The sequence below is a fragment of the Gambusia affinis genome, linkage group LG20 (genome assembly GCF_019740435.1).
Source record: "Gambusia affinis linkage group LG20, SWU_Gaff_1.0, whole genome shotgun sequence".
Taxonomy (NCBI): domain Eukaryota; kingdom Metazoa; phylum Chordata; class Actinopteri; order Cyprinodontiformes; family Poeciliidae; genus Gambusia; species Gambusia affinis.
This window is the reverse complement of record NC_057887.1, coordinates 11239834-11804287: the sequence shown is the minus strand read 5'-3', so window position 1 is coordinate 11804287 and position 564454 is coordinate 11239834. Positions and strand designations below refer to the sequence as shown.

At 38.9% G+C, this 564454-nt stretch overlaps 26 protein-coding genes, 2 long non-coding RNA genes and 2 other non-coding genes across 64 annotated transcripts; 11 read left to right on the top strand and 19 right to left on the bottom strand.

Moving 5' to 3' along the window:
- Positions 1 to 26005: 26005 nt before the first annotated feature.
- On the top strand, positions 26006 to 40315 carry prdm9 (PR domain containing 9). 5 transcript variants are annotated; one of them, XM_044102392.1, is made up of 7 exons: positions 26006 to 26144; positions 34644 to 34751; positions 34843 to 34935; positions 35267 to 35544; positions 36168 to 36235; positions 37070 to 37260; positions 37359 to 40315. In XM_044102392.1, the coding sequence occupies exons 2-7, from the start codon at positions 34655 to 34657 to the stop codon at positions 39266 to 39268; spliced, it is 2637 nt and encodes an 878-aa protein (XP_043958327.1). In that variant the 5' UTR covers positions 26006 to 26144; positions 34644 to 34654; the 3' UTR covers positions 39269 to 40315. The 5 variants fall into 5 exon arrangements, with proteins under 5 accessions (XP_043958327.1, XP_043958326.1, XP_043958329.1 ...); XM_044102391.1 differs by lacking the exon at positions 26006 to 26144 and adding an exon at positions 33354 to 33469; XM_044102394.1 differs by lacking the exon at positions 26006 to 26144 and adding an exon at positions 33847 to 33868.
- On the bottom strand, positions 33048 to 33118 carry trnag-ccc. Its single transcript has one exon. It is a non-coding gene; the product is annotated as a tRNA-Gly (tRNA).
- ppp1r9bb (protein phosphatase 1, regulatory subunit 9Bb) lies at positions 40029 to 62313 on the bottom strand. The gene is made up of 11 exons (XM_044102395.1): positions 62172 to 62313; positions 60471 to 61957; positions 47657 to 47789; positions 46256 to 46376; positions 45443 to 45547; positions 44045 to 44177; positions 42991 to 43143; positions 42823 to 42876; positions 42474 to 42703; positions 41744 to 41840; positions 40029 to 41399 (listed from the first exon to the last, which is right to left on the bottom strand). Exons 2-11 carry the CDS (start codon positions 61836 to 61838, stop codon positions 41349 to 41351), a joined length of 2445 nt encoding a protein of 814 aa, XP_043958330.1. The 5' UTR covers positions 61839 to 61957; positions 62172 to 62313; the 3' UTR covers positions 40029 to 41348.
- A 632-nt stretch (positions 62314 to 62945) lies between these two features.
- sgca (sarcoglycan, alpha) lies at positions 62946 to 67756 on the top strand. The gene is made up of 11 exons (XM_044102388.1): positions 62946 to 63748; positions 63993 to 64124; positions 64214 to 64365; positions 65291 to 65357; positions 65466 to 65664; positions 65746 to 65914; positions 66466 to 66674; positions 66774 to 66800; positions 66897 to 67070; positions 67212 to 67238; positions 67316 to 67756. The coding sequence occupies exons 1-11, from the start codon at positions 63712 to 63714 to the stop codon at positions 67320 to 67322; spliced, it is 1200 nt and encodes a 399-aa protein (XP_043958323.1). The 5' UTR covers positions 62946 to 63711; the 3' UTR covers positions 67323 to 67756.
- A 1330-nt stretch (positions 67757 to 69086) lies between these two features.
- Positions 69087 to 88011, bottom strand: col1a1b (collagen, type I, alpha 1b). The gene is made up of 51 exons (XM_044102387.1): positions 87796 to 88011; positions 85808 to 85999; positions 85292 to 85311; positions 85105 to 85140; positions 84396 to 84488; positions 84115 to 84183; positions 83978 to 84022; positions 83594 to 83647; positions 83289 to 83342; positions 83119 to 83172; positions 82849 to 82902; positions 82709 to 82762; positions 82582 to 82626; positions 82399 to 82452; positions 82257 to 82301; positions 82090 to 82143; positions 81173 to 81271; positions 80996 to 81040; positions 80812 to 80910; positions 80655 to 80708; positions 80457 to 80564; positions 79754 to 79807; positions 79549 to 79647; positions 79388 to 79441; positions 78692 to 78790; positions 78550 to 78603; positions 78247 to 78300; positions 78072 to 78125; positions 77899 to 77952; positions 77746 to 77790; positions 77559 to 77657; positions 76475 to 76582; positions 75799 to 75906; positions 74819 to 74872; positions 74614 to 74667; positions 74410 to 74517; positions 74190 to 74243; positions 73587 to 73640; positions 73324 to 73485; positions 73140 to 73247; positions 72902 to 73009; positions 72769 to 72822; positions 72537 to 72644; positions 72381 to 72434; positions 72177 to 72284; positions 71980 to 72033; positions 71715 to 71822; positions 71201 to 71480; positions 70909 to 71099; positions 70582 to 70824; positions 69087 to 69670 (listed from the first exon to the last, which is right to left on the bottom strand). The coding sequence occupies exons 1-51, from the start codon at positions 87875 to 87877 to the stop codon at positions 69524 to 69526; spliced, it is 4341 nt and encodes a 1446-aa protein (XP_043958322.1). The 5' UTR covers positions 87878 to 88011; the 3' UTR covers positions 69087 to 69523.
- Positions 88012 to 110291: 22280 nt separating this feature from the next.
- Positions 110292 to 115336, bottom strand: si:ch1073-13h15.3 (inactive all-trans-retinol 13,14-reductase). Its single transcript, XM_044102386.1, has 11 exons — positions 115138 to 115336; positions 113874 to 114056; positions 112821 to 113062; positions 112546 to 112741; positions 112250 to 112447; positions 112060 to 112179; positions 111834 to 111972; positions 111368 to 111477; positions 111086 to 111252; positions 110792 to 110951; positions 110292 to 110588 (listed from the first exon to the last, which is right to left on the bottom strand). Exons 1-11 carry the CDS (start codon positions 115292 to 115294, stop codon positions 110422 to 110424), a joined length of 1839 nt encoding a protein of 612 aa, XP_043958321.1. The 5' UTR covers positions 115295 to 115336; the 3' UTR covers positions 110292 to 110421.
- Positions 115337 to 117326: 1990 nt separating this feature from the next.
- Positions 117327 to 118183, bottom strand: gngt2b (guanine nucleotide binding protein (G protein), gamma transducing activity polypeptide 2b). Its single transcript, XM_044102385.1, has 3 exons — positions 118024 to 118183; positions 117775 to 117863; positions 117327 to 117646 (listed from the first exon to the last, which is right to left on the bottom strand). The coding sequence occupies exons 2-3, from the start codon at positions 117856 to 117858 to the stop codon at positions 117518 to 117520; spliced, it is 213 nt and encodes a 70-aa protein (XP_043958320.1). The 5' UTR covers positions 117859 to 117863; positions 118024 to 118183; the 3' UTR covers positions 117327 to 117517.
- A 1708-nt stretch (positions 118184 to 119891) lies between these two features.
- On the top strand, positions 119892 to 123421 carry tmem101 (transmembrane protein 101). The gene is made up of 4 exons (XM_044102384.1): positions 119892 to 120126; positions 121227 to 121407; positions 122467 to 122613; positions 122711 to 123421. The coding sequence occupies exons 1-4, from the start codon at positions 119996 to 119998 to the stop codon at positions 123017 to 123019; spliced, it is 768 nt and encodes a 255-aa protein (XP_043958319.1). The 5' UTR covers positions 119892 to 119995; the 3' UTR covers positions 123020 to 123421.
- LOC122823109 (reticulon-4 receptor-like 2) lies at positions 123208 to 127465 on the bottom strand. Its single transcript, XM_044102383.1, has 2 exons — positions 126823 to 127465; positions 123208 to 125386 (listed from the first exon to the last, which is right to left on the bottom strand). Exons 1-2 carry the CDS (start codon positions 127402 to 127404, stop codon positions 124622 to 124624), a joined length of 1347 nt encoding a protein of 448 aa, XP_043958318.1. The 5' UTR covers positions 127405 to 127465; the 3' UTR covers positions 123208 to 124621.
- Positions 127466 to 128863: 1398 nt separating this feature from the next.
- Positions 128864 to 137745, bottom strand: lsm12b (LSM12 homolog b). Its single transcript, XM_044102380.1, has 5 exons — positions 137571 to 137745; positions 134573 to 134706; positions 133662 to 133771; positions 131281 to 131407; positions 128864 to 129494 (listed from the first exon to the last, which is right to left on the bottom strand). Exons 1-5 carry the CDS (start codon positions 137695 to 137697, stop codon positions 129402 to 129404), a joined length of 591 nt encoding a protein of 196 aa, XP_043958315.1. The 5' UTR covers positions 137698 to 137745; the 3' UTR covers positions 128864 to 129401.
- A 5473-nt stretch (positions 137746 to 143218) lies between these two features.
- g6pc3 (glucose-6-phosphatase catalytic subunit 3) lies at positions 143219 to 146563 on the top strand. The gene is made up of 6 exons (XM_044103039.1): positions 143219 to 143574; positions 144382 to 144488; positions 144575 to 144665; positions 144743 to 144861; positions 145974 to 146115; positions 146203 to 146563. The coding sequence occupies exons 1-6, from the start codon at positions 143357 to 143359 to the stop codon at positions 146543 to 146545; spliced, it is 1020 nt and encodes a 339-aa protein (XP_043958974.1). The 5' UTR covers positions 143219 to 143356; the 3' UTR covers positions 146546 to 146563.
- A 7-nt stretch (positions 146564 to 146570) lies between these two features.
- tanc2b (tetratricopeptide repeat, ankyrin repeat and coiled-coil containing 2b) lies at positions 146571 to 307860 on the bottom strand. 9 transcript variants are annotated; one of them, XM_044103025.1, is made up of 32 exons: positions 307414 to 307860; positions 289558 to 289655; positions 270919 to 271021; positions 236458 to 236529; positions 233159 to 233338; positions 206691 to 206807; positions 196931 to 197079; positions 186032 to 186215; positions 184333 to 184581; positions 176970 to 177101; positions 169213 to 169251; positions 167659 to 167940; positions 167391 to 167515; positions 165672 to 165903; positions 165149 to 165318; positions 164731 to 165009; positions 162938 to 163105; positions 162093 to 162253; positions 161760 to 161868; positions 161550 to 161672; positions 161217 to 161453; positions 160917 to 161132; positions 160224 to 160317; positions 158736 to 158869; positions 158192 to 158315; positions 157558 to 157733; positions 157313 to 157445; positions 155488 to 155517; positions 154185 to 154276; positions 153844 to 153990; positions 153576 to 153676; positions 146571 to 153210 (listed from the first exon to the last, which is right to left on the bottom strand). In XM_044103025.1, the coding sequence occupies exons 3-32, from the start codon at positions 270983 to 270985 to the stop codon at positions 151155 to 151157; spliced, it is 6378 nt and encodes a 2125-aa protein (XP_043958960.1). In that variant the 5' UTR covers positions 270986 to 271021; positions 289558 to 289655; positions 307414 to 307860; the 3' UTR covers positions 146571 to 151154. The 9 variants fall into 9 exon arrangements, with proteins under 9 accessions (XP_043958960.1, XP_043958965.1, XP_043958961.1 ...); XM_044103030.1 differs by lacking the exon at positions 206691 to 206807; XM_044103026.1 differs by lacking the exon at positions 155488 to 155517 and having other exon boundaries at positions 307414 to 307859.
- On the top strand, positions 249052 to 249707 carry LOC122823427. The gene is made up of 2 exons (XR_006369338.1): positions 249052 to 249459; positions 249544 to 249707. It is a non-coding gene; the product is annotated as an uncharacterized LOC122823427 (long non-coding RNA).
- A 5065-nt stretch (positions 307861 to 312925) lies between the features above and the next one.
- Positions 312926 to 317222, top strand: LOC122823425 (E3 ubiquitin-protein ligase MARCHF7-like). Its single transcript, XM_044103041.1, has 7 exons — positions 312926 to 313029; positions 314224 to 314294; positions 314575 to 314711; positions 315252 to 315418; positions 315496 to 315578; positions 315686 to 315793; positions 317069 to 317222. The coding sequence occupies exons 2-7, from the start codon at positions 314259 to 314261 to the stop codon at positions 317162 to 317164; spliced, it is 627 nt and encodes a 208-aa protein (XP_043958976.1). The 5' UTR covers positions 312926 to 313029; positions 314224 to 314258; the 3' UTR covers positions 317165 to 317222.
- Positions 317223 to 317244: 22 nt separating this feature from the next.
- cntd1 (cyclin N-terminal domain containing 1) lies at positions 317245 to 320663 on the bottom strand. The gene is made up of 7 exons (XM_044103040.1): positions 320139 to 320663; positions 319440 to 319515; positions 319187 to 319358; positions 318938 to 319100; positions 318367 to 318511; positions 317766 to 317862; positions 317245 to 317629 (listed from the first exon to the last, which is right to left on the bottom strand). The coding sequence occupies exons 1-7, from the start codon at positions 320311 to 320313 to the stop codon at positions 317522 to 317524; spliced, it is 936 nt and encodes a 311-aa protein (XP_043958975.1). The 5' UTR covers positions 320314 to 320663; the 3' UTR covers positions 317245 to 317521.
- Positions 320664 to 321469: 806 nt separating this feature from the next.
- Positions 321470 to 323308, top strand: LOC122823426 (cytochrome c oxidase assembly factor 3 homolog, mitochondrial). Its single transcript, XM_044103042.1, has 2 exons — positions 321470 to 321730; positions 322681 to 323308. The coding sequence occupies exons 1-2, from the start codon at positions 321535 to 321537 to the stop codon at positions 322782 to 322784; spliced, it is 300 nt and encodes a 99-aa protein (XP_043958977.1). The 5' UTR covers positions 321470 to 321534; the 3' UTR covers positions 322785 to 323308.
- An 85-nt stretch (positions 323309 to 323393) lies between these two features.
- Positions 323394 to 371434, bottom strand: wnk4a (WNK lysine deficient protein kinase 4a). 3 transcript variants are annotated; one of them, XM_044103035.1, is made up of 21 exons: positions 371278 to 371434; positions 370438 to 371091; positions 349454 to 349626; positions 347906 to 348126; positions 346488 to 346645; positions 343524 to 343612; positions 342621 to 342840; positions 340555 to 340915; positions 338743 to 338912; positions 338019 to 338092; positions 335961 to 336096; positions 334948 to 335064; positions 332951 to 333124; positions 331915 to 331969; positions 331526 to 331657; positions 328807 to 329588; positions 328381 to 328468; positions 326162 to 326762; positions 325439 to 325644; positions 325260 to 325354; positions 323394 to 325182 (listed from the first exon to the last, which is right to left on the bottom strand). In XM_044103035.1, exons 2-21 carry the CDS (start codon positions 371056 to 371058, stop codon positions 325180 to 325182), a joined length of 4476 nt encoding a protein of 1491 aa, XP_043958970.1. In that variant the 5' UTR covers positions 371059 to 371091; positions 371278 to 371434; the 3' UTR covers positions 323394 to 325179. The 3 variants fall into 3 exon arrangements, with proteins under 3 accessions (XP_043958970.1, XP_043958971.1, XP_043958972.1); XM_044103036.1 differs by lacking the exon at positions 331526 to 331657; XM_044103037.1 differs by lacking the exons at positions 349454 to 349626; positions 370438 to 371091; positions 371278 to 371434 and adding an exon at positions 348656 to 348793 and having other exon boundaries at positions 323400 to 325182.
- Positions 371435 to 372506: 1072 nt separating this feature from the next.
- vps25 (vacuolar protein sorting 25 homolog) lies at positions 372507 to 378521 on the bottom strand. The gene is made up of 6 exons (XM_044103024.1): positions 378397 to 378521; positions 377378 to 377523; positions 376473 to 376526; positions 376301 to 376389; positions 373819 to 373894; positions 372507 to 373316 (listed from the first exon to the last, which is right to left on the bottom strand). Exons 1-6 carry the CDS (start codon positions 378441 to 378443, stop codon positions 373204 to 373206), a joined length of 525 nt encoding a protein of 174 aa, XP_043958959.1. The 5' UTR covers positions 378444 to 378521; the 3' UTR covers positions 372507 to 373203.
- Positions 378522 to 380103: 1582 nt separating this feature from the next.
- Positions 380104 to 411167, bottom strand: arhgap27 (Rho GTPase activating protein 27). 7 transcript variants are annotated; one of them, XM_044103017.1, is made up of 20 exons: positions 410928 to 411167; positions 410516 to 410624; positions 407997 to 408894; positions 394037 to 394477; positions 392182 to 392421; positions 391264 to 391344; positions 391016 to 391144; positions 389921 to 390001; positions 389744 to 389806; positions 388460 to 388527; positions 386516 to 386600; positions 385345 to 385449; positions 385080 to 385178; positions 383864 to 383969; positions 383140 to 383274; positions 382684 to 382782; positions 382522 to 382599; positions 382301 to 382432; positions 382041 to 382146; positions 380104 to 381226 (listed from the first exon to the last, which is right to left on the bottom strand). In XM_044103017.1, exons 3-20 carry the CDS (start codon positions 408834 to 408836, stop codon positions 381049 to 381051), a joined length of 3066 nt encoding a protein of 1021 aa, XP_043958952.1. In that variant the 5' UTR covers positions 408837 to 408894; positions 410516 to 410624; positions 410928 to 411167; the 3' UTR covers positions 380104 to 381048. The 7 variants fall into 7 exon arrangements, with proteins under 7 accessions (XP_043958952.1, XP_043958953.1, XP_043958954.1 ...); XM_044103018.1 differs by having other exon boundaries at positions 385345 to 385446; positions 410928 to 411166; XM_044103019.1 differs by having other exon boundaries at positions 391022 to 391144; positions 410928 to 411166.
- An 874-nt stretch (positions 411168 to 412041) lies between these two features.
- On the bottom strand, positions 412042 to 412155 carry LOC122823830. Its single transcript, XR_006369400.1, has one exon. It is a non-coding gene; the product is annotated as a U5 spliceosomal RNA (small nuclear RNA).
- Positions 412156 to 413341: 1186 nt separating this feature from the next.
- Positions 413342 to 423303, bottom strand: mfsd13a (major facilitator superfamily domain containing 13A). Its single transcript, XM_044102428.1, has 9 exons — positions 423120 to 423303; positions 419881 to 420126; positions 419481 to 419560; positions 417520 to 417969; positions 417314 to 417425; positions 416933 to 417029; positions 415231 to 415402; positions 414874 to 415067; positions 413342 to 414286 (listed from the first exon to the last, which is right to left on the bottom strand). Exons 2-9 carry the CDS (start codon positions 420046 to 420048, stop codon positions 414051 to 414053), a joined length of 1509 nt encoding a protein of 502 aa, XP_043958363.1. The 5' UTR covers positions 420049 to 420126; positions 423120 to 423303; the 3' UTR covers positions 413342 to 414050.
- Positions 423304 to 424991: 1688 nt separating this feature from the next.
- sema4gb (sema domain, immunoglobulin domain (Ig), transmembrane domain (TM) and short cytoplasmic domain, (semaphorin) 4Gb) lies at positions 424992 to 462881 on the top strand. The gene is made up of 15 exons (XM_044102049.1): positions 424992 to 425134; positions 431502 to 431777; positions 444679 to 444827; positions 445225 to 445287; positions 445536 to 445634; positions 446406 to 446499; positions 446709 to 446822; positions 447761 to 447915; positions 451317 to 451492; positions 452570 to 452708; positions 452797 to 453019; positions 453101 to 453216; positions 453450 to 453604; positions 455637 to 455698; positions 456183 to 462881. Exons 2-15 carry the CDS (start codon positions 431633 to 431635, stop codon positions 457148 to 457150), a joined length of 2658 nt encoding a protein of 885 aa, XP_043957984.1. The 5' UTR covers positions 424992 to 425134; positions 431502 to 431632; the 3' UTR covers positions 457151 to 462881.
- Positions 462882 to 464502: 1621 nt separating this feature from the next.
- Positions 464503 to 467167, bottom strand: mrpl43 (mitochondrial ribosomal protein L43). Its single transcript, XM_044102051.1, has 3 exons — positions 466371 to 467167; positions 465909 to 466015; positions 464503 to 464991 (listed from the first exon to the last, which is right to left on the bottom strand). The coding sequence occupies exons 1-3, from the start codon at positions 466499 to 466501 to the stop codon at positions 464774 to 464776; spliced, it is 456 nt and encodes a 151-aa protein (XP_043957986.1). The 5' UTR covers positions 466502 to 467167; the 3' UTR covers positions 464503 to 464773.
- A 25-nt stretch (positions 467168 to 467192) lies between these two features.
- twnk (twinkle mtDNA helicase) lies at positions 467193 to 472907 on the top strand. The gene is made up of 7 exons (XM_044102050.1): positions 467193 to 467330; positions 467557 to 468217; positions 468915 to 469617; positions 470047 to 470287; positions 470407 to 470514; positions 470906 to 471047; positions 471437 to 472907. Exons 2-7 carry the CDS (start codon positions 467582 to 467584, stop codon positions 471770 to 471772), a joined length of 2166 nt encoding a protein of 721 aa, XP_043957985.1. The 5' UTR covers positions 467193 to 467330; positions 467557 to 467581; the 3' UTR covers positions 471773 to 472907.
- A 14027-nt stretch (positions 472908 to 486934) lies between these two features.
- On the top strand, positions 486935 to 516087 carry LOC122823095 (leucine zipper putative tumor suppressor 2 homolog). 2 transcript variants are annotated; one of them, XM_044102360.1, is made up of 7 exons: positions 486935 to 487132; positions 499965 to 500100; positions 509326 to 509868; positions 510789 to 511385; positions 511466 to 511588; positions 511968 to 512114; positions 513111 to 516086. In XM_044102360.1, the coding sequence occupies exons 3-7, from the start codon at positions 509353 to 509355 to the stop codon at positions 513816 to 513818; spliced, it is 2091 nt and encodes a 696-aa protein (XP_043958295.1). In that variant the 5' UTR covers positions 486935 to 487132; positions 499965 to 500100; positions 509326 to 509352; the 3' UTR covers positions 513819 to 516086. The 2 variants fall into 2 exon arrangements, with proteins under 2 accessions (XP_043958295.1, XP_043958297.1); XM_044102362.1 differs by lacking the exons at positions 486935 to 487132; positions 499965 to 500100 and adding an exon at positions 503712 to 503821 and having other exon boundaries at positions 513111 to 516087.
- Positions 489465 to 490822, bottom strand: LOC122823097. The gene is made up of 3 exons (XR_006369280.1): positions 490269 to 490822; positions 490130 to 490196; positions 489465 to 489766 (listed from the first exon to the last, which is right to left on the bottom strand). It is a non-coding gene; the product is annotated as an uncharacterized LOC122823097 (long non-coding RNA).
- A 413-nt stretch (positions 516088 to 516500) lies between the features above and the next one.
- On the bottom strand, positions 516501 to 530432 carry LOC122823094 (PDZ domain-containing protein 7-like). 4 transcript variants are annotated; one of them, XM_044102356.1, is made up of 18 exons: positions 530229 to 530432; positions 529643 to 529735; positions 528395 to 528622; positions 527620 to 527757; positions 527360 to 527534; positions 527094 to 527270; positions 526611 to 526758; positions 525486 to 525546; positions 524656 to 524833; positions 523508 to 523734; positions 522993 to 523154; positions 521847 to 521962; positions 521357 to 521448; positions 520944 to 521035; positions 520221 to 520292; positions 518972 to 519577; positions 518123 to 518223; positions 516501 to 516703 (listed from the first exon to the last, which is right to left on the bottom strand). In XM_044102356.1, the coding sequence occupies exons 3-18, from the start codon at positions 528555 to 528557 to the stop codon at positions 516560 to 516562; spliced, it is 2652 nt and encodes an 883-aa protein (XP_043958291.1). In that variant the 5' UTR covers positions 528558 to 528622; positions 529643 to 529735; positions 530229 to 530432; the 3' UTR covers positions 516501 to 516559. The 4 variants fall into 4 exon arrangements, with proteins under 4 accessions (XP_043958291.1, XP_043958292.1, XP_043958293.1 ...); XM_044102357.1 differs by lacking the exon at positions 530229 to 530432 and having other exon boundaries at positions 529643 to 529927; XM_044102358.1 differs by lacking the exons at positions 529643 to 529735; positions 530229 to 530432 and adding an exon at positions 529770 to 529927.
- Positions 530433 to 530908: 476 nt separating this feature from the next.
- Positions 530909 to 532882, bottom strand: LOC122823096 (peroxiredoxin-like 2A). The gene is made up of 5 exons (XM_044102363.1): positions 532603 to 532882; positions 532353 to 532444; positions 531706 to 531846; positions 531327 to 531491; positions 530909 to 531228 (listed from the first exon to the last, which is right to left on the bottom strand). Exons 1-5 carry the CDS (start codon positions 532751 to 532753, stop codon positions 531139 to 531141), a joined length of 639 nt encoding a protein of 212 aa, XP_043958298.1. The 5' UTR covers positions 532754 to 532882; the 3' UTR covers positions 530909 to 531138.
- A 524-nt stretch (positions 532883 to 533406) lies between these two features.
- Positions 533407 to 540559, bottom strand: dydc2 (DPY30 domain containing 2). 5 transcript variants are annotated; one of them, XM_044102350.1, is made up of 11 exons: positions 540468 to 540559; positions 540090 to 540273; positions 538736 to 538846; positions 538506 to 538586; positions 537998 to 538153; positions 537568 to 537744; positions 536719 to 536880; positions 536312 to 536494; positions 535114 to 535200; positions 533790 to 533969; positions 533407 to 533670 (listed from the first exon to the last, which is right to left on the bottom strand). In XM_044102350.1, the coding sequence occupies exons 2-11, from the start codon at positions 540234 to 540236 to the stop codon at positions 533596 to 533598; spliced, it is 1359 nt and encodes a 452-aa protein (XP_043958285.1). In that variant the 5' UTR covers positions 540237 to 540273; positions 540468 to 540559; the 3' UTR covers positions 533407 to 533595. The 5 variants fall into 5 exon arrangements, with proteins under 5 accessions (XP_043958285.1, XP_043958287.1, XP_043958290.1 ...); XM_044102352.1 differs by lacking the exon at positions 537998 to 538153; XM_044102353.1 differs by lacking the exons at positions 533407 to 533670; positions 533790 to 533969 and adding an exon at positions 534811 to 534881.
- Positions 540560 to 541194: 635 nt separating this feature from the next.
- On the top strand, positions 541195 to 562418 carry scn4aa (sodium channel, voltage-gated, type IV, alpha, a). 7 transcript variants are annotated; one of them, XM_044102345.1, is made up of 27 exons: positions 541195 to 541484; positions 547228 to 547531; positions 547824 to 547942; positions 548046 to 548135; positions 548216 to 548344; positions 548575 to 548666; positions 548775 to 549020; positions 549107 to 549170; positions 549343 to 549484; positions 549594 to 549791; positions 550472 to 550642; positions 550749 to 550878; positions 551287 to 551525; positions 551605 to 551778; positions 552612 to 552968; positions 555047 to 555568; positions 555823 to 555864; positions 555966 to 556086; positions 556196 to 556350; positions 556430 to 556603; positions 556732 to 556854; positions 557150 to 557431; positions 557555 to 557608; positions 558119 to 558256; positions 558386 to 558490; positions 558960 to 559230; positions 559327 to 562418. In XM_044102345.1, exons 2-27 carry the CDS (start codon positions 547277 to 547279, stop codon positions 560613 to 560615), a joined length of 5682 nt encoding a protein of 1893 aa, XP_043958280.1. In that variant the 5' UTR covers positions 541195 to 541484; positions 547228 to 547276; the 3' UTR covers positions 560616 to 562418. The 7 variants fall into 7 exon arrangements, 6 of the variants coding, with proteins under 6 accessions (XP_043958280.1, XP_043958279.1, XP_043958281.1 ...); XM_044102344.1 differs by having other exon boundaries at positions 550469 to 550642; XR_006369279.1 differs by lacking the exons at positions 558960 to 559230; positions 559327 to 562418 and adding an exon at positions 557644 to 557680 and having other exon boundaries at positions 550469 to 550642; positions 557555 to 557567.
- Positions 562419 to 564454: the final 2036 nt, after the last annotated feature.

Here is a 564454-nt window from a genome sequence, read left to right as displayed (position 1 = left end):
TATCACACAGCTCCCACTCTGATGATGGAACACACTGATGTCCCATTGATAGACAGGAAGACTGAGCAAAATAAGCGAAGGGGTAAAGAGCGGGAACTAGACTCCATATAGGCAGGGAGCAAAAAGAGGAGGAAAACAAATTACTGTGCCACCTAAGAGGGAAAAAAAAAGAAACATAAAAAGGTATAACTGTTAAACTACTAAAATCCCATTAGATTTTTGTTGATTTTAGTAAGTTAGAGTCCTGAAACACAGCTGTCATGGGTTAAACTGGGTTTGTAATGAGGTTCTTAATTCACCTTTGTTTTCCTGGCTTACTGGAAAGCAGTAGCACCATTAGCCGCCACATAAGCCAGCAGATTGAGGAGAAGTCGGGGGGTCTTCATTAAAGTCAAACCACAGCATGAGGAGATATCCCTCTCCCTGCTCTCTGTGGGCAACACTGGCTTTGTCAGCCATTCTTTGTAATTAGCACAGACCTCCTCCCTCCTCCTTCTCCTCCCTTCAAAATTAACAGCAACAGGAAGCATAGTGCAACCCAACCTCCTGTCTTAGCAATACGCTTTGGGAACCTGGGTGAGCCACATCTGACGTGTGAATGACAATGTAAGGGGTGAAACGCTGTTGTTTGGGCCCACAAAATAATTTACACGGCCTTTAATATTGTTTTGTTGGCTGGAATTCATCACCTTGTGGACAATAAATAAGTCGAGACTAAAATCAAACAAAAGATTTACAGACCTTTGGAAGTCTGGAGAACTATTGATCAGCACAAGTTTAATGAGCTCTGGCTGTAAAAAAAAAAAAAAACAACTCAATATTTCTACATTAGACAGAAAATAATAGTATCAGTGACCTTGAGAATTTTTCTGTATTATTTAAAATATTCAAATGATCTCATTTATTCAGGTGCAAAAATATATCAAATTTTGATAGATGAATAATTATATTTTAACCTGGATATTCCTAAATATTGGCTATTGTGAGGGTGCTGAAAAGCATTTCCCTCACCAAGGTGAAGTACACACTTATATTCTTTGACAGGAAGTTCATTTTATCATATTTTAATTTTGAAGAACGCTAACTTCTCTGTCTTTGTGGTCCACTTCCCATAAATAAAATTCATGGAGTGTATGTATGATAAAAGCCTAATGACTTCATCTGGAGGGAATTTCCTAATCAACCAACTAATTGAGGCAGACCATTGGCTAAAGGTGAGGGTGGAAGTGGACTGAAGCATTAGTTTGATTTGTCTTAGTCTGCTTTGTGTATTATTTAATCAGTATTAGTTTGCAGTCAAATTTATGTTGTATATGTTAAATACTTTTGTTGGCACAGCTTAAAACTTTATTTGCACATGCAGTGTTCAGATGAAAACCCCAATATTCTGGATTCCTATTTGTTTGAACAAGAAATTGGAAGCAAAATGTAACTTTAATGCAGACACAACTGAGTATTTCCTTTGCAATCTACAAAACCAACAAAACACAGTGAAAAAAGATACATCTCTGTGCAACACAGTTGTTATAAACCAACTGCAAAATTGCTTCCACATTGCACGAGCCAATTTTTTGTTGCTAGTTTTATTGCGCTGGCTAGCAGAACATTTGGTTGTCAAGGAGATGTTAACATGAAAACGAAGTAATGAGTGCCATTCTCCAATGGTGAAGTAACACTCAATTGATAGCATTTTATTCCTTGGAAACAGAGTGTAAGATGATAATGGCACGTAGCTAGTTATTGTATCTGCTTTCTTGACAGAAAGGGCATACAACTCTCGCACAGACAAAATATTTACTCTTTTTTTTCTAAATGCAAACTAAAGAACTTCTCCTGCTGCAATTTTTTTTGACAGATCAGCTCTAACACTGAAAGAAAGCTTCTGTTCTCTGCTTCAGTTTCCTTATTATTAAAAGGTCGAACTCAGGTTTTTTTTAGGGTGTCACAACAAGCTGAGGTCAGCTTATGTCAGGAGTTTGTGGTCCCCTTGTTAGTCTATTACAGATCTGTTGGCAGGTTAAATAGCTTCCAGCTGCACAGAGAAAGCTGTGACCTGCAGCCTGGGGTCATGTAGTAGTCGAGGGTTTGGCAGCATGGAGGTGGAGTGGTACTTAAAGGATGTCTCTTGTCTCATCAGCCAAGATTTGCACAAGATGCCTATGATAATACAGATTCCCCCCTAAATTATCCCAACGGGTGGATATGTTTATTTTCAGCTGATGACTGCGAACAAATGTCTCTAAACAAGTGTGTGCTGACAAGTGAAGACATGATGAAGGAGTCATGTGTTTTCAGCATGCGTCTTCTGGTTTGATGTGGTTAAGACGGGCTGCGATCATCTAATGATTGGGAGACCTGAGAGTGTGATGACTCTGGATGCAGCAGGGGCCAAAAATTCCCAAAGGGACGTCTTTGTTAGCACAAGGTGGGAGTGTTTTATGTCCCCAGGACAATCTTCACACTTTGGCTGTCCTTCCCTGCTGCCAACAAAGCATTCACTCCAGGTTCCCTCCACTCAATCTTCTCTCTCTTCTAACAAGACTGTGATTGGATGATATTTTTAACCTGTTTGTCCAAAGGTCCTTGGCACATTGAGGAAATAAAAAAAGAGAGATGTCTTAGAAGAAAGATGAGCCGTCATTGAAACACATTTGTGTCAGGCTGTGTGCTATGTGTTGCAGTAATCTATGGGAGCAGTTATGTCTGAGACATGAAGGGGCATTCATCACATTCCTCCTCAGTCTGTGGCAGCAGAAGAATTTCAATGTGACACTGGGGCAATACATCACGGTGGACGTCCCTGCACTGCACGGCGAGGCGCTTTCAACACATCCGCCTCTCGTTTTCAGGCTCCGAGGTGCTGGCATCAGACTTCACCAACACCGTCTTCTTCAATTCTAAAATGTGTCAACAGAGCTTTGGCTCAAAAACAGGTCTGAGACGAAGAAAAATACTCTTTTAAGCTGTAAAATTCAAGTGTAGCGGAATGCCAGCAGAGCCATTTTTTCATTGCATTTTCCAGGGGTGAGGGTTAAGGGGTTTTAAGGACAGAAAGAGACATGCGAGAACACATACGTACACGTCGAACTGCCATCGTCTAGACATCATGAAATAAGTTCCAGATAAATATTAAGCATAGCTGCAAAACACAAACTCTTTTTGTGGTACCCACTGGCTGGAAAAGTACTACTTGTAATACTTTAAATGTCACAAAGTCAATTTCCAACATATTGACGGTTTGTTTTTTGTTTTTTTTATGACATCCTAGAGACTCTGGGCTTTTTAGTTGAAATGAACTTCCTTCACTAACAAACCGCAATCTGTTTTATGTTTGTTTATTCTCCATTAGTCACTATAAAGCTGTCGATGGCTTTCATTTCTCTGCTAATGCACTGCAATATACAGTCGGAAAAGATGTCTGTTATTAAGCAAGTGGAGCACAAATGGTGATGCCAGCTTGAGTGAGACCAAGCCCCAAAAATGAAATTAATCTCTGGAGGTTTTCTGAAGAATCCTTCTTATTTATTTGATTATTGCTATAAATGTATTCTATTTATAACACAGTAGGATGGCCATTTTTTATTTCAAGAAAGCAATATAAAATTACTTTCCACATTGCTAAAGTTTCAATTAAACTCAGTCTGAAGCACTCTTGAATTCCAAGGAGGTATCTTTATTGTGCAGGTTAAGAGAAGAAATTAGTGTTTTGGTTTGGGGTTTTTTATCACAATTGAGTGTTTATTTAAAATCAGCACTGAAATTGACCCTTTAGTTCAAGGTCATATAAATTAAGGACAACTAACCATTAATAAAATCAACAAATAAATCTAAAACTAATCAATCTAATACACTGTAATCAAAAAGTATTTGCCTCTTACAAGTTTCTTTCAGTGTTTTGCTCTTTTGTTCTTTTGTCATGTTTCTGATAATCAAATAAATATCTATATCCAAAAGAAATGCGATAAGTCAACACTCAAATATCTCAAATATCCTTAGTCAAACCATTAACAATCCCTCTATCTGATGCCAGTTTGACAGGTCTCCAAGCTATTCTTCTCAGACAACATTTCTCCTGTTTTCTTCTCCATCCCAGATAAATATTCACTTTATCAACTCAAACTAGAGCTACAGACCTTGCTAAGAGGACCATTGTCATTGGGAAGCCATTGTCTTACTCAATGATGCCAGAGTTCTGCTTCCCAAGCAAAGCTTTGTCACTCCTTTGCAACATTTGACTGCATTTCCAGCTGCATTGAACTCACATTTCTTTCTCTTAAACATGTTTGAAATATTTTTCTTGATTTTGGACATGGCTTTGAATATTTCAAGGTGCAAGCCTCTAGCACCATTTCGACTAGATGTGTCTCTGTTCCAGAATACCTGATTCAAATGGTTGCATGACCTCCTCTGCATGCCATCAGGCGTTGAAGAAGCCTATTAATCACCCACTTATTCAAGTCAGGTGTGTGGCTGAAGGAAAACACCTAAAACATGTGGGGCAGTGGTCCCTGAGGACGGGAATTGAGAAACACTGCTTTAGAGCTGGCATAAAAATACATGTAATATTTCCTACTAAGCGATCTAAACCAACATCTTGGCATCAGAGTTTAGTGGAGTCCACGTCTCGATGGGTTCAGGGCTGTTTTGACAACAAAACAGAGGACCAAGACCCTAACAAAATATTCCTTTGTTCTCTAACCACTGATCCACTTCCAACACAATTTAGAGACACCCTGTTGGCTGTCTCGCTTATTTTTGTCTTGAAATGAGTTTGTGACTGCGTGCCATTCCCACTTTATTGGCAGGATGATAGAGATTTGTTTCCATTATCACTCTGATCTAAGTTGGTGTAGTTTTCATCAAGAAAATAATCCCATGCTCACTTTTGCGCATAGACGTATTTATTAGGATGTAAATTATTCAAAAGCTCCATAAATGTCTCATGCTGTACTTGCTGCAGCAACTTGATAATCTGGAAGGGCAATTACTGTCCCTCACAGAGACAGATATTTTAACAGTGAGAAAATGAGAACATGTTTACATGAAACAACGGCTTTTACAAAGTCATTGATTTAAAAGGTGTTGTGGATTTGCAGCTAAGACTCTCCGGGCCGACCGACTGCACAGCTCTGTGAGATAAAAGAAGGATATCCGATTAATGTCCTCTATCTTCTAACTTCTGGGTCATGACAAGCACCTCGCCCCTCGGAGGCAGTAAATGACCAATTACCCGACATCCTTGTTCAGACAAGACCTGCATATGCCTGATAGGAAATTTATGAAGCCATTTAAGAATTAAACTGTCAACAGTTAAAAATGTTTAATTACCCACTATGACAGAAAATAAAATACCCTGCAAACAGATGATAATGAGTATGGAAAACGGGCTGCCGTGACTAAACCTTTTGAGATATATATTTAGGAAACCAGCTCCAGTTGTTGAATGAAAACTTTAAAAAAAAGAAACGGTTACCTGTGTTTGTTTGCATTCTGTCTCGGAAGGAAGTCAGATCAGTCTGGTTTGGAGGCAACGCAAACAAGCTGTCTGGCAAGCAGCTGCTTCTGCACTGGGGCTATTTGCTGTAGCTTTAAGACTAAGGGGATAGATTCACAAATTAAACTCATCCGACGTTGCCATGTGACAAATCTGTCGGGATCAGGTCGAGGTGAACTCTGGAATACAAATTGAAAATGTGACTCATTACACATCTGTGTTTTCGTCTGAGACATAGATGAGGTATAATGAAACCTCAACTTGCTATATTGGTTTATTATGGTCCTGTCCATCTCCTACTCATTACCATAGCATTGCTTTATACGTTTTCACCTCACACACCAGATCTGGGAGCAATTTGCTGCAAATTTAACTCAAAAAGGTAATTCTATGAATATAAGATCACGTAGCGGCTGTAAAGGGATGGTAAGATGACAGGAAAGGCTGCTTCCTGTCCAGACAGGTTAATGTGCCAGTGTGGAACATGCCCCGAGGCCCATGCCTGCCTCTCCGCACGACGCCCATTATCTCCCGTGGGGTACAAAGCAGCTCTGCTATGGAGAGCATTTCCTGCTTCCTCTCCCTTCTCCACATCCAGGTACATCTATGGGCTGGTTATGCGACTTCCAACTGTAACTCAGCTGGAGGACAAGTGGAGATGAGCATCTTGCTGGGTCGCACACTCCATATTTAGTGGGTGTGAACGACTGTTGAAAAACAAGAAGGCTCAGATATACGCTCGGAGAGTTGAAAATGGTGGGGGATTTCTGTTTTTCTTTTAATGTTTTCTCTTTTTTTCTTAATAATATTAGCAGTGCCTTGCAAAAGTATCTGGACTTCTAGAACTTTTAGACATATTAGCATGTGGCATTCACAAACATCAATATATTTTATAGAAATATTATGACCAACAAAAACTAGAGCAAAATTGTGAACTGAAAAGAAATTTCTACAGCTTAGAGGATGTCTCTCCCAGCTTTGCTCATTCTTCCTTCGAAGATACCTCAAGCTTGGTAAAATTCAATAGAGTCTTACAGTCTGGATTTTGAGGTGGTCATTGTACTCTGACTTAAAGTCACTCCTTCCAATGTTTTGCAAATGTTTCTAAAGTAAAAAAATCCTGGAGTGACTGTAAAGCCTTTCTTTGCAGCTCTGGATGTATGCTAAGCGTTGTTGTCCTGCTGGCATGGGAACTTCTGCCCCAGTCTCAATTCTTTTCAATATTTTGACCTTCTATATGTTCTGCTTTATCCACTTTTATAGGTCTCCACAATCTTACCTACTGTACTGTATTTTATAGTATGCATTATGATGTTCTTCACTGCTAAGAACGGCATATCACTAAGACTTTTAGGTTCATCACAGAGATAAGTAAACACTCCTCACTTCCTAACAATAAGTTTCCTCATTCATGTAAAAAAAAAAAAAAAAAAAAGTGTGGTGTGGAGACATTTTTCAGGGACATGAATCTCAGATGGTTTTTGCTCGCTCCCAGGAGTTAGTGGGAACAGTTATTCCATTCAAAACAAAGAAAAAACCTCGTTTTGCCAAAAAAAAAAAACAGCAAAACAGCCACCTTGTTTAAATAGTTTGCAGAAAGCGGTTCTCCCCAAAATTCACAGCGTGAGGCTGAACAAAACATTTTTCTTCCCCCTGCATCTGACTGTGCCGTCTGCTGCTTGGCTCGGCTCGGCTTAGCTTGATGCATCTGTTTGCATAAAAAAAGAGAGGCACCTGCATATCTCTCTCCAGGCTGAATTGCTCAGAAGCGCTGCCAACTAGAACCGGACAGATGTGGGGACTGGATCCGCGGGAGACAACTCCATCACTCTCCCCACTCATCCTCCCATATAAATCTCTTGTCTATCATTGCTGCTGCTGTTGCGTTCCGAATCCCATTAGTTTCGTCTCCTGTAAAGGGCGTTGGAGAAGGGCATTTGGAGACGTGGAGGGAGGTAAAAAGGGTTAAGACAAAAGGGGGCTGCCACTGCTAAGCATGCTGTGTTCTGCAGGTCGGGAGTGACATGTGTGGTCCATTATACCCTGATGTGTTCTCGTCCAGTGCGGTGGCACTTTGCCATCCACGCTTCAGGCTAATGACGCGTCTGCACTGTGGAGATGTGCTTGCATTCAGCAGGGAACTGAGTCACGAAAGAATTCATTGAGGGCAAGCTATCATAGACCACTTTCAGTTGCTCCAGCCTTTGAACATTTTCTGTATCACAATTAGATGCGATATTATCTCCCACACATAGTCCAGAGGATTTGTTTACAACTATAAGACGTACAAAAGCTTCCTGAAAATATGCTAATCCTTCTTTCTCTTGCTGTTTTTCTTTTAACATTTGAGATTCACATTCCCGCAGCGAGCACTGTAACTTGTAATTATGCTCAGATATTTGCTGACAAGTTCTGCTTTAAAAGACAAAAAGAGAGTCTCTAAATAAACTTTTCTTTCTCTTTCATCTGTCAATCTTCAGCCTCCACTCTCTGTCTGGAGTCGACTTCTCAACTTTTTCTCTCAACTGCACAGTGACACATTAAAGCTTTGTGCAGATTTACAGCACTCTGCATTGCAGGATTTTATGTATTACCATTTCTGAGGGCTACAACAAGAATGTAACCTCTACTTTAGCAGCTAACACCAGAGAATGGTGTCAACATTTTTCATATCATTGTCATACAACGCCTTGCAAATGTATGCATATTATACTCTATCCAATTCACAGATTCAAAAATATAATGAATTTCCTAGGGCATTAAAGTGAAAGACCAAATAAATGAATGCATAATTGTGAATTGGAACAAAATTTGTGTGTTTTTCAAACTTCTGAAAAATGTGGCAGTCATTTCTACCCACCGTCCTTCACTTTAACACCTTCAAGTAAAATCCTGTGCATTCAAGTGTCAGAGATCATCAAGTCTGTGAACAGACTCCTCAAATTATCCTCAAATTAAATTATTATTCATCATTTAAAGGCCTCAAACCTTTGTTAAAATATTAGTCTTTGTTCAGAACAGAATTATGAAGACCAAATAACACACTGTTTTTCCATAAATGTCCAGTGTGTTATTTGGTCCAATCAGCCAGCTATTTAAAATGTGAAATGTCACAACTGCAACCTGTCCATCTTAACTGGCCAGTTTAGGTGGAATTGCTCTCCAGTTCCCAAATTTGCACCACTTTCTGTTCGTTTAACACTTTAAAGCCCAATGAAATACAGAGATTGCAGCTTGGTTTTTGTAAGAGAAATACACTGGCCTTGACAAGTTTACAAACTGAACATCATGTGATATTCCTTTGTCACACAGCATCATCATATATATGGTTCAATAGATGGATTAACGAGAACCAGTTTGTGTTGGGATGTTGAATTAAATACAAAACGTTAAGGTGGACTTTGAATATTTATTTTGTGTTACTCCTGGAAACTAAGATAATAACTAGTTTTGTGAAAAAAGAAGTTTCTGACTGGGAGCATCTTAAAAGAAAACTGATGAGAGGAAAGATTTTTACCATATGTGACTTTATAACCTCGTAAACTGAACGAGCATTTCAAAGATATTTCCCTGACTGTAACCAACTTTTTAATTCAGCGATTTAAGTAAAAAAAAAAAAAAAAAAAAAACAGAATGTAAAACAAATGCAAAAATGATCTGTCTTGATTGGTTTCATTCTGTATTTACACAAATTAATGGAAAACATTTTTGTGATGTGATAGCATAATTTATAGTAGGCGAGTGATGGCAGTGTACAGACGGCTCAATTTTGGGGAGATTTCAGAGGCAGTGAACACCCGTTTGATTCCATTTAGATCCCAGACTGAACCTTTAACCTCTGAGTGCTCTGAGTTAAGATGTTTGGCTCCTTCTCTTGGAAACAGAAGAATTGATGGCCTGTTTTGATCATATGAACCAGATGTGTGTGATGGGAACATGCCACCATTAATGCAACTCAACCATGATTCTGCGCACAGTCTTCGGCAATGAGGTGATGCTTTTTTGCATTTTTTTTGCCTCATGAGTCACTTAGTTTGACTCGTTGCTGGTAAAAGAAAAAAAAAAAAAGTACATTTGTGCTAACAGGGTCCCTCTGGGATCATAGTTAAAAGTCAGTTTCTTTTCTGGGTCTTGTGAATTTGACAATGGCATTCTTCACATTATTCTGCGCTATTAAACACAATCGTTTCTCATAAGTTCGGTAACCACTCGGAAAAGTGTCCAATCCTTTGACCTGTGAATGGGTTCTCTGGGCCAATTACATTCCTGGTTACTCCTTTGGTGTGTCACTTAGTACATATTAAATATTGGCCATGAAGGGTGTGTGTGTGTGGTAGGAAGGGAGTGACTACAAAGGCATTATTCACTGTGAATGAAATCCAGATTGGACGGAACCAAGAGAGAGCTGTGAGGCAGAGCAGGAGATGAAAGACAGTCCGGCTGGTTAAAATGTCCAGAGAGAAGCCGGGTTTTGGACATTTCTGAAATGATATGTGAGGCAGTGAAAGTCACAGCTACGCCGTATGGTTCTGTTCATGGTCGTTTAAACTGCCTTTCCTCTTGCTTCCCCATCCTCTGACAGAGCATGAAAAGAAAAACAACACGTCTACTTTGACAAAAATGTTGGACTAATTGGAACCAAACAGCCTGGCATTCAATTGCTGGATGACTTTTTTTAACCACTCATCAGACAATTTTCTCTTTTTGTGCCATGTACATGTACAGTGCAGTGATTGTTTTTTTTTTTGTCATTCTTTGGCACAGTGTAATGTGTTTTCTAGGCACAAAGTAACTTTTTATAAATCAATTAAGTAACTATGTTACCTTCAGTTGTTATATATATATATATATATATATATATATATATATATATATATACATATATATATCAAAATGACTGAAGAAATTTGACTTCTCAATTTCACACCTTGAAATCGGGCCTCTGTCTCTTTAAGAAGCTCCTGCTCTTTCCCGCACTCTGCCCTCACCGTGTCATCACAACAATGCTTCTAATTATGCCGCTAACAGCCGTTCTTGGACCCGTTGGACTGAGAAGCAGTTCATAAGGTGAGCTCAGCAGACTTGTAGTTCCACCAGGTTTTTGCTAATTGCTGCTGCAGTAATGCTGGTCCAGCTGAGCGGGGAAAGGCTGCTTGGTGTGGCAGGAGTTTGGCCTGGAGACTGCATCTCCAAGGAGGAGCTTTGTGGTCGGTATGATGTTATTTTTCTAAAATACAAAGTTAGTTTTACTCCAGATGAAACGGGGTGTGCGCATTCATTAGTGCTCTGAATTCGTTCTCAAACTGTTGTGGATCATTACTATGGTTTATGGCAAATGTTAGACGGTCCTCTGTGTTCTTTTTGGTCAGTGGTGGTTTTGGCTTTAGAAGTCCCTCATTGGAGTGATTTTCACCCAGTCTCTTTCTTATTGTTGTATCACTGACCTTAGCTGCAGGAAGTGATGCCTACAGAGCTTCTTACATGTTGTGCTGAGTTCTTTGTGGTAAACCGGTCACTCCTGGGAAAGATCACGGCGGTCCATGTTCATTCTATTTGTGGATCATTTCTCTCACTGTGGTTCACTGGAGCCAAAAAGCTTTAGAATTGGCTTCGTAATCCTCTCCGGGCTGAGAGTTTTCAAGGCCTTTCTTACTCATTTGTTCTCGATATTCTTAGATCAAGGCATGACAAGTTGTTTTTGAGATATTTTGTCCTACTTCATGTTCTCCCAGGTTCTAATGAAGACTTCATTCTAAAGGTCTGGGAGCAGTCAGATTGGGGTGTAGCTTGTAAGGTTGAACAAACAATCTGGTTAATCAAAATTAATTCTTGATAAGGATGGAAACTATATTTTTTGAACAGGGTTGGTTTAAAGAGAAGTAAGTTATTTATCCCTATTTGTAGCAAAGTCCTGCCAATAACCTGGCTAAAAGAAGGCAAAATTTAAATTCATAAAAAACATGAACCTTAATTATGTGGAAAGTAATACGTATTAAGGTAAAAGTCTCTGGCAGACTCTTTTGTAAAAGATAGTGAGAGAATCTCATATTAGTTTGTTATGCTGCTATATTAAAGGAGAGAATAACAAAAGGTGCATTCTGTCCAATGTTCACATAAAAACTGCCACTAAAATAAAAGGACGTGTATCTATTTGCTTAAGTCCAAGTTTAAAAAATCTAAATAAATGCAAATGCGTAATGTAAGTCTGATTAACAAGGCTGATTATATAAAATGAAGCAAAGGTTTTTCTATCACAATCGTCTCTTGCTGCCACAAAAATCTTCACCTGACTCTTGTCTTTTCCACATAAATTTAATCTCTTCACCTCATTTGTTTGCTCTTTTTTCAGTCTCATCCATCCTTTCATCAACTCTGACCAGCTTCCCTTGCCCCTTGATGGAAAAAAAGTGCTGTAGAATGATGCTGTCACCTCTTCTTATCTTCTTTTCTTGCACTCACAATGTTTTGCCTGGCGGCCCTAATTTGGTCTGACCAAAATAACTAAATGAAAAATGCTAAAACCAACATTAACATAAGATATTCAGATATGTGACAAACAGCTTCAGAATTATTTGTTGGTCTCCATGACCCAGTTTCCAGCTCTTAAAATCTTCTCCTTCCTCTAGACCACCAGAGTTGGTGCTGAGATAGAACCAGTTTTTATTTTCTCCGCCAATGAAAATAGAAAGAACTGGTGTAAGCACTGGCCTCGGTTTGGATTGTATACGTCTTGTTATGACATATGACTGATTGAGGGAGGAGTAAATGATATTCTATATCAAATTGTTGAAAAGGAACCCATCTCAAAACAAAGATGGTGGTCTTCCAAGGGTGAGAAATCACCAGTGAGGGAAATGCAGGCAGCTTCAAGCTGTTTCAGCACCATTTACACCTGGATTAATGTGACCACCCAAATCCTGGCTCAAATGGAAATTCCTCATCTACTCGACTTGCAGAGCCAGGAAAACAACTTGGGATAAAATGTGAAACATCAGAAAGAGTAAAGAAATTCTAGAATACAAATTACTGCAAAAAAAATTAATTAAATAATAATAATAATAATAATAATAATAATAATAATAATAATAATAATAATAATAATAATAATAATAATAATAATAATAATAATACCTCTGTAAAAATGTTAAACTGTAACATTTTATGTCAAAGTCAAACAGGTATAGAGAATGTTGCTTAGTACTTTTTTCCCCTGGTACACATTCATACTACCTTTTTTTAGTTAAACAGCTGTGTTCTTGTTATTTTTGTTTGTAATATCTCTTACAAGCTCCCTCCACATTCTTTTTTTATCATCCCTTTTCTATACTTTCCCAGGTTCAAATTTCCATAGTTCTCAATCAGTATGTGACCAATTTCAAAAATGACTTTTTTCTCCAAATTTTCCATGGGGGTCTGGATGGAAAATATTAACTATTTATTTGCAGTGGTTCTACTCTTATTCTGTCAATGCACGTTTCTCCAGTTGCAAATGTAAATAAATTGTAAGAGGGGAAAAAAGAACAAACATAAAAAGTACTTTTTACTTTTTAAGGCACAGTTCTATAATGCATTAGTGGCTTAATGCCGACATGTATAGTAAATGATAAATTTTTCGGCTGTTACTTTTCTTTCAAAGACAGAGTGTTTTGAGTAGCACCCTCTAAAACAGAAATACACAGCTGTATCTGGACTCAGAGCTTGAGTAGGGAATCATCCGTCAACAGCTCTTGTTTGTGAGCATCAAGTTTACCAATGAAAAAAAAGAAATCTTGCACTGATTAATTAGCCATTTGTTCTGAGACACATGAGAAAGAGAATATCTGACTGCGAAGTGTATCTTAACCTCCCTTTCATCTAATACATATGTAACATTAGCTTGAAATGACTTTTTAGGGCCAAATGACATATATGACTGAGACACGTTGACGTCATTGTTTCACCAGTAAATGTTTGTGTATAAAACCAGGTCTGATTGTTTGGAGAAAATTGAGACAACCACTGCATGTCTTGCTAAAATAAAGTATTCTTGTAACAAGAATTGTTCTTATGAGGCTCTTCTATTTCTCCAAAGTAATAATGCAGGTCAGAAATTGTAGAGAAACTATAAGGACTAAGCTGAATTCTGCCAGGATTTTAAAGTTTTGGTTTCATAAGGGTTAGTTCTCTAAGCTACTGCTTGTAGATAACAGATGTCACCCTTCTCACTGGATAAATCGCCATATAAAGTTAATTAAAGCATTGTGAACTACAAACCTGAATGCAGCTGAAAATGTAAAGTGGAAAAAAATTATGATGCCCTTTGAACAAACGTGTTCATACAGCAGACCTTAGTAAGAAAAGATGATGTCTAAAACAGAACACAGAACATTTATGTAGTAAATTACGTTTTTGCTGGTTTGAGTCTTTAATCGAGGTGCTGAGGTAAAAAAAAAAAAAATTGAGTCATATTTCTTCTTGCTGCAAATCTGCAGGCTAAAAAAAAGACCATATGCGTTTATTTATGCACAATGCAAAGGGGATATACAGCCAAGCAAGACCTGCGTCCACAGATCATGTGTAAATCTCATCAGCTGGATATTCAACTGTCCAAGTCATGCAATTACCAAATTATAAATGTAGAGTTAATCAAAAACAGGGGGTCCAGTGTTTGTAAGTGGGGATAAATCTTGTCCTTGTTACACCACCGGAGGCATTATTCATAAATCCCACCATTTCTCACTTCCTCTCTCATGGAATGAGAAATATAACTCCGAGCCATGTGTAGAGTATTTACCGTCCAGCTCTGAAGACCCTGACAAAACAGAGATGTAATTATGTGAAATTATTGATATAAACAAAATGATGGATGACATCTGATCTCCCACTGTGTATAAATGTTTTTGTGTGTGCTTAGCATATGCATAAACTTACACTATTTACATATTTCCATCAGTGAAAGTTACTCAAACAGCAAAAAAAAAAAAAAATGGAGCATGTCCTCGAGTGAGGGATTTAAATGGTGAAAAGACCTGATCAAAGTCTGGGTGAAATAATTTTTAAGTAATAGGGGATGAATTTGGGAGCATTTCTGTCTCCAAAGCACTGCTGAATAAATATTATTTCATACCAGAACTATTATTGAAGAAGGCAAGGCAAGGGGGCTACTGCCATTCATCAAATATGAATAAAATAAAGTTGCAAATGAAGACTACTAAAAATGTCAAGCAGCACTTAATTGAAACCGTACTGTTCTCAAGAGAAAGTATCTGTGCCAAACAGCAAATCTGCTTGGCAGTGAAGAGGCACAGTTAGGGAATCTTTAACGGGCCACAATCCATTATGGAGAGTCATAAATGTCCTCTGGAATATACACATCACTGGAGAGTGGGATGTGATCGCTCTCTTGCAAAGACTCATCCACGTTTATGTGGCCATAAGCAGAGCTTTTATGAGGACTTTGTATAAGTTTGTGAAAGTAAATCTCGTGCCCCATTTTAAATGGTTTTTTTTTATCTCCATGCATCATCTTGTTGATGTTTTTTGGTATTAAAACCATAGAAACGCAAAGTGGTTAGACTTGTTTTCAAGTGTTTTTAAATGACAGCTCATCTTAGGAAAAAATCCGTAATTCCTCCTTTTTCATCTAATGAAAAAAGATGATTCCCATTCTTTCCACGGCATGTTGAGCATGCACAATAAGCTCATTGGAGGCCCCATAAGTGCTTTGACTTCACTTACATTAATGTCATCCTCAAACCTGTAGCAAATTACTCACACCCACACTGTCTCACAAATGACAGGGACATCTTTTGTCTTTTTCGTTGGCTCTCATTTGTCTTTGACACGTAGAGCTGGTCATCCAGTGGGGCCATTTATCTCATGTGTCAATGAGACTCGCAGAGTCACGCAGTGAAGGGAATCTGGTCTTCCTAAAAAGCTCCGCTCATGCAAAGGGTACTCTCTTCTTAATGCTTTGTCAGAACCTCATATGATAGCATATGGCATCTGCAGAAAAATAAAATCCATTGGTCTTCATTAAGTTTTCATTTTAGATGACAGGTTTTAATGTTGAACTTTGGAAATGTAGGTAGAAAATGATTAAAGCGCATGTTCGTTTTTATTCCACACATTTGTTAAATTAATGTGAGATGGTGACACGAGCGCTCGTCACTTTCTGAAATTGCTTGGCTTGATTCCCTGTGAAGCCTCATCTGAATCTGCCAGGGGGCTGGTTCAGCCTCGTGAGGAGACGGCAAGACTTCAGGCCGGCAAACAGAACCAGACTTTTAATATTAATTTATTAAAGAGTGTCAATGACGTCTACCTGTTCAGCATAATATATAAAGCAAGTTTTGACTCTTTCCGAGGGGGATAGCCAATTTTCACAAAAGCCTATGTTGGGCTTTGGAGGCACTTTTATAAGCACACCTGGAAATTGCCCCACATAGGTTGGAAAATAAAATATTTGGAGTGTTACGTATCTTCTCAGCACCTGAAACTCTTGCCAAATATTTTTGTTAAACACTGAACAGTCTTAATAAAAGTTCCCCCTGATATCCACCTACAAAACATACCAGTTCTTGCCAACTCTCATCACCTTACCTGTCATCATTGTATGAGTTTTTCACGCAAACCTTAAAGAAAACCACCTAACACTTCCATATGCATCTGTTTACCTCTGATTTCTTAAAATGCTTTTCACAGTCTATAAATAAACATTGTTATCTGTCCTTTTATTTGGACCAGTCAGTGTCTCAGCAGTCTATCCGCCACAGTGCAAGAAGTATGAGACGGTACATCATCCACGACTTTTACAGAGTGAGAGAGCAACTCAGATCACTGCAGAGAAAGAGGTATGTGTTGACATTTTATTTTAGGGCTGGAAAAACTCTTCAACGCTATAAAGTTTACATCTAGTTTTAGAAACCAGACTGTTTTGTTTTACTGTGGCTGCACCTGAAATTAATCAGTGTATGAAAGCCAAAATAAGTGGGTTGCCCATTCAGCTCTAGTGCTCTACCTCTGAATATAAGTAAGGGTGGATATTGCAAAAAAAATATATATATTTAATAATAAATAATACTAAAGTTATAAGGATGGGAAGCATCTGAACATCAAATTTAATGTTTTGATTGAAATTCTCAACGGTATATGACAATGACTTTCTTGGCTTCTTCTTGGATTAATGCGCTTGTTGCCTAATCTGTCTGTGTAGGTCAGTCTAGGTCCTCAAGGGCCAGTGAGTCCTGGAACGTTTGAGATGTATTGTAGGTAAAACACACATGAATGAAGTGGCTGAATTATCTCCTTGCTATGTAGTCAAGGTCCACAGAGTCCTGCTAAAGACCTAATAACTATTCAGGTTTTCTAAAGCTAAGGCAGGTCTAAAGGTTGCATGACGACACTGAAGGAGTTTGACACCTGGTGTTTAGTTGGACAGCTATATCCTGGTAGGTTTTGAAATAATCGACTGATTTATTACATGTGAGATGTTCCGAGGTTGGGGAATTAGTTACTGGTAGACTTTATTTACTAATTTGGTGACTTCTAGGGGAAATTCACAGCCAATATTTTATTTGGTGGTAGCAGAGTACAAAAAAAGAACACTTAATATTATTTTCAAAGTTTACTTTGTGATCTGGCTCCACCAAAGGCGTTGAATTATTTTTGTAAGGCAGCGTGAGCAGGACCAAACCAACACTTGCTTAAATGATGGTCACAACAGCAGCACTGACAAAAGTTGAGCATTTTTCAACTTTCTTATGTGCACGTCTGAGCAAACAACCTCAAAATTTCACTTGCAAAAATTCTGCCAGTTGCTTGGCTGGTGGACAGTAAGTCATTATCGTCTCATGAGTTCTGTTGTTGTTCTGAAAAACAAAAACTATGTTTCTGTCCGAGGTTTGTTCATTATAAAAATTTACTTGGGGAGGTAAGACCTAAACTAGAATAAATTAATCAACGTTACAGAGGATAAGAGCCAAGAGATTGTGGTGAAATGCTTGTGTCTGTTGTTGTCTCAAGATACTGCTCAAAAGAAAAGAAATAAAATACATAACCACAGTAAAACCGTGCAAACTTCAAAAGAAATGAGATCATTAATCAAATTTGGAATGTTTACAAATGTTTTGAATTTACATATTCTCTCTAGAAAAAAAAAAAACAACTAAAAACTTTTCTCCAAACACTTTAAGAAAGAGAAATCTTTTTTTTTTTCACCTCTCAGCTGGTGCCTACTGATAAGCAAAGCAACAGAATACAGATCACACATTAAAGAGTTTTATTTGTGACTCTTTAATGGGTTTTCTCAGATGGATTCTGTTTGTACTTCAAAGGCTTAGAATTACATTGACAGGAAGAGAAAAATCTGGAGTTGACATGCAGATCAGAATTTACCTAACCTGGAACAACCTCAAAAATATAAATCAAAAAAGAACTGCTCTTTTGTTTATGGGCAAATCTAAAGGTTGTGTAACCGTAGTAACCAATCATCACCGAGTCTGTCTGGTGTAGTTTGTTAATAAGGTCCCATGCTCTTCTGCGCTTCTTTCAAATCCATTTTTTTCCATTTCTAATCGATGATATATGCACATAATCATTTCAGTGCACCCACAGTAACAAACAAAAGCAATTGAAGCATGTCAACTGGCTATCTTTTTTTTTTTTAAGTGCATTAGACAATCATTTAATTGGCATGTACTTTCAACTTTTCCATCTCTGCTCCTGCTGTTTGTTTGTATTACTGAAGGAAAAATGTTTCCATGGTACCTATCTACATTTTTCTTTTATCGTGTGCCGGCTCTGCACTTTGTGGCTCTGCAGATATAATTTTCTTTTAATGCAGTTGATGTTGTGTTAGGCTTTGCTCTCTGCTTCAGCCAGTGGGCTCTCCACCTCCTAAAGTGATTGCTATTTTACTTGTCAATATTCTGTTTATGAGTCGATGTGACAGTTAAAAAGCATTTACTTCCACCATTCAATACAGCTTAGCTTATCTCTATAACCAACACTTACTTTCATAGTAATGTTTTCCACCACTGACAGTATCTACTTAATGTAGCCTCGGTTATTTATTTATTAAGTTTCTCAATCTGGGACCTGAGTCCGAATTTTGTACCACAAACAAGTAATTGCGAAATGGCATGACAATAAAAAAATAAAAATATTCTTAATTAAGGCATCGCAATGTTTTTATATAGTTAGACCACCTCAGAAATTTTGCAGCTGAGAAGTAAAATAGAAATCTTTTCCGAGCAAACATAAATGTCATATCAAATCAACATAACAAAAAGTCACTATTTCACCTGGTTCTTCTCATTACTTTTTCAGAAAATCACCAACTTACTCATCTGAAAGCTACTCATCTGACAGCATGGGTCCCCTCGTGACAAGTAGTAACTAATAGTTGTTTATTCTTTAACTTGTGGGCAAAGTTCATTGCATGCTTTCTGCAAAGCTGGAACCAAACATGGGACTTCCTCTTAGTGCTCTCCTTTCATGCCCTGAACCCTGTTAGCACCTTGTTCATCATGGAAGCCGTGTTTACACGGGCCGGTAGAGCGCAAGTATAGCCACCGCTAACCTACAGCAGACTGTTTAAATATCAAAATGTGCATAACCAGGAATTCTTATCCTGCAGTCTGATCTTGTTTATACCTCTATTGCATTGAATATGTTGCTTTCTGCCATGTACATCTTAAATTATATGTGTGATGAAATACATGGTGATAGGAGGAGGGTAAAAAAAACAAACTGACTAAAAGACTGAGTACAATACAGAGTGTTATCTCTATTGGACTGAAGCAAGTTCATTTTATGCACTCCTTCAAGTAGTCTAGCAAAAGTAGCTTTTTTTCTTTTTGTTTTATTTTGTGCACATTGTTGGTAGGTGAGAGAAACAGAAATACAGTTCTGAAAAGTGTAGCATACATTTGCATTCAGTTCCCCTGAGTCAATTTTTGTTTATAATTTTAGTCCCTTCTGCACTGGCGCGGCTTTAACCGGTTCTGCCTTATTCTGCCCCGGCCAGATTTGTCTTCATTTGCAAATCCTACACAATTATTGTTTGTTTTCACTTCTAATGTGCTTCTAGTGCTAAAGGCTCCATGTTCAGCTCCTTCTCAGTCTTCATCATCTTTGTTTCTTTTTTTTTCCTGAAAAATTAAAGAAGAGATTTGAATCCCAACTAAGTTGTAAAACACACCTTTCCATGCTCACCAGAAAATGTAAATATGGACATTGTATTTGTCTTTAATGTTCATTCCAGGAAGAAAAGAATCAAATCTCAGGTTTGATGGTACAGTCTAGTCCAGCAGCTCTCCTGATCAGTCTCTCCATGTGGGAAAACTTAGCCACCCCTTCGATTTCAAGGACTTTTTGTTTTTAACTACTGTCATACTGATGGTTTGGCCATGTGGTCTGAATCCAGCATGATGCCAAGAAAATTCCCTATCGCATCTTTATACCACTTCTGAGAAAACCATGCCTGAGATAAACACTCAAAGTGAGAGGAAACCCGTCCAATACGAAGCACGCAGATGGATGTTTGGAGAGAAACTGCAGCCGCTTGTATCCGTAGCTATCTTGACATCTCTGGAGAACTTTTCACAGCACAGTGAAGCCAGATGCAGCACTTGATTTGTCAATTTGGTCCTGCACTTTCGCTCTAACCAGCCTTGGGATGTTTGCCACTGTTACAGTTTCGAAAATCACAAGTTCCCTTTTTAATGCAGCTGGTTGTTTATAAAAGCCGTGCCAGCTGGAGCTGTGATCGCAGGTCACTGGCTTGCTTTAATCAGCCATGGAGAGCAGTACAAAAAAGGTCTTACTGTGACTCAACCCTTTTTCAAAACATTACTCTCACTGTTGAGATTAGTGGTTTGCGTTCAGATTAGTAATAATAGAGGGGGGTCATCCGTATCCATGTAAAAAGCATGTGTGTGCAAAATAGAGATTTAAGAACTTCTCCACTTGGTTCCCAAATATCAGCTATGATTTCGTTGATCAAACTTAAGCTGCGGTTCCAGCTGCATTTGCCTTGTTACATAGTCATCAGGCAGACCAATACATTTGGGTCCTTCCTTTCAATGATGCTCACTTGATCTTTGTCCTCAATCAACTTTCCCCTTTTGGGTGCATATTTTTCACATTAGTAAGGCTTTGTTTTGTAGCCAATGGTGCATTGCAGTAAGTATAAGGACTGCAGCCTAAAAAGTTCTCCAACTTCACCTCAAAACAACTGCAGAATGACACAACTTAGACACGACTGAACAATCCAGCAGGAAAATGATCTCAAGCACACATAGAAATTGGTTTTGGATTAAAAATTGTAATTGATATATATCAATTTATAAGGCTAAATATTATTACGTTTTCACTAAACTATTAAAAAAAAAATTCCACTTTGTTTTCATTTATGGGTGAAAGAAGACAGCTTGAATGCAAATATTATTTTTCGCTCACTAAAAAGTTTTACTTAACAGCCTAATAAGCCTGAATGTAGTTATTTTTCATTTTTGACTCTTGTTTCCCATGTGGGTTTTTTCCAGTTTGAAACTTTGTGTTAAATTTTCTATTTTTGTGACTTTCTTTAATAATTTATTCATTTATTGCCAATATGACCTCCGTCGTTGACTGGAAAAGTGGCGACTGAAATAGTTCTTGTTATTTATGTCTCATAAGGCCTATTCCATGGCTTTTCCTTTTGTTTATTTCCTTCTCCTGGAACTTCTCAACATGTAAAACTCATTTTTTTTCACAGCCTTTGAGAAGAATTTTAACCATATGACAACACTAACCAACACACACTCCCGTTGGCCTGAAGCACACGAGGTGTTGCGTGAGTAAGACAACTCCGGCAATGTCACTCTCACTTTGTGCTTTTATTGTTGAAGAAAAACAGAACAGTAACCCAAACGCCTGAGCAGAACACCTTTTACTGAAGCAATAACTGTTAAAAGCTGCAGCTGCAAAAGGATTGGTTACATTCTTGATCTTGCCATTTGCAGATTTTCTGAGAAAGGAGCCATAAATACTCAGAGTTGTGCTACTCATTAGATTCTGTTTGAGATTCGGCACTCTTAGGAAACACAACAATGGATTTTCTGTGGATTTTAAATACATTTTGACCCAGTATAGCATATTTGTACCACTTCATCATTACCAAAATGTCCAAAACTCTGTCAGATTGCATTGAGGGCACCTGCATAACAAATTTTATGTCTTAGGACAAAGTTCAAACCTAAATCCAATTGATCGCTGGATCAATTGGAGTGAACTTGGACCTGGCCATTTTAACACATTACTTTGATTTGATATAAACCGATTCTGTTTGGGCCACTGTCTTGTCAACAGGTCAAGTCTATCACAACAAATCTGATAAAACCTGTTACAATAACAGGGGTGCTTGAAAGTTCAGAGGATATTTCTACTTTTGAATGGTACTATAATCATTTTACAATGTCAGATGTACATTTCTAAAGTCATTCTTCTCAAGGAGATGGCAGGAAGATTGGTTAACATCTGCATGAAAAACTGAGAAAAGTTTTTTTTGAGCTTTTGCTGCATTTTCTTTTACATACATGTTTAAGGCAATCTGGTCCAATGAATTTTATTTAATACAAGGGGTGATTTATAAATCAATTTTAGTAACCGTACGTTATGTGCTGGTCTGTCAAACAAACTCACTTTAAAATAAAGCAAACAAAGTTGTTACATGACAAAATGTGAAAAATTTCAAAAGATGACATTTCTTTCTGGAAGCCACTGCATAAAACTACGTACGTTAGTAAGGAGGTGTAAAGTTGCAGCGTCCAGACAATTTGGCTAATTAAAGCAATAAACAAAACTGACAGACCAAAGAAACTTGTATTTGCAGTTTAAATATGTATGCAATAAAAATGAGGCAATAATTTAGAAACATGCTTATCTTAGATAAACTTGTTGATTTATAGCGAGCTGTCAAATCGCAACATCTGCAACTGTTTCGGATTTTGTAAAATGCAAGTAAGACCTGTCAGCCAAACAGATTTATCACTGTGTTTTATAGCAGTATGATGAGGAACAACAATGTGGAAGTGTTAACCACAACAGACCCAAGTGTGATGAGCCGTTTTCCTTCTCGCAGCTTTTCTAATCAGAATGTTTGTTTTACACATTAGAAAATTGAAATCAGCTGCCAATAATTGATCTGAAGCTTCAGAATTTATTGAACTCAGTAGCCAGGAAATATTTGCACTTTTTCAGCAACAGACTTGATTTCTGACTCGTCCAGCTTGGCACATTGAAATAACTGGCCACACATGGAAACAATTATGGCAATAATATGGGCTGTTTTCACAGCTGTACTCTGGGGGAGGGCAGGACGAGAAGCTGCGGGATTTAGTGGATTTTGGGGGGAGAAAGAGGGAAGTACACGGCTTTTACTAATGACAATGCCATTGTATTATGCAATTGTTTGTAAAAGTAATTTTTTTTTGCTTTTAGAGTCTGTCTAGTTATTGTTAAAGTGGTGTTGATCAGCAGTTTTCCAATATAGCCAGTGAAGCTATTTTTTTTCATTTAATGAACATCCTATATAAGTTTTTGTTTTTGAAAACAAACGAAAAACATAAACCCAAAAAGCCATTGCAAGTAACAAAACTTATTCTGTGTCTGTATATTGGACTTCTAATATTAAATTATTTCTATCTTAGGGGTAAGAAGGGATTTTATTTTTTTATTTAAGATATATGCGACTCCATAAAAGCATTCCTTTAAATCATAGTCAACTAAATCTCAAGTTACATGTGTAAAACTAAAATAAATTCAAATTAATAAATTGCAACAGAAGTTAAATTGCAGCTAATCGTCTGATTAGCAGCACCTCAAAGGTGTTTGAGAAAACATTCAAAACATCTGCTGCCGATATTGGTTATCCCCCTGATATCAAGGATAGAAAAAAAAAAAAAAAAGCTGTTGCACTTGACATTCAAAAAAAAGAAACCCACAAAAGGCAGGAATCAGTGTTGTCTCCCAGCACTTGTGCCAACAAACTGAGGGCCCCGCTGAGCTGTGGGACATCCAAAACTAGGACACCTGTTGATTTTCCTCGGTTCTTCCTGAGATCAGGTCAAGCAAGGAACCGACAGAATATTTACTGTAAAAACAGCAGACAGGTTACTCTGTCTGGAAGGTGGTTATTGTTGTGTCTGTTGTTCAGTGTTTTAGAAGGATGGGGCAGATGAGTTAAAATACAAAGTTAAGTGAAAATGGACACACTAAGTAATACTGTGGGAACTGAGCAAGTTGAAGCAATTGTAAGAGTCAACAGATAACTTCCTGATCTTTCATATTTCCCGTTGCAGCTGCAAGAATTGAAATTCATGCTTTTCTGTGCTGATTATCGGCAATCAATTTTGGGGAAATGCTAAACAACTTAAATCAGAATTCACCTGGAGAAGCTTCTGTAAAATGTGCACTTTTGTACAAACTTATTTCTTCCCTCATACAGGTGCTCTCTAGTAAATAAGAATACCTCTGACACTTGTATTCATTTGCAAAAGTGAAAGTCACATGTTATGTACATTCATTGTAGACACGAAACAATATTTTAAACATACATTTATATTTGATGGTGGTTTACAGCTGATGAAAATTCATGTTGTGAGATGAATCTTGAGAAATGAACTTTTCACTCACATGATCACATTTTACTTTTATGACATTCCAAAGATTGTTAAAACATGCAGTGTTCATAAACCCGCAGTGTTATGATGTTGACTTTAGGTTTCATTTCCTATTAATCCATGTCATAAGCTGCGTTAGAACTTGGTGAACAGTTGGAATAATCCTTAAGTCCTCATTATTGGTTGCCTATACTAAAATCGTTGTGTGGTTTGTGATTGGCCAGTGGGATGCGTTTGCCTCTGTAACCTGCTCTAAGACATTCTGCCCAACAAAAACCTCCAGACATTTTCACCCTGCAAACGTAGCTGCAAAAAAAAGTAACTATTTATTGAATTATTTCACCAAATGATTGTTTAAGTTTGAAAAAGGTTTGGTTTTAGTTTTCTCCTAAACAAGATCCCATGTAAATAACAAAATTTGTTTTTGTTTTGTTTTTTTAAGCTTTTTAATAAATCAATTCCTCTCTTTAACTCTTTAAATTAACACTAAAGAGGATAATATTTAAGGCAATATCACTGTAACGAATTCTTTTATGCAAAAATTATCTTTTTTATGATAAAATTGTGCTTTACCTTAAAATATAACTTTGGCCCAACAGCTGCTGGTATCAGGATCTACAGAAGAGCAAATCTCTGCATTTGACTTGAGTAAGCTGCTGTTTGTCAGATCAAAAGTCAAACTAAAGAAACAAAACAATGATACAAAGTTTTTCTTGCAGTTTCAAGATGGAGCTTTAAATAACCACAAGGCAAATGGCTTGCTTGGGAACATCAAGTAATATGGAAGCTGTAATTTTTGGATGCAACTCTGGAGTCTGAAATGCTTTCTTCTTATTCTGTCACGCACGCAGACCTCTTTGGTCCTGCTTTACAATTTATTTTCTGTTCACTTTGAGGCAGGAAGCAGCTTTTCCCGTTTGAATGGGGTTGTTGTTGCAAAGTGCCACCCCTACCTCCTCCTCCATCTTCTCCTGACCTCTGAATAAGGAAGTTTTATGCAGCTGACCTTTTGACTTTCGGGTCTGTGTATTTATGTCTGAGAAAATAGTGAAATTATGACACTTAACTCTGTCGACTACATGTGTCTGGGACAGCTTTGTGTGGACTGCTGGGGCCATTCAGACCATAGGTCAGTCTGTGGCAGCCGATTCTCCGGTTTAATAGCTCAATAACTCAAGCGCATTCACACTGACATGCGACAAAAACCTCAAAAATTCAAAAATAAAAGACAGATTATAAAGAATAAATATTCCAACGCTTAATTTGTTGATTAAAGTCAACTATGGACTTTTTGGATACTGATTGGGAGCTATCGTCTTAGTATCAGTGTGTTAACGTGAACGTCGTGAAGAGTGAGACGTCAGTTAAACAGTATTAGGGGGTTCCCACAGAGCGGCAGCTATAAATCAGAGTTGCCTGTGAATAAGTGTATGGAAACATACATGCATGCCACAGCACCACTTCTAACTTTGTTTGCATCCTTCATAAGCCTTAGCTTGGCTTGCTTGGGAACATCTTAGACTGTGTGGTTTAGCAACTGCAGCGCCCTGAAATATTATCAATTTTTGAACTCTCCCAGATATTCCACATCATGACCTCAAACATCTGTGTGCTTTATTGGGGTTGTGCAAAATGCAATAAAACAACAAAAGACGGTGCATAGCTGTGAAGTGGAAGGAAAATTATTGGTTTCAACAACCAATAAGTCAGAACCCAGGAGAGCGCGATCTCACTCACTGATACTTTGCTGGAGATGTGGGCCACCTGCTGCTTCCACGCACCTGTGGCTAATCAGCTCCTTTTGTTGGTGCTCTAAAGAAGATGTTGAATTTTTTTTTGTTTTTTGTTTTGAGGGGGGTGTATATAGTTGGCGTCCCGATCCACACTCCATTCCAGTAGATGGCGGTAATGCACATCTAAAAGTTGCTTGCCAATCGCCATAAAAAAGAAGAAGAAAAAGAAGAGGACGTTGCTCATTTCACATCTGATAGTAAAAGCTGCAGTAGGTAAGATTGATAAAAAAACTAGTTTTTTTTTTGTTTGTTTTGTTTTCTTTTACATTATTCGTTAAATCTCTCTCAATGTCCTGTGTAATACAAGAGAGATAATCTGCGAAAAAGTGGAGCTTCTTTGCCTTCTACCGGTGGTTCTACTAACATCTGAAATACACTGCTCTATTGGAAACAGCCAAGACCAACCGATCAAGAGGAAGGTCTTTACATTGTCAGTCATCCTTCCCTTTTCCCTCTACAACATCACAGCTTCTTCCTCGCCACGGAACCTGCCATGAACACGAAGACTAGCAAACATGGCCTGATGACGGTAGATAAAGTTTTTCTGTAGCTGCAGCAAACTGGCAGTCTTGAGCAGCACATACAGGAGCTTCCACTCCAGATTTACACACTCCTTTGTGTTGGTCTGTATAAAACTTCTTGCAATAATTATTGCATACAAAGTTCTGGGAGTATTTATTTAATTTTTTTCTCTGTGTCCAGGGCATGTTTTAGCTTTTCAATCATGATAAAAGTAAAGTGTCATGTTGAGAAATGGAAAATATTTCAGTACAACTAGATGATTTGTAAAAGAAAAGATGTAATAGTACGACACAAACAAACTAAACCAATTTTGTTAAGGCAGCAAAGTTAAAAACATGAAAACTTTTCAGACATTTTATGTCTACAGAAAATTTGACATAGAAAAAAAAACAGCAATCCTGCATCAAAATTAACTTGAAATGAAACGCTTGGTGTAAAGATTTTTTATTTTTTTTCCCCCAACTTAGCAACTCAGCTATCTTCTATCTTAGCCGTATTCTACAATATGCAGTCATGGTTGAAGCAAAGTAACCTGAACATTTGTGGGGAAAGCGAGCAAACGACCAATTCCACGCATCTGCGGTGCCATCTGTGAGTACCAATGTTGCTCAATCATCTCACAGAAACTGGTAGTAAGCAGGGGACCACATATCTTCCTCATGTGTGGTCACAGTGGTTTCACTTAGCTCTTTGGAGCTCAATCAAGAAGCCCCTCTGATCTCCAGGAGGTCCAATTCCAGTAGTGATGGTGAGATGAAGCCTCATGAGGCATTGAACCACTTGAGCCAACTGGTTCGAGAAAGGGTTCATTTCTTGAGGCTTCATGTGTACAAGACACCACCTACTGGCCAGGTGTATAATCACAACCAGCTGTATCTTAACACGTGTGATGAATTGAATTTTTGTCTATTATGGCTCTTGGGAATGACTTCACAAAAGGTGAAGAAAAAAAGAGACAAAGAGAGAGAGAAAGAGATGTATAGAGATAGAGAGAAATATATATATACAAAAAAATCCTATCCTGTCCCACAGCTATCTTAAAAATCCTAATATAAAAATTAAGAACTTTAAAACTAACTAACCAATCCTATTTATAATAGTGAGATTATTAGTAAAAAGCTCAAATTAAATAAATAACCCAATTATAAGTCCTGAAATAATAAAGTCTAAAAACATTAAATATTAATCCCAGAAAAATAAATAAAGGGGGAAGGGGGGAAAAATTCATTTAGATCAATACCTTGCTTATTCCAGAGCAAATCTGCTTATGATTTGTGTGATGATGGTATTGGAGTTCAAGGTAACTCAAGTTAAATCAAGTGGTGAAAACTCACATATCCTTAATATTAGAATTAAAATTAAAATTAAAAATAGGATAGCTGTGGGACAGGATAGGATTTTCTCTTTTTTCCTTTCTCTGTGTCTCCCTCTCTCTCTGTATATATATATATTTTTCTCTCTATCTCTATATATCTTTCTCTCTCTCTTTTTCTGTCTGTATGTATCTATCTCTTTCTCTCTGTAAATATCTATTTTTTATTTTTCTGTTTCTCTCTATCTCTAGATCTATATATCTTTCTCTCTCTCTTTGTCTGTGTCTTTTTTATCTCCCCCTTTCTGTATCTGTGTCTCTCTGTCTGTTTCTCTCTCTCTCTCTCTCTCTCTCTCTCTCTCTCTCTCTCTCTCTCTCTCAGAGGACGAGGGAGAAGACGACGGCGGCCGTGCTTTCCGGTATGACTTCCTAGTGAAAACTGCAGTCTTGGGGGAAGTTGTAGTGTTTATTTATTTATTCTCCCTACCTGTCTCAAACTAAATAACCACAATCCAAACTATCAAAACTCTATCCACTCTCTCAACTGACCGCAACTCGACTACAACAACCCACATATTGAATGGAGCCTGTGGGGTTTCTAATCATGATAAAATCTGAACCATTTGAGAAGCAGTCACGTGGTACAGCCGGGCAGCGAGGCTTCGGACGTCATCGTTTTCGGCTCCTCCCTAAATGAAGCAAGCCTCGATACAGCTTTACATGGAAACCCCTCCATTTTCGACATTTTACGCCTCGAAGCCTCGGCTCATCACGTAACATCACTACTCTTATCTATCTATCTCTTTCCGAAACTCTCCAAACACCAAACTGACTGTCTCAAACTAAATAACCACAATCCAAACTCTGCTATCCAAACTATCAAAACTCTGTCCACTCTCTCAACTGACCGCAACTCGCCTACAACAACCCACATTTTGAATGGAGCCTGTGGGGTTTATAAAGCTGTCAAACCGCGCGACAAAATCTGAGCCATTTCCCGAAGCAGTCACGTGGTACAGCCGGGCAGCGAGGCCTCGGACGTCATCGTTTTCGGCTCCTCCCCTAAATGAAGCAAGCCTCGATACGCGCTTCACGGAAACGCCCCCTCCATTACTCGACACACGCCTCGAAGCCTCGGCTCATCACGTAACATCACTAAATTCCAGAAAACAAGAATCCTCCTGCTGCAGTGGTAAAGCCTAGACGCAGTCGGTGCGCAATCAGATGCCCTCTTATCTGCTCAGCCTGGCTTGATGTGGATGTTAATCAGCGATAAATCTCAGTAATGGTGTTCCTGTTAATTGCCTCCCCTTTTTTGTGGCTGTATTTACTTTCACTCATGATTTCTATCTGCAAATGTGGTCAGAAAGGCATATGGATTTGGTTTTCTGATGCTTGCAGCTCAGAGAGATGCAGCACAGCAAGGCTTAACTTTTAAAGTTGTTCTGAAATGGAGGTGTTTTTCCCTTTGCTATTCTGCCAAGGCTTGACTTGTTTTATTCTTGCAATATATAAGTACTGTTGATCTTAATAAATAAAAAAATCATCTAAACATTTATTGGTTTCAGTAGAGGGATTACACAAAGAGGAAATATTTTCATTTTTATTTATTTTTTTAAAATTTTCCTTTAATTGTAGGTTACAGCTAATAAAACAAAACAATATTCAGCATCTTGGAAAATGTAATTAGGCTTATTATTTTGCCAATAAAATTCAAAGCAGAAATGCATGTCAGAAATGCCATGTGGAATCTGTCCTTTTATTGAATACAATATGTACCGAGAACCTGGTTGCAGCTACTTTTGCAAAGTTTAGGTTGTGTAGACCATAGCAAAATATTTCTGTATGTCTAAAAACCATTCTTCCTGATCTTGGGCTGCTGTGAAAAATTTCCTAGTGAGCAATCTTGAGATTTCTGTAGCTATCAGTCGTAATCATCAAAACTTTTTGAAATAAATTCCTATGTAACATGAGTTTTCACAGTTTTATTTGTATTGTTTGAATCTTTGTTTTATGTTGTGATGGCTGATGTAAACTGTGAAGCACTTTGGTCAGCTGCTGTTGTTTTTAAATGTGCCACACAAATAATGTTTACATTCACTGTTTGACTTTAGTTGTTTAAATGGCATTTAGTATTTGATCAACTAACTCTGACTGTCCTGCATTATAATTAGGATCCAACTGGACTCTGTGCAACTGGATCTGAATGTGATTGTATGACTGTAATCAATCTGAAAAGATTGGATACAATCTTTTCAGACAGATTGTATTGGATCTGTCTGAAAAGTGACCTGCCATGCAGTAATTTGTGGCTACATGATTAAGCTAAACTGAATTCAATTTTGTGAAAAACACATGACTGCACATTTTCTCTTTTAATGACTCAGCTTCCCACGAGAGTGCCTTTGTTTGCATATCTTTTGAACCTTTGCGTCTGATTCTCAGATCATTAGACGTGGTAATGGTGTGATATCCAAATGGCTTCGGGGCAGGTTCGGCCTGCACGTCTGAATTCCATGCAAATGGTTAATCCCGTTCTGCAGCGTGACTGGAGTAGGCTGACCTGGCCTGGAAAGATCGCACTAGTTCAGATTCAGTCGGCAGCTCAAAGATGCTGCTGACGCGGCATGACAAAAACTGATAAATTATTTTGACAATTGAACCATCATGCAAACATGAGCCTTTGGTTATGGAGATCCAAATAGATCGAAGTTCGAAACCGGGTCCTCACCCCACCTCCTACACTTGAAGACCACAAGAGGGTCAACCGTCATTTCTTTAAAGCTTCTCCTCACTCATAAATAAACCTGGACGCACCCTCCTCCACACTGCAAACCCTAAAAGAGCCTTCTGAAAGTCTAAGAGCATTCCTCCATGAAGACTTTCCCCTTTTTAACTTTGATTTTACGCTTTTGAAAACCCCTGCAGCTGCGTCAGTCCCAGACAAGAGGCTCCATACCTGATGAAACAATGGCGTGGTGGGGAGGGGGTGCTGCATGGTAAAGCTAAACCAAGCTTTGGGATGCAGTAGGAGGTGGGGGGTTGTATTGTCTAACTATTTCTCACCGCCACAGGGAAAATAAAAGATTCTCCAGTCTCAGATTTCTGTGGACAAAATCAAATTAGCTTTGGCGTACTTGTGAATGAACAGAATCCAAACGTGGAGTCAGTGCTCCACCTCACTATGCTTTGATATCCACAAGCCCCTCACTGTTATGCTGCTGTGGCTGTCAAAGCAGAGGACCTCCCCTCCCTGATCCTTAGCCTCGTCACTCCTAATGATGCCCTGGAGGCATGAGGGTCTGGAGGGCAGGTGGTTGGGTGGAAGGTCATTGGATGAGACAAAACCTGCTCCTTGATGACAAACATGACAAAACCACAGAAATTGAAATGGCAAAACAGAGGATAACCCAGATCTTTTCAATCTGTATGTGTAGTGGAAATTAGACGTAGAAATACACTGGATAAAAATATGCATAGCTGTTTTTACCTAACTGATATCTGATTTCTATTTGCTACATCTCAGTAAAATGAAAGATCTGTTTTACTTGAATTTTTTGTGTGTTTGTAGTTTTTAGTCTTGTCTTTTTAAATTGCATAACATGATCCAAATGTTTCGGGGACGTTTGCTGAAATGTTGGCCCGTTCCTTCTCTGGGTAGAATAATGTTTGGAGTCATGGCTTCTTCCTCTGAGTGGCATTTCAGCCTATCTCAGTTCAGGATTTGTTTCAGTGGAAAATGACACTGTCTAATGAGCCTCAGCCAGCATCCTTACACAATTTATTAATTTGTTCTGGCTTGACATGTACTGTACATTTCACACCATCCATCCATCCATTTTCTGTTCACCCTTTGTCCCTAATGGGGTCGGGAGGGTTGCTGGTGCCTATCTCCAGCTACTTTCCGGGCAAGAGGCGGGGTTCACCCTGGACAGGTCGCCAGTCTGTCGCAGGGCAACACAGAGACATACAGGACACACAACCATTCACACACACACACACACTCACACCTAGGGAGAATTTAGAGACCAATTAACCTGACAGTCATGTTTTTGGACTGTGGGAGGAAGCCGGAGAACCTGGAGAGAACCCACGCATGCACAGGGAGAACATGCAAAGGCAGCAGATCTACCAACTGCGCCACTATGCAGCCCCATTTCACACCAAAAACACTTAAATTTTTTATACACATAACCTGTCTCCCTCCTCAACCATACGATGAACCTGACATATGAAAGTCTACAGGTCTCTTTCTGATGCCTTGGTTGATTTCTTTGGGTTTTCTTTTATTTCATATTACACATAGAAGCAGCATGTTTGCGGTTACATCTAAAGGGTTGTCTGTAGTTAAATCAAATGCTATGCAGTAATCTGTCAGATTTGTTGCAAAACCAAGACATAATTTGCGCTACACCTAGTTAGTTAAAGGTATAGTAATCCTGGAGTATGTAAACTTCTGACTTTGAATACAGTACAAAAAATATCTTTCATTGTTCTGACAAGCAAAAAGAGACTATTTTTTGCAATCCTAACTGACTTGAAATAAGAATAGCTTAGTCTTATTTAATGTCAAACAGAGAAAAAAAAATAAACTGTGTCTTTTCAGAAAGTCTGTATAAATATCTGGCTTCAACTTCACTTTTAATAATAAAAAAATACACCCAAATCAATCTAAGAGTGAAGACAATGAACATTGTTGGAATTTGTTCTGCAACTACCAAACACATAATACAATGCTGGCCTCTAGTGTTAATTCAAAGACACAACATGTTCAGAAAAGAAATTACCTTAGGTGAACTTGATCAGGGAGCATAGTGGTCAAAAGAGTTCAAAATGTCATATATTAATATCCAGTAATTCTGATGCATGTTTGGCTTTTACCTGGAAATATTTGCAAGGTATCTTGGATGTTACCACTGCAACAATAATCATCCATGAGGACTTTCTTCTCACGTGCTGCCTTCTCTCTGAATCACTCACTGACTGTTTCTAAACTTCATTACACATTCTTGCTGTAAAAGCAAGCACTCCGATTAGAACAAATGTTAATAAATCACCTTTAAACCTTGGAATGCTTTTCTTTTCTTCCACATTTACTTGAGATGGTAAGGAAGCACCGGAATATTGGTTTGGAAATTTTCGTTTTTAAGTTTTAAATTTTATAACTATTTATTCTTTCTTGGGGGAAAAAAAATAGTAGCTGTGTGCTCTGATCCATATGCTAGTAAGAAAGCTAAAATACCATTTAAATATGCAATCTGGAACAAAAAGAAAAATAACCGTGCGCCGCCCGGGAATCGAACCCGGGTCGCAAGAATGGGAATCTTGCATGATACCACTACACCAGCGGCGCCGACACGCTGTATTGTGCACACTGCTGTTATTGGAGTTATAGCTACATCCAAGTAGTGGGAAAGTTTGCATATGCATATATGCAAGGATAACTCTTGACTATATTATCTAGTTTATTTGTGTTATAAAACAAGAAACGAGAAAAACTTTCACACGGCGATGTTCTTTTATTTGATTAAAACCCCAATGTTTTCCTTTATGCTGAAAGTTTTTGTGTTTACTTCCGGTGTTGCAGCGTAACACCGGAGTAACTTCCTCTTACGAGACCTCATGTTGCTAACGGTTAAAATATGTGGTTTTTGAAACCAATGTACTGTAAGTTTCGATGTTAGAGTTGCTACAACTCTAAAAGGTTTGTGATTATTATTTTTCTTTTACTTTCTCTTATTTCGTAAAATGGATTAAATTTTTTTACGTCAGGATGTAATATTTAGCTATGTGAGGCTAATTATCATGTTACAGTTGTAGCTATGATGTACCATAAGTTAAATTTGACAAACTGTTGTTCGTCATAACTGAGAATAGATTAATTATAGCCCAGCAAATTTTAGCCTTACTGGAGCATTGCAGTAATGTTGCTTAATGGTTAAATATGCGATGTGTGACAGAGAACGGGAAACTGAACTTAGACACCTTTAGGAACGTTATTGCGTTTTTCTCACTATTAGAGAAGATTCAGTGTGAATTCTCTAAAGATTTGTTAACCTTGAGCGAACGTTCCCTGCAAACGTTCCTCTTCTGTTCTTTGAAGGTGCGAGAGTTTCGAACTTTTATTGAACGATTTGTATATGCTTTCTGGAACTTGACATTGATGTTTTTAGAGAATCTTCAGTTGATGTGACAGACTTTTTAACATTGTTTTAGTGAAGAGTTACCCAACCCTGATCCTCAAGGCACACTGCCCTGCATGTTTTATGTGTTTGCTTGCTTCAGCGCACCTGATTTCAATTAATGGCTGATTAAAAAGTTTTTACTAAACGCCAGACTGAATCAGGTGTATTTAAAGCAGGGCAACAGAACATGCTGTGCAGTGTGCTTTAGGGAACAGACTTATTAGAGAACTGTTTGTAAATGTTCCCAAAATGTTAGAGAATTTCAAAACTCCTGGAAATTTTCCAAAGCTTTTGCGGTCATATGGGACATTCTGTGTGTCTTCACCTTATTGAAAGCATACCGGTGTTCTAATTTTTAGAGAACCTTCTCCAGGTTAATTACAAAAGTTGTTAACTTTCATGGAGCTTTTGGGGACCATTTCATGACAGTTCCTGGAAGCTTGCACTGTCAATGTTCAGACAAATCCTCAGAGAGCTCTTAGACAGTATGGTCTTTGAAGGTTCTTTAAAAGTTGAAACATTTGCAGTCTCCAGAGAAGTTCACAGTGAGGCTTGTGTATTTATACACCAAAGTGGACCAGTATTGAAAAATGCATACGAGATATGTGATGAGTTTGCAGGATATCCGTAGATCTCATACTAATAAAAGTGACACCATCAAAGGTTTTACTAACTTTCTTTCCCTTCCTGCAGAGGTTTCACTCATGTCGAACAAGAATGGTGAAGTGGAGTGGGTTGAGACAACCGAGGAGGTTGTTGAAACTGAGGAAGGCCTCTCTCTGAAGAACAGCACCCCGGCAGGTAACGTGTGATAACCATATTTTTAAGCTTTTTAAGAAATAAAAGTTTAGCTCTTAAAGTTCCTAACATTTGCATCTGTTTGTGCCTAAAGTGGTGATTGATTTAGAGTCAACTGAAACGTCACTCCAGAAACTGCTGAGCACTGTGGGACAGGAAGAAAGCACTGAGGGCCAAGATGGCTTCTGTAAGTTTATTTCGTTGTCCTTTGTTTTTACAATGAAGAGTTTCCGGTTAAACTGGTAGAACATTGTGTTGAACAAGCTGGTGTCAGTGTTCATGGTAGCTTAGCAAAGGCAACCTGTAGCCAAACAACGTTTTGATAATAACATACTTTATTTGCATGCAGAAATGATCTTTGGTAGAGTTATTTTTGTGCAAATTATGAATCCTTTTATGAGTAATACAGAAAATATTTTGTTACAATTTTGGAATTTCTTAAAATATTTTCCTTTTAAACTACTTCTGCCACACAAGTACATTGACTTTAATATTCTATTTTTCTTTTACATTTCCAGGTTGTGAGGAGTGTCTGCCTCTTTTTCAAGATCAGAGTAATCCTGATGACATTAATGGTCCATCGTTTATTCTGGACTTTCCAACGACCGTGGGTGTCCCACAGCGAGCTCTTCTCACTTTACCCTTTGGCCTAATGATAGGTAGATCCAGTATTCCCAGTGCAGGAATAGGTGTAATAAATCAAGGTCCAGCACTGACTCCAGGAATGCATTTTGGACCTTACGAGGGGGAAGTGACAGTGAAAGAAAATGCTATAACTAGTGACTTTTCTTGGGAGGTAAGTGATGATCCCTTGCAAACAAACCTGCAGCCCCAACTCTGTAGTAAGAAAAATCATTCACACAGTTTTATTTTATTTACAAATGAAATGTCAAAGTCAAATTTATTTACATAGTACTTTAAAAACAGGTTAAAAACAGCGTCAAAGTTCTGTACAAAAAATGATAATGAAATAAGTTGATAAAAAGAGAAGAAAAATATATATATATTTCAACAAGAAAAGCGTGCATTTGTTTTGATAGGACAACCATTAGTCATACGCTTCACTGTAGCTGTCTTTATGGACGAGCGACCCAACGTGTGGTGGAAGCGTCATTCTGTGTTTCAAAGAGTTGAAGGAGCTGGTTTACAGGGAGAAGAAAGGAGCTCAATGCCTTGAAGAAAACCTGTTCTTATCTGCAAAAGACTTAAGCATGGGGTGACCTTTCACCTTCCAGCAGGACAGCAACCTTGTACATAAGACTCTACTAAAATATATTGATGTATAATGGTTGTAATGTGACAAAATGTGAAAGTTTAAAATCATTTTAGTAGTCCTGAATCCAAACAGCAAATTTAAAGTCCATGTGTGTGTCATCATGTTTATAATATTTCATTTACATTTTTTTTTTTTTTTTTCAGATTTACAAAGGAGAAGATCAGTATGAGTACGTAGATGGGACCAATGACTCCTATTCAAATTGGATGAGGTATTCAATTCTGAATGTTTGAGCACAGCGAAGGTTTACTGAACTAGAGTAAAATTGATGGGGCATTTTTGAGTCATCGTGCTTAACGACAGCGGGTGTGTCATCTGTGTAAGCACATGCAGAAATTTTACAAACTTTCCCGTTTCTAAGTGGTGAACTTTGGTCAATGTTTCCAGATCTACAATAATATCTGAGGTTTCTTTTGAGGCGTCTATAAAGTTTAGTTAGAGAATGTAAATAACTCTGTCGTACCAAATATCAGCTTCAAGGGCGAGTCCTAGCTGGTCTGTTTTTGCTTTATCAGAGCTCATAAAGTTTGTCACAATATTTTCTTAGGCAACTAAATTTGTATGAAACAAATTGCAGAAGTGTGTAAAAGACAGAAAGTGTGGGAAACTTTCATGGGTTTTTGGCATTCAGTAAGGAAGTAAAACCTTTTTTTTTTTTTTTTTTTGAGGTTTACATGCTGACTTTTTCTCAGGGTAGATTAAAAAAAATTTTTTTATTAATTTTGATAATAATCCTAGTTGTAGCAACACATTTTGTCTCAGTGAAATTTATAGTCCAGATTTGGAGTAGACTAGCCAGATGCCTGACTGTAATCTAAAAGAAAATCTGTTAAAGGAGGTAAAAGTCATGGTAACTGAGGAGGCCTTCCAGCCTCAAAGACTAGGATTTCATCATCGGAGATAAAGGTTCAAAATGCCAGCAAAAACATTCAAAAAGCTGGCCAGCAATTATAACAAAGATTTGATTGCTGTAATGTCAAAATTTACAATCAACTTTTTAGTTTATTGGCCTCAGCTTCATGTTGTATTCTTTGTTTTTGCATAGGTATGTCAACTTTGCTCGCAGCAAGGACGAGGCCAACCTGCTGGCCGTTCAGTACAAAAGCAGCATCCTGTTCCACTGCTGCCGCGTCGTCCAGACCGGAGATGAGCTCACAGTGTGGCCGAGCAGTAAACTGCGCGCCCACCTCAGCAAAGATTGGTCTGACGTGTTGTCTTTAAAGATGAGCAGAACAGGTAGCTTTCACTTCCTGAATCTGTTACCGAAAAAATGTGTTTGAGATCTTGTCAGATTAAGTTGCTCATTAATTTCCTGTTTTTCTCCGAAATCGCAGAGAGCAGTGAGAGTGTGTCATCTCCAGTTTTCCTCTGCTCCAACTGTCTTCTCTCATTCACCACAGAGAGCTTCCTCCTCCGACACATAGAGCACTTTCACTCGCAGCCCAAAGCAGATGAGGCAGCCGGCGAGGAAAACCCCAGCTCCAGAGACGAGCCTCCAGCCTCTCTGGTGATGCTGGTGGATCCCGTTAAATCCAAAACGTGTGATGATTGCGGGAAAGTTTTTAAACAAGTCCCCCACCTCAGGAGGCACAAGCTGTGCGTCCACTCCAACAAGCGGCCTTACTGTTGCTCGCATTGCAGGAGGAGCTTCAGTCAGGCATCGGGTTTGGTCAGACACCAGAGTGTTCATTTTGGAAAAGCCGCAGCTACGGACAAACTGGTCTCTACAGCGGAGAGCTCTGCACTCGGATCCGAACTCTCCAACCGGGCGGAAGCAGCCGCATCTGAGGAGACAGAAAGAAGCAACCCGACTGAAGTTGCCCAAGTGGATGTCTACGTAGAAACACAGCAGCTGAATTGTTCAGTTTGTGGAAAGAGCTTCACGAATGAAACGCACCTCAAGAAACACGAGGCAGCTGTTCATGAGAAGTTACGCCCTTACGTCTGCTCTGTGTGCCTCAAGTGCTTCGGCCAGTACAACGACCTGGCCAGGCATCTGCAGAGTCACCAGAAGAAGAATGAACATAAAGAGAAAATGGACGAGGATTCGGAGGACGGAGCCACCATGCCGTTCAGCTGTGGTGAGTGTTTGGTGGCTTTCTCTTCGGTGGACGACCTGCAGCTGCACATTAACGAGCTGCACTCAGAAGACTCGGCGGCGGAAAACCAGGGAAGTAGTTCGGCTCCTCCTGTGGAAACCAAAGACCTCACCCTAAACAGTGCCCCTCTGAGGCCGCAGCGCCTCAAAGCCAGATCTAAAGTTTCTGCCATCACTCAACTTGTAGCACCTAAACGCAAAGCAGCTAATCAGCAAGAGGCCTCAGCCGCCAGAAATGCAAAAATCAAGAAATACAAGTGGTTTAGCTGTAATCTCTGCAAGCAGACGTACGGAAACCCGGATGATCTCAAGGCACACAAGTGCACTTCGAAGCCGCTGAACTGCGGGCAGTGCAGCGCCGCCTTTTGGAAGTCTAGTTTGCTCAGAAGACACAAACAGATGGCACACGGAAGGGTGAAATCTTTCCACTGCGACTCCTGTGATAAAGCCTTCTCTACGTCAGCGAAGCTGAGGCAGCATCAGAAAAACAAGTCTTGTCAGAAGTACCACTGCACCTCCGAGCTGTTCCCCTGTTCCTTCTGCCACTTCTCCTTCACCATGAAGAGCTACCTCATCAAACACATCAAGAGGCACCATCCGAGGGACTACTCGGAAGGCCTGATGGACCTGGAGGAAGCGGAGGGGGAGTACACGTGCTCGGAGTGCGGGACAAACTGCGCGGACGCAGAAGCGCTCGCGTCCCACACGTGCATCAGGCAGCTGAAGGTTCTATATTTGTGCACCGACTGCGGGAAGAGCTTCACGAACCACTACGGCCTGAAGCAGCACCAGCGCATCCACACGGGCGAGAAGCCCTACAGCTGCACCTACTGCAGCAAGAGCTTCTCCTACGTGGGCCAGCTGAACGTTCACCTCCGGACTCACACCGGCGAGAAGCCCTACCTGTGCACCCACTGCGGCGAGAGCTTCCGCCAGTCGGGAGACCTGAAGAGACACGAGCGGAAGCACACGGGCGTGAGGCCGCACGAGTGCACAGAGTGCAGCAAGAGCTTCAGCCGCCTGCAGAGCCTCAAGGCTCACCTGCTGCTTCACCAGGGACAGAGGCTGTTCAAGTGCAGCCAGTGCGGGAAGAGCTTTTCCAGAAACTATCATCTCAGGAGGCACCATCAGAAGGTGCACACGTAGGCAAGTGTCAGGACTGTTGCTGCTGTGAAAAGAGTTCAGATTTCCACAGATTAAAGTAATTGACTTTACTTTAGCAAGTTTAAGAATAACTTTGTGGAAGTTATTCTAGATTTCTGATATTAGCCCATTTTTATTTAGTTCCAAAACCAGTTTTAATCCAAGTTGCCGATGTGTTAGTGGAATTCCCGTTTTGTTCAACCACTTTGTGCAAAGCTCTTTTTCTTATTGCTCTCCAACCCATCCGAATCAAGTAATCTGGGATTCTGAGGTAATTCTGTCATTTGATTCAGGTGTGTTGGAGAAGGGATGCATCTAAAAGTTAAAGGATGGTAGCCTTCCAGGTTGGACTTGAGCGCCCTTGAGCTAAAGGATGAAAATAAATAAGCGTCACAAAAATCCTCCAGAGACACACAATATCCATTTCAGGTTCCACAGATTCAGTTTGATTTATGGGGATTTTTTTTTTTTATCCCCAAAACCTCATGACTAAGATTGATTCGGCATCAGTTCACAGCTGGACCACGAAGTTATTGCACCTTTCTGTTCGGGGGTTTTTGTCTCCCTAATGTTTGTTTGTTTTTTCTTTTTATTTAAATTTACAGAATTTGAATTGCATTCAATACAAAATAATTATCAGCATTTGACTCTAAATATTGTATATAATTTATTAAAACAAGATTCACTTGTGTTTTTGGACAAAAAAAGGAAATGAAACTAAACTGAGATTTGCCCTGGTTTGAAATAAAAACACAGCTGCTCATCACTGTTGACCATTTATTCCACAAAACATACAATGCAAAGCGTGTGCACTGTACAAGCCTTAATATTATGAAAATAGTCATAACCATGCCTGTTTTTTTTTTTTGTTTTTTCAATTAAGTAATTCTAGGTTTTGTTTTCATAACCACCCTCATCTACCACTTGGTTTTAACATGACACAGTACAGCTTCGTCTATTCGAATACCTTTTTCTTTGCTTTTGTCCATTTTTTTTTTTTTTCTTGACTACGTTATAAATATTACGCAATTTGAAAATATTGAAGTCTGACCTGAAACTATACAAACATACTGCAATGACAGGTGACTGCTTCAAACGGTGCATGAACCGAAAAACAGGTAAGAAACCTGGCAGTGTTTTTCCATGTGCTACACGCGGTGGTTGTCAAGTGCAGCTGCTGGTTCGAGACGAAAACTTCGCTGCTGGTAACGACTTTGGGAAAAGACGAAGAAATAAATAAAAAAATTTCCCAGTCTGGTAATGGTTCAGGTATCAGTCATTCCAGTTACACAAGTCCTTAGCAACATCCATCTGGAGGGAAAAAACAGATCCGTTGTCACTTGTGGCACAGAAGTTGCAGGTTTGTTTCGTGTGGTACCTCTTCTAATGACACAAGGGGATGGAACCGGAGGAATGATCGCTTGTTGATGGGTTTTAGTGTGTAGAAAATACACAAACACTTCTGGAAAGTAGGCAGCAAGGTTAGGTGACGAGACACCTAAAAGAAGGTTACTGTTACTACGGTTTAGAAATCATGTCCCACTCGTTCTCGATGTTCCACCGGCGTGTCGCGCCGCGGCGTCTTCGGTGCAAACTACTTCCTGCGTACCACATCTTTATCACGGAAAATATACAACAACCTTCCAAATCTCAGTTTATATTATGTTAAATGTTATCCACATTAAAAATTTTTACAAACCAAACCAAAAACACACAGCATCACATCTGTACAAAAACTGAGAAAAAAAAAATGTCAGAAAAAATAGGTAAAAACCAAAGAAAGGGATTTTGTTTTTGGCAATTAAAAGCAACAGCTTGGTCTGTCGCAAAACAACAAATTAAGGGGAAAAACAAATACTGAAATAAAAAAGAAAGGAAAAGGTACATTTAGAGCTCATCAGAGTCTATGCTTGTTGCGTTTTGTCGTTTTAGTGAACGGTAACAAAAAATAAAATAGGGCTAAGAGGGTTAAATGGCCGAAACACAAGGCCTGAGGACTCGGTGTACAACCGGGCTCAAAGATAGGAGACAAAGATACCCTGCAGTTCAGTTCATCAGGTTAACATGGAATGAAAAAAGGCTTTTATAAGGGCTCAGATTTAAGCTCCTCCACCCTGACCTCCAGGTCAGCCACCTAGAAAAGAGAAGAAGAGACATTTAGAGAACAGCTGCTGCAGAGATACAGTTTCTGTCTTAACAAAAACAGATGTATTTATCAGCTTGATCTGACCAAATGGTAAGAGACATTGAAATTACTTCTGTTCAGTGCTGACATTGTTTCAAGTGATTGTTTTTTATTTCTGTTCAGAGCATAGAATTTGAACAACAGAGTTTCTTCTTTTTGCGTTTTAATAGCTCAGTGGATTTGCAAACGAAGCTAACAAATGCAAAAAGAATCCTCTCCTATTAATTTGGACTTTTTACATGTTTGTATTTTGTAATTACATTAATGACAAAGCTTAAACATTACTCCCATACCTGTTCCTGAAGTTGTCCCGACTCCTCCTTCAGAAGAGACGCCTCGGCTCCAACCTGCGCACAACGCTGGGTCTCCTTCTTTAGGTACTCAATCTCCCTGTTTGAGAAATCAGAGCAAAGGATCAGGCATAAACACCTTTGGTTAAAATAATTAAGCAGTAGCATAGTCTTGTACTCAGATGTTTTAAAAATAAATATGCAACTTTTTTTAGAACGCATATATTCAGTGGGGAACAAAACGCTCATAAAAAAAAAATAAAAATTATATCAGTAGAGCCACAAATATTGCCCTCCGATATTGTACCCTATACAGAGTTCCAATAATATTTTGGTTTTATTCTTTTTCAGATCCACATATCTAATTTGTCAATTTTTAAAAATAAAAATAATAGACCTTCAAGGAAAAAAAAGCATCCTTTCTGGGGATGATTTTTATTTTCCCCCACAAAATAAGAAACAAAAAAGTACTAAAGTTAGCTTTCAATTCGGCAATGTGAAAAAGAGCTATTTCATTGCTTTTTGGCTTCTGCATAAGAGTTCAATATTTGAGTCACGAGGCCTCTGATGCATCATGTTGCAAAAATTCAGACAATAAACAAAATCCAGTCCAAAAACGCCAATTTAAGATGACAAAATGCCTCAAAGTAAAAGGGTAGATTTTTTTTTCCTACATTTTTTTTTGTGAGTATTTATGCTACTTAAGTGTGTGCATGCGTTCACACTGTCTTACTTCTGCTGATACTCCTTGATCAGCCGCTTGGCTTTGCTATATTTGCGCTCCAGGGCCTGATACTGGGCCTGCGTCTCCTTCAGGTGCTCATCCACAGCCTGACACAGGCTCTGCGCCTCCATCCAGTAGCCCTCCAGCTTCTCCATCCGCTCTTTGTTCTCCTGCAGGGTCTGCTCCAGCTGAGCCTTGTCCATTCGCCAGCGCTGCTTCTCCTGCTCAGCGTGGTGCAGCTGCGGGGACGAATATAGCCTCCATTTCAAAAAACCAGCCAGGCTTTTACCATTATAAATGCTGCTCTGCATAGAATTCCTCTGGTTTAATGTGAAGTCGTGTTAACCGTCAGTCTCACCTTTCTCTTCAGCTGCTGGATCTCCGCCTGAGTCACAGCATGCTTTATCTGGAGCTTTAGCAAGAAAATGAAATGAATTTTTAATACTCGTGTTACTGTCACGCACCAGCGTGGAGGTGAGCCGCAATTACAGATGAAATGTCCCACTTCAAGGTATTCATGTCTCACCTCTTTATATTTGTGGGCGAGCTTCTCAGGGTCCGTCTCCAGAGGCGACATGTCCTCGTTCTCCGCCAGGTCGAACACCTCGATGGCGCTGGGATACGGCGGGCTGGCCTCGTCCTCCTCATCCTCTTCCTCATCTGTGCCATATTCACCACCCTGGAGGGACACAGAGAAGTTTATTTTCAGCTGGAAAATGGAAGTAGAGAAATCCTTATTTTCCATTTCATTGTAAGCTAAATCATACTTTATAGTTAAGTTGCAGTCAAAGTGTGGAAAATTGTTATTCCTAAGAAAAGAAATATAAATCTGTTGTTCAATGTTCAGACAAAATTGTATATCCATGTAGTGACCGTGGATGTCCACTAGATGGGGTGCAACCCCAACAATCCTTCCTGCCTTCTAAATGTACCATTCTGCTTTTCAAGAACCACCCTGTCCTCCATCACTAATGCCGACGGTGAGCACGGCCCTAAAAGATCCTCCCTGTCCTGTCCCACAAGCAAGCCAAAGACCATTAACCACAGATGTTGTTTTCATAAAAAAACCCAAAAAACAATAAAAAACAAAAAAACAGAGAACGTTAAAGACCTACTTTTAAAATCACAAAGAGCCTTTGAGGACAAAATAATCTGAGTCATCCCTGATTTGGCTCTATTTCTGAGCTTAGCTTACTGCTTAATCATTTGTTATATCCTAGATGATCTTAATGGATGAATTTCATAATCCTATCCAAAGTTGGATTTTGTTTCTGGGCAGCCTATGAAGGGTCAAATTAAGGCTATTATGTGATCCATATATGTAGAAGTTCTTCAATAGTCAGGGGCATTTTCCTTCATGTATTATTTCTAAGCAAAACGCAACATCTGACAGCAGCATTTTAGAAGCTCGTAACTGCAGGAAAATGGGAATAAAGTTGAGTACATGAGAGAATTGTACCCGATTCTCTCATGCTTCTATGCCAAATTTGCCAGATTATCAAACTTTAAGTGAAGGGATGACTAATATTTCTGGAATTTATGGAAAAACTGAGAGGTACGTGTGTGTGGATGTATCAAACCTCTTGCTCATCCATGTATTGGTTGTACCGTTGCTCCATCATTTCCCTCTGCCAGCGCTCCTGCTCCAGGGTCTGCTGGATGAGCTGGGCCACTTCGCTCTGCTCGCCCGGCTTCTCTCGCCCAATCACAAACCTGTGATCGCACAGTCATTGATAATAAATTTGACAGCATAAGTACTGATCAGGAACACTTGAGAAGATGATCCAAAACACACATTTACCACAGGTGGATCAAGAGTTTTGCATAAAATTGTCCTTGAAGTTAATAATGATATGAAATTGTTCTTTGTTATCAACAAGGAGGTTTAGAACGGTCTCTTTAAAGACTAAAATAGCACTTTCCTTATATGGTAAACTGCTATAGCTTCCTGAATTGGTGCAGTAAGATGCTATTGCAGTCAGACATTTCCTTCCTGTTTACTACCAAACAATGATCTTTTCTCTGGCGCAACGCTCTGCAGTTTCTAAGACCAAACCTTCAACTCTGCCTGTCTTTCAGCTCCTTACAGAGGATATAAGATGCCTGAGGTTCACAAATCTCTGTCAAATTAAAGCCGAGGCTACATTAACCCGTCGCAAAGCAACAGATGGCGGTTGAGCCAGCCTCTGTCGTCTTTTAATTTTCTGCAGCGTTTACGGGTAATTAAATGCTCACAAACACGCTTCCTGTCCCGCTCCATTAGTCTCGCTGACAGTTCTTTTTTTTTTTCTTCCTGAATAGACCCTGAGCTTCCACTGCCACTGCAGCAGATCCATAATGTATGAGCTGATCCGTAGAGGTCTCTGATCTTTATAAGTCACATTACACTAACAGTTATCCCAACAGCACTGGACACAAAAAAAAAAAAAATCTCCTGAATTATGAATGAGCCTAAACAACAAAAGGTGCTCACAGAACTCCAAAGAGCAAAAAGCTGCAAATAGCCTCCTGGCATTTGAACCTGACACTTAAGATCCAGACTGTATTTGCTGATGATGAGAGTGTTTTCTGTAGCTGCAGCTTGGAGACTTTGAGCTTTATTCAAGCTGTCCCTAAAATGGAGCTCTTTAAACCCAGAAGGCTATAATCATGACTCTGTCAGAGTTGCAATATAAATCTCCAGTCTGGTTAAATGAATGGGCGGGATGTGGGAGAAGTCATTTCTGTTCTGGCTGCGGGTAAATATATCAAAATGAAACCGTCTGCTAACAGAAGAATGTTAGATGTCGAGTGAAGCTGTAAAGAACGTCCCGGTCGCAGAGAATGCCTCGCAAAAAGCCGCAAGAGCGGCATCCTCCCAGTGATAAACTCTGACCATTTAATCCTGCCACATAACCCCAACCTGATGACTGTAGCTTGGACAGACAACTGGGTCACAACAGGCCCGATTAAGGTAAAGTTACTAAAACGCCTCTTACTTGACAGTTCCTGAGGTGTTCCTGAGTACGGAGGCGGCAAAGCTTTGGGTGACGCCCACCAAGCTGGTCCCGTCTACCTCCACTATCAGGTCGTTCACCTGGATCCTGCAGAGACGTTTCAGCGGGTTTACAGAAAAACTTCAAAAAACTGATTATGGTCAAATGCCTGATAAAACCACAAACGCTAAACATCTGTGGGCCCCTTTTGCAGCAAAGAAATTGAAATATTTGCAAAAGGACAAACGCGACTTATCAACACAATATTATATGATGATGGATTGTTTTCTTCCGAATATATTTGACTTTTTCAACCTTCTGAACAACAACAATTGTTTTCTCCACGTTGCCTTGTGCATGTGAAGAAGCATGTAGATGCTTCTTCACATGCACCAACTACATCAGCTTTGTTTCTGCTGGTGATAAGCTGTGTATATCACATTAATATATAAATGAACAACATTAAAATGAGACAAACTCACAACTAATCAACATAATTAATAAAAAAATTAATACATATGAGTTGACATTTTATATCTCCAGGCTGCTTCATACTCCCATGGCTTAGTTTTTTTTTCTGTAACATGCATGAAATCTGGCATTTGAAACTATAAATTATTTGAGTGATTTGCCACTTAGGTTAAATAAATGAAAAGTGTGCTTGGATTAATCAGATAATTAGAAAGTTTGTTGTTTAGACTAGTAGATTAATCAAGTTCATTAAAATGATTTTATGTATATCAATCTAATAAACTTCTAAAAAGACTGTTGCAGATTGAGTAACCGATTAACCGAATGATTAGATTAATAACTCACCTGCCGTCCCTGTGTGCTGCTCCTCCTTCTGTCACCGTCTTCACAAAGATGCCCAGTTTCTCCAGGCCCATGTCAGCCCCTGCGCCCATCCCGATGATACTGATGCCCAGGCCATCTCCATCTGAAAGGGAGGAAGGAGGATCAGGCCAATGATTACTAAAGTCTCTACTATAACAGGCCAACACAATTTTGGTTTGGTCTTTATCTGGTAGGACGTTTGCTGTTAAAATGTCTGTTTCAGACTTTATCATCCTTTGTAGTCGTAACAAGGCGCCCTTGGCCTTCGGAAGAGGAAGGAACAGGTTCACAGTGGAGCATATGATGCTTTTCCACATGTTTATTCTTTGTTTCACGTCACACTTACATAAAGTATTTGTTGGCAAAAACTAAATCTTAGTCTCAGCTCTGACAGCCTAAGGTTACAGGTATAATCACAATGGCAATTAGCAAAGTCCAAATGTTGATGTTTCTGATGAAAGAACAAAAAAGGCTTTTTCTTGCCAATTGGTTGTCATGGAGACTCGGTGACCCCCGGCACACTCCTCTGCAGCTCCCCAACAACGAGCTTTGGAGATTTTTTTATACCCATTATGTTACTCTGCTGTACTAAATGTATTAGTAGCATTAATGCATTAATGGAGACTTCAGAATTCTGAGACAAACTAAAGATATCATAAATAAATGCATAAAATCAAAATATTTGTGATGAAATTAAAAATAAAGGTAAGCGTGATGCAATAACGCAATGTAAAACATCGTAAATTACAATATAAACATTGCACTTTTAAACGTACACTTTACCTGATCATGGTTTAAATCAGGACTGAGCCTGATCTGACCTTTTCACTTCAGTGATGTCAACAGCCTGACGTCAACATTTGCCGCAAGCTGCGATTTATTTATAGCTGTAATAAAAGGATGCACAAGCTTTTTGATTTCTTGAGGACAAAAAGAAGATTCGCATCTACTTGAAAGTATGTGGGTACGCCTCATTTACAGTTTCCCCGGTGCAGAAAGTGCACACAGCTGCCTGCATGTTGTTACACATGCTATCACTTAAAACATGCCTGCAACAGAAAGCTAAACATAGTCCTGCATACATATATTAATGCAGCATAATGTTGAGGGAGTGCTCTCATTGTGCCCCACTGGGGAGCAATTGAAGGAATAATGCGATAATGCTTCCTCGTGGAAAAGCCGGATGGCTGTCAGAAGGCAGATGGTGAAGACTCCGGGCCTTTTTACATGAGCGACAACAATTAAACCCTCCTATCGAAGATGACATTGTGTTTTATGTTTTCTTATTAAACCATCAATCTGGTGCCCGAAGCTGGTCCAAACACCGGAACCGTTTCACAGCTTTAGAGAATCTTGCCCTCAAGAGTTTAACGAGGTTAATACCTTTCTCCAGTTCTACCGGAAACAGGTCCAGCCTCTCCACCCGCTTCTCCAGCTCGTACTCTGCCGACGCCGCCATGGGATCCACGTCTTCATTGCGCCTGTCGTAGTCCTCGTTTGGATAGGTGGCAAAAACCTGCAACGGAGGCAAAGATTGGATCAGTCATAACCAGATTTATAACTTGCTGGGTGAGTCTGTCACAACATTAAACCCACTTATGCAATTTTAAAGACAAACGGTGTCCATGACAACAGCAGATGACGAGGGATGGCTTTCTGATGACCCATTTTGGTCAAGCTTCAGGTGTTGGGACAGATGGCGTGACAGTAGACTTTAGATTACTTTGGTATAAAGAAGGGTGTGTGGTCTAAATACCTCTATCCAAATGTATTTGCTCTACCGAGTAAAATTCAAATAACATTTACATGTTGATCAATTATTATAACTTTAAAAAATGGATCTCTTTGAAAGATTTAAATACTTACAAAGAGATTATTATTATAGATATTATTCAGATGCCTGAAACCCTGAAGATATCTGTAGTGTTCTTTGAATTTGCTACAATATATTGACATTAGTTTTGCTTTTATTTTATTTTGCAGATATAAATGCACAACAACATGGCTTCCAGATCATGAAAAATAACTGAGTTTGAAGGTGGTTGCCTCTTTCTTTGTGCAGCTGTGCAGTATTCTCACCTTCTCATCTGAGTTCACACATTTTCTCCAAATATAGTAACTGATAATGAAAACAGATTCCCTTCCTGTGAACCCCGATGAACATTGATACAATTTATGCAGTCGTACTTCAAGGCTTTGCAGGGGAAGGAGGTGGAAAAAATGTAATTCAAACAAAACTAAAAACGGAGCGTAATTATCAACTAATTTAGTAATAAATTAATCGCTAACTGCAGTATACGGACTCAAAAAGGTCATTTGCTAGAAGAAAAACATAGAGAAACTAATACAAAACTACACATAAAATACAAACTGTACAAAAATTATAGGCAATAAAATGTTTATTGTCATATTTTAAAAAGAAATCGATTTTTTTTGTTTATCTGCATCTTTCAAACTATTGCTAAGTGATTAAATTACAAATCTGCACAATGACATTTTTTATTTGATTAATCATTTGTCAGAATTATAAATAGAATAATCAGTTATTAAAAAAATGTTGAATCAATAGTTCTAGTAAATCATGTATAAAATGATTTCTTGAGGAATTTTTAGTTTAAGAAATAATGGAAAAGACTGAACTCTTAGTTTACCGAAGTACCGGGAAGAAAATGGAGCTCATGCACTTCTGCATAAGAAGTACCTTTTAACCTGTTTCCTATGTTTACCACTACTACACATTACGTCCTGTTCCAAGATCATCGACCAGATGATGCAGTAATAAATTTATAAAATTTGATTCACAATTTTTTGATTGACCTCCTGGTGTTGCATAATGACAAACTCAAACTAAATCAGGCAGTATGTCAGGAAGTGAATGGTGGCCCTCCAAAAGTTATCTGTGCAATCATTACACATAAAGTAAAAAAGCCACAATATCAGACCATTCAGTTTGTGTCTCAGAAATGAATGTGTTTTGATGCAAAATGGTTTAATAAACCCCAGAACAACCACAAAAGATATTTTAAAGTTGGTGACTGAAGCTTGACAGATCATGTCATTAAAATAAGGACTAGAAACCATTATGACAAAAGCAATATAAAAAGCTAGATTACAGATAGTGGAGTGGGTTTTGGAGGCATGTCCTGTGATCTGATGACGCTAAAAATGTTTAACCATAATGAGCATTGTTTTCTCTTAAGGTTTTGTCAGCTGTAGTGGTCATTTTTAGCTGTTGTGAGACAGGAAACTGGGTTATGAGAGAGGGGAAAGACATGAAGGCAAAGGTCATTGGGCCAAGACCTGAACCCGTGACGGCTGCTTCGAGGGCTAAAGCCTCCGTAGATAAATCGCACTTTACCTTTGCATTACCGCTGCACCCGTAATGAGCATTGTTAGTTTTGGAGAAAAAAGGAAGAACCCTGTGAGCCTGAGGGCATCATGTTTTATGGGTACTCTGCTGCCAGAGGAACAATTGCACTTCTCAAAATAGATGTAATTATGAAGAGGGAGCATTTTGTGGAAATAGAGAAGCAACAGCTCAAGACACGAGTCATAAAGTGAAATGGACAATGAACCTATGAATACTGCCATGCTAGTTAAACAGTGGCAGAAGATCAACAAATGCAATGTTTTGGAGTGCCCATCAATGAGCTCAGTTCTCAGACTTGAAAAATTTGTGTGAGCAATGAGACCTACAGACCTGAATGCTGCTAAGAGACCAAGAAATCATTGAGAGAAGCTTGTCTAAGGATCCCAACATTTTGTTTTGCTACAAATTTTGAATGGGGCTTCGGAACATGGTCTTAGGTCATCTATAATGGAGTCATCTCATACAGCAAGTAGACTATTATAACAAAGAGTCTGAGATATTCATCTGCAAAGGCAAACAGAAATCACATCCGTTCAGAGGAGTACTGCTGCTGCACTCATAGGCATTAAGCCCTCTTATTATATAATGGCTTTTGCTAAAATCATTGTAACTCAATGTCAAATGAGGCTGTGGAGATGAAGATGGATGCTGATGAAACGTACAGCTGAATCTATAATATGATAATAACATGACCACCACTTTTAATGTAGACCTAATACAATTTACTTTTATCGACTGTTTTGTCAGAGAGATCTGCTGTATTTTCTGGAGGCCTCACAGCTACTTCATTTCACACCAGTAATCAAACACATAGAAAGGGAGAAAAAAAGAAAATCAATCACAGCGACTGGAGTAGCTCTCATGGAGACAGAGGCCTCTGTTTTCAGGCCTCAACTTCCCACATTCAGTCTGATTTAACAGCATGACAGTTTACATAACCACCTCCAGCATGCTAATGGGGGCCCTATGCAGCTGCACACGCACACACACACACACACTCACGCACCCCTACACACTCTAACACCGTAAGCCAGATCTTAAAAAGGCTCTTTTTTCCTGTCTTCCGAGGTGATTTCGTATGCAGCACCTTACACATTCAACTCGCAACACCGATTCAGTTCTGGACCTTCTCCTCTCCACAGTCTTCTCAACTTTTCTGTTCACACACTTTGCACCTCGAAGTGCAAAATTGTCTTGCTTGATCCTTTTTTACAGTGTTAGTCCTCTAGTACGTCATCCAGTAATAAACATTTCAGTGTACAACTGTTTCAAAACTTCATAATATCAGTCGTAATTCAGCTTGAGTGAAACAGTCTGTTAAAATATCACAACTGAAATCTGTGATGCTATTTAGTACAAAAATAAAATAGATTTGAAATTGAAAACAGGAGTGTTTGTAAGAAATAACATACTTTATCAAACTGACTATACATTACCTGCAGTCTTTTATCTTTGCAGTGTCATATGAGCAATTGGTACCTATCTCAAGCTTCAAATAGACGACTCTCTCCACATGTTGTCAGCTCATCAACGGGGCAGCCCAGAGGGCTAACAACTTTGAGTCCAATACATTATTGCTGCAACCCAAAAGTGCTAACAGACGCGCCAATATGCAGCCCGAATCAATGACTGACGTCAAACTGATTTTAATCCTATTCCAGTTCTAAAAATGTTCCTCCATTGAGTTCTGGATCTGTATCCCAGCAGGACTTGTCCAAAAAATTTTAGATGGTACGGGTGTCAAAACTCCAAAGTCCAGCAACTTTTAGATGGATCCCTGCTCTAACATGCCTGAATCAAATGGCTGAAATTACTCCTCCTCATGCAGTCAAGTTCTGCAGACTCCTGCTTATGACCTAACAATTTTAGATATGTAGCAGCAGAGAGACACATCCTAACATACTGACTGAAGTATTTCTTATCATGTTAAGCACCTGGAATTGCTAATTGCTGAAATGTACTTTACATACAAACTTGCCTGGAACTCTTACAATTGAGGCAATGAAAAAAGCCCAGCCTAGGCGTAGTGGTCCACTTTTTTCACATGAAGATGATTAAGAGATGGCTCTCATCCTTGCCACTTCACCTTTGCTGAGCTAAAAAGCTTGAAGATGCAAACAGAACCTCATCATCCACCAAAAGCAAAAGACCATGAAGAACCAGGGACCCTCCATTCCTTGACTACAGTTTGACATCCTGCCAAAGATCACATACAAGATCAGAGCAGCATGGCGACCAAGCTGTGCAGGAAACTGGCTCGAATTATAGCCAAGAATGTGGGAACAGTTCTTACTTTGGTGACAAAAGGATCAAACTTTAAAATACTGAATGCCTGCTATTCAAACTCCTCTAAGCCTTGGAAGATACAGTTGCAAGCTTTCTCCTTATCCACAAAACTCTGAACTCCCATGACCCAGTCAACAATTCCCCAAAGGTAAAGCACGTAAGAGCTTAACTCTTCAAAGATAATCTTTCTATGAAATAATTTAGACATAACATGTATTTTTAGTTTTCACAAGCAACTCAAAGAATTAGCTCTAAGTGAGTGAGTAAACAGAAACCATCTGAGAATTGTTTGTAAAAATACCTGAAAGATGCTTACTTATCAAGAAGTGATTATTTCACTTGGCTACAGTCCCATATTTACTCTGGATGCTTAAGAGAGGCATTAATCTCCTTATCTACAAGTCATTCCTGATCTGAGTGCAAACGAGCACAAATCAATCAATTTGTCAAGAATGAAGTCCATCAGTGGCTGCTGTAAAATTAACAGCTCATGAATGTCACATGACAATGATTTAAGAAGCCAAAATTTATTTATAGGTAAGAAAACATTTGAACATTTATACTTCTCACCACAAATTGACTAATCAGAAAAAGCAATTGATGGTTATAGATTTCATATCAAAATATGGCTGCACGTGAACCGTAAACAGACACTGCAGAGGACAGTGTGGGAGCAGCCCTGAAGTCTAATGGCTTTTGATTTAGGTTACTTTTGTATTTGGTCGGATTACCAGAATGTGGATTAAAGACTCGCACGAAACACACTGTTTCCATCATAAGTAGCATAGCATGAAACAACAACAGTGTGGCCTGCATGCTCACGTGGCACTGCTTCGCCTTTTGACTTTAAAGACCAACAGGCCACAGCTGGTGGCTCCTGTTGCCCTCATTTCACACTGCAAAGAATCAAACAACCAGGAGGCTCTGCTGCACGTTACGTGGCACTGGAAACATCCAGCATTGGATGGGTGCCGTAACCTCATGCCAAGGGAAAGTTCAGGAGTGATGCTAAGGAGCAAGCAAGGAAAAAATCCACATAGGCACAGAGTTAACACTTTCACTGCCAAGAGGGTGGATTGTCTTCCTTCTCATAGATGGTTATCCCACTAATGGGAGACTAGCTAATTAAGGTCCTATGTCATGTAACCTCCCTGACCTAACCTAAGCTTGATGAGTAGTAGATGAACTCCTCAACTAGCATGGCGGATGCCTTTAGGAGATAAACATTGGGATTAAAGGCAGTGTGGTAGAGGCAGAGGGGGGGTGGGCAGGGCTGGAGAAGGACACCGTTCCAGTTGTGGCAGATAGTAGGTCAGAGGAGCTAACAGATGGCCAGGAAACTCCCTTCCGCCCTCCCTCCCTCTGCTGCCGACTGACTGGGATGTCCTACTAAAGCTCTGAGGGCAGCAAGCTAGAGCCTCTCCCCAGCTAACAGATTGTGACTATAAAGAGCACACACTTGGGGCTCTAAAGGATATCAAAGGCAGTCAGAGGTGACATATACCACCGACTGGAAATGGTGAAATGATAGACAAGCTGTTGAGGCGTCTGTTCTGCTGGTCTTATCATACTGGCCCTCAGGCAACAACTGGGTGACACACTGGTGTTAACTATGGAGGCAGTAGCCCCCACCCCCATTCCCCACAGCTGCATGTCGACTGCTGTGTCTCTTTCCCTTGCGACTCCAAAACAGGTCTAATTTTGGATTTAGTCAATGGGATGTGTGGAGGTGGTGCCAATCTGTAACAGAAAGCTCTGCAGCAACATTTGTCTCTGATTAAAACTATTAATTAGATGTCTCCTGACTTTGTACCTTGATAGGTAAAGCAAACTGAGTAAATAACCATGTAACATGGGAGATATTTTAAATCTTCCCTTAATTCTAGGTAACCAGTCTGCTTTATGGTGTCAGAATGGATGCTTAAATTGCCAAGCACTCCTATTATTAACATGTTCGATTACTGCTTCCCTCCCCAGGACCGGTTAAATAACCATCAGGTAAATGTTTCCAAATCCCAATAAAACTGGAACTTAATCCAGATTCTGGATGTGTGCGGCTCCAGGTGCTTCACATTGGGCCAATCTGTTCTTGCCAATGCAACTGACACGGAGCATCTGTCAAATAACGGCTGGAAAGCATCAAAGCTCATGTATTTTGGCAAGACAGCTATTGGTCAATAGTCATGTTTGGGCTTAGTCTGACAGCATAGTACAATAAATGACCTCAAATCTGTAGAATGATTTTTTTTAGGGCTTAACACTTAAAAAAATTGCTGAATAAATATTCAGCAATTTATCCAGAAAGGCTTATATCCTACATCTTATTATTTTTTTATCTCAAGAAACAAAATTGCTTTAATTGTAAATGCCATTTATTTTGTATCAATCAATAAAGGACGAACCAAAATTTTATATCAATCTGAGGAAATGTTAGGATGATCCACCCCTTAATAGGTTGTGTTATTCCTTTTGGCTGAAATACCTTCAGTGAGACACTTTACAGTCTAGTGACTTGAATCTGGCAACTTTACAGTCAACCAGCCAAGATCGAACATCAACCCATAAAATGAGAACCACAATGAAAAAATTGCAGTAGGCCAAACTGCTAAAGGACATGCCGATGCAACACCTTGCTGCTAAGATTTTTACAGAATGAAAAAGAGTGAGACTGAGCCACGGTCAAAAGTTTATGAAAATAACTTTATAATTACTTTGTTTTGACATGAAGTGAATTCCATTTAACTCCACAGCTGTCTGATGCGGACTGCTCTCTCACACACACAGTGAGAGGCTCTGATAAATAATGAACGATCACAGAAAGACTTCTGAAGGATCCTTACTCTATAGTTGCCATAAATGAATGAATGATTTATAATCTAAAACAAAACAGCAATTCAAAGCTTTTTTCTCTCAAATATTAAGTTGGAAGCAGCTTTTATTTTTTTTAAATGGGTCATAAAAGACAAAAACTTCATATCTTGTGATGTGATAAACTCCTACATATTGAGGGATGTAACAAAGATTTTGTGACTCTTAATTGAGTCTTGTCAAGGAGTAGATTAGATTCGCTTTAATTCCTTTATGCTAGGACAAACCTTCCTTAAGCTAACTGACTGGTAGTGTCCAGCAACAGGTGGGGGTGAGGGAGCTGGCAATATCTCCAGTCACTTTGGCTTATTCTCTGGCATTTAATTAGAACACTTTATGGGATAAATTTCATGTTGTGAAACCTTTTAAAACAATCGTATGCAACAAATTGACCCATGTCTTATCTCACCAAGTTACTTCAAAAAGTTTTTTTTTTAGCTTTACTAATTAATTTACTTTTTAAAATAACCTAAGTAAAAATAAAAAGTAAAGTACAAATAAGTTTAAAAACATACTTAAAACAAAAAAGTGCCAATTAATTAATATCGATTTTAAAAGTCTCTTGAAATAAATCTCTGCCGGTTTTGCTACCACGTTCAGAAATCTTCAGAATCAAATGTGGACTTTGACCATTTATAAAGTAGTTTTATGAAAAAATACTTACTATAATCCTAAATATGGAAGCAGTAAAACCTAAGTCAGGACAAAGTAAGTACATGGCACGTCCTGCGGTTCATTCAGTGTCTCAAATGTGACTAACCAGCGTGTGCACTTTTCCTGACACGATGATGACAGCTTGGACGAGACAGGCCAGCACTCAGACATTACAAGTGAGACATTGCATAACTTGGTTTGTCGCAGTAACCTGAGTGGGTTGCTACATGCAGAAGCGCCCCGCCGCTGCAGGACAGAAAAGTGGGACAGCGTGACCTTGCTGCTAATCCGTCTGATCTCCCACCCCTCCTACTAGTGAGTAACGCACTCCAGGAGATGCTGCGGAGTCCAAAGTAACAGACAGTTTGGGGATATTGGGACATATGGTGATTACATTACCCCTACCCGGGCAATCCTTCACCTGCTGTTTTGTGTGGCTGCAAATGACCAAAATCTCCATTTAGGATTTCCTGTGTTTTGCGGATTGTGGCTGCAGCCCATACAAAAAAAAAAAAAAAGAACCCCAAAAAACTAGAATTTATTTTTATGAAAATGAAGTTACTTTTTGTTGTTGGGACAGTTTCATGTGGGCAGCACAGTACAAAAAAAAGTTTCATGCAGTCGTGTTATTCTGCTGTATGAAAAATAAATATGATTATTTCTAGTTTGGAGGAAGTGCAGCACAAATCCAGCAAATATTATCTGTCTTAGCAGAAAGCTTTTGTTACACAATGTGATAGAGAATTAAGTTGCAACCTTCCAGGACACTTCAACGAAAACTTTTATGGATAAAGCAAATATTTTTCATGGATGGACCGTGTGATAGGTAAAAGAAAAAAAAAGAAAAGAAAAGAAAATTTGGGAATTACAAATATGTTTTCTATGCTTGTCAAGAAATCCAATTCCTATCCCCAAACCTAACCCCCCAAACCGCATAGGAACCTGCAAGAAGGAGGAAGTTACATCAAACAAGCCGAGAAAATAAATAAGACATAGAGGAAGCTTCAAGTGGGCTTCAAGGAGGCGGCCGTCAAAAGCCAGGCGAGTCTGTGCCGATAACAATGCTGCTATTTTTACAAGCAATAGCAGCCGTGGTGACAGAGAGCAAAAGGGAGAAAAGAAAAACCGAGAGTATGAGAAGGAGCAGAAACAGAGCTGAATGTGATCACCACCCAAAGCAGATCTTCTGTTTTTGTTTTGTTTTTTTCAGTTTTAGAGGACAGAGAGAGATGTCCAGGGTAAAAACAGGGACAAGAGACAGACTTTGACCCATTCACCAACTACGACCACCACAGCACTTGAAATGTGGCTAAAAACTGACTTGACATTGCAGAAATATGCACTAAACATGGGTGCTTCCTGTTTAGGAGAGAAACAAAGTGACAGCCGGACTTATAAAGCGATGTGACATTTGAGCTGCATAATGACGCCCCTCCCTTTTGACCTCAACACCCTCCCTCACCCGTCCTTTTACTTTCATCCACCCTCACATCAGTCTCCATAACAAAAGGCCACAGTGATTCAGTACAACAGTCCTCAGTTACTCCCCAGTGACCGCAGCAGAGCCACAATCAAAATCAGATTTCCATTTTTAAAAATCATGTTTTTAAAGACACATCACACCAATTTTTTGTTTCTCCTCTCTAATGCTTCATTAACAGTCCCCTCTTGAGGTTGACTTGGACTTTCTCAACTCAACCGCCAAAGGAAGCCAACAACATTGAACCAACAAGTACCAGCAGCTTTAATGGTCAGAATGACATATGCCTTGTAGAAAACAGTATGTTTTTTTTATGCTCCAGCATATTCAGGAAAATATTTGAACTCTCTTTGGGAAACCCTAAAGCCTATCGTGGCGTCATACCAATGTGATGATAAACGTGACAAACTAGAATGTCTTGTGCTTGTCGTAAGCAGTGACGTTTTTCCTGTCTTCCAGTCAACGGACTCTGTTATGTGACCCTAATAGCTCTGCCCTGACTACCATTGTCCTGTGGACCTACCACTGAAAGGAGCCCAGGAATAGTCCAAATTGGTTATGGGACTGTTTTACAATGGAAACAGACAAAATAGTCACACAAACCACATCAACCCATGCCATACCAACCCGGTTCGACCACACGACATGCTGCCAGAGCTAGGATAGAATAAAAATATTGTTTACATCTAAGCTTATCTGTTTTAAAATATGTGGCAGGAATTCAAAACTGATGTTCGCAGAAACGATGGGACTGAGCTTGAGCAGTTTTTGCAGCAGTTTCCAGATGTGAGGATGCATCATTTAAAAGCATAAACCAATTGATGGGGGGGAGGCTTAATATGCATGTAACATCAGATTTTTATTTGCAAAAAAAAAAAAAACTTCAAATACCATATTCTTTCATTTCACAATTATGAACTACCTTGTGTTGGTCTGTCAGATAAAATTCCAATAAAATACACTGACATCTCAAGTTGGAATGAGACAAATTGTGAAAATGTTCAAGGTGCGCGAATACTTGGACAGGCTCTGTGGGGTATAATGGTCGACGTGTTATTTTTAAAATAGAATCATTACAATTAATTCCTAAAAACCTTGGTAGACTGTAACAAGTGAGAAGAGGTAAAGGAAAAACCCTTTATTGTAGTACTTAAATCCCAGATGTTTCAAATATCCCATTTTGGGGACTAATGCTCTGTTCAATAAACTTCTCTTTAGCCAGTAGATGTGATGTTATATTTAGGTCTTCCCTTGAGGCATATGTGGCTAATGTTGCAATAAGTGTGCATCATCACTCCTCATTTATTGCAAAAATGGATGTAAGGTAAGAGTAACAATGCAATTGTTGGACAATGTGCATCTACAGGGGGAAAAAAAATCAACAGTAGCTCTTGACTTGAGTCCCCATGACGAGGAACAGTATGAGACGGCTCTCTGTGAGGGAGATGCGTGTGATGCTCAGAGTCAGGGCTCACTTTGCCTGCCAGAGTCTCTGCATACCCAGAGCTCGAGGCAGGGCTGGAGAAACGTCTGAGGCTCCACTTCGGATCATTACACCGCCGCCGCCACTAAACAGAGAGATGCTTTGACTCAACGCTCCCGCCCCCTTCTCTCTGTCTTCGGCCTCTTCAATTTTCTCATCCCACTAGCCTGGGCAGAAATTGCATTCTTCTTTCTTACACCAAAGAATAAATAAATGAAAAAAATACTCTCTTCACCCTCAATTAACTCCCCATGAAGGGACTTTTATCTTCAACTGCTACAAATGAATGTCTTTAAATATGCTTTAAGCAACCCAAGTCGTTTTTGATATTTATTTTAGCAGGTTTCTTTACATCTTATGTAATATTTTTAATGAATTCTATAAACTGTATGGAGTTTTTTTTTTTTTTAGGTCATGTCAGTTGATATTTCAAACTTGAATAAAACTCACAATGAAATAAAAGAGAATTTCTCTTGTCTTTTCAAAACATAAATACCCAACATTATATAATTGCTTTTATTTATAGCATAAAAAGCAGCTGTTGTTAATGCTACTGCTGAAACAACAAAACATAGATTTAAAAAAAAATATATAACAAAATTATCAAAAACATTCATTTATTTTGATGGCCTACATGGATTTCAAATTCTCTTGAAAACCAGGCCTGCAAATTCTTTTTGTTTTCTTATTTTTTTGTTCACAGCAGGAGCGCAGAGCCATCTCTAAGCAGCTAGCTAGTACGGTTTGTGGATTTCATTGCCGTGCTGATCCCAGTGTTGGAAAAAAATCAAAAGGTCAGCATCTGTTCGAGGGCGGGAGAAGCTGAGCAGGTTCGGTAAAAATGCTGACAAAAGCTCTAATTAGGACTGTAGCCCAGCAGATTACCGCCAAGGTCATACGCCACATACTTTCAGGAAATATTTAACAACCAGTCCAAGCATCATGACCAAGGATCCTCTCTACTGTGCAGTTTTGAGCTCCGTGTGCGGCAAACGGTGATGCACGTGTGTATTCAGACACCTTTCCGTTGGAATCAGCATCGAGTTCTGTCGAGTCAGACAAACACCACGAACCTCAGCATACAGAGAGCTCCTCACTCAGGCTGCAGTTGTGACCACGCTCTGACCTGCACGCTGCCTATTCTCCCATACAGAACATGACATGACGTACAAACACCGCTTCATCAGGGCTCGTAACACCCTCTGTGTTTGCACCCCATCTCCATAGACGGGGTGCAAATAGTCTGGAACGAGGTAGCAAAGCATCGGGACCCAGTCAAATAGAATTTCCAATTGTTTAATCAAGTAGTTTAATTCCTCAAGTTTTTGGAGCACAAATCAGGGGAAAAAAAGGTTTTTGGCCTCTTCACAGATGTCTTTTTTTGTGAATGACTTGATGAAATTAATAACATACTTCTTTAATAAAATAATTGTATTTGAATGTTTATTGTGCTATATAAATGAAACTAAATTCATTTAAATATTTCAGATAATCAAACTTCTATTACTGGACAAAAAAGCTGGGATATCTTTGATATGAAATGTTGTTTGATCTGAAACCTTTCTGATATGATTTGCCACCTTCAGTGTAAAATGGCAGAGTTAATTTCTGCATTCAATTTTTTTGTCAGGATCAAATCTACACTGTCAAAAACAAACTTCCACAGGCCCATGTACTCTGATCACATTACAGAAAATAAACTGATCCGCTTTATTAAGTTTTTTTGTATTTTGGAGGATGCCCGTTTCTGTCCAGTGACTTAACTTAAATTTCCCACTTGATCGTTAAGGCTTTTTCTTCAGAATTAATTGTAAGTCAAATCTGTTACCTGATCACTTCAGTTTATGTCTCTAAACCAAAACAACATTTTGCAGACTCCTGCAGTTGAAATTCATACAGTATTCCCCAAATGAGTTTGAGTGTCAGTGTGCAATTTCTAGTGAAACAGAAATACTTGAAAACACTGGGCTGCGTCTATGAAAATAAAAGTAAGCCTCTATTTCTGATTGAGGTTATTTCTGCTCTCTAGGTGTTTCAGTGCTGCGTCCCTCCTCACCTTAATGGGTTCTGTGCTGAAGCAGATCTTCCTAGACGGGGGCGGGTCCTCCTCAACGGGAAGGCCAGGAATCTCCACGCAGCTGGACTCAGGCTCATAGCGCTCATCGCACTCCTCCTCCTCCCCCTCCTCTTCCTCCTCATCCTTCTGGCTTTCCCCGTAATCGTCCCCCATGGTGCTGCAGGTGCTGATGTTTGTGAGGTCACGTTCCGACTTGTCGTCCCTCTGAGTCCTGTCGTCGTCCTCGTCTTCCTTCTCCTCCACCTGTGCCAGCATCTCGTCGGTCTTTGGAGAACTTTTGACCTCTGCAGCATCTTGTCCGTTCTCCACAGACCCGTGGAGGTCACCTGTGCTGTTGGGCCCCTTGGCCGCAGGCAGATTTTCATGTTGGACAATCTCTTTGGCCTCCACACCCACATCCACAACAGTCTTTTCTCTTTGCTCAATGGACTCTCCTACATTACTTGAATGTTCAGTGGGGGGACATTTGCTAGCACTCTTGCCTCCATTGATGCTTTCGGATGGAGGCATGACCCTTCCTCTAAGGCCCCTGGGCGCCCCCTCTCTGCCTTTCTGATTGCTTATTTCTTCCTCCTGGTGGCCTGATGCAAAGGCACTGACCCTCTTGGTGATTATCTTTGAGTTCAACACTCCCACCTTGGTGTTGACCCCCCGGGAAGGGAGTGGCGGTGTGGAGGAGAGCCGGTGAAGGTTGTTCCGCAGCTCGGCCGCCCTCTCAAACACAGCACTGAGCTGGCTCACCGTAGGGGACACCGCCTCGCTGGTGTCCAGGCTGTCCAGGGACTCTGTGCTGCCGTTAAAGCGAGACACCATGTCCAGCCTGCCATCCTGGAAGGCCGGGGTCTTGTCGGTCTTCAGCAGCACCCGGGTGGTGCTCAGCTTCTCCAGCCTCTCCTGCTTCTCCTGCTGCTGCTGCTCGAAGATGCGGCGGGTCTCCTGCAGCTTGGAGTAGCTGGGCGACGAGGCCCGCTGGTGCCCGTTCTCGGCTTTGGGGTCGAACTTGTTGACGCGCTCGGACACGGTGGAGCCGAGCTTCAGCAGCGCGCTGTGGTCCACGTTTTCATTCAAGCTGCCGGCTCTGGGCAGGGACAGCCGCACCGTCCTGGCGCCGTCCTCCGCCTCCACGTCGCCCCCGGTTGTGGTCTGCATCTGCTGGAACATGTTTTTAATGCGGTGCACGTTGGAGCCGTACCTGCGGCCCCGGGGGCCCTCCTGCAAGTCCCCATTGGCGGCGCCGTCTTTGACCGGCTTCAGGGCCTGCATCCCCGCCTCGTACGCGTTCCTGTGTGGGGACGGGCTCCTGAGCGTGGAGCTGGTGCTCTTGGATGTGGATTCGGTCTTCATCATGTTCGGTCAGGCGTCGCGACGGATGCTCAGCGACCTCATGTCTCCCTTCCACTCCCCTCCCAAAATCTGTTGTTCCTCCACCCGGCGTCGGATCCCAGCGAGGTGGCGCCCAGCCCGGACTAAACACAAACAACAGAGCGCATCAAAGGCCTGCCTGCATCCGCTGCAATTGTCAGAGAAAGTGAGCACGATGCATCTGTCAATAGCTCGCATGCAGACACGATGCAAACCTAAACCTCCTGGATATCTGCAGTAATCATTCAGATATTTGCACGGGGAGAAAAAAGCGGAGATGAGCGGCGGATTTAGCACAACTGACGACAGATTGCTTACGTTTAATCCCTTTTTGGAGGCAGCATCATTTTGATCTCTTCATTCTGTGAGCTGCAGATTTCTGGTCCTCCTGTAGCGGCAGACTGCTGCTGCTGCTGCTGCTGCATGCAGGAGGAAGCTTCCGGGTCATAAGGCCCGCCGCTCAGCTCCGAAATCCCCAAACACAAAGGAGTCAAACGTGGAAGGCCAAAAGTGACACAATATGAAATAAAATAAAATACAAATCATTGTAAATATTAATTATGAAAGCCAAAGGTTAAATACTTGTATATGTTAATTGCCAGGTATTTATTTATTTATTTATTTATTTATTTATTTATTTATTTATTTATTTATTTATTTATTTATTTATTTATTTATTTATTTATTTATTTATAATTAGATTGTGGTGCTTTTGGTTTTCCATAGAACTGTGAGAGAAAATGTTTCATTAAATAGATCTCTTTTGTAAATGAGACAACGACTCTCAAGGTATCTTTCTGCATAAATAAAATATTAAAAATAATCAAACACTTAGAAATGGCAACAAGGGGAGGGGGAGGGAGCGTCGTAGCAGCCACTGGTTTTACTGCGGCCTCAACTTACAAAACAGGAAAAATGTAAAATATTTTTAGTGGATACTATTCCTAGATGCTCCAAAGTACCATCTGTGGATTAAACCGACGGCGTTAGGACCCGATGAAGTCTCGCTCACGTCAAACCCTTTCGACCAATAGGGTGCCCGTTATTTGCAGCTCAGATTGTTGCTTCCTGCATTGTGCATCTTCACTGACAGACATGTTGAGTGCTGCGGGCCGTCACTAGAAAGCATTCTCTTTATGTTCATGTTTAAAACATGACTTACTAGACTCGGTGTTAAAAAGTTACCCAAAGGGTTGTTTTCATTTCAAAGCCTCGAAGCTGCGCCATATTCAAGATGCATCATATATTAATTTACATGAGGAGTTACGTGTTCTTTCTATCCCAAATTTGTATGTCAAAGCATCAGGTGACGATCAATAAGCAGTCAAGACGTACTGGAGTCAAGAACTACAGACTGAAAAGTGACTGTATATTCATCCTCCCTGGTCTCAGTATTTTGTAGGATCGGCTTTTAGCTTCAGGTCTTTTGGACACATCTCAGCTTTTTAGTTCTAGAATCTGAAATCTTTGCTCATAGTTTTATTTTATTTTTTTACTAAATAATTCAAGCCCTGTAAACTGGTGAAGATCCAGATTTAGAGTCTATAGCAGGCTTTGATCGGAACCATTTCATTTCAACAGTTCTCACTGTTCAGGGTCATTGATCTGGTGGAAGGTGAACCTCCACCTCAGTAAATTCTTTTGCTGCCTCTTAACAGTTTTTCTTCCACATGCAGAACAATCAAACAGACACAAAAAAGTGGTTTTTCCCTCGTCAAATATTCCCTGCAGTCCTCAATTTACAGACAGACGCCAGTAGGTGAGTGAGGCAAAAATAACTTTGGCGTGTGTTTAACTGTGGCAACTCCCCGCTTGCCCCCTCTACATTTGGCTCCGTCAGTCAAAGGCCAAAAACAAGATGGCGGGATTCAGGAGCTGGCTTTTCATTTCAGCAGGCAAGTTTAACTTTGAAACGTTAAGTTTCATGTAGTTAAAGAAACCAAAAATAGGCTTCATGTCTTACATTTAAGTCTGTGTTATTGAATGGAAATATTACCCGTGATATCAGCCATCCAGGGATGTGACTAAACAACTGATCTGCTTTCGTCATTTTTTATGATTTTTGCATTTTATTTATTAATTAAATTTTTACATTAGACTTAATGTCGTTTTTTGTTTGTTTGTTTTACTTCCACTCAGTCTTCGCTTCCAGCTTGTGTGGAATCAGTGCTGAAATCAAATTGACCACTTCTGTGGGGAGGTTGTTTACATATGAAGTGATGAGAGAAACTTTCCAGAGTGACTTCGATTACTACTCGCAAAAACTCTACAGTAAGTCTGATGCGCTCATTTTCTTAACAATGGGCAGCAAAAACTATACTTTTCTCACACTGCTACATCTATTTTTACATGGTATACAGCCGGCGTCCTCCATGATGACCCCATGATTTTTAAGTGCAACCAGCAGGGGTTTCCTGACCTCCCAGAGTGGCTCCGCTTCATCCAAAGGCATCCCAGTGAAAATGGCTTCCTGTACGGCACACCAACGTCTCCGGGAAAAACCTTCATTGAGGTCTGCAGTTTTTCTGTACCAACATCAAAAACAGCTAGAGACAATTAGAATGGCAGTAAGTGTCAAGCCGTCAAATCTGCAGAGATAAAAGGTTTGGGCCGATTCTCCAGCAGCTATTTTAAGCTTAGATTAAAAAAAAGGGAAAAAAAACAACTTGTAAAACCTCTTTGAAGAAAACATCTAAAAGTATCTCAAAGTATCTGTAGTTTTAATTAAATAGAATATATTTATAGATAAAATAAGTTTCTTCCTGGTTAAGTAAAGATGAAAGCCAACATATCTAGTTCAAACAGATAAACTCAAAATATGAGCAAAAACCATGTTATTCATGTGCTTTTCAGTGCTGTTTTTTTTTTTTTAAAAAACCTGGCGACTACTTCAGTTAATGTTAAAACTCAAAAATGTAACTGACAAGTTTGAATTTATTGTGTTTGTGTCAAAACTATTTTTACAAACTTATGCATACACATTATAATAATTGGGTAAATGTTCTATAGCAGATTTCAGAGGAATCACACATATTTTGTGGTCATCTGAAAGCTTCTGGCTTAATATTTGGATATTTGATGACACTTCTTGTCCAAACTGGTGGAGTTCCTCCTGGTTGAATTCCTGGTTTATATTTAGTTTTTAAGCGCAGTCTATAAAAACTGTTAGATGACTGTTTAAGGAATCCATTGTAAGCCTTCCAGAACTAGGTTTAATGTGTGTGGTCCCAAAATGAAGGTAAATTAGTTTGGATGGTCAGGATGAACTTTAAATTATCATAATCTGTAAAATGTTGGTGGAAACCAGAGTGAAACCAGCTTTACATCAACATCGACTGAGTGAGAAGGCACCAACTAAGAAACCATTGAACTCTGCAGAGTTCTACATTTAAAAAAAAATTGCTAAAGTTAACAGATTTGTCATTAATTTCCTCCAGATTTATGCAATCAACAAAAACAGCTATGACACAGCAAGAAACCTTCTCGTCATCAAGGCTGTTCCAGGTACGTATGTTGTTTGTTTATAGAAGTTTACAGACAACAATGTGTGAGGCAGAAGGATATGAGGAGATGTGTGGGGAAAAAAAATAAAATCCAAGATTTACCTAACAGAGAAGATGCTGCCCTATCAAGCGGAGTTCTTCCTCCAGCTGAGGGAGATTGAGAAGGTGCTGCCCTCTTCTGTTCAAAGTGAGATAAAGCAGGATCTGCAGAAGCTGTGGAACAATGAGGCGCTGGAAATTGTCAACATTACCAACGCCCTCGACCGCGGGGGCAGAGTTCCCCTCCCTCTTGCAGGACACTATGAGGGGTAAACAGAGTCGTCTGTACAAAAACCAGCAAAAGCTCTGAAATTTGTGTTGCTGTTTATTCAAAATCTGTCTTGTCTTAGTGTGTATGTGAAGGTGGGGTCAAAGAAGTACTTCTCCAGGTGTCTGCAGAGGGTGATGACGCCAGAATACCAAAGGCAGTGTGCAGCAGGGGACAAAGTGAAGGTACCTGGAGAATGTCACTTCTGCAAAATCCCCAGCAACTGCATCACCTGGTGCAAGACGAAGCTGGTAAGAGGAAAAACTCCCTTCACGAAGATAATCCCTTTAGTGTATACTTGTTGTTTTGAAGCATAATGTTTAAACTGTATATCAATAAGTAAATGACTAAATACTCATCAGATAAGAGATAGGAAAGAATAATATTCAACATAGCCTTTTTGTTAAAGTTTTAAGACAAATGCTTGAGTCTAAACAACCTTCCAAATCAACTAAAGAATGACCTCCTCATAAAAAAAATTGCAAGTTTTGGAATCACCTACCCAGAGTTCAGACTTAAATCCAACAGAAAATATTTTGGGGTTATCTGAATAAAGCTGTATTCATCACAATCTGATAGACATAAAGAATTTTACCAGAAGACCAAATGCTGAAACTAATCACTTCACGAAAGTTTTAAAAGTGTCCCATTATGGCATATTTCTTATTCTGAGATCCATTAGATGTATCAGATGGTAAGCCAGTCCTTTAAGTCCGTTCCACAAGAAGTAAACACTTCATTCCATCTTTGTTCCTCACAGTTACTATGACTAGATGTCACACTTGGTTGTCTCTCTCTGCAGTTTGACCGAACAAAGATGGAGCCTGCTCCGCCTGCTCCGACAATGGGCTCTGGAATATTAGAGGACGGGGGTTACTTCAACCCTCCAGAGTCTCCCCCGAGCAGAGACTATTTTCCAGATTACATTGTGACTGTGATTGTGCCCCTGATCATTGCCTTCCTTCTGTGCCTGCTGCTGGCCTACATCATGTATGGCAGACGTGAGGGAGTGTAAGTATCTGTTTTGAATGCCCAAAATAAAAATAAGAATTGATGTCTACATGCTTTCATGTAATGTTTTGGGTTTTTTTTTTTTCATTTTGTTTTTAGTGCGAAAAGGAATGCAAAAACAGACAAGTAAGTAAACGTACTTTTCAAGATCTAAAAAAAGAAGACGTGAACGCTTTTGCAAGATACTACAGGAAGTTGAATATGATGCTCTGCTTTCTGCAGCATCCAGCTGTACCATCAACAAACCATCCATGGGAACACTGAGGAGCTGAGAAGCATGGCCTCCCAACGAGGGGTCCCTCCTCCTCTCTCTACGCTCCCCATGTTTAACAGCCGCACAGGAGAGAGGGCGTCACCGCTGCAGTCGGACAGCATCCCTCTCATCATGGCCCAACAGTGAGAAACTCTCCTGCTAATTGCTATTGTTCTGAGCTACAACAGCCTTCCTAATTTCCGCCGTTTGATAAACACATTAAAGTTGGAGATGAGTTTACGTTTCTGTTGTTATGATATCTCACTTTTCTGCTGTTCTCACAGGGATCCCTACAGTGACCCATTGCCCAGGTGAACCAAATCACTACATTCACTCCTTTCGCTAACACCGATAACTCCATTCCTTCTCATGTCGTCCTTGTTTGCAGGAAGTGATGTCGGTCGGAGATAAAGCATCTTTGAAGCTCCGCAAAGTAATTAACTTTGCTTCGTATACACAAGTTTTGGAATGACCTATTTGCAGCACAATTAAGCAACCAGTTTATCATATTGTTATTTGCTGTTCATGATTTGTGCTTGTGTTTTAATTTTTTTTTCCCACTTTTTCTATATTGTTGTGTCCATTTTATTTTTTGACCTTTGAACTTGTTCTTTGTGGTTATCAAATTATTATATTCACTATTATTGTCAAACGATCCCATCCTCTTGAGCGCATGAAGAATACCTTTTCAAATTAGGTGGATAAATGATTAGCGCATGTAAAATTATTACTTTGACATTACATTGTCATCTGCATCTAAGCATTTGTATTCAGTCCCCGATAGAAACCTCTAAATAAAATCCAGTGCAATAAATTGTTAATTTATAAAAAGTGTTCACCAGTGTTTAATTGCATCATGAAGACTAAGGAACACAGCAAAAATATTAAGAACAAAGTTGTGGAGAAATTTAAAGCAGGGTTAAGTTATGAAGCAATATCCTGAGCTTTGAACATCTCACTGGTTTAAATCCGTCATAAGTCTAACTGATAAAGCAAGGTTTTTTTTTCATTACTCTATATAACCTAATAAAAAAAAAAAAAAAACACTTTTGTATTTTTGTGGCGCCCTAGTTGTTATAGCACATAATATCCACCAGGTGGCTGTCTTTTCCCTTCGGTAAAAACTAAAGCTTTATCTTTAGACATCTTGGGTCTTCAGATAATGAAAGATATTCTTCTGCAGGAGGATTAACCAAGGTTGCAGATGCAGCTATGCCACTTGCAAAGCTGATGACTGGAGAATTTAAGCTAAAAGTCATTTTTTCAATCAGACGTTGGCCTTGTTTTCACTGCTGCTTGTCAGAAACAGAAACTGCTTCATTGCAACACAAAATGTTTATGTAGCTTTTTGTCAAAGGCCTGGCTCTCTAAGAGTATAAAACATGGTCTTAAATGCAAGACATATTTTCTAAATGCGTGAATCTATGTTTTAACAACAGTGAAAACTCTGCCACCGAGTAGACCACTTCACATGCTTTATTTCAGCACCCAAAATAATTAAAAACATCTTGATTTATTATACATGTACAAAATAAGTACAGAATCTCTCCTTGACACCATGAAAGTCGGTCTGCTTCAATTTCTATTTTTAAGAAACTCTCTGCAAAAAAAGACATCAATGAAACATAAACAACCGGGAAGATGTGTGCTGTTCTTTTGAGTGTTTTCTCTTTTTTTTCTTTCTTTTTTTTTCAAGGATATTTAAGGAGTTTTCCACAGATGGGGCAAACACTGAACATGTGTTTCTCGGGGAAGTCACTCGCTTGTATCTACAAAGACACGAATGCATGCATCACACCTGCAGCAATCGCCTCTGTCATCAAACCAACACTCAAAGAAGAAAACAATTGCACTGCATAGACAACAAGACAATGAGTGAATTTAGTAGCACCAAAGTTCTGCAGGCATTAGTGGCAACAATTACAGTATGAGAGTGAGAGTTTGATCATCAAATACTGATAACTGGACCTCATTGGATTAGTAATAGCACCTTTAAATGGTTTAATGTCCCCCGATAGGCAATTTCTAAAGAAAAATTGGGGGTGACTCTGAGGTAGCCATTTATATATTGCAATGAAGGTGAGCTTAATTGTCTTGTTCTTTTGTTGGTCCAAAGTTCAGGTGTTTTTCATATGTATTTAGATCAACAAGACACTCCACACTTTTTACAATTTATTTAACACCAGAAAAATGGTACATATCATTTGTTGTTTTCAAAGTCCTTCTGCAGTGGTAGGAAATAGGTAAAAAGTCACCTGATTCTGTTTTCTTTTTTCTCTTATTTTTAATCATTTCCTTTGGGGAAATTTTACACATACGTACATTATTTTCTTGTTGCCAGTGGAATCAAAAAGTTTTATTTAAAGTGTCCTTGTGTGGTTGGTTTTCAGATGAAGTAGCAGTCCCAAAAAGCATCTCAGGGTTGGAAAGAAAATGCAGACACCGTCTTCAGTGGAGTGGTTTTAAAGCAATGTGGACCAATGGCGGCCGAATGAGTTTTGGTTTGCATAGGAAAAAAAGAGGTTTTAGAGATGACTGCTAGAAAAAAACAACAATGTCATGTCCATGTTTCTTTCATTTTTTGTTTTTTGTTTTTTTACAAGAAGCAAACGGGGCCAACTTCAACGCCAAATTCCTGATCGGGTGCACCAACATCCATAGGAGCAATGTCAATGATGGGCAGTCGGGATGTTTTCGATGTCTTGTAGTCGATGACTGTCTTGCCCCATGTGCCAGTGTGTGACTATAATAGGAACAGAAAGAAAAAGCAGACATAAGTCTCTAATAGCTTAATAAATACATAGAGATGAACAGAAAACTCAGCTATCCAACTGATGTATTCACTTTTGGATTTGATTAGTCATAACTGGTGGGCTTTCAGGAACGATTAAGTTGGAGAGAAATGTAAAATCCCAATCTTTTAGATGAATGAACTGGAAAAACTTGATGCAGATGCTACTCAGTTGCACTAACAACACTTTCCAATTTTATATAGCGCCTCAGGTTCTCAACATCATTTGGAGACTCGGCTGCTCTCTAAGGTTTCAAAGTATGAAACCTTAACTTAACACATAAATGGAACTACTTTGAGCTTAAGATTGTGCTTAGGATAAAATGCATTATTTCATTTGACTCAATATTATAGTTTTGGGTGAAAGATATGAGGACGGTGCCTTCTACTAGATATTTCTCACACTTTCTGTGTGGAAGTTGTTACTGAGAGAGGAAGATTAAATGTCATTGCTGTGTGAAATATCACTAAGGTCAAATAAATGAGGAACCTAATACAAACATGTATTTTCTTAAAGATATTTAGACGTATCTAGCTTAGCTGCTGGACAGCAAGAAAGAGCAAGACTTCACTCGATAGCAAGAAGACTAAAAGCAAAGGTACTTTTTTTATTTCATTGAGCTTACAACTGATGTTTGTTTGGGACATACTTGATTTGAAAAGCTCAAACTTTCTCCAGGTAAAGCAAAAGAAAGTGCTAGTTTGCTGCTGCTAGCGACACTAACCAGGCTAGCTACTAATGCTAGGAAGTTCCTATACGAATCGTCTTTGATGTAAATCTTATTCAGATCACAAATTGTCCATAAATATGCATGAGTGTATAACTAAAAATATGACTCAATACGAAGACAGAGGGAACTTACCGAGCAGCCATCCTCACTGACGCTGTATGTAAAGCGACTGTTGCCTTCGGCTCTGATCTCGACATCGTTGGAGCCCTGGAGAAGGAGGGCCTTCTTCAGGTTGCCTGTTGCAGTATCCATGTAGGCGATGCTGTTCTTGCAGTGATATGTCACGTTCTGTGAGGCCTGGTTGGACATCAGGCGCATGAAGGAGATCTGGATGTTGACGTCCTCAGGATCAGCTCCCTCGGTGCCATACTGGAACTGTGTGACGGGTAGAAGCAAAAGTCACTTTTTGATTGTACTGACTAAAAGTAATCAGAGGGATTTTGTGACTGCGACTCTCACCTGGAATCCACCTGTCATGGACTCGCTGAACCAGATGTGCTTCTTCTCTCTGAGGTTCTTGCTGAGGTACCAGTTCTTCATGGGGATGTTGGAATCGATGGGGTAGACGCAGGTCTCTCCAGTCTCCATGTTGCAGTGGACCTGGATGGCGTCCAGAGAAGAGCCCTGGTTGGGATCTACCCAGTATGTGCCTGTAACAGAGAAAAATATAAGGAGGGTTTCAGTTTTGATCAAAATCTAAGTCTGGCAAAAGGTGCTAAAACAAGATCTATGAACTCTGATCCTCACTCACCGCTCTTCCATTCAGGGTGGCACATCCTCAGGTCACGGCACATGCGAGCAGGGCTCTTCTGGGAGCCATCGGGGCTGCGGATATTCTCGACCTTCTGGGTCAGGGTCTTCAGGGTGGTGTCAACCTCCATGTCGCGGTCGCGCATCATGTTGGGGTCATCAGCGCGGTAGCCACCACGGAGAGGATCTGGGCCCTTCTCCTGCTGGGGTGGGGCGACGAATTCAAAGGCACTGCCAGGGGCTCCAGGAGGTCCAGGGGGTCCAGGAGGTCCAGGAGGACCCTGTTTTGAGATAAGACAGTAATGAAATATACAGACTTACAGCATGGGGCTCCTAAGGGCTTTTGTAAAAGTCACCCAGACATTTTAACTTGTCCCTAAAAGACTTCTTCCCAACAGAAAATGACTAGATTTGAAAAGGCCATTTGAAACATCTTATAGAGCTTCAGTTTCCTTCTGCTCTCGCACTGTTTACACCAATCTACTAGAAAGGTTTCTAATAGTAATGAAACTCACAGAAGGTCCCAACTCTCCATTGCGACCACGAGGTCCAGGGGGTCCGATGGGTCCGGGCATACCGTTCTGCCCATCCTTACCAGGGGAACCGTTGTTTCCAGATGGTCCCTAAAATGAAAGACAAATCATTTTGATTATTAGTAGATTTGATGCTTTGAGACGTTATCTTGAGACAATGAAGGAATTCCAAGTACTTTTGCTTCTTAGTAAAAGCTTTGTGGCATATCCAAATATTGGCATGGTGACGCAAAGTGACTGTACTTACTCTGGGTCCAGCAGGTCCGGAAGCACCAGCGGGTCCTCTGTCTCCATGAACTCCCTGGCAGTAGGCAAAGATAAAGATGTCTTCATCGTAATTAACAGCATTAAAAGCTTTAAAACATCAATCTGTGAGTAACTGATCAATATAAAGTGTTTTTTTTTTTGTTTTCCAGCAATGTAGAAGTGGTAGTAGAGACTCACAGGAGGTCCAGGCAGACCAGGCTGTCCGCTGAGTCCTCTGTGTCCCTTGTGGCCTCTATCTCCAGCCTCACCAGCCTCTCCTCTGTCTCCCTTAGCACCAGCAGGGCCCTGAAAATTCCCAAAGATGCCATGACATGTTAATGCACAACTCTGAGACTTAACATGGATAACTGGGATTCATATGCTACAGATTGACGAACTTACAGCAGAACCACGGGGCCCACCAATACCAGCAGGACCAACGGGACCAGCAGGACCCTGAGGAAGGAAAAAGGTTTAATACAAAAAAAAGACCCACACACAGAGGTTTGGGACAAATTTAATAAAAAAAAAAAAGCACCAGCATCATTGGGGACTTACACTCTCTCCGCGTTCACCGGATTTGCCAGAGGGGCCAACACCTCCGGGGGCTCCAGGAGCACCAGGAGGTCCAGGGGGTCCAGCCATGCCACTCTCACCACGGTCTCCCTATAAAGCATATGTCTGTTAGCCAGGCAGCTAAGATCTACATTTTCAGAGGTATAAGGAAGAGTTCTCCATTTACAGATATGATTTGGGGAGAAATAACCCTTTTTAAAGAGTAAATGTTCACCTTGGGGCCAGGAGGACCGTCACGACCAGGAGCACCATCATGACCAGGAGATCCCTGCAGAGAAGAAGCAAAACTGGTCATTCAAAACTAATCGAAAGGAAATATCAAACAATAGTGATTTCAAGCTTCATACCTCACGACCAGCCTCTCCGGGGGCACCAGACAGTCCAGGGGGTCCAGCAGGTCCAGGGGGTCCACGCTCACCAACAAGCCCAGAAGGTCCCTGCTTACCAGGCTCACCCTAAGATACAACAGGGAATTATTTTTTGTCAGGCAGGGAAGTGCCTAGTGAACGGTTTTAGAGAGCCTAAGTTAAATTTAGCACTTCCATCAAGATTTAGAAAATAATAACAGATGTCGAGAATACTCACAGCGGGTCCAGGGATACCAGGGGAACCACGCTCTCCACGCTGTCCAGTGAGACCTACAATACCTCTCCCTCCAGTGAGACCCTGGGGTCCAGGCAGACCGGGGGCACCCTACATAGAGGGACACGGCAGTCAGTGGGGTTGAATCATGCGCAAAACGAATGGCGGCAAAATGCCGAGTACTTACAGGGGATCCGTCAGAGCCAGGGGATCCCTTTTCTCCACTGGGACCGGGAGCACCGGCAGCACCAGACTCACCAGGGCGACCAGCAGGGCCGGTCTCACCACGAGATCCTCGGGGTCCATCCTTTCCAACAGATCCAGGGGGTCCAGGGGGTCCAGCAGCTCCCTAGAATCACGCCACAAGGTCACAGCAAGACAGAAGAACTCCATTAGGCATCACTCTACGGCCACGTAGAAGGTCATTTACGGGATGACTCTAAAACTCACAGAGGGGCCAGGGGGTCCAACTCTGCCGGCAGGTCCAGGGAAACCAGTAGCACCCTGTGGAGACACACAGATATGATGAGACATTTAATTTAACTACGATCTTAATGTGAGAATATTTAAGCTAAGATACTACAGGAGATATTTTCTACAACAAAATATGATTAGCTATTGTCCAATTTTTGGTTGTTGAATTTTGTCTTTTGACAACTGAATTTAAATAGAGAGAGAGAAATAAATAAACTTTTACAGTACATTTTATTATATGCTTCCCAAATTTAATGGCAGTTGCTATTTCAGTACAAATTATTGAAAGAACCTTGCTAAACCCTATTGCTAAAATTATGAAACACTTTAATATAGAACTGAACTGTCCTGCATAAGAACAGACTCCATCTTTTGTTGTTGTTTTTGTTTGCAAAAATTCAACAAATCAGGAGTGGAAATAAAAAATGCACATAATCCAGAAATGTAATTTTTTTGCCATACTGGATTTCATGGAGTCCACGTGTTTCCTAGGACTCCTGTATTATTTTTCTTTAGATGAAGAACCACTAGTTACAGGTATGTTTTCAGGAATTGCTTTATATTTGCATGTTGACTTACAGGAGATCCAGCACCACCACGAGCACCTTTGGGTCCAGTAGCACCAGCAGGTCCCTGTTGAACAAAAATGTATTAAAAAAAACTATTAGACAATAAGACAAGAGTTATAAAAACCTCTTGAAGGACACAGTGTCACATCAATACATTGATGTTTAATTATATTATTTTACATTGGGTCACATGGTTACATGCTATTTATGCTGAATGTAGAGTGACAAACCTGAGGACCGGCAGATCCGACAGGTCCAGGAGGTCCAGAAGGGCCGGCGTCTCCCTTTGGTCCGGTGTCACCAGTCTCTCCCTTGGCACCAGGCTGACCATCAGCACCCTGAAATGGGAGGAAAAGGTACAAAAAATAAAAATTGGAGTCCATGTTTTTGTCACACATGAATTCAGTCTGTGCTCTGATCTGCATTTTACTTACAGGAGGTCCAGCGAATCCAGCAGGTCCAGCAGGTCCAGTCTCTCCACGCTCACCCTGTTGGAGTCATCAGTAAGGTCAGTTCAGTCTCTTGGGGCATGCTGCATCCCTCATCATGCACTGAGGTCTCACTTTTTTTTTTTTTTTTTTTTACTTAATGAAGACCACTGCAGCAATCTGAAGACTTTGTGTTTAGAAAATAACTTACAGGGGCACCACGAGGACCAGAGGGTCCAACGACTCCAGAGGGACCAGACTCTCCCTAAAACAGGGGGGGAAGAAGTACAGGTCAGCAGACAAAATAATAATAAATCATAAGAAGAAATATTAGGAACATTCACCTACAGTATATATGAATGATACATTATGTTGACAGACTAAATTTATAAATTTGTCTGAGAGTGCAGTAATATTTTTGTTAAGTTGCTCATCAGCTTGAACAAAGTGATTATTACTGGTCCTAAGGAGTCCCTTGGGGTGCCATTTTGAGATCCATGCTCTTCACCCTCTTCATAAATCATCTTTGTGATAATATCCTAAATGCTCTTAACATAAACCTTCAGACTTTTCCAGTCCACCGTTGATGTACCAGTAAGATTATTGCAATTGAGGTTGGCGTTCGATGCAGAAAAATAAAAATAAATTCTAAAATGGCAAAGAGTCTAAATTTCCTAAATAAAACATTGTTTAAGGGCAAACTGAAAATTCTAATCAGTAAGGATGGTTAAGGCATTATAACTGTTTAGAATTTACTATTTAAGACCAACATTGTTTGGATTTTTACACAATTATGCTAAATATTAACTTTGTTTTTTGGGGATATTGTTATATTATATTTATATATTTATGATTGTTTGAATGCAATGTATAATATAAGAATATCCATCCATGCATGAAAAAAAATACTGTAATAAAATAATTGGTGAGGAGAGATTTTAGTTGCACATGGTGCTATAATAGTAGACTAGTACATTAACTATGCTTTATTATTAATATTGCAAAATAAATTACATACATTTGCTGATTTTTAATCATAGTTTAAGAGGACTCAAAACAATACCAAATTTAGATCGTTTTTGTCTATATGTGAGAAAAAAAAAAACAACTTAAGGAGCAGAGATGTAGATTGGTGGAAAGGTTTGAAACCAGATACATGCAGATGGAGATAAACATCATCCTGGATATTACCTTCTCACCCTGAGCACCAGGAGGTCCAGGAAGTCCAATAGCACCAGTCATACCGCGCACGCCGTCTTTGCCAGCGGCACCGTCAGTACCCTTAGTACCAGCATCTCCCTAAACAGAGAAAAGTGTCGTTAAACAGTTGAATGTGAAAATCAATGCTAGCTAGACTAACAAACTGTAATATAAATGGATAAAAAAAAAGGAGTCAAGATTCTTCAGTGATGAACTCTCAACACAGTTTAGGGTTAACTGTGTTAACCATGCTGGTCACAATGTTATCCATGTCTACTGGTGTATATTAGAGCGCCAAGTTTGAAACATTTATTATGATAGTTCATAACAATTATAACAACAAATTTGTTATTATTGTGACAACAACAATAAAAAAAAATCCCAACAGCATATCTCCATTTCTAACAACATCTAAGATTTATCTAAGAGTGATATTATTTAAATGCTTATCAATAAGTCAGTATAAAACTGATATCTTGACTTTTTCAAAGGCATATTGGGTTACTTACTAAGTTTTGGAAGTATTTTTCAAAGAAAGATAAAACCTATTAGCTTACACTAAGTTTATACAAAGCAAATATTGGAAGAAAGTAAAACAAAGTAAACGTTTTAAATGCTGTCACACAGCAGAATTAGTCTATCCAAATTGTTTGGCTGTTATACTCACTCTCTCTCCCTTGGGTCCAGGAATACCGGCAGATCCTCGCTCTCCAGGCATTCCCTGCATACCAGGGAGTCCCGCACTACCGGGGGCGCCACCAGGTCCAGGCTCTCCCTGTGCAGGTAAAAAGAAAGAAAATAAATTTTAATCATCCCCTATGTAGGATTCGGATGAGGCAGATCAGGACTTTGGAGACCGAGTTTTTGTTTCTACGCTCAAACTTCAAACTTTAAAAGTTTGAAGTTTGTTCTTTTTCTCCGCTGCTTAAAAGCTGCAATTTACTGAATGCTGCTGCCCCCTAGTGGCAGGCATTGTCACAATCTGTGAAGGCTTTTTACAGAACCACAGCAGGGATGCAAAACAAACGGGAAACTCCCGCTCACATTTAAAGATATCTGGTAGATCTTTGTAGGAATGCTCAAATGTTGCATACAGTAAACATTTTATTGTTTATTATTCTCCAAAGATTCTATATGATACTCCATTTCCACTGACTGTTGTTGACATGAAAGACTATGACAGCTAATGAAGCAAATAGCAGTTTAGAGTATTATTTTTCAGTCACACAACTAAGAGAAGATAATAGAAAGCTCATTTAAAATGCTAATTGATGCAGTACAAAATGAGCTGGTGGTTTGATCGATATTTGATCAGCATGAATGTGGACGCGAGGGCCATATTTTTCCGAAAGACATCAAATGAACATCATAGGCTGAAAATTCCCTTTTTTCTACAAAAATCTACAGGATTCTCCAATAATCTTGTTTGTCATTTTGGTTTTGGTCTCTGCTTATCAGAGGCTTCCATCATGACCAATTTTAACATATTCTGGAGGTTAAAAGCCATTAATGGTCTCACTTAATATATATTCATTTATTTTAAATCCAGACCCAGGATGTTCACTTGTTGCATTTTTTGAGTCCTATAACTCAGAAACATCTGTACCGAATTTTCCTTCCCTGATATTTGCAGGTGTTTCTGCTGTTTACTGCCCTTAATCAACGTGTTTCACAGAGGCCAAGACTCTTCCAAGTTTGAGCTGTAAAACTTGCTGTCCAGCTCTTTTTTTTTCTTTTTTTTTTAATCATACCTTAGGTCCATCGTTTCCACTAGCACCAGGGGAGCCACGGGCTCCAGTTGGACCGGCAGGCCCGGGACCGCCACGCTCACCAGGGAAGCCTCTGTCACCCTGAAGGAAACGCAGAGAAAATATTAGGCTTTTTTCTGTTTACTGTAAATATAAAAACAGGATGTCCAACAGAACAAGAGGGCCTTACTCTGGGTCCAGCTGGGCCGGGTGGTCCGGCCTCTCCAGGAACGCCCTGATCAGAAGCACCAGAAAGAGCAATTATTGCCAGGTCTAATTTTTCTTTGTCCAAACAATTTGTTACCAATAGATCAGATTTAGACATGAGTGGTGCAGATCATACCTGCTCACCAGACTTGCCACTCTCACCAGTAGCACCTTGGGGTCCAGGAAGACCCTGCACAATAATTAAAGATACAGTTGAACGTATGAATTATAAAGTGGGACATATATTCAACAACAAACCGATAAAAAACCCAAAATCATTTTAGATGATGGAAGGCTTCGAAAACTCACTTGGAATCCTGGTGCACCAGCAGGTCCCTGCTCTCCTTTCTCTCCAGCAGGTCCCTGTAATCAGAGGTTGGAGAATGTTTTATACATTATTATTTTATATTCCTAATAAAAATGGGTGTGTGGTAATGAAAATGATCTTTTTTATGCTTATAAATAATGGAGGCAAAGTGCTTACAGCAGGTCCAGAAGGTCCAGGAGCTCCAACATCACCATCTTTGCCGGGAGCACCCTGAACAGAAGAAGGTCACAATATTTGTTAAATGTTTCTACGCTCATATTTCAACTTCAATTCATTTCAGTTTGTTTGCTTTATGCTGTGGCGCAGAAAACACAATTTAATGCAGACTTTCCAATCTAATGCGCTCTTATTCTGATTCAGTCCAAACTTCAAGAGGTTCAGTTCAATCCATCTAATTTATCATCACTTTAGAGTTCATTGAAAATACCAAAATAAAACAAAATTGCCTGTGGTACTTACAACTGGGCCGGCAGCTCCACCAGGTCCTCTCTCGCCAGGTTTACCAGATTCGCCCTGGTCACACAAACAGAGTTCACACACTCACAACCCAAGGATACCATCAATCCCGTTAAAGACACGGTATGGTGAAGGGTTCACTCACAGCGGCTCCCTTGGGTCCGGGGAATCCCATGACTCCGGGCTGTCCTCTGGATCCAGAGGGGCCAGGAGGTCCGGGGCGGCCATCTTGACCAGGAGCACCCTAATGGTCAGGAGTGGAGAAGAAATGTTGTTTTTTTTGTTTTTAAAGCGTTTAAGTTGATTCATTTTTAAAGCTGGCTAAAGGACATTGCAGTGTGTTTTGATATTGGCTGAGAGAGTCATCTGGATCTCATTTAGGTCTTGAAAAACCCTAAGACTGTAAATCTTTGCTCACATCTTCCTCTTATGTTATTTGTTCTGCTATTTCTTCATTCTTCAGACAATAACTGTGCTGGGGAGAACACGAACGCCTCATATTCATGTATGAGAGCGACCTTCTTTCAGATCTCTAGAAAAGGTCCTTATGGGATTATAGATTTTATTTAAAGAGGTGAAGCAACCATGGTCACAAACTAAGAGATTCTTCAATGAAGGATCTTATTTTGCTAATTTAGAAACTGAGCAAGCTAATACCATAATCAACCCTAACTTTAGGTGTTGATTGCTGACTGCGTTAAACCATAAAGAGATCAGAACCTAGCCTATCCCCCCCCCCTACTCTGGTCTGGACAGAGATTCGTATGTGGTTCTATTCTAAAATACTGAAGGAACTTAAACTAGAAATCTGGTCAAATCTTTAGAAACTATCAGTACTTACAGCAGGTCCGACTTTGCCGTCAGGGCCGGGGCTTCCGGGGCTACCGGTCACACCCTAAAGAGGAGTAGCAAGTTAAAATTCATTTGTTTTTTTTTTCTTTCTTTATTTCGTTTTATCTCATTGCATTAAACAGAGTCGTTCCAGTTTCTCTCAAAGCTCACCTTTGATCCTGGAGCGCCAGGAGCGCCGGGGCTTCCACCCTCACCGGTGGCTCCCTGAGATCCCATTGGTCCGGGGGCACCGCGCTCACCTGGGGCGCCCTGTCACAAAGGTCACGGAGGGTCAGAAATCACATCCAGTACATTTTGTTAGTTTTATGAACTTCTGTACCAGGGGTTTGCAAACACTTGCTCCTGGTTCATTTACCTTTCCACCAGCAGCTCCATCAGAACCAGGGAAACCGCGAGCACCGGGGGCACCCTGGGGAAAAAAAAGAAAAAAGCACCAAGCAGGTCAGTAAATGTGGTAAATTATGGTATTCCCAAAGCAGCTCTGGGAATACAGTGATTTTTGAAGGACTACAGACACTTTGCATGAAAGTAGTTCTACAACATGACTGCAAGTCTATTTACAATTCGAGTTTTTTGATTGAGCATGAAATGTCAGATATGAGCATCAGATCCAAGGTGATGCTGGGAAGAGGATAATTTAACCACCACAGAACACAAACATGTTCACTTTGCTGTATTTTAGTCTTTAAAATTAAACAATTGAATTTGGCTATCCAGTGGCAAAAGCTGAGACAGTTAAAATTTAGCAAGTTGCTAGATATGTGTTTTTGAGGTAGTGTTTTTTTTTTTCTGCCTTTGTGTAGGAACTGTGAAGAAATAATTAATATGGGGGAAAAGGTGGAAAAAAAAATGCAACTACAAAAATAATAATACAAAAAACCAAGGGAGTATTGGAACAACTAATTCCAGAAATTGCTTTCTGTTCTTCTTTTATTTGGATTTGTCACATCTGTTTTCACATTGTAGCATTAGAACTGCTACAATGTGAAAACAGGAAATCAAGGGTGACTTTTTCAACAACAAAGAAACAAATAAGGGGTAAAAAAACAATAACATACACGCTCTCCAGGGGGCCCACGGGGTCCAGCACCACCAGGCTCTCCACGAGGTCCTCGCTTTCCCTCCTCACCAGAGGGGCCAGGAAGTCCCTGAAGTCCAGCTGGGCCCTGGAAGACAAGGAACCGTCTTATTCACCCGAGAAACAAAAGCCCTTTGCGTAGTACTCATTTTTCCATCAAACTGGGTTTCAAACTTACAGGCTCACCCTTGGCACCAGCCTCTCCCTTAGGACCTGGAGGACCAGGCTCGCCCTGTTGGCAGAGAAACACATTTCATTTATTCCATCCAATCACTTCCGATCTCTGTGACACTGACTGGGAGACATTTTTTGCGTACGATTTGCTGTTTACTCACATTGTTACCCTTGGGACCGGGAGCACCAGCGCCTCCCTGAGCTCCAGCAGGACCACGGTTACCAGGGAAACCAGGAGCACCAGCGATACCGGGAGCGCCCTACGTAAAAAACAAGTCGGAGTGTAAACAATTGAAAATCATTAAGCAGAATGAAGCTGATCAGTGCGTCTTGTGCTCAACTTACATTAGCACCTTTAGCACCAGGCTGACCATCAGATCCAGGAGTACCCTGTTGGGAAATTCATGGAAAAAAAAATGTTTGAAATCTACTTTAAAATGTTTCCATGCTGATTTTGTTTGTTTGTTTGTTTGTTTGTTTGTTTTAAAGGAAGTCAGACTGATTAAAGGTTCTGTTACTCACAGCAGGTCCAGCGGGTCCAGTAGGTCCTGGGTTACCAGGCTCACCACGGGCTCCCTGGGGTCCCTCAGATCCACGACCTCCGGCAGGACCGGTCTCACCCTGTCAGAGGGAAGGAAGCAACACCATTAAAGAAATCAGCACCTTGAAAATCAAGTAAGTGTCATGAAAAATTAGCAATACGTGTTTGAGAAATGGACTTCCTGGCTGTTATTACACATGAATCAGACGCACACTTAAAAAAAAAAAAAAACATTAATGCCAAAAGATAGACAGGGGTTCTAATAAATGTCTTTGAACACATTTAGTTCTATTTACGTGAAATAACCCATTTAAAGTCCATGTGCAGTTTGTAAGGTCTAAGCACAAAAATGTGATAGAATAATTACAACCTACACTTAAATTAAATGTTTTCAAGAAATAAAAATAAGATTTTTATTAGTCATATTATCAAAGCCAAGCAAGTTATTGCTGTTCCGATTCCTTTTTAACTTGAGGAAGTGGAATATAAAAGGGAAGGAGTTCTAAAATGCTTTGTAAATGGGAAGCGACTGAGGGAAAGAGTCCAGCTGGGGTCCAATGATGTTTTGTGATTGCTGCTAGGATCAGTGAACCCCATGGTGGCTGGCAGTCAAACACACTAATCTATGATATCTTTACTTAAAACTTATAGTATAAGTTTTTCCTGCAAAAATGAACAATTCCCCCAACATAAGGTTGGATCCACAAGGTTTTGCGGAGATAAACACCCTCACTGAGATCAGAACCGAGGTTAAGTAGTATCTAAAGATGTGTTTTCCTTCATTCAGAGGAAAACATTTGAACACTAAGACTTTACTGGTGAAATGGAAACAAAACTTCTGACTATTTTTAGTTTTTTTCAAGTTAAATATGGAAAATATATGACCTATTTGACTTACCTTAGCACCGACAGCGCCGGGGAATCCAGGGGGTCCGGCAGATCCAGTGGGTCCCTAAACATTAGGATTGGACACAGATCGTTAGAGGAGGATGGTCTGAAAAGGCAAAACTTTCTTTCTTTTTATGTAGAAAAGTAAAAAGAAAGTTTGAGTCATTGAAAACCTACGGGAGGACCAGCGGGACCGGTGTTGCCATCGTTACCACGAGCACCCTGCATGGAAGAGCAAACAGATTTTGGTCAGTTCAGCTGTTTGCACGCGAGTTGAAGAAGGTTTAAGGTTAGAAAGCATAAAGATGTCGGTGCTTACAGCAGGGCCAGCAGGTCCGGGACGGCCTCTCTCACCAGGAAGACCACGGGCACCCTGCAAGAGAATAGAGAAAAAAACTGATCAACTTCTTCTCGTTTTTGCAGACCTCTTAGAATAAAACGCTTCAAGAGGTCGCACCAATCATTAAATTGGCTCTTTAGGACGGTGCAACTGAAAACGTACCATGGCGCCTGGGATGCCATTCTCTCCGGGGACACCAGGCTCTCCCTGCAAGACAGAGGTCAGCTTTTAAACAGCTGTAACAAGGCAAAGTGATCTAGATGGGAGAACGGGTCTCTGGGCGTCTTACCTTAGGACCAGCAGGTCCACTGTCTCCCTTGGCTCCATCAAGACCGGGGAAACCCTGCAGACAACATCGGGAATCATTATTAGATCATGTTTCTGCTTGTGACTCTAATGCAGAAGCTGCAGATTAGCACTAAGACTCACTCTGTGTCCCTTGATGCCAGGCAGTCCAGGGGTTCCGGGGAATCCACGAGCACCCTGCAGGACAACAAGAAGAAATCTGTCGTCATGGGAGTTTCCTAAACTGACGGGTGTCTCATGTAAATGGAAAGGAAGTGTGATCAGGGTTGAAAAACTAAGAACTACAAAATAAAAAAAATAAAAAAAACAGCAATAAAATGAACACAAATTTGCAAATGTGAACATGAACAGAAATTTTGGGTGAACGGTCAACGACTCGCTAATTTGGCTCACCTGAGGGCCAGCAGGTCCACGCTCACCGGGGCGTCCAGCTTTACCAGCCTCACCCTTTTGAAGACACACAGACAGAAACAGGTTTTTCAAAACACAGGAAGGTGCTAGGCCAGGTAGTGAGAGGCGGTTTTAACTGCAAGCACAGGTAAAAAGGAAACAGAATCACTCACATCATCTCCGTTCTTTCCGGGAGGGCCAGCAGGACCGCGGGGACCCATTGGACCCTAAAAACACCAACAGATAATACCATTTATAACATCTGTGTCAGTTTTATTGGCACAGATGAAGAAAAGTGAAAAAATGACACATGATGTAGTCTATTATAAGAAAAGGGAGACATTCATTTGCCTCTAGATGTAATCATGCACATTTATGATGTTTGAATCTTAAAAACTGCAGTTTATAAACTGATGACGTTTCAATGACTGACACAGTAATATTACCATTTATCAAACCAGTTATAATGTGTACCTACCACAGCACCAGGCTCACCAGGCTCTCCTTGGGGTCCTGGGCTACCTGAAGGACCCTGAAAGACATCAAGAGAAAATATTATTAACACATCTTATTCAAAGATGAACTGAATGATACATGTGGGGGAGAGGGAGGTAGTGGTGCGTCAATAGCCACCTCTATAAATGTCTTGGCCAAAGACTCTTATGTTTCTAATACAACCCATTTGAAACATGATGGTTTCAAATTATGTTTCAAAACAGCTATAATTCCGCCAGTCAAGCCAGAATGGCGTCAGTGTAAAAAAAAATTTCTTTGTTCTTAGTGTCCCAACCAACTTATATGTTTTTGAAAACTTTCTGGGGAAGTTTGGAGGATTATGTATGTTTCTGATAAAAATGCTTACAGGTGGGCCGGGAAGACCAGGAGCACCACGGGGACCAGGAGGACCCTGTCGATGAAGAGTTAAAAAAATCAGACATCAATTTATCTTTTATTTTTTTATATTCTAAAATCATGGGTCACTTTATGAAAATTTCATACAACTGGGCCAGGGACGGGTGGGCCGCTGGACTTGGAGGGGTCAAAGTAGCTCATTTGAGGAGAGAAGTTCTGTGAGGGGAGAAGACGAGAAAATTAGTTACTTTTTCAGCATAGAAACATCTAAAAAAAATACTTGAAATGTATTCTCATAACCCTCTTACAAATATCAAAAATCTAAACAAGATCGATAAAGATCTATAAAGGCTTTAATCTGAAGGAAGGTTGCTGAATTAGGTCAATGCTTTAAGGTGTTTATATTTAGATGAATCTCTGATACGTACTCCACCAAGGCCAGGGGGCCCAGGGGGGCCGGGTGGGCCGGGAAAGCCAGGCGTTCCGGGGATTCCATCATTGCCAGGGAGACCAGGAAGACCCTGGGAAAAACAGCATTCCAGACATGTTACATGCTTCTCTATGCAGACGATGTTTTACTTTATTTTCAGAAGCCCAAAACATCACATCAGTGTCAGTACACCTTGAACTTCATATTTAATAACTTCAAAAAGATCATAAACAGAATTATTTGTCCAATACAAGCACATTTCTGCTTAGAAAATGCTATTAACACTTTGTTATTAATGATCTTCACCTCATTTTAAAGATGACCCTCAATCATAGTCTCATGAACTCTCTTTGACCTCTTGAGCTAGCTAACAGTTACAGTTATAAGTCACAGCATCTTTGTTAGCAATCATGTTGGTTTCTGACAGTTTTCATTCCTAATTCATAGAGCATATATTGCTCACATACATCTCTATGTTTTGGTCCAAACTAAAAAATCTTCTTGAAAATGTATTATGTACAACATAATCAGCAACATGTAGAGCTTAAATACCACAAGGTAGACAAACACAATGTTTCAGGAATCTCATCAGGATTGTCTAATATGCATATAAATAAATAAAAAATCCTCAGATTTTTCTGCAATTATTTCTTCTCCCTTTGTTATAGATATGACTAGACTACAAAACAAAGTAAATAGAAACCTACCGGATCTCCTCTGGGGCCAGTGGGTCCCTTTGGAATCTATTAGTACATAAAAAACCCCAGTTAAGCTATGATGTAATCTTGTTTGCAGGATGTAAAACAATTTATGATATTAGACTATAATGTTATGGTTTGATGAATTTGGAATTGTTTCTCAACATTAATACAATTTTAAGAAAGGTTAAAATACCGTAGGTTCAGTGGGAGGACCTAAGAAAATCAAAGAAAAAAGAAAAAAACAAAGGTCAACAGATAGCACACATAATTAAATTCAAAATATTTCAAGACAAGCTGAAGTGTCAAGCTGCAGGTCCAAGCATGCATAGCAAATTTAGACATTAAAGCGGGGTCTTTAATGCAGCTATGACTCTGTCATAACTGTACTAAGAGCAACTTAAATAATTGAAAGGAGCAAAGGGGTGAGGACTGTGATGATTCTGCACAAACTGGCATGCAGGGAAAATGATAAACTCTCCATTAGAAAGAGTGTGTAGTCCAGTATTTAAAAAGTTTAACAAGAACTCAGCAAAATGTGATCCCAAAGGTTTTTTTTCTATGTGAAATCCTCAGACAGGCAGGTAGGCAGACAGACAGACAGACTAAGAAGATCAGGACCATTTGACGTCTAGAGGCCAGAGGCAGCAGAGGAGCAGATCTAGGAGGTGCTGCAAGGCATGAATGAAACCATGAAACAGGTGAGCAGTACCCTCATCGGAGCAGACAGGGCAGCACTCTCCGTCTGGAATGTAGGGGTCTTCACAATCGGATGTGTCCTCGCAGATCACCTCGTCACACAGGATGGTCCCCATGTCGCACACGCAGATCTGGCAGGGTTCTGGTTTCCATACATCCTTATCGTTGTACGACTGTCCTTCTGATGTGCAGCTGCCAAATTGCTCTGAAAAAAATATATACATATTTGTGATGAAGTCAATGATTTTGAGGAGAATTTGACATTGTATTTACATTTTTGCATGTAAGTTAGACAAGTTAGATGCTTAAATTCTCAAAAAAAAAATGGATGCATCTAATTTAAAAGCATGTTGATAAACCCTATTTCAGGACATTTGCAACAAGGAAAAATTGTTTGCGTAAAATTGAACAATACCCTTTTTTAAATCAAAAATTAGGGATGAAGAGATTCTACTAAAGAACAGCAGGAAAATGAATTGATTAGCATTACTGATCAGGATTATAGGTTACTTCTTTCTCTACAAATCAATGGCCTTTGGGCCTAATACTTAACTTCCTCTTTGATCACTTCCTGTTAAAGTACTCTAGAAACTAAGCTACAACTTTTAACAATAAATGATGGCAAAAGTAAATTTGGCAAACATTAAACATTTCAGTTCAAATAATATAGTTACATATTACTTCCCATGTGCTTAAGTAATCACTAGTATCCCCACAAATATTTAGGGAATAATTTAAATGACCAAACTTAATAGAAGTAAAACTTGCATGCTTTCTGAAAAACATCAACAGGGTTTTATTACTTTTGAAGTTAATAAAACTTCAAAAGCAATAAAGCCACAAGGTAGACACTTTGGCAATTTGATATAAAACAATGTGCAGAGCGTCACCTGGCTAACAAGACAACTTGAAAGAGCAAAGCAAAGAAACAACATTCTAAAAGATTATGCAAGTAAAACTGATGTAACCAGTTGAAATGTGATATCAAAAGCCACTGAAATGCTAGACTTTTTAAAAGTTTTTGATAGAACAAAGTTGGGTTTAATCCACCCTTTGGCTGCACACCTGTTTGGTGTCAGAAACCTAGAGCTCAATGAAGTGAAAAGTAGCTAAAGGATTATCATATGAAGGGTAATGGTTTTCTTCCTTGTAATTGTGGATAAACAAGCCTCAGCTCCAGATCCAGTAAAACATAAAAAAAAAAAATGGACTGCCTCTTGATAACCAATTACAGTAGGTCCAATCACGTCTCAGAGTGATAGATTTTGCAGGCTTACATCAGGAGAGGAGAGGGTTAAAGGGTAAACGTGGAGTTCCAGGCCTCGCCACATGGCGTCACTATTGCTGTGCAAAAGAAGGCCTCCCTCGCCCTAGTCCGGATGGTGATTAATTGACGTCTAGACGAACTTATTCCATTGTCGACGTCAGACTTAAGAGATTTTTCCGTTGTCATTTTTTCCCCTTAATTTTTTGCAATATTTTCTTAGTTTTAGAGCCGAAGCTCTCCACAGAGGTGTGTCTGCTCTTTATTGATGCGGTTTGAGGCTTTTGTCTCGGGGTGCAAGTTCCTGAACCGAAAGAAATCCTCACCAAATTCAGACTAAATATCGTTTAATTAAAATGTTTTTTTTCCCTTTATATTTGTTTTCTTTTGCATGAGTTTCAACTCTGTCTGAACTCATGTCCTACCACTGCGCAGAGATAAAACAGCTGCTCCCCTCACGTTTGCACTCCAGTAGGACATGTGTCTGCACGCCAGTGAGATGGGGCAGGAAAAAAAAGAAAACATTGTGGAAAAAAATGTCCAGTCTATAAGCTCCTATTCGCTTCCAGATCTCCAGAGGAGCCCGTGGAAAAAGAAAACACATTTCCCCAGTTCTGCCAGGTGGCGGGTCAAATATCCCGACTAGTTCCATCATACTGAGCATCTTCTTGCGGACTTTCCACATCCTGAGAGGGCCACAAAGAAAAAGGAACACAATGTTTGAAAGGGATACTTACTATCATCCTCGCCTTGACCTCTCGCCAAAAGCACTGTTGCGCTGAGCAAAAGCGCTAACCGAATATCCACAAAGCTGAACATGTCTAAATATTAGACATGTAGATTCTTTGTGGCAGGGGGGGATCCTCTTTTTCCTCCTCAGACACCACTCATATAGGGCAGGGTCCGGTCTGTGCGTAACTCCAATCCAGACCCCAGCAGAAACTCCCTACTGCTTAAACAAATGACTTATCTTGGCTTTTATATGGCTGAGCTTTTGGGGAGGTGCCGTGCGCGCACCACATAACTTGTTGCATGTTCGGGGCACAAAATCCCTCCTTCATCAGAGGGGAATGGGCCGTCTCAACAAAAAGCAATTCACGTCTCAGCTCAAACGTGGATGATGCTGGAAGGCATTATTTACGCACCGGCTCTGAGGCGCTGCAGACGTCCTGTGTCATCTACCTGCTGTGGATTTTCTTAATTGAGACTCTTTTTTTTTAATGTCCAGCTGAGAAGTCTTAAGCGGATCTGGATAGAACGGATTTTCAGCCAGCATAAGTTATTTTCCCTCAAGAAGTTACTTTGTATATATTTTTAAGAAAGTTGTGCGCAATGTTATATTTGGATGCCTTTGGATCCGGGGAAGAGAGTCCGTAATTTACGCACACAGATGGAGGTTATCAGAGGGTATTTTATACAACTCAATGTGAGGCTTCGCACCTTGTTTTTAGTCACCGACGACCAGATGGGATCCACTGACATTTCCTGGATGGCACACGAGAACCAGACTGCATCTTAGAATGTCAACAGCTTTAATAATATGCCATTGTCAAATATATGGGCGAAAGTACACAAAGCAACGGAAGCAATAAATAAAATAATTGTTGAATATAAACAGAAAATATAAAATAGAAAGGACTCTATATGGCCCCTTCCTGCACCCCCCTAGGTTACCTCCTGCCCAGTGGCACCACTGAAAACACTGGCAAATAAACTTCACGCATATGTCACACAAAGTCTAATAATCGTTGTTTATCTTTATTGTTTTTATTGTTGTTTTTTTTCTGGAAATATAACCCATTATGTTTTCGAAGTTTTTTTTTCTTTGCCATTTTTTACATACTGTACAGTTTAAATCAGTCTTCTGCAGTACAGATATGGAGATATGGAGCCATCTCATGATGTGATGTGAGAGACAGAGGAGGGAGGAAGCAGAAAGAGAGAGAGAAAATCTGGCAGATCCACAAAGCAGTCTGGTTACACTATGGACACGTTGCAGCCTCTAAAACAGAGAGCTTCAATTTGACCTCATTTACTCTCTTCTTCTGCTCCTTTTTTTCACTCCCAACTTAAATAGGCTCTTCTGCCTTCCTTAGCTGCTAACAGTGAACGACATGCAGAGAATATGTTTTCATTTTACGGTCAGACATCCACATACACTTACAGTGGAGTGCATTGCAAATGTATTCATACTCAGCAAATACAGTATTTCCCCATTTTTCTTTTGTTAAAAATTCTTTGTATGTGATGAAGTGGTAAAAAGAAAAGAGAGAGCAGCATGGTCAAGACGTCATAGGGAAAGAATACAAAATTTCAGTTCCAGATTTGGATTTAGTGCTATATCAATAAAACCTGTTTTCTTGGTTACCTAGATGTATAAAACAATTTGAGACATACCTCAAAAGAGTTCAGTCAAAATTTGTCTCTGCAAACCAGAGGCTCAAGGAATTTGAATCTAAATTCATGCTATACTTAATAAATTTCGACCAGCATTTAGATCAATGCTGATCTTTTTAGCAAACCCTATATCACCAAAACGCTTTCTTAGAACAATTGAAAAAAATAACAGAAAGCACATGCTCTATACCTATGTCTTGCAACACTATTAAAAACACAAACATGCCCACGCACACGCACACACACACGCCCACACCCACACACACACACACACACGCACACACACACCGTGCACGCTGACTAAAAAAATTAGCAAGTAATATATGACTTTTTATAGTTTGTTGATCTTTACCATACAGGTGTGTGTACCACAAAGACAAGATGGAAAGACATCAGCAATGACTTCATATAAGCAGCTGTGGCTGCTGAGTGATGATTTCTAGTAACATGTCAGTTCTTAAAATGATTAAAATCAGATAAAAACTGTACAAGTACAGGTTACTTTGAAGAGTTTAAGGGGAAAGATGCATCTTTCTGAAAAAAATGGCAGCACAACATTTGACGCTATTTTCACAGATGACATCAAATAGAAGATGTTGGGTAATGATGTTCAGCATCTTGTTTGAAAAAGACATGGTGTACCATGGTAGTAAAGCAATAATAATTTGGGTTTGATTTGTAGCCACAGGAAACACCCCACTCCAGTCACTGCATATATTTGCAGGAACAGAATGCTGCAAATCTAAATGGAAGGGAGCAACAATCTACAGAATGGTGGGTCAACATTTGTTCACAATAATAGCAAAGAGTGAAAAGTGTGACAGATATTGATTAATTTGAATTCTACTGGGGTCTTTTCCCAATGTAACATGATAAAACATGCCATAGATATCAGACTATCTATGGCATTAATAAGTTAAATTCAAGAAGCGAAACTAATTTGGTAAATAAGTAAATATTTTTAGCAGCTTTTCTTTGAAGAAAATAATGTTTCTATCCAGGGAGACTAAAGCTGTGATGATGCAATCATTTCTATAAGATATGCTGTTTGCTGCTTTAAGTCAAATTTGTTTCTAGTGTTTTTGCTTGTCTGATGCAGAACATAGTAAAAGGAGTCAGAGTGGAAATCTATGCTTCCAGAGTGCCGTCCTGTAACTGAACGGAGCTCAGGCTCACAGGACGGTGTTTAAATAGAACCGGTAATTTTCTGGTGTTTGTGTTGGACTCAAGTTACTGCAATCTATAATACACAGCGTTCAGACTGGTGGTTTGGGTGGAAGCGCACAGAATCCTTTTATGATATTTTAGCTGTCTTCAAATGCTTCGCTGCTGCGTGTCTGTTCAAACTCGTAGGTGAGGTGTGCGACATACAGCAGATGAAATTCAGAGCGTTTTTGGCCAAGGCAATCTGATCTCATTTGTTCACATTTCAGCTACAAACTGGTTTAATAAACGTTTTTAATTCACCAGCTTGGAACACATTAGCTTAAATTTGGACTGTTTTTCTTACCCAGAACATTTGTGAGGATGAGTTTTTAAAGTTTTTCACTGATTCTCATGTGGATTTGGGTCTGGGCTTTGACTATACCATTCAAAAACATAAATATGCTTTGATCTGAACCATTTATTTTGTTGCTCTGGCTCTCTGTTAAGAGTGGTTGTCCAACCCTTTTTCGTGTCTTTTCCAGCTTCCAACAACTTTTCCTCCAGGATTCCTCTCTTCCCATTACGTCTGACCAGCTTCCCCGTCCCTCCCGAAGAACGACATTGCCATGGCATGGTGCTGCCACTACCTACATGTGCCGTTTGCTTCCACGTTCAGCATTTTGTGACTCAGCCAAAGAGCTTAATTTTGGTTTCATTTAAGCAGATCTCCTTCTTCCACATGCTCACTGTGTCCTCCATTCTTCCATTCAATTCATCTCTATTTTCAGCAATGACATTCCCCAGAAAGACCAAAAAACTGAAGTGCACAACTAAGACCTGTCATGTTGACAGATTCTCTTATATGACCTGTGAACCTCTGTAGCTTCTCCAAAGATACAGAGATAAAACTGTGGGAAAATATGTCCCTTGAGTCTCTGTTTCATATTTCAAACGACTGTCTCCCAGGTAAAAACCGCATGTCTTCATGGGAACATCCCTTAATGCATGGAAACTGTGTCACTTTAATGGTAGAAGTTTGTTTAAAACAAAAACAACACATCCCTGCACTGATTTCATGCAATCAGACATAGCTGGCAAAGCGACTGCGCTTGCCTTTCCCCCCTTCAACCGTCAGAGCTGCAGCCTGCAACACGTAGCATCTGCCTGTTCTGTCCACGTGTTCCTACTTGTATTCCTCTCAGTCTCTCTGATCCAAATGCATCAAAGCCAAGCTCTCTCTCTCTCAGTCTCTTGCTCGTGTCCATTGTGCCTGAAAGCCCTGCTTTCAGAGGTTGCAGGGCATTTATTAGATTTTTTATTTTTTTTTACCTTTAAAATCTCCCCTGACTTGCTGTGAAACTGGCATTTTGCAGCAAGGCCTTTATTACTCATTGTTCCACATCATTATGACGTTTGCAAATTATTGTCAAGAGTGGATTTTTGTGCAGACATTTCCCTCGTTGTTTAGGTAAAAGCCCGCTGCATGCCCACCTGTTCCAGACTAATTATACAGTACACATGTTGAAAATTATAGCGCATCGCAATTAAAGTCAGTGAATGGTGTATCTTTATAATCTAAATAGCTGTTTTTGAGCTGTGACAATGGTTATCTTTAGTTATGTTTCAACAATTGCACGTGATTGTCCACAGCTATAGGTAAAAAAAAATGTTATGTACCTTCCTATTGGAGCAGGGGCTTCTTTCTTGGTGAATACCACCCACTGAGGTCATGGTGAAGTAGAACTGGCTCCACTGTGGGCAGTGATAGTGGTGTCCCAGCAGTTCCAGGTTCAGGTCATCAGGCTGTTCCTGAATGTCCGACCCAATTTCCTGTCATCTAAATCAGTTTGAGTCTCTGTACGTTTGCGACACGTCTGAATAAAACTCAAAATTATGCTCAACAGTTTGAACTGATGACCTTCGATTCTGGAATTGGTTATAATTTGTGGAGAGTTATCCTTTCTCCATCCATTTCTTGATGTGTCAAGCAATCTTTGCCAACTAAGCTTCAGTCTTCAGTCTTGATCTCCAAAGACAATTTAAAAGACATTAGTCTTCTCAAGTTAAAAGGTGTTCTAGAAACCTAGCTGCCAAGCAGCCTTCAAATTTGAAGACTTCGTTTTGACTCAGAAGGATAAAACTTGGACACATCTGGATGTTGCAATAAATTAAAATCAAACAAGACTTGTTTCCGAATCAACAAATCAGGTTAACATTAAGCTCTAGGAGTGGCCCAAGCCTCAACCAACAAAGTGCATAGCAGGAAACCAACTAATTTGAACTAAAAATAGATTCCACCAATTTTAATGAGAGAGGTCATTTATACATCCAAAATTAATCCAGAAACTTGTCAATGTCTACAAAAGTGCAAGCTTTCTCTGACGTTTTCTGAGACATAATAATATTTATTTGGATGTATGTTTATATTTGAGGCTGCTTGCATTAGGCTAACTCTCTGAGTCAGAGAAAACCCAGATTAGATTCAATCTTTTATTGATTGTAGTTGCATGTTGTATATTGACACCACCTCGACAAAAACAATTTTTAATTGTTGAAAGACCCAAATATCTGAAATCCATCCCCACAACAAGTGAACACAAACTTCCTTTTGTACTATAAACCACTATTTTTTACAAGGAGTGTGCAAATGTTAATCCTAGACTCTTTACCAGACAAAAAGTATAATTTTAAGATCTACCAAGAGTTATCCACTGGCTCTTTTTCCTTCAATACTTCAGCTATGGCATTTTTCCTCCATCAAGGTTTGCTCTTCTCGTCCTCCTGCATCTGGTTTTCCTTCCCAGCCCCCATCCGAACTCCAGAGCTCCATCCCTCCCTCTTTCTGGCCCAGCCTCTTCTCTTCTCTCTCCCATCCTTCCACTCCCCCACCAGAGCAGACATCCAGTCAGACATAGGATGGAAAATATGACCGGCTCCTTCCTTTGCCGAAGATAATATGAGGGAAGGAGTCCCACTGCCTTTAACGGTGGCAGCACCAAAAACTGACATGCAGAGAAAAAGAATCACAGTAAATAGCCCTCTCAACCGCTGTTATGAATACATTTTTACCAAAACTCTTAGTTTGGAGGGTTATTGTCTGAAAAGCTCACTTTGCTCTGCAAAATGTCCACTGGAGACAATAAATGTTCAAATATATAAAGTGTGATTATACGTCACAGCTTTTCAATGAAACAGCAAAGTTCTGTTTATGATCTGCATATTAACTCAACACCAGAGGCCACATGAGAAAACCCAAGGAGCATCGCTGTGAATGCAGGTGTCATGTTTCAACACTGCAACGGCTCAAACGGAGGGAGGGCCTGTTGTGTTTCAGAGAGGAGAATTACCAGTGTGAGGTCAAGCTGAAATGTATTAAACACACACACAAAATCACAACAACAGTTTTCCTCTTTGAGTCCACTCCTGGATTTATTTTGAGAATGTTGGACTTCCTTTGAAATCCAACATTCCCAATGTTAACAACCATTGGTGTTTTTTCTTTATGTGCTATCACAACTTGACCACAAACGTCTTTGTGTTTTGTTTAGATTTTATTTTACAGACCAAAGCAACACGGTAGCATTTTGTTTTAAGTTAAAGAAAGGCAATATGTGGTTTTAAATCTGATCATCTTCCTCATCCATAGGGAAGACAAGCATCACGTAGCATGATGCTGCCATCACCATGTTTCAGTGTGGCTATGATTTGTTTGGTGTGATGTTTTGTTTGTTGTTTTTCCTCCTCACATAGCATTTTGCCTGTAGGCCAGAAATATGAATTTTGGTCTCATCGAACCAAATCACTTTGTTCCACGCGTGTTCTATGTTCCCACATGATTTCTGACACATTGGTACTCAGAGATTTTTTTAAAACAATGTTTCTTTTTCCCTCTCTTCCATTGGTGCCATAATTGTGAAGAGCATAACTAATGATTTTCATGTCGACATATCCTCCCAAGGCACTGTAAAGTCCTCTGTAGCCTTCTCATTGACAGCTGCTTCTGAATTCCTTAAAAACGGTTTCCAGTGGACTTGTTGGATCCTCCCAGACATCTGGGGACGTACAGCCTTTACGTCTTTTTTCCGTTTTACCCCTTCAGTTTCTCTCCTCCTGTATCTCAGCAAATGCTTTGAATTGTCTGCTTTCTGTTCGCCATCGACCTCTTCTTCCTCAACTTTTTTACCTTATCATTCTCTTATTCTTTGTCCTGATGTTTTCATCGGTGTCACAGAAGGAAAATCCCAACTAAATACTGGATTAAGGCTAAAATTTCACTTCAGACACACAGAATAGTTTGCAGTAAGTCTGTGGGGGGAAAATGAGCTAAGAAATACTGTCTGGAAATGTCGTTACTCTGACTGCCTCTGCAAGCTTTTATAAATACACTGGCCATGGAGGGATGCTCAAATGTAAGGAAATGTACAAAAAATGAGGCAGTACAGTTGAGACAGTTTAAAGAAGGAAAAAAGGCAAACAAAACAAAAAAATAAACAAAAAAAGTGGGAGGAGACTTTACGGGTCTGGGTTAAATAGAAAAGTGGGCACTTTGGAAACTAGACAGAAGTTTTAATCTCACTACAAAGCTTCAGAAGCTGACACGTTGAAATGGAGTACAATGCACAGCAGGTAAACTCCAACTAAGAGATACTGGAGTAGGAATAAGGACGTCTGTAACTATGCAGGGAAAAAAATCCCATCTGCTGAATGACTCATAGTCTCCTCTCAGCTGCAGAAAAGAGCTCAATAATGTCCAGTCCAAATTTTTACTCAGTTAGCACAGCTACACTCTGAAAATATTTCAGAAAGTTCTGTTACCTCAAGTTGATGTTAAAACTGAAAAAATAGGCACATGTAAGGATTTAAGAAAGTTTGATGCAGTTCAAATTATGAAGGCTAGACAACATGAATAGCATATTTCCAGAACTGCAACTTTTATCAGCTAATCCCAGCCTGCACAGGTTAGTCCATGTCAATGTCAAATCAACATTGAGAAACAACTTTGGATCATGATTGGTTGAGTCTCAGTGATACTTTTGAGGAGAAAATATCCAATAAAACAGCTAAGTTACTGTGAAACCAATTGCTGAAGAAGTTTGCTATTGGTTCTGATGAAACAAAAGTCCAATATATAATCCATCACATTTTGTTGCAAATGGACCTGTGTATCCGCACATTGTTCAGGGCATCCATGGTAACCCAATTCACTGCTGAAAGTGAGAATCAGAGCTGGACCTCTGAGTGACCAGGTCTAATGACTCATGTTTTATTTTACGTCTTACTAGCAAACTAGAGGAGATGGTGTGATGGTTTGTTTAGTGCTCTGCTGGGCAACATTGGGTCATGGCAGCAAAAGAGAGTTTAACACACAACAAAAAGAGAGCTGATTATAGGAGTTTCCTGGATGCAGAAAACCTACCAATGGGATGCACGCAGAAAGCATCTTGATCAGTTTCCAAATCTACCACAACTGACTAGTTTTGACGAAGCTATTCCTCCCTAAGACTGAAGCCTCAGAAAAACCAATATACCTACCATACCTAACAGTCTTTTTTTTTTCTTTTGGACTGCAGGTGGAAGCCCGAGTTCCCAGAGAGAATCCACACATGCATGGGGAAAGCATGCAAACTCGAAAAAGACCCCAGGGTGAGGCTTTTAACCATTTTTCCTGCAAGGCAAAAGTGCTACTAACTGCACAGTTGATGACGGAGACAAAATGACAGAAAGAAACAAATGACTCTATGTCGACAAACATGCAGAAATACATAAATGATTTTCTGACAGGGCAGCATAGTGGCGCAGTTGGTAGAGCTGTTGCCTTGCAGCAAGAAGGTCCTGGGTTCGATTCCCGGCCTTTCAGCAAGAAGGTCCTGGGTTCGATTCCCGGCCCGGGGTCTTTCTGCATGGAGTTTGCATGTTCTCCTTGTGCATGGTGGGTTCTCTCCGGCTTCCTCCCACAGTCCAAAAACATGACTGTCAGGTTAATTGGTCTCTTTAAATTCTCCCTAAGTGTGAGTGTCACACTGATATAAGTAAGTCTTTTAACTACCATAACCTCTTCTGTGGGCTATGATATAGCCTTTATATTTGTGTCTGGTTGGGGAAGAGGAAGTATCAGTAGACTGTGATCATGTGCAGTCAATGTTTTGGTCCTCTGAAACTGAGCCCTAAGTCCAGCCCGAACTTTGCAGAGTACCTCAGAGTGGATGAGAAAAAGAAAAAAAGTGACCTCAATAGAAAAGAATGCAGTGTGGTCTCTCGTCTGTTCTCCCTCCCCTAACATCCAGCATGGGTAAAAATTGCCTCACTTAACCCACTCTTTAGCAGAGTCATGTAGCTGACTTGAACCATTTAAATGGTCACAACTGCTTCCGTGTCCCACCTTCATATTCGTTCCTCCCTCATTTTCATCTCCTCTTTTCATGGACTGGATGCATGTGAAGTTGCCACGTTTAAATACTCTCTGACTCCTCTTACTGTAAAAAGGACTGCCCCAGGACTGGAGGCCTAACAGATGTATATAATTTCATACTGATGTGAATTAAAAGCTTTAGTCGTGATGCTGAGTTGATAAAAGTTTGTAGTTGTATTCAAGTTTGATTTATTTTTTTCACCAGAGGCTCTCAGATTGTCACTGCTGTCAGATAAAACTGATTAAATCTACTGAACGCTTTTCTCTTCCCCCAATCCCGTTTTCATTCTGGAACATTTTCTTCTTCACAACCTGCCAGTCATCTATAATTACATTGAATTGTTGAAGAGATTATGTATAGTAGGTTTTTTTCTAAACTAAGTCATCAGTGCACTGCGCGAAATAAAAAAGTTGCATACAAATCGCTAGATCCACACAAAGATATACAGCACATCACAAACGCAACCAAACTATTTCAGCCTCTTTAGTTTTTGTCACAGTACAAACTCAGATTCAATGCATGGGATGTGTCTGATGGCTGACTGCAGTCATCTCAGATGAGATGTGTTAGAGCAGACAACAACTAAAACATGCCTGTTATGCGATAGACTAACACAAAGGAGTCCATCACTTGTCACTTGTTTTCTTTTTTTTCCCCTGTGCACTTGTATTCAGCCCCTTTAATCTGAAACCCCTCTTCAAAAGCAATTTAACTATTTCCATGTGTGTTATGAAGTCTAAAGAAAGGACTTATAAAAAATAAACACTGGACCCGTGTTTATTCGCAGGTCAAGTTTTACTTCTTTTTATTTTTTTTATTTTTTTGAGGAACTTTACTCCAAATGGAGGAAATTGTTCTTAGTAAGCTGAAATACCTGAGCAAAGTTTCTTGACACCCTACTGGATAGGATTTGCATTAGCAGTCAATCCAGGATTATCATTAATTTTCTATGAATTTACCCCCAAGATTGGAAATAAGACTATACACATTAGCTTCCTTAGTGCTAAGATGGTTTTTACTGTGTGTACTTCAATAAACTGTTTCAAGGCCCTGGAACATAGAAATTCTTTCATTTCAGTTTAAGGGAACCTTTACAATCTTGTCATCTCAGTTTTTCAAGAAGCTTCTTCAGCTGTATTGTGGAAATTTGAAACTCAGTTTCTGATCACAATGCTTCCATTCCATCACTGAGGCATCAGGGAGCAGAAGAGGTTTCACACAAGAAGAGTTTTCCTTGTGCCAGCCATATGTTCAGAAATCTTTCCTGCTGCTGCTGGAGGAGGAGGAGTCAGGGTTGATGCTTTCCTCCTGTGTCACCCTGAAAATGACTAACAGCTTTCAGATGTTTTCTAAGAGGGAAGTAGAGAGAAACATTGTTGCTAATCATCTATGCTAATACAGACATTTATAACCTCGTATGAAAACAAACATAACCTTGTATGTTTGTTTTCATGCTTTAGGTTTAGCCAAAAAAACACAACATTGAATCAAAACGGGGTTTCTTAGTGCTACTGTTTTTGTTGTGTTTTTTGTCTGTACAATGTTACATTTTAAATTCAAATGTGCATCAGAATGATCGCAACATACAGATTATCAACAGTTAACAGATTACCAACAACCTTCGTGTGCATCTTGATTAAGGTTGGTGTGCGTAAATAAGAAAAATGCATACCCTGTTTTCAATAGTTGTTAAAATAGGACATAGCTATTCAAACCTGAAAAGAAATTGTTAAAAAATTCATTTAAAGCCCCAGATTAATGACATTCTTGCCACTTCAGTATTTACATATAACAACCATGGCTTTAGAGGGAAAAGCCGTTAGCCATCTACTTATGATGTGTGAGTCATAAACAACTGGAGTGGGCACTAAATTAACATTACAGTGAGTCACAGGCTTTCGACTTTGCGTCGAGTTTTGAGCTCAGTAAACTTTCATCCTTAAAATAAATTCAAAATTAGAGGGTTATAGAAAGGGGAAAAGAAAAGGCCTATGGGCATGGTTTTTGGCTCTACAGAGTCTGCTGCTGTGGACTTGACTTTCCTGTCTCTTATTATTTTTGGTGCTCTGCCTGGTAGAGTCAAAAGACAGAGATGGCAAGTGGGAAAAAAGAAAATTGGAAGAAAATGACAGAGGAAAGCGTCAGGGCCCGACAAAGGCAAGACAAAGTTTACAAAGGTGGCAGGACAAGTAGCATTGATTGGGAAACACTTGTCCCACCAAGGAGTTGAATCAAACAAGGAGTTTAATCAAATTGCAGGCTCAATGTTGTCAACTTGCTTTATTTATTCTTATGTTAAGCATTTTGTTCAGTGCCTATCGTTTTAAAGTGCTTTGTGAATAAAGTAATCTTATCTTGACTGGAATTGCAGGGAAATGTTTTTCTTTTCCTGTCATCACTGGCAAAAATACCCTCAGACACGATACCTAAACTCAAGTGATTAGTGATACTCTTTGATGAGGCTGCTGTAGTCATCATCTAGACAGTTTATCATTGAGGGACCACACACATAGAGAGATATTGCACTTAATTGTTTTCTTCTTCTTTGCTTTCAAACAGATGTAGGACCAGTGAGTGCAATATCTCCATCTATGAGCTGGAGTGTAAAGCTGTACTGCACAGCGAACCCAAATACATCATGAACCTCTGTGCACGTGTGTGGGTGTCTGTGTGTTAACAAGTCCTAACAGGTTTATATAAGCAAACATGGGAACCCTGCTAAGGCTTTTAGGCCCCCTATTGGTAGAACCTAATAAAACCGCCTCACTCCCTCTGATAATGAGTACCCAGCAGGTAGAGGGCTGTAGGTAAAACATGCAAAGCTGCAAGTTTTATAAAGTCACTCAAACAACACGTATCAACCCAGGTCTCATTACTAATGTGTAAACAGTTACCCCCTGCCTAGTATATCTAGTTTAGTTTATATCCAGGTAGAGTTATTCAGTGGGGTACTCCAAAACGTTCCTTTCCTTTTAACTATTTAGAGGAATTATTGTATCTTCCCACTTAAGTGCCTTTCAGCTGAAGGTCACAAATTGATGCACTGGATTTGTTTTCCTTCAAGATTCCCTGCCAAAGAGCAGAAGTCATGGTTCAATCAGAAAAACATCAAGTCGTCCAGGTCTTGATCCAGCAAAGCAGGTTCAATTCTGATCAGTCTACAGACTATTTCCCATAAGCTTTGAGGGACCATGAAGACGATTTTGGCAAATGTAAGATGGGTCATTATGTTGTTTTTGTTCAGCAGTGGTTTTCGTCTTCTGACTATGCCATGGATGCCATGTTTGTCTAGTCTCTTCCTAATTTCTCAGTCCTAAAGACTGGTCATGTACGTGGCAGAAAACTACGCCCTAAGATGTTGTGACCTCCTGGATGAGTTTTTGATTCTCTCTTGGAGTAACTTTGCATCTCATTATGAATCACTATGTCACACTAGGATGTCAGAGTCTTTCAAAAAGCTCTGTATCCCTTTTAAGACTGCTGGATTTCAGTGACTTTCTTTCTCATCTTAGAATTACTTTAGATCTTGGCATTATGTCTTGCTTTTTGAGATCCTTCTGCCTACTTCATGTTGTCAAACAGGTTATATTTAAGTAATTTCTTGACTCTCTGGGGCTGGGAATAATTAGACCAGGGTGTTTAATTAAACTTGTTGAATTTGAAATTATTAAAGCCTGACAGTACTTTTAGAGGATATGTTATAAATGGTTTTACAACATATAAGAGACCAGGGATCCTGAGGCGTCCAGGTCACGGTTGGTTGAGCAAAACAATAGCTTTTGAGGAGTCCACATCACATGTTGAACTACAATAAGCACTGGTAGATGGATTTGGGTGGGCTGGACCTGGATTTACAAATACAGATGTTCTGATTGGCTCCAGTTGGTTGCCCATATTTAGATTAGTGCTCTGTCCCTCCCTGGTCTGTGTTCAGCTGTTCAGCTCTGGAAAAGGAGGTAAGACGTCCCTCTCACACTCCACATCACATCAGCTTCTGAGAGTCAGCGAACCAACTCAGAAAACTGGTTTTCTATTTGTGAGTTTGAATCAGAAGTCAATAAAACATTTGGTCCTGGTGCTAAAACTAGAAAAAAAATAAAACCCAAAACACAATATTTCTACAATGAGATTAAAGACCCGGATATTAAAGTTCTATTTAGATAAGTTCAAACATGTTAAAGTTACCAAAAAAGTCAGAATGTGAGCTCTGTTTAGTCATCTAACCATTCACCACCCATTCCATCACTGTCTCAGACTCCCAAATTATCTCCTCTTTTTTCATTTCTGTCCACGTTTGCAAGCAAAAGAGTGAGAGGGGAGGTGCTTTCTCTGCTTGACATGAAGCATCAACTCTTTGCTTCCCAGGCCTGCCACATCTACAAAGGGAGGATACTTGGCTGAGGTGCAAAGAGGAGAGAGATGGTGAAAGGAGGAGCAATTCCATGCATGAAAATGGTGGATGGGTACACTTCTATTCTCCTCATGATCACATTAACTTTCATTTTATGTTATTTAAGGCAAGTTCTGTTTGTTTTGTAATTACAAAGATGGAGTTTTACTAATTTTTTTTAAGCATGAATCATCTTTGCAGTGTACTAACAGTCCAACTTCATTTGAAACAGATGGTCTCAGTTAGCTATTGTTCTGTCCAGAAAAGACATGGAATCTAACGATATCCCAGTCTCCGATGTCAGTATCATGCATATTACTGACATTTGTCTGACGTTTCATGAGACAACATAAAGATGGCACCTCCCAGTGGCAGAAAAACTTCACTAGAGATCAAATATGTGTTTCCTTCAGAGCCGCAAGCGGTGTTGTTAAAAACAAAGACAAATGTTGCTTATGGGACTTTTTCGGGACAATGGAAGGTGAATGTCTGACATGACACAACTGGTTTAAGGGGATTAAAGACATGACAGTTTATGTTTGTGGAAAATGTGCTTTTTCTGAGCTGGACTCTCCTCAATCAGCATCCCTCCCTCTGCAGAGTCGTCCTGGAACTGAGCCGCATTACCGCAGCTCATTCCAAAAAGCCTCTGCTTTTGCAATTATTCTCAACGCAGGTAAACAAAAATGTCTTCTAGTGTTCAAATATGTGTTATCTTTGGTTTGCCCTTTCTTCTCTATCCACCCTGAAAGACCCATTTTGATATCATTCTTCCTGTGTGCATTTTCCTCTAATTTTCTTCCTGTCTCTACCTGTTTTGTGCATTGCTGAAGTTCTTGATTTCCCATCTAACGTCCTTCGTTGGTGGGAGGAAGTGAGGAACTGTAAAAAAAAATAAAAAAAAAGACGAGCAGCCACCCTCATAAGACTTCACAGAGGTGGGAGTGCCAAAAGTGAGCGGGGCTCCACCTTCTCCTAGTGTTGGTGTACACAAGTCTCTCCCCATTTTGCCCATTGGAAGGAGACAGACACCACACCATTAAATTACACAGTCTGTCTTTGCTGGGTAAAAAAGGGCCGTCTTTGCTCGTGTCACATGCAGAGGGTTTTATTGTTGCATTCACAGCAGTAAAGTTTAAGAAAAGATTACAGCTCTGAAATGCCACTCCCACTTCTCACCAGAGTGTGTGGCTTTTATTTTTTCCTTTTTCTAAAACTTTCTGCTACACTTATGTGTAATTTGATATCTGAGCTTCGGGCCTTCTGTTTTTCGTGTCCAAGAAAATGCAGGTAAAGTTGTCTAGTCGCCTTTCTTTGTCGGTCAAGAAAACAATGAAGACAGCCATGGAGAATAGTTTGGATAAAGGGGTTAAAAAGGAAAAAAAATTTCAGCTTTTTTAAAGCATCTGGAATCACTTAAAGCTGCAACTCTGGCAGCATTACTCTCCGCTCTACAGTGTGACCTCAGTTTTCGGAAAGACCTCAAGGAGGAAAAATCTAAACAGGCGCAGGGTTTTCTTTTTCCTTAATGGTCACTAAAATAAGTCAGTGTGCCCTCCTCAATTTAATTCTGCTTGTGCCAAAAAAATTAAAATAAAAATAAAAAAATTGGCAGTGACACTTGTTCTTCAGAGCTTTTCATTTTGATATTCCATATATTTACACTGAATGTTTCACAATGTTTTATGTTCAGTGTGATGAAAATAAGATATTTCATGCCTACACATTACCACAGCAGATAGTAATTATTTGTCCTTCACTGATTCTTGCTGTGATTTTGTACTCGTCTCATGGTTACCATAACCAGTCCTAACTTACTGCTTCCTGTGTCTGTGGGTGAAAGTGCTTTTTGTGATCTCTGCTCAGCCTCTTCCTTTTAGCACCTTGAGGGCAGTACAAGCCAGAGCAGGTAGGCTGCCTCTTTAAATCACCTTTAGACACGTTTATTCCACTTACACACACTTTAAATACCCCCACCCTCAATAATATCACCACTTTTTAGCACTTTTTTGCTCATATTAAATATGTTCAGTTTCTTGAAATATGAAGTTTGAGAATTGATGAAGGGATTTCTCAAGCTGTCTTCCCTTAGGTGATTTTGAGGTTTAGACCGGCAACTTACTCCACAGGAAAGAAACTACAGAGCAGAAAGCAAAAGGTGGAGTTCCTTGTTGTGGTGCCTGTGATATATATGTCTGTGATTTCACTGGAGAAGCTTAATCATAGAGTCTGCCAGAGGACCAAAAACCCAGCGTGGGTGAATCAGAAGCCACAGGAGAGACAGATTTCTAACTTTTTTCTGAGTCTTTATATTCTATCATGTCATTAAAGAAAGATTGCTCTGACAATAGTCAATTTATAACATTTCTAAAAGAAAAATAAATTAAAAAATCCACAGAGGAATATCTTTTTTGTTATTAAGTCTTCACTTCAGAGTTGTGACCAGTTACTTTTTAATTTGAAAAAGTAACCTTAACCTTCATTTTTTGTTTTGTTATCACCAAAAATGTAAATTTGCAATATAAGGGTTTTTATGTACACTGCTATGAGGTGGAAGCAAAACAATACATGGTTTTCAAAAGGTTTTACACATAAAAATCGGAAAAGTGTGTTTTACATGTACTCATCCCCCTTTTAAATAATATCCAGTGCAACTAATTTCTTTCAGAATGCACCTATGAAAGAAATTACTTTTCACTAAGGAAACATTAGTGAACGGTTTTATGAAGCCCTTAAACACTGCAGATAGGTCAGAGATGAAGTTGTGGATTTTTAAAAAATGAAATTCTCCCTTTGCTGTTCTATCCGTCATCCACAAAATGTATCCACATAGTGCAACTGCAAACGTACCAAGACATGGAACTTCAGAGATCCCCAGCTGAGGTGTAAAAATGTAGACAACTATCGGTCATGCACTTCACAAATCTGAGCTCTGTGGAACGATCACAAGACTTGAGCTTTGCTGAATGAAACCCATAAGAGATTATTTTGTGTTTGCCACAATCTACATAAGAGACACACCAAAGATGTTTGTAATTAGAACATTACAAATGTGCACTATGTGGCAGAAAATTAACTCTGAAGATGCACCTGAGCACAACTCAGTTCTTTACTAGAAAGAACTGAGTGTGTTACTTTCTAGTAAAATGTTTGTCACATTTGTGCTAAGAGGGACAGTAAATACTTGGTGTGTGTACAGATCAAGCCCTGAACATCTCTCAGCAAGCTCTGAATCACTCAGCAAACTCTAAGAAACATGTCAGGAGAAGAGTAAATGCAGAGAGGAATGTTTTAGGTGTTTCCAGTTTAGTTTGCCTTTTGAATATGTACATGTTTCTGTGTCCTGTGGTTTATGATTTTATTTTCTCTTCCTTTCCTGTGAAACAACAAACCTTACTAGACTAAACTTATTATCCAAGAAAACATAAAGAAACAGAAAAATAGCTGAATTTTACTTAGCCACGTGTTTGAGTGTCATTTTCTGTGGATTGTCCTGGATCACACCCACACATCAGAGCCCCCTCTACTGTGTGGCGTTTCAGACAGTGAATTAATTCCACTAGCACAAGCTGCCTCAGCATGTAAACACAATGCAGACGAAGCGGTGATGATGAATGCGGATGGATCAGGGTGAAGAAGATTAAAGGAGGGTGGGCTTGTTTTAGGGCACGGAGGAGGAAAGACTAAAAGTTGAAATGTGAGCCATATTTCTGAATCGTGTGCAGTAGGAGGGGCCGTCGCTAGCAGAAACTCAGATGGGTGTGAAAAAGCCAAGAGAAATTCTTTTTCAACTTTGTCACAGGTTGATATTACCAGACTTTCATCACAATCAGCTCTCAAACCAGACCATCTTGTCCTTAGCGTGAATCTGCAGAGCAAGCTAAAGGGACTTACCATAGTATGACTTTGTGATTTTATTTGTTTTGTTTTGTTTATTAGTTTAGGTTTCCGTTTGCCTCAGAGTCAGTATGATTCTGCTCATTTTTAAATAATAGTTTATATATAAATGTGACCCATCAAGGACAGGCGGGTATAGATAATGGATAGACGGATGGATCTTTTTAAAGAGGGTTTCTGTAAGGTTGTAGATAGTTGTAAAATCAATAGCTGTAAGTAGTTAATGTCTTTCATATTATCGGCATAAGATGTTAGTTGAATAGAGAAAGGCCTCTGATGGAGCAGATTTAAGTATGGAGACTGTGATGGCGCTTGAAGAATTATTTTTCTATGTATTGAGAACCATAGTATCCTGTAATGACCCATTTTCATCTTTCTGGTCAATGTGTGACACTTAGAAAGAGTCCTGGTATTTCTAAATGCTCCTGATACCATGCACTGTAACAAGGCTCCCAGAAACACTGAAATCTCAGATTCTGTGCTATACCAAACATTGTGTATGAAGCACCACAGATTCATTTAGCCTCATCTGCCTGCAGCACATGGTCCCAGAAGAGCTTAGTAAACATTTAATAATGGCTTATTTGTGGTAGGAAAGAAGTTAATTAGTTTGTGTGTCCTTACATATTCAATACCAGATCGTCTCTGGGCAGTGTTTATTTATTGGGGTGAAGATTTTAGTGATCCCAAATATGTCACTGTTTACTGCAGTTCTCTAACAATATCTTTTGGAGACATGATATTTCTAGTTAAAGTAAATTCTGTCCCTGAAACTGCTACTCCAGTCCAAACTATTGTTCTGAGTCCTGAATATGAATGCTTGATGGGTGATTTAGACTCTTATTTTGAAATAAAACAGTCAGTATTATAGTTCCTTAGTTATTGTGGCCTTATATGATACAGTTAGAATAGCAATGGTGACACTTTTTGTGGCACAGAAGGTATTACAAACTAATGACAAGGATGTGCATAAGAACATGTTGTTTTAACTTAAAAGAGGGAAAGTAATGTTTAAAAAAAGAACTGAATTCACTATTTAAAATACCAGAATACTTACCAGTCAGAAAACAAACTTACAGAAGAAACTGAAAATTTGGACTTTTTGACATCTTCACAGCAGCATTTAAATTTGCTAGACTGGACTATCAATGCAAAAATATTCTGATTGATCTTACGTTTGACTGTGGAGAAACTTTTCAGGCAGATAAAAAAGAATCAAGGGTTTGGAGAAAGCTGATATCCTCCTTAGCTTTTCCATTTGGCTCACTGGAAAGCTGGCCCTACTCTTTTTTTTACATAAAGTGTAGAAGTATCGTGTGACCTGTGCAAAGCAGCAAAACTATTATATTTGTTTTAGTCAAAAGAAAATTGACAAATACAGCTTTTTTATTATTATTATTATTTTTGATCATGCTATAAAAATGCTATAAAAATTACATTTCCATAAATGTAAAACACATCGAGAAGTACTGAAAGATTATAACTGTAAGATGAAGGTATTTCCTTTAGTCACCTGCTCATACCTTGAAACACACTCCAATCCTTAAAACTATCTTCAGACTCAGCCTTCCTCTCATCTTGGGCATTTGAATTTTTCCATCTCTCCAGATTGGAGGCAGCTGTGGCTGCTGGCTGGCTTCAAGCTGTGGGAGGCTGCAGCAGGCCAGCAGGGAGGAGCTCCAGCATCTGGAAAAGAAGAAAAACTGACCAAAGCCCAAAGACAAAAAAAAAAAAAAAAACACTCTTTTGTTACACTTTTCATGGGTTCCTACCCTGCAAAAAGAAAAGAGAAACAGTACATTTTAATGGTGTTAAGTCTTCAGCTAGCATTTCTTTTGCTTAAAAAGTGCAAAATGGAGAAGAAATGCCAGAGTTGTGGTTGAAAGGGAAAACTGCTTTTGTTGAATGTGAACCCTCTGGGCCTCTTAATGTAAGGGTGTGTCTAAATGTGGGAGGAAAAAAAAGGGGAGGGGATTCAGACGTCTGTAGGTCTGCTGGTCTGGAAGTATCTAAATCCAGCCTCACTTCTGCATACAAGACCTACCTGCTAAGCTATCAGCATTAAACCTATTTTATGAAATATATTTTTTAGCCCTTGGCAAAAGCTCTATGTAAAAGTTAAAAAAAAATAATTATTTTACACTGGATATTTGTCATAAATCAGGTAGAGCAATTCTGGAAAATAAGCTTACACCAACTGGGAGAATAGAGCAGGAAGTGTCATGGTTTGGGGATACTTTGCTCCACCAGGATCTGACCAGCTCACCATCACAGCATCCACTATGAAGTTTACCTATTAAGAGAGGAAAACGTCAGACTGAAAGGTTAAAGCTAAAGACACAACAGGGCAAACAACCATTCATTCACACACTCATTACTGAGGGCGAGTTAGACAGACCAGCTAACTAAACAGTCATAGTTTATCACGCAAACTCTATGTCAGGATTTGAACCGCAAACCTTTCTGCTGTAAGGCGACAGTGCTGCCAGTTTTATCTATTTACTCATGAATTTTCACTCAAACCTCACCTTGAAAACACTGATTTATCCCTTTAATTAGTGATTTCAGCTTTCTGTTAGGTGTGGTTGTCTGCCATGTGTCTCTCTGTTAGTTCTGTGATCTACTGGCGATCTTTCCTGGGTGTACTCCGCCAGCTGTCTGTTAACTATTTCAGGGAGAACCACCAGCGTCCAGCTGAGCAGAAGGTTAATAGGAAGATAAAAACCTTTGGTTATTTATAGTACTCTACAACTGCAAAGAAAACCTTGACTTGGTCATAAAAAGCTAATAAAAATTCTTGATTATCCTCTTTATGGAAAGATAAACCAGCCTGTAGGATTTAGCATCAACTAAAGTGCTACTTTAAAGTGTTTTGATCTAATTCATTGGGCAACCATGGGTAATCAGAGTTAGTATTACGCTGTGGAAATCATGCAATTACATAAATACTAGAGCTGTTCAGATATTTTAGTTTCAGGTGAGTAAATAGACCAACTACCAGTCGACAGTCTGACTCCCAGACTCTTACTGAAACTAAGGGTTCCTCCCTGAAGAAAGTAGGAGCAACCTTTCATGTTTATTTCTCAAGTAATACCCTTTTATCATACCAGAGTAATTAGATGTTATGAGCTACCAAATTTCCAGCTATGCAAAGTCGGCAGCATTAACTCCTTCTTCTCACTTTGCTACAATTTTTAATTTGACAATTTTATAATTTTCTACTCTTCATATTAACACAACTTTTAAGAAATATGTTCACCTGTTTGTGCTTTCTGAGTGTCAGTGCTAGCTTTCCCTGGGTTGCACAGCAGAGCGATGAAAGCTATTGAGCTGGAGAGGTACCAGCATCCCACCGTTCACCTGGACACAGGGTCCATTCATCCTCAGTCATCCCCTACAGACCTAAATTTGTCGGCCAACCTGCCCAGCGTTTGCTGAGGAAATGTTCACTTAGTGCCGGAAATCTGAGGTTTCACTTCAGACATTTGATTTCAGCGGTTGCCCAAACAACCCCGGGGGTACGAATCAGGTCAGAAAAACAAGGGTGGGAACTAAACCCAAAGGAGCCATGAAATCTCACTTCACCTGTGTCAGATATTTATATTAGCTAAATCTTCTAAAGGCTCACTTGGGTAGCATTTAATGTCATTATTTGCTGACATGCATAGCTAATCAGACATTTATTAGCCCAATTTGACTGAAATATTATAAAAATCACTCAAATATTTTAGTTTAATGTTTGAATTTTAGCCAGCGAGCTTCTGATTAAATTATTTTAAAAATGTGGTTATGATATTTTTGTTTGTACTATCTAATGTGTACAAGACACATAGCAAAGCCCCAACCTGTGGTTACAAAAAAGTAACAAAAAAGATATTTACAACAAAGAAACGTGCTCATCAAAAGATGTTTTCAGATGAGAATTTTATTTATCAAAGAAAACAGTTGTCCCAACCAATTTTAATCTTGTTTTGTTTTTGTTCTTTTTTGTTTGTTTGTTTGTTTGTTTGTTTGTTTGTTTGTTTGTTTGTTTGTTTGTTTTGTTTTGTCATTCAGAGTTGGATTTGTTACTGTTTTACTGATGATCATCCTTCTGCATAACCCTATTGCAACTGAACTTAAAGTCCCAAGCAGATGGCTCAATGTTATGGTTTAGGATTTTCTAGTCAGAAAGAATTAATAGTTCAATTAATCAAAGTTCTTGATACATTTGGAAAGAACACAGGCGTTATGTAGATAAATGTCGTGGGAAAAACTGAAAACTTACTGGCTTAAATGATCAATAGTTCTTTGATTTTTTTTTTTGTTTTACTCTGGTTCTAGTTGTTCTTAGTGACACTAACATTCTGTTACTGTTCAAAGAATAATGTAGGTATTCTAGGTAAACAATTGTCTAATGCAAATCTTACTGTGGATTCTCGGTTGGTGGAGTGCCATTTCCATCAACAGCTATTGCATTTTTGATAATGTTTGTTGTTTGAAGTTAACAGGAAAAGAGACAAAAATTATTTGGGATTCTCTGTTTAATCAAAGTGACGATACTAACAGTTATCTTCTGCAGGCAAAATATTTCAATATATGGTCATCACTTCTCAGAATTATTATTCAAAACATCTGAACTATCACTTTAAAAGAAAGTTTCATTCCTATTAAAACCAGCCTAAGGTAAAAAAAAAAAAATACAAGCATAATACCAATAGGTATAAAACATAATTCAATGTCCAAGTTCTTTTATATCATAATAGTTTACAGATCACAACAGAAAATTCATAACATTTTCTGTGTAGCTGATCCAATTCTCCATCTTTTCATATCAATATTTCCACATTTAAGAAAGTGGGAGGGTCTACATATCAATAATAATAATAATAATAATAATTATTATTATTATTATTATTATTATTATTATTATTATTATTATTATTATTATTATTATTATTATTAGTATTATTATTATTATTATTATTATTATTATTAATTACATTAAATCAAGTACAAATATGAAATCACATTTGCCTCTTCGACATCATGCACTGTACATCAACCTATTGGCAAGTCTTTCTGCACCAACTTTTTGCACTTTCATTATCATGCTGCGGGGGCGGTAGTGAGCAGCATCCTCCTTACAGTTTCTTCTTATCCAGCTGGGCCAGCTCTCTGGCTTTCTTTCTCTTCAGCTTCTTTTTGAGGATGAGTAGGTTGATGTAGACGATGTGATCCAACACAGTGGAGGCGCAGAGGAGTCCGCCATGCAGAGCGCCAGCAATCCCACAGCTGAACACATCTTGACCTGAAAGGAAGAAAAAAAGACGCTTCATCTTTCTGTTTTGCTTGTGCGTAACAAAGCCCAACATAACAGCAAACCATTCACTGATGAAGTCAGTACACAGCAAAACCCCATACACACTATTTATTTCAGTATGCTACAATTTAAAAAGAGCTTTTGCTGTCTGCGACAAATACTCAGAGTAGCTATTGTAACATTTTCCACACCTGAGATGTAAAGGTTTTTAACAGGAGTGCTGCTTCTGTTCCTGGCTACAGCCTCAGCATAGAAACGCTCCACGTTGTGCTCGGCAGAGTACATGGCTCCACGTTGAGCTCCCAGGTAGTGCATGTTGGTCAGCGGAGTTGCCACATCTTGGAAAACAAGCTGAAGAACAGTTTTTCCAAAATAATGTCAAAAAGATTATTTTTATTTTTATTTTTATTTTTTTCAAATTACGTGAAAGTTTAATTACCCAAAAGGAAAATGTTTCCACTTATGCATATTTTGACAGATTTTACCTTATCTTTGATTTTAGGAAACACAGTGCAGGCCCAGTCAAAGAGGTTCTTTGCGAACCTCATTTTGTAGTTGTAGTAGTCATCACCTCTTTTTCGCACTGTAGTATCCTTCCACTCTTCAAACCATTCATACTTGACCATGGTCAGTATTGTCATGCAAGACTTTCCTGAAAGCATAACAGACCGCCAATGTTTGTTATTTTGACTCAAATTTAAGAATGGAAAAAAGATTCCTGTCATAATTTTTGGTGTCAAAGTCAGGAAAGAAGCAACTTTATTTACCTGGATGACGTATATTGGCTTCAGGATCTTTTGCAGATGGTACTGTGATGAACATCATAGGGATGTTATCGGGCGCTTCCTCTTTGCTCAACGCAAAAAAATCCCCCATCCTACAAAATCGATAATACAATTTTTGATGTTTATTTTACTTACTTACTCAAGGGGGCTGCATAAAAATGCAGGCCAAACTTTTCAGACTTTGTTGTAGACCTTGAGAGCCACGTCTCATTTTCTTCCACTTTGCAATTATGCACTACTTTCTGTTAGTCTGTCACACAGAAGATCCCAATAAAATAGATGACAGTTTGTGACGTGACAAAATGAGAAAAGGTTCACGGTTGAAGGGTATAACGAGTTTCACAAGGCACTCTATGTGAGGAAGTTTTCTAGTTTCTCTCTATGCAATAGCACCCTCTTGTGGTAAATACTTTCAAGTTCTATGCCTTATTTAATTTCTTCTACTCACGACTTATCCATGTCGTTGTCTTTGAAGAGCCAGAAATTTGTAGAGACAAGACCCAGGTCCTCTGTAGTTCCATCAAAGCCGGAAAAGATCAAAAATGATCCTCTGCCATGTTTCATCATGCTCAGTCTTTCCTGAATATCTATGAAATGGAACCTTTATAAGCCACTTAAGACACCTTTGCAGCTCACCTTTAATTTGGGTTGAAGCAGTTCCTCGGCATACTGACCATGTTTGACCTGAATCTCAGGTGGTAGGAGTCTTTGGAAAGTGGTAAAGACGCCACAGTTTGAAACCACTACAGGTGCGTGGACCTCAACTTCGTCCTGACCTTTCTTCACCTTCACACCTAACAAACATACACCAAACGTAAAGTCTTGACCTTCAACGAGTGAAAACAATCTGGTTTCACTTCTCACCATAGGCCGCTCCATTCTTGTCAACCAGGATCTGAGAGACAGGAGCTCTGACCAGACAGCTCCCTCCATATTTCTGAATAGTTCTGATGATGTGGAAGGCGATCTCACTGGCTCCACCTTTTGGATAGTAAGCACCTCGTTTGTAGTGATGGATCAGGAGAGCGTTGATCAGAATGCTGGATTCCTTTGGAGGCACACCTAAGTGGGACATGAATAGCACTCTAGGAAGTAAATTTCAGGGACTAATTATCGATGCTCCCATTTGATAAACCTTGAAGGCTAACTTTGAGACACACCATAGAAAAAGTAAGAAAATATGACTTGGAGGTCTTTGTTTTTGGTCAGGGTGTTTATGTAGTCAGTCGCTGGTGTGCCAGATAGACGGAAGACTGGAGAGATGAGATCTGCGATGCCTGACTTCAGGAGAAACAAAGAGACCCACTGAGGAATCAGCTTCATGCTTGCCAGGTAATGGGTCTTCTTAGCTGAGAGCTGTTGCAACATGAAAGACATTTACTCTTAAAAATGAACCATACTCTTAAGTGTTAGATTGAGTTACTATAATCAATACCTTCATGATTTTGAAGAATGTCTCAATAGCCTCTGTCTCATTTGGAAATTGCTCAGTCAGGCGGGCTTTCATTTCATGTTTTCCAGTGAAAATCTTGTACTCCCGCTTCTCATCACCACTGCCGATTTGGACAGTGTCGACATGCGGCTCCAGCTCCTGAAACTCCAGCTGGCCCTCAGTGATCTGGTCAAAGGCAATTCGAAGTAGACTGTTTTCATGGACTTGACCGATGTAATGAAGACCTGAAGACAAAGAGTGACAGACAAGGTCCTCAACTAATTTTAATCGAGTCCCAACAAAGAACATTACATTTTCATAAACTGAATAAAAGAACAGCTGTAAGACAATTGTAATGGACAGAAAGGAAAAAATAATGCAAATGGAACTGAATCCTCATCCATTGTACATGCACAGAAGAAATAAAACATTTTCTAAAGGAAGTTGGAAAAGTAGTAGTTTAAAAATTTTATGACTTAGGAACACCTTAAAACAAACTTACTCTGGTGTTCAGCAGATTATTATGTTGTGTATACTTGTGTGTTAGAATGTCCTTGTAAAGGTCCAGATGTAAACTCAACTAAAAATCTATGGCAACATTTGAAAGCTGACGTTCACAGATGCTTTTCATCCAATCTGGTTAAGGTTGGGAGTCTTTTTAATTTTGCATAGTAGAATGAGTGAAAAACATCAGCTTCTAGATATGCAAAGCACTTGTAGTAGACATACCTCAAAGTATTGACAAATTGGGATTGAATACTAATGCTTTGCACTTTGCAAATTTTGTGGGCTGAAAAGTTTTGAAAACCAAATCCTGTTTTTTGTTTAGTTTCACAATTCTGTATTTGGTTTTGTCCCGTCCTGTCACCTGGAATCTTAGTGCATTTTACTAAGATTCCAATAAAACACATTAACTGCATAGGTGGCTTTAGAGACATTTTGTATATGTTTAATTCTTCTTTTTGTGACACATTTGGAGAGCACAGTGACCTGGCTTTCCTTTAATCGACAATCATGCCTGAAGCTATTTTGAAATTATATGGAAAGATTCCTTACCAACATCAAACTCAAAGCCCTTCTCTATGTACGTGTGGCAGCAGCCTCCAGCCTGGTCATGCTGTTCCAGGACCAGAACCTTCTTTCCAGCTTTAGCAAGTGTGGCCGCGGCTGACAGTCCACCAATGCCACTTCCGATTACGATCACATCCAGGTTCTGGGGCACTTTGTCCACACTGAAACCTGGACAGCAACACACAGGAATACCTTTAGTTATCAGGTTTTGTTCCACTCTATAGACTTACAAAAGTATTGAGATTGACACATCAGTACGTGTTGCATAATTGTTTTTCAGAGCGCAGTCTGAAGGTTGTCTTTCAGGTCATAAATACGGAAGATGTGACAATGGCAGCATATGGTCCTGTTATCAAAATTTCCAATTAGATAAAACAGCCATAAATATGTAGTTACACCTCTGATAATTTAGATGTGTTCTCCGGTCTGATAAATGGTATGCTATGAAAGTGTTTATACACATGCATTTGTTCAAATCCATAGTGGTCGTAACATAAGTAAAACAGTTTCGGGAGAAATAAAAGGAAAAAATAAAACTCACAGAAAGTATTGGCTGAAAATAATACATGTTTCAATTGGGAATAAATTAAGCACCATGGATGTAAACACACTTCTGAAGAAGTCATATTCAGTAAATAAAAATATCCAAGACTTGTTTGTCAGATTAAAAGTACTTTTGGGTTTGCAGTTGGTTTCAGAGGAAGAAAATCAGGCAGCTAGAACATAGCTGATCATTTGTTTAAAGAAATCAAGGTCACACTTCCTATTTGAGGCTCCTGATTGGTTTGAAGGCAGCTTGTTTGGTAAAACAGAGTTACTGTCACTTCTGAACAGTTTATGAGACTTGATTTTCCAAAACAGGAGATTTCTTGAAGCTGTGCTAACAAAGTTATTCAGTGAATGAGTACATAGTGTTACAATGAGCAGAACTGATCCCTTGCAGCAAAAGGGCCTGCATGGAGTTCACATGTTCTTCCCATTCACTTTGGCTTCCTCATACAATTAAAAAATATGACTGTCTCTCTAAGTTCCCACATAATATGTGCATTTTTTGTACTGTGTGCCCCTGGGATGAACTGGTGACCTGTCTGTGGACATAGCATGGACAGTGGTTTATGACCACTGTAGATGGGTACCAGCCCCCCTAGTGGTTTATAAAATAACATTTCACTTTACATCAGTAGGACTATTAACAATAATTTTACTCAGAAATATGCTGACAGATATTCAGCCTCTGCATTAGCGTTACCTTGTTTGATGACTTTGTCTCTCTTCTTCTGGTCAAACTCACGGGGCGCCGGGGGTCTCACAGACTCCAGGGAGAATGGACTGGGCTTCCCAAATACGTACCAGTAGGTACCACCGGCCCAAATAACCAACCAGACTAAAAGAATGAGCAGCCACATTTTTGGATAAAATGAGATACGCAGACAGTGTTCTCAGCTGTTCTGCACAACAAATTGTTCAGAAGTCTCCTTTTTATTATGCTGCAGTCCAGAGCCAAAGGTCTGGGGACTGATATGAAACACTATCTGCGTTACAAAAAGCAGTAAAGATAAAGCGAAGAAAGACCCACCTTTTTATGATTACAAAACATATTTAGATCTTCAGTAATAACTGTGCAGACTACAATATAAAATAATGTTTACTCTGATTAGATTGTCCTTGGGCTTTCTTACATTTTGATAAAGTATTTGATGGATCACATGCAAACATTTCAACTTGTGTTGCCCACATTCTCCAAACTGGGCAGCAACTCATATGTTTACTTTTTTTAACAAACATATTTTTACATTCACATTTATCAGTAAAAGAACTAAAGCTAATGTTTTCCAGTTTATTTGATGGTTGGCTTAATTTCAAAAGAATATCTGGACAATTCAAAGAGCATGGAGGAAATCAGAATTGATTAGATAAATCCTTGTGAAATTGCTTTTATCTGATAAGGCAATTAAGATAATTTGCCTCTATGGATGTTTGTAGACTTTATACATGTCATTACAACAGTGCAGCTGATTAAATCAGTGAGTTTCAGAATCCAGGTAATGTCCCACATAGACTTTACCTTGAATAACTTGGCAATGAAAGTTTCTCTTATGAAAACTGAGAAACCCCAATTCACAAGTAATCTTTTCGTACTTGTAAGAGCGTTATTTCACTGTAGAGACAAAAGTATTCAAAATTTTCTACATCCATCCATTATCTGAACACCCTTCTTCCCTAATGGGGTCGGGAGGGTTGCTGGTGCCTATCTCCAGTTGCGTCCCGGGCGAGAGGCGGGGTACACCCTGGACAGGTCGCCAGTCTGTTGCAGGGCAACACAAAGACATACAAGACAAACAACACACTCACTCACACCTAGGGAGAATTTAGAGAAACCAATTAACCTGACAGTCATGTTTTTGGACTGTGGGAGGAAGCCGGAGAACCCAGAGAGAACCCACGCATGCACAGGGAGAACATGCAAACTCCATGCAGAAAGATCCCTGGCCGGGAATCGAACCCAGGACCTTCTTGCTGCAAGGCAACAGCTCTACCAACTGCGCCACTGTGCAGCCCAAATTTTCTACATTTTGTCACAATTTAGATTTTAATTGAATGCACAAAAGAAAGTAATGGATCATTTTTAGAAACAGAAAATAAATAGTTTGAGGACTGTGATGAGGTTTTGTATTCAGTCCTACTGGGTCTGTACTTTATAGAACCACTTTTGTTCAAATCACAGCTGCAGGATTTTGGGGGCAAAGTTGTTGCTTACTTTACACATCTACAGATTTACATTTCTGATAATAATTGTTTTATTTTATCTAGGTTTTTATATTTTATTGTAATATTTGCAATATTTTAAACACCACCTGTCTTACTCAACTTACTGTTTCAGTTTGTTATGTTATTGTATGTATTTAAGATTATTAAAGTAAATATTCTATTCTATAATTCATTTTATTCTATTCACAGAACTCTTCGTAGTGCATTAGGCTGAATAAAGTTACAAACTTTAACTTAATCTAACTAACTATTTAAGCTAAACCTGTGTGATCCTGTATGCATTGAGTTTTGATCATCCTTCTAGTCATAGTCCTTAAAAGACAGACAAATTATTTCTTTTGTTACAAAGGAAAGGGAAATTCCCTTTACTAGGGTCAGACTAAAACTAATTGGATGAAGTTAGCAGATTGGAAGCTAATGAAGAGTGAAAAAAGCTTAAAGACTTTGAAACAGGAAGCCACTCTGTGTAAACAGGCCGGCTTGACCAACCATGCTGAACCAAAGAAAATCCTATTAAGATTAAATTCAACTGGAGGCTCTAGAGGTTTTGCATTGTTGTGCACAGTAACGTGGGTCAGGAAACACTGACCAATAAACATGTTTTCACTGCTGCTTTGTATAAACTGAATAGGTAAAAAGACCGGAGCATCAATGATAAAAGCAGACAGAAGATATTTAAATCTATTTTTATTTATTTACAAATTAACCCACTGTCATGCTGACAACTACAGTGCTGATAGAAACACTGATACATACCTTCTGTTTCTTTCAGTTATAGTACATTTAAATCAGGAAAAAAAAAGCACTACAAAGAAACCAACTCTGACAGAAATAGAAATTCTTCCTTGGATGATTGTGTGCTATGTTATAGAGCAGCCTCCTTTGTCTCCCTTGTAAGGGTTCTTGTCATCTGGAACTCCCTTAATCAGCGGATCGTTTGGCAAGAGTCCTTCAACGTAAGCAATTGTGTCAGCACAATTTGCACTCACCTATTGAGGAGGAAATAGACACTCTGTCAACATGTTGCCAAAAACAATATAACAATGAACTGTTTCGGATTGATAGAGCGAGCTTTAGCAGCTATACGAGAGCAAGGTTGTTAGAATTAGATACTCACCGCTGTTCTTGGTGTGTTCACTTCCTTTTTCAATTGTTCCAGTTCCATTTTCAAGATTTCCTTATCTGACATATCCCGAGCCATCCTGGCTGCGGAGAGAAAACAAAATCCTGGTTTCAAAAGGTTTCAAGGATAATAGTGACTCCCTAAATGTTTTCTTTTGTGATATCTAGATCCATCCAGATAACATTTCATCTTTCAGTTTCTAAGTCAAAAAGGCAACAAAATCAATGTTTCTTGAGTGTTTACCTGTCGAATGGCGGGATCCCCAACACTCAGAGAAATGTTTTGGCTCCTAAGAGCTGTGTGCCTTCCTGCCGTCTGGCTGCCTCTCTCCACTAACTGAACTGTGCTCTCCCACTGCTCCTCATTTTCAGCTGATCCCCGTCACCGGCTTTCGTTTGAGGTCGCCACCAGATTGGAGGACCTGATGTCACCAATCCCCAGTGATGAGATTAAACAATCAAGGAACTTAACTCCTAAAACAGGAAGAGCACCCTCACCAGCTACATGCAGAAAGCGAGAATATGACATTTAAAAAGTGATTTCACAGCATCCTCTGTACTTATTGTCAGACAGAAATACCTAGCAGAGTGCTTCTCAATCTACCATCTAACAATAAAGAATTTAAAATTACAAATCTACCAAGAAATGGAGGCTCATCTCTTTTGCAAAGTAGAATGAGCTAAATTTTTGTTCTCGGAATCTCCAAACTTGATAGACGTAGACCCAGAAAAGGTTGCAGGTGTAATTGCAGTGAGAGATGGTTGTAAAGAGTATCTAGTCCTCCTGTATGTATGTATGTATGTATGTATGGATGGATGGATAGATGGAAGGATGGATGTATGGATAGATGGAAGGATGGATGGATGGATGGATGGATGGAAGGATGGATGGATGGATGGATGGATGGATGGATGGATGGATGGATGGATGGATGGATGGATGGATGGATGGATGGATGGATGGATGGATGGATGGATGGATGGATGGATGGATGGATGGATGGATGGATGGATGGATGGATGGATGGATGGATGGGAAGATGGTCTCTTGGTGTTTTGAAGTTATTTTAGCAAACAAGAAAATAAATCAACCAAGATGTTAAGATCAGTGAGAGTTTTATCGTTTAGGTTCTTATTGAAGTAAGGTTCTATTTAAAAATAATTGACTGTATTAAGTGAGGATTTGATTTAACAGATAAAAATATTGATTACTTTGCACATTTACTACCTTCTGTTTTATGCACACCTTCAGAAAAGCATAAGTCCTATGTATAAACAGGAGATGGGTTTTACTGATGTTCTTTTTTTATTTACAGCACTCTCTTATCATCACCTCCTTATGACATTTGATGTGGGATACATGACAAGCCAGTGATCAGCAGCTCAGCCTTCCGCAGGACTCACACTAAGCCATTTTCAGGATCTGGGTTAGTACTCAGGATTAACCCCACACACGTCACATGGATTATTGGGTTGGAGATGCTTCTTATGAATGTAAGCAGTCACTGTGCACATAGAGGGCTGTTTTTCTTCTTTGGATAAAAGGAAACGGCAACTTGCAAAAAGAAACTTTTCTTTGTTATTGCATTTATGTAGTTATTAAACAAATATACATATATATGATTATTTTGAACATTTGTATCACAATGTCTATATAGACATGGAGATATTTATTTATTTATTTATTTATTTATTTATTTATTTATTTATTTATTTATTTATTTATTTATTTATCAGATTACATAATTTGCCTGGATTTACGGATTCCTGGATTTATTAATGTTTGCTAATTTATTTATTTGATACAATGAATCTTTCGAATGAATTATAAAGTCTTTATAGTTGTGCATTTATTGAATGATTTATTAAACAAGATATATTTTTTTCAATTCAGTTACTAAGTATCAGATGTCAGTAACTATAACTAACTTGTAGTCAAAAATGTAATATAAAATTTGTCCTCTAGGTGGCGGACAATATCTCTTTTTACAATATACGTCACAACATGTCTAGAGCCAATCAGAACGCTTTACCTGGGAACTTGACCACTTCTTCAAAATAAAAGCTTTCCTGTATCCCTTTGAATGGCAGCTGGCTCACTGGCAGCAACGTGGGACAGCCACATTCTTTTAATTTGACATGAAAAAGGTGTTCATTGGTCGGAAGTTCAAGTATCTGGTAGGTTGACTGGCGGATGGGATACATGAGCTGGAGCTATGGCAGGTCCAAGTAGGAAGCAGATGTTAAGGATTCTCGGCCAACTTGGGGCGTTTATTCTGACCCGGTTCGGATTCTGGAACTGCTTCAGTATGCTGATGCTGTTCGCTGAAAGAGCGGACTCAAAGAGGTAAAAGTAGCGTGCAGTTTGACGCAGAGCTTCCAGCTAACCTTAGCTGAGAGAGCTAACGGCAGTTCAAGGCAACTTTATGACTGTTCAGAAATACCTGGAACTAAGCCAGGTTGATAAATATTAGAAGGGAGAAAAACATTCTGTACACGACTTTATGTCTCTTTTCCGTTGTTTGGAGCTCACCAAGTATCTAAATGAGCTTTATTTTATTTGCACAATTGAAAAGCTGACCTTATGTGTTCGTTTAAGTTAAAAAAGCAGTTTATATTTAACTTAATAATCTTTAATATTTAGCCCTACAGATCTTTGGACAACTTTCCACTCAAACTGGCTGTGCTTTCATTTCCCTCTGTGGTTGGGTTCCTGAAACCCCACACATCCACACCCCTCCAACTTCTCCTGTAATTATATGCTATAAGAAGGCAATAATGGAGGCCATTTTCGTACTAAGCAGAGTTTTAACTTTATGCTCTTACACTCTTTCGAATCTGCTGAAGTAAATTACATTAGATTAGCAGGTATCAGGTTGTCAATGCTCAATACAGTTCCATTAAAGCATTCTTCGGTTTAGTCTTCAAAGTTTTTTGAAAGTATGTCTTAATAAATTAGAGTATTATTGAAGTCAAATTTATTTTTTTCAAAATAGCTTCCTTTATTATATAGAGTCCTTAAACACAGTGAAAAGCATATACATGTTGTATAGATCATGAAAACTCCAAATTAAGTCTGTCAGAAAGTTATCATTAATATATTTCATAATTACAAGAAAAGGGGAAATTTTAATGACTAAATGCTGCTCTACTTCCAAAGCATTATTCGAATAATTGGTATTATTCAGAATTTCATTAATTAGGAAGAAGGCATAAAGTTCGCAAAGCCTACATTCAGAAAAAAACAATTACTCCCCCTCTCTACTAACCCCTTTAACTTGAAAGCTAATTTTCAGTTCCCATCCTGAGTAGCCTTTTAAAAAGTGAAAGATATAGGAGTTATAGGAAGTCACATTATATGATAATGTAAGATATTGTAAGTCATAAAGCAACTGAATTAACAGCAAAACTTAGACATTAAGTCTTCTGATTGTCTTTCCTCTCCAGAAAACCAGACATCCATGTACCATACCTGTACATTGACATGGGAGCAGCCGTCCTCTGCGCTAGTTTCATGTCATTTGGAGTGAAGAGGAGGTGGTTTGCTCTGGGCGCCGCCATGCAGCTGGCCATCAGCACTTACGCATCCTACATCGGAGAGCAGGTGCACTATGGGGACTGGCTAAAGGTGAGTGAAGCTCCTTGATTTACAGTGTTGAGTCGACTTCATCCACATAGAGAAGTTGACTCTCTAGTCAAAAAGCGCAACATCCTTTACATTGAAAACAAGCATAAAAAAGACAAGATTAAACCATTAAAGCAATTATAAAAACAGAATACATAAAACATCACACAGCCTCAAATGATTTAAAAGAACAGTAGAGCTGAATATCCGCATAAAAATGATATAAATATATTTGTACTGAGTTACGCTTTCTGTTTGGATCATATTCGTCTAACAAATCGATGATCTGGGAAGGACTCGTTAGAAAGTGAGCCAAGCTTTCAGAAGATTTGAATTTGAGGCTGCACAGTGGCGCAGTTGGTAGAGCTGTTGCCTTGCAGCAAGAAGGTCCTGGGTTCGATTCCCGGCCCGGGGTCTTTCTGCATGGAGTTAGCATGTTCTCCCTGTGCATGCGTGGGTTCTCCCCGGGTTCTCCGGCTTCCTCCCACAGTCCAAAAACATGACGGTCAGGTTAATTGGTTTCTCTAAATTCTCCCTAGGTGTGAGTGTGTGTGTGAATGGTTGTTTGTCTTGTATGTCTCTGTGTTGCCCTGCGACAGACTGGCGACCTGTCCAGGGTGTACCCCGCCTCTCACCCGGAACGCAGCTGGAGATTGACACCAGCAACCCTCCCGACCCCATTAGGGACGAAGGGTGTAAAGAAAATGGATGGATGGATGGATTTAAATTTGTAAAAGAAGTAGTTTAAATCAAAGTGCTTTTTATTTTGGTCATTTAATTTTTTCATTCATCTTTTCGATTTATCCATGCATGCATCTGGTCATTGATACTTCTGTTCAAGCATTGATTAAGCAGACAATCTATCCACCAGTATGTCCATTTGTCCTTTTGTCCATAATTCTAACCTTTCATCAGTCTAACCATCCCATCATGCAAGTTCTACATTTAATCTTGAGCTCAAAAACTGACTGCATGCTCTGAGTTTTGAAAGCTGCAAAATATTTTCTTGCAGAATGTGCAGGAACGTTTCTATATACAACACCGATCCTTGTCGTCCTGCAGGTCCGGATGTACTCCAGGGCGCTAGCCGTCATCGGGGGCTTCCTGGTCCTGGCCAGTGGAGCGGGGGAAGTCTACAGGCAGAAGGCTCGCAGCAGATCACTGCAGTCCACTGGGCAGATCTTTATGGGAATCTATCTCATCTGCATGGTGAGGCTCTGAGTGGTAGAAGAATATGCTCCGTGGCTTTTTTTTATTCATTGATTTTTCTGTTACCTTACCTGCATTTCCACGTTTTCTCCACTAGGTGTACTCGCTGCGGCACAGTAAAGAGGACAGACAGGCCTACCTGAACCACATCGCAGGGGGAGAGCTCACTCTGATGCTCATAGAGGTGCTGTTTGGCGTTCTAGCTCTGGCCTTCCTCACTGGGTACTACATCCGGATGGCCGCACAAATCCTGGCCACCATCCTTCCTCTGGTCATCCTGCTCATCGACGGAAACCTCGGATACTGGCACAACAACCGCAAGGTGGAGTTCTGGAACCAGATGAAGCTGATCGGCCACAATGTTGGGATTTTCGGCGCTGTGCTCATCTTGGCCACTGACGGGTAGAAGTCTCTGGCTTTTAAAGACAGTTATCACAAACGGGGGCGTCTATGCAGAATGAGATAGTTGTGGCTGGATTGTGCTGGAAGCCGCTGCCCGCCTCAGGATTTAAAGCACTCAGCTTGGGAGAGCTTAGACGGTTCATCATTAGCTACCAGATGGCAGCTTTCCTTCTACAAGAAAAACACATTTCCTTTTTACTTTTTAAATAGCAAATGGTTTTATTTATTTGGTTTCTTGTTTACATTTTGTTATGCTCTGAAACTTTTCAACATTTCCCCTGGGAAATCCTGAATATCATAATTAATGGTTTAAAATTTTCAAGTAAGTGAAAACTGTTCTATAATGGTGTGTTGCTTTTAAGATGTACAAAAATGTTTTTCAATAAATTTAAAGAACACAAGAATATCAACTGAAAAATATTTTGCACATCATTTAAATGTAGTGATAATATTATTTGCTGCTTTTACCGTGTTGGACAGATAAACTGCAACCAAAAATTACAAGCATTTATTAGAAAAATGCACCAGATTTTCTTGGTTCTTTGATCTGTCAGTTGAGATTTTTCTTTTTCTTGTAAAGATTATAAGGCATAATAGATGAAACAATTTTGAAGATTCTTTAGTAAAAGGTGTTGGCTTTGAGTCCAATAGAAACTGAAGGAAGAAAAGGTTTCTCCCAACTTTTGCATCAAAAAAACAATCCTGCTGGTTGATCCTGCAATGAAAGGCAGGAAGCAGTGGGATTTCTTGGTTCTGATGCTTTCAATAAATAGAGAAAAATTTACAGTTTCTCAGTATTTGACCTGCTGATGTCAAGGAGTTAGTTAAGCTGAAAATCAACCCAATTCCAGTTCGACTTTCTTAATTTCTTATGTTCTGCACTTTTTTTTAGTTTATGTCAGAAATAAATGCCACCTGACAAATTTCCCTGCCTATACATATCTGGAAGTGCTTGATAAGTTTGCTTATCCTATATACCCAAAGCAGAACAAGTGTTTGACACCATACCTTAGACCTGCAACAGTCTCTATTTTTGTGTTATAATTATGCAATATTCAAGATGTGACACATAGAATATTGCGTAATTAAAAACCAAAGAGACTGCTGCAGATTTAAGGTATGGCGTCAGCTGGATTTATTCCAAAACTGCATTAAACACAAGATGAAATTTATTCACTACTTGGGCAACTTCTGGAAGTAAGTGGTTGCGTTGGACTTTTTTAGAGTGGTATCAGAGCAAACCTTTTTGATTTTTATTCACTAAAAAAAATTGAAAACTATTGATTCCCTTCCATTCCACAGCAAAACGCAACTTTGGATTAGTTCTGGCCAACAAAAAAACCCAGTGGAATATGCTTACATTTATGCTGATGACATGATTCAATATGAAAAACATTTAAGTTTCAATATTTTTGCAAGCAATTTATACATTGTCAAAAGCCTTTTAGTAAAACTAGTCAAAGGACAGAAAATAATGGCAAAGTTTTGGATTGTTTTCCACTAACTAAATAAAAGAAACACCCACTCGGACTTTCTCCAGTGGCTGTTTCATGTGGCGTCCAGCAGTGGGCCGTCTGTGTGTGTCAGAGCTCCATCCTTTAACCAGTCACTTGTCTGAAGACTCTGCATCACTCGCAGCTTGTTTGCTCTTGCGGTTGCGCTCAGCTTTGACCAGCGCGCCGATCACTGCTAGCATCACGGTGATGGTGATGACCAGCACCGACGCCGTCTCCGCCATGCACAGCTGGTTGTCCATGGACGCGAGGGGGCTCCCAGCCTGCTGAGGAGGGGCGTGGCAGAGGATGGTCTTGTAGTCCTCCACATGCAGATGTCGCACGTTCTGGATCTTACCAAAGACGCGCTGCAGGTCGCAGTCGCAGGTCCAGGGGTTGAGGGACATCTGCAGGTGGGTGCTGATGGTCTTCAGCTTCAGGAAGGTCTTGAACTTGATGTGCTGCAGCTGGTTTCCGCTGAGGCCCAGCAGGGTCAGACTGCGGAGAGGCGCCAGAGCTTCGGCCTCGATCGCTGAGATGTTGTTGTGTCCAAGCAGGAGAACCTCCAGGCTCTGCTGGCGGCTCAGCAGCCCGTCTTTGAGCATGTTCAGCCTGTTTCCCTCCAAGTGCAGGAGGCGCAGTCGAGAGAGGCTGTGGAAAGCCCTGGTGTCTATCGTTCGGATGCGGTTGTAGCTCAGGTTGAGCTTCCTCAGGTTGTCACAGTTTCTCAGGGAGGAGGAGTCGACGTGCTGCATCAGGTTGTGGTCCAGCCGCAGCTCCTGGAGGGAGGTCAGATGGAGAGTGAAGTCCTGAGGCAGCCAGCGCAGTCGGTTGAAGCTCAGGTCCAGCCTCTCCAGAAACTGTAGGGATGAAAGAGACTGAAACACAGACAGCCGGTGAGAAAGGGTCACTCTGAACTGGCGAGTACATTTTCTTCTTTTGTTTCTTTAGCATTTAAAGATTCAGAGAACAAGTCCATCATAGGTAGAACATTAAAATATTTGAAACAGTTTTTAAACAGAAATGTAATGTCCTGGCCTAACGATTGTGGGTAAATGCTGCATCTAACCTTAATAAGGGAAGGAAGGGTGGAAGGATGAAGTGTGGTAGAGAATACTGTACAAGAAACAGGTTTGCTAACACCAACTGGAATCTTAATATGTGATGTTCTGTATGGTAACTATACAAAAACAAGTTAGTTGAAGTTGGCAATAGTGAATCCCTATAAACCAATCACAAAAATGCCACTTTGCATTGATGGAGCAATTTATGCACAAGGAATACTGGCCAAGAACTGTGTGCATTTTCTGTACAGTAGAGGGACATACTATTTAATACACTTGAAGCTTTGAATAATTTTTTTTTTTTATCTCATGCAATAGTCATATTTTCTGAGAAACAGTTTTTTTGTTTGTTTGTTTGTTGTTGGGTTTTTTTACATTTTCATTATCCCATCCACTCCAAGTGAATCTAAATAACATAATATAGAGTTTCACAATTTCGAAATAAATGGAATAATTTAATCTTTCAATTGTATTTTATGCTATAAGATGAGTTAAATGTTGCAGATTAGAATGGAAACAATTAACTATGAAAAAAGTGAAGAAAAGCAGAATAGTTATCACGACAAATAGCTCAATATTTCCATAACATTTTAACTAAAAATTCAGTCTGGAAAACAATTTGGAATCATTTGGAGAACTTTCTTCCATTTCCATTAAAAAGGAATTGCAATTTTAATGTGTTGCATACATGTCATATTTATAGAAAAAAAAAAAGAAAGCTGTACAAAATTAATAAAGCAGACCATTATAAAAATATTTTAGCACAGATCCTCCACAGACAAGAACGTTGTTACTTTTCTGTGTTGCTCAGTTTTATTCAACGTGGAAGAAAAAAAACCATTTAGGCATTTGGATGTCTCTTTCAAAAACAATAACTGTTTGGCAAATATTCAACACAATTACATACAAAGCCCCAGTTTGAACTTGCATTCACTCAACGACAATTCATCAACCAGGGTGACATATAAATCATTTCAGGGGGGGATTAATAAGACATGTAACTTAAATAATTTTGAAAACGACTATTAGAAGCAGAAGTTTGGAATTTCCTACAAATGTTCTCTAATTAATAATTGGACAAAGATATTTTTACTCCAAGTGTATTTTTACTCTCTAAAATGACAGTTTCATTTTCTGGAAGAATACTGTTTCACTTTTACGCAAAACTAAAAATTAAAACTGTAATTTAGAAACACATGTAGACTCAGCCCCATTAAAAAAAAAAAAAAAAAAAAAATCTTTCCCCATACCTGTGGATGCACAGCATGTATGCTGTTGTTGGACATCAGTAGGAACTTCAACGACCACAGTCCTACGAACGAATCACTGCGCACCTCTCTCACCCTGTTCCCACTGAGATCCAGCAGCCAAGTGCCACGGGAGACACCGGGGGGGACCTGGTCCAAGCCCTGAGACCTGCAGTCCACCAGGTCAGAGGACTCGTAGCAAAGGCAGGGGCTTGGACACTGTCTGAAGCCCGACATTATGCTCGGAAGCGGCAGCAGTAGAAGCAGAGGAATCAAGCAGAGCATCTTTGTGCGCTCAAAGTGAAGACTCTCCTGCTGGAAGCCATGGCTGACCCGTCTGTGCGTACACAGAGCGACACATCTGAAGCACGGCGAATATGTTTTGCAAACTGCATAGAAATGTGTCATTTCAGCAAACTCCCGAGGCACACGCATGGAATATTCCCGATTAGACGGGATTATGGGCTTAAACTGATGATCACATAACCAAATCTGGGGAGAGAACCTGCAGTCCGTTTTGAACCTTTTCCCAAATGAAGGATTTACATCTGCTTCTCTATATGGATACATCAAGCGCAGTTGCATGATAGCAGTCGGTTTATCCTGTTTAGTTCTATATTACATAACAACGAATGGATTACCTATAGACCAGTCTATGCAGACAAACCGGACTGAATCTGAGCGTCATTTGTAAATTCCGAACAGTACAGATACAGGCAGATTTCAACATTACATCACCCAGAAGTTACTTTATTGCAGTATTTTAGTACAAATGTTACTTTTTATAATTATGGTTTACAGTTAAGGAAACTTAAAATGTCACTTTTCAGAGTCACATTAGGCTACATCCAGAAACGCTTTCCTATTTGCTGTACAAAATAAGCATTGCTTACTTGTTCGGGGCTCCTTCTGCTTGAAGTACTGCATCAATGCAGCGTGTAACGGAGAAGATCAGCTTGTGGCTCTGACTGTCCCTCGTTTTCCTTTTCACAATACTCCATACATTTTCTGTAAGGTTTAGGTCAGTCCAGTTTGCTGACGAATCAATTCACAGCAACATCCTGATTAGCAGCGCTGGTACTTTTGGCTGTATTGGGCCTAGAATACCGTGGCACACAGCTGCTCTGACAAAACACAGAGCAACTACACCAGATGACATGTCCCCAAATCCTCACTCACTGTGGGAACTTGGATTCTGTAGTTCTCCAATCTTCCTCCAGAATCTGGGACCTTGATTTCACACAGACATGCAAGATTCACTTTTACCTCAAAATAGAACTTTGGAAGACAGGACAAACCAGTTCTTTTGGATCAGTTCAGTCCGCTACTTTGGCAGGATCTCTTTGTGGCTTACACTATTATCAGTATTACTAATGATTACCTTGGCCATCATGTTCTGCATTAAAAACCCTTAATGATCTTCTCAATATTCTAATTTTCAGGTAAACAAAATTTTGGGTTCATTAGCCTAAAAGCCATAATCATGTATTCATTTTTTAACTGAATTAGATGTTTCTAAGTAATATGTCAATATTTGGGTTGACATGAACCTCTATCGTTTCAAATATGTTCTGTTCAACAGTTTTTAACCGTCATATCTAAATATTAAAAGCAATAGGTTGCAAAAATATAAATCAATATTTGTGCAAAAATCAAGTGTATCCAACTGACTAACAGTATTCTCACAACAAAAAATAGAAAAAGCTCTTGTACACACAACTTCAGATGGATTATTAAACTCACCATAACTTTCTTTTAAGTGCCAACTCCAGAATTCACCTATAAAATTACCACTGGCTGAAATGCAAATAATTAAACTGCAAGTTATGTGTTAAAGGCATAACCTGAACATCTTTTGAATAGTGAATTATGGTGATTATAAACATGCTCACCTAAAATTTCAGCCTGTATTCATTTCCTCTTATGCCTAATCCATATCTCACAGGTACTTCCATAATCTGAATCAATTCCCATCAACACATAACCCCCACACAACCTTTACAAATTGCTCAAAAAGTTGTTGAAAATTACAATATTACAGTCAGAATTTTTGTTACTTTTATTTTAGAAAATGTCCTTTAAAGTGTGGCATTTCAAGTCACATTTTGTTTTAAAATACAGAAAATACAGACAGTAGAACATGGATACAGAAAAAAAAAGGAAACAATGACAGAAAATAAAGCTAACAAGCCTTTCTGACTGCTCTAGTTTTCTCTTTGAAATGGAACTGAAGGCAAAAGGAGGAGGGCAGTAAAAGAAAAAAAAAGGTTTTAGAGGACAAGAAGAGGAAGGGGGAATGGAGGAGGGAGGCGGGGCGGGATGAGACAAGTTAGTTAAGGAAACTATGGTTTGCTTTATGGATCATGTTTAAATTATTCTTTATAAAGTCTAATTTAAGATTTAATCTTTCTTCTCTCTCTTTTTTTGTCTTTTTCATTTAATGGTATTTTGATCTTCAGGATCCAGGGCCCTCAGCGCTCCTCCTTGTGGTCTCGGACTGAGGACAAGGAATGCCGACTTTGTCTGGCAGTGGGAACAGAACCACCCGCGTCGCCTTCCCCCGGCCGGTCCGCACTGCCAACTCAAGATGATAAAGTGGAGTCCTTCTGTGTTTGCTGTGCTTGTGAACGTTGCATGGACTTCTGACTTTCCACGTCTCTAAAATGTTTCTCAACCTGCAACAACGGTGGAAAAAAAAAACAAAAAAAACAAAAAAAAAAAAGAAGGAACATTTAGATCTAATCTCCAACACTGCCAGGAAAAAATATTCTCGATTTAAATGGGAGAGAACAGATCGGCCAAGGAGATGCTTCAAGATTTGTTATTGTTTTGACTAAAACGACATAAAAAAAATGGAAAAGTAAAATAATCTGCCAGTGTGAGTACTATTAGAAAATAAAAGTACTATGATCTATGAGAATAACCCAAAATGTCATAAGCACAACAGCTGTACGATAACAATAACTTTGCAAATAGATGCATTTCTAATACAGAAGGACTCTGCTCTCCCTGATCAGATTCCTATTCACGTCTTCCAGTCTCTAACTCCAAACATGTTGCATTGCAGTCAGACTGGTAGCTCAGCTCAGACTGTCTGCTTCATGAATGAATTTTAAAGCCGTTTTCTTCTGCACTCTGCCCTGTTCTGTGCAAAAAAAAAAAAAAAAAGAGACTAAAAACAGATTTAATCAGAGAAACATCTGTCTGTTACGCCACCGCTGGGGTTTCTGAGAAGACTGGCAATATTCTGTTTTCTGAAACAAAACAAAACAGGAGACTGCAGGAATACAGACAAATCCCACACTGTTTCCCCTGAAGATCTCTTTGAGTCAATGTGTAATTAAACCTTTAAAAACAACAACCTTTAACCCCCCCCCCAAAAAACAACAACAAAAAAACAGACACTGCACCAGTGCAATACATAAACATACATAAACCACTAACTGCTCAAGTAGTTAATAGAAAGCTGAAATAGAAAGACTTTAACTGTTGGAATATTTACAAAAAATATATTAAATCAGTATGAGGTATCAATATTTAGGTCCAAGGAAAATTAATGGATGGTTACAATTTTATCTGTTTATGAGATGGAAAAATGTCTAATATTTATCGCCGTTAATAGTTATTGGATTGAGGTTCAAATTCAACTTCAATAAAATATGAGCTTCAGCTTCATGTACTCTTAGCTACCATAAAGTTTATAGGTTAGGGAAGGAAATCTATTCTGATCACTGTGTTTAATTGCCAACATTGATCAATATCTATTCAAAGCTTTAAGTGCATTTCAGACTCTACATGCCTCAGTATGTTAAATAAAGACAAGCAGGGAAACTGACTTTGTTGACTTAACTCGCTGAACATCCAGTTAGTGGTCCTTCCTATTGGTGAAATGCTGCCAAAGTGAGACCTACATCCTCTAAGGAATATATCCAGAGACTCTGCTGTGTTAGATATCAATTATTTTTATTGCCGATATAGGATTCTAAATTTTAACTCGAGGCCATCTGTCCAACAGCTGGACTTTGGACCAAACTGGGTCATCAACAGAACAATGAGCCACAGCAGTAAATCTACAACAGAATGAAAAAAAAAAAAAAAAAAAAATCAGGGACTAAATGAAGAGTAGCAGTGGGACATTAGGAGAGCCATACAGAAATTAATCTCTGCAAAGCTAAATAATCTGAAAAAGTGTTGCAATGCTTACATATTTCCACACTGATGACTGAAATTGATAGTCAGGCTGAACAAACGACTCCAAGTTATTTGACCGTTAAAAGTTGGCCTTGCAAGCCACGAAATATGGAGTACTTTATCCTCACACATAAATTTTCTCTATATTTTTTTCTAATAATAACTGTAGCATCAACTGGGTTGTTTGTAACTGCAGTAGCTGGTAAATATCAAATCACTTTCATTACGTCCCGATTCGCAGCGTACTGCATGGTTCCAAGTCATACTTACTATTTTGCGTACGTGACTTAAAGCGCTTCCCTCTTTGCCTCTGCAGTTCTCAACCTGATAAGGCGGCGAGATTACAACGTCGTCCATGACAATAATGTTCTTCTCCTGCCATTTACAGTCTTTGATGCTGCAAAGAAACATTATTATTTTTCACTGTCCATGTTTAAAAAAAAAAAAAAAAAAAAAAAATCACAATGAAATACAAGCAATTGCAACATGAATACAATGGTTACAATGATAGTTGACCCACTTCCTTTGCTTTTCTGTCAGCATGATGTTCCCACACCTTCCAGTGAGTTTTAGCAGCTCGCTTAAGTGTGGGCATCAACGGCGGTGAAAGATTTTAGAAACACGCAAAGGGACATCAAGAGCTTCAAGAACCACCTTGACTCATCCAGGACAGGGGCCACAGACATCAGAAGCATCTTAACCTGGCCTAACAACAAGACTCAGTCATCTAAAATCATCTTTTCAGATGAACGTGGAGTTTGCATCTTATTTGAAAATTAGGGGCTTGGAGAAAGAGTGGAGAGGCTCTAATTTTAAGTTGTTTGTTGTGGTCCTGAGTGAAGTTTCTACACTTTGTGACGATGGCTAGACAAATGAAAGGAAATGAAAACTGAATTTCGGTTTGGGGAGCCGAGTCATCTAATGCCATTGCACCACTGCGTTTTGTCAAAAAACTCCTAGTCAGTGCCACAATCGAGGTTGAGCAATCCAACTTTCTTTCTTCTGAAGACGAGCAGGGCTCGGCACCTGCCTGTCTTGCAGCAAAAGCAGCAAAACCTGATTAAGCATGGGATCAAACTCAGAGATAAACCCATACAGCAGTGTTTCCCAACTCTGGACCTCAAGGCACGCTGCCCTTGAAATCACCTAGGCTGAAACAAGGAAACATCTAAAACATGCAGGGTAGTTTGCCTTGAGGACCAGGGTTGGGACACAACCCTGAAAATCGAGACGATGAAACACCAGACCCAAAGATGAAGATGAGCTGAAGGTCACTATTAAAACCCAACTGGGTTTCATGCAAAATTAGTCATAACCAAGTGCTGGATGCATATATTGTAGGGTTGCCAGGATACTGACTTGTCAAACTTGATACAGAAGTTTATTAAACAAGCAGCTCATAAGAAGAAAAAAAAAAAAAAATCAAAGCAAATATAAACAAACCTACTACTACATCATCAATCCCCCCACATCCATATAAATTACAATTAATTTACACATCTGTCAGGAGAAAGAATTAAATACATTTGAAGGGAAATTAATAATTTTTTAGACTGTTTTCACATGTCAAAAGCCAAGGTTTGGTTCAGACTATTTAGATCTAAAGAGGTTTATATAATCCTGAGGAAATGCCAACCCAGTCCTGAACCTGTACCTGTAGGGGTGGGCCTTTATCATATAGTTTATCATTTAGGATGAGAAATTTCTGATAAGGATTTTGATTTATCCGTTTTCACCATAAAGTCCAACTAATGGCATTTAAAAACACCCTCAAAACTGTCCGTACTGTTGGGATTGTTAGTTAAATCTCCACTGTTTGATAAATGAAAGCATTAATAAATATTACATTTTAAAATATGATTAAATGTAGTTACTGTGTGCAGTTTTATGTGACTGGTGTCTTAAAGAAGCCCCTTATACTTTGGTAAATTTTTCAAAAGCAATATTTGTGCTTGAGGGGTTACAATCGCTGTGCCATGCAGTCACAGTCATATAGTTACCTAAAAACAAAACAAAAAAGTAGTAATGGTTCTTATTGTCACTTGTCGTTTTCACAACAGTACCACAAAATATTGTGATAAAACTTTAAGTCCATATCGCCCACCCCTATGTACCTGGCACTTCACTTTTTATTAGCGGTTCCTGCTCCTCCTCCTGTCCCTCTTCATCCATCTCCTTCTCCTCCTCCTCCTCCTCCTCCTCCTCTCACTCCAACTGGCATTATCCTGTCCCTCTTTTACAACTCCACAACCTCAGCTGACATGGTCCTTGTCTGCTACTTTACAGGAACAATGATCAATTTTATAGCATTTTTGCCAAGAATTCACGGTTAGAACGCAAATACAATATAAAAAACAAATTAAGAAAAGTGCTAAATACACAGGAAGTGAATTACTGACTATTTGCTTTTTAGTTGAGCTGGTTGGGGGAAAAAAAAAAAAAAGTATACGTTATTGAAAAAACAAACAGATTGTCTGGTTTGTTTATTCAGATTTCTTATTTACTTTGAACACAGTCTTTCCATTAAAATGTCTCCTTTTACAAGAAATTGGTGTCTTTTTTTTTGGTCAGCCAGTATGAACTGATTTTAATTGATAATCTGATCAGGTTACCAGGTTATCATTCACTGAGCAACAGCAGGAAGTCCTTACGTTTTGTGAATAGTCTGGAATAGCTGCTGGCCCTCCACAGAAACCCCAGCACTGATTGCATAGGCTTGGGACAGCTTGTCTTCCTTTTCTGTCCGTGCTCGATTGGCAAGCTGTGGGGAAAAAAGAAACACAGTGAGCTCTACTCAGAATTTGATATTTCTATTTCACCATTTGTAGCTGATGGTACAGTTACAAATGGTGCAGGTACTGCATGAAACAGATAGGAAATAAAATTGCAACTGAAACGTTACAAAAAAAAAGAACCTTTAACATTGTTTTTTTAAATATCTTTTGCTCACGTCAGCATAGGAAACTCGTCAAAATGAAGCATCTTTGTTCAAACTAAATTTGTCCTTTTTGACTTCCAAAACCGTTGTTGCACTTTGTTTATGTTAAGCAATCAGCAGTTGCACTGCACTCTAAATAAAGCACATTTAAAACGGCTTTCGTCTTGTGAAACTATTCCATGTTTTTGAATGGCCAAATATGCAAAGCAGCTTTTCGCACATTGATGTAAAAGAAAATTTATTATGATTGAAACAAATGTACTGAATTTATTTACTCGGCATCTGCAAACTAGTCATTTGTGAGAAGGTGATTAGAAAACAAGGTTGCTTACAAGAATCACCAAAATGCAACAGTACTTTTAACATCTTATAGAAGTCAATGATGAAGTGATCCAGACAAGCTTTCCTTTTTTTAAACCAATTAACAGATTTCTACCAGCACATTTTAAATTAAAAACAGAAAGAAGATTAGTTTGGAAACGTCTGATGATAAAACAACTGAACATGTTTCTGAGTACAAATCATTTCCAATGAGGATTCAAGTTCCTTTAAAAATCAGAAGAAACATTTAATAAATCATACTGACAATCTAGGCACAAACCATTACCAATCTGATTGCCTTACCTTGCTAACATTCAGTGATGCTAGAGGAGGTGGAGTCTCAGTACGGTCATGTATTATGTCCACCTTAGATACATAGGCTAAGTTGATCAGGATTACGTCGTTGAGGTTTGGCTTTCCGCTGGAGGAAGCACATTCTTAAGGGGGAGACGGGTTAAGGCAGAATATTTCAAAGCAAGGACTTGGAAAAAAATTACAATTCTCAGCTGAGCAACAAAGAACTTCAACACCACAAAGACAGAGAAGCTTGTGATGCAGAGCGCCGAGGCTAACACAGCATCAGTGAAAGGTTGTGCCAGTTACAGCATGTGACTACTAAAGGCATTATTCAGTTCAGGAAATGTTTGATCTACAAGCAAACCTGAAACATGCTCAAAACTACAAACCAAACATAAACAATGGGGGATATTTTAATACTAGTGTGTGCAAAATTAAATCTTTGGAGGGCAATTTAGAAAGAACAGTTTATATTTTGATTCTGGTGAGAGGAATTTAAACTCCACATGCTGGTTATATGTGGAGAGAATCACAGAGTCCGTTTGAGTTGCTGCAATACCACAAAGAGTTGGGAACAAACTGAGAGGTCTGAGGAAGATCACAGAACACAAATGGGCAGAATGTGTCAAACACTGACACAATCTCTCTGATATAGCTTATTGATAAAATGCATCTACAAGGTTTTTATTAATGGCAAAAAAAAAGTCTCTTGACTGCTGAATAAAGCGTTTAAGGAGCCACATGAGACCCATTACAGGGAATCAGGGCCTCAACAGTCATTAGAGCCCATCAGGATTCAACATGGTCCATAAATGGGCTCAACTTCAATCTGTGTGGCTGCTGCACTCAGAAAACTTAGGCAATTCAGATATGGAAGTCTGAAAAACTGCCTGTTCAAAGTAAAATGCATCACCACAAAATGTGTCATCCAACTGTGTGGTCCACATCTCCATGAAACAAATGATACGAAACATGACCTGTATCAGCACAAGAGGGTTTTTAGAAAAACTCATTTGGGCCTGAAGATTCCTGCAGCACCATCGACACACAGCGCATGCAGGGAGGAGGAGAGAGGACAGTACAAACACAGAGAGCGTCAAAAACAATGGCGGATGCTCCCGGCTACTGCAGAAGAAACTTTCACGACTGACAGCCAGCGTAAATGTTAGCATTGTGGCATTAGCGCAACTGAATAAAGTATGAAATAATTAGGATGTTTAATCACAAAGTGCAATGTATGTAAAGTGTTAAATTGGTGTTTAGCTAGCTCTGCTATTAAATCACAAATTAAATCTTCCTTCTAATTCTTTACAATGTAGCATTTCTACATTGGCCACCTCTTAAAATATTCAACTGTGCTACAACTAAATTTAGAAATTTTTTTGATGAAAATACTATAACCTTCATGTCTTGTTAAAAGAAACTGGATCATTAAAACTATAATTACTGATTCATCCAGGTATCGGTGGCATTTTCCTTAAGTTTTCATTTCTTTTCATGAAGTCCCCGCAACTCTCTGTGAGCTTCAGCATCTTAGTCATAAAATATATATAAGAACTCAGGGCATCAAGGGATTTGACAGTCTAATTGGCTAAATATATTATTGGCATGCAGAGATTGAAAGCAAGGCACAGTAAATAATATGGTGAAACAAATATGTCCTCCGAACAGGGATATTTAATACACAGATATGACAAAAACAATTGCAATTTAATGTACTGGGCAGCTCTACAGCCAACCAAATACCTACTGCAACACTGCACACAATGATATATTAAGGATGAGAATCTATTTTAACATTTGCTACCATAAAAGTAAATAATTGAGAGAAGAATTTGTCATCTTCAAATAATAAAGAAAGACTAATAATGTCTGCTAAGCCCCAAAACTTGGACCCGACTAGTTTATCAGCTTTTCTAAAAGCTCATTAATGTGCTTACATTTCCAAAAATATACGTCTAATTCAGCTGAGTACAGCTAATATTTTTACTGACAAGATTCAAGGGAGAGAAAATAAATAAACGGAAGAAAATGGACGGGTATTTCCAACAGGAGCGAAGATGCAACTCAGCGTTTACTGGCAAATGCCCTCTACTAAACTCATTCATTCATTGTCAGGCCGGACACGTTCACGTTAACCTCATTAATAAGATACGGTATTTAAAAACTACACCAACAAAAAACACACATTTAAATGCATTTCAAAAGAATATGAATTGATATCATGGCTCATTCAGCAACTCTCATGCAAGACTCATGAGGGAATGAAGATAGGCAAGTTCACAGGCTAAGGTTCATGGTAGTGATTAGTTCAAGATGTTCCCACGATTAGTTGTAGCACAGTTCACCCAGAAACCCAAGATGATGGTGACACCTCAAAACTAAAATTAAACGAATAGAGCCAAGAATCCCCAAAACCACTATGGAGCTACTGGGCGGTATGGCAGTATCTGGGTTTGACCGAAACTTAGCATGTTAGCCGAGTTAGCAGCAGCTTCCCTGTAGCGTGGATGGAAGGGGGGACAGTGAAACTCATAAACGGACTCCTGAAAATGGCTGTTTGCATCCCCGACGATGGGAGTAAGTAACTGAGAGACATAAACGCGTGGACACCTGTCAGAACAGGGTGTGCTGTGTGTCAGTTAGCCCGCTAACTAGCATCGGTTGAGAGCCATGATGCCTTACCAGGGTTCGCTGCCAGATAGTGATCCATGTTGAGGGCAGGCAATACAATGAGTGAATTCAAAACACATGCACGTCCGGGCAGGTTATTTAGCACAAAAGAAAAACAAAATAATTACAATAGACTCGTTAAAAAATAACAAGAGAAGAGGTTGGTAGTTTGTATAAAATAATCTAAAACGAACAAAGATGTGTAACTCAGCCAAGACCAATTACGCCTGCGCGGATCACTATTTGACATCTTTTCGGTTACCCTACAGGCCCTTGCAGCCAGGCAGGCCAGCCAACCAGCCGTCAGCGGCGCCGAACAAACAAAGGATACTCAAGGTTAACATCTTGGACTGGTAGTCAAATGCGACGACTTCTCCCTGTAGCTGTTGGCCCAAACAGGTGAGGCAAGAGACATGGCTCCCGACGCTGAAATACTCCCCCGGTCCAGGAGCCGCCATCTTCTCCGCCAGGAAACCGGAGCGCTTGCTTTACGTAAGGCAACGTGATGTCGTAGGAGGACGAAATCTGGGCGTGCCGTCGTACGTCAGATTTACGGTCATGAAGGGGGGTAGAGAGAGGAAAAGAGAGAGACGAGAGGGGTAACGGGGAGGAGGAGGAGGAGGAGGGGGGGTTATGATTGTTGGAGTTAATGCAAAATATATTTATTCAGCTTTTACAAAAGAAAACGATAGAAAAAAAAACAGATTCAATACCCTTCCGATTTCAGCAGAAATAGAACATTTAGACTTGGAGCATAACATTGTACTTATTGAGCTGTTGAGATACGTGTGTCAAAAGTTAAGCTGAAACAGTGCAATAACAACGTTTCTGAGATTTACTTAAAAAGTCATTTTGAAAAAGAACATGATTTAAAGCTTTCAAAAAAGAACAACCATGACATGCATCAATCAGCAGTCGTGTCAGTAACGCGTTATTGACCACTCTTTTCTCTTTCAGTAAAAAAGACCACTTTTTTCAGTAACGAGTAATCTAAAGCATTACTATTTCAAATCAGTAATCACATTAAAGTCACTTACCTAAATCACTGTGTGTTGCTATATATTTTTTTTAATTTTATTTTCTGTGTTCTGACTGTCTGTGCTACCCATTCATCCGTCCTACCTTGTGGTATAACGAGGCACACATCTTAAAACCTCTCTTCAGCTTACTTATTAGAGCTTCGGATCGATGTACATCATTGTTACTTTGTGCAAGCCCTGCAAGCACCTAATATAAAATGCCATTTTCAATAGTAAGGAAATGATCGAGCGGGAGCTTATGTGCAAAGAGCCCTACTCTTTGCACAAAATCAGATGTGCCATACATCCTACCTGAGCACTAGCACCGACAGATAGACATAGATATCTATCCGGACTATGGTAGGAAAATCTGATGTGGACACAGAATGGGGTTCAGTTCAGTTCAATTCAAATTTATTTAATTAAGGACATCACATTGAACAATGCTACATGTGGGGGGGAAACAGAAACTGCTGTTTTGTGCATAGGTTTACTAGCCTATGCACAAAATTCATTTCTTGGTTGTACCTTTATTTAAAGACAGTAATATCAGAAGTTAAAAAAATCCTGTCATATACACAAACACCTACCTTGAATTTCCTGGACTATAAACAAGAAAAACATATATATGTATATCAGAATGTATATCAGAGAAAGCTAATTCTCCATAACAATGTAGGTCAGTACAAATCAGTTTTCACGTATTTGTTTTTGTTTTAGCCAATGTTTCATCTGGGAATCGAAAACTCTTAAGATCAGTTTCCATTTATGTTCCTGAAGGTGGGGTCTCTGTGTGCAGGAGAGGTTTTCTGAACCAGGTTACTCTGGGACTGACCACCTGTCTAAGCTCGAGGAAGTGAGAGGGGCTCACTTACCTCAATTGTGTTCCTCAATTTATTATCCAACTGAAAAATGTCGCAAAATGAATGAGAGCTCATAGTCGGAAATGACTATATTCAACAGTGTAAAGTGAAATGTGCATTTTGAGTTTTAAAATACCATATGAGTTTGTTATTTAGCTTTTGATGTGTACATTTACAGATTTACCAGTGAGAAATTGATGGAACGGGAGCTTTTAATTCAGAAATCTTCCCATTTTGCCTAACATTTGTGTTTGTATCGAACCAGCAATCAAAAAACATGCTTCTTTTACATGACAGTTTACTGCTCTAATGTAAGGGGTTTTAAATGTTTTATTCTCTGAAAAACACACCAGCAATAAATCTCAGGCTCTGAAAGGAGTGAAGGGATTATTTAAATCCACAAGGGGGCGTCCTGAACTGTCTTACACTAAAGACTGAGCATGAAAGAGAATTAAATCTAACCAGTTATTGTTTTAGTATAATATAGAAAATATATGACATTAGCTACACACAGAAAATGTACAGTTTAACACTATTTGTGGTTTATGATGGTATAAAAATATAATAAATAAGCTTTTTGCTTGCTTATATTTTGTATTTTCCAATGGACTGACAAACTGCTATGACTTTTCCCCTCCATGCATGGGAAGTACCAGGGCCGGATTTAGGAGGATGGGGGCCCCTGGGCTGGAGTCAGGATGGGGGCCCCTGGGCTAGAGTCTATATATATATATATATATATATATATATATATATATATATATATATATATATATATATATATATATATATATTTATTTATATGTGTTTGTTTTGTTTTAGAGGATGAACAGAAAATGACCGAACAGTAAGTTTTGACAACTTACAACTTTAATAAGCCAGTTGTCACAAACTACAAACAACTCTGAACTCTTTTCTAGAAAGACTAAACCACATGTTGGGGTTGAAACTAGAATATGATGCTAGCATCACAAAATAAAATCACTGAATAGTTATTGTTGCCTGGACTTCAACACAAACTATAAAACAGATTGAGTGCAAGAAATGCAATGCTCAAATATACTTTTACAAAGCAAAGCGAGTAAAACAATATTTATACAAATATCCCCAGCATTTACAAGTTCATATAAGTACAAGTGGAATATATCAAAACTCAAACTTTTTCTTTGGTTTTAAAGTTCTTGGTAAATAGTGGAGGAAATAAATGTCAAAAAAGTGCTTCTCTGCCAGTCAGACAGAACATGGATATAAACAATATCTTCTGGAAAAAAGAGATCAGGCATACTGTAGTTTTCAGAAAATATCCTGACCCAGGTAAGTCCAAAGTGCTGCCCTCTGAAGGATTTTTTAAAGTTTAGGCATTTGCGTTCAGTTGCGTGCTTCCAGTCACTGAAACCAGTTTCAAAGTTTGACTGAGTATTAGCATTGCTGAAAATGCGGCATGCAAAACAAAATGCAGCTCCGGTGGATGGAGAGTAGAGCAGCCACGGTCTTTCGATGTACTCACCACCATTTAACATCTTGCGTTTAAAGTGAGATTTGGAGAAGTGACGCTTTTGATGCTTGTACACCCGTTCTGATGCTTGAAAGCCAACGTTCATATTTTGACAGCTCTCCGGTCCTCGTTCAGCCCAGTAAGCTCGCACGGACTCGTCAATTTCCCCCCAATGCGCCGGATCGGTACTGTACGGATCCACAGTCGTCTTTCCATCTGCGGAAGAAGATCCCGCTTCCACCAACTCTGACTCCACAGACGCCAGTCCAGCCACCGACTCAGTCACGGTTATAGGTTCTGGCGGGATCTTAGTGCCGGTGTTAGCATAGCTAAGGGTTTGAGGAGCGGGGATAATAGTGTTTCTGCTCCATCTCCGCTAACAGGTTTAAAAAAGCCTGTCAGTTTAGGCATTTTGTTTGTCGCCTCTTTGGCGCCATGCTCTTTTTCTTTTCTCTTCCTTCTTTTCTGCGCTCCGCTGTCATATTTCCTGTTGTCCGCCATTGTAAAATAATATTCCCTTGACGCTCCTCCTCCCCAATGCGTAAGATGCGTCAAAAGTGGACCAATAACAAGCAAGCATTCAAGATGGACGTTTGCCAGAACAAATTGGAACATTTTTCATCGGTGCTGTCAAAATCATGGTAGTCATTGATTAAATTCTGACACTATCCATTCACAAAAATATAAAACATCCTTCGGGGCCCCCGAAATGCCGGGGCCCCGGGCTGCAGCCCCGGTAAGCCCCTGCTAAAATCCGGCCCAGGGAAGTACTGTTGCCATGACGCTGTGGCATAATTCAAGACAACAGCCAACAGCTGACAGAAAGTTCTTAGGGGGTGTAGCCACACTGAGCTGTTGTCTTGCATGTTAATACACAATTTGATCACTATGTTGTTTTATGCAACCACAGCAAATGATCAGCTCAGCTTTACTGAATTTTAAGTTCAGTTGATTTAAAAAAAAAAATACATTAGAGAAAATTAGAAAGTGGAATAAAATTCAGTTTTTATTTTTGCAATTGTATCCGCCTGATTCTGCAGCCAGAAGAAACTTTTCATGAACCTTTTTAGGGTTTAAAGCAGAAGAATTTAACTGTGTGTGAATGTGGCAATTCTTATTTATTAGTTTTCTGTCAGTTATTTGTTATGCATTTCTTACATTGTATGTAAATTGTGAGACAGTTATTTTTTAAGCATATGCACTGACTGATGGCACTTTTTAAATTTTGTTGTTCTTGTGACAATGACAATAAAGATTTATCTATCTATCTATCTATCTATCTATCTATCTATCTATCTATCTATCTATCTATCTATCTATCTATCTATCTATCTATCTATCTATCTATCTATCTATCTATCTATCTATCTATCCATCCATCCATCCATCCATCCATCCATCCATCCATCCATCCATCCATCCATCCATCCATCCATCCATCCATCCATCCATCCATCCATCCATCCATCCATCCATCCATCCATCCATCTATCTATCTATCTATCTATCTATCTATCTATCTATCTATCTATCTATCTATCTATCTATCTATCTATCTATCTATAAGTAAATGATTCATAGTTAAGTAAAGGACTTGAAAGATAATAAATATGGTTGAAACTAGATGATTTTTTGACAGAAAAGTGGATCTGACTGGTGGTTTCGATGAAGGCCGAGTGTCTTTGTTTCTGTTGAGATCACAGTTGAAGTTGGTAATAATCTGCACAGCTCTGGATTCTGACCAGTAAATAAAGTTTATTTAGTTCAGAAACATCAAAACGTCAAGAAGTTCATGATTTCCATTTAAATTAAATCCAAGCTGAACATTTAATTAAGATCTGTTGACTTATAGTTACAAAATAACAGTGCTGAGTCATTGACTTTACAGCAATCCCTCAGACAGGGTATGCATGTAGCGACAGTGGGGGATCGGATCAAGAGCAGCCCAAAGATCGCTTAGAAATATAAACACAGAATGTTCCTATTTAGAGATGGTGATATAGACAGGGTTCCCACTTACAACCAGAGCTATAGACAGAAGCCAGCCAGCCAGCAAGCAATTAAGTATTGCAAAGCTCTATGTAATTTTCACAGATGGTGGAATATTGTCAAAGCAAATTTACTTTTAATGTAACTTAGTTACTCCCCAAATCAAGTAATCAGTATTCTAAGTTACTTTTCAGTAATCCGATTAAAGTTACTTTTTCAAAGTAACTATGGAATCACTGCCAATCAGATGATGAAATAGGGCAATTTTCACTTAAATGAACAAGAACTTTGATTAGCAGACTAAATTCCCAGAAATGTGATTTATTTATTTAAATTTTTGCCAAGTGTTAAATGTTTAACTACATCCAGTTTGGCTCTGTCAACTAAGTGGCCTGTACACCCTTTTCTAGCTAGATTTTTTTTATTTTTTATGTTTGAGTTATAACAAGTAGTTGATTTTGCATAATTAATTATACATAATTAGGATGTATTTTTGTAGATGTTAAATTTTACTTTAATTCACATAGAGAAGCAAGTATTTTTCAAAAAAGTAGCACCGGTCAATCAGATAACTGTTAAAGAATTTGACGCATTAGAACGAACCATCATAACGTTTATGCCGTTTCTTCACGTTGGCTCGCACAGCCAGTCAAGCTGGCTCGGGCACGAACGACACATCTGGAGCACACGAGGATTTCGATTTCAGTCATTATTTCTACCGATCTAATATAGTTTAAAAGACGCCGTAGAAATGGAGGCGATACACATCAAGGGTATTTGGATGGCTGAATATCTGCAGCAGCAGACAAATAACCTAGAGCGGTTCTGGCTCACCGTCACTCACTTTGGAGATCCTCAAGTAGGATTTCTGTTCGTATTCCCTTTAACTTATTTTGTGTGTAATCAATTGGGAGTTGCGGTGCTGTGGGTCTCAGCCCTGTCGGAGTGGTTAAACCTTATGCTGAAATGGTAAGACCGTGGAAACAAGTAGAACATTTTTTTTATTTTTTTATTTACAGCTAAAGTTACGTGGAACATGTGGATATGTAACATCTTAATTTCGTCTTGTACAACAATCGGCTTAACTTATTTCTCTACTCTCACGTATATCTCCACATTTTGGTTAACAAAATTTGAGATTCTCTTGTATTTTACTTTAGTAGACGTTGTAGCTTCCGGGACAACACCGCAGTTCCTACACTATATGTTGTCCGTGGTGGAACAGACTGTAGTGGAACCATAAACATAGGAGAACAGACTCCACCAGAGTCCTTGAACGACACTTAACGCCACGTACGTACGGCAAGTACGTCAGTGTCGACTCCATGTTGTGATTGGCATTTGGTTGAGACACGCAATTTTCTTTGCAATTCATTTTCTATAGCTGTTGATATTGTACAAAATAAACTTTTTAAAAACAAACAAAAAGTATCAAGTGGCTGGAATAAAAACAACAGCTAAATGCATTTAAAATAAGCTAATATTTAGTGGGGTTTAGATTGATTATTCTTGTAGCAACTCCGAAAGCTTTCAGCTACTTTTGTTTTCCAGCTTTTTGTAACTGAATGAAAACAAACATTTAAGTGAAAGTAGAATCCTCCAAAAACTTGAGATAATAGAAACAAATCTCAAATTTTTATGCAGAAGTTAGTTAGAAGTGGCTTTGTAACTCATTTTGGACTAGAAGATGCCAGTTGTTTTGTTTCATGTCTGTTCTTGATCAACCATAAATCCCAATGAATTTCTGGTTTTTGTTGTCCTTTTGACTTCTCCTAGGGTGCTGTTTGGAGAAAGGCCATTCTGGTGGATTGGTGAATGTCAGCTATTTGTCAGCACAAAGCCCCACGTCTCTCAGTTTCCATACACCTGTGAAACTGGCCCAGGTGAGACAAAAACTAAACACACCCAAATCATATTCAGCACCCTTCATTTGGAGTTCAGAGTTCCAGATTTGGTGTTTGTTTCTCAGGCAGTCCGTCAGGACACTCGATGGTGACCGCTGCAGTCTGGTGGGTTGTGGTGCCCCCTCTCAGCTCCTTTCTGCACTCCCGCACTCACTGGTAAACAAAATGAACAACGTATGTTCGAAAGAAAGAGTAAGCTCAAAAATCTTAGTTTTCTTTTTGTTTGTCCACAGCTGGGTTATATCAGCTGCTCCCTATCTGATGTACGGGCTACTGCTGGGTGCAGTTGGAATATCCAGGATCTTTATCCTTGCTCATTTTCCTCACCAGGTTGTTACTGGCATCATTGCAGGTCTGAATACAGAATTATTGCATGTTTAATATATTTACAGCAATGCCTGCCTACAATGTAGAAACCCTACAATTTAAAGGCATTTAGATTGATTTATTTACCTCGTCCTTACTCTGGCCTCTTTAATAATAACACAGTGTTAAAATGTGGAATTTGAATTAATTTCCAAGTCTGGATCAATGAGTTTAGGATCAATGAGAATTGAATGTGAAATAAATCGTTTTTATTTGACCTTTGATTTGCCACAACCATTTTTTGATTTTTTTTTAGCTATGAAATAGGGATGTCAAAGTTGTTAATGTTTTTAGATACCAAGATAAAAGTTTTAAACCAGTTCACTGGGTCTGATTTGTGTCCAGTCAAATCCAAAATACTTTAATACCTCAAACTATGTTTCTTCAAATAATAATTATACAGTTGAGCTTAAAATCATTCATATTCCTGATAGATTTGAATTGAAAATTGATTATATTCAATAAAAAAATGGTTTCGGTAGACAATAAGACAGGTTTTTTTCAAAAGATAATAAAAACATGTTTAAAAGAAATGTCAGTGTAAAAAAAAAACAATCTTGACTGGTCTTTTTTTTAATGGCTACTTCAGGGTGTTGATATTACTTATAGTGAGAAGAAAAATGTAGGTACAATTAAAAGAAACTTTAAGATGTTAATCTAGTAGTAAAATATGAATAGTTTTGGTATTAACTGCAGATAATAATGGCTGTAGGCAGGAAGGATCTCTAGTACCGGTCTGTATTACAGAGGTTCTGAAGAAGCCTCTGACTCAAGATACTTTGTTATTGAATCATAATCCCATGAAGATGATTCTTAGGTATTTCCGTCATATTCTTCATAAGCGTTCTTTCTCTACAGCTACCTGTAGTGGTGAGGTCATCAACAGCGTTTTATTTCTGATTACAAAAGTCAACTAAGGAAATAATTCTACTGAATTATAAACGATGTTACAAACAATGCTTGAAAATTGATTATGTAAAAGCACGGAAAATGTGTAGAAACCCTAGAAGGATCTGAATTCCTTTTTAAGAATCTGAAAACACTGACAGAGGTTATTGTTAATTATTTTTTATACCTATTTGAACTGATTGTTTCCAGGTATCTTTCTGGGGATTTTTCTTGGCCGTAGAGTACCAGAAGGGCGCCCCCTGTTGTTCTTTGTCAGCTTCAGTGCAGGAATGCTGTTCAGTGCTCTGATTCTGAATGTTGGCCTGCAGCTGGTTGGCATTGACCTCCTCTGGTGAGGATCTTAAACTTATGGAAGATGAATCAATGCCTCTACCAGAGGCATCCTGTCTCATGTGGTTTTATTTTGCTTATTTGAAAGGACTGTTGCTTTGGCGAAGAAATGGTGCAGCTGTGCTGAGTGGATCCGCTTGGATACAGTCCCATTCTCCTCCCTGGCCCGGGACTGCGGGACCCTTCTTGGTCTGGGGCTGGCCCAGAACTGGAAGCAAAGCGGACGGTGTCTGTCGTTAAATCACCGCGCTCTGTCCCTGGCTGTTTCATCCATTGGGCTTTACCTCATGTACAGCCTGTCGCTCCCTGACAAATCACAGGGCCTCTTTTACTGCTTGGTCTTTGTCAAGTTCACCCTGGTGCCTCTGATTGTCATGGTGGTCAGTCCTGGGCTGGTTCACTTTTTCTCAGGCAAAATGAAAAAGGATTAGAGAGGCACTTCTTCACACAAGTCCAAGTTGTCCTGTCTTGAATCTTTTACTCTTCTTACTTCTGAATATTCCAACTCTAAATGTTAAATTTCAGATATACATTTCTGTTTAATGGTGTTAAACAGGAACCAAACATTTATGGTCCTATTTTTTTTTTTTTTTTTACAAGTGACAAGGGTCAAGACTATTACATTTGAAAACCTTAGTATCTCTTAATGCAGCTCACACAGGCCCGTGCATATAAGGCGACTTAACGTCGTGTCAAATTGTTTAAAATTAAAAGCACCTTCATACATACCAGATGTGTCAAACGTTAGATTTCAATCACTTATTTTTTTTTCAGGCCCTGGTGGTCGAAATATCTGAGTCTATGCTATTTTAAACTGTAGTTTTTCAGAGTCGTTTACTTTTGCAGCAAAAGGGGAAAAAAATACAAAAACAAAACTATTTTACTGTGCAGTTGGATACCTGTTTTTTATGCTTATTTTCTGGACTATTTAGTTAAATCCTTTGAAGAGCCAACTAAAAAACATTTCTTACCTGTCAAATTCCTACATAAAGTAGCTCATTAATCCAAATCCACAAAGTTTTAACATTATTTTCTTGATAGGAAGATTTATTTTTGAATTGAGAGGAAACATGCCAGTGTTATTCAAATTTATCGAGAGGTACTAATATTTTGGATTTTTGTGTCTACAAATTAAAAATTCCATTTAAAGATCCCCAAAAGGATTGAGCCCAGATTTTCTTGCCAGGTTATGGAAAGAAAGAATTGCTGGCGTGCAAAATCTTGGTTTCATGTCGTTTCATGAGTTTGATATTCTAGCGCATGCAGATTAACATCTTTTTACCATATCTATGCAATCGACAAGTCAAAAAATAAATGACTGACATGCATGACGTGTTTCGGTTTATAACCATTTATAAATATGTTCTTTTTTTTAATACATAGTTTGGACTGTACATGTTACAATCAGTTATCATGAGATAAAAACACATTCTTTTTTAACATTTTTAATGAAACTTTATCACAGCGATCTGAAAGCTCACATTTACAGACAAGAGAACTCTGCTCAGCAAGCAAATACGTTAAAAACTAAAATAAAGGAAATCTTTTACTCGTCTGTTGAGGCTGAAGGAGAATGATGACAGTTCGGGGACAGCAGTAGTCTCCTTATCTTAATCCCGACACCGTATCACACACTGCTATACATGTTTCTGCTGGAGCTTCATGGAAAGAATAGAACATGCATCAGACTATTTACAGCAAACTAATATACACGTACAGCTCGAACTTGAACGCCCTTGGATTCACACAACTGAACAAGTCCTGTTTAAGTTAGTTTGACCTTCATTTCTCTGGTAGCTGTTTAAACAGGAGACGAGGAGAAATCTCTCTGTTGATCATCTTTATCTGACATCACAAAGTAAAAAGCTACAGAAAAAAAGCCTATAACTTTTCTCAAATATAACAAGAACTTGACTATTTTTGTTATTCCACATAACGGTGACTCCATAATCAAGAAATATGGAGTTTCTGGAGAAAATACCAAGCTTTATTATTATTATTATTCTATAATTCTATTCTCTTTCAGCAGATTTATATTATTTCCAACATTTGTGCATTTAAGAAGCTGTTCTAACATAGACTTTTTTTTTTCTTTTGTTTTGTTTGGAACAAGGTGAAACATGATTTGGCCTTTAAAAAACAAAACGAACCCACAAATCCGAGCCGGACCGAGCGCAGTATGTAAACCACTATATACAGCTTGTGCTAGAAAGTCTATACATCCTCGCCAGTTTTAAAAACGTCGTTCTCTCCTCATACCGTCACTCACCACCAAGCTGAGAAATTATACAGTAATAGAATCTATGACAGTCTGGCCGCATTGGACGCACACCCACGCTCTCCAAATTCACCAAGCGCAACAACCAAAGTAGATAAAATATATAAAGTGCACCCTTAGTTCAAAATGTAAGACATATTCATAGGGCAGAACGGGCTGGGGGGGAAAAAAAAAAATCATGAAAATAATAAAGCAGAAGAGGGAGAAATGTTTACCAGGAGCTGGTGAGAAGGGGTGAGGAGATGCATTTGCTTGCTTGTAACCTTTGAGCACTAACCCATCACTATTTGGAAGGAGGGACAGAACCAAACTTCAATGGTACTTTCAATATTAAACTTCCAGTTAGTTACTTATCGCTTACTCAGACAAAACTGTTTTATTGCAATCAAAGCTGACTTCTGTTGTGTAATTCCAACAATTAGAGCCACTAATTAATAATGAATAGCTAACAGACTGCAGCCAAATAGCTTTATGGACAGTGGAAATATTATGACTCTTTAGAAAAGTCTGGTTTTAATTACGTTAAAAAATGTCGCTTTTCAAAACCTTTCCTGTGTACAATGCCACACGTCCCTGCTCTACTGAACAGAAAAATAAACTAATCTGTTTGGAAATAAAAACACCTAAAAAAATCCTGGTGGCATAAGCGTGTTCAGCTTTAGACAAATGCTTTCTTTGACTCGTCAATTTCAGCATTCAGTGTTATTGAATTTACTTTCACAATCAACTATTTTGAATGCAACATAAATTGAGTATCATCTTGGGGAAACAACTATCGACATTTATTCAAATTTTACTCCAAAATGTATAAAAAATATTAAGGCCCTTTTAGCTTAGCAAGGCAAAACATTTCTATATAGGCAGTAAAGCAAATAAAGTCTTTTTATAATTACTCAGCAGGTTTTTGCATGTTTCCACTAGCATCTTCATGGTTTATCTTTGGTGATGTGCAACTGCTTTGAGTTGGAAAGTTCTCTTTGCAATCACCCTAATGCTTAGCTCACTCCATTAGATTCAAGTTGGGTTTCTGGCTGGGCCACTCCAAAATGTTACTACTTCCAGTCTGAAAAAAATGGTAAAATCAAGAGATTACTTTAAACATTAGAGCCGTTGGCAAAACATTGTAGATTAATGGAAAAAAAATAAAAAACAAAATTCAGCTTTTGGGCCACATCCTTTGCTAGGGTGTTGCTTCTCTTAAGAAGGAAATGTTTTGAGAATGTGGATGAGATTATAAATCAGTCAGTTGTGACCTCAAATCTTTAGATATCTGGTAGCTAAAATGAAGATACATTCCGATTTTCAATATCATAGTGAGTCCAAAGAAAAGGATGACTTCACCTGATGAAAAGTAAAGTTTTGGAACGGCTGAGCCAGAATCCAGAACTAAATCAGACATAAAATCTTAAGAGAACTGTGGACAAGAGATGTCTTCACAATCTGACAGATTTAGAGAACTTTTAGAATTGACTAATATCAAGAATACTGAACACTGTACAGTTATATATAAAAAAAAAAAAAAAAGTCTCAAAGAATTACTTTAAAGATGTTCACACATGTGCAACCAGGTTATTGCAGCTTTTTATCTAAAAAAAAATGTCCCTAAAATATATTCAGTTTTTAATTTCATTATGCAAAAGCTTTGAAAATGGGCTACTTTTTTTAACGTCACAATATCCAGACAGTTATACAGGACTGAGAGTACATTTCTACACCCGTTGTAACAGATATGTTGCCAATTAAAAGATAAAATTTAGATTTGTTTTTAGCATGCATAAATCCACACAGAAGTTGCAGCCTGACCTTTTTTTGATCATCTGAGTGAGAATTTTAATTATCAGCCTGTTCTGATAAAGTCTCATTTTGGGACATATTATCAATCCTTTGTTTTGTTTTTTGTGTTAAAAAAATCTGAAATGTAAAACATGCTGTCTATACATGATCATTTTAGGCCCCTCCACAAAGAATAAATCAACTTCAAACTTAAATAGTTTGCGATTTTAAGCAGTTGTTTGCATCTTTTGAAACAACAACGTATCAAAGCTTGCCTGTCCCTCATTTTTCGGCATTGGTCAATTTTTCCACCTCCGCATGACTAGCAGTGTGACACAGTAGCAGGGCTAACAGAATAAAATTTAAAATGCAAACTATTCTTTGCTTTATTTTCTATGTACAATATATAACTTAATTATAAATATTGTCATTTTTCTCTAAGTACTGAGTCGTAGAACCTTTTGCTTTGTCGGAGCAATGTACAGTATTGAACAGATAATATTGTAGTATATAGAATAGAGCCTACACAGCAACCTTGGTTAAGAGCACACTTTGAAAGAACTTAAGATGAGCAGAGAGTCCACGAGCAGAGTCTGATGAGGAGCACGGTCACTCTTTCAGTCCCATCTGGGGTGGTCACTTGTGGTCGCGTTGTGCCACTCTAAGTCTTGGAAGTGCACTGGTCAAAGAATGAAATGAGAACTCAGAAACGTTCTGTTGTTCAGCCTGTGTGCAGATTATGATGATGATGATGATGATGAAATGATCATTTCAGTATCAGTTATGTTTTTTTCACATAGGATAGTGTCTAAAAGCCTAAATGTGGTTTTCTCTCTTTGACTGGAGTTGTCTCTTAAGAGTTCTTTTGCATGAGTTTGTCCAGGACACATACACAGATCACATGTCACATTTTGTTGTTGTTTTTATTTTAGATAAATATTCTTGTTCCAGCCTCACTTCTACTGACGCGCCAAGTCCAAACTGTCCACTCACACATTCGACTCCACAAATGGTCTCTTTGGTTTGATGGGGGAGGTGGGGCCTTGGGTCCGGGAGTCACGTGACAGCTGGCGGTACATGTTGTCCTGGTAGGCCTGTGCCACTGGCAGAGTCCTCGCCACCTTCACGTCAGGGTAGGTGGGCACCTGGCTGACCCGTTCCAGAATATCACTAGTGCCACGAGATCCATTGGCCAACTTTCCCAGTGAGGAGGGTTGGGTCTGGGAGTAGTAGTCCTCCTCCAACAGGTGTCCATTTTGGGCATTGTTGGTCTTGTTGTAGTAGGCGATGTTGCCCAGAGATGCTGGGGGACTGTAGGTGGAGCCCTGCTGGACTAGCTGCCCAGGGGAGGTCGGGCTAATAGCAGAATCCATGGAGGTCATGGGCCTGGACCGTCCGGGCTGATGCAGGTACTGTTGAGTCCGAGCGGTCTTGTCTATGATCCCCATGAAAGGAGTATTCCTGGAGCGGGTGGTTTCGCCCTGATATAGACCACCACTCTGAGAGGGAGAAATCGGGGAGATGTCGTCACAGGTGCGCTCATATGTAGCTTGCAAGGGAATCTCCATTTGCTGAATAGACGCGGAGGGCCTAAAGGCCTGAGCTATGTTGGAAGTAGACCCAGCTGAGATGTTGTTGCTAGAGGGGGAGAATCGCAGGCCTACACTCTGAGAATGGATGAGAGGCCTTGGGGTGGGCACATGCTGCTTCATCTCAGTAGTATTGGCACTCACAGGACGTCTCACCATGTGGGGGATCTCAGGAGAGCCCAGCTGACAGGGAGGCATGGCGTTTGCACGCTCCAGTACGTGTTCAGAGACTGGGTAGTAGGCTGCAGACTGGCTGCGGCTTATCTGAGGTGTCTGGCTGTAACGGATGCCCGCCGGACCCCCACTGCTGGCGCGGTAGGCAGAGGAGGGGCGCTGGGGTAGCTCATCTTTCAACAGGTTTGACTCCATGACCCCTCCTCGGCCGCCGTGCTGACAGAGGGCCCCAGAGCTGAGGCTGGCCTGGGGCATGGACCGCCCGTCCAGGGACGGCTGGTACACCAGGCGGCTCTCCACATCCACTGAGCCCCCCTGATAGCGACCACCAATGGAGTGGCCCATTGGACCACTAAAGCTGTTGCCCAAGACATTGGGCTGGTTTGTGCGGACGATTTGGGCGATAGAGGGTTGGAGGCGAAGACCTTGGGCTTGGTGATGCTGGGAGGATATCGATGGCTGTGAGGTCAGCTGGAATGAACGCTGGCTGCTCATCTTGGAAAGGGGAGATTTGGGTCGTCCAGGGAGCTGCTCTGTCTGGTAGCGCACCGGAGACCCAGATTGCGATCTGTACAAGCACACACTTTCCAACGGCGGACTAGCTCTGTACTGAGCAGCCCGACGTAAAGGAGAAGGCGGTGGGCTCTGGTGATCCATCCCTTGACCTCCGATGCCCATCGGAGGTGGGCTGAAGCGGTAGGACTGTTGGTGCACTGGAGAAGTGTGAGGAGGGCTGTGTCGGTAGTGGGAGTTTTGATGAGTCGGAGAGAGAGAGGGCGATGGGGGCTGGTATGAACCTCGAGTTGGGGAGGACATAGAGGAGGAGGTTGGGAGGTATTCATAAGGCTGACCCATGGGTGAACCCCCAGCTAAATAAATCTGATCCGGGTGTGTGGGGGAGAGAGGTGGGCTTTGTATGATGGGAAGACTTGACGGATTGGTGAGAGATTCTGGAGGAGGTAGTGCCAAAGACATAGCCTCCAGCTCCTGCTCTAAGTAGTCCTCATCCTCAAATAGGTCCTGGACAGGCTCCATGTCCTCCAGGCGGGGCTCAGGTGGAGGGGGAAGAGGCATGGACAGGGACAGGGACTCCTCCTCCTCTGGAGGGGGTGTTGGGGGAGGTGAAGGTGGAGGCTCCAATTCCATGTCCTGCTGCTGGTGTTCTTCCTGGTTCAGCTGATGAAATTCCTCCTCCACCCTCTGAAGGAGTCGCTGAATTTCTCTGTTATTTGGACATAGTTTTATGGCTTCATTTAGGTCCTCTAAGGCTTCAGGAAATTGTCTGAAAACAAGACAAAAATTATATTTTTAGAGAAAAGGTCCGCAACACAGAGTATGAATACATCTAAAAAATGTAATAAAAGAAAGGAAGATGGTGATTAATATTTTCACCGCTTTCCGTTTTGTACCTGCCAGCAAAATATCTTTTGAGAGCCAATCATTTGAAGTAATTTTTGAACAACTGATCCAATCACAAGCTAATTAAACTGGAACAGACAGTAAAATGTTTTAGCTTCAATAGCACTCTATAGGTAAAGGATAGGAATATGAATTGGAGAAAGAGTGAATTGACTCAGGTGCTAAGAAAGGCAGTGGAGAGTTATAGTGGGTGAACCCACGAGCTTCAGAAGGATAAAAAGGAGGTACCTGCTGCTACGTTTGGCACGTGCTCTGGCATAATAGGCTTCATACGATTTTGGTTTCAGTTCAAGTGCCTTGGTAGCAAATTCCTCAGCCATCCCAAAGTCCTGCAAAGATTGAAATGCATAGAAAATGTGATGACTAATACATGAAATGACTAATACAAAATAACCTTGCATGAGGTTAAATCCCAGTACGTTGACTTTTTTATGCTTTTTATCTCAGTCATTTTGGGACTTCTCCATTAGTCAGAGCAGAGTAATCGCAGACTTACATTCATTTTCCTCCGACATCGGGACAGGTTGAGGAACAGTGATACTTTGAGTTCCCTGAATGTCTTGAGGTCCTCACTGAAGCCTTCACGTGGAAACTTTTTCAGAGCGTATTGGTAACGTTGAGTCGCCTCCTTTACCTTCCCCTTCTGTTGGAAGACAAAAAAAAAAAAACAGTTTTTAACTTCCATCCACAAAATATCATTTTATGTCCTGTCCTATGCTTCTATGCCATGCCATGTCTTACTTTTATTATTATTCAAATTTGTAGAGATACATCTGAAAAACCATTTAAATCAAAGGATGACATATGCACATTAGACTGAAACTTTTGTTCTCTAACCTTGTAGAAGCTATCCCCCTCCTCAATGAGCTTGCTGAGTAAGATGATCATGATGTCAGGTTTTGAGGTGGCCATGGCCCACGTGGCTGGACCTGCACAACACAGGACGGAGAGGGTGACAGCAAAAACGTGGTGAGAAAGGCAGGTAGTTAAATAAAAATCTAAAGGGTGTAGGAAGGAAAATTTAACTGCGAGACACACCACAAACAACAGTAAGACCACAAGAATCAGTACAACAGTCAAAAATGGGGAATGGAAGAGAGAAAACAGGCAATCGAATGCAGAGGAAAGATAAAACACATCTGCTCTAAAACCTCAATGTGACCTCGCTTTGGAACGTCAGGCTTCAGTCACAAACTGTTTGCAAATGCTCCATTTTTAATCTAGAAGACAACTCCTGAAAGCAATCACAAAAATAGTCAAATTGTTTTTTTAAAAAAAAGATTTAATGTCCCGTAATGGATCAAACATCTGCAAACAGAAGTTGGTTAAAGCAAACTTCTAACAGAATTAGTGAAATCATCATTTGAAAATCGTATCTTGTATTTCAGCCACAATAGAGAGAATACATAAGGGGGCAAATATTTTTACAGCACTGTAAGAGAATGCTGGTTTCCACATGAAAAAAAACAACAACAAAACAGAAACAAACAACAACAACCTAGTGGACGGATTTGTTGCCAACTAGTGTGTGTGTGTGTGTTGTATCTGTGCAAAAGCAGCTTTTGACACACACACACATATACACACACCAACCGATGAAAACTATATGAGAACTTGCACAAGAAGACATGGTGCAGGTGTGGCGAACAGAACACGGCAAGCAGAGTTGATGTGAGGGGGATCTGTAGATGTTAACTGTTCACTGAGCTGCAGGTTGAAGGAGAAATGCTGCCGAAACAGACAGGCCGACACTGAAGGAACATCTGAAGGATGACTTTGGGTTTCCACTGCAGTCTACAAACACATGCACATTTGGGAAAATCACTTCCACATAAGCAGTAATGCGTGTTCCTGTCATGCATTTGCGAGGTGAGAGGATATTTCAGCATGATGTCGCAGGCTGGAGGCCGGGCATGCTTTTATGAAACCACTTTGGCGTTAGCATCTACCTCTAGAAAAATCCCGAGCTCGCCACTGTCACTGCTAATACCTTTTTGCATGTTATTATTTGTCAGTTTGAGAAGGATTTTGGTAGCTAAGCTCGCCTGCTGACACTTAGGACCACACAGACAACACAGAGAGAGGAGATAGAGCTGTCAAAATGCCTGGTAGGGTGAGAGGTCGACAGCCTTGGCTTTACCTCGGGGCCGACTGGGCAGCGTCTGACATCCTGGCGCCGGTGAAAGAGGCAGGGAGGGGGTTGGAGTGGAGGCAAGAGTGAGGTGGTAGAGGGTGAGTGGTGGGGGCGGGATTGCCGGAGAAAAATAGTGGCGTGGGAGTGCAAAAAGAGTAAGAGGAAAGAGAGAGAGCAGGTGGGTGAAAGAGAGGAAGAGGTGGTGGTGGTGGATGTTGTGGAGGAGAAGTGAGAAAAGGAACACAAGCAGCAGTGAGAAGCGAAGGAGGTAAGTGCCTCAGCAAAAAAAAAAAAAAAAAAAGAGAAAGAAAAACAGATACTGAAAAGAAACACCGCAGGTGCTAATAACAACCTGTCTCTGAGTAACTGCAGAGGAATGGAGAAAGAAGATGTGATTGAGAGAGAAAAGAGCGACAGAGACAAACAGAGGCACTGAGAGAAAATGATAAAAAGAGGAAAGCCAAAAAAAAGAAAACAGCAGTACAGTTGTATAATAATAATAAAAAGACACATCAGAGCTATAGATAGCTGAGAAGAGGCAGCAGTAAGCAGGGGGTAGAGTCCATGGCTTGTTGCCACAGAATACAGCAAAGAGAAAGATGCATGTAGAGGAAGAACAGGAGGACTTTCATCTATGGATTCACCCTTTGTGACCTTTCCATGCAGCTCATTCTCCAACTGCACTGCAGGATGTTTGACCAAGATGCTACTTTAACTTTTGTTTCATACCCCTTGAACTCTTTCACGTTTTCTCAAGTTTGTCAACTACAAACTTTGTGTATGAGAATTAGATATGAAAGAGCAACAATTATGAAGTATGTCTCTACTAGTTTTATACATCTAAAGAATTTGGACCGAAAGCATGAAGGAGTGGCCTGGAGGTAGGAACAACAATTTTCCTGAAAGATTTTCAAATGGATTTAGAACACGACTTTGACTTAGCCGTTTTAAAACATTAATCTGCTTCGATCTGAACCATTTCATTGTAGTTCTACATGAATTGTGACCTTAAACTGCTCTTCTGATGGCTTCCATTCAACAATAGCAATGTTCCTACCACAACTGATAGTTTAGTAACTTCGCTTCTTTGAAAAAAGAAACAAACTTCATAATTATATACAAGAGGAATTGGTCTATCACATCAAATTTGTTGAGGTATGTATTAAGGCCTTTTTGCACCACAGGGCCTAGCCCAGCCCTATTTTAATCCGGCCCTGGCAGAGCACCACTTCGGAAGTGGTGCTCTGCTTTCAAAGTGAATTTGATTGACAAATTCCAGCTGAAGTTAACTTTTGTTCTTGGTTGTCCCATCCAGCTCCTTCTGTATGCGCTTGTCAGCAAGCAAGCTGAGTTAAAGAACTACCTATGATTTACACTAATCTAACAAACATTCTCATCTAAGTGTTGTCTCTGAGCTGGACAATAGCTGCAGCTTATTGCGTACCTGCAGTTTTTGGGGCCACATTCAGTGTATGTTTGTTTTTTTTTTTTTTTACTGCAGGAAAGAGTTGCACATTTTTATCTGCTTGATGTGGATCCTCCATTCAGCTTGCTGAATATTATTTCATCCGAAAGGAAATGAAATGCATGTCATTGAGCATGTCAATATTATCATTTAAAAACTTTTAAATGGTTGACCCGGATCTGAGCGGGCCCTGTCTCTGCAGTGCAAAAGGGGTTTTTGTAAAGGGCCAAAATGTTAAAAGGTCCAAGGCCTGTAAGTATTTCTCCAATGCACTCTATCATAAAACATTCCCTTCATGATGTCAAAGATGCTGCATCCATGGTGCACCTCATTAAAAGGCTCCTCAGTCTCTTAAACTTTTCTTACCAATCTTGGCTCCTTTCTTGAGCAGGGCCACCACTACCGACGTGTTTCTGCAGCCCACTGCTCGGTCCAGAGGACGCATGCCACTGTAGTCGACATGCTCTATCATGGCCCCGTGGTCGACCAAGAACTGGACCTGCGAAAAAAAGGTGATACACTGGAAAAAACTGATTTCAACGTAAATGACAAAATACAGTAGACATATGAGAGCAAATTGGTTGAAAATGTAATTTCTGTATCTTTCCTACCACGTCAGAGTCACCGTAGAAAGCTGCTAGGTCAAGGGGCGTGCGTCCGTTCTTGTCTGCGTGGTCAGTGGCAGAGCCGCTCTCCACTAGGTAGCGGACCACAGGTAAATGTCCTTTCAGACAGGCCCAACTCAGTGCAGTCAGACCCTCCTTATCCATCAGCAACAGAGAAGCTCCTGGGAAAAGTAACAGTAGCAGCTACACCTTCAAATTCCTCTTTTGATATTTGGACACGTTTAATTTGACTGATATTAAATGAAACTATGCTCAATTGTTTCTCTAATTGATGCATAGTTTTAATAAAATTGGTGGAAACATACTGATCTACTAAACATTTCTAATTTCAAAGCCATGTCAAGAGATCATTTTGAAGTTTTAACCACTGGTGAATGTTTTTTTTAAATATTAATTATCTCTTATTCAAACATTTTTTGGGGGTGGGAGGGCATTCCCACCTTCTTCATAATCTGCGCTTTCAACTCGGCTCAAACAGAACGTGCTGAGTATTTAAACATTTGTCTAGTTTTCAATTGTTTTAAACATCTAACGGTGAAAGTAAAGGCAAGCTAGCATCATCAAGCTAATGTTTTTCTGCCATCTTCCGGTTTATCAACGTTTTACTAGGACTACGTACCTTGGGAGAGTAAAAACTCCACCGTTCCCAGATGTCCCTCTGAGGCGGCCATCATTAGAGGCGTGCGACCCTGCTTATCAGCCATGTTGATGTCGGCTCCATGAGTCAGAAGGAGGTCTACAATCTGCAAAAACAAAAATACATCAAATTTACAATCTAAACTTTTAACTAAATGACTTATAGTTAATTTATAGTTCACTTTAACCTTACAAAATGATGTCATAGTGAACCTTTTGATGTTTTTTAGCAAGACAAATTTTTTATTTGTCCAGAAAAATTGAAAAAAAGTCAATTAGAAAATTCTGTTAATTACTTTGCATTGTCCCTACCAAGTAAATGAATACATTTCAAATTTAAAACAAGGAAATGTTCAGTCTTATGGGAAAATATTTTCGTTTTTGCAAGATTGTGTATAAGGATAACAGCATGGACTGCAATCTGGATCATTGAGAAATCTAACCAAAAATCAAAACTAGGAGCTTGGGAAACTTTGATCACAGATAATAGATGGAAGTTTTCAAAGTGAGATAATGCTGTCACCGACCTGCCAGTGTCCGTGTCTGACGGCGCTGAAGAGTGGAACAATGCCTCGTCTGTTGGGCTGAGCCACGGCGGCGCCCTGCTCCAATAAGAGGCGGCAAACCTCCAGCTTCCCGCGACCCGAGGCTGCCGTCAGAGCTGATGGCAAACATACACAAGAGAGTAATGTTGGAAATTCATGCATCATTGTTTTTTTTTTGTTTGTTTTTTTTGCCTTTGATAAGGCAACATGCTTCACCCTCTACAAACCATCTAAAATTCTTTCCAAAGATTGGTTTTCTGCATTGACACACTTGTGGAAAATTGCTTTATGCGAGGTCTATACACTTGTGAATAATTGTTATCTTATCTAATGAAGATTGGAGTTCAATTGATTCTTTGTGAATTTTCCCCAATGAGTTTTGCTTCTCAATCCTCTCAGTTTTCCTTCCACTTAGATTTCTGTTATTATGCTCGGATACAGAAATTTGCGCAGCTAGCTTCTTTAGCAAAGACCTTATGCGGTTCACCCTTCTCACAGAGGGTGTCTTTTCGACATCTGCTTAGTCAGTGATGTATTTTGGAATAAAAAGTTGTTTTCTTATTGGATTTTAATGCCATAATCACCAAAGGACCTACTTTCAGGTTGTCACAAGTTGGCTATACAAAATGACCAAATTAGCATTTGAATTATATTCAAATGAATTGTTTTAAACTTAAAAACGTTTCAGAAAACATTAATGCTACATTAGAAAAACAACAATCTTCCCCAATACATTTGAGATGTCCTGATAATCGAGGAGAGACTTGTCTTATTCAGTGATAATAATTGGGATTTTTGAAAAGCATGAAAACCACTGAAAGTGGTTGCCGTCCTGTTTGGATGACCTTCAATCAGCTTATTTATTTTCTACTGTAGAACACCTTTGAGATGAGGTGTGTAGCTGGGTATATTTTCCTGCATCGCTCTTTAACAACCCGCTCTCAGAGCAGCTGTTGGCCTTCTGATCCCTTACAAATGATAAATATGTGACTGAGTGAGAACACGTTCCCTCCTCAGCAGACATTTGTGAACAGCCGTTTCCACGCCGCAGCTGGGGGAAGAAAGATTGTAATGAGGTTTTGTAGCTGCAGGTTACAATGATACATCGCATTTCTCAGCACCCTGCCACAGTACAATCAGACTAGTCATTTGAAAGCCCCCTGGAGCGACTGCTCCTCCTCCCTACCCTTCTGCTGCTTGTGAGCGACACCTCTGACTGCATCGTCATCAGCCTCTGACGCAGCAGCGCGCAGGCAGACACAACGAGAGAGATCGCTTACATCTGCACTGCAGCGCTCTGCCTCTCAGCGACACCCAGGAAGCACGCTCTCTAAGAAAAACAGTGCATGTCTGGAGAGACCCCAGGATGTTCTCCTGCAGCTGTCCAAGGACTTCATATCAAGACAACTTTTGCAATTGATTTTTGTGTGGGTTTTGTGTGTAATGTGGCGGTATTGAAGGTATTCCCACCTGTCTCTCCCCACAGGGTGTCAAAGTTATTGATCTGAGCACGCTCCACTTCCTCTTCATCTTTCTCTGGCAGGTCCAGCAGGTAGGAAACAATCTGATGTAAGAAAACACAAAAGAAGCCACACATTAACATGCTGGTTCTCTTTAATATGTTCATTTTCTTTTTGTTAAATCACATGCTTCTCTTCTTTTATGTGCAGTATTAATCTCAGTCTAATCTTATACTTCCATGTGTTAAGTGTATGAATATTTAGGATGTGGAGTTTCTTTCTACCAGAATCCATTTAAAGTGTACTGGAAAAATATTCAAAAACTTCAATGTATTTTATTCAGAATTTTATGCTCCACTTCACAACAGCCAATTGTGAAGTGGATGCAAAATGACACATGGCTTTCATTACCCCCCGCCCCTACACACACACACACCCTTTTTAAAAAAAAATAAAATAAAAGTCTGGAAAGTGTGTGTGCATTTGTCTTGACCGTGTTTCTGGCTTTCTGAGTTTGCTCAATGAACACTCCTGAAGATACAGAATATACTACAGGGAGATGCAAAAACAAGTATGCCAAATATTTCAGGATACCCGTCTCCATGAGGTGGAAGTTGTGAAGATCACCACTGTAAGGTAAATTCCATACGAGACAAAAATGTGAAGTGTCGTGGTAATATAGACAAAAGCAGATGTGCTGTACCTCTGTGTAGCCCATGCTGGCTGCAGCGACCAGCGCCTGCTGGACTGCTTGGCTCTTGGTGAAGGCTGCCTGCTGCTGTGCCTGCGGTGACTGTTGTTGCTGCTGCTGTGAGCCCACGTTCCAGTCACTCTGGATGAGGAACTTCACCACCTCCATGTGGCCCCTCAAGGCCGCGTGAACCAGGGCGCATTGGCCGTTCTTGTCCAGATGGTCCACCTTTTACACAAAAACACAAATATTAACCCAAAAACAGGGTCCGATGGAAGAGTCGTGCCTCATTGTTCCCTCCCCCCCACATACCTTTGCTCTCTTGCGACAAAGTGCAGTGACGATGGCCATGTGTCCGCCGGCAGCAGCGTAGGCAAGCGGTGTGAGGCCGTTTTCAGACTGGGCGTCCACGAAGGCACCAAACTCAAGCAGCAGAGCCACCATGTCCATGTAGCCCAAATGGGAGTGGACGCAGAGGATGGGGGCGTTATTCAGCACCTCCGTGCGGTAGTTCACGTTGGCACCGCCCAGCATCAGAAGCCGACTCACCTAAATACACACGAAGAGCAATGCGCCATAATTCATCTGAGAAGTACTTTCTGTCTGTAATAATTAAACACAGTCATCATTTATGGCTCACTGTACCTTGATGTTGGGAGTGTAGAGATTTCTGAGTGATGAGAGCGCTGCAGAAAGACCCTCTGTGCTGTAAGATATCCACAAACCTTGCAAGATAGACGATGAGACGCCGACTTTCTTGCTGAGACCCTTGAAGACAGAATGTAAACATTCTTCAGTGCAATGCTTGACCACAGCTGTGACTGTGGGTGTGTTTGCCTGGTTATAATGTTCCACCTTAAAGATATGTGCTTTGAGGATGTGATGGCCCAGCTCGATGGTCTGCTGTCTGTTCAGCTTGTTCTGCAGGCGAGAGAACCAGAAGGCCAGCAGGGTGTGTCCGCTCCTGCAGAGATAATGAACACAAGCCGTCAGTGCTTCCTGCCACTGCTGGTGAAGTTGAGTTCACCAATATCCACAACTAATTCTTTACTACAGAACAAACAATACTGTAAAATTAAATTTTAGTTTTTTTTTAGTTTTTTTTTTTTACGTCTTTATTAAGGGTGTTTCTGATCCAGGATTTTACTGTTCCATTATTCACCTGCTCCCTCGCTTATCTGTGCTCACCTCGGGTCGCAGAGGAACTTTGTCTTTTCTCCCTCTTCTCTCCAGATCAGCCACTCCCTGAAGGAAGGGTGAACAAACATCCTGGTGCCATCCCTCCTCTTCACGAGGAAGACTGACAGGTTGTCGACACGCTGCTGAAAGTCTTCCCAGTCCAGTGTGCCCTGCCACCAAATACAATGCACATGTTAAAGCTGGAATAAGTCAATATTTATCATCAGGACTGAAATTATAGACAAAGCTTCATGCATTTTTTGCCCTATTCCTATAAACATAAACACATCATGCTGTCCAGCACGGCAAAGGAAGATCGATAATTTGGGTCTGTTTTGCTACCATATGACTGTTGCGTTTTTGTACCATTGGTACACATAGGGTATGTTTACTCTGCAGCCTAAAGTGACCCAAATCAGTTTTTTTTTTTTTTTTTTGCATCAGGTGTCTGATCCTTTCCTGACAGTCTGAACAACACGGATCGGATTTTCACAACTGCTACCCAGGCCACCTGGCCATGTGGTCCTAAATCTGATACATATCTGATTTTTTCAAATGTGAACTGTTTCTGTACTGCCAGGTCGCATTCAACTGAAATGCACATTACTGCTACTCGACAAACGTCACTAATCTACATCCCGATACTCGGAAGCAGGAAGAAACACAACAACCACGTTGGACTATAAAGAGGATTAAGTTGTTAATGTGCTGGGCAAACAGCTTTAAAATCACACGATATGCCCCAACATGGTCAAACACTGAGCAGGCTGGCTACGTGTGATGTTACTGTGAAAGCAGGTATGAATGTAGTCATAAAGTCTCCTTCGCCGAACGTGCTGTTTCAGGTAAATCACCTGCAGCGAACCAGCGTTGATGGCCTGGTATATCTGCTCGTCCGTCAGCGGATGGAGCGACGCCACGGCCACGTTGAGAAGGGGAAGCGCCCGCTCGAACGACGACTGTGTGGGGAAGCGCATGTTGCACTGCAGCAGGTACACCTCTGCTAGGTTTACTGGAACCACCTGAGGTAGGAAGGGGAAAAAAAAAGGAAGGAAGCAGAGAATCTGAATGGTAATGCTGATTTCCTTTGGATCCCTTCTACACAACATGAATAATGCATCGTGTTTGCACGAAGCGCCTTTCGCTCCTCCACACGGACTTCCTCGGAGCGAAGAATGTAAATTTATCACTTGTCACTTCTTTATGGAGTCTGGAAGCACGTCCGAATACATGAAATTAAATGAGTCTGGGGGTGCGAGATAAAATATTTCATTACGAAAGGCACACTGAAACATTTCAAATGCATTATTAATCAAAGGACGTGTTGGGTCCTGGCTGTTCAACAAAGCTTTAGTTACACTACAATGCAGGTAAATAATAATAATAATAAACTCCCAAGTATTATCTGAGGTAATTAGTAACTTCTTTATTTTGGATTAGGAGGTTTTTAAAGAATAATTAAATTCATAATAAATAAACTACAACACAGTTATATTTACTTTCTATATATGCTAAATGCAACACCTGGACATCATTTATTAACTCTATAAAAGCATAACATCCCTCTGTCGAGTTATTCTACCATTTTTATTAAAAAGGGACCGCATTTTGACGATGGAAGGTGGCAGGTTATCAGATGGTTGATAATTACCTTCATGAGCTGCATATTAAAGCCACAGCTGGTAGAACAGCACCCGGTGTTGGGAGGCAGAATAAACAAGTAGCTAAACTCCCTCTTTCTTTTCCACATTTCCACCGGTCAAAATTCTGCTTTTTAGAATAAAATTTCTACATTTCTAGGGCATTTTTATATCCTCACAACCAGACCTGTGAGAAGGCATTTCCACGCCTTGCAGATTTCTTTGACTTTTGGCTTTTTTTTTTTTTTCCCCTCAGACTTCAAAGTTTGAGATTAAACACATTTTAGCACGATACAGATATAACCAGAATACAGAAAATGCAGTTTTCAAAAAGCAAGGATACAATGTACTAAGGGAAAGAAATTCTACCAAAACCAGTTTGATTCTATGTGGAAAAGTAACTGCCTCCTAATCCTAATAACTGGCTGAACCACCCATTACTGCCATCTGTGAAAGCTGGCAGACTCAGGCTTTTACATTACTGTAAAAACATAAAGGTGCACTCTTCATGGTGCATTCGCTCCAAGTCATCTACATAATATAGTTTTTAAGCAAAGCAGCCTATGTAAAGTCATACCACACCATCAAAATCAGATTTGAGTATTGACTTTTACTAGGCCACTAAGCCTTGTACTTTGAATTATGATTCCAGGGTGTGTTTGAACTTAAGCTCAGAAACTGATGCAAGTCGTGCAGGTCCTCACAAAGACAAGCAGCCCAGAGCCATCACACTACCACACCCATATGATGTTTTGTTTTCTTAAACTGTGAGGTTTAGAATGGATGTAATGAGACTTTCACGTTTGTAAGAGTCTCCTCAGTACACAGAAAATATTCCTAAAGTCTTTGGGATCATTGTGGGGAAATGTGAGATGGCCACTGTGATCTTTTTTGGAGTAGAAAGAAGGAAAAGCAGCAGAAATCTGAATGGGAAAACAATACAGTAGTTTTCCAGACTGTGTAGACGTCAAATACTCAAAGTTTAAATGTAAACCTGAACCACCCACCTTATAGCTGGAACTTTTGAGAACAAGGTAGCCCTTCTCAATGAGGTCAAAGGTGAGCTTGAGGTACAGGTAGGACCCCTGGCTCAGGGCCTTCAGGTGGCCGCTGAGCTTGCCAAAGGTGGTGTTGTCCATCTTGCCATTAAGCGAAATGTTGTTCTGGATTTCGGGGCTGCTGTGGATGCGGTGCAGGATGTAGCCCTGCAGGTCCTGGTCTATGGCGTCGTTCTCCTCCAGGCTGTCCAGGGAGATGCGATGAAACGGCAGCGCGTTGGTGATCTCCTGCAAGCAACACATTTGATCTCAGGTTAATATTTGCATATTCAGGCTAAATGCATCGATGACAAGTCGAATCTGGGATCTACTCAGAAATAAATGAGAAGCAGAAGTTCAGTGATGTAAAAGCTCTCAGTTCTTTCACCTGTAGCGTTGTTCTGACCGTCACCACTAGTTTGAGCCAGGGAGGGAACTTGTGAATGGTTTTGGTGAGGAAGGAAACAACGGTGTCTCCGTAGTCCGGCTTGTGGAACTCAGCCTCATTGAGGCCGTCGATGAGGATAATGAGGTCCTCCTCAGAGTTGATTTTTCTTTCTATGAAATAATCAGCGGGGAGAAACTGTTTAGTAAAACTGTTCTAAATAAACCTTAGCTACAAATTATAAATCTAATTTTAATTTTTTGAGTTTTCTCTATGTTCGATGTATTGTAAGCTTATTAAAAACGTTCTACAGAAGCCCAAACCCAACCCGACCACCAACAACAACCGGAGTTCCGGCGGCGTTCAGGCTTCAGATCTAAACTTTAAAAGTTTACTTTGCTAGAAAATACCAGTGTTCCAACTCAAATGCTTCAAAATTCGCAACAACAAATGCTCCAAAAGTTGTTGCTGTGTTATTTTAATGCTTTCATTATTTGGGAAGAATTTTCAGCAACGAGGGTTTCACCTTTGTAAAGTGCATCCAGGGGCTCCAGGACCCCTCTTCTGAAGGAAGCCAAGGGGTCCTGGACGCAGGAGCGCAGACTCAGGACGCTCTGCAGTTGCGGTTCCCTCAGAAGCTGCTCCCTGTAGGCGACCAGGTGCGGTGAGCGGCACAACAAGGCTGCGACGTTGTGCACAAACTCCGGCACCAGGCAGGTGTAGGCGTTATCTGCCTGGCAGTAGTGATAGGCCACCACCTGGGGGCGACAGAGTATAGAGCAAAAACTGCCGGTCACTTAATGAAGAATCCTGCATTCATCACCAGCTCTCCTGACCTTTACGTGTTACAAAACTTATTAAAGATCAGTGCTGAGGAGAACATCACCTTGAGAAATAACTGCTTTTAAACCTGTGTGAGTGCAGAGTCCGCTTTTTTTCACCGTCATTTGGGATGGAGTCAACTTCATGGTGGATGATTGCAGCATAATGAAACATAATACTTGTTGTTTCACTGTAAGGCTTTAGCTATTAATAATTCATAGCTGCAGGCTGATTCCTAGTCAGCTCACGCATGTGCGAGCTGACTGTGGCACGACGGAGTCAAGTGTTAAACTGTCACATTTCGCAGCTACGAACTGGAAACATGATCAGATGAAAGGGGGGAACGGACTCAGAAAAACCTTCCAAAGGGTTTGCAGTGATGGAAAATAGAGCTGGATTTTCCGAGAGGTTTTCAGATAAAACAACGACAGCAGGTGTGACGTAGAGGTCGAATATTCAGAGGTGATGGCAGCATCCGAGGGTAGAGAGATGGGGGAAGAGAGACTCATCAAATAAAATGCTAATTTTTTAGTCACAATGGAATAAGGGGTTTTAAAACAAAAGGGGTGAAAAAGGGAGCCAGTTCAATTATTAATGCCAAGAGTTAACAAGATCTAATAGCTTGGCTAGAAAATGGCTTTCTTCAGATATAAATGATTTATAAGGTTCCCTGGCAAAGTTGTTTTTTCTTTTTTAAACACATCTGCATAATGCAGGAGGCTGGGACTGGGGATGCAGATGGTGGAGCAGCGGGGAAACGAGCGATCGAAGTGCACAACCAGACTGGAAGAACAACAGAGAAAGTGGGCAGGTGTTCACACTTTATGTACTTGCGCATTCAAGACTCAAAATATGTTCAAGACAGCAAAGTGGAAATTTTAAAGCAGATTCCAAACTTTTTAGATGATTGTCCCCTTTTCATCTCACAAAATATTACCAGCTACACCAACATTAACACACTTTCCGTTTCAAATTTCAAAACAGATTTTCAAACATCTCAGGCAATTTTTTAGACACTTTCTAACAGCTTTGTACAAACATTTAAATGCGTTGATTTAACGGGTTTAACTCTTTTTATTTTAAGAGTTTGGGTTATGATAACAATGTTCCCAATAAATCAAGAGAGGGCACAGACGAAGCCTGTTCTAATGTCTGGATATAAGTAACTAAAACCTCAAATGTTTATTTTTCCTTAAAAAATGAGATAAGTTGTTTTCATTATCTTGAGATAATAGGATCTTGATAATAATTACCTTGTTTAAAACGAGATAAGAGTTTTGTTGACAGTTGACTTCAATGGGATAAAGAAATTATTCAAAATGCTGACCTATTTTTGTCACAATAATAATATGATTTCAATGTTAGACAAAATCTTAATCTTTGAATGGAGACGTTTGTTTGAATAGCTGTGTGTTTTCCATACTTGTGACGCCAGCCTCCTCATGGACTCTTCCTGACGTCGCCTCATCTCAGGGGTTCCAGGACAGCTGCCTCCTCCTAGGGTGCCGTGCGTGGGTTGGGGCTGCGTGAGAGGGAGCCCCTCTCCATCTGGACACAAGACAACAAGAACAAGCTAATGGCCTGCTCGAAAAACCATTAATTGTGACTGTGAACGGCTATTTTTCAATCAAATATTAAAGTGGAGCTAAAAGGTAGGATTTAAACAGGGTTGAAAGTAGATTGAAGCTCACGTTTGGGAGAGGCCTGCGGGCTGTCCGAGGCGATCTGCCTCATGCGGGTGCCGTGGCAGCTCAGCGCCACCAGCCGGGAGATGATCGCCGTCTTGCCGAAGCCGATGTTGCCCACGATCACGACGCCGTGGTTGCTACCGCCGTTGGGGTTGTTGAGGTGGGCGTCGACCTCTTGGAAGAGCCACTCGCGTCCCGTGAAGACAGAGTCCATGGTGATGCTGGGTACTTCGAACAGCAGAGGTTTGAGAGCGATGTCCTGAGGCCGATAAGGTGCAAAACGCACTGCAGGTTGCAGGGAAACGGAGGATGTTTAGAGGACCCAGAGCTACTTTGCTTAGTTTTAAAAAGTTCTTTTTAAAATCAAATTTCAAGATTTTTGAGCTCCCTTTAGCTAAATGTCAAAATGTCCATTATATAACTGTCCAATTTTATGAATGAATGGATGGATGGACGTAAAAATGCTAATGGATAATGTTATGGACGGACAGACAGGTGGATAAATGTTTGAGACAGACTGATGGACAGACGGATCCATGGCTGGATGCAGGGCTTGGCAAACGTCTGGATGAACAGACGGACAGATGTGGGTATGAATAGACAGAAAAGTGCATCATATGGATGCGTACCTGCCATATCTCCTACATGTTTGCCAATAAGTTTATGTGGACAGCTTGCAGCCTTCTATTGGGTATCACTACACCAGGCAGCAGACAACGTAGTTAATTAGACCTGATATGATTTCAAATTTATTAACTTTATTAAATTTATTAGAAATTTAGCAGTGGTAATTACAAATAAAAAAATGCAACAGTAGTCCAGAAAGGGTTGCTTTAAACATAAAACACTAAGAACGCATTCATAAGTACAAATAAAAGGAATTGGTGGTATGGTGATAACCTAAGGAGTAACATCATTATAAAAATCACAAGAGGGAGAAAATGTAACTACAAAGATCAAAGAAGGTGATTATTACTCTTCTAAATCCAGTGACTGCTTTCATCTGTCGCTGCCGACTGCTGCTTTTTCTCACTAGGGGGAGTTGATAAGCCAAAGTCACCCAAAGGTTGGACATGTTCTCTGCAGAACATATGGACCATTAAAGACTAATGAGGGTAAAATGAATCTGGTACACAGTTCTAAAGCTGTGTGATGAAAACCTCTGTAAACGTCAACTCGCTGCCTGTGGGCATCATCTCCTGAGCCTCGTCTTTTAAAGTCTTAAAGCATCCCCTGAATTTAATAGTTATGGGGCTCATTTTAATATTATATTTTTAGCAGTTCTGCTTGAGACTGAATGAGATTTTTGTTTGCATTTGTCAAACAGGGACTTTGTATCATCTTACAAACAAATACTTTAAACGTTTTGGTGTAATTGGTGTGAAAAATATACATTGTTTAGTCTGTAAACTCATAGAAGTTTACGGTTGCAATTTGATAAAATGTGAAATTTAACGGTTATGAACACTTTCTAAGGCACTGTAACTAGTAGCCAGTGAGGAGATTGTGTGAAAGACTGACAACCTGATGCGACAAATGAAATTGAAAGTAACTTACGTGACTGAGATTGCCAGGCATGGGTGTTATTTGCAGAAGCTGAGACGGACAGCAAGCAGAGGACAGAAAGTAAGGAGAGAAAGAAGGAAAAAAAAAAAGCAAGTGAGGACAGAAATGAAAACTGCAGCAGTGTCAGAGGACAGAGCAAGGGGCAGCTCAGTGGAACAAGAAGTGAGCACACAAAAAAAGTAGCTCTAGCATCAGAATGTTATGATGTTAGAAACAACCAAACTAAGGTCATGGAGCTACTAGTCTTTAAATAAACACTGAGCGCATTTTTAAGGATGTCTGCAGGGTACGTTGGGGAATATAACTAGTTCAATTGTTGCAAACAAGATCAATAAATTCCCATAAAGAGTAACGGAGAGAACTTCTGGTAGCAAGTCGACTCGGAACGGCAGACTCCGGCCTTGAATCCACTGCTTTATTTCATGTACGTTGTTAGCAACATTTTAAGATGAAGCCATCAACATCTGCCATGTGTCAAATCTCAAATTGGAAGCCACAGCAACAAGTCATCTCTGACAACGTGCCAAATCCTATTTTCAGTTGAGTCTTTCTTTTGCTTCCTTCAGTTAGGTGAGTTGTGATCACATCCTTGCAGAGAGAAGCAGCTGCTGCTCAGATGACAGCCTGCGAGGTAGTTCATTTCACACTCTGCGGACTACCAGCAATAAGCATACAGAGAACCGGAGGTGCAGAAAATATGTACTTTGCAAGACAGCAAGCATGATATGGCCAAACAGTGCCTTTTGTGAGTTGGCATGAATTTTTATACTGTACCATGAGGTCAGAGGCAAATATCAGAGGGTTTCAGTAATCCATCAGAGAAAATGTGGGAAAAATGCTGGACGCTTTCAAACGAAATCTTCAGTATTTGGCATGACCATACTTTTGCTTTTAAAACAGATAAACGTGAATGCAGTTTTTAAAGGACCATGGTTGGAAGCCTGGAGAATTGTGTAAGTCTCTGGATGCAAACTGCTTCAAATCCTTATGCCTTTTTATGTAAACCGACAGACAATGTGAGGAACTTCTTCTTTTTTGTTGCTTTTGTTGCTGCGGTTTTTGCACAAAAAACATATTTTTTTTTCTCAAACATTTTAACTCCACCTCACACCTGCCTATGCAAAACAAATAAGTGAAAATTCAGCTTCCTGAAGAGACGCCTCGTTTTGCCACTATGTGACACCTTTCCGTCCAAGAGTAACACCGAATTTGTTGTCCTGCAGCAAACAGCTCCCCAAAGAGCTTTTTTAGCCATGTATTTTTTTTTTCTCAAGGATGGCACCATGAGGGTGAAAAGAAATGAGATGATCACAGCGAGTATATTTCAACCAATAAAATCAGCAAAAAAAGAGGAAAAAAGATCAACCCGACATATCTAGAAGTGTGTGAAAAGCTGTTTATCAGGAGTGCATAGGCAGCACTAAGCAGTGTGCCAGCTGCAGCTCAGTGTAATAAAAAACACTTCATCCATATTCCCAGGTCAGATTATTTTTTAGTGCTAACTCAAAAACCCATGTAGTCAGAGGGAAAGAGGCAGAAAAACAACTCGACACTGATGTAATATTCTCCCAAAAAGAATGATGACCTGATGTAACACTGGTGATAAAAAGTGTAAAGACTGCCCAAAGCTGCCAGCACCAGCGGCCACAGAAAGAAGGAGCTAAACACCCAGAGCTGTTCTGTTTTAAATGGTGCTAATCCAATTATCCTGGGGGTGACTGAAAGCCTAACGTGGCTGCAAATCTCCTCCCGTACTTGTGGAATTAGCAAACCCAACGTTGCGCTATCTGGCACCATCCCCCTAAAATGATTACCCCGCCTCACACGATTTGAGCCATGCAGCCTCCGCTGCGCCACTGTGCCAGGCATTCCAGGAAAACATGGCAGCCATGTTGTGAAAAGTGGCTGAGGGAGTAGTTTCAAGGCTGCTGAAAGCAAATGTATTTGTGAGGGATGGATGGATGGCGATTGCTCATAATCCAGCCCATAACACTTTCCCTCAGGCGACGCAGAGGGAAGGTATCACTCTACCTCCCCCTTATCCTCTTCCTCCTCCTCCACCGGCAACCTCTCCACGGCCAGACGGAGTGAGAGTCCCAGACTTTTTTAATTATTCACCAGGTGAGGATGACTCACGGTGGCAGGGCAGCCAACGAGGAGAAACTGAAGAGAAGAATCAGTGGAAAGAGTTGTGGATAGACATTCTGCTTGTAGCAAAAGGGTTTTGGGAGGGTGATGATTGGGATCACATGGTCAGAGAAAAACCTAATTATACTTTTTAGGGCCATTTCCAACACTTAACACTCGCCCCGTATCCATTGTTGTGCTGCAGCTCATTCTACAGTGGTGACCCAGCCAGGTCTTGTTTTATCAAAGCATCCCAAAACCATGACACTTCCATCTCTATGCTTCACTGTTGAGGTTCTTTTCCTTCATGCCAAGCATGTCATCTGTTAAAGTGTCTAAATAATTCAATTTTACAATCCTCTGTCAACGGAACATTATCCAACAATGTTCCTCTGACAATTATTTGCCCAACATGTTACTCACAGAGAGCAAAGGTTTCCTGCTTGAATGCCATCTATGAAAGTTAAACTTTTACAGTCCCTTTCTGATTGTGTAGGTATGAACTACCATGTTAGCAGCAGTAAGAGTCCTCTGAAGACACTTTTCAGGTGGGTTTGGGAAACTTCTTATTGCATCTTACAGTCTGCTTTCCAGTGTGAATCTGCTTGGTCAACTAAACCTGGGCATGTTGATTTGAATGTAGACCAAGGATGAATATTTATTAAGTGACCGTTTTTAAAAGACAGTGTTTCTGCCACAGTACTTGCATATGGCCTAGAAAGTTTTACCTTACAGCTCCATTTTCAACATAATTTTATACCGCTTGTTGCAAATGTGGATGGCTTGATATGTTGTTTTATAGCTTAACTTAGCTTTAAAACCATCTCCCTGTTCATCTGCCACATAAAATATCCAATAAATGCATTCAGGTCTGTGGTTGTAACGTGACAGGATGTGGGAAAGCTAAAGAAGTATTAGTATGTTTCATGGTACCACATAGTAGTGATGCTTGTTTGCAGGAGAGTTTTGTTAACTGTAAGGAAGTCAGTGCGTCTTTCAACCCTTATTTCTTAAATGTATCATCTGTAACTGCACTCAGACGAGTTTCTCAGAGTTATAATTTACTCATCACTCTTGTCATGGAGTAACGAAACCATCTGGAAGTGTAATTATTTTCATACATAAGAGCCCTCAGTCAAAGTCAGATTTCCATCCATAAGCAAGAGGCAGAGAGACAGCAATGGACAGAAGGAGAGAGCAACAAAAACAAACAAAAAAGGAGTGAAAATGAAGATAAATGAAGGAGAAAATGTGCGCGCAGTGTACAGTTATGTGAGGGAGTTTGCAGTGAATAGATAAGGTGGGCGATAAATCTTAGAGGTGGGCAGGAGCACAAGACAGTCCATTACAGTCTGACTCACTCTGCTCAAAACAGCAGCACTGCTTGGCCTCCCCCCCGCAGTGACTGGCTTCAAAGGAAGATCGGACAAAATCAACCAGAGAGACAGAGCTGCATCTGCCAGCCAGGTACCACCTGACCAGTGGATAACGTCCTCCCCGCTAATCCATGTACGAGTCTGCATCAATCAAATCGTTGGATATGATCTACAGAGCAATTATTTTATATTAAGCTCTTCCAGCAAGAGTGTTGATTTGGATCGGCCAGCCGACAAAAGTCCAGAGAAGATCACATGATTCACTCTTTGGTGGCTTGACCAGCTTATGACAAATTTCACAGCAATCTGGACACTAGTTATCAGTCTGGTACAAGACTGCTGTATAGATGAAGTAGCTTCATGTTCAGCTTCTACATATAATGGCTTCATTTATTAACTTTCATATTTCCATATTTGTACAGCTCTGCCAAAGATTTCTTACTCCTTTTATCACCTTTTTGTCATGCACTCAATGTACAATGACTTGCATTGGCATTTTATGATAAGCTAAAACAAATGTGCATTTTTTTTACATTTTTTATACAAATAAGTGAAACATGTATTTGTCTTCGATAGGCTACACCTAAAGAAATGAAGTGCAAGAAAGAGTTTTTAGAGGCCATGTAATAAATCGACCCAGCTAAATTTTTTGGGAGAAAGTGTGGAAAATCTATCAGTAATCCAGTGTAATGCAAAGCATCATGTAAGATGGTAAAATAACGCCCTAAACACAACATCCCTATAGCAAAACATGGTGGTGGCAACATTAACTTGCACATCAAAGATGGAAAGATGATGAGTGGATCTAAATTCAGGGCAATCCTGGTAGAAAAACCTACAAATGCAGGTCATAATTTTTAACTTAAAAAAAAAAAAGAAAAAAAAAAAAAGAGTTCCTCATTACTTTGTGTTGGTCGATCACATAACATCTCCCAAAAATATATTGATGTTTGTGGAAAAATTAAGGGTATGAGCACTATATAAGCCAAGTTCAGACTGCTAAAAAAACCCATAATAGTCAAGCGAACAGCATGTCTTAGTTTTTACCAGATAAAGTAAAAAGAAGCTGGTGAGATTTCATACAGTGACAGATTAATCTTGTTAGCTTTACGATCTACCAGCTTTTTCCCCTTTTCTTTAAAAGACAGACTCATTGACAGATGCTGCTGTTTTTATTGATTAAAAGCAAATTAGTCTTTATAATTATTAAAGGCTTTAATTGCCTGTTCAGGCAAGTAAATTGCAGCTTTGATGCTCTGGTCATATAAATTTATATCTTTTTTCTTGGCCAAAGTCCTACTTTACCTCTGCCGCTACTTTTAGATGTTTATTGATCAGTAATGAGGGAGCTAGTGGCAACGCCGTATCCTGCTGCTTTCACCTTAAGTCTGTGTCATTCGGCTGACAAAAAAATCCATTGTTATATACAGTAGGCTCACCATGAACCATTTTCTTGGTTTAGATTGGAAATTAAGTGAAGTTCTCAACATGTGCTTCAGGGGCTTTCCTTCAGCCCTGAAAACCAAAACTAAAACCCAGAACCGCCCTCTAGTGGCTACATTGCTTAACAACCATGGCTGTGAAGCTTTGTAATGTGGGAGAGACGGGGGCCTATTTAGATGAGTGGAAGGAGGATAAACAGACCTTTACAGAACTACAAATAAATAAGACCTTCAGATATCCTGGGATATCAGGTTAAGATGACAGCTACTTTTCTGTTCCATCAATTGTCTCCAACATGAGAGTGCGTAACGTCAAGCTCTACGCATGACCTTGAGTAAAAACCTTTAGTCGTCTCATCCTTCTTGGGGGGGCAAAACATGGATTTTCGATTCACTCTCATGCCCCGTCTAGCTGCGCCTCTTCCTCTGTCTCTACCAAGAAGCCACAGGAGCAGAGCACTCAGGGAGGCTCTGACACTGATCTAAAGAGGCAGAAAGCATGCTGGGATGCAGTCGTTTGGCTTGTAAACACACTCGGCTGCCCTAAGAGTGGTGTTCAGTTAAAACAAGTGGCTTTGGCAAAAGCAGGCAAAGCTTTGGAAATAAAAAAAAAAAAAAAAAAAAGAGAGAGAAACGAGGGACTACCTCATCCCCCTGAGTCCATCTCCATCTACTGCCCTACATTTTTCCACACTCCTTCACTCCACGCTTCCCTGCAGACAGCTGCCCTCGAGCAGGGGAATCACATCAAACGTCGGCTGAACGCTTTCTCGGGTGAGCAGGGTCTTAACAGGTGTTTGAAAAGACAAACAGATGCATATTTGTACTCGCTCGGGCGGCAGAGGGCAGCCATGACGGCGCTCATTACAGTCCGACAGGGGAGGAGGAGGAAGGGCAAGAGGACAGATAGTGTTATGACATTTGGCTGTTTAAAAAAAAAAAAAAAAAGGGAGGCGCTCGCTGCGCGTGAGAATTAAAACAGTGTGAAGTGAAGCGGACACAAGCTGTGGCTGTTGAGACAAATTTTAGCTTTGTAGTGACACAGCGTGACAAAAAGCTCTTTGTCTGCTCTCTCCCTCTCTTGCTTTTGTCTTCTTCTTTTTTTTTGCGCAGAAATAAGAAAGAAACTAAACAACAGCTGAGAACGTCCAACAACCACATCTCTGGCTTAATACCTCACAGACACATGCAAGACGCTCCCAACTGCAAATCTACCGCCTCGGATTTCCTTTTGAATGCTAAGTAAGATTTGGTCGTCATACTGCTTCGCTTCGCACTCCTCAGATGCTTTTGAGTTGTGCTGCTTGTTGAAGACGGGCTGAAAGGATCAGCGGAGAAGGCAACACAACAGGCTAATCACAAACAAACCTGAGACAAAGCACTATTTTTTAATTAAAGAGAAAATCCATTATGCTGCAGGGCTCTTTAAAGGCTAAAAAAAACCCCAATCCTGGTATGCAGTCTGTCAGCCACAGGGAGCCTATGATAGACACAACTACAATAAAAAGGAAGTGTACCTTTCCCCACTGTTAGGGTTTCAGGTATCGGGACACATCACATATTATTTCTCCGTTGGACTCGAAGCTTGTCTGAAGCAAGCTTCACCTCCAGACAAAAATGCAGGACAGATTAGAACATGTTATTTTTTTCAAGCCAAATACTTCAACTGTATTGTATTCATAAGAAAGCATGTCACAGGTGGTTCATCAAGGCCTCACAGAACACTTTATTAAAAACTAAAGCACAGTTTCTGTGTGGTGACAGAAACAATATGAGGGTGCAATTGGAGTTGCAGCAAATACAGAACTAATATTATCAATTATACCTAAAAAGGATCCTTGGATTATGTTCTTGGGATTTATGACACTTTGCAGAAGTTTTCTGTCACAGTTTATTTTACCACAAAAATGTCACCATATGCCCACATGCTGTGAAATATTTACACAATGCTTGGTCAGGGCTTCTTTCACACTAATAATTGCATCGATGCTATTAGCCTGTAGCTCTGCTGAGATGTTAATTAAGCCCAGGTTGCTTTAATAGCGGCCTTCAGCTCGCCTGCATTGTTGGTTCTGAGACCTGTTTTCTTCCTCTTGTCAGTTCGCCATAGATTCACCATGAGGCTTGCTCACCGATCAGTAACAGTGATACAATGATCATTAAAGCAGCTGTTGGCAATTTTGTTTGTGTGGGCTGATACCAAGTCCTGCTGGAAAATGAAATCAGCCTTTCATCAGCTTGTCAAAAGATGGAAGCTTGAAGCGGATTTCCCAGTGGATAGCTAGCCTGACTTTGGAACAGAACCAGGAGATGAAACTTTGGACCAGTTGGAAATTGCCTCTCCAATCTTCCTTCACATTCTGGAACGTTAATTTTTGACTTAAATGCAAAACTAGCTTCCATCTGAAGAAAAAAAAAAAAGACATATTAATGGACTCAACGTTCCATTAATATGTTTGCATACAACACTCTGTGAGCAGGTGGCTTATTTATCAATGATCTTTTGTGTTTTGCCCTCCTGAGTGAAAACGGCTTCTTCTTATATGACATGAGACTGGAGTAAGAAGTATTCCTCATAATTATGCAGGAAATATATACATATTCAAACGTTACTGTTTTTGGTAAAAAAAATTTTTTTGAGAATCTGTGTAATAGTTTAACTTGAAATATACCACTACACAGAATGACTCTATATGACAAAGCAGTTTCACTTGTTGAACTGCAATGTAATAAAATGCATGTTTTGATGATATTGTAATGTGGCGAGATACACCTGAGAGTGTGTCTGAGGGTTTGCACTCACCTCTCAGGTCCTGCCCGGAGCGACCCGGCCCGCAGGTGGTGCTCTGCCTCGGCATGCGCAGCGAGGTGCGTAATGGAGTGTGCCTCTGATCATCCAGGTACGCCAGGTCCTCTAGGTGGGCTGAACTTGTAGCTGTCGTCGCGTGTGGGACGGAGAAAGGGAAACAGCAGGATATATCAGAGGAGGAAAACAGAGGAAAAAAACAACAACATACAAACGCCAGCATGCCTGTCAACAAACTCATAGTGTGCACACATACAAAAGAGCGTGGCAAAGGTTTCAGAGAAAGCGGTCCCAGGCTCAAACTCCCTCAGGAAAGATGGAGCTGTTGCTTCAGCCCTCAAATTCCCTCCTCTCCGTGTCTGTCACGCAGCACGGAGGCAGATGCCATGCGGCCCCTCTCAGGATTAATTAGCTTAGCAGACAAATGTCTTATTTATGGAGCGGGCGCTGTCTGACGCCGGCTGATGATTGTTTCACACCAACACTGTGTCTCCGAGGCCGACACTCAGAACCGGTGAATGCTGAATGAGACCAGTGGACGTGAACAACCCGCCTCGTCGTCGCACCTGAGCTGCACGGTTCACTCAGAGGTGTGAAAACACGAGACAGGAGCAATAACATGCAGGGAACACTAGGAGATGGAGATAAACAGAGTTTGGAGCCAATGAGGCCAACAGTGAATTTTAAAATGGACTAATATTTTATTTAAACTTAATATTCCCTCTTCCAAACCATTCTTATTCCATACATGTTTTTCTATGAAGGAACAAGTTTTAGATACTGAGTAAAACGTTTTATTACAAGTACCTTCACTAGTTATTGTGACTGTAAAAACTAGACTAGAACAACTGAGAGACTAAGAATCCCTCACTGATTTGAAAAAAAAAAAAAAAAACGCAGCCAGATGGAAAAATAAATTCAACAAATAGAGAAATATTTTTTGAAACAACTTTTAAATGTCTTCAAGTTACTTTAAAATTTTCCTGATTTTCTGACTGCTTTTGTATCTCACTTCTGTTACAACAGTTATGGTTATTATGTTTGACAGCAAGAACAAAAAAAAACAAAAAAAAAAACCCTGCAGAAAAATAAATAATTTTAATAATTAATTTACTCCTTTTTAAGTGCTGCATGATACCTGAGGTAGTTCCTACAACCAGACAATTTTAAGGGGATGTCAGTGGGAATCAATTGTTCTCTCTCACCTTCTCTTTTCGCAGGCACAGGAAGCTAAGGCATTGTGATTCTCCAAGAAGAAAGCCTTCTCTCACCTTGGACTCCACAACACTGACGCCTGGCCTGTCCTGTGTCTAATAGCAGGCTTTACGTGTATAGCTTAGAAAAATACCGAGCACGTCTGCTCAGTTGTATGAGTTTGTTGCTGGGTATCTGAGTCACCCAAGTGACAAACCTTAAAAAATGAGCCACATTTGTTTCTCAAATAGGAGGGAAAATGGCAGCTGGGAATGTTGTTGTTAGAGGCTCAACCCTGATGGGAATAGAAAAGGGAGAAGGAGGGGGGTTACTGGTCGCTCAACTGGGCTAAAAGCAGAAAGTGTGGAGGCATTAATCTGCAGCTAAACCAAGGAAGAATGACTCAGGGCTTCAGGGCTGGGAAATCTTTACCCCCCGTCTCTCTCCTTCTCTCTTTCAACTGTGTTTGAATGTGAGAACTGAAATCTGTGTGCTCATCATTCCTATCTGCAATGCAGCAGGCTGCTGGGGATCGCATTCACAGTCGCTGTGCCAATGCGCTAAGACTGCACGCAGAGCAGAAAGAAATAAAGTAGGAAGGCAGAAAAGAGTGGAGCAGGGAGAAGAATAGAAGGTATGCATTAAAAATTTGACTGTGTAGATGAAAGCTCAGTGCAATGATAGCTGCACTTCCTGTTTAGAGGACAGACAGATAGCAAGAATGCATGCATGCACAAACACCCACACTCAATCAAAGAACAGCTGGGCTGTTGTCCACCACCAGTTACAGAATCAGCTAGCAGGACAAGGAGTTGTTTCATACAAAGGTTAGCTACTGCCACTTTAAGTGCCTTGCTCGTTTTTTTAAAAATCTGATTGACAGGAATTTATCATCACACCTCAATGTGGATAATAGAGGTCCTGTAGTGGCCTCCTATCTTGAGTTGGAGAAAGTCTGGTGCAATAAACCATGAAGTCCTTTCTGCCAAGTAATAACATTTTATTTTTTCTAACACAGAGAGCTAGATAAAAACCTATTTAAGTAACAAAAAACACAGAATTTCAAAAATGAACAATATTTCCTAAATGGTTCATTGTGACGTTGGTGTACCTCAAGGCTGTGTATTCGTTCCTTACACTATTCAGCTGCTAGATCAATAGTTTCCCATTGACATAGCAGTGTCTGTGTGTGTTTGTGCATTTGTCCACCAACATAAATACGACATTTATGCTAACAGTACAGAGGAATATCTATATGTAGAAAACAAGCAACAAGTTAAAGGATACATTTTCTGAACTGGCTGTAAAGTTCATCTTTACATTTTAATAAGACTGTGAGAAGTGGTGGCCTGTCTCAAAGGGACAAAAGCAAACACAAAACTGTGGTGAGCACTGTAATATTTAGGCAGGAGAAGATCCTAATAAAATGTGAATATTAGCTCTATAATATAAATAAATTTCTCTGTTCCATTTTTTTTTTTTTTTTATTGGGACAGAGTGCTAACATTTTATGCAAGCCAACCAGGAAGAATGAAAACTCATTTGTGTCTGTGTTGGAAATCGGATAAGGACAGACAATTAATACTACTGATGAATTCAGATGAAAATTGGCCTGCATGTTTGAATGGCAAAGACCTTAATAAAATCAGCTGCTTTTAATTTTTCCATTCTAAATAAATAAAGACAGATAAACATCCAGACTCCCCAACTGACATTAAAATGCCAAAGTGATTTGGACTTTTGCAGGAGCCATCTCAAATCCGAAATTTACTCCTCCAAGTATATTGGGCAAATGTTTTAAACTACCCTAACCTTTTTATGCATAAGGAGAGTAAACTCCAGGTAAGTTTAACCTGAGAATGTCAGCATATTGCGTAGTGATTATTTAAAACAAAAAAATCTAATTGTAATTAAGATCATTTTTAATTAGCAGGGCAGGAAGTGAAAACATAATCTAAAATAGGTAGACATGGTTACACTATACAATACCTGTGGTGTCATAACGTATAGTGAAAATACCAGTTTGAATTTCCTGAATTTCCTCTGTGTGGGACAATGAATGCTTTTTCTGTTTTGTTCACTATTATGTAGATTTTAAGCCAATGTTTAAGATGACCTATTTTCTTTTACTTAGAAAAGCTCACCAGGCACCTCACAGCTTATGACGTGTAATGGGCATTGCTATTTTTGTTTTTCCACAATAACTTTTCTCTTTTTCTGCCTTTGAAAAAAAATGGCTGCTTAATCCTGTCATAAAACAGTGCAAATCTATAAAAACATGTTACTTTAAAACTCATCTTCCCATTTCTAGATCGTCTCCTCTGTACAGTGATTCAGTAAGCTTACTGAGAGAGTTCAGTGTTGTTTCTACAAATGGTGGGGAGCTTCACTGCCACAAACACAAACTGGACGACACCTGTGTGTGTTTGCATGGCGCTGCTACAGGGTGGCAGGACTGAGCAGCCCACAGCCTCCACCTGGACAGTGCAAAAGCATGCAAAGTTTTTTCTACTGAAATTTATCTGATTTCAGTTGACTGAGAGACACCCAACACCTTTTAGACCACTTTAATCTGTAGCTGTACACTGTCTAAATGAAGAAAATCTAACAAGACAAAGTTTTTATTCCTAAATTAAACACACGGGTTGAGCCAGAGGACAAAAAAAGCTGGCAATTATTTGCAATTGTATTTACTTTTAGGGGGAGCATTGTATTTCACCACGCTCCGAGTTTAGAAGTATGTTTCTGGCATCTTGTTATCAGAAATTTAAACCACAGAAATTGTCGGGTGACAAAACAGAACACCGTTTTGTTGTTTTGAAACATTTTAAACACATCTTATTACCGGTGACGAACCATGTCTAAAAATAGCACACCTTCCACTTCTAACAGACGACATGAAGGATCTTGTGTTTTTTTCTTCTTTTTTTTTTAAGCTTCAATCAAACTAGGACACCCGACTCTCGCTGCTTGAATATTGACAATTCCTTCTTTTAAAATCTCCCCCCTCGTTTTCACAATTGTAGTCAACTCCTCTCGCTAATATGTTCTTCTGGCAGCACCGTCGAGAGAGAAAGTACGATGAGCGTACTTGGTCCTAGTTTCTGCTTCCTCCATATCCATCTTTCAGCTCTACCAACGCACATGCCTTCATTAGGTAATAGAGTAGCCCCCTCACTCCTCATTCCTCCCCGGTCGCCTTCTGCTCCGGTTTCGCTTTTCTCTCCCTCCCTCTCCGCACATCAAAGAGAGTCTCTCCGTCACTCTGGGGGATAGAAATGGTTAATGCCTGGGGCTTTGATGTTCCTCTGCTGGGTGAGCTCAGCCAATCCTCGGCCCGCGCTCGCCTCCCATCCCTACATCATCTAATAATTCTTTGTGGAGGAGAGACAGCAGTGTGAGAAAGAAGAGATTATGAAACGCTCTTTCACTCCTCTTCCACATATATCCATCTCTCTCTCATAAATATGGAGTTCCTGTCCCTCTGACAAACACAAACGCCTTCTGAAAAATCATCACATCTTTTCCTCTCCCCCTCACCAAATTGCCTAACAACCTAATTTCTATTTTATTTTCGTCATCTGTAGCTAGCAGCGTGTATTTTAAAGCCGTTGCAGGCTAATTCGGTGCCATTTGAAGACGTGTGTCGGAGGGCAGAGATGAAAACGAAGATGAATCCTTTAACCCCGGTTGCTCTGCAAGAACGTCAGTGTCAAAGAGCAGAACTTGAGCAGCATGCAGACAGGGTCACCACTCCAGTGACACACCTGAAGAATGTACAAGTTCTCCCACATACAGTGAAATCATGATTACATTTAAGGGGAAAAATGGCTTCTAAATTTGGCGCAAAATGTGAAAAAATGTTTTTTGTATTGGAAAGCTGAGTTGAGTTTTTCTAGTCAACTAGAACTTGTCTGACAGCATGAAGTAGGGCAATGGATCTCAAAAAGCAACACAGGGAGCTGTGAGGCTCCAGCAAGCCACAGTGAGAGTCACAATCCACAAAGGCAGTGAACACTGAGCAGTGGAGAACCTTGGAGATACCAAAATTACTCCCAGAAAGCATCTGTGACTCTACAAGGAGATATATAAAGTCCTGCAGGATTCACTTGCCTTAGTAGAGATCAGAGTTCAGAATTTGACAATAGGAAAGAGACTGGGGGTAAAAAATGGCATCCGTCAGTGACTTCAAAAGAAATAAACACTGCTGACAATAAACAATAAGAAGGCTCATCTCAAAAACAGCCTCAGGATTCCCAACACTTTTGGGAAAATACTCATAATAATAAATGCAGAATTTTGGTGGTTTATGGGCCACGAGATGATTTGCTGCTTTGGGTCTTGGAAAACGTGGTTAGTTGATGGAAACATGAACTTTGCTGTCTAGTAGAAAGCCCTAACGAAGAATGTTAGGCTATCAGTCGTTGACCTTCAGCTCAGGCTCACTGAAGCTATGCAGCAGAACAACAATTGGAGCGGCACAGACAAAGTCTGGACATAAATCCCGCCTAGATGCTGTGGCCTGACCTTCAACTAGCCACTCATGCTCATTAACATCTCTAATGTGGCGCAAAGCTGTAGTTAAGCTTAAGTGCCAAATACTTTTTGCCCTCAATAAATGAAATCATAATTTGCATTTACCTACATCATTATTGGTCTGACATTAAAAATGGAAAAACAGAAGAAATCTGTAGGGGAGCAAAAACTTTTCAACAGCCCTGTGTAAACAAACGCTTTTATCCCACTGGGAGTGGGTAGAGTGCATATTAAAGCTCATCATCTGTAACAGAGTCTCTGCTGATTAGAACAATAAAACAATCAGACCCATTATGAGGGCTGCCACCGTGTTATGAAACAAACTTTTTTTAAAATTCCAATATGTTACTTTTGGGATTCTTTCACAGCAGCTACAGAAAGAACCTCATATGAATGAGACCTTTAGTAAAACAAATGCCGGCTTTATGCTATGTGATGTTCCTCCAGCCGCAGTATGTAATTCTGCAGAAGCAGTTTTCCCAGACAGTGTTATTCAGCTCTGCAGTTTCAATCTACACCAGAGGGCTGAGAGAGCTTAAACAGAATGTCACTGTGGATTTGCTACTTCCCAGAATTTTCATTATTACTGCATAAACGGTAAACACAGCAGCAGTTTTAAACTTCAAATTTGAAAGAAAAGATGTTGAAAAACTACATAAACAAGCAACTAACTGGCTTTGGAGGAGAGCCGGTTACTTGTTTCACTTTGTAAATATCATATTTAATGGCTGAACATTCTGGCTTTATACCTCAAACAATGAATGACATTGTTGTAATTAATTGCACATCTCTATTCAGATCAAGCAGAGGAAAAATAATGGGATCATAAACAGAAACAACAATTACTACTTCGTTGCAGCTCCTCTGTATTTTTGACGGCTTGAAATCTTTGAGACAAAGACTGTCTGCACTAAAAAAACTTTTATTCAAGCAGGTTCAAACTAGGGCTGGGATGACTTGTTGGTGTAATCGATGACACTGACATCGATATTTTTTAATCAACCCATCAACTTTTAAACCAGGCTTTATCCACGTTCCTCAAAGCTGCTTGGTGTGAGAAGAAGACCCAAGATGAAGTCTGCAGCAGCACTGCGTACGGCAGCCACGATCATTCAGCATGATCCAAAAACATGAAAATAGATTAGAAACAAAATTGCTGCTTCTCATCTTAATTATAGCAAAACAAATGATCTTAATATACAATTATTTTCAAAGATTTACAAGCCAATTAGAGACAAGTTAGTGAAATTAACTTCAGACAATTTAAACTTTTAAGGCAATAAAAACACATTTCACTGACAGTCTTAGTTTAAAACATCTAAAGTGTCAGATAATCAAATGTAGACTCAGAGAGGCACATCAAAGAAATCCATCAATGCATTAATGATTCTTCTCACCAAAAGAAAACAAAAAACAAGCAGGGTTGAAAGGAAAGGAAGCGCAGAAGGAGTCAACGAGAGGACAAGACGTGCCTGAACAGCAGCACAATTTTTCTAGAACAAATAATTTGCTCTGGAGTGGTGTGTACACCGTGGTTAACACTTGTGAATCGCCGCTCAGAGAAACCTTTGCCACACACCGTTTGTTTGGTTTTAAACAGGAGGAGAAGGGGAAGAGGAAGGAGACTCACCGGCCACAGAATTGGGACGGGGCATGAGGTACAAAGGGATGGAGTGGGCAGAATGGGAGGACATGCTCTCCAGGTTGCGTTCAGGGATTTTGTTCAGGCTGAAGGTGGAGGCGGTCATGTTTTCATCCACCCTGTACAGGAACGAGTCCATGCCTGATTTCTGGGATTGCCACAACTTCAGGTTCCCTCGTGAGCCCTCGCTGTATTTGCCGCCTCGCTCCATGTTCTCCGAGTAGCTCGTCAGAGTAGCTGGGGGAAAAAAAAAAGCAAAAACATAGTGATCAAACATTTCAGGCCATTTCTTACACTTTCTTTACAAATCCGCTTCCCCATACGTCTGTTTTCACATCTGTTTACTGTTGCTCTGAATCAATATTGTTGTGTCAGTGTTTGTTTTTTTCTCCCCATCTAAACTGCAGGTATTTGCCATTGTTGCCAGGAAACAATCATGGCACCTGTTCTGACATCTGAAAAGTGCCTCACATCGGTAGGCATTTCAGCTCTCCTGTTGTCTCTTAAATAATGCACAAAAGCTACAGTTGAAGCCAACATTGGGTACTTGAATTAGTTTCCAAAGGGAAAAGCAAACCAGGTACGTGTGCTGTACACCACATTCAACAATCCCAGCGGATCTGGTTTTACTCTAAAGAGAAATGTTTCACATTTATAAAGCAGATTAATGTTTAGAAAATAAACAGTAGATAATTTTAACTTTACATTTTATTGTTTTAAATCCAGCTTCAATGTGTTGTAATTATCCTTTTAAGAGAAACTACTAGTACCAAAAGTATTCACTCATTTGCCTTTACACACATATGGACCTATGTGACGGCCCATTCTTAAGACATTTGTGAGGTCAGACACTGATGTTGGCCAAGTATGTTTTAGGAGTCTTCAATCTAATTAATTTCAAAGGTGTTTTTTTTATGTAGAGATCTCTTCCATCTCTTTACAGACTTTGCTTTGTTCACTAGTGGATGGTTGTTGGAATACAAAAGGCCAATCCCTTAATCATTCCCACAAAGTTAGTAACATGCAACCACATTATCTCTGATATATATAATTTATTATCCACCTTGAACTACAGTATTTATTACATAATTATTAAAGTACTATACAGGCTAGCAATGCCAGTCATGTCTGTTCTTTAATGCATCTAAAAACCAGATGTAGCCAGATGCTGCTTTTTCAATTAATCAATGTTGCTGAAATGCGAATAATACATTTTAATTTTACATAGCAGCTACATAGACTCCAGTGCAGAAACGTATTAACACTATTTGCTTAAACACCCGTTTATTTATTGTAATGCCATTGTCTCCATGTTTCCCAATCTCATTGCATGTGTTCCTAATATTGACTCGTCCTGCTGAAGCGTTAAGAGTTCCTTTCACTGACAGGAGCTGAAGACAACTCCTGAAAAACATATTCCCTTGTGCATCAAACGTTACACTTGACCCAATGAAAAATGGCAAGCATCATTCTTCTAGCAATTGCTAAACCCAGAGTTTTGCATTAGATTAAAAGTCACAGAGGTCTAAATCTTCACTCAGGAGGACGTAGCACCACAGTTCTCGAGTCCCAGTGCTGATATGCTTTTCACCAATGCGTAGCAAGTTTTGACTTTCTGATCAGAGTGACATTACAGCACAAATATTTATCTTGGGAGAGTCTATGTAAGCACGCCAGAGGATCTCACCTATAATGCCGCTGTCTCTGCTCTCCAGTGTTGAGGTGGGGCTGGTGACAGAACCGTAGGCGCAGTCCTTGTTGCCGGCCTGGCCCGGCATGGCCGTGGGGAGGGTGGAGCAGGGGCTGCCTGCAGGCGGAGAGGCAGTGCTGCTGGTCAGGGTGGAGCAGGGGCTGATCCTCTGGTTCTGGCCCTGCCGCAAACACACATTCACAAGTTTTGTTCAAGCTTTCTTCGGCTCCCCCCCAAGTAAGTGAGAATGAATTAAAAAAAAAAACAAAAAAAAAACAGCAATGTTTGAACTTTTATTATCTGACTCATTCAGAAGGAAAAAGTCATTTCAACATTTCAGTTTTCAAAGGCTTTGCTGCCCTGCTGCTTTCGCAATGTGAAGTCCAGCTTTCTTTGGATTGCTTCCCAAACATGGATGCAAACGCATGCTGTGTCACAACAGCAATAAATCTGCTGCATTTATCTTCAAACCTCAACAGTAAATTAGCAATGGGCTGCTGTCAGACTCACCTTGAGCAAAAATAGCACAATTTTACACCATCGTTGTATTAGCACTAAAAATAAACACAAATAATGCATAACATAAAATTAATTATAAAAAAGAAAAACAAGAAGATCATACTAACAGTGCTGCTCACTGCCCGAATTTTTACAGATACAGTAACACTATCTGCTCTATTTATTTATTTTTTTTATACTTAAGTGAAAGCAAAAGTGCAAAAGCCACCTGCTAAATTTTATCATAGCTTTCTAGTGATTTTGCAAACAATATTACACTAAATAAAACAATATGCCTATTATTTTGTATAGACTAACACAAGACTAACAAAAAACAAGTTCATATCAATTAAAATATTTCCAGTAAGCTGAATTTGTGGTGCTTTCATTTGAAAAGGTTATTAAGAAAAAAACAAAAGAAAAAAAACAAAAAGATATCAACTGGCATGTTGTTGTTTTAGGTTTTTCCCACACTCATAACTTAGAAAATCAAAGTCCCATAAATGTCAAAGCTTTTAAATCCTCTGACTTCTAACTATTGTTTATGTAATCATTACCCATCAGCTGCTGAGAAATTGTACAATCACAAAGACTGATCCCCTGAAATATTTTCAAGATCAGTTTTTTTTTATTCCCCCACTTAGAGTTTCTCTACTTGTTAAGAAAGATCGACTATCACAGATGGCGCAGGCCAAATTCTGCTTTACAAGACAAAAACATTCAGAACAAACCTGTTGTGTGAAATCAAAAGCAAATTGAACCCCCGCCCCCCCACAAACCACTGCATGAGACCTTCTGGAAGGCATCAGAGAGTTTGGAGTTGAAAAGAAGTATGCAAACAAGCCTGATACATTTCTGTCAAAAGCTGAAGCAGCTGGCAGTGATAGCAGTGGTATGTTTGGAGTAAAATGGAGCAACATGTCAAGTAAAGAGCTCCATCTGATCAGCATGAGGAAGCAGAGCGAAGGATTTGTGATTGTGTGTGCAGGCAAAAGTCCTGCGCCGAAAAGAAATGATAACGTAACAAAAGTGAACTGGTAAATAAGATGTTGAACTGAATATGCTTATTTTTAGGTCAATCTGCATTTATCAGCAATATAGTGGTTATAAACCTTTTTTTTTTTTTGTCTTTCCAACCAGAGAACACATGACCAGGTTGCACTGATAACGTATGTGGGGAAGGGAAGTTCTAAGTGAAAATGATAGTTTAGTCATTTCAATATCAGTGACGTGTTTAAAACTGAAGTCAAAGTATAGCCAGAGATGCACAAAGCTACTAGAAAGGAAGCTGAATGTTCTGTGGAAGGATGTTGGCTGTTTGTTCAGGCTGCTGCTTATAAAACAGCATGACGTCAACAGATAACGGCAAGCTAAATATAATGCAGCGAAGGTGCTCTAGTTTATCATTTTCAAGTGTTACACTCTGTCACTTAACATGCTGGATTAGAAGATGCAGTCATCTTTTTTATAGCTCACATTAGATGAGGTTCCTTTTGCTCTGAGGGTAACACACACAGATTGATATTTACAGTGAATAAGCTAACTGTGCTAACCAAGTAAACTTTGCTGTTATTCTAAATCACTTATGTAAAATGCTAAAGACAGTTGAAAGTAATTTTGTCTTTAAGAAAAAATAATTCTATTAAGCTGCAAAGCTGTGGTACACCGATCACATGGTGTGACATCACCTCTAGTTGTAATATAAAAACTGACCACAAAAAGCTCCTTAAGGATCCTGTATAGTTACAATAATTCAATGGTGACTTAAAATCTGACACAAAAATAAATAACAGTGTCTTCCTCTTTAAGAGTAAGCAGCATAAAGTCATTTCAAGATGATGTCAGAAGAAAATATGTAGAATTCCTTGTATTTATACAATATCTCAGTCCAGTAATATTGAGAATTTTACTGTGTTTAATCCTTTCCAATAATGAAGAGAGGGACAGCTCTGTAACTCTGGGTTGTTTTTGGGGGGGGGAAACAGGGATTTACTTGACTATACTGCTTACTGTTAGAAACGTCCAAGTTCAGCAGTAAACTGATAAATATTTTATTGTTGTTCATAATTTGCTTTTGACAGGTGAGAGCTACAAAACCCCAACTGTTGAAATTGGTCACAAAATGTCTAATCTACTTAAAAAAACATCTTCAAACAATGTTTCCTCGAATTTGATCCTTGTGATATAGTGTTCTGCTCCGACACACTTCATCTTTACATCAAGCTCTACAGAGGGCCTTTTGAAGATGTGTGGAATTAAAAAGAGTTTGCTGATAAAACCAAGCAGTATCTAAATAATGTAAGACACTCTGGCCCTGAGGACCCAACTTGGAAAACTCAACATTAAAGTTTTTCCCTAACTACCTCAGGAGGTACTTTGTTTAGGTCAAGACCTATTGACCAAGACCAAAAAAACAGCCTGAGCAAGTATTTCACAGAACTCCAGGTCGTTTTCAGGAAGGAATGAAACAAAACCCAGTTCCTGATTACAGCTGTCAAATGATTAACTTTATGTTGAGTTTTTTTTTTTTTACTGGTAAAAGATGCAAATCAAAGAATAAACATATGAATCTCACTGTGTTTTAACTTTTCGGAAAAAAATAAAAACATATTTTGATTCTAAACATTTTTGGAATAGAAGTTTATAAAATATTTCATAAGTTCATAAGTTTCCAGTAGTTCATAGTCACTTCACTGAGATGCTGGAGAGACTGAAGTTTTTTCTAGCTTTAAAGTGCATGAACTCACCCCCACCTATTGCTGCCCACTGACAATCATTTTGGTGAAAGTCTCCTAAGCTTTTTCTTTTCTTACATGGCAGCTAAGCTCAGCTGCTTGTATACATTTCTGAACTGTCATGGTGCTAAGGTAAGCTAACCTGTAACATGTCTACAAAGTACCTGACTAAACGTCTATTAAATTTAGAGGATATTTATTCCAGATTTTTTGTTTATTCTAGACTTTGTTGATATAATAAGCCAAAAAAGGGTAAATCTGAGCAAGACTTGTGAAGTAAATAAATTCTATACATTTCAGTATATTTTTTCTGTGTTAAAGATGGCCGAACTTAAATAGCCATAAAATGATGTCTAGTATTTAGAATAAGAGCCTTGGATATAATTAGTTTTAAGTCTTTGTGAAAATACAGAAATGCTATAAATCTGCAGCGTTTATACACACAGCTATCATGCTGTAAAATTATCAAATCATGCCGTTGAATAGATGATAACAATCAGTTTTTTTTTGGTATTTGCTTTCTTTTGGCGCCCTGCAGAGACCTTATTCTATGTCAACTCTGGTTAGGAGACAAGCAACCACAGGGGACAGAAATAAAAACACTCTGTTGCATCTAATCTTCTGCAGTAAACACCCACTGATTCAATCGTTCGCAAAAACACTCAGTTGCCCCAACTCAAAAGACACAAACATGCACCTTCCACAGAAACGCCAGGACGCTGTGAGAGATAAAGTGGCTATATTTGACTGCAACAAAGAAACACTCGGAGGTCTCTCCTTATTGGAGCTGTTGATGAGATCGGATCAAGAGTGGGATGAACGCAACAAAACCAGGTTGCGGGGGAGAAGTGATGCCCAAGGCAAATCTTAGTCTAGATTAATTTGTCAGAGGAAGACTGAAGGATCCCAGCAGTCAGTTTGTATTGGTGCTGAAAGTCGTTATTTCCTAGGCATGTATTGATTCATGTGTCAATTACAGGCTGATGGCCTCTCGAGGCTCTGGAGAGGAGATAGGCAGTCAATTAATCTCCAGGTTGGATTCATTCATCTACATGTGAAGGTGTCCTTCAGAGAGAGACAGTAAACCCCATTATTCTACAAACAGAAAGCCACTCCCAACAGAGCGTGAGAATGAGGGGGCAAGGAATATTTACATGCTCAGTGAATAAATATAGGAATAATTTTTGGATTTTTTTTACTTGTGAAAGTTTAAAAAAATATATTTTATTACATTTTTTTACTTCACAATCACAATCTACTTAATTAAGATTTTACATGACAGACCAAGACAAAGTAGAGCATATTTCTAAAGTTTAAGTGAACTGGTACATTGCTTTACCAGTGTTTTAAAAAAATAGCTTCTGAAAAGTGTGGTTATTTTTGCATTCAGCACACTTTTTGCTATGAGTTGGTCACACTGGATTTATTGACTACAATGCAAATGATTAAATTGCATAACCAACTCTTATGTTTACGTGGCTAAGAAAATCCAAATCTTAACTGTTCAGTTTAAAAAACGGCCAAGACTTCTAAAAAACAAATGGGAGTTTTGTGAAGTCAAGGTTTTTACAACCATTTTTCATTTCATTAAAACTATAAAATTTCTAGACTTGACATGAAAGATTTATGCATAATTTCTTTGATCTGTTATAAATGTAGACATATAAATAAGAGATGCACCTATCAATCGCCCCGAGACCTTTGATGAGCTCTAATCAAATACTGACAAATCTTTTCTTCTTTTTCCTTTACAAATATTACATGCAGCAAAACTGAGAATTCCCACAGTATGTAGTTAGATGGCATTTTGAGTTTAATGAAAATTTGATAAAAGTTAAGGAATATGCTTTACTGTATAAATGTGGATGCTCTTGTTATCTTTTCATTTTCTGTAGGATTCAATGACAGACCTGCAGCACACTTTTTCTCCCTTTGCTTGCTCTTGCTTTTGAAAAAATGCAGCATGGGCAGACCGGACCTTAAAGAAAACGACCCCAATACCATCCAGGAAACCCCTAAACAGCAAAACTGTGTCATAAAGTTTTATCTGCGAAAGTCGCAGCTCCTCAATTCTAGTCGACACACATCATCACTTATAGAGCAACAGGAATTAACCTTTCAGTGTTGTTCTGCTTCTCTGAGACCAATTTAAAAATAATGAACCCAGTAATAACTTATCAAACCTCGCTCCCTTAAATGTTGTGATATCTTCACTGCAGTGACTCCCTCTTAAAGGTAGTGAAACTTACACATAGAAACATGGGAAGCCTAAAACTTACACCAAGTATAGCAGACTATTGACCCCCAAACTTGTGAGGGCCTGACCTTAAATGTCTCATGAGAATTGGACAGTACTTGTAACACGGCATCTACTCAGGGAACGAGAGCACAAGAATATGAGAGGCAATTAACTGAACCCTCTGCATGTTAAGGTCACCTTGTTTTGCCAGATGGTGAGGCATCGCAGGCCTCAACTTTTGCACGTTTATTCCTGAATTGCCTTTAAACTAGAGTATGTCTGTTAACTGCAGCTTTTTGCAACAAAATGGTACAGAGTTGCAAACACAATGTGCTAAAATATTCAGCAAACATTTGTGATACGCAGACCTTTTTTAAATATTGAAACCATTTCCAGGAACAAATAACAAAATTGAAGGTTTTACAAAGTTTAATTTAAGACATTGGTTGCTTGTTAATTCATTTTAAGTAGAAACTCTGCACCTGACCAACTTTGTCTTGAGGTCAGTGGATAAACTGACAGTAGGACAATGACCCTAAACATATAGCTAGAACCAGAAGGGAAAGGTTGAGATCAAAGACCATGAATGTGTTCAAGAGGCTGAGGCAAAATCTAGGTGGAACTCTAATTGAGCCCCAATTTGTCTGAGAATGACCTATTTTTTTATCTATAAGCAAAAAATTGTTTGTAAGAACAAGTTCATGACCACATCGCCAGTGCAACAATTCAGTTCTTGCAATAGATTTTTGATAAGATGTATCTCTTTTTTTAACTGAACAGAAACACGTTGCAAGAGATGTCTAATAATCTAATTGATGTCTCTGTTTATATTTGAAAAATGACCTTAGACTAGAAACAATCCTCTTGAAAAGGAGAGCCTGTTGACTAAAGTAGAATGAGAAACCAGTCAAACTCTAAGGAAAACAATTAAGACTATCAGAAAGCATAAAAAATGTAAACATTACTTCAAAGAAGAAATGTAAACAACTAAGGATTGACTCTACACTTTTCCACTATAATCTTTGTCATCAGTTCAAAATGTATTAAACTTGGCCTTTATGTTTAAAGCTAAAGCCAATCTTCTCATCTTTTGTTGCCAATTAAATTGATCATAATCCTCCAGAAAACAGTATTTGGGGCAGACATCTACAACAATAAGTTTGTGCTGTGCGCACGATGCAGCGAAGAGCTGATATGAGTCACATCTCTAAAACGAGCCGCTCAAAAAAACCTCTCTCAATTTCTACACCCCCACTGGTCTGACAGTGCTTACATCGAGCACAGGCAGTCCATCAGCCTAATCGCTTATTCACACTGTTTTAGTGCAAACCCATACATACGCCTGCATAACACACTTCAGCAACAGGTTAGCTGCCCCCTCCTCTCCATTTCACCTCCTCTGTGTCTCTCAGCTGAAACCGTTTTCCTCCCACAGTCTGCGAACAATTCATTCCTGTCAAATCAGGTTCCAATAGAGAAACCAGGACACCTGCAGCCGCCCTGCTGCGCCAGGAGATGTTTGTTGCACAACTGTCAAACTCATAAGCAGAAAGGTGATGGCACAAAAAAGTAACCGTGGGGCACTTAACATGAGGTGCATCAACCAAGAATACCTGCTGTTATCTAACAATGTTAAACCAAGAAATGATAGTTGCATATTTTCTCTAACCAAAATATAATCTTAATTTTATAGGAAGACTCAGATACATACAGGCTAATTATTTAGCTACATATTCTTCAATGACTTGCAGCGAAACCACAAACTTTTTGTAGCCATCGACAGGTTTCTGGAATAAGTTGGGACTGGGTATCAAGATCCTTCTTATTTTTAGAACTGGTATACTCATTTTAAATTGGTTGGTGTCCTGACACATATTAGCCTCAGGCATCATCAACGCATTTTCAATAAGGTTTGAGGTTAGGACTTTCAGAAGGCCAATGTATAATCCATCCCTACAGCAGTTTCAATGTATTTTTTGGATCACACTCCTGTTGGAATACCAATGTTTCAACCATATGGTTGTCGGTTTGCGATGATGTTAAAGATTTTCCTCCTACTTTGTACTTTATCACTTCCAGTGAAACCTTTACAAATCATCCGTTTGATTGGCATTCTATACCCCAACTTCACTTCTCCAAATATACTTCTTGTCATTTTGGCCAAGTAGCTCAGTGTTTGTCTTTACCAACCAGAAAGTTTCTGGTTTGTTCACACCAGCAGCTGGGAATTTCAGTCAAACTTGAAATGGTTGTTTTTGGAGCAGGATCTATTTTCTCTTAGTCAATATTGATGTATAATTAGTTTTACTGCTGACGTGTATCATCACGTTTGGGCCTCGTAAGTTCTCGAGTTTTTCTAAATATCCCCCCCCAAATTTCTGTCTTTCGTCTGAGAGATGTAAATTCTAGATGTTGGCAAAGTAGAGGCACATCTGAATAACTTGTACCTGGGGTAATATTGTTTGAAGTGATGATCAAATATTACAGCTATTTACAAATGGTTCCAACAGACTTTCCCAACATCTGTAGACACTCAATTATTCTGTTGAAATGTCCACTGAGTTATTTGGACCTTTCCATGATTCTGAGCTTTAGTCCACCCAAATGTGGTCAAATATAATATATGTTTTGCCTGACCATAAAACATGTCTTATAAAGACATGTGTCTGAAAATCTCTGTCATGCTTGAAGTTGTTGATTTTGGGGCAGATGGTTCTTTTTTTTGATGATATCTAAGTTCATGATGATTTAAAACTTGCTTCATGGTAGAAAGCAACACAGTGTTCCAACAGTCTCCATTTTATGATAGCCTTCAGCCTTGCTGGTTCCTGGTTTATTGTTGAATATTTTAATCTTTGATCAAATTTGGGGCTTCTGACTAGATAATTATCCCAAACACAGATCAAAACTGAGTTTGGAATAAAGAAAGATCAAGCATCTGGAATGCTCCCAATCTCTATATTATTGAAAATCTATGGGGTAAGTAAATGAGCTCTGCCATATCTGATAGTAAGATGGGTCAGGTATCCAGCTAGATTCAAATGAGAAGCATGCTGATCATTACAAAGTGTGGTTTCTCTGCAACACTCAAGATATTCTACCAGATTTCAGTGAGGTTTTATTTATACATTTGAACCTGAATGCATAACTTTGATTAGAGGAAACAATACTAAATTCAAATCTGTGGATGTCTTAAATCTATTAATGCCTATAAAAGGATAAATCCATCTGAAAATAGTTTAAATGCTTCATCAAGAGGCCAAAATTAATGTGGAAATCATGCCGGTGACATTTGAATGCTAACATCTACAGAGCACTGTAATAAATATGGATGTGTTAACAGTCAAAGATGTGTAAGAGCTACCGTAATCAAAAAGGAGAACAGCAATGAAAATAAATGTCAAAAGAGATTAATTTAGACATTAAGCGTTTCCTCAAGCGCCTGAACACAACTTCTCATAAAAGGAAGTGAATGAAATATAAACACTACAACGCTTTTAGATTTGACCCGTAAAGTATGAAAAACATTTAATCTAAAACAAATCTGTGGTGACTTAAGAGTCCAAGACTATACTCTTTTCACTGCAAACAATGAGTGTCAACTATAACACTGGAACACAAAAACACCTTAATGGGAAAGAGATGATAAGGAGATCTGATCACCGCCAAGACATTTTAGGGGGCTATTTTATTTGAACAGAATTGACAAGTCTCCGTTGTTCAATGAGGAGGGCAAAGAAATGCCATGCCCTTAGCTATCCATTCTAATTAGCTTTAAAGAAACTTTGAAAACAGAGGCAATTTGATAACATAATAGAAATGAGAAATGCTGTCGGTAATGTCTTTGATGTCCTGGTTTTAGAGGAAGTTTCCTGCTTTTAAAAATAGCAGCAGTCACTATGCATTCTGTGTGTAAGAGAAGTAGAATACAGAGATTGAAACATGTTGGTACATTATAAGTTGGTACATTTAAACAATGTTTTAGCTTACTGATTCCAAACAATGCACCAACTTCAACAGTCCAGTGCATATCAACCAAAAATGTCACAAAAAAAAAACAAAAAAAATGATTCAAGCTTGCTAGAAAGAGGCAAGAAAGAGTAGTAATCGTCAAGTCGCACCAACTGTGGCTCAATTCAATGCTCAGCTTCACCACTCCAAATGTGGAGGTGTCCTTGGGCAAGGCACTGTCCATCTGAATGAACCACTTTGATTCTGATGTGTTCCCCAAGGCCACCTCAAACAACACAAGTCTTTGAATGTGGCTGCATTGAGTCAAAATCTGAAATTGTTTACTCACAAGACAAGTTTTCACATTCTGCTTTCCTGGCCATTCTACCTCAGTGTTTCTGCCACATCATTACACACTACTCATATTGACTCCTCAGTAATTACTTCCTGGGATAGACACATTTTGCGTTTAAATGCAGTTTGTAACAGCACAACCAACCCTACGTGCAATTTGGATGAGGGTGTGCTTTTCACCTGCTAGAAACCTAATGGATGTAGACTTCTATGTGCAAGGAACTTGAATGTGGTGCAGTACATGCTGATGGGGAAATTATGAATATCCTACAATGTAATGGGGAGATCGATTTGATCTGTGTCATAAAAAATAGCTAGCTATGACACACGTGGCAGCTGTGCTACCAAAAGATATCCTTTGGCCAGATACTGTCAATAAGGATGAACCTACAGAAGTCTTTGACTGTGCTGGGATCAGGGTAAAAGTCAAAAATCTCTATTGAGAAGACAGTTGCGGTGCTTTGTCAAAAAGCTTTGTTCCATGCTACTTTTTCCTCTGTAATCAATGTTTCATCCTCAGAAAATAAAAACCCGTCCAGTTGTTCACTGATCATTGTCAGTCAATCACACTGAGACTAAGTCAGATTTTTTTGAAAATTATATAAAATATCTGCTGCTACACTTTTTTTACTTCAACTCGTCTTCCTCCTCAATGCTACACAAGTGATGCAACATATTTATCTTCTCACATCTCAGAATCTTCTCAAGACTGCGGCTGTCACCTGGATTATACACTTTTTTCCTTCCAGTCAACTTTCTACTGATATGCTTGAATACAGCACTCTGTGAACAGCCACCTTCTCTAGCAACAATTTTTGCTGGCCTATCCTCCCTGCAGAGCTATTCAAATGTCTGGATTTAGAGTTTAAAAACTAACAATAGATAATTATCAGAAAACATCACCCAATATTTAACATTTATGGATCCGGTGACTATTTGACACAAGTTGCTGAAATGAATATGCTTTTCCATTATGTTTAATTTATTGAGACTGTGATGTGGAGGAAGATAAAAGCTCTTTGGTCTAAGCTAACAAAATACATCTTTTTCCTCTTAATAGAAAACCATGGCCCCACAGTCAGCCTATCTCAATAGATTTGAATAAAGGAGAAATGTTACCTGTCTCGCCTCGGGTTCCTCCATGCTGTACTGCGTACCAGCTGGCCCCTCACTCACTTTGTCTCCCAGAAGGAAACCCAGTCGCGTCATCAATGTGTTGGCTGCCTCATCCACGGACGGAGGGGGCCCCAGCTCATGGCTTGACTCCCCTGCAGACGTAGATAGACAAAAAGAGGAGGAGGAGGAATGGTAGAAAACAGAGAAATACAAGTGGTGAGAAAAAAAATAAGGGGACAGTTCATTTCACCCTAAAACAAAGCTTTTAGTTTCACGAACAACTGAAAACAAAATGTATCCGCTACAGCCGGATAGAGAATACACAGCACCTGCACTCAGGCAAAACAAATGAAACACTCTGTCGCACCTGAGTTTTCCTGTAGCTCAGAGCGGCGCATTACAAACACATTCCTCAAAACAAATGGACGCCTTGGCTTGGACGATCCACTTACATAAACTCCAAAAATCCCTTCAGCCACAACAAAGACTGTTTCCAGCTGTACTGAAAGACCTTCTTTTCACGCTGAATGGCAAAAAGTCCTCCGAACTGACGACAGCTGCTTCCGCACCACTCATTGCTACTGCAGCGTGAGTGACGTAATGAGAAACACCCTTTACCTGAGTGTGTGTGTAAGTGAGAGAGGGAGACGGAGAGGCGTTCCTAACCTAAGTGGGTGTGTACACGCACACACGCACACACACACATCTCTCCTATTTATGGAACCTGGAAGCACTAAGCAAAGCAAAGAAAAACTGTGTGGTGAGCCCGCATGATGGTAAATCCACCTATAAACATTCAGAGCACTGGGGGCTGGGGGAAGGTTGCCAGCTTTTAACCAAAGCAAAAATCTCTCAATGACCTCATCTTGTCACCTGGTTGCCTGGTTACTCTTCAACCCCAACAAACCCTCATTGGTAGTATCATGTTCTTCAGTAACACCTGGCTAACGTGCCTGGAGGAGCCGACTGGATCGACCTCAGTTCAATTCAACGCTCGTCACAGCAGTGTCCCTTTCAGGCGAGGAGGTTTTGTTAATTACCTTCCTGCTCGGGAGAAAAAGTAACTATTGGCCAGTAATTCGATGTACGAACCTCTGAATTGGTTCAGACATTAATGGCATTTAAGCCAACAGCTCTGGGTGGCCAGTGTTTAAATAAACAGCAGTTGAGACAAAGACAGCTTACTGGCAGGACCAGTTTTTTTTTTTTTTTTTTTAAACCCTTTTCACCATACAGCAGGTCGAACCGGACAGACAGGTAGCCAGATTAGACTTTAACTGACAACTGTTAGACAATCCAAGCCACCAAAGCACATCTTTGTAGGCAGACAGCTCCCCTGAAGCCTGTGGTCTCTCACTCATCAGCTCAAAGACACATAGTCAGGCAGGCAATCTAAAGCCTGGGCTCCCCTGTCCATTCCCTTATGGACAGCAGCCTCATTAGATTGACTCTGAGTCCCTCTGAGTGAGTAAGAGAGGCAGAGACCTTCTGAGAGAGGGAAAAAAAAAACCCCTCCTTTGAATCAAATGGGAATGACACGCTGCAGAGCTTCAATAAAAACACACAACAGCATCGAATAATGAGGTAATCACAGCACACATTAGGTACAAAATAGGCTATTCACATATGAGCTTTGATGCTGTTTAGCTATGTACATGGATACAGGCTGTAATACTACCAGGACATAATGCCTTTGTCCTGCTAGATGTTAATGAAAGGATTTTGCTTGAGTTTTATTTTTTTTACTAAGTTGGTCAGTCTATGAAAGCTGGCATTTAAAAAGCTCGAGGGAGCTTTTTAAATGGTGTATATTAATCACAAATATTAAACAGACTGAAAGGTACAGAGCACATATATTACAATCAAATGATCACCATATGGCAAAAATATAGAAGAGGTCATAAACACTTGCAAAGTTTATGAAGCAGCAGCTCGCCGATGTTTGACACTAATTCTATTTTTACTTCCTCTGCAGCTGTTATGCTTGCTGGTGAATAAACAGGGACAACAACCCGATTCAGTCATCAACTTCCTGTTTTATATGAATTGTATGAATAATAGAGATACAAACAATCCTACAACTTTGAATGAAGTTGCTGTCAGTTGTTTAGACCTGCTACTTTTCTCACTCCCAGCAGTGACTAGCTGGACTGCACTGCTGAGTTGTGTATAAACAGAAAAAGAAGCCACAATTCAGCTTCCACTTGAACTTTCTGTTGAACCCATGGATTTTCCAGATTGCAAAATAATAGATCAAAAACAATTACAAACTTAGTAGACAATAGTTCAACTTTATTTTACTTTAGATCACTGCTAACTTCCTGCATCACCTAGCTGTGCTGCAGTGCTGAGATTATCTTGTGCATGATCAACAATAATTTGAGATATGGTTGCAGCTTACAAGGTTTTCCAACTCCTTAAAAGGCATAAAATCAAACAATTTAGATCTAATTTCAAATGGTTTCTACTGGACCAGCTGTAACATTTTTAATTTACATTACAGACACAAAAGAGAAAGCGGTTAAGTACAAAAATACCCCTGATTTGGGGATATATTCAGTCTAGAAAATATATTACAGTAGATTTATCCAAAACAAGGACAGCCATATTTAGTAAATTACAATATTATTAAAAACTTCATTTATTTCAGTAACTCAGTTCACTAAATTAAACATGATATACAATAACTACACACAGGCAGACGTTTTCATTCCCATACTGCTGTTAGTGATTTTCACATAACAGTTTATGAAAATCTTACATTAACGATTAGAATATTACATCAGACTTACAAAAACATTTCTAAGAAACATGGGCAGCACGCCGCTTCTGTCTATTAAGCTGACTTATGTTAGAGCACAGTTGTCTTCAGTGTATGTGTGCTAAAGTCTGGAAAAAAAACATCTGTGAAAATGTTAAGCCCTGCATCGTTAATTTTAACAGGGATTTTTTTTTTTTTTTTGTTCAATGTCAGGAGTTTGTTTTTAAAAAAATATAGGACCTACATAACCTTAAGCTTCAATTTGTAGCCTTTTGTAAGTTAGCTGTAGTTAGGAATATTTTCTGGTCTCAGAGCAAAATTATTACAAAGCTCAGTGGTTATTAAAATGAATAACTCTTTGGAGAAACATGTTTAAACATATATGTTTTGCTCTCCTCGAGATGTGCGCTCCACCTTGCACACACACACACACACGCACACACACACACACACACACACTACTGTTACCTATAAACCATTCATACACTTGTTCTTGTTTGCGCTCCACTCGATAGACGCTCACAGACTCACTGTTAAAAATAAACATGGTGAACCTTTATTATAGAAAAGCGTGATTAAACTTTACAGCAAGTAATTTAAATATAATGTTAGTAATAAGAGTGAATTAACATGTTGTGGAAAATAAGTGAACTTGTGCAGCGTAGAATGCTAATGTGGTTCTCCTCTCTGAGGTTGTGCTTGTGCAGTAAGCAAACATGAACAAACACTGGTCTAAGAAAACTATAACAGCATAGAAAAGACAGCAGCAGAATGCCACATTTATATACTCCTCTAGTATGTATATACTGCTGTTGAAAAAGAAACATGTTGCTTTTGAATGCTTAACTTTCTCTGAGAGTGAAAATGTATTTTTTAAGGATAAGAGCTAAAAAACTACTACTATTATTACTACTACTACTACTACTACTACTAATAATAATAATAATAATAATAATAATAATAATAATAATAATAATAATAATAATAATAATAATAATAATAATAATAATAATAATAATAATAATAATGAGCCATATGACATGTCTCCAGCAACAAATAACAAAACACCAGGACACCTAAATCCACTACTACACTTTTCATTAGAAACAAACCGGCAACATTCTGAGCCAAGGTCATTTTTTTTTCCTAATTAAATGACAAACAAAACAAATAGCTTAATAAAATTAATGGTACTGACCACCAGCCACATTGAGCTTCCAACAATATGTCTGCAAAAGAAAAAGGCCAATTGTCTGACCTCTGCTGTCAAATGAGCAGTGATCAGTCAAGTTGTGTGATGCTAAAACAATCTGAACAAGAGCCGTACTCTTACTAAAGAATTAACCAATCAATCATATTTTATTTATTCCGAATAGATTAATATATTTATTTCTAATATAACCAAAGATAACACAAAGAGGTGATGCAGATGTAAAAAAAGAAACTGGGATACGATCAACCATCACACTGCCAAAATTCTAAGCTAATTATTATAAGCACAAAAGGTACAATGCATAACAATATAAAAAGTCTGGAATAGCAAAAATATAGATAAAACATAAAATAATATAGAATTTGTTTCTAAATCAAAACAGAGATTAAAAAAAGATAAATAACAGGCATTGCAATGAAAAAATGTCTTGGAACAAAGAAAAACTATCTTGGAATATGAGACTGAAAAATGTAAAATAAAATAAAAAAATTGAAAAAATATATTTTTTTTAAAAAAAAGCTTTGAGAGATGCATTTTCCCCCCATATGACATCACCTGCATTTCATCTCTTTTTAGGACATTTATCCTTGTGGGAAAATACTATTATACTTGTACATTTTTAATGCAATAGCTGCTGTATCTTTATGCCAGTGTCTGCACATAGGCAGTGATGGCTTTCCAGTTGACAGACTGCAAGTCGTGAGGACTGAATACATTAGCAGTGATTAGTCAACTGCTCCTGGGGGGCTTGTGGCTCTGAGCGAGATCAAACATCAGCTCAGTCCGACTTTTCCACCTCTATAGGTGCAGCGCATGCCTGCCACTCAGTCTATGTTGCAGACTTTTTGCCTGTCGCTTCATTTACTTCTCCTCCCGTTAAAGTTCCTGTTTTCTTATCACAGCATCTCCGTCGCAGCCAGCTGTTGGCCGAACCCTTGTCTATGTGCCGTTTGATATGGGAGCGAAATCTCTAATCTGGGTGTCTGAGCTCACAGCAACTCCCAGTAAGATAAACACAGGCAAATCCCTTTGTACGTACTCTAACCCTCCAAAAATACCAGCAGCAAACATATGTCGAGACCCAGTTTTCCCACGAACACTGAGCCACTGTATTAAATCAACACCTAAAAACGTCTGACTGCAAACAAAAAAACACACCAAAACAAAAAAAAAACATGTCGCACACATGTCACACAGCCTACTTCAAACTAATGCAAATGGGCTGCTTTCAACAGTGATTCATTACCATAATGTAGGGGCTGTATGTTGATTTCTTTCTATTTCCAGTGCCTATGTTTTGCTCTTTAAGTACCGATTGCAATTATATGAACTGCCTCTTACTGAATTCTGTGACAACAAGCATCTACACCACTTCAAAGCGTGTTGACAGCACCTTGGAACGGAGCAGGCATGTAAAGAAAATTCAGACGTTTCTCATCAGAGACTAATGACAAGAAATGCAAAGCAGAAAAAAAACATTCATTAAACATAAAACAGCTATTTATTTTTTTGAACCAGCCCACCTAACATATACACACTTCTCTCCTCTCTATCGGATTCCAGAGCTGCGAAAGAGACAGATGGTTGCCATAGCAACTATCTTTGCACGCAGCTAGGAATGCATTTCAGTGCAAGAGCGCATCTGTTTCTGTCCGGCCGTGCGCAGATCTGGCGCGCCCCCTTCCCCATTGTACAGAGAAAAGCCAGAGAGAAGCATGTGTGCTGCACGCGGGGGGGACTGGACAGGACAGGAGAGAGTATTAATAGGCCCAGGTAGCAGGTGGGGAAGGAAAAAGAAGAAGAAAAAAAATGGCGGCTCTTACTTACTCGAAATTCCTGAGCTATATATTTTACTTCACTTAGATGTAAAAAAAAAATCTTTCAGGGTGAATACAGCTGAAGAAATGCAGAAATAAAAGGTAAAAATAAAGCATAAAGCCCAACACAAGCACGGATTCCTCACAACCAGGTGATGGAAGAGGGAGCATTAGATCAGATGAGGGAAATTCACATTCCTGCTGAGCGTATTTCAGATCTTATCTGTGCAGCACCACTTCAGGTGTTTTATAAATAAAAGCACAAAAGCAATCAGCAGCCAGGGCTTTAAGTGTCAGTGAACTTATGACGTTCATCATGAGATTAGGCTTTAATCTTTACACTATTTTGGACAAAGTTACAAATCAATAAGCAAAATGTTGCAGACTTATTATATGTTCAGACAACAAAGTTTTAGAGAGTTTTTATCCATACTGAAGAACGCATTTGTTTCTTTGGGATAAACCGCATTGCTTTCCCGGTAGGCTGTGTAATATACATCTGCATAACTGTTTAAAATTTGAATATTTAATTTTAAGGAATATATAAAAGACAGTTGGCATTTCCAAAACCAGCATGACCAATGACAGACGAAACAGAGGAACTTTCTTGGACTGCCATCAGCATTCCAGTTTAATGTTGGAAGTATCACTTTCCTGCAGTCATAGGTATGTTCGGACATGTTGTTGTAGAAAGCCGTTTTCTTTTAATTAGCTCTGTGCTCTAACTTAATGCTTCATGTAACACTTCAACTATTTTGTAAATAGCTCAGTCTCAGTATTAGTCTACTACCCATCATAGGATGTTGTTGTCAACATGACCCACAAGTGATTGGATGTGGTGCAGTCAAGGACTGGCAAAGATTAGATTTTACAGATTTCAGTCAATCAACGCTGATCAAGCTGGAATTACTCAAATTCCTGTCAACAGACAGTTTCTTGGTGCATCTCTAACTATCAAATGGATAAAAAATTCCTCCAACTCAAAAAGTGCAGACAAATACACTGTCCACATTTACTGGACATCTGAGATTATTTTGTTCATTTAGGAATTTTTTTCACCATAAGAGTGCAATATCAAAATGTAAAAGTTAAATGTGTCTCTTGACAAATGATGTCCCTATGTGACACTATTAATTCCCTCCAACTGTCACCACATCACTCAGACAGCAGATCAAAATTTAGATAGACTTTTTAACAATTGGTACTTTTGTCCACTGCATTGCTATAATCAGTGGTCACTTAATTAGGTACATTTGTTAAATTGCTTGCTTACGTAAGTAGTGACTCAGTCCATCACATTGCAGCATTTATATAGATGCATTTAAGCATCTATATAGAAGTGGGGAATGCAAACTGTGGAAGCTCAAATCAGAAAGTGGAAGAAAGTGGATATAAGTGACTTTAAACTTGACATGGCTGTTGGTGTCACCGAGATTCAGAAACTGCTTATCTGCTGGGACTTTCAAGCGCAACATTTTTTCTGGTTTAGAAAGAATGGACAGAGAAAGAGAAAATGTGCAGTTGTGTAGAAGAAAATGCTAAGGTATACAAAATACTCCTGAACAGACAATACATTGACCCTTTAAACAAACGTGCTACAGTGCAGGAAAGAAAAAAAGAATAAGGAACTTAGGCTACAATTCAAAGACGTTAGACAAAATGAAACACTAACAGACTGGGAAATTGTTCGTTGGTCTGATGAGTCTTGATCAGCTGCTACATTCAGATGGTAGAGTAAAGATATGGAGTAAACAACATAAAAACATGAATTCATCCTGTGCGTTAATGGATCAGGGTGCTGCTGGTGGTGGTAAAATGGTGTGGGGGATTCTTCTAAACACTTTTGGACCTTACTATCAAGTAAACATCATTTCAATGCCACAGCCTGCCTGAAAGTTGTGGCTCATAATATCAATGTCTTCATGTGCACAGGGCTACCTGACGGTTATTTTCAGCTGGTTATTGCATAAGTCAGATCACAAAAAACACAAAGCTCGGATCACTTCTAATTGGTTTTTTGAACATGAAAATGAGTTAACTCATATCCAAACGCCTCCACAGTCATCAGATCTCAATCCAACAGAGAACATTTGGGATGTGGTGGAACATTATGGATGTGCAGCCAACAAATATGCAGGAACTGCGTTAAGACATTTTCTGAATATAGACCAAAACCTCAGAGCAATGTTTCAAGCAACTGAATGATGCAGTTTTAAAAGTAAAGGGTATTAAACTGGTACCGCAAAGGTGTACCTAATAAATTGGCAGATGAATGTAGTCAGAAGGAATCAAATCACGTGAAACTGGTTTCTTGAACATGAAAATGAGTTAATTCATTGGTTTGTACAGTTTTTTGAGATGATTGTTGTTTTAAAGTGTTTCTAGAGGCTGAAGAGAACTTCGAACTGTGCTCAAAGCAAAGCCACTACACGACATAACAAAATACAGGAAACAGAGGATTTTATTTGTAGTCTGAGGCTGTTCCAGACTGTTAGAGCTCGGCTTCTCTCCAACATCATCATGAACGTTTTCCATCCATTATAAATGATAGATGGCTTGCGGCAAAATTCACAAGCCATCTTGCAAAATATTCGCAATATTTATGAGTTTTTTTGTAGGCAACAAAAATAAATAAATAAATAATAATAATAATAATAATAATAATAATAATAATAATAATAACAATAATAATAATAATAATAAAAAGACATCAGCTGATACCTACACTCCTCCAAGCGACAGTCAATGTCGGAAGCAGCAGCGGCTGCAGCAGAGTGTGGACTGGCAAGCAATCAAGTGTTTAAGTCACTGCCCTGCTGTTACACATGCCAGGGAGGCCTTGTTAAGAGCTCAGACCTCCATCTGTCCACCTGGGAGGTATGAGTACTCACCCTTGAAAAAAACTCATCCCAGCCTTCCCGGCTGCTTTTCAGCTTGAGTTATTACTCCACACACGCAGAGAATTCCTGAATGTAATCAACCGCTTCCTCTGTCGATTGTAGCGCAGAGCACCATTTCATCCCTGATATGTCACATCTTACAGCAGCTCTTGGCAGCTCATAGCTCATATGTCACAGTCTATTTCACAGGAATGATGCAAAATAAAGAGAGGGTCAAGTGTTATACAAGCCATCCAAAAACAAAAGTAATGAAAAAAAACAAAAAAACATTGCAAATCTGCAAATTTGTCTAGAGGTTTAAAATCAAATTGAAATACGTTCCAGTGTAAATCACATACTTAGAATTCCCGCTGGGCAGAAATTCAGCAGAAGAGGCCGACAGACGGAGAAGGCGGGTAGTGCTCTCTCAACCATTTTTTCCTAAATCACACAAGGTAAGCCCCGAAGCCCCCCATTGTTGCTCCACTCACGTATTAAGTCCTGGCCCGAAGTGATGAGGTCCACAAAGCCAACAGAGGTTGAGCCAACAAGACACAAGAGCGCGGCCCAAAACCGTGAGACGGAAAAGCAGATATATATCAGAGTGCTGTCCTCAAGTAAACTACTTTAATGTCCGCCCTGATTGAGGAAGGAAGGAGAGCGTCGGGTTTGACAGGGCTGACCGTGTCAGCGCGGGGGTGTGTGTGTGTGTATGCGTGTGTGTGGGGGGGCGGGGTGGGTGGATAGGAAACTGGACCGTCTGCGGGATTAACGAGCAAAAAGCCGGCAGTGAAGTTAACAGAAAACGGCGGCGGCACTCAAATGAGCTCCGAGAAAGCAGCAAGGGAGGATTAAGAGAGGCAAAGTGGGAGGAGGCAGCGAGGGTGGGCACAAGCAAAGCTATCTGATTAATGATCTTAGCCATGTTTTCATCTTACAGCATCCAGCAGAAAATCTGTCAAGTAGATAAGTTTTCCCCTCTCTGCTTTTGTGCCTCTACAATTGTAGTCACACAACATGCAGAAACAATGAAATGAGGGATGAGCTGGCCAAAAAGAAAAACAAAAACAAAAAAAACAAAAACACAACTTACCAGGGAAGTATGTGTCCAGGTCTGTATTCTTGGCAGTAGCAGAGGTGTGTGTAGGGGAGCCAAGCTCTGATTGTGGAATGCGAGGGCTCTCCACAAACTTTGCTTTCCGCAGTGGGGCTGGGAGCAGAAAGCACATGCAGACACACACGCAGACACATAAAGAGAAGGAGACAACACACACAGAGAGACACGCGCACACACGCATTCAGTAGGGAGATGGTGGAGGACAAGAAAGAGAGAAGTGACAGGAACAGGACAGAAAGAGGGGGGGAGACAGAGAGCTTATGAACTTGGAGCAGCACACTGATAAAATGACAACATCCTGCAGGCTTTTCTATGAAGCTTTGACAAAGCTCGAGCACGAGTAAACGTGGAGCATGGGCAATCAGGAAACAGGCGCAAGAAAAACCAGCATCACCCTCACATAATATCAGCCCACTGACAAAATCTAAAAATATCTCCATACACCGTGTTCCCTGGCCAACATTTACCTCACAACACAGAGAAACGGCACAGGAAAGATGCACTTAATGGATAAAGAGGTGTATGTGTGTTTTGTCCATTGGGTCCATAATCACACCAAGAATGCCAGTGACGTCCACCGGCGCAAAACCGAAGCGTCAAATAGGAAATTTACAGTAGAAAAAGATGTGGGTGGTGGTTGTGATGTAATCACAAGAAAAATAGCTCGCTGCAAAGACAAGGTTATTAGTGGTTGCGTGTAAACACTGAAAACAATGGCAGCCATAATCTTCAGTCAGTGCGTCCTTTCAGTGTGTGGTGCAACTTTTCAGAGATGTGAAAATCGTGGCAGTTTGAAATTACTGTTAGAGCTATCAAGCTGTTAATCAGACCTCTGAAACATGTAACCAGTCTGTGTTGCTCCCACAATCAAAAAACCCAGCTTTCTGAAATAATCCTTTTCATTCATTCATTCATTCATTCATTCATTCATTCATTCATTCATTCATTCATTCATTCATTCATTCATTCATTCATTCATTCCCCTTAGATTGTTTAGATTTTAAAAACCAACTCAACAAAGATAAGATTTAGAGATGCACCACAATCTGATGGTTTTCAGTCTGATTATCAGTGACCGGACGGTTGAAAACTCAAACACCCAATCTTTGTCTGACCAGTGAACTCATCATACCATGTAAAAACAACTACACTACTTGGTGCGAGTAAGAAGGATCCCAAAGTAAGAAGTTTACATTGTGGTGCATAAAATAAAGCCAGATAAAACACAAAACATGCTAGAAGCTAATTCAGAGGAAACTATTTTCGACAATATGTCTGCAGCTCATTCAGGATGGGAGTGAAAGACTTTCAGCAGAAAACGAGGGTTCAACAAGTTCAGGAAAGTTGCTGGGTTTAATCTTTTTAGGCTTTCAGCTTCCATCATGGCACATGTTGGATTTGGTAAATTTGACAAATTATGACAATCTCATAAGGCTTTGAGGAATATTTGTCATCTTAATCGCTGCCTTAATCGCTGATATAATATGCTTAAGATCTACTAACTCTGTAATTATTATTGTGAAACGGTAAAACTTTGTTTTGGAATCACTGCTATACACGCGACATGATCTCAACCTTTTTCCTAATGCAAGTAATTACTGACTGCTCACAGCAGGAAGACCAGAAAAAATATTTTGAATGCTGAGGAAATTGAAATTTCCAAAAAAAAAAAACACTACAAGGAGGTCAAAACATACACCGGTAATTGTCCAATAACATTTGATCAGTCTGTTAAAACCCTGTCAATATGTATGTCACAAGATCTCAAAGTATTAAAATGGTGCAGTGTTTCTTATCTCAAGAAAATAAATTCTTACATCAGTATCCAATTGCTGCTAGTATGAGTTATTGGGGCTAAGTTTGCCTTGAAGAATACATCACTAGTTTTAAATCATTTGTGTTACAACATCTTGGGCAGCAGACTTTAAAAAGTCAGTGAATTACAATAAAAAAGCTGTGAAAAGACTCTATTCTAAATGCCAAATGTGCTTTGTGGGAGAAAGCCATCAATGCACATCACACCCAACACAACATCCCCATAGTGACACATTGAGGTATTTGGCATAAATAGACTATATATGTATATTGATGATATGGACCATTAGACCATTAAAGCAAAAATATTTATTATATTTGTGCAAATACCCAAAAAGACCATTCTAATGCAATGTAAGACAGTAGACACAAAACTGAAGATTCAGTTAACAGCTTCCACTAATCTGTCCTCCTTTTCATGATCTTTGACATCAAAATGTAAAAGATTTAGACTGACCAAACTTTAACTTGATCATACTGAGATTTATTAAAACAGTTTGCAATCTATAACACTTTCCTTCTATTTGTAAAGAAGGAGGAAAGGTCAATTGTGATTCTTTTTCTGGAATTGGGGTCAACCAAGCTGGGAGGCTTTTTTTTTAAATTATTATTTCCAACCTTTTCTACTCTCTGTACTGTATGAGATGGGTAACAACTGAGCATAATTTACTCTTTGTCAACTAATCTGGTTAAACAAGGGTTTTAGGATAGATTATGTACTGTACCCTGCAACTGTTAACCATTATGGGTGAGTGCACATGTCCAAAGCAATCGGGCGGAGAAGCGCAGCGTTGAACCAGTCAGCAGTGAGCAAAGAGCCACGAGCAGCAACTTAAACATATGTTCAATGAACAATGACTGCACGACTTGAATGAGTTTCTCCACACTCACAATTGGGTTTCCTGTTACGTTTAATGTCAGGATAATGCATCAAACTGTAGTGAATGGATAGAGAGCCAGGCATTCTTTATAAATATAAGCTGAATCAGAAGAGACTGATGCACACAGAGTACATGCTCCACAAGAAATAAATATTATTACTGCATGCCGCTATTATTACCATCATCCTTCCTATTAAACAAGGCTGCAGATTTCCACTGTCTCAAATTCGACTTTCCAGATATGTCAGATTTATACTGGATGACATTACTAAGTAGGGGTTGAACCAATTAGTCGACTAGTCGACTAGTCGACTCTAGGACATCTCGCGAGTTTTTACATTTCATGTCGACTAGTCGCAGTCATGTGATTGCCGGTGGTGACAGCCTGTGCTGATCTGACAGCACAGTAAACGTCACAAGACATAAGAAAAATAAGTTAATACATTAGTTTAAATGATATGTAGATGGATGCATATTTGTGGTTTTACAGTGTTTTTAAAAGGAGATGGAGTTGCAGCTGCAGTCAACTACAAAACACGAGCCGTCTAAAACTCGCCTTCTTCCGCTAAGGATGTCACTTAGCGGCTGAGTGTCTTTGTCACAACGATCTAACTAATACATTATGATGTTATGTTGCTGATTAAATAAAGATCTGTGGTAATGACATCTAAAAGATGTGCCCTTTTGAATGTTGGTTTCAGCAACTTATTATTTATCATAAACTATCCCGATGTTTTGTTGTTTCACTTGTTGCTGTTCTGTGTAAATGCCGTATTTTTCCGTGAAAACGGGTAATAAAGCCAGTACGTTAAAAGTTTGCGCTCTTGCTTGCTATGACATCACAACGACTAGACAACTAATCGACTGACTTTTATCATGTTGACGTTGACTAGAAAATATCTTAAATCGTTCAATCTGCTGAGTCAGCAGAGCTTCCTGTCAGCATAGGAGAAGCAGGTGGTTTCTGAATTCAGCTGTAACCAAATGGGATCGTTCATAACAAGTTTGGCTTGTGATGTTCCAAAAGCACCATGTAGTCAGTGTGATCATTTGACTCTATAGTAACTATCCAGAGATCATCGGCATCAGCCGGTGTTTAGAAAAAAAACAGTCAGATCCCACTTTGTGCAACAAACTTTTCCGCCACCACGAAGAATGATCTGTTTATTGCTCTTTTAATTCTCCATAATAGACTTAGTAAAAGCAGGAGAAGGGTAGTGTGTGTGTGTGTGTGTGTAAAATATTTGCCGTGAAAATAGCTAATAAAGCCTCCAAGTAGCTTTCAAATTCCAGTTTCTGGTCACAAAATGAATGTGTCCATTTGTTCATTTATTTGCAGCAAAGTTTCTGTCTTCAGTTTGAGCTTCTGGCAATTAAGCAGTTGGACATAAATTGCAACTGTAGACAGAGAGTGCCACCAAAGTAGCACAAACCTAAGCCAAAAGCTTGCACAGAATACGTAAAAAGCCTTCAGTGCCTATGGTGCATATTAAGAACTTTAACTTCTCCATATTTTGGCTTAAAACGTAATTAAAACTTCAGACTTCAACTTTACAAATGCACAAGTGTGCAAATAAAAATACGATGCAGGTGGGGTGCCTTTACTCTGCCTGATGCATTATTCACAACCAGAATTTACTGCAAGTTGAGGTATGCTTCTACCAGCTTTATTGATCTACAGAATAAAATTGGTGCCAATTCTTCTTGTCAAAAATAGCCAAAAAATAGCCAGAATGTTTAAGGAACATATGTGAACAGCTATTTCCAAGTCTTGCCACACATTCAAGGTTCGAATCTAAATTCGTACTTTGACTGGGCAATTCTAACCCATGGATATGCTTTGTTCTCAACCATTAAATTGTAGCTATATTTTTCGAAACGTTGGTCTGGTGGAAGCTGAATTTCTAACCTGGTTTCAAGTCTTTTACAACTTCTAACAGGTTTTTCTCCAGTATTAACCTGAAATTAGGCCCATCCATTTTCACATGAACGATGACCAGCTTCATTGTCCCATCTAAAAAAAGAAAAATTCACAGAATGATGCGGCCATGTGTCACAATGTGGATGAAGTACAAAGTGTGATGCACAGTGTTACAGACACCATTTTTCATGGATGTCAAATATTTCCATTTCGACATTTGATCAGAGTACCTTTCCCCACATGGTTTGTGCCAAGCTGTAAACTTTGCTTCTTACGGTCTTAGTTCAACAATGTCTTTCTTCTTTCAACTCCTCTATAAAAAAGTCAGGTTTTTGCAGTGCACAACTAATCATTCTGTCAACAGATTCTTCCACCTAATCTGTGGATCTCTGGAACATCTGCTGAGATACCACAAACCTCTTGGTTGCTTCTCAGGTAAATCCTCTCTTTGACCAACAGGACACGTTAAGTGAACAACATCTTAATATCACACTTTTTTCCATTTAAACGTCTTGGACTACATAAATACTTTGTGCTGTGAGATATCAAAAGCTCAGGATACTGTTTTTGAACTCAACTCCACTTTGGACTGGGATTTAATGAAAAAGTGATGGAATCTGTTCACTTGGGTGAGTCAGATGTCAGATTATAGCTGGCTTGAATACAACAATAAGTCGTAGACAACGATTTACTGTTTAAAAACCCTGAATGAATTTCTACTACTTTCCAGTCAGAGTATGAGAATGCTTTTTTTAAGGCACGGTATTTGCCCTGCGTCATTATTAAACAAAGCAATACTGGTCTGAAGTCTGCAAGGATGACATATTTTCTTAATTTTAAATTCTCTTACATTTCACAATATTTTTTAATCAACTTCTAAGCGATTAATAACTGTTGCTTTCATGTGACACAACCCCCCAAAAGACAATTGTAAAAAATTTCAAATGCTTCACTTTCAGTTGCAACAGCCAATCTGACACTTTAAAAGACGCTTTTGCCACTCAGGAATATGAATTTTGTGAGCAGCAGATTACCATGTCCTTTGTTTGCCATGTCTCTGATCTCACCTCTACAAAGAAGAAACTGAGTCTCTACTCTATTGGTGTAAATCCTCCCTATATCACTGGTTCCAGGGGAGTAAATCCCATGGACTCCTCTCCGGCAGCTCCGTTGTCAGCTCGTGCCAGGTTGAAGAAGGGTGACAGTGTGATGGATGGCAGCAGGCAAATCCACTCCTCTAATGAGCTTATGAATAAATATATCTTGTCTTGCATGTGCAGATCCACGTGGCCGTGAAATGGATATTTGTTACGCGCCATGCATGCGAGGGTGTGAATATGAATATGCATGTGACATGTATGCAAGTGCACATGTGAGCTTATGATAAGAAATGATGCAGAAAAAACCCCAAAACTGTCACAACAAAACTCTGCGTGAAATGTTTCATAGTCGATATCTGTTCCTGAGACTATTAGCTTTTGATTAAGTGATCCACAGAAAATAAAACAAAATCAGTGATCTTGAGTATAACAGATGAGTCATGTATTCGATAAATGGATCACGAGCTCTGAATAAGAACAAGAAGCTAAAGTATGCAACACACACTTCCTCACTGCTTCTGGAGATATTCTAATACGCAGGAGTCCTTCTACAGCAATAAATTACCATTTCTGCCACCGTCTCCATTACATACGACGACTCAGACAAAAATGCCGGCGCCTACACGCGCATGCATTAACATACACACAGTGATGATGTGGGTGAGGACATACATTGGATCGCTGTCTGCAAACCCAAGCAGAGCTCTGCAGAAACCCAACACGCGGCTCCAGTCTCTATAGCAACAGCAGAGAACAGGAGAAAAAAATAAAAATCCCAAAAAAACAGGAGGGGTGGGAGAGTTGTCCACCTCTCGAAGGTGGTGGTAACAATTGGGGAGGCCAACTTTACCGACACTAAAAGCCTGCGATGGCTTTGCTCAAATGTAATCAGAGAAGCTCTTTGTCTTGATTGATCTTAGTTAGTTTACAGGAGCAGTTCTTCCTGTTTTCAACTCAATTCAACCAGCTTGGCTTTTAAGGACTTAAGTGGCCAAGGTTCTGCTCCTTTATGTTCAAGCCAGTCTGCTATTACCCAGAGTCAGACAGAGACGATCTGACAGTTTCTCTACATTGTGAGTAGCATTTAAGGTTGGTTCATTGAAAATATTATTTTGCAAGTTTTGATTAAAGTGAAACAAAACATATCACTGTTCTACCTATGTGAAAAGGTCAAGCTTATGCTAATGTTTCAAACATTTTCTGCACATTTTCCTCTTCAAAATGTCAGACTTTTCCAGGATCAGGCTTTCGTACTCCTAACATAAACAGCACAACCCATGAAGACAACTAATTCTATGATGCGTTTCCTAGGCTGTGTGATTCCTACACCTGACTTCACAACTCGTTACTCTTTACTAGTTGAAAGGTTGGAATGATGCGGTGACATTGTGAGGTTTGTCTCCACCAGTAGAGTGATGATGATATTGATTACAATTAGTCAGCATTTTCCTGATGTTCTTCACATTTGTCCTCTATTATGCTGTCCAACATTGTCTATTAAAGGCATTTGTACAAATAAAACAAATACATCAAGTTTCGGCTAACATATTTTAGCCGTAATTTGCATTGCAAAAGAGGCCCAATCACTGCTATATGTTGCGAAGCTCTGGTTGCTAATCTTGAAGTATGGAATTATATTATGTTTATTACTTAAAAGAGGCATTCTGTGGCAATTTGATGCACAAGGCAAAAAAAAAAAAATCTAATTCACAATAGACTTACTTTTCTTGTCAACCTAAAAAACATGTTGCTGTACACTGCTGCACAACTGGAAAAACATTCTTTATATGTATAAAAGAAAATTTTAGCATACTAGTATTTTGTGACACTAGTACTTAAGGATGGACTCAGTCATAAGCAAAACAAAAAAAGGTTTAATATTGCTCCTAAGGAAATTTGTCTGAAATGATCTGAAAACTACATTTCTTGCAAACAGAGCCAAAATAATAATTGATACATGACATAGGTAAAATTAAGTTGAATAATCAAGCTTTTACATTAATTCATCATCAGTAGTAAGCAGGAATAAGTATTGGTTTCCATTTAAAGATTGCTGGCAGAAAATATAGAGCAAGTATTGTTGTACTGTGGTATTTTTCATCAAGGTTGTTATACTATGAGAAGTCAACCTGGGCCCTTACACTGATGTGTCTTCTGCAGCCAATCAGAAGTATCGTCTCTAAGCGTTGATGATGAAGAGGATGTTCAAAGATGTTCAGAAAACTACTGGCATAGTTAACAGATGAAAATAAAGAGTGGAAAAATACAGAGGGAGATGAAAAAAAAAGCTGCTATTTGTGGTTGGATTGTGTAAGGAGGGAAAACATCTAAGGCACACAAAAGGTCAGACAACAGGCATATTTACTTTTGGGAAGGCTTTTGTGATGTTAAATGTTGTGTAGCAGAAAAATTAAGAGAACACAAGGAGCAGGAGGAAAGTTTACCAGAAATCTGCTCATACTGGTATGATAAACAATGCTGAAATAGGTGTGGATATCGAAAAGGTGACTTAAATTGACATACAATCCCAAAACAGAAGGGAGAAGCAGTGACACAAACAAGTACATATCTTACTAATTATAGACCAATAACATGAAAAATAACAACTAACCATAAATAAATGTCACTATACAAATACAAGATTTTTACTTTGTTTTTCAAGTAATTTGACACCATATCTGTATAAAACAGAAGCGGGAGGGCTTGTAATCACAACAGGATGAGAACTGGAGTACTTGAGAGTTGATCAGTTAGCCAGTCCTTACATCTGACCCAGAGACTTGATCCCTGTGTGCTCATCAGTAATCCGGCTCAGAGACCACATATGAGTTTGTGTGCAATCCATGTTGACTTGTCAAGCAAATACAATGCGGACCAGATGTTGCTGTGGCACACAGAAGCCGCTGACGGCAAGCGCAGACTGCACGTCCATTAGACAAGATGCATCTTCCTCCTATTTTATGCATATGTGTGTGTGAGTGTGTCTGAGCGCGAGGACGTCTGCACACGTGCACATGCGAATCCGTTATTACAGCCTAGGGAGGATTAGCAGAGCAAGGTGAGGCGCAGCCAGAATTTTAAGAGGGCTACGGAGTGAGTATGATTTCTAAGAATGCTTATTAAGAGAGCTCTCCCAAACACAAAAAGCTGCTAATTTACCGTTTCACGTAGTCTTAGCTGTGCCTGGATTAGAGCCATAGCAGAAAACAAAGTGATCCTAAAGGTATTTCTGATCCAAGAAGCAGTTTATAATCATAAACACTTTATTTACATAAAATTAATATTTGGAAATAGAGCAGCTTTGTGAACCCCCTCCACCCCCCCCCCCCCCCCCCAAAAAAAAAAAAAACTGATAAATTGCATTTGCTTTACACAGATGAGAGACAGATGATCTCCCATCACAGTTTGACATGTTACAGACTCGACCTTTATTACGTTTTGTTGGGATTTAGACAAATGTAAATGTGTGTGTTATTGTGAAGTGAAAGAAAAGGGCTAAATATTTTGTCTGATTTTCTGACTCGCTGCAGAGCTCCGTTTGGAGGAAAATTAACTCTATAAATCAAACTAAACACACCATTCCCAAAGTGATGGCAGCATCACACTCAGGGGAGGCATTTCTCCAGCAGGGTTAGAGGATCTCCTCAGGTTGATGGATAGATGGATGAATGGAACCAAATACAGGAAAATGCAGGAAGAAAAGCAGCTAGAAGCTGAGGATGTGTCTGTTTTCTGGATTTTATAGCAGGCTTTTGGTTAAAGTTTTTACCTCAAGTTTTTCATCATTTTTTAAGAGTATTAAAATGATTAAAAACCTCTGCCTTTTCCGATGTTTAAACATAAACCTTCAGCTTGGCATTGATTTTATTAAAATATTTTAATACATCTTATGCTGCACAGATTCACCACATCTTTGTTCTAATTTCTTTTTTGGTTTAGTTTCGCCTATATTCCAGTAATGTCCCCACTGTGGGCTTTCTAAGCATCTGTCCAGTCTCGTTTACGAACGGTTCATCTGTGATGCGGCGTGGCTTCGTGACTCAGCTGTAAAAGCACAGCGGCTATTGTTAACGCAGAGCATTTCTGATGCTGTTAACTTTCCTTCCTTATGGATTCCCTCCATCAGCGCGGAAGGGGTTGACGCACAAGAGTGACCGTGAACGTTCCCTCTCAAAACCCTCAACGAGAAAACTCTTGAATACGGCTGCGAGCTGTAAAGTTACCCGTGAAATCGCTTCAGGAGAGTATCATAATTGGCGAGGACGCCACTTGATAAGGTGGTCTAATAATAGCAGCGCTGCTGTGACCTTTATTCCAGCTGGAGTTCACCCACTTGAGGAGATATTTATAACCTCCCGCTGGAGAACTCCACCCTTTGTCATTGAGAAAATTAGCATGAGCAGGATGTTTAGTTCAGCTTGATTTTATTTAATTAAGAACTCTCTTAAAATAAAAACAAAACGGCAAACAGAGACGCACTTTGCTGACACTGGCTTTTGATTTCCAGCTGCTCTGATTAAGAGGCTTTTGATAATCTGTGCAACACAAAACAAAAAGCATCAGAGGCCATGGAAAATCTTAAACGTCTGATAAAAACTAATCATCTGCTGCCACTATGAAACCCTTTGGACCATGACGCCAACAAACGCCTCAAAGCAGACCCTGCAGTGGCCGAGTAAATACGTTAGCAATGGACAGACGAACAATGTAACGTTAACGCTGAGGACGGTGTCATCATGCCATCTTGGTGAAATGGTCTGCAATTGATTGGATTTACATGGAAACACAACATTATGAATCTGCGCGTCTCGCTGGGAAACGTTTGCTCAGCTCCCCACCAGCAGGATTCGCAGAAAGCACTGAGGTGGTATATGTAACCCACTGCTCTGTTTTGTAAGCAAATTCTTATCATTGCTAATAATAGCACACTGCGGGTTTCTCTTCTCCACAGCCACTTCACAGCCTTTTCACATTCCCAGAAAGAAAAGACAAAAAAGAAAAAAAAAAAAACTTCAGGAAAAGTTATTCAAGTATTCAAATTTAAAACACAGAATAAATGACAATTTTAAATTAGATGTTAAGTGTTCGTAAAATTTGTTTATTTTGATGCCACTCTAAATGTGGTGATCTGAAGAAATTACTAAGATTGAATTAATGTTGATTGTTAATAAAATAAAGAACTAAGCATTTTTATATTTGTCATATTCAAATCACAAATGACAATAAATTTTATTGTGATTTTACCTAAGACATAATAGAATAATGATAAAGAAAAAAAAATACTCTAAAAAGATTAATAAAATCATCAGAACATTATCCCAACCTTAAAGCTTGCAAGTGTAAACATCATGCTATAGGATGCTTTTCTGCAAAGGGGACAGAAGGATCCCACTACATTAAAGAGAGGACAGATGAAACCATGTATGGCGAGATTTCATAATAACAACCTCCTTCCCTCAGTCAGAGTACTGAAGATGGATCATGGACGAATATTCTAGCATCACAATGGCCCAAAACAAACTTTCGAGATAAATCAGAAAAACCTTTGCAAGAAGTATTTTACAGTCCTGGAGTGGCCTAACCGTTCCCCAGACCTGAACATGAAAGAAAATGCTTGTAGGAAGTTAAAACGTCGCGTCGCCCAGAAACAGCCCTGAAACATGAATGACCTGAAGAAGATCTACATGGCGGCGCGGAACAAAAACTCTGCTGCAGTGTCTTCAAACCCAGTAAGGAACTACAAGAAATGTCTGAACTCTCTAATTTCTGTAAATGTTTGCATTTTTTAAGACTATGCAGCTGGTGTTCATATTTTAATCTTCCAGTTTTCTAATGACACATAGTTATCAAGTGATATTTTCAAATTCCCTGTCAACAGGCCACTGGATGAATGACTGCCAAGCACCCCAACCAAATGTAGAATTCATGTTAGATAATTTCACAGCTTTCCGTGTACCTATGATGACAATTACAAACCTCTTCGTTCTTTGCAGATGAGGAAACTTAAAAAAATAATCATTGGTGTATCCAACTTATTTTCCTCACTGAATAAAAAAAAGCAAACCAGCCAAGACATGGTGTTACTCTTTAACTGACTTCAATGCAAACAGAGCATTAATCCAGAGAAGTGAACTATTTGTTGCACACTCCAAAAAAGCTGACCTTCAAGGATGTTTTGCCAGAAGAAAAATATTGTTCCATACAATAATCATGTTGTAGGTGACACAGCAAACACATAAAGAATGATGAACTAGTCAGAGGGGCCCAAAACTTTGTCTTTGGTCTTGCAAAATAACTGTGGCAGAAAACTAGCACTGAAAATACCACCTCCATGGTAGAACATATGGTGGCTTCATTATCATGCAAAGGGAAAGCTTGTTGTCAGGAGGGACAGTGAAGCTGGAGTCAAATATATAAATAATAAAAGCAGAATGGTTAGAGGTTATAAAGGTTCATCCTCCAGTAGGACAACAACCTAAAACATACAGCATCTCTAAATTAATGATTCCAAATTATACAAAAAGAACATTTCTGTCTGTCTGCAAAGTAATTTAAAGGATTTTCATTAGTGTTATTAAACTCAGAGTACAAGTGACTGAAAGGCTACAACAACACATGGCTCGTATGCAACTTAATTAAATTCCCCTCCTAACGTTTCACAGTCAGTAACAAAGTGATGCATTTGGGGAGGGGAGAGGGACAGTGGTGCTGTCAATGCCTGATATATGACCAGGCTGTCAGGCAAAGCGAGACAGTGTCCACCCGCCTATGAAGACCGCTTCTGTAATCAACACTGCAATCAAGTGTTAAAGGCGGTCAGAAGCTGCATCAGGAATCTGAAAGCCACACAGGCACAGTATAATACTCCAATTCAAATACATCACACAGTGAAAATTTGACATTAACCTTCTGTCTGCCTTTGATTTGTCGAGACTTGTCTTTGCCAACTGATACTTTTATTTGACACAGGCTGAGAGGATGACACTGGAAAGATATTGAGTGATTACGGAAATCAATATGAACCTGACTTGCCATCGAGGATGCGTGGCTTTTAAACTCACAGAAGTGGGTGTAAATTTGGACAACAACTGTTCAAAGCTGTTAAGATTGTCATATGAATGAATATGACATGAAGGGCACAAACCACAGCCTACATGGGACTTAAAGTGTACAAAAGAAAGTAATTATGGGGGGAAAAAAAACCTAAATAGCAAGACAGTATAATCTCAGCACCTTAACTTTTTAGGAGTTTGTTTAAGCTAAGAGACCACATTCTAAACGACAAGTGTAAAATCTGATTTCACACTTGTCATTGAGGGCTTTCCAAAAACTTAATGTCAGTATGTTTTAGTCATTCATACCAAAAGCAGGCCTGGTGTGTCTGGGATCATTCTTCTGTTAGAATATTCAGTCGGGTCCGAGTTTTTTTTTCTTATTAAATCTTTCATATGAGAGCATATGGAATATTGCATTAGTATGAATATTTACATTGCTTTCACATTTTTTGACTTTTTGTTTCAAAAAGATTGGAAATTAGGGATGTGGGATGTGGAAAGTATCTCTCAGCAACTTTAGAGAGAAATACAGTTTTTTCATTGTATAATCTCCTGTACAACATTTATCCAACATTCAGTTGGTGGTTCAGGGTTGAGCCATCTCCTCTTGAGGAACCTTTTCATTGAAAGTTTTTCACCATCAGTTATGTCCATGATTTATCAAAGCTGTTGATTTGAGGTGAAGCTAAGAACTAGGAGGTTGTCTTCCAGCTTTGTTATTCTATCGAGTTTGTGCAATGCACCAGTTGTTCTGACAGCAAAACAACCCAACAGACTCATGCTGTCAAAACGTGATTCTGATCATTGTAGACACAAACAGTTCAATGTTTGTCTCATCTTTGTTCCTAATCATAGTTTTGAAATCTCATTAACTTATTACAAGCTAGAAATTAGAAAAACAAAATGTTTTGTTGGATAATTTACACAATGAGCGTTAGGGAGCTTACCGTTTCAAGATGTAATATTTTAATGGATCATGTACTTGAAGTGGTAAATAAATCAATGGATCAGACAATGCTGACTCTGTCCATCAATGATATTCAACCACCACAAAGCAATACTGGATCTGAGAACGGATGCTGTCTGTTTCCCGGCCTGGCTCCACCAGGCTCAACCCCGCCATGAGGAATCCTAATGCGAGGAAACCTTCACCCACCACTGACTCAATAAACATGGCTTTTTAGCAGCGCTCACTTTAATATTCCTAGCATCATTGCCTTCTGCATTTTGAATGACAGCTGACAAAGTAAGCTCATCAAAGCCCTCTCCAGGTGGTGGTACTAAGTGGTGTGAAAACCGGCTGAAGGCGCCTCATCAAAAGGCATTCACCTGAGACCGGCAATAGCAGCTGCTGATGAGGTGTTTTTCTGGCAGACAGTGTTATTGAGACATTCTGTTCTGTTCACAGATGAGCTAACAGCCTCTCGGGACCAGGCAGGAAGGAAGGGATGCCTGCAGCACCGGAGCTAGAAGGAGGAACCGAGTCCCAGCATAACGACAGGGGTGACTCCGGTGTGCCACAACAAGCTGCTGCCGACTGCAGAGCGACATGGAGGAAACAACTCCCCACCAACTTCAACGCGTTTACGCAACCATATGCTACAAACGACGCTGCTCTCTAGAAGGAAAAGTGAGACGCACATCAGTAGGAGCAAGCACCATTAGCCGCCCACAGCTTGTGCTTAGACACACACTCACACACACACAAGCTTCAACAGACATATACATACACACGCTGAAAGACAATTGAATGCTCACCCACGCTGACGCATGAAACAGACCAGCTCGCCACAAAAAAAAAAAAAAACACTTACATTATCACACTCTGGTTGATTCACAGGCCCTCAAGCCCACACTGTGATTAGTTCAGCCCTTTGACAGATGCATCAATTCACGAAGCAAAATTACTTTTCTCACTCTCCTCCCATTAGCCCCAAGTCTGCACAAGCGTCACTCGAACCGGCGGTCAGCACAGATGCTCCAGCTGTGAGCTAAGACAGCAGACAGACTGGCTGAGCAAAGGTGGAGCAGCAGGTGAAAGAGGGGCTGGTGCACAGTGAGGGAGGGGAGACGGGAGGGCAGGGAGAGAGGGGGGGATTCGCAGGCACATATGGAGGAATGAATCAAGCCAAGGAGGGTGTGGCCGGGCTCACCATTTTCAAACCAGACCTCGCATTCCTGAAGGCTCGAATACGGCACCAGGTCCCCTCCTTCCAGAGGCACGAGCAATCCTTCCTCCCCGAGCGATGACCAGTTCATCAAAAACGGAGGGGAGAAATGATGGAAGAGATCGGGAGGAGTAAAAAAAAAAAAAAGCAGCTGCTGTGAGGCAGCGTGGAGTCTGAGTAGAAGGGGGAGAGGAAGCTCTCCCTCTCGCTTCCACTTGTCTCCCCTCTGAAGAAATCTCCACAGGTTTCAGTGGCGATGCTGCCCGCTCAGCTCAGGCGCAGGAAATGATACGGAGCCGGGGAGCTTTGGCAGTGACTGGAGGAGCGAGAGGAGGAGGAGGAGGAGGAGGGAAGGAAGAAAGGATGAGGAGAAAGGAAAAGTGCAGCAGTCACCGTGCCAGTGGGGAAAGAGGGAGGCATGGAGGTGACAACTCCGCTAGTGGAGCATGTACCAAAGCTGTCAAGTGACAAAAATCTTCACAACTGCTAAACAAATCTGAGGTCAAAAAAAAAAGAAAGAAAAACAACAAGTGAAATTTCCTGCATTTTTAGAGAAAGGTGAGCTCCCCGTTTGGCTGTGTGACTGCATTAGCGCTCACTGTGTTATGTATGGATGTGAGAGGTGCACTCTCTCTACAGGAGCAGGAGCTCAGGTCTCCAGCAGATGAATGGTGCAGTGCTGCTGTTCTCATAGCAACCACAGAGCAAAAAGGAGGGGGAGGAGAAGGGTGGGTGCTGAGGCAGGGAAGAAAATGGCATAAAAAAAAAAGGGGGAGGGCATTATTAAAGGGACACGGTTTTCTTGTTCAGGAACGGAGCTTTGGGGACAGATCGGATCAGGGGCAGAAAAAAACAAAACAAAAAAACCAAAACAAGAACGAAGGATTTCAATACACCCACTCGAGCTTCCTTTTTGGGCTCCAACATCTTCTCTGTCCTTGTTTCACCCTTGAAAGTCTATTTGCACAGCTGCAGCCATGTTTTATGGCTACTTAGAGGTTCAAATCTTCTGGGGGAGGCCACTTTATTGAGCACTGCCCTCGCTTTTGTTGAAAGTTAACACCGGTAAGGCTGTGTGGCTGCAGTTCTGTTTTATTAATCTCATTTAGTGACAGTTATTCCCCCAGAGTGACATCTTCAGAACCCTGAAAATGTTACCAACAAGCCTTAAAGAGGTGCCACAGTTAAAGGTCAAGCTCCAACAATGTACCACTAATTAAATACAATGCAACTGAGACTCACAGGAGCACGTGAGGAACACAGTATGCAACCCATTTCACTACGACAGGCATCTTCAACTTAACTATTAGAAACAATGTAAACTGAGAAATCAGCAATATCGATCAGTCAAATCAGAAAGTTTGACTTATTCGGCTTTTTTTTTTTTTTAAATAGTTATAATAATAGAAACAATAAACACTATTATCTTTGTGTTGGCCATCTATGTCACTCTGCTTTACTTGTAAGATAACCTTACAGAAAACTACAACAGTAACTAATTCACTGTTCAGTTTTAGACTACATGTTTGAAATTATTGCATGTTTGAACTTATTGCTTATTGATTAAAAAAATCTATACACAGAAGGAAATAAAGAAAATCCATGTAGAGGGAGAACTTGAAGGAATCTAACTCTAGCATGAACATAGTGCAACATATCTACATTTTCAGAATCAAGATTTGTTTGGTGTTGAATAAAGAATCAACGTATTGCAACAGTTGACATTTGTGTTGCCGTCATATCGAGAATCAGAAACAGGGCATCTAATCTTCATGTATTCTCAAATGTAAAATCAGATCTAAGAATTCTATGTCATAAATAAAAGGTAAGAGCAATTTTGCTAAGCAGCAAACGCCAAGTTGAGTTCAAACTGCCAAATAAAAAAAAAACATTTATTCATAAGGATTTAAATCATAAATTAATCGGTCTGAGACCAAAATTACAATAAAGACAAGGGATTGTACAAACCTAAAGTGCATAGACAAACATTTTTCATATTTTATTATTTTATTCTCAACTGAAGTAACTGGCTAATGAATAAAAATATATACTTTAAAATATTTGACGTTGATTTGTTTATACTTTAACAGACAACTCACAGCTGAAACAAACAGATGTTCCAGTATGGTGGATTCATAATTCCATCACTTGTGCTGTAAATCTAAAACAAAGAAGTCTGCGGTGCCTTTTAGATAAAACAAAAAGGTCCTTCAACATTTTAAGGATAGTAAAATAAAAGTGATATTTGCATTTCAGGGCATTTTATCTTTCAACTGTTCAGATTGTCTAGTGTCTACAGCCTAAGTGTTTTATCGCCGGTTTTATACAGTTACTCCTGAGGGCATCCTACTTAGATTTCACTTCTGTTTCCTCTTAACCTTGCTACAATGGAGCTGCAAATGTCACATTTTCTTTCAGCGGAACAAATGATTCTACAGTGGCAGTCACTGTCAAAAGAGGGAAATAATGTCAATAATTGAAGAGCGATTTTCTCGAGGTGCGGCGCTGGCCTAAGGAGGCGTGGAGATGGAGATTTCAAAAATGTCTATGTCCATTGCAAAAATGTCGCAGAGGACACAAATGCCTCCTAAAACACGAGACTGGCCAGGGACGCAGGGAGAGAGCGATGTGTCCCAGATGTCAGGGTTTGTGTCAAAAATACATTGTGTGGGGAAAGATCATAACATCCTCTGACATAGTATACTGCTGGATGGATTTAGAGAATATTCAGAGTAAGAGAAAGTCGGAACAATGATACAGAGACCTTTGCACATTTAGAGTCATATTCAGTCATATTATATTCAAATGTCAGTACAAAATGTTTTGACCTGTACGTACTAACTACAAATGGTTTCAAATGAAATTTTTCTGTCTAATTGAGGGGTCAAATATATATACATTTCAACAATGCAGGACATGTTTTATGTTTAAAAGGTGAAGAGGGTTGACTCTCTAAATGAAACTCGCTTCTTAGAGAACATAATAGGGTTCATCTCAAGGTTCTCAACACCATAAGCATGGTCATATGACTCATTAAGATATCATCAATTCCTAACATTACTTTACACGCCGACCAAGGTTCTGGCCTTTTGCTCTTGTTGTTTATCCTTTGCATAGACACAACAGATGCTGAACTTCAGACACAATCCTAGAAGCTTCCTCGATGCACACAAGTGCTCCTTAATCATCAAGCCCAGTGCTGGAATGAATTACCTATTTTTATTCTTTGGCATTTGACTCAAATAGAGTTTGAGTTTCTTTTACCATGACAGGTATGGAGTATATTTGTATTTTTGTTTTAACCTTACTTTTAAATATATTTTTTTCTTGATCTTGTTGTTATCTTGCTGTATTTCATTGAATTGTACAGCACTTTGGTCAACATCTGTTGTTTTAATGTGCTATAAAAATAAATCAACATTAATTAGGGGGGAAAAGGACCTAACAGCCACAGAGCAAACACAAAGTTTTGCATGCGCTCTATAAACATGTGAAACCATTGTACTAAAAGCCAAGAGTTTAAGCAGAAGAACAGCAGTAAAACCTTCTACTCCCGACTACATTAGGTGAAAACATCTATCAAGACACCTGGACAAGGGTCACTGTGGCTTAGAAGTAAGTGAGCCGAGTGATACATGGCTAGAGGACTCTCAAGCACCTCAGAGATAATTTCATCTCCAGCTATATTATGCAAGTACTATGTTATCCACACATTCAGTCCATGTTTATATGTATAAAAGGGGGTGTAACTACATTGCAGTAATGTGATCATCAAAACATTCTGCTGAGGGAACGCTCTTACACCGCAACCCCCCTTCCCCCTCCAAAAAATATCTGTTTGCAGTTAGTTTACCCACAACATATGATTTGGCCTTTCAAGTCACTTCAACTTAATCCACACATACGGTAGACGAAATGGAAGTCAAAATAATTGTACAATTGAAACTACAGCTGCAGCTTTAAAACTCTAGTTCATTTGGCTCAGACATAATGAAAGAAAAACAGGCAGCGCTAAAGCTAATCATTGCATAGAACAACACAGGAGGAACATCTAGAGGTCCATATTTGATTAAAAGGATTTTCAGCCATTTTGTGCTGATGGAAGACAAAAATCTACTGTAAAAGTACATTATGAACCTTTTCTTCACAAATTACTACAATCAAAGGAATTTTTGTGTGAAAAAGATTACTGAAAATCAATGTAAAAGCTAATTTATGCACTAATATGTTAGAAATATAGATCTTTTATTATCTAGTATTTATGAAGATGATACTCATTTATGTGGTCTTTCCAGGTACAGTAAACAACATTTTCTCCAAAAACTAGGACTCTGAAAGATAACGGGCTTGTTTACATGTGATTTTTTTTTTATCTGCACACAGGAATATAAGTCTTTAAAAAGATTTTAGAGCAAACTTTTCTGTCATCTCCCTTTGGAAAATCCAAAATAGCACCAATTAAAGCTACTGACTCAAAGATGTAGCATTCATCAGAAGTAAATAATTTACCCTAGTTCACTGTTCTGCAGGACCACCCACATAGTGATCAGATCTGACTCAGCAGTACTGTACACTGTGCTCTGTTAATCCTGACCCTTCTGACGAATATTTGGATGCCCACATCAGTGAAAACCAGGTTCTTGCCACGGTAAATATTACTCTGTGACTCAGACAACATACTTCTTTAAAAATTCAAAACATAGACTTTAAATTTCCAACACACAACTGGCAAAACTGCAAATTAAAAGTATGAGAAATATTGATCATAGCTTTGGTCTGGTTCTAATGCAGTTTTTTCCCACACTTTTACATGAAAATCCACGGGGAGACTGTAATTGTATTGATTGCAACCATTAATTAGAGAGGAGCAGTGAAATCTGCAGATAGACATAGAAATAATTCCCTTTAAATGTTTGAGAGTGGAACAGAGCCAATCAATCATCTGGGGAGATAATCTCTGGTGAGCCCGACACTTGACTGGGAACAAATAAGTAATCAGTGATTACAGCTTATAACAATCAGGCGGTGAGATATCACTGCGAGAACAAGGCACTCATTTATATTAGACAACACTGGATAAAAAAAATAAAAAACATTAAGAACTGGTATAATATGAAACATGCAACAATGCAAATGTGTATGTATTGCATAGGAAAACATACAGGACATTTATTGTCTCTAATCCATTTCATCAGCAGATCTTTGGAAACAATTAAAAAAGTGTAGCCACTGCACAGTCCAGAAAGGTTTCCAGTAATTGCTGACTTACTTAGTATCTTCCAGACAGCAGGAAATTATATTATGGCTAAATAGAGTGTGATTATAGTTCTTCACAGATGATTCACTATTACAACATTTAGAGTCTTCTGTGGTGGAAAAAAATATTCCATTACTATGACCCATAATACCCAGTGCAAACCAAGAATACTCATTTCACTTCTCTCCAGTGTTTTTGAAGAGATGTACTGCTGTTTTAATGCGAGAAAAATACATTGTGTCAAAGTTTTCAACCACAATTAATTTATTTCCAAATAAAGAGCCAGATTTCTTTAAAAGACTCATGCCAGTTTTGAAAAACTTTTTCAGTGCTGTTTTTGGGCCTTTAACTGCTTTGGATCTAGTTTTCTGATTTTGTGCCTAACAATGGCAAACATTGTGCTCCGTGCAATTGAAAACAGAGATGTATGCATATACATATACATATATGTATGTATAGATATACATAATTGGTACTGTAAACGATGAGTTTAAATAACAGCAGAATAATACGCATATTCTCATGAGAATATAAGTATTTTAGCAATATGTTTTGTTGTATTTGTTTTATAGTGAGACTTTTATTTTAGCTGTATTATAACTGTGGAACTTTTTCCACAAGCTAGAGACTTTAAAGGGCTCTTTGCCTGATCCCCTTTATTAACCCTCCAGGAAACAGGCAAAACACAAAGATTAGAGTGGGATCAATTACCCGTAAAACAGCAAAGAGAGGGAAGAAGTACTACTAATGTCATCCTGATCATTCAGAGTGGGGCATGGAGTGCTTCTGATTGGTCAAGTGATCTCACCACCTTATTTCTCCCTAGGTTGTCTCACTTTTAGTCTCAGCAGCCACTCCTAAAATCTGTTAACCTCAAGCTGAATCACAGGAACAGTTGCTGCTGAAAATAAACACAACATTAAAATGCTGTTATTCGTGATCGTTCTGGACGCTATGGTGAGGGTGCAGTGAGTAATCTGCCATCTCTGACCATCTCACAGCTCTGGGATATAAACAAAATGTGACACGACCGGATTTTCAGCGAGGCAGACTTCTGTATTTTAGATTAGTGTGCTGCAATGACAACCCAAGCAAGATGGTTACTGCAGAGGGAGTCCGCAGGATAGACTACCGCAATGTCAACTTCTGTCATGACTAGTATGGTGAATATAATCCTTAAAAACATTTTATTACAATTGTCAAAACTAAAGCTATTGAGTAAATTTTTTTTCTGTGCTTTGAATGCACAATGTATGCGTTGATCTAGAGAATAAGATGTTGTGGTGAGAAATCCAAAAATCACCTCAGAACAAAAGCATGAGACCAAGTGAAGATGCTGACTGGTGTTGGTCAAAGGGTGCTAGCCATCCCTCCATGGCCACTCAGAGAGGAAGACGCCATGACTCCAAAAGCAACATAAAATGCCAGTTTAGAACTTTGAAATGCACTCCGAGGCAAAGGTATTAATTTTTGAAGACATGTTGTGTGGTGTTATCCTAAATTTTAAAGGACTCTCTTTTAAACCTTCAAGATGACGTATATCATCCCAAATATGAAGTATGTGGGTGGTAGCAACATAATTTCAGGGTGTTTGAAGAGGGGCGGCTACAGAAATTAACAGAGTAAATGCAAACACAAGCAAAGAGACAATTTAGAGGTCACTCAAAAAGTTTAAGTTTAGGCAAAAATAAGTCTTTTAAACCCTATAAAAATTGAAGAGAAGACAAGAAGCAACGCAGCCTATGAAAGCTTAGTTCAGTAAACCCAGTTTTGTTGAGAGAAAGGGGCAAAAAGTCCAGTAAATTGTTGTGAGTAGCTTGTGAAATAAAACCTGAAAGTCATACAGCTTAAAATAAAATTCTACTGGATACAAAATAAACGTATGTAAATTGTTGACTCTATAGAAAGTATTAGAAAATATCTATTAGTTTTCAGAGATTTAGGAAACAGTAATAATTCTGATTCTTTTTAACCTAAAAAGGGTGTGCCATTTTTAGGATTAAAAACCTTAAGATGTGTGTTTTTTGTTTTTTTTTACTTGTGGTACTTAATACAAGGACCTTTTTTGTTTTTTGTTTTCTTGAAAAATACCACAAAGACAACTGGAGAGAAAGACCAAAATCAACAGAAATGGTGAAATATAAATAAAAACTCTGTTTCATACCAGCCTTAAGAATCAGTTCCACAAGTTGACCCTTCAAGCATCTGAAGCCCCTCTCAAGAGTCGTCACACCACTAGAGGGGATTAAATCAGAAACTCAATGATTCTCCTAAAAGGTCAGTGCCTTCATTGCATTTTTATTCAGAGCCTTGAATAGTAAGTCCTCAACAGTCCACCGCGCCGCCTCCCTGCAGCCAATCAGAAGCTGCGTAGAGAAGAAGTCACTGATGGGCTGCGGTGTGTTGGGGAGCCACTGTGTATGATCCTTCAGCCCCACTGCAGTTCGCTCTCAGGTGCATTGCTCTGCCATCACTGCTCCTCTCACCTCTGCCATGGGAGGTGTTCCAGCATGTGACGCCAGCATTACACTAAGACTGATGCCGTCGAGCTGTGCCAGATATGGCGCTGAGTTGAATTAATTAAAGGATGACAAAGCTGAGGTGTTTGAGCCCGAGAGCAAGCTGGTGTTCAATGCCACTCGAGAGCAGACGGGTCTTTGAGGACTTGAAGGACGGCGGGCACCAGGAGGCAAGTTGTCATTTGGTCAAATGCGGTGAAGGAAGAGCTGATTCACCTTTAACTGCTGTACAGACCCTATGGACGTCATAGGGTCCTTTAGCTGAAGAATAACATTGATTTAGTTATGTATGCAATGAATGAAACATGATTTTTTTTTATCTGACTTTCTTAATTAAACAAAAAATAGTGATGTTACAAACACATCAATATAGAAGTCTCAAAAAGTTTAAAGCTGCTTAAATCTTAAACGCTTAGTTCCAGGCAGCTAGATTTTCTAGTGATATTCTGATTGTAGCAAACGCCGCCCACAGAAGATGACATTTTGACTTATTGTTATACGTGAACATGGAGTCATCTCCAACATTCTGCTGTCATGCAGTGCATGGAAACGTAAAGACCTTGATGGGGTTTTAAAAGCTTCCAGCTGGAGTCTGGAGTCCCTCTGAGTCACCCACACAGACTATGTTTGCTTTCTGATTAGGAGAGCTAGACAGTTGAATCATTTGATTATTTTTGTTGCCTTAATTATTAATATTGATTTAAGGCTTCAGATGTTGATAAAGCTACTATAAGATTTCTCAACTGTAAGATGTTTGAATGTTGAGAGCTTGAGGACCTTAGAGGATCTACATTTCGACAAATGCAACTCATTTGGACAATGACAGATTGGAAAAGCACATCCTAGACTGATTAGCCTCAATTCTTGCTGCTACAATCAACTTGTAGAGTCAGAAACTAATGTTAAAAGCATGAATGCATCCTGCCTTGTGTCAATCATTTAGGCTGTTGGTGGTAGCGTAATGATGTGGGGCACACCTAGGTCCCCTAGGAACCAGTTAGGTATTATTTTATCCCCTTAGTCCAACCAGGTGTTCCTACTGACAGTGCCTCTCCTGTTATGATCACAGTATACCATATGGCTACGTCCAGCAGGATAATGCACCATTTCACAAAACTCAAAAGCTTCAAAGCTTTTACGAACATAAAAATGAGTTAATTGTACTCCAAGAGCCTCCACAGTCAACAGATCTCAATCTAATAGAACAACTTTTGGATGTGAGGAGGATGTAATACAGTTGTTCAGCTGAAAAATGTGTAGTTTTCACTCTAATATGAAGCAACACTTTTGATAAATGTGTACAATCCCTTCGTGAATCAGCTAAGAATTAAGCTGAAAGAGGTTTCTAATTAATTACCAGAATAATGTACCTAATAAAGTGGCCAGTGCTTGTGACACACACACACACACACACACACACACACACACACACACACACACACACACACAACTGTTCCATAGAAAGAATTTCCACAAAATAAGCAAGTTTTTGGCTGTTTACAAGTATGAATTTACTTATTATCTCTTATTGAATTCAAATAGCTTAAAATTGCAAAAATACCTTTAAGGCAAGTTCAAAGTAAAACAGAAAGCACTAAAATATGTTTATGTTTCCTTTAAGAATATACATGTAGACCAAATAAGTATAGAGATGAAGAACAAAATCATAACAGTGGAAACATAAGGTCAGTTTTAAGATATCAGAAATCGTCAAATCCTACTATGAAACTTAAAAACGAAAAGCGGCCCCCAAGACGAGCTTCACCTGCCTGGTGTAATATCTGAGGCCAGACAATGGCATGTCTGACAGTCCAGCAAAGAGACCTCTCCCTGTGTCGGCCTCAGAAATAAGAATAGAACAAATGAGACAGCACAGCAAATCATTAATCAGGCTATTCTTGGCTGTCAACGACACCGGTACATACACAGGTGTTTATACACACACACACACACACACGCACACACACACCGTGGCTCTGAAAAATTCACTTTTATTCCCACAGATGAAAACAGAACTATGGAGTCAGGCTGCCATGAACCATTACAGACAAGAAAATGAAAACAACCCAGACAAGCCAAGAGAGAGAGAGGGAAAAAAAAAAAAAACAAAACAAGATTTGACCCGCTAACACTTACTTCTTCCGAATTTAAGATCTTTGAGCTCAAACCCTTTAAAAGCAGCTTTTCTTTGAATCTCTGCTTGACTGTTAAAATGAAGAAAAGTGATGCTGCGCTTCCTCTAAACTTGCATGTCCCTTAAGAGACTATAAACCATTCAGTATGATGTCAAAACCACACTCCCTCTGGCATATTGAGAATGATCTAAAAAGGGTGCGAGTCTGGTGCACCCTAGTGGTGACTCCTGAATCAAGCTTCTATAGGCCCACTATGAAAATACAGAGGCATCCAAAAGCATTCCTGAGCTATGAAGGGATTCTGTGTGAAGACAACACAAAGTTGTTTGTAATTGTAAAGTGGAAAGAAGAAAAATGCACGTTTTTAAAATCTTTTCAATTAAAAATCTGAAAACCGTGACAAGAATTATTCAGTCCATTTTACTCTGATCATACTAAATAAGATCATGGTGCAACCAATTGCCTAGACTATTCATAAATAGAGTCAACTTGTGTGTAAATTAACCTCAGAATAAATCAAGTCGTTTGAAGGCCTCAGAAGTTTGTTGGAGAACATTAGTGAACTAAAAGCTTCGCTGATGATGCCTATCTCCAGCGGTCAATGGGCAAGAGGCAGGGTACGTCCTGTACAGGTCATCAGTTCGTTACAGGCCAACACTCAGACAAACAACCATGCACACACACACTCACTCCCAAGGAGAATTTAGAGAGACCAGTTAACCTAACAGTCAAGTTGTTTGGACTGTGGTAAGAAGACAGAGTACCTCTAGAGAACCCATATATGCACAGGGAGAACATGCAAAATATGCAGAAAGACCACAGGCCAGGACTCAAACCAAGCATCTTCTTGCTTCTTTTCTCCTACTTCACAACTATTCAGCATTGACAGAAAAGAAATCGTGGTTGTAACAACAGTAAATATTTGAGGAACTACATGTTTGAGGCTCCGTTGGCACTGGGCGAGGCTTGGCAGTCGATACTTCATTTCATAATGTGAAATCTGATCCGATGTTAGGCTTTAGATGTGCTGTGCTGCCTGGTTGTACCAAACCCACAACGCTCCCTAATATAATAGCAGAACAAACATGACACACTCTCATATTCCAGCTAATGGGGAGGCAGAGCAGAGACAATTTTCCACATTCTCTGAATGTCAGAGATGAGTGTGGAAGGAAACAATTAGTGAGAGGGGATAAAGAAGATGAAGGAGGACAGAGTTGACCGCAGCTTGGAGTCCATCAGCTGTTCTTCACAATGCCAATTAGATTGGGCTTTAGTGATTACAAGAATTGAAAATTGAAGTGTTTACTACAAGCTTTACTATTCTGCTCAGCATTAGTGGGTAAGTGAGTCAGTAAACGTTTACTGCTCATTAACAACACACCCCCTTTTTCCACTCGGACACTTAAAAACTCACAAAATCTGACCTGAATTAGTGTGGTGGGGTCTGTACTCAGACTGGTATGGTTACAAGAGGGGAAAAATAGCATAATGGGACTTTGGAGGAGGACAGTTACAGAAAAGGCATTGAAGACCGAGCTGAACCTAAGTTCAGCTCGTTCATGTTGACTGTAATTGTCCGGCCAGCGGTACCTGTGAGTTTCTTCACCGGCTGCAGCCTGACACCGATGGCCTGGTGGGCGAGCAGTGGGGAGGAAGGCAAAGAGCGCGACACGCCCTCCATGATCCGAATGTGCTGCATGCCCTCGGTCATGGAGAGCGGGGGAATGGCGTAGTCTCCCTCAAAGGCACAGTCGCTGTCTATGCTGCCACCTTCGGAACAGGAGAGGGAGAGATGTTTGTCTTGAATGGAGCATTAAAAATGCATAACGCTGCGATGCTGTTGGGAGAGATGCAGGATCAGTATCTGCTATAAAAACAAAGAAATGTCACAGACACATTCATAGAGATGAAGTTTAACTGAGAATATGCTATTTAATTCGAAAGAAGGTTTTCAGTTTAATCACATGACAAAAAATATAATGGACAAGCAAACAAAATTATGCAATGATGTAAAGAAAGTACACCCTGTTTCACTTTTATGGTTTATTGTATAAGAATATCATCATTTGAATTTTACTAGGTAGCCAAGGTTAATAAGCTTAGGTTTGTTTAAAAAGAAAGAAACGACAGAATACACACTAACTAAAAAAGTTACTTCCAGAAATACACAATCAAATCAAGCCAATACAATCCGACAATATAAACAGAGTTCAAATTCTTTAAATCCACTTTATAATGCAAGCTGGTAAAAAGTTTTAACTCTGCAGCAATTTCTCACAGAATTTCAGAATTTTCAGTTTTTAATATGATTCAGAGTAATATAAAACATTGCTATACATTTCTTTTTTTATATTTTCCATGTTATTAATGTCTACTATTTTATTACTTTTAGATGTCCATGTCATTTTTATGCGATAGCAAGACAAATAAAGGTCACTAAGCTGAAAAAAGCTTCGACTTTTGTATAAGCAGCAGATTTTTTCTCAATGATTAAAACTAATGTTCTGCCAAATCCTTCTAACTCTAGCAGTGCTTCAATTAGCAGTTAATTCTTTTGGGTGTTATCGAGTTGTGTTGATCTTTTTCTCCTCTTTATCTTCAGCAGCTGTATAAAGTGTTTGCTCTTTAAATGGGGTGTTTCACCACTGGATTGTCCCTGGATCCTATCAGTGCATCATCTGTATTGAGTGTAAAGGCTAGCATGACCTAAAAGCAGAAACAGCCCTGCAGGCAACATGTGCAGCTTGCATTCGCTTTTACAAACAACAGCCAATGCAACCTCTAATCTCACTGAAAAACAATACTCCACATTTCATATATAATAAAGGGGCATTTTCTAACCACATGAAATGTGTTTAGAAAGATTTAAAAAAAAAAAGAGCACAGTCATGACCGTGCGACTGTTTCACAGGAAAGCTTTCACAATGAACAGTAATTGCAGGGTATAACCAGCCACTCGCTATCTTTAATCAACTCTGCTCTGCTTCGAAAAGCATAAATTATAACAATTTGGGATTCTTAAAGGATTACACACTCACATTATTCAGTTTTAAAACACCTTCAACAGGAACTATTTTGTGGCTGTAGATCCATGCAGAGAGGCTTGCAAAACTAACTGGTCAAGCTACAGTTTCACATCACGCAGCAGCTGCAACAGTGAGACAAGAAGTCATTATCGAACACCGGTTTGTGACAAGTCCCAGAGGAAGTCTGGGTGGCTGTTAGAAGCGGCTGCTGCGAGAATGAATACACATGTATGAAAACATTTGGTGTGAATATCAAACACACACACACACACACACACACAATCACACACACACGCACACACGTCTCTTTGTGGCTCTGGATTTGCTCCAGTCATTCATTGGGAAAAAAAAAGGGAAAACAACAGCCAAGAGTCGTGGTTACTTCCAAGAGTATGGAAATTGTCCACATGTATGCAGACTCTGCAGGGAAAACCAGAGAGGAAACTTGGTATTTTGGTTGCAATTATCGGTAGTCCAGATCCAACTCAATTCTTTTCCAACCCAACCCCCAAAAATGAAGAAAACTCTCAGTTATTCTATCATCAACCAATTAGTAACCACAAGGCTAAAATATGCAACATGTTACTATAAAGACAACAAAGTCGTAAAAGAGATCTGTCACACTGACAGATAACATTTAGTTCATTTCAGTACCAATGAGATGTTTAAAAGTTTCATCAGCGGAAGCACAAATGGTGTTTAAGTAAGTAAAGATGATGGCAAAAATCATCCTTTTTGATTATTTTTGCCATCATCAAAAATGATCAATTTCCAGGAAGAAATGAAGGAATGGAAAAAAAAATCCTTTTTGGAAAAAATCAATAAAAATGGTGCTTCATAGTGAATCACAAACACTTTCTTTCAAATCTTAAGAAATTAAATGTTACTTATTTCAATGACGATCTTTCAGTAAAAAGAAAACTGATATTTCTTTTACATATTACTTTCCTTTAAAAATTCTCATTACCACCTTGAGGATTTGACTGCAGTTTATGATTCTAATAAACTGCAGACACCTCTCTAACATGGAGCTTGACATTTTAAGGAAGCTATATTATTTTACAGTAAAGTATACAGCACTCGGACAGTTTGATGTTTAGATTATGCAGGGAAAGTATTTTGTTATACGAGTCTCTTAAAAAGAAATGTAATCGGAATTTTGCAAAGACTTGATCATTAGAAATCAGCCACAGAATCTTTAACTGGTGCATCTCTAATTAAGAAAAAGCAAAACACCGGACAAAACATTACATATCATTTCCAAACAAAGTCACACAACCAGTCGGTAAATGAGATATGTTGAACTAGAAAGCTGTAAAGCGTTCTGATCTGGGGCAAAGATTATACAGCTGGAGATAGAGCACCAGTCACACTTCTGCAGTGAAATCTAAAGAATCAAAGAACTGAAGGGCAAAATGACAGTGTTTTATGTTAGACTGGGATGAGAGATGTGCAGGAGGGCCTCTCCAGGCCTTGAAATGAGCACAAAAACACCTACTCATCAAGGTGCTTAGTTCAAAACATGCACAGGAGGAGGGGAGGCAAACAACACAGCATGCTCACAAAATTTCCTGCAAAGCCCAGGCATTTGGGTCTCTGCAATAAACAGCCTGTTTCTCAAGGAAGAAGCTTAGATTTACAGATAGAATTACAGGAACATAAAATTCGTACAGTTCTGTCCCTGTAAGTATAACTTCATTTCCAGCAGTCGTAAACTCTTTTCCTATAAAGCTGAATAAAGTACAACCCACTAAACCAAAACTCAATAGACTCCCTGAGCAAAAAAACATTAAGGGAGTATGAAAAAGAATGGAGAGGAAGAAATAAAGAAGCAAGGACGTGGAAAAAAACCCCATTGTTTACCTTGGCCAATGTGGCTCAGATGAGGGTCCAAACTGGGTGAGCGGGGGTCTCCAAAATCGTCGCTCCCACCATCTGCAGAGGAGGAGCAGACAGAGAAAGACAGGGAGTGAGCACGAGGGTGAGGAAAGCAGGGCGAGGAGGTCCGAGCCAGCAGGAGGGCCACTTCCTCGTCTCCGATCAGCCAGGTGTGTGATTGGAGAACTCCCAGAAGGCTGCTCACGCACAAACTCTCAACACCCTTCCTTCTTGGGCCCAAATGACTCCTGATCGTTGCAAAAGGGGACTGCGGTGCCATGCTCCAGTTTTTCTGGCTCCCCATGTTAAACTTAAAAAAATAAATAAAAAGACAAAAACTAAAGCCTCTTCTGGATAAGAAAACTGCTTAAATTACAGTCGATGTTGCATGCAGCTGTGATGAAGCTACAGTCAAAAAGCTCAATGGGCTTTATGGTTCACTAAAAGAGGATCAGCATTAAAAAAAAGTGGGTGTTTCTCTGGATAGATACACATCAGCGGAATGATGGGTGGATCAATCAGGTCTAACAGAGAAAAGAGGCAAATGAAGCTACAAACGAGAGAGAATCAGTGGATTGTTTCATAATAAATTGTTGAGCAAGAAGGGTAACTTCAGATCACAGGAAAATAATAGAAAAACTGACCAACCACATTTATAATTCCAAAACTAATGATCAGGGTAAAAAGGTCAAAATAAACTCATTGGGAGCAAAGTGCAAATGAAGTAGTTTAGACGGCCGCACACTGTGTTTCAATCACACATCACACCATCAACTCCTAAAACCCAAACAAATGCTTCAGTATTATCTCTGCCTTCACAGATTCACACAACGTTATCCAGCAGCCGCACAGTGGGTTAGATTGGCTCGCTGGTGGAAAGATCAAGCTCGTCGATGAACTGATAGAATAAGCTGTGGGGCATGACTGTGTGAGAACTGGGTCGACCTGACACCGACACCAACTGCAGAGTTACACCGACTCAGTTACCACACATTTCTGAGGTTCAAATTTCACATGTTCGGACTCAAAGTTGAAGAGTTATTAATAATTTTGAGTCCCAGTCCTCACATAGAACACCACTATGATTTTATTTCAGGTGGATGATGGGGGGGATGGATTTAGGAATAATGTTAGTGACAAATATTTTGCATATTCTGTTTCCTTTTCTCCACAACTGTCTTGTATTGGAAGACGTCTAAATCCAACACCAGACTTTTTCAGAGTTTTCCAGATTGAACAAAATTCATGTACCTATCTGCAGATTATTTTTAATATTCGTTTCCCATGACTAATGAGCCAAATTTACTTCTTTGAATGAAAAAGGAAATTACTAACCAAATATTATTATTATTATTATTATTATTATTATATAGTTTTAAAGATACTTGAAGATGTGAAAAGATTTACATGCAGGCTTATTAAAAAGAGAGAGGGAAGTGAACAGAAGGCACCATTAAAATAAACTAAACACTTTGAGGCACATTTGATGAGCAGCCAAAAAAAAAAAACTGAGTCACACTGAAATTTTACATCTGAGGAGGTATTAATAAGTAAATGCCTTCATTTATGAGTGTAAATTTAATCTTATTTAAATTTACACTCATACTGAATTACACCCGAAAAGTTACAATTGCTGCTGGAAATGAAATGCATCCAACCTTTCATGTTACCTCCTACATAGGTTTTGGGAGAGAATAAAACACCTTTTATTACCTGAAATACAAGTTGTTATTATACTTGGTTTAATTTTTATTCACATACATATACTGCTCCTCTCTAATTGTCAGTGATCACTGATCACAGAACAGTGATTACATGTTCTTTAGCACTGAATTTCAATCACTTATCTTCTAGTGTACTTTCCATAAAACATTAACTTTCTGTGCCATAATTTAATATTATTGGTTATTAGTTAACAGTTTCGATTAAATTCTATGTTAATTTCATTTTTTATAGTTTCAACGGTTTCGATTTGGCCAAAAGTTTTCTTTAAGAGCAATATTTGTCATAAAAATATTTCGATTCAATTTCTAATTTCAAAAACATACTTTTTAGAGATATACTGTTCAGAGTTTTGTGTACCAGTTTCTGATCACTGCTGTTTATGTTGCTTTGATCTCCCTGTTGCAGTTTTTCTTTCCAGTTCAGGTTGCTCATTAAAAAACATAATGCAAAATTATATGAGAACATCATTCGGTATAGTTTTTCCAAACCTTTCCGCCTTGAGCATTCATTAATCTTTAATATAAGGAACAGAGGCAACGTAGGAAGCTGTGCAATTGTTGGATTTTTACACATTTTCGAACAAAAATGAAATTATTAATTAAGAAGTTGATATTTTAAACTGCCCTCAGCTTGCGTTATCAATTAGCATGATTAGCAGCAGCCTCTGCTTTCATACAGAATGTATGACTTCAAATTTCCTAAAGGCTACCTTCATTTAAACTACATTCAATGATGGACAGAAGTTACAACCTTAAATTGATAAAACAGCAAGTTTAAAATATTGTGGTGGTGTACAGTATAATACTGAGAGTGCTGCTCTCTCTCCCTCTTAAGCAGCTTGAATGAACCTCAAACACATCTTAACATGGCTAGAAAATGAGACTTTCCTTTTTTAATGTCACTAACTTTTCTAGGTCTGAAGACAATAAAAAAAAAAAAAACTAACTTTTTAAAAAACATTATTTTAAATGCTTTCACCGAAATGCACACTCTTTAAGAAATAGCATGCAAACTTTAAGCATGGCAATTTAATGTTTCTGTTTCTGTACATTTATGCTCTGCCACAGCTAATAAGGGCACACATATCACTGTTTTGGCAGAAGCTCTACAGTTTTTGGCTTGGATGTGAAACAAACCTAACAGTTTGTACTTGTGCAGGAACATCACATATAATTGCAACACGATTGTTTAATCAAAGAAGGGTAAACTCAAACCTTTTGAGATCACCCTGTACTAAACGGATACACACACAACCTGTTCCTGGGTTTCTGTCAGCATCCGAACTAGAAGATGGACTAGTAAAAATAAAGGGGGAAAAAAGATAAACTGGAAGGAACATAAAAAAAAAGCAGCTTAACGGTGAAAGAACCCAGAATTTGTGAGTCCAGAGACTTGCATCCTTTAGCTTAATGAATTCACTCACTGACACCCCCATGACTTAACTGTTTGGTTCAGCACCTCAGCTCTTCTGTGGTTTATTGCCGCTTTAGGATCTTAAAGTTACATTGCCTCCCAAAACAAAACTAGGTCTCAAGGTTTCTCAGCAGGAAGAAAAGCCGTACACTAATTAAAACCCAGTCACTCACCATGTCACGGCCCATTTTTCTTATGCTTCTTCAAAATAACACAAAGTATGCCCACGAGTAGTAATCACTAGAGTCTAAGTAAATTTCATGCATTATTCCTGGTAGCCTTGTTGGTCCTAATGAGCACTTGTAAACATACTACATATAAAAATGGCTGCAATATTTGACAGTAGCCTCCAGGAGATCCCCTTGACCTTTGTATTCACAGACTTACTGATTAAACCGCAAATAAAGAGATTAACATTGTTTAAGTTAAGTCAGCAGAATTAAAAAGAATATTTAATTACACACAGACAAAAGGTTTTTAGGCTTTTTGATTTTGATAATTATGATTTTTCACATACTCCTAAATTAAGCACATTTAAGACTAATGAACGCAAATATTTTGAGACAACAGACGAATGAGTACAAGTCTTGTTTGAAAAATATTTTTTTGCAGTGAGTTGACAGTTTTGTCGAGACAAAATGTAGTTATTGCTCCATGTAATGCTTTTTATTTTGTTCTGCACTGCATTATTCTAATCAAGTTTGTCTTGTGACTTCAAGAATGGATGGCATGGTTGTGAATGCCAGAACAAAATTTTTTGAAAACTGCTGATCTGTTGGGATTTCCTTGCACAAAAACCGCTTGGTTTTTTTGAGAGCGGCAGTTGTGTAGACAAAAATGCCTAAACAGTTAAAGGGGCGTTTGAATACTTTTGTATGGCATTGTGATTAAGTATCATGTTTTCCTTCTTAATTTAATCTGAAGCTGCAGAATAATTTGATATTTTACTGGAAATCACTTTCTTGGACAATAACTATGTTGTTGATTCATATCCATCTGTGTGAAAACATCTGCAGGCCTAAAAACAAACTCTGTCCAGACCAGGTTTAATTTTCTTTATAGCAGCATTAAAATCAGATTCACTGTAAAGTGGAGCACTTTAATGAATCACACTGCGTCGACATCTGCCCAGTTCTAAACTTAGCAGAAGTCTTCATTAGTACGAGCCTCAGTGTGAGCTAACACAGAAATGTCTGCATGGATACAAAAGATAAACACACACACACACATCTTCTGTTGGAGAGCTCGTTAAGAGCCCATTCTTCTTCGCTGCTGTGATCTGGTCCTGATCCACTGCAGGAGAGCGGGTGCGTTTTCACATCCTGCCAATGTGCAACAATAAAAAGCCACTTTCATCCAAATCACTACACATAAACAAGGAGAGAAGCAAAGATCCTAGAATTGAAGAGATAATGGCTACACTAGTTGCATTTTTGGTTTTATGTTGCAGTACACCGAGATATTGATGTTTCTATCTTTTCTGCAGTTATGTGAAAAAATATCTATCAGACATTCAATCTGTAGTGCTCTGCATTACATTTTAGTTCTGCTTTTGGCTCAGATATAAGGATGATTTCAGACCAGCTACGGTTTGGGATCCGCAACTCAGACATTTGTTTTGACTAATTCCTGAGTTAAGTGGTGATTGAAACACAGCAGGATGGCATAATCATGACAATGGAAAAGTTAAAATACAGACTCAGCAGCAATTTTAGGCATTTCTCTAAAATAAGGCAATAAATATTGGTTTTGTAGATAATTTAAAAATGTGTGCCAGAAATGCAATCAGCTTATTCAGGTCTGATACACAATGTTTGTCAAAGTTTTTTGTCTGATTATTTTTTCCCCAAATAGTGTTTGCTTAAGCATTTTATAAACAGGTGATAAACAGCTGAAAAAAATGAGGACCAAGTACTTTTAACATTTAAAGAATAGTGTGTTTTCCATCTGTTTTGTACTCCAAGCAGAAAACTGAAGTAACAATTTCTTCTACAAGTAGCTGTCAGCACAATACTGTTACATTCAGCTACACAAAGACGCTATACCTTTCTGCAGGCTGTTGTGAAGCACGTTTATAGATTTGAGACCTTTTAAGTGTGCTTGTAAATTTGACAGTGATAATCTTATGGGCAAAAATCCAAGCTGTGAATTATAAAGACTGAAAATAAAACGTTTCAATGGCTAAATGTGTGTTTCGATAAAGAAACGAGAGCTCTCTGGAACACACTCGTAAGGAATGTATTGAAAAACTAGTTTGAAAAAACTAATCCCAACCCTTACAACTGCCTAACCTGCTGATTCAAGAAATCGATGATAGGAACTGTCTGACAGCATGAAGTAGGCTGAAAGATTCCGAAAAGCAATACAATGCATGCAACAATCTCATAAAAATCACAAATAAAGTTAAAGTTATTGCCGACTTTCTGTCTGAAAAGAGTTACAAAGCCATTTCGAAGGCTTTTGGACTCTTGCAAGTTACAATGAGAGCCATTATTTTTAAAATGAAAAATATTAACCCTTAACAGGAGCTATTAGCCTACAGAAAATACTATATTAATGACTCATTAACATTGATGGGAGCTCCCAGGTCAAAACCACAGCTGACGAAAGATATCACAAATACCGAATTTACACTCCTAAATCTGTCCAAAAAAAAAACACTGGAAGATTATGATTAAGATTATCAGAGTCTTAGTCAGCCAAAGGTTGGGGCTTCAATCCAACTGAGGTTTTCTGGTATTACCTCCAACTGGCTATTTATACTAATTCAGCCACAAAGTTGGGACAAATTCAATCTCAGCAATGCGAAAGAATCATTCCAAATGATCACAACTGGTTTATGGCAGTTGTTGACACCAAGGGGGCACAACCAGTTATTAAGTTTCAAATAGACGAGTCGTCAAACACATCTTCATGCAACTACAGTACCTCATATCAAACTGAATGTCTGAATTGACTGCATTCATGCTGCACGAAATACACAGATGTTGGCAGGTTTCCCACCTGAGTAAATTGAACTTAGCTATAAGTGGGAACTATAGAATTGTAATTTTCACCAAAAAAAGAATGTTAAATTTGGCATGCTCAAAATAGTACTTTCTTCTATTATGTAGTTTTACTGCATACTGATTGGAGAAAATCCCACATGTCTGACAATCAGTCAAGTCTTAGGCAATTCAGAGTGATCCATACGGATCTGTAAGGCTGAGGGTGTGAAGTGTTTGTCACAGGCTCTATTACCTGCAGTGACAGGCTAAAAGACAATCCTGTCAACTCTTAAGAAGTCTGATGTTGAGGGAGGACAGGCTGCAGTGGATATGAAGGCTCCCAGGAGAGAGAACATAATGTTATGGACCATTGTTGTTGTGAGTCTGTGTGGATGGCATAATGCAAGTGCACAGGCAGCAGTTTCACAAGCTGTTAACTGGATTTAGGACAATGTCTATATCATTTTTGATTAATGTGTGATCTACTCTTTTACAGAACAGAAAATTGGTCAGTCAACATGCATGCAAGCAAAAACAGGGTGCAGTGTGGGTAGTAAGCTGATCTGAAAATTTCTGAGGCCCACATCCTGTTGAAGAGAACAAATCAACAAAATCAACAAAAACAATGTTGAGTGCACAAAATGGGTTTTCACAATCTCATTTTGTGCATCATAGATATAAATCCAATGTAAAAATAAAAAAAAAGAGAGAAAAGTGAACATACTTCCCCTTCAGTTTTTCAAAGTTTGCTCCTAAAGGGTCATAAACAAAGAAATTGTGCTTTCTAATGTACCAGCAGGGCAAATAATGTAGATGAATCATTGTTGCCAAAGCTGTTGCTTCCTTGTAGTGCCAGCAAATTGGTTTACCCGCAGAGAGCAAACTGTAAATCAGTGGCATCTTCCAATTTACCAACCAGCAGCAGATGCAATAAAAGAAGAAATTTCCGTATGCCAGGAAAGCCCAAAGTGTAACAGGGTTATGTCTCTTTGTTCTCTTTTTAAACTGGAGTTTAAAAAAATACAAATACCAGGGCAGAACTTACTGTATTTTTTAAGGATTAAGCTCCATAAAAGCTGCTCCTTTAGTTTTTGTTTTTTTTTTACTTCTCTTTTTTTGCTCTCTTCCAGTTCAAACAACTAAACTAAAATACTTCAGTTGCTTTAAGATTGGTTTAAAGTTGAGTGACTGATAAATTGTTTTTATGTTTTTTTATTTTAACAATTTCAGTTTTGGATAATTAAAAAAACAACCTCTTACTTCACCACAGTTTTGCTGCGTTTTACTTTGTTCAACCTACTCAGTTTGGGTTATGCTTTTATGGGCTATTTAAAATTATGTTGTCCAGGCTCAAATATACAAGCAGTAAACAACTATTTCCAGATAATCTCAGTATATATTTGCGTATATTTTTAGACATATGTTCTATACTCCAGTCATTTTAAACTCTGCAACTAACTACATCAACTGGAATATTAAAAAAAATATGATTTTATTCATTTGTTCAGAAAGAAAACTGATTTATCATATAGATTCAATATACAACCTAGTCATAGACTTCAAGTATTGATTTATGTCAACCTTCATATTGTAGATCTGATTTTAAAGAAATTTTATTTAAAATTGATTTTAAAAAATGGATATCTGGTGCAGAAATTTTATCATATGAAGTTTTTCTCTTAATTACAGAATCAACAGAATGACTTCTGACAAAAAAGCGACCGACGCCCTTTCCAAGCAGGATTCACCATAAAACATAATTGCTACACAAGCTGTCTGCTTAGAGAGCACTGCTTCTAGGCTTAGTAATGGAAAGTTGAGTAAAAGGTGAAAATGTGGTTGAAAATCTTCTTTTCAGATGACAAAAAAAAGTATCCAATTTGGTTCCAGAGTTTGGAGGAAGAGCAGAAAGGAACAGAGTGACTGTGAAGTTTCCACAGTCAGTCATTATTTAGGGAACTATGTCAACTGCTGTTTTATTAGCTGTCTACTTGTAAATTTTGTTTTCTGTCTTTCCCCAGCTTACCTGCTCAGGACATCACTATGCTTGGTTGCCGTCAAATTGCCCTGACCAAAACCACCGACCCACAGCCAAGCTGAGGGCCAAGCTGGATTATTAAAGAAATAATCCACACAAAATTAGCTCTGTCCAAGAATATTCTACACTTTTTTTTTTCAATATCACAATTAATTAGGATGCAGTGGCCATTTTTTTTTTAAATCAAAGATTTGGCCTTAAATCATCCAAAACATAGAACAGAAAGTATAGTCTTGGCATGAAAGAACACTATACCTTCCCCCTACCCTACAGAAAAGCCTGGAGCATCTCCTATCCTGGCTACTGAGGTTCTGTACAACTGAAGGACAGCAAACAGCATGGTGGCGGCAACAGGCCAGAGAGGTGACGCATATGAGAGTGGCTGAGTGCGTCAGGCTCTGGCTGACAGCACCACGACTCAGCAGTGTCCTGGATGGATGGAGGTGTTATGATGGAGGAAGCAGGAAGAAATGGAGAGTGTGTATGTGTGCAACAAAGCGAGTGAAACAGAAAAAAAAAAAAGAAGTGATATGCCCCAACTCCTACGCTGCCATTTGATGCTGAATAAAGCTATGTTGCAGCACTGAGTGGGTGGGATTCGTTTAAAACATATAAAAATAAAGGCGGTGAATAAGAGTCTGGAAAAAATGAGAGGGGCTACATTAAGCCTCTCCTACCTTCTGACTGAAACACCACTGGGGTTACCTCACAGAGCACAGAAATGAAAAAGCACGCAGCGAAAATAACCAAGCGGAATTGGAAGTGCGATACATATTCTGCTTTGTGTGCTCTATCACAAACAAAAAGAAGACAAAAAGAGAAATAAAAACTGAATATGGCTTCTGGTTTGAAGAATTTGTTGTCGCACATTTTCAGGTTGCCTTTCTTTATCTGTTATCTATGAACCTAAAGCAGCTGACTGGACTCAGGAGGTATTTTCTTTACTAGCTAAAAATGAAGTAATGAAATAAATTTTCACCAAGTGAAATTGATAACATTAGAATGTTTGTGCTAGCATTCTAACATTAACTAGAATTAGCTAATATGCGAATAAAATTAGAATGCTCGATATTGCTAGCATTCTAACTAATGCTAACATTCTACACTAGAATGCTAGCTAAGGCTAATGGTTTGGTTTGTCATTTATTTAAAAAATTACACAAGGACATCAGTCAAAAAGGAAGTGAGTAAGACAGAAGGTAATCAAACAAGTTTTTATAGAAAGTAATATGCAATAAAATCAAATCAAATCTACAATAAAGTGTTTTTCCCATTAAATATGGTTGGTGTCCCTGTAAATTCCACACAATATCCTGCCTAAAAACTCAGAAAAACAGAAAGTAAAAGTATTTTTAATGCTTTGTTAAACATATTAAGCTTTTGACTAATTGTTTCAGGACTAGTTGAGCTGTAAGTAAAATGTAGAACATTTGAAAGCCTGCTGTAATTGAAACCTGGCATAGTGGTGCATTTTTTCTTTATTTAGAGCAACATCATCCCATGTTCCCTTTGACCTCAGGGTGTTTGCAGCAAGAGAAGGGGAATGTTCAACTCCTGCTAAGCTTGCAGATGCCACTCTCTGCACCGGCGAAGAGTGTTTAATGAGAAAAACTTGGAATCCTCATGAATTCACACAGAGAGGCTGGGAAGAAAAGGAACTCCTGCTGCAGACACAGTTCATTCATTATTGTGGATGATTTTTACTGGCTTTTAAATTGCCTAATGACTGTGAGAAATATTACCATACAGCGACTTTAGAGAAGTGCTTAAAATTTGCTTCTGTTGCTTAAAGGGTTCTCCTATTAAAATGACAATTTGTGAGCTTAGAAACGGAAATTTGTAACACACTCAAATCTTGCTTTTTGGAAGACGTGGGAACTTTTACTTACATCGGGTGACTAAAATGAATCCTGTAGAACAGAATTACCAAGATTGTACTATTCGTACAATGTGGGAGAGAAAAACCCGATTTCTGTGAACGATTTTTCAAAATCTGCATCAAGATTTAGAATGACAACGGATATTTTACACAAGTCTGTACAAAACGTTTTAAGTGTCAACTTAAATCCAAGTGACCTACTGTGCCAGGATCTTATCTTTGAGTAATGCTTAAATTGATTGTAAGATAGTACATATGTTTTATAGCCTTGCATGAAAACATGCAGGGCTATAAAATCATCTGTTGAGTTGCTATTTGATGATATTCATGTTGAAAGAGCTGCAACCCTGAAATTAGTCATCATTTAATAAATAATTTCTCTCAGTCCTTATTGCAGCATTTAATAAATACAAACAATTCTGGCCATTCTAATTGACCAAACAAATCAATAAACATTGCATTTAGTCTGATATTGCACTAGACAATGCATGCAAGCTACTGGTTACAATGTGATATAAGAAATGCGTGTTTCAAAAGTTATCTGCCACCCTAAGCGCTGAAAACAAAATACAAAAACCTAAACAAAGACCCATAATAAAAATAAGTCTCACTGCTTTCCTATGAGCCACTCTGTGGTTATTACTCCCTGCATTGTTCCGTACTGGTTCGCCTGCAGCACTAATTATTTTTCCTGTTTATTTCAGACTGTTGATAAGTCTGCTATTAGATTTAATGAAAAAGAAACTGCCAAAGAACAAATGAAAACGAATTCTCTAAATTACATACCACATTTAACTCCACAGATGACAGAGGTCGTCAAACATAAATAGGCTGCATAAAGTTCAAGAAATTTAATAACATTCAGACAAACAGATTAAACTCTATCCAGTGTTGATGCCACAGCTCCAGGCGTTGCATTTGTGTACGGCGACACGTATAAAGACCGAATCCTCTCTCAGGGAGTTGTGGACAGTCTACAGGCTGTATGACTAATCATTCTGTTGAGTTGCTATTTGATGATATTCATGTTGAAAGAGCTGCAACCCTGAAATTAGTCATCATTTAATAGAATTCACCATGACAGGGGGATGCTACTTTTTACCAACACAAAACAGCCTCAGATGAATAACTGAAAACTGGTTCAAAAACTTCAAAATAAAAGGATGCCATTTTCAGCTTATTTATTTATTTAATGATTCAAAGCTTCTTATGCTTTTATTTGCACAAGAGACACCACTTATCAAGAGATACCAGCTGAATATGAAAAAGAGTAGCAGACAAAACACAGCATGCAATGACTCAAACACAACCAGAGGCAACGAAAAGCAACAACTGTAAAGGCGCTGCACCATGTTCGACAAAAGGTGGCCAGGGGCAGACGAGTGAAGGGTCATTTTGAATTTTGCCCCTCATTCTGCAAAGGAAAGCTATGAAGTTGCAGGTAACTAACAATCAGAAGTTGAAAATGACCAACGTAAACCCAGAGAAGAAACAAAAACTGAGGTGGAGAACGCATGAAGGAAGACCGTACTCGCTTTTGCAATTTTCACCCGCAGTGATGCAATAACTCACTCTGTGTTCGGCGTCACTGTGACGACAGGAGGTGGAAGAAAAACCACATGTACTTATATACACACAGATAATGCCAACAGAGTACTCGGGATGCAACAGACGAGTCTGAAACTGCAAGCGTGAAGGCCTGAATAATGAAATGGACATTAAAAATAAAAGGAAGCTGCAGAGGCACAGCAGACACCAACACTTCCACAGGGTGTGGAGAAAGTAGGCTAATGTCTGCGGCTGCATATCTTTTGTCACCAATATGACAGCTTCACCATATACCGGACTATATTTAGAGGTGAGAATATATATGCACATACATCAAAATGGAGCTTCTTCTCCATTCACACAAAAAGCAGTAACAAGTAAGTTAGAAGATGGACATTATTTTATATGCTTGATAAAACAAGTAAGATTAAGTTTAGATAATACATTTAAAAATTGCTGAATAACTGAGTCTTTGCTGAATAGAAAAGTCCAGCAAAAGGTGTGAAGCTTAGATAAAGTTCAGTTTAGTTTATGGATAAGTGTGTGTCTGTGAGAAAGAGGCACTTATTAGTTTTGGCAGATCCTGCTCTTATGCATCAATTTTTTATATAAAGGGCTGTCGTCAGCTGGCAGGAGACCATTAAAGAGACAAGTGGACTCAATACAATGAAGCAATTCTAAACTAAAAAAATATTAAAATTTTCTAAAACACTTCTAAGAACAGAATGAAATGACAGAGGTCATGGTTTGTATTTCACTCTGAGCTCTTATAAATAAATCAATGAAGACTCATTAGACGCTGTTCAAAACACGCGGTTTGATTCTGCATTCCCTGGATAAGCAATGTCTGAAAGATTATGATTTATTCTATTTTTTCTCACCTATTTATGAATACTTATACATGGATTTTTTCACATAATTTTTTTTTCAAACACCTCTCTTACTGTAATTAATGAGATGTTGAGCTAGATCAGTCACTCCGGCTGTTGTGTTCCGGGGCTCTCTGTCCTATTGGTGGGGTTGCCTGCGCACCGTTCTACATATTACCACCAGTAGGCGACAGGTTTCGGATGGAGTGCGGTGACGTCATTATTTTCCCCAGCTGTTCCCGATCACCTTCATCAGCGGAGCAGACAAAAGGAGTGGGCCGTCAGTCCAACGTCGCCTGAGTGTTGTGCCAGTCACGGTTGCCCGAGTTTCCAGATTCGCCTCTCTGCTGTTTGCAAATCTCCTCTGGACTCCACGGCTGGCGGCCGTTCCACTCCTCCGTGTCTCCGTTTCACCCGAGCCTACCTGTCCGCTCCCCGCCGCACTCCTCCGTTATCCCTGGATCCATTAGGGACCGAGACCCCGGACAAACTCAGTTTCCCTCCACAACTCCGCTCCAACAACGACAAGTAAGATCTACCCGTTTTCTTTCCCCGAGAGTTTTCCGTTCTCCCACGACCCCTGAACTTACCACCCTGCTTTTTTCCTCCCAGTGAACCGCTGCTGCCGTTACTGTTTATTCCCCTGGACCAGACCACTCCGACTCACTCTCTTTGATTATTGTGTGATCCTTAATAAATCATTTTAAACTGATTTCACTTCTCCTGTGGTTGTGTTCTGCATTTGGGCTAATATTCAACCCAACATGACAGAACACTCAGGCCAACCACTTAGCCCAGCAGACGCAATACGGAGAACCCTGTCTGAACAACAATCACTTTTACAAACGCACGATACTGCATTAAGGGAACTAAACAAATTGCAAACAGAAACTAATCAACAATTAACGGAGTTAAAAGACTTCCTCCAGCGCGCCTTTCCTCAGACTCAGTCTCCAGCTCCCGCACCTGATCCAGCTCCAGTCCTCGCAGTCCAGCCTACGTTTTCCGATGTCCGACCTCCAACTCCTGAAAGATTTTCAGGTGATCTAAATAAATGTAATGGATTTCTGCTTCAATGCTCAATAATCTTCAACCATTCTCCACAAAGTTTCTCCCATGACAGCGCAAAGATTGCGTATGTTATTTCCTTGTTGTCTGAACGAGCGTTATTATGGGCAGAAGCCCGTTTCCCGGACCCCGCACGGTACGGGTGCTCGTTTAATGATTTTTTAAAGGAATTTAGACAAGTTTTCAGCCACGAATCAGACAACTCCTTTAATTCTAGGGAGTTGTGGAATCTCAAACAGGGCCACCGAACGGTAGCTGACTTTGCAGTAGATTTCCGCATCAAAGCCGCGGCAACCGGCTGGAATGCCGAGGCGTTAAAGAGTGCATACTTTAATGCTCTGAACGAATCTTTAAAAGATGAACTCGCTACTCTCGACGAGCCTAAGGCGTTAGAGGAACTGATAAATCTCACCATTCGTCTTGACAGTAGAATCCGGTCTCGTGCTAGAGAAAGAAGCCGAAGAAATCAGCCGGCAGAACGCTTGACTCCCACTCCGAGGGTTTCTCCTCCCCGAGCCTCCCCGGAACCCGAACCCATGCAAGTAGGACGGACTCGGTTAACTCCGGAGGAACGGCAGCGGCGCATCACTGCCCGCCTATGTATTTACTGCGGTGCCCCTGGTCATTTTCTCGCCGTTCGATCCGCTTAAACCCCAGGTCCGCCTTTAGAGGCGAGGAGGTTAGCGGACCATTTATTAAGTAAAGATGCTCCTCGATTATTACTGCCTGCTACTTTGAACTATCAGAATTATTCAATTCCGTTGTCCGCCCTTGTGGATTCTGGCTGCGAACAGAACCTTATAGATGAATCCTTGGTAACACAAATGGCCATAGAAATCGAGCCATTACCAGTTCCATTGCGAGTAACTGCCTTAGATGGAAAGACGCTTCCACAAATCTCCCACCAAACCAAACCGCTTCACCTAATAATCTCCGGTAATCACAGGGAGTCCATTTCATTCTTTGTGTTTCCCACCTCTAACTCGCCTATAATCCTCGGTTTTCGGTGGCTGCAACAGCACAATCCACAAATCAATTGGTCAGACAGGCATGTCGAATCTTGGTCCACTTCTTGCCACTCATCATGTCTCCGTTCAGCTGTTCCTCCAGGTGTCCCGCCGGCTGAACTCAAGGAGGCTGACCCCGTCGACTTGTCGATGATTCCTCATGAATACCATGATCTAGCTCCTGTTTTTAGTAAATCTAAGGCCCAGTCTCTACCTCCTTCTCGTCCCTACGATTGCTCCATAGACCTTCTACCCGGTGCTCCATTACCTTCCAGCCGATTGTATAACATCTCCCGTCCCGAAAGAAAGACCTTGGAGAAATACATTAATGAATCCTTAGCCGCTGGCATCATCCGCCCATCTTCGTCACCGCTGGGAGCAGGGTTTTTCTTCGTGGGAAAGAAAGATGGGTCATTACGTCCATGCATCGATTACAGGGGTCTAAATAACATTACAGTTAAAAATAAATATCCTCTGCCACTATTATCAGCAGCATTCGAACCAGTTCATGGAGCAACTGTATTCTCCAAATTGGATCTAAGAAACGCTTACCACCTCCTGCGCATCCGTAAAGGGGATGAGTGGAAGACTGCATTTAAAACGCCCATTGGACATTTTGAGTATCTTGTAATGCCATTTGGATTATCGAATGCTCCTGCCTTTTTCCAGGCGCTAATAAACGACGTTCTAAGAGACTTCTTAAACATTTTTGTGTTCGATTTTATCTGATTTTCTCTAAATCCTTAGATGAACACAAGTATCATGTCCGTCAGGTTCTACAAAGACTCCTAGAGAACAAACTATATGTGAAGGCAGAGAAGTGTGAATTCCACAAATCATCCGTGTCATTTCTGGGTTTCATTCTAGGGGGCGGACAGGTAAGGCCGACCGAGGAGAAGATTCGGGCTGTCTTAGATTGGCCAAAACCAGAGACCCGCAAACAGCTGCAACGTTTCCTAGGATTTGCCAATTTTTACCGTTTCATTCGCAATTACAGTCAGACAGCCTTGCCCCTTACCGCTCTAACTTCTTCAAAGATTCCTTTCAGTTGGACCCCGAAAGCTGAAGCCGCTTTCTCTCGCCTCAAGAACCTCTTCGCTAACGCACCCATCCTCATCCAACCGGACCCCTCAAAGCAATTCATCGTGGAGGTGGACGCCTCTGATTCAGGAGTTGGAGCAGTACTGTCCCAAATTTCATCCCAAGACAATAAGACTCACCCTTGTGCCTTTTTTTCACGCAGGTTAACACCACCCGAAAGGAACTATGATGTTGGGGACAGAGAACTACTAGCCATAAAATTAGCCCTGGAGGAGTGGAGACACTGGCTGGAGGGGGCAGAGCACCCAGTGTTGGTCTGGACCGACCATAAGAATTTGTCCTATCTACGTTCCGCAAAGAGGCTAAACCCACGACAATCACGCTGGTCACTGTTCTTCTCACGATTCAACCTTTCTATCTCTTATAGACCAGGATCTCGCAACGTAAAACCTGATGCCCTCTCCCGTCTTTACTCGCAAGATGACTCCGAGAGGGACCCCGACCACATCCTCCCTCCCAGCTGCACGGTTGCAGTGATAACCTGGGAGATGGAAGACATTATAAAACAAGCACAGCTTTCCGATCCAGCCCCTGACTCCTGTCCACCCGATAAGATCTTTGTTCCTTCCTCTGTTCGAGCCCGGTTTCTTCAGTGGATCCACGCATCCAAGTTTTCCGGCCACCCTGGCATCAGTCGCACCATCGCCCTAGTAAACCGAAAGTTCTGGTGGCCATCCGTTCACAAAGACGTCCGGGATTATGTTCAGGCGTGCACTGTTTGTTCCCGAAATAAGTCCTCCCATCAACCTCCATCTGGTCTTCTTCAACCACTTCCCATTCGGCGTCCATGGTCTCACATAGCTATAGACTTTGTCACCGGTTTGCCACCTTCAAAAGGCATGACCACCATCCTCTCCATTGTTGACCGCTTCTCCAAAGCCTGCCATTTTATTCCCCTGCGCAAACTACCCACTGCCTTCCAAACAGCCCAACTTCTGGTTAAACATGTTTTCCGGCTCCATGGCATTCCGCAGGATATCGTATCTGACCGAGGACCACAATTCATTTCCCAGGTTTGGAAAGCTTTCTGTTCTGCATTAAATGCCAATGTCTCGTTAACATCTGGTTTTCATCCGCAGTCTAATGGTCAAACCGAACGTCTCAACCAAGATCTCGAAACCACCCTCCGCTGTTTCACATCCTCCAACCCTTGCGACTGGTCCCAGTTCCTCCCATGGGTGGAGTATGCCCACAACAGCCACGTATCCGCTGCTACAGGTCTGTCCCCTTTCGAGGCTTCCTCGGCTACCAACCACCCTTACTCTCTTCCGAAGAAAAGAATATTTCTGTCTCCTAAGTCCACCACCACATACGTGGCTGCCAGAAGGTATGGAAGACGACCATACACCCTCTCAACCGCACCGCAGAACAGATTAAACGTCAGGCTGATCGCAGGAGGATTCCTGCTCCTACTTACACACCCGGTCAACAGGTATGGCTCTCTGCACGCGACATTCCTCTCAAATCTATGACTAGAAAACTCTCTCCCCGCTATATTGGTCCGTTTACCATTGAATCCATAATTAGTCCTTCTGCCGTTCGTCTCCATCTGCCTGCCTCCCTCCGCGTCCATCCCACCTTCCACGTGTCCCAGATTAAGCCCGTCCAGACCAGCACGCTCTGCCCTCCAGCCGAACCCCCTCCACCCCCCCGTGTTATTGATGGCCATCCGGCCTACACTGTCCACCGGATCGTGGACTCCCGTCGGCGAGGTCGCGGCTGGCAGTACCTCGTCGACTGGGAGGGCTATGGTCCGGAGGAACGTTCTTGGATATCTGGTTCATCTGTCTTAGATCCGTCCCTCATTTCAGACTATCGCTCCTCATTGCCATCTACCTCTTCTAGGCCGCCAGGTGGCGACCATTGAGGGGGGGGTACTGTTGTGTTCCGGGGCTCTCTGTCCTATTGGTGGGGTTGCCTGCGCACCGTTCTACATATTACCACCAGTAGGCGACAGGTTTCGGATGGAGTGCGGTGACGTCATTATTTTCCCCAGCTGTTCCCGATCACCTTCATCAGCGGAGCAGACAAAGGAGTGGGCCGTCAGTCCAACGTCGCCTGAGTGTTGTGCCAGTCACGGTTGCCCGAGTTTCCAGATTCGCCTCTCTGCTGTTTGCAAATCTCCTCTGGACTCCACGGCTGGCGGCCGTTCCACTCCTCCGTGTCTCCGTTTCACCCGAGCCTACCTGTCCGCTCCCCGCCTCCTCCGTTATCCCTGGATCCTTTTGGGACCTAGACCCCGGACAAACCCAGTTTCCCTCCACAACTCCGCTCCAACAACGACAAGTAAGATCTACCCGTTTTCTTTCCCCGAGAGTTTTCCGTTCTCCCACGACCCCTGAACTTACCACCCTGCTTTTTTCCTCCCAGTGAACCGCTGCTGCCGTTACTGTTTATTCCCCTGGACCAGACCACTCCGACTCACTCTCTTTGATTATTGTGTGATCCTTAATAAATCATTTTAAACTGATTTCACTTCTCCTGTGGTTGTGTTCTGCATTTGGGCTAATATTCAACCCAACATGACACCGGCAGCATTTGCAAAGTGACACAACAGCTCGTTCATTAACTGGCACAAAGAAAGCATTAAAATATCACTTCAGTCAACGACTTTCTCCCATCATTCCCTGTCCAATTTCTCACTCATCTTTACAATTCTCCAGTTCACGTTTTGGGGCTGTCACAATATGACAATTTTGCATCATTATTGTTGTGTTCAGGGTGAACGCACTATTATCCAGAGCTGATTTTATTGCACTAAAAACTGGAACCACAAGCACCAGTTTCCTGTAACAAAGCCACAAAAATACCCATGAGCATTTTTTAGTTGAAAAATACCTTTAAGCAGTCACGAAATAATTCACAGATCAGATGAAGTGCAACTGATAAATGTTTGGTTTAAAAGAGAACAGTTTGTATTTTAAATCTACATTTGAATGTTAATTTATTTTTTTTTTCTGGCAAGCAAAAGTGGAGTATCTAGGCTTGGATTCAGGACCTCTAAATTCGAATAAAATGTCTTTACTTGATGAGCGACACTCTGAGACTGCATCATGCACAAGAAACATGCAAGTCAGGGATGTGTGATGTATGCGAGGTCTGGTTTTATTCTCATAGTTTAAGAATTATTATATTTTCCTGCCAAATGCAAATGAAACTCCATTGCTCATGTGCCTTCAAGATATTCTGTTAGCGCTGCATGGTTGCCACGTCATGAGTAATTATTTCACATAGGTGTAGTAGCTCTGGATAGGAACAACTAACAAAACAAACAAAACAAAAAACAAAACAAAAAACTAACCTTACTCTCAATGTTTAGCTTTCAAATAAGAAAAATTAGGTAACACTGTATTTGAAGGGGTGTGCATATGACATGACATAACACCTGTTATGAACATGAAGGAGTCTTCGTGAATGGGTATGACTGTCGTCATGAAGTGTCATTGGGTAAATAATGACACTTTTAATGCAAGTCAACGACTTGCATTAAAAGTTGCATTAAGAGTATCAACTTAGCATTATTTGGCAAATTTATTTTGGTAATAAAGTGTTACCAAAAAAGGTTTATTTCCTTTAATTGATTTTATTACCGCAAATTACAACTGTCAATATTCTTTAATTATTCACTAATACTGAAGTTCTCTTTTAAGTTTCAATCCGGACCTTCATATGCCTTATTTTTAAGAGAGTTTTGCTTCATTTCCAATGAGCAGTACAGCAAGGGTCGGTGGATTTCGCCACGTTATTTTGCCTGTTTCCATTATAAAAGCGACCAATAAAACCAACCCAGAGAGCGTCATTCCCTTCAGAGCAGAGCTACTGGTGTTACACAATACAGTCTGTTGACAGAGTGACAGAAAAACGTCACTGCTTACAACAGGCACGAGTCTATTGTCGCACTCGTATGACGCCATGTTGGGCGTTTGGTGAAGCCAAAGTATAAACAGCAGACTTCAGTTTGGCAGCTCATTTTAATTGAGATTTTCAGATGTTTGACTAAAATGTAATTGTGGTTCAGCCCCAGCCAAAATCAAGTCTCTTACTCCAAAAAACACATTAATAAAAATACACTACATACATATTAAGATACGCTTATTGTAGCGAAAATGGTACAAGTTATGATTCCGTATTTCAGAGTTGACGTTTGCCAGTTTTGTGTGCGTTACTAATTAACTCTTTATGTTCGCACCCACTGAAAATATATTCATGTTTTAGGTTGGTTAAACATTAAATTACATAATTATTGCAGTTTATATTTTTACATGTTGGATTGGAGTTCAATGATGTAAATTGTTGATTTTTTTAATAAAATCTCCTAATAATTTGCATTCGTATCTAGAGCAGTTCTGTGTTTGAGGCAGACCAGACAGCATGTGTCTGGTATGAGAGCGATCTAATTTCAATGCTTGGACTTGCATTTGCTCTCCAAGAGTTGAGACTGGAGTTGTGTTTTGGAAAGAAAAGGGGGGGAAAAAAAGCAGATTTCTAAATATCTCTGCTACAGATGATAGAGTTGGGGCTAAAACATAATTACATTTTAGTCACAAGACTGAAAATGAGCTGCTAAAGATAACTCTGCTGTTTACCTCTGGATGAGAGGATTACACTAAAATGATTTGCATCTGTGCTAGTGTGAATAAGGTATTTAACAAAAAACAAGGTACTTTTTATTCAGGTCAAAGAATGGATAATGATAATAAATTCATACAGCAATAATCACCATATATTTTGCACAACTAACAGATCTAAGATAGCCGACACGCTAATCTAGTGAGTCAAAAGGACTCAGAGTTCTGCTGTCCATAAACTGGAGAGAAGGAAAGGCGGAGGCATCAGACAGAGGAGATTTTGCTCTAAATGAAAGATGAGAAGACAGATACCATGAGACAGAGACAGCAGCCGAGGTGCATATTGCAGCAATGGGTTTGCAGTCCACGCCTCACAGTTGTGGTTCTCGCAATTACTGCTTTTGTGAAAGTAACCAACACTCCCCTTTGCTAACACAGCAGTGTGCGTCTTACTGCCTGTGCCATGCAGCACAGAGCAACTCGCAGCATTCCGACTCGGTTTATTGAGAAAATTTCTAAACTTTTACAGACTAAGACTCACAAAGCCCTCAATCTGTTACTCTTTAAATATTATTAAAACAAAAGTGATGGAGATCAGGATAAATGGTTAGCTCAACGGACAGACGATGGCTAAAAAAAAGTAAAAATATTTTTCCGAAATACATGCTACTTCCATACTTCTTCCTGTTCCTGTTTGAAAATCCCAACACTGTAACATTGGCATGATAAGTAAGCCATGGCACTTCCTGTTATTTAAAAGTCTGCAACATTGAGCAACCATAATAAGCCCATCCAGATCAATAGTCACGATGAAAGACGCTTTCCTGGGAAAAATAACAGGGTGTGGATTGGGAAAATATGTTTGATATGGACTGAAAAACACATAACTACTTTTATAAACATAAATTCATTTATGTCGCATCTAACAAATAAAAAAAGTTACTTCATCTGCTTTCTCCATAAAAGATTTGTATAAGTGACAGTAAGGTCCACCAGGAAGCGAAAAGATGATTAGAAATTAGATTTAAAAGTGTTTTAGCACCTGCAATAATGAGCATAAATGGATGATGAACGAGCGGAACGAGTGGGACTTGACAAAAAGAAGATGAGGGGGAGGGACGAAATAACCACTCCAGAAGGAATGAAAGGAACAGAGAAGTAGCAGGAAGGATGTGAAAAAGAAGCTGTGATGTAAATGTTACAGCGCACAGATTGACAAAAAAGAAATGAAGGAGAGAGAGGGAGAGAAGTGGTCGAGTTGAAAGGAGAAGACAATGATGGAGAAGAAAATTACTTGAAGGTGGGAGCACGCTGAGGGCATGAGGTGGACATTTGGTTATGAGATGATGTGGATAAATTGGGAGGCACAAGGACTTAGGGAACAGAAAAGAGAGGGGAGGGAGGGAACGAGAAACAAAGTGGTGAAGACTCATTAGCCTACGCAGGGCTGGTACATCAAGTCTTCCCTGCTCTAGTGTTTTATCGCCCCCACTCCCCTCTCCTTTTGTTCTCCAGAAATATCTGAGTGGGTGGAAGAGAGTGTGTGAGGAAGAAGAGGAGAGTTGGAGTACAAGTCAAGTGATGACAGAGAGGCAGAAAACAGGAAGACGTGTGACAAAGAATGGAGAGGAGCAGAGAACAGGCCTGGTGTCTGAAGCAAAGTAAACAAAAAAGGCTCATCTCAATAACTTAGAATATATTTCAGTAATTCAAGTTAAAAAGTAAAATCTCATATGTTTTACCAATTCATTGCACAAGACTACAAATTTGGCAAATTTGTTCTAGAAAAACGGGGGGAAAGACCTTGCACCTTGACTTTATTTATGAGATGGGACAGACTAAAAGAAAACGGTACAAGACACAGCTTACCAAATTGTTGTCAGCTGGGCAACGATTTACAGATCTCTGAAACCAAGCTTAGGCCAAAAAATTGAAATCAGTCCATCTCTGGCCTCTGGTTTGACCTGTAGCCTTTTTGTCAGTGCTGCTGTCTCCCGTCAAAGACTTTAAACTTTCTATTTCAGATTTGAGGACAGACACCGTCCTGTTGATGCTTTCTCCTCTTCACCCCTCCTGTGAACTGCACGTTGCTTTAGATGGGTGGCCCCCACACTTAAAACTCATCCACCGTCCATGACTCTTTTCCTTGCTGCTTCTGTTTATTGACAAACCAAAGAATACTGGAAACAATCATCAAAAATAATCAATTATGCAGAAGAAACCTTTTACTGCAGCCATTAGGAGTTTAAAAGCCACAATTTGGATTTAACTTCAGCATAATGTTCTGCTGGAAGGACCCTTCCCCTGTAGTTCTTTTTAATTTGGCCTTAGTGGCCAGCTTTGTTTATGTCAACATTTATATTTCAATACATATTTTGTTACATCTTTTTTTTTAAATATTTTGACAGATTTTCGAAGTACGGGATAACTATAGGCTTAAGAGGATTGCAAAACCAGAGTCAAGATTGAGTAGAGCTGCAGACCGATTACCTACATAGCATACTATAAATGCTTATTTTTTTGGTATTTTATAATATTCACCAAATATTAGAAAACCAAATTATAAATTTTCATTAGCTGTAGGCCATACAACAAAACAAACTCTTCATACTTATTTAAATTTTGAATTGAATTCCTGAAATATAGTAGCTTTTCAATTACTTTTGGTTTTAATTCCCGAAAGGGAGTGTTAGAGGACATTTTAGTTATTTAGGAATGGTTATCTTTCTAAATACAAGATGTGATTGTTGAATTAAATTAAGGCATAACGTATTTGTCAAAATTAGAAGAGCTTTTTAAAGAGATTTCCAGAAAGTTTGTCAACAAAAACAAAAAAATATAGCAAATTAATTTTCATTTCCAGCTTAAATGAGAAAGAGCTGAATGGTTGATCATCTAATGTAAAATAAAATAATTGGATGAAGAAAAGGGAAAGAATAAGGATCAAAGCAGGGATTTATGAAGAGATGAAGAACGACAAGTATCACGTTAAAAACATGACTTCTAATACTCATCAATAACGTGTTTTGAATTTATTATTCTGATTGGTTTTCAGTAGGACACCATAACTCTTTTCCACCATTAGTGTTTTATGACAGTGACACACACTGTCACACACACGCACCCCCACCCACACACACACACACACACACTTCTCATGCTTTAGGTGTGGCACGATGCCGCTAAGACACAAATTGCTGTGAAAGCCCGGGTCAAGGTGACTCCAAGCGCAGGAGCCAGTGCAGAACAAACAAATCATCAAGTGGGGATTTAACACCAGCTGCTGACACCAGTCAGAAACCAAACAACACATAGACACTCTTCAATCCCACAGCTGAACCCCTCACCTTTCAAAGTACAAGCTGAGACACCTACACAGAGGCTTTTCCCATCAATTGCTGCTCAGACTTGCAGGCTAAAGCAAACAAAAATATACAGAAACAAATAACAGGGTGAATAGTGCCTGTTTTCCTCTGTAGTCTGTCCCTACCACTCCCTATATTCAGAGCTGAATTCAAAACATCAGATGGGCAGTCCATCCGCCCTCCTGCCCCGATTCATCCGGCTCACCTTAGTCAGTTGAGCGCATGTTTGGCCAGTCAATAAAAATCCCGCAGCATGGTGGAGGAGGTCCTGAACAAAAGGAAGAGGCTGTAGGGACACGGAGAGGAGCAGGAAACAACGAAGGAGGAGAAAGGCAGAGAGAACAAAAGATAGAGGGATGGAATTAAAAGGAAAAGAGGGAGAGGTAAAGAACGGTCCAGACAGGCTGAGAGCTCTCCACAATGTGAGCAGCGAGGGAGGGCGAGCACCAGGTGTCAGCACGCATACACTCACCGAGCCGAGCCGAGCGCGCACACATATACTCGCATACCCACAAACCCGAGCAGACAGGCAACTCTCTCTCACTCTCATTCGCTTCCCACCTCTTCCTCCTCCTCCTCTTCTTCTCACTCTCTGGCAGCAATAACCCTCCTCATCCTCCCTCTCACTCTGTAGTCAGAGTGGAATTCCTTAACCATTTAAAATCCAAAGATCTCTAAATCCAAAATGTTTCGCCATGCTGTTCAATCACAAAAAGTGTGATTGAACAATATTTGATAAAAGACACAAAAAAAATCATCTAAATTTGGTGAAAAGTAACTGTGTTAAATCACAAATCAACTAATTAACTGGATTTTTTTGGGGGAAGCTCAGTTCAGTTTCCCAACCAAAAATTATTAAGAGTTACAATTTACTGACCAATTTTTGGACTGACCAATTTTTGGATCTTAAACTAGCCCTCCAAGTTTTACAACCCTCAAATATGGATGAATTAAAGCAATTCTTTACAGAAAATTATTGTGACATAAGAGAATAATTCTTACATTTTGCAAAAATTGGTACTACCAAACTGCTGCCACCAAAAGTGATAAACCAGTTATTGGGTTTAGGGGAAATTGCATTTTCACATAGGGCTAGATATTAAGCATATCTTTGTCTGACATCAATATCTATCTAAATTGGTATGCGTTACAAAAAAAGCAAAAGCGGAAGAAACATGCAACAGAAACAAATACTTTTCCAGAGCACAGCAGTCTCTTCCTTTTTGCCACTTGGGGGCAGGGCAGGAGAAACAAATTGTAAACGCAAACTTGATCTGGCAAACATGATGCAAACAGATTATTGTTTATGCATCTAGTTTTGCATGAAATCCAGAGGGAAATTTTCCACTCCAGCTGCTAAATCTGCAACGACTTCAAGCAGCTTTCTGTTTGCTAACATTTGTCTGCTGTTCGCATGATGTGAATTTATAGGAGGTTACAGATTTTTTCCACTTCAAACCGCATCCATTAATTCATGTTTTTCAATCATTCCACTTGCAGACATTTGAGTTACATAGCAAATGTAACTTAAATGTACATAGGATTAAATTGGAATATAGGTCCCAAACTCATTTTGATTTTAGTTTACTTGAACACTTTTTTTTTGACGACTGTTCAAAGTTTTTCATAACTTTGTACTGGGAGGGTGTAAACAGAAATAGAACCCCTTCATTCTAAACTAACACTTTCCAGTTCAGCTGAAATTTGCAGCTTCCAACATGGAAAATTTAATTTAATTGGAAAAAGTACCTGTGGTCAGATGAGACAAAGATCAAAATTTAATTTTTTTCCAAAATTACAAGATAAAGGTTCACGAGTCAACCTAATGGGTTTCAAACCAAATAATACCATAGTATCTCTCAAGAATGAGAGTAACCCTCTTATTCTCCCAGTGATAGTTGTGCACAAAGTTAATGGAATAATGAAGGAGGGGGAATACTTTAAATTCTTCCATTCTTCCACTTACTTTAATCAGGCAAAGTTGGGAGTCCCAATGATTCAAAATACACATCAAAACTGGGTTTGGAATGGATAAAGTAGGCCCACATTAAGCTTCAATTTAAATTAGCTCTGCCAAATATGCAAATAAGTGTCGTTAAAGTTTGACATTTTCAAGGCTATAAAACTCACAAGGTTTTGCCTAAACGTAAAGGAAAAAAAAGAAGTCAGGATTGATTTTTATTTTCCATAAGTAGCATTTCTTTACCTTTCAAAGACAATTATTTTTTTTTTCTCATGAACAAATACAATTATCAGCCTAGTTGCCTGAAAAATCCATTTTCAGATTCCACATATTGTTTTCCTCAATAAAATCTGAGATCTTAATCATCTCAAGTACATCATCATCTTTTTACAACCATTAAATGCCAATAAAATAGCCATTAAAGGAAACAACACAATATGTAGGTCAGGGTAGTAACACCTGCTAAATATAAGTCACACTTCACCCTCTTATCTTCATTAAGCCTTCATCTTTAGTTGAAGAATGGTAATACAAGTCCGGAACCCCTAAAACATCCTAAAGGTTTTCTCCTGAAAGCCTATTTGAATGTCTGAAGGGAAATTGAGGATAAGAGCCATAGAAGGAAAGCAAGAAAATAAATAGACCAATAGGTGAGGGAAAGAAAAGATGCACGAGTTACCACTATTGACGTTGTGATCAGAGACGGAGGAGAGGTTATACCAACGCTTCTTTACCCACGCGTCATGCTGCCCACTCCGTACCGCTAACGCTGAAATGTACGGCTCCCATGACAAAAGAGCAGCATGAGAGAGAGAGACTCCTACAGATTCCAGAGCAGCTCTCTATTTAAATGTCACTGTGCTCCAACACAGCAAGTGAAATCACTCAGAGAGATTGTGAGAGCAGCCATCATACTGCTGTCAGTGGGATACTCAAGACCCTGCTGAAGGTAGTCGCAGAGTTGAGGGGGAAAAAATCCCACAAATAACTGCAAGGGATTTATATGAAAGTCAAACATTCTTTATATTTAGCTTACGGGGAGGCAGTCTTTGTTTCCCCGAGTCTTAAAGAATCATTCTCCAGGCTTCGTTGAGTTCTTTGGACATAGGCAGTTTCTTGGTCACAACACCCAAAGATTCAGCCACAAAATGGCTTCTAAACCTACCATAATCAGAAAAATATGAGTTTGTACAGGAGTAGGCATAGGTTAGAGTCATTACATATAGTTCATACCTCGAATTCTTTCTGGATCGTGAAGAGATTGGTTTAAGCAAAGGATTTTAGCTGCCTAGGTATAAAAACAAGAGATGGACTCATCAAGATTTTGCTGGCTGATCTAATTTTTAAAACATAAATGTCAGCCTAATGAAAAGTGTGTTGATTCACTGCTCAATATAGGCACCTAATACTTTTAGCAGGGGATGGAGGCCAACAGCCTGGGCTAAAGTGTTAAGGAAGCCTCAGTTGCTTTACGCATGCCTTCAGTGCGTCCACATTGTTGGGTCTTTTTTGGCTACTACTCCAAATATCTTCTCATGTTTAGGTCAAGCCAGTTTACAGGCCACTCAACTTCAAATAAAATGCTAAATTTACCTTCACTTATAAAAGGAAGACAGCAAACCCTTGGTTTTTCTTAGTCTTAGTGCTTCTTAGTCCTTAGTCCAGATAAGACATTTATGATGCTGTCTCTGCTGTAGAAGTGGGTTGACATGACGGATGACGAAAGAAAGGACAGATTTCAATCCATAGTCAGTACCTTGAAGCATAAGTCCATGGAGAAATTGTGTAAAGCCTTAAAAATACAGTATATAAAGGACACCATAAAAGATCAAAACTATGTCTAACTATACAGAAGCTAGAGGCGATTTAAATCTTTTGCACAACATGGAACAGAACCAGAAGTACTCAGTGACGAAGGCAGAATTGTGGCTCGACAAATGCAAAAAAACCCTGACAAGGACGTGCTTCACTGTGATTATACTGTCGATTGTGATAGAAATGGAGCAACAAGCAGCCGAGTATCATCAGCAGCAGTGAGTGTGGCTTATTACAGCAGATCATACACTCAACCACATTGTTCTATTTTATTCTGCAGTTGGCTTTAAGAGAATAGGGTCTTTGCAGTGTGCTTTCGACTGAAACAGCGTGTTGATATAAGCAGGCATCTCATACTTCCATACTAAGAACACTGAGAGTTGGTTCTATAACACACTAGTGAGTCTGGCAGATTCAGCCTCTCGGGCTTCACCTGTTGTAATTGGATGCAACACAACTGCCATAAAAAATTGTCGGCTCGCTTTCGCATGCAGCAGCTGTGCTTACACTAGTGGCCTTCTTCATCCAATCTCTGTGTCGGTGGTTTTGCCGGAGATGAAACACTGCTGGAGGTGGGAGCAAATGTTTTGGCACCCCTGGCAGAGATGTACAAAAAGCCTTGAAATTTTATTTTACACTGGAAAAAAAAGCAACAATTTATAATGTGAGTATATTTATTCAGTGTGTTGCAAAATGTAACATTTTAGAAGTTTCTACCTTAACTTTCAGGTGTCCTCAAGGCTGTTAACATTTCAAAATTTAGTATTTTTATATGTCAGAAATGTTGGGAGCTCAAAATGATGAGTGCCTTTGCTGAAAATCTTGCTCTTTCTGTTTGGCACAGCATGAATCAACCAGACTAAGGACTAAGTTTGAGTCTTCTTTACTCAGGAAAATCACCACAGTCTTGTAGCATATAAAAACTTCAAAACGTATTTCTTGCTAAAAAGGAAAAAAGATCCACATGATAGAAATTAGATTTTCTCATGACATGAAGTAAGAATTATACTTGTAAATGATCTAAAAAATCTCATATACGGTTTAGCGTAAAATCTATGTAATTCCTCACATTGCAGTGGTTGTTTGGGAAGGTGGGAGAGATTCCAAGCTGTCACATTCCTGACTGTGTAGGACTTTAAAGAAGGTCCTTTAGTAAAAGCGTATGGACGGCTGAGACAAGGGTGGTATGTGCATCATGCAGCTCCGTTGAAGCATAATGATGGGCCCATAAGTGCCTCCCACACTCCACAAGACATCAGAAAGCTGCTTCTGACACTTCGGTCACTTCGTCTATCTCAGCCCCCACACCCTCTCGACGCTCCGTCGACAGTCTGAGTGGTCTTTGACCTTCAGTGTGCTTTCGCTTTGGCACCGCTTTCATTACCACAGTTACCCAGACGAGGACACAGGTACCAGCTCATGAGGTTAGCTGTTTATAGCATCCAAGCCATCCACCTGATTGACTGGTAAATTATGTCTGACCCCACGAAGGAAGTGACTTCTCCTTATCCATTTTAGTTTTGCAGGAAGGTTGCTAAGGTTGGTAAAGAAGAGCTTATCGTGCTTCTGCAGGCTTCAGAAGGAATAATTAGCCTTCTGCAAAGAGAGAGAAGACATGAAAAACTATCCTCTAACAAGGATAAAAATCAGCTTGTTGAGAAATAGGTAAACATTTTTGTCTTTAATGTGAGAAACTACTCAATGCAACCAACTCTCTTTTGGACCCGTGTATTAACATAGCACCATTACTCTCACAGGACAGTTGTGTTTGCTCACAGTTGCCCAGGCAACACAGCATAAAGGCACCTCAGGATGTCAACAGCTGAAGGGTGAAAGTTAAATGACATTGCAGAAGAAGCTGAAGAAGGTCATAGACATTAGTCCGTTGTTCTTAGTAACCAAAAGGTCAAAGCTCCCCCTTCAACAGCTATGAACCATACTGACAGACTCTTTGTGTGAAGTGCGCTACAAATAGGTTATTGAGCCACAGCATAATAAAGAATGAGGTTAATAAAATGTTCTCTACTGTGCAAGTGGTTTTAAATCAGCAATTTCTGATTACAGCATTTTCAAAAGCTATGCCCAACCATCAACTATTTCTCTTTAAAATCTACAGGGTAAGAATGTCTCAGAACAGGATTCAAATTGTTTTTTCCAGTCTGCTGTGACCTGAACAGTCAAAAATGACTAAGTAGCAGATGTAACATCTTACAGTGTGTCAGAGAGTATTAATAATGTTCCACAAGTCAGTATTTTTAGAAAACAAGAGCAAAATTACGATCTGTCCGACCAGCCAGTGACTGGTCGTGCCTCATCAAGATAAAAATGGGATGATTCCAGCACAATGTGGTTTCTTGGTGCAACTTCATAAAAAATGCTCTAAGACCACACAAAGTTATATTGTTTACAGCATTGTCATGATAAAAGCAATGCTCATGATAAAAGCTCATGATAAAACAAATGACTTAAGTCATCGCTTATAGAAAAAACAGGTCCAAGTGATTTGCCAGTTCAACCAATAATATCCCCACTTGTTTCCACCACATTCCCATTTTAGCCCTCCTACTTTTTTCATACCTACAAACAAATAATTTCTTATTCATGAAGCTAAACGCAGCATATTATTTAATTTCTCATTAGTTAACTATTTAGATGAATTAGGGAGATAATGATCAAAAACTTAATTTAACTGAATTGTATATATATTTTGAAGATGCTGTGCCACATTCTGACCAACAGTATGTATTTTCATCAAGATATCCAAAACTGACCTTAATCAGTGATCAATTGTTTTTTGTTTTTTTTCCTTTAATATCATTATTCTACTAAAAGACACATTCTTGAAACTGAAAATAACAGCCGTGGCTGCTTTTTATTTTCAAATATGTGGTGAATGGGACCAAAAGATGTCCCACATTCAGTCAGCTACCCCCCTCTGCAGGAGGACGGTGATGCCGCCTGCTAACAGGATCTGGTTCCATTCACTTTTCCTTTGGTTCATTAATACAGGAAGGAAGGGAACATTCTGTGGAGCAGTCGGTGCCAATCTGTCGCTCCGTGGAGATCAGCCAGAATCGGCTCCTGTTCAGCCGCTGCCCCTCCTCCGGGAGTTTCTTACATCTGATAATATTCCGCAGGGACAAACCTTTTATCTCAGTGCGTATAATCCAGCCTCTAATGTTTAATGGTGGATATTGTATAGCTTGTTTTGAATGTGAGCAAGCAATATATATGTAAATGTACATCTGCATATAAATGTTTCGCAAATTCAGACTTTATTCAACTCTAAAATACATCAACCCCTCTGCAGACGTTTATAAATGTCTAAGCGAAGTCAGAAATAAAGTAAAAAATTTATGATATGAAATCGAGCCGTGCTGGGGATAATTGTTGATCTATAGATCAGAGTTTGCAGAAAGATTGCACATAAATTAAAACACGAAATGCCAAGGCGTCATTAAATACGTTTAGTCACAGAAACTGTGAGAGGCGTTGCAAAAACGTCCTGATAACACATGCTAATTTATTACAATGATAATCAGGTGGAAGAGAAAAGAGTGAAATGAAAACTAGAGCAGTTTGGTGGGATTTTAAGAAAGCCATAAATGAGCAGAAAAGTGGTAACAAGAGTCTTGAATTATGCCATGTAGAAAATCAATTAATAAGGACTGACTGTGCAGAACAGAAATACTTTAAACCAGCAACCACGACAACAGCAACAAGACAAAGCTTGGTACCATTATGAGAACTTGTAGTCGGTGCAGCCGGGCTTTACGTGTTGTTCAGAAATGCACAGTAACCACATTTAGACTGCATTAGGCCCCTGCTTGCTGTGTCACTTCTTGCTTGTGCTTTGAATCTCAAAGCATGTTTGCTAATCTGATGATCTCTAATTAGATTTTTCAACTACTGTGGAGAATGAGCCATCAATTAAGACTCCTGTAATTAGAGGGGGCCAACTTGATTCCTGTCAAACTGCTGCTGCCTTCAGACTTTTAGAGTTACTGGAACTGGCAGGAAACTGGAACTGTTCATAAACAAATCAATACTCGGATACTAATTGATACTTAAAAAAGGCAATGGAGTTTAATAAATTGAGAGTTCTGATACAAGCAGAGCTGGAGTAGCTTTTTCCATATTATTTTGTTTTTAAGTTGTCTTGTCTTACTTTCTCAGAGGTAGCGCTTACAATACCATATAATTTCTCATTTTGCCTAAATCTATGTTAAAGCTATTGTTGTAATGTTTTACTTTTATCTAGTTTAAGTTCCCATCACAAAGCCCGCCAAAATAACCACAGAAGCTTTCATCAAGTTCTGCAACAGGCTGTCAAATGACCTAATGCAGTTGTTGAAATCTGTAAAACCCACATTTCATGTTTTCTAGTGTATCTGATTAAATAAAGCATTGTTAGTGAAATATAATTAGAATTATATTTGCCAAGCAAACATAAGAACATTAACTTAGATTCTTAAATTCTAAGTATATTAATTTAGATTCGTAAAAAACAGAATGTTTTATTCTGTATTGTTAAGAAACTAATATTTTTTTTACCCTAGACAAGCAAGATATGTGCAAGGTCATGTCATTGTTTTTAAATTCCTAACCACAGTTCTTCATCCCATCCCTCTAAAAGCCCATTAGTCATCCAAAATCTTCCTGTCCAGACACACCAACCTTTCAACCCCATTTCTCGTTTTGTAATCAGCCGATGCCATAACTGTAATTGCAGTGTCAGGCTGTTGACTTTGTTTCAAGTCTAGTGCCACTTCTCCACCCCTCTGATGGGAGGATGGAAATGATGGTGGTGGAAAAATAACTCAGAGCCTTGCTAAAACATAACAGCTCTATCCATCGGATATGACAACAGAGAGACAAAAGGAAAAATTTCAAGTTGTATAATTTGAATTATTGCTTTTCGCTTTCAAGATATAAATCACAGAAACTCCCATTTGTTGGTATCTGAAAATGGTCTTTTATAAAACAACAATTATATAAATCTTAACCTCGTCTCAATCAAATGAAGATTATCTCTGTAGTTTTAAATCTGCCACTCACCACCATAGCAACTAGTGGCAAAGACATTTTTTCCACTCTGTTCAGATTAGCGGGTGGCTTTCTCTACTGTGGGCTGCAGCAAACCTAAAGTCTGAAGAAGCCTTCAAACTGCTTTATTTTATCTCACAATCTCTCTTTTGAACCGATTTTCAGCAGTCTGTGCATGCTGTACGGCAGCTCTGTTTGAGAGAAAACTCCATTCCTTGAGCCAAGTTCTTTTTTCCGTAGTAGCAGCAGCAGCGCTCCCTGCCTGTCAGATACAGATAAGCCAGCCTTGTTATGCCCCTGAAAGAATTAGACCAACGAACGTCTCGTTTTGATTGTGCTTCTAAATGCAGCTTAATTAAGCTTTCTAAGAAAGTGTTCACAGTCTTAAAGGCAGAGAGACACATGGTACAGATGTTGCAGAGCAGGAGACAGATTGCAAGAACAGATCCTGTCTGCTGGGATGAGCGAACTCCCTGCAAGATGACTGCAACAGAGAGCAAAACACCAGAGGATACTCCCGTCACGCAGCACCACTCTGCACATGCTAAAGGCAGAGACGGCACAATATTTGGTAACGTCAAGTTTTCTTCAAGCTTGAAGCCCTGCAGACAAGGACGTCACAACACTCAAGTAGTTCCACCTGTTCTGGGCTGTTGCAGTCTGGGAAATCCTCTACTTCAGAGAGTTTCAAGACACTTGGTTGCATTTATTCAAGAGTTTGAAAGAAAATACTTTTTTTTTTTAATGTCTGATAATGAAGTTAAATAGATGACATGAGATGCATTTTGTGATAATTTGCTTGTCAAATTGGCACATATTACTAAAGCAGGGAAAGCACCTAAAGAGATCGAAGCAAAACCCTAATTAGGGGAACAAAAATGTTTTGAAACTTTAACAGGACAGTTGTTTTAAAATGAACATAACTAAACTGAAGTAGTAACAAATTAGTCCACATGGAAGTGAGAAAGCTGGGTTCTTATATTGAATTTAATCCCAAATTATAATTATAATGATAGTATTTATAATAATAGTAATACAAACAGGGATAGATGGACCGATAGTACTTAATCTAACTCAGGCAATGCAAGTTTTTGGTGTGAAAAAAAAATAATTGCATGGATTTTTCTACACAGTTCTGTGTTTTTAAATATATGTTTTATTGGTGTTAAACTGTGTTTTACATAATCTGAATCAGGTTTAATCACTCCCCATACATCTACATTAATCTAGTGGTAATGTACAACTATAGTACAGATTTCTCAAAAACAATGAAAAATGAAAAACTCTGGTAGTTTAGTGTCAATAAAAAGTTCAGCAGCAAATGCTAAGTGTTGTGAAGTGTCATAAGCTGGAATGTCCCGTCTTTCAATAGGTCACCTTTTACTGAAAATTGTAGAAAATGTTTTCTTCTGACTTCAAAATAAGAGTAAATAAATTCCCTTTCAGCCGTCACACCTTAAGACCTCTGACATGGCTCATTTATCAACTTTAATCAATGCAATGACTAAAAAGTGTCAAGTTTTAAACAACAAGATAGAAAGCCATTAACTGAAAGCCTGAAAAATGAGGGCTGGCTTGGAAATTCCCTGTTGTGCTTTTAAAATGACTATTCACAGTGCTGCTCCACTTGGCATAGCATTCTTTAAATACCATAGAGAAGCCGGATTTAAGTTCTGACAAAAGCCTTGAAAGAGAAAAGATGAAAATAATAGTGGTGTTACCATCCCGTTTCACCCGTTCCTCCTCCTGCACAGGCGCAGTCTGATGGTTTCCACATTCACATAGACCAATGGGGGTTTCCCAGAGTTATCTAACCTTCTAAACACAGGGTAATGTCCTCCAAGCTTTGGAGATTTTTATTTATGTAAAACTTTAGAAAACCTAGCATAAATGAATTCTAAAAAGGGAATATATTCTAATCCACTAGCTCACATTTGTCGATTTTTGGTTTATTTCTGCTTCTGAAAATAAACCGAGAAACCTTGTTGACGCCTTCCCGGAGCTGACAGGAGGATGAGTCATTGTTTGTGACGGGAATCATAAGACACACTCACCGCTGCTGCGACTCTTGCGGTTGGCCTTCCCCCCCGTCAGTAGCATCTTCAAGCTGTTCCTAAACATGACTGCAGCAGCGGAGATCCGACTACAGAAAGAAACCTGGTGGGAGAGAGCAGAGAAAATACGTTAATCTTTTTTGAAGGAGCCTTTTAGCATGGTCGGATGTCCGCACGGAAATCCGACTGTCAACAGTAGAAATAATCAGTTAAAAGCTTTATTGGCGATATCAGAGAGTGCTGCACAGCTAAATTCTCCAGATAGGAGAGAAGAGGGGAAGCTTCAAAAGAAGTTAATGTATCAGAAAACTGAAGCGGGGAAAATCCCTTTCATGAATGCTTGATCTTATCTCCGTCATCAAATTGCGAGATCAAGTGCCTCCTCGTAATTAGAGAAGAATAGAAGGAAGTACAAGTGGGTTTACAACACATCGTGGAGAAAGATCCCCCCAGCCTTCACGTTTATTTGGTAAACAGAGTGCGGTCAGTGGTAGCTGACCTGCTGAAAAAGTGTGACGTTTCAGCAGCTAATGTGACTAAAAAAGCACACTTGTTTGTTCTAATGAAAAATGAATCAATTAGTTTGACTTTTAACAATTGTTAAGAGCCAAACTAATTCAGTAGCATATATGGAGATGGAAGGGAAAAGGCAAAAACGAGTACAGACACCGAAACGCAAATAAGCAATGAAAACAGCAGAAGTAAAAAGCACTTTGAATTGCTGGTATGAGCAAAACACCAGTAAAAATTCAACCTGTTTACCACTCAAAGGTCTAGGTCAGTCTTCCTGGATTCACTATAGTTTGGAATGACATCTTCATTTTTAGAAGACATATTATTAACACCTGAGAACTGATCAGATGTATTTAGCAGTTAGTGATTGCCGTTCAGTCTTACTCCTCATTACAGTTTTGGTTTATTCAGCAAGAAAAAAAAGTTTCCAAGTTTATAGAATCTACTGTAAAACATTTGAGAAAAGAAAGCATAATAATAAATCATTTAATATGATGCACTAGCATACAACAAAAAGTAAAGTCAATATTCTGACAATATTTTCTTTTTCACAGCTGAGTCAGTGACTTCCTCCGACCCGTACCCTCCTCCACAGTGCCTCACATATCTTTGATCCGAGCCCTTCGTTTAGTAAAGAGCATGGCAGCAGATGTTCTCCGTTAAGTGGCGGTTACTCAGTAAAGTCCCCACAGTTAAGGTCCAGCTGCGGACCCAAACGATAGATAAATATATAAATAAAAAAAAGAAGAGAGTAAAAGCATGGAAAAGCTCTTGAAGAGCCCTCTTTCTTCTTCTTCTTCTTCATATCCCACTTTTCTCCACAGTTACGATATCCCACTGAATGTAAAAGGGTCTGGAAACACCCACGATCTTCATATTACCTCCACTGTGAGTGAAGCTGGAGGAACGGATTATATCACCGTTACGGAAGCACTATCGGCCACAAAACTCGCATTAGTGGATTTCAAGTTTTATGCAATGCGTTTCTGGATTTCTTGGAAACAGCGGTGAACTTTATGACTTTTATAACGTAAAGCAAAGCTTATGAGAGTTCATCTCATCTAGGTCGGTCCTTGACTGTGACAAGAAAACCTGATGCAGACACACAAGAGATCCTCTCTTCCAGCTGGAGGTTGGTTGAAAAGCAGCATCAAATTCATCCCACAGATTTAAGGTGGCAACAAATTCTTATGTTTTTTTTATTTTATTTTTTTAAATTGAAGCTAGTCAATTTATACCACGCTGGTTCACAACCAACAAGAAATAGAGACAACAGGTCAGATCTGTAAATATATTCCAAAGCAGGGTAAGAGTCAATGTAGCAATACTCAAGCTCAATATGAAACAGCAAACAACCCCTTTATGACTGGTTTGGATGGCCTGCAGGGCATCGGCTAAGCTGTGGTAATACTAACCTGAAATCTTAAAAAGCTATGACTCAGTCAGTAAATACCCACTGTAACTCTGTCAGCTCCTCCTCACAGTAAAAGGGCTACAGAGAAATAAAAAAAAAAATAAAAAATACAACAAAGATGACTTCATCTATCCCAGTGAATGTGTTTCCATATGTTTAACCATGAGCAGAACAGGAGCGACAGTTCGCCGTTAACAAGCTGCCAGAGCAGAAAATGAGAAGAGATGTTGCTGTCTGTTTCCAGGAAGAGAGAATCAATGTTTCAAATCTAAACAGGACAGGACAGAGCGCGAAAGAGAGAGAAGCTCACACACAGCGTTTCATCTGAGGGTGTAAGCATTCACCTCTACCATTCCCACTCTCTCTGACCCTCTGTGCCGGCCTTTATGAAGGGAAGCCAAGAAGCAGCATGCTCTCACAGATTCAGAAATGTGCGCAAGCGGATGCAGCCCATCTCAGGATCCTCCACAGCTTGCTCCTAATGCTCATTCTGTGTGTTAAAACCCACTTAAAAGGCACATTCCCCAGGCTTGCATGAGCGGCTTTCAGCAGCTAATGTGACTAAAACAGCACACTTGTTTGTTCTAATGAAAAATGAATCAAGCAGCTTGAGATGCTTGTAAGCTTTGCTGGAAAAATAAAACACTGTAAACATGCTCCAACACATGATGCTTTGCAAAAGTATTCATTCTCTGAATTTTTCACACATCATAGCCACAAAATCAATGGATCTTGTGTGATGTAATAAATATAAAACAGAAAAATAGAGAGAAAAAAGTACCATGAAGGGTTTTCATGTTTGCAAATTAACATGTTTGCCCATTGTACCTTGCAGTGTAGCTCACATTCAGTCATATTAAATGGAGAGTGCCTGTGAACTCCTGTTTTTTTTCTGTAGAGCATCCCCACAGGAGGTTTCAGTTCAGTTCAGGTCTCATAGGACCAGAGCTCTTTCCTCCACTTTTGCTGTCTCCTACACAGTTAGGGGCAAAATGCAAACTCACAGCATTCAGCAAAGATTTTAATCTTGCATTTCTTTTTCCATAATGGCCAGGTTTGTGGAGAGTTACCAATAGTTGTCCTGTCAACAGATTCTGCGACCTGTGCTGCAGGTCCTCTGGAGATACTATGACAATAACATGGTCTTCTTGGTTGCTTAATTTATGCTTCACAAATACCATGGCATAACACTAAGAAATCTGAGTTAACACAATACCATTACCTTAAATGGTTTATACTGCATCTTTATAATGTACAAGTTAAATTTTAATCAGCCTCTACATTTTTTTAACACAAAAGAAATCTGGCCAGCAGAAGGTGCATGCACTCCCTCTTCTGAGTCTGAGCCTGGCCTAAGATCTGCTGTGACCCTCCATTAATTACAAAGCTTATTTTCAATCAATGAAGTAGCCTTTAATGGGGCCAGAGATGGCAAAGGCCAGTGTCACAGGGCATCAAATTGGATTTATCTCATCTTACCCTTCTGCCTTCGAATTAAAACCCATCCGAAAGGAAACCACACAGACTCAATGATACGATTAGAGAGGGGTGGACAAACACATTTCCCAGAGGAGGGCTGTTACTGTGATTAACATTAAAACAAAAGCCACAGCAGACACAAAAGACTTTAAAGAGATTAAAATGAATTCTGTCTCAGGCATAAATTGGGCACATGTGAACAGATCCAGAAATCTATAAATACAGAGAAATGACTGTGCTGTTCCTAAAGATGGAAGAAAAATTAGTTTTAAAATATCTAATTAGATGTCCCCCATCGAAAACAATGAGCAGCTCAAGATAAATGAAACATCGACAAACTGGAAGACGAATGCTGCGGGCCCGGAGGGATGCACGTTCCTTCAGGCAATTACAGCGCAATCTGTCAGTCTGACAAGGAAACATAAATGTCAAACCTTAATCAAATAAGAACAATGGCGGAGAGGAGTGGATTTCTGACTATTTATCTAATAACGGCAGTCTCGTTGAGACAAAGTAGCCCAGAATCCAATCATTTCTTCAGTTCGAGGGGGAGGAGTAAACATGGACCTGATTATTAAAGCAGAACCTTCCTGCCACATCGCATCGGTAAAGTCAAGAAACAACCATCTGCATTTAAACAGAAAAAAAACCTTCCCTTATCTTCCCAGCGGTAGACACTCCCCACCATCAGACAGGGATAAATCATAGTCTCCAGTTTGAAGATGGCCATGGGAACAGAGCCCCATAAATCACACTGATATCAATAACGGGAAGCGTCAGGGCCTGGCTCTCACCGTCGGAGTTGCACGAGGCAATGCAGAAACCACTCAGGGTTGCTGCTAACAAAGTTTCACTCCTGCCCCGCAATGGATTATTTATTAATATGGATTTATGTCCTTTCATTCTGTGCCGCTGCTGAGGGGAAGGTGATGATATCTGTATCACAATGAGCCAAACGTGGCCGTGATCAGTCACAGGTGAGACAGTTTCCAAACCTCCTGCAGGGAAAAATTAAACTGCTAAAACTCTTCATCTTTCTAGAGTACTTTTAGGATTTGCCGCGACCTGCTGATGGCTTTTTCCAACACTTTCAGATTGATTTTAATTTTTTTTCAATGGTTCTACTGTTACTAAAGAAGTCACAGCTCTTTAACGGTCAGTTCACTTTCAGTTTCTTAGAAAAATAATAACATAGTAATGAAATGATAATATTACAGAAGAATAATAAAAAATATATTCTTCGAACAGAAAAGTTACTTTATTACCACTGCAGCATACACAGTCATGGAAGACGGATGAATTGACACTGACCTATCAGGATATCATTGACACCATTCTCAATGTGTGTTAGCAACAAGAGGTCATTGATACAGAAGTTGGCTGTTCACAAAGAGCTCTATTTAGGGATATGAATTAAAAGTTGCGTGGAAGGAAAAAAGGTGACAAAATCTTCTTTTGAGATGAAAGCAAAGTTTGTATTTCCTTTGGATACAAAGGTACCAGACTGTGGAGGAAGAGTGAAAAGGAACAGAATGATGTTTGAGGGAAAGTGTGACATTTCTACTGTCAGGGATGGTTTTGGGGAGTCATGTCACCTGGTGGTTCAAAGTCCAATATTATCACAGCCGTTTTAAAAATCCTTTATGCTTCCCTCTGGCAAAATTTACGAAGATGCTAATCAGACTCTACAAGTCTTTAAATAACCTTGAATAATATGAGTCACAACATTTAATTTCTGTTTGTGATTAATAACATATTCTTGAATCTTAATTGAACTGAATCTTTCATTAAGAGTTGGCACCTGCCCACACTTCAGAAAGTGCCAACACCTGCTTTAATAACCAGTGTTGCTTTCCTTGATCAGCCGGCAAACTGGATCAATCTAAACGCAGCACAGAACCTATACCGTATTGTGGAGAGGAACTGATTAGAGTAAAATATTTTGCGATTTTAGTATCCCGATATCTGGTTACGCCTTCAGTTTTTGTAGCTAAATATGAAAAACTGACCGACCAACCTGAAATGCTCAGAAAACAGCTGTCAGTGGACATCCTGCGTTCAAAGAGATTTCTTTAGTAGGTTAGTTCAGATATGTGGACTCTTGCATTCCTGGCTGCATTGCTTCACTGACCTTTTCAGGTGATTCCTCATAAACAGGACCAACAAGTTATGGGTCAGGGCCGTTCCCCTTATACTCCATACCAGCCAAAGCCAAGTCGAGTTGTACTAATACACTAACATGACCTTTTATTCATTACAATTTTTAAGAAACAATGGATGCCTGGGTAAGTCTAAATAATGGAATGAAATATTGGTAGGCATGTAGGTGGGTGAAGAAAATTCCTCCACCACACTGAAGGCAGAAATAAATCACAGAACGTATTCTCTCTCAGAGCCACCTAACCACAGTTCCACCCCACCCTCCTCAAGTTCTGCAGCATGTTCTTTTTGTAATCTGTTTAAAAGCAGACAGCGTGGTTCATAAGAGATTTATGAAAAAAGCATTTTCCACTGCAGACAACAAAATGACAACAGAGCTCTGATTTTAGGTTATGGGTGCGTTACTTTCAGCCTCCTGAGAACAACAACACAAATGCAACAATGTGTGTGCAAGCTGCATGGAGCAAAGACTTCTTAAGAAGCAGCTATGAGGGAGAAGAAAATAGCTTCTAAGAATTTTCCAAGTAGGGATGTCAAGAAACTGATACCAGGCAGTGTAAAAGTATTCAGCCACTTACAGATTTTTTTCTTCAATTTTTGCTTTTTTGGTCACACTTCAAAGTTTTACATCAGCAAACAAATTTGAGCATTAGACAAAGACAATACGAGTACAGACCAAAAGCAGTTTTTCAAATGATGTTTTAATTCATTGTGGGAGAAAAGTTGTTTAAGCCTACCGGGTCCTAAGAAGAGAAATAATTTCCCTAAACCTATTAAAGTCATGCCATATCTAAGTCACATTTAAGTGTAGATTTTAAGTAGGCCACTCAAAACCTTTCTTTTTTAATAAGACATTCTGACGTGGATTCTAAAAAAAAAATAACCAAGCAGGTCTTGGTTCTTTCCTTTTCAGTCAGCAGTAGTTTTTTCATTGAAACTCTCCAATGGACGCCATTTTCCCCAGTCTCTTTCTTACTGCCGAATCATCCACACTGACCTCAACTGAGACAAATTCACCACTGTGCCAGATTTTCTCCATTTGCAAATAACTGCTTACAGCCAAAGCCTTACAAACAGTGATGTGAACTTTTTCACACTGGTAAATGTCTGACACTTTGTTTCTCAGCTGTTCTAAAATGTCATGACCATTGAGCCCACTTCATGTTGTCAGGCAGTTGCTATTTAAGTGACTAGTAAAAATGTACCACAAAAATGTGGACAACTGTAATTAATCTGTGTTTAAAAATGCGGGCAATTATATTTTCATACAGATTTTAACAGTGTTTCCCTTAATAAAAATTCCAATTTTAAACATCCTGTTATATTTTACCATATACTAAAATTTGACAGACTGCTTGATTAATACAAGTGTGACTAAAAAAAAAATTTAAAAAAAGCAATAGCAGACTAAATGTAAAACATACTTGTTCTCCACACTGTATTATTAAAATGCTTAGTAACCACTGGGTTAATAAGAAGCAATTTTCAAAGATATATCGATAAACAGAGTAATGTTCTGAAAAATGTCAAACACTGACTTAAATGCAACGTCCCACTGGAGATGACTGAATAAGATGGTTCAATCAAACTTCCCCACTGCTGCTGCTGCTTCTCCTCCACTTTATCTCCTTCTGTATGCTGCCTCTTTATTCAAAGAGCTACACCTGCTGGTCATTCAGAAGAGCTGCTGCCACACGTGAATTAATGAATAGGTCAGAACTGTGAAATAAGAAATCGCCTATTACACATGATTGACTTTGAAACCCAACCCTGACATGTCGATCATGGAGACAATTTTGTCTTGCATAAATCTGTACTCCTCCAGCCTCTCAATCCCTTTAAAGTGAATACAGCAGGGCTCCAGTAGCGACATCAGTTTGATGACAGGCAGCTTAAAGGGGCAAATAGAGTCAGGGCATGAGAAGGCTGAAAACGGCAGGTTATCAACTTTGGCAGAAGTGCACGTTTGCATGAAGACTGACGGATTTGCAATCAGCTGGAGTCTCTAGACCAGGTTAATGCTGAAATTTAATTCTCGGAGGTTTTACACCCTCTTTTCTCACTTCATTTCCCCATTGAGCTGATAATTGTGGCTTATATTTACATTACACTGAGCTCTTCTTTTGACATTTGATCGATCAGGTAAATAACCGAGTCACACTCCATGAGATGAAAGCAAGTAACTCCAATATCTGTCAATGTCCATGCAGTACAGCAGCAAGCCGGCCGTGTAAAGCCTAGGAGAAATATCCAACCCATGCAAGTAGTTTTGGAGTTTGCATTCTGAATGTACTGTAATCATTCAGAATACAGTGCAGTTTGGTCTGACATTGATGTTTGGCATTTCCCAGAAACATTTTAATTTTGTGAATTTTATGAGGGGAGACAACAGTAGCAATGGCAGAGTTTGGCAAACACGAAAAAGTGTCGGTTTATTTGTGTAAAAACTTCAGGTGAATCAGAATTAGGTGAATCAAAAATACATGGTTTGCTGCTCATGGGTATCTGTAATGCTGCAAAGCCAGAAACACACTAATCTACAAGCAACTCATTCAAAAGGTTACTGCTATTAAAGGAAAATATTTGGCCAAAATGTAAATATGTCTGTACATTTTTTTTCTTTAGTGCAGTAACATAAGAAATGGCTATTAATCATAATATACTTTTTAAAATGTATTATTCATGCTGTATAATTTAAATCTGTTTATAGTATTTTTTGCATATTTTGTCAATTGAGAAAAACATCCCCACATCCTGATGCTGCCACCACAGTTTCATCACATGGATGGTGCGTTCTTAGGTTGCTTTTTTAGTGTTCTGTTTTTCCAGATCTTGGTGAAGTAATTCTAAACTATATTTTAAATGTGTGCTTATTTTTTTTACGATACGCTACATTTGGTTACATACCAACACCGCGGCGCTGTACCTGTGCATGCTGGGACGGACTCAGCTCGTTATCCCAAATGGAGACAAAGCAATCTGACTTATCCATAGAATTCAAATTGGGTAATCCAGCAATTTAAAGGGAAGTGCAGCACAACAAACTTAGCCGAGTTCCTGATGACTCCTCTTTTAGCAACATCACCATTGTATTGGCTTTCTGAAAATGCTCAGAGCTACATGTCACTTTGCCAGAGGCCCGACGATGAGGTCTTGTAGCTGCTTAATATCTCTAAGCAAGCAGAGCCAGATAAGAGCCTTGAACTTCTTTTGCCTGGGGCTATTGTGTATGAACTGCTGCAGAGTGGTTGATAGGCTTAGTATGGTTGCTAAAGAGGAGGAAAGCCGCAAGGGGACTGAGTAAATTGCTTCATGAATGGACTGAGTTATAGCTGTCTTCATCCGAGACAAAATGTCAGTGCAGAAAACGCTGTTGTTGCACTGGATAATGCTTTAATTAAAAATATAAACAGATATTTGAAGCTCTGCATTGGATAGAATTTAATCCACTGAAGACGTATTTAGCAAAATGCTTGTGCACGATGTTCCTTCCAGAGCTGCCTTCTTTTCAAATGATGTTAGCAGCTTTGTCCAATAACTCCAAGACCACTAAGAGTTTTAAATACTAGCAATAGCACCTTTTAATATTTTTTTAAACATCTGTGACTTCAGGAGTTTAGCAACCCATTTCTGAAGTAGCCATAATGGATTGAGCTAAAGTCATCGTTTCTATGAGCTATAAAAGTCTGAACTAAAATCTCAGTACTGGACAGAGAGAAACAGTCACACTCTGGCTTCTTCTTCGTCTTTTTCACATGTTGGTTTGTCGCTTACTTTTTAAACTGATCTGAAGGGTTCATTTCTAGAATATTTTTTTGCACCTAAAACCCTCATCACAAAACGCAATAATTACATGCAACCGCGTGTTTTCCTAATATTGTTCAGCCCATTTCGTGTGAGTCGTGAATCCAAAAGACCATCAAAGGGCCGATGAAGACAGAATGTCAAGTTTTCATGTCAGGGTATGGTTTCAAAGCACAGGACGAGAATAGAACAGATCAATGAGGAGCCTCCATCAAACACACAGGAGGAGGGAGATGGAAAGAGACTGTAGGTATGTGGAATAGGTGCTCAAGATGGCATTCTGAGCTGGAAATTGAGTTTCTGCCAACGACTACACTCACCCACTTACATCAGTCACAAAACGGGTTCAATCGTCGAAAGCGATTGTCGACAACAGCCTCTGTTTTGCTCACAATCTGGGGAAATAAGACGGCACACTACACACCAACCTGCTTTCAATGAAGCAGACGCATGTCGACCGAGACGGTAGATGAATCTGTTTCCTGATGAATTATGCATTGTTCCACTTCTGTGTGTGCACCGCCAACACGTTCAGATTCAGTCTAGAACTTCTTTGTCCACCGTGAATTAGCAGCCACCCTTATAATCTCCTTTCATCTCGTCCACAGACAGCTCATACAGCAGAAGCCTGCCTTTAGCATGCAAATGAGTCAAGAGTGAAAGAAAAGCAATGACATGTTCCAGAAATTAACAGTACTACTATTAATTCAGCCTTATTCTTTATGCAATCAGAGTTTAATGTGGCAATACAAAAAAACATTGCAGAGCTTTGCAAATTAAATGGAGTGACATGTAAATCATAGTATCTCATTTTAATTAAATGTAAATATAATTAGGAAAAAAGACCCTAAAAAGCCTTGCAGCTATTGGGTTTGTGGCAACTGGTCAATAAGAGAAAAATTTACTAAATCTGCTGTGCTTTTTTTTTTTAAGGTCAAATTTTTCTGAAAAAAAAAAAAGACTATTTATTTATTCACCTCAAGCAGTCATCACATCAGCTTAGCCAGCATACTTAAAACTTAGCACACTGTGGAAGAAGAGTGAAAAAAAAAAAAAAAGATTTGAATCAATGTTTGTTGCTTTCCAGTTTATGTTGTGGGTTTTGGGTGCCATTTTTGTTATTCCATTTTCATATTCATGTAGAACTCTTTCTTTATGTCCCCAAATATTTTATCTTCTTTATTTTTATGCTGTGAAAAAAAGATAGGCTTAAGGCATTAAACTCAAATATGGCAAAAACAACATTCTTCAGTGTGGAGGTTGTATTCAGTGAAGAAAATCTTAAAAGATTTATTTATTTTTTTTCCAAAAGGAGTTTAAAATTGAATCAGAAGTCATGTTAAGCTGTTTCAAAAGGAAACTATAAGTAAGATGCCTCTCATCATTAAGGTTGCAAAACTGCAAAATTTATGTGTTAAAAATGTACGAGGATAGTTCAATTCAGGACACTGCATCTGAATGTTGCAGAATTATATGAGCAAAGAAAATACATTTTAATGATAAATGTGACTAAAACTGTTATAAAGAGGTTGCTTTTTTATGCCATTTGAATTCCATAAATGCTCCTAGGATGGAGTTATATGTGTAATTGTTGTCTCTGATGCAATTTAGGTTTCAGCCAAACATTTGATCATCATTAGCAGTGGCATTAGGTTGTATGCATGCAAAATCTATGCGCCAGAGAATGCGCATGGAAAATGTTGTCTTAGCAATGCTACTTGTGCTAATTGTGTTAATCACAAATATAAGAAGCTCCAGCCCATCATGGCCTCTTTCATTACAGGGCACTTCAAAAAACATCCTTCCCAGTTATGTCAAGTACAGCCCATAATGTGTGTGCTCCAGCATGAATCTAACGCTGTATAAAAACCTTTTTATTTTTGTAATCCACAGCCATCTACACATAAACAAAATAATAAACAAATTATTGTGCCTGAAAAGGGCAAGGACACCCTGAGCATTTCTGTTTTGCAGTTCAGAACCCAGATCAGAGTATAGTGTGGGAGGGGACGTGTAGGATGCACAGGAAACATCCTAAATTACCTGCTCTCCACGTTCAGCCCACAACTGCACTGCTGTCAGACTCGACCGACGTTTGATTGAAGGCGCAGACAAGACCAAGAGAAACAGAGACCCAATTAGCACGATAGCTAAGCAACTGACCTCTGATGGCAGTTTGATGACAGCCAATAAATGTCTGTTGGATCTCAGCAATCAACCCACTGTGCGTCAATCTTTGGATTTAGGTGGTGGAAAATAACATGGGTCCAGTTTATTTCTATACTGTTCCCACACTGAAGACATTGCTTTAAAGAAACTTTGAAATAAAATAAAGAAATCCACATTAAAAGGACCTGCACTATTTTTTACTTTTGCAGAAACGCATCTGAGCTGTTTCTCTTCACAAGACATTGGGTTGTTTCAGCAGTGATTCATTTAAGTCCTATAGAGTGCTTTGTTTACATATGGATTTCTTCTTTTTAAACAAATTGCACATTATGGAGTGTAGAATGGTGGCCCTTGTTTAAAGCATGCAAACACTGAGATCATATCAAGGCATACTCAACACTATCAAATAAATTTATTAAAATAAACTGAAAATAAAATTACATTTCTTTACTACTGCACATTAACTGCACCAAAATTATAAAATACAAATCAAAACTTGACTTAAAATATATGATCCAGAGATAAGCCAACCGCCTCTACGTTCCTGCTACAAAAATCTGTACCTCTCTGTGCCAATATAGTTTTTACATAAAAAATAAATATAATTTCCTAACTGCACACTATGGTTTTTCTATTTGGAATATTTTACTAATAAAGCAGTTAGTTTTATTGGCTTCTACTACCAATATCTTCACAATTTTGATCAACGTGATCCTTTGTAATCTCTCTGCAAACGTATTTGCTAAGGGATGGAAATGAGAAAACGTAAAGGGGTATATTATGTTAAATGAACTTTTTCTGAGCTTTACATCATGTTATAATGACCCTTATCAAAAACATACATGAAGTGTTGCTTTTGATTTTTTTCATGCATATTTCCTTTAATCCTTCAGTCTCTCATGGTAGACATTCACTCTAGCAAAGAGCCGCCTATTTTTCCAAAACTCCACCTTGGAGTTTCAGTCCCCAGATGATGTCCCCCTTCTTTCAGTTCCAACTTTTTATACTGAACAAGACTAAATGTGAGAAAATGAATCAAAAGTGGGGGAAAAAAAGTAGGAGATTAAGGTTGTGCTATTTCTTTGCAGCCTTGTCATTTTTTTCTACCAGAATACAGAAAATATGTCTCAGTTTACTTAGGGTGCACAGACTTTTAACGCTACTGTATTTAACATCCGTTCACTGTCACCATATATTTTTGGAGTATGAGGGATTGCTGTCGATTTAATCTGCTTGGCTTTCTTGGACACATAACCTTTTACCAGTTGGCTCTGTAACTTGAATTTGACTGCACTGCATTAAAACTAGGATCATAGAAAAGTATGTCATTAAATTTATGCTCAAAACATGACTGAATTAGAGTGATTATTTAAATTCAGATTCATTATTTAAGTAGGAATACGACTCGAAACTGTTTCTTTTTGTACACAATCCTGAGATTACATTTGAATTGCCACAGTGCAACAACAACAACAACAACAAAAACTAAACTGAACACAATTATTATTTCAAATCAGATGAATGGAAAGCACAATGTTAAAACAGTAAAGTATTTACAACTGGGCAGTCAAACTTAATGAGACAATGCAGCCATAAGGAAGGGTACTGTAAGAAAACTAATGTTGCAAACTGACACTCTGAACCTTGTGTAGGCATGTTGCCAAGAACAGCAATGTGGACCCCTACCAGGCATGTCTGCACATAATAATTGGTAATGGCAGCCACATGCATGTCTGCTGTCTATGTGGGTGGCATGTTTGTCAACGTCTCAGACACCTAAATAGAAAGGCAGCTTTGGTCACCACTGCCAATTATGATTCTGACAAATACTAACAAATCCTTCAAACTTCTCTTCTTTAGGCTAGCATCCCCGCCTTTCAACAAGATTAATCTACACAGTGAGACCTTGTTCAAGGGGAACCACACAGATTTACAGTCTAGTTACGAGACAATTTGCACAGCTACAAAGCATACAACTGACAGGCTTTCTGTTGTTGCTTTTTAGATTTTAGATTCTGGGGGAAGGGCAGCAGCTGTTAGTTGGGTCCAGCTGTTGATGGCGGCAGGCAGAACCAGGAGGGGAGGAGCTGATTTTGAACAAACCTGTGCAAACACAGTCCCAAAGGAGTTCCCCCATAAACTCAGATAACGTTTTATGCTTCCCTTTAGCCTTAAATATGATTTATACTGGTGATTGTGGGAAAAGATTAAACCTGCTAAATGGTACAGTGACCATAAACCACAAAGGAGCTGGCTGAATTTAATATGACAAGAAAAGGTTTGCAGGGTTTGGAAATAACTGTGCTGATAATTTAAATATATATATATTTCTTTTTTTCTCAGAGACTTTCTGCCTCCTCAACAAGCCCTTATTTTTTGTGGTTTGGTTGCACTGTGTCTAAACACACAGCAGTAAATTACAGTCACGTCAGGAAATGATAGATTTCGATCAATAGAAAACATTCTCAATGCACAAAAAAAAAAAAAAGAAAAAAGATCGGGACCAGTTCTGACAGACACAGTCAATTCACAAGGTTTTTTTATGTTAAGCATGTTAGGATTTAATACACATAGATTCAGACATTAAGCATTTTTTTTTGTTATGATCATAACTAGCTAATCCATTGAAAACCCCCAATTTCCTTCCTCATAATATTGGAATATAACAAATTAATAGAGAGACCTAGCTCCAAGTATATGTATAAGAAGTTAAATGAAAGGAAAATATGAAAAACAAAAACATGCATTAGTAACCTGAATAACAAGAACATTGAAAATTTTATGAAATAAAATAACTAATATGTCAATAGAATATGTAATCTGTACATATAAGGCTTTCCGTCTTGATTTTAGTTGTGATTAAATCCAAATTTTTGATTAATGCGTATAGATTTTTCTTCTTTGGTGCCATTTTTTTATTCATATTAATGGAAGGCTGACTTGAAGGAAAAACTTTGTGGGAAACCCTGACAAAGGCAACATCCTTCATAGGGTTTTGAATAGGGACAGTACTGAAAGTTTTGATTGCAAATGATTTACAGCTTGTGTTCACACCTTTCTGTATTAAATATAAGGCTAATTTTCAGAGAATCTGAATTTTGGGGTTACATTAACTGTAAGCCGTAATCACCAAGATTAGTGCTTAAAATTTACCTCTATGTATTTTTAAAGTAGGGTCCAGTCAGCTCACAATACAGATTTCTCCTTATTATTCCTCAAATCCAACATAACCGCACATTTCTGGTTGAGCCTCCAGTGAGCTCGCTATGGAGAAATAATTAAACTTTTCTCTACAAATTCTCTAAAATGCCCCTCACTTTAGAGTGCCAGTAATTGTATAGAGTAACTTGTATTGTGTAACATTGCGTGTGCTATATGCTCTGATTTGGACTCAAGCTGTGAACCAGGAGCCAAACACAAACAAGAAAATCTTCACAGAATATAAAAAAATTTATTAAAAGGAGCTACCAATGTTTCCCCAGCTGCATTCATCCAGACCGTATGATTCCAGAGATATTCAATGTGTCCAGCTTCAAAGCCGCCAGCCTAACATGCCTTAATGACCTGCATGACAATTAGGGTCGGCTTGTAGCTATAAACATACGAGGCAGTAAACACCGAGGCTTCGCTCTCCAACCAGCAGCACAGGCAACAAGGTAGTTGCAGTTGTCTGTTTGTCTGTCTGTCTCTGGGCTAAACATGACACACTACTCTCCTGCCCACAAGCCACTTCAAGGGCAGGTTGCGGTTACCTTGTGAATTTATAGTATTCTCCCTAGACCATGTTTGCCCCACATTATGCAGCCCATGGAGAATACATTGATCCTTAAGAAGCTTCCCACCTCAAATAATAAAATTGTTAACTGGGAACTGCGACCGAAGCCATTATCAAGCAGACCAGAAACTACATCCAGGTCTATAGGAGCAGAACCTTACTTAGTCTACGTTTAGATTTTAATATCTAACTCAAACCGTTGCTCTGTAACTGAATCTGTTTTCTCAAAATTATACACCAGTACTGTGCTCGCTGTATTTTGGTCTGCATAGAAATGTGTGTCCTTTGGAATTTGTTGAATATAATAACATTGAAATGATCTGAATAAGTGTGCGCCTAGAGCGGCACTGGCAATAGTCCTATGATCTTAATCAGATAATTCTCAACTAAAAATGCCTTTTCTTTTCAACTCAGTGAATGCACAACACTTCAATTACTGTCTTCAGTGTGGAAGGTTTCACTGAGTGAAGAAGAGTAAATGTTGGTTCTTTTTAGTGTGAAAGTTTGTTTTTCAGCTATTTCAAAGGGAAGCTATTTCAATAACAAGTGGACAAATGTGAAATGTCAGATAAGCTGCCAGAGAGAGCAACATTTTCTGAAGATAACAGGAAGGCTGAAATGAATACAAGGAGGTTGTTTTTTTGAGTGCCAACCTTTGATTTCAATGGGATGCAAATATTAGCACCCTTCTACATTTACTAGAACGTACATAAAGACTGCTGTTTTGGTAATGATTGTCACATATTTATTCTATAAATAAATATAGACTGATACAATATGATAAAGAATTCTTCATTCTATTCTTTATTACTATTTGCAGAGTATTCAGGATGCAGAGCTCATAAAATTTGGTTTATTTTGTTTGAAAATTCTTTCAGTCTGTGCCGAAAACCACCACTTCACTCCTTAAACATCTGAGATACTTGGGAAAACAAACTTGTCTCATCTTCTCTTAAAGTCCAGCCTGACCACAAGGGGAGCTTAAAAAGTCAAAGAAACAAGGTTAAACCAAAGAAAGAGCTTTCTCCTCGCAGCTCAAACAGGATTTATTGTGCCACCTAAATTGGTTTTTGTCACAACTGGCTGTCAGAGTTGGCGTTTGTGGGTTTCAGTGTGTCAGATTTAACACAGCTCCCTTTGAGTAGCCGTAGGCTGCAGCTCACCCAGCCACACACCCCACTGGGGAACAACCGTCTCCTTCACATTCCCTTCAGCAGCTTTGACAACACAGATCTTTCTCATCAGCAACGTTCCCTGAAGCACCAAGCAGAAATTTACAGCCTGCAGCATCTGGTTGGCCCATGCATGACTGATACTATTAGAGGAAATGCATAAATGCAACTGCTTGACTGTAACAATAACCAGAGGCTTAAAGACAAAGCTCTGACTTCTCTGGGAGAAACACCATCCAGGAAAACACCAGAATGTGTGTCAAATCTGATGCAAACTTACAACAGTGAAAGACAATATTTTACCACCCTGGAGACAATGCAATATTTCTGTTTCTCTGCACCATTGACCAGCACAGGAGCCACTACTCCAGGTCATCACGAATTGACAGATCTGCACTGCAAGCAAAAGGGCCAAGGGAGCTTTTTCTCAGGCCAGAGACTTTTATAAATCACAAGATTTGTATGTCTGAACAGGCGTCAAAAAGCATGAATTATCTGACCAAAACATTTTTTTTTTTTTTATTATTATTGTTTCCCAGAATATCTTAACTGCAGCGAGTACTAAAATAAAATGACTTTAAACCCAATTAACACTGGATACAAAGAAATTCTATGCACCCAATCTAAAAATGTGAGCAATGCAGACCTTTGCAGGGTTTTTATGGCACGTGTATAATTTATGCCACCTCCTAAACAGCGGTCGCACACTGCTTCTCCTTTGTGCAGCTCCGGCTTTAACGGCCGGGGTAATCTCAGAGGAAGAAAAGAGCCAGTGTCATGTGGTCAGAAGGCATTTTAGCCAGACAAAAAAAATTGCGTCAGCACTTTCTACTGCGCAAGGGGAGGCCAGCATTCGGAGTCCCTGGCCTGCTTCTCAGAGGAGAGTCGGGGTTTAATGGGGCTACTCTTCCACTCCATTTGCCAGCATGCATCTTACGGGCCACAGATGTGTGCATGTGGGGAAGCGAGCGTGCCACTCTGCATACCTCTCTGCAGCCTGGGAGCCGCGCTCCTCGTAACAGCTGATAGAGGTTGTTCGTCTCCTGACGCTGTGTTTACAAACCAAATGTATTAAAGACATGACGTGCCAAGAGGACACAAGGTCAGGCATTTGAAGCAACTAGCATGGTCCGAAAATTCAAATGTCTTCTGAAACTGACTTGGTCACTGGATGATTTTTATAAGAGAGCAACATTCATGGAACTTTCTTTAATTGGCAAGTGTTGCTATGAGGGCCATGTAATAATCTTAACCAAAAAGATGAATTTGTTTTCCCCATGCATTTTCAAATTGTCTGAATGAATGTGTAAAATACATTTACAGTAGAGTAGTCAGACAGAATTCACTCCCTCACAGATTTTTGCCACACATTATTGCTTTAAGATAAAGCAATGACCAATGACCTCAATAAACACAAAGTACATTTGATGATTTAAATTACAGTGGTAAAAGCTATACAAAGTCTACAGAGTGTGAGGTAGGGGATTTTTTTAGAACACTGTGGCTCTCCGAGTCATGATCAAGTAGAATCCTAATGTGGCTCACTCCAACATTTCGTTAAAAGATTTGCCAGTAAAATGTTGTGGTCAAGCTGTGGAGGTCTGGAGCTGCTTTGCTGCTTTCCCGGTTTTGTCTACCAGGAAAGCCTAAAGGAGAAAATCCTGACACCTGTTTGTGACCTTAAGCTCAAACTTGCTTGTGTTGTGCATTAGAAAAAGGATCTAAACCTATATAATCCATAAATAGGAAATCAATAAAAGGCCTGTCTTGATCTGAATCCCAAAGTGGATTTCTCCCATTAACTTGAATTCCTCTGGTAGAATTTTTACCAGAGAAGGAGAAGTTGTGTGTGAAGTTGTGAAAGATGATGTTGATTTTCAAAGTTGTTTTAAACACATTTGGTTATTTCATGGTACACGTTATTCTAAATTTTTGTGTAAATACAGTGGAACTGCTATTTTTACTCAATATCATACAGTGAAAAGCTCCTAAGACAATGGCCCGTGCCTGATTCTAAGAAATTGGTTTCTAAAAATAAGAAATGTTCCATTCAAAAGATAGTTTGTTGAATCACATAGACAGCTAGGTAGCTGATATGTTTTCTAGCATCCTCCAGAAAATTTAATCTCCAAGAAACCTGAGAGAGGACTCACCTTGAGGAAACAATAAATCCGGCTTTGGGAGGAGCGAAGCACTACATTTCACCGGGCTAAGCCAAAGTCGCAATCCTGCAGAGACAGTCCACTGTTTTCTACAAAGGGAAAAACATGAAACAAAAATTTAAGGTGAGGTGAAATTGACGAAAAAGCAAGAAGGAAAAAAGGCTGACATTCAGATCTAAGGAGTCTATAGAGTAGGAGCTTGTTGTTGATGCTTTCTCCAAGAGAGACTACAAAAGGGGGCTGGCAATGCAAAAAAAAAATAAAAAAAAATATGTGGGTCAACAAGGAGTTTTTGTCACAGCACAGACTGGGACAGTTGTTTTATTCTTCAGTGGGAGGATCTGAAATGAAGTGCTGCTTTCAGAGTTGTGATGTCAAGCTTCCAAGCCTTCTGACTAAATGTATCATTATGTCATTAGAAGGCCAGTTATGGGCAGGAAAGAACAGGGCTCAAATATCTGTGTGGGAGAAGAAAGCAGTCATGTGATAAAAGCTAAATGAGCTTAACGATGTAAAGCTGGCATAATGCACGTTTGATTTTTCTTCCTCTGTAAAAAGTGTATAGTAATAATAATTTTAAAAATGTCAATATTAAAACAAAATCACAACCTTTCTGTGACTTGTACTCTATTATTAAGTTTGCTGCATGAAAATGCAACTTTTTACATCACAGTTCTTTAACAGAACATGTTATACATTACAGCGTAGTTATTTTCAGTAGTGATATGGTGTCCAATGATCCGCACAAACTTTTTATCGTTGGAAAATCATTTGGTCTACAAGAAGATGGTGAGTGGAATGGTGCAGCAGTTCTTAAAAGAAATTACAATAAAATTCCGGTGTGATATAACTTAATTTGTCTATGTTTCAGAAGACAAGGCTTTTCAAGTCTCAATTTCCCCTCTACTTAATCCTCAGATGTTACTTTAGCTACAATCATAGGCATGAAATTGGGATTATGAAAACGAAAAGTCACTTATGGACAAAGACGTTATGTATAGAAAAGAAAAACTGCAACAATCAAGTTTCCTCCAGGAATTCTCTGAATATTTTTTCCATTTCCTAATTATAGCTGGTACCTTGTACTCCCTCCCGACCCCACGTGGTGGGGTTTTCTAACACACTAAGGGTGTTAGAAAATGGATGGATGGACATTGTATTCCCTAACAAAGACTTTGCAGGACTCCATCTAGGTTTTACACTATGGAGCAAACACCTTGGTTAAGTTATCTCAGCCACTGGGGGTCGAAATAAAACTACAGAAACAATGAGAAAATCATAGCTTCATCAATCTCAGGAAGCTTTTCAGAAAATGCCATTCAGAAATTTGTAACATCCGATATGTCTGGTTGATGAAATTTGTGCAAATGCAACACCAACTACCATGACATTTAAATGAAATTTAAATGAGATGAAACGTTGAAAGTTGAGAAAAAATGACTACGAGAGTCACTTCTGTTGCCAGTTGAACTTAGTGGGTTCACATTGAACAAACAGCTTTCCCATTGAACAAATGATAATTAGAGGAGAACAAGGAGCACATCCTCTCCCAGGAATATTTGTCCTGTTGGCTACAATTCATTTTTCTTAGCTGAAAAACTCTGGCACACATCACAAAAATAACACCCGCAGAAATCTGAGTCCATAAAACTACGATTATAATAATCTGTCATGATTCTCATTGGTCCACTGGGTGTAGAAATTAAATGAAAAGGCAGGAATTCGGATTAAAAAAAAAATTTATGTGTCCAACACCAAGTCCTCCCACTTCAGTTTTAATGAGTCATTTAAGCTCTGCTACTGATCTCTCTCTGGAGGACCAGGAGTGTTTATGTTTTCATGCATTACAAATGCCTTTTTGTAAAGCTCAAGCTTCACACCATGAGGAACTAGCTGCTCAATTCAATGTGGCAAACAGACACTTGGAACATATGGTTCTACTCTCCTGATCGTGGTTTATATATGCCAAAGGTCTGGAAATTCAGGGCATGGAGAGCCAAATACACACAGCACACAAAAGAGGAGAGTGCACACAAGAGAATAACATGTAACATGCATTAAAATGATGAGAAACAAAAGTGCAGGCTTTTTAGTCCTAATAACAATTAAGTGAATACCCTTAATCCAACTGCTTAGATACATTTTCCATATCATATGACTTATCTATTCTAAAAGATAAAGGTAAATAAATATAAAGCCAAGAGTCAATATTTTTTTTTAATCCATTTAATCCTACAGAGAATTTTACCTGGTTTTTCTATGACGAATCACACACATAGCTATACAAAGTGTGGAATGGAACCAAAATAAAATTAAACGGATGGATACTACTAATTATGTGACTTTTAAAGGAACGTTTCATCTAGAAGTATTAGAATAAGGGAGTTTGAGTACATATGTAAACCACACTTTGCTTATTTTTAAAAGAAACATAATTTTTTAAAATGCAGTGTACATCTGTATTCAACAGTTTTACACTGGTACCCCTAAATAAATGGTTCAATTTCCAGTAGGACATTGACCATAAACATACAGCCAGATCTACAAAGGAATGGTTTAGGTCAAAAGATGTACACATATTAGAATGGCCAAGTCAAATAGGAAACCTAAATCCAATTAAGAATCTGTAAGATAAAAACCGATGTCAGTAGACATTCTCCATAAAATCAGATTGAGTTTCTTTGCAAACATAAGGGGCAAAAATGGAAAAGATTTTAAAACGCTTTTGGGATTATGGTTGGCTGTAAAGACAAATCAACCTCCAATGTGAAGTCCCTGCAGCATCTCTTAACAGGCCAAAAAATGTTGTTTAAAATGAACTTCAAACATCCACAGCAAACATTCTCAATGGTAACATCAAACACGCAGAACTTTTACTGCCAACAAGCTCATTCTTATGTTTTTCACATGGAAGAGAAGGGCAGTAAATTACCCCTCAGTTCAAAATGTCTCCTGAATAATACACGAGGCACCGTGTTTTATAGCTTCAGACTGTGTTTAAGAATCGATTAACTTGTCTTATTAAGAAGATCAATTGAGCCAAACTTTGCTTTTGATCCCTGTGGATTATGAGCATCAAATGCCTTAACTCTTGATTGAATGAAAGGATAGTTCAAGGATGAATCTCATTACCAAGCGTACTCCGATCAACTGATTTGGAGCAAACCATGGGCACTAATTGGAAGTCAACATACATGAACAGACAAGTAAGAGCTTGCTGAAGTCCAATATGGTGTTAAATGGTAATATGCTAATGCTACTTTTCCGCATATGCTGCACTGTATAAATGACTTCCAAAAACAGAAAAAAAATAAATAAATAAATAAATAGGGTTGTGTGACTCTTTCACTTAATCCTTCTCCCACATTGCATTCGGGAAAACAGCGTCCTTGTGATACACGTGCCAAACAAAGTGGCACAACGCAGGCAAGGTAAAAATTTTTTGTAGAGCACACAGATATTCTCAATGCTCGGGAAATAGTTTTCTGCTTACTTTTAAAATAAACCCGGGTCATTTAAAATTTGCAGTCTTTAAAATGACAAGAGAGATGGGTGGGTATCTGCTTTCAAAGTATGCCGCGGTTGTAAAAAGCCACACCCGCTCAACCACTAAAGCCTTCTGCCATACTGTTCTTGCAGTTTGTATCCCCCCGGTTATGCTGCGGCACCATTGTGCTGACGGAGTCAGATGGATAACAAAACTTAGCTACAAACGCCCTGTCGCAGCCACAAACACTTTAAAATTAATTGCATTCCAGCAATTTGGGTTCTTTTTACAAAAAGCAGCAAACAAACAAGAAGCAATTTGTCTGCTGTGGGTAAAATGAAGGATTTAATCCTTTTTAGTTTAAAATCTAAAATCTTTGGTTGATCAAAACTTAACTGGATAATTGTTCCCAGACTATTTATTAAAGTGCAGCTGAAGGTTTGAGAAACCTTTTTATTTTATTGCGAAACACCAAAAAGTATATTTTGTGAGCATTACTAGCAATTTGGAACTAGACAGATAGAAAAAAAAAAAACAGTAGCATTTGATCCAGTCAAAGTAGGACTGAAACATTCTACACTGATCACAGATTCTATAAAATATATTTTGCCATTCATTTTGTGATGTTTAAAACCTTTATTCTATTTTTTCTGAAAACAAAAAATGAGGTAGTTTCTTACTTTAGTAGTTGGACTAGTTTCCCAAACTTCTTCCTAAAAAAACAAATGGCATCTCCTGTGATGACCCCAATACCTCCAATACTCTGTAATGTTTATACTAAGTATTAAGTCTAGTTGGTGTTTTTTGTAGCTTAGATATTTGAAAAGACTTTTTTTAAAATAAATCTGTACTCAAAAAACTTACATATCTATGACATATGTACAGCACACAGGTGCAAAGGTTTTGTATAAAAAGAACTTGGCTCATTAGAAGACTGTGCCAACGTTGCCACAGAGGAAGCCGACACTCTGAGGCAGAGAAGTGACTCGGTTTACCCAAAATGAAAAAGGATTCTGAATGCTTAGAAGCTTTGGATATAAGCACTGGCAGCTACACACCACAAGCGTCTCCATATGCTGCTATAGCTGACAGAAAGCCATCCCACCAATGTGCTTACTAACCTAAAGCTAAAATAGAACATCTGAGACATAGCTTGGCAGGTGGCTCTGCTTTTTTGTGGCAGGTACATATTTAAATTAACAGAGATCACATTTAAACAAAGCAAGCTATAAAACAACGTATTTTCCAGAATATGGTTAAAATATAAAGCCTGAAAGCACTTTACCGCAGCTACTACTGTGGACATGAAACATTTTGAGCAACACACCCAGAGAGTTATCCTGGCAGGAGGGCTGGAGCTTTCAAAGCATAGCAAATGGGATACCATAGGGAAGCTGGGTAAAAGCATTTTCTAGGATTAGCCCTTTTCTTAAATTCTCATTACAGAGGTTTTGTCTAAGAATCGACTAAGATAAGACTTTTTTGGTGGTGTTGTTGTTGCAACTGGAAGTGGAGCCGCAAATGGAATAAGTTGCTGTTTCTTTACATCTAGATCCCAAACACACAGCCTGAGGAGCCAAAAGAACTGTCTGACCGGAGGAAGACCGCAGTTCTCCAATTCGGCTGTCATCGTTAATTTTCCGGCCGGCCCAACAGGAAAATAAGGAGAAGTACTGAATGTGCATCAGTGTGTAATTGTTCGTTATCTGTCTTGAGCCAACAGAAAATCATTTCAAAACACCAACTGCTGTGTCACCACTGTGGCTCTGTGTTAAAAATGTATGCTTCCGGGCATTCTGAGGCTTGTTAGCTAAATGAAGAGCGGACGTAATATAGTTTCCTTGGAAGTGGCATTAACACTCGGTGGGGTTTTTCAGCTGGATATCAATTAGAGGCTCATTAGGCGCTTAGAGACGGCAGTCCCTCCGGCTTCCTGTGGCCTGCAGTGAAAGTGGCTGACCCTGACCTCGAGGAAAAGCCTGGTGCGCTCCTTCTTTTGCGCCCATAGAGAGGAAGGGCTTTTGGAGCGAGTGTGTTAACTATGCTCCCTTTGCAGCTTGTATTTCAGAAGACACACTTCAAAATTACCAAAACTAAAAACAAAACAAATAACTTGACAAATTAAAGAAAATGAATTAATGGCTTTGATCAGCAGCTCATTTGTATTCTTAAAGACGTTTTAAAAACTTTGACTGGTGAAGACATATCCACATAAATGATACCACTAATAACAAGATTTCAATTTAAACCCCTTAACTGTCATTACCTTAAAGAGGAAATACTGCTGAGTTATAAAGTCATTTAAAAAGGCCATTTCTAAACAATGAGACCATTTTCTACAAAAAAAAAAACACTGAACACATCTCCTAGCTTTTCTTTCTTCTTCCTACAAAAGAAAACTTTTATGAAGATTTGTGAAGAGCCTATAAATTTTTTCTTAACATTCTACTGAACAGTTTGCCAACATGATGCACGTTTTATATTTTACAATGTTTAGTCAAATAAGACAGCTAAATAAAACCTACAGAGGCTGAGAAACGCATTACAGTGCAGGGGATCTATAACTTGGTTCATATCTGCTGCCACTCGTCGAATCTCCCCAAAAAAAATCATCTATTGTCTGCTTGTTGCTTTAGATATGTATTTTGTGGTTTATGATCTGTAATTTTAACTATACATGACCATTTTGTGTTTGTCATGTTTTCAGATGTTCAGCCCCTGGACAGTCAGTCACCCACAATCTTTGAATGGTTGTTTCTGACATTTATTTTAACATCATAATGATAAGGATTTTCTTTCTGGTGTTAGGACTTCCATGTGGGCCGGTTGTGGACTCTGTAGGGTCATTTGCTAGGTGTGGTGTGTTCTGTTTTGGGGTTGTTGGTAGATAGTGGTTGCGGTCTTCCACAACCATGGGTTGTGTCCTTTGGCATTGCAGAGATTTCAGGGAGGCACATGGTGCATGTGGCTACTGCTCTCAGGCCTGTGTAAACGCCTCCATCCTGCAGTTTTTCTAAAAGGTGCCTTCCACCTTGTTCCAAGCTACCAGAACAAGACACGAACACGTACACACACACTGCATGCATACATGGATACAGACACAATTGCACAACTCCATGTAAGCACATCAAAATTCTGAATTACAGTAGGCAATTCTACATACAAAACAACATGACTGTATTAGTTAACAATAAACATGTTTATAAGAAAGTTACGTTATATTTCTGAATAGAATTAATGGTTATTTAATCAAATCTTCACACTTCTGCCTCTATAAGAGATTTTGCTTCTAAAAGCTTCATATTGTGTTTTTACTAATGTGAAGTCTGTAGTGGAGAAGTTTGCTTTTTGTTTTCCTGCCCAGAATTTGCTCAGCCAGTCTCTGCTTCTCTATATTTATGCCCCTTGCTGTGTTGTTTGGGGCAGAGGTGGTATGAAATATTTTTAGACAGACTCTGAGGGGGACTTTGTGTTCTGACAGCTAACACAATGAACTCTCATGCCTGAACAAGGACATACTTTAGTGGCCGAACCCTAAAGCCATAGACCGCTCCTCCACTCTGAAAACAAGCGTCTATTGAAGGAAAATGCCTCAGTGAAGCTCTGCTCCTGCTGGGTTTGCACTCTGTCAACAAGGGCATTTATCTATTCACAAGATTAAGAACTGGATAATCCAAAATATGCCACATTTACAAAGAAATACAGGAAATCTGAGCATTAGACTGAGTGCTCTATGCTTACAATAACTCAAGACTAAGAAGTTTTGTATGATATCCCCAGGGAAGTCTAAGTGCAGTAAATTCATAAGCCATTGCAGCTGCAAGCTATGTATTCAATATGCTGACATTTGGCTGAACTGAAAAAAAGATCTTTTTATCTATATGTGCGATCCTCTTTGAAACATATATGCACACAATACATGTTTGGCCTTAGAAAGTCATGTTAGTCCTGAGGAAAATACAACGGTTTGTTAAAAAGAGTTCTAATAATAGACTACCCATAGCTTCAGAAAGCCAGAAATGGACAGAAGGCAGAACAAGGAACACTTCCCTTAGCTTTGGCTCCGTCAGAATTTCTTGCTTGTGGGCAAAAAGTTAATTTATGTTCAGTGAAGCATGATTTGCATAAAATCTTCCATTTTCAAAAAAAAAAATTATACTTGAATTTAATGTGCTTTAATTCACACAAAATTAAAGCCATTGTGGTTATTCATTTTAAAGTAGACAATTTATTAGGAACAGTTTGCTTGTGGCAAGTTGAATCTTCTTTCATCTTCAGAACTGCCTTCATGGCGGAGACTCAAAGTGACAAAAAATTATCCTCTGAGATTTCAGTCCATATTGACATGACAGCATCACATGATTGCATGTCTCAGGTTTTACCACCTTCAACCTGAGTTGTACAAAGCAAGATGGATCCATGCTGTCTTACTATTTGCAGCTATGAAAAACAGGACATGGCCAGATTTAGGTATAGCATTCTTAGTGTTGTGTCCTAAGGATGAGTTTCAAGTTGTTATGAAAAACATAGATATGGACAGAGTCCTTCTTTCCACACCCATTTTGAGACTTGGATTTAGATTTACACACACTTATTTTAGAACGTCTTCATTACGAAGTGTTTGATGAAGGAGGGAAAGCTGTGTCACAGTGAAAACAATGCCACCTTTCATTAAATCCTTTTCTCTTCACTCCTACTCCCAGTTTTAGACACTGAAAGCATTTGTACTAACAACAACAGATCCACTGTGTTTTGGAAAACGCCTGGAAAGCAATGAGGAAGTTAACCCATTAATGGTGCTTCACATTACATATCTAAACTCATCTTCTACAGCCAAATGAGAATTACTTCAAAAATGAACAATGAGAGAAAGAACTGGTGTAACGATAAGGACCTCATGTTGTGACCACTTTGCACTTATTTGTTGTTAAGTATAATTTGCATAAGTGACTGCTTTACAATTATATGTTGAGCATAATTTACATGAGGATTATCATTAATTGAATTTAACATGATTATATAATTACAAAAGCTGAAGTGAAACATATTTAAGTGTGACCCACGACTTATTTGAAGAACGCTTAACAGGATCTGGTTCTGTCTTTTGTCACTGTCTTGCTTCTGTTGATTTTGGTTTCTAGGTAACGAACAGCCTAGCGTTATTAGCTGTCGCCGTTTTTCTCCTCAATAAAAACTGAACAGAAATGGTCAGTAAAAAGCACTTGAGCCTCAGTCTTGATTGAAGAAGCTTTCAGTCTGTAATACCTCAGACCAGCCCGCTGATCCCATTTCAAAGCTCCCGATACGACCGTGTTACTGTTCACACATTATGGTGTTTATCTATCACTGAGGATGGTTAACTACTCAGCTTTGAGGATCGCTAACAAAATTTTTCTTTATATCCAATAATAACACCATATGTCAGTGACTAGACCAAGAAAGTTGAATGATTGTGCCTTTAGAGGAAGGACAGAAGGACACAGAGTAAGAAAACAATGTGGCGGGTGTAAAACTAGGCAAAGGTGAACAGAGCAAAGGTCACTGACTGCTCCTGTCTAAGTTGCAGAGCTGAGAATGTGGTTGCCGTAGTTGTTGCTGCAGCCATGAGGCAAAGCCCGCAGACCTAATGAGGACCCTGCCAGGCATCTGCCGACAACAGCTGGGGCCGGATCAAGCAAGCTGTCTAATGGGCTGATGGGGATCTTTGTTTCCCCGAAAGGAAGTTTGAGTGGCAGAGTGATCTGATACAGCCGTAGAGCAAATCTGTCTTATCCAAAGGCTTGGCAAAGTCAGGTATGTCCATGTAATCCAAGAGGTAGGCAACATGAAGGAATGCATATAACACTCTTGCTTGTCTGAGGACAAGTGATTAACTTGATTTCATTAAAGCTGCTATGCAGCAATGAGATCCAAGTGTTCAGGCTCGGCAGTAGCTGCCAGCAAGATATATATCAGTGCACAGGGGGGGGAAGTGGCAGAAAAGATTTCGCACACATCCAGGCTCAGTGACAGTGACTCAGGCTTCTAGTTTAACAAATGTCTGCACTAATGCATCAGTGAGCAAGTTGGCACAAGTCAGCATGTCTCAGGTTTTAAAGAGCCATTTACAGATTGTGGTTTGACTGCACACAGTGAAACAAAAACAAAAATAACACTGACCACAAGGACGCTTACAGTGAATTCCCGAAGGTTAATGCCATAAACCGAAAGTGAGTAAGAAAAACATAATCCCACTGCTATCTGACTGTCACTATCATGCTATTTTTCTGAAAGGCTATCTGTGTTATGCCAGATGTAAGATAGGTTACACTATCCAGAAAGTTACAATTTTGTCTTCCACGAAATATTTAATCAAAAAGAATCATCAAAATTGGAGGATATTTATTCAAACTACTAACTTAAGTTAAACAAATATCACAAAATTTGCCCTTTAGCTTATTATGATGCATCTGGTGTCAAGATAATTGTACAAGTGGTGATTAACGTTAGAAACATATGATACACCAGAGCTCAACCTCCAGAGTAATATGTGTTCACAAGCTGAGATGATGCCTAAGCATATTTTATTTGCTTCAAATGTGAAGGTAAGATTGCAGCATATAGAATGATTAAGGCTCTTATTGTGGAGGTTTGAAGGAAGTTGCTCCCCTGTCTACTTCTTGTTTTGACATTGTGGAGACAAAGACAAAGACATAAAGCCTTGTGTTAGGATTTTGACTGATACGTAAAAGCAGCTTCACAGCTACTACAATAACAGTCGCCAAGCTTTTAACAAGTTAAATCAAACCATTCTCAAGGCCACATACATCTGGCCAAATGCTCATTTAGATTGGATTAGCCATGAGGCAGTGAGAGGCACACAACTGAGTTTCCTTCTGAACGGAGAGTTGAAAAAACATCTCCAAAACCTGTGCAGTTAGAAAGCCTCAAAAACAGCTACACGACAAACTCTGCGCTCTTTGTTGATTTGCTTTTATTTCTGCTCATGTCTGAGACAACACATCTGAGAAGCTGCATTTGACGCACAGTGACGGACTGTTAGAAAAAAAATGCTATATTGGTAACAGATAAATTTGGAAATCATTTTATCACTTCTACCATGTCAAGCTAAAAACAGCATTGTCAAAGTGCTTCTAGATCCTAGAGCTGACGCTATTCTCTCTTTTATTGTTATGAAATGGTAACTAGGTCAACAGCCTATACAACCTTCTGTTGTAGCAATCCAAAACACTAAAGTTCTTTGATCTACTCATGTATTTTAGACAGAGCTGCTGGATTACTGTTTAAGGTGTATAGAAAAATCCTTTGAAAAGAAACAAACAACAAGCAACACAACAGTATCACCAGCACAGTAATATACTTTTAACACCAAAAAATATCTTTTCCAGAAACACTGCAGCTGTGGGTTTTTTTTGTTGTTGTTGTTTGTTTGGCGAAGTGCTTTTTCTGTGAAATATGTATATAAAAACTACATGATACAAAACTTTCTCTAAACAAAATCTAAACGAGGAGTCAAAGTGCACTCATTAAAACAACAGGCAAAACATAAAACAACCACACAGAAAAAAAAAACATATATATATATATATATATATATATATATATATATATATATATATATATATATATATATATATATATATATATCAATGGCTCCCACATGATAAAAGGTACTTCTTCTCAGAGAATCAGGAATGCCAAGATTTAACAATCCTGCTTCCCTGAAAGTCATGACTCTGTGACCAAAAAGAAGGAAGGGCTAAGAATATGCCTCCTCCTCCTCACTCTTACATAATCAAAATGCTACAATGAAAAAGAAGGACATGCCTGAAAGAGAATCTGTCTCTCATTAAGAGAGAGAGAGAGGAAAAAAGAAACAAACAAACAAAGAAATACAGAAAGAAAGAAAGAAAAAGAGAGAGAGAAAGATAGAAAGAAAGACAGAGAGCGAGTTAGGTCACACACCAGGGTTTCTTCCAAATGAGACAATGTCATTGTTTGACAGGAGACTGATCAGAAATATCTTCATTCAGTTTTATTCATTTTATCACAACCACAACTGTTCATACTCAATCATTTTTGAACAAGTTACTAAATTTGATTGACCAACACAAAACGTTGCATCGTTTTAAAGTGGAAGGAAAAATAATATTTTGTTTCCAAATATGATACACATGTAACACACACACATCTAGTCCCTCATTGCACTGATGCTCCCTGTGCTGTTGCTAAATCACTAACAACAGCCCATTTGTGTGATATTTAACCTGAGTTGTTCTGTGAAAGCCTGAGTGAGCAAACAGCCTCACATGAAGATCTAGGAACACACCAGAGATGTCAAAGATAAGGCTGAAGAAAAGTTTAAAGCATGATTAGGTAAAACAATAATGACTCTGGAGGAACTGAAGAGATCCACGGCTCAGGTGGGAGACATTCTTAAATATTAGCTGTGTACTACAGAAATCTAGGTTTTACGAAAGAATGCGAAGATGGAATAAATGAAAGAACCCCTGATCCTCCGAGAAACACCCTGCTGTTTGCATAGAAACAAAGCAAACATGTATGAAAAGAGATTCTAGTCAAATAAAACTAAAACTGAAGATTCTTGCTAACATGAAAAATGCATCATCAAGCTGTGAGGTGGAGACAATGTACTTTTCTTCTGCAATTACAAGGAAGCTGGTCAGAGTTGATGAGCAGATGGATACAGCTAGATACAGGACAATCCTAGAAGGAAATAATAAAAATGTTTAAGATTTTGTTATGTATTTGAATTGTCCAATCAAAGTCCAGACCTCAACCAAAAAGAGAAACTTGGCAAGGTTTGAAAACCAACAATCTGCAGTATGAACAAAACTGCTCAGGATCATTGGCATTGGATGATTGCCCTCCCCACTCTGGGGCATAAGCTGAGTTACTGACCAAGAGGAAAATAAATTATGGCCAAAATATCAATTATAATTCCCTTCACTTCGCATTTTTCCTAAACTGATGATTATGCTCCATTTGTACAGGCATGTGCACATACTGCCAAACATTTTTTCCCAGTAGGCTCTTACTGGTTACACAGAATGCAGTTTTAAAAAATAAAGGAAGTTCAAAGAGTGTCGCTGGTGAGAACATAGATCAAAAACCCCAGGAGGACGACGTTTTCTAGCATTTCTGCAGCCGATAAGAGTCAGACAGCAACATCCAGGACTATCTGCCCTGCAAAGCTGCTTTATCTAATTAAACTGAAAACATTTTAATCTCTGAAAGAGCACCAAGACATTTAAATGTCTTTTAATTAACTCCAGCTACCATTGAGGGCTCAATTAGACAATTAAATTGAATTTACACTTCTCTAAATCTGGATTACAGAAATGAATACGTGATGTTTGTTATTGTTATTATGAAGAAGTGCCTCAATTTAACAGGCCTCAACTTAACAAGTCTGCAGCTGATTGAATCAATGATGCTCTACATTTCCAAGACTGACCTACAGGAGCTTATCAAGGTGTGCTTGAGGATTTCGTATTTTATGATATAATCAATGATGCAGGAAAAGAACAAGAGTGAAATAATTTTCCATTGACACGTGCAGGCATTGGCCGCTAGCCAGTATTGAGATGTAAGATTTTGGAAAGACTGTGTTAAAATCCCCTAAAACATCTGCCATAAAGTTCCTAAGGCTGTACCCTCGATCATTCCAGAAGATGAGAGGTTGAAAGATGGTAAAGTCATAAAGGAAAAATATATTTCAGAAGAATTAAATTATTTCAGTGCTAAACAGGAGATGCCTGGGACCATTTGTAGAAAAGCTTGTAATTCAGATGGAAATGATAATAATATTTTTCCAGTATTTGTATATGCTACTCATTATCTGGGATTCTATGGTTGACATTTCTACTGTTCACTTATTTAATTTTACAAGTAAGTTGTAGCAGAATTCACCAATATTACCACATATTGCATGTTTTCCTAAGACTTAGCAGCACGTTTTTCCCCACCACTCACAACTTACTTGTTAATTGAAAATCTTAATGGTAACGTTATCTAGTTTTATGGGTGTTGCGTCACCTAAACCTGGAGCGAGTCTCGTCACTACGGTAACCCAACAGGCATTTCTCACCAACAGATGTAAAATGAACATGATCTCCTCAGAGTCAATAAAGGAGAGGCTTGCTGCTTGACTTGGTACAGCCATGCAGGTCTAGAACACCATTAACTATACAAGTTACAGTGCCATCAATGGAGAGGGTTTAATTCTCTCCCACTTTAAGAGAGAACCAAATTAGATGACACAATTCCCATGAAAGAAATACATAAATAAATTAATTCAAAGTTGTTTAAGATGCTCAGAGTGCGTAGAAAATTTTAATTAGTAATCCATAACTTCCTGTTTCCCAGGAGCATAAATGTGAGGTGACATTTTCACAAAGTGGAAAAGTGGCAAAGTAAGTAGCCTTACTTTAAAATGTAAAAAAAAAAAAAAAGACAACATGTAATCAAGTTGGGCAGATTTGTGTTGATCTTAAGTCGGGAAATGGCGACAAGAAAATTCTAGCTCGCCTAAGCTTGCCCATACTTAAGAGTCAGGGCAATAATTAAATAAAGTTTAAAACCAATGAAACCGGGACAAATAAATTTAGACAGCAACCCAAGTTAATGTCACCACCCTCAATAAGTGGCTTTTGTGGATTTCTATTTAGTTTCCTTTTATTACTCTTAGTCTCTCTAAGTTTATCTTCTCACGGTATTAGTCTGCCTCTTGTTTCTATTGTATTCAAACTCAGCAGTGATCTCCTCTCTTGCCATTCACCGTCACTGCCTTATCATCCCTTGATCTGCCACTCTGTTGATTTGTCACTATTCAGCACCGTTTTTATGATTTAAAACGAGTTCTTTGCACAGTTCTTCCTGTCCCTCAGTTTTGTACGTTTTGTTTGTTTATAAAAAGTGAACCGGTTACGGGCTGGGAGCGAGGATTCTGAGGTGAGGGACTCTAAGGGAGAACTTTTTGATGGGAAAGAGCAGACTGACGCACCACGTTTCATCACCATAAAAAAAAAACCTTGTACATACTGAACACTGCGAAAAAAGTCTTGGTACTCTGAGGGGTAAAATTTAGAAGTTCTGTTGCTGCATAGCGCCCCATCTGGCACTAAGAGCATATGGTGACTTAGACACAAACACACTGACCAGCGTCGTGACATCATTAATATAGCTCTACTACTTGTGCATAAAATTTGATAGAATTTATGGGATTTTTAGGTGTTATCACAAACAGTAAAAATGTATAGTTTGCTAGTTAAGAAAATGTATTTCTTGCCAGGCAGCATTTTAATGGCATTAATTTTGGCACCCTGTAGATAAAAAATTATTTGCTTCACAATCTCCTCTAGGCTGCAGTATTGCCTGTAACTCACATTTTTTTATCAGTTTTTTTCTTCCACTAAACTTCTCACTAAAATACCTGGAAAGTAAACTAGCTGTTAACAGTTTGAACAATTTCTTTTTGTGGCTTACCACTCTTAATGATGGTGTCACTGTCTGTCTCCTGGACAACTGCCCAGTGAGCAGCGTTCCCTATGATTGTTGTAAGCAATATCTTGACCATAAGGAAGAAGTCCTCTATTCAAATTATTTTTGTTATTGCTCTGATGTCATATACAAACATTCCAACAAACAGAATTTTGGACTATTGTTAGCTGTCAGCCATAATCATCAAAATTACATTTGTAAATTATTCTGTGATGAATTATTTTCACTTTTTGAATTAAAAGGAGAAAATATTCCAGTTTACCGAAACGTAACTGCAAGTATGAGCATTTATTTAGATTGCCTCCAACTGGGCTCTTTATTCTTAATCATAGGTGAAAAATAGCTCCCCATTTGACTTGTAACAACACTTAGACTGTGGAGTCAGTTTTGATTTAAAGATGTGAGGAATATTTTATTCATGTGGCACAAAGAAAGACTGAAGGCTGTGTTTTGTGTCAGCTTAGTTTTGTGAGAAATCCATCACCCATTTTCTGCACCAGAATCCTTTTTTTGTACAGACCTTTGGCCTGTCAGTGAGCTGTGAAGGGGGGGAAAAAAAAGAAAAAAAAAAAAACGAGGACTGCACTAGCTCAAACTGTGGAAAAACAAGGACTCGTCACTACCCCCACTGAGAAGGGAGAGATAAGCACCGCACAAGACAAAAAAAAGAGAAAAGGTTTAGGCCTGAACGACAAAAAAAGGGAGAACATGGCGATCTCACAATGGAAAACATACACACTGTGAGCTCACAGATATGTGTCAGGACAGGGAGGCAAAACCAGCGCATGTCAGTGGTGTGATGAGAGAACGCTTTGAGGATGAGTGTCTTTCATCTGTGCAGAGAAGAGCTGACAACCAAGAACTTTAATAAAAAAAAGTACAACGAGGCGGCAGTCATCTCGAGCCTCACAGAAACCATGAAAACTGAAGCACACTCCATATTCTTGTGATAAGTGCTTTGTTAAAAAAAAAGAAAGAAAGAAAATCAGCCACTAAAAAGGCATAACTTTGTGTTTGTTACATAGTTAAATAATTTACCATTTCATTATGTTTCAGCTGCCATTTCGTAGGGTTGCCCCTCTGCACGACCCAATTATTATTTCAGATAGTGGTTAAAATATCCCACTAAGAAATGGGACATTTCTACAAGAATCATCATTACTGTTTCCTACTGCATGCACATAGAATGACTTAATATGCCTGAACGTGTCATACAAAATCTTGACGGTATTTACGATTGTTAAAGAAGGACACAAACAATCATATCAATGTGAACCTATTGGAAAGCAAACCTACCATGTTGTGCTTAAAATCCACTGCAACTATTGTGATATAACACAAAGTCGTTTGAGGCATGAATGTACCAGCTTTGCACATCAAACGAAATTTGTTGCATTTTTCCCTTTTTTTTTGCAGAATAGTTCAAGCTCAGTGAGACTGAATGGAGAGTATCTTTTACTGGCAATTTTCAAGTCTTCCAACAGATCCTCAATTGGATTTAGGTCTTGCCTTTGACTGGACCATTCTCTGGAGATTGTGTGTCCACATAGATGCCCAGTGTTTGTTTTCTACCTAATATAGCATTCTGCATCTACACCAAAAAGTTGCATTTTGGTCTAATTTGATCGGAGGACATCCTTACATGTTTGTCCCCAAAATGTCTTCTAGCGAACAACCAATGGGATGATGTTTTAAATTAGCTATAAGTGGGAAACCATAATAATTAACAAAAATAAAGATTTGAAAACCCATTAGTGAGTAATTAATCTACATAATGTGTTTCACTTAGTGAACCGAGTTACTAAAGTAAAATTACTTTTCGGCAATATTCCAATATATTGAATTTAACTATGAGTAAGCAGAAAAACGTATACAAATTTATACATATTTCTGCTTTTTTTAATTTATTCTTGATGATGTTATTGCATCATCAAAATAAGTTAACTAGGAAAATATTTGAGCGCATTTACAGTACAGCTCAGAGTTCTTTGTTTCCAACTGTTCCCCTACGAATCTCCATTTTAAATCAGCTAAATTCACCTTCACCTTTTTTACAGACTTAGGGAGGAGGGCTACGAATAAGGGGAAAACAGGATTCAGCTTTAATGTCCAAATCTATTTACAATTTCTTCTGTATGATGATCCAAATGACGAACAAAGGGGAAATAAGTGTTTTCCCCTTCCAAACAACAGGCATTACACAGATTAAGTGCCTCTGCTGAAACATACTATTACCACATAAGTCTCTGTCAAAGAGGGACCAGATGTCAGATAATAGGCTGTGCACAGGGAGGTAGATGCTGGCCTGGAGCGAGTGAACAAGTAGAAACAGCTTCTTCTATATAGACCTCTTCATTTTATGGACAGTTTGTTGTCTGGGTGGCCAGTCCCTCTTACACAGAAACTGCTGAAAATAGGTTAGAAGAATGCAAATCTAGATTTATAGGCTGAACCTTAAATAAATCCAGCATCGCTCTGCAGGCAGTCTGGGAGGTTAAAAGTGGGAATAAAGATCTTTTGATTATAGAGTAGATCAACACAGTGTGTTGCCTCGTGTAGTTTGGTAGCGTCACACATGATGCATTTAACCCATAAGAAGAAAACGCTTCTCGTTGTGTTCAAAGGAGCAGCTAAGTCTATCTCATTAAAACACTACTGGGGGTTGTTTATTGGCTTAGCTTGAGCAGGCGCCAGATACCGGCAGTACAGATTATATCTGCACTGATTTAATAATAATATATGTCGAAACTTTCTGCTTAAAGCAAAAATATTTTTGGGAAACAAAACGGGTACTGCTGAGATGAAGCAAAAGTCGCAGAATACAACAGAGAGTTTACCTTCTCTAGACTTGAAGCTGGGGTTTTCTTTCCAGCTCGGGCATCGCATTCACGGCTTCTTGTGTTGCTGCTGCGGTCCACCGCTCTCTCTGTCCGCGTCCAATCGCTTCAAAACAGCCCAAGCCACTGACTCTAGGAATAACTGCACCGATCAAAGCGACCACATTCAGCCCGGTCACAGGAGCGATCCCCCCCCCACACCTTGTCCTCCTGGGTGTAGGACGCGGCGCAAAGTCGCTCTGCAGCAGGTAGCTTCGTCCGAGACTCGCCGCTGCTTCTCGCCGAATGTAAGTGCCAAGTGTTAAGGCCGTTCACGACTAAAGCCACGCGTGCGTTTGTTGTGCAGCCAGCCAGCCAGCCAGTGGCAGATCGGTTCCCACTGCCACGCAGCGCCGCAACATGGAGAGCTGCCTTCCCTGCCACTGAAATCCTGACGTGTTGCTCGACGCCGAGCCGACTCAACTGGCCGGTTCTTTAACTTGAAAAATGAGAATCGATTCGTATTACATTGAATATACACAACACAAGCGTCCCCTATGAATTACAAATATCATCAAAAAGATATGCTGTCAACGTTTATTTTCTACTAGTTTTGATTATTAATGTTTACAGGTAATGACAACCCAAATTGTTTTTGTTTTTCTTTCTTTTTTCCCCTGAAAATGATGAGACCAGTAAAAAAAATAGATTTTCAACACAGAAATGCTAAGGTCAGACCTAACATTTGTTCAGCAGAGAGATATTGATACCCTCCATAAGGAAGGCAAGCCACAAGATGTTACTGCTAAAGAAGCTGGTTGTTCATATAGTGGAATATCTGATAATATCATTGAAAAGTAAGTGGAAGGAAAAAGTGTGGTAGAAAAAGGTGCAAAAAAAAACACGGATAACTGCCACCTACACAGGACAGTGAAATAAACAAGATCCCTTTGGTTTTTATTTTATTTTTATTTTGAGGCATACAGTATTCAGTGCAGTTCTTATTCTAAACAGGTTGGAGATGAAATCTGCCTCCATTCAACGACTTATAAAATAAAAAAGATCAATGTCGTTTATGTCTTCAAATGCCGTCCATAAGGACAGAAGGTAAGTGCCACACGATGTAGACAGTGGCTGGAGTCAGTGCTATAGGAGCCAGAAGTGTCTTACATGAGCTAAAGGAAAAAGTGACTGCTGCCCCATGAAGTAGTTTTGCATCTCATTTGAAAAATCGAAGTTCCTGAGACTAGAGAGAGTCTGTAAAGGAACAGAATCCAGTCTAGATTCTGCTAATCTAGACTAGTGATGTTTCCACTGTCTGGGATGATTTCAGAGTGATGCCATCTGCTGGTGTTGGTCCACTGTGTTCAATGTCTGTGCAGCTGACTGCCAGATCATTTATTTATAAATCTACGTATAGAATTCCAATAATATTTGACCAAACGTATCACATTTACCAACAATGAATTTGTGCAGAAACAGCAGAGGAGCAAGCATTAAGTGGGGGGCAGAAGGAAGGAAGGTTTAATGAATTATTTATGATGAAAGCAGGCACTAATACCTCAATCATTCATAATTATTCTGGAGAAACAAGGTCCATGTCAATCAAAACTCAATTCGTCTCCCTGCAGACCGCAGTATCTGACTTTTGAAATGATAAATGGGAAAGACGACGGCGAATGTCAGAGATTATCCTGGCCCCATTGTCCAATAAGTCAAAAGAAATTACAAGCCTATTTGCCAGAATAAGAATAAGGGATGCTGTGAAGGCTGAATGCATCATAATTAAACTATAAAACAGCCTGTTGGCTGAACTGTCGATTCAAAGAGAGTAGTGCACCATCTAAACACTGTGAGAATTGACCAACCGTGATGCTTAATTTTAATGACTTATTTAGTTACCATCACATTAGTGCTAATTCTTGGTGATTATGAATCAACGTCAAAACTTAACCAGATTCCAATATGGTATTGTAGAGTAATAATGTTGAAAACAGGCATTGCCAGAAATAAAGTCATACTTCCAAGTACTTCCATATTTCCATGCTATAAACGCAAAGTCCAGATTGAACATAAGTTATTCCTACACTATGCAGGAATAATTTTAAAATTTGTACTCACTCTTCTTTTTATTGCAGTTTAATTTTAACTCTGATGTGTTTAGAAGAAATTGACCAGATACTTTTTGAAAGGATTTACATTCCATATGCCAAAATTAAAACACATTGCCACAATCATTTCATGATTGTGAGTGGTAAAATATTATGGGGAAGAAACAACAGTTCTTTAGTGTTTGTAGCATTGCCTTTAATTGATTGACTTTGGCCAGAACTCCAGACTTTCACCACTTTGCACATATCCCTGCCATCTTGTAAAAAAAACCCCATATTTTACCTTTTACTGTTTGAGTCTGACTCCACATATTTGTCATAATAATTCCTGAGATTATGACAGGTGCAGAGTTATTGTTTTGTAAAATGATAATGTTGAAAATGAGATGTTGCAGACAAAGTATCTGCAACATCTCTTTTATGTTCCGCATTTTTATTGTCAATTTATAAAGAATGAGCGCACAACATATCAATATTGCATTTGTACAAATGATAGGCTACTGTGAATGATTTTTAGGCTTCTTTGTATTTTCCTTCCAAGCAGTCAGATACTCTTCTCGTGGCATCTGGACAGTGATCAGAAATTTTACTGTGGCAAAGAAGAAATATTCTGGGACATTTTTCCAGTACAATGGGTTTACTAGTGACACCTATGTTGTACATCTGGAACACAAATATTTGTCATTTCTAATAATATAAAATGCTGTATTCCTATTGCACAAAATCATTTTTAAAGAAACGCTCTTCTATATTTGTTAGATTGAAGGCATGATCACATAGCATACATGCCATAACAAGGTCCAGATGATAAGCATTTGTATTTTGTTTTTAATGAAGAGCATAAAAAAACGTGCTTTTTTTGTGTGTGTACAGTTCTAGACTAACTATGTGTATGTGAGCCCTGTGTGTCAGTTGGAGTGATGGATGAAGTGGTCACAGATAGCAGAGTGTTTAAGCCTCCACTCACCTCTGGAAACACATATGCTTGTCCTGGCTTTGACTCAGTCCCTGCAGAGATTTCTCAGCCTCTGCAGTTCCCTGATCTTCCCCTCCGCATGGATATAAAGAAAGAAAACACTGAAGGTGAGTGTGGAGTCCGCTCTTCCTCTAACAGACTGCAGGAGGAGAAAAGATTAATGAGGGGGCCTGAAACAGGATCATCACAGTCACAGGGAGCCAGAGAGGTGCTTCAGTCATTTCTGACTCTGGGTCTTCTGCTAATCTACTGGAGCTTCGGCTACTTTGGCTCACCAGATGTGGTAGCACTATGAGGCATAAAGAACTTACAGTCTGGGTCTTTATTGCTTTTATCAGTTGCACATGGCTGGGTGATGTAGCGGAGAGAAGACAAAGGATTGCTTTGTTTAATATCGAATAAGGCAGATTCACAGTGTGCAGAATAATTCCAAGATTCAACTTGATTGAAGAATACACTTAAAACATAATTTTCTAACATAAAAACATAAGCAATGCTGAACTATATTAGAGTTCATGAACAAAAATCGCTTTCAAATGTATAAAATAATTTTCTTCCTTTCCATTTCAAATTTTCTTTATCACTCACAATAAAATCTAATATGTGCTAGTACCATAGTTTGATAAACTTTGATCTTGAGCTCAATTTACATATTAGGTCTTTGCATCAGATTGTTGGGTTTATAGGCAGTTTTTTGTTTTTATTTATTCCACATATGTTACTGATGATGATATACAGTGTTGGTGCTCAATCTTGTATGGACTGCTATTGATGTTGTTTTGGCAGACTGTATTGTCCCTCACTTTTAGAACTTGACTGTATGTCTCTTAATTTTTACAACAGTTTTTTTTTTCATTTACTGTAACAATAATTGCTCTTTCGGACTCAAAAAAAAAAACTTTAATCTGTTTGTGAACCTGAATCTAAACCTTAAAAGTTGGAAATGAAAATTCAAATGACTACATGAAGAGATCAAATGAATTAAGAGCTCAAACTGTCAAGCTAGCCACTGGGAATGACAAGAACAGAGCGGATTAAAATCAATACAGTTATGGTAAAACATTTTAAAACTGAAATAAATATGGTTTTCAGTATTATTAGTTCTTTTTGTTTCTGCAATATAGCAAAGTTTGGTTAAAAAATATTTTGCATGTTTCAAAGGTTCTTAGCCTTCAAGTAAATGGAGAAAAATCAACGGGTTCTAAATGGGATTGAGAGCTAGAATGGACCTGTCTAATGAGGCAAAACCAAAATATTTTGATGTCTTTTGCCTCATGACATGCTGAAACAAAGCATTAGGTCAGACAAGGTTCAATACCAATTTGCTCCTTAAAGGGTGTTGTCATCCCATTCTTTATTGCACTGTTTTAGGCAAAACTGTGAGCAAGACCACTCTTTGTTTGGAGGCAAACCCACACATGAATGGCTTCTGGATGCCTCATTGTCAGACATATCATGTTAACCTTCAAGTTTTCTTCTTCATACAGTCTTTTTTTCTAGATGTCTCAGCCAGTCTGAGAAGGGCCTTATTAAGTCTCAACAGCCCAAACATGGTACTTCTTTGAAAACACGAGTGTCTTTGATCTTTTTTGTTAGACAGAAATGTCTTCTTTGCTGCTCTTTTTATGACCAGACAAAAACGCAAAAGTCTCCATCTAAGCGTAAGTAAGTGTTTACAGCTGGATTCTCTGTGTGAGCAGTTCAACCTTCTTCTTTTACTTAAAGCGCTTAGTTATGCACTGAATTATTGATTCGGGTACAATCTTGCTAACACAAAGAACATTACCAAGATATTCAGTTCCTCTGAAAATATGACAAATAAGCAGTAAAAAGGAGTTAGAATGCAGAAATGTCAGCTTACTGAAATGTATGTCCATGAGCCACAACACAGTATCAGTATGTGATTTAACCAACTTCTGCATAAACTACTGCATAAATGCAGCATGGCACGGAGGTGATCAGGCTGTGACCCAGCTGAAGACCAGCTGTGTTAAAGAAGACCAGGTTTATTTAATAGGGCCTAGAGGCTTGGGTCACTCTCATGACAATACTGTAAAGACTCTTAGGTGTTTAGGTCAGACCAGGTTGCTGCCCAATCAAGAACAGCAAAACCATCCTCCTCATTACAGCAGGTATTGGTACTAGTGGCAATGTGAGGAAGTAGTTTCTCCTGCTGGAAAATTAAATCAGCATCTCCATAGAACTTGTCAGCAGACACATGAAGTCTTTAGATAGCTGTGCTAAGATTGGACTTGAAAAAGCACAGAGCACCATCATCAGTAGATGACATGACTCAATACATAACTTGGATTCCATGTCTCTCCCTTCTTCCTCCAGACTTTGGAAACTTGATTTCCAAAAGCAGTTGACAAATGTGTTCTAATCTGAAAAGAGATATTTTGGGTCACTCTGCAACATTTCAGGCTTCTTTTCTTATCTCCATAGAAACACATCATTTGAAAAACAAAAAACACTGACAAGATCATTTAAAGCATTAATCTCCACAACTCCCTGTGAAAGCTGACCTCTCCACAACTGTTCATTTGAAAAGTAAGTAAAACTGCTGTGAAACTGTTTCTTCTCAGTTTGTGTCTATAATTCTTATACCTAAAACTGTCAATATTTTCTTTTGAAGATTTATGAAGTAGAGAATTGATATGATCTCTGCCATTTCCCTGAAGCCCCTTGCTTCTTTTACTCACAGAAGGTCCTCTCAATTAAAATGGTCAGGTTTCATAATTTAAGTTGAGTTTAAGTTGAGATTCTTAAGCCATTTAGCCACAAGGTGGCATATTTTGCATCTCTATATTTACAGTGGATCTTAGATGGACATTGAAGTAGAATAGCAAGACTAAGTATAATAAAGATTTTAATCCCAGACCAGTTGTTTACGTAATGAAAAATGCTTGGTTGATTGGATAGTCATGTTGTTTATTTATTTATTTATTTATTTATTTATTTATTTATTTATTTATTTATTTATTTATTTATTTATTTAGTTAGTTAGTTAGTTAGTTAGTTATTTATTTATTTATTTTTGTGGTAAAAATATATTTAACTTGAAAAATAGCCAGAACAAAAATTTTATAACAATACCGAGTAAATTACATTTGTTTTGAAATTATCTTCATGGGCGTTTCTGTCTAAGCTTTTCAGAAAAAACATGTATTTAAATGAAGTCCGGATTCAGTTGTTTTCCCATTTCAAATAAAGTAAATAAACAAAGAGTTGTTTATTTTCAAAAAAATCCAAAATTAGCAAGCTAGTCTGTGTTCCAGTGCAATGTGGAGCAATTCTTTCCCAACTTTAGGATTATTTTGTTGAGTTGTTAGTAATGTTTTAATACGTAGTCTTATGATCTTGTAACAGTTAAATTAGACAAATCTGACCTTTTGAGACAGACGATTCAAATTCATCTGGTTCTATCGCATCAGCTGATCGGACACAGTAATGTTGAGAAAATTATGTCATCACAAGGAGGAATTTTCCACAGCACTGAAATTATGTTACATGTGTGTCCCCATGGTCAATCACAGTGTTTTTAAGTTTCCAACCCATTTCTCATTAAATTCAACTTCAGGAATCCTCACCCCGTTCCACGTTTAATTAAAGTTCTGTTAAAAATACTTTTGTTTTGCTCAGAATTGCGATTATTACTTCTATAAAACAAGGTACTATAGCTCCACTTGCTCTGTTACAATTATGTAAAAAAAAAAAAAGACTGTAACTCCTTTTGTATTACAGGTTAAATTAAGTAGCAAAGAAGAGGATCTTCAAAAATGTTTAACAAGTTGTGGAAACGTATCCGTCAATGGGTAATGACACATTTATGATCTCTTGTTTATCTAAAATGTTAAAAACCTGATAGGAATGTCTAAAGTTTTTTGGGGAGCTGGATTTAACGATGTGACTTTACTTACAGTACATGAAGGGTAGAAGGTTAACACTGCAGAGTTATTCACTTAAAGCCAGTCTTCTAATTAGCCATAGAAACCGTATAATGTAAACTGTGAGACAGGGGTAAACATGTCAAGAACTGTCAAATCTTTAAAGACGTTTTAATAAATTAAGACATTTTGTGGTGGCCGTTTTCAGTTATCTTTCAACACCTCTGAGGACAGCCCATTACCTGAGTCAGCAAATGAGCGGAGTCAATGGACCACAGCTACAGATGAAGCAGCTCAATCACCAGAAAGTTTAAAAAATGATGTTGCCTGCGATCACAAAGAGAGGTAATCACAAAAGAAAACGTTTTACTTTTTGATTTCTTGCAACCAAAATCAATTGCAGGATTGATTTCTTGCAATCTAATAAGATGTTATTTTCTTAAAATAAACAAACAAAAAAAAACAGCAACTGAAAAATAGCCTCCTTAGGAATGTAATTGGTGTAATAACAGTGAAGAGTGATAACATTATTCTAAAATATCAAACTCTTTTCAATAAGATTGCTGTGGTCTTACGCGGCATTTTGGAAAATACATGTAAATAAGGTGCAAATGTCGTCTTAGAAGCAACTATTTGCTTCTATTATTAGCCTTGTGCTGCTGGCTATGAAAGCCAATCAACTTATTAATCAATAATTCGGATCAATAAATTATTGATCAATTTATTAGCCTATTTCAACTGTATCTCCTGCACAGCAAAACACCGCATTTATGATTTCTTGTATTGATCAGTTAGTTCATGAAAACACATAGGAAGTTCTACAAGGTACAGGAATGATTGGGTGTCATATTGCACACTCTTGACTGGATCACTTTGTCTATGCAGTACACCAGACGATGTATCACATGACAATGAGGACAACCAGTGCCGCATCTGCTATGGAGACCATTCAGATGCCGACCCCCTCCTGTCGCCCTGTCAGTGTTCAGGAAGTCTGAGATATATTCACTGCAGTTGCCTGAAAACATGGGTCAGGACCCGGCTACAGTCAGGTCAGCTGCGGAAAGGCAGATGATTAAAAGTGAGTCTGCCATCATGTTGCTGGGTGACCTGCCAACACTTTTTACAGGGTCCACCTGGGGTGCTGCCACGAGATGTGAGATTTGCACCAAAACATTTTGCTCTGTGGACAACAACCAGCAAGAGGCAGAGGTAAACACTCACAGGAGCTCTTAATTAACAAAGTAAAACGTAGAACAGGAAAATATCAGCTATTAAAAGGAGTATTTCTTGAAAATATGCTGTCCTAACATTTTCAGCAGAGAAACTTCGAAGAACTCATATTCGAAGTGGAACATCTGATGTCGGAACTAGAACTCCTGAGTACTGTGTTGTTTATGAACAAAGCACTTTGGTTATCACCTATGGTAATACAATATCCTCTAATCTTGCATTTATGTATTCAGTGAGTTTATTGCAGTGTGAAATACAGGTTTACCAAAATCTCAGAATTGGAAGACCCCCAAAACATAGTTCCAGTTTATTGGAAAGAAGCCCCAATTAAATAGTTTAGTTTGAATAAGTGAGGTTAGCAAGAAATCAGAAAATCTGTGAATTTTTTAAAATTTATTTCAGTAATTCAATTCAAGATTAGTTACACACAGATTCATATATGGTTTATTCAGTTAATTTCAATTATTATGGCTAACACGCTAACAAAAAACCCAAATTAAATTTCTTATGAAATTTAGAATACTAAGCAAGGATAACAAAATATTTGTGAAACAAAAATGGTATGGCATACTATCATTGGGAAGACAGCTGTCTTGACAGTTACCAAGCAAGCAGTTTTTAAAAGTGCTCAAAGGTAAAGTAGGTCACAAGTTGATTGCTGGAGAAGCTAAGTACTCATGTAATGCCATAAGTATTTAGAAAATTAAGCAAAAGGAAAAACTCTGGAAGAAAAGGGTGCACAAGTAGCAGGGACAATGATAGTATGGATAATTATAAATGGTTTTCAATACACAAAAGGCTGTCAATGTATTTCAGCCCAACAGTATTTGGGTTAGAGTCAATTTTCATGAATTAATACATTAGTGAAGTTATTTTTGCAAAATTTTGGCAGGTGACCATTGGCAGGTGTTAATTTCCACTGGAAATTTGAGAGACAATATTGACTTTGAACGTGATAAAGCACAGTGGACCCCAAAAGACAGATGAAATGATCTTCAAATGTTTATTTATTGTGAAAACCTCACACTGGAAATTAAGGAAAATTGATTCTGTGCCTCTCCACTCTTCCTCCAGTGTGGAATCTTGATTTCTGAAAAAATAAATAAACAAATTAAAAAAATAAAAATTACTTACTCCTGAAAAGCAGACTTTTGACTACAGAACAGTCCACTTTTATTAGCCTTCCATTAAAGTGTTCGAAAATGGCATTGTGAGCAGCAAGTTATTTTAACAAACACTCATTTGACTTTACCTTCTTGTCGAGGGTGTCAGTAGTCTTCCCCATGTGGTATCTTTTCTATTTGTTATAAATGTATATGCAAGTTACCTTCTAATTTAAAATGATTAAAACAGATTATCTTTCAATGATAATCTAATTTATCAGTCATGCATTTGTATTTCCAACCTCCAGAGACTTGCAGTGGAATCTTTAACGTTTTTATAAAATTCTCTCTTTCTGTTTTTTACAGGTGTACACAACTTATTTCAACAGAATAGGGAGCCCGCTAAGAACTGTAGGATGGGAGGTTATACTAAATGTTCATCCACGCACACCTGATACCTAATCAAGAAGCCAAGTCCATCTTAATCTCTGTGGAACTAAACAATAAACGGTGAAGCAATTCTGGTGAGTTGATCAATGTAGGAGATGAAACAGGATGAGATTTATTATGAAATATGTCAACAAAGTGAGACCAAAAATAATTTACAAATCTTTTTCATTTTTTTTTTCTGATCAGCAAAATAAATATAACATTTACAGAAATTGAAAGTGGCATTTCCCGAAACACATTAAAATTCCTAGAACACAATTGTAATTCGTTTTCGGGGATGGAGAAATTGTTCCCCTAAATTGCATGCTGGACATTTTCCATCTACATAAGTTGAACTTCTAACAGCGTCACTACTGTGAGTTTCCTAGTCTACGCCGCTGAAGAACTGGTATCAAGAATGTGCACTATTATCACTTGAGCAAAATCGGCGATGTTTCTTCTGCTGATTCCTGTGATGTGGCTCAGCTCACCAACCACCTGTGGCATAAGCACAGAAAGAGCAATCACTCTGTTTTGTGTTGACAGAAAGCATCGTAGAAAGAATAACACTAAGAAGCATGGGGCTACTTTAATAATACAACAGATACTTATTTATAGAAAGTATGTTTTTCACCTGATTCCATTTTTTGAAACAGAGGATGTATGTTGCCACTGCAATGACACAAACTCCAAGAAGCATGCGATCCTCAGTCACTGTCACAAAATTTTCCCTGGTGTTAAAAAAATCATTTACATTAAGGCCACATAGCAAGACAGGGACATCTTATAAAAACAAACACAAAGCTGCTTTTCCCACTAATGGTCTTCCCCTTATGTATTTGTAGCTTTATGGATGTAAAGCTACAAATACAAGCACAGCATTTATAGACACAAATAGGAAACTGCTGTGTTTTTATGTTTGACTTCATCGTTACACATCTGAATCCAACTGGCTTTGCTGCAAGTGCTAACAGCTGACATTCTTCTGTTCAACAACAAAATCATGGATCTAATGTGTCTATGACCCAATGCTGTGGAGGGTACCATCATCTACTGGCCAGTGGAGCATTTAATGACTATAGAGATTGAACGCAAGTCACTGGACAGATGTTGCTGACCGAGCAGCAACTCTTTTTGAAAATGCTATTGGAGCAACAGAGACCTACATTAATTTGAAAATATTGTTACATAAACTAAACTGATAGAAAACATCAGTGGCTAGACAATTGTAATACCTCTGTTCCCTGGACGGGCTGACACACTGAGAGACACTTCTTAGCAGAGACTCATAGATTGTAGTCTGGTTCAGGGTGACGTACTGGAGGACATTATGGCAGATGTGATAAAGGTGCTCTACAGGCATGGACGGCTCATTGTGCCCTACAAAAGTGAAGCGATCAAATTCAAAATATACATCACAAGTATTTTAATTCACATACCTCTTACAATGGCAGTCAGAGGTTCACACAGTTACTTATGAGAATATGATCATCCTTGAATGCTAAAATGCTTTTTAACAACCTTAAGTTTAATTTAAAACAGATTTATGTGAACATCCGTACACATAACATAATTTACAGGATTAGAGAAAATCTAATATCAATTCAAACTTATTTACTGAATTCTTATGTTTAAAAATCTATTAAAGTTGTTTGTTGCATAAATCCACCCTAAGAAAACATTTCAAGTGCACAAATTAAAAGATCAAAATTCACATGAAATTTATTCCCATTATGTGTATGCAAACCTTTAACTTGAACGGTACATTCCTAATGTAAATTAGTCATCATCAACAAAACATCTTACCAAGGACCTCCAGAATGACTTCCATGTACGTCAGAGAGTTAAGGACATTGAGTCTGTATTCAACGCCTTTAAAGACCATCAGCTCTGAATCCAAGAGGGTCTGTTTGGAAACACTGAGGCCGAGAGAATGCAGGAACTGTACAGCAGTGGAGGCGTCTATCATCTGCAATGAAGAAAAAGTCCTGTAAAGTCTTTTTTTATTATTTGAAAATATTGACAATTATCAGTCAACTGCACTAAAACACTTACATGACAATGCAAAAACAGTTTGCTTGCAAGTTGCACACAAGAGAAGAGGATCAGAGGGAATTTATCTTTGAGATTGTCAAAAATCAGATCCCCATAACTCTTTGCCTTGTTAATAGCTACACTTTGAATTGGGATATTGGCAAGCATATCTGCGACATGCTTTACCATAAACCTAGAAGAGATTAAAAAGACTGTCTGCATTAATAATGAATAAGATGTGAAAAGGAAAGCAAGAGGTGCGTCATCTTCTTACCTCTGCAGAAGTTCAATGGCATGGTATCCTACTGATGGATCAAGTTTCAGTTCTTGAGTGATCAAGAAGATGAATTCTAGGAAACAGGATGACTTTAGGATGGAAGTATATAAATTCAGAAAACCGAGGTGTTTTTCGTTTCAATAATTCTGTGTTACATTGACAAGTTAATTTTATGTAGAGCAAACATCTGTGAAGGAAAAGTATTGTGTTTTATAGAAATAATAATTCAACATTACAGGAACATGCAGAAAAAAATTGTTCTCAAGATACATTCTTTTTCTAAAGTTCTATATAAGCAGCTTTTTATAGAAAAAAAAAACACTGGTGAAGCTTCTGTCACCTTCCAAAAACGAGAAAATATACTAGTATTCTCTATTTACTCAAGGTAAAGAAAAAAAAATGAAACAATATAGAAAGCATATTTTGTTAATTTTAAGTTATGAGCGACTATACATGGGGAAATATTGCTTAAAAATAGTTTTACTGAACAAAATTAACGGCTGTTATCGTATATCCAACATAATGGTACAATTAGAGTTTTACGAGTAAAAAGTGCTATAGTTTTTTTTTAACTTTTTTTTCTTTTAGCAAAACTTAAGACTTAAAGAGTAAGAAAACATTTTCCGTCCTTTTTTTATAGTCAACAATGATACGTAAAAAAAGATGGCTTAATTTTATAAAATATTTTTTACTTACCAACGACTTTTTTCTGTTTAAAGGTTCCGCTCCATTCCGGTAAGCTATCCAGATAATCCTTATTAATGTTGTTTAAATTATTGAGGAAATCACTGAGAATGTCGAAGGGAGTTTCGCCAAACTTTAGACGTGCGACGCCACGTTGACGCGGAAAATAAACTAACGTTTTTGACATCCTGCTTTGACAAACCTAACGTTTAACGTGCGGTTCTACGAGATACTAAGTGTTACATTACAAACATAATTGACATTTTACTCTGTTCCGAAATACAAACACTACCTCTCGCCTGGGAATGATATCTACCACAAGATGGCACTGTTACGAAAGCTCCTTTCCAGGATCTTTTTTAGTAGGAACCAACGTACCCGATTTTTACTCCGCACCGGACACGCAAAAGCATCCGCCATATTGTGAAAGGCAAGCATGTCCGTAAATCCGACACAAGTAGACTAGTATTGGAAACCGCGGTCTCAATTTAATACAAACACAAAGGTTTGCATTCAATAAATGTTGATGAATCTTTCTCATATATGCTCGACAGTCAGTTAAAATCTGTGAAGCTCATATGTGTAAATGTAAATCACATGATTATAGCAGCCAATTGTCTAAAGACAAAAATCCCATTTATTCTGAAAATCTCCATGGGGAATTTATAAAGTAAATTTCTAAAGTAAACCCGTAATCCACGGTGAACAACTTTTACAACACAAATAGGCATATTTGGTTTTACTTCAACAATAATAATGGCTCTTAATTTGTTTAGAGCAGGGATCAGCAAACCTTACAGTCAAAATACCTTGTTTGCTATGAGTCCAGCAAAACTGAATATTTTTATATTATATAGGAAATATGCTTCCTATAACGTGTTTCCATTTTATTTCTGTTTGTTTGTTTGTTTTGTTTTGTTTTGTTTTGAGATAAAAATTTTATATTTCTGGGAAATTGAAACTACAACTGGTACTTTTGTCATTAATTTTTATTATTTTCTAGGAAAAACTCCTAAAACTCTTGTTTTTATGTTTAAATTTAAAAACAATAGCTGGTTCTTTTTCATTTTAGCCAGTTATTAAAAGTCACGTGGAAGGTCCAAAGAGCCACGGGACACTTTTGAAAAGTATTCGCTTGATTAAAATACAAAAGTATTCGCTTGATCATATATTTCTTAATATATGATTAAGAAATTAATCATATATCTGTCTTTAAATCTGTTCCTGCTGTTACATCTGAAATGTGATTTGCCACCCACCAATAAAAAGGAAGAGGAAAAAAGATCTGACAATCATGTGCTGAGGCAGTTCGCATTTACGTTACATCGTTAAGTTCCGTAGTAGCAGATGATTTAAAGCTCGGTAGCGTGGTCTGGAACCACCCCCTGACGCTCCACTGACCGTAGACATGGCTGAAAAGAAACCTCCAAAGTCTGACTCTCCGTTCGCCACCAGGATAGACCCGACCAAAGAGAATCTTTCCCAGGATCAGATGCATTTCATCAGGCAGGTGGAGCTGGAACAGTGGAAAAAGAACACATCAAAGCTCCGAACGCGGAACCTTGTGACGGGACTCGCAATAGGAGCGCTCGTGCTGGGTATCTGTATCCTTTACGTCAACTGCAAGGTGAACTACGTAACGTTAGCTTAGCATGCTAATATTACTTCTACTGTGTACAAAATACTAAATAAATAAATAAATTGTTCTAAAACTCACTGAATTTTAGTACTAATTAATATATTAATCATAATCAACCGTCTTTAAATTTACGGAAGGAACTGTTCCATTTACTACGTAGATTTTATGGTTTACTTACATAGTGTAGTATGCTAATTCACTAATGTTGCTATTGAATGTCACTCAATGTTGCTAATGAAAACTTTGAGATGTTTTCATTAGCATAATATAGACAAGTAAAAAATCCGGAAATTAATATTTAGCGGACAGTGTTAATTTCGCTCCATCAATCTTTCCTTTTATTGTTATAGAAGAAAATCGCCTCCACATCCACATGCTGCCAATAATTTCTCCTCAAGCAAAGTTTGCTCTTAGAAGTTAGTTTAGTTTACGGATAAATAGGGCTGAACAAAAAGAAAAAAACACAATCTTGAGATCTTTGTAAAAATTTTGTCCTTTTCCTTCCACTTCATTGTTTTTGCATGGTTTAGTTCTCTCCTTGGTGATAGTAACAACATTTTCAGCATGTCATTATTTTTCTTAGGCCTTCTAACGAGCCATCATTGGATCCCAGGGAGAGAACTAAAACATGCAGGATGCCGGACCTCCGACTTTGGACACTTCACATAAAATCCCACTGACATATATTGGAATTTAACGTTTGAGCATTAAAAAATATGGAAAAGTTCAATGAATTCTTTTACACACCGCTGTACTTCAGAATGATGATGAATGTCTAAGAATTGAGTATTTTAAACATCTGTTTATGCTGTTGTCCCATTTCATATGTTATACTAAGTAGATCTTTTGATTCATTCATCACATTTTTCCCTTCTGATTTCAAACATTTGCCTTGACCCATCGCTCTTAAATCAGATGGCTACACATTTTATTCAGTCTCCCAGGAGCGGATCATGGACGAAATCGATGAGGAGGCCAAGCGTGCCAGAATGAAGGGACCGAAGACTGGAGCCAATTGAGGAAAACCAAGCTGATAGTCTCTTTATGGACCGTGTGCTTTGTCCTGCTCTTAATAAGGAGAGGATGGCACTGAGTAATATTCCATACCTGGCTGTGTGGGGTTTTTTTTTAAATTAATTCGAGACAGAGCAGGACTTTGCTTTGTTTTGATAACAAGGATTTAAGGGGTGGTTGTTTTGCTTCAATCATTGATTTGTCTCGAACTTCATTAGGCTTCAGTCAGCGCAAAATTCTTATCTACTGACCTCAACATGGCCTTTCAGTGCTCTGTGGAAGGCCTTGATGGCATTTCTGCCTGATTTTTCCATTTCTAATCATGCAATTGCACCATGTTTGAGGAACATAGCAGAAGCTAGTTATGAACATTTTATACTACGGTGGCCTTGGATGAAAATAAATACTACTACACTGGTAAAAAGACACACGAATCAGCTTGATAAAGTGTTATTTATGTTGATAAAATGTGTTTGTGCTATATAAATGTACTGAATTCAAAACAATATATCTTTAAAAGTTGTTTGAGTTATTGTATATCGGAGTAAAAATGACAAGAGCCGAAGTATTTACAATTGCTTTTATTTTGTTCAAAATTTATTTATATATATATATATATATATGCAATTTGATCTAGGATAAAAATATAAAGTAAGACATTGCAAGAGAAAGGCACAGATTGAGCTTGGCAGGACAGCAGCTTCAGTGAGCAATATTATTATGTATTTACATTCAACATCTTTAATGCATTTCAGGAGTTTGTCCGCCAGAAAATCCTACGTATAAGGCAACAGCTACAGATTCACAGCTTGGACTCTGGAACACAGACCGAATCGAAGCAGGACAGATGGACAACTGAGTTTTTAAACCACAAACAAGTTGTTGGACTGACTGAGAATTACAATTGAATCTGCTAAAGTGCACAAGGTGCTTGATCTTTAAAATAATACACAAAAATGCATCTCAAATTAGAATACAATCTAAAAGTTATTTAGCATTTCAGTTAAAAAGACAAAATCAGATTCATTATGCACAGCGTGACATTTGGCTCTCTCTCTCTCTCTTGTTTTTTTTTCTTTTTTTTTGGAAGATTTTGCTATGAATTGCATAATGAAGCATAAGACGACAATTTGACCATTGTCCTGCAGACAGTCGGAGATTCCCATTACAATGTAGGTATGCCAGAAATGGACAGTAATTGAAAAAGCTTCTGGTCATACTGCCGTATCCAAACATATTTATGCAAAACAAAACATTTGTGGAAGAAACAAATGTGAAGCAATGCCGATTCAATAATTTATGCAAAACCAGCCTTTGCACATATAAACCTTAGCAAACGAAGATTTCAATTTTCAAATTTTTAAATGTATCTTTAAAACCTGAATTTTGGGGTTTCATTAGCTACATTCACTCCGTGTGTAATGAGTATCTTAAAAGAGTTGAGCCTTTTTGAACTGAATTACTAAAATAAATTGAGTACAACTCTATTTTTAATTTACACTGATGCACCTGCATGTTTCTTTTTGCTCCAAAAGGATTTATGGTACCAGAAATATTTTTTGTTTACTTTTGAACCTGTAAACATGATCTATATTAAATGTACTCAGCTATCTACAAATGTACAGTCAACAGGAAAGCCAGTAGTTTTGAAACAATTTAACCCAGCTAGAGAATCCCTAATATAATGTACTTCCTGCAGCAACTTTCTCACTTGATAGTACCTTAATGAGAAAAATCTTGCACAACAGAAACATTAAATGTCACATTTTCATCCCATCTCATCCCACCAGAATGCAGACATTAATTTAGTTGCCTTAACAGTACCTATTTGAATAAATCAGAATGTGATGCAGGTAGATTCTCCGCATTAGATCAAGGAAGGAAGTAACTGCCGCTCTTCTGAATGAGAATATATTCACTGTTCTTTCAGCAGAGGATGTGAGTTCATCATAAAAGTACAGCAAGTGTGTCAGCCTCACAGTGGCTCCTGTTACTGCTAATCTGAACACCATCAAGTCAGACAAGCAGGAAAACATCAATTTCATTCTGCGTCAGCTTCATGGTAGATGCCACGCCTCTGCAGCACATGGTACCATCGCTTGACTGCGTCATTGCATTGTTATCGGGGAGAATAATCAGCAGAGAACTATGGCAGATTTAAGATTGTTACGTAGGAGTGAACCAGACTGGTCAACACTCTGAGAACCGGATTGTCAGTAACGGCTTCTGTGCAAGTGAGGTAAATGAGCAGCTGGCGGAGCCACATGATCACTTGACGGAGAAGCACAGATTGTTGGATGGTGCACCAGTGAAAGGATTGAAGGATTTTGACCTCTTGCGGTCTTGCGGTCACACTTCAGATGAGGTAGTCCGGATATTTAGAGTTCCTGGCCCAGGTTCTTACTGGAAATCGGAAAAGAAACCAATGACGAGGGCAGCGAGGAGGCAGGAGAAGTTTAGTTGATGCTCACCTTACTCACCATTCTATTGATGTTGGTAGCAAAAGTGACGCCTTTACTGGGTTTATCCTGCGAGCCGCTGCTGCTGCCTCCGAGAGAGTTTCTCCTGATGATGCCTGGTTAAAAAGTGGTTCTCAATAAATCCACATGGAGAGTAAGTTGTCATATACAGCATAAGGAAAACAAAAGTCCTTTCTTACCTTGGAGAGGCAGTATGTCCACACGCTGCAGACTGTTCCTGCGCGACGAGGGAAAGCCATTCCCTTTGGAAAGGCGGCGCTGCCGGCTGCACAGCATGGCTGCAGGAGAGACGATGCCCGGCGGAGGAACCTTCCCCATCCTCGCATACAGTTCCTCGATCTCTCTCTTCTGTTCGGCCTCCAAAGCCTGAACCTCTGATAGGTGCCTGTAAAAGACAAAAAAAGAAAAAAATGAAGAGAGGGCATGCATAAAGAAGGGTCTGAAAATGTGCAATTTCTTGAATTGACTTCATTTCTTAGAAGTTAAAATAATGGATTTAAATTCTACTAAACTTAATTCTAGGCAATTGCAGGGCAATTTATGTGGAGTTGTTATTTAAAGGTACAATGTGAATAAATTGCTTTGCCTTAAGCTGAATGAACAATTTTCTTTATGCCATATAACCCATGCCTGCACTGAATGCAGCCAAAGTTGAGCAAAGAGAGAAGCTTATCCTCAGAAAGTACATCTAAAAAGGGCAAAAATAAATGTCTTTTTTTTAGAGACATTTAAATGTCTCTAAAAAAAAAGTCCCTTGAAGAGACAGAAAAAACCCTGAAACATTTTATTTCTGAACATAAAAGCTCACGTTTTCTCTTTCCTTGAGATTGCTTTTCTACTATGTAGTTACAATAGTCGGCATTGTATTTTCAGTGTCTGTCCAGAGACAAAACATCACTTGCTTTTCTCTGAGTTCCTGAAGTTCCTCCATCATCTCCTCGTCCTCGCTGTCCGAGTCGTCACTGCTCAGATAGGGGGCGCTGCGATTGTAAGTCGTCAACCACAGGTTGTGAAGAGCGTTGCTGTACTGGGGGCTCCCCACTGCTCCATCCCACAGCCTCCCCTCCATCTCAGTGGCCGTCACAGAGAGGCCGCTGTCCGCAGAGGTCCCCAACAGACTGAGACTGCAAGTCCTCCTCCGACCCCTCTTCCTCACCCTCGATCGCTCCCCTAAAATCGGACTCTCTTCCTCCTCATCTTCTTCTTCATCGTCTCCGTTATGACGCTGATGTTGCTGCTGGCTCACAGCCCACCCCGCCGGCCTGTCCACCTTCTGGGGGACCCCCGTGGGGCCTCTGTGGGGATGAGGCTGAGGAGAGGACATGGTGAGGGAGGTGTTGAGGCTGGTTTCAGAACCCCCCACCTCCTCTGTGCTGCTCTCTGACGGGGTCCTGTTGTTGTTAGCTGGCTGTGGTGCAGCGGCCGCTGGGACAGGCGGGTCCACAATGTCAACACTGGGTGTCACCTGGAATCTTCCAACCGTTACAGGTGCTGACTTCACTTCTGTGACGGTAAAAGATAAAAAAGAGGTATGTTTCAAAATGATAATGTGCTCTACACAGAATTTAACTTCTGTAAAGTTAGTTGAGTAACATCTCTCAGTATTTAAATACTAAAAATATCATTGGAAAATATTAACATAATAATATTTATAATTTACATATAATCACGAAACAAGACAATGCTGACGTCGGTTATGAATTCAAGGATTTGTAAAAGGCGTATCTCAATGACCTCATGGCAGCTGAACCGAGGTAGATCAGCTCTATTATAAAATCTGTAACAGACTCCTCAAATCTACACATTATTTTTTTTACTAAGCTATTTTGTAAAGGAGAATGCGTAGAAAAACTGAAGTGCAAAAGCTGGCAGCCGTGAAGTTGATCCAACTAAATATTGACTCCGAGATGATTCCAAATTAGAGCAGTTTTTCCTCTCCCCAGGTACAGCCACTTGTTCCATTATCTAACGTAGAGGTTGTTTTTTTTTACCTTACAGAAAGTACTTCTGACTTTGCGATTCAGCGTTTAGCCGTTTATGTTGTTGATGAAACCATCAGTTTTCATTTGCTAAAGAAAGCATCCTCGATGCCGTGCTTCAATTCAACAACTCAATCTGACAGTGCTGTTGTAATGAATAAATAAATTGAATTTGAATGTATGTCATTGAATCTGACTATCATTAGATTGCATTAGACTGAATAGGAGTTATGTGAATTGAATTTGCACTAAACAATGAATTTTTACAAAAATGTTAGCAACGTAAACAAAAAGATTCTGAAAGATTTGTAGGAAGAGACACAAAAAGCCTTACTGATCACACTATAATGTAGAGATGAGAATTTGTTGGATAAATATCAACTCATTTATGAACTTAAGTGCTTTAACAGCTATTAAACGGCCAACATAAAAACCTGACTGGGTGATGTATATAAAAAGCTAAAAATCAACCTAATCTTTATTTCTTTCTCTCTCTTTTGCAGTAAGTTGTCACCCACATTAAAACAATTTATGCTCACATCTGCACACCATTAGAGACTTTGAAGTTCTGCAGTGCTGCAGTTTGCCCACTGTGGGTCCGTCCTTCTTACAGTAGACACACAAAGTGCCTGTGTTTGTACCCTGTAAAACAGAGGGGCTCTGTTGACTGTGGGATTCTGGGGAGGGTATAAATACTGACAGGTGTAGACGTGGGAGGAGAGGCCTGTAACGAGCTAGGCTGTTGACTGATTGGTCACCGCCAGTGGGTCGGGCAGCCATTACACCTACGTCTGAGTTCACATCGAATGGAACATTACATCCAGACTCCCAGTTACGCAACAGCCCCTAATAACGTCCACAGAGATTCACAAAAGGGACTGAAAAGAACAGGAGAGTGTCTTTTTTTTTTTTTCCAAACAAGTCCATGATGTGTTAAATAAAAATGCAAGAAAGCTAGTAAATGTCTCAAGTTGGATTTTGGCATTTATTTGTTTGGTTTATTTGGGGTGTAAACATAACGATAGTACAGGACTTCATGTTCCAGGTCTCCGAGCCTTTAGTGAAAAATAAAAACCCATTTCAGGTGTTAATGATGCAGAGAGCTGTTTTAGCAACACGAGAACGTACACAGAAACTCTTACCACATTCAGTGGAAGACGTTTTCATGTTTGGGCTGCTGGTCCTGGCTGCAGATCCAACTGGGTGCAACTGATTGCTGAAGGAGGAAACCTGATGAAGCATAAAGACAGCCGACTGAAACAAATTGCAACAACAACCCAAAGTGAAAAAAGCCCCCCCCAATCAAAGTAAAATATTTAATTTCTTTGATGAACATGTTTAAATTAAAATTTTGGAAAATATAAAGTACCTCTCCTGAACTGGCACCTGGTGTCAATTGAGTTCTAGTATAATCAGAAAAATGTTCATTATTTTGGTGAGAGCTAGATTGATAGGAAATCCTGTGTTAGCTCCCAGAGCCCCCCCCCCCCACCCAAACTTTAAAATATTGAAAAGAGTCTCCCTAATCATATATGTTTCTAAAATAAAAGAAATTAATTGAAACTCACAGTGTTCTCTGGGCTCACTGGTGGAGATAGGGAAGCCTCTGATGACGACTTTGACATGGATACTTCTGTTCCAGTTTGAAGCTGGGGTGAAATCTGGGCTAAGTATGGTGCCATATAGCTATCCTCCTTTTGTGGGATGGGTGGACTGTTTAGTCGGACCTGTTGCTGGGGCTCCAGGGTGGACAGCGGAGGAGTGGACGACATAGAAGGTGGAGGCACAGGATGCTGCCACTGTGGATGATTGTTTTGGTAAAAGCCGAGTCCATCCATCTGAGGTGCATGCTCTGGACTGTGATAGATGTTCTGAGCTGGGAAGTTCTGGTAATGGTGCGGGTAGACGGATGGGTAACCTGACGGAGGAGCGATGGGACTTTGCAGGTGGGGGTGGAAGCCTGGATACGAGGGAAGGTTTGCAGGGGGGATGAATGACTGAGCCATACTCATGGCCATGGAGATGACGTTAGCTAAAGAGAATAACGGCTGAGAGTGGGCGGGCCACATGTTGGGAGGCTGTGGTGCAGGTGCGGACATGGTGACACTTTCCCCTGTGGGACTTGGGGTCTCATTCACTGGACTGGGTGAGCTGGGTGTTGGTGAGGGAACAGAGGGAAAGGTAGGGTTACTGGCTACCCGAGTAAGGGGAGGATGCAGCCCTGCTAGCTTTGGAGATCCTGGATATGGGAATGGAAAATTAGTTTGGCCCATGTAGGGTAAATGGTAGTGCTGCTGGTGGGACAGGAGAGATGAAGGTCGTTGGTGCTGATGATAATGAAGAGGAGATCCTAAAGGAGGAAACAACAGTTCTAAATATTGTCATGTAAACTTATCTTAGGTTTAAGACTAGTCTTTCATATTTACAGCTTTCCAAGTAGTATGCAGAAGGAACAGGGTTAACCCAGTTAATCCTGCATTAGAGCAAGGGAAGCCGGAAATTGCAATTAGTAAGTGAAATGGTCACAGTTCAATTACAATGCTGTTGCAGACCATATAATAATTATATAATGCTGAGTGAATGTAAATTTTTATTTTACAAAAATAAATTTTACCACTGAATAAATCCCAATCAATTTTGGAGAATTTAACATAAAAAAAAACAAACTATAGAAATAACAGAACTTAGGACGTAATAGAACGTCTGTTTAACCAATAAGCTGGTTAAACAAAGGCCCTGGGTTTAACCAGCTTATTGAAGGCATACGATGCTATTTTTTCACACTAGATTACCATGCTTTATCACTGTCTCCGGGTATTTGTACCTCGGTTGTTTTAAAGTTGCAGTTGTTTGCTATAGTTTATATTTAGAGTGATTGTATTAATTCACTGTGTAGGAAAAACCCTTTATTTTATGGAGCTTGAAAAGTATTTCAGCTAATGAAGTTTCTGCTGCATTTTCTTAAGAGAATTAGATGATCCTTTATTGTCAAAAATTAGAGAAGCTATTTCTATAACGTGTTCCTTGAAGAATATTCTCCACTAGTGTCATTCAGCGTCACTCTGTGCTCTTTAATAACAGCTACACATTCCATTAATTATTCTCATCTATTCAGTTCCTCCTTATGTGTATAGGCTCCCTAGGCTTTTCAGTCATTGTCAAATATAGTGTTGTTTGCACTGTTAGTACGAATTTGTTGAAAAAAAAAAGACGTAGGATTAATATGTTGTGCATCAAAGTGACTTGGAGAGTTGTGGTGGAACACTTGATTAATAAAGAACAGGGTTCTGTCATCTTATAGCACATAAGTCTTTCGTGTATTAAAGTGAGGGTTTCCATGCTGAACAAAGACATTTTGTTTAAAGCTCCATCTGACTGTAATTGCATTTGTAAGCCAGAACATTTGCACACAAGGCTTGCATGGCTATGCGGGGATTTAGCATCACCAGAGCAAGTGAAGCTTTCACGTTTCAGCAGTTTAAATGGAAAACGTGCATGGGCGTGTGTGTGTGTGGGGATACACAACTTATTGTGTTTGATTAAAGAAGTCAGGATCTCTAAATCATTCCCTGAGGAATGGTTTAGGATGTCTCAACAATGGGAGCACAGTTATAAACCACAGCTCCACTCGGTGATGATGCAAACCAGCCTCTACTTTTTCCACGCTGACGGAAACATGAGTTAGGCAACACTGTAAATGGTGGCGAGTGACCATAAAGCATTGCGAAAGCTGCCATGCAAGTGGACATCCAGCAGAAAAAGGACACAGGACAGGAAGAAATGAGGATGTTCTGATACTAGAGAGCCAAATGCAGCATGTGTGTTATTAGAGTAACTTCAAATGTCGCTGATGCTGTGAGTTTTACGAAGAACTTGGAGGCCCGGAGAGAAAATTCTTGGAAATTCGGCCGGAGTTTGTGCTGGCAAACAGATGTGGCTGACTATCACAACACAGCAGAGACCTCATGCTTTACAGCGACAGCATTCACAGCTCCCTGAAAGCCAGAAGGCTCCCTTCAGGTGAGGTAATTACCCAAGAGGCCCTGCTGCAAGGCAGACACAGACCGACTCTTTGAGGTGCAGTGATGGCGGATGGCGCCATGTGGATTTCTGAACAATACTAAGAAAGGGGTGGGAGGTGAGAGGTTGTAGGGGGATGCTTATGATTTGGATGAACTGAGCTTCGACTTATTTGCTGCCAGAAGACCATTACAATTTTTCAGCAACAGTAAACAATGATGGGTCTCTTTAGGTGGGAAGCGGAGGGAGGGGCGCAGGGCTGTTTACCTGGGGCGTTGTAGACAGACTGTGAGCGTACAAGAGGTCGCCCAGGTGAAGTAATATCTGAACTCAGGACATCGCCATGAGGACAAGGGGGGGAGCCACGCACTCCTAGACTGGGGTTAGCCATACTGTAGTCTACAACAAGACACACACATGCATGAGAAGACTTTGAGTCACACAAAACTGTGGACACACACACACAAGATGATCATGCATGGTAAAAAAAAAAATAATAATAAAAAATGATGCAGGAGGTTAATAGGACAGGCTGAGAGAACGACAGCACATTTAATGAGTCTCTGTGGTTTTAAATCAGAATTTTAAGAGCAAAAGATAAGTGGTTAATTTCTTCATTAGTGGTGGATTTAGTCATTAAAACACAGGAGACTTACCGGGGAGAGAAGAAGATGAGTGTGTTCGAGGCATAAAGTGACTGTGCAGATTAGGCTGTAAAAAAAAAAAAAATCACAAACGATAAAAATCAGTCAGGAAGCATTTTATTGCAATATATTAACACTTCCTTGTTAGGTAAGCTTGGGACACACAGTAATGTGTAGAAGCAGAAAGTCGACCATCATTCCTGGGTGCATTCAAAAAAATAGAATATTGACAAAAAGTGGTTAGAAATCAATTTCAAAAAATTATCTTCATATCTTCATGCAGACTGGCTTTCAGTTTTTTTTCTGGAGCTTACTAATAATAATAATCTATACTTAATTTTTCCTCTAATGCATCACACATCTATAAGACTTTTCAGACTTATGTTGGAGTAAAATATGGCATTAAAGGATTATATATCTTTTGTGTCTCTTATCTAACAGGAAAGGAAAGATGTTTACTCCTCTTTGTCCTTTTGCTTGAAGTTACCAGAATATTTTGTTCTTTGTGCTCCACAAAGTGGAACAGAACCCAGCAGAATGAGCACTTCTTTCCCTTAAATGGACGAACCACATCTGATAAGGCATTAGGTCACTGCTTTGGGATGGCACTGCCCCAAAGAAGTATTTCTTTTTACAGTTTCACAGAAGCTTCATTCATCAGGGATTAATACGTCGGAACATAAATTATTTTACCCACTTAGTGTTGGCAGGTACATTGGAAAGCTTCTTAAGAGTTGGAAAGAGTTGGTGCTTGTGGGAGCAAAAAAAGCTTAGGAGGGAAGTGTTTTTTCTTTTCTTTTTGTCAACCAGAAATCACATGGTTTTACATCACCAGTGCTTTTAGTAACATAATGTTCCAAATAAAAGCTGCACCATCAACAGCTTCACTTAATCTTCCACCTTAAAAACTGTTTAAATCCAGTAGAAGATGTGCCTTTAACTTTTTACTCATTATATTTACAGCCCTGCCCAACACAGACACACTGCGATGTAATTTACAAGGGACCGGGTTTGTATGTTTACCAGTTTCTGCATAGAAGCTGCTAACCTGTGAAGAAGACAATGAGTTAGCGACGCCACTGGATGCCAGCTGGGCGAGGCGATGTCCGCTGTTGTGAACCGACGGGTCTTTGGACATCAGAGCCTCGGCCCGTTTGATGATGTCCCCCATTCGGTGGATAAAGCCCTCCTTCTCAGACGGCAGGATGAATTCACTTCGAATCTAGAAGATAATTATTCTAAATTATTACTTCATTACTAGCCAATTCTCACACCTTCTAGGTTTAAATATACAGTTTTGCAGTTATACGGTAATGACCTACAAAGGATTGCATATGCATTGGTACTTAAATAACTTGCAACAGATACTGTATATCATAAATGATCTCCATTTGTATAGCACCTTTCTAATAAGATGGATTTGCAAAGTGTTTGAATTGTATTTCTCGGTCACAAAATTACAGATAGGTGCCTCTGGAAATATTTTGGGGCTTTACTTTCTTGTCCAAAGATGCGAAACATATGGGGGGGGCAACGAACTAAACCAGAAACAAAGCCATTAGAGGGGAACTCGTTTTATTGCCAGAGGCAAGGCTCCTGCAAACTCATATGAACGGGATTATTATGGGGTCTCAGTTTTACATCAATAAATTTTTTACACCAACTTTTCCGACTTGGCTTTTGGGTGGTGGAGAAACAAACCGGTTCTATTACAGAGCCAGCCTAAAACTGGAAATTATTTGATAGAAAAGCCCCAACTGTGTAGTTTTACTCAGTTTTATTTCTAAGCCAAAAGAAAATCATTATAAAGGCACCATGTTTCACTATGTCATAAAATAATCTTTAGATATTATGAAAGAATAAAAAGTCTCTTGTAATTAATGAGCTGAACTGTTGCTCTTAAGCTGGACTTTGTACCTGGCGATATTGACTCTGACTAACTTTATTTTATCTATGTATATTAATGTTCATATATATATTTCTTTAGATTGTAAACATGGATCTTTTATGGCCAGAAATGTCTCAGAAAAGAGATGATGAGCTCAAATGACCTCCCACTTTAATAAAGAAAATGTAATAATGAATGAACTAAAGGACCTTTCCATTTGAAAACAGGGATCTAACAAAACATATTATCATAACTTAGACATCTAATGTAAAATCTAAGCTGTACCATTTCATGCTTTGCTTTAACCTGCTGTTTTAGTGTGTGATTTCATAATATTTTTTTGACAGCATGGCACATTTCAGCTCATTTAAAGCTCAGTACTAAAAACCACAGGGCTGATTGTGATGCCAGGTTTCCCTGCTGTGTCCAGACACAGTAAACAAAAGGCCACTGTATTTTAGAGTCAGAGAGGCGGCGAACTGAGTGAATGAAGTGTGCTGCTGTGAAACACCAGTCCATCGCACCATGCTCAACTGCTTACTGACATTACATGATGCCCTGACAACCTGACACAATGTCAGCCAATCAGTTGTTAACTTTGACAGGGTGAATCAGGTGTATTTGCAGACGGGGTAAAGTGGCTGTAAAGCTGTCCTGAAGAATTCATTTCTACATTTCTTCCAATAAAGGCTTAAGACAGCTTTTAATCCTTTAACATCTGTATACTGCCTGTCTCCTGTGACATAAAAAACAGCTAAGCTGGCAGACATGTCTCCAAATGTGATATTAATTTAATCTATCTAAAAAATGCTCATGTCATGCACCCTGAGGCGCACAGAAGCTGCCGTCAGTCTAAATTCTGTCCACAATCAAAAATAATAAACGCACACTGGCTTTGTTATCTTTCTCTAGGCAACAAAAGTTTAATAAATTAGGCTTGATTTTACAAGGCTAATTGTAAAATCAATTACCTTTGATTATACAAAATTCTCAGTGTTGAGACTTTTCAATACTCATCTCTTCTGGAGTTTCGGGTCAAAGCAGAAAAACTTTCTGTCACTATTGATTATCCCTGATGAGTTGACCAAAGATGCTGTATAAAATAGTGATTTACAGCTTTAGGGTTAGGCTTATCATTGCTTTGGTTTGTGACTCACCATGACAGCAGCCATGTCTTCTGGGTTATCTCCATCCAAATCGAACTTGAAGGTCACCATCTTGTCATTGTGTGTCTGAAGCTGACACTCGACAACCCGGTCCACTTTATCAGAAAGCTGCAGAGACAGAGGGAATCAACAGTAATGTTGTTAAATGCTGAGAGATAAATACAGAAGAAAATATTTTTTTTCAACTGTAGAAAGACGAGTCTGGTGTCAGTCAACATTTTCCATTTCATAATTATTTCATTTTCCCGACTCAATTTTTATTTTTCTAATTTCCTTTAGTTTCCAAACTGTATCTGTTTGTGTTTTTTGCCACTTGAACTTTTTCCAGATGGAATGTCTTTCTACTACGTGAGAGTAAAAGCATAGGTGCCCTCCTTTAGCCAGCTGACCGGCAGGGCACAGGAACAGGTGGGGGAGACAGCAACAAAAAACTCAGGTAAATCCACCTATTTGTCTGGCATCTTATTAAAAAAGGACTTTAAACTGTAGAAAGAGAAATTTTAGCAAAGTAACTTTTTAAAATCTTACTTTACCTTAATAATTGGAGTCAATTTATCTGTAGGTTTTTACTGTCAGGAAGTAAAAAATAAAAATAAACAATGTACTTGTGTTGTTTCTTTGCATCCAGATCCAAAAAATATATATACCGTATATAAAAGGCCAAACTCAGACTACATAGCAACCCCATGGTATATTGTATACTCTTTGACCAACTGTACGTGCGTGTTGTTGCATGTGACTCTAGACTCAGCCAAAACATGGTCGTTAAAATGATCACACAGTGTTCTGAAGAGAATAATAATGTGTGGTTGTCAGAAGCGGGGAAAACAAAGAGCAAAGACGCTGATCCAAAGTCAAATAAACAGCGTGGAGCCGGACCGCAAGTTCAAAAAGAGAAACGCCTAATGAAATAATTCAGTCAAAGTTGATTTATTAGTTAATCTTGTGAGGGAAAATAAAAGTGCCTGTTTGAAGGTGAAGACAATCTATTTAATTTACTGTACCCCTGTGATGCGGAGCCGCGAGCGCGCCCTCCGCCTGAACAGCTTCGTAGCCGTTCGCCTTGCAGCTGTTTTCTCGCTCTTCTCAGATAGGCCTTCGTAACCGTCGCTCAAGCCCGATGTTACATCGGAAGCGTAGCTGCAAAAAATAAAAAAAAGATAACAAAAACAAATTGCCGTTTGAAAAGCAAACATCCACAGAAGCCTAAATGTCACCACAAATCTAATGGCAGCCAGCACAAATGAACTTTACAAATCGTCATTGACAGCTGTCATCGACAAATGAAGTGTAAAATTCAGCATCCCTAATTATAAACAGCACTCCTAAGTATCACATAAAGCATAATGCGTTGCATTTGTTTATTCCCTGGATGTTTTTATAGTCAAATCAATGCAGTTTGAACTGTTTCTTCAAAGTCTACGGGAAGCTGTCGAATGTCTGACGGAAGCAGCCCACATCCACGTATTCATGCTATGAGTAGGTTTGGGGTTTCAGATGGCTGGAGAGCATTCAGTAAATAGTTTCAGCTAATTGCATCTCCTGGGTCTTTTAAGATCACTGCGGTTACAAACTCCCCTCCTTCCACCTCCCTGACGCAAGCTGCAACCATTTAACAGCCTACTGCTTGGCAGCCTTCACCCGCCTCTGTTTAAATATTCTCTACCTCATGGTGGACTTCAGCTTAAAGCGAAGCCTGTTGTCACCTCTAGAGAATAAGCTAAACAAAGTAAGAGTGAATTTATGTGGCGATGCTGCACACACTTGTCCTGTTCTGTAATCAGAGGTAATCAGGCCCTTTGTCAGAGGAAGAGCCGGAACCGTCTTTACTATTCTCACTAGAACATGGTGGTGATGTTAAAAATTACACTGTAAGGTGATTTATTTGACGACGGAGTCAGATTGTCTCTGGTTATTATTACTCTAATTACACTTCTAAAAGACTTCAGCCGCACCCATTTCTTTCAAAAGGCCAAGAAGACTTTCTAGTTTTTATTACATAATAGTTACCAAGATCCTCTGCAGGTGTTTTTGTTTTATTCTCTTCACATAGTCTTCCCTTTGACAGAAATAAAAATGAGGCCTTGTTTGTTTTTTTAAGGCAAAGATATGTGGATTGCTCAAGAGCAAAGCAAATTCCCAAGCTGAATGATAGACCACTGCCGTGTCATGTTTTCAAATGATACCACACCTCGAAATAATCTCTTCCTATTCCTTTTTTGCACAATCTCGCTACCCTGTCATAGGTCCACTCTTTATGCTAATCCACAGGTTCTCCATAGAACCTCAGGGTTTTATGGCGCTTGCACTGGAATAAATGAATAGCTAAACTTTGATTAAATATTAATACAATTAACACTGACTTCTCCTTGGGCCAAAGCCATTGTTTAGGGATAAAGCTTAAATTGTTTGAAGTGGCTATGGTCTGACAAAAAAGTATAAACAGTTTTTGTCCCCAGGAGTATATCACTATGTTTGAAAGAAACAAACTGTTGTTACAATTGTGTGGCTAGTGGCTACTGCTCATTTAGATCTGGTCACAGGAGTCCAGCTCTCTCTTAATATGTGTCTATGTCGCTGAATTCCCTCTAAAATCTGATCAGTTCATCGGACATTCACAAAGTCTGTGGTGACATTGTTTAGCTTTTAAACTGCAGCGCAACAACAATAACTACCAAACAGAGGACGTTTAACCCAGATGACTTCCAAGACATACATATAAGAACATGATTTTCTTGTCCTCTCCCAGTCGTCACGCTGAGAGCAAAGCCTCTCCCACCAACTTGGAAAGCCAGCCCTGCACAACATCTGAGACACAGTCGAACAGAAAGCTGCAAGGGTCCACCGTGCCTCGCTTCAACAAAAACACAGAGCAGCCCGCGATTGCCCCAGGCCTGTTGCTCCAGCCCCACGGACGTGGAGCAAGGAGGGGGAGTTACATTTCCTAAAATACCAAGCTAATTTTTCAGGTCTCTAATGTAAACATTAAAGATAGAGCAGGGCTCTATTGTGCAATATGATGAGGATCAGACAGTAGAAAGAAGACAGATGAGAAACTTTACCTGTCCACAGGAGAGTTGAACCCACTTGGAGGACCTGAGCTGCCATGTTCTACGTTGCTGCAGACTGCAATACTCTGTAAAAAAAAAAAAAAAAGAAAAAACTGGTTTAGTTTTATATAAAGATGGCAGCTTGGGAAATTCTTTGCTCCAGATTTTTGTTTATATCAACCCAATTAGCTATTTAAGCATTGGTATTGATATGCAGCTAAATAGTAAATCGATTAACCATAATCAGTGCTGAAAGAAAACCAAGCACAACATGGTGGCACTGGAGGAACTGCAAATATAAACACAGCTCAGGAGAAACAGTTGACGCAAAAACTGTTAATTTTGTTCCCACAAAACAAACTTTTAAGGTACAATTTCAAGAAGAATGCCACTAATAAAGGAAAACTATGAGAAACTCACCACATGTCATTTAAAGGACACAACAGCCAAAGCCCAAACCTAAAATCCAGTTAAGAATGTGTCATAACCCTGAAACCTGATGTTCAAAGATGCTCAAAGTCCAATATGAAAGTTTTGCACTATTTTCCTTTCAAAATAACTGAAGAGCAGTGACTTTTTTCCCGACATCATATTGTTAATGCAAGTGTGTGCCAGCTTTGGTTGCAACAGGTGCAGACAATCATCCCCAAAGAAATGAGGTTTTGTAAAGCCATGTGTTCTGCCACCCCCCTGAGCCTTCCACTTCGACAACAAGCTCTTTACTGAGGCAGCTCACCGAGGGGAAGCGAAGTGCTGGAATGGCGAGGCCGTTTACAGCGGGGGTGTTGGCGTGCGTGGTCAGAGGGGCCGAGGGGGTCGGAGAGGTCGCAGGCCCGTTGAAGCCGCCGGCCTCCAGCGGATCCTGAAGGCCAGAGGAACTCAGGTCGCCGTCCGTTTCACAGTCAGCTGTTTCAACAAAGCAAAAAAAACAACAAAAAAAAACAACAAAAAATATATTAGACTGTAACCAGCTGTGACCTGAAAAGAAATGACTTGTACTAATTTCACCCTAATTTGTACATGCAAACATGCAACTGATGACCCTCAAAAAAGATATACCATGCACACAAACTCATGGAAAGTGTTGGTCTGTTTAGATCGGATCAGATTCACTTTGTTTGTGAATGTATTAGAGGTTGTTGACACTGAATTTTTTGTGACTACAGCAAAGCCCTCGCGCACACCATGAGATAAGACCTACAGGGGTTGAATAATTCAGTTATCTACAGTGTCACATTTTTGTCTTTTGGTCTAGTACACTTTGAGATCTGAATGATCCCTGTTCTATGCAGTAGTACATTTAATATAATGGAAACATTTCTATAGTTCATGTTGATGTTTGAAAGACTTAGCTCAGCAGCTTTATTTATTACAGTATATAAAGTTGATCTTAAAATTATCATGCTTCGGTAGTATATGCTACTAACCGAGCTTTAATAAACTCGTTACAAAGTATTGCATAATTGTGAAGTGAAACAAATATGACGCACAGTATCCAATTTTCTTCTAATAAATAAAACAAGATTCTGCTTCATACTTGTCGGTATTATTTATGTCTCTCCACAGAGATGCACATATAGAGAGTGAGATTTTTCATGATTCTTCTCTGCAAAGCAGCTCAAACATAGACACATTGGATGGAGAACATCTGTGAAAGTCACGTTTCAACGCTTTCCACAGATTTTCCATCTGGCTTAGTTCTGAATTTTGGCCGGGCCACTCTTAAATATGAATACGCTGTGATCTAAATCATTGCATCGTGGTTCTCCCTGGGTATGTTTAGGACTGCTTGTCTAACTGAAGGGTGTTCTACCACACCAGGTGCGTCACTCTCTTTGCATTTTCCAGTGATGGACTAACGTTCAAAGATTAGGATGTTGTTTATATTCTAACTCGGCTTGAAATCTCCCCACAACTCTCTCTCTGACCTGTCTCCAGCGTTTCTTAGTCTCCATTGTGTTGCTTGTTCTGGAACAAACGTCTGAGGGTTTCACAGAACAGCTGCATTTATTTTTATGCTTCGTTTAAAGTGGGTTCTAATAATTAGGAAACTTCCTCAGGAAATTGTAGCAGTGGGTTTTATTTAGCATCAAAGTGTTAAATAAAAACATGTTGTATTTTTTTTTCTTTAATCATAATACAAATTAAAACCATTTTCCTTCCATTTAACAATTGTGAACTACTTTGTGTTTGTCATAAAAAGTCAAATTAAATACACTGATTCTTGTAGTTGTATCACAAATTATGAAAAGGTTCAGGTGGTGTGAATACTTTTTCTTGCACTCCAGATGTTGCTTTATTAACAATAGTAATAATAATAAAACTGCATAACAATCTTCTGATAAACCCTTAAATACTTATTTTTTTGTCATTGTATGTTTTATTATAAAATTGCTTTTAAAAAATCTCTCATTTTAAGTTAATGGACTTTTTTTAGACTTTAGGGATTTGTAAGCATTAAATAATCAAGCTCATGTCCCGATTTTCAGAAAAAACAAAAAACAAAACCATGTTTTGTGACATTGGGTTGTGACATCAGGCTGCTCACAGTTAGCAGAAGACAGGCTGTTGTTGCGGACACGGAAGTGCTGATCTGCCTCGGGTTCTTCTGGCTCTGCAGGGTAGCTGGTGCTGACACCAGAGTCAGCAGAGGTGGTGATGGGGGATGGAACAGCGGCCAAAGGTGACAGGGCTGGGGTGGGGGACTCTGCTGCAACACCATCAGTCACCTTGGGTGAAGGTGGCTGAGGCTCTGGTTCTTCCTCTTTTACTTCCTGTGCCTCCATTTTTTTACGCTCCTCTGCCTGCCGCCTCAGTTTCTCCCTCTGCCTCTTGATGGCCGTCACTCGGTCCCGTATGGCCTTGGCTACAATTTTAAAGTCTGCCTCGAACACAAAGCCTAGCACGACCTGCAAAAATAAATAGATAAATGGGAAAAAAAAAACACATAACACATTGGTTACGGTGCATTAAAATGGTGTACATGCGCATGTGTTGATGCAATATGTACGACATTTATGCAGGTCTGCTGACCTGATCAGGCACGCACTGACATTTGTGCTAACAACGTTTGTGCTAACAACATTTGTTTTGCGACAACATGCACGGTCTGCTTCTTTAGGTCGTTCCAGGTTCTTGAGTTCTCTTCAGTCCAGCAGAGTAGCTCGCTCTTCCTCTCAACACATAGTCCGATTACAGCATAGCATTCGGACGAGATGTCCCCTCCTGATACCAAATTTGATCTCGATGAAATCTTTAACAAAGGCGTAAACAATTAAGGAATTGTGGGCATGCTTTTTTCATTAAAAGTGACCTCTAAGAGGGGAGCGGAGGGGTAGGGTTGCTTTGAGAACATCGGGGCCTGTTTCGCAACGAGCACAAGAGTCGCTGTATTATTAAAGGGATGACCTCAGCTGCTTCCTGAGTTGCTTGCTCACATTTCCAGCCAGTGATGATTAAATGTTGTGGTGTGACCTTGACTCTCTAAAAAAATGATTTCTTTTACATTTACGCATTTCAAGGGCTCCCACTAATTTTAAGATCAAAATTCATACTTTCCACAATGAAACTTTCCAGATATTTGTTTTTAAGGACTAAGTTCAAAATGTCAGGAATAAACTACTACGGAGAAAGGAAAGGAAGAAGGAAGGGAGGAAAGAAGGGACATTATTGTTTTGACATTAGTTGGTTATTTAATCTGGTAGGGTAACGTCTGCAGTCAGTAGATCTTTGACAACTAGCCAAGTAAAAACCAGCCCCTTGTTCTACACTCCGCGTCGTACAGAAGGTTTGGTCTCTCAACTGTTGAGAAACGAATGCTTCCTGGACGCATGGGCTCTGTTGCAGTTTTAAATTTTACCCATTCGCTAACATTTCCCCATGACGAATGTAATGTGCCAGTTTGACTATAAGAAGCTTACCGGAAATTGCCTGCAGTGTAAACAACCATCCTCCACAGTAAAGAGAAAAGGGCCGGGCCAAGCCAGGCGGCTGTTAATGTTAATCCAATATTTGGAAGTGTGGCAAACACTAACTGAACAGTTGCATTCACTTCCTACGCTGCCATTGCTAAAACTACAGGTGGACTCCAATTATAAAACATCCAGGCTTCACCTCCACTAACCCACTTTCCTTTTTGCACAAACTGCTATTCTGGAACAAAAACTGAACAGATAAGAAAAGAAGCCAAAGTTGAAAAGTAAGCTTTGCAAGACAACTTTGCAGAAAGTCTGAATAACTATTGGATAAGGTTCATTTGAAAGTTTACAAGGATTCAAGAGTGGTTTAAAATTCATGTACAGTACCACCAATGTGCCTAAAAATTACCAACAGATGCTCTCTTTAACCAGCAAGGCTTCTAGCGTTATATACATCAGGGACCTAGTGAACTCCTTTCTATTGCTTCCTTTTTGAAAGGCCATTAAAAGCCACCAACTCCATCAATCAGGACCAGAACTCAGCGAACGCCTCTGGGTTAACTGATACTGCTTCTACATGATCGGTTCCGCTCTAATGTGGAACCAATTACGAAAAAATTCCTCGCTAAAGGCTGCTTCCAACTGGGTCAGCAGAGCTGTAAAAAAAATGACGTCCAATCTCCGTGAGCCGGCCTACCATTTCCTGGGCCACCTCCTCGGGCACATCCTTGTAGAGCTCGAAGAGGAACTCGATGGCATTGTTGTCCTTGTACTTCCCGTGAAGCTTCTTAGTATCGTCGATGCGCAGCCACAGCTTCAGGCCAGGCTTCACCATGTCGTCCTCCTCCGCCAGCTCCACGTGAACGCCGTTGTTCTCCTGGAAGAAGGGGTGGTCCAGAAGGTCCGGAATGGTATACCTGAAACACAAGCAACCGTGTTTATTTCAACTCATGATGTGTAACTTGATCCTGAAGATATTTTAAGTTTAAAGTTAAATGTTTGTAGATCACACGTGATTCTGGATCATTACTAAAAATACATTGCCTTGACAAACTAGTCATAAAATCTTATTCTTTTATGTTTTGCCACATAAATAAATATATCTATATATATAAATATTTCATTAGTAAATATTAGCTTCATGATTTGTATTGAGTAATAGGGAAGTTGGCACATCAACTGCTATAGTAAAAAGGAAGACAGACAGAGCTAACCTCAGGGCAGTCATTAAAACAAACCAGTTGTTTAAAGCTGCAAAAGACTTGATGCTGGGGTGGGTCTGAAAACTATGCAGCCAGAGCTACAATGTAGTGGTTTAGATCAAAGCATATTAACAGGTCAGAATGACCCAGTCAAAATTTAGACCTGAAGTAGATTACTGACTCAGGAAGGCTAAAAATAAAAGCATGCCACATGATTATTTGTTTAAAAAATTTAAGCAACAAGTCTTTTTCCTTGTCCTTCATAGGTAAATGCCTTTGTGTGACAGTGTGTTACATAAATATCTAAAAAGCATACACAGGGCTATTGTGCTCAGACAAATCGTGGAAAAGCCTCACTGGTGTGAACATGAAAAGCCAATGTATGTTTTTGTTCTCACCTTTCATCTTTGATCATGCGGATGCAGCCCTCAATGATCTCTTTGAGTTCTGGGACTTTGACTTTGTAGAAACTGTCAGGCTTGATGCCCTGAAAACACAAAACATAACAAGAGTTTCACATAGTCTGTTTTTACAAATCACTTCATCCACTCGTTGCCTATATGTCTTTAGGAAGAACAAAACTATTTAGGCTGTCACTTGCAGTAAAATCCATTTCCCCAATTCAATGCATGTTGCTGCAGTCATCTGCTTTGTGACATCCGTCACTAGCTGGAAGGATATGTGGGTGAGCGATCACACCAGCAGATCATAAAAATATGGGACAAAAACAAAGAAATCCCCAGTATGCAGACTTTGCTATATCTTTTTACCTGAAGCACAAAAGAAAACAAGTGGGAAAGCCAAGCTGGTTGTCTGAACACTATTAAGAGAGCACAGATAGATTACAGAGGAGTCACAATCCCTGCAAAAACAAGGGAAAGACGTATGGCACATAGATATGCAAGCATCCGGAAGATGTTAGGTCCAACACTCAAACATAATTATTTACCAGTTAAAGGCAGAGTCCTACGTCCCGTTATCACATCTAAACACTGCCATGTTATGCAGCGACTGATGGGTTCTATGACCACATTTAATTTATCAGAGATGTTCCCGGCTTCCTGTTTCAAAGAGACAGAGCAGATCTTTGACAAAGCACAGATGACATGAAGATGTTTACTTTTCCTAAAAGTGCCCCGTAAGTACACTTTGTTTTTTGGGGTGGGTGTTATCTATAGAGGACTGATAGGAATAGTTTAAATAAAAGAGACCTTTCAACGTAATTGAGTTAAAGTTTTTAAAGAATAAAGACGCAAACAGGAGACACCTAAAAACTACTTACTGGTATTTAACTTGTAAAACGTCCCTTGCTTCAGAGAGCTTTGGATTCTTTCTAAAGCTGGCCTCATAATGAGACCCCTCAGGATAAATCTGTCCTTCCTTGATCTAAATCAAATTTGTGACTCTGCTCCTTTCCTGTGGTGAGAAAGGTTTGGATAAGATCATGAGAAATATGCTGGTGTCATCCCAACTCTGTTTGCTGCTTAGTTCATTTATTTATTGTAATAATCCCAGAAAAAAATTAGGGTGCAATTTTTAGCCCATTTTGCTCATGTCAGTATAAAGGAAATATTGTTCTTATGCAATACAAATTTTCTGAGAAACTGAATTATTGGGTATTCATTATACTCAAAGAGGCAAAGTTAACAGAAATAAATCTACAATCCATAAAGTAGCTTAACTTTCTAAATTATTCTGTAATTTTTTTTATTTATTTAGACACACTTTTCTAACATAATTCCATTAATGTACTTTCCTAGTTAAATAAAACGTACATTTAAGTTTTTCCAACTACAACCACCCAAACATTTTGCCATCTTCAGGTTAATCCACTAAGAAGAACTTTACACTATTAAATTACAAATTAAATTCAAACGTATTAGGCTACTAATGTGCTCAATTTCAAATGGTTTTGGCCGCTCTTTAGTGCAATGTGACAATGCAATATTTGTCACACGCAAATACACCAACAGAAACAATCACACTCTCCTTTTCTGTTCTTTAAGCAAATTATGAACCTGAATGAGTCTGCAGATAGGATCCAAGAATATTTCTCCTTCCAGTTGTTTTATACGTTCAGACTAATTTAGTACTTATGATCGTCTAATTAGCTAACTTCTTCAAGCAGACGTCAGCCATTAGTGGTGGGAACTACACAGTTTTTAGTTTGTAGTTAATCTTGGAAAAAGATGTAAAGTTATAGAAATTAACTGCTACACATCTCTGACGGTCCAGGGAACATTATCATAGTTCTGTTGGTGAGGCAGCAAAAACACGCTTGAGCTTATTGGCAGTAGTCGCCGTCTCACTTTCCAGCCTCCATCAGACGTTGTTTACTTTTAATTTGTGACACCCGGGAAAGAAACAGCCTTTTTGTAGAGTAAAGAGTGAGACACGATTTCCAAAACATGTAATTCTGCCATCGCCTCCTCTCACCCAGCCTCACCGTCATTGCAGCAATAAGTACTCAAGAAAAGCAAGAAAAACTAAGAGGCTACTAATGTGCTGTTTTTTGTGGCGCAGTATGAGAAGGACGGGTAGTGGAAAAGAATAAAAACTTTATTCTTTTCCACTACCCGTCCTTATTTTACACACTGATTTAGAGAGAGCAGTCTTTCTGCCATCTTCTGATGGCTATCATAAATAGTGGCTAAAAAAGCTAAAAAAACTGATAAATATGGTTGGATCTATTCAAAGGACTGGAGATGACTGTAGAAAGAAGGATGCTTCCTAAATTAAAGTATGACCTGGACAACACTTAATATCCTCTTCAGAGGCTTCTCCACATAGTTAACAGCTACAGAAGACACTTTGTGCACACACCATCAGTAAAAACCCTGAAGAAGTTTTAAGATACCACAACCTTTAATTCCCTTCAGAATAATGTATTTTTGAACCAAACTAAAATAATTTATGTACGCAACTCCACGTTTTTAGATTAAACAGATGCACTTCACATTTAGAACAAATGTTTTGGAGGGAACAAAACATTTGTCATTTCAGTTTTCTATTCAAACATTTCTCTGCTTTACACTGTAAAGGTAGTTTATTTGAAAGATACAAGCAGGACCAGTCAAACTGGAGCTTTCCACGGACCTTTAATGGGAAAAGATGTGCCATGGTTGCACCTTAATCATAGTCTGAATGCAACAGAAATGTCCTGGTAGTGTTCTGTACAAAGCTCCTAGCATTTATCAGATATGACAAAGACCTCCAGTCCCTGCTATCTATTTATTCAGGATGTCAAGCATTATCATTAAGGAAGTCTTGGTTAGATTCCAGATGAAAGAAAGCTAGCGCATGGGGACCATTATGCTAAATAGATGGGAGGCTTTTCCCCATGCTTTCCCCCCTTTACTTACACTGGTGACTTTGCGGTAGATCTGCGCAGCATTTTGGCACTCATAGTACGGGTACTCGGATGTGGCCATCTCCAGGATGCACATTCCCAAGGCGTAGACGTCCACAGCTTCGTCGTACTTTTCCTCATACATCTCTGGGGCCATGAACTCCGGAGTTCCTGCCAGGGATTACAAGGTATTAGATTTATTCAAAAGTATTTGGATCAATATGTTTACAGCATCTTACAAACATGATACTTTCTTATTATTTTATTATTGACTAAATGGCCCTTCTGAGCTCTAACCAACAAAAGATCTAAAGCATTCGCAGATTCAGAAGTTATTATCAGCTGCAGCTAGCAAGAATTAGAAATAGCTTAAAGTATCAGAAACAGCAGATGGAGAGTTGTAGATAAAGGAGATTGTGTATTATTTAATTTGGGGTGATAGTATTTTTGACTATGGAGTAGCATTGGAAGATAATAGTCGCTCTGTTGTTGCTAAAAGTTCATGTGAACTCAGAGTGATATATTTTGAGTGGGACCACATAATAGTGAAGATGCATAGTAGATATCTGGTATAAAGGGAACACGGAACCAACTTTTAGAAGAAAAAGTTTAAGCTCAAAAGTCAATTTTCTAAGGGAAGAGGCATTTGTTTATAGTGTTTATAGTAAAAAATATTGTGTGTAACACAAAAAAATGCACACCACAACAAAAAAAGTGTGGAATCTTAATTGCTAATTAAAAATAACAACAGTAATCAACAAGCTGCTTCTTCAAGCCACAAATATTTACAAAGTCTATGGTGCAACTGGAAGCAGTCTTCAAATTTAATTCAGAAGTATGTGAGCTATGACAGGGAAAAAAAAAACATCTGCAATTTCAGAAAACATCCTACCCACTAAATAAAAAGTGGCCCTTCATCACCAACATTGAGAAACATGCTCATAAAAATCTTGATTTAAAAATGAAAAAGTACCAAAAACAGTAGTCGTCATCTCATGACAATGTGTTTAATAATTAGAAACAGTACTAAAGCCGTATTACTGACTAAACCAAAAGCCTCAAAGTCCTGCTGGTGGTGAAAGGCTATTTCCCATTTTATTTTGCTTGACTGTAAAGTGTTTCAATTAAACCTGTTTGACTAAATATGAGCGGCCATCTGTGAAGGAACAAACAAATCATCCTCAAACTCACTCCTGCAACTTTCTAAAAGAACTTGATAGAGCAATTTCCAGCTTAATTAAAGTCAATTTGAGAACTAAATAGCTTTTTAAATCCAGCAGAAAGTTGAACAGAGGCTATGATTGCTTGAGAGAAAGGACAACAAACAAGAAAAGGAGTGTCATTTTGAACGACTTTCCAACAATTACCACGCACGACATGCTAGGGCGTCTGTGTTCTGCGGATGTCCCGTTACTACCAGGCATTACTTACCAATGACACTTTTAGCAAATGAGGCACTTTTGAGAGTGGCGAGCCCCAGATCTCCGATCTTAACAGAGCCAGTGGGGCCGGTGATGAAGATGTTGTCACACTTGAGGTCCCGGTGGATGATGGGGGGAGTGCGTGTGTGAAGAAAGTGAAGCCCCTTGAGGATCTGGCGACTCCAGCGTTGCAGCAGCTTTAACTTCATCTCCTTGAACCTCTTCAAATACCTAAAACACAGAGAGGCATGATTCAACACATCGGCCTAAACATATCCCAGATATTACACAGTGAGAAGCGGAAGCTTTTAAGAGCCATAAAGTACTTCATCCTGTATTCTCACAGCCAAAAGGAAGTTCTAAACATAGCAAGTTTACAGAATTTTCAGTAAGAAATTTGAAAGTAGAACTCTTTATTTATTTATTTTTTGCTCTGTAATTTTCAGCTACTTTAACATTATACTAACATGAGGACCCACATTTGGCGCCTCAGCACTTGCCCCAACAAGATCAATTAAAAACACATGCTATATACATTTACCAATATAGGCATATCGCATATCCACGTATCGGGAAAAAGCTAATCTAAATGATAGAAACAATATTTTCTACCTCAATATCACTCAGCTTCAACACTAAGCGGCTTGACAAATTAAAACATAAGAGATTCACCAGGCTACATGCAAAACTCATTGAACCAGAAGCAAAAGATGAAAAAATAGCTCATTTCACGAAGCTAAAAACATAAATTCAGTCCTGCCTTTGCTGCTTCGTAGTCATAATCCATGTTAGAGTAAATATTTCCACTCAGGTACTATAATCTACTGTTCTTGTGTTATTTTCAACGTTTTTTGTCTCCATGGACACTGCCTATATACTCAAACGACTTCCTATGTTAGCGCAACAGCTGGAGCTTTCCGGTCATTTACGTAAATACGTTTTAGCTCGTTTGTGATTGGTGAATGATGTTGCTGTGGGAGTTTGTAATCCCCCTGATTCTATTGGCTGTTAGATGTGTCAATCACTCAAATCAACCAATGGGCGGCAGAAAATCTCCCCTGTAGGTTTGGTTTTCCGACTCGATGCTCAATAAACCTGTATTGAATTGCTAGAGGTGCTGGATTTCCACTGTATGCTTTTAAGGAAAATCCACATTACGTAATGTATTTTATTAGAATTTTCTATTTTTATTTTGTATTTTTTCATTGTGTGCCATATGTATTTGTTCTTTCTCAGTAATACAAATGTTGATTTTTAGACCTCTAGCGTATGTTCTGGAATATTATTTATTTTGATACCTGAACGAGTCAAATACACCTTGTAGTTCCTGAGATATGTGGAATTCATTTTGGGGATGTCTTTTTCAAGAACTCTCAAAAGAATTTCCTAAAAAGAGGCTGTGGTACAAAGAGGTTAAAAGTAGAAATTAAGCCATCAGCCATCACACAGCTGTACTTATTCGTGGGATACACAAGTGTTACATAGAATAAATACCTTTGTAATCTGAGACAAACAGAATGAAAATGTGGAATGAAAAGAATAAGTTCCAGATACTCACGTCTTGAGCGTGCCCGAGGTCATGAGTTCAGTCACGAGGATGATGCACTTCTGGCCCTTCACCGTTGACTTCCAGGAGTCGTGGAAACGTACAATGTTTGGGTGCTGCAGCCCTTTGAGCATCTCCACTTCCTCGCTGAAACGCTGCCGCTCCGCTTTGGTCAGCTTACGTGTCTACAAAGGGATAAAGTGAAACAAAACAAACAATTAAGAAAACAGATTTTCACAGCCTCGTTTTCAATCTCCTTCTAATTGGATAAAAATTTCCATGAAACATGGCCGATTTGCATCCTAAATTCAGTGAGAGGAAATAGAAAGTATGCATTTTAGTAAATCTAGGCTAATAGATTATATCAAATCAACCACAAGATAACAGAACACACAACAGCTTCAGCACTGCTATTCATTAAAGATAAAAGAAAGCAGATTCTATGATTCAATTGCTTGTAGAACCACTTTTATTAATAGCTAGAAGAAGTTTTAGGTATATTTATTTTCTTTATGACAATCAGTCTTGTAAAGAATTCAGGCCCACAATTTTTTATAACACTACTGCAGGTAAGACATCAGCAAAACATTAAAATTCAGTAGATGTCTGTACTTGGGTTTGACTCAGTCCAAGGCATTCTTTTATAGATTTGCTGCTGTGTTTGGGGGAATTGTCCTGGTGATGGCATAGTTCATAGCTTTATCTCCCAGACAGATGGATTTCCCATCCCCTTGGCTGTGAAAGTAAGTCCAAGTCATCAACTCTCCACAACCATGCCTTACAATTGGCATGAGGTGTGTTTGTTGATGCATTGTGGTTCTATACAAGGTTTTACTAAAACATGGTGGTGTGCATTATGACCAAACATCTGTAACTTGGTCTTATTTGTCCAAATGACATTATTCCAGAAGTCCTGCATGTCTTTCCTCCTTAACACTGCATTATAACACACTTGCAAGTTCCATTCTAGAGATGGTTATAAAGATAGTTAAACTTCCTTCTTAAAGCCTATGTGACTCCTTAGACCTTGCACAACGGTTCCTAATAATTTTGACTAAAAATGAGAAAACAAACAAATGTTTTTAAATATAGATACACTACTAAGTTTTAGCTATTTCTAAATACTTTTTTTTCTTGTCTTTAAGTTGGAAATGATGTGTTTTTTAAAACAATTTTCAAAAATATGAATTTACAGTTTAAGAAAATGTATCCAACCAATTCTGGATTTATGCTTTTTCAATATTTTAAAGCCTAATATTATGAAAACAATAGTGGCTCTTTAAAAGTTCTGAGATGTTTATTTAAAGGTCATGTAACATTCCCAGCTCTAAACAAATTTTATGGATAGAGGAAAAAAAAGTTTCTCTCTGGATTTTAAAGGTTGCAGACCCCAGTCCTGTTAATGTTTACTGCGTGGCTATTGAAAATAAATTTGCATTGAGGTGACATTTGCAAAGCAGTACTAAACACACAATCAGAATAAAACTGGTCAGACGAGATCATCCTTTTATGTTCTCATATGTGAAACCCTAGAAATCAAAGATAATAGTAATTTTTTCCTATCACTGACTGTGCCAAGAACTGATCACTAGTTTATTTTTAGCGCCAAAATGAACAAAAAGGCCTTGAAGATTCCAGTCAGGTTGGAGGTCTAAACTGCACTTACTGCATTCACAAACCATAAATTATGTTGATAGCTCTACAACTGTAACTAAATGAACCTCGAGGTGAGACTAGTTTGTCAACCATAAAAATGTTTTTCTTTGGCAGTGGTATGAAGTCTTAACACACACACACACACGGGGTCTCTGGTTTTCTCAGAATCATGCATCATTGCATAAGATTGCAGCAATATAATGAAAGCAACTGGATAAATCACTGCTACTTCAGCTAATGAGCCCCCTGTCAGATTGGAAACCACAGGTAAGTCCATCTGGGTGAGCCCCAGTTACATAACCTTATTTAAGAGCCAATAAAGGAAGTACCAACTTTATAGATTTATGGAAGAGATCTCCAAGCGCCATGTAAATTCAAACTAAACACTCCAATCAAGTTCAATGAACAAAGGAATTTTTGTGCTTCCTCTAGGATGAATGACCTGATTTAGCTGCCAGTAGCTGCGGTGGGGTGGCTAGTGGAAAACTCCTGGGAATCTACAGGACCATGAATCCTGCATTGAGGCAGAGTTCTTGGAAAAACGCTCTGCATGTGTTTACATTTACAATCAGCTCTACGGCTTCTTTTTTACTTTTTCCTTGGACGAAGTTCTTCAAGTACTAACGCCGATCACCGACACCGTGCGCACACCGTTGAGAGACGTGAGCAATAACATGAGGTCACAAAAACTCTCTGCCTATATCATTCACCTGTCAAAATGCCAATTTACACCAACAATCCCAGCAGGAAAGCAGACACAGAGGCGACCTCTGACCAAACGGTTTACAAACAGGTCAATAGAAATAAGTTTATGACGTGAACATTGACTGAAGCTTATCCTCTACTTCTAAAACCTTTCTCTGCAAAATTGAATGATTAGCAAAAGAGCAGAATATCTCAGGTTAAGGGTGAAAAGTAATGATCTTGACAAGTTTAAAATGTGACTAGACTTCAAAAAGCAGTAAAATGACAAGTTTAGACACATTTTCCAGGTAACTTAGGGCAGTTTCAAGCTAATTTCTACCAGACGCACTACATTTAGGCTTGTGGACTCTGGGGTTTACCACTGCCATCGATCAGTGCACTCCGACTAAAAATAAATAAACAAGGTACCCCACACAACACGGTATAAACCACAAGGTGGATATGTGTGTGTGTGTGTGTGAAAGTGTACACTTGAGTTATGAAGTGTACACATACACACACACACATGTGTGTGTGTATGTGTGTTTGCAGAATGAGCGAGTCACTGGGTTTCTGTGGTTGATCTGCATCTGGATATTTGTGGATCTCTGCGATACCATCAGATCCCTTGTATAGTGAGCTTTGTCTCCTTCAGATAGGCGTCTCCACAAAGGAATTGACAGTTTACAGCACAAAGATGTTGCACAAGATTCAGAGAAAAATTATACTTTGGCACTTCCAAAACCCCAGGACACACCACAGCTTGACACGCTGGATGGATGGACGGAATGGCTGCAGATTACAAAAACACTAGGAGGCTTTCGGAAGCCTCCATCTGTTCAGAGCAGCCAATGTTCTTTTGAAAAGTCAAGAAGTGGGGAATGTACTGCAAAATCAAGCAGTGATGGAAAAATGCAAAAACAATAAAATGATTTAAGCCTGTCATGCAGTCATATGATTAAATTATTGCTGACCTTACTCAGTGAATGCAGGCAATTAAGCTGTGACTAATAGCAGAAATCATATTACAGAGGGAGCTTTTAATATTATGAAAACATCAAATACTATCCTTCAAGTAATGCAAGTAACTTTACTACACACGGACTTGCAAAAGTATTCACATCCCTTGACATTTTTCACGTTCTGTCAAGTTACATCCACAAAGTGGAACATATTTTGCTGTGATTTTATGCGACAGTCCAACTTAGGGTAGCAAATAACTGTGGAAGGGGATGGAAAATGCTAGATGGATTTCCCAAAAAATTTTTTTAAAATACACAGAAGGTGATTCTATTAGAATCCCAAATGTATTTATAAACTAGTTTTGAAACCATGTATAATTTTTTTTTGTCATGGAATTACATATTGCAAAATCACATAAATCCTGACAAAACAAAATAAAATTTGAAGTTGTATCATCACAAGTATGTGAAAAAAGTTAAGTTATTAATACTTTATCAAGCTGCTGTAACTAAAATAAGAAATATTTGTCATAAGTCACTAGGATTTATAGAAGCATACTCCAAAGTTTCACACTTTTAAAAAAAATTAAACATCAGACAAGTTGCCTCCCTCTTTAAAATATGCTAAAGCATCTTAGAATCATCGTCTCAGTTATTCTTAGCCAATGAAAAGTGGGCTTGTGGTCGAGTAACCGATGGAAACACTTGGACATGTTGCCGTGTAAGTGGAGTTACATAAGGTGTGTTGATGGTCGGGGAGGCGTTGGTATGAAGAAGTCCTGGTCAGCGCCACTATTATGACAACCAGGACAGGAACACGAAACACCAGCCAACTTTTGCTCCAACCCAGGTGGGAACATTCAAGAGTTTTAAAACGGGATCCAACAGAGTGCCGGTGTTAACGCTCGCACAGATATAGTAAGTCTGGATTGGGTTTGTGCAGCAACCAGTGGACAGGCTGTGGTATCTGTAGGAATTCACACTGAAAAAAAATACATATATATATAGGTTTAGTGGGGGGAGAAAAACAAATCAATCTTGTCACACTACTTCTAGCGTGCAAAACTGAATATGTAGGGTTGGAGAAGGTGTTTCTTTCACTTTGCTCTCCATAATATTTGTGTAACATTGTGCAAGAGATAATTAAATCAAAAGGTCCAAAGTTTTTTTGGTCTCAAAATGATAGTGTTTAGCATTGCTTTTAGTCATCTGTATCAGACACAAGTGTAAACACTGATAAATGAACTGTCATAGCAAAGAATTGGATTTTGTTTGCTTTTATTTATTTTTTTTATAATTTTTTGCTTTTAACTTTTCTACATTGTCTTGTTTACGTTCTGCTTTTGTGATTTTGCAAGTTGCATTTTGAAATGCTTTTACTCTCTAAGGCTTTCTTCATAAGGCACTATGAATTAAAGGAACTGCATAGTAAAATATGGTAATTTGACTATTTAATTTCCATCTTCATAACTCAAGTGTACACTTTCAAGCAATTATTTTTATCTGAGCAGTTATTTAGGATCTTTGACAGTCGATAACCTTTGATGTGACGTAAACTAGAACCATGAAACCTTCTGGTTTCATGCTCTGTGTGCTAAGACTGCTTTTAGTTTGCTATAGGTTTGAGACATTTACCACAATTCAGCCATGTAATGAACCATGTAGAATAGTCTTAATGCACCACGAAGGAGGGTTAATCAAGATCTAACTATATATTGTTTCCATTAATTTTAAAATGTACTTCTTTAAATCATTTATTAGGCTTAACAAATAGTATTGTCTTTAAATGTAGTAAATATTGACTAACCTAATTGTTATTCTATGGATTATAGAGTGACTCATGTAAAACAAAAGGTCCTCCGCAGAATTTGTAGTTTTTATTTAAAAGGAAATGAAGGAATTACAAGAATATACCAATTTATTCCTCCAAGCAGATGTCCCTAACCATCTGTCCAGCATCCCATCGTTTATAGCAGCTTAACCTTGCAGCAGTCATTTGGTAAGAGGTAAGAGCCGTGATAGACATATGGCTCTAAACTTTATTAGATCTTTTTTTACCTGAACCACAACATTTTATTTATTTAGAAAATGCAAGTAAAAAGAGAAGAAAGAAAATATTTTTCAGTGTCAGTGCCAATCACTAGTGAGAGCTAATCACAGGAAAACTGTACAGTTCAAATATGTGGCCAATGGATTGGTACATCTCTAACAATAATATTTTTTCATTATGTTGCTGGTCATGTTAGCATAACATGACCAGCTAACATGGTCATGTTAGCTGACAGAGGGGAGTTGTGCAGGTCAAAAACCAGAATTCACAGAGTCCTTCCACTGACAGCCGAGAGCCTGAACTGCTACAGATAGTCCATCCAAAGCTGTGGCGACTGGCTAGGATTGAGGTCAGAGGTGAGATGTCTGAAGGGGGTCAGGTAAAAAAAAAAAGAAAAAAGATTTGACTTCAAAGCTGCAAAGCTTGCATACCTGCCATATGACCGACATATGAAATGTACCAACGTAGATGCTCGTGCTGGGATGGTGTCGTATTTTAGATGTTTGCAGGTGAGAACTGAGGCGGCAGTGTGCTCGTTCCAAGAAAAAAACCTGACATGCTCCGTAAATGGAGCGCCCAGAGGGAGGTCAACCATTAATCTCATCAGGACTGAGGAGTCAAAGCAGATTCCTGACTGCTGCTCTCACTCAGAGAACCTGACATGTCTCATGGCTTATGTCCAGTTACCATCAACCTGCAGCTTCGCACAGCGTCTTGTGTATTTAAAGCACAAAAGCTTTGTGGTCAGTTTGGCTAAGATACATTCTCTGATACTAAATTAATACATGGAATAGCAAGTCTGAGGCAGATGTGGTCCATCTATCTAGGGCTGCTATATTTACATAAGTGCAAGGCCATCCTTTATTAAGAGTTGCCTCACTTTTTTTTTTTTTTTTACAGCACATTTATCAGGGAGCTCCTAGGTTTCATGTTGTCTGTTTACTCTGGTGTTCGTAACTTGTCCTAACATGTCTGGTGTCTGCTTTTAGTAACTCATTAAAAACCTAGCAGAGACCTGTAATTGCTTTGCATTTACAGTACTGTCCTCTTCCCCCTGAATCTCATCTTCAGTAATCCTCTTTCCTTCCAAGCTCAGCACAGAGTTGCGTAATGTCAGAAACTGATCATGTTTTCTTGCACACCGCATGCCAGATTTATCTCATTCATTCTTTTCTTTAAGCATTCTGACATGGTTTTTTTTTTTTGTTTTGTTTTGTTGCCTGGAGAAGGTCTTGTGATAATTTTTTTCCAGATGACAAAAAAATGGTTGGAGTGCAGCTCAAAGACATCAGTTATTCTCCACAAACAACAAAAGGTGGAGTTGCCTGATGTTGCTCATCAGATTCCATGATGCGTCAAGAACTTTCTTGATTGACGCATTGCTGTGACAATCAGCTTGACCCGAAACACCTACTCTGTTGACGTCTGAGCGATCCCGGGCCTGCGTACACAGAGATGCAGAGGAGATTTTTCATCTGGTCTGATCATATTATCCAAATAGTGAGGCGTGTTTTGAGATTCAAGGGGCACTGGGAGGGATGGTGACTATTTTATTTGTACAAAGAGCATTTCAAGAGAGGAGCATGAATGGAAACAAACACTCTGTCCAAGTCAGGAAGCTATCTGAGCCACAGAAAGATCACAAGATCCCTGAAGGTACATGGCTTATAGGAGTATTGTTTTAAAAGCAAAAGTTCAAAATGATTATTTAAAAAAGTGAGCAATGGGCTCTATAATATGGAGTACTGTTAAAAATCTCTACGCTTTTCTTCTACTATCTAGATTTTATTAAATAAGAGAATTTCTTTTTATTTTTTTACTGAAACTTATATGGGTCAAGTCAAACCAGTATTATTATCACACACACAAAAAAGACTAATTACAAAATATAGTTTTCAAACAATCTCACTGAGTGAAGGAGATAATCACTCTGTCCAGATGCAGAAGAATAATTAGGCTCTAAACTGATGTATAGAATTTGCAAAAACTACTGAGTCTTTTATCTCACTCTTTTATTGCAGAATTGTCTTAATTCAGCCATATTAAAGTAATTTTTTTTTTTAGCAGGAATGTCTCATTTAAGGTGATGCCACTGCATCTCATTCCGATTTTATTCCAGACTTTGACAAGGCCGCTCAAAAATCTTCATGTTGTTTTGTTTTTGAGACATTCAGAGGTGGACCTTATCGATGTGCTATGGATAATCATCCTGATGCATAACTTAAGTTCACTTGAACTTAAGAGCAGGAACAGCCGGCCGGACACTATCCTTTGGGGTTTTATGCTATAAAGCTAAATTTATCAAGATGAACAAAGCCTCTGACAATCCCCCTACCGCCGTCACACCTGACTGTTGCTACGTTCTTCTGTTTGTTTTACATCAGTTGTGATGGGACACATACATTCCAAAAAGTTCCATGTCTAAACTTATCAGTTCACAGATAACTTTTCCAAAGGTCTTGGGGATTATCAAGATTTATTTATTTTTTTTTCGTCAGATGTGAGCGAGGCCTCTGTGTTATTTTTTGGCAGCAGTAGTTTTCTGCTCGAAACTCCCTCGTAGATGTCTTATTGCTGAATTATGAGCAGTGTTAAGTGAAGCCCGCAGTGCTTTAGATGTTCTTCTGAATGAGTCATTGATGGAGTAATTTTGGCAGGCTGAATACTCCAGGGAAAGTCCACCACTATTTCATGTTTTCTCCAAAATGTGGTAATTTCTTGTAGTGGTTTAATTGGACTTTACAAAGCCGTTCATAATACTTTCAAGACCTTTCTTGAGATCTTTTAGCTTGCATTATGCTGACACATTATTATAACACTGCTATTGAAAAACATGCAATAAAAAAATAAATGCCTGCTTGAAACCTAAGAATTTCTCAGTTGATGTCAAAATGTCTCCTCCGGGAGCAGCAGTGCACCAAATCAATAACCAACAATCTGCCATGTGAGATCCCTGCACGTCCACAAATTATCAGCTCTGATTTAGACACTGCTTCCACTAATCATTCATTAGTGGAAACAGTGTTTCATGTTCAATAAATGGCACAGCAGCATCATAGGCCAGACTGGCCATGTTTTGTCACTTTTAGGCAGCTGTAAAAGTCCCAAACCAGAGCTGGGCACTTTTAAACCAGAACCATCTGTGAAGGGTCAATAATAATATCCACTATAACAGGACACTTTTACAGCTTATGCTTACAACACAGAGTATTTCTGGTGGTAATAAAATATGCAATTTTAAATAAATATTTTCTTGTGTCACATTTACAAAGGTCCAAAAGAATTTTTTTAAAGCATTTTTGCACCACACATAAAACACTGTCATGTTCCAACTGCTTCAGATGAATCCAGAAACCCACAACCCTAATTACTTTAACAGATTGTGAGCTAAATCACCCAAACTACTGCTGGGAGAGTACAGGCCTCTGCAAGTCCATGAAAATCCATATTTGGTTTTAAAACTATGTGCCTTCTGGTTGGTTTCTGTTACTAGAAACCTTACAAAAGACTTGACAATATAGAAGCATTTTGAACTACCATTTTTTGAATTGTTAAAGCATATTGTTGCAAATGTTCCCACAACTTTCCTTTTAAAAATCCAGTCGTTGCTGTAGTTCTAAAGTCTTGTGTGCACAAACAGATTTGGGATTTATGTTAAAACCAAGGGAATACGTTTCTACGGGCAACCATTGCTTTTCTTTCATTAGATAATGGGTCATGGAGGAACCAGGTCCAGGAGGAAAATCCTCTCCCAGTGACTCTCCAGATTAATCTGGAGGATCTCAAAGCATCCACAAACCCTCCTCTGGGTCTGCCTTGGTTCCTTCTCCTAATGGGATGTGCTGGGAAAGTGTGATCTTTACCAAAATAAAGGTTAAGTTGAAAAGAAACTTAAATAATAATTATTTAATCGGGTTAACCCAACCCAATCTTCCTCTTCAGTGTTATTCAGTTTTGTTTCATATAAGAGGCGGATTAAGTTAAACTCTATAGAAAATGGCCAATTGACCAAATATTTTACACAACTAAAGCTAAATATCCATTTGAACCGGTTTCTTTATGAGGTAGCATCGTCAAACAATTAAGGTCATGACCTGATGGCTGGACATTCTCTTTCATATTTTTCCAGCAACAGAGCAGAATTCAGATCCATCAATTTCGGCAGGTTTTCCACATCCAGGTGAAGCAAAGTATCCCTAGACAATCACACTACCACCACCACCCACTGGTGTCATTCTTTTTCAGAAAGGATGAGTTAGCTTTATGAAAGGAAGCACATTATCCCAACTGTCTGTCTCATCAGTTCACAACGTATTTTCTGAAGTATTGAGGTTTGTCAAGAAATATTTTTGGCAAATCTGAGATGGGTCTTTGCTTTCTTTCGGTCAACAGTGATTCCCTTTAAATGAGGTCTCAGTGTGTGAAACTGAACCAGAAAATGAGTTTAAGCACATGATTTAACAAAGAGGGAAGTATTTTCCATATAGCCAGGTTGGCTTTAAGATCTAATACATTAGATCTTAATAAAAATAATAAGATGCTTTGTGTATTTACACACTTGTTTGATAATCTGAAAGGTGTCTGTTGAAAATTTAACTTTTTCATGATATTGTATAAATAAATTGCAGAAGCTATACTAAAACTGAATTTCCACTAGCACCTGTTCATTTTTAAAATATGTTAAAATAAGACAAAACTAACTTAAAGGTAACGTTTCAGCAAGATATAGGAGCTCATTTGTAAGTCAAACAGTAAAATTGTTTATTGAGACCATTTTCAAGTAATATAGTAATAATAATGGAATAATAATAATAATGCAAGTTTGTCCTTTTTGTTTGTCCCCCCCCAAACACACACACACACACGCACACACACACACACACGAAGAGGGGAACAGGTTTCTCACTTAGTTTGATGTGGAAAACTTGTAGAAGTAATGGATAATAAACTTGTTGAGAACAAAAATGATCAAATTAAAGCCCACAGTGTTTAAATCAATAATCATCAAGGGGACTGTTAGTCTTTTTCTTGTCGCCTATTTCTTCAACGCATTGTTTGCCACAGGCACGTGTAAGTTCAGTAAAATATCTGTGAATTAATAATAATGATTCAGTTTAATCACATAACTTTCCCCCTGGATTGCGGTTTTTGTTTCTTCAACAGGCGGATTGCGTTATGCTTTGTAGAAAGCTGCCATTCGACTGAGATCAGACCATGGGAGCATCAGAGTTGTTTTGGCCTGGAAGTTGTTTTGGCCTCAGGCTCTGCAACCAGAAAGAAGTGAGGAAGCTTTCATCTCAGTCATATTCTGTCATATTACTTTCTCTTGTTCAAAGTGAGAAAAGATCTGAGCATGATTTAAAATTCTTTCCAATAATCCCTAGGAGAACTCTTATTTCTTATGAGCGTCAAAGAAAATTGAAATGCTCCACCTCTAAAAAAAAAAAAAAGTCTGGTCAACATCTTATTTGCAGTGCACTTCAGGCCTGACTGCAGGAGGTGGACGGAGCCTCGTGTTACACTGACAAACAAGGATGTGCTATCGAGTGCCAATGGCAAGCAGGACCGGATATAGTTTACGAGTTGACAGCGTTCGAGTGGTGGCCATGTCACAGGAAGGTAACAGCATGAAAGATTTATGAATCCTGGACTCTTTACTCAACAGTTTGTTTTCAATAAAGACTCTCACTGAAAATGTATTTTTAAGCTGGAAAAGGGAGAACTGAGTTTAGAAACCCGCAATGCAAAATGAACGTGAACTAAAACTGCTTCATTTACTTTTGCGGGGGTGGGGGGGAGGGGGGCTTTAAAGAGGGTGGTGGGTACACTAATTTATCTGTTTTCTGTTGACAGAGAAAACATAAAGCAGTGTTTGCAGATAGCTAATGAAGGGAACCCAAACCATTTTTAAATAAACTCTTCACCCTGGATCTTACATGGTACCTTTGTGCACGTTCACTCTGTTAACACCTCTGTCCTGCACACTTCGACACACACGGCCGCTTCAGAAATGACCAGAAGTAACCTCTGCATGAAGGTCCCTCTTTCCCTCCTTACCAACAGAGCCTGGGCAGCTATTAAAGCTTGAGGTCGTTTGGTTTGTTCAGGAAGCAGGACTGCAGTGTAACCACATGTTTTCACCAAACTAATGGCTGCACAGCAACACACAGTTAAAGACAACAAAAAACAAGATGTTCTAAAGTTTGCTGGGAAAATTATCTAAATGCACTTTGTGCTGTGTAGCACAACTAATTAGTTATTATGACAGAGAAAATCATGCTTTCAGTTTACATCTAACTAATACTGAATTTATATCAGTTTCCAGAGAGGAAACATTTTTAATAACAAGAAGCACTTTAACAGGAATTTAAGTAAATTGTACAATATCCGTAAACACAGATGCAAAAAAAGGGACTCTTGCAAAAGAAATTACTTTACTGAATATACTAGGTCATGAGTTCACCGCCTGAATAAATCAAAACTATTCATTCTAATGAACCACAGCTGCAGAAGTTAAAACACCAGGTATATTTGTTTATACCTTAAATTGCTGCAATTGTTTCAAAAACCAGTCAGGTTGGATAGATGGATGAACAAACAAAAAGAAGATGGAAGAAGAGTCAAGTAAATACATAGATGGACAGATGGACACGAAGATGGATGGAACAGCAAGACAGAGAAGAAAGTTTGGAAAAAAAATTTCCACAGTGCTCCATTTTCAGGAAAATATTTAAATCAACCACATGATAGAGCTGCATGATATAAGAAAATGTTAGTAAATATTGTGATGACACTATCAGTTGCAGTATATCCCTATTTTCTTCCTCCCTCTGAGATATTCAGTTTTTTTTGGCAATGTTATTCGTTCCTGGTGTCCAACTGGCTAAATAAAAATAACATTAAATAATAAATAAAATTGTGTGTAAAATTCAAGTTCATGTACTAAGTACATTCTAAGTGTACAAACAATCCTTTACAATATGAATACTTCATCCGGATATTGCGATGGTGACATATTTGCAACATTGTGCAGCCTTACTCTAAAGTTTTCCAGACTATGTTGAAACTCTGCAAACTAAATTATGGATAAATCAACGTAGCAGAAAAATACTCGAAAAGTGCTTATCAAGAAAACACTTTGTTCTTCCACAATTATAGTCAGTCTCCTCTCCGTCAGTGTTCCAACTCTTAAAATTCAAATCGACTCTTAAAGGCCCTGTTTCTCGCTTCTATGTTTTAATACATTTGGTTAAATCTGGAATATAAAACACTTGCAAATTATATACATCCTTTATAGCTCCACTGCCAACCAGGTGATGTTCAAATACAAAGTCTTAAATTAGACGTGCTAACATTTTAAGTCTCGTCTCTCACAAGGGGACATGCAATTAACCTCCAGTTAAGCACTTAAAGTGTGTTAGGGATGGTCTGTATAAAGAACAGTTTTGTTATGCATATAAAAACCTGGCTGGAAAAGCTCATCTGAGAACTGAACGTAGATGTAAAACAGATCAAGTGTGTGTGCTCCTCTCAAATAAAAGGCCAGTGTGATTGGAGAGAAAGACACGGATCCAGATGCAATTTTAAAAGGCTCCAAAGGGATAAGCTTTGATACAAGACACACGCTTTTCCATTTGTAGAACATGAAGCTCAGCAGGCGGTGGAAAGCTCTCAACAAACCTGGACAGCTTACGGAAATCTCTCTGGCATAAAGAATTGATTGACTGTGAGAACCCAAATAAAAGCAGTGACTCGGCTCAGATCCTTTGGCACCAGAAATCTTTGTTGCACTGACAAAAAAATCTTTTTAGACACGGTCAGACCATGCATCCATATATATGTGTATATACATTTATATACATACATGTCCACAGAAACACACACCAGCTCTACATAAACAAGCCAGGGCCTTACTTGCAATGTGTTCATATTTAATATTCCAGATTTTTCAAAACAATATTTTGTCCACATCTTAAACCTCACAAAAGTGTTCAAACCCCTTTAGCTCGTTCACATTGTGTCACAGTAGAGCCAACACGAAAATGCATTTCGTTGGGGTTTTATGTGACAGACTGACACACCGTACTGCAGAATTGAGAAGAGGAACAAAAATCCATACAATAATTTATCAGGAGCAAACTGCTCAGCAGTGAGCTACACTAAACCATATGTTACGGAGACGTAGCGTAAACCTGCAACAACACCTTCCGTTGTCATTACAAACACGCCAAATACCTTCAGGCCAAAACAGTACTGAAGGAACTGTGCTTGTTTCTTCAGTACCCACCCAAAGTCAGACATTGACACACTATCAAAGACAGCCAATGAAGCACTGTTATCACGACTCGGCACCAAATACACTTGAATTGATACTGGCAAGTCATATCTTGCAGTGTGCGCATATGGAGTACAGTACCAGTTTTATAGGTGACCCGATGCAGCCTTCTTTCTAAGAGTAGCAGTTCTAATCCAAACAAACAGGCTTCGGGTCAAAGTGACGTGCTGCCAAGTGCAGATGTAGGCTATCGTTTGTGAGCCCTCTTAACTGCACCTTACAGAGCATGGCTTGGCTCTGATAAAGTCAGTCTTGCTGCTCTGTGGGCCCTAGAAGGAAAGACAGTGGTGATGTTGGCTGCAGTCGGGCTGATAGGACGCCTGTGAGTGAACACTGGCCACTTTCAGATAAAGGATACACAGGTCGGTTTGTGCTTTAAAACGCTGGCAAACAAAGAAGCAGCATAAATCAAGGGCTTGGGTTAAACTAGCTTTAGCAATCATTGTTTGAGCTCATAACTCTGTGCACAAACTGAGACGCAGCGAGATAAAGTGGGGCTTTATAAAGCTGTAACACTTCAAGGAGTTTTCAAATTTGAAGTGAAGACAGAGCAGCTTCCAGTTCCACTTTTACAGCTTCATAGATGGCTGCAGCTCCCTAAATGTTTTACCGCAACACCCTCCTTTGATTTTGTGCTCAGACTACTGTGCTTCCTAGAAACCAGTGGCATTTAGACATGGAAAGGAAAATAGAGACAAGAAGTCACTTTTATTACAGCTTAATTAAATTATGATTTATGTCATCACATTGGTTGTAACTGAAAAATGGTGACCACAAAAACAGAGTTATTAAATTTCATTGTTTAATCTGTCACATATCAAATTCAAGCCAAAGCAGTTTTGAGGTTTACCATAAAAACTGATCTTGTTTACATTCAAGACCCTTTTGCCTTGTGTGTATTGTAAATTTGTGTTTATAACCGGCAAGCCATACTGGATAACTGCATAGTGTGCCAGTCTCGTTTGACTGTTAATTTGCAAACTGAGGGGGAAATTCTGAAATTTTTTATTCTTTCCCATTTACTCTTTTGCCAAATAAAATAAAAAATACAAATCTAAGAGCGTCAGCAGTTTCTAGCATCAATCAGAATTATATTAATATTTACAATCAAGAAAATAAACTCTCAGAGTTTGTGAATGGTGTTAGCTGCTAATAAAAGTGATTTAAAAACTGTTATATCATCACCCATGTATGATTTACCATCTTCTGACTGAAATAGTAATCTCATAATTTCTTCTTCTGGGGTTTCTAACTCTAACCTCCTTTAAAATGAAATTATGTAATCCTTTTGACTTAATCAATGTTGGGATCCAGCTTAACTGCAGAGCTTTGTAATATCGACTGCTCTCTCTCACAGTGTAGCATCAACCCTGATATCAAAACATATCAATGCATCTCATCACAAACCCTAAAGTACCTAAAGACCCCTGTACATTAATGAGACAATATAAGACTTACAGCAAATACAAGCTTATTCCAGTCAAATATTAAATTCGACTAAGTTGTTATTTATGTTTTATTGGATCTTGTAGTTAGTTATTTTAAAACTTGAAATATGGCGTACCTCTACATTTTTGGGTCACCTCTGAACTGGAGCAAAAAATAATGTCAGTTCTGTGTTTTGTGAAAACCTTTATACCGTGCATCTCTCCAAACAGAAATGACAAATAATTTAACAATTGTCCTCTTGAACATTTGCTACTTAATGTTAACACAAAAAAAAGCCTTAAATAATGTATTTCAGCTGAAGTCTCATGTTGGCTTTGCAGTTTTTGTCCTTAGAATTCTGAATGATGCTTGCCCAAAGTTTGTTTACTTATTCATCCTGCTGAACTTACAGGTGGCTATGGTGAAGTTTGATAGGATGGAGCCTGACTAAAGAATGTGAGTTGGTATGGGCTTAAAAGTGAAACGTGAGACGACACAAGTGTCTGGTGCAAAGTGGGGGAGCACGCTGGAAGCCGCTGCCCTTGAATGAGAACAGGTATTGTGCAACTGATTCCCTTCAGAAGGGCTCACCAACAAGGATTTGCGCTTGAATGCTCTCATTCTTATTGGTTATTCAGTAGCTCATATGGCTGGTGCATCCAGTCATCAGAGTGGTAACACATATGAGCTTTATGCTCTGTATTTCATCAAGAACCAGCAGTCAGCTTATTAAACTTGGTTTAAAGCGAACATCAAAGCAGCACTCTGGTAGTTTTTGCACCACAACCCAATGAATGCATGTGTGAAAGAGAAAGGGAGCAAACAACAGCTCATTCATATTTTATCACTTCTGCATTTCCTTCAAAAGCTCAGACTAGGTTTCCTTTATGTCAGTATGGTTCCTGGGAACCTGCCACATGGACATATCACCCCTCTTTTTTTTGCTTCATTTCTTTTAATAGCCGCACCAGACTCTAATTATGTGTTCATGTGGCTACGTTCTCAAGTTTTTAATTTCCTCATGGTTATAGATTTCTAAATTATAGCAAAATGTTTGACCTGAAAATATTACCGGTACATCAATGTCAACATACTCTGCAAAGGCTGCAAAGAATGTAGAGGGAATATTAAACTGAATTAATAAATCAGCATTTAAAGTGATAAGGCGTGCGTACAGGATGAGGGAGATAGGAGATTTTAAAAAATGTAAATAAAAAACAGTGGCTGTATATCTGGAGTCTAGTGCGATGGACTGCAGATTAAACATATGATTAAACATATCCAAATGCAGGTATTTCAATCCCCTCATGCTGTCATCTTTTGAAGACCTCTGACACAAAGTTAATTCATTCCTCAAAAACTTGCTGTGTAGAGAAAACATGTTAAGTATATACAATGCATTCTCTTTAAATACGCGAGACATTTTGTTACTTCACTATCATAAATAGTTTTTCATTTGTATGGGATATTATGTGACAGACCAACACAAATTAGTGCAGAGAGGGAAGAAATTATTATATTTTATAAAGTCTGAAAAGTGTGCATACATATTAAGTCCCATTTACTTTGATGACCCTTAACAAAAACTAAAAAAAAAAAAAAAATCTAATTCAGCTATTAGAGTTCATCTGATTAGTAAACAACATCTACGTGTGTAATTTGATATCAGTCTAATATGAGGACTCTATGAAGGCCTTAGGGGTTTGTTAGACAGCGTTAGTGAACACATAACATCATGAAGACGAGAAAACGCAGCAGACAGGCCAGAGGAAAAAATTAGAAAAATTTAACAACATCCCAAACTTTAAACATCCTTCTTTCTTTATTGCTTATTTGCATAGGGAGAAGTGTTAAGTACAAAACACTATAACATTTATGGCCTTAACTAACTAGGAATGCACATCCCCACTGGGACCTTTAACAACGTGAACAGTTTAAAAGACAATAAAACATCGTAGCAAAATAAAATGTCTTACATAACATAAATCCTAAATTTATAACAAAAGCAGACCACAATGAAACAGGAGTCATCTTGGAACCATTAGGGACTGTCTAGTAAGCATGACTGAACACCTGATCTTCTTTAAGAAATGGCTTCAGTCTTAATATAAAAGTGGAATCAGTTTCCAGTCCTCTACATGAGTCGTTATACATATTAACGACTCGTGTTTGACCTAAAGCCGTTTTACGCGAAGGTACCTTACAGTTCATGCACCATAAATTACTGAAGAGAAACCACAAGATCACTTACTTTCAAACATTTTAAAATTAATGATGTACATTAAACTTTGTTTTCTTAAATTTCATCGAATTCAGTTTTTTGAGAACATGTGAATTTTGAAATCTAACTGGTTTTCTGTCCAAAATTTTAATCGCTGAATTATATGTCATCTTTAATGGTTGTGGATGTTGCTTGAGATCAGGTCGCTTCACAGTGACTTTAATGGGATTGAAACATATACTGTAAAATGGTTTCTTGCAAAAAAGGAAATGAAATACCAAATTAGTCTGAATGTATATTGGTTTCCTTTTGCAAGTCTGCCCACTTTTGTAACATGTCTTTCAAAGTTTAGATGAGAATCCAAAATTCTCATTTTATCCATTGACATTGTTCCACTTCACAAAATTGGCCTTTGTAGGAGCGTGACAAGAAAAAGCCACTGTTAATATAACCCCAAAAAAAGTGCCGCTTTTAGTTTCACATAAGCATTGAGGACACAACAAACACATGGAGGAATGTGATCTGATCGGACAAGACCAGAAATCAACACCGACACTGAACATCACCCTGAAGGCACCACGTCTATGGTGAAGCATGGTGTGGTGGCAGCACTATGTTGTGAGAAAGCTTCTGGTTTGTCACATAAAATGGTGGTAGAATTGACTTCTAAGGACTTCTAAGAGGCAATGTGTCGTTTGAAAACAATGTCCAAAATAAGTCATTGAGATTCATTCAGACAGCCTGGCTTACATTTGATTTATATTGATATTATAGAAAGCAGAGAAAGTAACAGATTAATTGTATCCTTGGTTGTAATTCGTAACTCCAAACAGTGTTATAAATTCTAAGTTAACTGTTTATAGGCCTGATAAGGGTTTCATGGGGCTGTGAATGGTGATAAATAAAGCTTATAGGAGCCTTTCCTTCAGAAGGTGGGTTGTTTCCAATCGCAATAGTAAAGTTTTTCTCTATTTTCCTGAGCTGTGACAAGAAGCTGCATCCAACATATGGTCCTAGCCCAGCTATGGGTGTCACGTCACGGAAGAATCTAAATGTTTTGTTTACTTATTGTGTGCAAGCACAAAAAGTTCAAGTGGACACCGCCCAGACAAACCTGCATTCTATCTTACTGTGTTGACAGTACACTGAAGAACACCTGTGTATTATCTAATATATATATATATATATATATATATATATATATATATATATATATATATATATATATATATATATATATATATATATATATAAACATAGATAGATAACTTTGTGTAAGTGGGAATCAAGCAAAGTAGATGCGATTTAAAACCCTGTTAAATACCCAAACAGCAGATCTGAACTTCCTGCAGATTAGATCTCCGCCTCTGTTGCACATATTTAAAGGAGCTTAAGGCGTTCCTAGTAGAGTTGTGATGACGCATCTCTGACTGCTGCCCCATCAACATTCGGGGAGAGACTGTGTTTAGCCACCAACAGCAGAGCTTGCCGTGTTTCCCTTTAAGCATCGGGGTGCACACATGGCGCAGGACGGGGCGGCGATTTCTGTAAAGAAGCGCCACCGCAGCTAAAGTCTATCTATTTGAGGTTAACTTATCACAACAGTAACCATATCAACAGCCGCAACCCCTAAGCTTATTAGCAGTGATTAAGAAGCTTAACTGGACTCATGTCTCGAGTGAAGAGATGAAACAAAAAAAGGTTGGTTGCAAAAAATGGTTTGTGGCCAATAGATCAGTTACAAAATATAAACTTTGGCTTTTCTCTACCCAAAGTAGAGAAAACTTTGGGTACTGAAAGTTAGGCGTGTGCATTATTTCAATAACAGGTGTAGAGTCAAATGAATGAGTAAAACAGAGCAGGAAGAGAATATTTTCTAGTGACTTTACAGCCTAAAAAACATTCTGTGATCCTGTAGGTGAGACCTTGGGGCTTGAGGGTAGATTTATGTCCCTCCCACAAAATGAGCACCCAGCAACCTTCTGCACAGCTAAAATACAAATTCCACCTCCCTCGCCAGGCCTTTTGATATTCTAAAATAACTTGCAGCCTGTGCTCTCAAATAGCAAACAATAGCAGAAAGCATGCAGTTAACTCAGTGTTGGTGCCTACCGAGGCTAACAGGTCTGCCAGACACTAACACTGCCGAGGGTCAAGCACAAAGGCAAATGTTAAGGGTGGAGTTAAAGCTTAAACCCTTAAATCCACCACGGCTCTATCACACCATGAGTAAGAGGAGAGGCAGCTGTTGCCCAGGCTGTTTTGGATCCTGCATGCTAAACTTTAACACCTCTACATGTTTTTACAGCGGCCTTCCTTCTCGGTTTGTGTTCGCCTGCTCCAGCAGCCCACAGAGCACGAAAACACAATCGAGACCTCGCGAGATGGAAGCGTAACAAACGGCTCATCTGTCACATGCGAACAGCGCACAACAGCCCGTCCGAGCTGCATATAAAATGCTCCACATGAAGTGGACCTCGGCGCCAGGTTTTTAATGAAAAAAAGGGATTAGAGAGAAAGAGGAGAGGATAATGCTATAAGGAGTGGTTCAGTTGGAACGGACTGTTAACAGGATGACCTGGGTTACCGTGTCAGGCCCTCTACATGAGGAAACGCAAGGTCGGTAAGGAATAACACACACCAGATTAGCTGCTTCGCGTTAGGAAGTGGAGCACAGTGAGCTGGAAAGTGGGGAAAATCTCACAAAGTCTTGCAAAAATATTCTAAAGGTTTGGACTTTTCTTTACATTTATTCACTTTAGAACCTCACGCAGAGTGTATTGCATGGGAATTTCTAGTCATGCATGAACACAAAGTAGTGCACAATGGCAAAGTGGCAGTGATGCCTGGATTTCAGTTTCTCAGGAATAAAATCAGAAAATTTTGATGTGCATTTGCATTCACTCCCCTTTACTCTGATGTCCCTGCCCTGACTCTGGAGGAGCAGGAGCAATCCATAGCACAGGCGGGAACATTTGATGTCAGAGAAAGTCACACACTCCTCAGATGCCCTTTGTGGAAGAGTCTTTCCACAAGCCATGTAAGGGGTGTTGTAAACATGAGGAATAAGGTTCTCTGGACAGAGGAGACCACAGTTAAACCTTTTCACCTATATGCAAAAATCAAGAGGAACTGGACAGCTGGCCAAAGTCCATGGGAAGGTAGGGAGGCCTTAAATAAGGTGTCAGTCATGGAATAAAAGCTGTTGAGAATTGAGAAGATGGGAAAGACCTCAAAACTGATTTCCATAGATTACCTCCATCCAATCTGACTGAGCTTGACGGAAAGAAAAATAAATAAATAAATAAATAAATAAAAACCTCTAGTCTCTAGATACAAAATGCTGGAGGAGGTCCTGTGACATATTTTACTCTCGGAGTTCGAACACAAACGCATACCACAATTTTCATATTTTAGTTTATAAAACGTGGTATTATTTTTTTGCCCCCTTCATAATTATGCACTGCTTCCTGTCGATCCTTTAAGATCCAAGGCAAACACACTGAAGTTTGTCACTCCAGCATGTAGCATGAGGAGGGGGCGTGTATTACTGGGTTCTGAAGTCTAGGAATGGACGTCTTACACGTCGTTTAGAATAAATACAAAGATAAATATTACTTTAATCGTTGAAGTGAAATTGTGAACTATAGGCGCACCTACCTGTAGCTCACACCATGCCACCTCCACCGTTGTTTCCGTGTCCAAACCTTTATACACAGTCTTGAAGGAACCCCTTCCGATCTCTATGTTGAATTTGAGATATCTCCCATCGGGTGAGGTTGCCACCGCTTTGGTCTCCACGTCCTCCTTCTCCTCCTGCTCCCACTGGGTGTCAAAGGTGATGCGGGACAGGACCTTGTTTTGTCTGTTCTGAAGCTCGTTGTCAGAGTCCGAGCTGGCATCGTGAGCTTTGGATCTGCGCTCCGAGGGCCAGTTTCCTCCCACCGCGTCGGGCTCCTGGCTGCCTGAGGGCGCGTCGGTGCTGGCGTCCAGGCTGGAGACGGGAGACAGCTGCTGCGGGGACTCGTCCGCTTTTTCCTCCTCTACTCTGGACTCTGCGAGCGACAGGATATTTTCAGCCGACCAGGACAGTGCTTTGGAGAGGGCGCTGCTGTATAGGGGAGAATCAATGTCCATGGTGATTTTCTGCAGGCAATAAGAGTTCCTCCGCGCGTTCAAGCCGTGCGTCCTGAGCACCGTGCGGGAGAAGCAGTCGTCCGTCATGTCCACTGAGAGGCCTGGAAAGCCGCGTCCTGGGATCTCAACCTGTGCGTGAGACATTGTGGCCACTGCTACACCTTCCAGATTTAGAGCCTAAATGTGGAAATGACATTTAACACATTTGGACGAAGCTGAATTAGTACATTCAGGTTTCAGGTCATATTTCAGTGGCAAAACACAAGCTATGGCTAAATATTAAACATGAATGACTAATTGATGACTAAATATAACTTCTTTGAGAAAAAAAGAGAAGTATGCACAAATTTGTTTTATACTTACTCGTGTGTGTAAAGACGTCTCCCATAAAAGCGACGCGCAAATTAACGCACCGTTAAAGTCTCCATTAGTTCTCCTTTTCTTTCTTTTTCAACCTCTTGTCTTTCCAAAGACCTGAAGATATAACCTCCTGTGAAAGGACGAAGCAGCCAATATCAACAAGACTCTAGTGGGCTGTGCGCCCTGATCTCTCCAGCTCCGCCCACCGCTGCTTCTGACGCGCAAAGAAATCCATCCAGAGGGAACGGATACATTGTGGCCTTAAGAAAATGTGGTACATAAATAAATTCAGGGGAAAAAAATAAAGCTAATAAAAGGGAATATCATAATGTAAAAAACATACAAATAGGAAATACATAAGAAATAGAAATGCAACAAAAAAACCCCCACAAGTAATATGTTCTGATCTTAAATTACATCAAAAACGAAAAAAGGTTAAACTTAGTTAATAGCTAGTAACAAAAAAATGGATTTTAAGATGTCTAAATCTGACATAAAATCAAATAGAAAGGGGATTGTGTTAGCAGGTGCCACAGGCATCCTATGGTTTTAATGTTTTTGGGTTAGATACACATCCGCATTTCCACTGATTACGAAGAGCTGAATTTATTCACAACCGATGAGTCATTTTACTTCCGCTTTAAATCTGACCTTATTTAATTAGCCTGAATGTGAGATAAGCAGCACTCGGAGAAAGGAAATGGGAGAAGCGTGGCTGACCTCCAGGGGGAGCCACACGGCGGCGGAGCAGCGGCCTCTGGAACATGAAACCTCTACCACCAAAGGCCACACTGGGCTCCACCTGTGCCACAAGTGCATTTGCAGGATTTTTTATCAGCAAATATATGGAAATACGCACATATACACGTTTCCTTGGAGCTGTATCATCCTCACAGCACATCATGTGAGTGGACCTTTCAGGGTGCTGTCCTCATACACAGCTGCAGTCAGAAAGAGCTCCATTACAAAGGTTTTACTCTGCTGAGCTCTGCCTGTGGCATTTACAGAACTGCAAACAGGCTTAAACACTGCACTGTTCTGTTTCTATCATCTTTCAAACAGGCACCTTCTTGTAATTAGTTTCAGTTTGGATGCAAAGAAAAACTTTGCATCCAAACTTTGCACTTGGTCTTTGCAAGATTTTTGCAAAGACTCTTTGTAGTGTCCTTGCAAGAACTGCATCTCTGAAGCATTTGAAATGACTCAGAATTTGAAACACACACACAAAAAAGCAAATTTAACAAATTCCTAATTTATTTTTTCTGTAGGATATGAAAAAGAACAGAGGGAAAGATAACAGAAGCATCACAGAAGCTACAGTACAACAACAGGATGGCAGAAATCTGTACACAATGTCCAATATTATCACACTCCGTCAGGTTGAATGAAGATTGCCTCAAGCCTCTGCCGTGTTCCTCCTCTGGAAGCTTTTATTTAGAAATTTAAAAAGTCCCTCAGGTCTTATGTTCTGGGATTTCTTTGGGAATTCTGGCTGGGCACCAAGGAACAATAGCCGAGCCAAGGTCCAGCGTTAACTACACACAGTAAACTCCTTACTAGAGAAAATGGAGATAGAACTAGTTGCATTTAAAATCTAAATGAAGAAGTTGAGTGACAGCTAATGGGGAAATGTTCCCCTAAAATATTCAGACATGATAGTGTTTAGTCCCCTGACAGTCATTGCATCTTTAAATGGCAACAAATGTCACCAATGATAATATTATAAACACAGAGTCACCTCAGATGCTCTCTTTTTTTTTGTTTCCGCAAACAATAATGGTTCTCTTAGAGAAAGAGAAGGTCGTGAACCAAAGAGGCAACTACAAAAACATTTAAAGGGCCAGCATCCACCTGCGTCGAGGTGCGACCCATCCTAAAGATCCGCCTTGTTTCCCGGACGGAGTGTACGAGTGTGATTCCAGCACCGCTTTAGAAAAATTTGACACCTTTTCCGTCATCCATAGAGATGATCTCTGCTTTTCCTTCTGTTTGTAAAGCCTGCAGGGAGCGCTGCAGCATCCAGTCCTCTAAACCGTGGAACTCTGCATAAAAAAAAAAAAGAACAACGATCAATTGATGGTATTATCAGAGCGCAACTGCTGTGTTACTATAAGGATCGTCATTAGATGCTTTATTTTATTTATTCATCTTGTCTGTCCATGGTTGTCCAATTTTAAACCCAGCAATTCAATTCAATAGATGAAACTAACATTCATTCATAATCATTGCGATAGATGAGGCTCAACATCGACGGAGAAACATCACTGACCCCCTTGTGACGATTGAGATATAAAGTTTTGGTTCATGTTTACATCAACAGTAGCTTTCCAAGCTTTCCAAGCATTACCTACTTCTAATACGTACACATGATCTGAACCATTAATTAGAAGTTGATTTCTCTTAGAAGCTCAGCCTTTGGGGAATTACAGAAATACTGATAAAAGTTACCGAAATTGTATTTAGTGTAATTGTACATAATCCTCCAGATATTGTTCTGATCCCTTTCAGAGCCGGGAAATATGAGAAATCAGGACCATATCATACCTTCACCGTCTGTGTCATCACCATTGGAGAGTTCGTAAAGTGTAAACACAGAGTTGTTCATGCCATTTTTGGACACCTGAGAAAACAGAGAAAATAAAACGCTGTCGATCCTTAAAAAAACAAAAAAACAAACAAGAATAAGCACACAGTTTAAAATTGGGATTCTTCTCAACTAAAAATACTTTCTTCTACTACTACTACTATTCATACATAAGAACTTTGCAACTTAACTTTTAAAAACATATGCTGTAACAAGACCCAGAAAATAGCAGTGAAAGCACAAAGGAATAGAGAGAATAAGATAAAACTATCTGCAGAGAGACATTTAAATGTGATCCAAAAATCTAAAGACATTCTAGTAGAAATGATGTTGCTTCTTACTGAAACCTTTATTTCCAGATCCATTTCACACAAATTTTAACACCGTTACTAGGAAAAAAGATTTAAATGTAGTTTTAAGAAGAAAAAACCACATTATCAGTGTGAAATTTCTGACCATTCTATTGGTTTCTGCTGATACAATTACACAAAGTCTCAAAAAAACAACAAAAAACCTCAGTTCTCCTTTATGCACAATGGACACTGAGACATCAAGCATTTCATCATAGCTCAGCAAACTTAAAAGAGAGCAAACATCAACACTAATATTACTGGTGGCACATTTTGGCAAACAGCACAAAATGTGCAAAAATACATCTGCTGTTTATGTCATCTAAAAACTCACATGGTGTGCCGTAGCACCTTTGTTGTTAGAAATGTATACAATTACATAACCCGGTGTGCCAAAATAATGATGTTGACTTATTAACATTGAGTTTGTTTATATGCACACTGCCCTCAGATGCTACTGCGTACAAAGGGAAAGTTTAACATACACAGGGCAGCTGTTTTTGTTACCTGGTTCAAGCACCTTTGGAAAAATAAAGCTGGTGGCATTGATGATGCATAAAAAAATTTCTAGAACTAAAAAAACAAAGTATTTGTGATGTAAACAAAAAAATCTCACAATCATAAACAGTTTCAAAACTTTGTTCACTTTAAAGATAGCATTTATCCTGTGCGATTCAATGGAAGACACATTATAGAGATGTAATAATCTGGTTCTAAAACCCCAGTTCAATCTGAAGAAGAAAAAAAAGCCAGCAGAATGATGCTGCCACCACCATGTGTCGCTGTGGGAAATGGTGCTCAAGGTCTAAGTTATGGTTTCATCAGACCATATTCTCCAACATATTTTAGGAGATTATAGTCAGACCTGGATTATGTTTTACAGTCCTATTCCTAAATCCAGACAAATGGGAAATACAGGACTCAGATGCAAACAGAAGCTGTCAAAATATTTCAAAAACATTCTATATTTACAAACACATTTTAAAAAGTTAATTAATTAATTCTCAGTTAATTAATACAGTTGTACTGGTTTAAATACCATATGACAGAAAATACTGGCACATTAACAAAGGTGTGTACACATTAACTACAATCTGTAGAACATATGAGAAATATAACATTGTTGTTCAAGTGTAAAGACAAAGTGACACACAATCCATTTAGGCTAAAAAATACTTGCTTTATCTATTTGTTGTAGTATTAATACACTCTTGTTTCAATATATATTTAATGTGTGATGCCTAGTGCTGCCTAAATCAGAGTTTAAGGTCAGCTGGTGCATACATGGGTGTGTTAGTCCGTATCAGATAAGCAGTTCCCATATCGCTAATATTTCAAGTTTTGCCACAGAAAGACAAACAGTGTGGATTCTGACTCTTAAGAAACAAGACGGAGAGGAGAGTCTCACGCTTTCTCCATATCTTTGTTTGGTTTCAACGAGTTATGAATTTGCACAGATTCATCCTTATCTCGAAGATAACCTGAAGATTTACAATGGCAATAAGTGAACGACTATCATGACGTTGAGTGTCAAACCTTCAGCAACCCCGCAAAACTGTAACTGCTTCACCTTAGACGGGCAGTATTTAACAACAATGGATGTTTGAAGTTCACAAATAATGTCGTTTTCAGCAGCACAATTTGAACTTTAAAGTAGGAGGCACTGTCTAATTGGGGCTTTTGGAAAGATTTTGAATGAGATTGGTGTACAGAATGTAACCTTTCCATCGATCAGTTCCTTTAGTTTCCTTGCTCTGATGCTACATTAGGTGTTCTCTTTGTGTCTTTTAATTTTGTAAATAAGAGGCCCGGTAAGTGCAGTAATCCTATTGTATGTCTTTTGAACACCAGGAGGGAAATAAAATTACAGCAGAATAACTGGCTAAATCCATTATTTCAATGTTTCCATATCTACGGATAAGAATAATGTTGTTAAGATCAGGCTGGTTTAGAGCTTTGATTATCTCAGAGGTTTCCATGACACAATGAACATGTGATTAGAGAAACATTCTTCTCTTGGTGCTATAAATAACAGATTCTCTCACTTTATCAGCCTCACAGACAAGACAACAGAGGACAGTTTGTAACTCACCCACTGATATATTAACTTCCCCCATTCCTCTGGTCGTCTCCACATGACTAAACACCGCGACTTATTTTTGTCCAACCATTCCAGGTTGCCTGAAGAAGTCGCAGACAACAGGCGTGTTTAACACTGCTGGAACATCAACACAGCGAGAACATGAAGACAGAAGAGGAATTACCTTTTTTCCTCAACTCTTCAAACACAACTTGAATTGCTTCCACTGAGAGTTTTCCTGGACTTACATTAAGGATGAACCAAACCAACATTCAGAAAGGCAGATGTAAATCAAAGGTTACAAACCTCAATGGAGGAAAAAAAAAAACCCATTTCATCTGGTAGGCTTAATTGCAACATAAAAGGGAAAACCAGAACTGCAAGAATGAAAAAAAATAAGTCAATAAGCTTGTCATTATCAATATATGCTAAAATGTTTTTTCCGGCAGCTACAGAGCTTGTCATGCAAAAAAATTGTGAAATTTATATAAACCAACAAACCAGTTACATGTAATTAACTGTCTTTTAAGAAGTTGGAGGAAAACACGCAAGTAGGTTTTCCAACAGAGCAAGGGTTCCACAAACACATCACAACTGGGTCTGAAATGAATAAAGCAGGTTAAACCTCTGGAATGGCCTACTAAAAGCCTCGACCTCTATTTGCAAAATGCTTTAAAAAAACCCCATAATTTTAAAACGGATCAGAATAATTTCATGTCGTACGCCTAAAATAATGCATGTGTTGTTTTTCTTTTTCTTCAACTTGTTAAGCCATCCAAATATTAATGGGTATTTATGGACATGTTTGAGGCAGTTTTCATCTTTTTTTTTTTCCCATTCTGTGAGTTTAAGAAAACTGTTAATAAAGTCAAACTGTCATACTTAGAAAGAAATCACAGGTTGTACCTGCCATAGCCATTCTACATTGCAAAAAGAAACACATATATATATATATATATATATATATATATATATATATATATATATATATATCAACATTACAGGCACAAATTATATAAATATTCCAACTCCAAAGAGTAAATTTAAACTTCTTGTATTAAAGATAAAGTAAGTGTGCTTTCAGGATACTCTCTATCTTTTTGTTGTTGAACACGGGACTTTCCTGCGCTTCCATGACATCCACAGTGTAGAGCTTGTGATGCCGGCAGTAGGACAGAACCAGGGAACACCAGGCTGCCAACTGTTTCTGTCTCGTGTCAACATTGGGCTGAAGTCTGTCCGAAAATACAAAACAGACAAACCGAGATATGTAAGGCATACTTATAGCTTAACAGCTTTCAATGTGCTTCAGCTTATTTTAGAAAACATAGGTTCAAGTATTAGGATGAAGCTTGCAAATTTGTTAACAGCAAAGAAACTTTAAGCAAGTAAATATTTTTGACAGCACATATTCACTACACATACTTAATATTTAAAAAAAAAAAAATTTTGATAAATAAGTATTTTAAGGATTTACTTTTAAAAAATTCAACCTATGTTGCAAGCCCAAACAAAGTAGTAGACAAGTGTCTTACAAAATAGCTCCCACAGTGAGATTGATTATACTGTATTAAAATTTTCAATTTGCCTTGGACACACACATATATATATATATGGATATAGAGACGTAAGAGGCAGTGCAGATTCAGCAAATTCGGCTGTGCTATAGTTTGGATATGTCTAAAACTGCAAACCTCGTTATCAAAATGTGTTATTCTGATAGATAAACGACAGGGCAAAAAAATAAAAGACTCCAAACACTGCAAATCTGAGATGTCACTAGTGTCAGTGAGTCAACATCAGCGGAGACACATCCTATATAACAGATTTTCCTTCAACACAAACCTACGATAAAACACTACTTACATGTGATCAGGTATTTTCTCAGGATTACATGTAAATCCATTATTGTACCAAGCCATAAGTAGCTATTTCTTAACTTTAGAAAATCTGAGTGTAAATTCACTTCCTTAGCCGAAATTAGCTAGCTAACGTAGTGCTAGGTTGACAAATCAATGCTTCTTCAAGCAGCTATAGAGATAAAACAATAGTTTATAGGCACGTTTTAACGCTCTTTTTATGCGGTAGTTGTTAAAAACATGACTCACGTAAAAAACGGAGGGAAATTGTACTGCCAGGGCCACTCAAAACTCATCGCAGTTGATGCGGTGTTCACAGCTGACAGCGTCCGGAAGAGCGTCCGACCACACAAATAGTTCCGGCTGAGCACACAGAACAGAGCGAACTAACAGACTAAACACATTATTAAAGTGTCTATCAGAATTTATTGGAATTTTTTTAAAGCTTTGTTATCAGTATTTCGTCAGGCTGTAAGAAGTTCTGAATTGGTTTCTTCTTCATAAATTGAAAACGAAAAGGTACAGTCATTATAAAACAGATAATCTGACAAATTACCCAGCCAGTATACTGTATGTTGACAAATTTAAAGAGCAGCAGAAAGTGCATATTCCCCAGTAGAATGAGCACATTCACTACTAAACTACTAAATTTAGTTGGTGTATTCTGCATAAAGCTAACAATACAAAAAGTTATAAACAATATTGTAAGAGTTATAATAATTGATGCACTAGATTATTTTTGCAGCAGTAGAAATAATTGTTGATTTTGTTCATATTTTATTTGAATTTCTGTACAGACTTTGAAACTATATCTAGTCAAAGCTATCATGGTAGTTTCATGCATGAAAAGTAAAACAGATTTTAAAGCTATCTTCTAATGCCGATGAATAAAGCTGCAAAAATGTTGCCTGTAAATCTGCTCATTTGTTTCACAACGTTCTATGTGGGAAGTTCAACGTCTAACATCTTTTGTTTCAAACTGAAAAACTCCACAGAGGAAGTATGGAGTATTGTCAAGAAGAAGATGAGAGACACTAGGCCCAACGATTCAGAGGAGCTGAGGGCAACTGGTAAAGCACAGGGCTTCTTTACCAGCATGCGTATAAATCTGAAACATGTACATGCTTCGTGAGCTTGTAGAATCTTGGAACAGGAAGCACTGAATCTTTTCTCTTGTTTGGTGTGCAGCGAATGTAGAAATGTTTACTCAGATTATTGTTCAGGGTCATTTTAAATGAACTGAATTGACTATAAGAATGCGAATATAAACTCTGGCTCCTGCATCTCATCTCGTTGTTATTGTGCTCCCGTTTTACAAATATATAAACATGTATTTGTTTATTTATTAACAAATAAATGTTTGAAATGTATGTTGCAAAGAAATTATATGAGTTTCCCTTTAAAAAGTCTTAATAGCCTGATAAAGACAGCTGGTTCTGTTCTGGGGATTACCACGGAACCTTTGGAGATGACGATGCAACAAAGGATTCATCATAAAACCAAGGAAATTATGGACAACCCTGACCATCCTCATCATGAGACTGTCAAAGGAAAACAGAGTCCTCAGTCAGAGGATTCTTCAAGTTCACTGTAATACAGAGTGCAACAAGAGATCTTTTCTGCCAACAGCCATCACTACCTACAATAACTCTTTGAAGAATCTGAATTACATTTATTTTCACTGTGGGATCAATAAAGTATTTTTGAATTGAGTTATAGACATACACTGACTTTTCTATGTTCAACTTTTTCTTAAGGAAACCAATTGGAAAACTTTTCTGTCAGTAATTTTTGAACTGGAGTTTGTTTGTAAATTTAACAAGCAATTGAATTTTAGCCCAGTTGGTGCTTGTGGACAAAGCATCACACCTGTGATGGAGATAGCTGTTGTGGGCCCCCAAGTGACATGAATGTGAACTATTTGACACATTTTGATGCAAAAAAAACAACAACTTCTGCATTTTTTTCAAAAGTTAATTTATTATAGAAAGAACTTGTGCTTTTTCCACCAACTTGCAGCATAAATATGCCATTTATTACTATTTACAGGACATACAGTTATGATAATTTCCACTTTTCTATTTCACTATTAGATTTAGTTTACTTCAAACTCTCATTAAATCATTATTTTATCTTCATGGCATTATTTTACAATCTCTTTAAGAACAGCATAATTGAAAAATAATCTTACTGCCTTTTAAAATCTATATTTCATTTTCTACTTCAGACCAACATGTTGGCACATGGTGGCATTACTTCAATTGTCTATATTACAATAAATTCAAGGGCAATGGTGAGAGAAAAGGAAAATATTAGAATACAAACTCAGTTATTGACTTAAGTGATACACTGTAGCATAAAATCCGAAACAAACGTAAAAAAAAGGATGTCAAATGTTTTAAAATAAAGATGAAAGCTAATTTAAGACAGCACTAATGCTTTCTAGATGTACCCTGCTTTGTTTTGACACTTTGACTTCAACTAAAAACAAATAAAAAAAGCAAAAGTCAAAATAGGAGAAAGTGGCTTGTGAGGTTTAGACAATTTAGAGACTCAAAGAGAGAAATCAGTTTGATACAGTGCTTCTTTCACTGAAGAAAAGTCAAACCTGTGCAGTTCAGACTCATTCCTAAAATACTGGCGCAGACAGTTTGACAGTGCAAGCGTCCTCAGGTACAAACAACAACAACAAAAAAAGAAACACACGGAGCAACGGCAGCTGAAAATCCCTCATCTTGGCAGGTTAACTGCAATGGCACATTTAACTTATTCCAGAAAGCAACTTCGATTTTACATGTGGCATTCAAGCTGCTGATGCACACGCAAAGGGAAACCATAAAAAAAAAGGGAAGAAGAATCAAGCACTTTATGTACTTTTGTCCGGGTGCACGAGCGACTGCTTTAGCTAGAGTGGAAGATACGGCTGTATTCATTCAGGATGAACTCCACGATCTGGTTCTGGAAGACCATGTGCATCGTGATGTTTGCCGTTTCCGTCTCCGGCCGAAGAAGCGTTGGGCCGAACACAATGGCAACATTCTGTACGGTCATGCGATTGTCCTCCCCATAATTAATTACCCTGTCGTTCACAGAAAGAAAGAGAAGAAACAGTGAGTCTGAGTAAACTGGAACTTACCCAGGGACAGACATACAATCTTTTATTTTTAGCAGGAAAATTAAGTTGCTTTCCTTTTTATATTTCAATTAATTAGATTGTCAGGCTCCTGCTGTGTTCCTATATCTTTCTTGATGTTTATTCACTAATGTTTTCTAACAAGCTTGTAAAATCTTCAGAGAACAGTTGTATTTAAAGTGAGATTACATTAGGCAGATGTGGTCATTATTTTCTCTTTAGGTGACCTCTGAAGGCAAGTGGTCACAATAGATTTTATTTAGATGTGTCAGAGTAAGGGGGGGCAGAAATCAAAATCAAATCAAATCAAACTTTATTTGTGTAGCACATTTCAGCAGCAAGGCATTTCAAAGTGCTTTACATCAAATCAAACACAAAAATACAATGCAACATAGAATCAACAATAGAAACAATATCAAGTCAGATTCCGTCAATAAATTTGCAATTGATTACGTTTCGAATACAACTCTAAACAAGTGGGTTTTTAGTTGAGATTTAAAGGAAGCCAGAAAGACACTTGGCTCACTTTTTTGAGTCGTATTTGCCATCAGGTATTAAAAACTTTTATGATTTGCCCTCGACAAATCATAATTTGTGTTGCATTAATTTGTGTTGGTCTATGACATGAAAAATGTTTTTGGTGAAACATTGAAGTCGTATGAAAACCTTTAGAAGGCACTGTAAAATGCTATCATTACGCATATCATTTCAAAGCAATGCAATAGAAAATCAATCAGAGCAGAAAAAAAATGACTCAAACCTTTGTAAATGCCCAAAAAGCAGCTTCATAGTGTCATGGTTCACAGTAGGAAGTGATTTGACCAGTTCATAAATGTGAGAAAGTTTTGTATTGTAATCAGAAATTCCTAGAAAAATGAAAGAAAATACAGTAAATACAGCATCAATATGGAGCAATCAATAAAAACAAAATGATAAGATAAAAAAAAAAAAAAACAACAACAAAAGTTTTACTAATTCTTCCATGAAATTACATATTTAAGAAGTGAAAAATGTACTTACTTATAGCTGTGACGAATTCATTAAAGTGGCTGAATGGGAAAAGAGGTTCAGGAAGCTCTCGGAAAAATAATTTCAGTGCTCCGGTGATGACGTGAACGTCTTCCCACTGACCATCCTCCAGGTCCAGCTCCTCTGTTTTAAGACAACGTGTGCACAAAGCATTAAAGCCCAGCAGGGGGCGCTACTGTTTAAAGTTAAAACAAACCATAAATGGACCTCACCATGATCAGCCTTGAAGCGAAGCTTCTGTATGACTGCAAGGTTCCCACTGACTCTGTATAGCCCGTCAATGTCTAAACCTGGAAATTACCAGCAGCTTTTGATTAATTACTTTAATACAAAGAGAAAAAAAAGAATTTAAATATTTGACTTATTTAATTCACCTCTCCTCTCTACTGCTTTGATACACTTCTCCACAAAACTTGGAACTGTGGTCCTCTCGAGGGCACACAGTGTGTGCAGATGACAACCAAACACGTTTTCTGCACAAAATAAGATCATTATTTTTCACGGAATGAAAAACAAAGATACTAACAAGCTTCTTAGCACAAAGATTGGGACAAAACAGCAAAAAGTGTAAGAATGAAGGAGATTTATGCAACAAGCTTTACTATTACTGTTTTTAAAATTTTAACCAAAGTACAGCTATTTTGATCTGTCGCAGTTATATTATTACCTGCAGAAAACCTAATGTCATCCATCTAAGCTCTTAATTTTACCTATTTTTTTTAGATATATAAAAACCAAAAGAAATTAAAATGTATCTAAAACAATAAAGGGATGAATATTTCCGTCGGCCATCCATAAAATCATTGGTTAGAAATCCTTGCCAAACTGACCTCTGATGTAGCCTTTTTCTTTGACCGACTGCAGGGTTGGGCGCTTCATGAGGAACTTCATCAGCTTGGTCCGAACCTTCTTCGGGTCCGTTTCCCCTGCATTGCTGGGCGACTGAGATATGCTTGGCCTTGGGTCTAAAAAAGATACACAGAGTGTGACTCCGTATTTCGTGGTCATAGGTAAAGGCAGAGATCATGAGGCTACTCTCTTAGCTTCAGGTTTTTCATCATAAACAGGACTGAAGACATAAAGCGTCTCTGGAAGGTCCAGTATACACTGGAAACAAGCTCAACCGTGGGCTGAGAATGTGAAACCAGTTCTTGTCTTTGGATATGTAAGTATAGCAATATAGCCTTTAAAATTATTCACAGTACTACTTACTAATGTGGTACTTTAAGTCTTCTTCAGAGCCACAAAACACAAATAGACCCAGCAACCAAACACACATGACCCCTCAGCAACAACATTACTGAGTTTCTTCAACACCCTAACTAAACTTTCCCAGTTAGGATAAATTATTTAGAACTTCACTGAGGTAAAAAAAAAAAAAAAAAAAGGTCATTTTCCACATAATTTCCAAACTCCTCCCACAGATAATTTTTAGATTCTACAACCATACGGAAAATTATTCTTCTGGGCATTTTGTACCAAGCTGCTGTTTGTCGCCAAAGGCAACCAAGCTCAGTTTATCAAAACCGTTTCACCAAAATTAAGTCAACCTACGTCTTCGCTTGTCTACAGCAGCGCCGGGTTTCTCGTCTTTGTCTGCATTGCCAATTTTTTCATACAGGTCCCCATCCTCTTCCTCAGAATGATGCTCCTGGTAGTCCTGATGAAGAGAGATGAATGCAGTGTTGAAACATGAACATGGAGTAATTTAGTTTCAATCTGAGCAAAGTATATATTTTTTGTTTGGTTGTTTGTTTTTTTTGCAACAATGAATATTCCCAGCAGTTGGGTAAGTACAGTTGGTGCCATTTGCATTCTAGCTACTAGATGTCCTTTTACAATCTTTTGACAAAAAAATATTTATGACTAAAATTAATAATGTAATTCAGATATATTATTGTTTGTAGATCCAAAACAAATACTGAAATCAAAGAGGGCAATTTTTAAAATTGGTAAATTTCTTTTCCTGGTAAAGCGATTGACAAAATCTGAATCCAGTTTGACCCTTTTATTAAAATTTGCTTGTGTAGTTAAAAGTAACGCTTATGCTTGACCAAAGTAAGTTAAATTAGCTTGGTGCTAAATTTCTTAACGTTCTTTACATGTTTATGCAGTAATTATCATAATGGTTAGTGATAATATCTTCTTAAAAAAATCTGAAAATCTTCTGTGTTCAAACCTAATCTTAAATTAGCACTCTGCTATAGAAACTGGTAATAGATAAGGTAATAAGAAAGTTTCAACTGTAATTTCTAACACAAACAAAAATAAGCCAGTTTTATGAGTAGATTTCTTCACTGGGTTTGTTGAAAGGCTTAATGCTGAAAAATAAATTCCTGTGCCGTATAATTTTGTAACCTAATTCTTTAGTACAAGACAGAAAATGTGTTATTACAACCAGCCAAAAAGAGCAAAAAACAAAACAAAACAAAAAAAACTACAAAAGTGAGTCATTAACAGAAGAATCTAAGATGTTCAGTGAGATTAGCTGATGTCAGAATGGAGCTTTTTAGCCTTAAGCCAAACCCATAATATGTTGTTCCTCCCATTTCCTGGTTTTATGAAAAGTTCACCATTTCCTCCCTGTGAGCTCACTTTTAAATATAAACACAAACATAAAATCTTTGTGTCCTGGAAAGAACAAGCAATCCTAATTTGCAAATTCAAAACATTTGCATAAGAGACAGGGTTTTTTTTTTTTTGGGGGGGGGGGGGGGTGTTGTCATTGAACTACTTCCTGTTGATGGTTCTGTTCACTGCAAGGACTTACGAGCTGTTGAATGGTGTCCTTTAAAATTTTGTGCCAGTCATAGATGATGCTTTCCGTATCGTACTGGATAAGAAACTCCACACCATTCTTCCCTTTGAGCTGGGAATAAAATACATCAAGGGGGATTTAACCAAAGTTTATATTAATGATTCAAATACATTTTTTAATGTACATGATTATATTTTAACTGACCATGTTCTAAAGTAAAAGTCATCCACTCAGCAGAACACTTAACATTGCTTTCAGTGTCAACAAACAAACACACCTCTAAAACATTCTTTTTACTGGATTTGTCCTTTGTGGCCCAGCCAATCGTTGCACCCTTCAGTTCCACCGTAAACTCTGGAACAATCTGATTGGTCTTGTTCTGCTTGTTGAAAAACAAGAAGAAGAAAAAAAAAAATTAGCTGATTACCAAACTGACTGCGCCGCATTCCAGGAGGTGAGCTGAAGCTGAACAAAAGATGTGACTGTTACTGCCAGCTTGTGACCTGAAGGCTCGTCTATGCCGGCGATTCTGACAGAAGTGACAGAACAGCCGAGGCAGTGCTGCGGTTTAGGGTTTTATTTGGGGATGAAGAGGCAGCGCAGGTGAATCACAAGAGGGAAGACTACTGGTGAGCGTGAATGCAAGAGAAACGGGAGGTGGACTAATAATATGAGAAGGAGATGAGAATAAATCAAGAAAGGCTTAAACTACCGGTAGTTTAAGAAGCAGAATAGCGAAGAACAATATGCAAGAAAAAACGAAAATATAAAGGAATATATTTATATGGCAAGTCCTTACGAGCAATAATTAATACAAGGAGTTGAATAGAACATAGTCTATTCAAGTCCTGAGCTGTACTAACAACACATTAGATAATGACAGGAAAAAATTACATACATTTTAAGGAAGGAGAAAACAAAAATAAACTTCTAAAATAAGCTTCAAGGATTGAGGTAAAATGGCAGAAACTATGAAGCATAAATTACCCCCATGAAACAGTCAAACAAAAAATCCAACCACAACAACGGAAGATCAAGCATGTTGTTTTGGCAAAGTCGACTTGGGATTTTCATCAGATCGGCTGATGACTGAATAACTCATCTGTGTCCAGGGTTTGTTGAGGCTAGGCCTAGTACTGAGAAGAAATATGTTTTTCTGGCTGTAATAGTAATAAGCTTATTGGACACTTGAGTCTAAAGGTGACTTGTCACTTCATTGCGCGTTTTAGGAGTTTTTCTTTATTTCTTTGTTTTTTCAGTTATTTTTTATGTCTTGCTTAAAAGTGGTTCCAAGTACAATAAAACTGCTAATCTATAGATTGAGAAACAAATGTATATAGAAATATTACACACCTTCCTGTCCCATATTTGTATGACATTAATAGAGAAGTGGCAGAACTTATTTTTTTCTACATTAACCACCGATTTTAATAAGGTGAGGACCCTACCACGGCGCCTGGGGAGGGTTTGGGGTCTTTGTGGAACGTCAGGACTCCTCCATGGAGAACTGTCCATGTTGGAGCCCAGTTTTTCCTGGAAAAAAAAACAAGACACATATACAGATTAGGTGCATCTCAAAAACTGATAACAATACTGAAAATGATTTTAATAATTAAGTTTGTAAAAGCAAAAATATTATACGGATGTATTACAACCAGGGAGATATTTCAAGACTTAATTTCTGATCATTTTGATCATTCTGGCTTATAACTAATGAAAACCAAAATTGAAATAATATGACTTAACTGCAGTAAAAACAGATTTCTCCAGAGAGGCTATGTCTTTGCAATCACAGAGCTGACTGCTGACTTAACAAGGAGAAAGTCAGTGGCACTTTCCACAAGGAGTATAAGCCACAAAATTTTATGTTCCAGTTCTGTATGTTAATAGAAAAAAATTGGGTTGGAAAACGTTTGCAAAGACAACAGGAAAAACTGAAGCCTTACGAGGATTAGGAAACAAAGCCTGTTCAAGAGTTTGGGGGAGTTTCAGAAGGCAGGGACTGCAGCTGGAGTCAGAACTTCAAAAGCCACCACGCATACCTATCAAGGACATGGACTGCAACTGTTGCACTTTTAATGTTAAGTCTCTCCTGAACCAGAGACAACGTCAGAATGTCATACCCTGTGCTGAAAAGGCAATAAATAAATAAATAAATAAATGGACTGCTGTTAAATCTTCAACTCCTGTTTTCAGATGAAAGCAAGGTTTGGATTTCATTTGGAAATCAAGATCCCAGAATCAGTAGCAGTAGTACAGAGGTATATAATCAAGCTATTTGAGGGATTGTGTGAAGTTTTCACACTGATTTGATGACTAATCCCGTCTGCTGGTGTCGGTCCCTTACTCAAGTCCCAAGTCCGTGCAGCTGAAATTTTAGCGCAGTCAATGCTTCCCTCTGCTTGCAAACCTTTCACTTGACACCTTTTTCACAAAGTATCACAGGCCGCTTTCATGACCCTGGTATCACTGTGCTGGATTGGCAACAATCTGGGTCGACTCCACACGTAACCTTTGGAATATTGGCAGGAGAAAACATGTGACACCAGGATCAACTCAGGAGATGAGCTGAAGTTCTCATCTATCAACCCATATCCTCTGAAAGAATGCCTGAAACAATCAGTAAGCAATGATTTCCAGTAGGGGGGGATTGATCAACTGAAGACAGTGTTGAGCACTCATTGCTTGCAGTTTTTATTTCTGTAATACACTTTGTAGCCGACTATGTCATACCTCACTATCATGTCTGCAAGTGAAAACTGTCTTGGCTCTCTGTGTGTCAGAGAACAGATTTTGAAATACTTGTGGTGACTTTTAAATGTCCACATGGCTTAGCTCTCTAATGACTGTCGAACCTGCTGAGCTTCACGTTTCCTCGCAGAGAGTTTGCTCTTGGCTGCTTAGAGGAGATAGAGAATTTAAAACAATTTGGAAAATCTTGCTATCTACCATCCATCTAGTTTTTCAATTGCTTTTAAAACCGCTTTCACCCAACAATGCAGTAATTCACAGCAAAGGAGTCCTTACTAAGTGTCAAATGCGTATGCATTACAGTAGATAAATATACTTTTCAGGAGGGCTGCAAGTCTAGGTTAAATCTAAGTCTAGTGTCATAGATTTCAGTGGGTGCAAATTCCTCCTAAACGGCAGTAATTTTACCAGAAATAGTCAAAAGTGAATAAAAAGATTAACTTTTTATTGGTCTGACTTTTGGGTTTTCATGGGATGTAAGCCACAATAATTAATTTAAGAGAAACACGTGCTACTTTACTTTTTGAATAATGGCTACATTTTCAATAATGTTGTAGTTTACCGAGATGAACTTGTGTAAGAATCAAAATATACATAAACTATGACACACAAACGTCTAAAAAACGAACAATGTGGCTTACCTTACTTTCTTTCCGTTCTCACTGATTTTTGTTTTGTTGAGAATTCCAGCTTTCTCCAAATTCTGTACCTGGAATTGTATCAGAAAAGCCAATATTTCATTGTTTTGAAGATAGGTTTGTGCGAAAAAGAGATGAAGAAGGCGATGTCCTACGAGAAAATAAAACTAAAAATGAAATGTGTAAAAGGATTCTAGAGTGTTCTTGCATTGTTCTACAGTGCAGTGACATCTGCAAAGGACAAAAAAACTTCTGCACTCTGACCACAAAAATCTGCATCTGAAGTTTGCAAATAGGCGCCAAGACAAGGACGAGACATTTTGTTCTGCAGTGTATAAAGATCACCTGGCATTAAGGACCTTTTTTAGTAGAAGAAAACTACAATAAATGCTACATTGTGAAACAAATGTCACAGAGTCAGTAGAAGCTAAAAGACTGCCTGACCTGAGATTCACTGACCAAAATTAAAGAGCACACACTGAAAGTGAAATTTAAAGCACAGCTTTGCAAGCCGCTTAGATATCTCTCAACACTTAAGACGAAAGTAGGCTTTTCGATTAACATCCTTTCAGTCTTTTAACTGAAAAAGTCCAATACTTAGAGAATTAATAGCTAGGTCATAAGTTAGGTTGTTGCCGTGGAAGCTTGAAGCAGAACAGCAGGAAGTAAAAGTCAGGCAGTGGGGAGGGAAGACACGTTAAGATTATTAGTGCACAGCTAATATAAATATACTAGAGAAGCTTTTAAGAGTTTGATGCTTTGAGGGCATAGATAAGGCCATATTCTGTCACCCATGAAGAAACATCTGCTTAGGATTACTTATAAAGTACTTTGAAATAATTGGATTCATTCTGGAAAACACAACGATGTGAAAGGTCTTGAACTCCAACAGATAATCAACTAATCTTTAGTTATTTTTATAACATATACTTTATTCAGCTAAACTCATATCAGCGTCTAAATGCAAACATATTGAAATTTTGCTTTCAATAAACACAACATACTGTATTCCTGGATTGGCACTAAGGCAAGACCTTTTACTTTATTAATATATTTATCTGCAATGGTGATGGTGCACATGGGAGATGCTTTTTATATCGCTGCAGAGAAAAGATGGTTTGCTAATGAGAGGCAGGGTGATTTGAATGGATAAAGTTTTTAAGGAAATTATTTAAAAAAAAAAACAAATGCTTATCAAGTTATTAATAGCCACACCTTCTGCCCATCATAGATAGACGCTGCTATCTATGGCTAAAGCTCAGGTGAGTGCTTAAACTAATAACCCACATTGTAGCGCAGCCACTTTGAGGTCAAATAATAAGGATTTCTCCAGGGCCTAAACCCAACAGCCTTAAAGGAGAGAGACACAAAACACAATTCAGATGTAGCGATAGATCGGAGGGCTTAATGGTTCACATTACTGATGTCACAAAACTCAAATGGAAGAGCAAAAGGTCCACTTGCATTATGCTCTGGAGAGTTTCCCGTACTGGAGCTGTCGCTGCTGTGGTCTGATGTGTTCCTCAGATGACTCTGGATGAATCTCTAAAATCAGAGCACAAATGAAAATCTTAGTGTTGATTATGCAAATGTAAGACAAAACACTTCAGAAGAATAAGCAGAAAAAAACTGAAGTGTGTCATAGATTTCAGTGGGTGCAACTTCCTCCGACAGGGCAGTAATTTTACCAGAATTAGTCAAACTGAGCTTATTTTGGCAGGTTGATTATTATTAACTCAAGGAGTTAAAGTAATGACCCAAGTGATTAAAACTAATTGTTTGTCAATGTGCTGTAATACCTTTTCAATTGTTTCAGAGTGAGACATAAAAAAACAAGCAAAATATTTTTACCTGCAATTAACTATGTTTTTTCCGCTGTCATTTTAAGTTCATAGTAATCAGACCCGCAAACATTCAGCGAGTTTCACACAAACACAGATTTGGGAACAGTCATGTATTGAACTTGGCTGAATACAGGAAGTGTTCACAAAGAAAGAGTTTCTCATCTTCAGTTCTTATGCTACAAGAACTGGACCACAATGTTTTCTTTCAAGACCAAAACAGAAACCTTCTTTCTTTTAAGGGAAACCTGCAAAATCTGCTTTATCTGTCTGATCTTACGTGATTGATTTTCTACAATTAGGCTACTTTTAATGTCAAAAAGTAGCCCGTGAGTACCTTGCCTATGTCATCCCACATGACAAGAATTTATTAATTTAATATTTTCTGTTTAAGTGATCTCCACTGCACCCACTGGAAAAATGTTCAACCTTTGGATCCCGAGGTTTGTAGTAAGGAAAAGCAAAAGCCTGCATTTGTACACAGGAGTCTCACTGGCATTTGTGCAAATGTTGCCTCTCCCTCAATCAGAGAGCAATGCAGTTGATTTGCCTAGCTAAATAAGGGTTAAACCTTTTCAGTGTTGGCGGATAAACACAGACTTACCCACACTACTTGCCAACTGCATAACTTTATATTTAGCTGTTGGACACACCCTGGATGTGTCACACAACCTGTGTGTACAAGCGCATGTCTGTGATGGCGTTAGTGTGTACATGCATGTACCCCATCTTCCTGGCCAGTGGAGAATTGAGCAGGTACCCTCGAGTCTCTCCAGTTTTTGATGACATGCACATTTTCATTCTCATCGCCGTTCGGGACATAGGAGTGGGAAGGAGCTGCAGGGGCCTTCAAGGACAAAACAAAAAAAAAGAAAGGAAGAAATTTTACACCATAAAAATGACAGAGATTCGACATTCTTAACTTGATTTGTCACAAAAGTTGGCAAAGTAGAGAAGGGTCTTTACCTCAGGTAGATTCCACTCAGACTTGGTGCCATCTCTTAGGTAGTAATAGGTTTGTCCCTGATCATCCACAGACTTGATCCACTGTTAGACAGCAGAAACATTTTTATTTGGCATATGTCTCTGTAACTTATTAAGTCACAAAGCAAAATAAAAAAAAGGAATTTCTCCTCATCCATCAAAAATAGCCTCCTTTTCTCTCAGGATTATACAACAAATTGGGTCTTGAATGTAGGTGAGAGTGCAAGCCAAGGTTGGGGGAGGGGGCTGAACACGGGAGAGAACACAGTTTGTGTCAGGGTTACCAGTCATAGCTCAAGCAGAGTCAGCAGGCAGACTGTCATTTATGGTGAGAATAAAGTGTGCCAGGTAAGAAATGTCTTTCATCGCCTGATAATTACCCGTCACGTTGGTTGTTCCTCAGCGTCTGAGCCAATTCACAGAGAAACCTTTGGCTGTAATGCCCGTCTGGGTATTCTAACTGGTGTAGTATTGGTTTAAACTTTAAGGCAAAATTATGAGTTTTTCTGAGAAATCAGACTGCGAACACTTTTACCTTTTTAGTGGCATAACAGATGGTTTCCTCAGAATAAAAGTGAGAAAACCATGTAGGTATGTAAAGCTTGGATTATGTGGAGAAAAGGTGAGACTTCCATGTTTGTTGTCATTATCCACCCATTCTGAATTTGTGCTTAGATGTGAAGGAAAGCATCATTTAACATTTTCTCTCCATTTCTCCTATTCTTTGTTATGCTATTAGCAGAACTACTGAAATCAGAGGAGGAACAGACAAGGCTGAAAATAAGTGCTGCAATCCTGGCACATTTAATGTTAAAGTCCACTGAACGTCTGCTGACACCTTTCTCGTACTCAAACACACAATTCAAATGTTCTTCAGTTACATTGAGGGGCTGTCCATACCTGATCTGGAGAGTTTTCACTGGTGAAAACCCATGTCCCATTGGGTTCCACAGTGAGGTTCCAGCCAGGCGGGGTACTGCGGTCCAAGTTGGCCCGGGGGATGGTGGTCCGACTCACGTGGCCAAGAGCGTACTCCTTTGGAAGAGTGGATGGTCCCGTGTTCTGGATATCGTTATAAAATTCTGCTTGGTCTGCACCGGAGTAATCCTCTGATGGGTAGTCCTCCTCAGGTAAGGGAGGCTAACAAAAACAGTGTACAGTAAAACAATTTATTGCTTATTTTGAAGTGATTTGTCTTTTTAGTGAAAATTACAACTACAATTGAACAAACTATCGAAGAAAGGTTGGACATCATCGGAGACGGGATAAATCTGGAGTAAATCTAGTAAAAAAAAAAAAAAAAAAAAAAAAAAAAAAGAAGCGCATTTGTCAGATGCTTTTAAAAATGTTCACACCCACAATCATAAACCTGCCTGTATTACATTTAGATTGTCAATGTAACGTAGTATACTATGAAGAGAAAGGACAGGAATAAGGGTAATGTTTAATACAATAATTTAAATAAATACAGTAAAAATCTCAAACTGTAATGTGTGCTGTGTTGTTTTCAGATCAAAACAACACCACCAATACAGAACCTTTCACTGCAATTACATTTGAAAGTCCTTTTGTGTGAATGTCTAACAACTTTCCACTTCCGCATGAGTTTGTCTCCATTGATTTTTGCAACTCAGTCATTTTTAGCCTCAGTGATGATCAGTCTCCAAATCTCACCACAGATTCTCAGATTTATGTCAAGACTTGACCGGACAATAGACACAGAATGTGCTCTGATGTAAAACATTTCAATGCAGCTCTGGCTGTGTGTTTAAGGTTGTTGTTCTGCCTACACCACCTTCTCAAGTCTTTTCTCAGCTTCAAACAGGAATGCTCTCACAGGAATGCTTTGCATTATTCTTCATTCATCCTCCCATTATCTCTGACGAGCTTTCTTGACAGTAATGATGCTGCCAACATCACGTTTTACTGGAGGAATGGCGTGTAATGGCCACACCCATTGCTGTACTACAGGTGAGTCAGTAACCCTCATGGCCTTTCACTTCATGTTTTGTATATTTTTAGTTTTCATTAAACCAAACAAAAGGAGAGTTTGCCATAAATGATTACTGAGTAGTTTAAAGAGATTTGGTCTATTTCAGGCATATCTAGGAATTTCTGAGTAAAAATGGAAACTTTTGACCTCAAAGCAAAAATTTCAACAAACATGTAAATTTTTCCATTTATCGCTCCTCAGTTGCAGCAAGTGACACAAACTATTTGTTCATACTTTATGTTGAAATTGAAAGTCACGGAATAATGTCAGTTTCCTGAGTTACTACTATGATCTTCATGTCAAGTCTTTGACTTTCAGAGAAGCAAGCTACAATGACTTTCATGTTCTCTTCCTCTTTTTGCAACTCATACGAAGTCACTGAAGGGCAAAAATTGGGTCACTTGCCTCTTGGAATGTAAAAGAAAAACAAACCCCCAAAACAAGTGAATTTACATGTTTGTTGATAGGGTAAAATTTTTCCCTTTGATGACAAAATTCCTGTGAAATCTCAGGCTGTTCAAATATTAATACTCACTGTCTCTTTTTGAAATCCAAATGAGGGCAAATGTTCTTTCAGGAGAACTATTTGGGACTACCGCTGAGCCTATTCTGTTCGGAGATAATGAATTAAGTCGTGTCTGTTATGTAGGTGCAGGACATTTCATTCCATTAAGAGCACACTGTATTTAGGTTCTCCCTGGGTGAAGCTAAAACAGGAGACAGAGGAAGCCTAAGTAGAGCAGCCAGGCTGTCTGTCCTTACCGGTTCATCATCGCGAAACCTCTGCACGCTCATAGGCTCCATCAGAGAGGGGTAAGGGCTCTGCTGTTCAGGAGGGTCCCAGGACGTCTCCCCGGACATGTGGTTATAGAAGTAAGGCTGACCAGTGGCCTCATCCACCAGCTGCTCCCACTCTGAGGCCCAATCGGATTGAGGGGATGGTGGAGGGAAAGGTGTCTCTGGAGGGAATCGCTCAGCGTCTGTGGGGGAGTCCAGATAGGGGTTGTCCCAGGTGGTGCGCCCCGTGTCGGAGTGGTAGTAGTATTCCTGTCCACTTTCTTGGTCAACATGAACCTCCCATCCCTCCTGTTTTAGGTAGGAAAGAGAGCAGGGTGAAAGGTCCGACGGGGGAGATTCTGAGATGCTTTGGCGAAGCTCTGCTACGTTGACGTACACTCCTGACCGGAGATTTTCATTCTGCACCTGAAGATAAGACAGAACAATACAATAAGAATAGAGAATTGCTGACATCTGAACACATCTATTAGTGTTTCTATTGTAGAATAAGGAAACCCTGGCCTGTATCCACCTCTACCTGTGGAGAGCAAACAAGGTACTTTTCTAAGGGAAAGATATGAGACTTACTGCCTGGTGGCAAGGGGGCACTTACAGGGTACCTACAGAGAGTTTAACATTTTAGTGTGTAGTATACATCAGAGTAGTTAACAAAAGTTAAAAGTAAATTGTAGTACTTAATATGTTTTCCTGTAGTTTTTACATCAAGCCGTAAATAAAAACTAATGCAGGTAACCTGTAAATACCCTGTAGGTATACTGTCGTACCAAGTGGGCATCTGAATAAGAACCCTCTACTCGTGATTTTCCAAAATATCCTGCAGGGACAGTTTTAGAATCATTTACATAACAGGATAGGTTTAACTCCCATTACCTGCATGTATCCTATAGGTATACTGTAATTACCCAGTAGATATCCCTGTGGGTATCTTGTATGTACCCTTCTGAAAACACACAAGTTATACCAGGTAAATTAAAATAAAGTTTAAACAGGAAAAACTGTTATAGGAAGTACCACACCCAAGCTTTAAGCTAAGCTGTTGTTCACCCTAAATTTGTCTTCTGCAACTAACTGAAACACAGGAAGTCTAACACTGAAAAAAGAAAAAAACCCACAAACATCTGGGGCGTTCACGCCGTACCAATAATCAATAATGGAGCCTAGTTGCATTTATTTTGCAAAGTTGCACCCAGACTTCATTTCTGATGTGAACCACTGTAAGCTATTGTCTGCTATTGAGCTCAAGTTAAAACGTGAACTGTGTAATCTGGGTTGTGTTTAATTATGTACTGGACTGAAAATAAAAGTTTAACAGCCACACAAATACCAACATGTGAACACAGGGCATTTTCAGTGGACTCTAACTGGGTTAAACTCCACTGCAACAGTCACGCATTAACTTCTGTGTCCCACTTTCATCCGGCTACCTTTCACGTACAAAAGCTCATCAGTGTTTTTCTTGCGCACAAACTAGGCGTTCAGTTTCCAGACGAGAAAGGGAAGCTGTATGTAAACAGAGCTCCACATGGGAGGAACAGGGCATGTAAAGTAGACTCAGCCTTCACAACTAATTTGGTTAAAGAATACCAATGAGAGTGACAGAGAGAGATGAAAGGCTGTCTCTGTCCTCTGTGCACCTGAAACTGATCATCCTGGTACATATGTGTCATAGCTTCCATCAAAATACCCTCTTGGCAACATCAAAAGCAATGACTTTCCTCTGTAAGCTGTTTATTTTTTTTTTCCTCACCTTTGCTCCAGTGAGACGCTTAATTCTCTGAGTAAAACTCCTGGGAATAATGGTCCTGTGCACCCTTTCATTCGCCATCATGAAGATAGCGCAAATAAAAGCTGTGACATGTCTGTTCTAGACTAAACTTTAACTAGATCTTGTGTCACCGCTAGACTCTTGGGCTATATTTACCAAAACCTGCGTGTGTGTGTGTGTCTGCGCAGTATATTCTGATCAGTAGAATAAACACGCAATGCTAAAAAAAGAGAAGTGTAGAACAGAGAAAAATAACTTGTTGTAGAGTATCAGAACTCAAAAAGGTGAAAGGATGTCTAACAATCTGAAATATCCGTCTCCTTCTGTTTTTAATTTACTGTTTTTAGGTCCGCTTTAGTTTGACTTGTATTTTTGAAAGAATGATTGATCAAAGGGCGTGCAAAGCAAAGTCCACAAGAAATACAGGCCTTGGGATTGTGTTCTCTTCCAAAAATGGGACTCCATAGTCAACAAAATAATGTTACAGGCTCTTCCGAGTTTTTTTGCATGTTTCCAAAATTTGCATTCTCTTTGAGTTTGAATGAGCATTGATATACTGCTTTTCTGTAAGGAAATTTAAACATTTGTAAATGACACAGTTACAAATTTACAGGAACGTTCTTTGTAAAATCCCTGGAAAGCTGATTTGTTGATTCGGTTCCAAATAAGTCTGAATTAAAGATTGTGTTAAGTTATTTTGGGATTGTTCAAGAATGGCTGCATGCATCTCTTGCTCTAGAAAACATTTAGGGGCATTGAAGAGACAAGCACAGGGATTTTAAATTCGTATTTTTTCTTAAAGCCGACACTTTATTAACTTCTGCTACTTGTCTCTGTGCTGAAGCCAAACAAATTTCATGTAGCTGCAAACTTATCAATAAATTGATTACAATTGGTAGCCACCCTCATTCCAACTCTGATAAGTCGCCATTAAATCTTTGAACTATCTTACACAGAGCAAGTCGGAGAAACAAGGTCATCTCCATAGTTTATTTGCTGCTCTTTATTTAATAAAGGAAGCAAAATTCTGAGTAGAACACCGACGATAACAGCCATCTGTTACAATCCGGTTCTGGATTATAACAGATGGCTTGTTGTGGAGGAAAAGCTACATACCCAATGATTAGGGAAGCAGGGAGCTGATGGAGCCGACTGAATGAGGATGCATGGAATGTGGTGTGCTTGAGAATAGCACAGCATACAAGATCTGCCTGCATTCAACTAAGCAGGACGTAGAAATAAAAGTGATTACAAACAAAGAAAAAGGAGCCTTTCTGCTTTTACACAACACTTGTTTTGATCCATTTGTTTTGGTCCTATCACATTACAGACTTTGGCTCAGTCATTGATCAAAATGTAATCTCAAACCAATCGATGTGGATACCCAGACAAATGACCTCAAAACAGATTGATTTCAAACAATGCAAAGCGGAAATGAAAGAATTGTGTCATTGATCCATAAAAAAAATTACCCTGGAAATCTTTCAAAACACACCATGGAAATGTAAGCGTTGATCCCAAAGAACAATCATTTCCAAATAATATATTTGGTTACTATTTTTGCATTATGTCGGCTTTAGACCAACACAAAGTAGTGCATAACTGTGTAGTGCATAAATGCAAGGAAATGGATACATGGTCTTCTTTTTGAAATATTCTACAAACATTCGCAGCCACAAAAGTTTAGTTTTCTTCCAGTATTGCCCTGTATTTAACTCCAGCCTACATTCTACATGTAGGTCAGAAAGTTCAGTTTTGGTTTCCTCTAACTAGAGCACATTCTTCACATATTAGCTTTATTCTCTTGTGACGAACTGTAAGTTGGACTTCTGCAGCTCAATTTTACACAGGTGGACTCCTTTTGCTAGTTAGTTTACTTCTAGGGACAATTGTTTGCACTGGATTTTATTTAGGGACGAATGAGAAAAGAGGGCTGAATAGGAACATATGCCGCACTTCTCCGATTTTTTATGTAAAATACACGTCATATTGCTTATCTTTGAATGTCTTTGTGCAACCCTCCCGACCCCATTTAGGGAAGAAGGGTGTAAAGAAAATGGATGGATGGATGGATGAATGTCTTTGTGTTGATTAATCACCTGAAATCCCAATAAAATACAATCATCATAGTTGTTGCGATGTGACACAAACAGGAGAAGCTTTGAGATGAATTACTACTTGGAAAATCCACTGTATCCACCTGATATAGAAGTGAGTCCTTCATCAGATTTCATGTCAGACAGTGATGTAATCTGTCATTTAAAATGGTTCAAGTCCCCTCTGATGGGACAACATCAGATAAGTGTGACTCTCTGATGTTGTCTCTCGTTGTTTAAGTACTTCTGCAAAGGCTTTGGTTATTGTACATGACGGCAGTTATTGTGCGAGCTGATAGTATCAGAATTTATTGCACCAGGGTTCTAACGACCCCATTTTTGCAGCATGCCTGAAGAAAATCTGTCCTCTCCGACTACCTTTCTGTGTTTTGCTAAAGATCCAGCTAGCGCTGCCTGACAGTCAAGATCCACTGTAACCTTTTGAGCCGACGCTTGTCTTTTTTTCCCCTCAAGAACAGTCCGAAATTACAACCCACATGAAGTGCACTCTGACACAAACAAACGTCTTCGCCTTCAGATCTCACCCAAAGCCGTACGCTACAAACTGTTGCGATGACATCTGAGCACACTTACAAAGTGTCTCTCACATCCAGAGGAGCAAAAGAGTTATAGATGAAAGACAACAGCTGAAAAGATAAGAGTGTTGTGAGTTTATATTTACACCACTTCAACAAGTACAGGAAAAGACAAGTGCACAGGAGGCACGGTTCATTGAAACAGGAAGTAGCGCACTTGTCGAAGTGTTCGAACAAGTAACCAGTAGTAAAATTAGAAATTTTAATTTTACAATGTGGTGGATGTAATCTCTTACCTGGGCAGCCACCGGCAGAGTCAAGCCCTGTTGGGCTTGATGACCTGTCCAAACCCTGGAGTACATCTCCACCATGTTTACCCGTTTCTAGCAACACGATCCATAGATCCAAACATGGATAGACTCAAAACCAGCGAGCTAACTATTCAACAACCGTCAGTCGACATGCGCTATGCTAGACTCCTAAATACCCTCCTCATGCATGCAGCCTTCTCTCGCAGCGGCTGTGATAGTTGCAGCCCAGATAGAAAAGAGAACTGAGGTCTGTTACAATAAGCAGCAGGAAGGGACTGTGTGAGGGCTCACTGATGTGGGTGTGTGTCACTGTTTGTGTGTGCTTAAATTCCTGTGCACAGGATAGGAGGGTAGAGGGTAAATGTCTGACTGAGCTAAAAAAACAAAAAAAAAAAAAACAAAAAAAAAACTGAGTTGGTGAAAAGTAGACAGGAAGGAAAAAAAAAGTTTTAGTAGGCAGAATAACATGAGCTCTGTGGGTCACTTCAACTTACTTCCTGTCTGTGTATACACATGACAAGTAAAACAGAAATGACAGTAATGGAAATAAAGATTCTGAAGAAGGACACCAAACACTTAGGAGACGCAAGGACAGCTTTTGGTGAGCCTTTAACCTTCCTTGGGTGGGTGACTCAGATAATAATGGAGAGAAAGGGGAAGCAATAATTTCTTGCAATAAAGAGGGGATCTGCCATGGCCCGGCCAATCTGAAAGTAGTACAGAATTCAAACTTCAAACAGGAAGCTGAGTTTTGGTTACATTGCAAAATACCCAGCATGAAGCTTGTGGCTAATGTTTTAGAGGTTTCTGGGTTAGAGTTGGTTGCACATGAGGTTTGAGGAGACATGGAGAAATATAACTTTTTTGACAATTCCGGATAGTGAATGAGTGAAAATATGTAAAAATCAAGAAAAGAAAACCCACAATACAACATATGCATATGGATCCTTCCTTTGGGGATTTGTTTTTTTAAAATTCAGAGCTGTCCCATTGACTAACTTACAAAACAGCTACAGTTAACCTGAATTCAAAGCAACATAGTATGCAACATAACACAACAAAACCCAACACAATTTTACATGACACAGTACGGCACTTCACTATGCAACAGGACACATTAAGACTTGATATGTGCATTTCACTTGGGATTTGATTTTTAGTCTGGCCTGTCCCAATAGAGGCCATAGTTAAATAGATACATACAACAAGCAATAGCAGTCTAGCTTTGTATTTAATAATTCAACTAAATGCAATTTAGCTGAGATTAACTCTGGTGCTTTTGTCTTTGTTATCTTCTATACCTTCAGCAAAAGAATTAGGGAACAAAATGTGTTTTTAAGATCAAATTAGGTATAAGAACTTTTATATGGCTAAATAATTGAAGGTAAGGTCTAAGTGCCTTAACAACTATGAAATATATATCCTCTGAACATGAGTGATGACTGGAGCAAAGATTTGTTAAAAAAGAGCCAAAGACTGCACAACCTTCAAAACCCAAGAGAACTATTGATTGAAGAGTTAAAAGAAATATCATTTTCCTGGGGAAAAAATGTAAAGAAAAGAGACATGGCTCAAGCTTCTTCCACAGTACTGCATAAAAAAAGGGGAAAAGAACACTTTTTGTACTACAAAGCTAAAGAATTTGCAGGAAAGCTTTGCAAAGTACTTCTCGCAATTTTTCAAGGCATGTTTTGAGGCGAAATTCCTCCAGTCCAGAACCTTAAACTCTGTGCCCTGAGCAAAGCATGAAGCAGCAATCCGCCTGATTACTTAACCACATTAGAACCCATCCAGTCTAACAATGGGGTCCCAAATTGGGGCCCAAATCACGCCACAGCACACAGTTGGGCTATTGAATCAAACTGGCTCCTTTCCTTCTTACATCACACTCATCCCGGTGTGGAATCCAGGATCCTGAAAATGCCCAGCCGCTTATCATCATCTTATCTTTGCTTTCCAGGTCAGGCCTGTATCCTGATGTGCAAAACTCACTAATGACAGATTCCAGCTTCTCCCACATTTGTAGATGAAATGTATTTGTGTAGGAGGGGAAACATTTCCGTACCTGGTGCTGCACAGCTCTCTCCTAAGAGGAAAACATGACTCCTTTTGGAGTATGTAGCGTAGTTTGGGTTGCTAGTAAAAGATCATGCAATATGCAAACGGACAGGAAACCGTTTTGTTCATAGATTCGGGTTTCTGCTTCCTGGAACCTGTAATAATTACAGTAAACAGAAATTCCCTTTGTGTTCACTGTAAAATGTACTAAACTACAGGAATATTGCAATCAAGCAGCTCACTACAGCTTTACTATGTTTTAGTAAACTTATGAGATTCTAGAGCACATTACTAATCCTCTATCTGATGACAACATTCAAGCTTTCTTTGGTATATTTTCACCAAACGCTTTAGCCGATTACTGCCAGGTTTATGATTACAAAGGGATCGAAAGATCAGAGGTTAGATCGTATCCTTTCTTGTTTATCTATTTTCCCTAATTAACAACCACAAATGTAACAAATTCAAGAGAAAATATTGCACAACTGGTTCTTTGAAAGATGTTATCCTTCTGTCTCCAACAAAAAAAACCCCCAAAGGATTTACAAGATTATACTTATTTATGCATCTGAAAATAAAAATAGAACACGTCTATCCCCCTTCTTATCCCTGGAAAGTAGTTTGATCTAACTTAATTTACAAAAAGCCCTATTTCATTCATCTTGCACTCATTGACTTCTTGGAGCTAGTTGTCAGTCTGAGGGTAGCTCACTTCTCACTTTCTGCCACATTGAACCACAATGTAGGGTAATGTTATTTAGACAGATGAGACAAAAGTAGAAACAGGCATCATAATGCATAGTATTTAGTTTGTAAAAAACACTAATCTATCCATTGTCTATCCACTGTACAACATTTGAAGGTGGTTTAATTTGAACATGAAAGTCCACCTGCTGCCTTGAAATGCAATTTAAATCAACAAGAAAATAGTTTTTGTTTTAACTCAGAAATTAAAGTTCGTGAAGTTGATTTAACAACAAAAGACAAGTTGTTTAAACATACATTTTTTTTTAAGTTCATTAATCTCAAATTTTGAGTTTTAACTTATTGCTGCAATTTAAACCAAATAATTATTTCACAATATGGAAGAAAATACTTCCCTAACATTGTAATAGAGAACACATTTCTCTATTATTTTCACCCGCGATATCAAGTTAAAATAACTACTCATTTTACTTTAGAATCATTAAAATTCTTGTTTCAAATTGCATGAACAAAAGTCCACGCTAATTGATGAATTTTATTAAACATCACAATGGACTCTGCTCTGAAACATTTAGTGTGAACAGGACATTGTCCTCGAGTTTTGTAAAGCTTTCTGCATTTATACTAACACACAAGAGTCAGATCAATGTAACGCACTTCCATCTCACTCAGGATGCAGCACAGGTTACTAAAATGAGCCACTAATCCAACCTAATATCTCAAGTTTATTCAATAACAAAAAGTTTACCCAAATTACTACTGTGAGTTTGTCTTTCACAAACCCACACATTTAGGTTCAAAATCTAAAACTCGCTAAATTTATTTGACTTATAGCGTAGAAGAGAGTAAGCACAACTCAAATGTTTTACAGTGTCCCTGCTTATCCTTGCTGGGTCGTAGTAACATGGAGGCAGATTGGGGCTGGTTGTGCCCTGATGCATATCTCCAGTGGTCATTAGGGGGGAAGAGGTAGCCTGTAAACAACTGAACATAACATTTCAGCTCCAAACCTAAATGAATTATCAGGCATGGTAAAGGAGAGGTGATGATTTGGGATTTTTACAGCCTTTTGCAGTGACAGAGGTGACCGTGGATTCCTCTGTATACCAGAGTCAGGACTGAAGCCTGCTGAAACTGAACCATCGACAGGATCTCAACAGAATCTGAAACACAGCAGCTAAACTACAACAGCCCCAGTTAAATTCCAGTCTTAAACCAGACTGAATTGGACCTGAAGACAGCTGGACAGAAATGAATATAACGAACTCTAGAAATACTCCTCAACAACAACATAAAAGCTTGAAAACAGTTACTTCGAGTAATTACAGCTAAAAGGAGGACTCAGCGTCTCCCATGACTGTTGATAGTCATGGAAACGTCGTCTTTCTCATCACTAGAGAGTGTGAGCAATGCTTTACAGTCCTGTCTAAAATATATAGTAATTATATTTCTGAGACATAACTCTACTTGTGTCTAAGCTGCTGATCATTACAGGTGAGACTAAATCTTAAAGAACTGAAAAACAAGCAGGACGGGATGGAACAATATCATTCACATTTCACCAACATTTTCATTTTGGACCTGCAACCCTGTAATCATTGCATTGTAAGTATTTGATTTTGAATAAGCTTAAACACACAGGTCTTTTTTTTTCTTGTTACACCTGCTCAGTCGCTGGTTAATAAAAATGGGAAATCAACCAATAACAAAGCAGCAGAAAAATGCCTTTAGGCACGTCTCCGCCTTGGTGAAGATGTCTTAATAAAGTTCAAACTGATCATTAGAATGAGGCATAAAGGGATTTATGTGACTAATCTTTTTTCGATCTTACAGAAAATGGAGAAAAAATACATAAATAAATAAATAATCCAGCGAGCGGGAGTCATGTGGATGAAGGTGCCTTGTTGATCTCACTAGCGAGAGAAAATGAGCTAATCACTTGTAAACAAGGTAAAGAGAATACCCTTTCTGAATGCACAACACATTAAGTCTTAGTGAAAATCAGCTACAGTACAATGGGTGATATTGTACTGTAGGGAACTGAAGCAGCATACTGCTCAATGGTAGAGCAGGCGCACTGTAGCGTCCTCAACGAGGTTCTTCCAGGTTCAATTCCCAGCCCAAAGCCATTAATGCCTTCGCCTTCCCTCTGTTGACTAGTGTTGAATAGAGGCCCATAGCGCCATAAAAAAAACAAAAAAAACAAAACACTAGAAGCTGAGACTATAATTTGCACACAACTTGTTGAAGATTGAAAAGTTTTACCTGGTCAAACCAACCTCTGATTGAGGCTCAGAATTTGGCATAAATAACATTGAAGCACAACAACTGGCTGGACGGGACAACGTCAGTCCAGACATGTTTGAATTTTAAGATATAAGTAATTAGACGACCAAACTTAGCATTTCATGTATCCTCAAGTTTTTTTAAAAACAAAACAAAACAGATATGACAAGGAAGTGCTACATATGACTAATGTTTTGACGATACCAAATGTGATTCCTTGCCTGGTTGATGTTGATTTGCAGTATGTTTTTGGAACGCTCCCTCTAATCAGCCGACATGACGGTACAGTAATTATCATAAAGGCAATAATGACTACACCTCTAAGTGGTTAGACAGATCTGTGCCATTTCAAAAAACATAATTTGGATTGGTCCAGTTGGGGGGAGGAGTCATTTGTAGTTCAAGAAGAAGAGTTCACCCCTCAAAAGAAATGAAGAGTACCAGGAAGCTAGATACACATGTTCTTAAAATAAATGATTGATATGTGAGCTCTGCAAGGAGACATCTGACGAGATGCTCACTCTACCTGTCGGTGCAGTTTCTTGGCATTTGATTTCTGTCTGGTTTTAAGGAACAGGATGTATCAGCAGTGTCTCTCTGAGGTGATGTACCCTGACAGAAACCAGTTCCCAAGGGCTGGATTTGAAGGTCTGAAACACCAAATCATGCAACAGACAAGGCATTTTTACTAAGTCCCAGCTGCTAAAATCAATGAAACCTTGGACTCAACAAGTCTCTGAGCTTAAAAAGATAAGGAGCACATATGAGTCATTTAGACTCACAAGTTTCATACAAAACTCAACAACTCTCTTTTGCCTACTTGCAAATTGAATGACACAAACTGTAATTACTATACTTTACAGACCACATCGCGACACACACGCCCTCCATAGGAAGTGACCTACATTGGGGCTAATTGCAAGTCCTGTTTATTACATATTCACACACTCAGGCCAACAGCAAAGCTCTGAAAGCTCAAAGATCTGCATCCTGGGAGTCAGGCCAGATTCCCCCCCACCACATCACCATGGAGAGGCCCATCCATTGCGGGGCGAGAACGGACTTCAGGGATCCTGGGCTCATTTATTTTGTTCATTCATCTATGTAGAAAACCCAGATTTTAAATATCTTTGGTTTTGAGTACAGGAATTTAGCCAGATTGTTTAATCAAACTGAAACCTGTGAGGCCTCTCTCCCTTAAAACAACAAACTGTACTGGTGTAATGAAAAGCGTCGCGCATACAAAACTCACTGGGTAAACTAGGAGAGGCTGGAAAGATGTTTCAACTATAGCATAGCCTTCCTTTGCAACAGGTGCAAAACGCGAAACTTACCCGAAAGAGAGTCTTCGACGCTTACTCTCGGAGAAATCAAATCCAATGAGGGGAAAAAAGAACAAATGAGTCAGATTCGCTCTATTAGTCGGTGTTCGTACTTGTTTCAGTGCCTCCCTGCATGAGTTTGATCATTTCATTCCCAGGATCGGCGGTGTTGCCGTGGGGGAGAAAGCAGGTACAGTAGCAGCTGGAGGTCTGGGAGTGGCTCTCACCTTCTGGACTTAACTCTTTCCCTTCCCTCACCGAGCTCACTCAACCTGTTTGTAACCTGTTCCTGCACAGCGTGAAGTGAACGGCCGCCACTCCCGCTCCTCAGATCTGCAGCCGACAATGCAGGAAAATCAAATCAAAGTGCGACCTGTACCCACCGGGATGCTGGCACTTCCTCACGGAAACAATCTGAGAAGACAGTGGGAACTTGAATCTGCTGCCTTTACCAGAGAATTTCAGGAACACCTCTTTTTTTTTTGTTTTTGTTTTTTTTTCAACCCCTTACCCTCACTGAACTTGTGAGCTTTTCATATGCAAATGAGCTGGCAATGAAAACAAAACCCAACTGCAAGAGGTGGTTCAGCCCCAAATCTGACCACATCAAGATTCGGATCATTCTTACATTAGAGAATACACACTAGAGCCAGTTGACAGGTCTGAAAAATAACTATCTAAAGCTTTTTTCTTTTTCTTTTATCTAACTAGATATATTGTGTGTGTGTAGGCTCCATATGTATGGTGCTCAAGCTGGATGGAAACTGAGTTCACGGTATCGGTATTGAATCCACTTATTAGGTTGTTACATGCTTTTTCAAAGGCAGACAAAAGTGGGGGACGCATAAGATCACAAATTTCTGACTGAAACATAAAAAAATTCTGATTTTATTTAATTTATTATTTTGCACTTGAAAATTTGCTTTACTTTTTATTTATTATTATTATTATTATTATTATTATTATTATTATTATTATTATTATTAAAAAACTAAAACTTCAACCGTGAGTACTTTCAACAAAGAACATTCACGTGTTGGTCCAGTCAAAGCCCAGACCGAAAGCAAATTGAGAATCTGTGGTGACACTAGAAAACGGATCACAGGTGCTCTACAATCTAATCCTAGACTCCTCTCCACAAAGAGGAACGGGAAAACATTTGACGTGCAAAGGTGATGACAACAGACCTCCCAAAATCTGCAGCTGCCACTGCAGTGAAAGATGGTTCCAGTAGTAAAAATAAATACACGTGATCAAAACTCTGTAACTGTTTAACTGTTCTACTTTACAGCTAAGCAATGCTTTGTGTTAAAATCCAAATAAAATGCACTACTGAAGATAAAAGTTGGTCTCCTACTCTGTTAGCAGGACCTGGTGCTCATGGTTAGTCATAATATTAGTCAGCTCATGTTCTGACACTAGTGTTGGCAAAGAAATGTAGTAATGTAGTCAAGATATGTCATGTACCTGTTTCAAGAGATAACCACTAGTTATACATTTACTGAAAACTTTGTTTAGTTTCCATAAGATAAACTATATTTGTAAAATAGGTATTGATACAATACGACGGCTTGTAACGCATTACATTACTCCAAAAGAGTCTCAGTAATTAAAATAAATTTAAATTACCTTTATCATTACTTTTAAAAAACTTGTAACAAATCATTTTTAAATGACATTTTTCCATATGTGTTCAAGAAAATTCCCTTCATCTCGTGTAACTGTTGACAAAATCATTTTCTTTCGCCCTTAGAGATGAGAGGGCAAACAAAACAAAACATCTGCTTGTATTAATAGTGAATTTATCAGAGAGTCCTAATTATGAAATAATGAAACTGAGACCTGCCACTGAGTTCTGTTTCTGCTTCTCGCAGTGGGAAGTGAAATGATGTGGGGTTAAATAAAATGTCGAAGTGGGATGAAATTTTAGTTGTATCTATTTCTCAGACAGAGGTGGACAGAAGTGTTGTTTTGTACTGATAATAGTTATCAGGCGTGCATTGAGAAATTCTATTTATTGGTATTTTTCACAATAACACATTTGTCGGGTAGTTACGCTTGGTTGCAAAACACCGGGAATTTCATATCTCGATTTAAAAATGCAAAATGTAGAACTTATGTATTCTACTTTTGAAAAAAAATAAAATAAAGAATCTGTATTAATATTCCGATTCTGCCAGTTTTATACCCAGAGGTTTTAGGTGTACAATTCAAAGATGCTTCATTCAAACATTGCATTAAGTTAGTACAGGTTGAGATCATAATGTGACAAAAGGTAGGAAAGTTCAAGGGGGAAAAGTATTTTTCTTGCACTCTACATGCAAGTCCTGTGACTTTCCCCTCTGAAAGGAACTCATTTAATAGTTTCTAGAAGCCAGAGGAAATAAAACTAGCTGGTGCTTCGATTTCCCTGGAAATAATATACAATGAAATGCAACTAATTAGGAGGAGTTTTTGTTTCTTATAATAATTTATTTGAAGCTATTGGGATCGACAGCCTCTGCATGAATTGGAAATAAATGTCTTTAAAATGCAGACTACTAAAACAGCCTCTCTATGAGTTGCAGTGCTTATTATCAATTGTAGGACTTACTAAAGTGAAGTAATGCTTTAACACTTAAGGGTCAACCATAAATAAGATGATTTCAAATACATTTAGATGAGCGTTCTGTCTGTTTGTTTTTCTTTCGGAACTTTCTTCAATGTGGTAGTTCCCCCACATTGACAAGTAAAATTGCGCCATCTGGTGGCTGTAAAGTTAAACTTTTTATTTTTTTAAATTTTTTTTATCTTACCCTGCCAGAAATGATGTTTCTAAACAGTCATAATTGTGTAAAAGCTTTACCTGCTCTGTTGTGACAGAAGCCTGTTCAGCTGTCTGGTCAGAACTTTGGTGCTGCGGCGCTGATTCTTTGGGCGAGGACCCTGCGAGATCAGAAGGCTCAGGAAAGTTGTCACAGTCAGTTACGCTTATTTCTGGAGACATGTCATAGAAGTGTGGTGGAGGTAAAGGGAAATCCATTTCATATATGTTATGTGGAAGTAAATCCACATCTTTATTATTTGCAGAAGCCAAAGACTTCTCTATGGACTTGTCCTGGTTTGTGTTTTTCCTCTGCTGCTTTTGATCTCCATGCTGAGGTGTAGCATAAAGTTGTTGATCTTCAGATGTTGCTGGTTCTGGAGTGACTGATGCTCGGCGTGATGAATTAGGAGTCACGAGCTTATTTTTATTGTCCAAACTGCGAGCACGGTTCCTGGCTGCTGGTGCATCGTTCGAAGTTTCACTTGGCGAGTTGACCCACAGACCAAACGTAGAGAAGCGATAGGTTTCTTTTGAATCATCCCGAACAGGTGGATGAGTCACTGTTTTTGTATCTAGTGATGTTTCCTTGGTCATGTTCACTGCTTTGTTCTTCCCAGTCACATCCACTGATTTACGTTTTGTCAAACTCTTTGGTGATTCAGTTTTTTTAGGGCCAGAAGAGGCTCCAGGAGGCGCAGAGACCTCCTTCACGTACTCAGCTGGGATATAGAAGGGTTTGGAGTCTTGGTCTTTGGAAACATGCCACCAATAATCGTTGGTCTTGGAGACGAGGATGTACCGCTCGTTAGGTTTGATGCAGATGTGCCGGCCGTCCTTCGCTTTGTACTCAAAATCAAACTCCACCAACACGAACGCCATCTCCTCCTCCCTGCTGCGGACGCCCAGTTACTTTGATGGCAGCTCTAACATGTTGGAGCTGCAAAATAGAGGAAATGTGATGTTAGAATAAGTTCCAAAATGAAAATGTCAACAAGTAGTACACAGTTCGCTCTCCCACACTTCCACCTACCAAAACAAGTTTCTGTTTTTGCCCTACTTTCACCTGACAACATGGACAGTGAGCTACATGCTACAGTTTGTTTATGTCACAAAACTTCCCCAGTTTGTAAAACTAAAAACAGGCTACTAATATATTTTAAACTTTTCGATGTTTGTTTCAAGTTATAGCCACACAATTCAATTAGTTTTAATGGGACTTTAAATACTACCACATGAATATGTTTCCATCTGAGACACTTATTGTAGCACCGGCTGCAAGTCTACAGTTATTGTAGTGTGCAGCCTCTTAAGAGAGATTGCTTTTAATTTTCATTTTAACAGCTTGAAACAAAACAAACAAGAATATAGTTCAGTACTACATAGTGTAGTTGGTCAGTCTATCACAATGCTGTTAAATATGAGGTGTCAAAGAAAATGTTGCAGGGATGTGACTGCTTTCACAGACTTCGCTAAGGTCAGATGAGAGCAAAGCAGAACAGTTTGGCTGAAAATACAAACAGCCTTGTTTACTCAAAATCAACCAAAGCATATGTGCAAAAAAAAAAAAAAAAAAAACACAAAAAACCCCAGAAACACTTCACACCAACTGTCAAATTTGGTGGTGAGAGTGTGATTATTTGAGCTTCTTCTGTAGCCACAGGACATGATCATCCATAAGGTTTTATGTATAACAAAACCAACAACCAAATGTGAAACCGTCTGTCTTTCCACGGAAGCTTGGAGGAACTTAAATTAGGGAACAGGTCTAAGAGGGGCAGAATAGGAGAGGCATCTTAAGAGAGCTGTCCGTAAACAAAGGTGTGCAATCCTCAGTGAAGTATTGCAATATTGTAAACAACAAATCATGTTTGCTTTTACTTCTACTATGCCATTATACACTACTTGGTGTTGATCTAGCACAAAGAAGTCCCCAAAATACATTGAGTCCATGCTTTGTTTGTATTTTCAGCATGACAACTGTATTCATATCCAATGAGGTGTAAATACTTTTTCATGGCATCACATGAAGTGATGTTACAGACTGATAGGGCCTCAGAAAATTATTCGGTTTTAGCGTAGTTTTTTTCCCTGCAATTCTAATTTTGCCCTATTTGTTCACTCAACAAATGGTGAAACTGTAACTGGTGATGTATCATCAATTTGAGGGTAAATGTTTCGGCTTAAAGGCTTTATAAGGAATTATGTAATATAACTTCTGCCAATGTTTTACTGTAACTGCAGCTATTTTTGCCTTATAAGGGATATTTACTGTTGTTTTGATTGGCTTTGCATGTTTCTGCATTTATAGTTTCACCTTTTTGGATGGTTTGTCTTTTTTTTCCCCTTACATTGTTCGAGGATTCATTTCTTGCCTTGGTACATGATTTAATCTAAAGAATGCTGATTAACAAGGCAAGCCGAGATGGAAGATTCACTCTCCGTGCACAGGAGATACACAGGAAGTCGCCTGCAAATGCAACCTTGAACTAAACAAACTAACAGACACAAAACAGCAGACTGAAAAGTGCTCGGCCACAAAACAGGAAGCCTGCACCAACCTTGGCTCGGCATCAGTGCGACGTCATCTGGCAATCTCAGTTTGTATTTTTTTCCCCTCTGCATTTAATTCATTAAACAATCGACATATTCGGGGAGCTTACCGCCCTCCTGAAGTAAAAACAGAGGCAGAAATAAAATTGTAAATGAAAAACACAATCAACAAATATGAATAGTGTGAAAATCCGTAAGAAAAAGAAGATACATTCAGAACAGCAGGTTCTTAAAGAATTTTGACTCGATTTCAAAGATAATTCCTTCTCCAAAATCCTTCTCAGTTTGATATATTAGTATCGTTTTACACGAGTCCCTCAGCTGTTGTAGCTTCAGTGAAGTGGAATAAAACAGAAAAAGGTTTAATTCTGGAATATTAAGCCTTGAGGATTACTTGCATGTCTAATTGCCTCTACTTGCCTGCAGTTGTGATTTCTTTCAATTTCCTCGAGATCAGACGAGTCACTGTAGGGAACACAGCCAGTGTATCCAAACAGACTGAGGCGTGCAGATGTAGAGTTGTAGAGGTCGAACCTGCTGCTCACATGTACTGTTCCTGCTCGACTGGCTGATTTCCTGTACTGTGTGCCTTTACCGAAAGAGACAAACTGTGAAACATCGGCGCTCTGAAAGCCACACGAAATGGGAAGTCTGACTTTACCCACACTTCCTAGTGAATATTTGGCATGTCAATTCTTTTTACGGCAGCGGCATGCCTTTGAGTCAGTGTGACACAGCAACATAGTAGCATTTTTTTTTTTAACAGAGCGGACGCCAAAAATTTTTATTGAAACAAGAGTGAAAACGTAGTTTGTAATTAAATAACAAGATAACAATTTTAAAGAATACCAAAAGGGAAAAATAACTGAATATACTAGTGAGACTGCTAACTAATGGCACCATAAATGTAAAAGGTAGAAACCACTGAAAACCACTGAAAACAATTCATATCTGTTTATATCACAATTGAACTATGTCTATCAGTGTTGACGATCAAATACGCCCTCTGCTGGAGGACAATAGTCTTTGTTTTGAACTTAAACGATTTGCATCCTGTGCTCTTAAGTGTTTGTCCCCTTAGAAATTTCTTTTGCTTTTGATAAGCATATTTTAATATTAGCCATAGATTATTTGAGTCATTACAAAAAATGTTCACTGGGAACAGCTATCCAAGCCCGTCAACAAATATAATTATTGATTATAAAAGCAAAACTTTTATTTATTTTTATTCAGATTTTATATGTACAACAACCTAACACAAAAAGCCAAATATTTAGTCACTCTTTGTAATAAAGAATTAAAAATTTACTTTCAATATCCTTAGTTTGCTTATTTTTTGCTTATGTTTTAAACAGGGCCAACCTGTTTAATCAGTAATATAATAATCTTAAAAGTAAATAAAAGCATTAGCGTTTTCAACCATACATTGGCTATCACTCACAGTGCGGCCACTTCAAGTGCAAAGGAACCGAAGAGTTATCAATGTGTTTACAGAAATGAAGAAATAATTGTTTTATTATTTGACAGAACGAGGAGCCCTGCCAATGGCAGGGCATCAAAAAATTAAGTGAAACTCATGTTGTTCCTCTCCACGGAAATCTTTAGTAAAAGGCGAAAGATTTATACGATCTGAAGAGAAACATGAGTGCATAATGCTCGTTGGGCTCCTCGAGTCTTTATACTCCAGCATATAACTCACACTGACGGTAGCGATTAAGCTAAACAGCGAACAAAAGCAAAATCAGAATTTAAACTTTAATATGTTACAGGAGGCTGAAAAATAACGTTAGAGTAAATTAATATAACCACATAATGCGCCAGAAAAAGTGTGTATCTGAAATATTAACGTATATAAACTGTACAACACAACGCGCAGTGCTTGATGGGTATTATTCCGCTTTCGTCACAGCTACATAATGCCTAGCACAGTTTCGCTAGCTCATTAATAAAGCAAAATCAGCGACTTGTTTGAAAACCTAGAGGCGGACATGACGATTAGAATAAACTGAGAAAACATTTATTTTAAATGATTGAAAATCTTCATAGACGGTTTCTAAATTTAACGCATGCGCCGTATAGACGCGTATTAAAAACGAAAGATATTCTTGAATCGTGCATGCATGCAAAAAGTATGAAAAATAATGCCAAGCTACGAACTTCAAATTCTAGTATATCACTGTAGTATAACTCTAATACATCTCAAGTTCATTTTATTCCGTTCGAGTGACACCTATATTCTGGTACTGATGAAACATCAGCAGAAAAATGTTCACTCAAGATTTAAAAACAATTCTGCGCTGTTATTTCAAATAAATCTAGGATAGTCAGTGAAGAAGGGTATAAAAGAGAATAAAATGCACTAAGGAGCAACTTCATTTATCCTTTCTCTTGTACCTCACTCCCTGCAAGAATCCCGTTCTGACCGAATTTCAGCCATCTGCTTTTGATTTTATGGAGGTCTTTATTGGGCTTACTTAAGCTTTTTGAGGGGATTTTCACCCATATATATTTGCATTTCCATTTTTTACTAGTTTCATTTAGAAAAAAAAACTGTGAAAACGAAACCAATAATTAACATGAAGTTTGTTTAACGAGATGTGTGAGAATAACAAAATGGATAACCTTCCCCCCCCATCTACTGTATAAATCATTTAACAGATGTGAGATTAAAGACCCCTAACACTGCTCTTTAAAGCAAAATACACAATGAACAAAAATAAAACTACTTAAACTGAGTAAATCCTTTAACCTGATGTAATATTGGATAAAGAGAATGGGCCTCTGAACATTATTTATATGGACAAAATACAAAAAAAATGAACAAAAACAAAAACTTCTTGTGTAGAACATTTTTTATTACTTTGCCTAATTAAAGTGTCACTATATCATGGAGCCCTGACTGAAATTAAATAGATGTGATTCATTTTCAGTTTTGTGACAAAAGAAAAAGACAATTAAATATAACCTACTGAACATTACAATACACAGATTACAAAGCTAAACATATTCAGTGCTAGTAAAATTTACAGAATAAGTTTCTGGCAGGACATTCTGTGTAGTAAACATTTTAAATTAGTTGTGTTGGATTGCTAGTTTTATGCTGTAGCAGTGGCACTCTGAATTCAGTCCAGTTATATTTCAGTCTCCGTTTTGTCAATAAAACAGGTTCTCCTGATTTGGATTAGCAAGCTGATATTATGGATTATTACTGAGCAGCGAGGATAGGGAACTACCTTCATCTTGGTCCACAAACCCCAGAAGGATTGATTGGTTTAATGTTAGCATTTGGTCTTCTATTTAAATACAAATGTAATCTGAATTCCAATATAAAAAATAAGGCATAGTTCAGTAAAAAAATGCTTCCCTTGTCTAATTCTTTTACTGTACAAACCCCCATCCCCCAAAAAACCATTTCTGTAAATGTTCGGAATTTCACGATGAAGGCTGCAGAGTGAAGACGCGGCAGCTTTTTGCTTCTTAAGACATCACAGAAACATAAAAACGGTTATTTAAAAAGTGTCTTTGTGCTTTCTTTCTTCCAGTTTAAATAGCCTTGACATCGATGAGACTACCATGCTGGGTCCCCTGCCGCAGGGTCTTGATTCCCTGTAGCTTTCGGCCGTGAAGAGTGAAGCGAGACCAGGTGGCCAGCTGGAGCAGGGCACAGGTAATAGGCACAAACACCAACATGTAGAAACAGCCCAGGCGGAGAGGCGGAGTCCCTGAGTCGGAGGCAGACACAGAATCCTTCACGGGTGTCCTCTGGAAAATATCGTAACCTGGGCAGGAGAAAGCCAGAGTGAGGAAAACAATTCCTTTGTTGTCAACAAAGTGCAAATATCAATCTGAGAATGTTCAGAAATTCTGGAAAGAGCTTTTAAAATACAAGAAAGAAAAACAAACTAAATGGATGCATTATAGTTTAACTAGAATCCTGGTTTAACTAAGAAGTATTTGATGAAAATATTTGCTTTACTTTAACAAAGCTGATTTGCTAAAGTTCTAAACATTTGTAAGTATGTGCTGAATAATATCAGAGTTAATGATATTCATCTTCTTTATTGCATCATTGCTACTTGTATTCAGGATTTTAAAAAGCAATTAAAAGATAACAGATCAATTTGACCTAATTAATTGCAAAAATAAGAATAATGGTAAACATCTGGCCAGGAAGTATAATTTTTTTTTTATTTTATCCTCTGCAAATTTTATGACTTTTTTTTTCTTTTAAGTTGTTGAGTAAATATTCCACCTTGAAAAAATAATGGTTCAAATAAAAAAAAAAATGTAATCAAATTAAAAGTCCCAAATTAATCTAGTTGCCCCCAAAGCTGAATGTAAAATGCTTTTGAGGAAGCGTGTGTACCTGTGTAAACGCAGAGCAGCCAGGTGCCGATGAGTGGGGCGAATGTCTGGCCCGGCTTGGTCAACAGGTTGACCATCCCAAAGAGGAGAGCCGAGGCGGCCTGCTGACGTCTGTTCACCACATAGTCCTCGTCGACCAGATCAGAAATGACCAGCTTCAGCAGCTTGCAGGTGCCCTCTGTGAACACCCGGTTACTGAAACGAAGAGGCGAACACTTAGTGACCTGGCAGCAATCCTTCAGGTGCGAACACTACAGGTCAATCTTTCCTTGCGTGTGCAGCTTTAAAAGTATTAAAACCGAAAACAAGCAGAGCAAAGAAAAAGCAGAAACTGTCAACGATCAACTGTCGGCCATACCTAGCAATGAAGATGCACAGCAGATAAATGTGGTCAGCCCCTGCAAGCAGCATAACCACACTAAGTCCCAGTTTGAGCATAAACAGCCAGCGGATAACCTGGTAAACGCCGTAACGCTGGCACAGTGTCAGGAAATATAAGTTGTTGAGGTGGGGGGCAACGTAAGAGATCCCTGTGAGGGAGTAGAAGCAGAGCTGCATCAAAGAAAAATACAAACTGTGCAAAGAAATAGCAAAATGATAATGTGCTTGGTTTTAACCACAGCTAAGGTAAAAGCTTACTAACAGCACCAACTAAAATAGGCATGCCGAGTGAGAAATAAGAATGCAACATTTTTAATAGGTTTTAATATGGCAGACCAGCACAAAGTGGTTCATAATCAAAAGAGGGAAAGATTTTCGGCTGAAATTTACAAATAAAAATCAAGAGTGTGCATTTATATTGAGCAGCACCCGGGGAAATACTTTGAACCATCCACTGCTGTAGCTGGAAGTACTTTGAGGAATGTCTCCGCCAGCTTTGCACATGCAGAGATTGACATTTTTAAGATTCTATCTATCCATCTATTTTTGCAAAATACCTGACCTTAGTCTGATTTAACTCAGATGGATTTAGGTTTGGTCTATCACTGAAGATTCTAGCACACACATATAGGCCTGTCACGATAACAAATTTTGCTGGACGATAAATTGTCCCAGAAATTATTGCGATAAATGATAGTATTGTTTTTTTAAACTATCTTCAAGTAATATAATAGTAATAATGGCAAGAACAAGAACACATTCTGGATGATCAATAAACCTTAAATTCTAATAAACATTTAAACACTGGACCTGGAAGACATTTTAAATATCCAAAATAAAAAAAGAAAACAACAAAACAGTTCATAATAAAATGAATTATGAAGTCTCTGTACACACAAAAGGGCTAATTGAAACCAAAGCAGCAGACTGAAAAATTTTATCATTCAATTTTTGGTAAAAAGAGAGAGAAAAGAGAAAAACAACAAATCAAGCAAATGAAAATTATTGAATTTTAATTTATCATGATTTATTGACTTATTGTTTATTGTGACAGGCCTACACGCATATGCTTTATATCTAAGATGAACCTCCATCCTAGTCTTAAATCTTCAGTCTTAAGCAAGATTTCATGAATAACTGCTCTTAACTGTATTCATCTCTATTCAGCCATCTTCCCATTAAATGTGACAATTTTCCCGTCTGCAGTGAGTTCAGACCCCAAATAATGCAAAGAAAACAAGTTTCATTATTCATTTAGAAACAATAAGAAACAACAGTTAATCCAAAATGTTTTAACTCAGGAAGATTCAGAAATCAATATTTGATGGAATAGCCATGAGGTTCTCAATAGGGTTCGGTGCAGTGGTTTCTTAATATTTTTCCAGAGCTGTGAAAAGTTTTTAAAAACAAAATAGAATTCTCCTATTTATAAACCACTTTGTGTTGATTAACACATAAAACCCACCGATGCATTTTATAATTGTTGCATGTAAAAAAAAAAAAAAAAAAAAAATCAGGGGGTTTCTAATACATTTGTAAGACAGTACGAAATAACAAAAATAGACATTATGAGTCCATTAATTTTTTTTGTCATGTCCTTAAGCGAATTCATGTTTACTGTTTTCTGATTTTTCTTATACTCTTATACTGGGGTGGAAGATTTTTCTGTGAAATCCTACCGAGCAGGATTGAACCTGTAGAGGCAGAAATGTTATCAGACAAGAGATGTTCGAGGAAAAGAGGAAAGAAGTTGTTGTTGAAGTGGCAGTGAAACACCTGCAGAAAAAACAGAGAAAAAAAGATCAAAAATATATGATTTGAAAGTAAATATTATTTTCCATTTATACTGTAGAAGTGAAAATATGTAGAAACATTTAACATGATTTTGAACAAAGTCAATAAAAAAATAAATACAATCAGTATTTTTTCCCCCCTACTGCGGAATTTCATTTATTATGCTAATAGATTAAATAGTCAAAACAATATATATTTACACCTTCATACAAAACTAATTTTAAGCATATATTATTTTGATATTTTTGCCTTTACTATCACCTTACCTGGATAAGATTCATGGACACAAACCACATGAAGTTTCTGTGCTTGGAGAGCTGCTTCAGATACTGGCCAATAGTGATAGGTTTCTCTATTTGAGTAAAACCGACACTCAGCCTAGATCCAGACACATAAACACATATTATTGTAAAAGACAAAACAACAAAAATATATATATTGTTCAAAACTTAAGACACTTTAAATGTCGTACTCCTTCAGTGTTGACGCCTCATCTAGCTTTGAGCGGATTTCCTTGTTGAAACGCTGCTGTAGCAGCCGAGATACGGTGAAAAAGCCCAAAATGGAAAAAGCCGCCAGAGTCAAGCAGAACAGACGGAAGGAGTAGAAATCCTCCTTGTCCCAGACAGAGTAGGAGAGGAAAACAGAGATGGAGCCCAACGCGCTGAACACGGAGCAGTGGAAGTTGAGGCGCGTGCGGTCGGCGGCGGACACGGCGAGGTCGGCCAGCAGGGCGCTGTGGTGGAGGTCCACCATGGTGAGGAAGCCGTCGTACAGACACAGGCACAGCAGGAACTGCAGGCCTGGCCTGGCCCACGCCACCCAGAAGGCCAGGAAGGACAGGGCGAAGAGAGGGCCATTTGTAGAAAGGGCCTTCAGGCGCTTCAGCACCACCTCTGGCGATGTGATCTGAGAGCCTGACCTGGGCGGAAAAACACACGACGCGTGAGAAATCTGCAGAAACAAGGGCTGTGATCTATTCTCGCTTTGCTTCCTACAAAAACATTTTAAGATTTGAAAAAGATAAAGTCTGTCACCAACAGCAAACAAAACATATTCATAAAGGCAAGAATAAATACTGAATATCCTGGAGAATGTACGCTCTCTGTTTAACTTTTTTTTCCCCATCACTCACTGAATAAACATAACATGGTTTGCAGTATGACAGAAATATAAACACAGGTGGCAGACTGTTTGACGTGATCAACTGGTTTCCCCGTCACCGTGGCAGCGGATTAGAGCAGACAAGGCTACATATCTGACAGTCAGATGTTGGCTTCGGCTGCGAGGGAACTGGTGACATTTTTGGGTTGACTAGAAAGTCAGGAAATATAGGAAGATGACTTGTTACATTTTGTGATCATTTTACACAAAGTCAAGTTCAGATCGAAATATTTTTCAAAGAAAATGTGATCATTTTCCTGGGGTTCCCAACTGTTTTGTGGTCAAACTTATAGAATGAAAACTAATGTTTAAGCTAGTTAATTGCCAGCAATGCAGCCTAGATAGCAGAAAAATGCTAATTCTCATTTATTTATTTACTTTTGTTCATGTAAATAATTTTATTTTCAAGTAAACAATTTTATTTTCACTTTTTAGGGTGATGCTCTTTTTCTTTCCACATTTGTCAAAACAAAATAAATCTAGTTCATGGGTGTTCTTTAAAGTAACTTTATGGTTTTGTGAAGCTATCATTAAATGCGTAACTTCACTTTTGATACATAGACTCCAGTGTAGCTGACTGCTAATCAGTCAGCTCCAAAAATCTCAGCATCTTTCAAAGATTTGCAACAATGTCTCCTAAACTTTTACGAAGCAGTTCCGTTCTCAGTAGACCAACATAAGACAGAAAAAAAAAACATTGTGGAAATGTTTAACTCAGAACTCCTCAAGAAGTTTTACCAGGTGCAAATTCTGAAAAAAAAAAAAAAAATCAACCTCATATCAAGCACACTCTGCTATCAGATTATTATTCAGTTAATCCAAAACTAATCAACAGGTTGGCGCTACACTTAATTGATGTCAAGTCTAGCAAACTTTTCACATGTTTCTTTTAGTCTGCAAATAAATTATTTGTTATAAATTATCAACATTGTTGCACTTTAGGCATAAAAGAAACCCTTGTTTAAAAAGGGAATTGAGTTTTTCTTTTATTTTCCTCTTAATGTACTTCAAATATTGTCTAAAAACGCTTAAGGGAGTAAATAAAAAAGCTGCAAACTGTGTCAATTATTTTTATTTGATTAATCGATAGAATAATCTATTAACAGTGCTTAAACTTTGCTTTAGAACGACATTAAATGAAAAGATCACAAAGAGACACACACAATTATGTCAGGTTTCTATTTCGCTGTGATCTGTGGAGTCACAAAAAGATAGGAAGGTAAATATTCTGCAGGGGAAGAAGGTTTAAAAAGAGATGCAGAGGCTTACTGAGGAGAGCTGAGGAAGGCGCGGTCACTCAGCCAGCCGAAGAGAGGGTCATTCAGACTGTTCCAGATAAGGAATACAGTCTGTGGAGCAGAATAGCATAATAAGGATAATAAGACATAAAGTAAATGGACATCAGATCAAAACAACCTCAGATAGAAAACCTTTTAAGCAATTTGTATAATAAACGGAACTTTACTACATAAGTCAATAAGAAGAATAAATCTAGTGGAATCCGTGTGCTTTACTTTGAATCTTTGTGTATAATTGCATGTAATGAATTTTTCTTTTTTAAAGTTCTTTTGTGACAACATTTGTTATGTGCTGGTGCTACATAAAAAAAAACTGGAATTGAACAATTTCCTGTCAACTTCACTTTCGGTCATCATCAACATTTACTCACCTCTCCCACCCAGAAGGAGATTTTATCGATCTTGTAGATGGACACAAACGTCTCCACGTAATAAAGCAGGAACACATTGTGGAGAATGGATGTGAAAAGGGCCAGTGAGCCATAGAGAACTGCAGTGGAGAAGACACTCTGCCAGAAGCCCCAGATGCTCCTGCCCATGCTTTTCTCTCAGGTCCTTTCTCTGAGGTAAGCTGTGATCATCATTCCCTCGACGACCCACGTTCACAGAAACATATCCTGATAAAAATACAAAAGAAAAAAAAACAAACAAGAAAAAGTCCAGAGTGAAGGGAATACATTTAAGTGGTTTTTTTTATTGTTGCAGTTCTGCAATTAGCAGGAGAAACAATGAAATCTCTAAATTATTATTATTTTTTACAATGCATTAATTAAAACAAACAAAAAAACATCCCATCATTTTTGGTCTGTAAACACACTAACAGGTGCATGTTCATGGGAAGTGAAAAGTAATTTTATTAATGCTTTCCTGTAGGTTTCAAAAGTAGAAAATGAAGTGATATCTATTCATTCTCCTCTTTAATCTCATACCACTACATACAACCTCTCCAAAAAAAAATAACAAAAAACATAAAGCCCCTCAGAGCAGCTACATCTAAACTTATAAAATGATCAACAACATTACTGGCTCTGTCTTTCCAAAAACCTCAGACTACAGGAACGCTGTTGGCAAAGCAACGGGACTACAAGTACTCATTAAAGTTTGTTTAGCTGTGAACAACTTTTCCTTTCTCACCAGGCAGATCCACATCCCGCTGCGTTTCACTGGAGTTCATGTTTGAACCATCTACAAGGCTCTATAAAAAGCTGCCCCACTTCCCGGTGAAGAAATAAAACTCAAGTCATATGACTGTTGTAAGACAAGGAATTTTCACTGCATCAATTTGCCCTCCGGCCTCATATTTTAATACTGAACACAATAAAAAAGTAACAGCTACTGCAAACGTTAAGGGCTACATCTCATCTTTTGTCCCCGCTTTCATTCGCTGAAAGCAAGAGAAACCTTATTCCAAACTATGAATGCAAATCCTGTCCAGCTGTGTTTATTTCTGAACCTTTTTCACTTCCCCTTTGCCAACTCAAGGTGCTCTCTCACTCTTAAGAGAAAAAAAATTCACATAAAAACCCAGCAGGCTTACTTCTCACCCCACATTTAAGTACCACAAGCGCAAACATGTCTGCATCTTAAAACGTCTCGTCAAATCTCGAGCGCAAAACGCCTTCGACGGCTGAAAGCAACCGAGTTTCAATGTGTGATGTGGCGTATTCTGTCTGGGTAAACAAGAGAATGGTTTTGAAGCGCGGCCCTAAAACGTTAGATTCGGATCACAGTGAGGCGATAACACACTTTGCAAGGTGAACGACGAAGCTCCCCCTATCGCGATACAACCTAGCCCTATCAGATCTCGGCTAGGTCGTATCACTTCTAAAACATGGCCGCATCGTATCAAATCGCTCTGCAGAAAAACCACAAAACAAGACAACATCCACAAACATCCCACTGAAGTGCAACAAAGCAAGGAGACGTTTTAACCTTCGTGCAGGTCTCTTTATTTTGATGGCAAAGATACACCTGCTGCTCACTCTGAGCGCCAAGAAGCAGGAGCTGATGAGACCTGATCTCTGAACTCCAGGTTCTCCACATTTTCAAACATCAAACATTTTTCAAATTACAACTTACAGCCAATATCTGAACTCAGGCTTTAAATATCAGCATTTTTAATATTATTATTATTATTATTATTATTATTATTATTATTATTATTATTATTATTATTATTATTATTATTATTATTATTATTATTATTATCCCAGACTGTAAGGAGGGACAGAAGGATTTTCTGATGGTTTGATGAATATACTGGATGGACAAATTGTTGAATGGGAAATATGTCAACCCAGTGGGAGGACTGATATTCAAATTCCTCCTTCACAAGCGATTACTTGTGCTGCATAACACCCTCAGCCAATCAGCCTGATTTTTGTGCCTCCTGTGATGTCATCACTCCAAATAAACACAAAGCTAAATTAGCTGGGGCATTTTTTGTGGGATTTTTAAAAACTCTGTACGTTTCAAATCCCACAATAAAAAAAATAAATAAATAAAAATCCTTTTTTTTTAAGTTAAGGAACATCTGGTAGTAAAGAGAAAATCAGATTACATCTTAAACTGCATTCTTTAACTAAACAAGAAGAATTTAATTTGTAACGTTGTGAAAAAGAAATAACAAAATTGAGAAGTAATGTTGCACGTCCCAAACCGTTCCAAACTCACATTTTCTGCTTTTAGAAAGCTCTGAAGTTTTATAAATACAAATCGAAAAATAATATTGAGCTGTATGTAACTGCCTAAAGAGAATTTGGGTCTGAATTTTGATTTCTCCAACCAAGACAGAAAGAACAATTCTGAAACTGGCTTTCAATTCTTATGGTTTTGCTTTAACTTTACTGCTTGTTTGGCATCTGGATTAAATAATACCAGCTCCATTAAAAAATCTATAACTCTTGGACTGCTAAGTAAAGACTCGGCTGTCTGGCAGTAACCGCAGATCTCTAATACTGTTGAAAATTTTAAATACATACAAGTGAAAGCAAACCTTTCAAGACTGCACATGTAGTGTTGTCAGTACGTGGTACTTTAAAGTTGGTTATAAAAAGTGAGACGAACTGAGTTATAATTTTCTCATTTTTGTGCTATCTAGATTAGGGAGATATTATATAACGCTATATTTCTGCTTTATTGACACTCTTCATTTTCTTGGTAACATTACAATTGCCTTTGCGTTCAATGCTGGATTATTAGGCAAGAAAACACATTTTAAAGAAACAAAGTATTATAGGTAGCCTAAAATAACGCTTCTATTGAAAGAGGAAACCAGATTCACTTATAACACGTTTGTTCTCAAAAAGCTACACATTACCACATTAACAAGCTGTCTGGTTCACTAACTAACTCCACTGTACTTCTCATACTAAACTGATTAATACTGTAACCACCACATCACTTTAAAAGTTAGTAACAGCTGACTCGTTCAGTAAGACTATCGATAGTCAGTTTGTTGGCGGTCCTGCTAATCGATAGCACTAGCTAGTTGTATTAGTAGCTGCTAGCATTAGCTACCTGGTTAACCTCACCCAGGCAGCTTATCTGTAAGTAAACACAACCACCGCCTCCAACAGTGCTAAAAAATGAGAAAATACGTGTTGCGTACCGACTAAAGCAGCTGCCAGGCATCCAGACCGAACACATTGAGTTCGTATCGACACCGGGGGAAGCAGCTGCTTCTTCTCAGAACCAGACAGTCCACGTCATGACCACTCACTCAGATGGGTGGGTTACTCACGCCAGTGACGACTGTAGTGGATTACTGAAGGGGTTTCCCAAGCTTTCGTGACGAACAGAAGGGGTCCGCAGCGCCCCCAGCTGGCAAGCACTAATTATAACAACAATACATAAAAAAACTGTATTGTATGTAATACGTCAAAAATTCTCAAGATGGTGCTGTTTCACAAGCTTTGTCTTTATTTGCTGGCACAACTCGATAAAAAAACAACACAACCACAAAAAACCCGGAAAAAATATAAAGTATGTACTGTATTCGGAATTTCACCTCCAAGGACATGTTTATGGAGAGCCGAGTAAAATATTTCAAGTGGGTTATTTTCTGATAAATTTGATGATTTCCCCTTACAGTCAATAATAATAAGGCAACCAAAATAAGAAAGTAAGGACATTATGTAAAACTAGTAAACTGGGGTTTTTAATCGACCTGTTGAGAAGCAAGTTCATTAAGCCCAGGTTCATCATTACGATGTCACCAGGTGACTCAGAACCCATCCAATCACTGAACAAATGCTTAGAACAGATAAATGTGTGGATGTGCCAAAACTTTCTCCAGCTGAGGAGAAACAAAACTGAAGTTATTATTTTTGGACCTAAAGAGGAACGATCTAGAGACAGTACACAGCTTCAGTTATTAGAACTAAAAACCAGCCAACAGGCCCGAAACCTGGGAGTAGTGATGGACACTGACCTGAACATTTAGAGTCACATAAAGAGCCACATGAAGACAGTCACAAAGTTGACCTTCTATCACCTGAAGAACATTTCCAGGATTAAAGGACTAATGTCTCAGCCAGATCTAGAGAAACTCATCCATGCGTTTATTTTGATTATTACAACAGCGTCTTCACAGGTCTGTCCAACAAATCAATCAAACAGCTGCAGCTGATCCAGAATGCTGCTGCTCGTGTTCTCACTAAAACCAGGAAGCTAGAGCACATAACACCAGTTTTAAAGTCCCTACACTGGCTCCCTGTAGCTCAAAGAATATACTTTAAAATACTATTAGTTTATAAATCACTGAATGGTTTGGCACCACAATACATTAAAGATCTGCTGTTGTTGTATCAACCTTCCAGACTTCTCAGGTCTTCCGGTTCTGGTCTGCTCTGCATCCCCAAAACCAGAACCAAACGAGGAGAAGCAGCATTCAGCATCTAAGCACCACAAATCTGGAACAAACTTCCAGAAAACTGTAAAACAGCTGAAACATTGACTTCCTTTAAATCTCAACTAAAAATCCAATTGTTTAGAGTTGTATTTGAAACGTAATCAATTACAAATTTAATGACGGAACCTGACTTAATGTCGTATTTTGATTGTTGATTCTATCTTGCATTGTGTTTTTGTGTCTGATATGATGTAAAGCACTTTGAAATGCCTTGCTGCTGAAATATGCTATACAAATAAAATTTGATTGATTGATTGATTGATTAGAACATGTGCAATAAATTCCTTATTCTCCTCACCAAGCAAGAGGCACCAAACTCCCCAAGGACTGCACATGCATTCCAGCTATATAAGGGACAAGTTACATAACTGATAAAATTATTATTATTATTCTGCTGTTCGTACGCCCTCATTTTAATACTTGCCCTGGGCAACTGCCCGTGTAGCCCATACCAAAACCCGCCACTGATAGCAAGTGAATAGAGCTGTTTGTGTGAGTTTCAGAGTGTGTGTAGGCGTGTGCGTGCGAGAGAGGGTGTGTGTGTGTGTGTGTGTGTGTGTGTGTGTTAAAGAGAGAGGAGGGGAGAGAGAGAGAGCATGTGGTAATATTTGAGCAGTTGATGACTGCAGCAGCAGCAGCAGTTCGATGTTTCACCGCAAAGAGGACAAATCAGGATTCTGTTTGTTTGAGACCGAAACAAGGACCAAAGGCAGGTGAGTGAATCCTAACTGCGTCCTTGTGGCCGGCAGCAGCGTCTCATTGAGCTCCATGCGGTAGTTTCCTGATATCTCTGTTATATAGGCTCGCTCAGGTGAAGGTGAATGAACTGTGCGCGGTGCCCCGTCTCTCCTCTCTTGGTGCCGCAGTTCAGATCGGACAGGAGCGGAGGGGCTCCAAATAAGATGTAGCGGTTATTTAGGAGCAGATTTGTCAGAACTAGGTGATTACACGGTCCAGAAAAACTACTGCCAAGTTCTGTCAAATTTACCTGTACCCGCGTACAGGTAAATTAATATTTACAACTGCTTCTACTCTGGTGCAGCCTACACGTTCAGCTGGAGAAACGTGCCAACCGTCTATTTAAATTAAATAATAAAAATATAATATAAATATATTAAGTAGCTATATGTTGTGTTAATAATTTGCTGTTGTTATTGGAGACAAAGAAGAATGACTTTAAAATAATAAGTTGGATCATATATATATAAAAAAAACTACTTTATTTGTTATTTGGTCCATTTTGGTAAAATTATTCAGCCTCTTTTTCCTCTAAAGACCTCAAAATAAAGTTAAACTAAAGCAAATCGCTCTGCACACTCCATTCCAGTTAGGAAACATGGTGGTGGCAGCATCATGATGTGGTGATATTTTTCTTTAGCAGGGAAGTTTGTCAGAGCTCATGAGGAAATTGATGGGGTTGATTTTAGGCAGGCCCTCAAAAGAAATCTAGAAGCTACAAGAGGGTTAAAACTGAGGGACAGTTTCACCTTCCAGAAGAACAATAACCCTAAACATAGCAAGTAGGAGCCAAAGCTACAGCAGAGTGGTTAGAAAGGCTCAGTCAAAGTGTAGACCTAAAGCCAACTGGAAATCTTTGGGAATACTTTAGAACTGATGTAACCATACGCACTTTATCAGATTTGATGAAACTCGAGTCATGTTGCAAAGAAGAATATATACAAATCTCAACCCATAGATATGCAAAGCTGGTTGATATACAATATCTACCCAAGAAGACCTGCGGCTGAAAATGCAGCAAATGGTGGTAAATTAATACTGACTCAAGGGGGCCCTGATTAAAATGCGCACATCAAAGTTCAGATTTATTTTACTAAAATACTTTGAAAATTGTGCATCATTCCTTTCCACTTTACAGTTATGTTGTAGTTGATGTTGCTCAACCACATGAAATGCCAATGCAGAAGTCTGTGGCTGTAACATGACAAAATGAAAGCAGTACTTCAGTAAGTACGCTTACTGAAGCAGAATAACTTCTGCTTACTTCAGTAATAACAGTGATTCATAATAATCTAAAGGGATTTGAATAACTACATTTGAAAATGTTAGTCATTTTATTCAAATAAAATTTATTTTTGGGACATCACAAAGAGAGAAGTAATGTGAGTAGTCTATAAACATTTAATTTTTTCCGAAATTGCAAGATGGGTTTTTCAACTTAGTTTAATTTGCAAATAAGTAGAAGATGAAAACAAATCATATGTAATCGACTCTGTACTCTTAACCAGAGGATGTCTAAACTTTTCAACTTTTGTAAATTTATAGTCCTTCCATATAAGAGATTGACTTGTGCTGATTCATGTTGAAACATTTGGTTAGAGTTACTGTAAGCTCTAAAAAGTGTTACATATTTATATTAATAATAGATTTTTAACAACCAAAAAAATTGATTACAATATTGATGATGCAAGAGGAAAAAGGTCATTCATCTTTACTGCTGAGATAGATTTGGTATCAGATATAAATGATCAGATTCATGAGGAACTGGATTTTTCAATTTAACAAACACACTAAAAAAGCCTGAGCTTCAATAACACTTTAGCAGTGCGACAGACTTATATGCTGCATTGATGCAGTAATTCAAGCAAAATGATCTCATGTATTGAGTGCCTGGATATACTTTTCAGTTGGCTCATATGATTTTAATTGATCCTATGGACATACTGTGAACATGTTGTAATTTCCTGAGAAACTGTACTTTTATAATATACGTAACTCCTAAAATAACTTTTTGATAGTGTTATTAGTTACTGAGTTGTGCAAAGCAAACTGTTTATGTTTATATCTTTAATTCAGTGCTGGTGGCCCACAGAGTGAACCCATTTTTTCTGCTGCCATAGTGCAAGTAATCACATTCGTGGGATTTACCACGAATAACTACGTAACTAAATAAAAGCACAAAAGTCTGCAGGTGAGCTTTTCATTTGTGCAAGATAAGCTCCCTAGTTTTCTTGATCTCCAATGGGAACGTCACGTATTCTGAAGAGCATCTTGCTGTGCCTTTTGAAGTGAGGTTTCACCAAAGCCTTGTCAACTCTTCGTGCTCTGAAGACAATTTATTTTAGAGCATTTGCTGGAAATAAGACGGAAGGGACCAACTATCACTGAAATTAGGTCAAAGTGTCCCTGTAGATCTGTTCAGCTCGGCAAATTAGCAAACAGGAAGAAATTGCGTAAAATGCATTCGAGTCATCAATGCGCTGCTTTTGTTTGATTACTCTTGCCTGTCACCATACGAGTCACATTGTTTGCGTGACTTCCATTAAGGCAGATGTGTTTGCATTTTACCTCATGGCGTTATCATGCAACACACTGCTGTCAGGCGCTTTCCCAACAGAACACACAATACCCTTGCAGAAGTGTTGAGAAATTGGTGTATTTTGTTGTGTGCTGGAGCAGCTGATGGGAAAAAACCACAAGAAAACAGCTTGCTAACCGTGCTTAGTTACCACAGGTTCCCCTGACTCTGGTTCAGCGTTTGGCTTTGTCATCAAACCAAAGTCACATTGGTCTCATTTTGCATGCAATGTCAAAGGGATGCAACTCTAACCTTTACATATGGAAGTGTGCTTACAGGTCTTGAAGAGCTGTATTGCACATGTGTGAAAAAGATTTTGGCCATACAAGGAGGTGTATGAAGGAGATAAAAGATAAAAATATTCCCAGTTGAATTTGAAGTAGCCATTTTAAGACGCAAAGAAATCTGGATGTGTAAAAATCGATAACATGAGCTCGTGGAGGTAGAGGATGTCCGAAATGTCAGATCTAGTAGCTTCTAGATGGAAAAATGAAAATAAAGAAAAATCTTCAGCAAATATCTTCTCCTGGTTGTTATGAAATCTTCACCCAACATTGAACGTTCCCTCATTCCTCTTGTAACACACAGCAATTTCCCATTTACCCAGAGTCCTCTACTAGAAAAAATATGCTGCTGCTAAAAACTTTCCGTCTTCCATCTTCAGTGTAGTAATGTAGCAAAGTAACATTTTCCTGCTTGAATTCTCACACAAAATCCCGTATCTGGGTGATGAACTGGTTGCTAAATATTTTAATTCAGTCTCTTTCTCGATATGAACAGTGTGTAAAACAAAACTATTCTCAGTTTGAGAAAATCTTCCCTTCAGTGTTGTTGTGTCTTGTGAAGGTTTTCTGAAGTTTACATTATACAAGTTGTAAATAATGTATAGGGAATCTTTATAGAACACTTCTTGCTAAATACCAGACGTTTGCACTGAATTAATAAATTTCCTGGGAACCTTTAGGGAACATTTTGGTACAAAAGATGTGAACTGTGAAGACTTTGAGACCTTTTTCCTTAATATTTCCTATTAAGGGAAATATTAAGGTATTGCATTGTCAATGCTAAGACAGGATTTCAAAAACTTTAGGACAGAATGTTCCCTAAAGTTTCTTTAAAAGTCAGACAATCTGTAACCTTAAGAAGACATTTAGGTAACATTCCCTGAAGCTTACAAAATATGTACTCTGCTGTGGTACATTTAGGGAATGTTCGATAACGTTTGCACAGTTCAGTTAAAATAACCCTCATGAAATCTTTAGGAAATGATTTCTGACTGTTTTCTAGAAGTTATAAATTCTGTATCCTTCAGAAATATTCAGGTTCTACAGTGTGCAACATTTAGATAGTCTTCCCAAAAAGTGGTGCTGTCAGTATTTAAACTAACCATTGGCAACCTTTTTGGAAGCATTTCCCTGATGTTGTATGCACTTAGCAGAGTTCATACAATTTGTAGATTGAGGATTGAGGTGTATTGAAGTTACTCTGAAGACATGTCATGACTTAAACACTTTGCATAGACACATTTTCCTCGAATTTGTCACAGCTCATTGAGTTTAGTTAAACCCTTGGCGCATTGATCCTTTTCATCAGAACCCGTCACTTTCTCATCCGTCGACTGTCCTTGCCCCTGTTAGTCTCAGAGCTTAGCACCCGGGCTGCTAACAGAAAGGTCACCAGCCTCATTGTACTCCGGGCTGTGGGCGATTAGCAGCATGGCAGCGGCCATGATAGACTGATCTGGGCAGTCGCCAGTGTCACTCCTGGGCAGAACAAGATTCACATGGTTGACCCTTTGATCAGAAGCAGAGAACATCCAGCCAGGCGATGATTTTGCTGATGGCTCGTGGCCTAATCTTCAGATTAACCATCATGCTGCTCCACCGCAAACACAGCTAATTAAAAGAGGAAGTTTTGTTTTGCAGCATCATATTTCCAGGAGAGCATGATTTAATTATTGACTAGTTTTGAATAATAACAGCACTTTTGGATAATTGGCTGTACTCAGGTCAATGATGCATCTCGGCGAGGAATTGGCAGTTCATGCTGTCACTAAGGGAAGAATGTTTATGCATAATATTTTTTCATTAGATTTAATTCTACAGGTTGAAAGTCCTGTCGATTATTTCATGGTGACTTTACCACACAGCAACACAATAAGCAAGATACATAATTATAGCTTTCAGGTATATTTTCAGCTTCTTCCAGCTTGATTTTATGGAAGTTAGCACTGTGAGCAAGTATTCAGTCATTTCAATTTTTTTTCTTCTTTTGTTTCAATGAATCAGGCTTTTCTGTGACCTTTTAAAATCTTGATTAGTTCTTTTCTTTTTTTTTTGCAGTGCTTGAAAGTTGTTCTGAGCTTTTTCCTGCTTTGTCATCCATTTTCAGTCCAGCATCTGATAATTTTCAGATGAATGTTAAATTTTTTATTTGTGAAGCATCTTGACAGTAAAATATGAATTATTTTGTGCACAGAACATTTTTTGGTGTGTCCATTGGGATGTTGCTATAGTCAGAAAGAGAAAATTTAGGCGTATTTTTTTTTTTAAATTTATTAAGAATACCAAAGACAGCACAGTTTGACAAAAAATATATTTTAGCACCAACAAGCATAGACTCACTAGTTTAGGACTCACCACAGTAGGGATGATGTATATCTCAGCTCATGTATTACCTCTTTCTTTTATTTTTACCTGCTTCTCACATACCGGTACTTGACTTGACCAATTTCCCAAAAGAAACTGCAGTCTTGTTAATATTTATGTTTTGCAAGTCCAAATTATACAAGTGTTTTTTTTTGTTTTTTAGACAAGTGTTAAAGGAGAGACATCCCTAATAAAATTAAATATTCTCACAGAAATTCTGCTTTTCAAAGCTCTTTGAAGTTGTTTGCTGTATAATTCACCCTAAAAAAGAATAGTTGATATGACTCATTAAAAGTCTCAAACTAATTAAACACTAATAATGATGAATGTGTACCTTTCTTACCGCCACTGTACATGAATTAATAACATTTAAAACGTGTAAATCTCCAGACACTGTGACACTTCCTTTTTTTCACCCACTTGTTTATTGTCCTATTTTTTGAAAGTATATATGACACAACATTTTCATGGTCAGGTACAAGGACTGGACTGAAAGTGAATGAAACACTTGGAAAAACCTTGAACAGATCACTGGAAAGTCTTTGCTGCTTAGGAACAACATGCAAAGAAATGAAAGATGGTTTAAAGTGTCGATTCTGTATTGTGTAAAGTATTCATACACATTGCCAGTGTTGATTAAAACTTTCATTTTTTACTGAGAAAGTTGACAAAAACAAGACAGGGCAACATTAAAAAATAAGTGTCAGCTCTTTAACGTTCATTTTCTAGGTTTTATATGTATCATTTTAACTTCAACTGTATGTACTCTTAAATGCACTACAATATTTAAAATTTTTTAGTGCATTTAGCACTACAAAATTACAAAATTATTTTTTAATAAAAAAATTATTATTTTTTTAATTAAAAATGATGCTTTTTGGCTAAAAAGCATAATTTTAATTAAATAATGATGCTTGAAAAATAAATTAAAAGCATGTTCAGGGGTTATCAGTGAATACATCTCAGCATTTTCCCTCAGATGGTAAACTCTTTGCTCAGCAAATGATAATTTATTTCCTAAATGCTCAGTAGTTCCACCTCAATAAAACTAATTAACGATGCTACATGAATTCACAATTTTAAATATTCATATTCATCTTTTGTATCCCTGCACAGACGGACTGACGGGAGGATAATGAAAGTGTGTGTCTGAGGCTGGAATAAGAAGATACACACTTTGCAGACACTTGCATTTTTTGGATCCAACAAATTGAGTGCTGCATTGGACCCGGGTCAGTGTGTTAAACATGGGGGACCAGAAATCAATTCAGTCCATCCTGCTCCTGCTGCTGATGCTGATGCTCCTCAACAAGCTGTCTCAGCTGTGGGCATTTCCCTTCAGCCCATCTCTGGACCTGGACGTCACTCCCAGGACGACTATTTTCCATATAGGTGGGAGTCAAATGTTGTTTTCTGTCTTAGTTTTTAGAGAGGCTTATAGGGTTGAATTAAGCTTATAGAGTGACCATCACAAATACTCACATTTTGTCACATACAACCCCCAAAATGTAATGTTTTTTCTTTGCATTTTATGTGATAGACAAACAAAGCAGTGCATAAGTCTGAACCCTCTTGCTTTTTTTTTTACAAGCAAGCATAACGCTTGATGTACATTAGCATTAGCCCTCCTTCATTTGGAAACTCTAAATAAAATGCAGTGCAATAAGTTGCCCTCACAAGTCGACTAATAAGTGAAAAGAAAGCTGTGAAAAATGCTTTGCAGGGTTAGGCTATAAAACAATATCCGAACATCTCGCAGAGCTCTGTTCAATCCATCATCTGAAAATAGAAAGAGTATTGCACCACTGCAAATCTTCCAAGACTTGGCTCTCTGACTGAACTGACAGGCTGAGCAAGGAGTGAATTAATCAGAGTAGCCACCAAGATTTCCAGATTGTGGCAAAAATCCACAGCTCAGGTAAGACAAGTCTGCCCTCTACAAACCTAGCCTTTAAGAGAAGAGAGTACACAAGAACTCTGCTTGTATATGAAAACACATGCTGTGGTCTGATGAGAAAAATTTTAACCTTTTGGCAGCATCATGCAGAAACGTGGAAAGAGCTCAAAGTTTATGGGAATACAGATGGAGCTAAATAAAGTGAAAATCATGGAAGGGAAAACCTATTGGGCTGCACAGTGGCGCAGTTGGTAGAGCTGTTGCCTTGCAGGAAGAAGGTCCGGGGTTCGATTCACAGCCCAAGGTCTTTCTGCATGGAGTTTGCATGTTCTCCCTGTGCATGCGTTCTCTCCAGGTTCTCTGGCTTCCTCCCACAGTCCAAAAACATGAATGTCAGGTTACCGCAATTGGTCTCTCTAAATTCTCCCTAGGTGTGAATGTGTGTGTGAATGGTTGTGTGTCCTGTCTGTCTCTGTGTTGCCCTGCGGCAGACTGGCGACCTGTCCAGGGTGAACCCGCCTCTCGCCCGGAATGCATCTGGAGATAGGCACCAGCAGCCCTCCCGACCCCATTAGGGACAAGGGTGAACAGAAAATGGATGGATGGATGGAAAACCTACTAGAGCCAGCAAAAGACTTGAGACTTGGACAGAGGTTTAACATCCAGTAGCACTCAGTGTGGTGTCCCGTTAAAGTCCAGACTTAAATCTTGCTGAAAAACTGTGGGAAGGCTTGAAAATAAGTCTAAACAAATGCTCTCTATCAAATTTGACTAGCTTGAGCCATATTGCAAAAAATAATGGGCAACAATCTCAGCCCCAGATGAGCACAGCTGAATATCAAAAAGACTTAATTGGTGGTTCTATAATGAATTGTCTCATGGGATTCTGAATACAAATCCATACAAAACAATGTATAATCTTCTTTCCATTTGACAATTATGCCCTGCTTTGCACTGGTCTGTCACTTTCAATCCCAATCAATTACTCTGGAGTATATGAGACCAGGTTTGCAAAAGCTTGAAAAACTGAAAAACAAATTATGTTGTAATTGGTTTAGAGTTCCTATAAAATGACAATATTATGTATGGCATTTGGATCTAGTAATGGTTCCCATAAATAGACACAAATTATTCCCCAGAGTAAATTTTCCATCCCCACAATCACAAATTTAAAAGCCCCACTTGCAGTTTGGACATTTTTTCTCTGACTTAACTTTGTCCCAAGAAATACAACACCTGGCTAGTGACTAGTTTTTATGAACACTGCTTGTTGATATAAATAAACCGCAGACATATTGTGGTATCACAGCACAAATGCAAAGAGCAACTAAATAACAACCTGACTGTCCTTATTTGTTGCTGCTGCTCCTGCTGCTGCCTCCTCCCCTCCGTGTTAAAGTGGCACAGTTTTTAAAGTTGGCCCTGAAGACGGTTCCTTTATGCTCAGAGTTATTAATCGCCTCTCTCAAGCCCTGTCCTAGATCACACGGCTCAGCAAACACTTCTAATGAAACAATAGACAGGAGGCCTCCATAAAAGAGGACCTGAGCTCCATGGACCTGATTAGAGTTTGTGCAGAAAATGCTGCTGAATAAGGGGATCTTGGTTGATGAGTTGGTATTTATGAAGACCATCAGCATCTCTAATTCAATCTCTCTTACTGCCCACCCCCTCGTCCTCTGCTTTAGTTTTCCCTGCTTCCTATCACTGTGGAAGAGGCCAAACTGCTGTTATTTTTGTCACATTTTAGTGCTTCATACCATCAAACAAGTTTGAAAATCACACATATATAAAGTGAGTAAATACAAAATGTTTTCAAACTGTGATTTTATTTATTAAGGGGAAAGATTTGTCCAAACCAAACTGGTCTGCTGTAAAAAACAAAAAAACAAAAAAAAAAACCCGAACCTCTGCACACCTAATAGCTGGTTCTACCACTATATTTTGTAACAACCACCATCAAGGATTTGCAATAACTTGCAATAAGTATTTTCAAAGTATTCTAGAAAGATTTTGGCCCTCTTTATTCCCACATTTTTTTTTTGAGGATGAATGACCTGTTTGGGAATATCCCAGAGCTTTTCCATTGGACTTTGTCAGTGTGATGTCCTTGTTATGAAATGCTGTGGTAATTATATGCCGGATGTAATAGGAACCTTCTAAAACATTCCACTTTTGACTCATCAGTCTACAAAATCATGAACACTGACATAAACTGAGGCAAGTGGTGCCTGCAGTGCATTTGATGTCCTTGTGGGTTCTTTTGTGACCTCCTGCATGAATTTTTGCTGAGCTTTTAGAGGATTTTGGTAGGCTACACACTCCTAGGAAGGATCATTGTTCCACGTTTTCTATTTTTGTGTATAATTGTACTTAGGGAGCTTCATCTGAAATGGTTTTGCATAATTTGGAGCATGATGTTTGCTTTTTCAGATTATTATTTTTTTTAACTCTACTAGTCTGGCATAAATCAGATCTCGATGTGGCTTGAAATTCATAATTTAATAAGGTGTGAATACTTTTGTAAGACACTGTAAAATCACATGCTGATGATTTTGAGCAAGGACAAAAATACAGTGGAAATCCGATTCGAAATGCGATTCGGTTCCACAACAAACGTTTTCAGCTGCTGAGGCTTTTAGCATTTAATTAACATGCGTCTGATCGTTCTGATTGATAATTCAAATACAATGCGATTCACAACCAAAACATGTGAAGTCCCAAGGGTTGCCAAAACACATAGGAAGTGGCTCAACATTTACAGTTATTGTTGTGAAATTGTTTTGCAAAACTCTATGCTGTAATGAAGCCCGGTAGAACTGTTGAATTGTGAAACAAATTAAAAATTCATGTGGACTTGGAGGTCTTCATTAGATTAGACTCTTTGAGTCTCTCTGAGAACGTTTGTTCCTTCATCCAAGATTTAAAAAAAAGTTGTTGCTTCTTTCTATCCCCTCCAAACTATCATGTCTTCACTTTCACATTTCTGCTCCTGCTTTGGATTATGGATCATGCTCGCTCTATTTTCTGTGGGCTCTTTTCTGTTCTGCAGCTCAAGCCTGTCAGTCATTACAAATCTTATTTTTCTCTTGGCGCTTATAAAAATTTGCCCTTGACCCACTTCTTCATCGTTAGGGAAGGCGCGCAGTAGTGCAGGCTGGGCATATGTGTCAGCATGTCTGTCGGCCTTGTCAGTGTATGCCATCTGAGGGTCTGTGTTGTTTCTGTGACGCTCCCGGGAAAAACATTTAGCAAAATCCGACTGTGTGCGTCTGCTGCCACTCCTCCTCCTGAGAAATATGACATTATGGGTGATGAGAGACAACTTTTCTATATGTGATATGTGGGCGGCAATATGGACGGGAGAATCTGTGGAAGGACGTTTGCTATAATAACGAGGGGCACTCGTTAATTCATAGTCTGCTTTACTGGTGGCCTGCATCAGTGGAAGGACAAAAACATGCTGTATCAGTGGAAGCTCAGACATGTATGTATTGCAACATCTCAGAAGATGACTTTATGGGACATAAAATTCAGAGAAATGAATGCATTAGCAAACCCATGTAAGTGAGAAAACAAATTATATCATATTTCTGTGCAGAAAGCAGCATTAAAAGCGAAATTAAATATATTTTTAACCGGTTACTCCAAACTCAAATGAGTATAATCACTGATGACTCTGCAGTTTTAAGCAGACTTTATTGTGTTGGTTTCCTACAGGCATTTTCTCTTTGTCTGGTTCTCTCTCATTGGATTCAAAAACACTTTTGAACTAAAGACAAATATTCAGTAATTTAAAAAGAAATAAAATAAAAATGGCTGTCCAATCGATAAAAAGTCCCTCTGGATAAGAAATTAATTTAATTGCAATTAAACAACAAATATTAACAGCCTTTTTCCCAATAAGCAAAATACATCAACAAGTAAGTCTTTGTTAGTGGAGGAAAATGTTAGAAACACCCTGAGGGTTTTATATGTTTCATGTCACTTCACAGTATTTCAAAAGAATAAGATCTGGACTTTGACTTGGCACAAGACTTTGTATTTTATAGTCTATAACCATTCTGGTGGATTTACTGGACTTGAAATTTCCTCAAAAACAGTCAGGAGCACAACAAACTCAATATTTGAGGTTTCACAGAGAAACCTGATTGAACATGCTGTGTAACAGTGTTTTAGTCATGTTCAATTGATGGGATGCTTTCATGTTTTTCCATTTCAAATTGGAGTATGTGAGAATCATGCATCTTCTGTTGAGAATATGTTTTTTTCTTTAACTTCAATTGTTTATGTATATCAGTTATAAAAATTTATATGAAATATCTGTATGTCCAAATTAAATGAACAGAATTGCGGTGTTTTTAACTCTAGTGATCCTAGAGTAGCTGTAGTGTAAAATGCTTTCCTTCTCTATTGATGTTCTGTTGCATGCTGAAGAGGTTCTAGCTTCCCAGGTGGTTTACTCATATTATTATTGTGGTGTGTTCTTAGCTCCAGTATGATTATTGTGGCAGGAGATCGCTGATGATGAACACATTTAATATTCACAGAAGTGCAGTGTTAGCTGCACCCACTGCTATTGAAATACTAATGATGTTTTACTCCCATCAACATTTTTGTCAAGTTTGCTTTACTTTTTGTTTTCTCCATTGAGCTTTTATGTTTGTGTTAAGCTTTTATGCTTTGGTCTTTCACTTCCACTGAGAGATCTATCATGTTTTGATTTCCTGCTAGCATTGATCTGGGATTTTGGCTGGAACTTATTGATGATTCAGTGGTAGGAAGACCTGAAAACAACATCAAAACTATCTGTGTCTTGTACAAATGGGTTGTGTTTGACTTTTGGTATTTGAGATGAAAGACTTGGTTGGCTTTCATCTCCTTCTGCAGTCTCCCAGGCTGAAGAAGTCCTGGAAAAGATTTGGCTCTCACACAAGCCCTAAAAATAAAGATTTTGTGTTTCTTTCATTTTTAACTGGGTGGTAAACTCTGACATGACACAGAATAATATCTTCCTGACAGCGGTTTTCATTTCATATTTGTTATAAACAGTATTCCTTAGACTAGGATAATTTAAATTTATCAGAACAGCCCATCTGGCGAGATAAACAACAAATAGATTTATCCATTCATATGTAAGTTTTAGGTTTTTTTTAGCAAATAGAAAATTTAATAGCAGCATATACATATATGGCTACCAGATTTGCTTTTTTAGACCTAATGTCTGTTTTTCTTTGCCAAATAAGGATACACTCCATCAAGATCAAGTTAAGCAGGTTCTTGTCCTCCTCAGTTTGAAGTCTTTTACAGTTTTTAACAGATTTTCTTTGCGTTTAGCTCCATCAACTCTGAAGAAATGCTTCACATAGCATGATGTCACAGCAGGGATGAAGGGCTTCAGGTGATATATATTGTTTTCTGTGTAAGCCAAAAAGTTTGGTTTTAGACTGACATTGCACAGCTAACTTTAAACTAGACTTCTCACATTTCTTCTTGCCCCTCCTGAATAAAGCAATGAATTGTGAAGGACATAACTTACACCTGAGTGGTCGACCTCTGCAGTTCCTCCAGTGTTACCATGGACATCTTGGCTGTTTTTCAAAAATATTTATCTCCTTGTTTATGCTTTTTAAGCTATATTTACAGAGTTGAACAAAAATAAACACAACATGCTTGTGTTAAGTAATCAAAGTTGAACTCACTCCATGTTATGTGTAAACCTAAAGGATACATTTCAATTTTAAACTTGGAGCAAATTCAAAAATAATTTTCTCTGTCATCCTAAAGGACTCGTGCTTTTCTTAGAGAGTTGTGTATATTCATTTACATAACACAACCCAAAGATATGTCCACCAACTCTTGGTTAAGAAATAACAAGATCCTTATGTAATGTGGATAAATTTGACAACAACTGACAGTTTTGACGGTGTCCAATGAAATCAAATTAGTATTCCCTTAAAGCATTTTGTCCTCGAATGCCTGAGCACGTGTGTGGTTGCGTGTGCGTCACGTGCTCACCACTGTGCGTCCTGTGAGCAGTGAGTCACACAGGAAGTCACACAGTCTCAGTGATTGTGGCACATGCACAAACATACAGTGGATTTACTATCATCCAGGACCCCACATGGAGGATTTCAAATGTGTCTGAGCCTGAGTTTTCACATTCTGGCTTCACCACCTGTTACAGCTCAGAGTCGAAAACACCATTAAGCACTCCTCAGATCTTCTGAGTCATGGAAGCACGTATGTGCGAGAGAAAAGAGCCTTGACAGATGTTCATGCAGGGCAGCTATTTTGACCCGTTGGCTCACAATCTTCAGCTTCACAAGAGCATACATGCATACTATGAGAGGACAACAGTAACAGAAAGCAACCTGAAAACTAAATGGCTCCAGGCACACCTCCGTGGTCTGTTGACTTTTCACATTGATTTTGTGGTAAAGCCCAAAGTACAATGTGTGTCTGTTGTATTTATTAAGCCTTAGCTTCGGGGCCAGAGGACCAACATCTGCGAGGGTCTGTTATTTAATTATAAATATCTATTGTTTTCCCATAGTGAGGAAGTTCAGGACACTACATAGGGGCACAGTCACAACATCCATGTGGAGGTTCTTTCTGGATACTCCTGTGTTTTCCTACAGATTGTTATTTGTATTGATAAGCAATATGTCAAGTACGTGAAACATGGTTTGCTTAGGGGTATAAAATGAAACAATAACCAAATACAATGACAAGAAATGAGTGTATGAATTTGCAAAGGGGTGAATTGGCCTCGAGTCCTTCTCAAGTGCATGTCGGCTTTTTCTATGCAACATGAAAATATGAATACTTGGTGTGAACCACTGTAGCACTTGCTCAGTGTTTGTAATGCAAAAAACCTCCCAAAAAAACATCTAACCTTATCCAGGGCCAAAGCTGCTGCATAATAAATATAAATGAGCAGAAATGTGAACATTTCAAACCCAGAATCTTAAGTGTAACACTGTCCTGCAAATGACCCCAAAATAAACAAGTACAATTGTATTTCTTTAAATTAGAATATCATCAAAAACTTAATTTATTTCAGAAATTGAAATGAACAAGTAAACTTCATATATATCATGACATATAGTAGACACACAGACTGACAGACTGATTGTAATCATTTGCCTCAGTTAACTTTGATGAATGTAGCTTACATTTTATCAATGTAAGCTACATGGAAACCCAAAATGAATTTTCCAAATTGATTTGAATATTAAATAACAGCAATAAAAAAGGATTAATACAAAAATGTTGCAGCCTACACAATCATGGGAAGATTGCTATTTCGATGAAAAGGGAACATAGAATTTCTAATAAAGTCACACATATAATAATTATTTTCATAATACGTTCTGTAGCTCCACTTTTTGAAAGTTTGTTTTCTCGTCACTGAGATGAAACTTCAAAAGTCAAGTCAGGCAGAAAGACCTCTTTTTAATGTTCACATCTAGCAGAGAGGCAGTTTAAAAGAAACTCTAATTACAGCCCATTAATTCGACTGAGACTGAGGCGCTGAAAAACGTATATTAGTTTTTTCTTTTTTTTCCCATTGCGCATCTGGTTGCCCTGTCATTGAAGCTTAGGAAGCATAAGACAACACATAGTTGTGCCAGGATCCGAGACCAAGGACGCTGTGCCTCTGCTGCCTCGAGGCCAGCCACACTATGTGTCAGTGAAGCCCTTCTCCTTGGTGCTGAGCTTGTTATTTCATACTGCCACTATTTTTACAAGACAGAAACCAAGGCTTTCGCTCACTCCTGGATGACGCACAATCCACGTGTTCTTTCCATTGCCTTGGGTTGCAGGACTCTTTTGAATGAGTTGCACAACTCTATCTCCTGAACATGATCTTAGCTGGAAATCTTCACTGTTGTGATGAGAATGACACAGTAGTTTTAGGTAACATGCAGTTACTTAAAACTATACATTGTGCAGTGAATGAATACTTTACATTGGAGAGAACCCGCGAAAGACTGGCGACCTGTCCAGGGTGAACCCCGCCTCTCGCCCGGAACGTTAGCTGGAGATAGGCACCAGCACCTCCTGACCCCTTTAGGGACAAGGGTGTTAGAAAATGGATGGATGGATGGATAGTGGAGAGGACACTTTGCTGCATTAGTCACCCTCGCCAACCCATCATAAAAGAGCTACCACCCACCCTTCAGATGAATTCCCTCCTGGTGTTTTCTGACCTTTGAGTTTAGGAGCTGTTCTTAGTTCTCTGAAGTCTGGGACAAAGGTCTCAGAAATTATATGGTAAAGTTGGCCATTCTTAAGAGGTGAGGTGATCATTTATGCTGGATGTGAAAAAAAGGTGTACTATGTAACATTTTTTATATTTGGATATTTATGTATGAATAGTTTACATGACCTGCAACAATAATAAGAAATTTGGATCTTATTAGCTGTAAACAATAAAACTTTGAAAATACATGATTTATTTATTTTTTTTTTTTGTAAAATCTAATAAAAAATATTTCTGGGTAAAAATTAATTTTGACAGGCTCACATATATTCCCCCTAAAAATAATTGCTGAAATTCTAAAATTCTAAAATCACTAAAATTCAATAAAAAAGTCCTTGAATGAAACAAAAGCCCTGGGGATGATTTTAAACGAGCTATACGAGAAACCTCACCTAACATAAATTTGTAGACTCTTTCCTGACTCTGTTATGTAGGCCGAGCCCAGAATGACAACCTACGTATTGACCAGTGAGGCTGCTCCTGTGGGTGTCTGTCAATATCTGATCTAATATGAAGAGGCTGTAGTTATTGGCCAAGGAAGGGGCAATCTGACTCACTCTGAATTGCTGCTGTCATAGCCCTCGGTCTCCATGTGACAGTAAGACGAGCTGACAGTCATGTGACCCAAAAAATCTCCCTCCATGTGACGCTGTGGAAACCCCAAGCTGTTTTCATTGTGTTCATTGAGTTTTATTATCTCAGATCAAACGTTAACATTATCGTCACGACTGTTTCCAATCAAAGCCGCTGAGGCGTCAGTAACAGTGCAACTGAGATGGAGGAAGTCGATCAATGGTTTTAATGTTTGTTTGTTTGACTTCATCCATTTATTGGCTTGGTTAGGCAATCGACAGGTAAGTTATGTAGGAACAGTGTTCACACCCTCTGTAAAAGTATTCACACCCATTGAACTTTTTTTTAAACATTTATCAATGTACAACAATTGTTAGTGTGGCTTATTCAATAGATGTTATTTTATGCAACAGACCCACACAAAATAGGGTATAATTATGATGGAAAAATGAAATAAAATGTAAAATGTGAGGTGTGCATTTTTATTCAACCCTCTTTATTCTGCTACCCCTAAACTTAAAGCAGAATTCTCCTGTCAGACATCAACTAATTAGTAAATAGTGACAATTTATCTCAGAATAATCTAAATTTTGTTGTTATAAAACTCCATCTTTAACAATCAGAGTGTAGCTCAACTTCTCACCTATGTGGCTGTCTAACTAAACTGACTAGTGGGAAAAGGAGAGTATTAGTCTGAAAATAAGCCAAGAGGCTCTTGGGGGAACTGCAGAGATCCAAAGTTCAGATGGGATAATCTGTGGGCATGAAAACTATTATTATTATTATTTAATGACTCAATAACTCTGACCTTTAAGGAATACTGGCATGAAGAAATCCAAATACTGGAAAAAAAATTCAGCTTGCAATTTGCCACAAGAAATGTAGAAGACATAGTAAATATGTGGTAGATCATGTTTTGGTCAAATGGGACCAAAAGTGAACATTTTGGCTTAAATACAATATACATGTAGTAGAAAACTAACTTTACACATCAGGTAGACACACAAATTACAAAAAAACAAAGTGCTGGCAGAATCATAGTGTATGGATAGTTATTTTCAGGTGGGACAGAGAACCTGGACTGATTTGAAGGGAGGATGGATGAAGCAAAGACATGAAAATTCTCGAGAATACTTGTTAGAGGTTGCAAAAGAGGTTTGCCTTCCAGCAGGACAATGACCCTAATAATAAAAATAAAAATAAGGTGGTAAAATATGAGGATATAAATCAAAGCACAGCCATGTTGAACACTCCAGCTTTCACTGTGGTTACACCGTTTTCTTCAGTTAAAGAAGGATCCTCCAGGATATTGCTTACTCCTTGAAGCAAAGTAAAACAGTAGGTGATTAATTGTGACAGGAATAAATCGATTGGGTTATACAGTACAGGCTGGATATATTACCATAATTTCCCAACAGAAAGAGAAGAGAGAGATGATAGAGAGGACCCATGGAGATTAATATTCCCATCTGCACCCTGCTGACTTGGATCCTTCAGCGTAACATGGTTGATACCTTCATTCTCTTGTTTTCTAATGACTGCTGTTCTTTCTGCATGTGGAGATTTATCCTCCTGAATGTCAGATTTACTCAGTCAGACATTAATCGTCAACTCTGAGTGCAAATCAAAGCTCTGTAAACCTATTTCTGCACAGAGGGAGATCTTCTGCACCCAGAAGAGAAAAAACAATGTCCTCCTTTTCTCTGTCTCGCAGCGGTAGTCGCAACCTGCCCCCATTTCTCGGGTGCGGCACTGGGGCGTGTTCAAATATTTAGCTTTTGTGCACCCGGCCAACTTATTTTGCAATGGATGAAAAAGTGGTTTGTCTGGGAAAAAGAGCATCCAGCAGCACAGCTTCAGTAAGACAGTAAGGCTCCATGGCTGCACAGTAACCCTTATTTGTCCTACTTACTATTTGAATCACTCCCTTCACCCTCATTCACTCTCACACATCCTCGAGCACAGAAGTCATGATGGGCTTGGCAGCACTGCTGATGTGATTTGGCAGTATTGGGGCATGATTCCTGCTGAATGCCATGAAATGTTGTTTTCCCTGAGCCACCCCATTCCCACTCTGCGTCCTCTCCCCGCAGTCAACACCCCACTACCACCATCTCACCAAGCATGTTCATTTGTTTACGATAGAAATACTTGCACAGAAATATGGAGTCCAAACTGCCCACAATTTAATTTATAAATGCCAAAATTTGCTTAAAAAAATTAGAGGCAAATGGATTTAAAGATACTTCAGGCTCCTGAGGATCAGTGTGAATTTGTCCTGGCTATGGAACAGCGGACCAGATTTTTACCCTTGTGGAGTTGCTGAGGACATTATGGGAGTCCACTAATGTTGTCCATGTTTATAGGGCGGAGGGTATTGGATTAGATCTGATCCTCCTCCACATTAAAAGTTGATAAAAATGTATCCTGGTGTGCATCTCTTTGGAAGTTTTCCAGACAGGGATGCTGGGAGGCGCTGCCGTGGATCCAGGACACGCCCAGAAGGGGCCGCACAGTAAATCCTTTCTGGGCTTGGTACGCCTTGGGATCCCTAAAATGAGCCGATGAGTTTTGCTGGGGAGAGGGATGATGCCTGGGTTTCCCTCCTGGATCTGTTAACCTGGCCCTGGATAAGAGGAGGACAATGATTGGCTGGCTGGATGGATTGAGATCCCTGTGACGTGGGATGTTCCTCTTTCAACTATAACTTATTTTAGATCTGTTCCTCACAGAACAAACTGATTTAAAAATAACTGTTCTAATAAAATGATTGAAAACAAAATAACCATAATTTTTAAACACCAGCAGGTGATTTTTCATCAAAGGCAGGGGACATAATAGGATGATAGCTGAGTCAACTCTGTGTCTGCTGATTTTTATATTTCTGTCATACTCCACCAGTGTTTGTCAACTTTTTCAAAACTACGTGAGACAAAAATGTTTGAGGGGTTTAGGTAAATATAATCATCATGTATCATAAATGAAGGTATAGTGTTTTGAGTTATATTCATGCAGATGCATCAATAAAAAATCATAATAAAACGCCTCTAATTTGATTCAAAAGCTAAAATCATCTACGAATGATAATTTCTTTGAAAGCTTCAGTCTTGTGAAAAGTTGCCATAGTAACATGCATATACTCATGGATACTTATTGAATGGATTTTGCCACTTGACAATTTGGAGTAATTTATTTTAACACAACCTGGATCCCTTAACCCACACAATATTCATTTCTAATTCTAATTCTATATATTATTTATATATTAATATATATTTTGTGCTTGCTTGTTATTTCATTTTCCTTCTAATCATGTAAAGCACTTTGAATTACCTTGTTGCTGAAACTGTGCTCTAGAAAGAATATTTCCTTGCCTTAATTGAAACCCAATAACTGCTGATAGAAATATATGCTCTAAATGTTTTATCAACGTAACAAGGTTTAAGTCTTGGTAAATGAAAAAAAATGACATACTGACCTGTTCATATATCTTAAGACTTAGACTTCTGAAGCTGCAAGTATATCTTGTCACAATCTGGGTGTTATACCTACAGGAATGCTGAGCAGCAATGGTTTCACGGGCTCATCCCAGAACTACAGTACCCTGCTGCTAGAGGAGGAGACTGGGCGTCTCTATGTGGGAGGCAGAGGAGCTTTGTATGCGCTGAACACCTCCAACATCTCCACATCTGCAAACCTCACTGTAAGTGTGTACTGCAAGCCAAAATAAAGCCCACTTATTTCCTTTGTTTGAAAAAAATAGCAAAACTAATTTAATGAGAGAAAAAAACCAAACTAATAATAGCCTTAAGCAAACAGTCTGAGTAAATCCTGTTGTGTTTCTCCGGATTTTATGTTCATTGGCTTAAATGCACCAAGATTTTATTTAAGGCTTTACTGGATTTAGAACTCAGTGAAGCAGTCAGAAAATAATGCCTATTGTGCTTCTCTTCCTGTTTATCTGACACATTCACACTCTTGTTTTCCATTATTTATTTCCGTGACGTTTCTGTTTGTCTATAGAGCCTAATAATCAATTCCCATGCCTTTTTATTTACTGGTTTAACAGAGTCATCCTTATTACACCCCATTGTTTCCAGATTGATTGGAATGCCAGCCCCGAACAGAAGAAGCAGTGTTTAAATAAAGGCAGAAACAATCAGGTACATGCTTACATCCCTAAATACACTCCTTTCATTTTCTTTCCAAAGAGGTCTGTTTGTTCATATGGTTTTTATTTTTTAGACACCAACTGCTTTGTAGTTTTCTTTCTCTACAATCTGCATGCACTTAGCGGCAGCCTGGCCTTTCGCTATTAACTTATGTCAGTGTTATTTTCTGCTAAAAACCCTGATAAAGTGGTCTGTGTATTGGAAAGCATGAATAACCAGTTATTCTCTGTTCTCTGCAGACAGAATGTTACAACCACATCCGCTTTCTGCAGCGATTCAATGAAACTCACCTGTACGTCTGTGGAACAAATGCCTTCAGACCTCTCTGTGCTTACATAGTAAGACTTACTGCACTTTAACTGCAGTGCTCAATGCTGTGCAAGTTTTAAACTACCATTTATTTCTTTGTAGTTTGCTTCCAGTCAGTCTACAGTATACTGAGAATCAAATGATCTTGATCAATATTGATGCATTCTCAAAAATGTTTAAATCTAGGAAAAGTTGTTCAATGTTTTCCTTCCACGTAATGTTCCATTAATATTCTTGCGTGTAGCATTCTGCTAAAAACCAGCTTCATTAGAAGTCACGTTTAGTTACCTCTAGCTCCGTACAAACACATTTTCTAGAAAATATATATTTTTTTCTCTTTATAATATTTTGATATTCTGAGAAATTGAATTTTTGGTTTTTGTTAGCTATAAATTCATATCAAAATCGACTCAAATAAATGCTCAAAATGAATCACCGGTTGTACATGAGTTTCTATTCCTGAAATGAATTGCTGAAGTAATTGCTATTCTGATTTATTGATATTCTGTGTGTGCTGAGATGTACACATAGTTCTTCAGACCTGAATAACTAGTATTTGAAATATATTTCAGAAATAAAAAAAAAATAAATAAATAAATAAAAAAAAAGATTTAGCCGACCATAATTCTTATCTGCCATTTGTTGAACAAATAAAAATGTTTCTCTGGACCCCAAACTGACAGAAAGTCTAAAGGATTACTGGAATAAATGACTCTGGAAGCAAAAGAAAAGTTTAGATTTGAGTTTAAAGGGAAAATATATATATATGTATATATATTTTTGTCTCATCTGTTTTACAGGATACAGAAAGGTTTAACTTCTCGTCTGGTTTTGAGGAGGGGAGAGACAGATGTCCATATGACCCAGCAAAGGGATTCACTGGCCTCCTCATTGGTACGTCTCTGCAGCTTTCATTCAGATATGGGATGGGATTCAAAGCAGCTTGGAGAAATCCTGATAAGTAGAGAGACTAGTTTAATGTTTATCATTGCTAATATTGTTGATTTATTGTGGGCAACAAGTAAGGCTGTCCACTATTTTCACTTGCATATCATTAATATTTATTATCCTCCTACAAACCATTTTTTTGATGGATCACTCAGATGGTGAGATGTTCACAGCCTCCCAGTATGAGTTTCGGAGCTCACCAGACATCCGCAGGAATTTCCCTTTCCCCACTCTCAGGACAGAGGAGGCTCCAACCCGCTGGCTTCTGGGTGAATATACAATAATCCATAAATATGCTACCTTATTTTTGTATGCTGAATATCTGTGGTATGATTTTAATTTCTATTAAGTCCCTTTCAAAAATCATCACACTCCTTGAACTTATGTGTCATAATTAAGTAAATTGGCAATAATATACTTTTTTTTAAATATATGTATTGATAAAATTGTAGTAAGTATGTATATTTACACCCCATTACCCTGAAAGCCTTAAATAAAATGTGGGGTAGTGGCAGCATCATGCAGTGAGGCAAACCTGAAAAAAAAAAAAGTAGTGGCTGCAAATAACTGAGCGTAAGTGGAGGGATCACTATCCAGCAGCACAGTGACCTTAGACATGCAACCAGAGATGGAATGGAAGTTTAGATCAAAATATGTTCATGTGTTACAACGGCCTAGTCAAACTTCAGAACTAAATCAAACTGAAATTCTGTGGCAAGACTTGAAAATAGATGTTCACTAACACTTTCCATCTAACCTGACTGAGATTGAGCTGTTCTGTAACGAATAATGGAGAGATATTTCAGTCAATATATGTGCAAAACTGGCAATCCAAACAACTAAGCAAAAATGTTTATTATAATTATTAATGTACAATAAACATATCAGGGTTTTGTGTATGAAAAGACATTAATATATTTTCTTCCAGCTTACAAAACTACATTAACAAAAAACAAAAACAAATGTCGTTGCCCTGTAAAAAGAAGAAAAAAATGAGTGTGAATACTTTTGCAAAGTACAATACTTCATTCATTCACTGTTAACCAGAATACTTTACCTGAAAACAATATACATAAAAGATTAACTGCAGCTGAAATATTCTTGTTGTGATTCAATCATATCTAAAGCGCTCCATCTTCAGTTTCCAAGGAGACCCTTTCTGGCTGCTAATAGGTTTGTGTTTGGACATGTGGATCTGTGTGTACAGAGGCAGACTTCGTGGGCTCTGTGCTGCTGAAGGAGAGCATCAACAGCTCCATAGGCGACGATGACAAGATCTACTTCTTCTTCACGGAGAGAAGCCAGGAGCAGATCGCTTATCCCAGTCAGACCAAGGTGTCTCGGGTCGCCCGAGTCTGCAAGGTCAGAGAGCACACTGGGGAAAGCTTGAGTGGAAATGTTTATATTAATGCTCTCCCTAGAAAAAAAAAATATTTACTAGTAGGGCCACAGGGAGACATGAAGGAAGAGGAAAAAACACCAGCCATATCAAAGAGCAAATATCACAGGATTATTTCCCCAGTAACACCAGTGACTCAGGGTGAAGTGAGCTGCCATTCTTTGTTGACAGTCAAGTCCTCACTGAATAAAGTACTGAATAAAGTAGCAGTTGGACGTCTCTAATTGCCGCAGCTCTTTTTGTGCAGCTGTTTCTAGGCCACCCACAAGCCTACAAACCTGTACCTCCAAAAGCAAACCCTTTCCTTTTTTTCCCCACCACATCAAATCCTCCCTGCCTCTACATGTCCTCCTCTCACTTCATTTAACTTGTGCTCAGCAGTGGGACATCATAACACCACATTTTTCTTGCTTTTTTTTTTTCTCTTTTTTTTCTCTCTCTGCACCCTGGTATGAGTGTAGTTGGTGTTTTTATGTTAAAATTGATGCTTTGTTGATCAAAGAAGTGACTTAGAGACTCAGCTGGTGATGGAACTTGATTTCTTATTGTTAAAACCTGTAGAAAGGACATTTTGCAACAGAACTGAATAGGAAAAATAGCGACTTCGGAACATCCAATTATAGTAAAAGACACTAATCATTCAGAGCAGGAGAGTATTCAAAAGATTTTTCTATCAGTACCAAACTGAACCCTGTTGGGAGAGAACTAGAAAACTTAGAAAATGTTAATTCATTGCCTTTGGTTTAAGATTTTTTTTTTTAACAAGATTTCTAAAAAAAAATTTAATATTTATTTAGCGGTCAGTTCTGGGTCCAAAAGGAGTCTTTTTCCGTTATAAGGCCTTTTCATCTCACTTCATCAGAGCTGCAGCGTTGTCAGAACAGTCGAGAAAGTAATAACTCAGTCTGAAGTAGGCCACAGCAGCACATGCAGATGTCGAGCCAGTCCCCAGCCAGACAACACGCTGGTAGCAGGAAGATCTACAGATAGAGGAGATAGACATTTGCCTCTGGCCTGTAACCACTGAGGAGTTGTTTTTCTGAGTCTAACCAGTGTTCCTTATTGTCATCGAGTTCCTTACCAGTCTTCACCTGTTTTCACTAAAAATTGGAGTGCAATACATAAATTTTGGGTTCATACATTGACCCAAAAGCAGAAATCCCTGCCATAACAAAGTCATCATGATGCCCTGATCATTTGGATGTTCCATATATATTCAGCAACAGCTAAAAATCTTTTTTTCAGTGCCTTTTCTGTTCAGTGCAGAGCACATCATCTTTCCCACAGGCCAATGTTACATTGCTCTGCTGCAATTTTTCACTCTTCCTCCCTTCTTGTGCTTTGATTGACAGAAATTGTAATCTGCCAGTACATCCCTTAAGCTCCGTACACAATAATAACCTAGAATCATCTTTGGATGAAATGCTTATTTTCTCATAATTATCCAGAACCACGCTTTGTTAGGAACTTATGTGACATTTTATTTCATCTTTTCCCTTTTTTATTACAAAGAAACATTATTAGCGTTGATGGAAGCGTCTTAATATGTAAAGTGTGTGTGTATGTGTGTGTGTCGTATGTTGATTTTCAACACTTTGCCATTTGGTGTGGGAGGTTGAGGCAGGCGGTGCGGACTGATGTATGGCAGACATCCCCCAACAACGCAAACACAGAAAGATGAGGCTGAAAGCCCCAGACACACAAAAAATGAGTCTCTATCTCTTTATTTACCTCTGAACAAGCAACACTAAAGGACAATTTTGCTGAAGTACCCTTTAACACTCTGGATGAAATGTAATTAGGGAAAATGCAGCTGTTTCAGTCTGATCTAAAATATGTATATATCTCCCATAATGTGCATAGGTGCATCTCAATAAATATGAAAATTATTAAAAATTTAGTTAATTTCAGTGAACGTGAGACCCGCTCATTATCTACAATAACTGCACATATGATAGATTTATACATTTCAATATCATATTTCTGGTGATTTTGATAATTATGGCTAACAGACAATGACTTGTGTTGATAATAATCCATTGAGTCTGTGAAGGATTTTTAGGCATGAAGAAGTCTAACATTTCTTGCCAGACGACTGCTCTAGCAAGTCTGCCATTGATAAGACACATCGGACTAACACCAGCAGATGACATGATGTCTCAAATCATCACTGACTGTTAAAGCATATTAGATTCTGTTTGTCACAATTTTTTTTTTCCCTCTGAGCTCTGGGACCTTTTTTCCCTGGTAGAATGCAAAATCGTCTTTCTGCTGATCAGTTCATTTTGGACCATGGAGCAGTTAAGGTGCTTTTGATGAATTGTCTGGGCCAGAAGTGGCTTAAAACAAGGAATACAATCTTTATGGTCCATGACCAGGATATATCTACATATGGAAACTCTTGAAACTCTGAATCCAGGCAGAAGTCTGTGCCATGTGAATCTCCCCCAAACTCTTGAATGGGTTTTGTTTCACCACCCTCTCCATTTCTCTACCACATTTTTTTCTTTCCCCTCAGGTTTCCGATAATAAACTTGGATTTAGCCCTCTGAACAGCCAGCTTCTCTTGCGATAGCGTTTTGTCGGGTACCTGCCTTGCAGAGGGTGTAATGAACCATATGGAGGACAACTGTCAAGTCAGCAGTCTTCCGCTTCCAGGGCTTCTGGTTGTAATGGATCTCAAATGCAGAGACGATGTAGACGGGATCATGGTGCAATAAAGATTTAATAACAGATTTAGAAACCAGGCTGAATGCAACAGGAGGCTGGGGCAACAGATGATCTCCTGCTGATTGATACAACTCAGAGCTATTTCTGCTGGGGAGGCTGATGATTACTGGAGTATAACACAAGTGAGAGACAGCTGCAGGAGTACAGATAACTGATGCTCCGAGAAGAAGGTACTAGCAGAACAAGAGTAGACGCTAAAAATAACCAGAAATGTAGAACGGGGGAAATACTAACACACATCAGTCCACAAATAGACCAAAATCCTAAACTAAAGTCATACAGATCCACAACAAACAGACTGTGAATACCGTATGAGTGTAAAGGTCATAATGTGACCATAGCGTAACATACCCCTTTTTAAAAAAAATTAATATTCTAAAAAAATTGTCTCATGCAATGTTTTCATTTTCTGACAATCACATTTTGTAAACTGTAAACTACTATCAAATAAAACAGAAAAAAAGCTCAAAATGTATCATTCTGTCTATAAAGAATCCGCATATTTGAGTTCAGCTTCTTAATTAAATATTCTGCTTGAGCTTAATCTGAAGTGGGATTTGTGTAGTTACTGTGCAGGCAAAAATGTATCCACTCAATCTGGTGTCTATGTGTCCATTGCTTCCTCTGCCTGCAGAATGACTGGGGTGGCCAGAGGACTCTGCAGCGGAAGTGGACCACCTTCCTTAAGGCCAGAATGGTGTGTTCAGTCCCAGAGTATGAACTTCACCTCAATATCCTGCGTGATGTGTTTGTCCTCCAGGGGAGAGATGTGCAAAGCAGCATCTTTTATGGCGTTTTTGGCTTGGAATGGTAAGAGTTTATGTGTATGTGTATATATATATATATATATATACATATATATATATATATATATACATATATATATATATATATATATATATATATATATATATATATATATATATATGGGTGTGTGTGTGTGTGTGTAAGTTCAAATAATTGAAAGTGGGACAGTCCTACTGTTTGAATAAAAAAGGAACTGGAATGGTTTATTTAGTCTGTTGGGAAATGTTTCGCTTGTCAAATCAATAAGAGCTGAATATAAGAAGGTATCCCATACATTAATATGATATAATTAGTTTCCAAATTAGTTTTGGAAAAAAGCAATAAATGGTGAAAATAAAAAAAAAGAATTATTATGAACTGAAAAACAGCCTAAAATATTTACAATGAAATGGCCGTGGAAATTCTTTATTTCTTCTCTTTCTTATTTTTCTTTCTTCCTAAAACGTACATCAGCTCAAGCGTGGAAGAATGAGTAAGCCCCTGAGCCGTACTGGTCACCAGTTGTGAGGCTTGAACACTCAGGTTTCACTTGGTTCTCATTTTTCACAGGTGAATGCTTTGATGACTGATGTGGGGACACAATGGATTTAAGAATCTGACGCACACCCTTTATTTCCCTCTCTTACTCCCTCAGTTTACTAATCTCACCTTTAGGGCACCAGAGTAGGAGCCACCTGGTTTGTGATTACCAGTTTCTGATCTTGTCTTTTCACAGGTTTGGTACCAAAAACAGATCAGTTCTGCTTATGACTCAGAGAGAGGGAGCTATTTTAGTTTTGCAAATTTGGTGAAGAGAACCAATGGTTATTCTTGGTGTGGATGAGGGGACTAGATACGGATAACAAACTGGGAAACCTGCATCCGCTGTCTATTTTCTTAAAAGATTAGGCCATCCATCCTGGCTGCGAGTTTCTGGATAAATATGATAACTTCCTACTGATCTTTGACTTTTCACTGATGATCTGTACTGTGCCTGAAAGCGGATCTCGGCGGCGGCAGCTTCTTCTTAGATCTCTCTGCATCATCAATCCTGACGGGTGTCCTCTGGACATGTCTTTGGGGTGTTGGATTATATTTCAGGAAGAATATCAAAGCATCCGCCATCTGCCAATACGCCTTCTCAGATGTGCGCAGAGTGTTTGAAGGACCATACATGGAGGTGCAGGATTCGAAGTGGAGGGAATATACAGGAAAGGTTCCGGAGCCAAGACCTGGTTCAGTAAGTTTAATCTCTTACTTCTCTGAACTCTAAGAGATCTTATCAACGTTTTATAGGTAAAACACTTGGATTATGTTTTTTCCTGCAGTGCATAACAGACGTACACAGGTCCCAGGGCATAAACTCCTCTCGAGACCTCCCAGACAGCGTGCTCACATTCGCCAGGCGGCACCCGCTGATGGCTAAGCAGGTTCACCCAGTAGACCGGCGGCCACTTATGTTCAAGAGGAGCGTCAACTACGTCAAGATCACCGTGCACAAGGAGCCGGCGCTGGATGAAAACCTTTACACTGTCTTGTTTCTGGGAACAGGTGACGTTCAGTCAACTCCTAACATAATCCGTTTCTAATCTTCATCATCTTAGTGTAATACGTGTGTGCCTTGTCTTGTAGATGATGGGTGGTTGCACAAAGCTGTGGAAGTCGATGGAGAGATGCATATCATAGAGGAGCTGCAGATATTTGCCAAACCACAACCAATAGAGAGCATGGTGATATCTGCAGTCCAGGTATTTACAGATTCAGTGCTATGAGTCATCCCTCTTGTTTTTCTCTCAGGTTGTCAAAATTTATTTTGGCACTTAAAAGCAATTTTAATCTGCAGTTGCTTTCTGAGGATCATTTTAAAGATCTTCTAACTGTGCATTGCACTGTTGTCAATTGTATAGGCACAACAGCTGTCAAGTCAAGCCAAAGTTGAAATAATTTAGTTCATCAACTGTTTTTTTTTTTGGTTTGACAGAGAAGCATCTACATCAGCTCCCACTCAGGTGTGATGCAGGTACCAATGTCCACCTGTCCAAGATACACTTCCTGTTATGACTGCGTATTTGCCAGAGACCCATTCTGCGGCTGGGATGGGAGAGTGTGTGTGGAAATATCGTCACGTTCACAGAGGTGAGGCGAGCACCTACAGATGTGCAGCATTTTTTTCATAGAGGTGCATACAGAAAACAGAGATCACACTCATGAAAAAAAAACTGATTAGAAATCTACATCTTTTATTTTCTATACACCATTTACATATACACTAACTTTTTTTAGTTTTCAATTTAAACTGAGAAAGCATCAATATATGGTTAAATCATATTCACTGAGCTTATTAACAGATTTACAACTTTCACAGTGCTTTGGGCTGGATGTCCCTGTATGTCCTCCCTCTGTCCCAACAGCAACATCAAAGCATGATTAATCACTTATACAGCCTCTTCTCATCCAAAGCAGTTTGTGTGAAAACAGGTCTAAGACACTGTGGCTGGCCTGGATTACATTTTTTATCACTTCTGTGAAACTCAGCAGGAGCATCAGCAGAAAAAAGTTTTGATAGTTTGGATGGATTATGAGCCTAAATGCAGTGGGCAGAGCATGTAATTGGAAATAATATATAATTAGTTTTAGAAATTAAAAACTTGAACAGTAATTAGTTAAAATCTGTTTGATCTTGTATATCACTTATTTATTTTTTTTACATTCATGTTTCAAAATAATATTTCCACGTGGGCCTGAGCTTAGGGAGCTTGTTGAAGGCAGACACGGCCATTTGTCACACTATGTTTATGGGGATCTCTGTAAGTGTAACCTCAGTCGTTTTGATGTTACAGTGTCAAATACCTGTGGTTCAGCCACATATATCTTCCTTCCATCATCAATAGCCACTTATCCATGCAGAGTTGTGAGGGGTGAGTGCTATGTGGGGGGCTGGTGCCTACCTCCAGCAGCCATTAGACGAAGACAAGCAAACATGCAGACACACAATTTAGAGCAGGGCAATTTGGAGGAACCAATTAACCCAACAGCCAGATTTTTTGACTTCGAGAAGTAGCCAGAGTATCCAGAGAGAACCCATGCATGCAGAGGGAGAACATGTAAACCGCGGTTCCACCGTGCACCCAGCCATAAACCCGCAGAATCACAAAGTGTAAAGCCGTCCAAAACAAACACATACAGTGTGCTCAGTCCTCCATTTGGGGCCGTCTCTCCTCATTCACTCTGCATCAGTGAGCAGCAGACATCTTAATCTCTATTACTGCAGTAAACACTTCTGCCACTTCTGTGGATTTGTTGTACTCATGATGGCTGCTGGGGGAAAAAAATGCAGCACAAAGAGCAGAATAATAATGAAACATCTTACAAATCATAATGTACACATCTGATATATAAAACCAGTCTTTTACAAAGTGTGCGGAACAGCCTGTTCTTTGGTGTTGGAGAGCAGATATGGTGCTGGAAGAGATTTGCTCACCCACTATTCATTAAAGCAAGTAAAGCGTCCAAGTGCGGAGGCTCCTTCTGCCAGTAGATTGCAGTGAGCTCAAGCAGTGCAAAATGTTCTGCAGCATGAAAATACTTGCAAAATATTGCTGTTGGACATTTGGTTTAGAGAAGTCTGAATTTAAAGAAATCATCTGCTATGTAGGATCTTCATCATAAACAAAAGTTTAATAGTGACTGACTGGTAGCAGTGTATTTTGTATGTTGCAAACTATCACTGCTTTAAAAAAAAAAGCATACTAACTAACTGGAAACAATTTTCTAAAATGCGAGCAGCTTTTTTCTTTCTTTTCTTTTTTTTTTTTACAAGAAAAGACATTCTTATTTTCCTCTGGTACAGCATGTTTAGCCAGCTACTCTTTACAGTACAATGCTATAAAATTGGTGTACTCTTGTAATTTATAAAGAACCTCCTGAGAAGGTTCTCAAATTTTATCAAGTCCCAAGCACAAACTTCTAAATATTTTTCTTGGGATTTTATTTTATGGACCAACTTAAAAGTAGTGAATAAGTGTGAATGGGAAATACTGTCTTTAACTTCCTATCGTTGCTTATTTCTGCCAAGCAACCAATCTGGGAACATTTCTTAAAATCTCATTAAGTCTATTGCATTCTAATATAGCTAAATGCATATTTTTCTAAAACCTTTTCTTTTTAGGTCAAACTTAACGCAGGACATTTCTAGAGGAACCAGAGGCTGTAAAGAGAATCCAGGAAATGGTATGTCTTACAACACACACACACACCCACCCTTGCAATTATTATAAATCCATTATTCAACAGCCCCGACTCCTTTAAGTTTTAAAAAGTTCAATACTTAATTTGCCTCCCGACCTTCTTTGATGAGTTTTCCTAAATTTTTTCACACTCAGATTAAGGGGTTAAAAGAGTCCTTCTTATTCTGCCTGAAAAAGCCCAAGCTGTTAGCATTTGTGGAGGGATTTCATTAGGTGCACGTTCCTCACCCATCCCCCAGGTCCCAGCATACACATTTTAATCAGCTCCTCTCTTGCTGGAGGTCAGGCGGTCCTGCTGCTGCACTGCGGGGCTCGCTACATTTAAAGAAGCATGTGAGACGTGATAGAAAGTGATGCCTTAACTCCACTTGCGCTTTTAAAACGTGCAACCTCTGTGACCTGACATCTTGTTCGATGTTCGTCTCTGTCGCATTATTCACCCGTTGCTGTCCTTTTCTCTTACTCAGTGATCCATCGCAGACGGGCTGTGATGTCGGGGGACGATGTTTTGCTCCAGTGTGAGCTTCGCTCCAACCTGGCAACTCCACGCTGGACGCTCAATGGCAAGGATCTCCAGGGTTACGGGTTGAACACAGGTTACCGCGTTGGGACGGACGGGCTCCTTATAATAGGTGCTCGCACCCAGCAAGGTGGCTCGTATCGCTGCTTTGCAGTGGAGAACGGAGTCTCAGTGCTGGTTTATCTTTACACAGTGAAGGTTCACACAGATCCATACTTCCCAGTGGAGCCCACCGACTCTACAGATCCCACTACTGTCTCCAGCCCAGTGGTTTTCTCCACCGCCAGCCCCACTGAGCAGCCTCTGCCCTCACCACCAGCACCGCTGCCGCCAGGAGCCAATTTCCAGACCTATAGGCACATGGAGGCCATCTACATATCTTTGGTGGCGGTTCTGGGAGGGCTTTGCTTAGTGTTGACTGTGGTGCTACTTTACGTAAGCTTCTGCACCAGACGGGCAAGTCGGAGTCGGAAGTTCTCCCATCAGAACCTCCATGTTCTTGGGGCCTCGGATAGGAAGAGGAGCTCTCACCTGGAGCTCAAAACCATCTCCAGCCACTGCAACGGACGCCAGGGTCGGCCTTCCATCTCGGTGACCACCTTCGGGGACTTCAACGACAGCTTCCTGCAGATAATTCCCGACGACGACCAGATGTCTCCGGCCAAAACGCCACCGCCAGCTCCCCCTCTTCCCAATCCGCCTCCGCTTCCGAACATGGACTACGCCAATGGGCTGTCGGCCACGCTGCCCAGCGTGCTGAGGAAGATGAATGGAAATAGCTACGTGCTGCTGAGGCAGGCCGACCCCGAGGGCATGTCACCGCTCTATCACTCATTCACGGAGGAGCTCAACCGGATCCTGGAGCAGAGGAAACACACGCAGTTGGACATGCATCCCGATGAGAGCTCCATCTAGGACGCTCCGGTCAACATTTTTGTCCAACTTATTTATTCTCAACCCCAACGGAGACGTTCGGTTGTGGGAAAAGCTGTAATTTTGCCATTGCTCTCCAGGGTGTAGGACTTGTCGCAACTTGATCCAAAACATGGAAGATCCTGCATCTGGAGAGCCTCCATGAGTTCTCTTTATGATGGACCTAAAGAACCAGAGCGACTGAAACAAGCTTTACAGCTGTGAAGAATTTGCACTAAATTAAAGCAAATGGGAGCGGGACGATGTCACCTCATTAAACTCTGTGGAGGTTTACGGACGATTGGAGTTGCATTGCAATAAATCACTGGATTTTTTTTTTTTTTTGAAACATTTGAGGTTTTTGAGAAGTTTAAACATTGTGTATTATTTATTCTGAGTAGCACAAAGGGACACTCTTCTCCATATGGATGTTTAGAAAAATAATGTCTTCGCTAGCATTTATAAGTTTGAATCCTGAGAACTGAGACTGTTGTACAATATGTTTTTCTTTCTGTCTCGGCCGCCTGGATAACAGGAAGTGAGGTTGTTCGTAAAAGTAGACGTTTCAATTTTCCTTATTTGGGATAAAAGTATTTCTTTTTGGCTGAAATTTGGTGAAAGATGTTTTTGAAACTCATTTGTTACAGTACAACCACAAACTATCATTTTTGTTATTTACCAAGATAATAGCTAGAATCTACACAATATAGACTGAAGTCATTGTGAATTAGAAGGAAAATGACAGGTTTTCCATCCAGTGTTTTAGAAATACAATCTGAGAAATGTGCCGTACATTTGTATTCAGTTCTTATGAGTCAATACTACATTTCATATAGCTAGAGTTGCGATTCTTTAGAGGTTTGCCTCTGCCAGGTTTGTATATCTAGATACTGAAACTATTAACTATTCTTCTTTCCTGCTGAAAAGTGAACCTTTGCCCCTGTGTCACGTGTTTTGCAGCCTTTAACATGTTTTCTTCTCTTGAACCTGTATTTAGCTCCATCCAATCTTCCCATTTAAAGCCTGAAAATGCCTCTTTCTCCCTGCTAAATAAAAGCATTCCGACAGTATGATGCTGCCACCACTATACCGGGCCAAAAATATCAGTTTTGTCTGAACTTTGATGCAAGAGCACTGGATTCCAGCAGTATCAGAGTAAAGAGGAGGGAATACTTTTGCTAACCATCCTTACAGAGAGTGTTGTTTCCATCCTTCTGTCACACTTGACACTGATCACCACCGTTTCTACTTCACCCCATAGTGAACAGCATGCACAAATTACTTTAAGTGGTTGTCCCTAGTTGGTTAAACTCATCAGCCTTGTGTGCCTCCACTGATCACTGTTGCACCAGTCCTGCTTTTACTAACCTTTTCTCTTCTCTCTGGACTCTCTTTTCATGTACACCCTACATAAAGACTGCAAAAAAAAAAAAATCCATCTTTATTTCTTAAAAACTACATTTTGTTCAGATATCGGCACTAATATGTTTGTATCAGACTTTAGAACTTCCGCATTTTATTAAGTTGCAATGATTCACCACCACCGAAAAAGTGTTTGAAGCAAAAACGGTACATATTTTTTAAAACCACCGTTATTTTAGAAATATGCAATCGAATTCAAATTACAGGTGGAAAACATCAAAGCTTTTGTGGAGAGCTAAAGTTTAAGTGATTGTCTTCCAGTATATTTCCTACTGTAGACATCAGTTCACACTATTTCTTAGTTATTGTCAGGAAGTATTGAACCTCTGTTTTCCCACTTTGAATGGAGGAAGAAAGGAAGCTTGGAGTCAAAGACGAATCTGTGACGCAACCACTAATTTCACACTTTTGTGAAATTAGCATTTTGCTTGAAGTATCACTTGAGAAATTTTGTATGAAACATATATTTCTGTGTATGCATTTAAGACACTATTTTGTTCTTTTCTCTCATTTAAATACTTGTTTCCTGTTGCAGGCTCAATATATTGTGTCTGTAAAAACAGCTGCAGCTGGGCTATTGGTTGTTTCTGCTTTCCGCCATTTATGTGGGGAAAAAATACTGCATTTAAGGAAATGTGCCGTGTGAGTCAAGAGGAGTCAGTATTCAGCTGGATTAACTGATTTATCTAAATACTGCAGACGGACTTTGTGGCTTTTAAAAAGCACAGCGCACCCTGAAGAAAAATAGATAAAACACTGTAAATATGTTTCTTATACATGACTATGACTCCTCCCACATTTAAACTGCAGGCAACTTTTGCCTTCATTTCTCTGCACACTTACATACCAGAAATTCATAAATAGACAGAGTGTAATAGTCACAAGACAGCAGGTGCAATCTCACAATTGCAGAGAAACAATTTTACATGTTAATATTGATCATTTAGATTTCATTCTAATTTAGTTACCTTTTTTTTCCCTTTTTTGTCTTGTTCTGTTTATCGCTATTGTAATCATTTCTACAATTACCCCCACCCCTTTCATTTTTGTCCTCCATGTTTCTGCCATCTTTGTCTTTAGGTGAAATGGAATATCAGAAGAAAACAGTTATTTGGCTGTTTCAGAATTAAAGAATGTCTGTTTTATCTTGGAATCAGTACAAATAGAGTATTAGCACATAAGTTTGTCCTCTGCAGTAAAAAGAGAGAGAAAAAAAGCTGCAGGTGGCAAATTTTAGACCAGACATGCAGTGTGATGCCCACCCCCCAAACAAAAAAAACAAAAGCTGCAGAGCTCACAGTATTTCCATGGCAAGGTGAGCATCCCTGTGATTAAATAGAGACTGTACGATGAGTGAAATGAATCTGTGAGCAGTTTGTAAACATGTCACGGTCGTTCGTGAACAAATGTCTGTCTTCCCAGAAAGGTGTCGAGTCAGCTCTTGTAGCTCAGCAGCAGCAGGCCTCTCTCGTGGCTTGCAGTGCATAAGTCAGAGCAGCGCAGCGTGGCTCACCTTCACAAAGAGAGGGCAGGAGCATTTAGGCTTCCTGTGTTCCTGCCATCTTTGCAGGCTGATGCAGCCTTTCAGGGTACAAGACCATTTGGTCTTTGTGCACAGATTCTATTTCCTTCCTTTTTTCAATTCAAGCCTATCTCAGTTGCTTTGAACAACAATTGGAGCATTTCTTAACGCTATCTAGAAAATCTGAGTTAATGCGCTGAAGAATTCTTTACAGTGATGTCAATATAGCAAAACTGTGTAATTGGAGTTCTAAAAATCTGTATCTCACTAATTGATGGTCCGCTGTACAAACATGTTCTTCATGTCCCTTGAATGTTTGAGCACATAAAATTCAGAGAAATATTCTATTAATGAACTGTATTGATTGTAGAAGTTAGTTTGGACTGGGCACAGTTATGCTATGTTTGATTTGCCACAGAAATCAAATCTGGAAATGAGGTCTCAACCCAGTTTGGCTTGAACCAGCTGCAAGTCAGGAAACTATTTGGGATAGCTACTTGTCGAGTTGCTAATTACTATAACCAATACAAACCAACGACAACATATTATTTTCCCTTTTGTGCAAACATTTAATGAACATGGTCAGATGTAAGGATTGCAAAATACGGTATGTACAGTATGACTCAGTGAGATATAGACCACCGCAGGTACAAATTAAGGGTTTCATCCTGGTTTTCACAGCACATTTTTTTGTTTTTCACAGCCAACCCTAAATTCATTTCAGATTTTGACTTTCAACAAAAGCATTTTATTGATCCAAGTTAAACCTTGGAAAACCTGACCATAAGAAAATACCACTGCTCAACCAACTTCTGACTGCTTCACATTGTGCATAGATAGTCTCATGAATCAATCATACTGGGAATGTTGTCATATCAGTATTGAGTGCGTTTGATTTACAAATTTGAAAGCCAGTAGCTTTATTTTATTTTATTTTGTTTTTTCAGTTCAGACACTCAAAAGATTGCACAGTACATTGCTTGTTATTGGTTTATCAAGATGCAAACAGCTGCTAGTGGGAGTTGGAAGTACAAACTGTTTATTTTTATTTCTGACGGTTTGCATTCCATTAAACCAACAGCACACACAGCACTGTAAAATGTCCATTTGTAAACAAGTTTCCTTGTGATTTGAATAGCTAAGTACTGAGGCGTTAAGTACACTTCAGTGTACTTAACGCCTCAGCATTTAGTAAATCTTGCTGGTTTTTTACTGAGTAACAAATAAAATCCGCTCAAGTCCACTGTGGCATCTGATTCCCACATAAAATCAAACAGTATATCGCTAATCAACAATTTTTAATAACAATTAAAAAAGAAGTTGCAAACGTGTTTTTTATTTTCCCTTTCTTTGCCTTTAGGATGCTTTTGATTCTGCAGAAAAATCCGTTTTCCAGAGCAGATGTATTTCATGCTTTAATCCTTGTTTTCTGTCAAGACACTTCTTTTAAAAAAAAATAAATAAATAATAATAATTACTCTTATTAAATCTCTGCTGCCTCCACAATTTCCTCATCCCATTACCGCTACATAAAACTTTTACCCATCAGTCCCTCCATTCGCTCTCTCAAGGACCCTGTTGAGTTTATGAATGATTGCTCATCAATTTGAGCCAGATTTCCAAGAACACTCATGTTTGTGTTTTTGCACATGCAGGAAAGAGGTAACGAGTTTCTATGTTGATGCTTAGCACATAATTAAGGATATTTTTATAATCTATAATGCTATATATTTATAGGGTACAGTTTTATTTAAATCAAAGTTGTATTTTGTAGCACATGTAAAGTGATACAACGCTGCTTCCTCTGGTGTTAGATAATCAGTAAATTATTGTGCTCAGTTTTTCTTATGAACAACTCATGCATGTCCATACTGAATCTTAAGCATCCGCTGCTTCGTTTTGTTTATTTGACGCTTGAGTGAAGAAGTCAATATGTGCATTATTTGGTCACTGGATTTTCTGTTTAAACAGCAAAATATTAAATTGAAATACACCCAGGTTTTCATTAACATTTGCATTTAATAGAATATTTTGTCATTTCAAGTGAAAACTAAACACCTACAGTTTGTTATTTTTGAATTTGTTGCTGGTTTCTCACTAAGACATTCAGTTACTAAAATATGCACATGGCACTGTGTGGAAAACTACAATGCAAACTTATATCTTTGGCTTAAGTCACTGTCATTTATTTATACTTTGTGATATATGTGGAAGTGCAATGTTACTTGATTTATTTAATGGCTTCCATGATCTGTGCTGTTTATTAATGTATATTTCAAAAATGATGTAAAATCTCCTGTAAACAGTGACCCGTTCCATCCGTTTTCTCTTCTATCTGACATAAATCTGTATTTCCTTTCATTCTGAACTTATGTCCACTCTTATTGTAAAATAGTAAATTACCCTAATGTGTTGACATATATATGTATATGTATATATTTGAGTCTCATGTCTTATTTATTTCACCTCATTAAACAGCCGCTGGTTTTTCTGAGAATAATAAAAACAAGAGCAATAACTTGGGTTATGTTTAGCTTGGAGAAAAACAAAAAAAACAAAACAAAACAAAAAGAAAACAGGAAATGAGTGTTAACAGCCTGAAGGGGGAAATCATGAAATTACATGTAAGACATGTTCAAACTGAATCTTACTCTCAAGACGGCTTGTTTGTTTTCAGCTTGTGGCAAGAGGAGAGCCCGGTGTTTTCCGGTGGGACAATGAGTCCCAGAGTCATTTACATTTCTGCATGAATATGTCAGGGCAGAGGTAAAACATAAGCCCAGAGAAGAAGAAGAAGAAGAAGAAAGGGGAGGAGGGGGGTAAAATTACCATTTTTCAGAGCAGTAGCTTAGCAACAGCAACTTTATTTAGAGCCTTTAATGTCCTTGCTTGGGTCAAGCTGTGCCAGCTCGCCTCAGGGAGAGCAGCGGTTGTGATGTCTTTAATTGGTGCAACAGTTAGATTAAAGGGAAGGAGGTGAAAATGAATCAGAAGAATTTTCACCTTTTCAATTCCCAAAGTCTTTTCTTTTCTTAGAGAGCTAAAAAAGCTGAGAGCATTTACTCTGTCTTTTTTTTTTCTGAATGAACAGCTCTGATTTTCACTTCCATGCGATTGTGATGATGTAAGATGCAGATCTGAGGGAGAAAGTGAATGTGCATTCAGGGACAGAGTTCAGGTCCAATCACTTCAGGTCCCATTAAATTGGTGTGAAATTTTTTTTATTTGAATCACTAAATTAACATTTTAGCGATATTGTGATTAATTGAGATGCACCTGTAGGTAATATCTAATGGCTGTTATGCAGACTCCAAGTTGATGCACCTTTCTGCAGTTTGGTTTTCTCTTCACATTCTAGATACCAACATGGGTCCAGGCTAATGACCAGCGACTGACAAAAACAAAAAAACAAAAAAAAAACTTTTCAAAAATCATGGAGAACTGTTGCAACGTTAAAAAAAACACAAGAAAGTTTGCCTGCTCTAAAGGTAAATACAAAGACACAAGAGTGGCTTAAAACTGTTGCACTGTTTTGTACATTTTCAATAAAATGTTACGTTGGTGTAAACTCACTCCTGAGATGGCTCTGATGGCTCCGAGATTATCCTCTTATTTGTATTCCTGTAGGAACCATCGACTTCTAATTGTCTGCTTACTAGTAGAGAACATCACTGAGGTCACTGCCAGCTTTTCCTGTCAGAAATGATGAATTAGGGGTTGGGGTTTGCAAAAGAAACTGGATCAGTAGCCTGTATATACGGCTCGTTAGGTTTGATTAAAAAAAAGACAAAAAAACTTATGCTACAGTATCTGGTTACTGTGAAAGGTCATTATATAGAGGAGAGTAGGATCTGATGATAAAAGACTGTTGCCCCTCCAGCTATCACACAGCCATCTGTCATCTTCATCAAGCTTTGGGGCATTTAAGCATGTGCAAAAGGAACACCTTCAAATCTTATTAAGTAGCAAAATCATTCCATGTGATGTACCTCGCAACATTCATCTTTCTTCTAACTTTTTGTAAAGTTGGAACTGAAAATTATTGATAAAATTTTCTTGGGATTTTATGCGACAGACGAAGCCATGTTGTATAAAAAAATAAAAATAAATTGTCTACAGATGTGCAAAGTTCGTATGAATTCCACTGAAGGCCCGCCGCTTCAGATTATTTGTAAAAAAATTTAAAACCATGTATGTTTAGCCTTCCAATTCATAATGATGGACCACTTTTGTATTGGTCTGACAGTTCACATAACACACATTGGAAAGATTTTAGTATAATCTGACAAAATATTTAAAGGCTATGAAAAATATGCCAAACTATTAAGCCCTGTTATCAACTACAAGTTCATGAATTTTGTTCTGTTCAGCTTATTTTGAGAAAAAGCTGCTCAGTCCATGAAATATGAAATACCTCTATATAATTAATTTTAATCGGTTTTATTTCAATACAATGCATTATATAGACATTTTGGTTTTTAAAAAAAAAAAAAACCATTAACATTAAACATGCTAGCTTCAAATATATCTGAAGACTGCATTTGCTTCCAGCTGAGAGGATGGCGGACATAATAACAGCACATGTCAGAACTGGGTTTTCTCTGCAGGACCCTCAGGATATAACCTGAAGACAAGCCTCATTAGTTTCTGGAAACTGTCCCAACAATAACATTAGGAAGTCTTTATTCTACATGTTGGTTCTGTGGTCTGATGAGGCCGACAGATGGGGGGCGGTGAGTGAACGGGTGCCACTGGCCCTGGATGCTGGGACTGTCGGTGTGAAACGGCTTGCGGATGCGGATGATGTCCAGGCCAGATTGGTCGGTCAGCTTGGTGAGGACCTCTAAGACCTGCTGCGACGTTTTGTTGGTGAGCAGCTCCTCCTTTGTGTTACCATTTACTGCAAGGTGGGAGAATAAACGTGTCATGTGGTGAGAAACTGAATGGGAACAAGATAAACATGCAAGTCTGACAGAAACTATGTCATGATCATGAGCTATGTCTTATTCCTGAGAAGGAATCTTAGAAAAGGGGTAACATATTGCCCCCTACAGTACATTAGGAGTGTTACATTACAGTTCACACATTCTTATAATTAACTAATTTATTACACAGTGATGTGGTATTTGCATTTTGCTTTATGACTGTTTTTTATTTTTTATTTATTTTGTTCTGGTTCCTGCTGTGTTATTCGGCACTGTATCTTAATGTGTAAAATTTACATAGAAGTTACTCTTTGTTGCACATCTATGAAGGAACAGAAAAAGTCTGAATTTGTCATGGGGATGCAACATCGCAGTCTATCTGAAATCACAAACAAATCGATTTTGTAATGAAACCCAGATCTTATTTAAAATAAAAAACATTGAACAAACGCCTTAATTGGCTTAAAATCTAGTCAAATCATATTAAAAGCTTCCGAATTACATGGCAATCAAGCAATTTATGAGAGCATGTAAACTTTTGAAGAGACCTTCATGGTAAGAGAGAGCCTGACCACATGATGTTTACACAGACAGCAAGACCCGCTACTTTAGGAAACGTATCAGCAACATTTTACTCAACTTAACTCAAGCTTTGGTGTGTAAAACTGAGTCTGAAATTGTACTTTTTAAAAATATTTTATGTAGACATTAATTACCAGAGCCCCGTGTGTAAGAATTTAAATGCTTTCAAGAGAACACAATGCTTTGCCCTTCTTTGTTTTTGTGATAGGGACATTTTTACCAATGATTAATCACATAACTACAGTAACAATAAAATAAAACCATCATGAGAAAACCAATTTAATATTTTGTCAATATTGTGGGTACTTACAGTACTCTGCAACTACTTTAGGGATACTACAGGACTGAGGAGAAATATAAACAACAGTCCCAGGGTTCTTCTTGGCATAATCCACCACTCCCTCCTCAATGAAATCCCTACAGGAGAAGATGAATTAGTTTGTAGACAGTTCTACAAATAAGGCATGTTTTAAGAAATAAAGTAAACATGCAACATTTCAGTAGATATTTGACAGTTCCAGCTGGAACTTTAAATACATTGTCATGTAAACAAACTTCTGGATTTATAGTGAGATTAAATCACACACAGGTGGAATCTACTTACTAAATAGGGGACTTCTAAAGAACAGTGTCCTTTTTATAAAGCCACATTATCAGTCTTTCACGTAAAATTCTAATAAATCATTAAAGTCGGCAGTTGTACAGAGGCAAAATGTAAATGTGCAAAGGCGTACAATACCAATGTGGTATATATATTTTTAATATACATTACCTGACTCCCAATGCGCTCGGAGACTTCTTGGAGAAGATGATGGAGAGCCGTTTCAGTTGACACACGTATCGGCCCACACCGTTCTGAAGAACGCTCTTCAGGAAGCGGCTGGGCGTCCCTCTAGATGTCATCCTTTGACCTTCAACTTTATCTTCAACTCAGTAAAGACAAACCAACTCTAACATGTAGTAATTTATAAAACTGCGATTCCTAAACTCGTAGAGGACAACCTCTCGGATAGATACACAAGGCAGCCCGTCACTTGAAAGATCCGATGTGAAACATACACGGATCTAAAATTTTATAGCTTCCTCGCGCGGTTATACACTATGGAGCACCGTCTGCCATATTGTGTGTGGCAGGTTCTCGGGTTCTCCTTGGAAACCAACGCTAGCTTTTTCGCGTTGGTAGTTAGACTGGAATAGTTTTTATGTGCATTTCCTTTTCCTGTTTTAAAATAACATTACCACAGTGTACGAGGGAATGCAAACGTACTGCCAGGGGAAAATCCTCTGTGTTCCTTCGGGAGCTCCCTAGTTCAATTTAACTCAATTCAGTTAATTTATATAGTGCAAATTCACCACAGATGTCGCATTGAGGCATTTTACGTAGAAATAATAACTTCGATAACTCCAATCACAATTATTCAAAGTTGTTTAAGTAGTTTCCAAGAAAACTCTGCAGATTTTATCGAGTCAATGGCTTGCACCATTTAAAATTCTTAAAATTCTATATCCTTTCTGGACCGAATCTCCATTTACGGCGTAATCCACCCAAAGCTTTTGCAACAAAATGCCACTCACAAAATGGCAACGACATTTACGTAAGAACCTGAACGCGCAAGAGCTGTTTCTTCTTCTATGATTTCGAAGTTGTTTCAGACGGACTTGTTTTGAAAGCGTACCAATAAAACCCGGGCTGCATGGAGCATGGGGCAAGACGAGGTCAGACGGTTAGCAGGTAAAATGTCTTTATGAAGATTGGTTTTTATTAACGTAACGCACATTTTAGCTGATTTTATAAGGTGCTTCATTGTCTACTTCCAATCTGTAAATTGTGTTAGCTCGAGTGAAAAAGAAGACTCCCTGCCTTGTATATTTCCGTATCATTTCATAAAGTTGGTTGTGTAGCTTTAATGCATCTAACTAATGTTTTGCATGCGTTTTCTTCGTTGTGTGTTTTGTAGGTTAAATGAGCTAAGCAGATAGCCAATGTGGAGAGGCCTGCTGCTAAAGGGCACTACCTGTCTCCTGCAGGTGTCGGCCCAAAGCTTTCTCCATCAAAGACATGCTCCCTCCCAGTGTTTCAGACTTTTCACCCATAGGCTCCTCTACAAATTTCGAGAGACATCATGCATCCCGAGGCTTAGAAGTACAGACTTCTTCCAATCCCACAACCTGAGCAGGAATTATAGAAAGGATGCCAAGTCCACTGTGGAGTTCCCTCTGAGTCCCATCACAGTTACAGACATCAAGCAGTACTTGCGCTCCAAAGACATTCCCTTCCACGATGGCTACAGCTGCCTCCACATCCCAAGCATCTTCATCGACGTGTTCACGAGGAAGGACAGCTTCTCCCTGTTCATTGACAAAACCACGGGACAGTTTTTGTGCAAGGACACGCTGGTGGAGGGCAGCTGGGAGGACCTCCAGGACTGTCTGGAGGTGATGCAGAAGGACGAGCAGGACTCCCTCAGCCCTCATGTGCTGCTGGGGTATCCGGAGAGCCTGGAGGAGCAGGAGGAGAGGGAGAGGGAGCAGAGGGAAGTGCGGGAAATCTGGTCCAGCTCGTTGCCCTTCACAGATCTCCACGATGAGGAAGCTCAGCTGGTTAAAACCATGTTCCAGGTAGGATTTAGAAGAACTTCATCTTGTGTTTATGTGCATTCCATCTCTGAAATGCTACATCTAAATCGACATGCTGCTAGATTCTAAAAAGTTGTTCCAAAATCTTTAAAAAACATATTCCTGTTTACAGTCACACATTGCATATTGTCAAACAATAAAGTTATGAATTATGTTTATATTGGATTTACTTTGTTGTCAGGTGTCATTTATTTAGTAGCATGGTGACTTCTTAAAGAAGTCCTTTTCCTTTGATTTAATTTATGGGTATGGTTGTGCTGGCGCTCAATACAATACCAACCATTATGATTTTTATTTGTATAAGACTCAGAAAACCATGAATTGTTTCCATTCCATTTCACAAATATGCACTTGACCTATCACATCAAATCCTAGTAAAACGCCTGAAGTTTCTGGGTCTAATATGACAAATGTGAAAATGTTCAAAAAGTATGAATACTTTTGCAAGACACCATTGTTGTTAAGTTTAAGCAAAGAGTTTAAAGTGTGTTACAATAAAAAGAAACTCTGCATCTCTAGCAACACGCTAGAGGTAATAATCTTTTGCGTGATGCAGACCTTTATTATTTATTAACTGTTATCTGTACTGATTGTTAAAGCGCTTGTTCTGATTTACAATATGTATGAATTAATAAAAGGAGGACTGCCTCTCAAGCTTATACCTGTTTTACCTTTTCAGATCACAAAGATCTCCAATGCAACCTTGAAAAAGTTTGGAGTGAGGCTCTTTAAGCCCACCAAGAGTCTGGTTTTCCCCTGGTTTGGTGGTCCCGACTCTTCCTTGAAGGGGATCAAACTCCTCTCCGCCCAAAGGATAGACGGAGAGAAAGTCACCTATAATGAAGCCACAGTTCCAAAGTGCAGCTCCTACTTCAACTTGTTCGGCCTCGCCCTAGTGAGCCGTATGGACTCGGAGGTGGTGGTGACAGGCTCCGAGTTGGACACTTTGGCCGTTAGCCAAGGCACAGGGCTCCCCAGCGTGGCTCTGCCCCGTGGGGTCAGCTGCCTTCCACCGGCCCTGCTGCCCTACCTGGAGCAGTTCAAGAGGGTGACGCTGTGGCTGGGGGGCGACATTCGCTCCTGGGAGGCATCAAAGATCTTTTCGCGTAAGCTGGGCCTGCGGCGGTGCACCCTGGTGCGACCGGGGGAGTTCCAGCCCTGTCCACTGGAGGCGCTCTCCCAAGGGAAAAACTTGTCCCGCATTGTCAAAGCCTCCATCCCAGCGGCGCATAAGTCCATTGTCTCTTTCAAGCAGCTCAGAGAGGATGTTTACGGAGAGCTGATGAACACAGATCAGGTGGCTGGAGTTAAGTGGACCAGATTTCCAGAGCTCAACCGGATCTTAAAGGGACACAGAAAGGGAGAGCTCACAGTTTTCACAGGTACTAATCTGTCATGCTTCCATGATTAAAGGTATAGTGCTGGTTCATCTATGTTTAGTATGTAATATGACATTTGTCTACTTACTTTATTTAAAGCTGGTGTTCACGGATTTCATTTTTATCCAGAAATAGTAGATAAAAATGGAAATCTTTACAAACTGGCCCAAACTGGAATCAGGCCCGAAATAAAAGGAAAGGACGATGTAGTGAAACATTTTTGAAGGAATTGTACTTATTTAAATGTATTTATGTTACAGATCTATGTATTTTTATTTAAAGAAAACGGAACTGCTACTTTATTATGTGGGCATGAAATGCTTTGTTTAAAGGTGTGAAATAGAAGTAGGAAAGGGTGAAATGGGGTTATGAACTAGTACAGTTCATAACCCCATTTCTGTCCAGTTTTCTATCAATGTGTTTCCTATTCAGGTCCAACTGGAAGCGGGAAGACCACCTTCATCAGCGAGCTCGCTCTGGACCTCTGCATGCAGGGTGTCAACACGCTGTGGGGCAGCTTTGAGATAAACAACGTGCGTCTAGCTAAGATCATGCTGACGCAGTTCGCCATGCAGAGGCTGGAGGAGAACCTGGAGCAGTACGACTTCTGGGCTGACAGATTTGAGGAGCTGCCGCTTTACTTTATGACGTTCCACGGACAGCAGAACATCAAGTGGGTTTGATCAGGGCTGTCGGTTTTTACCCATCTTTACCTTCTCTTTGCCTTTATTTACGTTTTGCTGATGTGACCACCATTTTTAAATAGGAACTCTTCTGTGAACTTGTTTTCAGGACAGTCCTGGACACCATGCAACACGCCGTCTACCTCTATGACATCAACCATGTCATCATTGATAACCTGCAGTTCATGATGGGTCAAGAAAACCTCTCAGTAGATAAGTGAGTGGAAACATAGACTTTTATTCAGCGTCAGGCAGAGTTCAATGTTCCGGAATGTAAGCAGGCAAATGTACAAAAACTGTAAATTTATGAAAACTTGTAGATTCATCTTGAACAGATTTACTGAAACACACAAAGCCACAACATTTCAGCTAATAGTCACCTCAATAAGGTAACTGAAAGACCTACTGATGGTAGACAAAACACTTACCTGAGCCGTCCTCCTTAAGGTAGACCAATTGGCAAGTACCCCCACCACTGCGCTTGGCAGGTGTTAACAATGTTCTTTGAACACCTATTCCTTACAGAGTAGATTTGAAAGCAGCTGTGTAGGTAGGCTCTAATCATTAACACATTTGAATTAAAATATGTAAATGAATTTATGATCCAGATTTGCCGTCCAGGACCACATCATCGGGGTGTTCAGGAAGTTTGCCACCAACAGCAGCTGCCACGTCACTCTGATCATTCATCCCAGGAAAGAGGAGGACGACAAGGAGCTGCAGACTGCATCCATCTTTGGTTCTGCTAAGGTATTTAATTTCCATTTTTTGTCCAATCTCTTCCATAAAAGGTCCAGTGGGGGTTCTGCAGCGTCTTAAGTTGAACAAGGCCGAATAATTTATTACTATATCCCAAATTAAATTCACTCACGCCTTAACATTTCCTCAACTAGTTTAATGAAATAAAACTTTTAAGTGTGTCAAAGAAGAAATTTACGAGGGTACAAATATTTGTTTTTAATGCGCTATTGGACTAATTTTGTTTGAAGTGCTGTAAATTTAATTTATTGAAACGTGCAGAAACCGTGGTTTACCCAATGAATAGGAAGAACAACAAGTAGAGAAGAAACACATACTTCTGATGTTAAAAAGAAAAGACGTGTCTGGCGCACGTGTCCTGACCTTTAACCTCTCTCCAGGCAAGCCAAGAGGCCGACAACGTCCTCATTCTGCAGGAGAAGAAGCTGGTGACTTGTCCCGGCCGCAGATCCCTGCAGGTCACCAAAAACCGGTTCGATGGAGACGTGGGCATCTTCCCCCTGGACTTCATCAAGCCTTCGCTCACCTTTTCAACGCCCATCAAGGCCAAGCACAAGCTGAGGAAGGTCGCAGCCAAGCCGGAAAACGAGGAGGAGGTCAAGGGGAGCGAGGTAACTGTACAGAAGGTTGAAGGGAAGAAGGAAAAAGCAACAAAAACTGCAAAGGCATCACAAGCAGCTAAACGCCCTGCTAACGAAAACGAGAAAGCAAAGTAGTGATGCGAAAAAGTGTTTAGAGAATGAAGTGAGCCCTAGATTGTTAGCTCTCAAAACTTGACTGAGCTGAAAATATTTACAGCACTGTGCAAAGGTTTTGAGTCATCCCTTAATATTTTACACACTGCTTGTAATGGAGCTAAAACATGATCTGATTCCCTGATCTGTCCTACAAGGTCTCTACATTCTGTGTGTTGAAACTCTGGAAAAGATGTCCAGTACACAATCTGACTTTTTCTGGTCTACTAAGATGCAAACTGTCAGACGTGCGAATAAGCATGTTTTTCCATGCATGTCATACATATGTTATTTACACACCCACACCACATAGTTACATCACAATCAGTTAGAATTTAATTGAAAAGTTAATTTAGTTTAGTAATCCGACTCAAAAGGAGAAACAAATTTATTACAGTGTGATAAATTTCATTTTGATAATTATGGCATATGTCTAAAACACCTAAAATTTAGTTTTTCACAAAGTCTCATTACCACGTTTAACAGAAATAAATGCTGCTTATGTAGTTCACTCTTGTATAATGAATTTATATATGATGAGTTTCACTGTTGACTGTAAAGTTTGGTTGTCAGACTTCTGGGGCTCTTTTAAATCCAATTTCCTGTCTTAGATTCCAGAAATTTCACCTATTGAGGATGATTCAAAGTCATTATTGTTGTTTCAGACCATGGGAGGGATTTTTTTTCACACTTGCGTACACTTCTTGCAAGTGCTCACCGCAAACGTGTGGTAGACATTTTACCTGCATGTTTTGATGCTGCTGTAAGACTTGGAATGGCCCAGAAAATGTGTGACGCTCTTTATTTTAACTGGAGGATCACATTACGAGTGATCAGCTACTTAAAGATTATCATTCTCTAAGGTCACAGAAGATAATGCAACAGTGTCATGCCTGTCTTGTCAGTCATAATTTCAAGAAATGACGTTAGTGAAAATGTAACTTTTGTTGCAGTGTTTAAAGCTTTACATCCAAGTATTTAATTTACTGTGAAACTAAGATCCACTGTATTTTGTTTGACACTATCAATGTCCTCATTACCATAATGTGTTCTCACTTTACTGATCTTTTTCATACACTTTGTATCATGATTTATGAATAAAGCTTTTTTTTCTACATAAAATCTCATTGTTGACGTGCTTTTAACCATGGTCAGCAGGGGGCAGTGTGGGATAAGAAAAAAACAATAGACTCCATGTGCCTGAACGTTGCAGCAGCAACAGTTTTCATAAAGAAGGAAGGAATTTCCCCGAAGGTGCTTTGTAGATAACTACAGCATGACAAAGCACAAATGTGGATATTAATTAGATTCTGCTTCCACTGCTTGGCCTCGAGCGATTAAACATTGGCAACTTTGATAAAGTTACAGATTATGCATGCGTAAAGATACACATCTACAGGGTTAAGCACACCTACCTGTCACTGTGTAGCATTAAACCCTTCCTGCATCATGTTACACAATCTATTATTTAGGATGACTTTTAATAAATGCACTGCGTTTCAAATCGTCTTCATATGAATATTTAATAGGTAAAATTAACTGTCCTACCCTGGCTCAGCTGGTTTTGCTCGTAGGTGGAATTGATTAGGTCTCATCACACTCGCATCAAATCAAATACATTCCACATTGACAATGTGAAGGCAAAAAAATTATTGCATGTTGTATATCAAGGTTTTTAATTATTTACAATCTTGGCATCTGTGATGAATATGGAATATGTTAATCCTGCAGGAATTTTACTAAAAAGCTCAAATGTTGAGTTTTTTATGCAATGCAATGTTGATCAAAACTATCTAATCTGATTATTTTTCAACTTTTAAAAAAAAGATTCTACTTGGGTTCCTTCAGGATCCTGTAACCCAAACTGCAACTCAAGTACCGGCAGCATAGAATTGTGTTTTCATTGTGGCTTCACAGTCCAAACAAAGGAAATTATATTTGGTTTATTCAGATGTTGTGTAATCCTCTGCTTTCATCTCACCCAATTATTCTCTTCAGTCACACCCTTTACATGTCCTTCATCACTTCATCCTTTAACCTCCTCCGTGGTTTTCCTCGTTCCCTTCAACCTACATCCTTTATGCATTATGTGCAGTGCTTTGAAAGTTATTACGCACCTTGAACACTAATATTTTTGTTAAATTACTGCTACAAATTCAAGAGCAATTTTTCTGGGGCGGAGAGGTTATGATAAAGACCAACAAAAAGTAGTGCATAATTGTGAAGTGGAAAAAAAGTTTTTCAAATGTGTTTTCAAATTGAAATCTGAACATTGTGGCAGTGGACTTGCCCTGTATTTAGCTCCCTTATATTCACACTACCGTAGATTCTCTGTATTTGCTGATAAAAGTACAGTGAAGCTTCAATGTGTTAATATGTTCAGTTTTGATGCTGCTTTTTGTTCCTTAATTCTCTCAAACAAACTTCAGAAGTATCCACTGAAGGTTTGTAATGTTTACCTTTAAAGAGGGCTGAATACAAATGACTGTGACACTTTGTAGGTTTTTAATTTAATACAAAAATACAGAGAAACATAGATCACTATCCCTTCTCTTCACCACTGTCCCCCTACTGTAACCTATCCAATCTCATAAAATTCAAATGCTTTGGAAGAAGAGACCTTTCAAGAATTTGAGGTGTGGACTGTGAGTAGATTATCTTATATGGTATAAAACAGTAAAATAAAAAATATACATTACCTGAAAATTTTTTAAATCAAACTGAATTGCTTGTTTGAATTCTGATTTCTGTCTCATTTTGATCGTATTTATCCTTATTTTGCTCTGTTGTGTGATAGACGTCCAAGTATGACTGAATGAAGTCCTGTCAACAATCAACAGGACTCTTTAATATTTGAGATAACATGAACAAGCAGAGGCTGGATTCAGACTTTTCCTGTCATGCACGGGCTTGAGCAGTTCTGCAGGTTTGTCAAGCAACTTGTTGCAAGCCACCCTGAATGTTTCTGCAGCATTGTTTGCCTTGGTGTGGACCAGCCGATGTTGGGGCCTCTCTGTCTGCTTCTAATTTCTTTCCTGGCTCCGTCCTTCCCAGACCAGTCCAGAGAAGCCCGTGGCTCCAAACTCAGCCAACACAGATGACTTGGAACTCTAAGCACACTGGATCACTAAAACATTAAATGTAACGTAAACCATGAGAAATATCCCCCCATGTTTTACACACATAAATCTTTGTAAATGACTCTGGATGGGTATAGTGATTCCTAGATTTATTTTTTTTTTGTTAACTACTGCATAAGCACACACTGCCTTTTGTACTGACTCCAGGCTGTGTGCTGGATGGGTCTGTGTGTCCTCTTGACTCTGTGGGTGTGGGATAAGGATTCATGGGTTTCTGAATGGGCTTCTTTGTGTTTTCAGGCATTACTGCATCGAGTTGATGGCAGCCCTGTCGCCTGAGTGCTCTTCTACAGGGAAAAACTCACAAAAATCAGTACAAACGCTACCAAATAGCCATGCCCTGTCATTACTCTTAGCATGAAATAAAGTTTCCTAAATGTTCTATCATAAAATGCCTTTGTCAAATTAGAGCTCTGGATAAGTTTGGTTTAATTTGTGCTTTGCATGCCTATCCAAATAGTTCCCATCTGGCGAGAAAAGCAGATGAAACAATTTGAGTAACGCAGCTTTTAATCACGGAGGAAACAAATAGCGCGGCGACCAAAAGAATCCCACTTTATCAAATCCTGCAGGATGTGGTACAACAAAGCTGGGGAAAAAAAAAAAGTTTCATCTGCTCATAAATCAACTAAAAATCATGTCAAAACACACAAATAGTGTCTAGCAATTTCTTTTTTTTTTTTTTTTCTTTTGTAAGCTGCTTGCACACAAATGGAAGCCTTATATGGTATTATACAAAGAATAAAAGATGGAGATGAGGGCTACTTTGAACTGTGTTGATGAAGGGACGCATGGATACATGCATGCATAGCTTTTCGCTTCATTAGCTACCCTTCATTTAGCCGGCTATATTTAACAAAGTCTGGAGGTAATTTAGGGATTTGCAATCAGTCAGTCGACTCTGGACTTTAATACAGAGTTCACACAAAGACATGATCTCCTCTTTTATGTAATGACAGAAGGTATTTCTTATGAGGGTAAAAATAGAAAACATTGGAGCTACAGTACAAAGTATGAAGGTACAAATTGCCAACCAATCTATGGAAGCATTTATACAAAAGCACTATATGAATTCAGGTCATTAACTTTTTAATAAAAGCAGATGTTTTTTTCTTGGAGAAAAATAAATGTTTTCCAGCTAAGGGTTATATAAAGACATTCTTGGATCCTCACATTAAATTTGAAACTATAGATATGTAATTTTCAATAAATATCAATAAATACATGCACATAAATCCACTGTAATCCTGAATGAGTCCTTCTGCATTAGTACTGAGCAGTCAAAATAAAAAAGTGTATTTTCTTGTCAGTATGGCAAAAAGTTGCAGCGCTACTGACAGTCATATGAGATATGATATGATATAAAATATTATATATCATATGATTAAGTACTTTATAAAAATGAAGGATCTGCCTTATAGCCAGACATTTGATTGTGTTCTTGTATAAAGAAATATTTACGTACAAATGTGTACACATGAGGCAGTTCTAAAATAAAAATGCACCTCTGTAAAATCTACTTAAATGTCAGTCAATATTTACAAGGAATGTCCTTTTTTATGTCACATATCTTTTCATCAAAAGTCTTGAAGGTGTTATTTGCAAAAGATATCACCACCTCTAGGGCTGCACAGTGGCGCAGTTGGTAGAGCTGTTGCCTTGCAGCAAGAAGGTCCTGGGTTCGATTCCCGGCCCGGGGTCTTTCTGCATGGAGTTTGCATGTTCTCCCTGTGCATGCGTGGGTTCTCTCCGGGTTCCTCCCACAGTCCAAAAACATGACTGTCAGGTTAACTGGACTCTTTAAATTCTCCCTAGGTGTGAGTGTGTGTGTGAATGGTTGTTTGTCCTGTATGTTTTCTGTGTTGCCCTGTGACAGACAGGGTGAGCCCCGCCTCTCGCCCGGAACGTTGGCTGGGGATAGGCACCAGCAACCCTCAGACCCCATTAGGGACAAAGGGTGAATAGAAAATGGATGGATGGATGGATGGATCACCACCTCCTTCAAATTAAGGCTGCAGCTCCCTCCATGCTTTCGATGCCTTCCTCTGGAAAAAAAAAAACCTCATTCAATGTGATAAAATATGACATAAATGACACGACATCTGGCCCTTCATCACATCTATTTCCCTATGCGGTGATATAACAAGTAATGAGCCTTAATTCAAGCTCACAGACAAATAAAAAAACGAATTTAAGTAAGCCTAATAATTATGTAGAAAATGTGGAAAAACACCAACATCACATAATTCAGCAGTGTTCATGCTGACGGAATACACTAGTTTAACAAATCGTAAATCTAAAATCCACAGAAAGTCTCATTCCCATCATGACCACATGAATTTCGAGGTTCATTTCTGTGCGGCGCTGCAGCAGCTCCATTGCGCTGGAGACTTTTTTCCAGAGGTCCTTTTTTCAGACTCACAGCTGATGCAAGTAGCCCTGTTGCCCCTCCTCATGTCAGGACATGAGGGAGGTGGGTTTTTGCTCTGTCTCTCTCACGTGGCATCTGGCACGTTTGACCCACATTATGCCTTCTGCTGCGAGTATTAATAACCGCATACTCCTCTGTGTGCTCTTCGGCCAGGACACAGCTCAGGTTTCAGTTCATTATGTGAAGCTAACACACTAATGATAGTAAATAAAAAAAATATGACCAAGAAGATATACCACAAGTTTATTCTGCCACTGGATGTCCTAATCTAAAGCTCTCTGTGAAATTAGAATTAATCATCTGACAATAACGTTTTGGCTGCTGATGTGACGCTCTGTGATGCAGCTCCATGGCAAAGTATCGAACCAGTCCTAAGTTTCCCATTCTGTAAGTTCTGATCATGAGCTATAAATCCCCAGATTTTCAGAAGAGTATTTAAAGTGTTCATTTGAACACCTGGCAAATAAAAAATAAACCATCTAATTTAGGAGAAATTGGGGAACTTTGTTACAAGCAGTCTTTTGTGCTGGACAGCTTTATTGTCTGTAATTTTGAGTACGTAAAATAAAATGAATGTAAAACAACTATAAAATACGATGGCAGGCGTTTGGACATTAACTCCTTTGATTCGAACATTTATGGGCTGCAAAAATTCCAGGAGAAAATGCTTATGGACAATGAAATTTCTGGGAGTATGGGGGGAGTCCTGGAGTAAAGTAGTTAAAACATGAGAAAGATCAAATCTGTGTTTCTGTAGACTACACCTGCCATTCAAACAAAAGGGACAAATTTAAAGCAAGCAGTATTAAGAAGTTCATAACTATATTAATAAGTGGTCTTATTAATATAGCCTACTACTGTCACTAAGAAAAATAGTGAGATTGAAAAACAAAAGTGAAGTTGCAACAAAAAGATGCATATGAGAATTGTAGGTCCTAAATTTGAAGCAATGGTAAAAATACATCGCTGAAGAATTGGAGACTATTTCTATCAAGTCCCCAGCTTATCGAGTTCTTTTATGTAAAAAAGGAATTGAACACAACAAAAAGATAGGACTGAAGGAATAATTTCATTTTTGACAGTCACTGAAAAAAAGAACTGGAATCAAGATAGAAATGATGTTGCAGAATATTAATTTATGTTGAGTTCAGTTAATTGTGGGCCAACAATGCTGCAAGTGATTTACTCTATTTTATTTTATTTTTTTTGTGGTGCCAGTCAGTCCCTTTCCAGTTTGGAAGCGCTCCCCATCCAATAGTGTGTCCCTGGATCCACTCTGAGGACGCCATGTCTTCACGGCTCAAATGCTGAACTGTCATGCTGTGTTACACAATGACCATGAGCTCCTCCAGCCACACAGCTGTGCTGCAAACACCTGTCTCCTATGTGGACAGAGCCATTAATGGGATTATTGTTTTCTTAAACTTTTCTTCATGCTGCAGCGTACTTTCACACAGAAAGTACGCTGGGCTCGGTGTTTTTATGTCAAGCTGTGTCAGTTTCCTGAATAGAGTCAGTGAAGAGTCTGTTTTCCATTTGCCATGTGTAATTCGCTTGTTTCACTGAAAGTATTCCTCGTTCTGCATTGCTGCAAAAAGAAGACCGAAGTATAAAATAACTCTGCAAATGGGAGCCGATGGGAGCTAACGTGTAAGTGATTTCGTGTTTCACCAGTTCTACATTTGACAATGATATAGTTCCTATTGCTGCCCTGTTTAAAACTCCTTATTATCCTCCTCTGTCTGTTCAGCCACCCCTGTGGACACCATGTGCTCATATGCTAAACTGTCATGTTGCATTAGACATGGACCCTGATGCGCCCCAGCCACACAGCTGTGCCGCAAACACCTGCCATCTCCGTTTGCTCAGCCAACCATGTCCCGCCTGGAAACGGTTTTGAGGGACATCGTCACATCCAAGGTTTACACAACTGAAATCTGGCCAACTACAGAGCCGAGATGCTTAATCTTCTCTGGAACTGAAGGAAGCCCAAAAGAAATTGGAAAGGTTCAGATGGGAGTCCTTCATAAGCTGGAATGCTTTAAAGGTTGAAATAAGAGGGAAGGTGGGTTGATAATCAAAGCTTAATTATAGGGGAAAGAGGTGTGAATGTTGGGTTTTTGACAGGGAAAACTTTACTTGAGTGGTCGGCCTCACTGCTTCTGAGCGAGTGGTTAGGATTGGTGTCCCATACTTCTGGGCACAAGGGAAGCACCTGGCAGAACTCCAGCTCCTCACATCGAGCCTCTGTTAATTCACTCTGAAGGCGAGAAAAGAAAAGAAAAACACGAGACAGGGACAGCTAACCAGGCGTACACTTCAAATCCGGGCCAAAGAAAACTGCCATTCACTCTCAAATTAGCCGTCTCCACGGCCACCTTCAAACGAGGCCCCTCTCTGTCTAATCTGCTCAAACTGCGTGCACACAACAACCGTCTGCTTCACAAGCTCCTGGACGCAGAAAACCACAGCAGTTAATTGAAGAATTATCAGCGCAAGCACAGTTAGTTAAGCTGATTATCAGTTTGCTATCGTCCATCAAGCCAGGCCCACGCCATGTAGGAGCTCCGTTTGTTGCCATCATCTACATAAAAATGTTTCTTATTAGATCAGCTCAGAAATGCATATGATCATCGCACATTTTGCCGAGGCTGTGAATTACAAAAGGAGATTGTTTGGTTGTGAGATCTAAAATTTAGTGCACGGTCCAGTATTGGACAGCTGAGATCATCCTTTGGCTTCTCAAAGCTTTGGACAACAACAGCAGCTGAATTATTGCTTTAAAAACAAGTCAGACAGGAGCCAGAAAAGAACACTGGCTTAATGTATCGATATAAATATCAAGTGGCAGATGCTGATTATTAAATTTCAGATGGAGTTAGTTAATCATAAATTTCAAAACTAAAGATGAAAGAAAACAAAAGAAATGGGCCACCTGCAGATCATTACTGACTGGATCACTGGAGCATATGTGGAAGGGGATCCATATGAAACTTGTGGTCCATTCCTAGACGCATTAGAAAACCATATGTTCTCTTTCAGACGACGTAAAACTCTTTATTGTCTGACTCTGCAGCTTTCATAGCAATATAATTTGTCCATCTGATGTCATTTTAGCAAATTATTTACTTCCTTTGTGGTTGAGTATTTTACTTGGAATAAAGGTATGCAGTTGGGAAAAAAAGCACAGAATATGTTTGAACGTCTGTAAAATAAGTGACTTTCCAAATACAAGTGGGAGAAAAGTAACTTTCTGTGATCAACTGAGATGTTTTAGTCGGTGCAGCTCTGTACGTTTGGGTTTAAACTGTTCTGATTGGACAGATTTAGATGGAGCTGGATTCAGTATAGTTGAGTCTGAATCGAACCTGCTTGTCAAAGTGGCTTGAGATGGAGTTTGTTGTGAAACAGCACTGTGTAATTCCGTTGAAATGAACAGAACAATGGGGACACTGACACCTGCTCTACCCGGCTTTTCCATAACATTGCAACTTGACTCCTGACAGACACAAGCAAGTGAGAGGACATCTTGTGCTTTTCTTGCCTTCTTTGCACTAGATCTTTGTTTAGTTTTACCGTTTGAAAACAAGAAACAAATCGTCTTTGTTCTGGAGCTAAGGGCAAAACTTTGCTGCCTTTATATTTGATTGTCTTTTCTATGGCCCTGTGTGAATCATTAACTCAATAGCACAGTATTTTTTGACAAAATTTTTAATAAGATTCTCCACCAATTCACCAATTCCACTCTTTTCTGACTTTCTTTTTAGAAAAACATGGGAAACCATTGTTCCTTTCCTTTCACTTCACATCTCTGCACTACTTCTACAAAATTAAATATTAATAAAGTAAACTGTTTGAGGCTATAATGTGAAGGCATATAAATTCATATTCAAGGCATCGTGCATGAACAGCATCCTGGCTGCAGGAAGCGATATCTGGTCTGGAGCAGATTAAAGCTGTTACTGTACCTAGCTTTAGCATTATTCACCATCCTTCCAAAACAATGTGGAAACTCGTTTTTCAGAATCAGTAATGGTTGTTGATTCTATTTTTACACTTATAAGAGTATGTTGGGCTGGTTTATTGTGTTGATTTGTATTTCCATTAATTTTATTTTATTTTTTTTCAACTTTCGTAGTTCTCACATTTGGTCTAGTGCTTTGTTTTATGTGGTTCTAATCAGTTGCACTTCATCTGACTTTCATTGTTGTGTTGGAGCCACAGTGATGAAGATATCAAATCATATAGTTCACAGACTGCAAAATAATAGACTCAACTAGCCAGTTGGCAGTTCACCCCTGTCGCCCAATTAAACTTGTGAGGAAATAACAAATGCTACATAAAGTTAGACGAGTCTTACAAAGACACCATATAAAAAGTTTTAACTAAATTTCTGTGTTCAAACTTTTTTACTTCCTATTTTTGTGTAAACTTGCGTTGCATTTTGTTTTTGTCTTTCCTAACATTTTTGCAAACAGTGCTGTGTGTGGTAAAATTCCTCTGCTCTCAAAATATGCAGAGAGACAACAATGGATGTACTGTTGGAATCTTTCCAGTCACTCAACAAAAGAGGAATAACAACGCTGGTTTGGAAAACTGAACTTTGCTGTCTTTTGATGTTCCTGTTCTTTAACTTCTGTTTGCTAAATGTCACATAGGGTGTGTGTGTGTCTGTTTTCTTTTATCAAATGCTTCAGCTGGAACTGCAGAACTTGGTGAATTTTATAAGCAGCTTGTCTGTGTCACTTCCCCACTTGTAAGGTGGTGAAACAAAACTTTGCATTTAAGTGACTTTAATGTCCAAAAATGAAAATATGTTGGTTGTTTTACAGGGCAATCAAACACAAAGTGGTGCAAGGATAATGGAGAAATAATATTTGGCTTTAAAAGTTTTCTAAACAACAAAACAAATCTGAAAAACTTATGTCTACTCCCAGTGTTTTGCAGCCTCTGAATGTTCTCCTCTTTGAATTGCAAAGCATTTAGCTTCATCCATCTTTTCATCAACACAGACTGGCTTCCCTGTCACTGCTGCAACAAACATCCCTCACACATATTGCTGCTGCCACCATTTTTAAGAAATAGATACTACACTTTTCAAATTTTCATTGGTAAGAAAATACCCAGGAAACCGTTTATATTTTGCGAGGAGCTAAACATGAAGAGGATCCTGGATATTTTTGCTGACCAGAAACTGAACTTTTTTATCAATTACATCAGTCTAATTTTAAAACAGATGCGGAACATCTGGGACATTCAGAACATGGAAAGTGGATGACTTTATATTTCAATTTTTTTTTTCTTTTGCTGATTCTAAATTACGTAGAATTTAAAGGATTAAAGAAAATCTTGTTGTGTACTCTTAATAGTTAAGCCCAACGTCCTTTAGAAATGGTCTTAGTTAGCAGCTCACCAACTTTACAGCTTCTGACTCACAACAGAACAGTAAAAACTGACAGCCCCCTTAAGTTTAATCCACTAATTTTATCTCTTCAACTCCACTTGTCTTTTTTTTTATACACGGAACATAAGTTCAAGAGTTTTCCTATGTCTTTCTTCTAATTTTATTGTTTCCAAATTAAGAGATTTCAAATTCATTACATTGAAAATAAACTCATGGCCCCATCTGTAGGTTGAGTACGCAAGCATTTCTATTTTGGAATGACTCAAACAGCAAAAACTGCAAATACACCGCTTTTATCTATTTGGACTGTTATTTTTTTCCTTTTCTATTTACTGCACAAATACACTTTGCAATTAATTATTTATGTTACAAGTGACAATATGTCTATGGTTTTAAACTAAAACCTAAGTTTGTGAATCAATACAGAGTGCAGAGTTGTACAACAGAAGTAGACTTTTTCTTATCCTTAAAGCTTTGCTGCAGATACATTTAGAAGAAAATTATAAAATAGAAAAAGATGAAGAGGGATTAAACATTAAAGCTTTGGTGCTGGGGTTCGTCTTAAAGCGCTTTTAATTATCAAGACTTTTTCCTCACCCCTCATAGTCTTTGTAGTCCTGGTATTGCCCAATTTCTAAGAGACCAGAATTATCCTTTAATATTATTCCCATGAATAGAGAGGATGCATTCAGTACAAAACCTGCCTGTCTTTAGTTATTATCTACTTTAACCTTTTCCCATTTTTCTCCTAATTAACAACTGCCACTCCCCATTAAAAATCTTCTGATTTACCAGCCAATCAAAGAAATGAAAACAAGGACGACAACCTGTAATACAAGGTTTTTATTGTTCTTCACTTGTACTCCCAACCTTGTAACAAGATCAATATAAATCAGGGTGGCAGGTCATCGTTCCAGTAGCTGTAAATTTTCACTGCTGTCCTCCTTGGTGAGCATCTGTTTTGCCTCTTAGAATCCAACTCCTTATTGGAGTTTTGAGTCTCACACTTATACATTAGCTTCAACTCTTTCTTTGCTTTAGCTGATGGAACCATGTTTTATTTTTCTTCCCATCTTTTAAATGCAAACACGCACTATTGATGATGAGAGAAGTGCGTGACTGTAAATATCACATTGTCTAAAGCGAATCCAAACGACTCAAATGGGAATAATAAATGTGCATAAAAGCTTTTATGCTGCACTTGGGGAGAACATGAAATGTCTTTTCCAGACTTCCCCTCTCGCACGTGCCTAATGCATCACAATGGAAAGTTCTGCTGTTTCACATTCAGGAAGTCGGCTCTCAAACACCAGAGATCTGGGCGCCTCGTCATGAGCTGCAGAGTCACTTATCAGTTACTCTTCACAACTCGTGTCTGCGTCGCATGTCTGATTGAAATTAACTGACAGTGGACGCAAAGGGACCCGTTTCTATCAACCAGCAAAGCATAATTTCAGGGGCCTCCTGGCTCCCCTTCCTCCTGGCGTATCAGGAGGAAGGGGAGTAATTTGTTTGGTGATAGGCATCCTCAGCATTTATGCAACCCGGCCCAGATGGGAGTAGGGAGTAACTAAAATCCTTATGCTTGCATGGCAAAGAGCAGATTCAGAGTTTTGATTTTGGGAGTCTACTGGCATGCAGCGTTCAGCCCACACACAATTATCCATTACTGTAACTGCTTTCTCTCGTGGTCAGAGAAAAGCTGGACAGTCTGAATCTGCATTCTTGCGTGACGGGACCGAAGTTGCAAAGAACTCTGAGGATAAAACATTAGACTAAATGAAATGCAGAGCTCTGACAATCAGGAGAAAATGTTTGAAATGCACGTTTGCACTGAATGAAATGGTGATTTTCCATGCAATAACATGTAGTATGAAAATGAGAATTGCTTTGACAGTTCACTATTTAAATCAAAGCTTTTGGTGCAGATCCAAATGAATATTTTCGAACAACTCACAGTGTTCCACAGCCTATTTTTAATATTTTAATTTTTTATTTTTTTTTATAAATTAAAGTTTACGGTAGATTTTAGAATCTTGAGTGATCAGTCTGTTAAACTAAGATATAATAAATTATGAATTAGTCCACAAAGTCAAGAATTAATTATCTTCAATTAATGCAGCTGTCCATCTAGCCATCTGTCCATTCATCCATCCGTTCAATGCTTACATACTAGATACTGTATGTATGTAGGGACAGTTTATTCTCCACTGAATATCACAGCAGGCTCATCAGATACCGCTACAACAATGAACAATGCTTGTTACCAAACAAGAGATCTCATTTTTACATAAACTGTAAGTTTGTTTCTCTGCCTGATGAACTTTGGTTAAATGGTTCTTTTGTAAAATTACTCACAGACTGCAGTGGGTGGAGTAGCAAGACATTTTTGCACAAGTAAGAGTAGTGATACTTCATTTGAAAGAATTGTTGGCAAAAGTCCAATACAGAGAGGAATTAGTTGAAAATGCATGCCTAAGTAAAAGCAAAGAAACAAACAAACAAACAAAAAAAAAAAAAACTCAAAGTGTAAGAAGAAACCATGGGTTGTCCCGACAGGGTGCAAAATGATGCAGAGTTGTGGTGGTGGATGTAGAAATCATAAACTATCTCTCCAGAATTCATACTTTTTAAAGAGAAGTTCTACTCTGCTGTGGAAACTTCTCTGAGCTTTTTTTGATATGGCCTCATTTTACATTGTTAGAGCAAAGGACCAGTTGTTCAGAAACTGATTTTAAATCTACGGTATCTTCTTCATAAATCTTTTTTTTTTCTGGTAACAAAACGGCCCTCCTGATAGGAATTATTTTTTCTGTCATTTTGCAGTTTGATTTATTTACTTAACACAACAATACAGCTAGACATCTTTTATGCAAGCATCATGGGATTTTGAACTCATTCCACACAAAATCTTAGGTTTATGTGTCTGTGGGGACAAATGTTTTCCTTCAAACCCAAAAGGTCATTTGGTATACGGAACGGCTCGGACGGGGTTTGGGGTAAGGGGTGTGCTGGTATGAGTGCGTGTGTAAGAGGTACATATAAACCTACTCTTCTCAGAAAGTAAACATCGGAAACTGTCATTTGCTTTTCAAAACAAAAGCACACCTATTTTATTTCTGTTGTTTCTAGACTACAGACTGAAATAGATGTAGCTATAGTATGCCTGATTAGAAAGGAAAATTTTTCTCTGCCACTATTGTGAAAGGCAATATTTATTTCAGAAAGTTTCCTTATGTTATTCGACCAGCTATTCGTTGAAATTAATATGCATAATCAGAGTAAAAATAAAGACCCTTTAAACCCTATGATTAAAACTGATGCTCAGTTTTAATCATAAAACATATTCTAGTTTTAATCATAATCTGGAATATGACTAAAACTGAGCATCGGTTTTAATCATATTCCAGAAAGCATTGATGTTCAAAAAAGGTTTAGACTTTAAGGTTAGAAAATAGTTTGAATTAAGCAAGATTCATTGCTGAACTGTAGGGAAAATGTTGGACACTAAATGTGCATTTAATTTTTTCATACTACATCAACATATTGAACTCTTACGTCTTAAGCCATTAATTCTGTAAATTTCAATATTAAATTGTAATATGTACTAATAAACCAAGTGAATGATAGGAAATGATAGGAAAATAATACATACTTTCAACATTTTTAGGGAAGTTGAAATCCTGGTTAGATCAGGATCTGCAGCTTTAAACAGCTCCAATCTCAAACCACCACCTGATTATTTGTAATGTAGCCCTTTGCCTAAACAGGCTTGTTGGACACACAACAAACATGTTGAAGAACGATCTTTGGTCAGGCAAGACCAACATTAGCGTATCAATTTTGATTTTACTCTGTTTTGTATTTGCATTTCAAACAGTATACTATAGCATTTATTTTCGTGCAATCATTGGCCTATCTGTAGGGACAGAATTAATTCAAACCACATAGAATGATCTCATACAGCAAACTTTGTACTAATTTGTATTGATCTATTGCGTAAAATGATGCTGAAATACATTAAAATTAGCTGTAAATCCTTTCAAAGTGTCAACTTAATCAGAATACAACTTGTAGGGACTTTTATTATGGAAGTTTTAACCGGATGCAGCTGGTAGTTTTTCGAGCTAGCTTACTCCCGCTGTCTAAAACTCCTGTGGTTTCTGTCCAACCCAGCAAACGCTCTTCACGCGAAAGAAGGAGACACCTCAGAGCTACGGGGAGGACATTTAACAATTTGTTTGATCAACACTTGCCTTGACTTTGTTCCGTGTTTGTGGATGAAGGCGCTTAGAAAGGAAGAAAATCAACGTCGCATGCAGGTTTTCCTCAAAACAGTTTTTGACGATCGGAAACACTGTCTCTTGGTATGTTTTTATCGAGTTTTATTTTATTTTATCTTTAACTGCTTAAAACTGATTATGCTATAAATATGTAAAAGCTTTGTTTGTGTAAGTTGTTAATGACTGAATTGATGTTCGGAGGGGTTTTCTGTAGTTTTATTTACCTGTGGACAGGTGTAAAGGTTAGTTTGTTAGATTAAACGGACATGAAATAGTACAAGTTAGAACGTATTGTTTTTAAAGTACTGCTTAAAGCCAACACCACTGAAAAGTGGTTACAGATAGTTGTTCTTTTTGCTTTTTAGTATTTTTTAAAATCTATGTATGAATCGGGCATGACAGGTTGGGTGGATGCAGACATAACAAAGAAGCTCCTCTCGAGGAATTGCGCTCGTTTCCTGCTCAGATTATAGTTTCAGTCCAGGACTCTGCTTCAACAATGGTCCTTATCAGGAACGTCCAACAGTAACCTTTATCATCTCCAAATAAATCTAATTTTATTTATCTTGTATCTTCAGAAACAAATAGACCTAGACAGTTTCTGCTGAGTCACACTCTACTGGATGCCTACAAAACTTAGATTATACAATGCATTTAGACACGCAGTGTCTAGTGCAGTATATTTACCCTTTAAATGTTTTTTACATTTGGTCACATTACAACATTCTTTGATGGATTTTTATTGAGATTTTATGTGACAGATCACTGCAAAGTAGAACTAGTACCTGTGGGGAGAACGGGGTAGTTCTCAAAATGTTAAAATCTGGAAGTGCAGAGTGTATTTGTATTCAAAGCATTATATTTTGATTTCATTTGACCTGAGCATCTTTTTTCCATTTTTGTAGTCGTTGTTATATCCACTACCTAAAACTGCAAAAAAGCCTTAAATATGTTAAATATACTTGAATAGCAAATACTACTCTATGCGATTCGCATAAAATCTTAATGCAAATGTGAAATAAAGCTTAAAAAAGTAGGACAAACTATCAAGAAAACAATCAAAGAGAGGAGGAGATTGTGGAATTGTCACTACTGTTGTCGTTGGATTATTAACTAATATCTCCATTCATGATTTCTAAGTAAGCCTTGTTTTAAGTCATGTAACAAACATGAAATACACATAATATATCGATTTCATAGTGTTTTGCAAAGCATCAATTTCAAAAAAGTAAAAGCCGAGTGTGAAGAAACTTAAATTAGACAAAATTGACCATATTTCATAGAGCAGAAAATCTGACGTAGTGAAGTAACGAGGTTCAACCATCTGAGTGAGGAAAATCTCTCCTCTCTACCAGATCTGCAAACATGATGTATATATGACTCACCTGAAATGTCTCCACCTCCAGATCCATAGAGCCTCAGAGGAATAAACAACTTTGTAGAATTTCAGCCAAATCCTTTTTAAAAAAAAAACAAAAAAACAAACAAAAAAACTTTTGTCAAGATATGCATTGACCATATGAAAACTTAAAACACTCTCTATTACATCAAAGCAGAGGTTGCCTAATACTATTTTGCTTATTCGGACTAACTTGCCCTAGGTACAATAGCCTGTGAATTCCTAAAAATAAATGCCATTCCCCTTGTAATGCAGTGCACAGCCACTCCTTACATGATACAGATGTGCAGCATTATTACTATGACAAGTGTGGAGAGAGAAATCCAGGAAACACAAACACAGCTCTGGGTTTTCCAAAATCTGAACTTGATAGCAGCGTTTGTCAAGCACAAGTGCACAGCAGCACTAGTGGAGTGTTTACATGGGGAAAAAATCCCCAGGAGGGCTCATTTGCTGTAAGTAACGAGATTAAAAAATAGCATCTAGGCTATTTTTGTAAGCAGCTGCCTCATCTGTAAACTATTGCCAAATAGTTGGAACAAGATGAGAATATCCGAAAGGCGAACAAACAAACTGAGCAAGGAGAGCTCGATGCTCCTACACTGCAGGATGTTGGATTTCCATTTCTGCATCTTAAGCACAGAACAAGGCCAGATTCCTACGTGAACTGTTTTCCTTAAGGAGGTGGGAGGTTCGTGTTTATGCGTTCATCATTTCTTTCTGTCTTTTTTTCTCTTCCTCACATTGGATCCTTTTAGTTAGCATATCAGTCTCATAACTCTATACAATGATATGCTCTCTGTCTGCTGTAAAATTGTATTTTAATCTGTTCTTGTAAGCTAAAGACATTTTGACTTGTTGCGTGTGTAACAAGCAACCCACAAAAACAGGTTAATTAATTTAGTATATATATATATACATATATATATATATATATATAGGAAGTTGGGCCTAATCAGAAGATTTTAAATTCGAGAGAACCCAGGTGTGAGCAACAACAGAACACACACAGTGTCTACAAGAAAACAGCAAAATTTAATATAATAAACAATGGTGGATCCACATTTAAAACAGACAAACAAATACTGCGCGCTTTTAAAAATAAAAATAAATAAATAAATAAATTGAATACTTCGGTCTCCAATGAGTCAATTGTTCAGTCTCAGTCTCTCAGCTGGTGACCAGTCGGGTCACTATCTACCCGTGCGCCTGGTCCTCTGGGCTGGGGCTCGCCATCCAGGTTCAAGAGAAGAGGGTCTTGGAATCTTTGGCCCTCCAAGCCAAAAGTGTATCAAACAAGCTAAAACAAAAAACCTGACCTATAACAAGGCCAAAGTAAAACATGTTAGCACATAAGATGCCAGCATCACTAAAGCAATTAATCATTTCTCAAGTTCTTCTGCTGTTTTTTTATGTTGTACAACAACAAGTTAACAGAATACAAATTTCCCAACATATTAGTAAAACTAAAGAGATTAGCTTATATGGTAAAAAAAATATAATATACATTCAATCTTAAAAAAAAATGCAATTACATAAAACAAATACAACATACACAACAATAACAATACAAAATCTTTCAATTCATTTCATTTTATATAAAATTTGATAATTTAATAAGTATTTTAGCCAATTTTCACCAAATTTTCTTAACCAACGGTCGAGCGCGTGCAATGACTCACCGATGCTCCGAGCTGTCAACGGCTATTTTTCGGGGTTCAGCTGTTTACAGGGGAAACTCTCCGAGATCTAATAAAACGAATTTAGTACTTTGAATTACATATTCAGTCAATTTATATTAATATTGATTTCCTTACCAACCTCCAGGTTTGTCAATTTCTTTCTAGCTGTCAGCTGTTAGCTCTCAGGCGTTCTGAGCGAAGCAACCGTCAGCTGTTAGCTCTCAAGCCTGTCTGCTGCGCTCCGAACGAAACAACCGCCAGCTGTTGAAAGGGGCGGGACAATCAACCCCATTGGCCGACGCGAAACCAGACCGCGCCAGCCATTGGCTGCTCAAACCGCCAACAGAAGCTAACACTAAAGGCCTATTTCACTTTTTTTTTTTTTTTTTTTACGTAATTACCTTTTAGCTATTTTGGTAGAATTGAATTAACATCTATTATTATTCTTTTTTTCTTGTGTTTTTAAACACTGGGTTACACGTGGCTTTCTCCTCTTTTTCTTTTTCTTGAAAACAGCTGACTGATTTTAGATCCAAGTTACGTTGTTTCTTTCTTTTAAGTTTAAAACACTTCACCTCAAGTTGTGGAGTCTCCTTCTGTTCTGCTGCTCTGAATTTGGTCCTTGACTTGATTAAACTCAGAGTCAAGTTCCTCTGTCCTTTATGTTACGCTGCACAAACGTTTCTCTTGAACAAATAATAAGAGCTAAACTTTCGGAGACAAGTCAACAATAGGAACACAGCGAGAGCTGTCAGCCAACTTGAAAGCTGTGTTTTAGTTTTCCTGAGGGGACATCACATCAAGAGCAGTGCTGTTTGAGGATTTACAAGCTTCCTTTGTTTAGGCTGTCCTTCATTGTCTGGAAATTACTCTGCTGTAGATGGCTGTTAGCTGTAATTGGTGATTTCCCACACCACGGTAGTTTCGACTGCCACACTGACTCATTTTGGTTTTCCCAAATAAGAAAATGTAGGGCAAGTTTCAAGCTTACATGTTTTGTATTCCTAAAGGGTATTTCGTCGTCTTGCATCTCATTATCAGCAGTGTTTAGGTTCAGAGGTTATGATTGCTCATATTTATTCCATGTTCAAAATCGAAAACATTTGCATAAAATTGAGCACAAGGCAGCTAAGAGCAGAGTAGGAAGTTGCAAAGGAGTGATAACTAAGACTTCAAACACTGGCATCTGCCATAACTTGGACATTTCTGTCAATATTTGATAGGAAGTTAGAAGTTTCTGCTCCAGTTCTGACCAGCATTTTCACTCTGATTCTCCCAGGTGTCAGCCCTGTCATTTCTTTTCTTCCAACAATTGTGTCATCGTGATGCTCTACCTTAGTTTTATCCTGGAAGCAGGACCTGTCTTACTTTTTGACTGTGTTCATAACCTTGACATTTAGTAAAAGAAAGCACTTGTTGATAAAATCCGCATTGCACTCTATCAGCTAAACCGAGTCAACCAAGGTGGCTGAAATGCTACTACTTCTAGTTTTTAATCTGTCTTAAGTATTCCTCTTCTCATGTCAGTCCATTTTAGCCACAAAGAAATCTGAATTGACGCAATGGTTAAATGTAGAAAAATCAGAAACTGAACATAAATTGCATAGATCAGCTTTTTGAGAAACATTGAGTTAATTTGAGAAAATAAAAGTTTAAAAAAAATTTTTTTTATGAATAGTGTCAATAATTAAGTACTGTTTAAATATGTTCCCTTCTTGGTGAGACAAACATTAACTTTACTGTGAATGTTTAACTTGCAGGTTTAATAAAACATAAAGGACCACTCTGAAATCAATATTCTTGACATTCCAGTTTTATCCAGGCAAACACCCTTTATGTGCTGAAATGATGCCACACTTCTTGTTGCCTTCACACCGATGGATCAAAGCCGATCGAAAGACTGGAGTCGGTTTTTGCACAACTTTGTCTCTGCAGTAATACAAGTCTTGTAATGATGGATTACGAGACTTTAAAAAAATGAAAAGGGGAACCTGAACCTTTACATCTTGAAAGTAGCTCAGCCTACCAGCTGAAATGTCCCTGATTTTCTTTGAAATCTTTGAACGTGAACTTTTTGTCCTGTGTCACAGTTTTTGATACCCAGATGTTTCAGCTAACTTGTTTGTAAAATTGTTAACAGTTAATTTTAGCCCTCAGATAAACAATTTTGATATTTTTGCAATGACAAAAGATGTCACTTTATCACTTTATAGTGACTGCACACTCAGGTTTAAGAATATATCTTTAATCCATTGGTAGTCAGGATTTAAAAGGTTTTCTTCTTTATCGAGGTATAAGGGTTGTGACCTGTCCACATCTGGGTTGGTATTCTTATCTGGCTCTGATTTTTTTATTTTATTTTTTTTTTTACATTTTTTTGTATCCATAGCTGGCCTGCACAACTCTTTGTGTCACTTTAGAGAATATTTCATGGCCTTAAAATCCTGAGTCTAGGAACAAGTTGCATGTTTTGGTTTCAGAGTACTTCAGTAATTTCCCTACAGGTTAAGGAACATGTGTTTTAATTTCTTTTTATTTGCTTCAGGTGACCAGCATATAAACCATTGTATATTTCCCTTCTTTTCCCAGTGCTCTTTTTAAGGAGAACACCTTAATTGCAATTGCATTATATTGATATGCTTCAGAAATATTACCGTAAATAATGACATGATTATTAAGACTTTAAAACTTGCGTGCTTGCTGAGGAGTGAATTCAACCATTTTATTCAGGCGTTTTTGAGTTTCAGCTTAATTTTCTTATTTTTGTTCTTTATAATTTCTCACTCTAAACAAGATAAAGAAATCATCATGTTTTTCACATCAACCCCTCCCACTTCCAAAATCACTGAGGCTGGTTCTGTTTGGGTCTTCTTGCAGCATGTTGTTTTTTGTTTTTTTTCTGTCAGGTGCCCTTGGGATGAGCTTTGTGACTTGGTGCTAAATAAATAAACAAATTTACACACACACCCACACACACACACGCATGAAAAAAAAAAAAAAAAGCTGCTGAGCTATATGGAAATACTCACTTATGTTACACAAACATGTCATCATTTCAAATAATAGAAAACTTCCTCAGAACCTTAAAAATACTGTGCGATATTATGACTTTAAAAGAAAATGTACTTATAAAGATAGATCATTGAGAGTAATTATAAGTGGGTGAACCTGTGCCGCCACTCCATACTCAATCACTGCTCCACCTCTATAGCCCTATTCATTTTCTTAATGCCTCCCAAATGTTTCCTCCCCTTCTCCCTCTGACTTGAGCCTTCCTTCCAGTGCGTCTTTTCCTGCAGTCACTTTGTGAATGAGTCTCACAGAGCTGCTGCAGTCATGATTAGATTACAGTTTTGTAAACAGCTCAGATAAGACACCCGGCTGCTGTGGTCACAGCGAAGTAAGCGTGACAGAAATCAGCCATAGTTTGGACAAAGTGTCCTTGGAGGAAGCGAACTTTGACGTAATGTTGTCCAAAATGTATCTTATACGGGAGATAACCTTGTCATTTATCTTAAATCTAGTTCAGTAGCTTCTGTTTCAGTTACATACTTAAAATATAAAATTGTGGGACACTCTTTACTAATTTGATTAGTAAAGAGTGTTGCTTGCAGTGAGTTTTAGATTTCTACTTGTGCAGTTTTTTGCCGTTCGATCCTAAAAACCTTTAAATTACGATGAAGTTTCTAATTACGGTGCAATATTTTGGGAGCTTCAAGAGTTACAATTTTTTTTTTCAAGCAGATGTGGGCTCATACTCTAGTTTCACAGATTTTTATTGAAATAGTTGTGTTTTTAATCTTAGTGACATTAGCTTTCGTGTCATTACTTCCTTTATTTATATTTTTTTTGTCATTTTCCTAAAGCCCAGCAGTTTTTTTTCAGTTGGTTGGATTTAATTAGCTCATTCTTCGGGGTTTGTAAGAAGATTTAGTCCCAGTTTTGTTACACTTGGAACTGTGCCCACATTTGAGATTACTCCGATCTGTCAGACTTGTCAGGAAGATATTCCACTCAGTTTGTTGCGTCATCTGTTTTTAATCGTGGATGATTATGTGCTCTGAAAAAAAAAAACAGAAAAAGAAAAGCATAAACAACAAGACGTTTTCCCATGAGCAGCTGTGATTAGAGGTGTAGTTAGTGTGATCATGACTTTCACAGCTGCTGCAGGGAGAGGCCCATATGTCCTCTTGTGCGGTACAATATCTCACTTCCAGTTCTGTGTTGTTTATCCTGTTCTCACATTTTTGCTCATCAATCCTTGCCGTCAGTGTCCTCGCTTATTTACTCTTCAGATGTGTCGCCTGCTTGACATTATTCTGTAATCCATCTGTAACCTCTGACTATATCAAAGCCCACAATGTCTCTCATTAAGGCCAAGAACATGAGAAGTGGCAAACAAAACAAATAGCTAATTTGGAATGAAAGGAAATTTTAGTTTTTGTTCATGTGTTTAGTTATTTTATAGTGATAGGTTTTATTGTAACATGACATAGATTGAAGTAAATGTATACCAATAAAACAAATTTATATTGGAGTTTCCAAAAAAATTAAGAAGATCCTATCAGTTCATCTCCAGGTTTTTTTTTGTTGTTGTTGTTGTTGCAGTGGGAAGCCCACTCCACAACTCACAGACCTAATTGATTCCCAAGTTGTATTACAATGTTAGCATTGTTTAATGTTCTGGCTCATTACTGTAAAAATATTACTTGTTTTGCTAATACCTGACAGCATACTGAACCATTGTGCACTTCATTATGGTTTCAGGGTCTCTTTCGACTTGACGTGGGCTGGTAAAATTACAACAAAGTGGTATTTAAACACACAAAAAAAATTAAATGTGAGCAAATTAATCTTTTAATAAAAAAAAATGTTGCTGCTAAACGTATAAATATTAAATGTTGATAGTGTTTAGTAGATGTAGAGTTGAGCAAAAAATATCAAAATCTATTCAATTTATTAGTAAATTTCAAGTCAATTTGCGTAGTGTAAAATATTAATCTGCTGGGACACAACCTGTCTTCAGTTGCTTAACAAAGGATGGCTATGTTTACTTTTCAAACAGCTTTATTTTAATTAAAGGGTTATATTTAAATTATTATATTCTCACCAGGATCATCAGTAAAAATCTTCCCAAACTTTCTCAATTTTCATGTTGGTGAGGGAAAAGAAGCCTTCCTTAGGCCAGCTGGCCAGCAGTGCAGCAACAAATGGGAGGGAGGTTGTTTCATGCAAGATTGCTGCTCTGTTCCCTTTAACCATTCGCTGTTCATTTTCTAGAAATTATTAGCAATTTCAGTAGCATTTTAAAACCTTGATGTATTTTGATACCGGTAATCCGGCCTTTGCTGATTGTCATTTCTGTGGGATTCACTTCTACTTGTTTTAATTTTTTCACACTCAGCAAAGTTGTGTTCTTAATCCACCACTTACCCATCTTCGCTGTGTTTTTCAGATGGCTTTATGTTGCTTAAAAATTAAACGCTTCAAAAATTCTGTTTATGTGTTATGTACCAACATCTTGTTAATGTAGTTTTCTCGTAACCGGGGGAAACGGGGTGTTCAACTGGACTTTCATTATATAAGTGGGACGAGTCCTCCCTGAGGTTGGTTGTTTTGGATATTTTTAAATACATTTCTCCTCCGTGTCACTATGATTTCTGGCCTGATTATTCTCCAGCTGAGAGAACACATGACGACAACATCCAGCTCCACTTTATTTAACACGTGTACTGCTACTTCAAAACATGGGGCAGGGGGGAAAGAAAATTAAACATAACAGGAGATCGGCAAATATCAACAGATTCACACCTCCACTGTACTGTAAGTGAATGTGTTTTATTAATTTTTTTATTTTATTTTATTTTTTTGAATGGAGAGGCTGGCCAGCTGGTGGGTGGATGAGCGAGTGAAAGGTGAAGGGATGGTTTAGAGGTGCGAATCATAAGCCACGTGGGTGGTGGGAAGCACGGTTAGCTGCGTCACGGTGTTATATAAGAACATACGTAGGCAGAGGGGATGTGGATCTGAAGTAATGAGCGTGGGGAGCCGTTGGTCCTATCTGGGAGCACTGATGGAATGAGAGATGGTTATTGTTCGAGCTGACAGCAGTCCATCCATGTGTTCCTAGCAGACTAATCAAAGTCGCTTCGATGGCTGCTTTCCAGAAGGTAGTCGGTGCGTTAAGAGTGATTAGCAATCATGTGATAACACTTTTTTATGTCTAATAAAAAAGCTGCATAGGAAATTTTATTTCTGTTTTACAATATTATTATACCTTATTATAAAGGTATGGTGAGAAAAGAAAAAAGCACCACCTAATGGTCAGCCTGAACTATAGGAGCGGTTTTCCCTCATTGGTTTTCTGAGATGTCGGAGGATGTTTGAGGTTTGGCTTGAGTGATCCTAAATGAGGATGTCTGCAGAAAATACAAGGATTTTGAGGCGTTTAAGATGGAATGTAATGTTTTCCATGTGGGCTGTCAGGCATGCTGGTATTCCCTGTGGACTGACTTCCCACCCTCTGCCCAGTTTATCCACTTTCAAATAGATATTTGTGTTGTAGCAGGATTTCTGAGTGCTTATTACAATGTTGCCATGTTCTTTGCCACACTTATACCCAAGCTAGTATGTAAATATCAAGCATGCTGTCAATGCTGTCCTTTTTGCTCCACCACTCCCCCTTCCTGGCCTCGATCCGGATCTGATGGACCCATGTATTCACATTGAGTTTGCTAACTTGACTGGAACCATTGCCACGTGGTTGAACTGTAAAAGAGCAATAAACTTTAGTGCTGCAAGCTTGGATAGGCGATGAAGTCAGAAATCCCCCTATTCCAGAGGGCTAATGTCCTCATTTTTAACTCCCCCCCCCCTCCCCCCCCTGTTGTTTTTTCAGACCGTTATTCACAATACTTGACCAAGGTTGTTTTGTACACACAGCTGAACTTTGGCATCAATAAATGCTACACTTGTTGCCCAAGATGAAAGTTATGATCATAAAGTATCAGTGATTTAGAAGGAAGCTGGTAGAAAAATTGTCTGAGTAGTGACTTGGAGACCTAGCAAGCCCAGCAACCTATTCAGGGATTTAAGAGCTCTGTGACCAGCCTAGTTGGTCACAGAGTTCTCCACAGTGGTAAATGTGGAGAACTCTGTAGTTCTCCACAGTGGTAAATGACACCGCGTGACAAATTGCAGTTTAAATAAAATTCTCTCTGCATTGCGTTAGATGATGCGACTTGCTTCCTTTGTTCTTTCCAACGCTGTTACTCTGATGTGCATGGGCGCATGTTTCTCCCAAATGTCCAGAATAGCACTCTTTATCTAGAAGCATTAAGTAGTGAATGGAAGCAGCTGAAAGTCTTGTTTCTCGCCACGTAACCATTGTGTTTTACTCGACGGTTCAGCCGCACTACAGTATCTGGACATATCACTTTTATGTTTCATAAATGAAAATTCTTACTTGGAAAATGACATGAAGTATTTATTCAAGTTATGTTCAACACCAAAATTAACCAGAAAGGCAAAAAACAGAAATGTTTTAATGGAGCAAATAATTTTTACGACACTTTTAGGCCAGAAATTAGTATTGACTCCTAAAATGTTGTATATCTCCATCCAATGTTTTCTGCTTCTTTTTTTGTTATTGTCATTTGCAGTTCTTTGGTAGAGTGCGCATGCTGGAGCACTGGTAAACCTTTTGCCTCCAGATTAAGCTCTAATCTGTGTCCCATTTCCCTCTGTCTGCCCTCTTCGGATGAGCAGAGACAGGTTTTAGACCAAATTCTGTCCTTTACCCTGATCTCTTACATGCTTTTGATTTAGGGCTTAATTGTTGAAATTCTTCTTGCCACAGCAGTAAACTGCTGTTTTTCATTCATTTGGTGGCAACTTTACTTTTTTTTTTTTTTTTTTTTTTTTTACTTGAGCGGGAAAGTGAAAGAAGATTCTGATTCTGAGTAAGATGAGCCTCCGTTCATAACAGAAGTTAGAAGCTGTGCTCAATGTAGTGAGAAGTGTTGAGATGCGTTTATCTACTAAAGCACAGCACGCCCTCACTTTTAAATTACGTTCCTAGCTAAAGTTGAACCCCTTTTTTGATTAAAACGTCAGGTTTATGATGTTAAACGATTTTTAAAGCTCCTGTTTCAAGTAAACGTTCTGCCGCAAGTCCCTCTTTCTCTGCTGTTAATAAAGATTAACCCAGTCTGTTCAGAAAAGCAGGTGAGGGGTGTGACCCTCTTAGAGGAAACACCTGTTTCTCCTATGTAAAGCAGTTTGTCAACATTTAAAACAAACGCTTCAGGGCATTTCTTTTCAGGGCGGCAAGTTCATTCTGCCGCTCAGCCCTCTTAGGCAACATTTAGAAAGACGCTCTAAAGCCTTTCTTTCTGTTGAACCACATTACATGTGGGCAGCCACGCTGTCCTCAGCACTTCCATCTGTCTCTTAACGTACATTTGCAGTGCGTCAGCCACAGATGGAGGAGCTGATGGTCTTAAGTTACACTATCCCTGTTGGCAGTTGGTAACGTTAGTTCTAGCAAACATCCCCTGATCCTGCTGATAAAACAGAATTCACACTGACCAGATGCTACCTTCCTCATTCTGTTTCACACCTCTGACAACGGTTTCCTTTTTTAATCCAAAACAACGGAATGGGAATTAAAACACATTTATGCATTTTGAGTGGTATTACAGCAATGTAAGGTTTTATTTTTGGTTTATAGCAAACCATACTATGCTGTCTGCTTTTATGTGCTGAGTTTCACTGATGTCCCAATTGTAAAATTTGATTAATCAACCTGGAGTTGGGGCAAAATATGCCAGCGTATTGCTCAGACTCATTTGAATTTCTTACTCACGTTTACAAAAAATAAAAAAATGTTCTCATCAGTTGGATGCACTGTATGGCCTCAGGAGTATATTAAGGTATGTCAAGAAAACAATTCTTATAATGGTACTTATGACAACATTGCAAAAAAAAAAAAAAAAAAAAAAAGTTAAAGAACATATTTTTTTAATTCGAAAAAATAATAAAAATATGCAAACAAGAATAAACACTGTTATTTTCAAATTATGACTTTATAACGAGGTATAGGAATAGACAAAGGGGCAAATTGACTCAAAGTCATATGAACCAAGATGATTTTTCATCTTGGTTCATATGAAAGCAACTGAAAGGGTTTGGCCTGAAATTTTAACTTTCAGGCCAAACCCTTGAAAGTTTAAATATCTTCATATTGTTAGCTAAGTAGCTTTGGGAGGCTAATTAACTTCTCCAGCTGTGATAAGGTCGACTCTGATATGGGAAACACAACACAGATCAGTACATGTTGAATGTGGGTGGGGAGCCTGCAGTGTGTTTATTTTATGTAATCATCTATACCTGTGCTATCTTGGCACGGCTCTTTTTAATAGAAGCCATATTGATATTGGAACAGATTGGCCTCATCTCTTTTAATGAAATGAAACTTAAAAAAAAATAAAAATTATTAAAAAGTGTGACCAAGCTGTGTAGAAACACTGAAAAGCTGCTTCCAGCTGTTAACATTTAGACTTTACACAACAGGCATTTGTTTTGCGAACAGGGTTTTATAGTTTTACTGTTGGTCTTCACTCGTGCGGACATGGAATTTCCCCCTCAGTCTTAACCTTCCTGCATATGAAACGTCTTTTTTTTTTTACAACTCTGACTCAGATTTTCCTCTTTCTTGCTGACTTCTATAAACAGAGTTGTCACATTTCAGGTTTTCCAGCACTCCACAGCGCTGTTTACCTCACTGCTTTGCTTCTGTTGAATAATATGCTTATTCTTTTTCGTCTCCCCTCAGTCTGAGAGAACATCGAGGCAAAGGGAGGAAACAAAAAAATGAAGTTTCTCACCAGTGTGAGTTACCGCGACGCTCACCAGATGTGTACGTGTTCGTCTAAGGCCTTCAGAAGCTGAAGACAGGTCGTTTTAAAAAGGTAAGTGCTGACCTCTAGTTCAAATCTGACTTCGCTCTGAACAGATGATTCCAAAACAGCACTTCAGGACATTTTACTAGCACAGTTTTGGCATGCAGTACTCATCCTTTGTGACCGTTAACAGATTTCTGCTGCGCGAGTGTGCAGCAGAACGGATCTTAATCAAGCATGGGGTATTGCTGTAAGTCCAGAGCTCCAGGCGCAAATCTAATCTCTTTGGCACATTATACAGTAAATCAGAACTGTGGTTAAGTCGAGTGCCTGCCAACTCGGAACAGCTACAGTGTGGATTTATGACTGGACTTACTATGGTAGCTTATTTCAATCTCTCTTTATTTGGGTCTGAGGCTGATGAACCACTCCATGACACTGGCTCAGATTTTTCATTTGTTTTAATCTTGAGGTGTCCATGTAATGCTTTGGGCCTTGGTGGGTTATTATGGAACCAAGCGGTCCAAGAGAGATAGCCAGTCGACGCCAGTTTTAGCTGCAGCATCCAATGGGAATGATGTCCCCATGCCGGGACAGGGCAGACACTGATGGATGGCCTAGCTTTCTGCCAGTTTCTAGTCCCACGTTGGAGCCCTTGTTATGAAAATATGGATGGAAGCAGGCTGATGGGCCTCAGAGAGATGACATCTGCTCCTGTGATGGATGATCACCTGCATTGCATCCACAAGAGTTGAGATGAAGCAGAATTGTGGCCTGAGTTCTTAGAAATTTAGCCCCTCTCAGTATCCACTTGGATTGTGCCTGACTCAAAAGTATGCAAATCCCTGACGCCATGCAGAGTCTGTATGGATCAGAAAAATAAAGTAATGTATCATGAAAAAAGAAACACGGAAAAGACGTTGCAATTTGACTGGATTGGAGAGAAATCCCCTTAAAAAAAAAAATCGCTGTCGAATCAGTTTTTGATTTAGTTACCTCATTTAGTCTTCAGTTCACATCTAACATGAATTGCTGACATTTGCTTTTCCACATATTTACATAATCCAGGTTAAAAATAGGTTAAAGTAGATAAAAAGTATACCACTGTGCAAATGTATCAGGAAAAGATTCAGAATAAATCCATAGCAATATATAATAACAGATTACATGAAAAGTTAAAGATTGAAGCTGGAGAAGAAGGCCAGCAAGATGCAGGTATTTCTTACAATATCTAAATTTTTCTACAGGTGTAATATGCAATCTTCTGTATTTACCATGTGTAGAGTAGGGTTTCAGGATGGAATCCTTTTTTTTATTTGTGAAAGCAAAATAGAAATCGCCCACTAAGAACCCCTAAAACTTTGTTGGAGAATATGTGATGTCCTGATGAAGCCAAGCTTGGACATTTAGGCCACATTTCCAAAATGAACAGTTGTCATGAAACAAACTTGAGTATTTCTTAAAGGACACCACACACAGTAAAGGTTGGTGACATTTGCATCATTGACAGAGCTCATACTTCTAAACAAGACCAGAGATTTTTGTTTAGATAGACGGTTGGTAAAACTTTGACTATAAACACTAAAATCTAAAGTGGATTCAGATATATATATATATATATACATATAAATATATTTGGTTTGCTTTATATTGTACAGAAGAGAATTGGGGCATCTGGGGAGGAGAAAAGAAGAATTCTGGCTTTAATCTCAGAACTCTGACTTTATATCAGACGGGCACCTCAGAGGAACCTTCAATGACCAGGACGCACGTTGTGGAGGAGGACAAAAAACTTTCTAAAGGAACATGTTGGATTTAAGTCGAGTAGTTCCCAAAACTGTCATTTCATTAAGGAAAGAGCAAAAGGATTCCACTGAGGTGCCCATTTGCTTTTCAAAGTCAGAATTCTGAGATTAGATTCAGATTAATTTATTTTCTTTTTATTTTCAGTAGCCCTAATGCTCTTCCATAGTTTTGTTACCAATCTTCTAAATCCTCAAAATGTCAGTTTTCCCTGAATACTGGAAATTTTATGTGACCTTAAGGCCACTAAAGAGAAAAAACATTACTGTAGTGTAAACCTACGGTGTTCTTTTCTTTTTCGTTGTTGTTGTTGCAACCTTAACGTGGATGTTCTGCAGAATAAGAGAAGCCACGCAATGTTTATTTTCCTTTTCTGCCCTGGTATGTAAATCCGCTCCCTCAAACGGGGGCTGAGTCACGTTAACCCCACCCCCACCCCACCTCCTCTGGCCTATAAAGAAGTGGTGTTAATGGTAGCATTCACAGAGGTGATTTCTAGCCCGCCTCTTTGTGCCAGCACTGGTGGCCTTGGGCTGGTTGATTGATGTTTGTTGTTCTGTATTGAACTCTGGTTTATATTGCTTTGGCTGCAGCTCCATGGGGGCTTTGCTTGTGGCACATCCAGTTCTACGCAGACCTCCCATCGAGACGTCATGGCCAAGAATGACCGTGAACTCCATCTCCTGCACAGGGCTCAAGGACAAACTTTGTTCCTCCAATGTGACCCATTTCTAGGAGCAGGGAGAGGGAGCAGAAATGAGGGACAGATTTGTGTGCAAGTCTGTAGCAGGACCTAGCCTACTTCTTCTACCCTACTTTATCCCCAGTCTTGTTGTTGGAGCTGATCAAAGTTACACAGATTACACCATCCTGTTGCTAAATTTGGAGAGGATGCTGGTTTACAAAATACAGGTATTTTGAGTGGTGTATACCTAAGGCATACAGCTGTTCAGATTTTAGCAACTGAATTTGAAAATGTTTATATTTGTGAGATACCACTGTATTTGTGGGCATTATTTTATTTGCTGCAGTGTTGACAGTCGGAGCCCCACAAATTTATAATTAATGAACCGTTTAGTCGTTTTAAATTGATAATTACTGAATGTCTCACGAAGCCAATAGGAAATAAATGTTTCAAATAACGAACGTTGTAGATTTTTCAAGTTCATGAAAAATTTAGATTTTTATCAGTTTCTAGTTGATCGTATTCTTGCAGTTCTCCCAGCTAAACAGTCTGTTATACTACAATAAAGTTTCAGCCATGATTGATAAAATCAAAAGCCTGAAAATGAGCTATTTCCAGTGAGGTGTGTAAGAATAAAGACAAATAAAGCACGGAGACGCAAGAGGGTATTTAAAGAGATATTTCAGTCACCACTCTCAACACAAAAAGCCTGGGAAGAAATATTTTGATCGCTCTCATATTCTGGTTCTGAAAGAGAAATTGTCTTGCGTCAGCTTGATGGCTTTATACTTGGTGCATGTACGTATTTTTTATTTATTTTTTTAAAGAACTGAAAGTAGTGAAAAGAGCTAAATAGGTTTTAACTCAAAGCCGTTTTTTCCACAGCTATTGATTTCTTTCCTTTCTCTTTATTCTCTTGTCCAACAAAGGGAGCTCAGGGCTTTGCTGATGTTTCTTTGGTTAGAGGAAATGGCAGAGGACTGAAGCAGGGAGAAGGAGGTGTATCTGTATCAGAGAGAGGCTGGGCTGTGTTTGAGGAAGAGGAGGAGGGAACGCATGAAAGCTGAGGAAGGGGAGGGGACTGAGCTCTTATTCACATTGGTGGCATTTGTCTTGAGAATGAGCTGTTTCTTTTATTTTTTGGAGTTTTTTTTTTTCTTTTTTTCTTTTGAGGGAGGGTGGGTTTTAGAAGCAGAACATAGCGAGGGAGCGAGCTTATGTCTTAGAAACGTTGTAGTGTAGGCTGGGTTATCAGGAGGAGCTGGTCTGACACCAAAGCAGCCATGCAAGGAACAAACTGGGGTAAGAAACTTTGAGGGTTGGACTGCTGGAGAAATGGAACGTTGCCCTTATTTACTTTTGTACCAAGAGAGACAGGATGTTTGTACGGCTGGTTCATTTTTATACTTGTGTAGTTGGTTCTTGGGAATCATGCAGGTTTATTGGACAAAAAATTGGCTTTTTAAAGTTGTGGAGACAAAAAAGCTACGTAAGCGACTCCAATCTTGTATTAGTATAAAATACAAGCTACTTTCACAAAGTAGCTTTTTAAAATTCAGTTTCGGCTCCTTAGAAACAAAAATATCTATTTTACATGTCGCATTCATATGGAAACCTTTTTGATACTAAAACTAAGAACTATTTTCTTTTAGCTAAGAAGCTTACTCGACTTCCTGAAAAACCAAACCGTGCACATCTGACATCACGTAAGGCAGCTGGTCAGAACTCCTTTTTTTTTTAAAGCATTTTTACTTCTGTTTTCTTGTTTTTCTTTATTGACCGTTTTTAAGATCAACATCATCTTTCAATGGTTTAGTTGTTTCCTGTGCAGCTGCCGCAAAATATTTAAAGTCCATGTGAGAAAAAAAAAAAAATCTTGGATTTTGGAGAAAAAAAAAAGAACCACAGAAGCCAGTTATCCCAACACTGCATACACCTGCATTACCACTAAACCCATGACCATCATTCCAATCAGGATTGGAGGGAAGAAGTGCAAAAAAAATATCATCTGAGTAGTCGGAGACTTCAGCTTGAATGCAAAGCTACTTTACTGGGCAATTCATGTGGAATTTAAGGTGATACAAGAAAACTTCCGCATTTCTTCATGTTAAGTGTGGTGAATATGCCTGGAAAATCAATGACATTGAAAATACAAAGAAGATAAGAAGGTAGTTCTATTGGATACAGAAATATAAAAAGATATATTAGCTGTTGCAACTTTCCTCATAATTTTTATGCAACAAATGGCAGGCAATAAACATGGTTTTGACGTCCTGTCAGCAGCTAATTAGCGTTCGCATCAGCATCGTTAGCAGCCTTACTTGGGAATATTTACATTTTTCATTGTGGCTGCAGTTTTTGTCAGGTCTGTGAGGTGTCTGGCTGCGGAAAGCTGGGTTGTCGTTGGAACCAAAATAGCATTGCCACACTTTTGCCCTCTGTTCCACTTTCTGAAGAGAGGGAGAAGAATAAAGAGGTGGGAGGGGGGGGGGGGGTGTACAGAGTGAGATTCAGAAGTTTTAGTGCTAGGAGAGTGGAGGAGGGGATCTTCAGGCACGCAGACGTTCCCTGCAGAAAACTTAAGATGCTCTCTCTTCCAGAAAATGTCCCTCTTGAGGCTTTCAAAAGGTGAAGCCCCAGTCGAGGGCTGACATTTTCAATTAGGACACATTGAGCATTTTACCTGGTGCGAGGTATATTTTTAGCTTCTGAGGATATGTGTTTGTGGTGTGGCGCAAATAAAGAGGGATTTAGCTTAAGCTCCTTCAGTTTGGGTCAAAGCAGGTTTGTGTGATGTTGGAGTTGAGGTATACACTGTGCTCATATAAACTGCCTCCTGTAACCAAGTTTTTATATTTGTAACGCCTGTAATGACCAGTCTCAGGCTTAGCCAGACAGGAAGTGACTCTACTTGCCAGTAAATAGCATACATTTATAAAGGCCTACTGTACGTGGATTGGTGTTACCTAGCTTGCAGGCTGTAGTAAGACACTGCAGTTATTTTAGAGCAGACTGCAGACTGTTTCATATCTTTATGTGTGAATGTCTGAATCTGGAAACTGAAGTCCGAGCAAAAACTTCTCAAAGTTGTGCTTTGAAGCATTATTTCAACACTAGGAATAAGATGAGTTAGCTATAGCTTGTGAATGTTTTTTTTTCTTTCTAATTGCTAATGATCTAATCCAGTTCAAATCTGCTTTTAGATCAAACATGAGAGATGTACAGACCTAAGCACAGACAGGTCACTGGCATCAAACTAAGCATAAGTGAAGAAGCACTAATATTTTTTTCCAACAGATTTTACAGTTCAGTCATTTTTAATTGGAAGCCTTAAAGACATTCTGTAACCAGAACTTTATTTCAGCGGTAATTCCTGTTGCTGGTGACTCTCCTGGTCAGCTGGCTAAAAGAAGGCTATTACATTTAACATCTTACAAATTCAACTGTTTGTGAACATTTCCAGTCACATCATCCAGGGAATCTAGACCTTCTCTGTCCATTTTAAAAGGGAACAGTGTTATTAAAATTTTTTTCTCTAGTGGATTTTGTGCGACGTCCTGTGAAGTGTTCTAGTTAACCGGGGAAGCGAGTTTAGCAGGACACTAATAGTGGTTAATGTTCCACTGGATGTCAACAGGATGGTCTTTCCTTCCTGTTCATGTTGTTGTTCCTTGTTCTGCTCAGTTCAATCAATCTTGCAACAAATTCATTAGAGGGTTTTTGCATTTCTTTTAGTTGTGATAATTACAAGAGAACATGTCAGGTTAATTGTTCGCTCTCCTCAGCTGGAGCAGCACACATTCCTCCAGTCGGAGGAGTGACTGAAAGGCATTAAAACCCCTTAAAGGCTTTCCCCAGACAAAAACAGTCTGCTCAGTCAGAATCGGCTGACAGTGTGTAGACTTTATGTGGGTAGCTGAAATGTCGCCTACATGCTGTACCGGGTTTATTGTTGTTGCTGTCAGATGTGGTTCATTTGCAGTAATTGCTTCAGTGGGTTTTTACTGTTAAAAACAATAGGTGTAAATTGCCTATTTAATTTGACAACCATATTTTTTGTCATATTGTAAACTTGGAGCTCTGAATGAAGTTTAGAGTTTTGCCCTCTACTCCGTAATAGAGAGCAAACATCCATCTTTTAGTCATTAGCTGTAAATGTCCATTTATTTTCCATTAGGCCTCATATGGACGGCCGCAAGAGCCATAAAATGATTAAAGTTTTTAAGATGCTAAGGAGGGTCCTGGCCTCCCTGTCAGCCCTTTGACCCCCTCACCCCCCTTCTCTCTCTTTTCCTCCCCCCCTTTAATATTTGAGGCCCTTGTCTCTATGACAACAAAAGGGAAACCAGGACTGCATGATCATGGCAGAGGCCTTAAAAACAGTCAAGACCTTTATTCTTTGCTTATAAGGGGCCTGGCGTAGTTTCCTCGGGGATTAGAGCTCTTTCATTTCTCTTTGAACAGCAATGGACTCTTCTTGATCAGAAAGAATGATCCAGTATAAACAACTGCAAGATCATGTATTTGTTAAATACAAATACTCCTCGAGCTTTCTGATCTGGGTCACAAAGATCTATATCAGGTATGGGCGTAAAGGACAGTAAACATTCATCCCAATATATTATTGGAAAGCTGAACTTTAAAGCATAGGCTTTAATATTTTTTGGGAATATGTACAGTAATGCTTCCAAACTGAACGCTCTGTGGAGCACCTTCTCTACTGCTAGCCTACAGCTCCATAAATTGAATTGTGTATTTTTGGGCCCAGCATGTTAAAGTAAAAGACAAATTATAAGACATAGGGAAAGTTGAGCTGGAAAAACAAGATCAAACATGGATATATGTTTAAGATCTTATGGAGGCATAAATAAAATAGGGCCAGATATCAAATGGTTAAAGAGACACCGTCACATTTTGAAAGCCCCTCTTTCAACCTGTTGTCTCCACTGAACACGTCTTTAGCTGGTCTTCACAGGTTAATCTCTGAAGCACATTTGTTTGAAACTCTTAACAGCTCCACATGTCCCAGCTAATAATATTTCCATTTAGTAAGAATACTTTATCTTTAGCATTATATCAAAGGAGAAAAACAAGCCAAGAATGTGCTCGCATAATTTAATCTTGTTTTTTTCCATGCATCATAACACTGTAGAACCACATTTGTCCCAGTCCCTTCAGAGTCGAAGTAGGGATCAGCCAGACTTAAAGGGTGCTGATTAACGTTTGCTAATCAGTCAAATCATACAAGTGGCCTTACAGGCGTGTTGTAAAGTTGGCCCATTGGAAAAGTACCTGGTCTGGCCTCTTGTTTTGCTGCTCTGCTCCAGAAATGCGTCCGCTCAGCATTCCAGCTGTCAGCTTTTCTTCTACCTTGTTTACCATCTTTGCTGGTTTGTAATATTACTTCAGGTTTTTATTCATAAAGGGTTTCTCAGGATGAGAGTGTTACAGAGGAAGTAAAATGACAAAAAAAAAGTAATTCTGTCATCGTTCTGAAACGTTGCAACAAGACACACCCGCATGTCGGATATCCTCATACTCTGACTCACCGTGTTTATGTTTTTGAACATAATAGGCTCCATCATTGTTTTTAAACGCAGCATGACTTCATTATCAAGTATCCCGTTGACCATTGTTCTCCACACAAAAATTCAGCAGCCACCCATAAAAAAGAAAAATATATATATCTGCTGTTGTCAGCCTTATGATGTCAGTATTTACATTTGATGGTGAAGGAATAAACATGTGAGTTTGACTTTTCCCCCACATTATTCCAGCAAGCGCATGTAGATGGATTTGCTCAGGAATTTTGGCCGTCAAAGTATCCCGGCAGGTTTAACCTGTCTCCTCTCTCCTGTGCTGCACCGTTGGAGGATTATCCACAGCTGTGAATTTTCAGTTACTACCACGACTGGTTGGATGTTTGGCGACGGTAGCGTTTGCTGCCGCAAAGAGAATTGCCAGCATGTGGGTCAAAGCTTTACATCTCGGATCAGGCGAACCCTTCCCCGTGTCGACTCAGAAGCCTTGTGGCTGCAGTCAAGTTTGTGCTGCTTGGCTGAATTTACTGAATGGCCCGTCCTGGTTCTCTGTGCGTGGAATTTTTTAAGGCTCTAGTTTACTGCATAATGTTTGCAGTAAACTAAAAACGACTGAGAAACAGAAAGGGTATGAATTTTATTTCCTAGATAAAAGCAGGACATTTGGAAAGACATTTTCCAAATGAAGGCAGTGTGTTAGTTTAGGCAATGCTCTACTGGGACTCTACTTGGCTCCTACCATCCTTGTGAATTGTTTTGGTAGGTAGCACCTACCTAAGCATTCTTGCTGACCATTTATTTTTCATGCAAAAGCTACTCCTTGATGACCTCTTTCAACTAAATCTTCAAATCCACACCTCGAGAACCGGTGTCCTGCAACACACCTGAGTCAAATAATGAGGTCATTAGCATTAGCATTAGCAGACCCCTGAACTAGATAATGCACCCTTACACAAGCACAAAAATGGTTCTGGAATGGCTGTGGTTTTCCAAATTCCCCAACATCTCAATCCAATCAAGAGGGATACGCTGGACAAACGGGTCCAATCAATGGACACACCTAACAATGTACATGACTTAAAGGATTGGCTGCTAACTTTTTGGTACCAGAATCCACGGCATATCTTCCCTGGTCAGTTAGTTACTTCAGAATCTTACTTCAGGAAAAGTAGGACAAACATACTGATGCTGAACCTACAAGAGTCTATAGGTCTTATGTTTTTTTTTTATTTTTGTCTCAATCTCAAACTTTCTTTCCTCTCTTAGTGCAAGTGACCCCTCTGAGCTGCCACCATGGCCCTGGTTCAGGCTCTGCCCATGTCTGCTGAGCCCCACACCCCCAGCCACAGTGGAGGAGCTCGCCGACGACACCAGTCTGGCCCTTCACCCCCCATCAACCTGCCTCCACCCATCCTGGATCCAATGGGCTCAGGCAGTAGCCTCGTCACCACACGTCCCAATCCCTACCAGGACCATCGCTCTGCTGCAGAGCTGGGGGGCAGAGGTCGGCGGCCAACGCCAGGGGCTTCCTGCTTAGGCTCCGAGTCGCCCAGAGACCCACTGCTGCAAAATGTCCCACCTCCGAAGAAACAGAACTCCACAACATCCAGCAGAGGACTGGAGAAGGAGTGTCGGAACGGGAACTATACTTATATAAATGAGGACTATGTGGGGGACTGGAATGACAACCTTGTTAGACCACCGAGCCTGGAAAGCGAGCTGGAAGAGACTAAAGAGGGTTTCGGGTTGAATGGGAATGTGAGGGGACCTCCTCCAAGGCTCATCCCAGTGTCAGGAAAACTGGAAAAGGTGAGAGTTTACTGGTAGAAGCCCAACAGTCTGGAAGTAACAGGTAGTAATGAGAAATATATATATAATTTTAGTTGTATTTAAGCCTGGGTTGGTTTTAAATGGATGTGACTTAAAAAAAAATCTAGCCTAGCATAGCTACAGTTTAAAGATCTCTAAAATGATGCTAACATTAAACCCCTGAGTGATAAGTAACATAAGAAACATTTTTACCTCATTTACAAAAAAAAAGGCTAATTTAGCTGTTTGAAAAAATGTGAAAAATCAAGTTTTGGCCTAGAGAGCCACCCATTACTGTAAAGAGACATGCAGTAACAAATAAAGAACCCACACCTCTGGCATGTGGTCAGCAGTCAACTATCAGCTGAAGCCCAGTAGTTGTTTCTGCATACTGTTAATGTATATCTGTTAATATACATCAACAGATACTTTTGACTACGTTATTCTTGAAACAATAATCAATGGTAGATTTTTTAAAAATATTTCTTGCAGCATTAGGACTTTGATTGGAACTGCACAACATATCAAATTAAAATTGTGATTGCAATATTAGTGTGTAATGTCACTGTGGCAACTGGCTGCTGCAATATTTGGTAGGATAAGCCATTTGAAGTGACATGCATTCATGTTCTTCATAGCTATCATGCGTTTGGCCAGTAGAAAAGACCTTGGAACGGATTCTACTTTGCTTTATTTCATGAACAAATTCCTGTCGACCTTATCTGATTTTTGATATGTTCAGTTACAGCCTTTTTTCATCCCTGAAACAGGGGCAGTATTGTTTAAACTTCGCTGGGTATTGTTTCAAAAGTGCAAGTACCCAGAGCATGTCTAATATTGTTTGCTCTGTTACCTAAATTTAAGTTCATTAAATTGTCACTCTTTGCTTCTTCACTTTTTGCTGTTTTGTATTCTACCAGAACATGGAGAAGACAGTGTTGCGGCCCACTGCCTTCAAACCTGTCATTCCCAAGAGCCGCTCCGCCATGCAGTATCTCTCCCCTCGCCACGGTGCCAGTGCCCCTGAAGGCCAAAACAACCTGAACCTGCTCAGCCCCGCCCACAGGGAGGTTTCCCCTTCCTGCTCTGAGAAACGCAGCTCCTACAGCGGCGGACGCAACGCCAGCAGCGGCAGCAGCCAGTCTTGCTCGTTGTCCGACTCGGGCCGCAACTCCCTCTCTAGCCTGCCACCTTTCAACGGTGCCACCTACAGTCTTGCTTCAGCCGAGGTCCCTGCAGGCCACCTGGAGCCCATAAGGAGCGCCCCATCGGTCGGCACACACGGACACACCAACTCAGACAGCGGCCGCTCATCCTCCAGTAAGAGCACGGGCTCTGGCTCCATAAGTGGCCGGGGGCAGCATCAGTCCGACAGCGGGTCCGGCGGACGCTCCCCCGGCCCCGTGGAGTGCTATGAAGGCGTGGTGAGGGACCTGGAGGACAAACTGAGGGAGAGGGAGCTGGAGCTGCAGCAACTCAAAGACAACCTGGACGATAACGAAGCTGCTATTTGTCAGGTTTGTTTGAATCAAAACTCTTCTTCTAGGAGGCCTTGTCCCAATAGCAGAGTTCAGTGCAATCCTCTTTCACGCATTAGGTTTATGAGGAGAAGCAGAAGCGCTTCGAGCTGGAGCTGGAGGAGCTGAGACAGAGCTGTGCCACCAGGATGCAGGTGGCGTCTCAGAAGGCCCAGCGTGCTCAACAGGTGCTGCAGCTGCAGGTTAGAACAACTCCTGTGCTTCAGAGTTAAACCAATAAACCTTGCAGAGCATCGAAACCCTCAATTTATCATCACCAAACTTCAAATCATCCCAAATTTTAGAGTCCATATGTCTTTAAAAAGAGTATTAAAAAAAATCCCTGGAGAAGTTCAGGAAGTGTCTCAAGTCCTTTGAGAAACCAAGACAGATAAATACAAATGTTTTGACTATAAACATTGATGTTAGCTGTAAAAATTAAAACTTTAGCATCCTAATAGGATGACAAATGTGGGGTTTAAGAGTGGGAGGCTGTATGTTTAAACTACAAAAATTCCCCTCTTTAATATTGTTTCTTTCTTTCCAAAATATAAACTCAAAAGTGTATTTTATGCTGTGTAGGTTTATCAGCTCCAGCAGGAGAAGAAGAAGCTGCAGGAGGACTTTGCTCAACTCTTAAAGGAGAGGGAGCAGCTGGAGGAGCGCTGCACCTCCTATGAACACGAGAAGATCCAGCTGGGGCCTCGGCTGGAGGAGACCAAGTGGGAGGTGAGCGGATGAAGCTCATCAAAGCATGTCGGTATGCAACCTCATGGTGAGCTCAATAAACATGATGAAGAAATGGAGATGAAGAGTGGATTTCCAGGCAGACATCACTCTTTTATAGGGTGCAACCTGCAGATTTATTGCCATCCCTGGTGAAGGTGCATCGAAAACCTGAAAATAAATTTGTTACTGCAGCTGCAGCGTCATCTAAGTTAAAAGTAGCAGGCTAATTCAGCAGGGTAAAAATCAGTAATTGCTTATTATAATTCTACAATCATTTCCATCAGATAAATGCAACTAAGCTGTTTTTATTCAAAAGCACCAATTAGGATCTTGAAACTAGTTTCCACTTTTGTTTTCTTTGATTGTGTTAAAGCTGAAAATCTCTTCACATTTCACACCAGGCCTGTTTTATCGAACTCTAGTTTGTTTGCTTAGAGAGTCCGGTTTGTTTGGGGGTCGGGGCGGTGTGAATGTCTAAAAACCTCGGTCCCCGTTCGGTTGAAACTGCCAAGCAGATCAAATACCGCTCCAAAAGGGGGAAGCAGACTGTGACGCTAGGCATTTTGGGTAAATACAACAAAAACTGACATGTTTGAGCACTGAAGGGAGAAATGGCTTGTGGTCTTTTACCACAGACAAAAACAAAATCCTACAACCTTGATAATTTGATGCCACTCCATATTTGCTTACAGTTTGTGAATGATTAAGTTGTGCCCATGTCTTCCTCTGAGGTTTTTGTGTCACTTCCTTTGATGCAGTACAAGTTTTTCAATTAGTTCAGACTGTTTGTCCAGTGCAGTGTGAAAGTGAACTGCGTCGGCTAAAAATGTAACAAATGTTGGAATTTTGGTCCCCAATTGAAGTCTACCGGACTATCGGGTGTGAAAACTAAATTTTTAGTTTTCATCTGACAGTGTAATGGAAAGATCTCTAACTCCTGAGATACTGAGGTTTTCGTTAAACAAGATTGCACATTACTCTATTTTCGTCTCTCAGGTATGTCAGAAGTCGGGGGAGATCTCCCTGCTGAAGCAGCAGCTGAAGGAGGTGCAGAGTGAGTTGGCTCAGCGCGTGGGCGAGATCGTCTCTCTGCGAGGTCAGCTCAGAGAGACTCGTGGCGAGCTCACCAACAGTCAGGTGCTGCTTCAGGAGGCCCACGGCACGACGCGCACACGGACCATGGAGCTGGAGGTGTGTGAGAACGAGCTTCAACGTCGAAAGAGCGAGGCGGAACTGCTCAGAGAAAAGGTGGGGCGCTTGGAAGGGGAGCTGGCTCACCTCAAGGACACCCTGGCCAATCAGGGGCCAGGAAACAGACAATGTCAGGTGTTCCAGGAAGTCGAGGAGCACCTGCTCGCCTACGAAAGCGACGAGGCGAAGGCCCAGCGGCAGAGCAGCGCTGAGGCGCTGCAGGGCATGAAGGCGCAGATGGAGGGGTTGAAATCGGAGTTGGCCTTCGAACGCAAGAAGGTGGAACAGCAAGCAGGAGGTTTTGAGGAGGAGAGGCGGATATGGCAGGAGGAGAAGGACAAAGTGATCCGGTACCAAAAACAGCTGCAGGAGAACTACGTGCAGATGTATCGTAGGAACAAAGAGCTGGAGCAGCTCCTGCAGGAGCTCAGCCTAGAACTGGAGAGCAGAGAGGAGGACGAGGGCAGCGGCAATGAGATCAATTTTGATGAGATTGCTGCAACAGAAATCTGATCCTCATAGATGTCCTTTTTTATTTTATTTGCACTACATTTAACGCCCCACCTCCTTTCCCCTGAAGCAATATCTTGTGTTCTTTATGTGACTAACAACCAGACAAGTGTCTCCACACTACAGCTGTGACTACTGTCACTCTTGAGAGTTGTTGACCTTTAAATGTCATTAACCACATCATCTCTCTGCTCCTACTATAGAGGCTCCCATTGCACTGATGAGTCGGCCGAGTCCTGGTGATATTTCACACCTTTAGCAGTTTGTAACTTTGGTCAACGTTCACCACCACCATCCTCCTCCTGTCCTGGTTCTGACCGCAGTATCCCTGCTGGGTTTATCGTTACACTCCCACTCTGTCCACAGTTTCACCGATACAGTTGATGTGTCAACCACAGATTCATTGTGTCACGGTAAGATTTAGGTGTTAATGTCTTCGAGAAACTGGATGGTAGCAGAGCTCAGATCATTTTTGTTTTCACTTAAACTACATCATGGACAGCCATAAATCCCCTAAAAGAGTCTTTAATATCCCTGTAGCACCAAATTAGTATTGAGATTCTGAATTATATTATGAAACAAAACCTACAGTAAGTAATATTGACACCTTCCATTAAAGACGCACTGGCTTCCCTTTTCCACCTTTACATACCAACTTAAAAATAATCTCAACCATAGATTACCCAGCTACCTCTGGGTAATGGTCAAAAGTTCTTTTGGGATTTTCGCAGCATAAATTACACTGTTCTAAATAACACCACTGCTTTACGGTACACGAGCCTGGCAGCAAGTTTCAATGCATGTTCCTGTTTAATCTCCCTTTTAACCATTGTGGCCTCGAGATATGCAGCCGTCAGCGTGAGTTAAATCTGTTCATGCTTGTTTTGATCTTTAAAGCCAATATGCAAGCTAAGCTAAAATGCTTCCTGATGAGAAAATACGAGTAAATATCAGTTAAGATAAAGAGTCGGGCAGAAATTATTGTGGTTATCAGATACAGTGCTTTGCAAAAGTGTTCACTCTTCCATATTTTGCCATGTCATCGCCACAGACATCATTGGACTTTATTGGGATTTTGTGTGAATGACGAACATAAAGATGGAAAAGGATGCATAGATTTCAGACTTCCCTTCAGTTGCAGCTGCAAATCCTTTTGGGGTCTATTTACTAGCTTTGCACATAGTGACTTAAACTTTTGTTTATTATTTTATTTTATTTTATTTTATTTTTATAAAGTAACCCAAGCATAGTCAGATTGGTTGGAGAGCTTCCATTTTAAAGTCTTGGCTACAGGCTCCCAGCTAGTTTTAGGTATTGAGATTGTGTATTTTGGGTCATGTGTGGTATTTGTGCTCCACCATGAATGGCACTTGGCATGTAGACCAAACTCAGATGGAACAGCATTCATCAACTAAGGTGATCTCTGAAGGCAATTCGTAGCGCTGGATTATTTTTAGGGGTATCAGAGTAAAGCTGTCTGTAAATAATTGTGTAAAACATGTTTAAAACCATGTGTCATATGCCTTCCACTTATGCACAACATTGTGCTCGTCTGTCACCAAAAAATCCTAATAAAATAGATGAAAGTTTGTGGTTGAAACGTGAAAAAGTTGTAGAGGTGTGAAGTCTTCAGCAAAGCACGGGGTAAAATGTAAGCAGAGTTCAGTAAATCTTCTGCTTGGCGATGCGAAGGGCTCCTTGTTCTCTAGCAAGAGTAAAGAGAAGCATGTTACAGCACTAAGCCACATTAGTGATAGCCTCGGCTTTTAACCAGGAAAATGTTGCCATTTCCTCTTTTTGCTGTGACATATTAGATTTGTTTATTACATCCCTGAAACGGAGAGTTCTTGCACTGAAGAATGTATTTGGACTACTTGCCTCCACTGATCTTTAACATTTTAGTTCCAATAAAACAGAAACCCAAGTGTTTTTTTTTGTTGTTTTGTTTTATCAGATCTTCTGCAAATAGGGTTTATATATCGTCTTTTTGCTCCCACAGGCGTCTGCCTGTCCCCATAAATAAAAAACATAACCACTGTGAATAGACCAAAGCAATGTCCAACATGTCTATTTTCCTCCAACAGATGCAAAGCTTGGTTTAACCGTGTGTGAATTTTTGTTCGTCTCCTCACTATAAATTTTATAACCTTCAATATTTGTATGAAGACATTAAATGTATATTTTCATGCTGTACATTTCGTTAACAAAACCAATGTAGTTTTAATTAAAATGTGATTTAAAATCAAGTTTCCAGTGTTTCATGTTTTTTTTTTTTTTTTTTATTCAGGTTCCGCATGTTTTAAAGTTTTGACAGGGTATACCATCTCCAGCCTAATGTGTAGGATCTCCTTTAGTTTACATTTGAACTTTTTCTGTAACACTTGATTATGTTTAAATGGCTCATATCTGCCCTCTGCAGGCTGAAAGAGGTAACAGACTGTCATAAAAGTTTAAAAGGCACTCAAATGACTTTACTGTACAAATAGAAATGTGTTCTTCACCACTTTTTCAAAATGTCTTTTTGAATGGATGAATCTAGCTGCAAAATCAGAACAAAACTTTTTACAATGTTTTTTTTTTTTCCCCCACAATCCTTAATTGCTATGATCATCAAGGTTGTTTTATCATACGCAGCATGTTGCTCTCTGAAATTAATGGTGAAATGACATACCTGACCTCTGTTCCTACAGCTCTGCAAGTCAGTGTTTCTTTAATTCTCACTAATTGAGCTCAAACTTGTCTTTTTAGAAGTTTTTGGGAACTTTGACCACAAACGCCATGGGGTCTTTGGCCTTGTTGCTGAAGGCTTTGCGGATGATGTCAACGGCATGCTGGTGGGTCACGCCTTGGAGGGAAACTCCATCCACAGTCACCAGCTCCATTCCAGCCTGGAACAAAGTGAGTTTTTCTAGGTCAGTCAGTCATGCAAACGAGATGCTATATTTGGGTAAGTTAGACCTGCCTGTCTGGCACCAAAAAAACCACACAAAACATGCCACATTCAGTGTTTATCAGAAACCGCTGATCTACTAGGATTTTCACATGCAAATCTTTCTGGTTTATAGAGAATTGTCAAAAAAAAAAAGATCCAGTGAGCAGCAGTTGTTTGGATAAAAGTACCTTGTTATCAGAGGAGAATAAGCAGGCTGGTATGAGATGACAGCAAATCAACCCTTGCCAAATTTTACTCAAAATGCTTGGAATGCAATCTCTAGATGCACGGCATGTCAAATTATGAAGCAGATGAACTAGCAGTAGATCACACCAGATGCTGCTCCTGTCAAGAACAGGAACCCGAGTCTACAATATACAGACTGAAAAAAACATTGCCTTGTCTGATCAGATGGTAGGGCCAGAATGTGGTAGAACTAGCATCAAAGCACGACTCCATCTGACTTTGTATCAACCATTCAGGCCAGTGGAGGTAAAATGGTGTGGAGGATATTTCCTTAGAACACTTTGGGCCCCTCAGTACCAATCAACAGTCATGTAAGCATCCCAGCTTAAATTGGGTACATCCAGGTATTATTGCTGACTGTGTCCATCCGTTTATAGTCAACTGTATAGTTGTAATAAGGATAGAACACCTTATTACAAAGCTCTAATAGTCTGGTTTCTTCATGTCTCAACCCAATAGACGACTTTTAGGATGTGGTGAAAAGAGAGCAAGCACATCTGCAGCAACTGCTAGATTTATTTTGCATCCCTCATTACAAGAGTACTTGGTGACTACTCACTAACTTGGCAACCAGTGAAGCGTTCACAAGCCAAGAGATAACTGGCAAAAGCAGATTTGAGAAGAAAAAAAAAAAAAACATTTGACAAATTCAAATTTGCTAAATGGTACTTTGCTAAATTCAATACTTTTGTTTGTATGCTGCCGCAGCGTACTGAAACTAAGAACAATATGATCTAGGTGACAGGACCTCCATTCATCCATTTTCTTACACCCGTGTCCCCAGTGGGGTTGGGAGGTTTTGGTGCCTATCTCCAGCTAATGTTCCAGGCGAGAGGCAGGGTTCACCCTGGACAGGTTGCCAGTCTATCACAGGGCAACACAGAGACAAACAGGAGACCATGCACTACACACACACACACACACACACACACACACCAATTAACCTGATTGTCAAGGTTATGGACTGTCGGAGGAAGCCAGAGTACCCATAGAGAACCCACACATGCACAGGATCATGCAGAAAGATCCCGGGCTGGAGTCGAACCCAGGACCTTCTTGCTGCAAGGCAACAGTGCCACTGTGCAGCCCGTGACAGGACCTGATAATCCTAAAATTCTTGTCACTTTACCTTAAGCACCTCACACATGGAGGCGGCTCCTCCAGGAAAGATCTTCTCGATCTTCACTGTTGGCTGAACCTTTGACTCGATCCCACCAGAAATGCTGATGCCTGTAGGAGTTAGTGGCTGTAGTGATGTGTTTTTACAGCAACTGATTTAAATGGGAAAACAGAACCTCAACGCTCACTGACAGGCATGCAAACACCATATGATAGCGTTGCTTCATAATGTGTGTACAAAGGTGCATGTTGATAAATTAGAAGGTAGTTTATTTCATTAATTAAAAATGCAAAAGATGAAACCTATAATGTAGATTTGCTAAATGCAGAGCAAGCTCTTAAATGCGACAATTATGGCTTGTAGTTAATTAAAAAACCCAAGTTTAGTTTCTAGGAAAATTCTAATTTTCATGGATACCTCAATTGCATTTTCCACAAAATATTGCTAAAGCTTATTAATGGAAAGCTGAAATAGAAACACAATAAAGCCAACAATGGGGACGAGCCAAAGGCCGCTGTTAAAACTATGTGGGCTTTCTGAACATCTCAGCTGAGCCACAGGCTGATCACCTCCATGCTATGTTGTGTTAATGCAGTAATTCATGCAAAAGTCCTTTTCAAGAATATTTCATAATTTTTAGCTGGCTGTAATTTTTGTGTGTGTGTGTTAGTTTTATGTAGTAAAAACAGACTTTTTGGGTTTTCATTAGATGTGAGCCAATGACTATGGAATATTCCAAGTTATTGAGATACACTTTTAAGTTTCCTCATTAGTAGAAATACAGCAATTATCAAAAGCTGAAAGAGAAGAAAATACTCCGATAAAAGCTTTGACTGAGAAAGAATGCTTGTTATTTACCCAGAGACTGTTTGGTCTTGGAGATGCTGACTGTCTTCAGCCGATGCTCCTGTTCAGGTTCAGTACCGTTGAGCCTGTTCTCCGAGGAAGTCCGATGACCGTTCATCTGTCGCTCCTGACTCGTACCAAACACCTGCGACAGCAAGGGTCGACTCCTGCGGTTCGCACTTTGCACGGTGAACGCACCTTTCTTGCTCCTATCTGCACTTCTCTCCCTCCTGCCCTGAGAGTGACTGTTCCTGAAGAAAGTCCTTCCCCTCTCACTGTTTGCCTCCACCTTATCTGAAGATGAGCGCAGAGAAGCCTCATCAAAGTGGACGGAGCGAATGGTGCCGATGTCTGTACGGAGAGGAGGCGAGGAGTCACTGCTGTGGGCCAGCAACCAGTTGGGGAGCAAGGGCCCAGCAGAGCGGGATCTGGTGTTTCTGGACTCTGTCTTATATCCATCCACAGGTATGTCCAGAAGAGCTGAGAAAGAACTAGAGGTCTTCCTACTCCCCCTGGATCCCTGAGAGCCAGTCAGGCTGAGCTTCTCCAGCTCCTCCAGCAGGTGGCTCTCTTTTTCCACCTCCTCAGCACTGTGGAGCTCAAAGCCACCCCTATAATCTGGAGAGAGCGTGAAAATGTTAGTTTTACAGATTAGAAAGAGCAAAAACCAAGTTGTAACAAGGAAAAACTATGAGTGAGACAAAGAACAATACAAACAAGCAAAAATTGATCATACTGAACTAGCATGAGTGCATATTTCTAATATGTTCATTTTTCTGCCATCAAATCAAAAATTAACATCTTTAAACCTGGAATCTTAGAGTGAAAAATGTGTATTGCTGGTGATACTGAATAATGATGAGTGTGTGAATAAAAGAGTTTTCTTAATAAAAAAAAAAGAGAGAGAGAGAGAGAAAAAAAGATTTAAAGACTTGAAAACCCAACAGTTTTGATATTCAAGTATGTAGAAAAATGTTGCAATAGGTACAAATACTTACCAAACATCCCAAAATGTAATTATTTCATATGCATATTTCAATATGTAGTAGCTTTTTAAAAAACATGACATGGAAGAAACAGAAGAAATTTAAAGTCTCTTGAGAGAAAATAAAAAGCAAGAGATTGCCTTTTATTTGTTGTGGCTTTTTTATTGCCACAACAGGCAAAAATGTTTGTTTATTTATTTATTCATTCATTCATTCATTCATAAAAGAAAGAAGCGAAGAAAGAGACAAACAAATATCAAGGTACAAGTACTGACCTGGGATGGGTGTGATGAGGCGCCGCTTGGGGGCTCGACCAGAAATGGGGGAGCGAAGAGGAGGAGTTCGGACTACAATGCAGAGAAAAGAAGAGATCTTTGAAAAGTTGCTGATCAAGGCTATTCTAAATAAAAAATACATGATCTCCAATAATACTAACATGTTTGCCAGTTGGGTCAAATTTATAATAATTAAATTTATAATTGGATCAAATTTATAAAAAATAAAGTTACTGTTGACAAGTGGTGTTGAAAATTGTCATTACAATATTGTGATTAACCCACGTTTTTTCTATTTTTCTCCTCTTCACTTCTCATCAGCACAATTTTATTTTTGAGTGGCTATAAGTACAATATAACTTTTTGTAACTTCAACCTTAACCTGTCTGCTGAGTTCTTTGGTCTTGATGATGCTGTTTGTTCACTGATGTCCTCTGAAAAGGATTTGACTCTTTCAGAGAATGGCAGTATTTACACTGGTATATATGAAGAAATTCAAGGGATATGAATACTTTTGCAAGACACTGTATACCTCAAAGAGTAAGGCAGTTTTTAGACTAATCCATTATTTAAATTAGTTTTATAGGAAAGTAAATAAATGGGAGCGGATGGAATTTTGTTACTAGACGATTGTGATCATTTTGAAACAGATATTGGTATAAAAGTGAACTGAAACGTCTGAACAGCTCTGCAGTGCATCTTTTGGTAATTTAAAATACACACCTGACCGATATTTGAGGAGATCGTAGGCTTCAGCTTCAACAGCGGTCACCATGTTGTTGAAAACACTCAGATCAGATGGCGAAAGCACAAGTCTGAACGCCAAAATGAGAAAAACAATGCGTCACTTCCTGTAACGGGTTATATCATCTTTAAATATTGTGTAAGATACACATCGAGATTGTCAAGAAAGTCCCCAATTTACATGATTTCTCCTGCCAGATTTATTCACTAGTATCATCGGAGAATTTAAGTTTATAGACTTAAGAATAAATAAATCTTCATTGATGTTTTATTTCAGAGTTTTTTGAGTGAATAAACCTCATATATTTAGAAATAAATTGGATGAAGTATGTGATAATCACAAGGCTGCCAGGGCTAAAAACGCCCTCATGTTACCAATTCCTCTTCCGTACCTGACTTCCCTCAGAAGCAGCAGCTTTTCAGGTCGGTCCAGCACAACCAGCAGGTGGTGTATCAAGTTCTCCACTGACCTCTCTGTTGTATACTGGGTGAACAAAACCTGACATTTAGTATGGTTTTTTTTGTTGTTTTTTTTGCAATCCCATGAGGTATTAAGTGTGAATTGGTAAGTAAGACTATCATCAATAAGCTGCAGAATTTAAGGATAAAATGTATCATTCAGTTCAAAAAGACTCAGGTTTATAACATACAGGATTATATATTTTGAGCATTTTTGAAGATTGTGGCAAAGCTTCAAAGAAATCCCTCCAATTCAGAACCTCTGAAAATTTGAATATTACATAAGAGTTATGGCCTCGACCAGGATGATAAACTACAAAAGAGAGAAGCAGTCTATGAGTGATATGTTAACTAGCTATACCATTACTTGCAACAACAGCTAATTGCCTTCATGCCATATTTCTGTTTCAGTGCCTCTCACACCATTTGGCATGCCGTCATCACAGCAGACACCTCCTCCTCCGTCAGCAGCCTTCGGGCCATGTCCTCCACCACGCCAAGCATCTCTGAGTTTGGCATCGCACTGACATTTCGTCCCTCTAAAATGCAGCACAGTAAAAATTGACATTAGCAGAATATGAGACAAAAAATATTAAGCTTTTTTTTCCCCCCATGACAAAGAGCATGAGGTAGTTCCTGACTGACGATGAATTTTGTGGTCAGTGCTGTCTTTGATATGGACCACATGGCTAGTTCCCCAGAGCTCTCCGGTGCAATATTAGAAAAGGTAGACATGAAATATTCCTTATCTTTGTTTGTCTATATTAAACAAGTTTTCTATTGCTTTTATTAATATGCAGTCAATGAATGTTTGGCACCCTCTGTTCAGGGAGGCACATTTATATGCTTTTATGTACTGCATTTTATTCTGCCCCAAAATTTAAATGACTTCATGCATTATGATTATTATTATTATTTATTTTTTCCCTTATCCATATTTATTCCTTTAACCATAAAGGAATAAATATGGTTATTTGTTTTGATTATCCTTTAGGTTTCAAGATTTATATTTTTATTTTTTACATTGGAATTAAATGTAGAAATGAATTCAAAGTGCTTAAAGCATTACAAATATACTACATTTAGAATTTTATTTTACATAATTATTGCAGTTTAATTTGGAAGTGAAAGGATTTGCATAATAAAATATTACACAACATACTATGTAATATGAAACTTTTGTTTATGAAAAGTCAGAAACTTTTGTTTCTGACTTTTCAGGAAGACCAGTTTATATGTGAAGTTTAACTTACTGAATGTAAGGGCCAAAATTATCTCATGTCCAAAAGTAAACACGGCTCATTTTGTTTGAGAAAAAGAAGTAAAACGTAAGAAAGGAAACCCAACTTTACAGAAATAACAAGCAATCAGCTCGGTGTTTAAAAAAAAACTAACAAAATTTTGACTTCTGATTTACCAGAACAATGTATTTTAAATCAAAACTCCTGGCCAAGCTGTGTTTAGCTGCCATGTTATAGAGTGTGACCTTGCAACATCTTTCAAGGACAAGCCAGAGGGGAAGTTTTCTTGTTAAATTAAAAAGATGGAAATTCATGGAAGATTAGCTACCTTTGCTTTCTCTGAATGGTGACTTGGAGCGCCCACCTGAGGCGTCTCTCTTGCGCCCTCCTTTGAACAGCAGGTTAACAAACGTCTTTGAGCGCTGCAGAGTGCTTTTCTCCTCTGCTTGCTTCTCTTTCTGCTTCTTCTTGTCTTTCTTCTGATTGATCTCTGTAATGGAGCACAAGCAGAAATGTTGTTTCAGTGCCTTAAAGTTTTTCCACATTTGTCAAGTTAAAATACACGAACTTTGGTATCCTTCAGAATAATATGTGACGGATAATTCTATAAAGTGTAGTCTATGATGAAAGTTATAGTTCTAGTGTTGACTCCATTCCAAAACTATGCACTACTTTGTATTGGCTGACTCCATGAAATACCAATCAGATACATTAAAGTTTATGGTTGTAAAGTGACAAAAGATGACAAACCCTAAGGGTTATAAATACTTTTTGTAAATTTCTACAAGTCCTACATCTGTGTAGGAACTTTTTAACCTTTTTTTTTTAAAAATGCAGACCAACCTGCTACAGTGACTTGGCTCTGTGACCTGCTGATTGGTCGACTTGGTCTGCTGAGCGCCAGCAGCATAGCTGTTTTGGGAGACTCTTTCCACCTCCTGCTCTCCTCTCCACGGATCGCCGTGTCTTTGAGCAGTGTGGTTGGTCCCAGGCTGCGGGTGGTGTCTGTTTCCATTCTCTGTGAGGGAAAATCTGTCTGGATGGCGGAATCTGTTAGTTCAGACTCGGACCTAGGCATAAAGAAATACATAGTCCAGTTATTTTGTCTTGTTTCCTGGTAGACTCTACAAGTAAAAGTAATTTCCTTCTTTTCCTTTTTCTTAGAATTTTTCCTTTTTCTTTTTTTTTAGTTTATCTATAAAGTACTTTAAATGACTTTATGAATAAATGCTGCTGTCGAAACAAACGTCCCTAAAAGGAAACAAGTAAACACTTTAAAATGCATTTTAAAACACTCTAAGACTCAGTATATTACTAATTACTACCAATTAGAGACTAGCTGTCTCAAATTGTTTTAAATATCTTCAGTTAACAACATTGCTAATTTACATTTATGGACATGATATGCACCCTCCTTTTTGTTGAGTATAGGTCCCTACTAGTTTGTCAAGTCAAAACTAATACAGACTGGGCCATATCCATTAGCATCTCTTATTTTATTAAGCCCTATGACGTCTTGCACATCAAAACAACATCCATTTTTGTCAGTGAAAACCTTTGGCCACTTAAAGACAGTAGAAATAAATAATATCTATCTGACAGGTGACATTCATTAATGTTCTCCACTGTCACCAGAATTCATAAAGGTCTTCCACAAGGGTCTGTGTTAAGTCCAGTTTTATTTGTTTACATACTCCTGCTCAGGAAAAGTAAAATTCCACTGGTATGCTAATGTAACTTTAAACAAACTTATCTAGGTGATATAAAATCCTAGAAAACCAATAATGCTTTATTCTGTAGTCGTGATTAACCTGAAGCCAGTTGATAACAGTGATGTCTAAGTACAGCTAACAAAGTGAAATGCAGGCCACACATCTTAGATTTTTATGTAAAATGTCAAAGTTGATAAAAGCTAAGAGCAAGAGGAATTATTGCAACTTAAAAAAAACCAAACTTGGTTATCATATTGAAATAAAGTAGGCAAGTTTGACCTCAAGTCCTCTGTAGAGATGCAAACGTCCACCATGTCTGAACCGAACGGCAGGCTGTGTGGAAACATGACTTGAGACAAGCCGCTCAGGGAGCTGACCGGGGTCCCAGATGACAGAGAGGAGGTTGAAGAGTTGGAGTCTGAGGCCTGGGAGGAAGATGGCTGAGTACCATTGGCCACTGAAGGAAAAAATGTCAAATTTATGTGACTTAGCATACAACTTTGTTCAAACAATTTATGTGTTATTATTTAGTTATTATACCACATCTTTGTTGTAATAACTTTTAATTCCACACACTCAAATGCACTGGGGACGCATATTCTTTTCCAAATCACATCACAAAGGTAAAGGTTTCGCACTGCACAAGACAGAAATCTGAATTTGTCCATTTGCTGTGTAACATGATAAATGTTTGAAGATTTTGCTTTTCTTTGAATCACTGGAATCTTTCCCATTTAGCTACAGCCCAGACATCAGGGTGACCACTACGGCTGCTTTATTTTGTTGGTAGAAATTGCTCATCTACTGGTGTGTTGCACAAGTCAGTGACTTGTTGAAATTGCATTACAAGGACTTCTTCGTGTACAATGCAGGGGTTGGGCTTATCTGATTTTAAGCTTTGCCATTTTAATTGTTGATTCAAATATATCAGCAGCATGTGTTACTATCAGGTCTGCTAGTTCACCTACTGGTGAAAAATTTGCTACGTAGAAAAATAACTACTAAAACAGTGAGATATTGGGTTAGTGAGTGCTAATACTTTGAATACAGGTATTAAAATGTATTTAAGACAAGACAAAAATAAAATACAAAAACATAAAAATACCTACATTTATTCAACCACCTGTATTCTGCCACCATTTCTTTATAAGCAGGGTACCTCCCTGCTTCCTGTGGAGATATCAATGTAAAAATTCAGACAATACCACAAAAAAAAATATATATATATATATTTTTCCTAGCTTTCTAGTAATCTCTGATAGCTGGGATGCTCTCTAATTCCACAGAGTTAGCTTCCACAGACCAAAGCAACAAAGGTTACACATAACACAGGCTAAGCTTTTATCAGCACCTGATCCTGGCTGCTTGGTGAATAATGCACGGCGCCGGGCTTTTTTTTTTTTTTGTTCACAGAGCGAAACCCAACCTCCAACGAGCAAAGTGAGGAAGGAATATTGTGACTGCATACCAGCTGTCAGCCTTGGCCCACAAAACCGGCCCGAATGACCACACTGAAGAGGCGAAGCGTGTTTGTTCGTGTGCGAATTAAAGAGGAGAGGCAGGCAGTAGGTCAGAAAGTTAATGTATACAGGTCAGTTAGGCGTGGAGGCAACGAAAGAGCCAGAGTGCTTTCCAATAATGAAGACTCAGGGTGGAATACAATCCAACCTCTTCAGCTTAACAGCAATTGTCCCTGAAGAGTACATGTATTTTTCTTTACATCATTCCTCTTTAATATCAAATGTTTAAGGTCTGAGGATTTTTCATGTGATCAACCAATGATTGGGTGAACATGGTCTGTGTAAACTTTCCTTTAAGTCTATTTAAGCATTCTGTGGAGAACTGTTCGACAGTGATAGCATAGTGAACATTTATTGCAAGACCTCTCCTTCTCTCTCTGTTCTTCTCAAACTACTAATAAATAAAGGCCAGTAGTGACAAAAAAGCTTAAAAGATCAAATAAAATAACTTGCTTTTGTAACCCAGAAAATTACTGTCATCTAAAAATTATAAGCTATATGTTTTTTAAAAATAATAGCTCAGGCAGACCATTATGATATCACTACACTTTTTGATGTTTCTGCATTTTGTCACAATACAACTACATTTGTAGTGTTCTATTGGGATTTCATGTAAAAGACCAGCACAAAGTATTGCACATATGAACGAGATATATTCAGCATCGGGTTAAAGTAAGGTAGAAATAATAACGTAAAAGAAAGACAAATTGCTACCTTCATAGTGAGCATGATGTGTGTGTGGCTCTTCAGCACCTCCACTGCACTGCTGTGGCTGATGTCCTGAAAGCTCACTCCATTGGCAGCCAGAATCTGGTCTCCAATCTTAATCCCATTCTGCTCGGCCAAACCGCCTGGATCCAGTCTGAGACATTATGACAGTGAGGACAAATAAAAAAAAAAAGATTTGTCTCAACTGTCAGGGTGCATTTTTCATATGTTCTAATAACATTTTACTTGGAATTGAAATTGAATTTTCATCTACTAAACACCATAATCACCAAATTTAACAAAATCCCCAGAAATGAATCTGTATATGTTAACAAATGTTAATATTCAATGATTACAATGTTTTAAATGATATTCTGATTTATTGAGATGCACTTCCATGTTGCATAAAACAATGTACTATCATAGGTTTGTGTATAAAGAGGGCAGTATGAGCCTTTATCCCTCCTGTGTAGTAAATGTTGAACGTACTTGGAGACGTAGATGCCGAGACCAAACTCCTTTCCCCCTCGTATGTTAAAGCCGAGACAGTAGTCGTCGGAGGTGGTAAATAGGTGGATGATCCTCTGCAGAGCGCTGTCAGAACTGGCTTCTGAAGGAGTCCGCCCGCTCTCCTCCACCACCATCCGCCTATGGACCAGGTCCACCCTAGAAGACGAGCATTGCACCCAAATGATTTTAAAAACAGAAGTAGGGAAAACAGAAAAGCATAAACTCACTTAAAGAGTAAAATTCACCAGGTTGTCTTCTCCTTAGAATAGCGGATGCCGGGAACTTTCCCCACTCGCCTCACCACCATCCTTAGCCTGTTGTTGCCCGTCAGCACCTTCACGGCGCTGCTCATGGTAATGCTCTCCAGGCTGACGCCATTCACCTCCACCAGCTTATCTCCGACCTGCAGGCCCGCCTCCTCTACAACCAAAAATGGAAGATTAAGGCGCATCAAGAAGTAACAAAACGCAACAGCAGCGGCCGTATTCATAAGACCACCACTCACGCGCCGTGCTGTCATCCTCCACCTTACTGACGAAAATATTGAGGCCGTGCTCCGAGCCGCCACGCACACTGAAGCCGAGCTTCCCGTCCACACTCTTGTCCACTGTGACTGTGTGGAGGTCTTCACTATCATCCCCACCTAAAACATATCAGGAGGAATCCGAGATACAAAGGGAAAATCTGTAATCTTAGCTGATTTTGCTTGAATTAATGTGATCTTCTTTCAAGGGATACGTAAAGAATAATCATTCTTCTCTAAATGTAAAGAACATCATTACTGCAAAAACAATTGAAGACTATTGCTGTGATAGAGTGGTCCAAAGTGTAGACCTAAGCCTGAGTAAGAATCTGAGGAGAGACTTGAAAATTGACCCTCTGCAAAGAAAAATGAGCAGACATTTCAGTCTTGACGTGTCCACAGTTGGTGTAGACACACACCTAATTATTTATTTGAGAGAACTAAATACATTTTCAAATTTTTATATGCAATGGGTTTTAGAAAAAAAAAAAACTGTCCAAATTTTGGATTATAATGAGAATTAGAAAAGTTAGAGGTTTGCAGGGCACTAAATAAATGGAGACTTGGGAGTTTAAAATATTTGTCATCAATTTACAATTTATATTTAAAGCATTTTGATTAACATTTTAATACAAAATACAAATATGGGAATTTCAGGTTTGAAGGTTAACAAAATTTGTAGTCGTTATACCAAAACACATTATGAATCAGGCCGCACTGCGTTTATGGCTCACTGTGACTTGCAGCTGCTTCCTACCATCTACAGGAGAGTTGATGAGGATGACCCGGCCCATGGGCGAGGAGGATCGGATTCCACGGCGACGCTGTTCCTTCTTTCGTAAGAGGTTGCGTGTTGCCGCGTGCAAACCTTGTGTCGCTGGACCCTTTTCCCTGCGGGACGGATGTGATGAGGAAGCCATGGGGGCTGGATGGTTCTCCTTTCACACACACACTCCCAGAGCCAGTCAGCTCCAGGTGAACGAGTCTAAAGGGAATCAATTAGAGTAATTCAATTTTTTTTTTAAAGTGAGACTCATCTCTAGATTCCCTAAACTGATTCACTTCTGTTAATTTTGCTGATTAAATTCCGTTTCTCAGAACACTAAAATGTTAGATAAGACAAACAGATTTTCAGCACATGGAAGTGGGTCTACTGAAAGGTATGTTCATATACTTCAGAATATGGAAAGCTAATACTTGGTTGGGTCTACTTTTGCATGAATTACTAAATAAATAGAGGCACAACCACCCTGTGACTTTGCCGAGGTACTAACACACGCCGGGTTACTTTAATAATTGTCTTAACTCATCCACATTGTTGGTTCTGGTGTCCCTAATCATCATCTTGGCAAAGCTCTATAGATTCTTTATGTGATTCAAGCTAGAACAACTTACTGGCCAATCAAGCGCACTAACTCTGTAACATTGTTGTTTCTATTCATCTGAAAAGAGGACTTTGAACCCATAAACAATAGACCATCTACTGTATTTTTCTCTTTAGGTAAGATATTTCTGAATTTGTCTGTACATGTACATATTGTAGTTACTGTATATATAATGTGACAACTGTAGCCATTTGCCAATAATGTGAAAGCTGTGGCTATCACTGGTGATTTTGCCCTTTTTATAACAGTTTAGTTTTGCTCTAAACTTTCCATTAACAGGATTGAATACAATGTTTTGAACAGCCAAATTCTTAATGGCAGTTTTTTTTTTGTTTTTTGTTTTTTTTTGTTTTTTTGCTGTTTTGAAGGCTGCTATTTTATGAATTAAAATAACACTTCTGTATAAAATCTATTTTAAAAACAGATTGGTATTTTACTTTACTTACTGATAAACTTATCTGTAAACTACAATCATCACAGCAGACAAGAATGTCAACTCTGGGTACCTAAACTATACACTACAAGCCTCACTTTTTGAATAACTTTAACTTTATACTAACACTACAGTCTACTGAGATCCTGTCCAGGTTTTTGTGTGATATTTCTTAATCTTCACTCACTCATGTAGGTTGTCCTCTGACATATTTGACTCTTTGTCCCCCTGGGGTCACACTTCGGTCCATTCTGCTCCATGTTGCATCTCCCTCACCTGTCTGAATTTTCAAACAACAAAAGAAACACATTTACCTCACACCCCATCAGTCCTGCTGTCTTCAAGCTTCCTCAGATCACATCCCATTACAAAACTGAGTCTCAGAGGGTTTTAACTGCAGCAGGTGAGCTCAGAAATAGGATTTCATGAGGTTATCTAAGGCAGACTTGATCCCCTACAGCTAGGAAGTCACATGCTGTCTCCATGGTTATGTGTCACTAAACGTAAGAGTGTCCACACGTCGTCACTTTGGGGTTCCCTCGAGCTCTGGAGAGACTCCAGCACCCTGGACAGCGCAACTTTAAACTGCGGCTGCGCCAACGAAATTTAATCCATCATTGTAAAAACAGATTATGTTGCGTTTTTTTATTTGTTTCTTAAAAAATCATCTCCTAGATATGCTTTTGAAGGTTACACCAGATATCGTGTAGACTACATGACTGAAAAACCATTCACTAAGTATGCAAAGTTCTGAGACGAAGACTATAACTTACCAAACATTTGCGTTTCGAGTCCAGAACGAAACCGATACAGGAAAGGTCTCTCCCGTTCCGTTTTAATCCAACCTGCTAAGCACGATCAATAATAACGTCCTTTAAATCATCCCATAGTCGAGAAAAATAAAACTATCGCAAACAGTACACGTACGTGTTTGTGCGGAACGCATTATTCACCTCGAATTCACGAAACGCCACATCGAAGTGACTGTCACTGGCTGGATCATTAGCAAACAAAGGTGTCTGATTGGATGACTGGCGTTACGATTGACACTTCCTTACAAGTTTGCCTGCATCACATTGAAATACAAAGTTTTCAAAAATGCTAATGTGCAAAAGGTAAGCCCCCATCCCGCACATTTATTACGGCTTCTTTTTAATAGTGATGCGAGGCTTAAACAGTTAAGCCAGAAAAAGAACAGGAGTGAAGACTTAAAATTAGCTACTCTTGCTTGAGTACCTTTGGGGAGGGAACCAAAACAAATTAATTTAGAACTGAGCAAAGGATTCAGACTGTCATACTTCACCCATCAAGCACATTCCAGTCCAAAGGTTCTTTAGCTGTAATACATCCTGAAGATTGGGTTTGGAATCTCATAATTAGAAACTAACAGTAATTATGGTATAGTAGCAACCTTATTTGTACACCTTTACACAAACCGAGACAAACCAAACCAGAGGATAACGAGATGCTTTATTGTTCTGAAAGGTCAGGCTCTGGTCGCAGAGTTGCTCTGCAGTACAACATACATGGAACTTGGTGTTAAACATCAAGTCTGCTTGCTCTGTTGAGTTTAAAAACAGACCATCATGAACACACCCAAAGTTTCACAAGCAGTCATACACAATGAAATCCTCATGTCCCAGAGGCAAACCTTGATTCACACATCTAAAATTGTGCTTTCTTTTACTGTGGTATTTTTCTGACTGCTTGGAGGACATCTGAAATGTTAACTTTATCCCCAAACTCCTTCTCTCGGTGCTCCAGTAATATTCCCTGCAGGAGAAAAAAAATAAATAAAATACATACAAGTTTGACAGATCAAATCTATACAAACACATTTTATGTCAATTCTTGATCAAATTAAGATTTACCTGCTGGCCTCGGCCAATGACAAACACCCCACCAAGGACAAAGCCTTCCCCTAAAACGTTTCCAATGAAGCCCTTTCTGAAGGCCCTCACTCCACTCAACCAGACTCCTAAACGCATGAAAGCCAGAAGTCCCATCTTCCGCTCACGGGGCCCATAAAACCTCCTCTGCAAGCAAAGTAGGATTCTTCGGTTAGTCATGCAAACTTAAGATTTATTTCAAACTCAATGAGCTCAGTGTTTATAGAACACACTGGTAAAACAGAGTCTGGTCTGAAGGAGGGTTCCACTGATAAATTTTCTTTCCAAGGCAAGCTGGCTAAACAATGAGTCAGTTTATTCATTGAAGACAAAAAAAAAAAAAAAAAAAAAAAGCCTCAACCTTTTCATCCAAGAAAATCTCCCCCTTGAAGTATGGTCTGAAGTTCTGAACCTCGGTTCCCACGTCCTCCTTCACCACAGCATACAGAGGGACCCCCAGCTTGTCCAGCTGGGGTTTCAGAGAGGACAGCTCTGCAGCCTCCTGTTGGAACAGTGAAGAGAAAATCTTCAAAAAATAAAAAGTGGTTATACTTTAAAGCAGTTAATATGTCCCAGGATCTTTTAAATAATAATTTAAAAAAAATCTTCAAAAATATTTGCAGAAAATGAACATTATCTAAAACGTTCTTAAATACTAGGATTAGAGTTTGGAATAGGTTGCAAAAGCAGCCTAGAATTTCCCTTGGCTCAGTTTGGGGGCCGGGGATTGAACTAATCTCCTTTTCCACAAGAAAAAAAAAAAAAAAAAGACAATGGGACCAATGTTTGAGGATGCCCAGAATGAAATGTTGACTTTCTTGGTCAAGAATTTATTGCAGTGTTTGACAAAACAGCGTAACCTAAGCACACTGCACATACGGAGAAAGTATTTGGTTAAAAAGAAAGAAAGGGGGAGGCAGGAAGCTGGGAGGAATATTTAAAAATCCGCGTTGTTGATTACAACAGTTTGTGGATAACAGATGCTGCCTGGATAGAATGCAACATTACCTCTCTGCACAAAAATCACCCGGGTCGCCGCACTGCCATGACTACCGCTCCCGACTTTTCCCAAAGCATTTTGGCCTTGAACGTCTTTATGTCTGAGGAAAGGAAAGAGGTTGAAGGCCACGACTTGAGCAAGAGAGTAAAAGTCATGCGGTCCAGCAGCACATCACAATGGTTTCTTTCAATAGTTCATTAAAGTTAAGAGATTAGACTTTTGTAGTTTGTTTATGTTTAATACGCAGTTCAGACCTACCTCCTTTCAGGGTTTTAAGCTCAGTTTCCTCCAAGAACATAAGAGTGGCGTTCAGGGGTGGAGTAAGAAAGAAGTCCGTGAAAAAGTTCAAGACTCCCGTGACGAGGCCGCCCACGGTGGCCACTGTGTTTCCAATAAGTGCCATAGCCATTTTCCTGTTTTCCCTCACTGCATATACTCCGCTTTAGACGGACCACGCCCGAGAGCGCATTTAAACTACAGCTCGATTTGATCCCCCCCAAAGCCAGCCCCCTTTCTCTTGGACCCAGAAACCGATGAGTGTCAGATTAGTTGCAGCTGCGTTCCGATTTAACGATCCACAGGAGTACTGTGCATCCGGGGGAAAAAAAAAAGATAGGAAAAAAAAAAAAAAAAAAGATATTAAGAAACAGTCATCGTTACGCAGTTGACCCTTCTCCAGTTCAAAGGTTGTTGGAAAATGCAGAGTCACATTTGTGTAACGCCAGATTTCACAAATCTGCTGTGAAATCTGGCATATTTCTGCTTTGATATTACAAAACAAACAAAAAAGATATTATAAAACAAAATAGATCCAGGCGTCCGCATTATTGTTAGATGATTGACATTACTCACCGGGCACCACAAGAGAATATAAGTCCAGAACCAAATTCCCAAATGGTTTGCAAAAGAATTAATACCTCTTGGTGCCTTTCCTTAGGTAATGTTAAACCCCAACACTTAGCATATTTTCACTCGATTTTATGATCTTGGCTGACTTGATTTATTTCTCAATGCAAAGTAGCATTTTATTTTTTTTACAAACACTTAAAGAAAACAAACAGATTGAATAGTATCTCTCCAGGTAACGTTTATTGTTAGTTAACAGTTATTTTATTTGTTTGTGTGTGTGTATATGTGTGTAAATCACTAGTTTGGAAGGATTTAAACCATTTAAGAGCCAGAGTCTATCAATATGGCCTCTGTTTTCAGTCTTTGAGAGAATCATCAGGCTGCCTTGGCTGAGTCACGTGATCATTCTGGTGAGGGTTCACTTTCAGCGGGAGTCACGTCATCAGATGCCTCATCCCCGAACTGTCCCTCTGACTCCTAAGATTGCGCATAAAAAAACATCACAAAAAAACATTAAACATCTTTCAAACATTTCTCATTTACACTGTAATTGTTTATCTGCAAACACAGGTGAATAAAAAGCATAATCAATTTACATTTTGAAGTAAAGCAGACTGGTCTTCAAAAGTGGGGGAACTTGATTCTTGTATCTCCTCACTTAATTCAGCAACGTTTTCTGGATCAGGATTTGTCTCCTCTTGTTCAAGTTCTTCATTCTGTGGAGGTGAATCTGCCTCTGGTTGGGCGAATTCTTCAGATTTATTATCATCTTCATCCTAAGCATTTATGCAGATCAAAGTTAGATTATGGAAATGTAATATTCCCTGTCTTCCCTGTGAAGCAACACAAACCTCTGCAGTGTGATGAAAAAGGTATTTGCTCCCTTACACATTTGCTTCTGTTTGCTGTATTACCACACTTAACTGTTTCAGATAATCAAAGAAATGTTGCTACCAGTCAAAGATAACTTGAGCAAAACAAATGCTTCCTGTTGATGATTTCATCATAACGGGATTTAGTGACTGTGATTTTAGCAAACCAGTGAGGAGGATCATCTGCATATAGAGGACAGAAAACAACTGAAATAACAACTAAAGCCCTGCAGGCATCACTTTTGTTAAGGCCAGTAATCACGAGTCAACAATAACAAAAAAATTTGACAAAAAACAAGTTCCAAAGTGAAAACCTCTGCTGACCAAAAAGAACCAAAAAGCTGTGCAGTGTTTACCAAATGCAACATCCTGGTGATTCACAAGAGTTTTGGGTGTTGGGTATTTTTTTCCACATACGAGCAGATTGGTTTGGATTACGTCTTTACTGTAATAAATGAAATCATTTGAGAAATGTATTATACATTTACTCAGGTTAGCTTAGGCCGATAGGAAACCTCATCTCATGGTCAGCAACATCTAAGTGACAAAAAAAGCAAAAACAGAAGAAACCTCTCTGTACAACTGTGTCCCATCTTCTGGTTATCGGCCTTGTGTTTAAGCAAATCAATCAATCGATTAAACTTTATTTGCTTAGCCGCTCTCGTACAACTCAATGCTACACAAAAGGCTATAAAAGACTAAAACCGACCCCACTAAAAACAAAAACATCAAAGAGACACAACAGTTGAAAAACATACAGCAAGAGAGATTTTAATCTTTCAGTGTTTCGGGAATGAGTATGATCTCAGCTTCATCCTGGTTGGGTTGTAAGAAATGCCATGACTTATCACTGCTGCTCTCTGTGACCTGGAGCCAAAGCTATCAGTGGTATCACTCGTATGACTATCAGCCAGCTGACGTAAGATGAAAGTTCTGGTTGAGCATTGAATAACCAGGCCCTGTAGCTTTTTCCTGAACTGTTTGGAGCTTCTAAAACTTCTCACTGCAGCAAAGAACAAAAAACAAGACATATTTATCAGTGAGCCACCTTGTCCTGGTCTTGAAGAGAGACGGGTTCCTTGCTCTGCAGATCCCCTTCCACAGAATCCTCAGGTTTTGTCTCTGCTTCATCTTCCTGGAGATGAAGGATGGAAAAGAAGCTAAACTAAATATGTTAAAGTGATATTCCCGTTATCACAATTTAAACAACACTTCAATCTGACAGACGTCACAGTCCCATATGTGATAACCATGTTTTCCTGGCAGCCATATTAGAACTTTGCTACCTTTGATGCTCAATGGGATCAGAGCATCTTGGAATAAATATCTCCGATGAGACCTGGAATAATGCATACACAAACAATGTATAATCTCATGCTATTGACTTGGACTAATTCAGTTCAGGATTCTTCATCAAATACGTTACAGCAGAGCCACACTCTCAGTGAGCTATTCTACAATCAGTATATAGCTATAAAGCAAATTTAACTCATATATTCTGATCCTGTAACAAATCGCAAATCGTACAACTTATGGTCTATGATATTCTAGATGTAGCTGAATTTTTTCGTAGAGATATCCAACCCGGTGCTGATTTGGCTATATTTGGAGTCCCACGGCAGGGTAAATCAGTAACACACAAAATTGAAAATGTGCTGACCTTTTCAACTCTCCTCGTCTGTGTTGATCTCATGACTTTAAATTGCTTATTCAAGATGACAGTTGTTTCATTTCAGTGTTTTTTGTTTGGCAGCAAGGTGGGGGAGGATGGGAAAGAAAACTAAAAAAAGCTACATATGTTGTTATTTATGTAATCAATGTTATATTTTTGCTGGATGAATTAAAAAAATGGTATTCCTGTCCTCCTCCTGCACCTCAGTCGTATTCTTGTTTTTGTTCTTTTTGAAGCATCTCTTTCCTCATCCGTCTTCTAAACTTTCTCTCGCTCTGTCCACCTGGCCAGACAATCTGCACTTTTTGATGACATTCCATGTCTCTTCTATGCAACTGTCTGAGGAATTAATTCAAGTCTCTGACTCTATTGTTACTCTCTGTGACTTGTAGCCAAAACCATCAGTGGTGGCACTCTTGACTGCCTCCTGACATACGAGGAAAGTTCTGCTTAAGCGTTTAGTAACTCTGTTCTGTTCTTTCTCCTGTTTCTGCTTTCTGAGCAAATTCATCTTCCTCAACTTTCTCACTGCAGCAAAGAGTATAAAATTAGGACATGTTCATTAGTGAGCCACCTTGTCCTGGTTCTGAAGAGGAAGAGAACTGGGCTCTTGAGTCTCCTGTTTGGTGTCTGTCATGACTTCTTCTTCTTCTTCAATTTGATCTGTTTTCTCTGTTTTGAGCTCCTCGTTCTGTAGAGGAGTGGACGTCGTCTCCACTTGGAGAGAGTCTTCATGTTCATCATTCTCTCCATCAACCTTTAAGTTAGAGAGAAAAGAAGTTGAACACACCCTGATTCTTGTCTTTGTTCTCTTTTAAGGATCTCTTTTTCCTCGTCTGTCTTCTAAACATTTACTTCAACTCACTCTGTCCACCTGGGCAAATATTTTTCATGCAAGGGATCTTCTCTGCTTCTCCTCAAACTGTATATATGATGTGAACCACATTCCCCAACAAAAATACAGCATTTTATCTGCATCACCTTCTCTGCATTTGGAGAGTCAAAGGCAGCAGGATTTTGTTTGCTGCGAAGGTTCTCTGTACTGTTGGATATTAAATCAGTGTCATCTGGACTGGGAGTCGATTGCAGTTGGTCAGTTTGTTCTGGTTCTTCATGTCCGCCAGACTCAGACTGATCGATCACCTGTAGAAGAGACCGTCGTCCTTCGATTTATGATTTGATTATTCATGAAAAGCAGGACAAAGCTTTATCATGACATCTTAAGTTCTCTCTTCCTTTTTTGAGACCCGTTTTATATTTTTCAGTGTAGATCATCTACAGCAACATTTCAGTGGTTTAAAACATCATCCAAATTCAAAAAGCGAAACTCATACAGATTCAACAGATACAAAACAGGAAAGTCTTCATGTTTATCATGAGGACTTTCACAAAACCTATCACACCAACGAAAATAATTTTAGACAAAAATGTTATAGGAAACAGGCCTAGCCTAAACTTCATACAGAATCTGTGGAGCAGTTCACTACATCCAAAACGCAAAACTAGATTACACTATGAGTTTCACTTTTTGGATCTAATCAGTGAAATAAATGAGGTTTTTTTTTAATGATTTTGCAAGTTATTTCTATGCAACTCTATGAGGAATCTTTCTTAAATCAATTCTCTGACTCTTCACTGTTGCTCTATGTGTGTGACACAAAAAAAAATCAGTGGTGTCACACATGACTTGAGTTCCTCCTGACATGAGAGGAAAGTTCAGTAACTCTCTTCTGTTCTTTCTTCTGTTTCTGGTTTCTGAGTAAAATTGATCTTTCTCAAACTTCTCACTGCAGCAGCCGCAAAGAGTAAAAAACAGGATCAATGAGCCACCTGGTTTTGAAGAGGAACAGAACTGGACTCTTCAGTCTCCTGTTTGGTGTCTGTCATGGCTTCTTCTTGTTCTTCAAATGGGAGTGCTTTCTCTATTTTGAGCTCCTCATTCTGCAAAGTGGAGGTTGACTCCACTTGGACAGAGTCTTCAGGTTTATCCTTCTCTTCTTCATCCACCTTGAAGTAAAGGATATAAACAAGTTGAACTGTATGTGACAAAACTACTCTTGCCATCCTCCTGTATCTCAACTTGATTCTTGTCTTTGTTCTCACTGAAGAATCTCTTTCCTCATCTGTGTTCTATACTTCAGCTCACGAATGTGTCCACCTGGCCATACATTTTTTTCATGCACTGGAGCTTCTCCTCAGTATGAATACATGCAGCAAGCCACGATCACCAGCATGCAAACAGCATTTTTTTCTGCATCACCTTCTCTGCATTTGGAAAGTCAAAGGTTTCAAGTTTGTTCTGCAGATTCTCTGTAATGTTGGATTTTAAATCACTGCCATCTTGTCTGGGAGTTGATTGTATTTGGTCAGTCTGCTCTGGTTCCTCATTTTTGCCAGACACAGATTGACCAGTCACCTGTAGGACAGATAAAAGCAATATTTTTTTGCAATGTTGCAGTGAGCTCTTGTGACATATGTAACTCAGCCTTCAAACCTTTCCATGTTCTGTCACATGGCAGGGACAAAACATAGAATATAGAGCATTGGCCAAAAACTGTGATCCTTTTTGACCAAGGTACCTACTTCCATGTGTTTACTTTTTTCCCCTCATTGCTTGTGACAAACTGCACTTCTAATGCCTTTGATCCAACAGTAAGTTTCTTCTTGTCAGTCTTGTAGAAATAACAGATTTCCGGAGTGGATATCTAATAACTGTCCTGACAACATATTTTCCACCTGAGCTATGAGCTGGGTTATTGTATGTTTACCAGTTTCTTATCTTCAGCAGGCTTCTCAACTGCAGCAGTGGCTTCAATGGGTTCTTCAGGCTCTATGGGTTTCTCAGCCGCCTGTTGAAAAGTCGACAAATAACCTTTTCTATTGTGTTTTAAGTACTTATTTTAACCAGCAGATACAGTTGGGAAATAAGTTCTGGCAATAAAAAACAACTTGTAAATAATTAAACACATTGTAAATACAAAATTAGTGATAATCATACTTTTAGAAGTTCTTCCAGGGCTTTAGCGGCTCTCTCCTTCTCCTCTCTCAGCACTTTCTGTCTGTTATATTCAGCAATCTTTTCCTCCATCAGAGCAAATTGCTCTTTTTTCTGTAAAAATAATATGATACACCAACATCTTAACTTTTTCTGACTTTGTTTGACTTTGTTTGCATGTAAGTATTTATAATCTTATTTCTAAGAAGATTTTATAATAATCATATTTCTTAGAATCAAACCATTGTTCTGCATGGGTCTGTTGGTGGGCCTGTTCATGTCTAGGTAAAAGGTGGTTGAGATTTGGCGGCCATATCTTTTAGTCTGATGAGCTTAGACTGTCTAAGCCTCTGTTATCCGTGAACAGCTTTCAAACCCGTTTAAAGATCAGAGCTTTAACATGGCAACAATAGTAAGGGTTTAGGATGAGGGAGACACAGAACTGGAAGTATAACAATCACCTTGTGGTGGGATTTGGTTATGCTGTTTACCTACCATTTCCACTATATAAAAAGCATCAAAACTGCAAAGAAAAAACTTGGGAAGTCCTTCAGAAAACCTGGACAAGTATTAATAAGAATTTTTCCAATTATAGTCTGGAAGTTTTAAAGCAAGGTATAAAAATACATTTAGAATTTATTTCAAACATTTGCACAGCTCTACAAGTTGAGGACAATAACTATATATAGTAAAAATACTTAATTTGGTCTTTATGTCTTCTTTATGGCCAACATATTATGTGCCAGAATACCATTCTCATCACAGAGCACATAGTGGTAGTGTCAAGCTATGTGGCTTGTGGTCAGGTATTAAGAGGAAAGATTTAGATCCAAGCATGGTGGCCCAATCACCCTGCTTGGACTTGAATTCAACAGAGAATCTCTAAAAAAAAAATATTGAAAACTGTTTGAGCTTTGTTGCAAAGAAGAATGGTCAACAATATGTGTCTGTTGATACTTATATTTACAAAAAAATTTGAAACCTACTCATCCTTTTCCCAGTACAATCATCCACTAATTTGTGTTTGGTCTATCACATGACCAAACACATTAAAATGTGTTGACATTTCCAATTATGACACAATGTGTAAAAAAATAAAATGTATGAATACTTACACATTTTCAAATTTGTGAATTAAAGAAAAGTTTTAAGATGGCAAATAATAATGGCCTCAAAGTTATAACTTCCTTACTTGCAGTGGAGCACTTAATAGCGTACTCATTGTTTTACTGCACCATATTTTCACAAAGACTTGCATAAACAAATATATTAATAGCAAACCATTTACCTACACTTTAGGGGAGGGCATGGGTGACATGGTGTCTCCTGCTGGCCAATAAAAGAAACTGCTGCTTACCTCTTTCTCGAATTGAATATTAGACGTGTATTTGTAGAGCCAGTGACCAAGATACTGGACGGGGTGAAGGGGTCTCAGCTCGGCTACCTCAGCTAGCCCCTCGGCCAGGCACTCCCCCAGGTGTTTCTTTATGTACTCCGAGTCCATACTGTCACCCTCAACACGAACACCTGCACAATTAATCCTATGAACAACACGGACATAAGAGAAGTGATTAAAAGTCCAGTTAGCGACGGTGAAATACATAGTAGGTTTTAAACTACGTAAGGCTTTTATAGTTGTACCAAAAATAGTTTTAATGTTTCACATTATTTTAGTCGTAGCTGCCAGAAACAACTACAATATTAGTTTTCAACTAAGCAGGAACAGAAAACAAACCTTGTTGCTGTGCGTCGAATGTAGCTCTATGTCTCCATAGCAACGGCGCCTCATTTTTTGGATTCCCTCTTAATTCTTTTCGAACAGTTCCGACCTCTTACTTGCTTTTTCTGTTGCAGCTAAATTCTTTTCTGTTGCAGCTAAATTCTTTGCTCTGTTTTTTTTTTTTGTTTTTTTTTTTTTTGCATGAAGGTGGTTTAACTGACACGCTTGGTAAATACAACAAATAAGTAAAATGACGATTTAAATACCAAAGTAGCACTATAAAATAGTTAAATAATGAATGAAAAAAATATGGGTAAAAAAAGTTTAAGCAAAAAATATAACATTTGAAAATATTTGTACTTTTTTTTATTAGATTTTAGCACTCTTACATTAAATAATGCTATATAGTGAGCATGCACAGAAGCTCCAATTGAGAGCATTACGCTGCCATCTAGTGGTTACATTTTAAATCCGTACTTACGATTATACTTTATTTATTTATTTATTTATTTATTTATGTCCAGTTAAATGTTGGGGACGTATTGGGTGTAAGTCCTAGTTAATCACAGTTATTGGGGAATAATCGGTTTAACTATCAGTGTGCAAAAAAATTTACATTGATGATTTTCACTTTGTGAATTGAGGTCTACTTGGGTGCACCTGAAGGCTGCAAAGGCAGCAGAGGGTCTCATGTGCATCATCAGATGTTGCCATTCATTCAGGTGAACGGATTACAGTAAGTGCCACTCAGCAAGATCTCGGCGTTCCTCCTTTGATCAGAGTTTGCGGCAGTTCTGGGAAACATGTTCCTGAGCGACCAGCTGTGTGGGAACGGGACGTTGTCAAAGGTCTGATCTGACCCCACCTGGAGCAGCTCCTCCGGTTTCACTGCGGGAATCCTGAGTGCGTCAGAACAGCTGGCCCGTAACCCGCCACGGCTGCCACATGCGGGGGAAATAACGTTCAAAGCGGCTTAAGGAGATACTTTTATGATACACAGGGATTGAGGATTTGGTGGAATATTTGTGCAAGGTAAAACACTCAACACTCATGCTGGTATAGTACATGAACTCGCTGGTTGTCGGGCTGCACATTTACGGTCCTTGACTTGGAAATTCAATTGAATTTTGGGAAATCTGGTCACATAATACCAAGTTGCATTTTCTCTGAAGAAAACAGAATTGTGAGGGGGGGGGGGGGCTGGTGTCATTTTTTTGTTCTAATTATGGGGTTAGGCTACTATTTTTACTCCATTAAGTTACAGTTTTCTACAAATGATATAATATTTTGCTGTCTGAAAGTGTTTATTTAGAAGCAGAGCACTATAAGGACATTATGTGCAAAATATGAGCAAAACAAAAATCTGTCTCGTTTCTGTCAGAATGAGTGCTTTTATTCCAACCCCTGCAACGTTTAGTCTAACAGGAATATTTAAAGAAGTGCTTTTATGTGCATGTTGTCAGTGAAGAAGATCATAATTGTATTGCACAATATTGTAGAAAAAAGGTTGTTATGCTCAGGTTTTTGTCGTAACCCGACAGGTAAATGATCAGCTTCCTTCAAACACAATGTTGGAAGACTTTGAAATCTTCAGTGCCCCCCTCCCACTGAGGCAAAGTGTTATTTTTAGCCTGTGTCTTCATGGCAAATTGGCAATATCCCTTGATGCTGTGGATGCTCATAAGTAACCATTTCTCTGCTGTTAGTCCATGTTACCCATACTAGTGATGTTGGAGCCTGGAGTTAGAGCAGATCTTTGGACCATGGAGAACGTGGAGGCTGGTGTTCGTTTTTGATCCTGTCAACAGAGAACCTGAAACTCTTATATGACAGGATGGGCTCCTGGAGGCCCAGTGGTAGGGCTGATACAAATTTCAGATGGAGAACATCTTTAGGCTCTTGATGTGCATTGATTCCTGAGATTTGACTTAAATATTCAGCTTAGTTAGTTTTTTTTCCTGCTTTTCCTAAGCATTTATTCCAGGTATTGTATGTAAATGTGCACATTTCCGGTGTCTTCTTCTGCCTTGGAGTGTTTGTTCATCTTGCATCACATGTACTTGGACGCAGAACGTGTTGGTTTTGAGTTTCTTTCACCAAGCGAGTCCATGTGATTACTTGGCTGGGACTCCATATTTAAAAGGTGAAGTAAGGTTAAGCATAACTGCAACTCTCTCCTAATAAATAAACCTATTTATTCACATATATATAGTTACTCAAATCTGACTACTATTACTTAGACACAAGCAGCTTGCTTTTGGTTTTCTGTGTTTTTTGGAGCTAATAGCTCCCCACGGTTCCTCATGAGATGGAAGGGATATTCTCCATATCACTTCCAAATCTCAAATGTCTGTCCAGTCAGTACAAAGGCCAAATGGGTCAGTTTGACACAGGAGAAATTGTGTATAAGGTTTTGGGATTAGGATTTTACATCTGAAATAAAAGTATTCATAGAGCAAACATTTGAGCTACAAACACAAAGGTTCTTGTGTTAGAAAACTAGCAGTTACGCTAAAGCTTGTCAGAGTAGAGACTGTAACTGGTAGCAAATAGAGAACAGTACTTGAAAAAAAACTTCTAGAGACTACAGAAGACTTGAGACTGGGATGAAGGTTCATCTTACAACAACTCTAATCATACAGTCAGAGACACAATTGAATGGTCTAAGTTAAGGCTATTTATATGTTATAATGGCCCAGTCACAGTCTGAATCTACAGTCTGTTGGGAATCTTTGGCAAGACCTTGGAATCAGTGTTCACAGGTACTCTAAGCTTGAGCTATTTTGTATATGAATGTGTGAATGAGCAAATGTGCAAAGATACACAGACATACTTAAAAAGACTAAAACATGTCACTGGACTGAAATGTAAATCTACAAAATATTGAGTTCCAATAAAAATAGTGTTTGTGTAAAAAAAAAAAAGTGTGTATGCTGTTTCCTCAATACCCAAATCTATCAGTTAACTAACAGCATTTAGACAGTGTTACTACAAATTCCTGCTTGGATCTGTAAATGTCCAAAGATCTGCAATAGAATTACACAAGCTGTTTTTCGGATGTTAGCCGTAAGTCAGGTAAGCCTGAAACCCTAAGACCCAGAAACCCTTATCTCACCCCTACGAACCAACACTGGCTTGTGATAAAAGTCAAAAGCTGGTTGAGCTTGTTTCCGGAGGCGAATATTGGCATTCACATTCCATGGTTGGCTAGTGTGACAGAGAAGTGTCTACATTACCCCGTCTATATCCTCAGCCAGAATGTCACAGGTCATATTGGTCTTTGCTAACGTGCAAAATGATACATATATATTACTGTCAGGGAAGGTTTCTGAAGTCACGTTTTTTTCCCTCCATAGTCCTTGGTTTCTCAATTTTCCAGCAATTTTTAATTTGGTTTACAGACATGTAAAGTGAAGAAAAGCACACAAACAGAGCCAGACGAAGAATGGGTGACCATCTGCATGAACCAGTTCAGAGGTTGCATGTATTTTCCACGAAAAGAAAAATAATGCATAAACCAAGCGTGCAGGGAGGAAAGACTGAAGAGAGACAAAAAATGGTTATGCCAAGAAATGCCAAAGTAAATTAACACAAATATATCTTAAATTATAAACAAGTAGTACCCCAATGCAATATTTTTAAAACAAAATTATTGCATTTTTACAGTTTAGACCGATATGGAGATTATCTTTGAAAAACAATTAATGTTTTGAACCTTTTCCTCTTTTTCCACTGAGAGTACAATCAAATAATTCTGCTTAACACAATTTTGTAGTGCAAAATTGAGACCTTTTTCCTGTTTATGTAAGAAAATCTGAAATATGTCTCATGCATATGAGTATCAATTTCTCCCACCTGTAGACTAAAATATTTGACAATATTTTTTAAGTTTTGTGATGGATTTTCAGTTAAATGTTGGATTTTGGGCTGGATTTCAACTGCTCTATGCAAATTTACATTAATGGTTCACTGACGCTGCTAAAAGGAGATCCTCAATCCCAGTGTTGTCATGATGTGTTTTTTGTGATGGACCCAAAAGCAGCAGGCTAGAGTTGTCGAATATAGTTGAAGATTCAAATATAAAAATGAAGAGAAAAACACTTATACAAAAACTACAAGAAAAACACAAACCATTAATCCGGGGAAAGTGGACAACTGGGAACAGACGGGGAAAAAACATAAGTAGACAAAAGACCTAGCCTGATGAACAAACGGATTGCATGTGTGAGGGGAGAACAGGAGGCAAATTGAGGGGAGGAAGAGAAAAAGTGACATAAAGGGCTAGGGAGAGTACACTGGGGATTAGGAAATAAATCTAACATTAGACTACAGAAACATAATTAAACTAAAGTAGAGTAGAGTTTTGGCAGAAATAGCAATTAGATTTGATCAGATTTTTTTGTAACTAAAACAGATTATGCAAAAATAGACCGTGCTTCAAAGATTTTTGAGTGACTGGTACAGAAAACATTCATTTTCATCCCGTGTACAAGACAAGGCAACAGTCTAATGATAGGACTTTTTTTGTTTGACATTGGCAGGCTTTCAGTTTTGAGATCTTTAAAAATGGACATTTGATGGCTTCAGCAGTTACATCTTGATGTAATGTAATCAGGAAATGCTCCCCATAAGGCCAATGAGAAACACATCTACTTTCATGATGTGTATTTTAAGGTTGGCTCACTGTTGGGAGCAGTGGGGCCCACAGCTCCCAGAATGGGAGCTTTGAAAAGCAGTGATGTGAAGGGCCCAGGAAAGGAATACAAATGCACAGGTAGCAAGGTGGTTTTGGACACACTAATCTCTGTTGTAACTGATTATTTCAGGCTACAAAAAAAGAGTCAAACTCTAGAGCCAGAGTCAGGTGTGTGCTGGGTAATAGAGGCAGCTTTTCAGTAGGGATCGGGGTAGAATAATGTTTCTGCTTGAAAAATAGCCTTTAGTGTCACCTGTGAGGGTAGAGACAGAGGCACAGAGGCTCGGTGTGTTCAGGGTCCCGTGTAAACTAGAAGGAAGCAGAGAAGAGTCAGTAAGCTAAGCTGGCATGCTGTCCTGTTTATCAGAGGGATGTGAGACGCAGAGCGAGGGAGGAATGAGCAGACTCATCGGGCTTCTGAAACACGATGCTCCGTCCTGATTGCCTGGAGCAGCTGTGCAGCCACCGTATCTCTCCGAGCGTGTGCGTCTCTGCACAGGATGCATGATTCTGTGTTCAAGTGGCACGATTCAAAGAAATGTTTCAGTGCACTCAGCCAAACATGGGTTTGTCTTATCATTTTTGACTGATTGTTGTAAAGTGTGCAGTTAGTTTGTTTGCAAACTTTAAGTGATCTATGCCATGTCTATAATGCATTTTCTGGGAGACTTGAACTGATTTCACATGTTGAATAGTTTAGTGTGTTTTTTTCAAAGCTGTTATAAGAAAACAAGATTTAACCACATGCAACATTTGGAATACTCTAAAAGCAATTAGTGTGACTTTCTCTTAACATTTTACAACAGGTTATGATTAAATCTCCAGTTAGTCCTTCATCTTACCTCTCTCCATGGGACTGAACACTGCGCACAAGGGGGTATTTGTTCTATTTCTTGGTAAAAAGAAATGTTGGCATAATTGCAACACCCTTCACTATAATTGGTACCTCTAATAAAGATGCATAGATAGGCTTTTGAAGAAATTTTTGCTATAGCAACTTAGTGGCCTTTGCTTATGCCACACTGAAATGTTTTCAATCTTTGAGCAAAGTTAAATGTTGAAAAAAGACAATTTGTTTAAATGCAGAAAGCCTAATCAATGAATCAACTTAAGAACAGAAAAAAGCTTTACAAAGTTATCCATTTTCACCAGCAACACTCAAAACAAAACACATGTCTTGATGATCCCCAAGACTTAGAAAATATTCAGTGGACTGATGAGACAGGGCTGAAAATTTTGGACGGTGAGCGTCCTGTTACATCTGACAGGGACTTTCAGATAAAGAAAAACAGACTGACTGTCAAACATGATGGTGGTAGTGTGCCAGAATGAGACTGCTTTGCTGTTTCACAATCTGGATGATTTGCTGTAATTGACAGATCCATTATTGCTGCTCTCTAGAATATCTTGATGCAGAATGTCTGACCATAGTTTTGTGAGGGTCAAAAAAATTTTCACAATATTCTGCAATGATATTCACGCTTAGATGACTAGTTATATTCCTTATGAAAATCAACACACATCTTCTTTTCCTGTGTGGCAGATCACAGAGCCAGGGCAGAGGTTACTAATAATTTTCAAGACACCGAGTTATGACATTTTGGTGGTAACAAAAAAAACAACTTTTCTTTGCATATATATATTTTTTTACCTAACTGAATTAATGCTGTTAAACAAGATTTTTTTTTTAAAATAATGACAATGATTTTACTGTTACCACAGAACATGCATTTACTTTCAGGTTTTTCATACACCTTCAACATTTGGTTTCAATAAGTGTGGATGATGATGTGTGCATGACAGCATGTAACATTTGATCATGTCTTTGATCAAATTTCCTGATTTATAAATGTTTTAAACCAATTATGCCAAGCATATTGGATGAATACATCTTCATGTTTTTGTTTTCTTTCTTGTTTTTAAAACAGCAATAAAATAATGTCACATTATTTTGGTGAAGGATGACCACAAAAGCATACAATTTCAAACTGGGTTTAAACTGAAGAACGTTGGCTAAATGCTTTCTGAGACTCATGGGACAGGAATGCATTTTGTTCTTACTTTCTATTTTTCAATCAGCTCAACCTAGGGAGTACCCGGTGTGGTTATCTCCCTTCGCGATGCAAAGATGGCGAACCTGCTCCCTCCCCCAGGCATTGCGGTCTTCCGCCCGTTCACCCAGGAATCACTGGCGGAAATCAAGAGGCTCGCGGAGGAAAGGAAGAAATCAGCAGAAGCAGAAGGCCATGACGGGGGAGAACCAGTGGTGCCACACCCTGATCTGGAAGCTGGAAAGAGCTTACCCCTAATATATGGAGACCCTCCTCCGGAGTTGCTCAACACGCCGCTGGAGGACCTGGACCCCTTCTACAAAGCCCAGAATGTCAGTCTGAATCCATCTGAGCAGAACCACACAACACCTGTCCACATGTAGTGCTTAACAAGTTCAACTCTGTCGCTACATCACAGGACGTTAAAATGTGACAGCATGTTTTACTCATCCTACATGTCTGCAATGACAACCGCATCCTTCATCCGACATTTATGTTCTCTTTGTATGCATACACTCACAATTTTATTTTTTTATAATAGTTATTGTTTGTCATTACCAAAGATTTGCAGCAATGTTGCTTAGATGGGAATTAGTTTTCAGAATATATTTCTTTGTTTTTCAGACATTTGTCGTGATCACCAAAGGGAACACGATTTACAGGTTCAACGCTGAGCCGGCTTGTTACATTCTCAGCCCCTTTAGTGTGATCAGGAGAGGATCCATCAAAATTCTCATACATTCATATCCTTTTGTCTATTTAACATCCACATTTTGTTTCTTGTTTTTTACTCAATTTGATGAATAAAAGCAAAAGATTAAGCATCTTTCCTTAATCCTGACTTAAATTATTTAGCATGTTCATCATGATTACCATTCTGTCGAACTGTGTGTTCATGACGATGAGCAACCCACCAGCATGGAGTAAAACTGTGGAGTAAGTGGTTTTATTTTACTGTTTTTTGGTCATTTTGGTGCCTAGGCTTTTTCTCATTTATGACAGATTGTCTTTTTCAGATATGTTTTTACAGGAATTTATACCTTTGAGGCTACAGTCAAAGTGTTGTCAAGAGGTTTCTGTATTGGTTCTTTTACATTCCTTCGAGATCCATGGAACTGGCTGGATTTCATGGTGATCAGCATGGCGTAAGTATCTGAAAGTAGTTTTATTCTTGGAGTCTTCTCTAGTGATCTTAAGTAGAAGTATTTATAGCTTTCCGAAGCCTTTTTACACCAAAATGTCCACTGTATCAATTTCTGTTGTATTTCACAGACTTCTTATAGGAGCGATATTATAACAAAAGCATGACTAGATGTTATGTTTTTCTGTAATTTTATTTGTGTGTTTAATTTTTATTCTTTTCTTTCTTTCCTAGCTACGTTACTGAGTTTGTTGACCTTGGCAATGTGTCAGCTCTCAGGACATTTCGTGTACTTCGAGCCCTGAAAACAATTACCGTAATTCCTGGTAACCGCCTTCATTTTGAACTTGTCTTCAAATGTTCTTCATGTAAACACAAGGCTTCTTTTCAGTTGCTTTATTGTAGTTGGTTAATGTCCGGTGATTGTTTCATAGGCCTGAAGACCATAGTGGGGGCTTTGATCCAGTCTGTGAAGAAAATGGTGGACGTCATGATCCTGACCGTTTTTGCCCTTGCAGTCTTTGCACTCGTTGGCCTCCAGCTTTTCATGGGAAACCTGCGCCACAAATGTGTGCGATGGCCCATTCTGATGAACGAAGTTTTCAACACTACCATAGCTGTAAATGAGTCTATGTACTCCAACAGCTCTTTTGATTTTACGGAATATATTGAAAATCCAGGTATGTTTCCGGTTTTGCTTTAGTCATCATTTCATGGCAATATTTCTTCACAGGAGAGTTAATATCATTGTCTTCTATGCTTACAGAAAATCAGTATTTTACAGAAGGCAGCAAAGATGCACTAATTTGTGGCAACAGCTCTGATGCTGGGTAGGTTTTACCAAAAATAATTCCTAATGCAGTTTAGCTGCTTGCTGTTTGTTTGGAAATTACAACATATTTTATAGAATAAACTTAATCTTTGATTAAAGTAATTTAAAGACAGATGTGCTTCAAGAAAGGTACCAATAGTTGTTAGTTAACTTTTTTCCCCTGTTGATAGAAAGTGCCCAGAAGGATACACTTGTATGAAGGCTGGAAGGAACCCTAACTTTGGCTACACCAGTTATGACTCTTTTGGATGGGCCTTCCTTGCTCTCTTCAGGCTCATGACACAGGACTTCTGGGAGAATCTTTTCCAGCTGGTTGGAACTTAACTTCTTCTGCGTTTCTTTGTGATTTGTCTGTTTCGGTGAATACGTTTATAGTGAGAAAATTGTCCTAAGTTCTTGCAGCTTCTTTTCTCTTATAAAGACTCTGCGAGCAGCTGGGAGGACATACATGCTGTTCTTCGTGGTGGTCATCTTCCTGGGCTCCTTCTACCTCATCAACCTCATCCTGGCTGTGGTAGCTATGGCTTATTATGAACAGAATCAAGCAACTCAACTGGAGGCCATCGAAAAAGAGGAAGAATTCCAGCGGCTTTTAGAACAACTAAAAAATCAAGAGCAGGTAATTACAGCAAGTCATATTCATCCAAGGCATAAATTATAAACTCTTGGTTAAAAAGAATTTGCTTATGAAATTGAAAGTAGATCAATACAATTAAATTTTTTCAGTAAACTGTTCTTAATTTCTTTTGGACACTTGGTTTGATCTCATTCAAGATTTCAAACATGGTGTAATTTTTTTTATTAATGAGACAAATGTCACAAGATGATTAATAATAATAGTAATAGTTATTTTAAAGCCTTCCAGCTTGTTCTTTTTAACTTGCAAAGTAAGATAGGCAGGCAAAATGAACACTTTTACCTTAAAATTTTTATTTAAAAACCTAGAAAAAATGCTAAGATCCATTGGTAACCCATTTTAGTAAGTACTTCACAGGAGAACCACAGGGAAATGTTGGTGTGAGTGACAAGTTGATATAGAAGTATGAGGCAAAGATATAATGTTAACCTTAGGAAATGGATTAAATAGAACACAGAGAACAAAGGAGCCAAATACAAACACCAAAATAAAGCAAAAAACAAAACCAAAGTCCTAAAGCTCATGACAAGAAAAAACACTGGCTGGTCTTTGTTTTAATTCTATCTTCACACAAGCATAGTTCTTTTTATTATGAATAGGATGGACACCCATATTTGAATAGCATATTTTCAGTCAACTTTGCATGTTTTAATTGGCAGCAGGCACAATTTCATGGAAGCCAAGCCACCTTGACCAGTAAGAAGTCTGTGAGTCAACACACATTATCAGAGATGGAAGATAATGGACATGGTCTCAAACAGGGTGAGGCTGTGAATGACTGCAATGGAAGAGTTGTTCCTCGCTTGATGATTCGAGCACCCACTATGGAGGAGGTTGGTTGCTCTTACATTTACCCCATAAAAGGAGAAGACATATTGTGGTCTGCAAAGACATTGTTTATTTCACATCATTCAAAGAATTTCTAAACATATCCCATAGTCTGCTATAGATTATGAAGTCAAAGAGAAGTCACTGGGCTCGATACACAGCACACTTCATCTGGAAGAACCTGGCTTGAAAAAGAGATCTGCTAGTGCTGCGACAGTGTTGTCTGCAGTTGCCATGGAAGGTACAGTGCCACTAACAACTGCCACACACAATTCCTAAATTTAATATTTAATTTCTATCAATAATTTGCATCAGTGTCGGAACTACTGCCAACTAACTTAACTTTTCAAACCGTTATTTAACTATGACCAGTATTTTATTTAAAGAGAACATTAGCATTCTCACTGGCTTCCCACGGTGAGGCTAATCATGATGTATCCCATGCAAATCCCTGTTAACATTTGGTGTCGTGCCCTTGTGGTGTTAAGCTTGAGCTATTTTAGCCTAGTAAACAAAGTGAAGCAGCAATGACATGAACGTAGCTGTCACACAAAGGATATTGCAACAGATATGCGAAGATTAGCATTATAACCATTTTAAAGATTGTTGAAGCACAATATGTCTTCTTCTCTTGTTTGTTTTTGTCTAGAGTTGGAGGAGGCTCAGAGGCCCTGTCCACCTTGCTGGTACAAATTTGCAGACATGTTTTTGAAGTGGGATTGCTGCCCCACCTGGATTGTTTTTAAAAAGTGGATGCACTTTGTGGTCATGGATCCCTTTGTTGACCTCACTATTACCATATGCATTGTGCTCAACACCCTTTTTATGGCAATGGAGCACTACCCCATGACCCCGGAGTTCGACAACATGCTCTCAGTAGGAAATCTGGTATGTATTTACTACATTTAATCTAGCAGGAAAATGTGCCAAGATCTCAGACCTTTTGAGTTTTCTTTATGCTTTCTAGGTTTTCACTGGGATCTTTGCAGCTGAAATGTTTTTCAAGCTTATCGCCATGGATCCCTATTACTATTTCCAAGTTGGATGGAACATTTTTGACAGCATTATTGTAACTCTCAGCCTGGTGGAGTTGGGTCTGGCAAATGTCCAGGGTCTGTCAGTCCTAAGGTCATTCCGTTTGGTAAGAAACAATGATGATCAAAAATTATTGCTTTTTTTTTTTTCAAGTCATATTGTGTTGAATACTTTCATTAGTACTGAAAATCACATCTAGTACTAATCAATCTATTTGCTGCTGATTGAGTAAAAACCAGAACCATGAAACAAACAATTGGTGGTGTTTAGCAACATGCTATTTTTTGATGAACTGTTATTAAGAGTCTATTGCAGTCTCAGATGTTGAGAGAAAATGTTTGAAATTAGTCTAATTTGGACTTCCATAACCTATTTAAATCCAAGAAGGATAAACTAAAAGCAAAAAAAAGTTACACAAATGGTTTCGGGACCAACAGGTCAATCTGACTGCTAGTAATTTTAGACCAAATCAGCCCTCAGACGGTGAAAGACATCTTAATTTTGGTCAGCATCTCTGCTGTTCACTCTTTCGGAACCAGATTAGTTTCAACTCGTTTCACAAAACCTAAGGAAACATGTTTATGCTGAGGAGAGAAGAGGATATCTGTACAATAGACAAAGGAAAAGTAGTTGGTAAGAGAGAGATAATAATTATCCTTTAGAAGCTATCACAAAGTTAGCGGCGTTGAGAAACTTCAAGTTTTAATTGAATGGGACATGTTTGGCTTAAGGTTATTTTAAATCAACGCTGATAACTTTTCTCCTATTGTCCCAGCGACATCTCCAAACTGAGATGTTGCTGACTGCTGTTTACTGTGGATATAATGTTAACTGCTCATAACTATTCAGCACCCCTCAATTTAAAAACAATTACTTGCCTGAAAGTTCCTCTGTTTTTCTTCATGGCATGTCTTTATCTCTCTTTTGTGATGGTGATAGCTTCGTGTCTTCAAACTGGCAAAGTCTTGGCCCACACTCAACATGCTCATTAAGATTATTGGTAACTCAGTGGGGGCTTTGGGGAACCTGACTTTGGTGCTGGCCATCATCGTCTTCATTTTCGCTGTAGTGGGCATGCAACTCTTTGGAAAGAACTACAAGGACTGTGTATGCAAGATCTCCTCAGACTGTGAGCTGCCACGGTGGCACATGAATGACTTCTTCCACTCCTTCCTCATCGTTTTTCGCATTCTGTGTGGCGAGTGGATCGAGACGATGTGGGACTGCATGGAGGTGGCTGGACCTGCGATGTGCTTAATTGTCTTCATGATGGTCATGGTCATTGGAAATCTAGTGGTGAGTTTAAAGCTCAAGAACTAATTCTGTTTTAAGTTTAAAATATGCAGATTTTCAAGAGGAATAATTACTTTTTGTGCTGCACTGATGGCGAATTTGAACAAAATATCAATCAGTTATTTTACAAGATTACAAGTGTGTTTCACCCTTCAATTTGACTCTTTCATTGGATAAGACAATGGTTAATCAAATTAGTTCATCCGTTTCCTAATGTAGTTGTCTAATGGATTGGTGTCAGGATCAAGATTTTGGGAACAGCTTGTCTTTATGGTGTATAGTTAACCCCTCAGCCAGCCAGCACACACACACACAGTTTGTACACAAAAATTCTTATTTGATAAAATATTTCTTATGTTATAAATGTTAAAGCAATAGAATGAATTGCATATTTTAACATATTGAAAGTATGTAAGCTAACAGCTAGTCAAACTCAAATTTAATTTATGTTAAAAAAAATAAAATAATCAAAAGTACTTTGTAATTCAGTGAGAGGTATTGTGAATGTCGACAGCATAAAAATACCAGCCATGACCTTTTATATTTGCTTTAGGGAACAAGGCCTGATGGAGGATTACTGACAGACATCATTTCAGGATCATATTTAATTGCAAGAGCCAAACCGGTTTCCTGTCAGGTTATTCATAGAAATAAAAAGGAAATGACTCATCATTAAGCCTAAACTGAAATATTGTGTGAATTACGTTACGCTAAATGTAGTTTGCTTATATCCTACAATGTCGTAAAGCTGGTGATTTAATAGAAAATGCACATTGAAATTAAGGCAAGTAATACTGGTAAAGGCAGGTTTTCTATGTGGATAAAATCACGTGAAACTAGCAAAAAAAAAAAAAAAAAAAAGTTTTGACTCTACACGTGCTAAGATCTGATTCTAGTAAGCCAGCTACTGCTTTGGAAAGAAACACAGACAGCTGAGCAAGCAAAGCTCAGGTAGCAAAGAGACTTACCAGGTGCACAGTGAAAGCCATTTGCTAGGAGAGTTGATAGTAACTGATGCAGAGATATCAAACCATGAGCAGGGAAAAGAGCCAAGTTGATGTCTTTAAAAGCGTGAAACTACTGGGCCAAATTGAAGTAATACATGAATGATTTCATAATATTTCTGTAGTATTTCTTACAAGCTTGTGGAATTCTTACTTCTTACTCATTGGTCACTTTATTACACCCTGCTATCGCTGGTTTTGACTACCCTTGGGTCTTCAGAACCGCCTTATTTTCATTGCATTGATTCAACAACAACTTGGTCCAAGCTGACACAATCTGGTTTGAGATGATGCAACGTGGTGCATTATCCTGCTGGAAGTGGCAATCAGAAGATGTGTACAGTGGTGTGGTGTTTAAACAATGCTGAAAGTGGGCCCAAAAACAAGTCCCTCACACCAACGTTACACCATCAGCAGTGGTAAGAGATGGTATTCCTCATATGTTGCTTGTAACAAATGGTTATTTGAATTTCTGTTGCATTCCTGTCATCTGGAACATGTCAGCCCATTCATATCTGTCATTTGAAATACTCAGACAACCCTTCTGACACTATTAAACCATGCCGTGGCCAAAGTCACACCTCCTTTTTTTTTCCCCCTTGAAGTTGTTGCCCGAGTGTGTGTGTGTGTGGTGAGTTTGAAAATCAGTTTGTGCTTCACTTGTATATCCTTCTGATCATAGCCTGTTCTTTTCTACTCCTTTATTGTTGGTTTTGCCTTTGTGTAACTCTGTTTATCTGGTAGCTGTCTTTACTGATTCACAGCTCTTGTTCCAGAACGAGAGAGATCAACTAGTCGATGTAACCATGATAACCTGCCAAACCTGGCAAACGGGAAGTGAGAAATTGATCACTAGACTTGAGAATCTAAATTTAGCTGCATCTGCAATAGCAGACTGTCAACATAATGTTTATTAATGTGACATGTTTCCTCTTTGCTTCAGTCCCTTCAAAGGGACTTGCATAGCAGCAGGGACTTGTATGAAAACAAGTTAATTAGCTCCAAATTATATTCATTTTTGTGCTTTATATTTAAAGTATAATTTAAAGTATTACCTCCGTCAATCTTTTTACTCAGGTATTGAACCTCTTCTTGGCGTTGCTGCTCAGCTCATTCAGCGGAGACAACCTGTCAGCAGGGGATGACGATGGAGAGATGAACAATCTGCAGATTGCTATTGGGAGAATCACACAAGGCATCGATTGGTTAAAAGCATTTCTCATACAGCGAATCCAGAAAATACTTGGTAAAAAACCCAAAGAGCCGGATAAGGACATAATGGACGATGGAAAGCCTAAAACCGAGGAAATCGAAATGAACCATTTGGACGCCGGTCTGACTCTTAAAGTGGCAGATGGGATTTCAGATGTCCCTGTGCAAAGCCAACCCTCTGGATTCACGGTGGATGGAGAGCTCAATCTGAAAGTCCCAATCGCTGAAGCAGAATCAGATTATGATAATCTGAGTGATGATGATGATGATGATGATGATGATGATGATGATGATGATGATGATGATGATGAAGTTGATGGTGAGCAGGATGATGATGAAGAAGATAAACTTCCAGAGAGTGCACTGCGGAGAGATGAACAAAACACGGTAAAAAAAAAAGAAGTGAAGATCTGTTTCACAAGAAATTAGCTAAGTAGATATCTATCTAATACTTGTTAGGTAACTGAATAAGTTGGCTAGCAAGCTTGATTGAGAGACAAATAAACTGGCGGCCAGCCATGAGTCGACTAGCATTGGATATTGTGCTGGTGATGCAATTCCCAAATACATTACAGTCTCACTAACTGATAAATTACCCCTTACACAAGCATAAAAATATATATATTTTTAAACTATTCCAGAAAAACTTTGAAGATGAAAGTAGTATCCCAGAGAAAGTAAAAGTGAGTAAGTCTTTATGAGTAGTACTTTTCACTGGTGTTTTCAGCAGAAGCCCAAAGCCGATACTAATTTTATGCTTGTATTTCATTTTATAACAAATGAGTATGATGACGGGGATTCTTCAGTCTGCAGCACAGCTGATTATCATCCTCCGGAGCCTGAACCAGAAAAGAAGGAAGAAGAGGAACCGGAACCCGAAGAGCCAGAGGCCTGTTTTACTGATGGTATGAACAAAAACTCGTAAAATATCTTTAAAATGATCCTTCACTCTTTTGCATTGCCTTAAAAGTGCCACAGTGTATTATTCCAAAGGCGCCTTCTCTTTTTTCACAGACTGTGTGACCAAATGGCCATGTTTGACGGTGGATACCACCAGTGGCAAAGGCAAAAAATGGTGGAATCTTAGAAAAACTTGCTTCACCATAGTGGAACACGACTGGTTTGAAACCTTCATCATTTTCATGATCCTCCTTAGCAGTGGGGCTCTGGTGAGGCTAGTCATTACTCCAACTAATTAAGAATTGTTTCTTAAGCATTTGACTTTTTTCCCCTCTTTTTTGTTTGCAGGCCTTTGAAGATATATACATAGAAAGGCGACGAACCATCAAAATAATTCTTGAGTTTGCAGACAAGGTTTTCACCTACATTTTTGTCATTGAGATGCTCCTGAAATGGGTTGCATATGGCTACAAGACCTACTTCACCAACGCTTGGTGTTGGTTGGACTTTTTCATTGTGGATGTAAGTGTAGCTGTGAAGTTCCAAAGCCGGCCTGCAAAATATGCAACAGAAAAGACAGATTGACATGTTTTACATTAGCTAAAGTCTATGCTAACCCCTGAATAGGAAATGTTGTTATTTTCTGGCAGATTTCCTTGATTAGCTTAGTTGCAAATTGGATGGGCTATTCTGATCTTGGTCCGATAAAGTCGTTGAGAACCCTCAGAGCACTGAGGCCTCTTCGAGCGCTATCAAGATTTGAAGGCATGAGGGTACGTACATTTCCTTTGAAGTCTGATCAGTACTATTTTAGCTATTTGCATGTCTAAAAATAACTTTATATTGACTGCACTGATTGGCTGCCCCTTTTCGCTTGTTGATTTTATACTCACAACATGGCTGTCTGCTATTGTAGAAGTAAGTCATTTTAAGTCAGTTTGAAATAATTTAAAATATATTTTTTTTCTTGATCTTATCAATAAAGCATGTTTTTTTTTTTTTTTCTTTTTTTGTCTTAACAATCTATATTTTTAGATAATTGAAACAGGGTTCTTTCTTTTGGGCCAGGTGGTGGTGAATGCTCTTGTTGGAGCGATTCCCTCCATCTTCAATGTCCTGCTGGTGTGTCTGATTTTCTGGCTCATCTTCAGCATCATGGGAGTCAATTTGTTTGCGGGGAAGTTCTACCGTTGCATCAACACCACCACAGAGGAGCTATTCCCTATGACTGAGGTCAGCAATCGAACCGAGTGCTTGGCCCTTGAAGAAGCCACACAGGAGGCTCGCTGGATTAACGTCAAAATCAACTATGACAATGTTGGGACAGGCTACCTCTCTCTGCTTCAAGTGGTGAGGATTCCTTTTACTGTATGCTGAGATATTTAGTGGATTTTATTGAGTTGAGTTTATTTATTTATTTATTGTCTTTTTCTTTGGATGCCAATATTTTGAGAATATTCTTAATGATTGCAGGCAACTTTTAAAGGTTGGATGGACATAATGTATGCTGCTGTGGACTCAAGAGAGGTATTCATCTCCTTTTCTTTTGTTTACATGGGAAGTGCACCTCAGATTTGATGCTTTTCAGTTGCTTCCACTGTAAGTGTTTGAAAATGGCACCTTCAAATATGATAAAAAGTATTCATAAGTAGAGGGATAAAATGTTTGTTTAACCCTGAACATTTTACCCCTTAATTTTAGTTTTCAGAAGAGGGCCAAAAAATTTTTCATTTGATAATACATTATAGACTTTAGTGGGAATAGTACCTCATAGAATACTAGATTATGTGCAGTCTTAAGTAAAATAAATTATTTTTGAAAAATATATCAATTTTAATCACTTTGTCCTTGTTTAAATTAATAGGATTAACTGGCTGATTCAAATAATTCCTCCTTTAGTTGTATTTTCAATAAATATGAGACTAGACTGAGATTTATTTCAGAGATTGATGGCAATTTAATAAGACTAAATGGAAGAATTTACATTTTAAAAATGTTTGTGTTTCAGGCCAATATTTTCTGTTTTTTTCAATTTAGGTTGAGGAGCAACCATCCTACGAAATCAATCTTTACATGTACATCTATTTTGTGATCTTCATCATCTTTGGTTCCTTCTTCACCCTAAACCTTTTCATCGGTGTCATTATTGACAATTTCAACCAACAAAAGAAAAAGATAAGTATTTTCAAGAAAACGGCTCGTAAAAGTACAAATTTATTTTATGGTTTTCTTAAGAAAAAAAAAAAAGAAGCAATTTGGCACTGTAAGCAACCAAATAATTCTTGTCTTGTCTTATGTGTGCACTTTGGAGACCAAGACATTTTTATGACTGATGAACAGAAAAAATACTATGAGGCCATGAAGAAACTTGGTTCCAAGAAGCCACAAAAGCCAATTCCACGACCAACGGTGTGTTACTAATTTTGCACTTTATGAAAATCATGGACCCTGAACAAACATAAGAGGATTCCACCCATTTTAATGGTCAGCAGGAAGCAACTGTTGAAATAAATTTGAATACAATGATCAAAAAAGGGCTTTTTTTTTTGGTAAGGATATGTAAGACACTAATAAGGCCAGTAGGTGTCACTGTGTTATAATAGGAAACAGCAACTCGCAGGATGATGCATTCTTAAAATTGCTCTCATTTCCTGAGTAAAAAGTTATTTCAAAAACCGCTTTTAGAGATTATTAAAAACTTAGCTTGAAGATTGCCAGAACTGATATCGATATGTTTATAGAAGTTCTTCTTACTAAATTCTTGTTCTAAATTGCTAGTTTTAAGTTTAATTTATGACAGAGGAGCTTAGTATACAAAGAACATTTTCTTTACATGGTTTGGAAAAGCTCACTGAACTTCTCTGTGTCTCTCTGACAGAACCCAGTCCAGGGCATTGTGTTCGATTTCATCAGCCAGCAGTTTTTTGACATCTTCATTATGGTTTTAATCTGCCTCAATATGGTGACCATGATGGTGGAAACAGATGACCAAAGCCCAGAAAAAGAAAATTTTCTCTTTAAATTAAACGTGGCCTTCATTGTTGTCTTCACTGGAGAGTGTGTATTGAAGCTCTTTGCATTGCGGCAGTACTTCTTCACCAATGGATGGAATGTTTTTGATTTCATTGTGGTCATCTTGTCAATAGCTGGTGGGTACAATATCTTACAATTGTTTTACTTTTACTCAAAAAAAAAAACCCTTGTACTAGTATATTACATATTGTTTTGTTTTTTTCTGATTTCAGGTACAATGCTCTCAGACATAATTGAGAAGTATTTTGTATCCCCAACTCTCTTCAGAGTGATCAGACTAGCCAGGATCGGCAGGATTCTGCGCCTCATTAAAGGAGCGAAGGGCATTCGGACACTTCTCTTTGCCCTAATGATGTCCCTTCCTGCCCTGTTCAACATTGGTCTCCTGCTTTTCCTGATTATGTTCATCTTTTCCATATTTGGCATGTCAAATTTTGCCTATGTCAAGAAAGAAGCTGGAATTGATGACATTTTTAACTTTGAGACCTTTGGTGGTAGCATTATCTGCTTGTTTCAGATTACAACATCTGCTGGTTGGGATGGGCTTCTACTTCCAATGCTGAACAGGGAACCTCCAGACTGTGACCCTGAATTTGAGAATCCAGGCACAGATGTAAAGGGTAACTGTGGAAACCCGGGGATGGGTATGATGTTCTTCTGCAGCTACATCATCGTTTCGTTCTTAGTGGTGGTCAACATGTACATTGCCATCATCCTGGAGAACTTCAATGTGGCTCAAGAAGAGAGCGGTGACCCACTTTGCGAGGAAGACTTTGAGATGTTCAACGAAACTTGGGAGAAGTTTGACTTGGATGGAACAATGTTTATTGAGTACAGTCGACTTTCAGATTTTTGCGACACTTTGCAGGAGCCTCTCAGGGTCGCCAAACCCAATCGGCTCCGTCTGATTGGAATGGATCTGCCCCTAGTTATTGGGGATAGGATCCACTGCTTGGATGTTTTAATGGCTGTTACACAGATGGTACTGGGAGACACAGTGGAGATGGCAGCAATGCGGGATAGCATTGAGGCTAAGTTCATTCTTAGCAACCCCACAAAAGACTCCTTTGCACCAATTACCACAACGGTACGCCACAAGGAAGAGCAACAAGCTGCTGTGGTCCTTCAACGAGCTTATCGTAATCATCTTCTGAAGCGCTGCATACGCCATGCTGCTTTCATGCACCGATTGAAGAGGATTGGGAGAAATTACAACGATGATGATCCACCTGAAAAAGAGGGGCTCCTTGCGCGAAGACTGGGAGTTCTCTATGTTAGTAATATAGACCTTACTGATGAAATGGAGCTTGAGGTTTTAGAATCTCTGACAAGCCAAGAACCTTTTAATACAGACTCAGAAAGGGCCCACTGTCATCAGGAGCCTCCTGTGCAGAATATGATTGTGGTTCCTGCTGAAATAACCAGTCAGGAGTTATTGCATTCTGCCCCTTATCAACATCCCTTCACCTTACAAGCAAATCTGAGAGAGCCACTTGTATGACAAACTGATGAAGTAGGTGTTTCCCCCTATTTTATATCAATGAACAAAGCAACAATATTGACACAAATGTTCACAAATTTCCCACTTTATGAATACTTAGGACACCTTAGACCTTTCTGCTACCTACCACTTAAACGCTGGTTCTGGTTTATTGAAGACCTGTCATATTCAGGTTAAAAACACAACTGAAGTTTCTTGTGACAATAATCAGTGAAGGAAAAAATAAAGTCATTCAAAATTAAGTTCCGAACATCTAAAGGAAATCAACAATTTTAGTAAATGTATCTTTACCTTTAGACTTCAAATATTTTCAGAGTTATCTCTGTAGAGTGATACTAGTCTGGACCATAAGTCTCACATTTAATTATATTAAATAATTTTAAATCTTAAAAAGCTGTGGTTTAAATGACCAGGATTGTGCCCCACGGTGTGGTCTCAATACCAAGTTTAAGGTATTGAAGTTATTTTCCATATCAAATTTAACTCTAAGATTGTTCAAATCATGTTTTCATAGAAAGTTTAAAACTGCAGTCATGAATGGATGAAATGATTCAATCATTATTAAGGCTGTTTTGCTTTTCTTTAAGCCCCTATTTAGCTATCTTCTTTGCAATACTTGCATACCCAGAAATAGTTAAGTCCCCTAAATCTTAATGTTTATTCCCACCACTGTCTGAAACATCAGACTTTCTAAGTTTGACATTCAGCAACATTTAACATTCAGCAACTCTTAAGGTTCATACTCTTGCCTTAAAATAACACAAGACAACTTCAGTGTGAGAACTGCAAATGTCCAATAGTTGACAGATCCATAATTTTCCTGCCTAGAATAAAGGGGATCATTGCATTGTTTCAGATTGGAAGTTTTAATTTTACAAGATTCTGGTCATCAGAATCTACAAGAAAAATCTCAAATTCTTTTGTATATTTTTAAATTAATATATAAGGGAAAAGTAAGGTATGCACTATTTAAATTCTTTACATGTCGAACTTATTACAGTTATCTTAAACTAAAAAGAAAAATGTTTTTTTAAATTCTTCAGACATATGCATCTGTCTTATAAAATGCTGTATTGCGATTGATCTGTACTTATCTAAAAAGCAATTGAACTTATGGCAGGATAAAGGTTTAGACACTGTAATTTTGATGTTAGCTATGTCTATACAGTGTTTAAACTACTATTCATTTAAACCCATTCAGTGTTTATGAGCAATGCTTTTATGAAGATACTTTAGTATCTGTTGTACATTTGTAAATACCCTCAGCTGCAGACTTTGTCTATAAAACTTGATCATTTTAGAGTTATGAAACCTTTTATGCAAAACATGCAGTCGATGGCTTAGTCAAATTTTGACTCTAAAATTAAAAGAATACATCGGTTAAAAATTACAGCCACAGAGAAATATATGTAAATATTAGAAACACTAAAATTAAGATCTGAGCAAAGGTCTTCAGCTTCCCTTTATTGTTTTGTTTTTTTTCTTCAAATGAAAAGGAGAAACTTTCATATAATTTTTCTAAAAGTGGTCTTGATAAATGGTTTTCCTGACCTTTTGCCATGCTAAGTCCAAATCTAAAAATTTTATGTATTTGTCTGTGTCTTTAAAGGATCTGTCCTCATGTCTGTCCTAATGTGAAAAGGTCACTTGTGTAAGTCTTAACTGAGTTTCAAATGTCTTACCGCAAACATTTGTCTCTGTGCAGAAATGTTAGGCACTGTGAGTAAAGTACTGCTGTAAATAATTTTTATTCAACACATAAAATACAAAAAAATTCCATTGTAACAAAAAAAAAAAAAACAACTAAAAACTGTATAAGGTGTTTTTAAATGTAGACATATTACAAAATGTCCCAAAATATTGTGAACTTGGCTATTGCTCTAGTTGTCTGATGTGCCTAAGACTTTCTCCGGTGTTGTGTAAACATGAACTAAACTATGCACTTTCAGAGTTTATAACTTTTGTTGTTACAGTACACCACACAAATCCCCATATGTTCTTATTTTTATTTTATATTATTTTATTTTATTTATTTTTTGTTTAAGTATTCATCTTGTTTAACGTTTTGGATTGGTAGAAAATCAGAAGAAGCAAAGGGTACAGTTTTTTTCCTTTGAGGGGCCTTCTGTGATATGTTATCTGCAACATTTAAGCTTTGAAATGTGACCCCAAGCTCTGCTCTTTGAAGCTGAGACTCTGCTGCACCTTGACCCCGTAGTCTTCCGTGATGATTTAGTCACATTCACTGTGGCCTTTGTTTACATACCGAGAGAAAAATAAATAAATCTCACGGTAAATTTTACAGCTACACCCAAAATCAACAGTGCGTTTACTAATTTCTTTTCTTTCTTCTTCTGTGTATTTTTATTTTCTTATTGTAAAAAGTATCACTACACTGTTAGAATAAAAAGTTTCTTATAAGTTAAACCAGGCTGTGGGCTCGTGTTGTCAGGACTATTTTAAGTTTTTTCTGTGAAATCAATCCGATACTTTGCTGCCCTCTAGTGGTTGTAAGCTTGGCAACTTGAATAGATACAGCTATACGCATTACGTATATTTTATGAGAAAATCTCTTTAAAAATATATATGAACTCAAGATAAATTAAAGTAAATCTGAACATTTCAAATAATGTTTCTGTTTGGTGCTATATTAATTATATTATTCATTATGGCTTAGACATCAATCAACTACATGAAGTGCCGTTAAGGTTAAGGCACAGACTTAGTGTTTTTTGTTAGTTTGTTTTTTTAAGTATAATAGAGTATCAGGAAATTTTTGTATTTAAAGGTCAATTGTTGAAATTTAGTGGAAGTTTAAAAGTGCACTTGAAGACTGGCAAAGTTCTGCTTCCGACTAATCTCTGTACTGTATATGAAAATGTATATTTCACTCTGTACCCATTTAATTTGTTTCTAATCCCCAGTTGAGCCAGTTAATTCAATTCTGTCCCCTGATCAAATCAAAACAACACTAAAATAACTTTCATAAAGCAGACATTAGATCAATAAAATGATCACTTCAAATCAGCAATTATTAAAGTGGGTCAGAAACATCCAGCTGGACTGAACAAACTGATGTGTGATTGAGTACAAATGAAATGAAAACCCCAAAATGAGCAGTGCCTTTTTATTACTCATGGTACAGGCAGTGAGCCCATATGTGGCTCCCTGACACTCTGAAAACAGTGGATTTTGTCCTCAAAGTATAATTTATTAAAATTCATGATGACTTTAAGATTAATAGAATTAAAAGGGGAAAGAAACAAATATTACCATCCTTTGTTTTCTGATATATAGGAGAGTCCCACAAAACAGTTTGATAAAAATAGAATGATAAAGTTTGTAATGTCAGAAGAGTTGGGTTACAATCAGGGTGCTTTGTTCATTTTCCTGTTTCAGCCATTTTATACCCCCCTAAAAGAAATCTGCTACTCAAACAGCCATTCATCTAATGAGCTGAAGTGCAGCTGCTGGCAGCTGATTTCTTTGTAGAAATTTGAATTTAGTTTTTTACAGTGACAAAACATATTAACTACATTTCTTATGCCCAGTTAGACAGAAGGCTCTTCTTCAAAAAAGTCACCCTAAAGTAATAAGCGTAAAACTTCATATTTACATTTACAAACATTAGATTTAGTAAAACTACCGTGAAGCTGAAATGCAAGTCCATCTTTGAGGCAGGTGCGGCATTTAAATTGATTTATCTGGTGTTGTCATATTGTGAAAACTGATAAAGCTGATGCAATGGATGAACACTGGACTGGTGCTGCACAGAGCAGAGAATTAGGGAAATGTGATCAGCTTGGCTGACTTGAGAACTTCACTCTTGACTGGTTATG

Excerpts from the sequence above, each read along its gene's own strand:
- prdm9 (XM_044102390.1), top strand. The coding sequence starts at position 34,402 with ATGTTCAGACAAATCCTCAGAGAGCTCTTAGACAGTATGGTCTTTGAA. Across the intron at positions 34,752-34,842 it reads GAAGAACAGCACCCCGGCAG|TGGTGATTGATTTAGAGTCA; the intron begins GTAACGTGTGAT and ends TTGTGCCTAAAG. Across the intron at positions 37,261-37,358 it reads TTTAAAGATGAGCAGAACAG|AGAGCAGTGAGAGTGTGTCA; the intron begins GTAGCTTTCACT and ends CCGAAATCGCAG.
- ppp1r9bb (XM_044102395.1), bottom strand. The coding sequence starts at position 61,838 with ATGATGAAGACCGAATCCACATCCAAGAGCACCAGCTCCACGCTCAGG. Across the intron at positions 42,704-42,822 it reads TCCAGCAGCTGAAGAGAAAG|CTGCACCACGCTGAGCAGGA; the intron begins GTGAGACTGACG and ends TCGTCCCCGCAG. Across the intron at positions 41,400-41,743 it reads CGGGACAACTTCAGGAACAG|GTGGCTGACCTGGAGGTCAG; the intron begins GTATGGGAGTAA and ends TCTCTTTTCTAG.
- sgca (XM_044102388.1), top strand. The coding sequence starts at position 63,712 with ATGGCGGGATTCAGGAGCTGGCTTTTCATTTCAGCAG. Across the intron at positions 64,125-64,213 it reads CTACTCGCAAAAACTCTACA|CCGGCGTCCTCCATGATGAC; the intron begins GTAAGTCTGATG and ends CATGGTATACAG. Across the intron at positions 65,665-65,745 it reads CTTGCAGGACACTATGAGGG|TGTGTATGTGAAGGTGGGGT; the intron begins GTAAACAGAGTC and ends GTCTTGTCTTAG.
- col1a1b (XM_044102387.1), bottom strand. The coding sequence starts at position 87,877 with ATGTTCAGCTTTGTGGATATTCGGTTAGCGCTTTTGCTCAGCGCAACA. Across the intron at positions 80,911-80,995 it reads CTGGTGCTAAAGGTGCTAAT|GGCGCTCCCGGTATCGCTGG; the intron begins GTAAGTTGAGCA and ends TTTTTTACGTAG. Across the intron at positions 71,481-71,714 it reads ATGGAGAGTTGGGACCTTCT|GGTCCTCCTGGACCTCCTGG; the intron begins GTGAGTTTCATT and ends ATCTCAAAACAG.
- si:ch1073-13h15.3 (XM_044102386.1), bottom strand. The coding sequence starts at position 115,294 with ATGTGGCTGCTCATTCTTTTAGTCTGGTTGGTTATTTGGGCCGGTGGT. Across the intron at positions 112,180-112,249 it reads CAAGAATGGAGCGGCCTATG|GTGTGAAGGTGAAGAAAGGT; the intron begins GTGAGAAGTGAA and ends TATGTTTGTTAG. Across the intron at positions 110,589-110,791 it reads TAAAAACCTTTACATCTCAG|GTCAAGATGTGTTCAGCTGT; the intron begins GTGTGGAAAATG and ends TCTTCCTTTCAG.
- gngt2b (XM_044102385.1), bottom strand. The coding sequence starts at position 117,858 with ATGGCTCGGGATATGTCAGATAAGGAAATCTTGAAAATGGAACTGGAA. Across the intron at positions 117,647-117,774 it reads TGAACACACCAAGAACAGCG|GTGAGTGCAAATTGTGCTGA; the intron begins GTGAGTATCTAA and ends CCTCCTCAATAG.
- tmem101 (XM_044102384.1), top strand. The coding sequence starts at position 119,996 with ATGGCAGGTCCAAGTAGGAAGCAGATGTTAAGGATTCTCGGCCAACTT. Across the intron at positions 120,127-121,226 it reads GAAAGAGCGGACTCAAAGAG|AAAACCAGACATCCATGTAC; the intron begins GTAAAAGTAGCG and ends TTTCCTCTCCAG. Across the intron at positions 121,408-122,466 it reads ACTATGGGGACTGGCTAAAG|GTCCGGATGTACTCCAGGGC; the intron begins GTGAGTGAAGCT and ends GTCGTCCTGCAG.
- LOC122823109 (XM_044102383.1), bottom strand. The coding sequence starts at position 127,404 with ATGCAACTGCGCTTGATGTATCCATATAGAGAAGCAGATGTAAATCCT. Across the intron at positions 125,387-126,822 it reads TACATGCTGTGCATCCACAG|TCTCTTTCATCCCTACAGTT; the intron begins GTATGGGGAAAG and ends TCTGTGTTTCAG.
- lsm12b (XM_044102380.1), bottom strand. The coding sequence starts at position 137,697 with ATGGCGGCTCCTGGACCGGGGGAGTATTTCAGCGTCGGGAGCCATGTC. Across the intron at positions 134,707-137,570 it reads GTCCAAGATGTTAACCTTGA|AATGTGCTTCCTCCAGCGGA; the intron begins GTATCCTTTGTT and ends CTCCCCCTTAAG. Across the intron at positions 129,495-131,280 it reads TAAGTCACGTACGCAAAATA|GTTGAGAAACATTTTAGAGA; the intron begins GTAAGTATGACT and ends CCGTTGTTGCAG.
- g6pc3 (XM_044103039.1), top strand. The coding sequence starts at position 143,357 with ATGGAGGCGATACACATCAAGGGTATTTGGATGGCTGAATATCTGCAG. Across the intron at positions 144,489-144,574 it reads CACCTGTGAAACTGGCCCAG|GCAGTCCGTCAGGACACTCG; the intron begins GTGAGACAAAAA and ends TTTGTTTCTCAG. Across the intron at positions 146,116-146,202 it reads GTTGGCATTGACCTCCTCTG|GACTGTTGCTTTGGCGAAGA; the intron begins GTGAGGATCTTA and ends CTTATTTGAAAG.
- tanc2b (XM_044103025.1), bottom strand. The coding sequence starts at position 270,985 with ATGTTTAGGAACAGCTTGAAGATGCTACTGACGGGGGGGAAGGCCAAC. Across the intron at positions 165,319-165,671 it reads CCTGGATGCACTTTACAAAG|AAAGAAAAATCAACTCTGAG; the intron begins GTGAAACCCTCG and ends ATTATTTCATAG. Across the intron at positions 161,454-161,549 it reads TCTACACTCCCAACATCAAG|GTGAGTCGGCTTCTGATGCT; the intron begins GTACAGTGAGCC and ends GTGTGTATTTAG.
- LOC122823425 (XM_044103041.1), top strand. The coding sequence starts at position 314,259 with ATGTTTAACAAGTTGTGGAAACGTATCCGTCAATGG. Across the intron at positions 315,419-315,495 it reads CAGGACCCGGCTACAGTCAG|GGTCCACCTGGGGTGCTGCC; the intron begins GTCAGCTGCGGA and ends CACTTTTTACAG. Across the intron at positions 315,579-315,685 it reads ACAACCAGCAAGAGGCAGAG|CAGAGAAACTTCGAAGAACT; the intron begins GTAAACACTCAC and ends TAACATTTTCAG.
- cntd1 (XM_044103040.1), bottom strand. The coding sequence starts at position 320,313 with ATGTCAAAAACGTTAGTTTATTTTCCGCGTCAACGTGGCGTCGCACGT. Across the intron at positions 318,512-318,937 it reads AGTCATTCTGGAGGTCCTTG|GGCACAATGAGCCGTCCATG; the intron begins GTAAGATGTTTT and ends TCACTTTTGTAG. Across the intron at positions 317,863-318,366 it reads AGCCCGTCCAGGGAACAGAG|GGAAAATTTTGTGACAGTGA; the intron begins GTATTACAATTG and ends TTTTAACACCAG.
- LOC122823426 (XM_044103042.1), top strand. The coding sequence starts at position 321,535 with ATGGCTGAAAAGAAACCTCCAAAGTCTGACTCTCCGTTCGCCACCAGG. Across the intron at positions 321,731-322,680 it reads AGCGCTCGTGCTGGGTATCT|ATGGCTACACATTTTATTCA; the intron begins GTATCCTTTACG and ends CTCTTAAATCAG.
- wnk4a (XM_044103035.1), bottom strand. The coding sequence starts at position 371,058 with ATGTCTCACGCACAGGTTGAGATCCCAGGACGCGGCTTTCCAGGCCTC. Across the intron at positions 338,913-340,554 it reads CAGCCTGTCTTCTGCTAACT|CTGACTGTGAAACGGACGGC; the intron begins GTGAGCAGCCTG and ends TTGTTGAAACAG. Across the intron at positions 335,065-335,960 it reads CGCGGCTCCGCATCACAGGG|CTTTCTGATAAAGTGGACCG; the intron begins GTACAGTAAATT and ends CTGTCTCTGCAG.
- vps25 (XM_044103024.1), bottom strand. The coding sequence starts at position 378,443 with ATGAGTTTTGAGTGGCCCTGGCAGTACAATTTCCCTCCGTTTTTTAC. Across the intron at positions 376,527-377,377 it reads CAACAACAAAAAGATAGAGA|GAAAACTCTCAGTGGAAGCA; the intron begins GTATCCTGAAAG and ends ATGTAAGTCCAG. Across the intron at positions 373,317-373,818 it reads TGATGACACAGACGGTGAAG|AGTTCCACGGTTTAGAGGAC; the intron begins GTATGATATGGT and ends TTTTTTATGCAG.
- arhgap27 (XM_044103017.1), bottom strand. The coding sequence starts at position 408,836 with ATGGCGTTCGTGTTGGTGGAGTTTGATTTTGAGTACAAAGCGAAGGAC. Across the intron at positions 391,345-392,181 it reads GTGAAAACTCTCCAGATCAG|TGGATCAAGTCTGTGGATGA; the intron begins GTATGGACAGCC and ends GCTGTCTAACAG. Across the intron at positions 389,807-389,920 it reads GAAACTCTCCAGAGCATAAT|GCTGTTGGGTTTAGGCCCTG; the intron begins GCAAGTGGACCT and ends CTCTCCTTTAAG.
- mfsd13a (XM_044102428.1), bottom strand. The coding sequence starts at position 420,048 with ATGGGCAGGAGCATCTGGGGCTTCTGGCAGAGTGTCTTCTCCACTGCA. Across the intron at positions 417,426-417,519 it reads GAGGCGTCAACACTGAAGGA|GCTGAGTGTCGGTTTTACTC; the intron begins GTACGACATTTA and ends GTCTGGATCTAG. Across the intron at positions 414,287-414,873 it reads GCTGCTCTGCGTTTACACAG|GTTACGATATTTTCCAGAGG; the intron begins GTACACACGCTT and ends TCTCCTGCCCAG.
- sema4gb (XM_044102049.1), top strand. The coding sequence starts at position 431,633 with ATGGGGGACCAGAAATCAATTCAGTCCATCCTGCTCCTGCTGCTGATG. Across the intron at positions 431,778-444,678 it reads GACGACTATTTTCCATATAG|GAATGCTGAGCAGCAATGGT; the intron begins GTGGGAGTCAAA and ends TTATACCTACAG. Across the intron at positions 452,709-452,796 it reads CGGAGCCAAGACCTGGTTCA|TGCATAACAGACGTACACAG; the intron begins GTAAGTTTAATC and ends TTTTTCCTGCAG.
- mrpl43 (XM_044102051.1), bottom strand. The coding sequence starts at position 466,501 with ATGACATCTAGAGGGACGCCCAGCCGCTTCCTGAAGAGCGTTCTTCAG. Across the intron at positions 466,016-466,370 it reads CCGAGCGCATTGGGAGTCAG|GGATTTCATTGAGGAGGGAG; the intron begins GTAATGTATATT and ends CTTCTCCTGTAG. Across the intron at positions 464,992-465,908 it reads TAAAGTAGTTGCAGAGTACT|TAAATGGTAACACAAAGGAG; the intron begins GTAAGTACCCAC and ends CCCACCTTGCAG.
- twnk (XM_044102050.1), top strand. The coding sequence starts at position 467,582 with ATGTGGAGAGGCCTGCTGCTAAAGGGCACTACCTGTCTCCTGCAGGTG. Across the intron at positions 468,218-468,914 it reads TGGTTAAAACCATGTTCCAG|ATCACAAAGATCTCCAATGC; the intron begins GTAGGATTTAGA and ends TTACCTTTTCAG. Across the intron at positions 469,618-470,046 it reads AGAGCTCACAGTTTTCACAG|GTCCAACTGGAAGCGGGAAG; the intron begins GTACTAATCTGT and ends TTTCCTATTCAG.
- LOC122823095 (XM_044102362.1), top strand. The coding sequence starts at position 509,353 with ATGGCCCTGGTTCAGGCTCTGCCCATGTCTGCTGAGCCCCACACCCCC. Across the intron at positions 509,869-510,788 it reads TGTCAGGAAAACTGGAAAAG|AACATGGAGAAGACAGTGTT; the intron begins GTGAGAGTTTAC and ends GTATTCTACCAG. Across the intron at positions 511,589-511,967 it reads AACAGGTGCTGCAGCTGCAG|GTTTATCAGCTCCAGCAGGA; the intron begins GTTAGAACAACT and ends TATGCTGTGTAG.
- LOC122823094 (XM_044102356.1), bottom strand. The coding sequence starts at position 528,557 with ATGGCTTCCTCATCACATCCGTCCCGCAGGGAAAAGGGTCCAGCGACA. Across the intron at positions 521,036-521,356 it reads CTGCTTCTGAGGGAAGTCAG|ACTTGTGCTTTCGCCATCTG; the intron begins GTACGGAAGAGG and ends TTTGGCGTTCAG. Across the intron at positions 516,704-518,122 it reads CCATGTGTGAGGTGCTTAAG|GCTGGAATGGAGCTGGTGAC; the intron begins GTAAAGTGACAA and ends ACTTTGTTCCAG.
- dydc2 (XM_044102350.1), bottom strand. The coding sequence starts at position 540,236 with ATGGACTCGGAGTACATAAAGAAACACCTGGGGGAGTGCCTGGCCGAG. Across the intron at positions 537,745-537,997 it reads ACTTTCCAAATGCAGAGAAG|GTGGATGAAGAAGAGAAGGA; the intron begins GTGATGCAGAAA and ends CTTTACTTCAAG. Across the intron at positions 533,671-533,789 it reads AGTCTGCTTTACTTCAAAAT|GAGTCAGAGGGACAGTTCGG; the intron begins GTAAATTGATTA and ends GCGCAATCTTAG.
- scn4aa (XM_044102344.1), top strand. The coding sequence starts at position 547,277 with ATGGCGAACCTGCTCCCTCCCCCAGGCATTGCGGTCTTCCGCCCGTTC. Across the intron at positions 549,485-549,593 it reads GGGAGAATCTTTTCCAGCTG|ACTCTGCGAGCAGCTGGGAG; the intron begins GTTGGAACTTAA and ends TCTCTTATAAAG. Across the intron at positions 551,526-551,604 it reads TGCTCTCAGTAGGAAATCTG|GTTTTCACTGGGATCTTTGC; the intron begins GTATGTATTTAC and ends TATGCTTTCTAG.